The sequence below is a fragment of the Amphiprion ocellaris genome, chromosome 15, assembly GCF_022539595.1.
Source record: "Amphiprion ocellaris isolate individual 3 ecotype Okinawa chromosome 15, ASM2253959v1, whole genome shotgun sequence".
In the NCBI taxonomy this organism is placed as follows: domain Eukaryota; kingdom Metazoa; phylum Chordata; class Actinopteri; family Pomacentridae; genus Amphiprion; species Amphiprion ocellaris.
Window position 1 is genome coordinate 6,448,074 of NC_072780.1, and position 576,716 is coordinate 7,024,789.

Here is a 576,716-nt window from a genome sequence, read left to right on the forward strand (position 1 = left end):
GTGCATACAAAGAAGTGCAGTTATGCATGGATCAAGTCAGATCTCTGCATGTCAAAGGTAGGAAATAAGAGGTCGCTGAATCTGAACAGACAGAAGAAGTAAAAAAAAAAAAAAGGAAGAAGAAACATCAGGAAGGAAAGGGAGCAGAGGACTCAGGGAAACAGAAATTACAAGACAGAATGGTGAATGGGAGGCACAGGGGCAGATCATAAATTATCTAAAACATAAATACAACACCACTAAATCGTGCTACAATTAGCCACATGTCAGCTGCATTGATTTACATCATTTTAAGGCCTTTTCAGGTGAAATACCGCAAATCACAAATCAAGGTGCTCAACTGTCAGAGAATTTTATTTGAATGTTTCCCAGTTGCAAATTGCAATATAAATCAAAACTATGTGCTGAGCATGCTTATTTGGTTTTCTCATAGGATTCAGTTTATGTGATGCTCCTGCTGATTCATGATCTGTTTCTCCTACTTCTGCAGTAATGCCGTTTATGTTTTGTGAAGAGATAACAGTACATCTGATAGTCATGTGAATACCAGAAAGTAGCAAATTATAATTATTTCCCAAATTGCATTCTTGAGTCCAAAACTGCTGTATTAACTAACTGTATGTTGTGTGTGTGTGTGTGTGTGTGTGTGGATGTGTGAGTGTGATAAGTGCTTTGTTTCTTTGATTGTTCCCTCTCTTACACTGTGTTCCACGGCAATCACTTTCACAGCTCAGTTGGCATCTGATTATCTCTCTCACACACACAGAAATACAAATACAGAAATACTCACAGATACACACTGCATTATTTCCATACTGCTTCTATCTAGAAATTGTTATTTTGGCAATCAAACAGAGAGGAAACATAATTATGGAACTGGCTTCCACTTAGTGACAGCAAGGCTTTGTGAGGGTATGTTTATGTACATGTGTGTATGCGATAAATGCCATGTTTCTTTGTCAAAATTGGGTAGCATAAAATGTCAGGATGTACTACATAAACACAAGTTAAGGCTCATTTTGGAAACTTAGCTCAGTCTAAGTCTGTGTTGAGCTGCCTTACTTCTGTAAGTTGAACCAGTTTTTGAAGAAACCACATTTTTCAAAAGGAGATGAAAAAGATTTGAGGCCATGAATACTGGTTCAATATTGCAAGTAAAGTGTAACGCTGCTCTAAGTATCAGTAGCATTTTACGACAGCTTTTTGTAGTCAGTGCAGGTTTGCATAAGATACAGTTTTGGAATTTGTATAAGCAACAGGAATTAAGTTTGGATATATACAGGTTTACATATACAATTTCAGTCCATTTCTCACTGAATGTGTTGCGTACCATCTTAATAGTTTGTTGCCTTAAGTTACCGTCTTAGGCAAGTGTTGTACTTTCTCATCCACAAGTATACAAGGGTCTGTTAGTGTATAAGCAATGTAAAGTTCAGAGGGTGCGTGCAAGGTTTTGTACAGACGTCTGTGTACCCTTTAATTTGTTGCCCAGTCTGCTGGGTATTTATATTATGTGTCCTTGAGGCGAACTCTAAGTTGTCTGGAAAATTGTACAAGAAAAGCTACTCGTTTATTGTCTGCAGCTGTGCTTGTGTGCATCAGCAAGGGAATATAATTCTCACTTCCGTGCTAAGAGTGATGCTAATTTTCTACTCCAACTCTTGCAATGTCGTTGCAGCCAAGCATGATACTTCTACAATGCCAGAGTTCATGATTTCCAAGTGATCACTCGGTAACATTAGACCTGATTCATTTAGAATTTTGCGCAATGCACTACTGAGAAAAACCACGAGGTCACATATTGTTCCAACCTCAAGTCACCAGCTTCATTCTGACAAGGAAACAATTGCCCATGAGCACAAAAAAATATCTAAGGTACCAATAGGAATCGATAAGTAGTGGAATTTAGCTGATTTACTAGATTCACAACTTCCTCAATTAGTTGCCTTCATGACTGTTGAGACCGATAAGTTACGAGACCTATTGTCTCGTGTAAAAGTGTGTGCAAGCAAGCATTTACATATTGTTTAAATAATTGAAAAGCACATCTAATTGGAATTTTTGCAGCCATTGTGACTTAAATTGCAATACTTCTTATTTAATCAGTTAAACTCCAAGCATTTGTTTGTGGTCTGTACAGTTTTGAAGATATGCTTGTACTAAATATGATCACATATTTGTCTCGTATTACATAATGCTTGAAGTCTTGTCAGCTGGAAAAGTCATCCTGTAAAAAACTTGATATTTGAGTAATCCTTAGTAGGGTTTTGGCTTTTGCAGTGTAAAAACTGGTTGTACTGTTCATGTCACAATTTTGATTTTGAAGTATGTACAGTACTTAATTGTGTTCATTCATCATTCTTTTTTCTTTTCTACTGACTAAAATGAGTAATTGAGATGAGTAGTTAAATTTGTGTGCATTTTAATGGCGTCAGTTTCCTTTGTGGTAATTTCTCATGTTTCGTTCTTAAGGTAAATGTTCTCTTCACAGACACTTAAGTAGAAAGAAGAAAAGCATGAGAGGTTTTACTTGGCTGTGGATGACTATGCACACAGTGTTGTAATGTGCACACGCGCACTAGTTGAAAGGACAAAGAAACCATTCTAGGCTCTTTTGATGATGCAGCAGAAACGGTAATTGATGAACAGGTAGTGAATAATACCCTCCACACACAGCCAGGAGCTACGAGACACATTTCGTCTCTAAGTGTGTGGTGTGATTATGGCTGTGGTTATTTGCTTTCCGTGACAGTCATGATGGCCCAATTACCATCTCGTCTCCTTTTCTCACACCACCTCCCCTCTCTTCTCCTCTTGTTTCATCCCATTCTCATCTCTCCTTTCCTAACCTTTCCTGCCCTCCCTTTTCTTATTTTTGACATGGCAGCAATAACATCACTCATCTGTGCTGTTAACCGTTTTGTAAATGGCTCCGTCTTCACCCTGCCTTTCTCTCTCTTTGTCTTTATCCCATCATGTTGCCCCTTCACTCTGCATCACCATATCAGTTGTTGAATAATTCAGTATATCTATCATTCAACAGATTGGTAAATATTACACGATCGTTCTGCCATTTGCTGAATGATTCTCACAATATCCATTTGCCAATACAACCCCATAATCTCTCTTCTCCATTTCTCCCCTTTCTGTGTCTGTCCTTCTATTTCCCTCTTCAGCCCTTTGTCTGTTGCTTACCAAATGATTTCCACCACCTCTCTGGCTATTTGTTGTTGAATAATCATGTATCAAGGATGTGCGTGTACATCCATACACAATTTTCTGCAGTGGTGATGGGGAAATCTATTACACCCTTGAGAGTGTATCGGAGAGAGAGGAGATGGGACAAGCTATTTATTTTGTGAAGAACTGACTGAAAGGCAAGAAGTGATTGTGTTTGGTGGGTTGTGTTTGCGCAAATGTGTACTTTCATATGCTTGGGTGTGTGTGTGTGTATGAACACACATCTGTCAGTACTTGATCATCTGGCAAAAGTGTAAGATGAAACACAGCCATGAGTTTAGTAATATGGCTTGTTTTAAACTGCAGATTATTGAATTTGTTCTTCTAGTGGAACAAAAGCAACACTGGCCTTGTGACAGTTTACCCATGACGCCGTGGCTTTTAGTTGAATAAAAGATGTGATTCTGGTATACTAGGGGCAGTAGTTTCAAAATAGGTCATTCTCTCTGTTTTTAACAATGTTTTTGCAGGTTCAGTTCAGGGATACTGAAGAGCACTGTCTGTTAATACTGTCAACATGCTTGCGTTGTTCGTTTTGTGATTTCTTCTGGTAATGGCATTTGTCACTCAAATCATATCTTTTTGGGACAAAATCACACGTCTCCCCACAGATTTAGTTGAACTTATGTCATCACATGGTTAGTTATGCGTATTGTTACCTAGATACGAATCCTGTCAATTTCCCATTTTTCTTGCTTCCAACACATCAACTTCAAGATGTGTCTGCTCAGTTGTTGTCTAATATATTGATATATTATTCAGTTGATCTGTCAGTGGTTTAAATATTGTCGCTGATTGGTGTATGCCAATCCATAGGATCTAAAATTAGCATGATAAAATACAATACAGGGGGTCCTCGACTTACGTGGGAGTTCCGTTCCTACAACTTGACCTAAGTCGACTTTCACCGTAAGTCGGAACTCTGGTGAAAATGTAAACCAAGCCGTTACGTGCATCACAGTATTTATCAGTTTACATATTTGTAAAACTACAGCAACAAAATCCAATGTGGCGGCAAATGTGAACAAAGCTGTCTTATTGCGCAGCGATTACTGTACATACAGTATTCATCTGCTGGCCGCATGACAACATGTTCGTCTGCTCCGCTGGCCAACTAGTTCCACTGAACCAGTTCCGACGTAACGACTAAACGCCGTACATTAAACTGAGGACCGGCCCGTAATCAGTTCTGACGTAAAGGCGAAACAACGTAAGTTGAGGACGTCGTAAACCGAGGAGCTCCTGTATTATGATCAGTCAATATTTTTTTTCATTCTATCATGTTGCCTGTACTGAGTGTTAAGGCTCATGCCAGTCATGCTATATAGAATCAAGTACAGTCGTTATGATTTCACTTGTCAGCAGAGTGCAGCATGCCAGAAAAACTCAGCTGTGGTTATAAAGCAAACATTGAATAAATAATGTAAATAAACAATGTGTATTACATACATTCAAGACTACACGGCTCCATAGGATTTTTTTGCAATGTTGACTTGACATTTTTTTGGTGATGTCAAATCAAGTTCGTATTTACATTCTGAGCTGTTCCAAGGGACTGTCTTATGGCCCTGAATAATGCATATGGAACCCCTCCAATAGAAGAACATAATCATCAGTTCTATCAATATTAGATCAAAGTCTGAGGTCATCTGTTAGCTTAAAAAATGAGAATTATGCCTAAGGGATCATATCATCCCAAGACACAGTCATGTGAATTTTAGATTAGTTTGGGTCATATGAAAGAATCCGACTTCACAAGGACATGATACATGGGAAAGCGATTTAAAACACGCATATACATGTAGGCTACATCAATTTTAATAATAAATGTAGTTTATTCTGCAATATACTATGTTTTTGTTGTATATGTTTAGGTTGTAAGTAAATACTCTTCAGGATCCCATATCTTTATTTTTTTATTCTGCTGAACATAAAAAGTCCGATCAAGTCAGATCAGTTTGCTTGTTTTGTCGCACCAACAGCCCGAATCACAAACATATGCAATTGACAAACAGAAAATATTGCATTTAAGAAATTGCAACAATTAAATGGTGGGCAATTTTGCCTTATGAATTGCTTCAGTGATCTCAATTTGTTTTCAGCTTTCTGTTGAGGAACTTATCAATCATTTGAACAATCATTTTCTTTCATATATCTTTCTGTTCATTTTTGTTTTTACTGTAGCTATCAGTATGATACCTTTTAATATATATTTATGCTTAATGGCTTGTTTTACACAAATTTAGGCAATATCGCTTTGGAGTCCAAATGGAAAATTAGATTTGTACTTTTGACGTGATTCTCCTGCAGATAATATACACCATAAGCAATGCATCTGTTCAAACTGTAAATGTTATTCCTCCAGGCACTGCAGCAAGAGTAAAATATGGAAACACAAACTTGTCAATGCTGCTGTGTGTTATAAAGCATGTGCCCCCACATATGTAAAATTATGAGACTGAATATGAAGTAACCTTTACAAGTCTGTCATGTGGATTAGGCTTGTTTATTTTGCAGTCATGTTGTGCCTATACATGAATAATTTACATGGAATATGGCACCACGCTGACAAGGATGTCACATGGGACATGTCCGGGGAATCAGTCCCAATGCTCTGCTGTTATTCTCTCCTTCATTTGTGCAAATCTGTTTGTTCGTGTGTATGTGCGTGTGAAGGCCTGTGAATATATTGGTCATGTCAAGAAGCCTCAGAGGAATACCAACAAGCCAAAATTTTGGCTCATGAATCATATCAAACTGTCTGAATGTCCTGCTGAAACATATAGGGCTCGCAGCAGAAGTCTGATGTGTCTCTGCAGGTTAACACTTGCACCAGGTATTCACCATGTTGAGGGTCTCTAAACTACTGTCTCAGTGTCTCATTAAAAGCACAACTGTGAGGTATCTTGTATCATTAGGAGGATGGATGAGAATGGACTTGAATGTTGATTCACAAATGAGCTCATATTCTGTCTAGTCCCACTATGCACAGATAAAAAAGATGAGGACGGACTCATTCAGAAACGAGGAAAGATGGACTTTAAATAAGTACATGCTCATTCAAGGCATTCAGTCTTCCGTTTTTTCATTAATCTTGTGTGTTTGAAGATGTGCTGTTCTTCTCATCAAATTCTGAACTAGTATATTCTGTATTGTCAGTATTCTGAACTAGTTTGTAAAATTCCAGACCCAGAAACACACATTTTTCTTTTTTAAATGCCTACAGTGGATTGACATATTCACTGAGGTGTGTTTTTACCGACTGCCTCTGTAGATATTTTTATAATAAATAATAATAAATTTTATTTATAAAGCGCTTTTCCAAAAGCTCAAAGACGCTGAAAATTTATTTTTGTTTCAGTAAAATAGTATTTACTGCAGCAAAAACTGTTTTTTGAAGCAGATTTTTCTCATTAGTTTCTATAGTTGTTTTGGTCATTTTGTACCCGTTTGTAGCAGATAATAAAAGTTTTAAAAAGTCAACATTTGGGAATCCACTCTCTACATTTTTCACAGCTTGCTCTGTGGCTGGTGTATTTTTAAAAGTATGAGAATCCGCATTATTCAAGCCTCTTTCTCAGTACATCCAAGGGAGACGTGTGATGTTGGAGTAGCTTTCACTTTTTGCCTTTTCAAATATTCCCAAAGATATGCGGCGAAGCTGACGTCTAGTGACTGTGAGGGGAAAGTCATGCACGCCAGCACCCTTTGCTCTTCCCTGGACTTCAGATAGACATGGCACAGTGTCACTGCATGTTTAGGGCAATTGTCCTGCTGGAAAATGAATCCTTTTTCAGACAATTTCACGCCAGAAGGGATGGTATGCCACTGAAGAATGGAGTGGAACTTCTCTTTGGTCAGTGTGTAGTTCATCCCGTGCAAGTCACCAGTTCCTGAAAAAGCAAGTATCCCCAAGCCTGAATATTTCCATCACTGTATTTGACTATGGGCTTCATGCCTTGTTATATTAGCTTTTCAGGTGGTGCTAGGTTGACCTGGCCCTGCTTCAGATGAAAATGAATTCATCTGTGAAAGTGTTTTCAGCGTGGGTTGTACTACCACTGTACAACGTTTCATTTTCAGTGTGGTTTGGAGGTTAGATACAGCATGAATATGAACTGCTCTTGTGTCATTACAATTAAATGGAACATTTTTTTAAAGATTAAACTCTGCTGTGTTAAATCCTGAGCAATTACAGCAGTACAGTGTAGACAACCATATCAAATTAACACTTGAGAAAATCATACCAGATGTGATCAAGATATGCAAGTTTGACATCTGCATTTGTGAGGATTTAGATTTGTGTCGGGTTCAGATTATTTATACTCGAATAAAACTGAGTGAGCAAATCGTATTTCAGATAATGATGAAAGTAGCTATTTGTTGTTGTAGGTCTGAATTGGACACCTGTTTGCATGCAGTACGTTGTCCTTATTTATTTTTTTCTTGTTGGTACAGCAATTTCCTTTTGTGCTCAGTTAAAAAAGAAGTAATTGGTTTAATGTCCTTTGTGTTGGAAACACTCCTTACATCTGCAGCAGTCACAAAAGTGGCAGTAATGCCAAAGAAATTTCTTTTACTGTAACCAGATTTGTTGGGGTTTTTGTTTTTCACTATCAATTTTTTCCGTCTTTTTAAAAAAATTAAAATTTTGACACTTGTATCAGTTCAGCTTTAGAAGAATATTGTAGTAATTGTTTTCTCCATAGTCAATTCTCAGTTGGTTTTGGTCATTGGAAAATTTAATGTGATGCTCATAGTATTTTCATTACAGTGCCCCTGAGAAAATGATGAAATGAGCCAGGAAATGATCTGCAGTCATGAAAATATTGTTTTTTTTTTCTTCTAAGCATTGCTTTTGTATTTCACATTGATCAGAGCTCCCAGCTTCATGAATTGCTTCACAATTACGTTCCTCTATTCTATCCTATTTTGGCATCTTTATCTCATTATTCTTCTCCGTTAGTAAGTTATGTGAGTGTGCAGTACAGCCCAGTCTTCCTACCCTTTTACATCACATGCACAATAAGCAGCATTATGTGCACGTGTGTGTTTGAATGAGTTTGAAGAGGTGATTTAAACAAAGACAATGATCTGGTGAGTCTGAGCACATTCCAGGGTACAGTCTCCTAGGTTTTAATTCTAGAGCCAGGAACTAGGATCACTTGTCTTAAATCAATCCTAAGACAAGTTGTTAGCCAGTGTAGTAATGATAATAAGAGGCAGTGATCAAGTCAGTGATGTTAAATCTCTTGCATCTTAGCTAAAAGTTGTGTATGAAGTTCTGATTGTTCGAGTGGCCCTTGACAGTGTTGCTGATCTCAAAGATTCTTGGATTATAAAATGTTTGAATTCAAATGTCGACTATATAATCATGGGAATGAAATTTAAATGTTTGGCTGAAATGCTCACATCATTAAAGTATGCATGGAAAACACGAAACATAAAAGGAAACTTATTGTAAATTATTCTGCATATATGCATAGATGCATATGAAAAATGGAAATGCTGATGGGTCAATAAGTGCAAACAACAACAGGCCTTCTCTGTAAAAATGTAGTGTAATGTTCTTCATAGTACAAAGCGCGGCAGCCTCAGAAGGCCTGTTGGAAAACTAGTTCTCTACCTCCTGCAAGTTGTTTAGAGAAACCCTCAAGCCCCTAGTGAGTCTCCTGGAGAGCAGAACAAGGACCACCATAGGAAAAACATGAAATGAGCTGCGTGGTAGCTGGTTAGTAGCAACTGAGCATTCAAAATATAAAACTTCTGACACGATGACATGGTCTGTTTGATACCCCTGGAAAGCAAAGCAATTAAGATCATCCAAGATATGAAATTGTGAGAGTACCCACTGGTTCAGCACAGTGAAGGTTGTTAGTCCAGTCATACCAGCTATTTTTTGCCTAGTATACTTAAACAAAATCAAAACTACATTCAGTCCTCTCTCTTTTGCATCCTCAATAGTAAAATAAACCAATCCCTTTTGTCAGGACTGTAGAAGAGTTCTGCATCTATCTCACATAATTATGTTCTTATTCACCTCCAGTCACATACATATTGGTGTGAAAAACTACCAAACCTTCAGCTTACACACTCTCTTGTTATATATAATTTTTTGCCATAATACTACACTGACGTAGTAGTCACAGGAATATTAGAAAAGCATTAAGGTTAGGAATTTTGCGTTACCTTGTATTTGACTGCTGTAATTGAGCAATTTACTCTTAGTCTACTTTTTCATTAATTATTCACAAATCACTCTGGATTAAAGGAGTGGGACACCCCAAATGTGGAAAGGGGAAAAAAAAAACCCCATAAAACCTGGAAGCCAAACTTGTTTAAACATAACATTTGGGGACCTAAACTGAGTAGTTACCCAGGGACCTTTAAGCTCATTAGATGATACCAGGACTCCTGTCACTCTTTTGACATGGTAGCGTTGCCTCCCTTACTCATTAAAGCACATTAGCACTTGTGTCATTAGGGGACCCAAACTTGGCAAACATGTTTTTTTTTTTTTTTCTTTTTAAAATCCCAGGACACTGGCTCATTCCAACATGCTAGTTCTCCTGCCATGTGGGAGCACACAGTGAGCACATATATTCTGTCACCCTGGGACTGAGGCTCATTAAAACATATTAGCACCTCCGTCACGTGAGGATAACAGACTCCAGCCCGTTGTGGGTCTTGACCTGTAGTTTAAAAAATGAGAATCTGAGTTGCCCAAAAGTGAACAGCAACACTGTCTCATTGTGAAAATTCTTTTGGCCCTCATTGGACTATATTTTTACCATCAGTCATCCTGTTGCTAATAGCGCCGAGAGAGGGTTGGCCCAGAGGTCATTCAACCAATCAGCATCTAACACTGTAAGTGGAAAGTGGGATGATTATCTCTGTCTTTCTACTCGCCTTGCCTCATCATGATTTTATCTTTCACTCGGACTCCTGCCCTGATTATCTTTGTCTCTCTCTCTGTCTCTCCCTCATTCCCTCCTCATTCTATTCCTGTCTCACTCTCTATTTTCCCCTCTAAGTCTACGGTTAGCTCTTTATGGTGTCTACCGGCTTCCATTTCTTTCAAAGTCTCCCTCCTTCCATCTTCCATTAATCACTATGGCATTCTCTTATAGAAAATGTAGTTAACAGACAGATGACTACAATCAGCTTCAGTTCACCCATGGGTCAGTCAGCACATATAGATGTCTGAGTGTGTGTGTGACTGCTTGAATGCACGCGTGAATATAAACCTCTGAGTGTGTGAACGTGTACATGCATTCTCATGTGCAGTTGTGTACGTCTGTGGTTAGATTTACTGTACCAGTAAAGATGTGATTTGTGTGTGTGAACGTGTGATTGTGTTCATGGTGAGACAATGATGGAAGCCCAGTGCTCTTCTCTTCATGAGCAATATGTCAATTCCCAGTTCTATTAAATTCCACAGTAGATTGGATGGCATATGATCTGCGTATTGCAGCAATATTAATAAGGCTGGTGTTCTGATGCAGTCCCTTCCCTTCTATCATAATTGAAAGATTACTTGCATATATATTGAACATATAGAGGCTCTTTGATCATGCCAGAGTCTTTGCTGACTGTACAATGACAAAAATGCCATGACAAAAACCTTGAAAAATGTTTGTCACAATTTGCAGTACATGGTTGGAGATACAAATTTTCTACATATTTTAGTTAAAGACAATGTATTTCCAAAGAGATAAAAATTTTCCTGATAAGTCAAGGAATCTGTGTGTGTGCTGGTCAGTTTCTTGCTTTTCTTGGTAACTGCTCATCCGATCTAGCTGACCCTTCATTGCTTTGTTACTCTGGACTTGAGGAAGTGCAGTGTTGCATTTGTAGTTGTTTGGATGTGCAGTTCTCAAGAAACATTAAAAGATAAACAGCAGTTGGTGACTACAGTAGGGCAGGGGTTACTCTGTGACAGCGTAGTGTTCTGGAAATATCAGTTTACACCAGAACAACTGCTATATATGAGCACATGAAGCAAAGGTATCCCAGATCACTTTGCCAAGACTGAATGAACAGACTGTACTGTTTGCTGTTTGTTCCAGGCCAGGCATGAGATAAACTGTTAGGATTATCAGTACATACATACATGTTCTGTCAGTAGTAGTCACTCAAAGAGGATTTTCGAAACATTTTCTCATCTGCTCTGTATACAATCTTTTTATGCACAGCTGCTGTTAGTGTTGTTGGTTTGGTTTGGTCACATAACTGTCAGTCTGTGCATCGTCGAACATTGTTCTTCTCGTTTTGTTTTCTTTTAATATTTACTTTAATGGCTATTCATGAGTAGCAAAATGTGCTGAAACTGACAGTGCAGAATCTGAGTCTGTAGATCTGTTATATTCAGTGCTCCATACTGATTAAAAACTATATTTTCCAATGATTATCTTAGCTGCATACTACTCCAGTGATGAAATGTCTCCATACCATAATAGTTTTAAGGTTTAAGTCAAGTACTTAAGTAGAAATACCAATTCTCTATCTCGGTAAATGTGTTACTTTGAGTGTGCCCTTTAGATTTTGAGGACCAGTATTTCTCTGGTCAGACATCTGACAAATATGAGCTAATAATAACATTAACATCATACCACAGCAGTGATATTGAAATTATATGGTAATGATTTGGTGATTGCTTGAAATGTACAAATATTAATGAGACCGGTTTTTGATGTTTACTGTGGGTAAATTAATTACTAAATTATTCAAGTGATGAAAAAACAAAGCTATCTAACTATCTAACTGATAAATTAGTCATGGCTTTCATTAATAAAACAGGGTTAGGGTTAACGCTCTCTCAGTGGTGGTGGTTATACCTAATGAGGTGTCAGGAAATTAGAGTTTAAATGTTAAAGTTTTGATAAGCCTGTGCAGTCAGTGTTGAGTGTGAAGTAGTTTGGGTGAGTGTTTGCTCGATGTTATTGAAAAAGCTGCGAGCAGCAATACTGGAGGCCAAGCGATCGGCCGGTTCAGAACATGCACACTTTGAATGGGCAATTTACTAGTCGGGTAAAACAGGGAAGAGTGCATTAAAGAAAAGAGAGGAATGGAAGAAAACAAAGAGCTCACCTAAATTCAGTCTGATGAGTCATGCGCCTTAGTTTAAACTTATGCACCCACTGACCTCGAACTGATTTAAATGTTGGCGTTTTTACAGTGTGGCCTCTGTGACAGCAGCTTGAGTGTGCTGTCATGAAACACTGTAATTGGACGTACTGATGGCATTGCGGACCGATGATCACATGCACTATAGCAGCCATTTCCCTCCATGATTGGTTGGGAACTGTCTGTGATGATGACTTGAATTTGAATGTCATAGCAGATGATGAATTCATGGAAGTCTACCCAAAAGAAAGCCAGTAATGTGAATCAGAAAATTCAAAATATCACATGGTTAAGAAGCAAATAGGAGCAGCAGAGGAGGCAAATGATTCATGTGGCTAGATTTAGGCTACAGAAAATAAGAAAGGAGATTTGCAATGTTAATTGATGTGGGAACAATAGCTGTAATACCTTTAGACAGCAGCTGTGGTTGAGGGAAAAAAGAGGAGCAGCAACAGAAGGAGATATGAGAAGAGATTGTAGAAGAATAATAGAAACAAAGGAATGTGTGAACATCTCCAGACGGAAAAGATGAGAAAGTCAGGCAGGCAAGATTATAAGTGCAAAAGAACTAAAAGAAAGCAAGTGGTAAAGAAGGTATAATAGGGAAAAACGGGGCAAAAAGGGGATGGCCAGAGAGAAAAAGAGGAAAAATTCTTCTGTGATGGGAGGATGTAGCTTGAGAAATGAAGCACATGAGAAGGGAAAGGATGAGGAGAGTTGTGCAGAGGACAGAAAAGCCCGATTGAGTTAGAGGAGGAGCAGAGGAAAAGGAGTAGACAAGAGGGAGGAGGAGAACAGATGAACAGAAAAAAGGTGGAGAAATTCAGGCAAGTGGACTCCTGTTCAAGAATAGATGATGTCATTTATGCTCCAGAACAGAATCCAGGCATTTTCTGGTGACATACATTAAGGCAAAAAAGACAAACAAGCGCAAGGAAGTAATGATATGAGAATAAAGAGGACAGACAGGAATTGGTTTGTCAGAGTTGATGATGTTGTATCAGATAACAAATACATTATGTAGAAAATAATCCCATAAAAAGTGTAGCATTTATTACTTTTGTGTTTTTCTCACATGAGCTGTTGGTCATTATTCATTCTCCACTTTATTATGGCTTTAAAGAGATGGCTTTGTTATGGGACAATGCTGAAATAAATGGGAAACTGTATTAAAAAAATGCACTCTAAAGTTCAACCGAGGCTAATATGAGACTTCAGCACTCCTGGGTAGCTAAATCAAGTTGGTGTAGTTGTTGTGATGCTCACATGTATTGGTTTCATGCCTTTTTGTTCCTGTAATTCAGCTACTAGTATATGCCTCTTAGCTGTGATTCACGAGGGACTCCCTGTCTAGAAATTGTATACAAAGTAATGTAAATTTAAAAGATACCCACTTGAGCTGTCAAACTTTGTTTACTTTATCCATATCATTTTGCATAAAAATCTGACTGTCTCTCATTCCTTGTTGTGCAATTCCACAGCAAATATGGAAAAGAGAAATAACTGCTGCAACCAATAACCCTTTCAGCATACATAGGGCACGTACTTATTGCAGCTTTGCTCGGTGTTGCAGTACGTCCTCCTCAACCTCTCAACAGATTCTTCATGTTCCAATAATGCTAACATAAACCCTTCTCAGACCTGCTAACCCTGTTGTAATCCAGACTGCTGTTCACTGATTGGCAAAGCTCTAATGATTTTAAAGCTGGAGAGAGAGGATAAAGGAAGAGAGTCAGATGAGGAAAGGTGGGGGAGAGAGAGGAGAAACAATGAGGTGACTTCATAGGTTTGAAAAGGGGAAGGAGATGAATTACTGTAATGGAATAAAAACAAGGATTTTCACCACCACAGCAGATTAGACTGGGAATATGAGGAGAAAGAGAAAGGAATGAGGAGGAGGAGATACTTGATGAGTTGATTGGAGGGGAGTGGAGAAAGCATGGAAGGAGAACTGTGGAAAATGCATGAAAACATGTGATGAGAAGAGAGATGACATCACGTACATATCAGTGGTAAATGGTGTAATTGAAAGCTGCAGAGTAGAAATGGGGAAAGAAAAGGGATAAGTGAAGGGAGAGGGGATGTAAGAAAGGGAAGAGGAAGAGCTAGGAGTGACTGAGATTTCACATGTCAGAGCTTTCACATGTCATATGTCAGAGAAGCGGTTCCATGTGGCAGAGCAGTAGGAAGAAGAGGAAATGTCACGTCAAAAACAACATTGTAATTTACTGTTAATGAAGAGAACCAAGTAGCGGAAATGAGGGTGGAGTGGATTGAGGAAACAAGAGTGGCAGCAGAGGATGGGGGATATGAAGGCAAAAGATGTATTCAAGAAATAGTGTACGAGTATGGGGATAAGATAAAAAAAAAAACTGTGGAAAGAGAAGGAAAGTAGAGTATGTGGAAGCTTTGGAGGTGACAGGGTTTAGGAGTGAAGTACTGTATGCATCCACTGTTCCATAGCTGGCTGACCCTTCCCTTTAAATTACATCTATTATTCATGCTATCCCTCAAACATATTTAAAACTAGTTCTTACTGCATTTCTGTCATTTCAGTGTCTTAAAAACTTGGAAAGTCAAGAAATGGGAAAAATGAGAGGGGGAAGATGAGAAGGGAAAGGGGCATAGGAAAGCCACAGAGAGGAAAGAATGTCATTTGTCACCAGAAATGGTGTAATTATTTGCTGCAGAGTAGAATGAAGCAGCTTTACAGTGACTGTTTTCTGACGTCAGGCATTTTTTAGTGTGACAATGAATATTAATGACACTTTTAATGCTAAAGAACAGACAACCGGGACCTGTATAGATGTATAAGAAAAAAGACCAACACATAGGAGGGTAAATCATTAAACCACTGGCTGTGAGCCATACTAACAATTTAGTAGCAGGCATTTAGAAATCCTTCTGTTTAATGCAGTTGGTTGAATTCAATCATGAGAGAATGCTAACCATCAGTCTAATAAATCACACACTCAGCTCTGTGACATACGTTAAAGCCACATATGCAACAAGCAATAACCGCTTCTTTTTCAGTGAGTGACTGCTCTGCAATTCTGTCATTGAAGAGCAATCTGGCACCCTTTTTAGCTTAAGCACGCACCCTGTACGAATTCTGAAAAAAAAAATGCTTTAAGAGTGTAGATAATGCTTTTTGTTGAAGCTAAAATACTGTCTAAAGAAATGAGAAGTGTTCTAATCTGTGCTGTGCTCAGGCATAAGGATGCCTTTGTATGACTGTGCAGGCGGCTAATATTCAGACACACAATACAAACTGCCCTTGGCATACAGAAGTAAATGAATATGCGTGTCCCTGGGTGTCTCTGTCTGAATGTATTTCCTAATCTGCTTTGTGTCTGTAATCAGTACCATAAGTTCACCTGGGGGACATGCCTTTGGGGGAGAAAAGGTGATGAGAGCAGAGGAAAGGTTTCTGGAAATGGAAAGACAGATTCATAACTTCAAGGAATCCAGACTGATAAAAGGGAGCGCTAGAGCAACAGAGGAAACGTTTCAAAACATTTCATGAATTCTTACTGAAGTCGCTTTGTCTTGAATGCTTGCTGTGCTGTTCACCTTATATGAACTTTATCAAAAGTTCCCATTAAAAGTGATTTCCCTGTTATTCCAGCCTTTTGTTGTGCGTCTGGTCCTCTGTGAACAGAATGCGCTCCACTGTGTTTCTCCCGACCTTGAGTGAGCCTCTTGACCCAGTGAACGTTTTATCCTCCTCCGTCCAACATTAAATATTCAACAGCATACATTAATAAAGGTAAATGAGAGAATACATGTTCTTGCTGAACCGCTACTCTAAACTTTGAGGTTGTAACTCATGCTTGGTTGCTGCTTGGGAATAGGAAACCATTCAGGGGTTATGCCCTAGATGCTGCAATATAAACTCCCACTGGTTGGTTGTGTGCATGGCGGTAAACCACAATTAACTGAGCTACTCTGTTGCAGGCAGCAGCTTTTATCTCTAAAATTTCAAATTAAACACAATCTTTATGGTCTTTATTATAGATGAATGGAATAGATATACAGATGTTTGGAATACAGAGCAGAGTATTGTGTGCTCACAAATTGGTTACAAATAAGTGAAAATTTTGATGAACAGATTGAGATTTCATTCTAATTTGAGTTTCTGATCTGAACTTAAACTATCTGACATTTTACTAGTTCCCTCAAACCTCACAGATATGAAGTATGTCTCTGATTTCTGCTCATTATCCAACAGAGTGTCTACCAGCTTGCCCTTGTCTTCATATTTGAGATTTTAGTATGAAGCGGGTCAGTGTTTTCTAGGCCACCAAGCAGTTCAGTGTCACTAAGTGTGTGGGTCAATGTTTTGTAAGACATCAGCCATTAAGAGTATAGTAGTGTGTTAAGGCTGTGATCTTGTCAAAACAGATATACTTGTCAAAATGTCATGCAGAACTATAACAATGGCAGCAATATATTCTGAATATAAAATGGCCTCCAAGCCATCTTTTAAAACAGGCCTATTATGTAAAGTACACACTAGTCACAACACAGACTTGGCAGCAGTAATTATGGAAATAGCTATTCAGAGAGTGTTTTTCCCCATGCACATCAGTTCATTGGTGGAGTCTTAAAAAAAAAATACAATTTGTGGGAATATTCAACTGGCAGTGTAAAACACATGCAAAACACAAAGATAATTTAATTTGGTGTTTTCTGATGTTCAAAAGCATGGTCCCTGCTTATTCTGAATAGAAACAGAGGAAACACAGAGTGAATATGACAGACAAAACTAAATGATAAACTTGCTGGAGCCAGTCTTTATGGTGATTCTTTTATAGGATGAGCTTGACTAAGTCCATACCTCTAAATATTGACATCAGTCTTTTACCATTTGTTTCATTAGTCCCTGTGAGCATGCTCAGTCTCATTGGAACAAGTTGGAAAACTTTGTAAAAACTGCTCTGGATCAAATAATAAAGTCCAGACTCAATGATCAAATGATTCTTTTGTTGTAATATTTTATGGATGTTCCAGAGAAAATGACTTGACAAAACTGAAAATTACAGGAGTATTATGCTCAAACTTCATGACCAGTACTTATTGTAAAATTCAAGTAGGTTATTTTTCATTTGGGCATTCATCTTTAACATTCTGGTTCATAAAAATCCTTTCACATGGATTTGGTGCTTCTTAGTAAAATTGTGCTGAATGCAGCAGGCTCTGTAAAATAATAATTACATTTTATAACTTATTTAAAGTGAGATACTACAAAGAACCTCATATGCTCGCAACTGGAGTATTAAAGTGAGTGTGTGGTGAAGAATTATAATGAGGGAAACAGATGAGGGATCATTATGAGACCTCATTTCAATTGTGAGCATCACATCTCTTCAGAACTGTGGTTTATGTTTAAATAAGCAAATGCAGAGTATTATCTCTAGTGTAGCAAAAACATATCAAGAGTCGCTGGAAAAAAAACAAGAAGAATATATAATCAAAATGGACACGTAAAAAAAAATTTAAATGCTGGTTAAAAAGCTGATATTTCTCTTACTAAAAATTCAACTCTATTAGGAAATTCAAACTTATCTAATGTTTTCTGTTAAAATCCTGTTTTCTGTGCTGTCTTGCAAAGAACTATTTGAATATAACGACTCCTTTCTATGGAAGATTGAATGAAAAAAAGAGAAACATCCTATTGATGAAAACGATATCAGTCTCACACTTTGATTGCTCTGCTGATAGCACATCTCTCTCTCACACACACACACACACACACACACACACACACACACACACACACACACACACATACACAGAGTTCACGTGGGCAAGAAAGCAGAATGATAGCAATCATGATAACGTTCTCTTCTTCTCTGGGTCTTCATCTCTCTTTCTCCCCTTGTGTCTTTTTGCGGCATCTCATTTTCTCACAATGGAGAGAAAGTAAGATGATAACATACGATCAAAGAGCTGAACTGATCTGAGGTGTGACTGGATTTAAACAGTTTTAATGTCAGGCATTACTCTCTGTCACAAATCTTGAAGGGCGAGACAAAATAATTTTCTGCCATTTCTTCGTTTTTTGTTTTAAAACCCACATAAAGCAGCTGTTTTTAATGGATTTCTCTTTGGTGAGCCTGCTTAAAATGAAGGCCTTTCAGTAAATCCATGTGACCATTTGCTACAAGATGTGAGCAAACAGTTTGAAAATATCTAAAGCTTAAGAAAAATTGAGTTTCCCACTATGAACATGATGTAACATTTAACAACATAAAGGACTTTGTGTATTTTTATTAATGATTTTTTTATGTTGTTTGAAGATTATTTCTGAAGTACTTATGCTTTTTTCATTTTTTTTCTTTTTTAGACTTCAGAGATATGCAGTATTGTTTCTGCTATAGAGCTAATCAGATGGCTATACACAGTTGTATGCAACTGCCCTGCAAAATTTGGTCAAGTATAGGCAAATTCCACAGTTTATTGAAAATTTAAAAAGAAAAGTAAATACAATCTCTGCAGCAAATGGCAAATACTTTTTTACTTTTTTAAAGCCACATAATGGAGTTTGTGATTCTGGAGAAAGATTTATATATACCCTCAACCTCTGTTTTCCTCTGTAGTGTGCACAAGCACTGATGTACACAGGTTTGAGAAATGGTGTAATGGTGTTATGTCAATCAGTCCAACCTACACTGTTTCACATTTAAGAGGTAGGACAGGGTATAAACACCAGTTTGAACTGGACTATACGTAGTAAGTATACACCACTTATAACTCTTACAAGCATCTCAATTTCATGTGAGTCGATTAGTTTCCCAAATGATAACTATGGTTTGTTTGAAACATTTCCTCAATATAGATGATGTCACGAGGCCTATAGTTTTCAATGGAAAAATAAGACCCTCCTGTGTTCACAAATAAGCATTTTCTTTTCTTTCATACTTTGTACTTAAAACATCGCTTCTGTCTGAGAGTCCAGACTTCTTATTCTTTGAGTTATGTTTCCTCTGTCCATCTTTTGTTGTTAAACTTGTTGCCATAACAACCAAGACTAGCCGCCTTTGAAGATTCTCAGTACATTTGAGTTGATGGTTAACCTTTTAAAAGAATACACGGCATCAACTCAATTTCACCTGCGCACACACTGATCTTCTGTCCCTGAGCCAACAAAAAGAAAAAATACGATTTTTTTCCTCTTTATTGAAAGATGGACATTTTGCTCATTTTTTCATCTCTCTCTCACAGTTATCAACGAACAAACTATAGATTGAATTAAAGACATCGTTTCATGTTTAGTCACTATAGTATAGTTTTAACAAAATTAGCATATTCATGATTCTTTGTGTGAGTTTATATGAGCTAAGTCCTGTAATTGGGGCTGTACCAACACCACTTTTTGTGAAGTACGACCACATATTGTTTTTGAATGTTTCTATGTTACTTGTCTAGTAGCAAATCTCTATTTGTTGTATTTTTTTTATTACTCTGTTAACCACCTGTTGATTGTTGTGTTTTCTGTGGTACTGTTGCAGGCTGGGGGCAACAACATTTAGTTTTTTGTTTATACAGATGGACAGAAATGACAAAGAATTCTTGAATCTTGTACAGGTACTTACATTTGATTACTACATATAGACACTCTTTTTACCTAGGACTGAATACAGTTGAGTTCTTTTCTTTTTCCCCCCCCATGTCAGTGAAGCGTCTCTTGACGATTGCAGCTAAGGTTCCCATTGCTGCTTTGATGCCATGGTCCTTGTCTGTTTTTTTTGGTCAGAAGTCTCTGAAGCACGGTTACAGCAGGGATCACATCTGATGCCAAAGGATTGAAGAAGCTCACTTTTCAGGTTAACTCCTTAAAAAGAGCCAGAACAGAAAGCTTTTTTTTCCCAGAAGTGTCCACTGGTGTGTGGTGAGATTGTCGGGGGACCTAATATTTCAACTTACACTTTGCCAGAAATAGCTCCAGACCAACATTTTACAGTGATTGCACTTGTGTGCCTAACGGTACGTGTCCACTAGATCCGGCAATTTCCCACATGCCCATCATTGTCTACATGAAACGCACCGCATTGCATGCTGGTCCAGTTGCGGTGTGTTTCGAGCTGTGATCCGGTGCTTCTCTCCGGAGCAGGCCACAGCTCATTTGCATAAAGTAGACTCGACTGCTACTTTATGCAGATTTCATGCAGAGGTCTGAGGCATCATGAAACTTTCGTCAAACGTCTAAACAAACCGTCATTGAACTAAAACGAGGACAGATTCAGCTACTGCACAGGTTATTTCTCACCTCAAATGAAAGAAAGAAATACTTTTCGCTCAACTATTTTCAGAATAAAAGAGAAATTTTGCGACCGAGCCGCCATGTTGGTCCGGCTTGAAATCTAGGAGCAGACAGCTCCCAAATCGATGCGTTTGTCCAATCAGAGGCAGGCAGGATAGTTCAAGAAGAAGGTCGGCAGGAGTTGAACACTGGCTACTGACCTCAAGTACACGCCCACCGAGCAGGCGATTTTCAGATACAGCATGCTTACATGCAGGAAAAATGCATCTAGTGGACATGTAGCATACCTTTTTCATCTAGGTGCACCAGCACATAATTGACTTTCCCAAAATAGTAACTGTTGTTAAAAGTGTAACTTGTGTTCTTCAGCATTGAATTGTGACAGAGAGGATGCCGTGACACACTGTGATGTCTGACACTCAATCTCAGTTTTCTCTAACAAGAACAAGCAATAAAGAAAAACCGCCATGCAGCTGCCTGCCTCAACTCATTTCTGTCACAAAAGGGCTGTGCATGGATAATGAGTGTGAAACTAGCAGAAGGGACTAGTGGTTGGTCTATTATTGACTGGTCAACAGTGAATTCACGATTACTGGAAGCTACTGACTCACCCCTACCAAATGAAGCAGTATGCTGAGCTGACACAGCACATGCTTTTCCTCACACAAACAACAGTGTTTACAACTGGTATATCAAATTAGATGAGAATACACTGTGGAAAAAAACTGAACTGCAAGTTCACAGTCACACAGTATAATGTTGACCATCTCGTTAAAATATAATGTTCTGCTGGGAAACCTTCGGTCCTGGAATTCATTACTTTGACATGTACCGCTCACTTAAATACTGTTGCAGACCAAGCTCTGACACTCCCTAGAAACCACCCAGAAGGGGCTCAAAACACGCACCAAAGCATAGACATCCCGGTGCCCGGACACCCCAGAAGTCCCTTGGCCATGGCTCAGTCGGTCAGTTGGCTGTTTTAGTGGTTCAAGGCTGTCCTGTGTATTTGCAAATACTCAGCTTGCACACAAAAGCACCAGTCTACAATAACTCAATCTCATGTGCCAGCCACAACCTGCAGAGACACAGTAGGGCAGTTTTATGTGACAAACCAGCTAAATGTCAGTGTGACCAACAAAAATGTTTAAGAGCTTTTGCCAGATTTTTGGTTGTTTGTTGTTCATCTTTTTTAGTTTTTTTATACGATGCTTTGGCATGTCGTACTAGGGCTCCAGCAGACTTATAAGTACACGACGGCATATTTTGCGGTCTGTTTTATTTTTGTCATTGTTTATTGCTAATGTATTTCCAAAAATTTGCTGTCATTGATACTGTTCCGCCTACCTGCTCAGCTAGTGAGATGTTGATGCTGTGCTGCAGTTATGTAGTTGCATCAGAGGAGAGTTTATGGGCACATAAGCACAGCATTGGCCTGAAACCTTACCCTGTTGTGAGTTGTCGCACCCTACCTATAATAATAAATTATACACTGCCACTCCCATAGTGACTACTCAGTATGCTGACTAGTTGATCTTTGTAACATGAGAATCACAATCCGAATTGTTCTTGTCTGTTAATGTAAATGGGCCACTCACCAGCATCAAATGCAATACAAAGTATTTCAGTCTTTTTAAGCAGATTACATTATTAATAAGTATGTAAATGACCTCATTGCAGTGTTTTATGTAAGTGTTACACTTGCCAATCCTGCGTAATTAGTGTTTATATTTGCCAGCAGAGATACTCTTGTGATTAACTTCAATAATATCATAACATTAATGTGCATGTCAACACTCGCTGTGGTGCACCTGTCAGCACGTTGTCAATCCACTTTTAATCATAATATTTCATTCATTTATGACACATGCTCATTGTCTGTCTGTTGTCTGATTTGACTTCAGTGTCGCGCACTTCGTTATGTGCTCGCCTACAGCACTGGGAACTGAATAGATGTTGCAGTAATGAACAGAGCTTGAGAGAAATGACAAAGTAACGAAAATGAAAACCGCACAATTAAAAGTACAGTTATGAGCAGTGTATTGTCAAATTTCTAGCAAAATTCAGTGCATTTAAAACACAAGGTTATTTTAATGAGCTGGAAGTAACAAATAGAATAAAAGAAAATTTGTAAAAGACAATCAGAAATTTTACTGCTCTTCTCACGTATTGTGGGGATAGCAGGCTGCAGTCATGAGATATCAAACAAAGTCCTGTTTTGTTAATTAGATCAAAGCATTCTGGTTTGTTAATTAGCTCTTATCTCGTTTCAAAGCACTGCTTCAGAACAGAAATATATTAACACTGTTGTCTGGATTCTGTTTTTGTTGTTTTTGCTGTTTGGAATTCCGAATTCGAATATGCACAAGTACACAGACACCCACACATAAACGAAGTGTAAAAAGACATTAGTTTCAAACACTCACAGAAGCATACAGAACCAAGTATAAGCTTTTTACTCTGGTTTCATTACAAATGCAAAAATCTTTGTTCAGCAGAACCAATGATTTGCAGCTCATGAATATAAAACTAATTTTAATCACGGCCAGCAATAAAAAGACAGAAATGTGAGAATATGGGAGTGAGAGAGCTTCATGATATGAGAGGGCGGAAAAAGGTAAAGACTAAGAGAGAGAATTAAGTAAGTCGTCGGACTAATGCAGTAATGAGCTGCAACATTTTTTCTTAAGCATCGTCAATCCATAGAACAGGCCATGCAAGTTGTTTTTGGTCATAATTGTCATAAAATTTGTTATGCATTATAGATCCAATTATACTGTTGGAACTCTGTCAGACTGAAACTGAAAGTAAAATACACAAAAGCACCGTCCGCAAAATAACACACACAAACCCTGTTTAAAATTAAACAGCAAACAAAATGTAAACATCTAAGAGTGACCAATTCATTATCCGACCAAAAGTGAAATATGGTCACAGTCTTCACTTCAGTTCCTGACTTATGGCATTAAATAACTGCTGCAAAGTGTTTTCAAAACATTGGGATATCACATTAACCTTTGACCTTTTGTGTATAAAATTTCATGACTTCCTCACTTTGTACTATTCGACATTTGCGTGAAAAATTGTCACATTTAGCATATGAATTAATGGCCAAAAATGAATTTTGTGATCACAGTGATCTTGACCTTTGAATACCAAAATCTAATCACGTCATCCTTGAATCCAAATGAATGTTGCTCCTAAGTTTGCAGAAAACCCCTCAAAGCATTTCTGAGAAATCATGTTCACGAAAATTAAATGGCTTTACGGACAGATGAACGGCTCGGACTCAAAATGCCTCGGGCCACGGCTGTCACCAGAGTGGAGGCAACAACAATAGTAAAAGAGAAAACAGCCATTGACACTACAGGATAATTACTTGCATAGAATGTAATCAGATAATACGAGACAGCTGTGTTGACAGGTGTCCAGAGCACACGGGCTAGTTAGAGATGAGCAGCAGGTGTAGGGTACAGGAACACACAGAGGACACCTGGTGGACAGGTGAGAAACAGACAGACCTGAAAGATGTTCACACAAACAAAAAGAGAAAGAAAAGAAGCGTGGAGGGAGAGAGGCAGAAGGAGACAGAGCTGCTGTTGCTGTGACAGTGCAGTGGCAGAAACTCTCGCCACCAGGCTTACAATTGGGAAATAATTGCACAGTTCACTGGTGCTGACAATACTCGGAGCATTTTGGAACCCATTTGAATAAGCTATCGGATGCAAGCACCTGGGACAGTAAATATTATCAGCAATTTGTCAAGAAAAACTGGCACGCAAACACATCCCTCTGTTGTTTTTGTTTTTTTGTGCTTGTATGAATCATAAATCCAACACTGAGGGGAAAAGATTTCCTTACTCACAAAACCACCATTTCATTTCTCATTTATGAGTTGTTTATCCTAACCTTAACCCAACAGGTCAGCAACTTGCTGTACAAGTTTAGATGAATTTGATCTGAAGAATTTAGAATTTACTATAATACTCCAAAACACCACTTATACCAGTTAAACTTCTTCATATACTCAGTGATGTCCCAGCTCTGGAAAAAAATCCACCTTTGTATTTGGAGCAAATCTCTGCTAGTTCCAGAGTTATTGCTAAAAAATGGAAAGGCTTGATGCTGAAAATCCTTCCTTCAGACTGTCAGAAAAAAAATGTCTGAAATTCTGTGGGCTAGCATCGGTCCACCAAATTTCATGGCAATCCCTTCATAACTTTTAGAGTTGTCCAATAGAAAAACAGACAAACAGGAACATAGCCTGCTCAGTGAGAGATCTTATATATATGTGCAGTGATTGAAAGCAAGCAAAACTACCACCAAGAACTACATGTTCCGTACCGTCTCATCAAACATCTAGCCAGCAGTGAAAGAAAAAGTCTGAGTTTTTGCAAGTCTAAGCAGGAAAGTGAAAGTGCCAAAGTACTTCCTTTAGTAACTGCTGAATAATTGCATAAATTAAGAATCAAGTTGGCATGTGTGTATTGCATGTACCTGCCTGTAGGTTTTGTGTGTGTCAGATGTAGACTTGAACAGGAGCTGGTGGATTGTTTTAAGTGCTGTTGCCAGGGTTACACCAATACTGGCCCCTGGAGTTTTAAAGAAGGGCTGCGAAAAGTCACCACACAGTGCCCAGAGAAAAATAAATTGCTTTCCATCTCAGATTCTTCCCTTGTGTCGGCGTCTGAATACCTGCCAGTCTGCATGTCCATCTGTCTTCACAGTATCTCACGCATGCTTGCTGTCTGCCATTTGTGGAAATTAAAGTGGTAGCTTTTTACGTCGGACCTGGAAAATTCCAACCCTATATATCAGAGCAATTTCAAAAGCGATTCTCTAGGCTTTTTAGAAGTCAACTCATTTGCCAGATGAGTCACTAAAACCCAATTTGGATGAAGCTGAGTTGAGAGGTTCAGGTTTTATAAACCCCCTGAAATAATTAAGAATCAGAATAAAGGCTTTTTAATTGCTCTAGCATGGCTCAGTTTCGGCTGCGCTGATCGCAGCGGCAGATGCCTTGATACTGTATGTCAGCCAACGTGTGAGGGAGCATCTTTTAGGAATCAGTTTTTTTCTTGTTTTTTTCAGCAGATGTCCAATCGAAGGTTGCGGTTTTTGTTGTGTTGCTGAAATTAAATCAGGAGAAAAGCACATCAGTGGTGATTGAAGAGAGATTGAGTGAGTCTAGAAGAGATGGCCTGTGCACCCATCTGTTTGTCTGTGTTTCACTGTCTATTTGAGTGTATTTATATTTCAGTGTGCTTTTTGGATGGGTTTTGCTGTGTGTATTTGAGACATTCTCTCTGTCTTTGTGGATAAACGTGTTTTTGTTTGGTGTGCAGCCCTGTGCAACATGTATGACTATCTCAAAGGGACAGCAAGCTTTCTTTCTTTTACACTTGGTCAACAAAGCAGGACTGTGTGTTTGGGTGTGTGTACAGTTCATCCACATGTGCTTGTGGCCTGGATGTAAGACTGTACTCATCCCCAAGGTGATTTAACTGAAGGGTTTTAATGGTTACAAAAAATCATTTTTATTCATCTTGGTAGAATGTAGAGTCTGCAAGACTAAATGCCTTCATCCATGCTAATGGCTGTGAGAGGGTACACTTAGACACAGCAGTGCTTTACGCTAACATCAGAATGCTAATGTGAGCACTGTTTCAATGCTTGTAGTTGTTGTTGTTGTTGTTCAGCAGGTACAATAAGAACAGTGTCACTGAACCATGATCCTAATTTTATGTAGCATGGTAGCAGATTTTAAACACAAGTTCAGGTGAAGCTGGTAGGAAAGTCATTAGTTTTGCGGACACTCAGTATTCACCACATATTAAGCCTGATGATGGTGTATTTAAAGCTAAACACCTGGCTGGTTATTATGGTTCATTTTGGGATGGCTGTAAGACTGAATTACATCGCAACTCCCCCAGTAGTTGAGAAATTTTGCTTGAACAATGCTGTCAATGGCAGCCTCTTTATGGAGCTGGAAACATCTGGCAAAGTCCAAACTTATTAGGATTCATTCTCTGGGGATCATGACTGGCTATGTTAATTCCATAGCGATCCATTATTGGATGTATTGCCATGAAGTTGGTTGGAATGCTGTGTCACAGTTAAGACCTGTCACTGATAAAAATCTGAAAAACTACACTAAGCAGTCACACAGACTGGGTCCAAGGTGGAATAATGCAACAAACTTGATAAAGTAAAGACAGGTAAAAGTATAGTATCTTCACTAACAGTTATATCAAATTTAACTGAATTTTGGTCCTACATTGCTTGTGTACATCTTTTCCAGTCTGTCTCACCCCCTGGTTGGAGTAGGGACAGAGAGAAATGTCTGAGTTGACCTAGACAGCATCATGATGTGCTGGTAAAAATAGAAAGTTAATTCCAGAAAATGATTTACAGGAAATCTAAATTACAGAGTTTTGAGGAGAATTTAGGGGATGGGTGTGGATCCTGCTGATGCACTTTAGCCATGTCTCCCTGCACGGATTTGTAAGCGAACTTTCTACGTGAGCTAATCGTTTTCTCCTGCCTCTACCTCCTTCCCGTCTGGCGTACTGCCTTCTCCAGCTCAAAGTCTGTGCGGATTATTGCTGGATGAGCAGTCATACTATGAGAAGTCTAATCCGTCATTAAGAGACACAAGCGTTACACAGGATTTGAAAGACACAGAAAGACCTGACATGTGCCTGGACACACATATATGAAGTTCAAACGGAACCACATGCAAACTGATAGAAAACGTGAGTTCTTCTTATAGTTGCCACATTTTACTTCGTCAGAATGATGAAAGTGGGTGTAAAAGAAAAAAGCGTAAAATAATTTCAGCAATCCAGCATGTCAGGAAAATTGGGTTTCTGTTTCATACCTACATGCTCAACAAAATGTGCGAAACTAAATTTCCATGAAAAGAATTGCATCTCATTTGTGTTTTCATCTCAATCCTGTTGAATGACTGAATCATTTATTCAGTAAATGTTGCTGCTCTTAGTGGGAAAAAACCCAACAAAAATAATAGATTATTTATTTGCAGAGTGTTTGAAAATTTGCATGATGATAATTAGAACTGACTGAGTTAGATGTCAGTGACAGTGTGGAATGAAGGACAGGGGCAGCAATTTCTATCCGCAGCTCTGAAAATAGATTTGAGCAAATGCATTGTTTTGTGGCAGAAATGATTTTGTACTTGAATGCTATGTCTGCGAAATGTGAAAAATTGTTCCAAACAAAACCCACTTGTTCAGCTACACCGATGGGCTGGTCGCTCCCATTGTGACTTCAGAAACTCGGACAACTCCACTGAGTTGTCCAAGTTTCTAAAGTAATAATTACCGACTCTTGAGTATCAGATGTGAACACCTCAGCTTAATTAAGAACAGCTATGGAGTGGGTTCTTTGGCGCAGCAGCTGACAAAACTGAACACATCAACCTTCAAATCCAACCTGAGACTATGTTGCAGCTCGCCTCTTTTCTGCCTCCTCCATTTTCAAGGACGAGGTCTGACTTGTTTATCCTGCTGGGTGGCTGATTGGCCGGCAGCTGCCCTTCTTGAAGGGTGAGTAAAGTGGCAGGATGGACTGCACGACCCCGCACAGCCAGGCAAACACCTGTTCGCGAAGCTGAAGCCATCTTTAAAGTCAAAGACCACCCACCTGCCGCCCCAGCTTCCTTAATTACAGCTATTGCACATCAGTCAAATTCAGCATTTGTTGTAGGACAAATGTTTCCTTTGTTATTACAGTCTAAATGTTGTTGACACGGTCCTACACATTATATCATGCTGTATGGACGCTATTCTTTAATCTTATGAAATGTGCATTTTAAGGGTAATATTCTTGACTCCACATACATTACCCTGCCCTGTAACAAACATTCGTCTACATTAGTTTTTCTGCATTAATTATTTAATTCTGATATAGACTGACTAAACCACTCAGGGCTGTTATTGAGCTGAAAAACGCTGATTGTTAATTTGGTATACGGTGAGACACATACTGTACACACTGACCTTGAAAATCAATAATCAACTTGCTTTTCTTGCAGGCAGAACAATTTTTTTTTTGTGATGTGTGTAGGCCGCTTTGACAAGCAGGTCAATAGAGCAGAGTAATCAAAATTCATTGACACTTGTTAAATTCAAAATAAAACTAGTTTGTTTTGAGTGAGCCTAGTCAGGAAGTATCCTAGTCAGGATGTTGTAACAAGCAGGCATTGTTGTTTATGTGCAAGTTGAGAATGACAGTATTATTGTCACTGTTATGTGTTGGCTGGACAAGAGAAAGCCCACCAGTGGTGTCAACTCCCATGTAAATCTACATTTAGAAAATTCTAAATTCACACGTGAAAAGGTTAAAAGTCTTGGGGAGCAGCATGGAATTACAGTCCCAGTGTTGTGCCAACGTTTGAGCTTGCCTGTGACTCTGTGTCTCTGAGCGTTCGTGATAGTATTGTGCATGTGAGTGGTGTCACAGTCTGACCTTTAGAGAAAGGTCAGTCCATTTGGAAGAGGAATAGAAAGACCACGCACAGACACCCATGATGACTGGTGATATAGATCCACTGCAAATGACAAAACCAGAGTTTGTTGACCTTTATCTATATATATAGCTATATAAGCACGGAGTTATCTGGGAACTGATAAAATTCATATTATGTGTGCGAGTGCATCTGTGTGGAGTATTCTAACCATCCACTGATGTCATGGCAGATGCTTTGCTCATCCTTTTTCTGCCCATGTCTGACTCTGTGCTGCTGTCTGCGTCTCCTTTCTACACTTAGATGTAATTGCTGAGCTCTCACTAACCCTTCTACAGGAACAGCTTTAACACTGACGTGTCAGATGCTAATATCAGTCTCTATATGAACTCTGTTTAAGCAGACATATCAGATCAGTTACATTAATAATTCAGTGTGTGTACGTAAATGCATTTATGTGTGTTTCCAACCCACTTTCTGTGTGACAACATAGGAAAAAAAATATTAAAAAAATCTCATCTTGTTGGCGAACAGAGGCAGCTTGTTCAACATGGTAGCCTTTTGAGAACATTGCCAGGGTACTTAGACTCATAATTGTTCCACTCTGTAAGTGAAGTGCAGTCCAGCTAAATGCAGTCCTGTACTATGTACTGCGATGCCCCTTTATGAGCTGGAAGAAAGCAGCCTTGTGTGTCTCCTCAGACTTGAAGCATGGTCCACCAGTTCAGCCATGGATGACTTTAGAGGTCGACATGATGATGAGGTTTGTGATTCCGTTGCCCCAGACTGTTTATGTGACCTCTGTCTTCTCTATGGATCTGTTCTGCAGTATGAAATTCATTTATGAGTGTGCACTTACTATTGTGGGAGGAAGTCTCAAGTACTTTATCCATATGCTTAAATCCTGCATTCTTTATAACTAATTAGGGTTCAGATATCTGCAGTGATAAACACTCCTACAATCTGTTATTGCTGTGGCATTGCCCAAATCTGCCAAAGCAATAACTAATCATATTGGAAAGGCTGCTTCAACTGGTGTGAAGAGAAGGATTTGCCTTCCAGTCTGTTTTTGACTTTATCCATTAATCAACACAGTGGAGTGATGCTATTGTAAGTGACTTGGTAGGTTCAAAATGTTTGCACAGGCATACCGAGCTTCAGTTGAACAATGTTGATTTACAGCTGGATATATTTTGGGTTAACCCTACTAGCATGCAATAGCTGCTAGGTGACCAGTGGTGCACTGTTCAAATTTTCCAAGTGAGATTGCAGGAATGTGAGTACATAGGCATGAATTTAGACATGAATATTAAGACAGCAAATGTTCGGTTCAAATGACATCCCAGGCCAAGTAAGGCCAGTGTCGTCATACTTTCCACGTCTGCAAGTACACAATTGCCCACTGGGCTTTGCGTGATGTAAAATTTATCATCTCTTCAAGTACGGTAGAGTCTGCGAGGAGCCCAAAATTTGTGTTGGCGTGGCCAGTCTAGGCTTTGACTGGGCCACAAGGACAGCAGTGCACATGCTTTGTAGCACTGTGCATGTTTGGAACACACAGACACTTAACTACTGCATAGGGACGAAACTGAGTCATCCTAGCTGACTAGAAAGTAGTACATTAACTGTGTCTAGTTTCTACACTTGCCTGTGTGAGTACAATCAGGGATTAAGTCTCAAAATAAACGTATTACTGCACCCCTACTGTTTGTATAGCTCACTGTAATAAATGTGTGGAACTTTAATAGTTGATTAGATAGCCTGCTATGACTGAAGTGGCATTTGAGTGTGTTTAAAAAAAATCTTAAAAACAATAATGACAATGTTATTTTTAGTGGTGCGATGTGATAATTAATAATTAATTAGAGGCTTTGTAATTAACTAATTGCATTTTTGCCAAATAGCAAAATTTGACACAATAAGCAAAGTTTTTCAATGCAAATAAACTGACTGAATTGATGAATAGACATATACGTGAACTCAAACAACAAAAATGTTTGTTTCTTTTATATTTATCTGTGCATTTTCCATCAGTCTACTACATTCACAGATTACTGCAAATTCAGAGTGCAATTATAGCCATTATATTCAACATTTTAAGACTTTGTAAATTCAAGCACTATCAATGTCTTGAAAAGTGATCTATTATGGGATAGCTACACCGTTTGCCGATGCCAGGACTGTCGTAGCTAATGTGTCAACAGGATCTGTCAGTTTCTTGCAACCCATTCATTGCCTATTTAAAACACATCACATTGCATGCTGGTTGCATTGCAGTGTGTTTCTAGCTGCGTTTCAGTGCGTCTCCACAGAGCTCATTTGCATAAAGTAGACTTGACTTCTGCTTTATGCAAATATGGTGCGGGCAGTGGAGGTCTGATGAATCACGAAGTATTTGTTGAACGTCTAAACTAGTAGTCTTTGAACTAAAACGAGGACAAATTCAGTAACTGCAAAGCTTATTTTTTTTCCTCAGATGCTTTCAGAAATACTTTTTCTTGAAGTGTTTGTGTAATAAAAGAGAAAGTTTGCGGCCGAGCCGCCATGTTGGTCCAACGTTTCTACCGGACTGAAGCCGTAGACTGTATACTGAAGCTAAAGCGCTGTCATGTGACCAGCAATTGGCCCACTACAGTGTGTCCTGTGCATCTTCTTCACACTGGCAAACAGACTTTAGGTCCATTACCTTCACCTACTGGGCTGGAGTGTGCATCAGTGGTGCCAGTGAGCCAGAAATTAGGGAACTGAAAAAGGCGCGATGACATGCGTTATTTTTTTAATACGTTATTTTTTTCTGGAATTAATTGATTGAAATTAGTGCGTTAAAGTCCCAATCCTAGTTATTTTACATGGCATCAAAAAATATTCTGTGTTCCTAATAGGGTCGATTGTTTGCACATACAGACGCACACACAGAAACAAACAAACAAAAAAAAAATGACGGTACAAATGGTGCAGTTCTCTGTAATGGATACGTAACTGTTGCTCATTAACTGACACAGACGGAACCTTAATTACTGTTATTGTGCTTTTGAATCTCACACAATCACATGCACGCACACACAGGCAAGTCATAATGGTCCTTTATGTCATGGATATTGATGGCATGCTCATGAGTGAATGTTCCAGTAGTGTGTGGGTGTGGGTATTAGTGTTTTTAATAGGCAGGAAGATAGTAACAAAGGATTTATCGATGACATTGTGACAGTGGTTTAGGTGATGCATTGAATACTGCCCTAACAGTATGGAAATTGAATGTGTGTTACTTAACAGAGGTGTGGCTGTGTTATTTTTCCTCTTATCCAAAGATTCATTTTGAAATGGCTTTTTAATAAAGGACAAATGTCATCTGTCTTTTAAAAGATCTACATGCAGTTACCAATTTAGGATTTGCATTTGTTAAACTGATTGTGTTTGCTTTAACCCATATGGTTTTAGTCAGCCAACTGTTTCACACATGGTGACACAGAAGACAAGGAATTCTGACAGAGAACTAGAGAGTTGGCATGTTAATTAGATGACTTAACTGGCTAATTAACAAATGAAGTGCCATGATCCCTGTGGGATACACACACACACACACATACACACACACACACATACACACAAACACATCCACAGGGGAACAGCTGTTGAGATTCCCCACAGTGATTTAATGCAGCCACAGTCAGAGCAAATGCACACCCACATCCACATACATGTAGTCTTATCACTGATGCATGTTTATTTTGATTATTGGACTGATGTGTTTATGTTTTATGTGTGAGCATGTTTGACACACAAGACTTTGCCTGGTCTAATTTAGGTTCCCTATTTAACGTCACAGTAAGACTATTCCAAAGAAAAAACAGCATTTCTAATTTACTCTGTGCCTGGTTCTCTTCTGTCCCTTCCTCAACAATCAGTGCACAGCCTTACTCAATTAGTCAGACACTGAAATGGACTGAAAATGGACATAGCATAGTAGGTACATCGTAAATATTTTACAGATTCTGGCATATTATTTGTCTTCTTCATCTTGGCCATTTAAGTTTTGCTGGATTGAAGCAAACTGTTCTTATTTAAAATATCACAGTAACCTTAGAATTGGTACATTTGAAATACTTCTATTACCTTTCTGATTCATTTCTAATTGGGTTTTAACATTGCTGTTCTGAGACATTGTGTGCAGAGAGAGTTTTATAAGCCCTGGTGGGACATCAGTTGTGTAACATTGCTACTTTTGTCAACATGTTAAAGTGACACTGTTCATTATGACTGACATGTTTACACCATGCCATTGTATACATTAAATATCTGGCAGCCACCATGTGAGATAAGACATTCCAACTGGGTAAAAGATAGGACACTTATTGTCCTATAAAGCTGCCATTTTTGCAGAAATGCTTAAGCTTGTTATCCAAAAAATCTAAAACATTTTTTTTTTGTGTTAGTCAAACCCGCCACTTCTGACTGATTTCTGTCTACACTGCAGTTTAAGTGCATGTCTGTGTGACTGCATTCTTGCAGTGACCAGAAAAGCGACCAGGGTGCTTTTTCACACATGAAACTGATGTCTTAAATTGCTTCCAGATTAACACAAAGGGGCGGCATGATTGAAAGAGGCCTTGTATGATCACAACCTGCTAATAGGGTTCTGTAGGCTTTTTTATTTTTAATTTGCACACTATTTTGCATGCACATCAGGATTCCTCCATTGAACTAAATGATGGCTACCCCTGTAGAAAGTAAACAAGCTTACTTCTCATCCACAATGTACTCTGTGACTAGTGAAACAGCAGGGTGACTTGTTAGACAGCACTGCACAGAGTCTGATAGCTACACCCCCTGCCATGACACTGACTCCAACATTAAGCTCTGTAACGTGCCAGCTTGCAGAAAGCTGCCACTCTCCAGCTATTCCATCTGCAAGTCCGATGGAGCCTAATTATTAAGCTAGCTGCATTTAGTTTTTGTATTACTTCGTGACTAAAATTAAGGTTTAAATGAGATAGCTATCCCAAGAGACTAAAGCAAAGATCAAAATGTCTTTATGGATTGCTTTTCTAGTGGGAGGTGTTGGGTTTGTGATGCTTACAGTTTGTCAGTTTTATCTGACTTTTCTTCAGAGTTTTCAGCCTGATAAGCACCATTACTTTGTTGGCCGGTCATGGCAGCAGCCTCATCAGTGCAAACACCCACACACTGAAACCAGTCGGCTCCATTTAACTCTATATTCTCATCTAACAGTAGTACTTTTTCCAGTGACCCTAACTTTGAGTAATTTGCAGAGCAGTATTAAATCCATAACCTTTTTCTTAGGTACAGCCAGGCATAAATAAGCATCTTCATAACATTATCTGTGCTTTGATATGCTTCCAACTCGAATGAAAAGCTAGCACTCCACCTCTCCTTATACTTGTCAGTAAAACAGCAAACAAGAAGTGCAATTTTACTGATTGTGTCATGGAGGCAAAATTCTCCAACGGCAACTGTGGATACTTTTCATCTTTGTACCACTAATTTATTACGTTCATCTATAAACAAATCTTCCTAATTAAACATCAGAAAGATGATCAGTGATTAATTTACAGAGCTCATATTGAAACAGGCACTATGTAAATGCCACTTTCTGTGGACAAACGTGTTTGCATGGTTTTGTTGTGTTCATATCGTCTATGTATTTGGCCTCGACAATGAATGTAAGCTAGAAAATAGCTGTAGCTAAACTAATTATTTTGTCTTTTACCTTTATTTTTAGACGGTATTCATGACTCCCTCACATCGGTAAGCAAACCTATGTTACCTTGCACAATTGCAGACTTTTTCTTTCGATCACATTATAACACCACACTGCCTTTAGGGGATGGGTAGCCAGCTGTGACATCAGAAAGCTTCCTCATTTGCTTCCTCAGCGCTTGTTGCTGCCGGGAGATCAGCCCACAGGGAACCACAATGTAAAGGGCACTTCCTGCGCTGCAGCCAATGAATGCTGTTGAGATTTAAGTGAACCCGCTCCTGTTTTCTAGGGACAGTCTGCTCAAACACTTCTGCTCAGTGCATAAGAGAGCAGCCAGACTTAAAGAAAAAAAGAAGTGTCATTCGAGTGACAATCCTGTCTCAACAAGTCTGTCCTCAAACAGGTCTGCTTGCTGAGCAGCAGTGTTAGCAGGACAGTGAAATGAAGAGAGTGTTGAGCCCTGCTCCTCTCTCCAGCTAGGACCAGGGTGGATAGCGACAAAATAAGCTCTCTTGTCTTTGAGCCAGAGCAGTAGGCCTCTCTTCCCTTCAGGCAAATGTGCTCGGGACAAAATGCTGCAGTTGGCTCCAGGGATGCCATTATTTACAGGGGTCCTCAGCCCAAACACTGGTGCCCAGAGCTGGCTGAACAGAGAGCATGTTGCTTATTTTAAGCTGGGCTTGTCCCAGAATCCTGCCAATGAGGCATCAATAGAGGTGGTAAGAGGGGAACATGCATGTTGCCCCTGTGCTGCTATCGAAGGATGTATGGGCTGAGGGCAGGTTGTAGAAAGTGAAAATGTATAATCTATTTAAAACTATCAGTATTGGTAGTAATTTACAGTGTGAGGATTAGCGAGGAGGTTTGCCCTAACCACCAGTGTAGGTGTTGCAGGTTTAGACTACACAATAGTAGTACTAAATAGCCTGACCAGAAAGACGTATTGTGTTGTACTTGAGTATTGATAATTTCATCCCATGTTGTGTATATTAGCTAATGCCACATCTTGGACATCATGTGAAAAAGACTAGAATGTTTTGTTTTTTTTTTTTTTTTGACCTTCTCTTGTGTCATATGGCAGCATCTAAAAAAAGGATTAATTTCTAGTTTGTTTTGTATCATGTCAATGGTGTGATCTAATTGTGTAGTCTAAACTTGGCATTCGGGTTACCAAGCAGGGCCATCTACTTCTTTGTTTAGTGATTGAGTTTTAAATTCCTTTAAATACCCATATCACCTTCTGTTTTATGATGAGCTTTTCCCCCTTCCACTGGGGGTGAAGAACAGAAATGTAAAACATTTAATGAATGGATTAAATGTCTCGGGAGAATCAAAATAAAGCTCTTTTACACAAAATGTTGCAGATAATTTCCGTAAAGGATGCTGTTCTTTGTCTGTGGCTCAAATATGTGCTTTTAGTCAGTCACCTGGGATAAAACAGCGCAGCCAGTTGGTCGGGTGAAGTAAAAGTACTTTAACATGTGTTACTATAGCAACGCTCAGATGAGCTTGTGATTAATGAAGCTAGATATACACAAGTTGTGGGATCATAATTAGCTTGGTCCCTCAGGAGGAAGGAGGTGGCAGCTTTACACTACCTATCCGCTCTGTGATCTGCAGACAACCTTTCATTCAGTGTTGTAATATCAGGCTTCTGGTTCATGATCAAAAAGTATGGATTCATTTCAAAGCAAATACACCCAAGTGTTTCTGTGCTTAAGACTATGATACTATATTTTAAACCAGAAATCACCATTTGACTAATTATGAAACCCTTTCTTTGACTTGCCCAGTAAATCCACAATGTGTCTTTCCTTACTGTTTTGCAAGGCAGCTATTTTAAAAGACAAGGGATTGTGTTGTCATTTGGATAAATGTCAAATATTCAACACTTATGGCTATAGCGCACCTATCTATATCTCTATTTCTATCTCTCCCTCTTCATGCCGTTTTCCCTCTCATTAGCAGTCTCCTCTTTCCTTCCCCCATCATTCCATCCCTCCTCATTTCTTAGTCAGATGGGGCTTTGCAAGGCAGAAGGTCACAGAAATGTCTCTCTTACGTACACACAATCTCTCCCTCTCTCTAGGTGCCTTCCCATTTTTTTCTCACACACTTGTGCTCTTTTTGCTCTGTCTCACCTGTGAATACATACATTATTAAATGTCTCTTCCTTTTTGTCCCTCCTTTCCATCAATCCCAATAGTCTCTCTTCCGCTCTCTTGATCTCTCTTCCACTGAATACAGTACATACATTATTCCTTTTGGTCACAGTCTCTGGACTGGTGTGATATAAGATGTGACAGACTTTGGGGTTGTGACCTAAAACTGTGATGGTAGATTCAATACCCGGGGGAAAAAGGCAAGCAACCCTGTCATCTAGGTACCTTTGGGCAAGGCATATCCACTGTAATAGCAAATTGCATTAATTTGGCTTCACAATACATCCATTTATTCCAGTGTGAAATTATCTTCACTTAAATTATACTTTTTGCTCATTATTATAAATCTATGCTCTGTTTTTCGTCAGATAGCATATGATATCAGAGTTACACTGATGCTGATTGTATAGGTAATTCCTGACCATTAAGGACCATTATATAGCTGTTATTTGAATTCTCTGCATAGTCATGGGCAGCCCTTGTGTGGAATTTTGTGGGATTTCGGCCTCACCAAGAAATCAACTAACCCCACCGTTGCCCCTATTAAACTACTGGACACCTGAAATACAATATCTCATCTGATTTCCATTATTCAGCTGCTGTTCCTGATATTCTCCATCTGATCCAGTCCAGTAGCATCCCCAGTTGCCATAGCAACTTCCAGTGCCCTGGAATCACCTGAATGAGTTACTGTTGCTATGTCACACGAGGTGTATTTAGCCTACCTAAATAAACCATTATTAGGTTTGCTTCGGTACACTGGCAATGTGATAAAAATGCATTGTTTCATCATAGAAAGAAAGAGAGGCCAGAAGCTAGTGAAAATGAGGAAATGAAGGACGGTAATGAGACAGTGTTAGAACAGCGGTGGGAGACCACCTGTGACATGCTACAGTAGCTCCTCCACTGCTCTCACTGTTTCTCTCTTATTTTCCTTGTAATTTTTCCAGCTTTTAAAGCTGATTGTTGTCAGGAGACTTCCAGTTTGTATTAAGCCATGAACTCATCAACGGTATAAAGGCCCAAGCTGCTATGATATTTAGTCTAATTTGTGTAAAACTGCACCCTGGATGAGATTAATCTTTTTATAAATTGTACCTTAAACAGCCGTTTTTACCTTTAGAAACTACTTTTATATCCGGCAGCTCTTGACAGTGTATTTTCTGTTTTTGCTTGAAGTGCAGTGTAACAAGTGGAATCACACATGTCTGGCTGACAGAGTGTAAGGTAATTGTACAATGGTCCAAAAAACATTCAAAATGAGTGACAGAAAAGAGAAGGAGTGGTAGGCAGGGGTGGATAGCTGTGTTGCACCCACAAAAGACGACAAGAGAGAGGCAGAATCAATAGTCGTACTTGGTGTTTGCTCTCACTAAGACATAAACGATGTGACCCCCCCATAACCACAGAGATTAGTTGTCACACTCTTGACAAGTCTGCACTCCCTCTGTACAGTGATGACTGATTGTGAATTGGTGTGTGTTTGCATGCATGTATGTCAGTGCTCTATGTAAAATGTTTTAGTGTCTGTCGTCAACAGTGATGTTTTTCTTGCTAACTATCCTATAAAATGGAACCAGTAATACACTTTTGGATCAATCAAAAACAGGAATCACTCTTGTCGATGAGCTCGCATTTTGTGATCAAGACATGAGTGACTTGAAGAAATGCATATGCATTTTTAATTTTTAATTTTTTTTTAGATAGTACAAAAAACAGCGAGCATTCAATTTGTCTTAATGCTTTTAGTGGTAGTTCTGTCATACATGCAATACGTTAATTCCTGTGATTGTAAGCCAATGATGAGTGCAAAGCCTCGGAGAGAGTTCCCAACACACCCTTTGCAATAATGTTGTTTATTTAAGCTGCCAGTGCCCTGTTTGTTTGTTTGTTTTTTATTGCGCTGCGGCTGCACTGCTCATTAGCAGACACCGCTGGCACACTCATATAACACTTCAGCTACCACAACATCCACCTGTTGCTTCACATTCTGAGGTCCTCTGGGGCAGGTTTATTACTGTCACTCCCCAGTCTTCTTAGGGCTCAGCTTATGCTCGCAAGAATGACAGTCAGAACCAAGATGCCAGATAGCAAAATAAGTAATTCAGTTCCGCATAGGCTGGCAGGCTTTATGCATTTTAGTTGCATGAATGAAATGAGATGTGTGAAAAAAAAAAAAAAAAAAAAAAAAAAAGAAATGAGATGTGACCTTCTTATACGATTGAGCCTCTGGTATTTGATTAATGTTATGTAGACAGTCAGTTTTCCTATTGCATGTACTGATATGCACTAGAACAGAACTGACTAGGCACTGATATAGTTTTTTTTAATTGCATTTTACCCTATTTGGAACAAGAGAAAAGAAAAGAGAGGTATAGTGAGTATGTCAGTGGCTTACCATAGTTGCTTTCAACTTTTATTGATTGTGACCAATTTCTGAGGTATTTATATTTCATTGCAGCCCTTTGTTAACTCTTAAATGTTTATAAATTGAGAGCTATTCAACCCTTCCATATGTAGTTTAATTTGAAAGGTGAAACTGAAATATTTCCCCAGAAAAATAAGAGAAAGAGCAAGATTTATCTTGTGATCACTGATAGTAGTTGTGACCCTCAGGGCAGGACTCAACTAACGTTTTAATATCCCTTGTTCAAAAACAGCTGGGGATACTTGTTGCATGTTTATTTTCTCTCTCTCTTTTTTCAATAGCTGCCATCTCTATACAGTTAACTGCCCAATAAAAGTGAAAAATGGAATACAAATAAGACAGTGAGTAGTATAACATGAGCTATATGTTCAGCCAAACTCAGATGAAGGTGGTCATCGTAATGCTAATACTCTGAACCACTGTGCCACCTGTGGAAGTGTTAATTCAGACAGACCACACATTTTTTGTATTGGCTCATTTATGCTTAACTGTGACTGCCTCTTTTTAAAAAAAATCCATTTGACTGCTAGCTAACTAGTAATCCCATCATATTCATCCAGATAACACTTGTTGCTATTTGGGTAATAAAATCCGGCAAGTGTTGCTGAAAGCCTAGATGTTAATGTATGCGTTTATTAAACGGAAATTAGTTTTCACAAAATAATTGTTGCTTTTAGGTTTTGCTGCAGAGGTATCTGTGGAGCCATTTTCTGAAAATGATGCATTCCTTAATGTCTGGAGAATAAGTAGACCTGATTTCATGGGTTATGGCCATCTTTTGTATGTTATTTGATGCGTTGTCAGTTGTTTTGTTGTACAGCAATTAAACAAGGGATGGGTAGGTAGTAGATAATATCTGTAATCTTTCCTGTCATGTCCCATCACACTGTACTCCTTCTAATAAAGCTCAAGTGTCATTAAGCTAATTGTTTAAATATGGTTACCCACAAGTCCGTATCTCACCGTAACCTAGCAACTGATTGCCCGGCCATTTCTTTACCTTCTTCTCAAACTCAGTCTAAAACCTTAAATGTTGTCTCCTCACCTTAACAGCTGTGCTCTAATAAACAGATTTTTCTCTCCAAAGTGCATCTGTGAGTGTGTGTCTACTCATATCTGTGTGTGTGTGTGTGTGTGTGTGTGTGCGCGCGTGCGGGTGTGTGTCCCTGTGCAAGCTCATGCGTGTGTGTTATCACCAGCAGAGCAGTGAAGTTAATTGGCTTCAGCTGAGAGGAGAAGCAAGACAATAGCTTTAAACACACACAAACACACATACACACACTGTCAAAAAAAACCCCATAGAGACATACACCACACACTTTACTCAAAAAGGACGCACACACACACACACACACTCACTCCCGCTGCCTAGCTTGGCTGAAACTAAACACTGAAGCGTATTGTTGTCTCTTTATTCAGACATTTGGCTTACATGGGCCACGACAGTGCCTGATAACAATGTCTGCATGTTTCTCTTTGTGAGTGTATATGAGTGTTTAGGTCAATAGGGTAATATGCAGGCCATAACACAGGCTTCATGGTTAAATGGCCGTGGTGCATGGCAAAACAATTTTACCATCCAATTATACTATTACCTGTCAATCCTGCAGAAAAGCCGAAGTAGTTGCCTGCTGAAGGTGTGAGGAAAAACAGACAGAGCTAACTACAACCAGAGCACCCACGTTTTCAACATTGCATTAGTTTGTCCTTCCTCCAATGTCTCTCCCACCCTTCCTATCTTGTTTTCTGACTTTTCTTTTCTCCATCCCTGACTTTTTATTGTTTTCATCCCTTATTTTCTAAAAATTTGTGTCTGTCTTTCAGTATTATCTTCACACATGCTCAGATCTCAAGGCCTTTTTTAGACCTGGGATATAAAACATTGTTGGCTTCATCAACCCGTTAGTCACATCATTCTGTGCAAGATCAGAGAATACATCAAGTGATGTATAATGGACAATAATACAATAGTATATGGAATCTAAACTAAGACAGCAGATCAAACTAACAGCCCAGTTTTTTTCTGATTAATGGTAAAACTGAAAGCTCACTTGTCTGGACTGAAGAAAAATACACAGTGTGACTTGCTGTTAGATTCTAATCGATTCTGTCTCCATGTCTGTGATAATTTATAATTTCAACTAATTATTGAAAATACTACTTTTGCTCTGCATAAATGCATGAAACTTTCTCTCTTTGGAGGTGCTTATATTGATCCTGCTGCTGTTGGATGCTGTAGGTATTTGATAATTAAAGGAAATGGTACGAAACAGCTGGAAGCAACAAACTGAACTGTGATTCTGTGTGTGACAGCTCATCTGTCTGATGTGAAGACAAGTTTGCCTGCACAGTGTGACTTGCTGTCAGATCCTGGCCTAGACTGATCTGCTCTCTATGCTCTCTAGGGGATAATTTACAGTTCTAAGAAGTTAGTGAAGTTGTTGGTGTTGTAATTGTTCCACTCGTGCAAACTCTCTTTCTCTTTGTAGAGCTTGTGGATCCTGCAGGTATAGAAAAATGCCAGAGTAAATAGTTCTAAACAGCTGAAAGCAACAAACTTCAGCTCCTGTTAATGTCTTGTTTGGAATAAAAAGGGAAAAAAAAACAAAACTCAGATTACATTAATTATCGGTGAATACCATTAATCTTTAAGCTCTTCGTGTCTGTTTTCATCGCAGTAAAGTTTTATTATTATGGGCATTTTAATTTGTAGTTTAATGGATGCTAAAATTGTAGAGCAAAGTGAGCTAGAAAGGTGTGTTGTGATTTTGGCTCACAAACTGTGTATTAAGTGTATTATTTCTGTGATGTTTTTGACAAAACATCACAGAAAAGGACAAAAATGTGGAATAAGGCTTCCCTAAACCTCTTCAAACAACACAGAACTACTGTTCGTGTGTAATCTTGTCCCATTCTTCTTGAAGTACTGCTTTTAATTCATCTAAATTCTTTTGTTTCCGCTTTGAAACAGACCTTTTGATAATCCACCGCAGACTTTCAATGGGGCACATGTCTGGGGATTGAGCTGGCCACTCTAAGACTTGGACACTGTGGTCCTGCAGCTAAGTTCTACTGGCCCTGGATGTGTTCAAGGGGCATTATCTTGTTGAAACATCCACTTTTGACCTTGACAGAACAGTGCACTTGCAGAAGGGAGCATGTGGGTTTCAGGAATAGCACAATACTTGGCAGAGTTCACTTGTCATCACAGTGAGATGACCAGCACCAGCAGACCTCATTCATCCTTCAAACCATGACACTGCCTCCACCATGCTTGACAGTAGGTACTGTACATGCTGGAGATAATGCTTCGCCTGGCCTTCTGCATACCCTCACATTAGCAGGAGGTAGATAAAGCTGGAAACTGGACTCTGATACAAAAATGACCCAACACTCAAAATTTTTTTTTTTCAATGGAACCAATCAATTTTAAGTTTTTAATAGCTTTTTATAGGATTTCACAAATGCATGGGCTGGAACTTTTTCCACCACTGTAAGTAAATAAAGTTATAAATTGTGTCGACATTTGACGACTGTGATAGTGCATTATTACGATGTTTAAGTGAAAACAGAAGAGCTGCTCCTCAGGCTGCAGAGAGCGTCGATGCCGTACGTGATCAGTCTTTAGACGATTACTCAGTGTGATACTAAAGACGTGTTGCAGTGCGTAAAACTCCCATTACAAAAATGTGTGCACATTTGAGAGTTCAGTTGTGCAAAAAACAGAGGCATTGGCCTTCACAGAGCTGAAAAAAGTGATGTCCAGTGAGTCATCCCACCATATTCTCAACAAGTGGGTGAGTGCACGTGTCTCATGCACCAGGAGAACCTCTACAGTGAAGGGATCCGGTGGTTCTGTTATGTTGTGGGTGGCAATTTGCTGGCATGGTTTGGCTCGCTTTCATCCTATGGTGAAACATTTCTGTCCTGATGGAGGTGGTCTCTTCCAGGATGGTACTGCTTATATCCAGAGGGCACAACACTGCAGTGAATAGTTTGAGTATGAAAATGTGAATCATATCACAGTCCTCAAATTTTGGACCGATATGTTGAACAGCACCCTCCACCACAATCATCAAAACGCCAAATGATCGAATACTTGTGGAAGAATGATGTTTTGTCCCTCCAGTGAAGTTCCAGAGACTTGGAGAATCAATGCCAAGGCTTGCTGAAGCTGTTTTTGTGGCATGTGGAAGCCCAACACTTTGTCATTTTTTTTCCTTTGATTTTTCACACATCGGTGTCTCTCTATATATACATACAGAATAGCATAGAGGCAGACATGGTGTAGGGAAGGTTTCATCTCTGAGAAGCCCAGACGTGCTCAAGCACCTGCACTTCGAATCCAATTCTCCACACATACAGACACACGCGCACACACACACACACACACACACACACACACACACACACACACACACACACACACACACACACACATCCATGCTAATCCAGCACCACTGCCTCTTAGGCACTCCTTTGTGAGAAGAAGGAAAAGAATAGACAACAGAGAGGGAAGAAAGAGAGAGGGAGATGGAGTAAGACGCGAATTCAGGGTTGAAGTGTTTCGTCTGTGGGCTTCACTTTTCAGCACAAATACACACACTCACAACTTATTGTATACACACTCTGTTTTTTTCACATACACACACAAACACACACACACACAGCCAAGTCTTCGGTGGAAATGACTTTCAGATTGTTTCCTCGCAAAAACACTTTCACCGGCAGAAAAACAAACTCTGCCCTTATCAGGATATCAGATAGCCAAGGCAGAGATAGATTTCACTTACAATACCCATGTACATTTAGTACATTTTAACACTGTGTTTGCAGAAACAATACATTTTCTTTTTAGCTTGGCCTTTTTCATTACATTGGAATGCTGACACGATATACCACCTTAGATCAAGGTAAGGTACATAGGGATGATATGAACACAACAGCATTTTGTGGACTTTGTGGAGCTATCAGTTTTCCCTGGTGTTGTGAATATGGAAAGACTTTAGACATGGGGAGGCATTGTTCAGAAACTATCTCAATACATGTGTATTTTCAGACTGTTTGCAGAGAAAAACAGAAGTGAACTGAATAAAAATGTATTTAAATTTTTGTCACTTTGAAATGCAAATTTGAATCTGTGTTATCTCTCCATGAGCTCTATTCAAGTATGTGTCTGTATTTTGACAGTGGTAATTGAAGTTAATGCCATAGTCACAGTGTAAGAATATTAAAAGATTTCTTGATTGCCTTCCCTGTTACTGTTCAAGAATACTGATCCTGGTCCTGTCAGCAGTAAGAAACTGTCCATGGTACTGGCCTTAGTTGGTGCCAGCAGGCAGGACTGATGCTGGTAGGAGTTAATGGCCAGTACAAGGATTCAGTCTACTTATCATTGCATATCCCTGGTTTTCCTTGCCATATAGTGTAACAGTGTGTCTTGTAGTCACGGATTGCTCAGTGTTTGATTTGACTACACTGGAAAGCACCAGTTAAGCCAGTCTACCTAGTTTGTCTCTGCTTGGGTAGTGGGAGAAATAATGACCTTCCGTTTACTTGTTCAGCATCGTCCTCTGTTTGCTGCTTTTTCCTTGCTGCTTCTTGTCCACAGTCAGTGCTCGGTTTGCTCCTGCCGTGCTGGCAGTAGTGTTGTGTTTTTCTGTATTAGTTGTCCTGCTGACTCATATATATATATAAAGGGACTTTAACCTGTGCCAACCCTGTTTGTCATCTCTGCAATTGGGCACTACCCACACAGTGTTGCAGCGTGCTCTTTTTACCACCACTGCCCTGTTTCACATTCACACTACATTTCAAAGCAGACATTTTGTAATGCTAAGAGGCAAAGAGCCAAAGCAACGAGTGATTGAGTGAACTCCACCGGCTACCCGATACCTGCATGGAATCTATAAAGAGAAATCTTATAGTTTCATTACTGTTTTTTTCCAGTGTCTTATTACTCCTTCCAGGGGCAACCTTTTATCTTTCATTTTTTCTGCGGCATCTGACAGCTGAGGTTGTCTCCCACGTGTTTCTGAGGAGAACTAATCATATGTGAAGAGAACTGAAAAATAAATGACTCCCTCCTTTCTTTTCCTTTTTTCAGGATGGATAACAAGCCATCTTCACCACCCCACTCGCCTTACCTTTTGTTTCTTGAAGGAAGATTTTTGTACGCCTCTTTGGCTTTACACAAGAGTCAAATCACTCCTCATATACTGTAACCAACATTTATCTCCACAGAGGAGACTGACAAAAATACCTTGTGCACAGATCGAATATCCAAAATATTCTCTCATGCAAATACAGCATATTTAGTGCACATTGTCTGTGGATGAATGACCACGTACCATTACTAAGAAGCAATACTTTGTCAGGCAGTTAGGTTGATAAAATTACTTGACACGGCATTCAGTGCACATGAAGATCAACTATTTGTATCGATCAGACAAACAGCCTGAGGGTAAGGCCTCTTCTCGAACCTGGAGGTTTGACTGCTAATCCTGCAGTAGCAATCCGAGATGCAGGTTGGGAAATCACTGTTTGACCAGGATGGCCTGTGCTTTGCAGGGTAATGGAGATGAGTGCAGCCTGATCTTTGCAGAAACAGGGGTGTGATGCTCGATTGCTGGAACTTGCTGTTTACCCAGTTGTATCATGGGCCTAATTTAACAGTATCTATGGCAGGACAAGCTCTCTTCACAACCCCACTGAAATTGCTGGCCTCAAACCAGTTATGCGCGTCTGCTACACATATGCAAAGGCCAGAAATTACTGTGTAAATGTCCCTTTTATCATCCATCTGCTGCTAAACTTGTAATTAGCATCCATGCGCATGACATGTATGAATATATGTCCTGCAGTGGAGATTACCACAGCATAGATGGCAACACATTAATTACCACCCAACACCCAAACAGCCTTTCTCTCTAAATGTTCCTCTTGCAATTCTATAACTCTGAATATAGTGTTTTGGTGGATCGGCTTTATGGTAGATATAAGCCAGTATAAGGTGTATTTTCTTTAATTTATTCAAAGTTTGAGGAGTAGGTCGCAAACAGATTTGCTTTTTCCATTAGAGAATTATCATTGAAGCTGAGTAATGCTGTTCAGCGACTCGGAAAATGTATTTGAATTTCTCCTTTTCCACCCTGGCAAAGCTATAATTGATCCAAAAATTCAGCAGTATCAGCAGAAAAAAATGGAGATCTCGTCACTCTTCTGCTGGTGTCCCAACTGTGACTGTATATCACTGTGCATTGTGCATTTGCATTATTGTCTGTAGGGCCCCCAAAACACCCTTTTAGGTGTCTTGTTCTTGGTCATTTTGCAGATCGGAGGGGTGTTCTGCGAAGTGAGATTAATGAGCCAGTGAGATACCTGTAGTCTAAAGTCAAAGTTTTCAATGTCACAAAGGGTGTTGCTTGTTTTTCAACTGACTAGATTGTCCAGGTAACTTGTGATGTAAATCTTTAGAGTTTGGGATTTAAATCGGCTGTAAGAAGCGACCAGTCTCTTTGAGCGATACAAAATCCAAGCAAGGATACATTATATTTGCAAACGTGTAGCTTTGCATCAGTAATGCCACTGTATGATAGGTAGGCAGGCAGGTACTTTTTTAATCCCGAGGGAAAATCAAGAAACATGAAGCCATGCAGTTACATTAGGACATGCATGCATTGTGTTGCTTACTTGCTCTGATGATGCAGAAAATGCATATATACACAATATTGATTAAAGTATTGGGACATACCACTAAATAATTGATTTCAGGTGTTCCAAACACTTCAATGGCCACAGGTGTGTAAAATCAAGCACCTAGGCATTCAGACTGCTTCTACAAATATACATGAAAGAATATGTCGCTCTCAGGAGCTCAGGGAATGCAAGCGTGGTGCCGTTATAGGTTACCACTTGTGCAATAAGTCCATTTGTGATATTTCCTCGATACTAAATATTCCACGGTAAACTGTTCGTGGTAATATAACAAGAAGGAAGTAATTGGGAGGAACAGTAACTCAGCCACTAAGTAGTAGGCCACGTAAAATCACAGAGCCGGGTCAGCAGATGCTGAGGCAAACAGAAATTGCCAACTTTCTGTAAAGTCAATAACTGCAGACCTCCAAACTTTGTGGCTTTCAGATTAGCTCAAAAACAGTGCATAGAGAGCTTCATGAAATGGGTTTCCATGGCCGAACATCTGCATCCAAGCCTTGCGTCACCAAGTGCAATACAAAGCGTTGGATTCAGTGGTGTAAAGCACGCCGCTACTGGACTCTAGAGCAGTGGAGACAGGTTCTCTGGAGTGACGAATCCTACTTCTCTGTGTGGCAATCAAATGGACTAGTCTGAGTTTGGTTGTTGCCAGGAGAACGGTACTTGCCTGACTGCATTGTGCCAGGTTTAAAATTTGGTGGAGTGGGGGTTGTTTTTGAGGGGTTGGGCTTGGCCCCTTAGTTCCAGTGAAAGGAACTCTTACTGTCTTATGTCTTATCAAGACATTTTTGACAATTTCATGCTTCCAACTTTGTGGGAACAGTTTGGAGCTGGCCCCTTCCTGTTCCAACGTGACTGCACACCAGTGCACAAAGCAAGGTCCATAAAGACATGGATGAGCAAGTTTGGTTTGGATGAACTTTACTGACCTGCACAGAGTCCTGACCTCAACCTGATAGAACACCTTTGGGATGAATTCAAGTGGAGACTGAGAGCCAGGCCTTCTCGTCCAATGTCAGTGCCTGACCTCACAAATGTGCTTCTGGAAGAATGGTCAAAAATTTCCATAAACACACTCCTAAACCTTGTGGAAAGCCTTCCCAGAAGAGTTGAAGCTGTTATAGCTGCAAAGGATGGACCAACTTCATATTATACCCTACTGATTAATAATAGGATGTTGTTAAAGTTCATGTGCGTGTAAAGGCAGACGTCTCAATACTTTTGGCAATATTGTCTATGTTCCTATACTTGCTCCTCATTTCCTGTTGTGTTGGCATTTACAATAGAGAATATTCAGTCAGTAACTTTGATTTCACTCTGGTTTTGCCAAAAGCTAAAGTTATTTCTGCATATTCAGCATTATGGGACAGTGACAAATCTAATTGCACTTGTTGAGTATAATGTTTAAATGTCTGAAGTTTAAAGTTTAAGAGCTCTAATATGCAGTTTGTTGGGAGCAAGTGCTAAAATAGGTCTACTAAGTAGTTTTACTGGAATTTCTGTCTTAAATCATTTGAGGTAACAGCGTTCTTTACTGTAAATATCCTTTCTAGCTAACTGTTATGACAGCCTGTTCCTCCTGACTGATGTTGGCTGCATGCCACCAGTTCATTTTGTGCATAAGAAGTGTCAAATGCCTCCTTTTTGTGGGAGCATGTACTGAGCCTGATGAAGAAAGCCTGGGTTAAGAGAAAAAGAAAGTTGATGACCACATTGCGATACCAATTATCTCTGATTGGGGTTTTTGGGTTCTGTTGAGGCAGCATACACAAAGAAAGCCTGATTATGTTAAATTTGCTTCATAGTACACTGTTTTAAGGGAAGGACTGCAGCATTTATAACTCTGGGATAAATTCAATTAAACTACTTTGGTACCATTTAAATGCTGATATAAACTCTGACTCTTACTCTGTGTGACTGACCTTTTTGGAAAGTGTTTTTATATCTGTACACAATTTCCTGTGTTATTGTTTCCTTGTTTTGAAAAACTGAAGTAAGGGGTTTTAGGTTTTTAACCAACTTAATTTGTCACGTAGCAGATGCGTTTTCTGTCTCAGCCCAGAAGGACACATTTTTCTCATTGCATATTGTGGACTGAACACAGTTAAAATAAATCACTTTAGATTATGCTATGAAATCATCAGCACCACTTGTTCAACATTTGCCTAAAGAAAAATGTAGGTATTGGAGTTTGTTACCTTGTGCATGTTTGTTCTGAGAACAAACTAATAACAATTTTTCATTCCAAAACTCTCAAAGCCCACTTTTGAGCCCCATATCCACTTGTGTTATGGAAAGCTTCAGTTTGCTGCAGCATGTTTTCCTGTCTCTGGGCTGTAGACAGAAAAAGTTAAAGAGGCTCTCGTCTCACATTGCGCTCTTCCTACCGAATGATAACTACACACACACACACACACACACACACACACACACACACACACACACGCACACACGCACACCAAGAGCTGAGTTAGAACAATATACTGACTGCAAGATTGTGTCCTCTGAGTGTGTGTAACACAGCATGTGTGTGTCTGAGGTATTACTGCAGACATGCTTGGGAGGTTTTCATCTGCTGAAGTCTTTTCCCTAAATCCTGCAGAGAAAGGGGAGGCGAGAAAACAAGAAGGTGAAGCAGGGAAAGCCGACAATGGAGAAAGTGAAGAAGAGAGTGGTGGAGAGAGGTGTTTTTAGAGGAATTAGATTGTTCCTGAATGTGAGTCAGGCTCTCTGCTTCAGCCTAATGGTGATGGATGGTCCACCACTTTGAAACAATGGAACACATAAATGTACAGCACAGTGACATACACACACACACACACACACACACACACACACACACACACACACACACACACACACACACTCTTGCAATACAGTCTTTTACAAAATACAGGCTTCACCACTGGACTTTTGTTACTTGATGAGGTCTTTGGAACTGGTTAATTCTAAACACAATCCACACAAATTGGTCAAAGCTAAGAAATTTAAGACATGAAAAATCTAATTTAAGACAGAGTGTTTGTGGAGTGAAGAAATCCTAAAACGCTTAACTCCTATTACACCTCTGTGATACAGTGACCAACAACATGAACAAACATTGGCTCTGACTGGATTAGGTATAATTAGTGGAACAGATGTAAAAAGGCAGAGATTTCCAAACTGCTGCTTTGACAATGGAAGAAAAAAATATTAAAGAATGCTAAACATGGAAAAGGACAACGGACTGAAGTTGGAAGTGACACAACTCCCTAGATACATCAAAGTTAATAAAGATGAAAAGTGTTTATGCCCAATAGCCATGCACTGTATGTTGTCAAGTTGTATAATCTACTGACTTATATTTAACCACATAGCTCTAGTCTAAGAAAAATAGCCTTGTTTACAAAATCTGAGTAAAAATATTAAAAATACAGAATTTTGATGCATAAAATAACACAAATGATACATACTGGAACTCACACCTTTTTTGAATCGTCACTGAAGTTGGAAGCATATTGTAAGTCAGACATTGAAGTTGCATCACCTAAGGCTATCCTGAATGCCAATGGACTGGGAGGTTTTGTTCTAAAACATCAAACTGAGACTTAGAATTATGTTAAGTAAGACAGAAATTTCTGCACATTGTGAAGTATTTTTTCAGCTACTGGTATTGATCAGTACTGGTGGTTAAAACAGCAGAATAAGAACCTACAGAAAGTCAGTGTGCAAAGGGATAAAGAAGTTTTCCAGGCATGTTGCTGTGTGGGTGCATGACGGAGATGTGCTTTCGTTGCCAGACTAAAATGCTGCATGCACTGATCAGCTTTACGTGATAGAGTATTGATTAGTAGAAATGGTCAAAATTTTAAAATGGTGAGTCCATGATTTAAGGAAAGTAATTTTACAGTGACAAACCCTTTTTTTTTTCCAGTGATACTGACTTCATTGCATCAATCACTTTTTGCTTGGCAAGATCTGAAAGTAGTTCTCTGTCTAGTCAGTCAATAATTGCACATAATGATATACCACACTTTTATTCCAGGCAGTTTCTTTCACATAGCCAATGTTCGTAAAAAATGCACACTTCAAAAGAAAATGTAAAAAAATTGACATTTCACAGAGATATTCCTGTAAAATTAATAATCCTCCCACTCTCTGACATAAGCAGACATTTCATTAAGCATACGTAAGTGACCAGGGTCATGTCTCAGAACAGTACAGTGAAGAATCTATTAAAACTTTTGATGTAAACATCTCACAGTGAAAGCCGTGACATGTCTGGCTGCAGTGTTACATCACACCTTAGACATCGCTGACTCATTGGCAGGAACAAAAATGAACCTTGTTCCACTGTAACTCTCTGCCAAGTTGTTTCCAGCACAACCAGAATTTAGTAAAAGGTACGATACCAGTCATTCTTGTAGAATTCAAGCTGCTGGACCTTAAAACCTTTAAAGATCATGTGGTGGACGCTAAAAGGACCTTCAAAAATGAGTATGTGCCAGTCAAAGGCATATTAAAAAAAAAAAAAAAAAAAAAAAATATATATATATATATATATATATAAAAATATAAATAACGTTATTATTTTTTGCATTTGTGGCTAATATTTGAACATACGTTGAGCAGGTGTAATATGTGAAACCAGTCAAATAGTGATCCCAACTGGAAGAGTTCTATATTATTGTATAGATGTATTATTGTTACTTGGCTAAAAGAAAAATCATAGTTTTCCAATCTATAGTTCTCCAAATAATTTTATGAAAAGTGGTACCATATGCAATTGTGTATATGTCAGACATATCTCTCTATATACTTGTCTTTTTTTTTAAATTCACAACCCTGTTGAAGCAGGGCAGAGCAAATCCTTGAAAATGAGAAATTCAAATGAAACTCTTAGTTGTTACAATGGAGGGTAATATTTAGTGATACCACAGCTTGTGATTTTTTTTCAGACACTCAGTATTTTTGGAGTATTTTTGATTTCAACATTCATCCTTGTAAGTTGTCACATCATTTTCACCGTGAGCACAAAACTTCATTATATGTATGAGGTATACTGCATATTAAACATAACTGTCTCTCTTGTTTTTTCATTTATTTTTTAATTAAAATTTTTGGCAATATACGTGACATAAGTTATTACTTTGTTGTGGAGATATTGAATATCAGTATTGTATTAATTAGATATTGCTGTTTGTTGTGCTGTCACTGAGGCTAAAGCAGTTGCTACCAGATGGTCAGTACATTCCTACACACTGAAGGCTGTTGATGTTAATTATAAGATGTGATGCATTTGTGTGGAGGATTTGAAATTGTTTAAAGGCATCCAACAGACTTAAGGCATGTAACAAATGGAAAATAATGCATTGCCTTTACTTTACTGACGTGTAATTTGTAGAGTAATGAAATTACTTTCTGTCATGTGTAATGAGAAACTGACTACTGCTTTCCAGTAACCCATATGACTCTGCTTTCCCGTGCTCCCAGATGGACGGAGTTTGCAGCATCTTGCCATGGTGTGATTATGTGACATTCACAGTGCTGTCACAGTCTGTGATTGTCTCAGCTTTTTGGATCTGATAAAGCATGTTGGTTGTATTTTCACATTCTGGTGTAGTGTGACCTCTCATTTGTTCCACTTTCCAATTTAGTCAGAATCTTGGTGAACTTGACACAGAAAGTGAACTTGGCAGATGGACCAGGCCGAATGGATATTCTGTTAATTTAGTTTGCAGTTGAAATCCAGTGGTGGATATGTTTGGAATCTGATTTTGTAAACCATGTAGTGGAAGGTGTTGTATCTCAGACATCGAGGATGTGCAGATGTTGAAGAAAACGTCTGTTGACACCGACTTGTTTGCATAAAAAATATTTTATCACCAAGAAGACCAGGATCAATCAGGCACCATAAATACCCAGAAGCATTCTCTGCCGATATGAATAACTCAGCTTGAAACACAGAGATAACTCACTTATATAGGTTTGTGTATGAGAACTTAATATATGGTTTCCATCAGTATCGGGGCCCCACTGTCCAAACATAGATGCACCACCTGCATCAATTCTCAAGTGCCTCTCCTACATACACATTTCCAAAATTTACATAAATATCCCAGAACTATTGTCGAGAAAACATATATCTCATGTCAGATACTGCTAAAACAGAGAAAATATGTATCTCATGTCAAATACTACAAAGGCAAGTGTGCAGGCATCAACTGAGTTAAAAATAATCTGTTCTGAATTTGAGTATTTTGACTGATGGAAATGCTTGATTCAAGAATGAAAAAGCTGAATACGTTTTTAAAATATTTTGAGTCCGAAGTTGAAAGCAGGATTTATAAGTGCCTGTTCTCAGTCCTTCAGTTATTCAGGGCATAATGCTGCCTTGTCAAACTGAAGTAGCTCTACAGTAAATATTAAAGTAGTAGTGGAGATAATTGCAGAATTAATAGCATGAAAAAAAATATAGGGAGAAGATACAAATCTAAAATCATTTCACATGGAATAGTTTGTGTTAAATATTTTTACTACCTCAACAGAAATATGATCACTTCAGTGAAGTAGAAGGATGAAGAAACAGCGGCCATAATAAGATTCATGTTGCCACTGTGCGAGCAGGAGGAATCACAGGTTAAATTATTGGAAACAGATGGCTGGGCCACTCTGGTTCTTGAATTAATGTTAATTTATCCCCATTTGTTAATAAAGATTTTTGTAAATACAGGGGTTAAATTCTTTCAGTGCAATAATTAGTTTGCAGTTCCCTGCATAGCTGTGTAGTGTTTCAAACAGTCATTTCAGTCTTTAGAAAGTGTTCTTTATTTCTACATGTAATGAAAATATATGCACGTTGACATGGGAATGAAGTATTCTTTCCAGAGCTTCAGTAAAGGGCTGAGTCACTGCAGTCTGCATAAGAGTTAATATAAATTTGTACAGTATAGTTTACATGTAAGCACAAATGTTACACTTTTTTGTGTTTTTTCTGTATTTGACATCCAGAAGAGAGCAGAGCAACAGGATACAGCAGAAGTGCTTTGACAATATCACTCAAATGTCAAATGATTCAAAATCATATCACCATTTCTACCAAGTCAAACAGTGGGGTCTTAGATCTCATGTCAAATTAAGAAAGAGCAGTTTAGATTTACTTGGAAAAACATAGGCCACACCGTAGTACCTTAGTAACACCAGTAGAACTTTCACTACTAAGGTTTTATCTTTTCAGTAGTTGGAGTATGAAGGTGTTATGCTAAGACGTCTTTTTCCTGATGTTCTTTGCTGAGGGGGTTGTGTTGCTCTGCCTTTCTCTTTAAAATACCCCAGAGATGTTCTAATGAATCAAGTCAGGCGACATACTTGGCAAGGTTGTAGATTTCACTTTTTTCTACTTTGAAATTTTTAGAAGCGTAATTTTAACAGTGTTCTTTAAATCATTACTATGCTGGAATATTCCTCTTCTACCAAGCTTCTGTCGACAGGAAGTCATCTTGTCCGCCAGTAATTTGGTATGTCCACAGACATTCATGGTGTCATCTATCAACATCATCTATCCTACAGTTTTTGCACTCTTGCAGTCCCATATAATCACACTACTGCTTCAGTGCTTCACTGTCTAGACGATGCATTCTCTGAGGCAGTCTGGCTTGGTTTAGACCAAACATGCTGGACCCATCTGGGCCCTACAAATACATCTCGGTCCCATCTGACTGAAGAATAAGCTCTCTACATTCATCAGACTACTTTTCATGTTTGTCTGCTAAGTTTCATCATGCTTTCTTGCAACATTTTTTTTTTTTTCCTTTTTGGGTGTTGTCCCTAGAGGCTGAGTTTATGTCCTCACAGAAATTCAGATGTCCTCTGATAACCGCTGTGGAAAGTCTGAAGCACTTGTGTCTTTTGGAGCTAGATCTTGTAAGCAGCGCAGTGTGCATTAGGTGCATTAGCAGGTAAGCCACTGGGGCTCTGATTCAAAGTACTAATGCTCGTGTTTACACGGATGTTTTGTCGATCAGCGATCTTCCTGTGTCTCTCGTGTGTTCTTTTCCATCTCTACATAGTATGCTCGCAGACTGTGCAACATGTACTGTATGTGTGTGAGGGTGTGTGTCTGTTTCTCTCCTCTGTCTTGGGTAAAGCACAAAGCAGTGTTTGCACATGTCAGTGGATGCTATCAATGTCATAGCTTCCAAAGATGCTTGCGCTGGCTGACGTCCTATCTGACAGTGTTTCTACGTGGCAACAGATTCATGTGCTGTCCTGGCTTCTGTGGATGTTGGCTGAAAGTCACACTCTGGCATCATTTTTCTCCATCCGTTTCCTTATCTCACTCCTTATTGTCACTGCCTAACTTGTCTGTGACTTGTAATGCATATATTTTTATAGGGAACCTCTGCTTGTCTTCACTGAGGGTCTGAGGTACATTATGTAAGTTCTTTGACTTTATCGAGCATCACAAACCCATGTAAGCCAGCTTCCTCCGCTGTCAGTCCTGATAACATGACTTGATCTTTGTAAGTAGATGACACTATTTCACATCCACCGCTACATCTCTTAAGAAGGCTTTAATTTAAGCAGGCCTCGAGCAGCCATCCAAGATTCAGACTAGGCTATGTGGTAAAATTCTTGTCTTGATGCTGCAGCATCGAAATCAAGGTGAGGCGTTAATGCGCCCTCCAGCTAAGTGCAATCTCTTCAGGGGTTGCCATGTTTGATACATGATGATTGCTAATATTTTTGTTTCTTTCTCTCATTTGCTTTTCTTTTTTTTAACTCTCTCCATCTGATTTTCTTTATTGATCTAATCTGATTGTAGGGTAGGTTAAGATGCCACAGAATGCAACATGTCATACATGGTGCAAATAGTCGCACACACAGATAACGTTGGTCCTTCTATGACTCATTTCACCAGGAGCTGTGCAACGTGCCACCTGTGTGTGCATATATGTGTGTTTGTGCATTTCTGTGTGTGTGTGTGCCCTTTGCAAATGTATGTCTTATGATTAATTCCTGTCATTCATCCCCATATTCCCAAAACCCATTCTCTGTGCCTAACTCTTTATCTCCCTCTGTCTCTGCCCCCCCGTTTCTCTCTCTATTTCACTTTCATTTGCTCTCGTCAGTACCTCAGATTCTCGCTGACATTTTTCCCATAATCCTTCAGTACCAGGAAGTTAAGCCCTGCAGGGGCCAGACTGACATTTAGGAACTGCTCTCTAAGCAGGATAGCTGAAATGAGGGTCTTTACATAGAGAGGTACATGCACATTAATGCCTGCACACAGACACACTTGTAGATGCGTATAGAAATGTTTCGCATAATCATCCTTTAAAACCCACCCACAGCACGTATGCGCACGACAGAAGATTATAGAACTACATGACAAAGCATGTGCTTGAGGAAAAAGCCAAAGAATCGTCCAGAAATGGGAGACTGCCTTGGCCATATTTCATACTGTCCAAGTCACAACAAAGAAAAGCTTTTGGCAGTACTTAAATGCATATTGTTCATTAATGATGCACTACACAGGAAACGTTGTGTGTTGAAGTCATTGAAGATAACATGTGATAGTAAAAAAAAAAAATCATCTTAGATTTATGGCTGCCTGTATGAATATTCTATGTGCCATATCTTCGATAGCCCACAGTTCAAAGTCTTGGAGTTAAAGTTTAATATTCCAATCCACCTGCCTGCTAAACAAAAGAGCTTAAATCTGTTGGTCGTCGTAATTACACATCTGCTATTATTTTTTTAACGTCGAGTCTGACTGTGGACAACCACGGGAACCAGTGCAAACACTGTGTTTTCCATTTCATGTCTTTTACTGACCCTGATATGGCCATGCAGATAGAAACAGACCTCCTTTAGTGAGCTGCTTGTGGGTAAATCAGTTTTCTCTCAGGCTAAATGAAATTTATTGCTTCCATAGTTCAAGTTCAAATCCACAAATGACAGACCTTTCCTCACAGAAATGTATAGCATGCATGTCTCATTAAAAGAGAAGCAAACTGCCTCAAGATTATTTTCCTGTGCCTTTAAGCTGGGTTGACTGTGTTGTCATCATATAGATGCTTAAAGCTACTCTTAAGTGCTGACACAGAGAGTAAACAAACTGGGAGAAAACAGGAGAAAGGGAAGAGTGTGGTCTCTACAGAATTTAACTGCTACTATTAACTAATTAATTTGATAATGTTTTGAATTGGAAAATATTTTTTTTCTCTTTGTAACTATTTGTATAATGAGATTTGACCCCACTGTTTAATTTCTGAAGCTTTGAGTTAAGAATAAGAAAAAATCAGAAGCTTTCTGAAGAAGCATTACTGGGTCAGACTGTCTTCTGCATCTTTTCTCTATTATCTGAAACCTTTGCGATGTCTACCTCTCCCTGCCTCCCTCTTCTTCTTCTCACTCCACCCATTCAGCCATCCCTTCAAAATCCCCTCAGCTTTTTAGTTTTACCCTTAAAGCCTTATTAGAGCTCCTCCTGTGTGTGTCCACATTCAGCCGTCTGTCTCTCATGCACTCTATCCTGTCTCCTCCCTCCCCTCATCCCTCACTATCTCCCTCCTATCCCTGCACCCCCAATAACAGCCTCTGGCCATGAAAAGTTTTACAGATGTGAGCTGGCAGACCTCGTGTGGTTGGCTTTATGTGTGTGTGAGTGTGTACGTGCGCATGCATGTGAGTGTGTGTTCGTTGGCAGACCTTGAGACCTGTCAGCGTCTCACTGTGTCAAACAAGGGTGCTGGCATCCTGCCGACCCCTCATCTCTTCCCTCTCTGTCTCTAGCACTCGTTCTCTCTCACGCACACACTCACAGACACACACATGAAATCATACAAAGTTACAAACAGTCAAGAAATCCCAGTATAGTGGCCCAAGCTGGGCATAAATCTGAATATTCCAAACTAGTTGCTAACTACCCTGCAGACACTGTTTTATCAGACAGGCAGCGTTGGCCCCAACAAGCAGTTTTGCTGCCTGGCACTTGATTGGATGCACCATGCATGTCTGCCATATCTGCCTGGAAGACATGCCAGTCTACCTTCAACAAGTTAACTTGTTGCCCATGCTCTGCATTTTTGCCAGCCAATTCCAGCCAATTTAGTCTGCAGAGTAAGTTTTAGCTAGAAGCCTTCTCTTTGTGTGCAAAAATTCACTGTACAATTCACTGATTCTGAATTTTGGAACCACAAAGTAAAGGTTTCAGAATGTGTGAACTAAAGTGCCTGTTGGATAGTCAAACTGTGCCTTAAATCCCCTCCACCCACACCGGGGCGCTGCATTTGACTTACTGATCTTACTTGCATTGTAATTCATGAAGCCACTGACTCACTTCTTCACTCAGTTTGTCTATTTCTAGTGCAGTTGTTGGCATGTTAATGTGTGCAGAAAATGCGTTCCATTAACTGCTTTTTATTTCTGTCTGATCCAAATTATCTAAATTACAAAAGTTGTCAGAAGCAGATTAAACATAATAAAAATCTGTATTTCCATTTTGACCAAAAATATCTGGGCATTGTAGCTGAGCAAGAGTTACCAGTCATCGGTCTTTTTTTCTTTCCAGTGGACAAGCAAAAGGAAACTATGCTGCAAAATCTCTGTATAATTTGATCAGAATCTTTGATTGTGTTCAACATTTACCCTTACTGGCAGTTGTGAGCGGTGTCTTTCTTGCCTCATTTTTAAATTATGCTTTCTTTTTATTCTAACTTGCCTATTGTACGGAAACAAAATGATGAGACGATCTCAGGTGAAATGCTGAGAGCCGAAGCTGTCAATCACCTAAACCTGCTGCTCAGCTCCAGCAATGAGAGCTGCCTCTCACTATCTGCTGCATATGTACAGTTTTTTTCTTTTTCTTCTTTCTTTAAATCTACTTCACTAACATTCTAGAGTCAGATGATGACAGCTTCACAATAAATCTGCTGTACTCGACAAAGAATTGCCCACACTGCACGAGGAACTGAAGTTATATGAAATCAAACCAATTAAAAGGTTTCCATTGAATTTCTTTTGAAGAAATGAGAAGGATGGACCAGGTGTTTGTTCCAATCGTGCCAGGCTGTGCTCTACATGCCAAGTGAGAGCAGCGTCAGATGGTACCCAAAATGTGCTTGCGCAGCTGTTCTAGTGGAGGCTTTATTAACTTGAATAAGTGGCCCAGACCTCGCTGCCACAAAGAAGAAAAAAAGGAACTATTTCAGAATAATCTTTTATGCATGTTCTCAGCTTGTGTGTTTGCACGTGTGTGTCTTTGCACCTGCCAAGCTGGTACCCATTGTTTATTTTTACAGTGTTAATGTCAAGACTTGCCTGGTGTGTAGCAATAGTAAATGTAGAGATAAAGTCAGTTTAATCCTTATTTTGGATGGAAATGTTGAAGGTTACTGTGATTATTTGTTGTGCCTCGACACTGTATACATGTAATATATTAGGAAACCCTGGGGGCTAATTTATTGTCATCTTATGCCCTATTTGCACGGCATTAGTATTACCTGGGGATCTCTGGTAATTTGTGTGTGCCGTTTCTGTGAATGGTCCATAGGCCTGTTGTGTATCGGCCTAGTCCTGCATTTGCGCCTAAAATGCTGTCAATAATTTCCACCACAGCCTGCATAATTCAACCACGAAAGAGGAAGAAAAAGTCGTGCAATAATAAAAACACCAACTAAAATACCCCCAATCACTGATGCAGATTTGCATTGGACATCAGTTTTTGGCGAAATACGGTCGGTAATTTATGGTGGAATTTTTGCTTTACAAATTACAGACATGGCACATTCGCACAGGATTAACATCACAGACATCCTCCACAATTATTACAAATCACCACTGGTCCCGAGGTAATACTAATCCCCTACGAATAGGGCTTTACACAAAGTTTACTCAGACTTTGGTGGTGAAAGTCATCATGACCTTACAAAACACATTTGTGGCTATAGCTCCAGAATTTATGTGGTAATAATGACAAGTTAAACAAATATTTAAGATAATAAAACTATGAAGTGATAACATTTTATATGTGAAACGCCAAAGGTTAACTTCTCTGTGACATCATAGTACGGCATAACAATCTTTTCTGGCCATTATTCGGTGTCATAGCTCAGTAAGTTATGGGAAAATTGTGGTCAAATTTGACCTTTCCTTGGATACTGAGTTGTTGTCATTTATCTTGAAACATAAGTGATTGTCTAGACCTTGTGTGCTGCTGGGTTGAAAATGTTTAAGAAGCACTGATGTTTCAGAATTTTAGCTTTCTTTTGCTATTATTATTTCAAGCATTATCCACTCTCATGGTCACAACTTTGTGCTTTATCAGAATCAGCTGAAATGCCCAAGCATGTGAACAGGGATTTGACTCTCTTTTTTGCTTCTCTCAATGAACTTACACACTTATAAATCTTCACTGCAGATAGTATGTGTGTGAGAGAATTTGACAATTTTGAGGTTTAGTAGTTTCCAATTAGACAAATGTACAGTTTAAGTAAGAGTTAATTAATTATAAATGGTTCACAGACACCCCACAACATTTTTTTGTATTGTCTTTGGTGCCATTGTTATTATTGTGAATGTTAATATTGTGGTGTTGTAATTTACTGAGTGCCCCTGAACGCCTCACAGAGTTTGTAGTGGAGCTAGACCGGAGACGCAGCAGATTCTCTGCAGCGGAGGCACGGGCCAGAAGGAGAGGCTAATTTTGATCATTGTTGGCCAAATAAAGACTTTGATGCAATTCACCCCGTTTTGCTCTCTGTGCCTCGGAGCAGCTGCAACATCTTGGCGAGCCAGCCAGGAGATCGGGTAAAAAGTGACTTTTAATGAGCGAGAGAAAAAGTTTTTCAGTTAGCCTGTTAGCAACGTTAGCGGCTAACGGTAGCTCTCGCGCCGGAGGATACCCCTTCTCCTACAACAAACCTGGAACCGGACTATCAAATAAAACAACTTGTGAGTACAAAAATGGATTTGGAAGAACTGAGGGACCAAGTTACTACTGCCCTGTGCCGCCAGAACAAGGATCGGCTTGTGGAGGTCAGTTTTCTGTTGAAATGTAATACTGATGAAGAGACAGAAGAATCACTGAAGAAAGCTAACCGTCGTGAGCTAATGAAAGTGATTGAGCACAAACTGGATGAAGTGGAGGAAAGTTATAAGCCTGAAGACACTGTCCAGTATGTGAGGGATCTTTTATCAGCTTTGGGTTCAACGGTGACAGGACCAAAAGGCGATGCTAGTGAGGGGCGCGACTTTTCCCGCTCTTCAGAAAAATGTGAGGAGCTGCAGCAGGAGATCAGAGCGCTAGAGGAGAAGCTCAAAATGGCGGGCGCAGCGGTCCCGACCCAAAGCTCTCAGCTTGGGAGCGTCCCTGAAGTGAGTATTCGTAGAGAGTTTCGCATCAGTGGGCAAATAGGTGAAGGCGGGCAGCGTGATAAACTGTCTTACACTAACCTGCTCCACCAAACGGAAAGCGGACTCCGCAAAGGCCACAGTGAGTCAGAAGTGATTGAGGCAGTGATTAGAGCCATCAGTCCTGGACTCAAACTCAGAGACATGCTTGAACTAAAAACTGATTTGACTCTAACCCAGCTAAGGACAATATTGAAAGGACATTACAGAGAAGATGATACATCAGACTTGTATCAAAAGCTGATCAACATTTCTCAGGATCACAAAGAGTCCCCACAAGATTTTCTCTTCAGGGCTATTGAGCTTAAAGATAGGCTGCTGTATGCTTCAAAGGGAAAAGAAACGGAGCACTACGGAGCAGACCTGATCAAGAGGAAATTTTTGAGGTCAGTTGGTACAGGACTTTTGAATGACAACATCAAGTTTCAGCTGAAACCACTTCTCGACACACCGGATGTGACTGATGAAGCTTTAATAGAGAGACTAAATGAAGCGGCCAATCTTGAGACAGAAAGGCTGAACAAGTTAAAGCGGAACAACAATAAAACTACAAAGATAAATGAACTGCAGACACCAGATGAGCCTCGCAGCAACCCACAAACCACCACAGCTTCAGCCCCAGCCAAAGAGAACACAAAGACTGCTCGGGCTCCCCCAGAAGTACATGCCCTTGTATCAGAACTTAAAGCTGAGGTGGCCGAAGTGAAGCAGATGGTTCTCGCTTCTCTGAATGCAAGCAAGTCCCAGCCACCAAAGAAGCTTCCAGAGGACGCCCGCGCCCGGAGGAGGAGAGGCTGCAGGACCTGCCAGAACAACGGTGAGGGAGACAGCTGCACCCACTGCTTCAAGTGTGGCCAGTCGGGTCACATCTCCAGAGGATGCCGTGCTTCACGTCTGCTGCAGGGAAACGACGGAGGGCCACTGCCACGGGACCAGCAGTGACCCAACCGCCTCATCAGGAGTCCCGCCACTGCTGCAACTGTCGACAGGAGGAGCAACGCGACGCCCCGCTCTACACATGTGCAGGATGCTCATCCGCCAGCTACTGTTCCAAAACATGTCAGACACATCACTGGCAGGAACACAAACACACATGTAAAGCAGTGAGGGTGGTTGAACAATATTTGGGTGAGACAAAAGAACAAAAGTGGTCCTCACACATAGGAAATGTTGACATGATGGTAAACAAGCAAGGGAAAAAACTTATCAAACTTATTGGTAGACGCAAAATGGTTAGGTGCACTTTTGATAAAGTACCAGTTACAGCACTGTGGGATACAGGTGCACAGGCTACTGTAATAAATGACAAATGGAGAGCTGAGCACTTACCGCACACAACTCTTAGGGGTATAGAAGAACTCTTAGGACCAGAACCTTTAAATGGGTTAGCTGCCAATCACACAGAGATACCTTTTATGGGGTGGGTCCCAGTAGAGTTTAGTCTCGTAGGTGCAGATGCTTCTTTCTCCAGCCTCCCAGTGCCTGTCCTAGTCTCTAGTGACCCAAATGTGGCTCAAGACCCTATCATAGGATTTAACGTGATAGAGGAAATCCTTAATGAGCAAATGAAACAAGGGGGTACTGAAAACGGTGACTGTGCTGCTAGCATTGTGAGTAATGCTTTTGACATTGATGCTGTTTCTGCTAAGACTTTTATCCAGTTGATGCACACCAACCAAACGGTAGACCTTGAGACTCATGTTAAAACAGGACGAGGTAAAGTTGCTCTGGGTCCAGGTGAAGTTGCCACTCTTCGCTGCCGCACCCGTGTTTCTGCAGAGGAGGACACTGCAATGCTGTTTTGCCCAAGTGAAACCCAAGGGTTACCCGAAGGACTTCATATCCAAGAGGTACTGTTTAAAGCAAAAAGGGGCAACTCTACCACAGTTCCTGTGTCAGTCACAAATACCACGGGCCATAGTATCACTTTAGGTCCACGTGTTATTTTGGGACATATTGAGGGGGTTAAAGCAATATATCCAGCCGCCCTCCAACCAGTTAAAACTGAACAAACTGAGAAAGTAACAACGGATGCAGACGTTAAAGTCTCATCACCTCCAAAAAGTGACTCTAACGAGGCATGGGATCCCCCTGTTGCCTTAGATCATTTAACTAGAGAACAACAAAGAGCAGTAAGAGAAATGTTAAAGGAGGAGTGTAAAGCTTTTTCTAAAGATGATAGTGATGTAGGCTGTATTCCCTCCCTCCAAATGCACATTACTCTTCAAGACCAGACACCAGTTCAAAAGACTTACATCAGTGTACCCAAACCTTTACACCAGGAAGTCAAAGCATATTTGCAGGACTTAATCAACAGAGGGTGGGTTACAAAATCAAAATCGCCTTATTCTTCTCCTATAGTGTGTGTTAGGAAGAAGTCAGGTGAACTCAGACTTTGTGTGGACTATCGTGAACTAAACCGTAAATCTGTGCCTGATAGACATCCTATTCCTAGGATACAAGACATGCTTGATAGCCTTACTGGTAGCTCTTGGTTTACAGTACTGGACCAGGGGAAGGCTTATCATCAGGGGTTTTTAGACGAAGAAAGCCAGCCTCTCACAGCATTCATTACACCCTGGGGTTTATACCAGTGGGTCAGGATCCCATTCGGACTAAGTTCCGCCCCAGCTGAGTTTCAAAGAAGCATGGAGGAGTGTCTGTGGGGTTTACGTGATGACATTTGCTTACCTTACCTTGATGACAATTTGGTCCACAGTAAGTCATTTCAGGACCATATTGAACATGTCAGGGCCGTGTTGCAAAGGTATCAAAAACATGGTGTAAAATTGACTGCTAAAAAGTGTGAACTGTTCAAGCCTAATGTGAGATTTTTAGGCAGGATTGTATCAAAAGAGGGTCACAGTATGGATCCAGCAGAGGTCGCTCCTGTACTGGCACTGAAAGAGAAACAGCCTAGCACAGTGGGTGAAGTGAGGCAAATACTGGGCTTCCTATCATACTACAGGTCTTACATACAAGATTTTTCACGTATAGCCAAGCCCTTGTATGAACTTCTTGCTGGTCCATCTGTTCAAGACTCACAGGATGCAAAGACATTGAAAAAGACTAAAAAAGGGAAAAACAAGCAGAACCGAGGACAGCTACCCTCGTCTGCCCCTGTCAAATGGACTGAGACTCATCAACAAGTTTTGTCGTACCTGGTTGATAAACTGTCTAATCCGCCTGTCCTAGGTTATCCAGATCTGAACCAACCTTTTGTGTTACATACTGACGCTTCTCAGGCAGGATTAGGAGCTGTACTTTATCAGCGTAGCAATGGTAAGCTAAGAGTGATAGCTTATGGGTCTAGAACCTTAACACCACCTGAGAAAAACTACCATATGCATGCAGGAAAATTGGAGTTCTTAGCACTTAAGTGGTCTATTTGTGAGCGGTTCAGGGATTATTTGTTTCATGCACCATCTTTTGTGGTTTATACAGATAATAATCCACTCACTTATGTCTTAACTACTGCAAAGCTAAATGCATCAGGTCAACGTTGGGTGGCAGAGTTAGCAGATTTTAACTTTTCTATAAAGTACAGGCCAGGGAAAACAAATGCAGACGCAGATGGGTTATCCAGGATGCCCATGGACTTTGAGGACTATATGAGACACTGTACACATTCAGTCAGTCAGGATGCTGTAACAGCTACACAGCAGAGCATCCTGGTGCAGCAAACGGAGCAGACGCCAATGTTTAGTGTGGTTTCATTTGATGCTCTTCAGCAACAGGCAGGAGCAGAGAGACTTTTGGACACTATTCAGCCTTTACCCAGAGAGGAGATCTGTGCAGCTCAGCAACAAGACCCTGTAATAGGTAAAATGTACAGTTATGTGAAACAAAACAGAAAACCTGCTGCACATGAGATTCAAAACGAGAGCTCAGAGTTCAAGGCACTTGCCAGGGAGTGGAGTAAACTGTGTATCAGGGAGGATGGGACTTTGTTCAGAAAAACGCAACACAAAGAGCAACTGGTTCTTCCTGCTGTGTACCACCCCCTTGTCTTAAATGAACTACACAAGCAGATGGGTCATTTGGGCTCAGAAAGGACAATAAACTTAACTCGAGACCGTTTCTATTGGCCGAAAATGCAAAGGGACATTGAGCACTTTGTCATGAATGTTTGTGAGTGTTTGAAAAAAAGAAAACCAAACAGACAAGCACGTGCCCCCATGCAGAGCATTGAAACTACTCATCCATTTCAGATTGTGTCGATTGACTTTCTGCATCTTGAACAATGCAAAGGCGGTTGCGAGTATATTCTTGTAGTCATGGACCACTATACTCGCTTTGCTCAAGCATATGCTACAACTAACAAAGCAGCGAAGACTGTAGCAGAAAGACTGTTTAATGACTTCTGCCTTAGGTTTGGCTTCCCGGAGAAACTGCATCACGACTTGGGGAGAGAGTTTGAAAACAAACTGTTGCATCATTTGAAAGACCTGTCAGGTATTAAAGGGTCACACACAACTCCTTATCACCCGCAAGGAAACGGGCAAACAGAACGGTTTAACAGGACTCTTCTCTCTATGCTAAGGACACTAACAGAAGAACAGAAAACAGACTGGAAAAGCCACCTTCCCAAAGTCATACATGCATATAACTGTACTGTTAATGAGTCTACGGGCTACTCTCCATTCTTCTTGCTGTTTGGTAGGCTACCACGGCTTCCTGTGGATCTTCTGTTTGGTATTGAACAGCAGGACAGCCCAGGCCCTTATCAGGACTATGTTGACAAATGGAGGCAAAGGATGACAGAAGCCTACAACATCGCCACCCGAAATGCAGGCAAATCGTCACAGCGAGGTAAAACACAGTACGACAAGAAAGTGTATGGGCCACCATTGAAAATCGGCAGTCGTGTCCTGGTGAGAAATGTGACTGAGAAGGGAGGTCCTGGCAAAATCCGCTCCTACTGGGAAGACAACATTTATGTCATCAAAAACCAGAAGGGTGAGGACAGTCCCGTGTTCGAGTTGGTGCCAGAAAACGGCCAAGGCAGGACAAGAGTTATGCACAGGAACATGTTATTGCCTTGTGATTTTCTCCCAGTCTCAGCAGACACAAACAAGACTGGAGATAAAACAAAAACAAAGAAAAGACTTTTAAACAAAAATGACAAAACCCGGATGAGACAAGCGCAGCAGGTGGAAAGTGAGGAGGAGTCAGATGAAGATTTATCAGATGCTGTTTTTACATGGACTGTTCCTGAGCCTCACGAGACACCTGCACTGGACCCCACTGCGACAGAGTTCATTCCACTGCTGGACAGGGATGAGCTTCTACAAAATGAGACTTTTCAAATCGCTGATGATGATCAGGAGGACCCCATCCCAGCTCAACTGCCAGAAGAGGACGCTGAGGAGACTGAGGATGCGAGAGATGTGGACAGTGGTTCAGATTCTGAATCTTTGGAAGAAACACAGCAGATGAGTACTTATCCAAAGCGAGACAGAAAGAAACCACAAACTCTGACTTATAATACTTTGGGTCAACCAAGTTTTACTGAGCGAGCCGTTGCAACTAAAGGTTTAAGTGTTCATGGTTACTGGCGACCTTGGTAAACAAAAAGACTGTTGACATGTTAAGACTGAAGTATTCATGTTATAAGACTGTTGAAACTCTTCACACTTTATCCTCCAGGTATATGAGTTAAAAAAAAAAAAAAAAAAAAAAATGTACTCATGGATTGATGGCCGATTTATGGTTTAAGACTGTGGTACTTGGGTAATTGTTTTTCTTGGTGAATGAAATGGGAAAAAGATGCAATACCCTTATGTAAAGTAATGGTCAAATGGTTTGGTTATGTTTACACATGTATTGGACTTGTAATAACATCTGAGCAAGCGTCAGGGGGTATACACAGCTGCAGTGCACGGTAGTCTGAGTTACTCATAACGGGTAGTGACCTAAAATACTGTCCATTCCATACTATTTGGTTCATTATAATAGAAACTTGAGCAGGTACATTTAAGTGTCGGGACGACATCTCTTAAGTGGGGGAGAGTGTGAGAGAATTTGACAATTTTGAGGTTTAGTAGTTTCCAATTAGACAAATGTACAGTTTAAGTAAGAGTTAATTAATTATAAATGGTTCACAGACACCCCACAACATTTTTTTGTATTGTCTTTGGTGCCATTGTTATTATTGTGAATGTTAATATTGTGGTGTTGTAATTTACTGAGTGCCCCTGAACGCCTCACAGAGTTTGTAGTGGAGCTAGACCGGAGACGCAGCAGATTCTCTGCAGCGGAGGCACGGGCCAGAAGGAGAGGCTAATTTTGATCATTGTTGGCCAAATAAAGACTTTGATGCAATTCACCCCGTTTTGCTCTCTGTGCCTCGGAGCAGCTGCAACATGTGGAAAAAATTCATAAGATTACACCGGGCACGATAAGGGGTAGTATTCCACGTTGCGTATTACCCCGTATTGTGTTGAGAACAGACAGTATGTTCCTGGACTCCAATTTGTGCACATGCTTTATCCAGTCACTGCCACGAACTGCAAACAACACATGATAATTTGTGTGAACTGGAGGTGTCAGTAATCGCCAGACAGTTGGTGCTCATAGCCACAGCTGCTTTTAAAGTGCAAAAACACACATATTGCAGTGCGCTAATGTGGTACCCTACTTTGATGAAAACTGGTCATATATGATGGAGTGGTGAAATCTAGTGCATCTTAATTAGTGGGCTGGGACACAACCCTCTGTTCAGTTCCCCCCTCTTCTTGATTTTAGCTAATTTTAGACGCCCCTGCTTTAAATATGTTATATACTGCAAAATGTAATTTATTCTTGACAACTTGACAACTCCCACTCACACATACTTGCTTTAACGTCATGTGACATCTGGACAGTGATGTGACCTTCCAATATGAATCAGACAGTTGCCACAAGGAAAATAAATTTATAGTTATCATGCTCATTATTTTTTCTTGTTTTCATCTCTGCTGCTGTGGACCCCATTTCTTTGTTCTCTTCTTTTTCTTCTGCCGTTCTCGTCACATCTCCCTGCCTTTTCTCAACCCTGTTCTTTGCGACTATCACTTTATCTCAGCCTGTCTCTGTTTCTCCTGATCTGGCTGCAAGGAGAGCAGATGGCACTGATCCATAACTTGGTTAAGTGACTTTAATGAGGAAGGACATACACACAGAAAGAGAGAGACAGCAAGAAAGATGGATATTAAGAGAGAAAATGAGATGAAAACCGAAAGACACATGTGGAACATAGCTCAGTCAGGAAGCGCTCGAGCTGCAAGGTTTTAAAATCTTTTACGACGACAAGTGGTAATAAAAAATACCAGGCGTTCAGCACTCTGTTCTTTCGTGTAACCTACACAAACCAAAAAGCATATTGAAAACTTGTCAAGGAACTGTACTTACGTATCTTTAATGCTCAAGAACATATTCACAAGGCATAATAAGCTGATGTGGTTTCAGCGTCATTCCACCCAGGGACAGAAGAAATAAGATTCAACTTGGTTAGATGGATAATGAGGTGAAGTGTTCGGAGGTAACGATGTGCGTCACTAGGCAGTGCATATTAGACAGTGTGCAGTGTAGAGTAAATGCATTTCATCTATGCATTTTCATGTAAGCATCATATCAAGGTTGCTGTAACTTCAATGAGCCCACCGCATTATGTGGTCCTTGAATATGAAAGCTGTGCTATTAACAAAGGACCTGGGAGACTAAGGTGTTTGAACACCTAATTTCATCATCTAGTAGCTGGAAAAACACCAAGTACAAAGAAAGATAATGCAGTGAGGATCTACAAGTGAATGCGAAAGTTGGACCGTAATAGTGCAGAGGAAAAAAACTGATATTACTCATTGCTCTTGTCATCCATTTAACTGAATGATAAGGTAGACGAGCCAAAGCCATCAGACCGTGGTAAATGCAGCAGTGGCCGCAGAGCCAGAAACCAAAGTGAGTTTACTCAGTCAATGCAAAGAGGATTCTGTTGCAGTGATGTCAAATACATGCTTGACAAATGCAGCTGATCAAAAACCTGGATAATAGGGATACTGGGATATACATTACAGGACTATTCAATGTTCCATGGGGAGATAATATGCTCAATGTGATCAAAACCAATATAGTACGAATCATTACTGGAATACTAGTGTGCAGGAAAATGAACTGAGCACTCTGGCAATAATAAATCAAAATTCAGTAGTGTTAAACATCATTTAAATGTACAATGTGTTGCAGATGCAGCAGTTTCAAATGCACAGAGGAAAAAGCTGCTTGATTCACCTGAAAATGCTACACTTTCAAGTTGAATTTTAAAGGTAGTCTTGTGGGTTATATCAAAATTAAGAGGACTTAAAATTTGTTTTGATCACACCAGTTCTTCACAGTTTGCAACAGTTTAAAGAAGAAATGGACTGACCTGATTTTTTTCAGGGCTAATATCGATTATTGGTAATTGAGCTAATCCTTCATTGCTAATAGGCTGCTGCCTGTGTTGTGTTGCCCATCACGTGGTGCTGTGGGCAGGATATTTTTCAAGGTCACAGATTGGTGTCTACACAGAGAGGCAACTACGTTCAAGATAAATTTATGTAGAGGATGCTGATGTTCAGGAAAGATGCTGAATATCAGGTCTAATCCTGAGTTAAAATTCTTTGTTGTTTCAATTGTATAGCATCTCTGCAAGTCTCATATGCTGCTGTGAAGCTCTCCCAGCTCTGGATTTCCTTTTCTGTAGCAGAGATTTACAGTGCTGCCTCCCGTGGGGAACAAACGGGCCTTGGCGAAAACACTTACATTGGGGTTTCTTTGGGACAAAAGCCACGTTGTGTTGTTCTTTGGATGTGCTGTGCTAAATTTCCAATAACTGTTATGGATACAAGCTGTTTCACTGGGATTTGATCAAACTGCGGTCCCCATTATCTGATCATAGACCGGTCAATACTTTCATCAAGAGATTATATAATGATTGTGCCTCAAGGGTGCAGCCCTGCCTGCAGGGGGGCCTTCACAGTGCTTTCAAATGGACTCTAGCAAATGTTCAGATTTTTTTTTTCTTTCATTTCATGTTCATACAAGTGGCTTATTGCAGTTTCTCCTGCCATATAATAACAAAAGCACTAGCTTGCTGTAGACAAAGGTTACTTGGAGTCTTATGTGTGTCAACAGCCCTATTTTTCAGAATAGTCAGTATAAAACATGCCACGGTCATTGTCATCACTACAGAATACACAGACTGAATAATAGTGTGTTGCTGCATGCGCATCAGTTGATATGAATTTACAAGAGAACAAGCATCAGCACTCAGTAGAGCACTCTATCTGAAACAGGAATATGAGAGTTTTTAGGTCTAAAATATTCAGGTGTGAGAGTATATAGTGGAACAAAAATAGTTTTGGATCGATAAATTGAGATTAACATTGAAAAAAAGGAGTGTCAATTACTTTGACTTAGTTGAACTATGTTTGGCGTGCCAGTTGAAAAGCACAAAGGAAACTAGGGTTTAAAGAAAGAGCAGTGAATCCATGGCATCAAATAGGTCAATTGTTAAATGTTACCAATGCCAGGCCTTCTGACAGAGTTGCAATTACCCCTCTACAAACAAAGCTATATCAGGGCATTTGCAAATGATAAAAACTCAGTGTGTCCACAGTTTGGTGATTGGAGTAAATTAGTGGCATAAAACAGGACCGCATTCCTCACAAAAAGACAAGAAAATCTGACGTTACTGATAATGCAATCTTCTTATCTGTTTGCTCTGTTTTTTTCTGTCTTCAGTCTGTTTTCTCTTTCTCCGTCTCACTTCTTCACTCTCTTCTCTCTTCTTTTTCTCTTTGTCACCCATTTTCTCATCCTTTTTCTGTTTTCCTTATACTGCCTTGAGCCCCACCCACCACTTCCTGCACTGTAGCCTTTTTTCTAACCAGAAGTTGTGTATGTCTAAATATATCTGTAAATTGAGAGTCATCATTGCTAAAACCTTCTGTGCCCTATTCCTAAACACAAAATTAAATGAGGTTGTTAAAGGGTTGAAAAGCACATCTTATATTCCCTTGGCATCAACTTTCCCAAATACAGTAATAAATAGGATTGGCTGGCATTTGAAAAGGATAACTTCAAGATTGATCATAAAACAGGGATGAAGATTTAATGCTTCATTAGGTCAGGAGAAGACAGAGGACATGTCAAGCAAAGAAAAAAAGATGTTGGTCTGAAGGCTGTTTGATCAAAATTTTGAGGACTGTCGAGGTTCCTAAGAATATTCCAAGATTTACTTTAAGCAGTGCTCTTAAGTGCTTATTTTTTAGACAATTGAACATGTTGTTTTGTAAATGTTTTTCAAATCAGTTAAGACCTGTCACTTAGTATGAGTTCATCTTCCTGATCACATCATGTCAGGCTTGTTCATGCCGCAGAAAAACAATTCAAACCCAATCTCCTGAGGGATAAATTACGCTGTTATGTTCTCTTGATGTTGCTACTTTGAAATCACTCTACATTTGAGGAAATGCACGTAATATCTTAAATTAAGCATGCAGTAAGAAAATGGTAATGTTGCCAAACGCTATCACTGCTCAGCTTGTACCTGTGTCACTGGCAGCAATGCTTTGTTTACATGGCAACAACAAACAATGAAAGCATAAAGGGGAGGGTGTGAGGTAGATTATGCATACAAAATATTTCTAAACGCTCTCCCAGTTGGCAACAGCTAATGCTTCTGATGATTTTGCAGTGGGAGGGGGCATTGTAGGGTTAGCTGGCTGCTGGCAAATTCAGCGCCTGATGGGCTCTTTGGCATGGTTTTGTGAAATGACTCAATGGCCGAAGGTCCTCCGCTGGATTGACGGCACGTCATGGAGAAGGGTGGAGGTTGTTGCCCATTATAACACAGAGTTTTGCTAACATCCTTTCCTCTAACGCTGCCAGTAAGCTCTGGCTCAGTCCAATGTCAGAGCTACTGTAGCCTCACAGACTTCCATGTGTCCCCTGAGTTGATGTTGCCAGCCCTGCAGCAGACAGTAGCACAAAAAGGACACGGCTGTAGCAGTGTGATAGAAAATGCACACTGTACAAGTTGACACACAAGAGCCTCCTTAAGGAGACGATACTGTTTGCTGCTTTAATCCATGGACTTTCTAAATTCATGTTGACTCATTCCTACCTGGTTCATCCTTTACCGTTTTTTTTTTTTTTTTGTTGTTTTTTTTTTACATTTTGATGAAGTTGACAGAAAAACCTTTAAGACAAGTATACACAGTCTCCAGTGAAATTGCTCTCAGCTGGGGGAAGCTTTCAACAAGGATCCTGAAATTTAATTTTTTATAGCTAACCCTTTGTTTGAATCATAATGCTTGTGTTTCATTTCAAACCGTAATATTTGTCTTCACACCTTGTGTGTTTGACAGGGTGAGAGAAGATGAAGCAAATAAAACTTTGTGGGCGACCTTGATGTCCTTGATGACTCAAAGTGGAAGGTACAGTACAATACTTTCGTGTTTCATTTCTCTCAACACTTTCTGCTCTAGAAACTGATTTACAGGAGCATTGAATAGTCTATTTGAATAAAACAGAAATTATGTGCACATTTTAGTGTAAAAAACAGTATTACATGATGAATAGTTCTCATATCTAACAGCATTTAGCATGATCTAAATAGGAATGGTTTTCTTTTACCCACATATAAACAGTTAACAGAAAAACAATTGAATGTGGAGACCGTTTAAAATACGTTGTGTACTAATCTACAACAGTTGTTGACTAATTTAGAGATAATCTGATTTACAGAATTTAACGTACACCAATAAATAAGCATTCATGTTGTAAGAAACACAGAAAATAGCAGGAAAATTAGACACTTCTCAAATGTGTGAAAAGTATAATATGTAGAACTGAATTTGAGTTCAACTAAGAATTAATATTTGAGAATAATGATTAAACATTGTATTTTAAAACTTTATTTACCAAAACTACATTGCACATGCATAATCAAAGAAATCCATGTGAATAAGTGAATGATTCATTTAAGATGATTAATTGCCCGTGTTTGCTCCTGTTTTCAGTGTTAACAGCCTTAAAGACCTTCAAGCCCAGCATCAGTAGACAATGCACTCATTCAGATTGCCTCCTGTCAGCAAACTGCCAGACAAACAACAGGAGGTGAGAAGAGGTAAAGCATTGACAGGAGTATTGACCGTACTGAGCCAATAGCAGCAGCCATGAGTGGGCATAGCAGCATCTTTGATAAAAAAGGATTAGATTTAGAGGCTTCAGGTTGGTAATTATCAAAAGAAGAAAACAGAAAGATGCTTGTCACATTAGTAAGTAATAGATCCATGTTTTAAGAATTACCTAAACATTTCTCTTCAGTGGTTTGCTTCAGGTTATGCTAATGACACTGATGGGTTTATCAGAGAAATACTGTTAATAATATATTAGAGAGGCACTTGATTTCTTTTTTTAAGCCATGATTTCACACCATCAATCAAGGGAATGATTATAATAAGAGTAAGGTGTTATTTAGCTTAATGGCACTCTTTTCCTCTTGGCAGCACAGTAAATATCAAGAAAAACACTCCGAGAGCGCAGTGCTTCACCAAGTCTTCTCAGTCGTGTGATTTCTGATGGATGAAATCTTTAAACAATTCCTGGTCCGCAGCGATGGATTTGTAGTAGGATCGCAATCATGTGATCGTCAGCAGGCAGCTGATGTAGTGTTCACTTGTTGTCATAGTTACAGTGATGCTGTGCCGCTGTCTCAGGATGATACGAAAATCCTTAATAAATCCATGGATACCAACTTTAGACCGCATCACTGCCAAAATTTAATCACTTGTGTCATTTCTGACCTTCCCTGAAAATTTCATCCAAATCTGTCAGTCCGTTTTTGAGTAATTTTGCAAACGAACAGACTAACAGACGGACAAACCAGTGCCAATCGTCATATAACTCCACTGTGTTCCTTGGTGGAGTAAAAATCAACTCTGAAATGACTGGATGGATGACTGCATGTTCTGATGAATGTAGGACGGATGGCAGTTATACGGAAGGTAGAACAAGCAGGATGGATGGATGAATAGATATACAGATGGATGTGATGAGGCGTTGAGGATAGAGAAGGACATGCGTGAAAGAAGAGAGAGAGGGACAAAAGCACAGAGGCATGTCCGTCTTCACAATAAACGTTTGAAAGTGATATATTGTGAGTTGGAAATGACCTGGATGGAAAAAGAGAGAAACAAAGATATGACCAAAGAAAAAATGTTACAAAATATCTGATCTGTTTCTAATGAAAACAGTCTGACAACAAATTATGAGCCCACTAGTTTTCATTAAGAATTTCAAGCAGTAAAAAAAAAAAAAAGCATTTGTTCTAAGTATGTAATCAATGTGCATGGATCAGCTATCACATTAAAGTTTCTTGATGTCTGGGATGTTTCAGGATGACGGCAGCAGATCTTTAAATCAGGCTTCATCCACAGACTCTCCATCAGATCTGCGGCGTTTGGAGGCTGTGTCAACACCTTGGACACCTTGGACACTTCGCCTGCTGGTAACTTTAATGTGGCTGATTGTCTAAATCAGTGACGCAAGGTATGCAATCCTACATTTAATAGTTCAACTGTTTTGTTTTTTCAATTTATTCACTATGAGTAGTCGCTTCTAGTCTTTGTTTTTCCTCCAAGCAAATGGAAAGAAATTAATTGCTTGTTTTGTCTTTGCGTCTGCATTTATTTTGGTTTCAGATCCAAAGTACAGCATTAGTCGAAAAAACAAAAAGTGAGGCAGTGGACAGAAAGGGAGAAAAATACAGTGACTTTCTAAACTGTATGCACTGAAAGTAAAAGTTAGTGTCATGATTCACAGAATGAAAATGCAACATGTTTGATTATGCAAACCCGGAAGATCAGTCTCAAATTGTACCAATTATCTACTGAGTAAATAACCGTTTTGCATTTTTGCAGACTAGTTGTTGCATCTTTGACATGCTATTTATAGCATTGTTTTGAACAAGTGGGTGGACAACCCACAACCTTCAGGGTTTATATGAATTATTAAATGGTGGGATGAGAGAGAAAGACGGCATCCAAGATGTTACAGACTGTAGTGAGTCTGAGTTTCCAACAAACACCATTGGAAAAGATCTATTCTAGTGGAAGGCATCATCCTCTGCACTGAGCGCAGTCTGTTTGTAATCTATCCATCTTTAAGTCTGCAACCTATTTTATTGTATTCATTTATTTTTGGTCACTAACCTGTTCTCATTTAAAAATTGCGTTGGGATTTTACAAAAAAGGTAAAAATCATTTCAAATAGTGATCAGTCATCAGCAGCAGTAGGGAGAAAGAGGATAGTTGCTGCTCTGTACTCAGTAAAAAGCTGCTATATTCACTTTTTATTGTTTTGTCTGTAGTCTTTGCATACAAGTATGTCAACGCTGTTAGTGAGAATTTACATTTATTTAATGCTAATTTGCAACCACAAGTACAACACATTTTCTAGAAAAATGTAATAACACTATTGTTTTAACAACACCAAGAAGGAAAATTAAGTACCACATTTTACAAGTTGACAACATATTTGTTTTGTTACACAGTTCTCTTTTGCAAAATAGTGTCTGTTCACAGCTACTATAGCATTAATAATTTTTCTTATTTTCTTTCTTTCTCTCTCTTTTTGTAATGATTAGGTATCCATACTTATCCATAACTTGGTTAAAGACAACGAAAGACTGAATCTTAGTTAAATTTCAAAAAAATCCACCACTATCTCAAGGTGGAATCTGCATTTCTCGAGAAAGCTTGTTGATATTTAGTTAGTTGTTATACATTTAGTGTCACTCTTGGTCCCACAGCCCTGTGCACGAGTTGAACATTCATAGGCTTGAACATGCGCGAGAAATGTTGAAATGATGTTGTGTGGATCGAAGCACTCTGTCTTCACTTATGGAGGCAGGATCGTGTACGAACACCAGCACGCACACGGACCGCGAGTGAACTGTGAAGAGATGTTTACTGAATTTGACAGAACGCTAGATTAAAATTGCTGATTTAATCTTTAAAGCATGTGACAGGACAATATGTTGTTTATATGTAACCAGCAGCCTTCCCAGATTGAAAGGCTTGTTGCCCAAATGTAACTACAGGCCAGACTGAAAGAAAGCAATTGTCCTTCAAAACATAATTATCACAACAATGCTTCTCAAATGTAATTTCTGGAGACGGGGCTGGCCAGGAAGGACAGAATTTTGAGTTTGGTTTGTTTATTCTCACTACAGTATTATCATATTTTCTACCTGCTGTGATATGTTTGTTTGTTTCCTTGCCTCAGAACAAGATCAAATTTAGATAATGCTCAGGCATATTTAAGGAAGTCCAAAATTTCAGATTTTTCTTTCAAGAACTTGTTGCCTCAAGTGACTGCAGTCACTGGATTCCATTCTCTGATCCTGTCAACCAGTGCCTTAAAAAGACAAAAACAGCTAGGTGGGTATGTAAAGCAGAGCTCTTTATTTGTTTAGATGTTTGTTTTTAAGCATTATAGTGAGCCCCGATAGGTAATTTTTTTTAGGATGGCTTGACTTTGGTTATAGGTCTTTGTTGTACACAGACCTCAGGTAAGATACTTGAAGGTGCTTTGAAGTTTGGTTGCCCTGTTTGAACCTGGTTTAATATGAGTGTGTGCTACTGGTTGCTTTGCCTGTCACCTCTGTGGAATTTAGATTTCCTCTTTTTTTCCTTTCTTTTTCTCTTCTGACTGTAGATGCTTTCTGTATCTGCTTTGAAATGCTGTATGTGTATTCCTAACACTAGGTTGTATAAAGGATATAAATGATCCTACACATTCTGATTGATGAACATTTTACCTCAAACGCTCAACCTGCCCCTACTGTGTATTACATGTAGCCTATGCAGAAGTCAGCAATTTGCATCTTCTGTTTATACCATTAGTTTCACATTTTTTTTAGTTTTAAAAAAAAAAAAGAAAAATAGGTGCCATTGGGTTTCTACACCTCTTATAGCTGCTATATGTGCTCTAATACACTCTCTGCATAGTAATGCTTCAGTCTAGATTGATTCTAACCATCGGTTTGGTCTGAAATATAGCCATATATCCATAAAAATGCTGCTCCTGAGTACTAGGAAAAGAGAAAAAGTGAAACATAATTTTAAGTTGATTGGTTCAGAGATATAAAAACCTTAAAGGAAAGTTGTAGTTTTTTTTTTTTTTTTTGCAGTTACCAACATAAACTTTTGACCACTTGAAAACCAAAACTGACAGAATTGTGTCTTTAATTGTCATGAAATATGTCGGTCAATATATAGTTGCGGGACTTTGTGTAAAATAGTTGACAGGTATCATAGTTGAAATTTTTGCTGCTTTCAGGCCAAAAATCAACATGGCCGTCTATAACCAACCACCACATGGCATTTTTTACACAAAGATTCTTCTAAATATTATATATACAGTTGAGTAAAATTGAAAGTTATTTATAAAGATATTGCAGTAAACCTGTTGCAGTGTTTTTTGCAGTCACCACCACAAACCATTGACAACTTGAAAACCAAAACTGACAGAATAATGTCTTTGTCATGAAATATGTGATTTCCTAAATGTATATGATCTATACATCAGCTGGCAGAAGTAAAACTATAGTGGATTGATATGTAGTTGGATCGGTGTTGCTTTTCTTTTGACGGGTTTTAAATTTTGTTTCCCAAAATGTCGACACCATGCCACACACATAATGCTTGAACACACACAGGTCACGATCAGAAGGCGCTGCAAGTGTGTGTTTGAATGTGTGTTTGTCTGCAAGAACAAGTTGAGGACATAGAGCTCAGAGCAATGAATTCCCATAGATTGGTACCCTAAGGAAACACGCATACACACCCCTAAAAGCACACATACACATTATTCAAACCGTCACACTAACACGCAGCTTGTATACAAGCTGGGAACTAAACGATGTTTTATTCAGAACAATACAGGAGCCTAAAGAAAATGCTAATAGAGAAGTTTTGGATTTCTCACATCCTTCAAACTCAAAGATGGATTGATTTGTTATGTGAGTTTGTAAGGGAGTGTGTTTCTCACAAGAGTCCTGGCATTGCATTATTCAAAACAGAGCCACAAACACAGGTTTAAGCAGAATACTCAGTGGGACTTCAGGACAAATATGAATTTGTGACATTGCTCAGAAGGTCTTTGGCATTGTACGCTTTGTTGAAGTAGTCAGGGTTAAGTGCTTTGCACAAGTACAGTTAGATGTTGGTGAAACTACCTTATTCTCTTAACCTGTCTGACTAGGGGCAAAGATTATATTCATGCTGCTGTCATCCCTCATAAATATGGTAATAGCACAATTAATAGCAATGACTTAGTGTGAAGAGACAAATCGGAAAAACATGTAGAGAAAGACAGACTGAAAGCTTCCTATATACCTTGATTATGTCACCTGTTGTCATCTCATCACTCTTGTTTCTGTTATTTTTTTTTATTTCTATCACTTTTTTTAACATCATCTTCAAGATTTTTGTTCTTTTTCTTTCATTTCTTAGTCTACAGATCCATATAAATAGCTACAGTCAGGCCAAGTAGCTGTGCAGTCGGACAGATGTTGAAATGTTGAAACAGAAAGTCAGAGATGGCTCGATCAGCATCGTAACTGTCTGATATGCAGAACATTGATTTGCTGTGAGAGGTGAGGAGCCAGTTCAGTGGTTCATCACTCATAAAGATTGACAGTGCCTCTGTATGTTTGTTTATGTACTTCTCATTTTTGTATAATTTTTTAGTGCTTTATGCATAAGGACATTTTAAAAATTGATGGCATTTTGTGCAGTGTTAAAATCTTCATATGGCTGTTTGGCAGTTAAGACTTGGTTGCAGAGTTGAGGTCAGTATGAGGTTAAGAGTTCAGGTGAGGTCTGCAATTGTGATTTTTAAGGTCAGCGTTGCCTGGACAATGAAGAACCTCAAGCATATTTCCAGCTTCTAGAAAGGCATTTATGTGTCTCACATAGGATACGCACACAAAGACATAAAACTCTAAGCAAAATTCACATTGTTTCTCATTGTCAGGTTGTGATCTTAGTTTTTTTATTCCAATTTGCTTGGCCCACAAGTTTGCCGTTAGCGGTGCCTGCAGCTGTGTGCCTTTGATTTGAATGAGGCATGCTAATAATGCCAAGAGGCCATTTCAGGCAAAGTGAAATGTATAATACTTTGTCAGTAAATGACACAAATTCATCTAATTTTTGTAAGCATATTCTGTGTGTCCCACTACGACCTACACGGTGTGTGAGTCTTGATGTGTGTGTATGTGTGTGCACTTTTTTCCCCTGAAGCCATCGTCTAGTCTGTAAAAGCTGGAGAATAGTGACATGAATAACATTATGAGCTCTATGATCTCGGCATGCTTTCTGATGGCACATAAATACGTACATGTTGCAGTCATTAAAATGGAATTCAAATAGAATATTGAATAACTGTAGCCTGTATAGTCTTCTTGTTCACATTGTGTTACATATTTTCTTTCAGTGCCAACAGAACTGAACATAAATCTTCATTTTATGGACTACTAATATGGATTACATAATATTTTTCATTGGCTCTAGTGTTTCTGTCCACCTCTTCATATGTTCAGCAGATAGAGCTGTGTTTTAAAACACCGTCTATAGCAACAGGAAATCATTGCCAAAAATCCTCCCCTGCAGATCACTTGATCTCTTACACAAGGCTTATAAATGCTGTCTCCACCTCAGCCATGTTCTGCTCTGTGAGAAACATCTGTAACTGATCTTCATGTGCATATCCAAAAGGCTTGAGGTTTTTGGTTTTGACCACTGCGGCAGACAGTTCTTCCCTCCCGTAAGGGCTGGTCTCCCAAGGAGATTCAGGATACAGTTTTAGTCTGTCTGTCTGCACCAAAACGCTTTTATTTAACAAATGCTGCCGTCTGCACCAGCCCTATGCAGACTTGGTCTTTGGCTTCATCCTTCATGCATTAACACAACCTGAAGCGGTGTTCTATCCTTGAAATATAGTTTTCCTTTCACTTGTACTCATAAATCAAAGGCTCTGGGCTTTGTTAATGAATCTTTATTTTTGTTTCATTTTTTAAGCTGTAAAATAGAATAATTCAGTCAGCAATGCAAAGGGCAAGTGAGAGAGAGATAGAAAAAGATAAATTGGAAATATAACTATTGAATAAATATTGGGTTGCTTACATGTTGGTCTGGTTTTGTAATGCATGGTTGTTTAATTTAATTAAATTTAATTTTATTAAGCTGGTTGGTTTCCTTACATATGTGGACAGTCAGAGATTCTTTGAAGCATGACTTTGCACATTCAACAAGCAATACAAAACTGTAGAAATGCAACCTTGAGCAAAAGACAGCACAAACGGTGCAAACAAATAGTATTACCTGTCTGTAAACTCGAGGCCATAACTGATCACAGCATTCAGTGGCGAGGGGTCAAGGTCATGAATCAGAAGATAGCTGAGAAGAAAATTCGAGGAGGTAATTTACATTCAATGCCAAAAGCCAGCCTTGAACACAGATGTGGGTTATGAAAGGTAGTAAGTGAACCTTTCAGCTTAGGTTTGTCCTTAGCTTTTAGCAAAACAGCGCGAGTAACACTTGTGTTTTTATCACTTTCACCTGTATGCCTGACACCTACAAGAAGAAACGCTTTAAAGAAATCAATCTATTACCTAACCGTAATGTCTTATGTTTTCATTTCTTCTCTTTTACTCTTCCTAAATTCAGTTATTAGGGGTTATTGTATATCCTGAGTCTGTGCTTGGGTTGCACATTGCTGCTTTCTTTCGTGTGGGCTATCACACAGCAGAAGATAATTATTTCACCATTTGTAAACAAAATGCTGCTGTTCCAGGATATTTTCAGTGTTTGTGCATGTGGGAGTTTGTATATTATTTTCTGGGAGACTTCCAGGATACTTGAAGAAACATTGTTTTCTGAATACCCAAATCATGCAAATAGTTCTAAAATGCTTTTCGATTTCACACAATTCAGTAGCATGGGTGTGACCACAGCTGACGATTAGGAGATTGAATATGACACTGCTTTGACCAGAAATAGGTAGACTGTGTCCAAACATATTTCTATCCTCAGCAGTGCTCAGGAACATTCTGCCAAGTCGATGCCACAGCAGCACACCCGGCTAGAGTCACTTTCTTTGTCTCTTGTGCAACAACCCCTGCCCTCCTCCATGTACTGGCAGGTGTAAGGCTGCTTCGTTAAGTCAGTAGTGTCTATTTGAGTGGTTTTCTCTGAAGCCTTAGCAGGAGGGTGCTAGTTTAAAACAGCCAGCTGGTGCCACACTGATGCTGCTGCCAGATTATTAATAATCTTCAACCATCCCCTCTGTGACATTTTGGAAAGCAGCCATTTCTATTCAGTTTGGAATCCAATAAGTGTGAAAATCATTCTTTCAGATCCCAGCCTCTAAACACTGGTGCACCACAAGAGTTCTCTTTTTTTCAGCAGTACTCCCGCTGGTATATCTAGCACTGTTCTGTCCCAGCTTTACTGGTGTCAATACTCTAGAACTGACCTTTAAGTGGACATCCTCCCTGAGTACTGTACCCCACAGGAACTGATCTTGCGTAGCCTCCCACTTACCTTCAGTAGAGATGTGGCTTCAACATTCAACAATTATCCTGGTTACATATTTGTCTCCAAATAATCAAGATGCTGACTAGGTATTTATGGAACTTTCTGTTTTTATTCTGATCGGAAAGACCAAAAGTGCCACATTTACAAGCCAATTCTGTATTTTAAGCCAGTGCCTGTGAATATTGTTGAACTTGTTTACTACCAAGATAGCTCTATTTGCTGACATGTAGGGCACATTTAAAATCCTCACAGGCAACATGCCAGCTCTGTCCAGTGCTTCCAGAGGGCCTTTTAAAAAGTCTCCTGGTAAGTCATTGATCCCTGATATAATGCATTTTTAAATTGTGAGAGGCAATGGGAGACTCCACTGATTGTGCTCTGTGCAAGGCATTGTAAAGGAACAAATTGCATCTTTCACTTCCCTACATTTATTTGGCAATTGCTGTTCACTGTTTGATTTCACATAAGAAACATGCTTACAATCAAGTCCTGATGTATGCATTGTAACAGATTGAATTACCCACAGTAAATAGTGACAAACAATACTCTGAGCAAGATGGATGAATAATGCATGCACACAAAAACACGCATACCACTGTTTACTACATTACTCTCTAGATTTTTTTTCAAAGAACCTGAGGCAGAATTTCCACCAGATGCATACTTGTACTCCTGCAGACAAAGCTTTCAGAGTTTAAAGCAGTTGCAGCTAATATAATAGTGGACACTTTAAATAAAAGTTGAGCGATGTAATTCTGCAGTGAAATGTTTTGCTTAGGTGTTTTGAGAATTCTACTGATTGTGTCATTTTTTCAGGCTAGAAGCAATCTAAAAGTTCAATCAAATGTATGTAGATTGGCTTAATTTTAGGTTTGTAACTAATTTATAATTGTCTCCATTCTTTTTAATTTACTTTAACTTATTTCCCTTGTCAATAGTCTTTTATTTTTATCCTCAGTTGTTCTCTAGGTATTTTCATGGATGCATCAGGTATGAAAATCCTTGTGGTGTTTGTCATCATGATGCTGCAGTAGAAACATGCTCTGTCTTGTTTGTATTTCTTTAAACCAATCGTCTGTTTTGGTAGAACACTTGCATGCAGAAAGAGATGGAACACTGTGATTAAACTGGATAAACCACTGGAAAAAAAAAAGAAAAAAAACTAGCAGGGCTGCTTCACTGCACAATTGAAATCCTCTGCAAAACTTGACATTTTCAGCACATAGGTTGTTCCCTGTAGCAAAGTGGATTTTGAAAGCGTTAGCCTGCACATTGCGGTACGAGTGATGAAAGCCGGCTGAAATGAGCAACCAGTTGCAGGCTTACACCTGCAGCCTGCATCCGGTGAGTCAGACTAAACTAGAAGAGCACTGAGAGAGTGCATTCCTCCGCTAAAGCCAATGATCTGTCTTGTAGTTTTAAAGATAGTTATCCAGATCCACACTAAAGTTTGGATTGAATGGATTTTTAATGGGATTCTTCCTTTGGCTGTGTTCCATCTCCCTGTCAAGTTTCATTAAATTCAGCCTGGTAGTTTTCGTTTAATCTTACTGACATATGACATGTGGCTTGCATGTGAGGAAAAATAATGATCATTGAGGAAAAACTGCCAATGATGGTTCATAATGAGGGGTCATTAATTAGTGGCATAGGTGGTATACATACCTACAGATGTGCCTAACAATCGTGTGAAAGGGCAGCTGTGCTGGTGCCATTGGTGAACCTTGCATGTGACATAATCAGCGCGGCTGCACCTCTTCTTGCTGTTTTTCACACTGACAGTTCTAATGAGTTTTGGAGTGGGCGCAAGTATTGATATGCAAACAAGTTATTCAGGGCGCATCTATTTCTATTCCTGTCAGGGAGTGTAAATGAAGCTTGTGTATGTGTGCCAATTTTTCAGAATTATTTGATATTTATAAAACAGAACCAGGTGCACTCACCATCAGACTCCTATACATCTGGATAGATTCCATATGAGCTTTAGCACAATATTAATATGCAGCTGCCACACTTGCAGCTATCGCCATCGCCAAAAAAACTATCTTAGTTAACTGGAAAGATAAGAAAGCCCTCAACATCATCCATTGGCTGAACCTCCTCACAGAACACATTTCACTTGAGAGAATATCTGCTATCAGAAAAAACCAATTGGACTCCTTCAAAGAAAAATGGTCTCCATTTATTAAATCAATAAATATTAATCTATTGCCTCCGCTTGTATGTGGGCGTATGCCACTTCCCTCATAAAATTGTAATTATTATTCTGTCTGTGTGTATGGTCTGACTTCTGTCTGCTTTATTTCAGCTTATTAACCCTCTACCTTTTTAAGTAGGATGGCACCATGGACTTCAAGGCTGTGTGCATACACTAGTGGTGTCCTTTCCCTATTGCTCTTGGGGTTGCTCTCTGGCTCTGCGGGGCCGGCATGGCTCGGGCCCCTCTGCCTGGGGGTGGGTGTCCCCGGTGTCTCTCCCTTTGAGCCCTGGGTCTGCTGGGTCTGTGCGCTCTCCCGGGGCCTTGGGGGTGGCGGCGGCTGGTCTCTTCTGGGGCGCCCTGGCTGGCCCTGGGGTTTGGGGTGGGTCGGCCCTCCGGTCGCTCCCCTGTCCCTTCCTGCTCTGCTTCCCTCCTCCTCCCTCCTCTCCTACCCGGCCGCTCGTCCTCGTCCCTCTCCCTCCCCTGGGGGGGCTGGGGGCCCTCCGCTGCCTGGGGTCTGGCATGGGGGCCTGGTGGTCTCTCTGGGGGGGTGGCTCTGGCTCATCCGGGCACAGGCCTTGGTACTTGCCTGTGTGCCGCCACTGGAGATTAGTTTCTGCTGGCTGGGGGCTTCTGTCCGGGCCCGGTGTGGTCCTGGGGTGTAGTGGGGTGGGTGGGGTCTCGGTGGTGCTGCGGGGTGGGCGCCCTGCATCCTGGACGTGCCGGCTCCGGGGTGGGCGTGGGGGCTCGTGGCCTTCGCTCCCTGGTGGTGCGGCCTGGTCCTCCCTCCGGGGCAGGGTGCTGCATGCGGCTGGCCCGTGGTGGGGCTACGGCGTCTGCCGGGGCGCTGGTCTAGCGCTGCGACTTCTGGGGGTTTTGGTGCTGGCCGGGCCAGTCGGGTTCGGGTGGGCCCACCTCGGCCTCTTGCCTCTGGGCTCTGGGGGCCCTCTGCATCAGTACCGGTGGTCTTACTACCTGTCTCCCCCGCTGCTCTGTCCTCATGGGCCGGATCCACACCAGACTGCCTCTTACTGTGCACTTCACATACTTCACACATCACTGTATATAGTTACTCTTAGGCACATATAGGGACACAACAGTTAGGGCCCTGAGAGCAGGTGGGGGCAGGAATGATGGGCTCTGTGGTGGGGCGGATGGCAGGGCTCTACGGCCTTGTCTCTTCCCCATCACCCTCTTGCTTGCCTCCCCTAATTTCTTTTTAATGCACCACACACACTCACACCTTGGGGGTAGGTCTGGGACGGCTCGGGGAACTTGGGCCAGGGTAGGCTGCAGAGTAGCCATCCTCTGTGGTCCTCTGGCCCGCCCCCTGGACGCCTCGCCCAGCCTCCCCACTTTTAATGCACCACATGACACTCAGGGTTATCACGGTGCAGGGATAATGTCTCCAGTCTGGGATCGGGAGACATATTAATAGTGAGTAATGGGGGGGATTTCACTAATATGGCCTCGCTGGTGGGACCCGGCCCCCTTATGGCTATGGGGTGGCGGGGGTGGACCATCATCCGTGTTGCTGTGGCTGGGGGGTCCCCGGGACCTGGGGGCTGTGGTCGGGGGGGGGTTCTCCTGCGTGCCCGACGGGTCCAGGCTGGTGCGATGGCTCTTGGTGGGCTGCGGGGGCTGGATTGGCCGTCCTGGTGGGCGCTGTAGCTGTACTGCGGGCTGGTGGCATGTGGTGGCTCTGTCCTGGTGGGTTGTCAGGGCGCATTGCGGGGAGTGGGGGCCCTGGGTGTACTGCGCTCACCTGGGGCCTGGTGCGGGGGGTATGCGGGGTGCCTCCCTGTTGGCGTCGCCGGGCCCCACCACACTGTCCATTTTTACCCTCTGGACTCACATCGGGTCCCGGCTCCGATTTCCTCTGGCCGGCTCCCGGTGGTGGCCTGCTTTGTGATGGGCTGGTTGCCGCCCCTTCGGTGGGCCGCTCGGCCCCTGTGTCTGGCTTCCTGGCTGTGTGGGGCCGTTGGCCCCCTCAGGGGAGGGGGAGGGAGTGGGGGTGGGCGGGTCGGGTAGTGGGGTGGGGGGTATGGTGGGGGCTGGGTTGGGCGGGGTTAGGGTTTGGGTGGCGGGTGGGTCCTCGTGCCCCGGGCCGCCTGGGTCGGTCTTGGCGTGCTGGGGGTGTCGGTAGCTGCTCCCTCTTGTTCTCTGGGTTCGCGTCGTTCACGGTGGCCCCGGTGGCTCTCTGGGGGTGCCACCCTGTGGCTCCTACGGCCCGGGGGGAGGGGTGCCTTGTTGGCTTGGCCCTGCCTTACCGTGATTGCTGTTCTGGGCTTCCGGGTTCTTCACACTTGCATGTTTGATCAGATCTCGCCAGCTACTGCCGAGTCCCATTTCAGCGACTGATGGGACCCGCCAGAATGTGCTGAGAATCTCTCCAGAGTCTCTACCCTAAACTCATTCTCTCTTGCACTAGTATCCTCTTCTGGCCTGTTCTATTCTATTCTATACTATCGAGACATCCACAATTATGGTGCTCAGTACCGTTTGTTTAATTATTTATTTATTGTATCTCTTTTTCTTTTGTGCTGGTTTGGTTTTCTTTTCTTTTTTCAATTTTTTTTTTTTTTTATTGATGGACAGTTAGTAGTTGGGAATAACACACCACCTTACAATCTTTAATAGCAATAGCACTGCCTGTTAATTTATATCCCTGTTCGTCCTGTCCAGTCTTTGTTTCCCCCACACATCACTGAGGTGTAGCACTGCCCTCCCTGGCTCATAATAGGGAATTCTAATAAAGAAGGTCTGCTTAGCTTTCAGGGAGGGCCGGTGATGGTCACACACATGCACTAAATACTAAAATATTTGGCTGCAAGACTAAAATATGCATCGATCTCATACAATGTTGACTCCCCTTTTGTGGAGTTAAACAATGAGAACAAATGCAGACCAAAAAAAAAAAAAATATGCAGCTAATATTTAGCGACAACAGAGTTATTATTAACTTATTTTGATTCTTACAGAAGAAACGTACCTGCGGCTGAAGGTCTTGTATTTGTTGACTTCTTGGATTGCTGTAGCAGAGCTCTCTGATGTCTATCACTACAATCTGACATTATTACAAAGTGTGAACACACAGTCAACGCTAGATGTAGGACAGAGATGACCATTTTTAACAGATAATCCATTGTAGAATTGTTAGAAAAAGATGCACTGTGGAGTTTTTGACCAAAGGTGGAATTTTCCACTTCTCGACAATCCATTCTTACCCAAACATTCCTTCTGATGGCCTTCATACTCTTCTGTCTCTTCTTTAGTGATCCTTTTTCATCAGTTTTAGTTTACAGATCTGAAAGTTTCTTTTACACTTGTCAATGACTTTTTCACCAAACGACAGCAAGAATGACACGGCTTCACAAATGTGGCACCAGATATTACAGCGCTTATTTGAAGTTTAAGCTTGATAAAAGCTGTATATTTTTGCTTTTGCTCTGGGATTTCACCCCTGCGGATAGTCAAATGGAGACTGCTCTCTGGCTGGCTGACAATAACAAGAGGGCTCCCATTGCTTCAATTAACAGTTGGCACGATTCTTAATCATTGTTTAATCTGGATCAGTTAAAATTGAAACCAGCACTCCTTGAAAATATGACTTGCAGTTGCCTTGAAAATATGACTCACATCCACCTTGGTGTTTGTCAGCTGCTTTAACACCTTCTGTCTTGTATTGCCAGGTGCACAACACAGCCAGTGCGTAGCAACACATCCTCCAGTCCCACCGGCCTTCAAAAGGCAACAAAAACTCCCTCCCACCACACTCCTCATTTTATGTACATCAAATGCACCACTTAAACCAAGGTAAAGTGACATCACAACCTCCTGTGTGCAGAAAGTGGGTGTGAAACCTTTGGCGATTGTACAAGTGTAACCAGTAGACTATAGAAGATAAGGAGGAGGGAAGGAGCAGAAGTGCATTTTTGGTTTCTGAGTCATTGGGGACTAATTGACTTCATCCTGCACAGATGTCTCCCCACCTCAACACAAGCGATTTTATTGAATGATAACTGACAAAATCTGTTATCTGTCATCTGCTGTCATCTTGCTCCTGTCTGACTTTGTCCGGGATAATTAAAAAGGAAAACATTAACTGCAGCAGGAAGACCTGACCTTTCAGTAGGAGACTTCCTTTACCCATCTTTCTTTTTTCTCTTCAATCATCTTCTCCATCCTTCTTTTGTCTCTCATTCCCAAAATCTCTCTTCTATTTTCTCTCCCCGAACATATCCCACCTACATCCAAATCTGCCTGATTGCATCGTTATATTTCCTTTTGTTGAAGCTGAGAGTTTATGACAGAAATTACAGAGAAGAGTAAAGTAACTGCACTGGTTTGATTTGTGAAGATGAATTCATATTTTGAGAGTACTGAACTTTTAATTTAGAATAAAAGTGCTCCAAAGTCACAATTTAGTCTTAATTCTCCACTCAGTAGAAAATCAGCTGTTAGTTTAGTTGAACCACTGTTTCCGTTCTAGTTTTAAAATTCAAATAGAATGCGTGACTGCAGAATTTTTTTAACTTCCAGCTGACAATTATTAAATTGAATTGCACTGTAAAAAACAAAAACTGAAAAAAATGTATACATGCCAGCAAATAAATAAAAATAATGGAATACTCTAGTGTTAAAAAAATGGTTAAAAGTGAAAAAAATAGCGACTGTGTAAAATAATACATTTTTAGCTAATTGAAATACTTTCAAACAATGTAATTTTACAGGCAAGTGTTATAAAATAATAAATTTCTCTTTGTAAAAATTCCAGTTTTTCATGTAATATTTTTTATATATATATATATATATATATATATATATATATATATATATATATATATATATATATTATGATTTTACAAGATATTATCTGTAATATGCAAAATGGAAAATTTGTAAAATATTTTTCATCAAACATTTACCATTTTACCAATCCTTAATGTACATAATTTTCTTTCAAATAGGTAAATATTTGTAAAATAATGACATTATTTTCCATTTTAAAAACAGTAAGAGTAGTGTAATTTTACATTCAAATGTTCTAAAAGAAGGAGTTACCGTTTATAAAAACAACAGATTTTTTTTCATTCTTTTCTTTTATGGTTAACATGTAAATTACTTTTTTTTCCCGTGATCCTACTAGATGTGATCTGTAATCTAACAAAACAGACAAAAAAAGCAAAATATGTGAATTCTGAGAAAATGTAATTGTTCAAAAAAAAAAAAAAAAAAACTATTAGGAAAGATGAACTTTTTACAGTGCACGTTTTTGCTCCAAATTTGAGGAAAATAAAGTACAAAATGTCTTTTTTAAAATGTCCTTAGCGATATTAAACCAAGATAATTTGCTGTATATGCTACATTTTCAGACCACACGTAGTTTCTGCTTGCTACTATGACTGCTAAAATGGTAACTGCTCTGGTTCGAGTAAGTGATACTAACTGAAACTGAGGAGAGATCTTCATTTTCACAAGGCTAAAGGGGGCTTTTGATGAGTAACACATTACTGCACTCCTGACTGGTTAGCTATAGGTATGTTTAACGTTAGCAGGCCCTCTAGCTCTCTAAGTGAGACATCAAACACCTTTTCCTGCACATTTAGCCATATTTGATTACTGTTAGAGCCTGCACTCAACACAGACAGCTCTCTGAGTTGGATATGTGAACTAGCCCTAGGTTTTTAAAAAGGGTGCACAGAAACAATATGTTACATACCGACAGCCTGACACCAGAATCCCTCCCTCCCTCCCTCCTTTTTTTTTTTTTTTTTAATTACATGTTCTACTGAATTGGATTGTTGTGCAAAATCTTATTTTACAGTTTTAAAATACTGCGTTCACATTGTGGAGTTAAAGATGCAGGATTTTCCCACTTAAAAAAAAAGAACTAGACATTTTTTTAAATTTTTGAAGTTTGATTAATAGAGTATTCTGTCCTGTTTACTATTTCCGAACTTGAACTGAGTGAGCAGGACGGCGTTCAGTGTCTATCTCAAGGACCATTTCACTTGATACATGGTTGCTCATAGACATTCGGTGGCACTTTCTGTGATCAAACTCGTGACCTTTGAGGAATTGGATGGTGTCTCAAACCACTAGGTCAACTCGCTCATGTGATCATAATGCTCCCTGTCATCTCCATCTCATCCCTTGATATCTTCCTGGCACAATTCTATGAATTGAATTATAGAATAAAATATGAGCAATTCTGTGCCCCATTTCTTCTTGAAAACACTATTTGTGACACTTTCCATTTTTAAATGTTGCGTTCTTTCCAATTATTAGACCCTGAGGTGAGGATGTTTTGCAGCGTTCCGAGACGTTGAGTGGCGGCTTACATAACGGCAGGCAGAAGCTCGACTTGGAATATTTCACAAATTTGTAGCACAGTGCCTTAAGGCTGCTCAGCCTGACTCTGAGAAGTGTCCTCAGGAAAAGCAGCAAGTTGACTTTTCAAATTGATGAAATACACAAATCTAAAACATGAGCCTTGCAGGATTACACCTGCATTTTGTGCTCTCATTTTCAGTCTGCCCCTCTCATGACAGCACATGCACAGTGTACACATTAATTTACAAATGAATGGGACAGCTTAGATCAAACTTGATTATAATCGGATTTCTAAATGTGCTTCATTTTATTCAGTCTTTGTCAGAAGTGTGCTGTTGTGAGATAATTAGATCATTTATGTGCACGCTGGCATTAGCAGGTTAATGTTGCTGTCCAGCAACTGCACTGAACTCTGTGCACCTGCCTGCTGCTGTCTCTCATTGACTTCACTTGTGTTTTCCCTCGCTCTTCCTTTTCGGTCTCTTACAATATCCACCGTTCTGACACATTCTGTCTCCTTCTGAAGAAAATTCTCCTAAGTCCTTGACACAGTTATAGTCAGCCTTTGTGGAGAACATTGTACTGTTTTCTGTTGGCTCTCCAAGGATGCAAGCACATGTGAAATGTATATAATCAGGTGTAAGGGCAGTGTGCTGTAACCTTGAAATTGTCTTTTTCTGCCTTTTCCACCTCTGATGGCTAAGTGGCAGATATGGTATGTGAACAGCACACTACTACCAAATACGAAATCATTGTGGAAATGTTCGTATAACTTCAACAACTGTACACCGAGAAAGAAAATAATGAGAAAAACCTTATAAAAACATAGCTTTGTAAGAGGTTCAATGGGAGATTAATTGGATCCCTTGGGACAACTGCAGAGTGAAGATGATATTTTTGGCCTTTTGACAAACGGTCTAATGCTGACAGTCATCCTTCTTACACCATGAAGATGTTGTTCATGAGAAAGACTGCACTTGTTTGAAAAATGTAATTATTAGGTCTTTTTAAAAGCTAAAAATGCATTACCCAAGAAATGACACGTTGGACCCATCTGTTAAAGTAACTGTGACACGATCTACGCCACAAGTGTTGATAAAGTGTTTAACTGTTGCTAGGCAACTCATTTTCCTGTGCCTGTTGAGCTATCACATGCGGGTCATCTCAAGCACGTGGATGTTCTTGATGTTACGCTACATGACTGGAGGAGCATCTTCTTGGAACGGCAAGGTGGAAAGTGACATGGCTCCTAAAGCACAATGGGTCTAATTTACAGAGGTGCTCTTTATCTCAGTCCAGGACATTGAAGCAAGGAAACCTAGAGCTTATTAGCTTTCATGTTTAGGTTTGGAACTTGGGGTCAACTTGAGGCACGCTTGATTCTTCTCTTTTAGGCAATGATTGGATCATGTGTTATGATCATAAGCTGGTAATGTGCAGCTACACTTTGGCTTTTGAGACTGGTGTGAATGACTGAACAATGAGCATTAAAGGTACTATGTGTAAAAATGTAGAGCAATTAACATATTCTTTACTTTTTTTAAAAAATTCCCCGTATGAATGGATTGTAATTTGGACAAGGACTTAAGGACTTGGGGCAAATTTTCTTGCAAGTCCAAAGGATGTGATGTTTCTGCTCACTCCTCAGTGTCTTCACTCAAAGCCTCTCTCTGCTACAGCTTTGCAAAAAATATTCAGTTAGCTTAGAAATTTAACGAGCTAACATTAACCAGCAACGAGCGCAACACAAATTCCACGAGTGCAAAAAAAACTATAGCAATTTTATCTAGTGAAGTTCATCTGGCCAAACAATAATGTGACAGATGTTGGGGGGGGGAAAGCTTGGGTCAACACTGGCAATGCACTGGATTCATCGAGAAGCAAAAAAGCAAAAACGCTAACGCTTCATTAGCCAACATCCATATAGTCTGTAGTTTCCAATATAGCTTAAAATGAAACTTTAATGACAGTATAACTTTAGTGGCCTTATCAATCCACATGATGCTGATCAATCACGATCAAGCGAGCTTGCATGCGAGCCTGGATGCTGACTATGGTTCAACCACTGGTGTTATTAGAGGGATTTTCTGAATGTTGTAAAGAGAGCCTTCAACGCAGTAATTTTAAACTCTCAGAAGTATTCTTATTTTCTTTTTGTCTTGTCCACAGGGTTGCTCCCTGAGACTCCAGGAAGTCAATGCTTCAGTTCAATAAACAGCTTCCCCCCATAAAACACTTACTTTTTTGTACGTATTTAACTAAAAAAAAAACATCTAACTTGTATATTATTGAGGCATAAATATGCTGGTAGGCAGATTTTGTTACCTTTGGACACAGCCAGTTTAGGCACAGTCTCAGCAGAATCAGCACCTTTTTCAAACTCCTCCAGAAATGCTGCCCAGCAACACATCAGTATGAGTCCCAGGCTCCTCGGTCAAGGTTGACTTGCACTAAGGGCTATGAAAGGAAAGCCCCTATCTCCAGCATGGCCATCTAACTGGGACTTGTTCCTTATAACCTTGGACCCTTCCTCTGGAGTCATGAGTCCACAGCCTATCTATTCTGTTTGTGCTGTAAACACAATTTGAATAAAAATAACCTCACCTGTAGGTCATAAATTACTTAACTGGTTGGTCAAGTTTCAGGCACCAACTTTTGCATAAATAAGAGAACTGAATGTCACCCACAAACCAATATAAAAGCTATGAATGACAATGCCAAGACAACAGCGATTTGCTGCACAAGATGTTTGTGGCACTGTAAGGCCTTGACTATACTCAGTGCAGACCAACACATTGTCATCTGTTCACTCCACGGATGTATAGCTGCTGATATTATACTACCTAGTCTGCTTGAGTCCACTCGCAGGCATCCTTTCTATACATGTGCAGTAGATTGGTATCTATCAACACAATTTTCTGCAGATGTGTACGTTTGTATTCAGAAAATGTAACACTGCCTTACCACAGAGCTGAAACCTTGAACACAAACACACACAAGCAGAATACATGGAGTTGCTGCTATTCACAGTAAGACAGAGAAGAAAAAAATAAGTTAAAACTATGGAATATTCAAAGTCATTTTATTCTACTTTGTCTCAAGACATTCAATGCTGTCAATAATAATATTGCAGGTAGCACAATCACGGTGTTGATCTTCAATCTGAAAATGCTAAAATGTGATACGACATTTGAAATATTTTTTCTGTCATAATAACAGGTTCAGTTTATTAAAGTAATATCTTTCAGAAGTAGTGCTCATTTGTCTCTGGAGAGCAGTAGCAGTCCCCCCACCCCCAACCACAGCCACCACTCCTTTTTGTGACTTGCCAAAATACATCTTCTGAGCGGGCCAGAACAAAGCTCTATAAAGTTTTATACAACAATCTAAACAATGGAGGGAAAAGAAAACACAAGTCAGGAGCCAAGAAAATCCTCCATCCCAGCACCAGACTCTGGCTCATTCATTCATCACCCTCCAACTCCAACACTAGTTCATCAGCACATCATAACTTCATGAGTCCCTTTTCTCATTCGTATCCAATTTTGTAACATAAAAAGAAGACTCCCCAGGGTGCACACAAGAATTCCCACCAACGCTTGATCAACTTAAACCCAGACGCTTTCATGTGTGGCAATTTACAACTAAGCCATTGTGCTGTTGATTTGACTTGCTGCTTCTGAGGCTAACAGTCATTTCATTTGTCCAAGTCTTGCATACCATCTCCAGGGTAGATTTAAAACTCAGCTACTCATTTATCCGCTCACTCTACCTTTGTGTTTTTTCACTCCCCACATTGCCTTTGCATATTGTTGTTTTACTTGGAATTTCCAGCATTTGTTCCTCTGGTGTTAGTAATATATGCAATCATGTACGAACTTGTATGTGATTTATTTTGCTCACATCTTGATTACCTGACAGACTTCTCTGGGACGCTGACCTTTGTTGTTTGGCCAACAAGAAGACATATTCCCCTGTTTTTATACAAAGCCTAATATGAATTAATTTTCATAAATAGTCATGCCGTTAGAGCAAATTTCACCAGGTGGGATGTTTAGCTTCACATTTACTTTTCCAAAATGTTAAGCTTTTCCTTTAAGGAGTCTGCATGTGGAACAGTTTGATTTTTGTATACTTGCAGTGCAGAGGTAGTATTACATTCTCTCCATCTCATCTGTTGACCTCATTGTTCACTTCATTAAACTGAAAGGTGTAAACCCAAACCCTCTCATCCCAAACACAAAACCACACATAGTTTAAACCATCACAGGTTACAAGCCTAGCAGTCAAACTGTAAATCGGAACATCGATAGAGTCAATGAACTGAACCGTTTCCTCAATAGCTTGGACATGCGGCTTCACATTGACCACATTTATCAGCAGTCACCCAGCAGCAACATTTACAATCCGCTGACCATTTCTGCTGAACAGTTGAAGAGGGTCCTAACTCTGCTCTCCTTAGCCAACCCTATATACCTTCTCCACCATACTTACATCCACCTGAACAGGCCAGGGGGCACTGTCAGAATCATGTTCTTTGATTTCCCCAGCACCCATAATGCCATTTAGCCTGCCCTGCTGAGGAAGACGAAGATGAATGCTGTGTTGGTAGTTGCTGCTCCGGTGCCCCGAATCCAGACACAGTGATGAGCAGTACTGGAGCACCACAAGGGATTGTCCTGTCCCATTTTCTCTTTGCCCTTTACAACATGGAGCCTTGCCACCTACAAAAGTTGTCTGATTACTCTTCAGTTGTTGGAAGCGTGAGTGGGGGTTCAGAGTACTAGAAGTCTGCAGCTCTCCACAGGAAGGACCAGAGTCTGCTCTCTTCCCTACAGAGGTACACCGAAAGACTCAACAAACTTCTTCAGAAAGCCGCGAGGCCGGCTCAGTGGTGGGGGTGGATCTTGATCTACATAGAGTAGCAGTGAAGAGGATGTTGTCAAAACTCCTCTCCATCATCCAAAATTTCTCCCACTCTCTCCACAACATTATGAATAGCCAGAGGAGCATGTTTTGCCTAAGAGGCTTAAAATGACTAAATGCTCCACTGAATGTCACAGGAGGTCTTTCCTTCCTGTGACCATCCAGTTATGTAATTCCCCTTTCTGCTGAATTTTAATGTTTTAATTGTTTAAATTTATTTAATATTTTTTCCCAATTTGAGCAAAGCCATTTACCTGCAGGGATTATTAAAGTTCTTCTCATTCTGATATCTGCAGATGCACTCATGCAAATGCTTCTTATTTATCTGGTGTGGCTAGTGGCAGCTTCCTTGTTGGTGCCAGATTTACAGCCCTAAGATGCACTGCTGGTGTGTGCAAGCTTGCTAGTGTGTGTGACTGAGGATATGTTTGTGTCCTGCTTTGACAGTGCAGAGAGGAAAGAGGTAGTGGAAAAAAGGGAATGAGATGTAAATAAATAACAGTTGAGAAAATTCCCCCTTTCCTGCAGAAGATGTGGAAGACTAGAAAAAAGGTAAATCGGTGAGAGATATAAGGGCAGATAGGCAGAGATGGAAGCAGACACAGAATGAAAGAGAGAATATCAGAGCAAGCAGTACAATACTTAGATTCAGTCCATCTCACTCAAAATGGCTGCACACCACAATCTATCACTGCTTTATTAGAGATTACACACAAAACACCTATGAACACATACACCCAAGGTGCAGTGGAGTGGAGTGCCGTAGATTCCATCCAAATCACCGCCATCTGAAAGTAATAGGAAATGGTGGCTAGGGGCCATGTCTGCTTCAACCCTTAAAAAGGAGACGCCACATCAATATCGCACTTCAATGTGCAATGATACCAAGAGGATTGCTCTCAGACTTGTCTGAAGTGTTTAATACTCAAAAATGTTTTTTTTCCTGCGTCACTGGTGATAAAGAATTTCTTTATCAACGGAAACACGTAAAGATAAGTGTCATTTGCCAAAGATGTCAGTGTGAATGAACAACAGTATTTGAGCATCAAAAAGATCCTGTATATGTGAACTTTCAGGGTAAAGGAAATTATGATTTTAAAAATAAGTGCATTTTCTTAATAGTCACATAGACATTCCTACTAAATTCTAACAGCAATTGTTCATCGCCTATCAAAAGCACGTCTGTGTAAAGCATCAGACATCACTTGTACACAATGTTCACAGGTTGTTGTATCACATATGGAGGAGTTGACAACTTTTGAGGAATGAAGACAAGTGAAGATGCTTTCATGGAATGTAATGGTTAAGCTTTTTACTGTGTTGGTACAGCATTGGTGCTACATAGAGCTTTGCAGTTTATCTACTCGTTGTAGCTGTCTGCTGCCCCTTGGGGGAAGTGTCAAAAATGTAGAATCGACTAAAATGCAGGTCACTCTTGCTTGTGTTTGTGCTGTTGTTGGTCCTTTTGCTTTTGCCTCTGTTGCGGAAATGACAGAAGTGACAGTGGATTGAAAATGAGCGATAAAAACGACTGGATTGGTGTCATAGAGCATCAGTGATGGGCCTGTTGCATCAGCAGCCGCCAGTAGTGCCTATGAACACGTGTTTTACATCATCCTGAAAGGACCCTTTACCCCTCCAGCTCGAATTAGCATTTTAGCCTATCAGTTCAACCTACAGAAATCATCATTGTGCTGCTGACTCGTTGGCAGACTGCATGCAGGCCCCACAGCCTCTGCACCACTTTCAGAATTCCTATCGTCCTTCATTCTGCATATGCTGAATAACAGATTGAACACCAACAAGACACCTTAGATCCCCTCTTACACAGCACATAAGCTAGGATGGGGCCTTCAGCTGGACACAAACACAATAAACACAATGTTGTCAGGGTGTCTGTGAAGCCTCACATCACCACTGGCTTAATGTTGCACATACAGGGTTTCTGCAGGACACCGACAGTAATGCCATTCCTCCCTCTTTCTCTTTTCAATCAGATGGCATCTGTATCTGTCCTCACAATAAGCGAGGGTAACACTCCTGATGCTCTCTGCCATGTGTGAAACTAATCAGAGCCAAAACCTTGTGTGTGTGTTTGTGTGTGGGTGGGTCTGCTTGCAATAGCCACTGGCACCTTGTTGTAAAGTCAATGATGCTGCCTCTTGTTGTACATTGGCCCTTTTTGCACAGACACACACAGATACACACAGTCACATACCCGTATACAATCTGTTTCTCTCCATACACACCCCACGAGCAACATTGCTTGTACACAGGCAGCTGGTGATGAACAAATATTCTCTCTGTTGTCGAGTGTGTGGGCATAAATGCCTGTGTATTTATCTGTGTGTGTGTGTGTGTGTGTGTTTGCAAAATGGGAATCACTCGATTGTGTCGACAGCAGCCGCCTTCCCGCCCTCCAGCACTGTGGCTCCTGATTGGATATCTCGTTAGTCAATTACCTCATTAGTGGATGTCCCATCGAGGGACCATGCTCCGCTGACGAAAAATAAATAAATCCGTCCTCATGTTCTGCTTGGATGCTGTTCTTCACAAGATTTCTTACAAATGGGATTCCTATATTCCACAGTTGCAGTTAAGCCTTCTGCTCATTTACTGACATAACCGGTTCATGCCAGTCCCCGAAGGGATCGAGTCAAATAGTCAGAATACACATCTGGCAGTGTCTCGTCGGCACCCTGTCGCGAGGACGAGGCTGTCCTGCTGTTCTGGAGCCGAGCTGATACATTTGGAGTGATTCCGCTCCATTTTAAACATGCTTGAATCAAACCTGTCTCGGTGGACAGTGCCTTAGCTTTCAGCAGTACACTGTGTGAGGCAACTAGCTGCCTTGTTCCCATTGATATAACAGTTTACCTGTACGATGAGTGAATAAATAGCAAAGAAGAAGAAATCTAAGGGTAATTTTTGAGCCTGAACATTCTCTTCTACTCTTCCTCTGGCTATTATCCTGTTGCTAAAAGGACAATTATTGTTTTGGATGACAAATTATTGTGCTTCTTGTCTGGTCGAGCACCTTCAGAACCTCCCCATCTCCCACACCTTTAAGATACTTGAAGCTGTATAATTTTCTGTGTTATAATTATATACTCTCTACCTATTTGACTTTACAGTTTGAAAGAGCCATGAACACTCTTGTTACTTTCCTACAAAAAACAGCCTTTACTTGGAGTGTAACTGGTTTTACCGTACAAGATAAGGCTACACCATTTAAAATCAGCCTTAATTGTGAATTCCTAATTATTGAATCAAAGAAAAAGACACGGCACCTTGCACTAACAGTAACTCATGCTGCCAGCATCTTTGGGAGCATTTTCAAATGTTGGCATTTGAAAATAAAATAATCATTGCATGGGAACAGAAGGACAGCTGCTCTGTCTCGCAGGTTGTTAATGAATCCCTTTTTTTGCTGCTGCACTGCACACTGTTGCTTCAGGATAATTCAGTCATGACAAACACAATATAAGAATAATCTGTATAAAGGGCTGTGAAGAGATTTGGTATGTTCCATTGTGCCGTCCACAATTACCACAATAAGGATCAGAAATGGAGAAGAAATTGTGGATTGATTTAAGCCGTCGTCAGCTGTTGGCGTCAGGATCCAAATAGATTGGCGTGTCATCTCCAATCATCAGAAACAAACTGATTGCTGTGTTCACAACAGTTGCACAGTAATGGACACAAAAAAATAGGCTTCTGAAAATGTACCAAATGTATACAGTAGGCGACCTCATTTGAACCAGTAGTAGCACTGCGTGGGGAAAGCTGACGAGGATAAATGAGGACAAGTTGAGAGGTTCAGTTCTGTCAACAACGCTGCTTTGAACAAGACGTTGATGCCGCTACCTGCTGGTGGTGTATAAGCTGCTGGATAAAGCTTAATATACAGCAGAATAAGTAAAGTATATAATGTGAACCTTAGTTTCCCGGGTTTCTAGGACATCCTGGAATACATTACATCTGCCTGCTCGGTATATGTCTAGTTTTTGGGGCAACTGCAAATAACCACTGAGAAAAGTGAATTACTCACACAAGTCTCTCCATCTTTCTTCATTCTCTCTCTCTCCCCCCACTCACATACACATTTTATCTTTTTAGCTACCGACACGCCTCCCATCCCTCTCCCTTCACTTCACTCTATTCTCTAACCTGAATGTTTTGCACCTCCCATTTTTCCATGCATCCTCACTTCTGTCTGCCTTTGCCTCTCCTCTTGTTTTATCGCCTTCTTTTATCTGTTCCTCCATCTCTCTTGAGTCCCTTTCCTTCTCTTATACTCTATTCTTCCCTCCTGATTCTCTCCTCTTCACACCCCTGTATATCTCCTATCTCACGCCAGTCTCTCCATCCCCCCCCCCCCTTTTTGCTACCCACCTCTTCCTTCCACTCTCCTCACTTGTTCTTTCTCCTCCTTTCTCTCCCAGGACATGAACCTCACACATGGCTTATTGATTTGTGAAAGCAACACAGTTGTACAACTGAAGTGGGGTCCTGAAATGTGTACGCAAGAGGATTTGAGGCACACATTCGCTTGAATAGACGTATATAGACGGCACGCTCGGTATGAGTGGGCGTTCCTCCAGACAGCAGGTTGCGCGGTGAATATTTAAATGATGCTGAGATGATTAACGCTGGGTTTGTGATGGGGGGAAAAGCGAGAGAGGAGGAGGGAGAAGAGAGTGTGCCTGTAGATGGCAGAAGAGTGCTTCAAGGGAACATGCAGGAGCAGAATTCACACATACACTGAGGCACATTTGCTCACACATATTTCCATTAACCCTCACTTAGGTGCATTTACAGTACACGCCTGTGAGGATATACCTCCACCATATAGAAATTCCCTTAACTGATTTCAGAAAAACAAACATACATCACTCCCTTGACCCTTCAGCACACACACAAATGCTGCAAAATACACTGAAGCTGCCCTCGGACCGACAACAAATGATCAGGCAATCACAGGCGATGTTGGAAATTTAATATTTTATGACATGGGAGTAAAACTGACCAATAACATGAATGGCTTCCCAAATGATGTTTGCATACTTCCCTTGAGGCTGCTGTGTGATGAGACTCATTCTGAAACCTACTGACATTTCAGATTTTTATCAAAAATAACATTGAATATGGTGATTTTGTCCTTTAGGAACTTTCTAGTATTGTTTGTTGAAGAGTATGTGTTGTTGTGGTGACAGTACATAGTTGTTTTTTATATGAATTATTCATTTAGTACCTTTAGAAATGCAGTGTGCAGTTTGCTGGCTGTTAGAATTAACTAAGTTCTACTCGATCTGACGATATTTGATAGAAGATACTGTGAAAGATGAGGCATGAAAACAGAATTAAAACATTAAAGTCTCAGGTAACTATGGATTTCAAGTTGAGTTTATTGGCTTTTATTGCTTATTTCAGAAACATCTAGTGTTGTACTGCAATGTATTATTAACTTTGGTGTAAAAAGAGTAGTGTAACTACCATTTATACTTCCAGTATTAGAATTTACACTCATCAAAGTAATTACAACTCATCCCAATCTATGAACAGCTCGACTGGGTCATGGAGAAACTACACCCACCAGCTGCCAGCTCTCTCAGCTCATGGCCTCAAGATCAAGGACTCAGCATCATCTCTAGTCTGAACACGACCAAATTCATGACCTTGGAGGAAAACCACATACCATGCAGTCAAAAAACGGATGGTCGAAGGTGCGTTCTGATGTAATTGCTTCGTCTAAAGGGTAAATAAAAAATGGATACACGGGGAAAATAGCTGCCTAGAGAGCCCACGGAGTAGTTAAAACCAGCCTCCGAATACAACCTCCACTTTAGATCCCATGATTCAGTATTCCCACTTCTATCTCTACTTACAACCACTTGAAGCTGCGTTTTATTTAAACACAACTTGATTGATGTGTGGAGAAGGAAACCCACATGCATCAGACTTTACTCGCCTTAAACCATGAAATCGTCAGCTGGCTATCAGGCGGATGCAACTCTTGAGTTTGATTATGTGAATATGCATTTTGCAGGCCATTTGTGGAGATGGTGTATGGCTGCACTTCACGTTAAATGCCGCACTTTGATGGTTTGTTGTCATTTTCAATTTCTGAAGCGAAAATCTACATGCAATTTCATCTTTCGTCTCAGTGTTTTTGAAGACTGTTAGTGAATTGACTAACAAAGGAAAAGACAACATGGCAATTAGAGCCCTTTTGATTAACTGAAGTATGATATTATTTTGAGTTGTGCATGACAGAAAGCATCTCTTACTGCTGACTGTGAGCCGTGAATGAGAGTTGATAACTAAGAAGATGCGGCATTATAGAGACAATAAGCGCCGATGAGCCATTTAAACAATTGATATTTCTGTGAACGGTATAATTACTGCTGGAGATAATGGGCTTAATTCTTTGGAATGTCATGTAAATCACAATTGGGTAATTTTTCGAGTGCATTCTCACATTTTCCCTATGGAATGTATTGATGTCATTGCAAAAGTACTTGCAAATAAGCTAAATAGTGTATTATTTCTAAACATGCACAAGGGATGGGCAAACAAATCAACAAAAAATCAATTAGTTGCTTTTAAGAGCTCAACAGCTAAATTGTCCATCATTTGCCACCAAATCCCTAACTCTTCCTCTCTTGTATTGATTTCATTTCAGAAGACGAATGGAGCTCGAAGTGATGACTGGTGAGCCATTATGGTTGAAATCATTGATGATTCAGACACAGACTTCTCGGTAGATTTGGGTTGTTTCTCATCAGTTTTGATCACATTTGGATTAAAGGTTAACTTTTGGCAAGCACCTACCCCCCCACCCCCCACCCCCCCACCGCCAGTGCCAGTGGACACGCATGCACTCTGTCCTTTCTTTTTTTTTTCCTCCCCTCCACACAGCTGCAATGGCAAAGAGCACACAGAGCATCTCCTGCGCAACGTGATGTTTCAGAACACACCGTCATCCGCCCAAACAACTAGCCTAGTTTTTGAAAAGAGTCCATTTTAGACTATTATTTCCGACCAAAAGCACGTGAATACAAGCGGGGGAAGCTTGTACGAGCGGCTCTTGAAGGCAGCATCTCTTGTACCGGCAGGCAGAAGGGAGAGACGCACCGACCGCTTCAACGGGAGGAAGAAGAGACCCGAGTATTCCGTGCAGAAGAAGAGGAGACGATGCACGTCTCCCCTGGCTTCTGATTAAAAGAAAAAAGAAAAGGATTTTCACATTCTCTTTAAACCTCACTGCACTTCTAAGGACTGAAAGGACTGTCCGAACAGAGCGAGCCAGGTGTGGTTTTGGCTGGTTTGGTAAGGATATTTAAAACCAGATCATCTGCTTATTATTATTATTTTAAAATAAATTTAAGTGCATGAGAGGAATCTGTGAGAATAATCAGTCTCTCTTCTTCCAGGATGAGAGGGGTAAAGATGCGAAATTTACCTCGCAGTTGAAGAAGGAAGGTTTTGACAGACGCGCAGTGAAGAGACAGAAGGATTACCCGGACAGAAAAACCCATAACAGGTCCGTTTCTGAGAGTAAAAAAGAGAAGAGGGATTTTATTTATTTTGTTTTATTTTTTGTGTGAGAGAGACTTAACGAGGAGAGGAAGAAGAGACGCATAGGGGGAGAAAAAGCTGCACAGAGGAAAGAAGGGGGAGATATATGAGAATGAAGAGGGGACGCAGGCTGGTGGAAGTGTGGATTTGAAGCTCTCTACTTTTTTTCCCTTTTCTTTTTATTGCAATGGAACGGGACGGAAGAGAGAGACACTGACGCCAGAATAAAAGCAGCAGAGAGTGGATTTAAAGACAACCTGTGCCTCCATCCTCTCTCCCTCTGTCTTCTCTCTCCTCTCCGTGGATGTTTGACTGAATTCATTTTTCGGATATGAAGGATTTATCTAGTCTACGTTAGAAGGAGGAGGCAAATAAAGAGAAAACGTCTCCCCCCTTCTCTCTCTTTCTCACCCTCTCTCTCTCTCCCTCTCCCTCTCTCCCCCTCTCCCCCCCCCCCCCCCCCCCCCCTCTCTCTCTCTCCCTCCGTTTTCTGGATGTGAAGCAGCATGCGGCCCGGTGAGAGCTTAGAGGGCTCGCGCTCGGCTCGCGGAAGATGCGCTAATCAGAAAATCGCTAATAGTCGCGGCACGGAACGCTGTCTCGCGCACCTCTCGTCGGCAACGAGGAGGAGGAGGATGATGATGAAGAGGGCGACGGCGACGACGAAGAATGAGGAGAGGGGGACGACGAGGGGGAGGATGACGGACGGAGGGGTGACGGTGATGCGCTGTTTTCTGTGGAGTCTCATCCTGGGCTCGCTCTCCACACACGCGCAAGGTAAGGGGATGCGACACACACGCAGCGACAACCAGCTCACACGCAGTTTGGGTGTGTTTATTCTCATTATCACCATTAGTGCTGTTATTTCTTCTTCTGCTGCTTGTGCTGCAGTCACAATGAGAGTGGAAGAAGCAGGAAACATCTCCTCCGTGCGAGTGTGGTGTCTACGCGAGCGGTGTCTGGGGAGGTGTGTGCGTGCATGAGAGAGAGGAGCGTGCGCGCCTGGATGTATGTATGGTGGGGTTGCAGGGGAAAGCTGAGAAATTGGCTTACAAGGGAGGATGAGGGGAGAAGCAGAAGAAGGGGGAAGAGAGGAAAGAGGGCTAGAACCTGCAACAGCCTCTTTTCCCTCTTTCCTGGTTTTCTGCTTGCTTCAGTTTGCTCTCCTCCTCCTCCTCCTCTCACTCCATCCTTTCCTTCAATACAGCCATTGAGCTGGTAGCCAATAAATATTCTTGCGGTAGCTCTTGGGCTGTGGCAGCGAACGTGAGTTGCTTATACCAAAGTGTGTGCGGGAGTGTGTTTATCTGTGTGTGTGTGTGTGTGTGTGTGTGTGTGTGTAAACGTGAGTTGTTTGTAGTGATCAGGCCCGAGCCTTACACAGCATTTTACTCCCCCTCATAATCCCCACCACCATTTATGTGTCTTCACTGTATTTCACTCAAAAGCTGTTATATAATAGTGGTGTCTCCCCCCTTTTTCGTCACTCTACACACACATACACACACACTTTCTGTCCTTGTCCTCCCTCCTTGCCTCGCTCCCCCCCACCCTCCCTTCTTCTTGTCTTTCTTGAGTGAAATAAAATGTTAAAATATTCACAGTATAGCACAGTCGCTTTTGCTTTCTTTGTCAGTCTCCCCTCGCTTGGTTTCTGATCCTGTTCAGAAATGCTGTATGAACACACACACACACACACACACACACAGATACAAACACCCCCACCCCTCCTGTGCAAACACACCCACTGCTGCGTCAGGTGAGGCTTTTGTGGTATGGAAACTAACTTACCATTCATCATGGCACCTAGAGAGGAGAGTGGAGTTGAGGAGAGGAAGATTGACTGTAGGAGGAGATGAGGAAAGGAAGGAGAGAGCTGAGTGAGAAATGGCTGTACAAAAGCAGACGGAACAAGTTCAGAGACACAGGCAGGACGAGGTTTCTAACTAAACCCACCCCAGGGTTTGTGAGCTTCTGCTCAGAGCCAACCGGGCTGATTTTGTCGGGAAATGTGGGTTAAGATTTGGCAAGCAGTAAAGGGAGCGATTGAAAATTGCACAAGAAGGCAAAGGAAACCTCAGAAATCCAGCTACTGGGGAAGGTATTGAGAACTATTTGTCATTGTCATTGTAAAGTCTGCATGATCCTCCAGTGTAGGGAGATTGTGAGTTGGCTGAGTGAGCAGAAATACTATGGATTTCTACAGCGATTAAACAAATCGACACTGGGCACGTCTAGACGTGTGGATTTGCACCATCAGAGGCTGCAGCATTGTAGTTTCACGCTATAAAAAAATACAGGAAACACCGGCCTTGTTATATTTCAAAAGGTTTTTTTCATGGTTCACTTTGATGGACAGATGAGAGATTGTGATTTGTAGGGTGTCGACCGAACAAAAGGCAAGAAAGCAGGGTTTTCCTCAGGCACAGAAGATCTAATTTTAAACGCTTTGGGGCGCAGATCCTGGCACTGATCTACTTCTGGCTGTCTAGCCTGAGAGACCTCATAGCACCTGATATCTAACCTCTTGGCATCAGGTATTTGTGTTTCATTTAAAGCTGTCTGAAGAGCTGTTTTAGTTGAACTCAAATTCCTTTTAGATTATTAAAATATCAGAAGCTAGCCAAGCAAGAAAACAAATCAGACATTGTTTTAAAGTATGGAGGCTGAACAAAAAAGTAAAAAAACGAACAAAAAAAACAACAAATTAAATGTCCCCTTGATGTGTGCTGACATTTTGGGACAGAGGCTTTAAAAAGAGGCTGAAAAATTAAAACCAGCCACCAGCCAAGTGCTGTTACAGTTTGTCTGTGGCTGGTAAATTAGTCTACTTTACCGGCCATTGGCAGCTAACCAATCACTGTATGGACCAGCAGTTTTGTTCTAAAAAGCAATCTGGAAGGAACAGTAATGAAGAAGACGGTAATGGATTCTCACGTTGCTGTAGCTAGTGGACAAAAATGTTAATTCCTCAAATTGCTCAACACGTTTGACACAAAGATGCAGTGCCATTTCCAAAGTAGTGGCATCTTGTGTCATGATGCTAGGCTTTAATTGAGGAGTCTGTGTTCACCGGCATCTCACACTAAAATGAGGACAAGAGGTCATTCTTGGAGAAAGCTGATGAAAGGTTTCAACACTCCAGAACCCTGTTTGAGTATTTGACAGGTTATTATAAAAGTGTTGCTCTTTTGGTTTGTTTTTCAATGCCTTATGAGAATTTAATTTCAAAAGCATAATCTTGAGCTTCCTGTGAAAGAGTAGAAACTCCTCAAATGAAGTTTTTCTTTGTCATATCCTGAAAAATTGCTGTTCTTGGCTCTTCTTGCCCCTGATCCCTTCTTCTTCGTTTCATGTGTTCTCCTCCCCACTGCTCTGCTCAGCTTAACACCAACTCTCCTGCTTTCTCCTGTCCCTCTCGCCTCTATTTTCCTCTCCTCTGCTCAGCGTTTCTTCTCTACTCTCATCTCTCCTCTCGGCTCCCTCTCTTCATTTCGTCTGTCAGATTTGTCCTCTGGCTCCAGAGGCTTAATTTACTCACCAAACATACTAAATCACACGTATGCAGGCACACAAGAAAAAAAATACCCAAACCCACACACTTTTTTCACCGTCACACAGACCTAAATGTATTCTGGGCTACATTCAGCTTGTCAGAATCAAAACCAGAGCTGTGTCCAACCTCACAACCTGCACATTTGCAGCAGATTTGATTTGAGCTCTGTTTCAACAGTATCTGTAAGATATAACCTTATCACATGTATTTTCCCGAGAGTATTGATTTAATCAGCACTCAATCAATGGACCAACACTGATCAATCATCTAGCACAAATTATCAATTAGACATCCAAGTAATCTACTTCTGGTCACTGGTGGGGTGAGGAATTGCAACTGGTTCGACTAAAGGCTGGTTTCCAGCTTGTGGCCATGCAATTAACCCTGAAAGCTAAAAAAATAGCTAATTTAATTTACATTGACAAGGCATGGAAATGTAGTGCTTTCCTCTCATAGTGCTTTGTTCTTGCAACATGCTAAATTGAAATATATCAGTCATCCCTTGGTAGCATCTAGTAATTTAATGCTGGTCATCAGTGTTAAATTGCGCTGGCTGTCAGGCGCAGTGAAATGGTCGTCCAACCAGGTTTTATAACCCATCACTGGATATCAGAGATTGATTGGAGAAGTCTACAACCCTGATGCTGATTATAAGTCACTGATTGATGTTGTCCATTAATACGCCACTACTAATCATTTATCTGCATCAGTTATTGGTTGAGTATTTTGATCGTCAATCTCCGCTGTCAGTTATCAACTGACATTTTATGTGCGATTGATAACGCGGTATCGGTGAGCTCAGAGGCAGCTTTTTGTCCTTGCCTCCTTTTACACTCACATACATTTTGTCCTATTATCACACTGTGTGCACACTGAGCCAGACGAGCACTCTCAGACTGAACATTAGCGCAGCACAGACTCTCTAACACACATTTAATCCTGTGGCTTATGGCTGGTTTCTCAGGGAGGAAGATGTGTCTGTCGCAGAGTCAGCCTCTTGATCATATAAATACTTTCGACTTACAGAGAAAGAAAGGGAAAGATGAGGGTAGGCGAGACTGAGGAAGAGATGAATGGTGAGAAAGTAATATAGTAACATAGCATATGTCAGTTACCATTTGGAATTTCAACTACATTCATCTGTGGGCTTTGATATTAGCAGCCTCTCACCTCTGTCATCTCACCATTTTCTATTCTTTTATCTTGACCGCACTCTCCACTCATGTCTATGCTTTACTACTTTTAGCAGTTTTTCACTTTTGCATCCTTGACTCCAGTCTTTCCCTGTCTGTCCTCCTTGACTTCCACTCACGTAACAACCTGACAACCTCTGTACAGTCAATTAGAAATTCCGCTCTAATTTTTTCACCCCGTTATAACCTCTGCTTCCTCTTCTCCTTTGCTTCTTTGACAACATTTCACACAATGCCAGAATTAGTGTGACATTCATGCGACGTAGAGAAGCATAAAAGTGTGAATTTGGCTAGACACCAGACAGCAAGGATTATACATTGTGTCATATCTGAAGTAGGTGTTGATATTTTTCATATTTTGCCTAGAGCATCATCTTTCATTGACCTTAAAGTTCCTCTCCTGGCATTAATTAAAGCCCTAAAAACTCATCCCATTTCACCAAAATTACATATTTAGTTTTTTTTCAATGAAATTAATCCCTTCATGCCTTAAAATGACTTTGATGTAGTTCTTCACTATACATGAGTCGATGCAAATTGGTCCCCACCAGTATCTCCACCCACTCCTTCTCTACTCACTTCAGCTCAAGCAGACATCCTCACCTTTGACTCTACTCAAACACTGTCAGACTACTTTATGCTTCACAACAGCAAGTTGTAAAATTGGGGTATTTCAGAGATCCATGTTCGATATGGGATCTGTTTCTGAAAAAATATTGATATTTGAAGGCCTGTTCACCAAGTAAGCAGGATTGATTACTTGAGTTATTTATGTATAAAACCCCAGAAGCCTGAATTCATGTTTTTGAGATGGTCATTGATACACAGTAGAAGTGCTCAACCATGGTGTTGAATGCTTATTTTGCTCATGATTTGAATTCCAGCATATAAAAACCATCATGTAGACATGTTAACAAGATAAGAAACTTGACTTTTATTGGACAGGCTCTTTAAACAAGTGGTTTTAGTTCCCTAATGTAACCATCTCTCTGTGAGCAGAGATATTGTTGACATCAAAGACTGAACCAACTGAACCATTTTGCACATATATGCAAGGCAGGCCTATCCATATAACAGTTTATATAAACATACAGTAAGTGCAATATGTGTAGTGAATATTTTCATCACAATCTTGTCTGTCATCCAGGCAGCATTAGTTTCCTGTGAAAGCTCATTTTCCTACTGAGACATACTATCTTATGAATATAATTCTTAGGATAATGGTTGCCTCTAACCCTAAGAGCAGATGTGATTGTGTGTTGCTGCACATTTTTTAATGACTCTGAAGCCTTTGATATTTCCAACATGAGAGGGCATTGAACCTTCTCCTTTTACTCACCTTTTCTTGCTTTGAAACCCTTATACTTTGGTGTTTCTATGATTTGTACAGTTGTTTGAAGAGGTTTTGACACCCCTGGGCATACAACACATTTTGCTGATTTCTGATTTGAAAACAAATAAATACGACCCCTGCTGCACGCACACATTAAAATGAGCCTCTATTTAGATGGTAATACACTCTAGCTTTTCATTTCATGAACAAAAAAATAGTTAAAAGTTAAATTTAGTCAAGTTAAATTTAGGCCCCTACCCCCTATTGGCAGATGACAGCAGGAGTCTCCATACTCTTTGCATAAAACTGTATAATGGGAACTCCCCTGTTGAGTAGTGAGCAAGAAGGTGTTTTGTTGTGTATCTTTGTGGTTTTAATACTTGACTGCTCCATATTCAGTTCTTTTTTCCACATCCATTCTCCTCCTACACTAATAACCCATTCTTCTTTCTCCTGCCTCCTGCCACTGACCTCCACCCATGTTGAATTTGTTATCTCCACCTTTCTTTCATCCCACATCTGCCATTTTCCCTCTCACCTCCTTCATCTCTTCTCTCTCTGTCCTTTCTATTGTCCATTAGTCTTCCCTATCCTCCTTTCCTCTCTCTCCTCTTCCCCGAGCCCCCATCCTTGGTGAATATGTTACAAGTGTCGATTGTAATAGGTGGATACTCACACGGTACAGCTCTGTTAATCTCTCATATGTATTTTTGTCTCATAGCAGGGAACTCGTTTAATTCCTAGACACAGATTGCATCCCAAATGGTGTGTTTTAAATTGCTAGAGAGCCAAATCTACTCATGTATTTCAGATTTGTGTTCGCCTGCTATGATTTAGAAATGTCAGCTTGTACATAGTGAGCTGTCTCTGCTATCAACAGGCTTGTTAAATTGAATGAAGTGATAATTTTGCCATGCAAATTGGAATAAAGAGAGACTACACTCCAGTTAGCTGTTCCAGCTGTTCCAGGGCCCTGTGGATTTATAACAGCATTTTATATACAATTGCTCTTTTCCTGGAAGGTCTATTGCAAATGTGCATTTACAGAATGGTGTCAGGAGTGTATTAAATTCTATTATGATTCATCATAATTGAATGCAAAGATATGTTGACTTACAGTCATTAGCAAAAGAGCACCACAATGGAATAACTGTACAGAAATGATGTAGGAAGTATTATGTCTAATGATTTTCTTTACTGAAACGCCATTGTGTTTAATCTAATTCCACTAAATACAAATAAAATCGCAAACCACTTGACACATTTCAAATATGCTTCAAAAATATATAAAAGAGTTGAGATCAAAGGCCTGTGAAATGGCAAAAATCACCAGTGCTTTTAAATCAGAAGGTGACTTTTTGTAGATATGAGATTTCTGCAGAACTCTGACACTTTGCATGTCTCTCTGTCAGAAATACACACACACACACACACACACACACAAACATGCGCACACACACAATCTGTCAGTCTTCCGTAGCCTCTTCATTATTTCAAAGATGATTAGAAGTAGATATGACATGAACATGTTGAGTAGGCAAGCACTGTGACACAACCCTACTTATAAATACACAAAAATATGTTGGGCCCACAAAGTTAGCATGTGTTTCCCTGAGGGTGCGACTGCAAACACTCACAAGCACACAACACATGCACAGGGACAGGAGTCTGACACATGCACACAAAGACTCTCTCCATTGCGTTACGAGAGAGGTAGATGAGAAATTAACAAAGGCAGACAGTCTCGTATCCAGCTGGTGCTCCCTGTTGGTGTGTGTGTGTGTGTGTGTGTGTGTGTGTGTGTGTGTGTGTGTGTGTGTGTGTGTGTGTGTGTGTGTGTGTGTGTGTGTGTGTGTGTGTGTGTGTGTGTGTGTGTGTGTGTGTGTGTTTGAGGTGTTCTAATCTGTGTAAGGAAACATGCAACATTGCCAGTATAGGAGGAGGGATTTCATTAAAGATGGAAGCTTGGAGCAAAATGGGAAATAGTATATATAGGAGGAGAAGGAGGATAGATGGGTGGACACAAACAGCAGAGTCGGTCAAAGGTTCAGTCCCTGGTGACAGCCAGAGTCTGTCCCTGTCAGACTGTCCTTGAGGAAGATACTGATGCATTTAATGACTGTGTGCTGCTCCGTGGGGAAAATACATTCAATGGCTGACATGAAATTTCAACCAAACCAGCACCACAACAATGTAACACACAACTAATAGGGTTGTTCATTATCGCTGTGAAGCCAAGCCGTGCTTATCACAAAAAACTCTGCCGACCAAATCATGTTGACGTCAAGGCAACCAAAACATGAGCTTGAACTAAATAAATTTGGTTTCAGTCCCGTCACTTTGCCTTTGATTCATATCTATTTTAGTAAATTGGCTGCCAGCTTCTTCACTGCTTTTTAGGTTACTCCTGCTGCAGGTAAAGGAGGGAAAAATGGTCCATTCAAGCAAACAGCATTTTTTCTCTCTTTTGTCTGAAACACTGCTTGAAAAAACATTTGTGACACATAATTAAACATGAATACAACCTTGATTAAAAAGTTTGCAATCATTTTATGTCAAATCTACACCTTAGGTACGCTAATGATAACTGTGAGGTCTTAATGAATGGATGCATCCCATGTCTAGCCAGTGAGCACTGTAGCTAATATGTAAATCATGCACCAGCAGTGTCAATACTCATGAATATCATACAAGGCTTTGATTGATGCTGTTGCTAAATGATGGACTATTTCAATTAAAAATGGTCAGAACATGATTTGTAATTTGTGAGTGTAATTTAGATCATAATTAATTCAGCTTTTCTTTTAGATTCATCAGCACACAAAACAAGCTCTCAGTTTCTTTATCTGTTGTCATTAGACCCATTTACAGACACTAGTTTCATTATTTTATCTTTTGCTCTGCCTGTTCTATCTTATGTTATTCCGATTTTTCTCAAGCTTAGCAGTGATGCTATGTGGCTACGTGAACATTACCACATCACTTAATATTAGCTGTTGCTATACTTCATCACTTAGTAATGCTCCAAAGACATGCATACAGACATCTATTATGTTAGAAAATGCTACTTTAACAGTAGTTTACAGACTTTCGCAGTCCCTAGATACTGATATTGACGTTTAGCTGAAGAAATTCATAAAAATATGCAGTCATTCTTAACAAAACCATAAACCTAATTTGTGTTTGTGTAGGTGTGAGAAAACATCACAGTTGTTCATGCCATTGCTACACATTACCATAAAGCCTTCAGGGACTTACTGCTGAACATCTGCAGTAGTTATTTGGATCATTTTTGATATTTTCAGTAATAATTCTTATGTTTATGAAGAAAAAAATGTTTCGTCTTGGTAGAAACAGTCAGACCTGTTACTGCTCAGAAGGCAGATGAATCTTCTTTTAACCAAACTACATTCTCTGCTGTCAGCTGGAACAATCTGAATTCTTGTATTAGCATAATTTATAAATGAAAGTACATACATTTTTGTAACTATAAAAAGAACTGTAGTTTAACATTTATATTGGCATCATTTATAAATAAAGGTCGATGTATTTTTAAAACTATGAGCAGATTACATTTATCCTTTAGGAGGCATTTACAAGTCAGCAAAAATATACACGATCATTTGAAGTATGAAATATTTTACTGGGAACAACTGGGAATCAGGAAGCAGCAGTACCAGTTTTTGTGTGTGTTTAGACCAGAGAATAGTACTATGCAGCAGGAGGCAACTTCAGCGTTAACCCTGAGTTTTCAGGGTTAACTCTCAAGTTGATGCTGCACCCTCAACCTGCTTTGGAGCAGGTTATGTCAAAGATAACAGATCAACACAGATAAAAGCATCACCTATCGACCAACAGTTTCTCTTGAAAAATGACATTTACCATTCCTGGATGATCCCATGGAGTTCTGTGATTGTTAGAGACTCCCAGCAAGGAAAGGGATTTTAGCGCTTAAAGCACTTTCAAAGCCATTTCATTGTTGTGTAGACCTTTGTATTGCGATATAATCCCAAAACAGATACTGCTTAAAGCTCTGAGGCCTTGTTCTAGCTGGCCATGTAAGATTTGCAACTAAGCCTAATAATGGGTTTGAATGATGTTTTGATATTTGTTCTTTACTTGCTCCTAAGACCGTTCAACACTGCCAAGAATTGCAGCTTCAAGAAAAAGGCAAACATTAGAATACACACGTATAATTACACTCAGGTCTACTGCTGCCTCATGTCAGGCAGTGATATTGATCAACATCAATTATGGCATTCACACAGCTGCATTTTTTTTGCCGGCATTCCCTGTTGGCTGTGACTGTAGTAGTTGTCTTGCTTTTAGCCTATATTAAATTTTTACACTCCTCATATTGATTTAAGATTACAGCTTCTTCTTTTTGCAAGAAATTGAGGACTCTAGACCCGTTCATCTAACACCACCGTTTCTATGTAGATGCACTAATGGCTAAATTTGGAAAACCTGGGTTGACTTAATGATTTAATAAGCATCTAGCTGCTCTTGTTTGGTTTAGTGAAGCCAGATAACATGAGGTATCCTGGATATGTTGACTTTCAATTTTGCTCATTTGTCCTAAACACATAGATGCCATAGCATGTGTGACTTAACATATGCCTTGTTTATAAAAACATACAATTTCTCACTAGCTTTTCATAGTACCATCACATTGATCCTGCTTCCTGTTCTCAAATAATCCTACAGTTTTTTTTTTTTTTTTTGTTAACATTGCACGACGTCTCTTTACAAGCAAGAAATGTAATATTTGGATTATCATGATTCAATTGTATTTGCATGTTTAAACACCACCACCTTCTCCTGTAGTCTTATTGGCTTGGAGTCTCAGAGCTCTGCAGGTGATGCATTTCTCCCTGACTGATGATGTATTTCCTGTCTGAGTCTTGCGCCTTGGGAGCCTTTTTGTACTGTTGTTCATTCTGTCTATGTATGTGTGTGTCTCCCTGCGCACTGTACGCCTTTCCATGTGTGTGTGTGCGAATGCGTGTGTGCGCTTGTCGGATTTATTCCCAGAGAAGACTCATTTCCCCAGCAGGCCCTGTCAGCCTGTTTCTGGGCGCACTCAGTTCACAGCTGGAGGCAACTGCTGTCACCTGCTTACCTAACATCTCTCCTCGCCTCGCTTTCCTCACTTTTTCATTGCTTAGCCCCATCTCAGTCAAAACAGTGGTGAACTATAAATCCCCAAAACAACACTCTGATTCTTTTTTTCGGGCTGCCTTTCCCCCCCCCTTTTTTTTAAACAAAGCAAGTAAATTGAAGGGAAATTGGTCTTTTATAGTTGGCAATGAAATTACTCCGAAGAGACTGCGCAGCCAAACGAGTCCAAAAGTTCTATTTTTTACACCTGTATTTAGTATTCTCTAAAACTGCTGTTTTCAAAAGCTTTCATGCTTTGGCGGTCACCAACATTGTCCAGAAAGGAGGACATCTCTTCTGGCTAGACAGGAATGGTTACCAAGACAGCTACAGTTGCTGCTAATGTGTGCCTGTATTCTGTATATACACACATGCAAGAATAACTCATGAGATCCACCTTAACGTCTGCATATGGACACACAAGATGCCCAAATAGCCTTTTAATTTGAGGTTCTGATTGTAAACCAAATAAAGAGCAGAGAATGTCAATGGATGGGACATAAAAATGACTTTGTGTAATAAAAAACACACAATTTATATTAAGTACTTAAACTTGCATTTGTCTGATGAGAACATCCCAGAGGTGACGGCATGAAGGTTCAGTCCAGCTCGCAGACAAAGGCTCAGCAGGGTGTTGCAGTGGACAACAGTAAACGTTCCAATCTTTGACCCTGGCCGTCTGTTTCCCTCACACCCCGACCCTACCACGCTCTCCCTCTCTCACTGTCTCCCTACCACTCTCATTCAGGGTCACTGGGTCAGACAGAGAGCAGATGCTTAACTGCGTGACCACAACCGAACCTGACACCACAACATGCGTACTCCCATTCTGTCATCTCCCCTTGTTAAATGCATTTGTCTCCCTGAAAGATGCTTCTCGCCCATGTTATTGTCCAATTTCCGATTCCCAATGACACTGACAGAGAGGCAGTGGAGGCTAGCTAATTTTACTCAGTGCATTTGGATGCTACCTGTTGATTGATATGTAACTAATATCGCTGACGTTCATGCTGTAAATATCATAAATAATTTATTATGTGCGTGTCAGTAATATTTATTCTGGCAGCATGTGTTTGCCCCTCATAATATTCCAGTGCAGTATCTTACTTCTATTAACTACAGAGTCATTCAACTTTTATGGCTATTGTGCTTGCAGCACTTGGTAATTGTTGGGATTGTTAAGATCATGGTCTGCTTTAATACAGGAAAAGCCCTTAGTGGTCTGAGACAAAAGCCAACTAAAATCTTTTTCGAATCGTACACGAAGTGAAAGTGGATCACTGGATGGATTCAAAGCCCGGTCTTTTGTAGGAGAGTCGTGTTCTGTTTACTCTATCCTTTTAATCCCAAGCACCTTCTGCCATATAGGAGTTCATGAACATCAAGCTTTATCTATCCATTAAATTTAAAAAAAGTCCCTCCACGTATATGTATACCATAATCCTTTTGCATTTGTTGTAGATGAGGCAGGTTCATGTACCAGGCTGAAAAACTGCTATCGATAATCATTACGTTAGAAAGGTCTCTACTTTGGCAAGCTTCCTGTGATACACTTTGTTGCTGTTGTATTTGGTGCCAATGTTCTCCCAGATTTTATGTGATTTTACAGAAAATAAGGCTGTAGTTAAGTGCCTCGTTGGCTTGAAAGGCATAGTAAACAATTTAATCACAATTTTGTCGCTAATGGAAAACCATACTCATATTTTTGGTTGAGACATTGTTCCACCTAATCCAATTTTTTCAAAAAGTATTTTCAATATTACATAATGTAGTTTTGTTGGCTTTATAAGAACACAAACCAGCACAGACCTCATTGAAGAAATGTATACACAATTACAGAAGAGAATGAATCAGGAAAACTACACTTGCCACTATGTATTAGAATACCATTTCATAACATCTACTAACATATCTTTTAACATATTACAAAAAAACAAAAGTTAGATCATCATCTTAGTGCATCACGGTAAAAAAAAGAATGCAGTTAATGTTTTCTTGAAGACAGTCCAATGTTAAAATTGAATAAAATCTCTTAAGCAAATGAAGAAACCCTCAATGCCACAAGTAATACAATCTCATAGCAATTGTCATCTATATCTCGTGATGTTTTCACCTTTCTACTGCAATCTGCTGGAGGTAATTACTGTTTATCTTTCAACAAACGAAGGAAGCAAGACTACTCTAAGGACTAGTCTGTGTCCAAATGCCTGGTAGGAGTTGAGCTGAAATGAGTTTTTGAGATCAAAGGAAACAGAACGATAAAAGGAAGTGAAAGATAAAAGGAATTGAGCCACTGGGTCAGAGTTGTGCCTTCTTAGAACAGAAATCAACAGAAATGAAATCTATTCGACCACAAGGAGGACTGGACTCCACATGTCATGGAGGTCAGTGTGTTCTTAAAGGTGACAACTTCCCAACCGTGATCAACTTTTTCTTTTTCTGGCACTTTACAGAAGCCTTCAAAGCTGGAGTCCACAAAGGATCTCTACTCAGAATTCTGAGTGGAAAGTTTTGCTATGCCTCTTATTTTTTTCAATTAATCAGAGATAATGGGGTGTGGGAAGCTAATGACAAAAGGATGAAAAAACAAATTGAAAGGTTGCTGGACTTTAAGACCTATTTTAATTATCCTAGCCACTCTTTTATTATTTATAAGCCTAGATTGCACAGACTGAGCTTCGGTTTTACAGATGGAGCTTTTGAGGTCTGGTGTTTGGAGACCAGCTAAAGGTAAATTCTGACAAATGGAAAGACAAACTCAGCTGACCAATTTATTCTGATCTTTATGGAACTTCAGCTGTATATTGAATTGACTAGCAACATTTTGAAAACTACAGTGAAATAGGTAACTGCACACTGAATCAGAGCAACCATCACAATGTCTCAGAGACAAGTAAAGGGATTTCTAATTCAGTGTAAATGTACTCCTTGCGTAGCCATTTGTTTTTGTAAATATGTACACAACAGGAAGAAAAACTCAGCCATCAAAGTTTAAAAACTAATTTAATACTCTTTGCAGATTTACTTAAGAGACAGTAGACATTTAAGCACCCTTGATGACCTGGTTAACCTAGTTCTCCAGTTTATTTTCTTTCGAGTTACAGTTGAAAATACACCCCGACTGTTGTTCTACATAATGAAATCAAAGAGGATTATATGGATCACATCCATTAATTAGTTCATTTGTCCTCCAGATGTATGCAAGACATCGCTAATTGGAGTTTGATGAATATTGGGAATGTGTACGTCTCATCATTTTAGACGAGATGATCCAACGAAGGGCTGCGAGTCCAACCAATGTCACATTTGTTACTGCCTCTTCCATTTATGGAGGAGGGGAAATTTTGATTGATGATTTGTGTTAGATGCAAAAGGAAATGATCTTTATTCTTGCTGAGTACAAGAGGCCTGTTCTTCCCATAAAAAGGCTGAGCGTGTGGATTTATGTATTGGCCATGTAGTTCTTACTAATCTGTCCACTTCGGTCATGTGGAGCAATAATTCAAATTAATCACGTGTATTACCTTGAGACAGTCGTAATGGTTTGCACTGTGCAGGGCAGCTTTTACATCACATCGTATTTCAAATATATCATGCTTACATCTCGTATAATTCCTGTCTATGAAGTGTAAAGATACACTCTATAGCATATATAATTTCTGAACATGCAGTAAACAACAAGCAGAAGACAACAAAATTAAAATTAAATTCATAATGACAAACACATTTATGTTGTGTCTGCAGATAATGAAAGAAAGAAAGAATAATGTTGTCATGGGGACACAAACAGAAATAAATTGAAGAAGATAAAGGTCTATGAATAAATGCAACTTTATGTGGCAGGAAATGTGTTACAGTATAATGTCACTGACTTGCTTTTTGGCCTGTTTTATATGATTCTGTCCCATATTTGCACTGTAGCGCTTCTATTTGTTCTTTTTTTTTAACCCTTTATCCTTAGATTAGATATAAGAGACACAAAGAACTGGTATTACTGAAGTTAAGGAATGCTTCACCATATTTTATACTAACATTTTTTGGGTATTCATCAGCTGTTGGTGCTGTTCCATAGATTATACATTGAAAATGCAAGGATTGATCGAAATAGATGATACAGTCCAAATGAAGAATGAGCCTGGAATATAGTATTTATATGAAAATTGAGTGACAGCAGTGTTTATGATGGGCTAATGTGACTTAACAGGTGGTGTTTGATCAGCAGGTGAACTCAGTCTTGGGTGTTGTGAAAGGCTGTCTTATTGTCTTTCAGGCTTTGAGCAGCAGTGAGAATGAGCTGCCACGTTTGGTTTTACAGAGAAGGTGCTTTTTTCTCCCCTATTGGAAATGTTAGCTTCCTGTTGATGTGCAAGCCGCTCAACTTAATGCACCATGATGGAGTGTAAACTGAGCGGACTATTTCTGCTTGAACTGCAGACTTCTGAGAATCCGTTGCCAGACATGACATTTTCATCGTCATGCTGGGTTGTTTACGAAACACAGAGAGGTGAGGGATTTAATTTAATGCCTTATGAAACAGAACTCATTAGGTTTGTGATTGACAAACGCATTCCCAGGAGAAGAGGTGCAAGTACTTGTGTCCGTCCATCCGTCCACTTCGCCATTTGTTGCTGTGCTGCATACTGCAGCTGTCAAGTTGGATCTGCTGGCTTATTAGAAATGTTCTCTCCTGATGTACTGAGCAGGACGTAACCTATCTCACTTGCCTTCATCGTGCTTTTACATACAGAAAGTGACATTGCAGGTAGTTTTTAATGATCATCATGAACAGTCAATCATGTGCACTCACTTTTAATCCATCAGTGAGGCAGCAAGCTCATTAATAGTCACTTTAATGAATGTCAGCATCTCTGTTGGTTTGTCTCCTTCCCCATAGCTTCAGTGTACTCATGAATCTTGTCTTTTTTTTATTTTAAAAGCAAAAGGATTTGTATGAAAACCTCAAGATAACTTTCAGCAGCCCAGAAATCTCCTTAGAGATGGATCCTATATAGGAACTGAACATTGAAAAAGTCAAAATATGAACCAAGGGCTTAAACCTTGTAAGAACACATGTATAAAAATAACTTCATTAATGTCATACAATCCTAAAGTGTCCCATCGAGCAAGATGAGAAATCACAATGTGAAATGTTACTTCTAAACCAATCGAAAAGTAAGAGGCAATAGTCCTTTAAAATTGCAGATCTCATTTGGAAGTTTTAGAAAAATATTCAGTGAATAAGCTGTGCTTCGTATGAGCTCGCTGATAGCTGTATTTGTCTCCACTATAATTTAGTCTAGATTGAAGTAAATTGACCCCTGATGTTGCTGTCTGTGCCCTTGGAGGTAAGAGTTATGAATAAGAGCACCGGGGGAAAGTAGGTGTAGCACGTCCTAAGTACCGATGTAACTATGGCGGAAACAGTGGGGCGCTGAAATTATAATCACACCTCCTCTTCACAGCTCAGCAGGCTTTCAGGAACCTGCCAAGATCACGTTTAACACACACACAGAAAGACAGAGACATTCAGACACTCGTACACACGTGTAGAAAGCGGCAGACAGTCAGTCAATCTGCCTGGAACACGCAATGTGCATCCACCCACAAACACAGACACACAAACCGACACAGACCTCCCACTACAGTAATAGGGCCATTCAATTTTTGGGCATTGCAGTTATTTCTTCTGCAGTTGGATTCCAAATTGTCAGTAGGGGTCAACACTGAATATATGTTTAGAACACATTCTTTATTATCATTACAAAAGGAATTAATTTCATTGATGCAATAATACAGCTTTTGCCAATATAGCGATTATAGCAATTCTTTGATTACTTTAAGCTGATAGACGCATAAAATCCCCGTAAGAAATCAGTTTATTCTTGCTATCTATAAACCACACTGTGTAGGTGGATTTTCTTTTACCGCATCATGTTTGTCAAATTCATATGGCCTCTGTTGCAGAACAGTGCTGTCAATCACACACTACTGTCTACCTTTTAGAAAGGTGTTTGCAAGCACCGTCAGCAACTAGAAGCATTTGGTTTCAGCCACAGAGATTTAGTGGACGTTCTTGAATGAGTCAAATGAGTGTAAATGTGGACAGAGTTTCTTGGTTTAGCAGCTCATTTTGTCTGTCTTAATAATTAATTCAGAACACATCAAGCTAATGCATTAGACTAGTTGGGGAAAAAGTGATGGATGAATGGATGGATCATTTTATTTTTATATATATATACATATATATACATATATATATATATATATATATATATATATATATATATATATATATATATATATATATATATATATATATATATATATATATACGCTCATAAAGTGCTAATTGTTACTATGTCACCTCTAATATGGTGTGTGGCAAAGACACAGTTGTTTAGTATTGATTTTCTGTAAAACTTGAGTGGCTAGCTACTTATGAATGTGCACAGCGTGTGTTCAGGAGTGTGTGCATCTGTTTGTGTGTCAGTCAGGTGGTTTATCTCGGCTTTGCGAGAGAGGCAGCAAATCTCCCTGTAATTACAATCCGAACAGCCCTGACATTTTACCAAGACTCCCCCAGGTGTGTGCATGAGCATGTGTCTATGTCTGTGTGCGCACGTGTGTTGGAGTGTGTGCTGAAGGCCTTTTGTCTTGTGGGGCTGAAACAGCTGGGTGCTCCTCGTTAATTAACGAGAAACCTCATAATTACTGTTAACTGGCCTACTATAGCTGACAGAGAGGAGGAGAGAGAGAGAGGCAGGAGACGAAAGACAGAAACCGGGAGGAGGAACATTAAAATAGGCAAATATTTCTTCAGCATCAGCACACTAAGCGACCTGTCACTGCTCAGCCAGCTTGAGCAAGAGGACAGTGAAAAAATAGTAGCCGCAAAAAATACCTGCAGTGATGTACAGCATGTTAATCTGAAAACTAATGTGGTGCAAGTTATAACTAAATATTTCTTGAACTTCAGAGCCTTTGAGATGCACGGTTTTGCATCAGTTTAGCGAAAGTGTCGGTTATATCTATATCAAAGAGGTCTGGGTTATCGCTGCAGAGTCAAATGTGACCAATCTTAGGATATGCTGAAAGGAAGAATTTGGATGTTTTTGTCTTATGGAGCAACATTTTGCAGTGTTCTACCGGGAAGACTGCAGTCATCCAAGAAATTCCAGCTTTCAGTTTTTAGTAAAACAACTAATTGTATTTTTGACACTTTTTGAGACTTAGAACTAAAACTGTAGAGAGACCCAAGATATCAGTCTCCTCTTGCTTTTTTAAATTCCAGCTAACCATCTACTGGTGGTTGGATGCAGACATGAGGATGGTATCGATCCTCTCTTCTAACTTTTAACAAGAAAGCTAAAATACTTTTGTCAAGATAATAAAACTAGTCTGTGAAGATTAAATCTTTCTACTCATAGAAATGGGAAGGTGGCTGTGAGTTGTCCATTCATGCCATGGTTGTCAGTTTGATCACTGGCCACTCCTTTTTAAATGTCCTTCGCTACAAATCTATTGCAATGTGTGTACCTGGGTGGATGCGAATGAAATACTGTAAAGTGCTTTGGTTTATCTTTGAAACTGCTAAAATTGTTATGGCTCACTGCTTTTCTGCACCCAAATGCAGAACACAGAGTCGATTGCACAGGTTTCAAAGGTTTATTGTAAAGCAGTCTTTGTGATAGAAAGGGAGACCAGGGAAGGGAATTCGGAAATGAGGAGGCAGATGGATTTACATCTTGAAATGCATGTGGCCTTAAGGCCGGTGATTCTGCACCTGGCATGCCGCTTGGCGGGAGGCTAGCTGACCATTTTGGAGACGGAGGAGGTGAACGTGGCGTCTGTTACGCTGGAACTCAATGGTGGAAGTGAGCTGCCAAGGAAACGACCGGAGGAGACTGAAACCTTAAGCACAGGGAAGTTGCCGGTTAGATTAGAGCAAACACAAGGAAGCAAATGCTACAAGGAGAGTTTTGGCCAACTAAACTACCACAGGAGCAGGCAGAGCAATCTGGCAAGGAGTGGAGGGATGAGCCAGGGTTTAAGTACTGCAGCAGGCAATTAGTGGATGATTCTCAGAAGTATCAGGTTATTGCCTGTGAAGAGGAACAGGTGGCCACGCCCAGGTATCAACACAGAGAGAGGATGAGCGGGAACAAATTTAGACTAAAGGGAGAAAATGGTGAAAACGCAAGTGACAAGGAAGGAAAAAAATGGAACTGTGACAAAAATAAGATCTAGGCTGGATAAAGTTGTAAATCCCCTTTAAGTGTGTATTCTCAAAAACATTTTACTTTGTAGTTTTCCTTGAGTTTGGCTTTAATTGAGCCCTATCAGTTATGTCATAATGATGTGTTTAGATTATAGTTGATAGTTGCTAAACATGTGAAAAACTCATAATGATGGCCAAGGAGCTTTTTTTTTTTTTTTTTAACCTGAGTAAGCCATCTAGTGAAGTACAGCTGTACAAGTGTATGCTGTGTGTTTTTGTGTGCACGCTTCAAAGACAAACTGATATGAACATAAAGACTGTTGTTTCCCCATGGCCTAAATGTCACTGTTGCCACATTGTTTTCATCACTTAGAACAACATTGCTAACAGTTGTGAACATATAATGTCATATAAGTCTGTCTTGCTGCCTCTCATCGGTTGCCTCTGGAAGATTCCTAAACGCTGCTTTTAAAGGTCAAGTAGATCAGTAGAGAGATACACAAACACACAGTGGCATTACATGACATGGGAATAAAGAAATATCATATAAACTTCTTTTCATGATGAGGTTCAACCAGATTCTGATGCTTTTCAAAATAAGAGCGCTACCCTTCACATGTGCAGTTACTGTTCCAGGTTTCTCTTGGGTTTACTCTTATGGTGATGTTTCCATTAGAAGCTGTACATTTCGTAAGGCTGAGCCTTGCATACAAATGTATTTACCAGACATGCTACATGCATATTTATGGTTAATGTGAATCAAAGAGAATGCCTAATCATCAGTGACTTTATGTATGCAGACATCTCGGTCTTGTTTTTTCTTCATATGATTTGCCAGAGGTCTGAGCAGTTGGCTATTGATCTGTGTGTATGTGCGTGCGTGTGTGTGTGTGTGTGTGTGTAATGGTCATGTCACGCTATGTTGATTTTCATGTCAGACAGCAGCGTTCTCTCCTCACTCCATTACTTCCCATTCTGTCGCTGTGTGTGCACGTATGCTTGTTTGTGTCAGTCTGTCCGTGCCTGTGATTTCTCGCCCAGAACAGTTCTTGTACTATTTTTTTTCCTCCCAGGCTTACAGCTGTTTAATTGTTCCATTACCCAAGTACACACACACACACACACACACACACACACTTCCCAGAGTAACAAGGTGAAGTAAATACAACTCCAAAAATACTGCTCCACATCATTATGCAGGTGGACTGTGCACTGTCACAAGAGATGTGAAAAGTGCCGAATTAAAATGGTTCCAAACAAAAATAAACAACTGTGTATAGAAACTCACAGTCACTAATGACAGATGGAACCTGCTACGCTGCATTTAAATGTAGGAGTGTAGCCATTTCAAAAGTGCATAATGCAAACCAATATCTTCCTTTGTTCTGACTTTCACCACAAAATGCAGCATCCATTTTGATGCCAGGTTGGAGTGTGTCACTGATGTGTTTTCATGTTTGAGCTGTTAGACTTCATAGTGTGTATACTGTTTGTTACTGTTATAAAATAGTTTTGCTGTGTTTGAGCAGAGTCAAAGGTTAGCAGGCTTTCGACGAGCGTTGGAGTGGTGGATGGGGATGGAAGCTTGGAATAATTTATATATTCATAGATCTGCGCATACTAAATGAGGAAAAGGTGTATTGTTATGTCCAGGCAGTTTTAAGACAAGGAGGGATTGTTTTCAAGGAAGAAGCTTCTGAATATTGAATTTTGATGAAGAGTGATGAGTTTTTGGACATTAGTGTCAGGAGACTGATGTAAATCTCAGACAGAGATAATGGTGTGGTTGAGTACAGAAAGTGTCCACATTGACTTGAGTTGTGTTCATTTACATTTAACCAAAAGAAGTAAGCAAAAGACTTTTTGTTGCCTGTGAATAACGACACACAAACCCTTGTCTCTACTGTGGCGGTTTGTGCACCCACCATCCACCCCAGCCACCTCCTGTTGCCTCCAATGCAGTTTATAAATGTGGCGCTTCATTTGCTGAAATAGCAGATTCTGTTGCAGTTTGTCATAACAAAGAAAAAAAAAACATTTAGTTGTGTAGAGACATAATTTTTTTTTAGGCTTGGGTCCAAAACTTGTATGTATTCACCTTACAATGTGAAAGGTACAGCCAAACAATGCCTGGTAGTATAGCCTTAAAAAAAAAGAAGTTAAACTGTTAATTGATGATCAAAATAATTACTATTCTTACGAGCAACTAAATGACAAATCATATCAGCTTGATGTTAGATTAGTATTCTAAAACTGACTGGTAACGGTTTAGAGAAGATGAGACTATTCATGAAACTTGTGTATGCTCTCAATATACATGAATCTAAATCTTTTTGCCACAATTTGGACAATAAAATACATATCTTTAGCAGGAAATCAGAGGATTAACCATGCCAAACAGTATTGTCAGGGACCACACCTCTGTATCCCTACAGCAAGGTGACAAGCTAAATCACTGGTTGTAAAATTTTCAGGGGGTGAAACTCTTAGCGTCCTTTAAGACAACAAACATTCACTGCGATGTGTGTAGTATTGCAAAGCTGATGATTTGTATTTTGAAAGGGCTACCATAGATCACAAATTTGCCTTTGTGGTGACTGGCTATTGCTGATGTTATTATAGACCATTCTCTGATGCTGTTGACTTACTGTCGACAGTCTTACTATGTTGCCAAATGCAGCCAGTTGTAATGTAACACAGCCAAAAAGGTTAGCAGTAAAAGAGAGTTAATATAGCAAGTTTTACTGACATTCTAAAATTTTGTCTCTCCATTTTGACTTTTGAATTTTTTGTTCACTCTTGGTGAATAGATTTGCACACAACCATCACAACCTCCAGAGACAAATAGCTGTGTGCATTCAAAAGAGCTGCAACTACGCTCTGACTTCTTGCTCCTGCTGTCTCTTTTTAAAAAATGGAACCAAGGGAGATTATTGTAGAAACCACAGCTGACTGAAAGTAGACACAAGACCTCTGATGAAGCCATCAGGCAACAACAACTTAGTGAACTGATCCATAAGCATTAGGAACTGGCTCAGAGGGCTCATCTCATCTGAGAGGTGGCATCCAAATTCATTTTTTTTTGATCTACAGTATCACTCATGACTCAGACTTGGAAAATATCCACATATTTCAATGAAATCTCTGTGGATGCCTCAGTTGAGTCCAAGGAGTTGATCCTTTATTCACTGTCTGTGAGGGAGCTCAAGGATTTGTCTAAGGGTGACATCACCACCACCCTCTCTCTTTGTACATCCAATGCCTTTCAGGAGTTCTTTTGTGATGAAATGGACCTTCTTCCCCTTTTCCAGGCTCGTCTGCTTCTACTTCACTTAGTGATTGACTACACAGAATGCCTTTCAGCGGTCCCTAGACAATCGGACTGAACTTTTCTACTCAGCTGTGCGTTGTGCTTGTAGGTAGAGTGAGTAGTTACAATAGACTTAAAGTTTTTTTGTCTTTGGTCAAGACAAAGCAGGACTCACACATCTTAGAACTCAATATATCTCATGACTGCATGGCACTCAGATCTATGGATGCTGATGTCAGAGAAGAATTGTTTCTGTGCCTCCGTTCACGTCATTGTTGAGCGTTAATACACAATAATTAACATATTAAGAATTATGAAAGACTGAAACCTTAATCTCATCTTGAATGTCTTCAATTGCTAAAATCTTCTCAGCTTTTCATTTGTACTTCTGTAGAAAATTCTCTGTTATATATTACACTCCATATTTATTCAGATGTCAACAGATAAGAAAAAGAAAAACCTTAAACCACAAAAAACAACCTGGAAAGGCAAGCAACTTCACCTGGCGATGTTTTTCAGAGCACTGAAATGTTTCTGGGAGCATCTTCTTCTTTACTAACCTTATCTTATGGGTCTTACTCCTGTACACAGCAATTTACAAAGCCCCGTGCTGCAATTTAAAGAGCTTGAACTTCCAAACCCTTTTCAGTCACCAGCCTGCACTGAGGGAAAGTTCATTCAGCTTAGTTTGAAAATATCTAACTTGTCTGAGATGTATCATTTTGCTTGTAGTATTGACACCCTGTTAACTTGATGTGCTCCTTGACCCAAACAAAATGTGGTTGTAGTGCCAAAAACTTACATAGACAGCATTCAGATAAATATAACATGGAGGCACTGTATTCATTTTTCTTGGGTGCTGTTCATTGTTCCTTAAAATCATGTCAGAGGAAATATGAAACTGTTTCTTGAAGCTCTAAGTATTGCTGATGAGCTCTACACCTGCTTATTATCTTTGTAGAGCTGCACTTAAAATATGATCAGGCACTTAACATCTGTAGCTGTCTTTATTCACTGGCTTCCTGACAGCTGTAAGGGATCCCAAGGACCTGGCCTAGTATCTATACACAAAGCACTGCTAATATATAGTGATCCCTATGCTAAGCCTTTTATCGCGGCAATTAGTTGGATGTCTCTGAATGGCCAGAGGAGAAAAGGGCTTTAGAGGGGCCAACACAGGTGTGAGGGAGCGGCAGGAATGAAGAATGGATTTGGGAAATTATTCATTTACTGGCCGACTACAGCAGACACTGGATGAGTAAGTGAATGAGTGATAAGCAGCCTTTTTAGCTGTTGACCGACCAACTGAATATGTGACGCATACAATATTTGATCTTTAGCACGACAGTACTGTTGGCAAATCAACAAGGCCTCAGGCAATACTGGATGAATTCTACATGGTAAGATAATGCAGTCTCCTCTCCTATCTTTACCAGTTCTTAACATTTACATTTTTTGTGATTTGTGGTGAATTCTGTCTGCATTTTGGAAGTATGTTGTGTGTAGGTGTCTGACTAAGCAAGTTCTTATCTGGTATCAAATCGTGCTCAGTATCGCAGTCGAGAACGGCTGTTTCCTGAGTGAAGGGCTCCGTAACTACTTGAAAACACGCACACACAGACAGTCATTTGGTAGACTAGGGGACTGTACTTGACTAAGAGACAATGTTTTCTAAATGTGTCTAAATGTGACACCACATTGCTGTTAAAACACACCCCGTGTTTGTATGTGTCTACGTGTTCTGCGTCCAAGTGTTCATATTGTGGAAGACAACTGATGCTTAAAAAGCTCTAATGCTCCTTCCACAATCTGACAACAACATCAATGCAAATTGTCCTGGTAGACAGTTACACACACACACACACACACACACACACACACACACACACACACACACACACACACACACACACACACACACACACACACACACACAGTAAATAACGACTTGGGGATTTGAAGTGATTTGTTTTTGCTCCACTTCTAGAACGTAGACAGACACACAAACAGCCAACCTAACTAAAACAGCAACACTTTAACCGGCACACAGATGGGCACAGAGACATACAAACGGACCCACATAAAGGAAATAACTTTTACGTAAAAGAGAGACACAAACAGAGTGATACAGAAGGAGGGAGGGAGGGAGGCGAGACAGACAAAGAGGTGTGTGTGTTGTTAAACCAGCAAGACGGAGGGTTATATTGCTGTGAAGGCACTCAAGAGATACAAACACCAAACATAACAGATAAGAAAGAAGGTTGACTGGTTATCACGGTAAAAAAAAAAAAAAAAAAAAACAGACAATGAAAGAGAGTGAGAATGCTTGTGTATTCACTCTGTCAGACATCTAAGGGTGCCTTCAGGTTATATTCGGTGTCGTAAACAGATTGTCGCTTTATACCGGCTTGCCATTTCAGCACTTTCAAAGATTCGTGACACCACACCAGCAAGCTAAATCATGGTCTCATGAATAAGAATACTGCTGATAAAATTGTATGATTAAATGTGTTTTGTTTTAGAGGATGTTGCCAACAGGTGTCTCAGACTCATTGTTAATTCCCTTGACATGGTCCTGTTTGTAATGCCTCTCATCCTTGACACATTCATACTCATTTAATTTTAGGCAACAAGCATTTCTTTTCTTTATTGGTGCTAGAGAAGTTCATTTTTGTGCATTAAGGAAATTAAATAGTCTCACACCTAGAGGTATTTTAGAGTTCCACTTCACTTCTCTAAAAATAATGATGTTTTTATAGTATTGGAGAATCCAGACCAACACGGTGGTGTTTAGTCAGCCTAGTTTAATCTACGGGAGATTCTGAGGGTTCATGTTGGGTCTTTAGAACTGTTTCCTAATGTTTTTACTGCAGAAATTAATCAGGGAGAAAATCTGTAAAACAGCCCAGAACTATCGCTGTCAAAAGTGATATGATCAAAAATACTAATTTTCAGAGAAAAAAAAAATTATTCTAGTCTGACAGAAGAGTGTGTTAATATGTGAGTAATGGGAAACCTAGATGTGGGTTTTACTTATTACCAAATTTCATTTCAGTTTCACTTATACAAGAGAAAAGGCATCAGTGATGAGAACTGGCTTCTCTACGAGTTAATGGTATTTCACTTTAATTTTCTCAACAGCACTGGTGTAAAAGAGGTTCCTTTTCTCAAAAAACAGCTCTTAGAATTTTAAAACTAGGGTCCCACATTCAGACTAACACTGCTATTGGCTCAAATATGTCCTGAATTTATGGTTGGCGGTGTGATTAGCGCAGCATATGTTCATTCAATTACTGCTGTACAAACCCATGTTACCTTCTTACTGGCAAAATGCAATTGAATAGTGTACTATTTTCTTAGCCACCATGCATAATACTATTTAGTCTTTCATTCTATAATATACAGCTAAAGGAGAGAGACACTCTCAGTATTTTGAGGATAAAAAAGACTCATAGTTAAGTGCTATAAGAGAGCTCCTTTGAAAAAACTGTCACTGTCCTGCTAGCTTTGTTTACATTTTGACTGATTGGATTGCCTTTCAATCGATTGTCTCATTTGACACGAGAAACAGCAGCAAAGTCTTCTGAGAGCGCTCTGCATTGATTTTCAGGCAGCGCAACCTCTGACTTTGTCAAGTTTGTTACCTCTAGAATCAAATGGATGTCTGTTTTAAACTTTGATTCATTGTAAACGTGTTAAATGACTTTGTCAAATATTTCAAGTACGTGTATGAGTATATCTAAGATTTACACCGTATAATTCAGATTTTTTTTAATTAACCAGAGCCATAAATATACGGTTCATGTTCCTGTTTTTCTCTCTGTCCATCTGTCGACTGGACTTTCCGGGTTTAAACTTGACCAAAGTCACTTCAATAACACAAACACACACACATATACACACACAGACTCCCCAGTTACATCTTATGCCTCCTGCAGTACACTGATAAGGCCCTCTCTGTCTCTCTCTCCATGTCTCTCATTTTCTTTGTCCCTCTTGCTTTTTCTCTTCCTCTTTTCCATTTTGTTCTGTTTTTATTCCATCTAGCGCTCCATTTTCTGTCTCTCCCGATGTATCTCTATCTCTGTCTCCCCATCTTTGTTTATCTCTCTCTCCATACCATCACTCTCTCTTTCCCATACTCCCATCTTTCTCTCTGTCCATCTTCACACTCTCAAACATGCTTTGTCTCCATTACTCAATCTTTTTTATTGTGTTTTTGAAACAGTCTTGATTTATCAGTTCTACCTGTATCCCTGTTTTTTTTCATCACCAATTTTATTTGTTGTTGTTTTTTTTAATGAATTTGCTGTCTTCGGAAAGAACTTTTTGCAATACAAACATGGAAACTTTGTTTTGAAACTCATTTGGACCCAGAGCATGGCGGCTTTATGTCCCATAAAAGCACATGCTGTGAACATTATTTAAAACATTATTTTAAGAGTAGAATTGAATCTTGTTGCTTTGCCAAAATGTGCTGACCCCAACTGACTTTTATAGATTTTAATGGTTTGCTACACCACAAAGAAGAAAGTAACAGCTCAAGGTGTGATATTTATGTTTCAATATGTCCATGCAGTTTTTACAAAAGAGCTTTCAGATAAAGATGAATCCTCTAAGGATGTAAAGCCAACTCTGTTCTTCCCAGAACACAACAGAAGACACGATAAAAGCAAATTGTAATGTCAAGATCTAAACGGCATATCATAGTGGGTTATTTCAACAAATGGCATGTGTCTGTAGATTTTTGTGGTGTCGGTGATGTGAAAATTAGCCTTACAAGGAAGTATTGATCTCTCTTCAGAAGCCTAGGTCATGTAAGGTCCCTCAAAGTGCTGTATTTTTGGGTTAGGGACACATTTTAGACTCATTGGTAGCACTTACCAAGGCAGCAATAGCCACAACTTTATTCTTAGATTAAATGATTGGTATTTTTACACAGTGAACAATGCCATCCTAGGAACAATAGGTATTCAGCTTATTTTCAGATGAGCTGATCTTGAAGAACACAAGTTTTAAAATACTTTTTCTTCTTCCCCATCATTTAAATTTCATAATCTATAATTTACTAAAACTCTTCCCTCAAAAATGATTATTATGTTGTGATTTTTTTTTTCCTGTGGGGAGAAAATTGCTGAATCAAATCAAGCCTGCAGAGTGACAGCCAGCAGCTTGTACGTGTGATCGCTGCCACATTACAAATAATACAGTTTTTTCCCATCTATGTAAAGATTGCCAAGTTCATTTTGACTGTGCTCCTACTCCCAAATGTGTACATGTTGAAACTGCTGGTGTAGCATCTCAAGCAAACGTTGAATACCAGACTATTTCACCAGCGAGAGTGTGGGGCTTTAAGAGTGGCAGTACTTGTCAACCTGGTGAGTTGGTTCAAATCAGTCAAACTATGCTGGTGTACATTTAGTTGTTTTCTCTTTTTTTAACTTGACAGGAAATGTTGGAAGAGAGAGGGAAATGCATGGTTATATAGTTTATGAAAAGGAGCCAGCTTAATGTCCTGCCTTTTATTTGTGAATACAATCTAATATCATTCAAACTGAAAATTAAAGAATATCAGATTCTTTTGTTTTGTTTTTTTTGCAGTAATTTCAGAGTAATTCGCTAAGCCTTCACAAAACAAACAAATGCGATTAGTATTAATTCATGCAAAGATTACTATCAGAAACTGATATGAATCAGGAAGTGTTATCAGTTCTTACCTTGCAAACGCTAATTATATGGTCAGAATTGTGCAGCATGGCAACAGCGTGGGTGAATAGTAATGATGAACAGTCTTTGATCTTACTCTTGTTGCCCATAGCCCACATACATTCCACAGATCAATACTTTGTGGGGGCACTGTGATGCATATGTTTGTTTGTGTGCTGGTGCACCACCGTGTCTGTATGCTCACCTATCTCTGTTAATGGTCATCATTCCTGGGACCCTGTTTAAGTTTAACACAAGAAGTTCATCCAGCTGTCACATCTCATTGGCCACTTCTGCTCTTCTAAATGGTCCTGTGAGCCAGTAAAGTTTACTCAAGGTTACCATGTCACAGCAGCTGTTTCCTGAAGAGACGGAGTAAATTAAATGGGCCAGATGACTCAGCAAACGCAGCCTGACACACACCTACACACACACATGCTCATGTGTCATCGTGCCCACACAAAAGTGGCACAAATTCAAGAACAGGACTCACATCCGAACACTCATAAATATTGTTGACGTGTTGCACTACAACCTTTCAGGCGCCATCTCTGGCTTTCTCTTTCTGCCTCACACACAAACATACTCAATTACACACACTTGTCTTCAGCGGACATTGCATTGACTCAATCTAACTTTGACTGTCACTTTGACTTGCATAATCTTAACCTAACCGTACGGTCTTACTGTAACCCCAAAATGTAATTACATTATGAGGACTTCAATTTTGTCCTCATGAGAAAAACATGTCCCTGTAATGTGACAGTGTCTAAAGATTTAGGTCCCCACAACATAGCTAATACCTGGATTACACACACACACATTCGTCTCTCTTTTCCACGCTCAATATGGCTCATGGCACTGAGAACAATGGCTAGTACAATGAGTGGCATGTACAGCTTAACTTGGGCTTTGGTGTGTGTATGTGCGTGTCTCTGTGTGCAAGCGTATTTGATGTCAGCAGGGTTGATTCACACTCACTTACCCCCCGACAACTGGAATCATACCACCCGCCTCTTGACGAGCTCACATCAACACACATTCGTACACTCACACAAAGCTAATTAGGAGTCTTCATTATTGTTGGATTATGCTGTTCAGCTCCAGAGCTACAGGCTTTTCTTTATGGGTGCAAAGGAGCTAAGGACTCTTAAGTACATTTAGCAGACTGCTAGTTTGCCTTAAATAATGGATTTGTGCACAAGACTAACTAATGAAGCAGAGTAGTGTTACCCATATACAATTTTTCACCTCAGAAAATAGGTTTTGTATGATCGAGCTGCCATGCAAAGTCCTGTTAAGACCATCAGGACAAATCAGGGATCGTTGTCCTGTGAAAGTACTCTTTAACTGGGGATCAAACTGTTAACTCTATGATTGATCCACACTAGTCCCTGATGATCAAATCTCTCTTCTGACAGCCATGTCCTCCAGCTATTCAAAGGGCAATCTGAGGCATTTTCAAACCAAATGAGATACATTACACTGTATAATTCCTCCACTGTGTTTTGGGTCCACCTAAGGGATGTAACCTGGAATGATTCTATTCAGATGTCTAAACCGACACCGTTGACTTTTAATGAAGTAAAGCTAGTTTTTCTCTCAAGATCCCAGCAGATGTCCAAGTACCTAACCTTGCTCTGAAAGGTGAATAGCCTCCAGTGAAAGAAACTTGTTTTAGTCATTTTCAAATAGAGAGAATTGGATCATCTCTAGACTAACTTTTAGCATAGATTGGATTGGTGCACCACCATACACTTAAGGTGTACTGTAAAATTTTTAAAATTTCTTTTAGTGCCTAATAGTAGAAGATAAATCAGTTCTCTTACACACTGCTCATTTTAACACATTGTCTAAATTATTGTATACAGGAAACAAAGTGAAGATTGAAGAATGTTTTGTACATTCTACCTGATCCTCTTCATAAATATGATCTGGGACTTGCTTGGGAACTGCTTCAGTTTACCATCTCCTGATACTGAGATGCTGCAGGGATAGTGTTGCTCTGCCAGCCACGCACCTGTCAAGGTACAGGGTGAGATTCTTGGAGACATTTGGCTTTTTTTTTTTTTTTATTGTTTCAGTTCAAAACGTCAATGCTGTGAAAGCAAAAGCACTATTTAGAGCCAGGCTTCAGCTGCCATCTTGGCAATAGGTACAATACATAATGTTGGGCATTTTGACATCTCAGTGTTTCCCACAGGATGAGTTTAGTTGTGGTGGTGGGTGGTGCGGCGTCACCGATGTGCATGCAGAGACTCATGCAGTTTAGAGGTAACCCAGGTTGTTTTCTGACAGTACAGTATACAAATGTGCCCTATAGGCCTCAGATGCAGACTATTGGTAGACACTACAATTTATGGATGTTTCCTAAATGCCTCATATGTACTGCAGCTTGTTGATGTTCTCTTAACACCTAACAAGCATCGGTAGGAGCTACACTCAGCCTCCTACATGACTGTGCACAAAAAAGCCTTTGGTCCCCAACTCAGACAGGTGTATGGCCAAAAATTACTCTGCTAAATGTCAAGTGCACCAGTGTGACTAATAGAAATGTTTAGTTGTACTACAGAATTTTGGGTGTTTGAAAATGAGCATAGAAAGTGACCTTGTACTTGTACCAATGTGGCTCATACAATGCTGAAATGGGTGCTAGGTGTCATTGCTCAAGGGCACTTTGGTAATATTGGGAACTGAACCTGTTCATTATGCTGGTTCCTCTTCTAATCAATCTACTCCACTCAACTGCTCCTGTCATTGGCTCTCTCTTGCCTCTTAAAACCACCACACTCCCCTTCTCTTTACTACTCTAATAAAAAATCATAAAGTATTTTGCCTTTTATGATGACAGTGTGTGTCTTCCTGCCTCTTTATGTGTGTGCATGTGACAGCACCTATTAGTGCAGATGTGTTTGCCTCTGCTTGTAGCTGACTGACTGTGTATTTGCGTGGGTGTGTTTGTGTGTACTTTCTATGTGTATTTTTACGTGCAGTCACGACTCTCCCCTCTGCTGGCTTGTTGCTGCCTCCTTACATCATCAGTCCAAAAGATCTTTAAATCTCTACAGCTGCTTTTGGTTAAAAACTGCAATTACATTTAGTGTACATTTGGTTACTTCAGATCTATATTCAAGAAAGAAATTCTCTGTAGATTGTGGGTGTATTTTTCACAGGGGAAGAAGTTGATGGTGAAAAGACAGAAAGGTAGTTAGTTCAATCAGCCACTGACTGAAGGGTGTACTCCAACTGTGAACCAAAGGTTGGGTCGGATTACACCTACAATTCTTACTTTCCCTACCCAAGTGCCCTTGAGCAAGGTGGTGACACTTTCTGAAGTGGTGCAGTACTTTGGCTGACCCTGCGCTCTGAGGAAGAGACCTTTAAACTTGCCTTCTATGCAAAGCAGTGTTTTTATAGATGAGGCAGCCATAAAACCTAAGCAGCACCTGAGTGGTCCTGACTGTGTATAACTGTGTGGCTAACAATGCATGGCAAACTCCAGACAGCTATTTTAGTTTCACAATGGCTATGATAACAGTCAAGCTGTGAGAGGATGACAGCCATACTGTGCAATGTCCAGCATGACTCTCAAGATGCTAGCAAAATTAGCATTAATGGCCGTAGCAACATGTGCTTTGTTATGCTTGTGACTATAATCTTGCCAGCGTGATGCTTTATGGTGAAATTTGCATGCTGCAGTTTTTCTAGCAGTCTGCCAAAACAGTAACAGTGGAGAGCAAGGGGAACAAGCAGCTGGCTGCTGTGCCAAATTTAATTTGGAGAAGGTGTAAACTTGAACAAAGATGTCTTGATGACGCTCCAATGCGTGAACTGATTAGTAACTTCTTATGCCCATTTCTGAATTGTTTTAATGGTGTTAGTGTGGATTTAACTCCCTCTTCTGTGTTAATACCAAATGTAGGAAGTCTAGAATTGGGCTGTTTGCTTTGTTTAGAGGCAGTAGCAAACTTGAATGTGCAGTATGTGTTTCTCTAGCTTGAAAGGCTCAGAAACACTATCTGATGCTGAATTAAAAGAGTTGGCCTGTCTTTTGCATGATGTACCGACTGCTGATTCAGCCTATAAGACTTTATATGGTAGAGCATGAGGGATTGCTTTTCACTGCGGTGTGGATTAAAATTTCAAAATTTTCACATTTGCTTTAAACATGAGGGGAGAGGGAAAAAAAACGAAAAATAAACCCTCACTGTAGAAGTCATTTATAATCATATAAGATATGAAGTGCAGGGAAATATTGCATCCCAAGACAAGCTTATGTTCTACAGCTCTGACAGAGGAATGAAGCATTATCCTGCAAGTATACGTGTGTGTGAGCATATTCGAACTTGTGTGTCAGTGTGAGACCCGCAGGTATCAGCTAGCCTAGTTTAAGGTGTGATGCAAACACACACATTGAGATAGCATCATTCCTGAGGGGCAAAGTTGTGCTGACCAGATGAGCCGTTTTCCTTCATCTCGTGTATGTGCATGGCTTGGTTGTGGTTTGGAGTATGTATATATGATTTCATTTTTTTTACTGCGTGTGCATGTTTGGTTTCATTTTTTGTGGATCCTGTGTGGTCGCAACACTGACTCAGCACTTCTAACAACTTCCATACAAATTTTGTGAAAATATGAGTAAGACGGGTGCAGCCATGTTCCCTTTCTGACAGAACGAGTTTTCTTTATTTCAGAACCAGCACCTATTAAGTCAGAGTGCTCTTCTTCTGTCTCATTTCATTTGAGCTGACTCAGTTTTTCAATAAGCGCGGCTTCACATTTCTCTGTTTTAATCTATTTGAAACCGTGTTTTGATCCCATTTTTCCAGTCTTAGAGGCATGTTTGCTAATGAAATGAAACTGAATACTGCTTCACTCAATGTTCTAATTTTGTTCTAATCATATTTTTAATTTTTTTTTTTGCTAGAAAAGCAGTGATCAAATATGCTTTTATTGTTGTCTGATTTCATAGTTTTAATGCGACCCCTGTTTTCACAGGTGTTTTGCAATCTAATTTATAAAAGTCATTAAATGAGAAGAAATGTACCCTTATTGTTATTTTGTTGTTTTCAGATTTAGTTTATCTTTGTTAAATGTTTAAATCATTTGTTTGTGGTGTAGAACTGAACATAAAATTAAATTTTTGTCAGCATATTTGACATTTAGACAGTTTACTAAGAGTAGCATGCATCTTTGGATCTGTGTCTTCTGTGTGCGTGGCACTGTGTGCATAGTTTTTGTGTGTATGTCCTGCTGTTTGTGTGCATTTCCCTGTCAGGGTCTCAAAAAACTGCAGCTAAAATGAAAGTAGGAGAGAGATGGAAGAGAAATATTCATCAACTGCTGTCTCCCACAATCCCTCTGTCTGTTTCAGGCCCATTGCCACCCTCCTCACTCTTTCTCCCTGTTTTCTCAGTTTCCCCCTTTTTGTGTCTTCAAGGTAAAAAGCTGCTCCCCTCATTATTTGTGTGGCTCTGAATGTCTGTGTGTGTGGCTATGCATGTGTGGGTGTAAGCGATGGAGGGGAAGAAAGATAGTTGCTGACCTCATGCAGTTTTACATTTTTTTTGCTCAAGCATTTGCCGTGATGTACACTCAAACAGACACACATTTGCGGGTAAACTAGACAGAATATCATCAGGAAGGAATGGCTCTGCATGACGCTACACACTGGGAAGAAATCCTGACCTTCATTTGCAATAATAGAATATTTTCACTCCAGTGTGAGAGGAATGAGAGGCAAGAGGTTAATTTGATTCATATGCAGAGTATGTAACAGTGCAGAGTAAACTTTGGCGTGGCAGATACGAGGGAGGGGTAAAAGGGATTCTGATAAAATAAAAACAAAGAAAGAAGGGGATAAGGGAGCCAAGCTGGGGTGCACTGAGAAGCGGAAGACTTAGAGAAAGACTGAGCACAGTGCAGTATACTCAAGAGAGGCAGAGAAGAGGAAGAGACAGATAAGTGAGAGGGAGACTGCAGCACAGTATACTCACGAGAACAAGACAGCGAGGAAGAAAATGAGGAGGCAAGATGGAGTGCTTTGATTTACACATTTAAACATTAATAGTGATTCATCGGGGGGGGGGAATCATCAAGGTGCTGTTAACATGTTGTTTGAGAAAAGAGAAGCGCTTGCAACACGCCTGCTGCCAAAAGTCTCCAGTGGCGCTACACAGCTTCCACACAGGAAGGTCACTTAATACCTTCAGGCTAAAGTATTGATAATAACAGCTCTATCCATGGAGTCTCTGTTGAAATACAGTTGTGAAATGTTAATGCTATTCCATATCGAATATCTGAATGTATGGGAGAAGAGAAAGGAAGAGTATGTAGTACGCAAAGGGAGGGGAAAAAAAGGATTCAGGGAAAGAGGGAAAATGTGAAGGTCGGTGGGGGAGAAGTGAGAAAACATGCTTATAGTACAGGATGCTCCTGGGCTTTCACACATTCATATTTATGTCTTCATGCATATACAGACTCACACACACACACACACACAGATGTTCTTCTAAATGAATTCATTCAAGTATACAATAAATTAAAGTAGCTGGCACTGAATTGCTTGCTTCATCCGAGTATTTAAGGTTGCTTTTATCTGCATGAATTCTGTTTCTATTACAGAAAATGCAAATGCTTTATTCTGCCTTAGTATTCCTGAGCTCGCCAGCACCCCTTTCACATGGCATTTGAGGATAGACTGTTAATTTTTGACACTCCGCTCTCTTATGCCTCCGACATTCTTGCGCAAAACTTTGATCCCACTCTTGTCAGTGCAGCGGCACCCTACTTGGATATGCAAGGCTTTTGTTTTTTTCGTAAACATTTATGTGTTTTGTTTCTTTAAAAGGTCTCTGAATACTTTCCCATCATCATCACTATATTATGATCCCCATTTATTTAGCCTTGTTGGAAACATTTATTCAAAACGACTGCATGTTATTTTCCTCTTTTGCAGTTGTTTTTAGAAGCTTTTTGTTAGAAATCTGCTTTTTTTTTTACATCATGTACTGCATTTTCCTTCTCTTCCCTACCACTCCTTCTCTCACTGCAAAGTTCTGTCCTACTCAGCTCACACCAACAGGGCTTCTTAACTCGTTCTACCTCCTATTGTCATTACCTGTGTGTCTCTCTGCATGACCTCAATTCACAGGGAAGCTCACATCTATTGCCTCTCTGCGTCTCTCCCTGTCTCTTGCCAGGTGTAGCTGTGCCGAGCTTCAGGCTAATGTGTGTGGGGAGTGCAAGAAGCATGTTTGCAATATGTGTGTATGTGGGTTTGTGAGACCTTCTGTTTCTCGCTCCTCACTCTGTCCTCTTTTTCCAGGCAGCTATCAGCCCTTCGTTTCCGTTCTCTTTTTTTTCTTGCTTTTCCCCTCTCCTTTTTGTCTTTTTTTCCACCACATGTGCACGTCTCTCTCACCAGGTGTATTTTGTTTTGAGCTTGAGGCTAATGTATGTGTGCAAGAGACAGAGAGAGAGATACAAAACCTAGGGAGAAAGAGGAAGGATGCCCTAGTTCTTGCAGTAAAACTAGTGGGGGAATCAAATAAACTGCAATTAAGGCAATAACAGTAAAATCCTTATGCTGTAAGAAAATGTAAGAAACAGAAAACATCTGTGTGTGTGCTATGAGTGCCTCTTTGTCTGTGGTCGTGATCTTAATTGTGAAGGAAATGTTACACCCCTCCCTCCCAGCTGTCCTCGCTGCTCCTCCAGAATCGCTCACTGGCAACCAGCACCCCAGTGGTGCAAAAGTAATTGAACGAATTCCGATTACATTAATCGAATGATCTGCTTCCTGGTTTTATTTGGCCTAGTCTGGGAGGTTCTTGTGCTCAACTTCCCTCCATATCTTAAAAAATCCCCTCCAGCGGACACATCAAACGCGGCAAAGACTTGTGAGAAGGGAATGTAATGGAGTCTGTTGATGGAAAAGAAAATTAACGCCGAGGCTCCAAGTAAGCCTGTGCAATGCTGCGCTGATGGATGCAATCACAATTCATTTATGGAGCATGGTATATAAAAAGGGAAATTCCTCATAGGTTGCCTTCAACTCTTGGGACAAAAAAAAAAAAGCAACAAAAAAACAGCTAATCAGTGAGAATTTTAATTAAATGTATGGGTCATTCTCCAATCATCAGGGGTATCATTCGGTCTCAGTGGCGGATTATGGATCCAGTGATTGTGTTTGGCTTGTAATGTGCTTTCAGAGAGCTACTGAGCATATGGCTGATACTTGGTACGGAGAGCAGGAAAGCATTTACATAAAAAAAGCCAATAGTTATGTTAGCAAAGGAGATAAACACTTATAGAGGGAAAGGAGAGCAAAGGAGAGACGAGAGCTTGAACTACATGACTATAAGTGTTTTGATTGGGAGAAGAAGTTTTTCTCCCAAATGTGATTGCTGTTGGTAGCTGTTGGGGGCTAGTCTGATTTGCTTCCTTACCAAGTGTTACATGAGAAGATTGATGCCACTCCTGTGTGTGAATAATTTAATATAACGCTACAGAATGGCTGTGTTGAGCAAAATGATTGAAAACTGATTTAAACAGCTAGTCTGGCTTTAAAGTTACCTTAAGAGAAACTTTTTAATTAGTGAACTTTAAAAGTGCTGGCAGATGGATTTAGTCACTCTTTGATAGGGCTAAGTAGTTAGCTGTTTTACCTCGTTTCTAGTCTTTCTTCTCAAGCTAATTCTTTGTAAATATATTTCTCTGCTCCTTCAGTATTCTATCATTTCTCTTCTGAGTCACCCCCCCCCCAAACAACATTTAGAGCATGACTGCAGGGATCTTTGCCATTTCAGCAATGAGAGCATTAGTAATGTTGGACCCAGATATCTGGCAATGAGGCTCAGTTCACAGCTGTTATTTTCTATTGATCCCACTGGGTTTTCATTTGGTGCCATGCAGCGGCCAGTCAAGTTCTTCCACAGAAAACTCACTTAGTGCTGTGGCAAATTCTCAAATTGCAATGGGACAGGGTATTCCCTGAGCTGTTGCCAAAATGCTAAAAGAAGACTGTTGTCTAAAATATTGCTTTATGTGTTGGAATTAAGCATTATGTTGGAATCTGTGTACAATTAAGAATTTGTGTTAGAAAAACTAAGTGGCTTAGCCTAATCCTTGAAAAAGAGCCCCATAACAACATGTATGGTTGTGATTCAATTGATGTAGAATTTTTGTGCCAGATACCAATGTTAATGTATGAGAGTTAATAGTGGAAAATAGTGTTATTGATGAATAGCATTTTTTGTACATTATTATGACCAAATTTGCTAATAATTGCAGAGATTTTTTTTGTTATTTAAAGAATAAAAATAGAAAATGCTTGGGTAAATGACTGTGATCAGGAAACTGTTTCTCAGTGACATGAAAGATGTATTTTCTAGTGTGTATATATATATATATATATATATATATATATATATATATATATATATATATATATATATATATATATATATATATATATATATATATATAAAGGATCATATTTCTTAATCTATCACGATAAAACACTGAAACAAATATGAATGACATAAATTGATCTTCACATAGAAAAAAGTTTGCATCCAGCAAATTCTGTTCAAAGTTTGCAACAGGAAAATTATTTGGAAAAATCTTTTACTGAGATGAGAAAAAAAATTGTAAACAGTTATTTCCTGTCTGGTTGGAGCCCAGGTTCCACTGAAACTTATTGGTTTTCCCAAGGCAAGGGGCTAATGCACATTCACCAGAAGGCTGACAGGGGGGACTTGTGAATGATGTAACCCAGAGAAATATCAGCAATCTGGGAAAGCTGGTGTCTCTTCTTCCACCTCTCTCTGCTCTATCTTATCAACTTCTTGTTTCTCCAACCCCTCTGTGCCTCTCAAGGCACTCAGTCCCTTCTCTCTCCTCCCATCATCTCCCTCTTCTCTTATTCCTCATCGTATCTATTTGTCCTTAAATGCACTCTCCTCTCATTTTTAAAACTACTCTGCTCTTGCTCCTTTCTATCCTTTATTCATTCATCTTTGTTCTTCTTCTCCCTCTATTTTCTTCATAAAGCTTTACACTTTCTCTCATCCTGACTTTACTTTCTCCTCCTTTCCTTCTTCTCTTCCTTCCTCCCCCTTTCTCTCTCTTGGAATTGTGAGAGAGCGTGAGAGAGATTGAAAGGAAGATGAGATTGAAAGGAGGATGAAAGCCTGAAAAGGATGGATTGAAGGGGGAGAGGGGTATTGAAGAAGAGGGGGAGGGGAAAAGCAAGTAGACCATCAAAGAAAAGGAGTCTCCGGAGAGAGTTCCTGAATTAAATAAGAAGATTAAATCGAATTAATATTGAATTGAGAGATAGAAAGAGAGAAGGAGGGAGAGAGGAGGAGAGGCAGGTGGATTACAAAAAAACATAGTCCATGTAACAAATTTAATGTAACTGATTAATAAAATATGTTCTCATTCTAGTAATGGGGTCTGCAGTAAATTTTATTGAATGGGAAGAATAACTTACTTCTGTTAGTTTCATGCTCTAATGATTTCATTTAAGATTAAAATATGCAGCCAAATGAAATCTTTATTTACAGGAAATTATATATTAACCAAGCCAGCCTGTTTTCATCAGCTCCATATCGGTTCTTGAATGGAAAAAAATACCTAAAGTAGGCACTGGAATCTGTAAAAGGGATGTCAAGTACAGTGACTGCCAAAATCGACTGGGAATTTTCATGTATTTACCAGCCAAGTTTTCATGCTAAGGTAGCTGGCAGAGTAGACAAACTATGCCAAATTTAGTTAGACTTTAACTGGACTGTTGTGTTCAACTCCTATTTCACAGCTTTTTGATTCAACCTCAATCCAGCCATTAAACCTATGCAAAAATAGTCTATTTTTTATTTAGCAGCTTACACACAATGGATCACCACTACTACTTGAAAGTGGTTCCTTTCAGCAACTTTCTGCGTTGACCTTCTCATTGTTTGGTTTTAGAACCAACACCTTTTCTGTTTCCTTTGTCTCATAGCTTATATCAAGGCATTTTCAGCAGTAGTCCTCTGTTGTTAGCAAAAAAGCTCCACCTTGCCATCTACCAAAACAACCGATAGAACCGTAGGAGTTAGACATAATTCTTAGTAGCGGGTGAAGGCCAAAACAGAGTTAAAAGGAGAGTGAATATTGGACTTGGATTTGCCAAGCAGTTAGAAACATGGCTCCAAAGGTATCTGCAGGTTGTGCAAATAATTAAGAGATTTCTCAAGAAGTACTGTCCCTTTGTAGGTGTGGGTGTTACGTGAGCGACTACATTTGGCTGTATTTTTGTTTTTGAGCAGCTTAGCCTATAAATTGTTTGTTCAAAAGTGCTACACTCCTGTCACAGCAGCTGGCAGTAAACAAATGGAGCCATGTCTCTCCCAGAACAAACCACCACACTGGCATTAGACTAGAGGTTGGACAAAAACCCTGATAACCTGAAAGTTCACTTTTATGCCAGACCGCAGAGAACAAAGTGAAAGCTGTGTTGAAAGAACCGTCCCTAAGCTAGCTCCTAACCAGCCAACATCAGAAGACAATCTTTTGCACCCCCGTATTTCCCAGGGGTGGATGTGTAGCTCTCTGTGAAAACATTTCTGTACCTTTCAAAAGGTTCTTACGGGATGAATTCCCGCAACGTCTTAGTCGTCAATCTGAAAGCGATTTGGAATTTTTGAGTCCTTCACAATCAATCATGGAGGAAAGTCCTGATTGACAGCAGACAAACCCTTGAGATGTCGACCTGCATGGAATAATGGTCTTTCTTTAATGCTTGCCTTTACCTTTCTTCATCTTTCTCCCCCCTTTTCTCCTTGCCTCACTAGTTCCTCCTTTTCCCATCTGACCAAGGAGACATGTAACCCCTCACAGGCTGTGAAACTGGCTCCATTTTTGTCTCTTAATTTTATTCCATTTAGATCCTTCCTCAGTGTGTACATGAGCCCCTTTCTTTTATCCCGGCTGTCCTCTCTGTTCATTTGTTTCCATCTTTCTCTGCCCCAACTTTCTTGATGACTTTGGGGAGCACTGGTCGCTTTGGCCATCAGATAACAATGTCCTTGATCAATATATTCTGTCCGTGCATGAGAGCTGTGTGCAAGTCAGCCATTTGTGTGTCCATACCGATGTGTGTGCACAGCCTTTTAAGGCATATCTCTTTGGGATCAGCATGTGGCTGAGCAGTGAGCTTTTAATACCCTTGCTAAAGCTATAGGGGCCAGCATTCCTCTTCTATCGTCCTCCCACCCTACCTAATTAAGCTTTTAATACAACTTAAAAACCGTGGAAGACAACATTATTATTCATGGAAAGAAAGAGAGAAAATGGGTGAAGGAAGGATGACAGGACAGAAATAAGAAAAGCAGGATAGCAGAGAGAAACTGGGAAAAGGTGAGATACTGAAAGAGGTAATTACAGAAAGACGTGATGGAACCTATTTGAGAGACAGTTAGCAGTCATTTAAAACAAGCACAGTATTTTCCAAAAAATGCTGACAGCTTTAAAATGCTAAATTGGCTGACAAAATGTCAGAAGGTCCCCAGGGAATGTCTCAACACAGACAAGAGATGGAAGTTTTGACTATGTTTCGCTTAAGCTGAGTCACCGACTCACCGACTAGACTTGGAAATATCAGTATATCTCTTGGGATAGTTTCAAGATGGCACACGATAGAACATAAAAGGAAACTGGACAACTGAGTGGTCAGTTACAGGTATATAAAAATATGTCCTTAAGGAGCTCCATCCATCCATTTCTATGCACTGCTTAATCCTCTGTAGGGTCATGGGGGGCTGAGTCTATCTTAGCTGACTTAGGGCGAAAGCAGGGCATTGTAAGGCCACATAAAGAGACAGACAACCACAGAGGGGCACTGGACAACATACTTAAACCAGAAGCAGTGTCGCATGTTCTTCCTTTTCTTTTTGTCTTCCACCCACCTCTCATGTGTGTGTCTGTCTCCTGCAGTGGTGCAGCAGCAACAGATGAGTGTGTACAAGTGCAAGTGTGTGTGCAGTCCTATGTGCAGAGTGTTTCTTTTAGGTTATTTTTGCGTCAACAAGGTTCAACTTTCGTCACAACTCGATGCTGTTTGATCAACCTACTCACCTGTCTGTCTTTTCCTCCCTGCGCAACATCAAAGAATGTAGGTGTTCTTTCTTGTGTGTGTCTGTGTTGTTGTTTGTTGCACAGTGTTAACCAAAGTTCTGTAGACTACCCCAGCTGACGACAGCAAAAAAAAAAAAAAGAAAAAAGAAAGAAGCAAAGATGAAATATGACTTTAGTTGGAGTCTTTTCAGAGAGCTTTTGTGAGATTGAACCTCAGGGCAACAATACTAACTGAGTCACAATGAAATATGGAATGACTTCTTGACCTTGTTAGGTAATTCAGTTCCATGATATATACCAACTTCACAGTAAGCTTTAACAAAAAAGCTTCACTCATCCTGTAACTGTGGGCAAATAGGCTAAAAAAAGCCCTTTTTTCTACAAATCTTGGTAAATCTTGTGGGTAAATTGGATTTTCACCATTGCAAATAACAAAAAATGCATAAGTTAAGGGAAATAATAAAGCAGCTTACTTTATTAATAATTTTTAATTTTTTTTTTATTTTTCAAGTACAGCTGGGGATTGGGAATTAATCTAATATTTAGTTTTATTTTTTAAAAAAGATGGAAAATAAAATAATGTGTGTCTCAATGCAATATTTTTACTGCAAACGTAACAAAATAGAGAAATCGTGGAGTCAAATCTGTTAAGGAAATAGTTATTACTTTTTTTTTTTCAATTTAATACAAGGAATTACACAAAAGAGCTTGGAAAAAAACTACAAGTCTGTGAAAAAAATTAAAGACTTTCCCCTCCTCTCATAACAGGGTCACCTTGACACTATGTGCAGTGTTCACAGACATAATAGCAGCAGCAGCAGTAATCAAATCTCAACAGTACATAAGTCTGGATGACCTTTTGATTCTCTGTAGTCATTTATTGACTGTTCCTGAGTGAAATCAAACAGATTTTTATCAGCCTGCTGACTATAACTCATGCCTCTTAGCACATTTGTGTTTATTTTGAACAATGTAGAGATATACAGTAAATAGATAATAATCTATGCTTTGGTAAAATATTCTACAGATTCTCTGAGATGCTGGTTCTGCTGCTGCTTACGATAATTATGATATTGATCCATTATGTTTAAGTCAAATCCTATCAGTAGTTCTTCATGAACTGATGTTTGCTTTTAATCATGAATAAAGCCAACAGAGATTTTTAATGTTTGCTTTTATTTTGTTGTTTACTTTGGCAATTAGTCAGACTTTGTTTACAGGTTTCAGTGAAGATGTTTTCTTGGAATGATGCATTAATGTGATAAAATGTGTTATATCATAACGGTGCTCCCTCCACTGCAGCCCAAGCTGGAGTATGGATTGTACATGAGTGGCTTGATATTTGAAAATTATAAGTGCATAAGATTTCTGGTTATTTGTGCCTTTGTAGCAGATCTTTTTTTATGTAAGGAAGCCACTTACAAGTTCATAAAAAGACAAATTTCACAAGCCGACTGACAGCATTGAAACCTTTTAGTGGAAAAAAGCTGACCTTACGGTTCCACCTCACTTCAGCACCACAGTCATCATAATAGGACAGGTATTTTGAGTGCTTGTAAGATGCTTTTGCTTTAATTCATTTGGGGATACAAGCCACATCCATCACACACAAACAAAACACTAACCACTCAATTTTTCTCAAGTGAATAAATCCTGCCAGCCTGTTTTTTTTCTCACCTTAATTACTTTGCCTTTTATTCAGTAAATGGTTATAAAAAAAAAAAAATCCCACAACAGCACTACATTCAAATAAAAAGCAGTAGAAAATTTGAATGTACCTATGTGGTCACTTAATTTTAGCTGAAACTAATTAGATTCACAATTAAAACTGTAAAATTGTGAGATGCTCCATTTTTTTGCTCTTCTTGGCTTACATCCATGTCATGTGACTCCTAAGTATCAAATCGCATGACGTGGACATTTTCTTGGCTTCACAGGTGACATAAACCACAGGGCTTTCCTTCGGGAGACCAGAATGTCATTCTTTTGTGGCATATACTTTAGCTTTCTGTCGCTGGTTGAATCGCGGTCAGTAGCATTTAGTCTCTGTTTATGCTGCAAAAGTGCTTCGTTAGTTTGAGCCAAAGATGATGTTTTAGGTTAAAATATTTACTTTCAAATGCTAAACACAAAGCTCAAATATGCTGGCATGATGAGTCCTCCCTGCAGCATAGCCCCTAAAAGACCTAAGCATCTTACAAGTGTGATGACCCACAGCCATGTTTGTGAAAATAATGTTTTGTTCCAACATAGCTTTTACACTTTTTTTTTTTTTTTTTGTGTTTTTGTTTTTTTCTTTTTTGTGAGACTGGGCTGATCGTATCCTCGGATCTAAAATCATTGCTGAAAAGAGCTGCGAGCTTTGGGCAACTTAAGACATTGACTTTACACTAACCTCTGACATTTATCTGAAAGAGTGACTCACAGTAAACACACAAACATGTAGACACTTGAGGAGATGCACGCACACACACTTGGTCTTTTTAAGGCCTAATGGTCTAACACGATCTGTCAGCTCTGCTACATTGTTTTGACTTGCTAGAGATGGCGCTGGAGGGTGGAGGAATATGTTTGTGCAAATGACTGGATGTGTACATTGTTTCCTGCACGTCTCTGTGTTTGGATGGACAGTCATTGGAAATGATATATGACATAAACAGATGATGAAGATGTTGTGTGCTAAGCATAAGTGTGTATTTATATCAAACACTAAACATGCATAGCATTTTTGTATGTCTAATGCCTCTTTTCTCCTGTTCACCCTTTTCATCCCACTTTTTTGGATTTTTCTACGATAAACAGATTTGACATGGCTTCCAAACACATACACAACAATACACGATAACTGCCCATTGACAGCACATACGGCCACTCACAGACATGCCTTTAGATGTATTTCAGGCAAATTATATGGGATTGTTGGTCAGTGTTTCAAAGAAAACACAAGCCAGTCAGTCTTCACAATCTGTAAAAGAAATCACATATACATGCACACTGAAATAATCTCCTTCATCTTTCCTCGCTCTATCTCCTGCTGCCAGTAACATCTTTTACATGTGCCATGTTCATGTCAGACAGAGTGATGCACTGCCTGTGATCACTTCCTATCCATTTGGTTCCTCGTAGTAATTTTACATTCCAAGAAAGTAACGCAGAAGGGAACAACACTTTTGAAGTGACTTTGAATTAGGATCACACCGATTATCAGCCTGGCTGATTATTGTGGCCGATATTTGGCATTTTCCCTATTATCGGTAGCCTTATTTTTATTCAGCAATTATTGATGAATTTAATGCACTACTCCAGGTCTGATGCAGCCTCTTCTTTCTGTCTGTTGTCACTCTGTGGTGTCAGAAATATCTCTCACGCAGAGACTGCAAAAACTGAATAAGAAACACAAGTCGTTGCCACGAACCAATAAATTGGCTTCTCTCACAGCTATGCTAAGTTAAATGGCAGGAACAGATTAACCTGAAGCAGACTCTGTAAAACAGTAATTAATAATGCTTAAAATATGGACCTTAGTGGACAAAAAATGGTTGGAACAGTGAAAGATTAAGAAAACAGAAGAACAGTAGACCTAACTGCAAGAGACAAACTGATCAATCTTAGTCTCAGTCGATCCCACATAAGCAGAGAAGAGTGTCCTAATTTAATCACTCCTATTTCTATTTTATATATCCAATTATAATCCCCCTTATTATTGGAGGAACCTAGTTATCAATGACAAGTTCTCTATCACATGCCGATAAAACATTGCATTTAATCTATATCAGTTAAAAAATCAGTCATCGGCCTTTCTTGATTACCAATAATCAGCATCTCTATCGGCCCTGGAACCCAATATCAGTCGATCCCTACTTTAAATTTTACCATTTATGACACTTTATATTTTTAAGGAGTTTTCCGTAAATCAAATAAAATTCTAAACTAAAAGGGAAAATATCTGCTCCAAAGAAATTCCCATTGCTGCAGCATTCAGTCCTCATCATCCTGATGATTTCAATACATGTGAACCTTGCTTTGATATCAGAGGGTGTGTTTGTTGGGCTGGTGCGTGGGTGGAAAGGATAGTGAGAAAATACTTGTGATATCTCGAGAAATGTGGGAAAACCTGGACATGACTGGTGTCAGTGAAACACACTCCCCTCCCTCAAACCTTCAATATGCCCTTAAGCGCAACGCTTAACCGCCAATTGCTTCAATGAAAATTTGCAAGGTGCACCAATTACAAGTGAAGAAAACTGTGGTTGTACTGGGCAGCCTGGGGTCTGAATATGCTTAGCCATATTAAAACGAAGCAGGGATTTGCCATGTAAAGGCATGCATGTTGAGCAAAACCCTTCCCGGGATAAGTAACACTTTAAAAGAAGCTGTGAAATTGAGGTCAGAGGAAGAAAGAGATGCCTGGGTGCGAAGGAAACGTTAGCAGCTGCGATTTTGATTTTCCCCTCAGAAAAAACATACTGACTTTTTAGATACAAGTAGAAGTAGAGTCTTTATCCCTTACTGTCACTCTTTTAGTCTGTCTCTTGCTCTCTGGTACTCTCATCATAGCAGCGGCACCCTTTGCTATCTCAGTAGCTATCTGTAATGGTCACAGTGTTCAAAGCAAAGCAGTGGTGTTTGTGTCTGGGTGTTAAGTGTCCCGGCATGTCTGTCTGTGTATGTGTGTATCCATGTGAAATGTCTTTTCTGTGGACTCACATACTCTTTCTGTCTCTCTCTCTCTCTCAGTCCTCCAGAGTAGTCGAATCTTCCTTCCAGTCAGTTTTTTTCATGTCTAGCACCCTGCGCTGCTGCAGGCGATGTGCATGTGTTTCTGTGTTTGGGGCTATGAAAGAGTCTGTGCTTTTGTGTGTCGGTTCATGTGCTTGTGTGTAGCCTGGCAGTGTAGCACAGAGGGAGGGAAAGACTCTCCCACTGACTGTCTGTTGATAAATTAACACAAGTGTGTATGTGTGATTTAGGAAAAGTTGAATTATCATGTGCTGCATGTGTGTCTGCAGCAACCTTATTAAGCTCTTCATGCGAATCCTAATTTTTCACATGATAATTATGTTGGTGTGTATTTAAGTATACAACCATCAGCCCAAACTCATAATTCTGCCAAATTGTGTGTGTGTGTCTGTATGGGTGTGCAGTTTTATTTAATTCCAGTGACATTTGTAATTGCAAGAACTCAAGTGGAACAAACTCCACATATTAAACGTGTTTCAATACACTGTTAAGTTAGCCTGATGTTGCTCTGAATTATCCTAAACATTTATTTATGATGATTTAAGAGAGAGCTCCACCCTCAAGTACTCGTTTGGACTAACTGAAAATGTGCCTGCACTGAAGTGTGATCTACCTTTGATTTCTCTGCCTTTTTAAAAGCATACATGTGCATAGCAAAGGTTTCAGTCAGAGGAAGAATGAACTATGAGATAAAAGAGCAGATTATAACATAAAGAGAAGGTTGAGGGGTTTGAGAGAAATCAAATTACTGACCTGCTGCATGTACAAGCAGATTCACTTTAATCAGGTTACAACAATGCATGTAAATGCGTCTCCCCATTACCCACGCAACCTGGACATTCAGGATAACCTGATTACATAAATCTGCTATAGTTGTATTTTTACAATAACAATCAAGGGAGCCTCTTGGATGAGAGGTGAAAGCAATATAAGGGGTCCATCATTGTAAAGATGCACCTAAAGAAAACCTGCGGTCCTCTCTTAGCTTTTATGGAGCCTTACAGTGGGCTTCAGCTCATTGTTCAGCTGTCTAACTCGTGACTTAACTATTTCGGTTCACTTGCATTGTTCCTGTGTAATTTGCGACTGCTGAAAGCAGCTATTTTCAGCCCAAAAAACAGACAAAGCCCAGTGTACACTACCTAGAGCACCAAAGAGCAAACAAGCACAGCAAGTGACCAGCTGTGAACACAGTGGAGGATTTACCAGCTGAAGAGTCAGATATGTCCCTCAGGACAGACAACAATAGAGCTTAAAGACAATGACCACTGAACTTACTTGTGTAATGTGGTCAGAAACACAGCCCAACACATGATGATGTTGCTCTGTAACTGCTGAATGTGGAAATAAGCACCTGATGGCTAAATTCACCACAGTAACTCAAAAACATATCTTCTTCACAACTTGTTTCTGCTGCACTCGGGGCCAGAAATTAGTAGCTGCATGTCAGATGCATCATATCATCGAAACTTGTCAGAAACACATAATATTCAGAATTTCAGAAGTTGGATTTCTCCATATAAACACAGTTTTATAAAAGGTCATATGGTTACTTGCTGGGTGCGCCTTTAATCAGGCATTGACATGTATATGAGCTCACTGGCATGTATCTGTATGCAGTCTGTCTGAATAAAGTACCTGTGCTATAGACATCATTTGAATGAACTCAGTCATATATAACCAACTCCCATTACTCCCAGTATTGCACGCTTCTTTTGACCATCATTACACTGGCCTCAGGTCTTTTATTTCACAGTTAGTTGCACCATGCTCAGTGTCATGTTTGTAAACATCAATGCAGTGCAATATCTCATTATCTGAATGTTATTTTAGAGTTATTTAATTAATATCGGCATCAATAAAATGTTTTAGTGTTTAATGATCTCAATGTTGTTTCAGAAGATTTCATTAGCATTGCTTTTGATAGAGACGTTTAGTGATGGATACTCTAGTCTGAGTGTTATTTGAACAAATTTCATTAGGATTTGTTTTAATGGAGACTTTCAAGTGTCTAAATGCTACTTTTAATTGTCTCAGCTGTAGTGCTTTAAGAGCTGCGTTAAGGTGTCAGATAAGCAGCTGCAAATTGTCACTAGTCAAAGGCTAGTCATTTCTTTGGATATGGTTCATAAAAAATGCTTTCTAGATTTCTTTTGAAGCTCAGCTGAGCTGTATCATACAGTATGTGCTTAGATACAGATTACTTATTATTCATGTGTTATCTTCTCAGTTTACTGTGTATTGGAAGTACTTAAGTAATTGTGTTACACAAATCAACATCCTAAATGTGAAATATTGGATTTCACTCCACTAAGGTATTAGTTTAAATCCCTGAAATGCTATTTCAGCAGCTTTTTCCAGAGCAAACAGCGTCTCTGCGGCAGGATGCTGGGTGCACTCAAAGCAGGTGTTTCCACACAGGTGTGGTTTCAGACTTAATTAAGTTAATTATGTTAATTGGTTAATTAAACAATCAATTATCCCATCATCCCCTCCCGTATGCCATCGCGGTCATCGCACCACACTCGGCCTCTGTCCAAACCCTCCACTTTGCTTTAAATGATTTAAATGAGTGCATCTGTCTCCAGGATGGACGGATGGATGGAAGGATGGATTAAATAATGAAATGAAGGGGAAACTGATGAATGCGGGTGTACAGGGAGCAATGATGAATTCCTAGATGAATGAACTGATGGATGAAACACAGGGAGGGGGTTACCTTTTCATGAAAGGCAGTAATCCTGGATCCATTCACTGAACTATTCCCTGTGCTCATCAGTAAGCAGATTTACTAACCTTTACTCTCTTTTGATGTCACAGCTCACTTCCTTTGCCATTTTTAGGTTAATTAAAATGCCGCAGGCTTTGGGAGCATCAACTGTACTGATTCTGGAAGTGACACTCCCCCAACCCTGGCAGATATTGCACAAGAATAGTTCAAATACCAATTTTCTATTCTTAGTTTAGCCATCAGAAACACAAAGAGCCGAAAAGGAGAGAATATAATTGACCAAGCTCATATTTGACATGAATGATGGTAAGATTAGCAGCCTCCTACAGTCCTAGACAGTCTGACTCATAAGTCTACCTTGAATTTACCAAGTTGGTTGAATTTTGAATCCAAAATAATTAGCTGTTTTTGAACTAAGTCACCTGTGCTATTTTTAAGTAGAATTCAACGTATTTTCTTTTAAAAAATGTAATTTTTTATCCTCCTATTCTCTATTCCCCAACACACACACACACACACACACACACACTCACTCACTCACACACACATGCACGCACACATAAAACACCTCTGCTCCTCTCTCGGTATCACCTCTGTGGATATAGTAGTCATGCAGACAGCTAATGTCAAACCTCCAATTACACAGTCAGTCACTTTTTATCCTCTCCCTTTTTTCTTGTTCTCTGTCTAACACACCCTCAACCATCCACGAACACAGACACACACAGAGACACACACACAGATACACACTTGGATTCCAGTGTCAGGCTCTTTGCTTTTGCAGTCACATCAACAACAAGTGCTACAATATCGTAGTTCCAGTATGCAGACAAGCACATACAAACACATGCAGGCAGCTTCCGGGAGGATTAACCCCTCCAGAGAGGTTATTCATATGTTGAAAAAAAATGTATTTTTCTCGCTCGTGTCAATGTCTTAAAATACATTCCACGTTATACTGACACCCTCTTTCTCTCTCTCACACTATCTTTCTTTTCATCTATCTCTTCCTTGCTATCGCCTCTCTTTCTCTAATACCGTTATTGGAACCATCAGCCAGAGTGGTGGCATTTACTGGCCCTGATGCACCCAGACACACACACACACACACACACACACACACACACACACACACACACACACACACACACACACACACACACACACACATAGTGTCTATCCGGGCAGGCTGCCCACTGCATGCTAAGCTAATGAGATTGGCAAAGTGCCACATTACCAATATCAGCTGCAACCTTCCTTCCATTCTCTTTCAAATGCACACACACACACACACACATTACAAGACACACACACACACACAAGAGACTCATGCTCTGAGACACTGAATCAAACAGACGCAGAGACACCGACAGTCACGGATGATCACACAAGAAGAGAGACTCAACCACATGTACAGAGTTATGCCCGGAAAAGGCTTTTTTTTTTTTTGCGGTTAAATACAAAGCAGGTAGAGATGTGGAAGACAAAATTAGCTGGCAGAAGTTTAGAATGACAGGAAGGGATGGGTGGATGATGAAAGGATAGAAATCGAGGATGGATGTGGTGGAGATGCTGGGAGTAACTTTTGTGTATTTCATTGTCATGTTCATCAGGAATTAAACAACAGAAAAAAAACATTTAATAATCACCAAAATGTTGCTTATTATTGCTACCTGCTCACAATTTGAAACATTATATAGAAAATACATCATGTGGTGTAGTCTTAAGCTGATTGATGTGGATTGCTGTTAAAACACCTTCAAAGTGGTTATGAAAATGAAATCTAACACATGCTGTTGTGATGGAAATATAGGCCTTGTTAGACATTTCCCTTGCTTTTGACTTGAAAACGGTGGTTGGAAATGTCAGGACGCATTTGACCCAGGGTGCAACACGGGGCCATTGTTGAAACTTCCTTCCACAAACAACAAAAAAAAAAAGTGGGTAGGAATCACTTTGGATTTGCTTCATTGTGCATGAAAGCACTAACATGAAATTTTCATGACGTGGTGGCCCAAATACTATAAAATATTAATTTTAAGTGATGCACTTGTTATGGATACAAAGTGCATTCTGACGAAGAACAAGAAAACCAGCGATTTTGAGAGAAAACCCTGAAGGCTCAAATGCGTATTTGTTTGTTCTCTTGGTCCAGTTTGAGTCAAGCAGCAGGAGATACAGACTTTTTAAAGTTGTGAGAGTGTGAGACTGAACTTGGACTCCTGACAAACAAATCTACAGTGGTAGTAATAAGAGCAAAAGTAGTTATTGGTTCTCTTTATTGAATACTGTCCTCCAGTGTCTTTGAATGTCTTTGAGAAATCTACTGAGTATGCCAAATTGGTAAAGTTTAGAGGTCCTGCCTGCCAACATTTTGTCAACTTTTTTCTACGACTGAAGCTTTGCAATTCTGTTAATTGAAGTGAAAAGCAAAGTAATATAAGGCTGGATTAAAATATGTGCTAATGCAGTAAATAAAATATTCAAGTAAAGTAGAAATTTAAAAGGATTCCAGAGTAACGCAGGTCATATTCAGTTCCTGGCAAAACGGGATCATAAATGATTTGTGCATGTACAGGTCTTTTCTTTTTAGAGAGGTGCCTCTTTGTCAGACTCACTTTTAAAAAGTGTGTGTGTGTATTCTTGTGTGTATTCTTGTGTGTATTCTTGTGTGTGCCTGCGCTGTTTAACTGAGGCCTTTTGCCAGGTTCTGTGGTGTCTTTCTCCCTTTGGCCAGAATAATCATGCTTCCAGCCTGGCCATTTCTTCAAGTCATTCATCATTTACTGAATGAAATAAATGTTTTACAGAAACCCTGCAACAAACACAACAAAACAAAACCAAAAAAAAAACCAAAGGAATATTTGTTAGATCTGAGCTAAGAGCCAAGTGAAAATGTCCCAATGTTTGAAATTTGCTTAGCGTCATCTTCAGCAAAAGATGTGCATGACTTTGAATTAAATATTTACTTGCTTCTGCACATTTTATTGCATTAAAGTCGTCACGTCACATATGGATGGATATGAAAAATTATAAATCAGAATTAATTACTGCTTTTGGATTACTGTTGAATTAATTGACATTAAAACAGAGTGGACTGTGACCTTTGAAGGCATATTTTTGAATCCATGGACTGTGGTCTCATGTCAGTTTTCATCATGCTTTGGTGTTTGTTAACAAACACTCCAGCGAGACAGGCTGCATACAATCAATGTGCTACCCACATATTCTATTTTGAGGGGAAAATCCATGGAGAATTGGAGTGTTGAGAATCCAGAGAATCTGTTTTATACGTCTGTTCACCGATATAAGCTGTGATGTGACTTTTACTTTTCATCTTTCTTTCTCACCTGGTGATCTACTCTCTTTCTCCTGCTCTAAAATTAAACTGCCTCTTTCTTTGTATTCTTTCTTCCCATTATATCTTCCTTACATTCATCCTGGCTACTGCTGTATTGTATGATCGCTCTGATTTACCTTGGTATTTCTCACTTCTTTTTACTTGTCCCTCTACTGTCCTATTTCTTTTCTATACTCACCTTTTGGCATATTTTTTTTCTCACTCTGCATCTCTTAGCTTTTTTCCCCCTCCACTTTGGCAGCCCAACCCTTCTGCCTGTTGCTACGGTTACTAAACAGCGAGGGCTGTAGGAAGGAAAAATGAGCGAGGAAACTATGAAGGTGTGTGTGTGTGTGTGTGTGTGTGTGTGTGTGTGTGTGTGTGTGTGTGTGTGTGTGTGTGTGTGTGTGTGTGTGTGTGTGTGTGTGTGTGTGTGTGTGTGTGTGTGTGTGTGTGTGTGTGTGTGTGTGTGCGTGCGTGCGTGCGTGCGTGCGTGCGTGCGTGCGTGCGTGCGCGCGTGCGCGCGTGCGCGCGCGCGCGCGCGCGCGTGCGCGCGCGCACACCTCAGAGATGGGAGCTGTGGAATTGATGTCACAGCGTGGGCTCATTCTTTCTATTAAGATTAAACAATCATGACAGTTAAAGTAACAAACTTTAAAACTTTACAGTTTTTTAAAACAGACTGAGTTGTCAGCTTCACTTTCAAAAACTTCAAACCTCTGCCCTGAATACACCTTTATATCTATTCATCTGCTTACTCTGCTGGATTCCTCTTTCTTAATAAGCTAACAATGAAATAATTTCACATAATTGATAAGTGTTTCTTGTATTGCTGGGAAGTTGCCCAATCAGTAGTGGACTTTAGTGGAACTGTATATTTGCAATGCACAGTAAAAAGAACTTGAACAAAAAGATAGGAATAACACTGCACAAAAGCATTCACTTTCTCGGGTGCTGTCCAAGGTCCTGAATTGGTTCTGGTTGCATTCTTCAAAATCCATTGATTTATTCCTTGGTTAATGAAATGTCAAATAAATGGGTGAAAAGATTTCATAGTTCAATAGAGCCCAAGGTGACCACTTCACATTTCTTGTTTTGTCCAACCAAAGGTCCACAACCCAAAGAAATTCCATCTATTCTCACATATACACTACTGTTCAAAAGTTTGGGGTTACTCAGAAATGTCCTTATTTTTGAAAGAAAAGCATTTTTTTTCATTGAAGATAACAAATTAATCAGAAATACAGTCTCAACATTGTTAATGTGGTGAATAACTATTCTAACTGATTTTTAATGGAATATCTCCATAGGGGTACAGAGGAACATTTCCAGTAACCATCACTCCTTTGTTCTGATGGTACACTGTGTTAACTAATCGTGTTGAAAGGATAATTGATGATTAGAAAAGCCTTGTGCAATTATGTTAGAACATGAATAAAAGTGTCAGTTTTCATGTGCTAACTGAAATTGTCTGGATGACCCCAAACTTTTGAACAGTAGCATATGACAGAAAATGATAAAATCATGGCCAATAGCAACTAAAATAATGCTTTAAATGCTATTTAAAAAATGCCACATCCCTGGAATTTTGTTCAGAATGCAGCGCAGACATATTTGTCTTATTGTTTGTGTCATTATTCCCAATTTACATCAGTACTGTGTGCCTTGGATCAGTATCAGTAGAGTAACCTGACCACGCTGCAACTGTGAGTCCATCTGTGAGTTTGCAGGACAGACAGTCTATTCACAAAGTAGCGGATTCCTAAATGTGCTTTGTTGTGGCCATTTGAAGCTTTACAAGCCTGTAAAAGTATCTTCTTTGCCACTGGGGGATTTTTCTTTCTCCAAATGTGACTAAAAAACCTCATGATGTTATAGTGGTGTCAGGGTTATCGCAGGTTGGACTTCGAGACTGCAAATTTATACTAGAAAGTCTGTAATGGAAGGACAAGGCAGGTATCTTCTATGAAAAGACCCAGTTGAGTTGGATTATGGAAAATGTTGGTTCCATTTCTTTAGTCCTTGACCCATACTGAGACTGAACATTCAGATATCCTGCCGTCTGATGCTGCAATATGGCCTATACTTATTTAATCTCCTGTGAGTCCCCCACCTAAATGAAAGCGAGTTCTGAAATCCCTGGACTATTGCTTGAAAGCAAATATGCTGCCTCACCACTTTCTCTTGTCCTCTGTTGACTGTGTCTCCACTGACCAACTTTGAACTGGTCAATGTTCCTTTTTTTTCTGAATGCTTCTGTATTCACACTGGAGGGTCTGAGGTAAAAACATAATTTCCCTACTGAGATCAATAATGCCAAAGACTTCTCTGCGTTTGTAATGAGCTTCCTAAGGCTGAGCTTCCCGAGGTAACTAAATTTGATCCAGGCCCGCAAAGTGTTCATTTTTTGTCACCGTGCTGTACTCATTAACCATATCACTGTCATAAGTCAAGCCTGGCTGTCGACGGGGGTCATTTTTGTGAATTAATCAAGGCCTGGAAACAATCAATTCTCAGTCTAGACTGCTTGTGATCAATCACGGCCACAATGAGTTCCTTTACCCATGTATGTACACAGTAAACGATTGATGCCGATACTGTCCTAACAGCGGGCTCCCTAATTAGAACTACTTGTGCTGTCTGAAAGCAGAATTCAGTTATCATCTTGTTAGTGATTTATCGAAATGGAGGCACCAAATTTAGTGCCAGTGGTTAAAGAGAGAGTTGGGCTACTTTGAAGTGGGATTGTATGAGGTACTTAATAATAGTCAGTGTATACCTGACAGTATATCTTCTCAGTTTGGAGAAGCAGAGAGTGGTACTAAGCAATGCGCTGGTTGGACTGGGTGAGCACCAAAATGTATTCTAGCCACCTAATAAGAAAAATCTGCAATATTTAAAAGATTTCTAATGCCTTATCTTGGCACCTCTTTACTTGTCACCAAATTTCCTCAAGCATAGCATTCATGTTCTTGTCTCGGACTGTATTGTGCTGCAGATCAGCTGTACTGGTCAGAGTACCAGTGGTGTGGACTGTACTGACCGCGATCCACTGTAGGTAACACACTGACTATGGACCTTGTACAACCCTGCTTGAAAGAAGCCCAGCTATCCTTTTAAAATTACAGTCTAGATTTATATAAAAGAAGGCAGATCAGAATTCAAGATCACAGGATTTCTCCATGTTAAAGTGATGACTAAAGAGAGCAGCATTTTTTTTTTTTTTTGAATTACTTTTTAGGGATTTAGAATTTTTTATATCTTACCTACCTTATTAGTTGATAATAAATGAACACTGACAGAAAAGAAAATGTTTTTTTGGGATGCTTTTTTGTTGTTGTTCTTAAGTTAATCTAAGAAGTGCTAAAATGTCATAAATGTGTGTCTTTCCAGTGCGGCAACGCTGCCAGAGTTACTTTCACAGATTTGGAAACCTTCAGTGTTCTTTTTTAGGGCTTTCAGATCATTGCCAGGTTTGAGCAAGAGTACCAAATATAAAATCTGAGAAAAAAGAAATAGATTATGGGAAGCAGCAGTGTGGCCTAATTATGCTTTTCAGTTGCCAAGAAACATTTCTCAGAAATAGACCCAAATATAGGAAGATAATGGAAGTGTCTGCCTCAAATTGCACTGCTGAAAAGAAGGTGAGGATTACAAAAACATTTTTTTTCTGTAAATTTCTGGATGAGATAGAGAGCACTGGAGGTGAAGTAGGGTTATTTCGCTTTTCTTTTCCGAGTCTGCAGCATCGATGTTCCCTACTGAAATGTCCTTGAGAGCTACTGAATCAGTATCACAGACATACAAGCCTTAAATAACATGTTATGGTTGGAGCTATGAGTGTCTTTTTCTCCCTCCCCAATCTATCAACTCATTGCTAGATGCATTATGGCTCTCGAATGGGGAAAATGACACACTGCTTTGTCATTGCAGCAGATGTTCAGTGTTGGTTCGGCATGAAGTGTATCTCTTTAAGTGCAAAGTGCAGGAGTATCCTGTGTAACCTCACTCTATTACCAGTCCTACACTCTATATGCACTGTTTGCTATCTTAAAGTTTTTGTTGATTTCGATTATTTGATTTTTGTCCATTTTCTCATTAATGTACCCAATTTATTGTACCTTAGATGGTTTACAACATGGTCTGGTGGATTAACTTTGAGTTGTATTTTGGTGTTTTTGATCACAGCTCTGCATTTGTTTAGTACTGCCACCATGTGTGTGATGGTTTTTGTCATGCACACACAAGCATAGGAATGTTCGAGGGTTACCAGATATGTGTAAAAGAAAGTCTGTTTTTTTTCTTCTTTTTCTTAATCTCATCAGCCATGTGTACTTACTTCTCAGTTCCTCAAGATCTGTTGCAAAGCACAGATGGGCAACTTCCTTTAGTTGCTTTTAATTTTCTTTCTTTTTACAATCTTTGTCTTATTTCACCCAAATGTAATAACTATTTAAATCCTTTCAAATTTCAATCAGAGGTGTTTTTTCTCCGTCATTGTACCGTTTAAGTTTAATTCAGACAGACTACAGAGATGATGTCATGCATAGGCAAATTTTAGGGCTATTCCGTAGATAGTAAATGAGAAGGCAATTTCTCAAACGCTGTGACAGCACCAATGCTGATTTGACTGGCTTATATGGAGGGAAGCCCCAGCTGTAAGCCTTACAGGCAGGAACGGCACGGATTATTAGTCTGTATAGTCTCACAGTTGCTTTCCTTTTCAGAATTAGCATACATAAAGTATCACCGAGCTAGATTCGATAATGTCATGTCCAAAAGAATTAAGAATCATGCAAAACAAATTCAGTTTTACATTGTTTTGACCTTTTAAATGTTGGATAGCAGTAGCCTGAAGATTACCGATTTGCTGGTTGAAATTGTTGACAGTAAAATTGTTGTGCAATGGTGAGCAGTTGAAAGCGGCACATACCTTCCACCCTCCCTTAATACATGAAGGTCCCACAAGAAAGCATCTTACTGCCCCATCAGTTGTGTTTAGTGGCAGTTATGAGTCACCTGCTAGGGGATATTGTGTGGAGTCCCTTCGATGGTGTTGCTGGAAAAAGTACAAACAGTATGTGCTCAGCAAGTATAGGATGAAAGCACAGTCCTTCGGGTGCCACAGTTTTCCTCAATGACACTTTTCCATGTGTGCCTCTTGAATAACTTGCTTTAGCACTTTCACCTATGCATTAAACATTAGGTATAAGCGCTATCCCCTGTCTCATCTGACTGTTTAAATGGCACAATGCACAAGATTTATACGCTTTCTCAGGATGCATACGATTCTAAAGTACAGCCGGATCACTTTAATGCAGAGCTGAAGGATACAGTTTGCTTCTGAACAGAATCTAAAGAAGGGCAAAATGTTCCGCTTCTCATCTTTTCAACATATGACTGAAAAATTTTGAAATGGTTGAAAGCGATTGTATGCCTTGCCGTAGCTGTATTAGACTTTAATATCGTGCTAAATGATCCTGAGGTAGCACTTCATGGCAATGGGAGCACAAATATTGCTTGAGAGGATTTAATGCAGTCTAGAAAATAGCGTACCTTAGGGAACATGGTCCAATCTTCTTTGCGTGAAAGAACTTTGAGGAATGTGTTTCGGTGCTGTAAAAGTCACATTATAGGATGAATGAGAAGAAATATTAAAGTTTTTTGAGCAGGTTTTTACTATTGTGGAAAAAATGGCCTGTAATTCTAAGATTTAAAATAACCCTACAAAAATTAATGAAACGTGTCCACTTTTCCATTGGTTGGGGTTCCATCGTCTATAAATACACTAACCAAAACTCTGTGTAGAAATAGAGACACCTAGAACCTTTCCATATGGCTGACCTTTGGCGTCTGGCATTGTTCAGTACACACATTTAATGTCAATCATACTAGACGAAACTAGCTTAAATATTTATTTATAAACATTTATTTACTGAAAATGACTGTATGCATAAGCAAATGGTTCTTAAGAGGTGGTTAGCACTTGAATAACTTATCATTTGTAATCTTGCAATGGAGTTTACTTTCACAACACTTTAGATCTGTGTCACTGCCTCTCATCCAGAAATGAGAGATGTTGACATTTCGGGTTTGAACCGCTGTCAGCAATTCGCCGTGAAGCTCACAGTCATGTTGGTTAGCTGTTTCATCTGTGTCCACAGAACATCATAGCATGTATCTCCTGTGTTGTGATCTCATGAAGGAGCACTATTCAGATTAAATAAAGAAAGGAACAGCCTCTGGTTGCCTGCATATTAAATTTCTTAAATGTCTTTTCAAGGGAGCGTCTGCCAGTTACAAAGATTCATGGAATTCACACAAAAGTAGGGCAAGCATTCATACATTTTGTACTTGCTCCACCATTAATGACCATATACTGGAACACAATAAACACAAGGCTGGCTTTAGGGCACTCTCACTTGCCTTCACTTGTTAATTTTGCTCACATTTGCCCTTTACATCACTTGTCATCAGATTGCAAAGTTATGCAAAAACAGTAATATAAGCGGAATGTTATTAGATTAATTAGATTACAGTTATAACCACAATAATTGTAATGATTTGATTGCTGTGTGTGTCTAAGTCTGTGTGTCAGGACTGCCAAGTTTGCTAGTGAAGTGTTGCATTGATTCATACTGGCAGAGAGAAGAGCTGCATTGCTACTAATCTGGCAACCCTGGAAATGTCAACTGAGGACTCGCTCTCTCTTTGTGTGTGTGTGTGTGTGTGTGTGTGTGTGTGTGTGTGTGTGTGTGTGTGTGTGTGTGTGTGTGTGTGTGTGTGTGTGTGTGTGTGTGTGTGTGTGTGTGTGTGTGTGTGTGTGCGTGCGTGCGTGCGCAACGTTTAGCTGAATATACGTGACCAGTCAAGTAGAGCTTTGCTTTTGTGTTGCAGCTGATTATTTTTGATACAAGTGATTGAAAGGGCAAGGTTAGAAATTAGTTTTGCGTACTTCTGGACCTACTGTTACATCATTTTTCTGTATAGAATGGTTTAAAATGGAAATAAACTGAATATTGTAGTTCAGAGTTTTATATTCTGCTAGAAATATCTAATCCCAACTTGACTGGAGCTTTAAATCTCTATTTTTAAAACACCAAATGACAAAAACATAGCATTGCTTTTGCCAATAGAAATGATAACAAACTCCATTTAGCCTGAAACCAGTAAAAAAAATCCAATGACAATGATATCATTACATGGGGAAAAATCAGGAATCGCAGATCTGGTGTAACACGTTTGCCTCGGGCTGGCCTGGTGGGGTTAATCAGTGTGAACAGCTGATTTCCCCTGGATGAATAAAGGTTTTAACTAGAACAACAAAGCAAACAAACTAAAATAAATAAATAGATCAGTGGAGCAGATGAACTGTTGCTCAGAGCAATGCCATATCGTGGGGTGAAGCTCTGGTCCCGTGTCACTCCATTGTATTTTTTTATTCCTCGTAACGAGACTTAACTTCCTGAATCTTCAGCAGTTCATATCAAAAGTTTGTTTTCCCCCTTTTCCCCCCAAAACTCAGAGGCCCCCAGTTTGACAGGAGGTGTTCACTGAATATTCATGTGAGGAAGTCCTTGCAGTGATTTGTGATGCACTTTTGCTGTTGAGAGCTGACTGGGTGAATCCAAATGGTGCTGCCTGAATCTAATATGCAAGATGAGTTCAGGCCTTTAAGCAACCTGTATTTAGTTTTACATTACAGTACATGATCTTTTGTTCACAACTTCACATATCAATGCTGCTTTTAAAGCAATCATGCGATCCTCTTCTCTTCCTTTCTCTTCTCTCTCAGTGAATGTAACAACTGGGGCATTGGTAACTGAAACATAGAACTTCAAGTAGAAACAACTTATTTCCATTTAGAAATTATAATTTTTGTAAAAATCTGTGTTGGAAAAGTCTGACTTGATTCAGTCTTTAGAGCTGCATGATTGTTGTATGACTGATAGTTATTCCACTACTAATTGAGACTCTTTTCACTTAAGCAATGCTTTGGTCCGCAGCAGCTTAATGAGGAGAAGTATGTGTGTGTCTGTGAAAGAGAGTGTGAAGGAAACAGTGTAAGTTTAGAACAGGAATGTCATTTCCAACATTTAGCCATAGTGAGAGAACATGACAAAACAGAAGAAGACATAAAGGAGAGACTAAACTGTGTGACTCTAAGGATTTTTCTCTTTGAATGATCAAACCTGCGGGAATGTAGAACATATGTGATAGAAGTGCCGTGTTTTGTTTGCATGCTTCCATACGTGAAATGCAATTGACGCACTGTTCTTTTTTCTTTTTATGTGTTTTGTCTTGTCTTTGCTGTAGTTGTCAGAATCTTATTGCAGAGAATCCATGTGTGTTTGACACATTTGTCAAACATTTGAACTCTTGGCTTCCTGAATGTATGTTTATAACCTCTCTTAAATCAATAGACATGACTTTGACCATTTCCATTTCATAGGTCAGTGTCCGTGTCAAAGTTTCACCCACACAGAGACCAACACATTTTAAACTTCAGCCAACTTGGAAATTCCACATTACTTCCTTTGTTCAGATTTTCTAGGACACGCTTGATCTGTAAAGAGCCAAAATTACAGACTTTTATTTATTTATATTCAGAAACCCACAGTACAAAGAAAAAGAACAAGGAACACTTGGCGCTTTGGTTGCTTTATATGCAGTCCTACCATGACATGCATTTCCACAGCTGGCCCACTTTACTGTGAATTTTAAAGAGCTGCATGCAGTGTAGGAACCTCGATCATAAATTCGTAATCTGATATACCACAACTGCAGATGATATCAGATGCCAGAACCGCAACAACAGCACTCATTGTTTGTTCAAATGCATAATACAAAGTATATTAATGTTGAGCTGATGGGGGCTGAATGCCACACAGTAACAAGATGGAGGTAGCAGATGGTAGTGTCGTGTTTGTAGCGGTCATGTGAGAATTTTAAGCAATCCAATCTATCCAAAAATATGATTCACGGGTCACTTAAGAAGGCAGTTAAAAGTGAAGTTTTGTTTATCTGAACAATTGTAGCCTGTCTGTTGTTTATCAGGCTACCTCCAACTTATTTTATCAACTATCCACCTTCTAAACAAAGTATATTACCATTCACACACTGGAGGCCTACACAGGTAGATCACTTAATGGTTATAAAGCTCTTTGAGTAACATCAGCAAGCACAGCAGGGACAAACACAACAGTTTATTATTATGAAGAAACTCAGGATGAATTGTGAAGGGAAATCAATGAAATGGGAAGAAATGTTTGACCTGTTCCACCTCTCTGTGCACACAGTATCCAGAGAAAAGTAGAAATTAACTCTGAATTCTGAAAGTGAATCCTGTAATGGCCCTCTTAGTACGATCAGCTGATAGTGGCTGCATACATAATAGCATAATACAAGGTCTAGCTATGTGGAGGATGGTGGAGGGGTCGGAATAGAAGCAGAAACATTGGTTAAAAACTAAAAGGAATGTTTCTGATGTGTAATTTCTGCAAGGTCTAAACTAGAAAAGCAGAGAAAGAAGAAGCACAAAAGAGTGAGGTGGGGTGCAGCGAGGACACCAGGAAAAATCCATCAATAGTCAGAGAAAGAGCAAGTGACTGTGAAAGGAAAAGCGATGAAAGTGGGGTAAGCATGGTGAGGATTAGTGGTTCAGTACAGTACCCGAGTGGGTTTAACTCCATGTTTTTACGGGAACAGACCTACGTAAAGCAACTGTTAAGAAAGAGGTGTGGGAGGGAAGATGATGTAGTCTTAGTGTGCGTAAGACCTCATTAGTCAGATTGGAGATGATGACACTCAGCAGACACAAATCAATAGTAACCTCCTAAGACAGCAGCTGTCTCCCCATTTCACTCTGTCTCATTAGTCCTTTATGCTGTGTAGCATCTGCCAATCACTGAGGGGCTTATGTACGCACAGTATATGTTTTCTGTATGTCTGCGAATTCCTTCATGTATTAGAGGGCTCATTAAATGCATTGAAGATGATGGGCTGATTGATGTAATCGATAGTAAACACTGCAATAACACTCTCTTATTGCTGTTTTTGCTCTCACACTTTCTTCGTCGTTATGAAGCACAAAGATTAACTCCCTCAGTATGTGAATACACTAAGTTTTTACAATGGCAAAGTCAAGTAGTCACTCTCTCTCTGTCTCACTCCTTCTCAGCCTGATAATGCTCAGGAACTCACAGGCAAAATTGTATTTACCAAAAAAAAAAAAAAAAAGTCCCCTGCTTAGCATTCTTCGCCTGCACTCAGTGACCCACTTTCTTAGAAAGCAGATTTTTTTTTTTTCAAATTTATTAGTGAAAGTGAGGGCTTACTTATTCCCATGGCCTTCTGTCCTCACCGCTTGGTGCTCCTCTCCTCCTTCTGTGCACCACTGTGGTTGTGCATTGCCAGAGGTCCTCTAAGCTGCAATTTAGCAAGCCACCATTAAAGCCAGCATGCTGCAGTTAGAGACATCCCCTGCAAATAATATGACTTATTATTGTAATCCTACATAATGCCGATGTTTTAACCTTTAATTCACTGTGCACAGTGCTTGTTTCCTTTAGAGAGATAGAGGAGAGTAAAACTCAGTAGAATAGAGCTGAATAGAGATTTAACATTTTAACTGCTTTTACTCAGCCTACATAACATATTGGGAAAAGTAACTTGTAGTATGTATGTAATAGGTACATGCAGTTATTGGGACTATCTGGAAGATCTGCATCCATGGAAATCATTGTATTTAGAGATGTAATTAAGCCTTTTATTGTGAGTTGCTGAGCTAATTTAAGTGCTCTTCCTAATAGGACAAATACCATCATGATTTCCACGGTATTATACATATATGATATGCACATCTGTAATTTTAGCTAATTATCCACTTTTGTTCTGAAAGTATCTTGAACTCGCAAAACATCAAGATTTTGTGAAATCGAAGACACACAATAGAGGTAATTCAGAGAGGATCCTAATGTCACTAGACTCTGTGGAATTAAAACAAGGTCACTGATAAAACAATAGAGCAAAATATGTCTTGCAACTTGTCATTCAAAGAGGATTTTGAAAAGGAAAGAGTTCTTTATATCACCGTTAAAAAGAGAGGAATACCTTGACTGATTACGATGACATCTTAGCTGTTAAAACAGGATTTTAGTCTTAACAATAGCTTGCTAGCAGGGGAATTCTAAAAATATAACCAAAAACAGTGAAAAAACAACAACAATAGTACCAGTACCTCATATATAATACTTGTTGTTTTTGGTGCAATAAGACTAGCTAAGGAAGCAGTAGGTATAGATGTACTAATGCTAATTAAATCAGTACTGGAGTAGTACTAGCATCATATGTTTAATTAATGTTTTAGCACATGATCTTCTCCATGAGATACAATTGTTGATATTGATGGATATAAGGTGTAGTAGTCTAAACGCTCCTGGTAATACTAGTACTTAGTACACCAAAACACTAGAATGGAAAAAAAAAAACACAAGTATGACCAGTAGTGCTCCAGGAGTTTTGACCATTATTACCAGTGCATGAGAAACATGCCAGCTTTGAGGCAAATTCTTGCTTTCCGTGTGTCTGCAACAGTCTGTGTGAAATAAATCACTTCCATCTGTCCAAGACTGCGAGGGTCCATATGGACAGTTCTGTGGACATTTGTGTAGAGCCCAGAATTTGTGACTGCGTGGTTTGTCGGAACTGCAAATGTGAAAAGGTGTGCCAGGAAAACACAATAAATGCTTGTTTTGATGAGAGACAATATGAATTATCCATGCTGTTATAAAAGAGCTGTAATTGAAGTAGCTGCTGCTGGACTTTGGAGATGCTTTGACATGCTTTCCATCATTAGCATCAAAACACTGCAGGAACTTCCAAAGTCTCTAGAAACCCCATGCTATGTGCACATACTGTGTTTGGGATGGGAAGACAGCAAATTTTTGCTCCGAGTTATTCCATAACGCTCGGCAAACCCCAGGAATAATCATGGATGCGCTGCCCAGTCTGTAACGCCAATGAACTTTGCTGCTGTCTCCTGAAAAAAAAAAGAAAGATCAAAGTCATCGCCAGCCTTCCAGAAACATCCATGTTTTTTTCTTGCCAGTCAATGCAAAATATAGCAGAATGACGCATAAGTACGTGTAGTTTGAATGAAACAGTTTGCAGCAGATGCAGAAACCATGAATTTGTATTTACCCATCGGTGCTTGGAATCACTGGAAGGAAAAGTCAACTGAGGATATGCATTGTGACTTTGAAAGGCTAATCACATTTAAAATGAAAAAGCATTAAGGTGAAATAGCATTAAGATGGAAGTAACAATGAATTGAGGTGGTGGGATATTATTTATTGCACTTACATATAATGTTCTAGGAAGGCATAAAAGCCCTTCAGAATTTTAAATGGCCTCAGCAGTACATCTATGTTTCTACAAGTCACCAACAATATGGACTAATGATGGTTTCCATTTAATTTGAATGCAGCGGTGCTCTACAGAAACCTCATATGTTTAGTTTGGAGTCACATAAAGAGATTGGGTTTCTTGAGGTAAATGATGTAAAGCTGGTGATTGCTGCAGATGTCTTGATTGACTGCTCAGGCTTTTTAAAATGCCGAAAAAATATCCACTCACGTTCTGTGTTTTTCCTGTTTATTTTACAAAAAAGAATCTCATTCTGCTTTCATCTTTTGTGTGATAGCTCTTACAAAGCGCTGCCTTTACTTTATCACTACAAAGGATGTGATGTAACCATCCTTTGTGCTTTTAAACTACGATTGTGCCCACATACAGCAGCGAGCTAGTTTGAAGTTTAAGAGGAAAGAGGTAACTGGGGGTGTCTGTGCCACTGGGTTACAGAGGTCCATCACGTTTATTTTGTTGAAGAATTAAACTCACAACTCCCCTACAAGGCTCAGTGGTAAATCCTGGCATCCACATCGTCTTTCTACACTGTCTCTGCACTGATCAGTGTACGCTACGCTTTCACTGCCCTGACACTACACCAACACCTGGGCTTTCACTTAACTCGCATCTCGCCCAGTAATTCTCACTCTCAGCATAACTGTAGACAACAAAAGCGTCATGGGATGCCTGAATTCGTCAACGTGAAATGGACTAGCAAGCAATTCAGAAATAGCATTTTAGCAAATACCTAGAGACTAATGGAAGGGCTGACCCTGCTGGTCAAATCAAACCTCGATTGTATTCATTGTCCTGCTAGTATTCAGTGTGTGCTGACTAACAGCAGAGTTTTATTTTCAATATCCAAACATCTCCACCGTAGATGTGTTTTGTATGTTAAGTGCCAGTGGTTAGTCAGAGTCAATACTAAGCTGTGTAATCAAAAACAACCTTTTCAGCCACAAATTACGCCTCACACTAACTGAATTGCTTTTCATGGAAATGTAATTTCATTTTTTAGGGGAAAATATGACATTTTAGTAGACCTTTTCACGATGACAGCTAATTGTTAGAGACTTGATCACATTTGGGTGCCAATATTACTTGGATAAGTTTCAAAAAACAGCACATTTTGGGTTAAAAAGCAACCTTATCACAACATCTTTAAAGCTTTCCCTACATTTTCTGCTTTACCACTGTGACTAATCCCGCCCAATCTAGTACATGTTTGGTTTGCTGAAAAGGAACGACAGTAAAGCAACAAAATCAGTGGCAAAGATGTTAAAATGTATTTATTGTACGTCACAAACAAATAGCAGGAAATACATTTCCCTCGAAACATAACAGAGTGCAGTTTTGTTATATAAGAATGTACTTTTTGAGAAACAGAGACAAGTCCAAACAGATCTATCTTTACCTTTTGACATGATCACATCTATACAAAACAAACGTAATCTGTGTTGGCACAACATTCTCCTATGCAGAGCCCCTCTTATATTTAGCTTCAGTAGCCTCACATGTCCTTGTAAATCTTTAATGTTTACCAGCACTGGAGCCTGATGGTAATTTCTGTTTTAATGATTGTTTACCTCTGTTTTGCTTGATGTTGTTGCTCTTGTGGAGATAAACTAAAACTGTTCTTCTTTGGACACTTATTAAATTCTAATAAGTCGACTTGTGTTTGGAGACACATTGGGATAATTAAAGTGTCTCCTTTAATATTTCACATTTAAAGTCACCTAATGTTGTGTTGTATAATGAATTCAGTAATAAAACGTGGCAACAAACCTCCTTATTAGAAGGTGAGTAATAATTATAATTACACAGTATATTGTCATTCCACTGAGCAATTCCAGAACGACTGTGCAATGATGAGACATGCTGTATGAAAATTGACAACTGGCATTAATATTTAGCAGTCGTGCAGTCATGGCATTTAACATGCAACAACGCTGCATCTCAGTGTTTCTAATCATGTGTCCATTTTTTTGGAGCTGTGGTGAGTCTGGATACATTTAGCTTTTTGTGAACGTTAAATAGTGTGGGATGATTGTTTCTAAAAAGTGGTACATTATTTGAAGAGACTGCATTGGCTTTATTGAATGATTGCAGCAGAGTAGCATGCATCTATCTGCATCCTTCTCCCTGTATCTCTCTTCTGCACCCTTTCCTCTCCACACAACAACAGTCCCCTCTGTTCTCATTTTTTCACTATCAGTCCCATTTGTTTACCGTTTTCTCAAATCTTGTCTTTGTCTTTTCCTTTTATGTGTGCCCCTCTTTGTTCTCTTTTTCTCTCTCCTTATCTCTATCCCATCGTCCCCTCCTGCCTCTGACTGACAGTGTTATAAATTGATTTTCAGCCCGATGTGTTCCCTCTGTCTCTCTCTAGGCATTTCCCTTATTTAGCCTCAACCACTCCAGGGTATAGTCTAGACCGCGGGCCGACTGTCAGTCAGTGGCAGCATGGAGCAGTCTAATTCTTGGCTGACAAACATTCCTGACAGCAGGAACCAATGGGACGTTTCAAACATGCTTACTCTCTCTTGCTCTGTCTCTTCTGTGTTGCATTCTTGCCTTTGCTATCTCTCTTTCTTCCGTCACACCTCCAATGCATCTTTTCGTGTTTCTTTCATTCCCTCATGAAAACTATCTCAAGAATAAACAAACAGATGCAATCATTTTCCAGAGACATGGACAGCTCATTTAAATTAACTGACAATGGGTTTGTGCGCACACATGCGCTAATACACATACATCTCATTTTGCCTCCGGGAGCTGGAGTGCTAGTGTGATCTGAATACTGACTGGACGATTTGTCTGTCTGCAATGGGCTGATTGGTCAGTTTGATCCATTGGGATAGCCATTCTTTAATCATAAATGAGAGTCTGAGAGATTAGACGAAGTACCCCTTTAAGCGAATCTGGTATCACTGAGGTCCCGAGAGAGATGGAGAGATGGAGAGAAGAAGAAAGAGAGGGATTGAGATGAAAGAAAGACTGACAAATGGGGGGAAAAAGGGAAACATGCCGAGAGAGGCAGAGAGATGGGAAGGAATTTAAAGGGTATTTTACTCAGAGGTGGACTGGTGTAATATCACTGGACTGCTGAGGACATGAGTGATATTTTACATTACAGGAAAAGTGCACACCCACACATATATGTCTCATTTGGTGCCCCAAGTAGGAAATGGGGATGCCCAGCAACCTTGAGGGGGTACCACAGGTCCCATTCAAATGAAGAATAGGGTAATTTCACTGTTTCTTCATTTAGCAGTCAGCACCATGTGAAAATGACTATATTGATCATAGGCTTCCCTTTGCACACTGACAAGTTTAATAATTGATTTCACCCGCTTAGAGTCATGAAGCTTATATATAAAGTCAAATTATCTTACTGTTTTGTAATGGCAAATGTTTATTAATTCATATATTTATTTTGAATTATGTCGTCCTCTCTCTGTCAGCATTAGCCTCCTGGCTCAGAGCATATGAGTGTGTTGTTGTATCTTTGTGAAGGCAAAATGCAAACTGAAGGGATGTACCATAAAGCAAATTTGACAAATTTTCTTTGTGTAATATTGATAAACAAAACCTGAAACTCCAATTAGAGATAATTGGTGTCATGACAATGGTTGTCACCTTTTTTTTTTTTTTTTAAATTAACTAATCCAGGTTTTCTTCTTCTTCAACCTCAGCACACAGTCCTATAAAAATGCCATTTAATGCGTCATTTGACTCCTCATCAGCTCAAAATGGACCAATAGCATGCCACTGACTTCAAGCAAATTGTTATAATGGAGATCTATGAGGAATATAAAAGAAATCATAACAGTAAAAAACACTGTTACTGCAAATGATGCCACAGAGCGATGCTGGTAGAAAACTGGATTTTTGTTACGGCTGCACATTAGAGCTTTGAAACTTAATTCATTTGAACATGAAGTGCATTCCAGTCTGACAATGTCCCATAATCAAGAATACATGGAAATCAGTTTAGTTTTTGGCCGAATTAGAGTGAAATTAATGTTATTAATTAAATATTCTCCTAAAAATACTAATGGACTAATCGATTTCCTAATCTGTGTACTATTAGCTGCAAAACCAGCAATGTAAAACACATTTGGCAGTAAATCAGTACATATTTACTTATCCGCTGCACCACCAAATCAATGCATGTAGGTTTCCATGGCTACACAAACCATCCAGTCTATATCAAGTCACTAACCGCACAGCTTCTTTCAGTGGCTTTAGTAACGCGCAGCTCAACAGGTGTGCAGATATAATGTTTATCAGCAGCTGAGAATCTGAAATGCTCATAGCAAATGTTGTCAGGAAAATAATTGGTGAAAGGAGATGTTTCCTGCAGCCAATTTAAATCCAAATCTCTGAACAGAACCTGGTCCGGAGCAAGTGATCTAGACCAACACCTTGAAAACTAAGGATTTAGGCTCAACATACCTCGCTAACACATTAATCTCGCTTCATAGTACACCGCTCTGGAGGTCACTTTGAGGCAGCATTTTACAGTTGTTTAAAGTTTTACTGACAGTAGACATTTTCTCCTCCATCCCATTGCATTGCACTTTGCTGCATGGCACAAGTACATGTACCTACCTTCTTGTATGTGTGTTTAGCCATTGTTTTTGCCGCACTGCAGCCCTCTGCTGCACTGACATAGTAGTATCATCAAAGCTGATTTTTTTTTTTTTTTTTTTTTTTGACCAGAGAAACTGAAAAAGAGTCATTGCAGCCAAATGCAAGTTGTAAAAAATCACAGGTCCAGCACAGATAGACATTCACACCCACTGGCAATTCAGATCCTGCTGTGCATTTTGATTTTTATTTCTGGACTGATAATGGAAACCTATGCAAACTCTTTAAGTCGTGTTTTAGCAGTGGTTACAGCGAGCTCTTGATGGTGTGCTATTAAAAGTCGTAAAACTACACCAGACTACATTTTGAGAAAACTTATGCCCATAATAATTTCTACGGTAAAAACTTGACTGTCTTGAAAATGGTGTGACAAGTGCCAACGTAAGGCACTTGTTAAACTGGTGTTTTTTCTTCTGCAGTGTATTATCTAAGACATTCAAGATGAGCTATTGCTTTGAGAAAAGAGATCAAGCTTATATTGCAGACCAGGGTTCATTAAATCCACTCAATTCACGAAGCAGATTTTCTTCTTTGTCTTTAAGCTTCTTTTATCCAGGGAAGGTTTTGCTGAGCACGCATGCTCTTTTCCAGCTAAACCCCGCTCCTCATTAGCACCAGTGCATAGACTCGCACCTGGGGGCGACCCAGTCCAACCACAAATCTTTTACTGTTTGCCAATTAGCATCTGTCTTTAAGTCTTCAGGGGGGAAACGCCTTGCTTTAAATGCATTCCCACCCAAAATCTTTTTTAGATTTAATCGCACGTTTTTAGCTGTATTGTTTGTGTAAAAGAGCAGCTGTTGTCATGTTGACTTTGCAGCATTTATAAACTTCAATGGTTAAACAATTTTAAATCCGCACCACCTGATTTTCACAGTATTTCCCCATTTTTAGCAAAATTTTGCAAAATTCTGTGCCTTTCACTGCTTCTTCTCACCTTTTCTGGTAGCCTATTACTCAAACATACTATAATCTTAAAACAAAAGTGATGTATTTTAGCAGATTTCATTAAAAAAAAAAAAAAAAAGACAGGAAAAAAATTTTTTGCATTCTACTTTGGATTCTCGGTATTGACTATGTGTGTAGTTAACTAACAAGGTCAGGGCTGGAGAGGAGGCTTTATATGCATATGTGCTTGGATGTGTTTATGTATGCAAGAGAAATAGGAAGACAATCAGGGAGGTTAAGAATTCTGAACGAAGCAAATCGTAGAATGAGTGAAGGGTTTAAATGGCCAGCGTAGAGTAAACTATGTGAATACCTTGTGGATTTGTCCATATCCCTTCGAATCTGCCTGTATTTGTATGTTTGTCTTTCTGCCAGTGTGTACATGTGAATATGTCCATATATGTGTGTGTGTGTCTGTGTTCACTATGCCCGTCTCTCTGTGACCCTGTGCTTGTGTGTGTGTGTGTGTGTGTGTGTGTGTGTGTGTGTGTGTGTGTGTGTGTGTGTGTGTGTGTGTGTGTGTGTGTGTGTGTGTGTGTGTGTGTGTGTGTGTGTGTGTGTGTGTGTGTGTGTGTGTGTGTGTGTGTGTGTGTGTGTGTGTGTGTGTGTAGAGGGCCTGTCAGTTTCGGTCTGGTAGTCAGCATAATTAGAAGTCTCTCTTTTACCCCTGTCTCCTTCTCGCTTTTCTCTCTCTCTCTCTCTCCCACTCTCTCTTCCCTTTACTCTCCACTCTCGCTTGCTATAATTTCCCATCGCTCTCCCTCCTACACCCTCTCACCTCCATCCCTGTGAGTGATGAGTTTTAAATCATCCTTTCATTCTTACACAATGATGAACGAGGGGAAATCTGTCCTTTTCTCTCTGTTTATTCTGCTTTCCGTCTCTGTCCTTCTGTTCACATTTCACTCTTTATTCACTTCACCCTGCATCTGAGCTTTTCAATTAATGGAGTTACTTTATTTAGACTAAGACACCCATGAATCTGTGAATGCAGATAAAGAGGTAATGGGTTATTTACCTCTGTGGACTTCAGGTAACAAATTCTTGGGTTAATTTATCAGAAGTTTTCGAGATAAGTACTTTTTATGAATTAACTGATGATAAAAAATAATTGAACAAATATTCATTAACATTCAATTACAGTTTGTTTTGGTTGTTTGGAATACGTTGCATTCTTGTTCTACCATGTCGACAAATAAGCAGGGAGTGTGACCGGTGGCAAGCTAGTGTTGTGTGTATGTGCATATTGGTGTCTCCTCGTATGGCTTTGCTTGTCCCTCCCGGTTTTTCAACATCTCATCTCTGATTGGTTGTGAAGGGACAGAGATACCAGCCCTTAATTGCAGCTCAGACTGCCATTGGTCATTATATCCCTCAGCGTGATCTTGGAATTGTCTGGGTAAATGAGGACTGGCCAAACACACACAGGCACACACCGACACACACACACACACATATGTGAACACACAGTTTTATTTTTTGGTTCGGGTTCTGTCTTGGATAATTGGTTCGAAAAGCATCCAGCAGGATTGTCCTGCTGTCCCTGTGGCCCCGGCTGCCATAGTAAATAACGAGGCTCATAAACATGAAAGGCAGGGGGATGATCATCCTGATTTGAGCTTTGGACTCAGAGGAGATCAATTAAGCCCTGGAAGTTCAAGGACTTTAGATGTACAGTGAGAGCAACATTTCAGTTAAATGCTTTCATTTAAAGTTAAAATAATACATTAAAGGCACACCACTGCAGCATCAAGAGCTGGTAGAAAGCCTTTTTACTCTTTCTGTCTACATCCTCAGTCCTCTTATTTTCTTTAAAGTGAGACAGCTGAAATACACACCGATTATGTGATTGAAGACAGAGACGAAAGGCCACAGGTACTTTATATAGGAGAATGAAAAAAAGAACATAAATGTGTAGCAATTTGTAACATCATTCCTCCACAAGAAGACACAGGATCAGGCACTTATAATGGCAAGTTTCTTCTTTGCTGTAGTGTCCTTGAGCAGAGCAATGCTAAATCCTTACCAGCTCCAAGGGTTTCTCCCCTGTAAGTTTACTCTGCAGTCTGACTCCCCTGCGGAGTAGAAGGAGTGGAGAGTCTCCATCTGGGATCGATAGAGCATTGGGAAAAATACTCTGGACCGAGTTCACTCCTGGACACTCCAAGGTTTTCATCTAGCACCTGTGGTGTGTTTGATATAAAAGGATCATTAAGATCAAAGGGAGAAGATAATGATCCTGATGTGAACTGTAAAGTCCAAGGAGATCAATTACATTTACATTTTACAATTTAGGCATTTAGCAGATGTCCGGAGAGATTTAAGAATAAGTACAGCAGCAGAATTAGCTCAGCTTCTAATTTATCAGTACACGCATCCTCTGAAAGGAAGAATCACTCGCATCTTATCTACTTATTTACAATTCCATCCAAAATATCACCATAATATTAGAACATGGCCACAGAAACAGAATCTTTCTGATTACTTTTCTGATTGCTTCTCAACAACACTCCATCTTTTACAACTACTGAACTCACAGATTAAAACCTAACTTTGGTATGGGTTAAGACTACAAGCACACTTGAAAATGAATGATAATTTTACACCAATGTTGCAGAGTAAGCGGCCATGGTGTGAGTCTGATTCAGAACTCCTATGAATGGATATCATTCATAGCTGCTTAGATTTCCAGCGCTGTCATATTCTCCTAGAATTAGCAGCAATGGAAGTGGTGACATGCATAATTCCCGTTGCAGTTGATTTAGATGTGAGTTTTGCATCCAATGGTCTCCTCCTACCCACTTCCTCTGTCTCCTCCTCCTACCAACCTGCTACCACATCCACAGAGCTATAATAAAGAGCCTACAGTAGCTCATTAAGATCTAGTAGTATTTATCCACTCCCTCCCTAAAGAAGTCATTGACGGTCTTTGATGCTGCTTGGTGCGTACAGGACTTTGCACTCTTGTCGCTTTCTATTTGAATTGCAGCAGCGAGCGTAGATGTATATCTCCTAAACAACAACACGAAACAAGTTGTTCGGCTATGAACTCCTGAGTCATGTTCCAAGGAATTGTTAAAGCCAGCAGACATAGACCTATTGTTGTTGCCACATTTTCACGTCAGTAATTGATTAACAAAAACAAAGGAATCGCAGGCTTTTGATCTTGTCGAGGCGCACGGGGTGAATCCAGGTGAATACTCTGGTCGCTTATTGATTTCACCTTTTAAGTCAGCTGGAAGGGTAGCTGAGTGGCAGCAGAGTTTCCAGTCAGTCAGGGGACCTGGGTTCAAGCATCTCAAGCTGAATGTGAATATCAGCTCCTGGGGTGTCGCTCTGAAGCAGATCCTTGCCCTCGCCGTGAGGGAAAGCAATGAAAAGATTATGTCTCTAGCAGCACACCAAACTACAGATATGTGGAGCTACAGTAGAAGAAGTTCTGACATATACTTGTTTCAACAGTTTTGGCTGTAGCTACTGCATATATATTCCATTAATATGTAATCATATATCAGCATCAAAGACCAGGATATATCAAAACTAAGCTGACCTACTTAGTCTCGCTCATGCTGACTTGCGGCTTGTTCCTCCATTGATGTAAAGCAATATTTTTTAGATATATATTTTTTGACTTTTCAATGCTGTTTCCCTTGAAAGAAATAATGAATAGCGGACCACCGATATTGGACATGGCCAATAGGTCAACACTATTAACTCTTTCGATCGAAACAGAAAAAACAGTCGAGTGAAAATAATACTTACGGTGCCATGTAATGCTGCTGAGTGTGGAAAGAGACAGAGCAGTTAATTGGTGTATGTGCAAGTGTGTACTTTTGTTTAATTATAGTGCCTGTTTGTTTCTTATGTGGTGTGAATGTACTCGACAGTAGCTACTCACTGTCTGTCAAAACTACAACCAATTCTCCACACAACACACTGATAATCACAAACTTGCCATTACTGTCACCCACACATACACTTGCCATTAATATGCAATGACTGTATCCCTTTAGTCACACAAACACAAAAAAACATATATACAAATATGAACATGTCTTAATGCTCTATCATCATTACACTTTGAATGAAATATATCGGAAGATGACAGTATTTCTCTCTTTGAGTCTCTTGCCACAACTAGAGTTTGACGTGCATATGTTCTGCTTGTATGTAAAAGTGTGCTAAAACTAAGTACATATTGTCTCTTTTCTATCTCAGGTTTCATCTACACTTGTGGGGGTACACTAAAAGGCCGAAATGGCAGTATAGAATCGCCAGGCTTTCCGTACGGCTACCCCAACGGGGCGAACTGCACCTGGGTCATTGTTGGAGAGGAAGGAAGTAGAATCCAGCTCATCTTCTTGTCATTCGCCATAGAAGAAGAATATGACTTCCTGTCTTTGTACGACGGGCATCCACACCCTGCTAACTTCAGGACCAGGTAGGGCTGGTGATTTCCCTTTTTTTATTAAAAGTCTGTTTACACTTTGTAACCCTCTGAACCCCAAGCAGTTTCTGGAAGGTTTTTGTTCCATTTGAACTCACTGTGAACTCATTTTCACTGCAGTATAAAGTCCTGCACCTCTATGCAAACAACACAACAATGAAGTAGAGAGAACTGGTAAATATCTTATGTGCAGTATGATGAATTTACAAAGCTAAATTCACTGAATTTTTGTTACCAGACTGCTGGTTACATCTGAATCACTAATGACAAGAGAGCACAGAATTTTTTTTAGATTTTTACAGAATCGTTTTTTTTTTTTTTTTTTTTTTTAAACAAATGGTTAATTTTAGGCACATTTTCAAATCAGACATTTAGAATAAAGTCATTTTGATGAAATCTCATTCTTTTAAGCTTACATTTGGATAATTTACATGGACGAGTAGCTTGAGAACTGTCGAAAAGTTGAAAATCCAACAATTCATTCTGTTTTTATAGTTTCTGGCTGTGATAAGTGGTGTCTTTGGAACCTTTTTTTTTTTTTTTTTTAAAAGAAATTATACATTTCAAACTAATTTTTAGGTTTTGGGGTTCAGAGGATGACGCCTTGTATCATCATGGCAGCACCACAATCAATTTGAAACTCCCCTTTTTTAAAAAAGTCATTATTCACGTTGTTATGTAGTGATACTTCATTTTTATCTATTTTTATAGATATATTTTATTGACATTTTATACAAACCACCTGATGTTGAACACATTTATAGTAAATCTATTTGTATTCATCTGACAGTCTTTTTTTAAAAGGTAAGTTGGCAAAAGCACCCGTTACAGCCTATGTCTTATAGTGGATTGTTAGGTTGTAAGTCATGTCGAGCCAGTTTTTATTTCATAAAGCTGAAATTATGAGAAGAGGCTGCGCTGTTGCTAATTACTGATACTGACCTTTCATAAGCTAAATAACATGATTGAATGTTAGGAATGAATGAATTATTCAAAAGATGGCTGAAAGCAAAATCAACCAGGCTGATGTATGAGTTTCAAGCACATTAATTAATCAGACGTATTTACTGTTAAGTATCGGTGTGACTACATTTTTTGAAAAGTGCATTGTGTTTTATTAACAAAATAACTGCGTGTTTCCGTGAGCATACACAATATGATATCAGTGCTGGCTGGACTCTCTAGAGCAATGCCACTGCAGCGGAACAAATGACCTTGTATAGCAACAAGGTTCTGTCCTGCTTTAGCACAGAAATTGCCAAGGCTCAATCACTGCCACTGTGGTTTCCCTTTAGTTATTGAATTATTTTATTGAGCTCCTCTTGTAAGAAACACAATGCCCAGAAAGAAACTCATTTCAGATAAGCTATTAAAGTCTCCTTGCCTTATGATTTTATCAAGCAATCAATAGAGCCTAATAGCATCTGTCTGTGTCTCTATTCACATTCGACATGTTCTTTTTAACCCAGCAATTAAATTATTAAGTTATTCAATTAACTGTGAAATGTGAGAGACATATATCTGGAAATGTTTGATTTCCACATGCTAAACACCGAGGGAGATAAAGATGATATTCGAGTTTTGAGAGATGACGTTGTAGAAGTCCCTGTCATCTCTTGCATACTCTTGATCTAAATAGCAAATCAGTGTTATTAAAGTGCAGGAATACATTTGCTTGTTTATTTCCACTCAACTGGCCCTTGCAATTGCGCTTTTAATTTAATTTGTCACTTAAGGTATTCTGTGGCAATTAAATCTGCTACCTGAAAATAACAATTTGTGTTTTTCCTAAGTGCAAAACACCACCAGGAAAAAGCAAACATTTTAAAAACATGTCCTCGTTACAGCCAGTTTAATGTGTGCTAGCTATGGAGGCAAATGCACGGCTGTGTATGATCACAACATACCTTGACTCTCACTTAACTGTGAGAGTTTTATTTTGAAATTCTTTGGATGTGAATATTCACTTGGAACTGATTCAAGGTAAGTTTCACACCAGAGATGCTTCTTGTTGCTCTTCAAGAAAACTCAACTAGGACTTTTGCTTTAATAGCTATTTTATGTGCACTGATAGCTCAATTTCTGCCTGATGAGTATGTGATGGGATTCTGTGAGTACAAATTGTAGTTTTCAACCTTTTTGGTCATTTCATGTAAGAAATTATAATTTTTTTGTGTTTTTGTTCTTGGGCTTTCTCAGTAATTTGAATTTGACTGGCCTCAGTGTATTTAAGGTACTGTATTTTAAGCCACAGTGTCAGTGCAGTCTGATCAAATCACAACCACACAGTCATCAGTCTGTCACAGGGCTACATATACAGACAAACAATCACACTCGCATTCATACTTACATCCAATTTGAAATAATCAGTTAACCTCAGCGTGTTTTTTGGACTGTGGGAGGAAGGTGGAGTATCCGGAGAAAACCCCCGTATGCACAGGGAGAATATGCGAACTCTAATGTACTGTCTTTTTACTAAACATTCTGACCATCCTGAAATTTCTCAAGAAAAATAAGTTCAATTTTAGTAATATGCCTCAGTTGACACATGTGCATTGCAACTGACAAATCACAGTGTATCTACAAAGGCACAAAACATTTAGTCACAGGTATCTGGAATGGAACAATGTAGTATTTTACTTTGTGATCAAAGCAACTTGTCGAGGTCTAGAAATTATTTAAAATTTACAGTTTTACAAATTCCCAATATACAGTTAATGTCTTCTCTGTAATTTTTACACTTTGTAAAGTCGTCCTGCGGGTCGAAATGGACCATCTGGTGGACTGATTTTGGCCTGCAGGCCATATGTGTGACACCCTGGAAAAAATAATCGGAGTAGAAGAGCCGAGGCGGTGACATCATCAAGTATGCCGGTGTTCCAATTGCACGTTAATGATGTGTTCTCGGGAGTCCGTACTTCCGAGTTCGTACTCGGCATTGAGAAACGGCCAGTGCAGTTTGAGTATTATTGTGCGCCGCAAAAAACAGGCCGACGTTAAGACAATAGTTCAGCTAATTAGTTTTGCATAGATGGACCCTTTTCTCCCAGTTGCTGCTTCCCCCCCCGTCATGCCTGTGCGCCTCCCCAGATGGGCGCGCCCCACACTTTGAGAAATACTGCTCTAAACAAACAACAACTTGAACTTTTATTCTTAAATTGCACTTTCAAAATTGAGCAGGAGCTTCCGCTGCTGATGGGGGTCCTGGCTATGGTCAGAAAAGTCTTTCTTTAATCAAATCAGGCTTTACCACTGTTAGATCACCAGGCAGGAAGAGGTGGCCCAGTTCACTTAAGGATAAGGCGTTTGGGTGATGGAGAGATGAAATGAGTTGTCTTGATACTTGGTCAGTTGCTGAAAACAATTCTCTCGTCATGGGGAATGAACCATGTTCGCTTGGTTCAACAGGCATAATTTCTAATCAGCCAGCTGCAATAATCAACCTTTGTCGGATACTCCGGTGGCTTTTGGTGCCGAAATTGCCACACAGAGTTAATTAAACAAGGGTGCAATAGAGAAGAATGGAATAGAATGAAACAGAATAGAAAAGAGTAGAGTGAGCAGAGAGAGAGGAGAGAGAGAATAAACAGACGGAAGGAGAGGGAAAGTGAAAGATGCCCTTTGTGCTCTTATTGGTTGATTAGGATTTCCTGCTTATCTGAGATAACAGGAAATGATGTTCTGTGTAGGTGTGTGTTCACATGCACAGGTTTGTGTGAGTGCACGTCTGCGAGGAAGATTTATGGTCTGCATGGTTACAGTCGCCCCGCTGGTTAAGCCAAATTACCTCTGCTGTCTCATTCGCTCACTTTTTCTCTCTTGTTCTTTCCTTCTCACACACACACACACACACACACACACACACACACACACACACACACACACACACACACACATACATACATGCACACATATAAACACACGAGCACAGGCGCAGGGCAAAATGGTGATTAAAAGGTCAGATCCATTAACAAGAAAATGGTAATTATGGGAAGAGTGATTAACATGGATCACACATGAATGCAACACAAGATTCGTCCAATTTATCTTTCTTTTTTTCTCATGTTGTAAATGTAACTGATGAAGATGCTGGGGTTTTTTTTTTTTTTTTTTTTTTTTTTTTAAGAAATGTTCAAATTGCGTTTTTTCTCTAACACTCATCTTGATTGAACTTCCAAATCAAAGGCATGATTTTTTAAACAATGCACGACTGTTTTCCTGCAAATGCTTTTTAAAAATTCTTATCAAATCAATGTTAATGCAGCTTGTTACATCAGGATTATCCATCTGTGAGTTTCCATAAAAACCACCATAATCAAGATGTAAAAGGATTTTTCCAGTTTGTAGTTTGTTGTGCGACTAAAGGCCACCTCCCGTGATTGCTGCATGATCTAGAGTCACGAACAATCCCTCCCAGTCTCCCTCGATTATATATTGACTGTGGCTGGAAGCTGAAATTATTGACTGTGACAAACAGAGTGTTTTGAACTTAGGGTGGGTCTTGTCTCACCTGTCCACCCTTTTCATGATGTTGTTGCAACAAGCAGATATGATGAATGGAGCTGGTCTTGCTCATACTCCCTGAGCCTGTGGAGTTTTGACAGCCAATAAACAGACACACTGTGATCCCAACACATTGCTATTGACTTGGACCTTAGATTTTTGTGGTTGTTAATGAATAGGTGAACACAGGCATGTCAGTATCCCCTAAATACACAATATTTCTTAAATTCTTCATGTCATGCTGTTTTTTTTTTTTTGTTGTTGTTTGTTTGTTAATAAGTCAAAGTATCCCATGTGGTATTTCAATCACAAAGATGGGATTACCTGGAAGAAATATGAGCAAATATGTAAGTGTACTAACAATTTCCACGCAATCACTGGCAAGGAACATTTTTTAATTAACCTGTTTTTAATTATGTGGGTGAAATTATTTGATGATAATATTTAATAGACAATTAGCTGCTGGTTTGTTGTGAGTCCAGCTGTATTTAGCAATGTACCAGTTAAGTAAAAATAAATACAGGGGGTCCTTGACTTGCGTCAGAGTTCCGTTCCTACTGATCTGCATAAATCGATTTTCGTCATTAGTCAAAACTCCAACAAAAATGTAAATGAAGCTGTTACGCTCAGCATTATATTAATTAATTCTCTAAAAGTCAGGAATACCAACAACTTTCATGCATGTATGAGTCATTTTACAAGAAGATAACACAATATTGTAACGGACTGATGTTATTGTTGATGATGAGGTTTCAATGTTTATTGTTCAGTTCGAGATTTACTTAATGTCAGTGAACATGGCATGTTTAGTTAGCTCGCATCTGATTGGCTGAGAGTCAGCAGTAGTGTGTGTTTGTTAAGCGAGAGAGAGCTGGGAACAGCAGCTAATTCTGGAGCTAAATAATAGGTTATTTGTAGTTATTTTGGCGTTGGCTACGGCCCACAGTAGCCTGTGTGAAGGTTCAATAAACGACCAGAGAATGGGATAAAGTGTCACTCATTCATCACAGGGGGTCACTACAATAAGTTGACCTGTTTTTACAACTTTACCGATGTTCGTTGGTGTTTCGCCCTGTTCCGAGCATTTTATTATATCTAATTTCACTTCCATGGAGATGGCTTTCCTTTTCTTTGAAGCACTGCTATCAGAAGAGTCTGACTTACACTTGGGAGCCATAATGGGGCAAAAAGTTAGCGAACGTAGCACAATCCAAGGTGGCGTACAACCGGCAAATATAAACGAAGCCGTCTTTTAACACCGCTTGATGATGTATTCATCCGCTCCACTTGTCAACTAGTTCCACGTCACCAGTTCTGACGTAACGCCATAGGTCGATGACATCATAAACCAAGGACCCTCAGTAAATCCAAACAGAGACACTACAGACAATGTCTATATCCACATTGAAGGATTTTTTTAATGTCCATTGTCATAAAGATCTTCTCTTTTTAGCTATGCTGAATTTTTTTCCAGTACCACATTACAAAAGATGTTATCTCCTGGCCATTTAAAAATAATAATATAGAAATATATGACTAGTCACTTAAAAACAAACATTCACTTAACTATTTCCTGTAAAATATTTTAGTATTATCTGATTTTTTACTAAAACATATGTTAAGGTTTATCTAGTTCTTCTTTTACAGTTTAGTGTTTTTTTAGCATAATTCCTTTGTTCACTAGGTAATTATTTCAGTCCCATGCTACTGCGTTCAGGAAGAAAAGTGAGTTTCTTCAATTTTTTTATGATTCTTAATGGAGTACACAAACTCATAACTCAGCTATTATGGATGTCCAAGTCGCACAGAGCATAGATTAATCTGAATGTTTATAACATGTGGTTTAGCCTCTTTGGTTTTATGACTTTCTAGGGGAATGATCCTATAACTCATCCATAACTTGGATACTAGGGTTCATGTTAACATTATTGTTAACAGTGAGCACAGAGATAAAAGCGAAAACAGGAAAAAAAGGCGACAGAGAAGCAAAGATGAGGTGATTGTATGTAATCAGTTTGAATTTTATCAGAGCCACCTGAAGTGTGTGTCATTTCTCCTGAGAGATTCTTTAACAGAGATTGTGACATTTCCAAATTAAATTCTGTTTACTCTCTTTATTGGTGGTATATTTGTCAGATCATTTTGTTGGCTGTTCAGCTTGTGGTTATCAGTTGATTTGAACATTTATTACTTGGGAAGGTGTTTGCATAATACAAATACAGTTATTCTAGATTTTTTTTATTTCTGAAAATATGTGAAGCACTTAACAAACCTGCACTTTAGAATGTTAAGGTAGTATATTTCCACGACTATAATACATATGGAAAAAAACCTTAAATAAATGTAACACAGGTAAGAGGAGGTAATTTCTGTGCATTTAGATGCACTTGCCAATAAATACAGCTTCATTCTGTGAAAATAAGTAATTCAATGATGTGTATTTATCTCTTAATGTCTTGCCAAACAATCATGGTTTGACTGGGTGGTTGTAAATTTGCCCAAAGTTCAACTCTACTCATCTCTCCTTTGCTGCATCAGTTCTGTCCTGTCATAGCTGTTGCAGATGGCTTACTGTGTCACAAGCCATTTGAAATGACTGCCTTCCTGTCGGTCAACGATGTCGTGTCGTAATAAATGTGAAAGCCTGGTAAGGTAGCGGCACATAAACTGTTGGAGCCTCAGACGTGAGCGGGACAACAAGTAGACTTCAGAGAATTTACCAGCTGTCTGAAAATTAATAATGTGTGAGCGCCAAGAGAGCGTCTGAGAGTTTTTGGGCATGCATGGATAGATGGATGAAAGACAAGTACTAAACGATGAAAGACACAGACGTTCTGGATTAAAAAAAAAAAGAAATGACCAGATTGAGGACTTGACCATGATGGTGCGTACATGTTGCATGCATTCAAAGCTCAGATGCCAATTTGTCACTGCTGCCTTCAACATGCAAAACACAATCGAAAGGCAATGATTTTTTTTGCGTAATTTCAACAAAAAATGGGTCAGAAAAATCTGCAAATAAATCATAATGGGGTTTTGGCGAACGATAAATCAGTCCACAGGAAATAAGGCAGTGCCTCAGAAGGATAATTGAGAGCAATTCAAAGACTTAGAATGCACCACTTACTGAAAGACTACATTTAGACTCTTTTGTGAAAAAGCACCATCCTTCCCACCCAGACTTGAAAATCTGTTCTTATTTAAAAATGTATAACCAGCGGGACATGCTTCAATGAGAAGGTATCTGCACCAACCCACATTTCTGTTAAAAACAAAAATCAAGACAGTTTTAGGGAATAGAATCATTAACAATTAACGTTTTATTGGACAGAGATCTCAAATTTACCACACTGCACTTCACACATCCAGGCCACAGAATGGCTTGATATATGTGAGGGTTAGTAAAGTGAGAGGCTTCGGCTCCAGACTTGTTATTAAACTAATGGAGGAGCAAAAATTGTGTTATTACTCGAGTGTAGCACAAATTTATCCTGGATTACTGTTACTTTGGAGATGTGCTGGCCATAATTAATTTGTACTGTCAGTAGTATCCATAATAGCTTTTCTTCCACCTTTATATGAGCCTTTCTTATCCTCATGTATCAGTATTGTTCTGTTAATGGGACGCTGTTTTAGCAGCTTCCGAACACGACTTCATAGTTTCCATTCATTCAACTCGTGGAATTTTGTTGTGACTTTAGATTCCACAGTCACTATTGTTTACTTTCACGCTTTAGCTATATTTTCATGTTTTATTTTAGGACACCTCTCAGTCAGATTCACAAAAAAACGCCCGCTGAAGTTGTGTCAGGTCACTGTATGAATATTTGATCAGCACAATTCGTCAGTCTGTCCATTCCATCCGGTGGTTGTATTTGTTTTGTGCAAGCAAATCTGTTCCTAAACCATTTGCTAAAGCAAACTAGGTTTGTGTGGATGCATGTCAACAGTCTGACTGGGTTAGATGTGGATAATTTCATTTATCTCATCTTTAGAAATATGGTTAGGATGTCTAGCTTACAATTGTATGGCACAAAGGTAAACAAAAATAAAATGAAAGAAGGATTTGAATCAGTGTTAACTTATTTATATGTGGTATCAGAGAGAGTCAGTGGCAGACTATCAACAACATTTCGCAATAAAATTGTTAGTTTCATTTTTACACCGTGTTAACCTTGACGTTTCTCATGTGAGCTAAGCTACCATTGTTACTTTTATTTTTAACTTACTTCCAGGCATAAAGTCACTAGTGAAGATACTTCTATTTTCCATGTTTAAAATGTTACAAATCTTATCTGCTTGAGAGAAAGATCTAATCTCTGAAGAAATGCACAGACTTGACAATATTATTATATACTCACAAATGTTCTGTGCGATTGAGGCCAAATGGAGGAAAGCCTATGACAGTCAGCACTTTATGGTTTATTTGGTGTTCTTGCAAAGCTTTGAGGTGTAAGTATCCTGGTGTGGCATGATTGTTTCTTCACAAATACTGTATGTAAAGCAGACGGTGGCGCTTGTCTCTGAAGAATGGAGCCCTACTTTTTCTTGGCCAGGGTAGAGTAGATTTGGTGCAGGTGTTCAGCTCCAGAGGAGGCAAAATACCTCCAGACTTGAATATTTCCACTGCACTACCATTCTGTCTCCTGTTCATGACCTGACATACCCCCCTCTGTTACTGTCATGAAACATTACCTTTGTTTCCTAAATAAATAGGACTATTTGTCGACTCTAATCCACTGTGAAGTGCTGACATATCTTAGTTCACCCCAAGTGTTTGACCTTGTTGGCTCCCCTGATATGTGCTTTAGAGACCTCCACCAGACAGCCTTGTTTTGACAGAACTTTTGCTGTGTCTTTATTTGGCATGTATGTCTGTAATGATACATTGATCTTCTGATGGTGTGGTCACTTGTGGTCTGCCTAATTGTGGTTTGGATGCAACTAATCCAGTCTCTGTAAAGTGTTTTAGAGTGCCGTGCGCCGCCTACTTAGAAACCTTCAATCTGGTCATGATTTGACCATACTTAAAACAATGAGCAATAGCTGATTTACTTGAACCTTCCTCTGATTAGCAGATCAAATCCACCTGAGTTTCATCTGAATGCATGACTCAAGGAAATCTGACCTTTTGTAATAAGTAGTTAACATAGTCAATGACACAAATTTGCTTAAATTTGATTGTAGCCTTATAATTAATGCAAAATATTCAGTACTTCTTCACTTTTTGTCACAGCTAAGACTGAGAGACTTTCACGAAAGAACAAAACTCAATAAGGATTTTATAGTCATTGTTTAAATATTGCCAGGATTTCTAGAATTGTGATGTTCCCTGAACGTGGTGTAAATGTTGCTGCTTCAATAATTGTGGGTTTGAATGTCTGTGTCACTTGTGAGTGGGTTAAATGAAATTTCAAACTACCTTTAGTAAAAAGCTGTGCAAATTTAAAAAAAAAAAAACTAATGAAAAATTCCAGTAATTGCTTCTCTTATCAATCAACTATCAATTTCTCTTTGATACTAAACAAAGCTATCAGTGCTGGTTAGCATAGTAAGGTAGTTAACAATACCATGTTGTCAAGTTACATACGTTTCTATATTAGCTAGCCGTGTTTTATATTAGGGTAAATGTATTTAAACCTATTTAAATCTGAAATGCTAATCAGAAGTTGTAATTATAATTAATAAACTTTCCAAGAACATTTGCTGGTATAGTATAATTAGGAATTATTTTTATCTCCTTCATATCTTTCTGAATAATTGCTTTTTTGCATGTGGAATAAAATGGACTAGTATAATGTGACTTATTTGGTGAGCTATATTATGTAGTTGAGCTCAGAGAACAGCCAGTTCATTTTTCCGGTGTCACCGAAGCAGCCCTGTGATGTGAGAGAAAGCTCGGTGTCCCGGGGCCTGGTGGAGGAGCTGAAACAGAGGCGTCTGTCTTTAGGCCGGGAGTGACTGACTGAGGTTACACAGGAGGAAAGCAAGGCTGTAGGACAAGTGAGAGAGCAAAGGGACTGGTCAGGAAACTGGCAGGCAGCGAGCTCCCTGTTGTTTTCCTTTGGCTAAAGAATAGTGCAGTAAGGCTTGAGTGTAGTGCTTGTCTTAACCCACTATCAGCCTGCCAGCATTTCATGTTTTCACAGTAGTGGCGATTAGGTTGACCAGCTGGGAATCCTCTCATCTCTGGGGAGTGTTCTTGACTAGGTGTGGAATAACAGCGCTGTGGATATCTGCTCTGCAGTGGGCTGAATGATCTGTCATTGATCTGTCAGCTGCAAACACATCATAACATGGTAGCATGGTAAATCAAGCTATTAAAGAGCTTTTTAGAATGTGTCTCACAGGACTGATTCTCACACATTTGGCTTGACATGCTTTTATACTCCATGTCATGCCGTCAAGCTCCCCAAATGAATCAGGCGTTTTAATGTATATAGCTATGAAAGGGACAGTCTGATGTAGGCTGCGGGTATAAGCCCAACATTGGCCACACATTTCACAGGACTTTCTCCTTCCCTTCCGCTATCTGAATGTTGCCATTTTCAAAATCTATTTCACTACAGGAAACAGCCACATAATGTAAAGGTTGAATTTTGCCCAAAATTAGGCAGTAAGGCTGCACTGGTAGAGCCTTTTCTAGTAAAGTAATCATTTTCATCACAGTTCATATCTCCCTTATATGCAAATGTTCCACTTAAACAAGTCATCTGGCATTATTCTGAAGCAGAACCGAAGCTTTATCTCCATCACATGTGATTGTAATTGTTTTAAAGAAATACAAAGAAGCCACAGACTGGTAGTTTTATAGAATGACCAACAAAACAAAACTATTTTGACCCTGAGATTGACACTGCTAGGTAGCAGTATATTTTTCTCAACAAAATAAGAACTTACTGTCTTTTTTACGACTGAATTACAGAAAGACGGAGTGTTTGTTGTATGAAACTAAAGTACAATTTATTGCTGAATTTAGCTCTTTTCTCCTTTTATTCAGTTAACCTTCTCAGATATAAATAATCATTGAGGTCATTCCATCTCATGTCATCAGAACTTCTGCTAAACCATCTCTAAAACTTTTTTATGATAAACTTTTAATTTTTTTTTTTAAACTCCCCGCCGACCCAGTTTTGACACACTTTTTTGTACATTTAAATTTGAAGCTATTTTAGACCCTTAATATCTCAGGAACTATTAAAGATAAAAGCCTGAAATTTTTACTGTTAATTCTCATCATGCTGTCGATTACGAATGTGCAGTTATAACTCACATCACGCTAAGCTAAAGTTTGGCAAATCTCTTGATAAATATCCACAGTTTGAGACAAATTAAAGATGGTTTAGCAGAAATTGTTCTAAATATTTGATGTCTTTAAGTGGAAATGGCCGCTTAAAAGACTTTTTGGAAGTAAAACTCAGTCCATTCTCTTAATTAACCTTTTTTTTGCTGTTTGCTGAAACACAGAGAAATGACAGAGCAAAGCTGGGGAGAAACAGCACTGACAGGTAGCTGTGCTTGCATTCCATAAAGAGGACTCTCATATATAATGCGGAAAGGATGTACATATTGCACATTATTTATGGTATTGTAATGCCCAGCAGCAAAATATGGGCAAAATATTTATTTTATAGTCTCCTGAGCTATGCCACAGAAAGGGAGGGAAGGACAGGAAATATCCACACAGGTTTTAATAAGTTTGTTATTTTTAGGTGATGATGTGTATGCACAGTATTTACAGCATGTGATTTACAAATCATATGCTGATAAGAGGTTGCAACCTGAGTCACAGCTATTAAAATAGTGTTGCCTGGTGTGTTAAAACTGTTTATTGGAGTTTGCATGTAGCTCGAGTAGCACATATCTGTGCTGCCCTCTTTTAAGATGGAATGTTCCATTGCAGAGGTGCAGCAGGTGAACTAGAAGCAATTTGGTTTTTGTTGAAGTTGGATTCCGGAGCATTGGTTCCACCTGTTTCCAGTGTCGTCTGGCCATCTGAGCTCCCAAATCTCAAGTGTGTCAGATTAAATATGGCTGCACCAAGAGCCGATCTTAACATTCATACATAAATTACACGGGTGATGTGATGTGGCATAAACTAAAATGCCTGGCAGGCACATAACTCGTGCCAATAAAAAACACCCCAAACAAACCACACACGCAAGGAAATCATTTTAAGGTAGAATCTGTTGACTCTCCTCTACTTCTTTTGGGTTGCCATACACTGGCTAGTTTATTCCCAGCTCGCTGTTCCTGCCCTGACCCAGTTTGTATCTGCAATCCTCTATAGCACCAATTTTACACCTGGCTAAGTCACACCCACATCCCCCCTACACACATACATGCACAGAGACACACACTCAGCCACAAACTGAACTCACACAGGCTAAATGCACAGCGGCAACCAAAAGACATGCACCTTACTACACACGGACGTAGCAGGAAAACATGCATAAAGGACATGGGAAACAGCACTGTGGGTTTGGTGTGAAAATAAACAAATATGGTCTTTGATGTTGGGACAGTATTCCAGAGCAGAATTGAGTACACTTTATTTGGGGGGTGGGAGAAAGCAAAAGGTGCATATGTAGATGTATATGTGTGTGCTAGAGTGCATGCGTTAGCGAGCGAGTTAGTGGATTGTGTGAGTGTGAACCGAGGTGTGTTTACCCCTGAGGTAGTGGTATTTCATCTCTTCCTGCATCAGTTCTGCCCTGTAGGGGGTAAGAGGTGTGTGTGTGTGTGTGTGTGTGTGTGTGTGTGTGTGTTTATGTGCGTGTTAGAAGATCCAAATAGCTTGCTCAGGTTAAAAAGACAGGAAAGAAGAGAAAAAAAAATTCTTTTTCATAGTGTGGCTTTTTCAAGACTTTTTCTCCCTGCATGCTCCCGTGTATGAGACTCAGGTCAGTGTTGTGTTGTTGTTTTTTTCTCTTTTAAATCACAATTACTGTATTGTTTCCTGTCTGCAAAATAGTTTGACTGACCTTGGAGAAATTAAATATGAAAACCTGACTGCTTTAAGAGCACAGCATGACCTCCGGTATAGGAATAATAGAGGAGTCTGTAGTGGAAAGTATGCAAATATGTGCAGTTAACAGTTCAAATTTCTTATATATCCCCTGTTAGAGATTACTGTAAATCGTTAATAGTAATTGTGAAAATGTGCATTAAGTATCCCATAATGCAGCAGTCCCCTTGGACAAGAATTACCTTGGAAAACCCAAATAAACCCTGTCTAGAGAGCTTCCCTGTTGTAATAACTTTTATCGCAGTAAACAACATTTTGGCTCAGTGGGTGTCCATCAGTTATTCAATTTGGTGAAAATGATCTCTGCAAGAAAGCTTGAGTGAAAATGTTGTGTGGTTTTGCTTTGATTTGTGCATAATTGCTAAACCCTGCACAGTGGGCAGAAAAGCACTGTTGTGTATTTATGCTTCAGAGAGGAATTCTTTCATTGGAAGTTGCAAAGCTGGTTTCTGCCTTTGAAGAAATCAGTAACATTTCTATTTAATGTCAATGAGAAAAGAGTACATGGAAATACAATTTTTGATTCTATGGATGGTGTTAAAGCATCTAAACATTTTTTCAGTTTTTTTCACTGTAATTCTTTGCTTAAAGCAGTTTCTTTTCAAAGTTTTTTTTAAATTAATTTCTCATGTGAAAGTTTACAGCAACACAAAAGAAACACAATGGAGCGTGCCATATGTTAATTGGAATTCAATTTCCTAATGGATTCAGCTCATCCATTAATACTCTTTTTCACTCAGACTCAGTCATTTCAAAAATTTCTCATGATAATTGTTTGTGTCTCTGCACCCCTGTCTTGATATGCATTCACTGGTATCATTTCTTTCATTTGTCCCACTGTCAGTCTTTTTACTGCCTTTCACATGAATTAATGTAATTCACTTATTCATCTCTCGGTTTCTTAATGTCTGTTTCTCAACCCGTCTGTGTCTTCTTTTCTCAATATTAATTCAGCCCCCACCTCATTCGTTTCTCTCTCAATTCTTCCTGTAAATGTCATTAATTCCGTACTGATAACCAGCTCTGTTCTTTCAGCTCAGTCTGACACAGATTATAATTATAATCATTACAGTAACGTTAACAGTGCAGTACAATATTCAGGAGTCAAATCCCCTGATGATAGAGCTCTCTTGAGTCTTTGCAGCGCCTGTTCTTTGTGTCATATTGTGGCCACTGTAGTCTGTAGAGATTATTCCTCCGTGTGTTTAATACACCTGGGGCTGGTATAATTGATTTTTTTCCCGCTCCTTTTCTGAGTGGTCTGTTCAGTCTATTGATAGAAAATAGGTGCCGTTTCATCTTCATATGCAATAATCCATCCAGTAAAATTTGCATATTCAAATATCAACTACTTATTTGTGTTTCTGGAAGGCAAAGCTTCAGATCTTGTCGCATTAATGACTTTGTTCCTTCATATGTTTGTTCACATTTCATTATTTTCAGATTTAGGCCAAAGTTGCAGTCAGAACATTAAAAGCAAACAACCAGAACCATAACAACTATACATACATCTAGATCTTCCAGCAGACCAAATGATATGTTACTTACTGCATTCACCTAGAAACCTACACGTACTTCAGCTGAGTGGTTGGCATCATTTTTGTTACAGTAATGAATATTGTGCATATATTGTATGCTGAAAACCAACCTTGTTTAATATTGAAAAAACGGTTCCCAAGCCTTAAGCAATGGTTTGGTCACAGTCTCTGCTGCTGTAAATAGCTATGTGAGTAAATGTTGGCCTGATTTCCATTAGGCATAAGATTAAAGATGAAAAATTACCTGAATATTTTGAGCAAGATTACTTTTTATTTCCATCTTTAAAATAATAAAGCTAAAGAGCCCAAAGCAAGAATGTTGCATCCCATTTGGCCAATTACAATTGTTTTTGTAGCCAGTCAAAAGTCTAGCTTGTTTTAGCTGTTGTTTTGGTGACTTTTCACCAATTCATACTTGCTAAAGGCAGAGAGATTCTTTGACAGTCTTGTATTCCCCTTTGAGGTATATCAACAGATATTTGAAGAATTTAGGACAAGAGACTTTAAAAACAATGGCGTGCAACTTTTGACGTAGATGTGTTGAGGATCATGTTGCAGTAGATGGTTTTCTTGTGATGATTCTCTCATTGCTAAATTTTGTGTTGCTGCACAGTAAAACAGCGCATCTCTACTCTACTGCTAAACCATCCTGAAGGTCTTTTGCAGTCAAACAGAGGTTTTGATCTGCCTTTCTGGCATCCCACCAGCAGTTTCTCTGGAAGTTTCCTTGGTCTTCCAGAACTCAACTCAACCTCCATTGTTGCTGTTGACTACCATTTCATAATAATATTACTGACTAACAGAAACACGACTTGAAAAAGCTTTGCTGTCTTGTATGATCATCTTATAGACTTTTTCGGCTTTGTGGGCATCAATTATTTTAGCTTACAGAGTGCTAGGCAGCTGTTTAAAAGCTGTTTAGAGAAGTGTAGTCTGCTGATTATCGAGACAAGGTTTGAGGAGTTTAAAATGTGTACATGTTCTTTCCTAATAGTGGTTATGAATAAGCCATAGCCCTAACAAGCTTATTAAAGTCTGAAACCTTGGTAAAGGTTATGAAAATGCATTTTTCTTGCTGCTCCTTTACTTTTTCATTTTAAAATCGGACAAGACATAAATAATACACGTATCTTGCTTAACATTTTGAAAGAATACTTCAACTTTAACTTCATGCCTTTCGGAGCAGTTCATTTTCTACTCACTTGATTAATCCCATTAAAATAAATTTGTCCAAAATGCTGCATACCACTGAGAATAGGGTTCTTTTATACGTTTTTTTTCTCTTTTTTAAAAATACTTAACTGTAAGCTTCATATTTTCCGTAGTTTAACATCAGTTTTCTTATGTTAGTTGGCACATTTGCATGTCACGCCAAAAGTGTGACAGTAAGAAAGGCAATTATGACTGTGTGGTGTAAGAAGTATCAATATATGCCTTTGCAGCTACAGCAGCAAACCGTTTTTACTACCTCATTAGAGATTAGCAAACATTTTTGTGCAGTACATCATCATTGTATGTCAAAGTTATACAGACTGTTTGATTAAGTAATGGATTTGTTAAGATATCGCCCCGATTGTTGCCTTATGTTTGTTTTTGGGTTTTTTTGTTCTCAATTTCAAACCAGACTACTGTTTCTCCAATTAAGCAGATTTTGATTCTGTGTGCTAGACCTGTTGAGTCGTACAGGGTTCTGGTGTAACCCATTTAGCCCTGGTCATGGCTGAATCTTCTTAACCCTGTTTGTTTTGGATGGCAGGCTGATGAGAGCAAGGGCAATGTAACATGTCTGCCAATACACCTTGGATGACATGGTAATATTGACTGTCCTGTGGTTATATATGTGTGTCTATGTGTGTGTGGAGTTCCAGTAATCCCAGTAGCTAAGCTGGTAATCCCCTCAAGCTGCCCATTAGCCCCTTGACACACATATACAGACACATACACACCCAGTAGCTCCAGGGCAGTCACCCAGGTGTCAGGCAGGCTGTTCCTCAGGGAGGGATCGCTATCATCAGCCACAGAGCTGGCCCACTGCCCCTGGAGGGAGGAGTGGAAACTCTGGCTGGCAATACATACAGATTAAAGAGAGGGAGACAAAGGCAGAGGAAGAGATGAAGACAGAAACAGAAAAAAGGGATGGTGTAAGAGGGAAGCCAGATTGGACTGACTGGATAAGAGAGGCAGAATGGGAGAAAAATGGAAAGGGGTACATATAGAAGGAACAGGGAGGAGGAGACAAAGAAAAAGGATTAAAAGAAAAAGGGAAAGTTATTTTTCTGTCTCTTTGTGCTCACTGAACTGGCCTCTGCATCAGATGCCGTTATCAAGAGGTTTTGAACCTTTTGGATACTTTCCCCACCACTCTTTGGAAAAGAACACCAAATTTTCTGGTACGGCTGAATGTCTTTTTTGTCTTGTACATAACTGCTTTTTTTTTTTTTTTTTTCAATTCCTTTGTGTCCCTTGTTGTTGTTTGTGGTTGTTTCCTGTCTGAAATGGCATCAGCTGATCTTTACAGCTCTATTCCCTTTGAGTTAGTATCCTCAAACAGATGATTCCCCTGAGCCACAAATGGAGTTTTTGAAAAAAAAAAAAAAAAAAAACGCAATACCTCTGTGGATATACTGTCTTTGTTTGTAAAATCCTTCTTTTCCCACCTCAGGTTGATGTGATAATCAGTGTTCGGACTCTAGTGGCCTTTGGAATCTGTAAAAAAAACAAACAAAAAAAAACCCCTCAGCGTTTCAGATGTATGCTTGTCAGTGATAAAATAAGCATTCCTCCGTATTTCTGAAACACACACTTTTTATAGGTATGTGGCATTTGTTCAGACAATAGCGCCTCGATGGAGTGTCGTAGCCACCCACTGTCCCTCTGGAGTTTCCTAGTGAACTGTGTGGGCGAGAAGAAACATGCTGATCTCATTATATGAGGACAACCACATTGAAGGTCTACTATTGTGAGTCACTCCGTTTGAACACTGAACCCATCAGTACACCGTGTTGATGCGGGACGACAGTGAAGTTGTTCCCTTCGGTATGTCACATAACACAAACACGGTGGCACAGCAGCTGTGACTCATTCACACACCATGCCATTTCTGTTTTCCTGCACCTTTTTTCTGCTTCCACCGCCATTTCAAGACAAATGTTGGGTGGTGTTCTCACTTGGTTTAGCACTGCTTCATTTGAACTTCCTCACCCCTGAGTGTGTGTATGCTTCTGTACATGCGATATTCCCTTTCTTTCTCTTTTTCTTAAAGTGCCCCAATGAGCCAAAAGTTATTATCATCCATGTGCAACTAATTACCAAGTTCTGATCCTACATTCGTGTGTTGGTGGCTACTTTGTGTCATCATGTGCTAAATATGTCAAAATCAGCAGTTTTATTTTGTGTGCCTCTCTTTCCCCCTCCTGTAAAATTAAAAAAAAAAAAAAAAATAGATCCATATTTTTGATGAGTCGCCCTTCATTCAATGGCAGTTACATAAATATATTCATTCAGATGTGATTTTGGGTGACCAGCCAAACATATAAAACACACTTGGCTGTGAGTGGGTGGCTTGAAGAACAAAATCATAGAAGGGAGTGTGTGTTTGCATGTGCTCTGATAAAACCAAAAGCTAAAGCAGAGGTGGAAATCTGAGCTATTCAAGTGTTTTTACCCTTTTCTGGGTCTGGCCCACATTTTCACATAAAAACAAACAAAAAACCCCCATCGCATTACTGGAGATAAAACGGCTGTAACCTGTATCTCACTGTGACTTTTACTTCTCTGAGCTACCAAGTAGAGCCTCTTACTGTTCCACAATTGAATTGAGATCTGGGGAATTTGGCAACACCTTGTACTTGTTGTCATGCACCTTGACTGATTCCTGGAAAATGGATGCAGTGGCAGGGTGCATTATCCTGCTGAAAGAGGCCTGTCCAATTTGGGAATCTAATTTCCGTAATGAGTGTACCTGGTCCGCAATAATGTTTCGGCAAATGGAAAGAGTCAAAGTGATGTCAACATGAATGCCAGGACCGAAATGTTTCCAAGTAGAACAGTGCCCCGAGCATCACACTCTTGGCTTGCATTCTCCTCACAGTGCATCCTGGATAAATGGTGCACATGTACTTGGTCATTTGTGTGATGTAAGGTTCATTGGACCAGGTGACATCTGACAGGGATTAGCATGGGACTTCTCACCGTCAGCAGTCACACAGCCCCATATGTAGCAGGTGCAGTGTACCATGTGTTGTCTTACATTCCTTCTATAGCCATGATGGAAACTTTCTGTGACTTTCTGTCCCACCGCAGCCCTTCTGTCTCTTCTGTCAAGACCCAACGGGATAATCTTCACTGATAAGCCTTGTGTGCCCAACACACTGTCACTGGTTTGTCCCTACACTCTCTGTAAACCCACTAGCTTGGATTTTTTTTAGCTATTGTGAACTGGTGATTTGGCCCACTTTGACTATTAAAACTGGGATTCACCACTGTTTTGAGACAGTCAGCGTAATTCCTTTTATCTGTGAGTGGTCGTAATGTTTTGTCTCATTAGCGTACACGTCTCTATACACGTTTTCTTACAGTGCAGCAGATTTCTAAAAATCTAAGAATTCTTGAACTCACAAAATGAAGAAATAATTGCTGTTTTTTAATCCACCCAAATAATTGTTTTTTTTTTCCAGCGCTATTTAGCAACTTACTACAAAGAATTCTAGTCTAACGAAAGGAAAGTAGGCACTTTCACATTCAAACATTTGTAGAGCCAAAAATTCAAATACTAAATTATTAGGTGAAAATCCCTTTCGGGTTTCTGTGATTGAAATGAGAGACCTTCAGTATTAAAAATGAGATATGCAAAACAAAGGATTATCAAAATTCATGGCCACAATTTTGAACTTTTGATTTATGTTCATTTATTTTTTAAAAGGCGTGATAGAAGTCAAATGCTTGTTTGCTGTATTTGAAAGCAGTTACATATATCAACTGTCTGTTCCTGCTTTGTGCCACATATACTTTGACTCTTTTCTATTTTAATGCTCTTAGAAAGGTCGTTTTTTCATGTCTCTGTGTCCTTTGCCACTCTTTCCCAACACCAGTTCCTTCATCATATTTGGTAGTTACCATGAAGCATAATCAGTATATAACTAAAAATATTGAGAAAAAGACATAAAATGAAAATCACTTGTCACCTACTTTAACAGAGATATAATATGTCTTTCCAAGGGGTGTCGAGCTGTCTAGTAATTTAAGGACCAGGCATCATTTCCATGGTTCTCTGGACATGTAATGCCTGATGTCTAATTTGAAGTTGATTTAATAGTCTAGTATGAGACGCTGTGGCCCTAGGAATGCTGTTCTTTTTGATCAGTGTATCTTTTTTTGCCTTTATTATAGCTTGTATGTGCTTCTTGTCAAGCTATGACATGCTGTCAAGGTAGAATCTTCAGTTAATTTGTGCCATTCTGTCAGCATACTGTAGACTTGAACGTCTAACTTTGGAGGATCTATCAAACTACAACATGCCTAAAAGTTGGGAAACTGACAAGCTTCCTAGAACTCAGGTTTAGCTCAGATCCAGGTAATTGGCCGCTTGTAATCCTGTCTTACTGTACAATGCTGATCATTGCTTCCAATAAAAGTTTTATCCATGACAGCCTAAACTGTAGTTTGACTTAGATATGCTAAAGAAGGAAAAAAAAAAAAAGGCACAATATAGCCCCTTTCAGGCACGGACTACTTTCTGTTAATCTGATGACATCTGAACATCCATGCTTGAATGAGCACCTTGGTCACTTTTCCAAATAAGTTGAAATGGCAATCTTTCTAAGTCGGACCTAGTAATGTTGCCGTATCATTTTTACCATGCCACAAGTCTGAACTGCATGCTGATGGGCATGCACATTTTTTGGGTTTTGTGTAAAATTCTGTAAATTTTTGGCTTTTTTTCTTCTGCTTTTTTGTGCTTTTCCAATGCACATGAAGGAAATAAACACGTGTATACCAAAAACGTTTGTAATTGCAACAATTTCAGGGAGAAATGGTGTATTTTCTGGAAAAATTCCAGGGGTGCCAATATTTTTGGCCATGACTGTACCTCTTTCATTCACTTTACACGCAAATACGTTGAATCCATTTTTTAACCATTCTCCTGTGACAACCAAGCTGTGTCCCCGGTTAGTTTTTACTTGTCAGGATTTAGAATAGGATGCAAATTATTTACTAATTTACTGCAGTTTAAGTATGAAATCCTATTAAGCTTCAGCTCTCCTATGCTCACCCACTCAAAAACATTGTCCTGCTCTTTCTGAGTCTTTCTGTCATGCGCTCTGTTCCTCTAAAGAGTGCTACATATGTTCCAAATATTTCAAGATGCATGTATGTCCCAGCAGTTTTGTAGAAATTAAGAATTTGTTTAAACCCATTTTAATGAAAAAAATGTTGACATAAGAAGTCATAGGTAACTTCTCCCAAACACTTTTGACTTTATTTTGTCTGATACATACTATGTAGAGTCAAACTTAGCACTAGTCCTTCAACTGCAGCAATTCCATTTTAGTTTCACTACCCTTTAAAATGACATTTAATAAAGTCATTTGCTTAATTGCTCATGTGTGCATTCACGAACATGAAGATAGACATGTTTAAAGACTACAAGTAGTGAGAGAAAAGAGCAGACAGGCAGCTGTAAGGAGACATTAAAGGCCCAGACACAGAGAGTAAGAACAATGCTTTTCTCTCTGCTCTATTGCTCTCTCCATTATCCTTCAAGACAGAAATACAAGAATTCAATTAAAAGACCATGTAGTGACCTTAGCACACATGCACATGCGTGAGCACACACAGTGTTGATGTATCAATTAATCATCATCTGTCATTTGACCATTATAGCTTGTGTATCCTCACTGGGCCATAGAAATTATACATAGTGTGGGTGTGTACATGTGTATTTGTAAACTGTCATTGTGCTCTATAATGACCATTCTTATTACCTAACTCTTAAAATGTTGTTAACTCCAACAGACCTTCTCATGGTGCTTTTTTGTGTTGTCTGCTTTTGTGTGTCTATGTGTGTCTGACTCATTAGTATGCAGGAGTGTTCTGCACTTGCCTTGTGTTATTAAACATTAAAACTAAATGACAGAATATGGCCTGAGCCCTGGAGCTAAAACAAACACAGTAGGACACACTCAGAGACACACAGATCCACACTGGCAACCTTAAGGCACTCATTCACAATGTCCATTTCAATTTCCACTGGAAGCTAAAGCCATTTTATAGCTGATTCTTAAAACCGCTATTTTGAATATCATTTATTTTCACACAGTAGCAAATTAAAGTCGGTGACTCTGGTCAGCACATTGCTATTGATGTCATGGTCTGCACAGGAACTGAAGAAATCTGCTGGCTTTGTGCCAGATACCCGTTCCACTTACCATTTCAGGACGATAAATTTGAACACATTGTCATTTATTTAGGGTGCTGCAGTGAATGCAAATGCTTTCAATCACATTGTATGCTTAATAGATTATACTGATCTATGTGTATATGCTGTCAGTGCTTTTATTTAGCTGCTCAACAGTGGTATTTATAATTATTCAAAACTCCCCTAAAGCCAACAAAACTATGCAGTTTAGAGCACCCAAGGGTGATTTTATGGCCAGAGGATATATTATGTGATTCGCAAATATAAGTCCGACAATAGAACAAAGTACATTTAGATATTTAAACTAGCAAATACCCCATCTGTCACATGTCCATCAACTTTTTTCTCTTTGTGCATGATGTTTTAATTGCTAAAACTGATTGTTACTATAAACTATACTGTTGTAATACCTGCTAGTTTGCCAATCAATGAACTAATGCTGAGAATAATGACTACATGTTGGTAATCTTTGTATTAGGGTGTTCATGATGACCACAGTGTGTTGCCATATACAGTAGTATATAAGCTGCATCTTTCACTTGGCATGGCCTCAGAGCAAACATTGCAGTAAATATAATGTGATCTTCTTTTTTAAGTGCAAGTTGAGCAGGAAGTAGAGCCGCCGCATTGGAGTTAAAATGTTGCTGCTCCATTTCCCTCCAATATACTATTACCAACTATAGACAGACAGATCTGGTGTTATTGCACCTGTTGGATACCTAATTCATGGGGCTGCTGTTTCGTATTTTACCTTTTTTCTTCAACAAGAAAGTTAAGAAAGCATTCTGGTATTTAGTTGGTGTAGTTAAAAAGCTCTGCACAAGAAAGACAGTTGCTTACATCACTGATTATTGTTTTTATATATATATATATTTTTTTTTTATCTTGTGATATTTATTGTTGGCGGAGCAAAGCAGCAAAACTATAAGGTATTATAGATAAGCTGCAAAACACTAAAATATCAAGCACAACTATGCTTAGTAGACCTCATCATGTTGGTTGTGTTACAAATCTAATAGCATTTATAACACCAAAAACTACTGAGGTTGCATAGTAGTTGACTGTCTGCTTTCATTGTGTGAATTTACACGATTATATGCTTCATTTATTAGTTTCCCCACAAGACTAGTTAGTTTATAGTATATGTGAACTTAAAGTATTAACAAATGCACAGATTTCTTTCAGTGTTGTGGAATAAGAGAGCCAAAGGTAGTAGTTTAACTGGTTTCCAGACTGGAAGCCAGCTTTGCACTGCCCTCCCTGCGTCAAAGTTTAAAGTGGAAGATTTATTTCAGGCAGTCTTCAAACTAACCTTAAGTGAAATAACAGTTTTAGAAGGTGACATGACAAACTACAAGTAAGAAAAAGCTCAGCAGACAAAGATGAGATACAGAACCTGCAAAGAAAATAATTGCACAATTCTGCAAAAGACCTCAATTCCTTGCACATCCTGTGTATGCTGTGTATGTATTTGTTTCAGCCAACTGACAAATTCTATTTCGAAATCTTTCAGGATGCCCTTGATTCTGTATGTGTTTAAACGTCCATCAAAATGCTTAAAGTGGGTGAACTACTATAAATGAAGGAGCTTCAGTCATTGGACAGAATGACAGTTATTTTTTTAAAGGTGATTTCTAGGGACGTGTGTGTTTGTGTGTGTGTGTGTGTGTGTTTGTGTGTGTTTGTGTGTGTTTGTGTGTGTGTGTGTGTGTGTTTGTGTGTGTTTGTGTGTGTTTGTGTGTGTGTGTGTGTGTGTGTGTGTGTGTGTGTGTGTGTGTGTTTGTGTGTGTTTGTGTGTGTTTGTGTGTGTGTGTGTGTGTGTGTGTGTGTGTGTGTGTGTGTGTGTGTGTGTGTGTGTGTGTGTGTGTGTGTGTGTGTGAACTACACTGCCAGCTGCTGTTCACCCATTAACAACTTAACCAAATCATGTGTATGCATTTAGCATTCATCATGATTTTTTTCAGGTCCTGACATCAATCTCAATGCAGTTCCAAAGCTCCGGTATCTGCCTGTGAAAGCTCTAACTGCTCTTCACACTTTCATTTATCCTCAAAAGAATTCACTGACATCTCTGCTTGAAGGCAACATTTTGCTTTACTATGCAGAGTTTCGCTAGATTTTTTTTTTTTCTTAAACACTGGTTTGCTTTCTGAAAATATAGTTAATTATATTTTAGTTGAAATCTGTTGCCGCATGGTTATCACAACCTTTGTTTGGTTCATTTTGTTTTGTTCAGAAGCTTCACATAAGAAACACAAGAGTGCAGGAATTTAGTGTTATTGCCTTTGTTTCTAATTTGAATTAATCGTAAAAGTTACTTCTCATAAACAGGAGGGATGTGCCAAAAGCCTTCAGGCAACAAAACTATGTTAAACCATTCACTGATTGCATGCATGTACATCTTTGTCTTTGCCAACATTTGTCTTTAGGTTTATTAATGTGTGTGCTTTTTTTTTTTCCTGTGTGCACATGAGTCCACATTTTGGCTCTGTGACACTCTTATGTGGTCGTTTGTTGCCTCTAACAAGTCAAAGTGATAGTTATTACCGCAGGCAAGGTTACGCACCGCAGTGCAGACAGACCACACACAAAGGAATACAAGGTTGTTTATTGCAGTAAAACATGAAAAATTGATAAGATAACAAGGGGACCGCAAGCTGACCTCTACAATCCAACATTCAAAAAAAAAACGTTTTATCTCTCACTAACATGTGCCTCACATAAAAAAGAAACAATTTTAGAGGAGTTGCCATTTGTCAGGAAGCTTTAGCTCACTTTCTATTCAGCCTAGTCTGATCTAATTGTCAAATTGCCCCATTACTATATCCCAAGGTATCTTCATTGGTCTGTTGGAAATGAATAAACTGAATAAAGACAACTTCACAAATACAAGCACATAGATCTAGATAGCTTATAGTACTTAGAAGATCTCACTGAGTCAAAGTTCTATCCGTTATACAGCATGTGGTGTTACATAAACTCACTCCAGGGAATAAGTCACACAACTGAGGAACGCCAGCTCCTTTGAATAGTAATTTGGCACATACTTTGTCCACACCTTGTCCATTAGAGCATTTTACAGTCCACTTTAGTGCCGTATGTCACGGTTGGATGATTCTGACTACAACCTGGTAACAGCTAGCTGTGATGACGGACTATAAAAATAAAGTATCTTCATACTGGAGATCAAAATGTGGGTTTAATGGTAAAAATGTGATTACCACATGACTGCAGCATATTTATTTCTTTGTGAAATGTTTAGTATTTGACAGTTAATTGTTTCTACAGAATTGTGTGTATTTTGTGTTTGGGATGGTGCAATTTTAATTTGCATTATTTAATTACACATTATCATAAACATGTTGCTAAGACACATCTGTAATGTGCGATAAAATGAGCTATTAAATCATCAATTTCAAGTAACAGGCGTAAACAACTGTATTAATATCCAAAGTTGTTTAAATCAATCCAACTGGACTTTAAGAAGGTTCCTTGAAGACGTTTCACCTCTCATCCAAGAGGCTTCTTCAGTTCTGAGTTCTGAGGCTTCTCAGAACTGAAGAAGCCTCTTGGATGAGAGGTGAAACATCTTCAAGGAACCTTCTTAAAGTCCAGTTGGATTGATTTAAACAACTTTGGATAACCATGACCTGGATGAATGAGAAACTACACAGACAACTGTATTAATAGTTCTATAAAAATGACATGTTTTTGAATATAATTTCTATTTTGCTACAGAATATACCTTCTCAGAGTTAGTCTTAATTTGTGCTTGAGGTGCTTCTGAGTGTGTCTGTTTGTTTTATTCATGTTAAGGGGACATTAATCTGTTTACATGGTCACGTTGTGAGGATCGCATCCCTTTTTGGGACAACAAAAACAAGTCCCTATTATGTAAATCATTAATATTTAGTATGAACACCTGGCATTCAGTTTGGGAAAATGGTAGCTATAGTTAGAGGTTAGTACAAATTAGATTGAGTCAATGTAAAATATTTTGGAGTGATGGAAAAAGGACAGTGTATATTTATGTATGTGTATGTCTATCCGCTACCATCATAAATTTCTTTTTCTACATTCTTCCTCCATCTCTCACATTTCATCTCATCCTCTACTTCCTTCTTGTCTCCCCCCATCCATATATCTCTCTAACGACTGTCCCTTTAAGGTGCTGTCATTCCCGACACCTCCCCTTTAAATGCCAGTGGACACATGCAATCTGTCTCTACCTATCTACAAAATACAGGTGTGTGCACTCGCGAGCACACACAAGATTTTGCATACATCCGCATGAATGTGTATCCCTTCCTCTATATGCATTCACGTGTTTGTTTGTCCCCTTTTCTATGTATGCGAGTCAGGTTTAATGGTAAGTGATGGGATAGCCAGAAGCCTAAACAAGCTTTAGCTCAGGGGGGCAGCACTCACTATCTATCTGACTCCCTGGGAGAAAGAAAGGCCGAGACAGACAGAGAGAATGGGGTGGGGATGTGCAGGGGTGTACACAACATTTATCATTTAATAGTGGAAGCAACAGCTCCTTTTGCAACAATGGAGGAGTACTGTTTACTGCTATTGAAGATGAAAACCAAAATCGTTCAATGCAATCTGTTCTGCTTGAAAAATCCAACACCGACTCTAAAACAATGGTTATAAGCGGATAAATTTGGCAATATTAATAAAGGAACAGATGTCACAAAAATGACAGAATAAGTTAACAAATGCACATGAAGTACAGACCACTGTAGTCAAAAATGTATTAAATTCTGGAAAGTCAGTATGTAAAGACCTACAGGAAGCAGTATTCTGCTCCACAATTACAGACTAGGTCTTTAATGTGCATCAGTCCATGTCAGTCCGTGTCTCGGCATGTTTGTCTTGGAACCTCTGGGGCTGACAGGAAGGTTAATCCACTATTCAACCCCAGTCAGAGTGTCTGTCCTCGGGGGATGCACAGAGAGCAGCGGTGGCCCCTGTCACCCTTAAAGACCAGAACCTCCTTCGTTCTTGATGCACCACAAAAGGTCTTATCATCCCAGGACATCACAGCTATACTGAAAGGGGTTGGAAGGAATGGATGTTTGCACTGCTGGGTGCCAATAAGGGTGACAAAGAGTGACATGCACACATGTGGTGAGGCACACGCATGTGAGCAGGTAGATGCACACTGGAAGGAAGGACATGCAGGCTGATGCACATTTTTAGTATTTTGCAGCCTGCGCAGTGGTGAGGATACATGCATTTGTTCCTTGATTCTGGTAAAAAAAAATAATTTAGATGTCTGTTTGCTCAGCAGATATTGTGTGTTAAGATGTTATTAATTAGAATTGTCACAACCTCATATATAGTGAACGCATTGTCAGTTACGGACATTAATTCCCTGTCATTCTCTTTTTGGGGGATTTTCATCATTTTGTCATACATTTTGGAAACTTGAGCTCACATTTCTTTCACTCTTCCTCCCTCTCTGTCTGTGATGAATGGAGCCAGTCAAAGAGTTGGGTCTGCAGGTGACCTGGCCAGGGGCCTTTGTGTGTTTGTGTGTATCTGGTTGTCCATGTTTCTGAATTTACATGCATGTGACTAATTTAATAGATGGCATGGCACCATAGTCAAGGACTGCCCTGCAAACATACAAATACACAGGCACACTGAGATACACACAGAGTTCAGGGTGGGTAGCGAATGACTGATTTACAAGACACACCGGTCACTATTGACCACATGTACACTAACCTGAAAAATGACCGTGTGTGTGCGTGAGTGTGTGTCAGTCAGGCTAGTGTTGTTAATCAATCAGTCACTACAGACCCTGAACTTTGAACACCAGTAAAAGAAATAAATCTACTGGACATGAAGTGTAGGGGAGGGATGGAGGAGAAAAAAAGGGGGGAGAGATGGATGCTTTCAATGTCACCTTTAAATTCACAAATGCTGAGCTGCTTTTCACATATTTTTTTTTCCTCAGGTTAACCTTACTTATGGAGTAGAAAAATGTAGAGCTGGATTTAAATTACTGATGTGCATGTTCTCAGATTTTCTGAATTAAAGTTTTTTGTTTGTTTTAAATGACTCCCCTTTAAATAAGAAGGTAGAAGGTTAAATGTAGGTGGTGCAACAGGAGTTCTGCAGCTACCACACATGTGGTTCCTTCATTGTAAACTGGTGCAAGACAGGGATAATCCCAGGTTATCTTCTTAAAGTGTATCAGTAAATTGTGGTTACCATCACTCTTAGTAATTTAAATATGTTACATTTTCAACTTCTGAATCTATAATACTTCTTTAGAAAAGTGAAGGTTATAGAAAAATAATTATTTGGAGGACATATTTTCTCAACTCAGTGCGATGAAAAAAATGTTCTATTAGTACTGCTATTTGAATACCAAATGCACAGTGCTCAAACAGCATATGTAGGCAAACATAAAAACAAGCAACACAAATTTTTAGACACTATCCAGATGACCTTGCAGTGCCGCAGATGCTCAATCTTCCCTCAAGGTCTTAAGGCAGTGAAAACAAATTGGAGACACCAAGTGTGCCTGCAGTTACATTCATGTTGTCATACAACATGTTCAAAATCAGAAATTCGTCTCCAAAATGAGATATAGGGCACATACATGCATAAACAGAACTAAGAAACCTGCAATAAGGCGTGAAAAATCATGATCTAAATGAACCGAATGAACCGTATAGGGATGAGGACCTCTATGAATGTGTGTTTGCGTTGGAGAGAGAGTTTGTCTGATGATCATATGAATATTAAGTAGAAACCGCATGATGAAACAGTACTGAAATAAGAGAAACTGACGTTCAAGAAATAAAACAAATAGACCCATCAAAATATTATGTAACAATACTGGAGTGTGACTGTGAGGTTTGATTGAACACAGTCTGCATGGCTGTTAAATGGATCAAATGTGACAGGTTTAATTTTGAGATAGATTGCTTTAAAAAGAATATACTGACATGTGGAGAAAGTAATTTAAAATAAGAGCCACAGTGATGCCCTTTGATTTTTAATTTATTGTTTTTATTTTTGTATAACTGTCGCTCATAACATTAAAGTATAAAACAGTGTCATCTGTATATACATATATTCTGACGTTTCATGGGTCAAAATAAAATGGAAAAGTAGGGAAACATGCATATATCATGACACCTGCAATATTTGAAGTGGAAATTTGCTATATTATAGTTCAACCAGGAGTAAAAACATCAGTGTTTGCATTTTTCTGTATGTTGATGTACGTTGATCTTTGGAAAATCTAATCTAAACCTACAACAAACAGGAAGATAAGCTTAAATTTATATCATTTTAATATTTTCAAAATCAAGAGAGCTCAGTGCTCACTGCTCTTGAGTGGGAAGACATGCATAGAGAAGAGTATAAAGAAAGGCAGCAGGCAGAGGGGCTTTAACTATATATAATATAGAAAGCTGTCTGCCCTGTAGGAAAGAGAGTAGAGTGGATAGTCAGTGGTTAGAAAATTGACACAGTTACTGTTTTCCCGATGGAAAAAGTCAGGATACAAGGGAGGGAAGGAAAAGATAGATGGAGGAACATTGAGAGACTACTGGAAGAGCATTTTGGTTTGTCGGGTCAGGCCTTGGGTCAGTATCAACTCAATAAAATACACACAAACAAACCAAAATACACATTCCCACACTAACATACAACCACAGATGTACACACTTTCTCTCGCTCACGCACAAACACTCCCACTGGTCTCTCGGTACTGCTACTTTGGTGGTTAGGGAGTGGTAGCTACACATACTGACACTAGCTGAGGGAGAGTAAACAGCCTTTAACTCACAGATTTTACTCACTGTTTCGGTATCAGTCTCAGCTGCTTCTGGTCAGAAAAAAACATGTAAATTTGCATCTAGTTCTGTTTTCCAGTGATAAGATAGTTTGGCCTTAAGGTGGCAGACCAAAACTGAAATGAAATCATTTAACAATACACATTCAAGTATCTTTAATTCCTAAATGTGTTGTAAGGTACTTTTACAGTACTAAATTATATTACACAGCAGCCTGGACTGCCTAAGGTCTAATTTAAATGTTTAAAATCTCTCTATAGGACTTTTAAATTGATATAATCTGTACTTTTCTTTAGTCAACTTAAGCAGTATATTAGACTTAGTGTTTGCAACTGGCCTTTGACCTCATCATCCAAAACTAAGAGCAGCTGAAACTGATCCCTAACAGTGAATAGAAGGTAACTCTGCATCTATTTGTAGTTAGATGAAACACAGTGTGTAATATCTACACTAGAGGTCTCTCAATCACAGCAATAACAAAAGATGTATTTTGAAGATGTTGCTTGAGATTGTAGGAATTGTTGTCTTGATGCCACTGCTGATGACATTACTCAGGCAGAAGTGATGTTTATGGGCAAAGTAATCCTTTAAAGCTGTATCCACTGTTTAATTGAACAAATGTCTATATTTCTCTGCATTTGAACAGTGTAGCAAGCATCACGGATAGTGTAGATACTCAATAAAAAGATAGATACATAGATAGATAGATAGATACTTTATTAATCCCAAGGGAAATTCAAAATACTACAAAATATAGTATGTTTAGTCTTTTTAGACATTTTAATGCAGAAATGTTAGACATTAAAACCATAATGTGCTGGTTTATCCATGTACTTACTATTTCTGTCAAAGGAAGCCCACAGGGAATAATTGCGCTATAACTCCATCAATCTGTGTCTGTGTGTGTGTGTGTGTGCGTGCGTGTGTAGCAGTCAAAAGTTTGAACACACTCATTCAAGAAGTTTGCTTTGTTTTCATATTTTTTTTATTTTTCTGTTTTACCCACAAGCTGAGCACCTCTTGGCTGGTTTTCCTTCACTCTATGGTCCAACTCATTTAAAAACATCTCAAATGGGTTTAGGCTGGTCGCCTGTGGAGATGGGATCCTCCCATACAGCACTCTGCTTCTTGGTCAATCGCCTTACATCACCTTGAGGTGTGTTCTGGGTCATTGTCCTGTTGAAAAACAAATTATGGTCCCACTGAGAACAAATCAAACTCTTGTGGTAGCCGTGGTGATTAAGTGTGGCCTTGAATTCTTCACCAGCAAGGCCCTCACACACAATACATCTCCTTCTTTATGCTCAATGCAGATACCATCCATTCACCTTGTCTACATCTGACGAAGGGACGGAAATTGAAACTAAAGATCAGAATCTTGGCTTTGTCAAATTTCCCCTGGTTTATTGTTTGTTTCTTGTGTTTCTTGCCCCAAGCAATTCTCTTCTTCTTGTTGGTCTTCCTCATCAGCATTTTCTTGGACTGTTTTCCACCTGTGGTTGGCTGTTTGGTTTGCCAGGATTTCACTATGGGAAATGTCTTAGATCTAGGAAGTGAATGTATTGATTTGGTGGTACTCATTTAGTGTTTATGTTTAAGTTGTGAGGTATTCAGATGAGAATAAGTTGAGTCAATATTGATGTGCCATTGTGTTGAGGAAGGCCTGAGGCGCATCAAAACAGACTGTAAACATGACTAACTACTGAATGTTGGACTGAATGAATCACTCTTGTAGCGAGGTCAACAACTGATGCAATGCTATAGAACTTTTCTCCCTTTTTTCCATGATGGCACACAAATCAATATCTGTATGTCGATATGCATACAAATCCTACGTTCACTCAAAATATTGTACGTAAAAATGTTGTCCAGATAGGAACCCACAACACTTCCATGAATATTTATCCCAAACACATGTGAATGGACTTCTGGAGGTCTCTATCAGATGAGTCACTGGTGTAATTAAATGATGCTGTTCACAGATATGATTTGGTATTTGACATTATTTTTCACCAGCACACACAATCTTAACTGTCTCATTTTGTCCATCCTCCTTTCTTCTTTTTTATTGTTTTTATTTTTACAGTTTATCTCTTCAACCCTATCTTTCTTTCCTTTTTGGCAGTAATAGTAATGAAAAATCTTTTTCCCCTGTTGGCAATAACAAGACAATCAGATACAAGGGACAGAGAGAGAGAAAGAGGGAAGGAGGAACAGAGAAAGGGGGTCTGCCAATCGCATTATCCAGACTGCATGGTTGCTTTTTGGGAGAAAGTATAGAGAATAGTGTGTCTCTGTCTGTATCTGTGCATGCATTCATATGCATTGCCCCTTATGTTTTTGTATGTGCGTGCGAGAGAAAGCACTGTGACTCTGCTGATAATAGCTAGTTCTTCATATACTTGCTAATGTGATTTCACTGTATTTGCTACACGCAGATGCATGAACACACACCCGCGCACACATTCCCACAGGAGCAGACCTTAAATGCCTGACACCCTCTGTTCCATCTCCCTTTCATTTAAAATTCCGGTTTTACCTCATAAATCGAAAGAAAAATAAATCTGCAGATAAATTGTTACACAGAAAATAGAGGATATTTATGTGTGTGCACACGTGCTGCAAGGTTTTTTTTTTTTTGGCTGGAGTGTAGCATCACAAATAAGATGTTGGAGAGGAAGCAGGGAAAGGGCATGGTGTGAGGTTTATATTCATAATATGATCTCTGGACTTTTTTTTTTTTAAATCAAGAGGCTACTTACAATACAGTGAATGCAAACACTGTTTGAAAAGAATCTTTCATTTTCCCTTCAGTGAAAAATGCCCTCTGTGCCATAACACATCTGGTTGAGGTGAAACATGACTAAAACAGTGGGAAAATGCTATCAATATAATCAGAAATCTGAGTTACCATTGCAGTCGTTGAGTCAAAAACCTAAAGATGGTGAGCTTTGTATAGAAACAGACTACAAGGACATATTTATTTTTGAGAGTACTGATTCTAGCTGGATATTGATGAAAATGTTGGCATAGCTTTCATATTTGGCAGTAATTATAGCATTTATCTGCTAGTATATCCGCTGTTCTATTTATGAATCAGGGCTGCCTCTGACATGCCGCTTTTTAAATGCGTTTCCCAAGTGGAGATGGTTCTACCCTAATAATATGGGAATAACAATGCAATCTTTGTGCTTTACCTTTCCCTACTCTGTACATTTCATACTAGACTACACATGCAGACCATTGGGTTTTATTGCTATGTTATTTACAGCAGTAACTGAGAGAAGTCTGCATGTGAATGTGCAGAAATCCTTTCCTGCTGAAGTTATAGTGACACACTGTTCGTCCCACACATCATGCTTACTACATGCTGGCTGTAACATGGGAAACACTGTAAGGGCAAAAAAAAGAAAGAAAAAATACATAAGGGAAATAAGGTAATGGAGGGCAGTGGGGGAAAGAAAAAAACAGATTTAGAGTGAAAATAAGGTCAGAAAATGACCAAAAACAGGAATGCAATAGTGACAAACCAAAACAGGTAAGAAATAGATTAGAAATGGAGAGAAAGAATGAAGAGATGGTCGAGTACTTTTAAGAAAGTTGCTGGCATTTGTGCTGTGACTGATATTGGATTAGATGAAATAGAACAAAGAAATACAAAGGGAGTAAGTCGGTTGAGAAATGAGAATCAACATGCGAGGCAGGAGCAACCAAGAGACAGGGGAAATAGACAACAATGGAAAGCAAACTAACAGGAGAGAAGCTTGCAAGAAGGGGTGAAGGACAGTTTGGATGAGCAGAAAGGTGGATAGACAGAATGATGAGTGAAAAGTGCATGTACAGGAGGGGAACAAATTTGAACTAGCAACTGAGAAAATACAGGGTGGATGGATGGGGGATTGCAAATAAGAGACAAGGGATGGAGTGAAATAAAGAAAGCATAGGAGATGGCAGACAATGAATAAATATGAAAAGGAGGATGTGGGAGGGTGGAAGAAATAAACGGGAGGATGGAGAGATGAAAAGACGACAGGAGAGGTAAAAGCAGATCCAAAATTGAGGATAAGAGCAAGGTAGGAGGCAGGAAGTGAAGATGAAAGAAGGGCTGAAAGGAAGAATGCATAGAGGGCTGAGAGAGGGCAGGTTCTTAAAGAAACTGCGGCTGCTTTCGCTGATAGAAAGTTTAATAAATTAAAATGTGGAGACAGAAAGAAAAATGGAAAAGCAGATTGAAAAGAGAGATGAGTGCAAGGATGGGGCAGGAGAATACAAAATGAAAGTAAGTCACTGCATTGTGTGAATGTTTATTTGAAGAAAAAAATTAGAAGCACTTTATCAGAAGTAGGGGGGTGTATGCTATGCTAAAATTTTTCAATTCTAGATGGAGACAGATTGTGTGCGATTGTGGCAAGACAAATTATCTCTTCACATTACCATGTTAAACAGTAAGAGATTACTTTTAACACCTCACAGGTGCAAATATTCCAAGGACAACACTGAATTTACCTGGTATGTTAAGTATTTCCAGACTTCCCTTGAATGAAACATAAGACAAGAAGCCTAAAGAGGGTAGAAAGAAATAGGAAGATGCACAAAATTGATTATTAAGTAGCTGTTCAGTTCGTTTCAGATACTGAAGCATCCAGTTAGATTCACGTTCAATCAAAAATTGTGTGACATGACTGGGAAGAAAGGGAGAGAGAGAAGATAAATGTGGGAAAATGGAGAGTGGGGGAACTCAATGTATATCCAAAAAACAAATATCACAACAACAGCTTTATTAGTATAGTACCTTTCATGAACAAAACTGCAAAGTCCTGTAAAACAAAACAAATGTCAAAATATTCAAATGATAGTAAAAAAAAAACATATATGTCAGAACAAATATGTAAGATCCTAAGCATGCAACATACCAAGATAAAATAAGCAAGTCACGTCACATGTTTTTTTCTTTAGTTTTTGTAGCGCCTTTAAAACAACAGTGTTTGCATCACAGTGCCCTCCAGTAATAAGGATTACAATTTGCATTACGGAAGTATCCGAACATGAGTAAATATTGAGATCAAGACCCTATAGTGTTATTTATGGTGAGGTTTTTCATAAATAATTTACATATTAAGGAATGAAACTCCAGAAAAATTTAATGAAGTGATATTTTACCTGACTATAATACATATTAAGCCTGAGACCCTACAGTGTTATTAATTATGCAGATTAACCTGATTAATGTATTAATATACCTGAGACCCTACGGCATTATAAATTACAGAATGTATCGAATATATACAGAATATATACATATATACAATGTATAGAGAGAGAGAGGGAGGTGAAGGAAAGACTGGAATAAAATGAATATGAGAATGCCAGCGAAAGGGAACATAGTTCAGCAGCACTGAAGAGGAGAGAGAAAGAACAGAGTATTAGGTGGATAAATGCCACAGAGGGAAGTGTAGAGAGGAGCACAGATAAAAGGGGAGGAGGTCTGTAAGGGTGGTGGAAGTTAAAAGGGAAGAAAAAGAATGGAATAGGCGACTTCGTGCCAGAGGAAAGGATGGCACGAGTGGATTGAGGGGAGAGGTAAGGAAGAGGAAGGGAGGAAATAAAAGCAGGAACAGTAGCTGCAGGACAAAAAAAAAAAAAAATGTGTCGCAGTGGCAGCGAGACAGTTTGGCTCTTTTCCATACCTCAAGAAAGAGCTGGCCTTCCATTCCTCCATCACACTTCCTCCTCATTTAATTCAAGGTACCTAGCTGCCAGAGGCCCACCTGGGCCGCTGTGCGTAAGCGTATTTTTCGAGGACAAACTCAAACATGTGGAGTACACATTAAAGGCAGCCTTGCCGTCCTGCCTGACTCCTGTTGTACTGTCTACTGGTCTGTGCAGCCCAAGCCCATTTTAGTGTTATTGCTTAGCTTCCCAAGACGCTCTTTTTTGTTTGGTAGACTTTGATCGTGGTTTGATTTATTTGAAAGCCCTTATTGGGCAGTGGGTTCCAGGGCAAACCTTCTTTATATGGTGAAACGATGGAGGCTGTTTGTGTTCTGCCTCGGCGGTGGTTCTGGTACAAGCATATTATCAAATCATCAAGCTATTAATAGTAAAATAAATTACTGGAAATCAGCATGTATGACTTGTGATTAGTAGCAGCTGGAGCTTATACGTAACACTGCATGATCCTGCACAAAGAGTATGTTTTTTGTATTAAACTTAGGCAAAGCAAATAATGTATCAAAAGGTTTTTCTTATGTGAGGATTTTACTTTGAATTTCTTTGAATTCCAGCCAGAACAGCTATGAAAAGTTTTTGGAATTTTATAGAACATCCTACCCCTGGATTTCTTGATGAATAATCAGGAAAATAAATGATTACAGGACAGGCAAATCTGTTGGATAATATCATTTCCGTTCTTCTCAACACAAGATCTGTGTTATTTTTTTATCTGCTGTTGATGAATGTGTCTTCTGGTACTTTTAACACATCACAAATCTAATTTATGAGCTGCGAAAAGTTAACAAGTTTTGTGTGATCAACAGTATAAAGTGTCTAAATATCTTGTAATTTGCTGATACTGACAACACATCCTTGTTTGTGTTTGTGCAGGTTAACAGGCTTCCAGGTTCCCACCCCGGTCACCAGTATGGGACATGTCTTCTCTTTGAGGCTGACCAGTGACTTTGCCGTCTCTGCACATGGCTTCAAACTCAACTATGAAGGTCAGAAAGTGTCTGTGTGTGACAGTGTTTGTGTGTTTGGTTGGGATGTTAAGAATGTGTAGGCTGTGCCTCAATGCTGACCTCTATAGTTCAGAAAATTTAACAACCACTCCGGCCACTGAATAGAAAGTAAAATTCCCCATGGAACTATGGTCTGTGGTATGTGAAAAAGAAAGATAGACATTCGGACAATAGAAAATCAGCCTTGATAGAACCTTTGTTTATTGAATGAGATACTGTCCTGTGTGGTGTTTATCAGCAACCTGCCTGGTATTTGCTTGACACATTGTACCTGAAGAAAGTGAAATACCACACATATAGCCTTCAAACCATAAGGTTGTATGCTATTTTTTTATTTTTATTTTGGTGCTTTCATAGAGTACATGATTGCTGTTCAATCCAATTCCTTCGAAGGACCATTCAGACTCAGAAAGTTTTCAAGGAGAGCTGCCATGTCCTGAACTCAATCCACATTTTTTGACTCCTTTCCACTCAGCACAGGAAAGGACTCCCTAATGGGATGACAAGTTCATTCCTTTTCAACAAGGGAGGCTGTCAAACTTACCAAATCCAGGTAGAGAGAGGAAAGCATGGGCAGACATGAGCAAAAAAGGTGAGCACACTGAAAGCGCTATAATGTAGAGGAACAGAAACAGAGGTACTTCATGGTGGTTTCTATGACACTGAAGCCAGACGGTTTGCCACTCAAACGTGCTCCTTATAGGATCATATTATTCAACTTCAGCTAAGACAGACAAATGTTCTGTTCTTGACACCAGCGGTCTTTGTAAACACTTCAAACACAATTATTATTCAGTATGGCCTGTAATTACCCTTGTTGTATTTGCTTGTTGCAAAAACATTTTAAAAGGGAAAACATGTAGAAGCTTCTTTCATGAGCGGAGAAGGAGAACCGAGGTGGAAGTTGGACTATTGCAACAGCAGCACCTTTTGCCCTCTTCCTTTAGGGCCTGAGTATGCAGCAGCATGGTGCCATATTCACAGATGAAAGAAGAGATATGAAAAGTTGAAGTGATGAGTAAAATTAGAACTCACTATGCAACACCATATCCTGTGTGCATTAAAGATTTCAGATCAGATTTAGATTAGAAAAACTTTGATGTCCTCAACAAGGCTGTTAGTTCCGGAGCGTAAAACAAAAGAGCATAAAACTGTTCACCCAAGGCACACACATGACACCCAAACAAACAACGAAATGATTTAGCACACAATTATGTAGTTCGTATTTACTGAGCAGATTCTTGACATATAAACAGCTTACAGCATGACTTCAATGTGTTATTCACATGGTTTAATCATGTGCATGATCCCGTATGGCACTTTAAAGCCTACAGAGATTGACTAAGTAGATAATATGCATTAAATATGACGTAGACATGATTTCACACAGGTAAGATAAAAACATTAGAATCATTCAGTTGCAATGCATGAATTAAAGTTGCAGACATAAGAAGATGGTATATGAAATGCAGTCACAGTAATGCAGATTTCATTTAGCAGTAATGTGTTCTGTTGCAATTAAAAAAAATATTAAGAGGTGTAAACTGGAACATTTTTAATCAGATTTACACTTTTCTGCGTATGAGTCAGTCGGGTCATCTGGTGGCTGAGTTTTTCATACCACACTGGCAACAATGCAGAAAACAAATCAGTAATTCAAGACCTTATTTACAGATCTTATAGGGAATGTTCTCTCTGAAAAAAATGCTAGAATGAATGTAGCCTTTCATACTACAGCAGCTATTCTCATTGATAAGTCCCTTAAATGGGGAAGTTGGTGATAAATTATAGTAAAAAATAAAATTATAGCTTTAATGAAAGATGAATTCCATTTGTCTGCTACACTGTCACGGGTTTGTGGAAACCGGTAATGGTTAACGTTATTTGTAACTTACCTTTTTATGTTTTTGACTATCATATGCATGTTAGCACGTGTGACTGAGTATTTTAGATGATTGGGTTGTTGGTCTGTTTGCCTTTATGCAGAGTTTATTTATGAGTGTGTTCATATATAAATTGCAATACCGAAATTAAGATTTTTGCCATGTGTAATATTCTTATCGTATCCATACAACGACTTGGAGTATTTATGATAAAGTCTGTATAATAATTGTCCAATATTCCCAGGATTCCATGCTTGGCTAAAAGTCTTTAACACACCAACTGAGTCTCATTCCTGGGTGAGGTGGAACAGTTGTTTCTTTATTTTTTTTTTCTTTTCCTGCTGAGAAAGATCAAGTAGATTTAAATTACAGCAGTGAATTTGCTGAAAAACAGACGATAATTTCAACTCCAATTGTTGGAAAATAGGTGAAAAATGACATACATCACTGATACGTGATAAAAATCACCCAGCAGTGCAGCAGATATCAACATGAGCCCTCTTCCCCTCACCTATGCACTGTGCACCCTGGCCTTGGCACCACAATACCCAACAGAAGGTGTAAATGTCTGTTAGGAAACACCATTCCTTGCACTTGCTGTTCAAATTCACGTTCAAATTCAAAAACTGCAGGCTTCTGTGCATGTATTAACTCCTTCTCCTAAACTAAAACAGTGGTCCCAAAATGAGAGCCTCCTGAAATGTCTTCAGTTTCCAAAATATTTCCTCTATCCCAATGTCTAAAACTCAAACTGGCCCTCACTAATGTAGATTTTTAAATACAACGATCTAACATTCAGACAGTGCTAGTAACAACTGTTGGCTGTTTAAATGCTGCACTTCTTGATTGCCTGTGTGTGAGTCTTTGGGTATCCCTCTTTGGACATTTGTTCTTGTTTGTATGTAGGTTGGTTAGCTGGTGGGTGTTCATGTTGTTGATGTGTGTCTGGTGTGCTGCATAATGAAAACAATATCACTGATCGCTGAAGTGTCTGGGTTTAAGTCTTCACACATGCTGTGTCTGTGTGTGTCTGTGTGTGTCAGTGTGTGTGTGTGTCGCTGCCACTTGTATGTTGAAGCAGTTGTCCCAGATTTATTCTCTGGCAGAAATTTCTAATTGCTACTTGGCCCATGTTCATCCTGTGTGATTCTGTGTGTGTGTGTGTGTGTGTGTGTGTGTGTGTGTGTGTGTGTGTGTGTGTGTGTGTGTGTGTGTGTGTGTGTGTGTGTGTGTGTGTGTGTGTGTGTGTGTGTGTGTGTGTGTGTGTGTGTGTGACATGGAAAGAGTTTGAGAGCATCCAGGGGACTTATCTGAAGAGCGCCTGCTGCTGATACATTCAGCCGTTTGACTTAGTGTGTGTAGCAGAGGGCGGAGGCAGAAAATCAGACCACGCTTGGCATCAGCAAAAATTCAACACTATGCTGATGATTTCTCCATTTTCTGTCTGTATGCAGCTTCTCACACTGTCCATAACACATAGCTATGCACTGAATTCATGCAACAAGAAGGAGATTTTGCTCAGAAAGAATTATCCGCTTTGGTTGTGGACATTTTTGGCATTTTTGGCAGTCTATGTAGTCGTTCTGCCTGATCTCTTACTGGAGCCATTTCAGATTTGAGTTTTGGGCAGGTGTACATCAATGAATAAATAAATATATATAATATATATATATATATATATATATAATATATATATATATATATATATATATATATATATATATATATATATATATATATATATATATATATATATATACTCACCTCACCATCATTATTTGTGGAAGTGTTGATTGTTTACATTGACAGTTCCTATTTTTTAGTAAAATGCTGAAAAATTTGAACTATTTTGAATAAGAACGTTAGAAATCACAATTTCTAAACATTACCTAAACAAATCAAACTGCTGTCTTTTTACTTTGATGAACATTTTATTGTTTTGCAGAGGAGTGAATATAATTGATTTCTAATAATCTTAGGGAAGCATGTGTCATATTCACTCAGTATTGCCATCACTTTCTTGTATTCTACGAAAAGTTAGTTTATCCGTTTGCAAATCCCCTGAAAATCTTAAAGACAGGATTGAAAAAGAAGTGTTGGTAATGCAAATATGTTCTCTGGACATCTGATGAGGAAGCCTCCTGGATATCTCACTGAACAGGTATTCCAGACCTCAAACTAAGATTTCACCCTGGGGCAGCCCCAGAAGATGCCTCAGGGCTTTTTATCCCACCTGGCCTGGGAATTCCTTGGGATTCTTCCATTAGGAGCACAGGAAAAGCTGCAGGATGTAAAGGGGATAGGAGGTCTGGTTGACCTGTTGCTACTGTGCCTCGTGGAAAAATAGATGAATGTAACTGAGTGAATGGGCAGACGGATAGAGATTAACATCCTGTGACAAAAACAGTGGTGCATCCATCCATCAGCTGCACCTGCTTTATTCTGTAGAGGGTGCAGGGGACGGAAGCATATTCCAGCTGACACAGGAAGAGAGGCGGGGTTCACCCTGCACAGGTTGCCGGTCCATCACAGACCTAACGCAAAGAGACAGACAACCGTGCACGCTTACACTTACACCTTCCGCCAATTTAGAATCACCTAATGACCTAACATGCACGATTTTAATCTGTAGAAGGAAGCTGAAGCACCAGGACTAAACCCCTCCAAGCACAGAGGGACATCCAGACTCCTTATAGAAACCCCAAGCTGACCAGCAGCTACTTAAAGTATGCATGCCATCCACATTTTAATTTAGAAAGCATGTTAATTAATTGATTGCTTTATATAAAAGAATAATTCAAATGGCAGGGCCAAGGTACAATAATGCAGCTGTATGCTCTCCAGTCTGTCTGCTCAGTGGGATGCACTTTGATGTGACTGTTGGACTCCTCAAACATTTCTTTCTCTTCCTCTGAAGACTGTCAGGTCATTACTAATTCAGGCACCGGCACATACCATAGTGTGTATATGTGCATGTGTGAGAGAACACAGAGCAAAAGACAGTGATGTATTATTTAGTATGGTGTCGGAGGCAGTTTGATATTGTGCTGATGAGATGGAATCACAGATTATTACAGCACTTAGACGCACATGCGCACACACATAGACACTCATGCAGATAGCATATACTGTTCATTCTGAGAATGATCGGTGTTTAAGAATTATTGTTCCTGTTCTTACTTCTCGGTCATCTTTTCGTCTTCTGTTGATCAACTTTTTGCTTGTTCATCTCTGATCTTATTTTTTCATTTTTGTGTTTTTGTTTAGGTTTTACTGCTGTCGGCTGAGAAAGATGGTTGATATTTAGTGAGTTAGCGCATTTAGGGAGTTAACATTGTGCTAACATTATGTTAGTGTTCAATTTACCATACTTCTTGCTCCCAGTCCAAGTGTGCACAGGACTCTCAAGAGTAGTGTTGATCCCATTTGTTTAATACCCATTTGAAAGCCAGAAGCAGATTGTATATACAGTCATGGAAAAAATGATTAGACCACCCTTGTTTCCTTCAATTTCTTGTTCATTTTAATGCCTGGCACCACTAAAGTTACATTTGTTTGGACTAATATAATGATAACAACAAAAATAGCTCATGAGAGTTTAACTTAAGGGCTGATATCTAGACATTTTCCATAATTTTCTTGATAATAGCAAAAATCACTTAAGTTCTTAGGCCAATATAACTGTGGCATTGTACTGCCAAAAACAGTGCTTTTAGGCAACAGATGAGTGTGTGGTCATCTGGTGGGGTAGAAAGACGTTTCCTGCTGTGATCAGCTAGCAATTTGGTAGAACCATGTTGGGCTTGTTTTTTTCTTGAACGGCTGTCTTGGAGATCTTCAGTTTTTTCGCTACCTGCCTCTCACTCATGCCAGTTTCCAGCAGTGCCAAGATGGCTGGCTTTGCTTCTAATAATTTTTTTGTTTTTGGTATTATGTGAGAGCTGACAACTTCTAAGTTGTGCTACGGCTTGAATGTAAGCAGGAAACCACTCTAAAACTTTGCATGTGCAGTGCTGCTTATGACATGAAATGACCTCTTATATATCCTGGGAATACACTGAGGCTGAAGCATGTCAAATAGGACATAAAATATTCTGTAAGCAGCTGCATTTTTTGTCATGTTCATTGTATTCTTCAGATAATACACCTTTAATGTTACCAGGCATGAAAATGAACAAGAAATTAAAGAAAACAAGTGTGTTCTAATAATTTTTTCCATGACTACAAAATGGAGAGCTAGCAATCCATGGGGAGATATGGACTGAATTCCACTAAAAGTCTATTTAATTAGAATAACATGTACTCTACATTCATTTACCCCACATTTTAGGAAAAGCAAAGTCACTTGCAAACAAACCCAAAAAAAAAAAAACAAACAAAAAAAAGATAAGGTAAACAGAATAACAAGAATGAGGCTGAAAACACTGCATTTCAAATCTGTTCTCTTCTATTCTGTTCCAGTGTTTACAATTACTGCTGCCTTTTGGCTTTTCAGCAAAATTCAAAGTTTCAAATGAAAAATATGGCAATCTTGAGATTAGTGCAGATCTAAAGATCAAAGTTTGACCCAATTCTGAGAACTGTCACTTTTTTCATCCTGCTGGGGTTTGCCCACCTGTTTGTGCTATGATCCGCTAATTTACTCGTATGAAAGCATCTTGATTTAAAAGCACAGCTGTTGATTTCATATAGTGTAGCATTTATAGCACATTACAATTACATGTTGTTGCAAAACTGAACGGGCATGAAGGAATCAGCACTTATTTGTACTATGGAGACACATTATGCAATACAAGACTGAAATGAGTCAAATGTGAGTACGCTTTCATACAATATACATTTAGACACATCTATGTGTCCAGAGGCATGGGCATGTGCAGAGAAATATAGACACATATAGACATGGACATACGGTACACACAGAACAGGGACTGAAGAACATGTTCTCCATCGTGGAACATGCTGCCATGTGACTAACAAGTCAGCAGAGATTTCTTTCGACTCCCCTCATCCCCAACCTTTCCTCACTGCTGTTTTTCTCTCCTGCACTCACACCATCCCCCCTGCTTGTTTTTCTCCTGAGTTATAACACTAATACACTACTTTTACCTCCATTTACACTTACCAGAGAGAGTTTACATAGTGCCTCAAGAGAAGGCATAAACAAAGAGTAATAAAATATAGAGGAGGGAGATAAAAAGGAGAACACATTTCATGGAAAATGGCTAAATGTGCAAAAAGAAAATTTTGTGCTAAATAAAAACAGAACCGGTAGATTTCCACACAGTCTAACAAACACAAATTATCAAACAAGTCAGACAGTGATTTTATTTCATGGGATGACCTAAATTCCTTCAGAAAGAGATCTGGTTGCAGTTGCTTATTCTGAAGTAGTGGAAATATAAATTTCAAAGTTGCACTCATTCCAGTGAAACAAGATAAAAGGGTGGTTTTGGATGGTTGGAAAGGAGTAGTTTATTTCATACTTTTTGAATATTTTTTTTTAAAAACAAAAACACAGAAGTTGCTGGCAGCTGGTTAAACATTTTGGGAGCTCTCGCTGGCCAGATGTCAGTGTCCTCGATGGACCCGTTTCCATCTGGGCATTTATCCATCGGTTCCACATAACATCAAGCAGAGTGCTGCTCACTCACAGAGGTCGGCAGCTAATCCAGTGACCTTCTGGTTGTTTGCTCATATTCTGAACTCACTCCACTTTCATCGTGACATACGACTGATCGTTTTGAATTTCTTGGAAAGAACTGGTCAAGATACCTTTTTGAAAGACTTGTGTCTCATCATGGCATGACGGCCAAACATACAAGAGGTGTCATAGTGTACATAATGCAGTTGGAGGGTTAGGGTGTGGACATTTTCCATGTCACGTGGCACTGTCAGATTTGAGGGTGACATTAGAGACAGGACAACAAAAATGCAAAACACGAAGGTGCTGTGGTGTAAAGATTAGGTATAGAAGATGACATTTTGAACAGATTTTTGTTACAAAGTAAAAATCATTGCCGAATGTTGTCAAATTTTCTCTTCACACTCCTCTTCATTTGAAATGTTGTTAAGAGTTGCAGATGCCTAGAAAATAGGGAGAAGAAGTTAGTCACTATAACCAAGAAAGGACAAGTATTACAGAAGAGAGACTGAGAGCAGTTATCTGTGAAGTCATTGCTCCCTCTGGCTCCCTACAGCATGTAGTCAGTCACCACTCTGGTCCTCTGGTTAATGCAGATGCATCAAGGAAGTGCAAAGTTTTATTCAGAACAATGTTTGATTGCTTTTTTTAAATTAGAATTCAAAAAACGTGAATATCCTTGATTGAGATATATTTACTTTTTTTTAATCTCTTGCACCAACAGTATTTCAGTGTTGATAACAGTTTGCCAGTCATAGCAGCAAACACAAGCCAGAACCACTCAGTTCTCACTTTTGATGTGTTTGATCAGGCTCCTTGATGCTTTGCCACTGAAACTAGCTCCTCAGAGAAAATGCTTTATGAAATGTGAAATTTCAATGATTGGGCCACTGATGGGCAAAGTTCCTGTAAATAACTGAACACTGGCAAATCACAGTAAATCTCAGTCAGAGAAGCGTTTGCATTCATATTTAGAGGCAGCCATTGTTTCTGGGGCTCTTTGATCCCTTATCAGCAGTTGATTGATTGATTTTGACTCCAGTCTCTTTAACTTGAACACGATCTGAGTGCAAAAGTCAAGTTTGTGTGTGTGTCTGTGTGTGTGTGTCACTGAGGGTGCGCATCAATGGCGTATATAGCACAAGTGTGATTGGTGTTTGTGTTTTTGTGTGGTTGTGTGTCTGCGCGTGCATGCTCATGTGATCGAGGTTCTGGCGGTGGCTGCTGTGATCTTTATCAAAGAGACCTGAGGGGACTGACAATATCCACTTCTATCTATCATACCTCCATCTGCCCGTCTCCTTTCTTTCTCACTTTCCCGCATTCAGTCTTTCTCTCCTTCACTCAATTAAATTTGATTCACTGAATCCAGATCAGTTAATGGGAAGGAGAAGGTGACCCTAATGGTGGGGGTTGATTCAAGGAACTACACTTTGACAAGGTCTTGAACATGGTACTAGATATAAATATAAATATTTATGTACAGTAGTAACTCACATAATGCAAAATATTCCAAACAGTTGTTGCAGTTTATGCAAATCAGTTCTAAGAATTATCTGCTGTTAACCACCCAGCCAAACTGAGTGAAAAAAACAGCAAGCAGCTGTATAAAATGAAGTTTCAGAATTGTGAAAGTGCTGACTGACAGCTTTCTCACCAGCCCAAATTAACCTTCTTGACTATGAAAACAGATCTGAGTTTGTTTTAATTAAACTACACTATCACAAACACACACAGTAGATACTGATTATTTGTTTTCACTTAGAGGCCATGGACTGCGTTACCTACCATAATAAACTAAGCATCAAGGGCAACTTCCTGTCATTGGTGAGAATGTGCTGTCGACATTGATGCCAGATGTTGGTGGGACTGTTGGTTCAGCCCTGTCCACCAGTCAGCGGATTATCTATGAATCCACTGTTTTCTCTGATAAAATTTGTCAAATTATGTGGGAATGAAATGTGCTTCACATGCTTTTGGGAATTTTTTTCCGACATTTATATATATATATATATATATATATATATATATATATATATATATATATATATATATATATATATATATATATATATATATATATATATGAAGTTTTGAATCTGTTACAGTTGTTGAATGTATAATTCAGTTGAAAATTTTTTTGTTTGTTTATGAAGGATTTGTTGATATATTTACATGCATGAATTCACAGAATTTTATGAAAGAGAAAATATGGAAGACAACCAAAGCATGTTGAAAGTAGATGGTAATGTAGTTCTTGCATTTGTGATTCGAATCACAGGGGTTATAACTCTGAAATACAGATTCTAGTGGAAACAAAGCAACATATTCTGTACACAGTGTTTCATCTCAACTATCTGCTTTTGTTTCTCTTTCTTACTTTACATATGTATCTCTACAGGCTGTACACAGCTCAAGACGCAGATTTAGCAATCGCAATACACACAGTAGATGGCTTAACATGCGAGTGTGCCTTCACGTACGTATACACAACTGTGGCTCAGTTCATACATTTAAAATGAGAGGGGATATGTCAGTTCTGCCCCTGGAGAAAAGCGGTGTTACAATTCTATTCTGAGTTTTATATATGTGTGCGTGTGGATGCTTGTGTGTCTGGATATAATGTATATGCATGTATCTTATTCCCATGTGAATATAGCAGACAAGTGTATGGGATTTGAGAGGAGATGGAAGAGGAGCATAGAATATGTAAGGAGGAAAGAAAAACGATGAGCGGGAGAGAAGGAGAGGAAATTGAAGAAATGGAAGAAAAAGAGTGTAAAGGAAAAAAGGAGGAGAAAAAAATGAGAAAAGCAAATCTGTGCTGAGAGAGCAGAAGAGAAAGAAAGAAGGAAAGACGGAATAGGATATGATACAAGCTCCCTGTAATAATGTAATGTGCTCCATGCTTTCTAGTTGAACAGCAGAAATCAATGCTGTCTTGTAGGTAGAGGTGTGTGTGTGTGTGTGTGTTTGTACGTGTGTGTGTTCATTATGTACAGTGTGAATGCAGGTCCTCACTGTTCCAACTGCTGCAAGGTCAGCTTCAACACAGGGACATCAATCAAAACCATCACACGCATACACACTTATACACACCTACACACACACAGTGTCGCCGAAAGTAAAGAACATATTGCATGAAAGTGAATTTTGAAGGAAAATATGGGCGTTTTTAAATCCAACAGAATTCAGAGTTCAGTATGAAGTTTGGTTTTGGAGTTGTGGTTCAGTACATTTGGTGCAGAAGAGAAAACAAAACAAAGCATGGCTGTTTTTTCTATTTGTTTTCAAAAAATCTAAATCTTCAAAAGTGCCTAATTTTCTATTATTCTTACTGTTAAGACACTCAAATGCTGCATTATTGTCAATACGGAATGACTCTGAGCTGTTTACTCCATGTATAAGATAAACAAAATAATGTCCATGAAGAAAAGTGCAATAAATTTATAATCAACTTGCATTAAACCTTAAATGAAAACGTCACCGGACAAAAGCAACCCGGGGCTTGATGCGCTCATCGTCTGCTTCACATGGTGGGCAGTCGTTGACCCATACAGTAAGAGCAGAGAATTTGCAATTTCTGACCACGCAGGAAGACCAATTAAAACTCAAACCCAGCATGTAGTATGAATAGTGTAGCTGTTTGATAGAATTGGCACAGTTTCTGCCCAGCTAACGCTGGCATCATGCTACCGGAGCTGATAGGAAACAACTGGTACACTGCCAAAACATTCCAGGGCTTCCATGTATCATAACACTCCTACTGTCTACCTGTATTTAACTTCTGCTGATTGCTTACATGGACAGAAGATTGAAACACGCTGAACATTTTCAGAATTAAAAATGCCAGAAAATTCTATATTAGTGTTTCTATTTTTCTAACTATTTTCTTATCTATAAATTAACTCTCATGCAGCATTTGCAACCCGGTGGAGACTTAAATAAGTGACAAATTATCAGCGAAACCAGAAGCCCGTTGTCATCACTTGGGCATATTCATATATCTTATCAAACAAGCTGTCTCAATTTGCTCTTTTAAATATTTTATAGTATTTTACTGTCAGATGTGTTTTGCTTGCTCCCACTTTAAAGAAACTAACTTATCAATGCAAAAAACACAAAGTTTTAAGTGCAAACACATGTATTTAGCATGATCTCATAGTGAATTATTTTGTTAATGACAAACTACAACCCAGTTGGAAGTAGACCAGCTACAAAAACTGAGTGTTTTAGTATTTTCCTGAAGTGGGACTCCTCAAGGTTACCTGCCATTGTCAAAAGCAAGTGACATTAGCTTATTATCTGAATCATTGTATATAATTATATAATGGTATGGTACAAAATAGCTGCCAAAACTCCCAGTGTCAAGTCTTCAACGGCTGTCCACACAATGTATCAATTTGATGTCTGGATAATGTAATTACAGCAAATGGCTGCCAAACGCCTCAGTTTCTGGCGAGGCAGGATGCTGGTGCTTCACATCCCAAAAGTCCAGCAAATGACAAATTAATGTGATACCTGGATGGTTGTATTTATATTAATAAGCTGCCAAATGTTTTATCGGCTGAAAAAGAGGATAGGTGTCTAACCGCAGAGATTGTCCAAAAAAACAGTCATTAGTGTGCTAACTGAATAACGCAATTAAAGTCTAAAGTCTTTCAGTGCCTACATTGGCAAGATAGGAGTTTGACACTAAAAGATGCCCAGCAAATGATATATTGACCTCATATCTGAATGATATTAAACACCTTTATGATGGAATTATAGGGAATAGCTGCCAAAGCCCTCAGTGCCAGGACAGCATAGAAATTACACCAAATGATATATTGATTTGATATTCAGGTCTGTCAGACAACCACTAGCCACCTGACTAAAATATAGGCTATCCTAGTCATAGTTAATATCAGCGTGTGTGTAGATGTGGGCTTTTGTGCTGCAGAAGTGTGTATGTGTGTTTGTGTGCCTGAGAGTGTGTGTTGATAATAATATGGCCACTTGGCCGATGTCGGTCCATTATTCAGCTTTATATCAGCCAACCAATCAAACGGCCTCCTTTCAGGGTCTCCACCTCGGCCCATCCAATCAGCTCCTCCTGCCAAGCAAGAAGGAATGTCACCTGATTTGCATAACCAGAAAATGATCAGGGTCATGCTGACATAGCACTTCTTGAGTCTATGAGTAAAGCAGCACTCCGACGCAGCATTTAGACAAAACCTGTCAGCCAGTCAAATAGGTTTCTCACTAAAAATGTCAGTGTCTGATAAAATGTGATCAGGTGCATTAACAGAATGATGCCAGAATGGTCTCAAACCTCTCTGAGCTGCCTCTTATCAGTACATTTCATAGTTTAAAGGCACTCCTTGGGTTTTTTTTCCTCAATATTAAATCATCTGATTAACTGTTAATATGACTATCAGCACTGTATTCTCTGTGCTCAACTTTCTATCAGCAGATTTAGTTTTCACTGCTTTTAACATCCCAGCTGCTGTGAGGAAGGAGAACAGCAGTGTAGCTGCACACAGTACAGTCACACAACAATAGTGTTTTTGTTCGAGAATGTCTGAGTCATTGGATTCAGTTTTTCGTTCTAAAATTGTATTCACTGCTTTTAATATCTTAACTACCGTTTCTTAAGAGGTGGAACAGCAGCACAGCAGTGCAAAGGACAGTAACATTACACTACTAGTTTTATTGGAGGACATCTGAGTCATTGGATTTAGTTTTTTTTTCCATTTGAAAATTCATGACTGAACATTTGATGCATTTGTTTTATGTCGCTTTGTGAAGTCTTCACAATGAAAATGTCAGTGCAAGCAGTTATAACTGCACTACTGACCATCCTAACTAATATGGAGTTCCTCATTAGACTGTTTGGTAGTTTAGTCTGTTTTAATGAATGAGGATTCCTGCTAACAGATAATACAAAGGCTTACTGACAGTAGTCAACATCAGACAATCACTTCTTATGATGTTGCTGTTTGACTTGATGTGATTAATCTCCTGTCAATAAAATCTTTATACCTATGGGTTTTTTTTTGATAGTTGAATTGATAAAAGGTGCTACTTTGTTTAAAAGAGAACAAGCACTCTAAAACACAGACTGTATATTATCTATATACACTACCAGTAAAAAGTTTTAGAACACCCCAGTTTTTTCAGTTTTGTATTGAAATTGTGCATGTTAGTGTCTCATTGGTCTCTGAAATTAAAGCACAGAAAAAATAAGCAAAGAACAAAAATAGAAACCAAAACATATTCTAAACTTTTCACCCATCAAAGTAGCCACCTTAGCAGATACAACAGCTGAACAAACTCGTGGCATTATTTCCACTATGGAAATCAAATATTCTTCAGAAAGTTCTTCCCAGCTCTGTTGCTGAAGTTCCCATAGATGTGTGGCATTTGCAGGTTTCTTTGCTTTCACTGGTAGTGTGTATACGGTGTTTCAACATGTTTGTGTAGATTCTCAGTCATCCAGGCCATGCTAATTCTAGGAGTTTCACCAAAAAGCAACTTTACCTCTCTTTTAGGTCCGTGAAAACATTTCACCTTTAACTTAAGAAGTTTCTTCAGCTCTGCACTGGACTAAGCAACAGTTTTTCAAATGGAACCTCATGCACACAACATTGCTGTTTTTATTTTGGAGGGGAAAAGTAAAAGCATAGTATAAATCTACAACAACAGACAAGCCTATATTATTGTGCCTAGAGAATTTGATCAAATGCAGTTATCTCTGGAACGAAAGCACATAAATCTCATTAAAATAGACGTAGAGCTTTGCCTTGTGATGTCTGTCTCTGTCACAACAGATAGTTGTAATTATTGAAGTTTTGTCCAATGATGAAAAGAACTTCTTAACAAATAGATTCCCTTGTGATTGCATTTTCCCAGCTACACAATGATACATAAGCAATGCTATGCCGTCATGTGCTGTGAAGGAAATATGGAAGTCTTGTGCAGAGGGAACACTTGTTGGACTGTGGTTGATGTTAGATGAGACTGTACTAATAGTAGAAAGACTGGTGACGAAGGGGAGGACACGAATGAGAACATAGATAAAAGAAGATGAGATTAAAAGGAGCAAAACTGAAACAGGTTAGTTGCCAGATGTTTATATCTTGATTTGTACCATAGCATGAACAGCGAGACCACGTTACACATAATATTACTTCAGAAATAATAGTTTTACAAGACGATCTTATTTTAGGAAACATTGTCCATAGTACATGTTTCACAGGCGTATTTCTGTTTATTTAAATTTTGAAATTGCATTATTATCAGTTGCTGTAATAGTTGTCATGACTTCGTTTGTGTTTATAATGTTAAGATAGAATGTAATGAATTCCTGATTCAGAAAAAATAGAGATTTTTTAAAAAAAGCACATTTGCTTTTCATTTTAGTTCAGTGTTTACTGGAAATGTGATTGATACATAAGTTAGTAAGAATCTGACATTATCAGAGAATATTATTTATTTTTGTCCAAGAAATTTGCACGAGGTAGTATCACTGTAGATAAATCATTAACTAAAAAGTTCAATTTTTATTACTTTGAGTATCATAGTGACAATTACCTTGTTTTTTAAAGGTAGCTCAACCCTTAATTAACACAAAAACATTCCAGTTTTAAGTTACATGACAAGTAAAGCTAATGAGCTGCCTGCACTTATTCTGTTATTTTCTTAATCAATTAAACATTTGCAGTTGTTGTACTGAATTTTTACCATTACTTAACTATATTTTTATTATATCCTATTTTCGTTATTGATACACTATTTCATAATAGAAAGTGCCCACTTTTAGTATAGATTTACCATTACGATATAGTGCTCTTTAATTGTTGGTACAACACACTGTTAACTAACAGAAAACTTCAAATAAGTAATGTAATGAGCCTCCAGTTCATTTACCATCATTTTACAGACCAACCTATTAATTTAGGTGTCGTTTTGTGTTAAGCATTCACAAATAGAAATAATTTTAATGAGAAAGCAAACTAGCTGCGTGGTGCCAATGTATGTGGTAATAAGCTGTTCATTTAATTTCTTGCCTTTTGTTTTATACAGGCATTCTTTGTCCTTTGTTATACTGAGAAAAAAACGGAACCTCAAAACACCTCCTGAAAACCACGGGCTGCATTCTTAGCCATTATATAATCAATGCCTTAATATATAGGATCATTGCTCAACCATATCTGTGTTGGTTGGTTAGTTTCTCAGTTAAGTTGAGCTTGGTGGCTTTTAGTGTGTGTGTGTGTGTGTGTGTGTGTGTGTGTGTGTGTGTGTGTGTGTGTGTGTGTGTGTGTGTGTGTGTGTGTGTGTGTGTGTGTGTGTGTGTGTGTGTGTGTGTGTGTGTGTGTGTGTGTGTGGGTGGGTGTGGGTGTGTGTGTGTGTGTGTTTATATGTGTTCTGTCAGTCAGCTTTCCAGGGGGTCTCTTGATGCTAAATTTAATAAGTCATGCTACAGTAACCACAGCTATTAGATATCACACACATGCTGGCACACACAATGCACAAAGCTAGCTAGCTAGCTCACCTCAACTGTGCAACCAAGCAACACACACACACACACACACACACACATACACACACACACACACAGATGTTATCAGCACTGCGGTGATTCTCCTTCACACACAAAGCCAAACTTAGCCAGTGTGCTGTTGTTAAATATGCACGGTATACACCAGAGTATGGCAGAAGATGTCAGTCACTGGAGACACACACACACACACACACACTGACAATGACTGTCTCTACAGGCAATAATCTGTACATGGGTTACTGGTTAATGTTTCATACACCACTTAACATCATTAACCTTGCATAGCCCTCCATTGCTGTCTGTTCATTTAGTGTCTGTTTCAGGACAAGCAAAATGTCTGTCTGAAGGTATTAGAGATATAAAAATAACAATCCAGGGTCCTGCTAGTGACCCCAAGAGACAGCAAAGTGTACCACATCACACCAGCAGGAAGGTCATCATACACATAGTTTCTGGGGAACTTAAAATTATTTTAAAAACCCGACAACATGACCATTGGATCAATGCAACAATCAGACAAATCGGAAGAAATCAGGACTTCTGTTCTTACAGTGCTGTGTAAAATCAAGTGTGTCATTGGGGAACTAATTTAGTCTTCTGTACTAATAGACAAGCTGAGGTCAAAGTTTGTCAACCAGACTGAAGTGAGAAGAGAGAAGATATACTGAAAAGCAAAAAAAAAAAAAAAAAGAGATTTGAACAGAAAGCGTGTGCATGTGTTCGGGGGAGAAAGGTTGCTCTGGTATTGATCAGCACAAAAAGGCCTTCTGAGACGACACACTCATTTACTCTGTTCTGTTCAATGACAACTATGGCGTCTATTTCTTCTTTTTTTTCCTCCAAATCTCTCTCTCACTCTGTCTCTTGCTCTCCTTAATGGATATTGATTTCGTTTTGGGGACATACTCTAATTTTCCATCTGTTCTGCCATTTTGCTACCTTTGTCTTGCTAACCTCTTCTGCCTCCGTCTCTCTTTCGAATCTTTGAAGTGAAACTATCTCTCCGGATGACTGTAGTGTGACTATAAGTGCAGATCTGTGTGTGTTGGTGCAGGTGTGCGTTTGTGCTTGCATGTGTCACAGTGCAGTGCAGCTTTGGCAGAGTGACAGTGATGTCAGACACATAACGATTTCCTATTGGCTGTCAGCCCCTGAGGCCTAACGACCCATTATCGATCCGACCAATTAGCATTCACACCTTTAATTAATACTGAAGCCTGATGTACACACAAACACGGAAACACGCACATATACAGGAGAGTTTTAATTAATAGTAAGGAGAGGGGAGGCTGTGAGAAGAGATAAGAGAGGGAAAGACATGGATGTAAAGAAAAGGTTCATTTAAAGAAAGTCAGATCAGGAATCTGACCAAAATCAGTGCAGCCCCCCAGATGTACGACTAATGGTAAAGTCAGGCCTTAATGGTATGCTGACTTTTGATAGTAGCTTGGCCTAATGCATTGACAAATTGCTACTACACATGTGTAATACAGCAGACATGATGAAAATCAGTCTCTCTAGCATCTATTTGTTAAACTTCAATTGCAACCAGCAGCATGTTTTAGCACAAAGTGTATAAAAGACCATAAATGCCCAAACTCCCACTCAATTCCTTTAATATGAACATCATTTACATTATGTTAATTTAATAAAAAATATATAAATAAATAAAAAAAACCCTGCCTATTCTTGCAGTGCCTGTTGAACCGAACCTTTTACCATTTTGTTTGATCAAGTCTGATAGAGCTTATTTGTTCTGGTCTTCAGAAAGACTGGTTCAGGCCTTTCAGGTCAGATCAAACGATAGCAGATACTGTAGAGTAGAGCTTTAGCTCCTGAAAAAAAAAACAAAAAAAACAAAAAAGGCCTATACAAATGAACCAACCCTTCATTTTCTTCAACCCTAATGGCTACAGCCTGTAAACATGGGACAATTAGTGGGAGAAGGGTGTGTGTGTGTGTGTGTGTGTGTGTGTGTGTGTGTGTGTGTGTGTGTGTGTGTGTGTGTGTGTGTGTGTGTGTGTGTGTGTGTGTGTGTGTGTGTGTGTGTGTGTGTGTGTGTGTGTGTGTGTGTGTGTGTGTGTGTGTGTGTGTGTGTGTGTGTGTGTGTGTGGTATTTTTTTTTGTTTTTCTTTGTATGCATGTGTGTGGGTCTAATGAAGTTCTGTTGGCAGGATGTCTTTAGGGGGAAATCTAATGGTTTATTGAACCAGGCCTCAGAGAAACATTGATCACCGCATCAAGGAGTTATACCACGCGGACACACACAACACAAAACAAACACACTTATCTTTGTACATACACGTGCGGTGATGTGCACACGCAAACGCAGATACTCGAATGAGCTCACAAAAACACACACACACACACACCGGTGAAGTGGAGGTAAAGAGCTCATAATTGACATCCTCATGTTTCTTTGTGAGCAGTCAGACTGCCGTCATTATCTGCTCATTCAATTACACACGGAGAAATTGTACGGCAGGAAGGAAAAAAAAAACCTAAGTACATCTTTTCAACTAATGTTCTTAAATGAATATTCCATCCACAAAAATGAGGTAATTGTGTCGGACAGGGTTATTGTCTTCCTACAAAATGATTGACTTGTTTCACCCAACCACCTTAAATTGCATCCTCTCTTGGCTGAATTTAATTGCGTGTTTCTGTCATATGAAAATTAATCTGCACTAAATTTCAAGAGAGAACTGCACTGCTCACTTTATTGCATTAAATATGAAAATAGGTTCTTAAAAGGTCTGTTTATGAAATTATTTTTTCATGCACAGTTCTCCCTACAGTCATGTACATCAGTCATTTAGCTGACCAGTATCATAAAAAGTCAACAGAGAATACGACGGTTTGAGAAGAAATTAATATTAGCTCCATGTATTTACTTTTAAACACCAGTATTTTATGTTTTTTCAATAAGAGTTTGACAGTCAACTGGCCAAGTGATTTCACATCATCTTGTAAATAATTCATTAGTATATACGCCATATATATATATAGACAGTACAAAGTGACCAAAATGCACTGACACTAGACTCCTTGGAGCTGACTGTATTGAATGCAGATGTTAATTGTTCACAGACAACATGGAGACACCACTGAGGCAATTCTCAAGACAGCTTTTACCTTCAGGGAGAGTGGTACGCGTGTGTTTGATTGTCGGTGTTGTGGCGTGTAATAAACCCAGAGAGACATTAGTGGTCTGCTGCTCTGAGTCCATAATGTTTGATCTCCACTAGAAGCTACATTAGCAACACAGTTGTGTGTGTATTACTTGATCTTCACAGCTGTCAGATGATCTAAAGCGTTGAACAGACGTTACTCTATCTGGGAGCGCTCTGTTTTTTGGTTTTTTTTCCCCCCCTGGCTTTAATTCTCTCTCCGAATCTCCCCGTAAGTCTCTCTCTCACACACACACCTTCTGCTGCCGCTTAGTCCTTTTCCCTCCATTAATGTTTTCAAAATTAATCGTAATTGCCTATAATCGCCATCACCAACCGGCTACCAATCAAAAGTGGTTTCTTATGGGAGGTGCAAGACCAATGCATGTGTGATTTATAGGTGAAGTTCATTCCAGTCCTTGACTCTATAAAGGGCTGTAGAGGACAAAACAAAACTAACTACAGGCAATAGTGGACAATGTTTTAAACGATAATGCCAAAATTTTCCATTCAACTAGCATCCTGCTTCTTTACACAGTAAAGAAACATTCACACTGTACTTTAACATTCCATTTTTTTTACTTCTGTTTCCAATCCAGTTTGGAAAATGCAATCAGGGATCACTTTGACTTGCCAAATATGCCAGTTCTGGCTCAGAAAATTGTGTGTCAGGTATCGAATAACCTGCTCTTGTCAGCGGCATACCACAAACACAGGTCTCTGGTGTAAAGTCTAATGCACTACTCACACAGAACAATAACAAAAAAAGCCTTTCTAGGTCTTTCACAGTAGTGTTTTGGATTTTTTGCCTTTTATTGCTTTGCTACCTGTCCAAATTAAGACCAAAAATGGCTGTGGCGTAGTCCCTCAGGTGCCAATTAAGCAACCAAAGTGTTTTGGCAACATGATTAAAACAGACTAATTGTGCCAACATCATCGAGTTGTCAGCTTTACCTAATGCCGAGTTGTGGTGGAGTATTTTGGAACTTGTGGTGTTAAGTGATGGTGTAATCGCAACTCAAGTGGATGATTGGTGCAGCGATGGGATGCAGCGTCAGGACAGCTAGCTGAAATGCTTTCCCCGTTGTAATCTGTAGTGGTGGAGCATTTCCACAGATACCCCCCCGAGACATACAGTTTCAAGGTACTCAGGTCTTAACCATTTTGATCCATCTAAAGTAGAATCTTCCTATAAACTACAGTTATCTGACATATTCCCTAGACAAAAACTTTGTAATGAAAAGGAAAAGCGAAATTGATACCATCATGCATTCATAGCCAGCCATGATCTACCCAAAAGTAGGTATTGTTTTTCTCGTACCTTTCTAAGATCAAGGAGATGCCGTCTCTTACTTGAAGAAACAGGAAATATGCTTGTATCTCAAGGACTATTCTCTTTCAGCTGAATCAAACAAGCTTCAAAGTTAAGATGGTTTTAATTTTTTTTAGTGTCTGTGTAAGCAGTTCTGTAGTTTTTATTCATTTAAGGTTGCTTCTTTAAAGTGGGACATGGATGAGAAAAAACTGTGTTAAATGCTTCTTCGCCACAGGGAGTCAATTCAAGACTCGGAAGAAAAGTGTCTGGTAGAGAGGCTGTAGTCTTGAACGCTGCTGTTCCTCTTATTGGACTGCAGATGGTGATGGATGGAGGAGGAGGAGGACAGAACTGTGGGAGCCTATTGTACCACTTGCATTATTGCATATTTGGCCTTTTGCTACCTTGTGTTCCATTTAATGGCTGCGGAGAGACAGTGTGATCAACAATGAAGGGAAACTGCTTTAACTAGCCTCCTCAAGCAGCTTATGAACTTCACTTCAGTTGGGTCCGTTTTGTGTATCTCAGTTACAAAGATTTTATTTGAAAGACAGTGACACTCTCTACTGTTGATTTAAAATAGTACCTTACCTTTGTATGTGAGTTTGTGTATCATATAGCCACGCTGAGGAGAAAACTTCCTTCCTTTTATGTCTGGCATGATCCTTAATAACAGGCTTTTCAGTGGCATTTACATTTTATGCCGTTAATACATTTGTAGTGAAATGTGTCACCGTTTCCAAATGGTGGCTATCTCATCTTGGCATTAATCTTTTTATATTAAAAAGATTAATGCCAATGTAAAATAATTCCATATTATCTATCCATGATTGTTGAGCTGCCATAGTTGGAATTTGAGGAAATAGCTTGGATCCTGGTATGACAGTTGCTTGACAGCTCAGCAGCAACTCTCTAACAATGGAGGAATTGTTTGGAGAGGAAGAAAAAAAATCACTGTCAATATTATAAATACATGGGTGTGTTATGGTGGAGCAAAATAGGCACAATAATGAATTATATTTGTCAACCAAAACATTTCATTGTATCCAAAACTGCTTAGCTGAGTTTTGGGAAATAAGTTTTAGGTTCTGTCTACAATTAGGCACATGTTAATTTGTATTCTAATGGCATAAACACATTCCTGCTGCGTGGTAGATACTGTACCATAGATGCAGCTGTTTTTATCCACATTATAATGGTTTAACTAATTAAATCAGTTGCACAGAATCTCAAACTTGATGAGCTGTAACTCTAAAACCTATATCACTAAGATGCTATTATTGGTACAGAAGTCACAGAAGTGTAATAGTACTTATGATGTTATGTGACAGCTGCAGCATGATTTGTTTTTTTTTTTTTTGTCCTTTTTAACAGTCTGCCTCAATTCAGGTTGAATTGTGACAGGAACACAAAGAAAATATCTTTCCAGCAGAGTTCTATACCAGTTCACATCTAATTGTGCTTGACATTTAACTCCAGCAGCTCCAGAGGCGTCTCATTTAACCAGTATTTTTAAGCATTTTAAATAAAACTGACTTTAATACATAAAAACAAGTGTTAATGACAAAAAGGGTCATTTTTGTTGTGTAAAATGTGATTGCACTGAAAACAGGCCAATGTCATTGTGAAACAAAGCCTGTTTTTGTTTCTCGCATTGTCAGGGGGGACGCCACCTGACCACAAAAATGATGGACAGCTTCGACCATAAAATTTCATTAACTTACCAAACAAAGAAATGTTTTATGGCACGAGTCCTTCGCAAGTCTATAAACAACTTGGTCAAAGCGTTGAATGAATCAAACTGACAGGCAACTGTCTTGGAAGTTGACAGCCTGTGAAACTTTTTTATAGCTCTAAGTGCCTCAAAACACATATCTGTTTGTGACAGAACTCAGGTTGGTTCGATTAGACCCCCTATAAACTTTCCATTTTTTATGGGATATGTCTCAAAGAATTTCTAAAAATCATTTCTCATGTGTAGTCACTTGAAATCCATATAAATGATTTCTTGTAACAGATTTTGTGCTTTGTATTCAAGCGTTTCAGCATCTATTTTCTTCAAGTGTAAAACTTGGTTCATCTTTTATAAAAAGTTACTGCTGACTGAGGTATAAAGCCTCCAAACTCATTGAATCATCCCTCTCCGTCTTTGCTTCTCTTTTCTGCTTCCGTCTTCCTCTTCTGTCTTTGTCTGTCTTCTGTGTCTTTCACTCCCCCTCTCCAGTCTTCCGGTCTGCGGTGTCATCTGTCTCACTAAAAACTCCAAAAGCATGGCAGCATTCTCTCTTTTTTCTACCACTTTGATTTTTACCCACTCCTCAGTTCTTTTCCCTCTCCTGTGCTACCTGTACCTGGACTCAGCTGTAATTGCTTATCTGGGGAGAAATAAAAGCCAGGTAAATGGTTATGTGTGTGTGAGAGTGTGTGTGGTGGAAAAAGTAGCTGTATGCTAGTGTCTCCTCTGCATGCAGGCCTTTGTGTGCCCCTATATGTGTGTGTGTGTGTGTGTGTGTGTGTGTGTGTGTGTGTGTGTGTGTGTGTGTGTGTGTGTGTGTGTGCGCGTGACAAATGCAGATAGTTCTACAGATGGCCCATAAAAGCAGCAGCTTGTAATGAAGCAACTGAGACTGAAATCATGGTTATGGTAAACTGGGGAGAGGCTGAGATAGGGAAAGAGAGGCAGAGATGGATAGATAAAGAGAGAGAAATGAGAGGAGGAAGAAGTGTGGGTATGAGAGAATAAATAAGAGAGGCCAGGCAGCAATAAACTATGGAAAGGAGTGCGGTGTAGCTGCTGGCTACTGAATAAACTAGTGTAATGAAACTATGTGATGTTCACAATAAACTAGGCAGAGAAAGAAGGGCGGAATGAACGGATGAACAGAGGGGTTGATATACTGGTGTGGATGGAAAAGGAGCATGGGAGAGGAGAGGAAAAAGCTGCCATTTCATCTAAGTTTTTAGTCGAGGGGACGAGAGTGGGGGCGCTGAGGGGAGGGGATAAAAACACTGGAAATGGGAATGAAAGATACCAAAAAAGTGCAAAAAAAAAAAAGAAGTGTTAAATGAAGGAGCCAAAAGGGAAAAGCTGTATGAAGAAGATAGAGCAGCGATAGGTAAGAATAGAAAGTGACGGGTTGAAATCCAAGTGGAAGGTGTTGGTTAGTGTGTGTAGGTGATAGCACCCTGAATCACCACTGTGAATGTGTGTGTGTGTGTGTGTGTGTGTGTGTGTGTGTGTTGGTGAGAGTAAATGTGTGCCTGATAGGATACTGAACAGCAAACATCCTGACACTGAGTGGGGGCCACGCTGACTGGCAAAATCAATAGGCCAACAGGTCGCAACACTAGGCGAACCTGACATCCAATCACAATACAGCACAGGAGGGTCGCCATAGTGATGAATGACCCTGGTTATGTCTGTGTGTGTGTGTGCGTGCGTGTCTGAGTGTGTCTTGTCTGTGCAATTCTCTGTCACTGTATGTGTGGAGATAAGGAGGATGGTGGTTGGAGGGGGCGTCTATCTGGGTCTTTAGCAGCATGAATTTCCTCTTCATGTTTTTTGCTTTTCATGCTGTCTGAGCAGAGGTAAACGTACCCCCGAACAACAACCTTACAGAAAGTTTGTATTGACTAATTACAGCACATGATGGCGTGCTTGTGGTGTTTTTTTGTAATGGATATTCAATTTAGGACAAAGATATCTGCTATTAAATTATCTCTGTCATAAATATATGTATTTTTTAATGATCTGCAAGCTTTGGTCTGATGGATCTTGTCATATTTAAGAAAGATAACATTCAAAAAGTGTAATTTGAAGGAACCTGAAAGACTGTTTGTGTGTGATCACTGAAAATAGCAAACTACAAATGCCCACATAGTTCTGTGGCTGCAGTGGAGGCGTGAAAACTGGAAGAGAGACAGAGAGAGAGAGGGAATTGTAATTGAAAAGGTATGACAATAACAGTGTTTTATAAATGAATCAATCAGCCAACAATCTGAGAGTCACTCTATCAGTTCACTATGCTGAAATCAAATTTTCTCTACTCACTCCCTGCCTCGTGAATGATAATTACACATTTTGCTGTTAGTATGGAAAAAGATTATCCTGCAGCTGTACTGCAGCTTTTTTAAAAATTTTATTTGAAGATCATTGCGCATACTTCAGTGGGAATGAAGCACTGTAGGGTTTTCCAGAGTTTCTGGTGGCATTTTAAGAATAAGTGCAGCTCTGTCTCCACCTTTGAGCATAAACTGTCTCAGCACCGCTGCTGATCTCTTTAGTTCTATTCTTTTCTCTCTTACTTTACATTTCTCCCTTCTTCTTTTCCTCACTCTGTCTGTCTTCATAGTTCCATAGTTCTATCTATCATGTTGGTCATCTTCTGCGTCTCTTTACCCCACCTTTCTACCTCCCCCTTACCCCATATATCTGGTTCCCTCTGCCCCTCTCCCTATCCCACTTGCTGTCTGAATAGTTTCATAGTTGTATCAATCAAGTTCAAACAATAAGACCGGAGTTGGTCCCTGTGCTCCCATCTACTTCCTAGTTTATGGCTTGTAATACCCCTTCAGTCCCTCACTCTCTGCCTTGTTCATTCCCTGCTGTGTGTGTGCGTCTGTGTATGTTTATATGCGTACACTTGAGCATATGTTTCTGGAACAGAGCTGTAAATGCATATAGAGGGAAGAAGGGGAATAGTACTTCCCTTTCTCTGAGCTGGGTTTATCTGTTTCCACTGGGAGTGCAATCAGAATGCCTGTTTGCAGCTATCATGCTTGGCAGTATGTATTTTATAGAACTGTAGGCTTAAGATTCTGGCTATATCAGTGCTCGGGGCAAGATTCCAGGAGAGGTTGTCATAATGTGGAAACTGCATTACCTCAATGCAGTTTTTCTGCATTGAAACAGTTTGCAGTTTCAATGTAGCTTTTCTGACCATGAAACTGTTTTCGATGGCAAGTGCAGCAGGACCTGTGGGCTAGAGCTGTAAGACCGTGTCTACACAGAAGACGCAGCATGAACACAACATTAGCTGAGCAGCAGCAGCTTTGATGCTCCATCTGTGATTACACAGAAAGCATTCAGGCAAAGTATCGATCTGTTGGTCACCTGCGTTTTTGGATGTGCTCAGATCTGAACACGTGGTCAGTGTAGTTATGTGTAAAGAGTAGGAAACTAGACTAGAAGTATAAAAAATATACCTTGGGTTGTGCAAGAAAAACGTGAGTCTTTTCACAGCCTGTGCAGGCAGCTGGATTGATTGAAAAAGGATCTGTTTGGTCAGACGTGCATGAGAGGGACAAGTGAAAAATGTAGGTGAAACACTGACTGTGTAGACACAGTGTGTTTGAGAGCGGCCCCAGAAATGCATGCATCACTGAACAAGAGCTATTTGGTCAAGTAACAGCTGAGTTAAGGGAAATGCGTAGTTCAACATTTTAGTGCGATTATTCCAATAAAAATGTGAAAAACGCCTAAACCCTTGCTCTGTTTTTTTCTTTCTTTGCAGAGCTCCACAGTACATCCTGTGGAAACCCTGGAGTCCCACCCAAAGCAGTGCTCAGTGGTGGCGGGCGGTTTGCTGTCGGTGACCGTGTGCGGTACAGCTGTGTCCCTGGTTACGTCTTAGATGGCCATGCCACACTCACCTGCATCACCAATGCTGGAAACACGGCCGTCTGGGACTTTCCTGCTCCCATTTGTCGAGGTACGGACTAAACCTGTATGCGTACGTGCGTGAGCAGATATGAAGAGTTTAATTCTCAAGTGAATGTACTGTAAATTCATGATCCATTTCTCAAAATGAAAGCAAATGATGAAAAACAAACCAATGCTCAAGATGCCATACTTTGTCAAAACTGATTTTGTTCTCATTTTAGAAGAAAACTCTTCATATATCTGTGTGTATTCTATAAATGTGTCTGTGAGAGAGACAGGAAGACAGACAGACTACACGTGCATGTGTGTTTGTGTGCGTTTGTGGCAGAGAACGAGGCAGGCAATCCAAGAATTCTTGTGTGTGTGTGTGTGTGTGTGTGTGTGTGTGTGTGTGTGTGTGTGTGTGTGTGTGTGTGTGTGTGTGTGTGTGTGTGTGTGTGTGTGTGTGTGTGCTTATTGTGTGTTTTATAGTTGACTTTATAATCAAAGATGTGTGTGGGAGAGAGAGGCAAATATGCGAAGTGAACTGTGTGCTGCTTTCCATTTTTGGAATTTTGTTTATTGTCGTATTTTATGCCACACTACAGTAAAAACTCAGCACCAACAGACATCCCTCATATTGTGTAGGTGGATGCAAAGCTAGTGGCTTTAATGTGTGCATGTACAACAAAAATGTATGTTTTCACAGTTTGCGTTAAATGTAGATTTATTTAAATGTAATTGTAGATTAACGTGACAACAGCAACACACGAATAAATAATAGAAGTATATTTTCTTCATATTTGTTTCATAAAGCTTCATTCGTGAGGCTTTCAGATATAATTTTTTATGGAGAGCATTGCTACCAATGGTGCAATGAATCCTATTCAAAATAACACCCACAATCTGCAGATTTAAGTATCCCATAGCTGCTCAAAGGTCATTGTTTTACTTTGCCAGTTTATTTCATCAACGCCCTTTTATAAAACTTTATCTAGCAACCTCAGTAGAGATGTGTTTTTCTAAGTAGCTGGGGGAAAAGCAGAAACTAAGGCAGTAGCATATTGGACTTCACAGTTTGTGATTAAGATGAATCCAATGGTATACCATCTCTCTTTGGGGCTCATGATTGGATGTTGTGGGGGATAGGCTTGTCTAGTCACATGAGCCAATTGTTGCCATCAGATCCTTCACAACATAACATAAACTTTTAACCTATTTGTCTCTTTGACATATATTAGACTAGGAAACGTGCACATGTCCCTTTGACAGTATTTATTCAAGACCCCTTAAGCAAGTGCTGGACATACCATAATTCATAGCTTCCAAATCGATGGCTATGTCTCACCTTACTTTAAACATGATGTCATACATATTTCTAACAAAAACACTAACCAAGAGCCATTTTATCTCCATTATTTATTGACTATTCTCTACGATTCTTGGCTAATCTCCTTTCAGGACAAATTCAATAACTTATAATACATTTCAGTCAGGTTTTACAAGATGACAAATTATTCTTTCATGTCTTTACACTCAAGAAATCACAGTATTGTAATTCTTTCCACTGTCCTCAACATCTTTGTGAACTCCATCCTCTTGGACATTCATAAGCGTGTTGTTAGCATGCAGGGAAAGACTCTGCAAGACACATCAGCCTGTGTTTGAATTGATAATGTGTCCTTTTCACCCAGCTCCTGTATGGCGCTCCATATTAATACTCCAGATCATACCCTATATTGTGTTTCTTGTACATTTTTCCTTTGGCTTCTCTTTTTCTGAAATACAACATTTTTACCACCGTCATACAATGTTTTTTAACATCCGCTGAACCGGAATATAACTAAGGCCCTGTAGGCTACTCTACAACCACAGCTAACAATCATGAGCCTTTGTCAAATCTCAGTATTATCTTCATCTCTGGTTGAAAATTTGTTAAACACATATGCTCTGTTGTCCAAAATATGTTTGTCCATCTTAGATCACTTGCAAATTCATATCGGGCCTGTCTATTAAAGGTTTGGTGAGCATCGTTAATACTTTCTTTCCATTTTGACTATAGCAATTTTATCTATGCCATACTGGTCCTACTCAGCCTGGTATCAGAGGTTGAGTCCAGATGGTCACTCCGGTGATGCTGCATTTCTTCAGTGTTCTGATTTATAAATTATTCAATTCATTCCTGCATAGCAAGTTCTGTGTGTTAGCTAGGGTGATCAGAGGTCACCATGAAGAATGCAAATCGTCTTCTGCAGAGGTGTGGTTTTCCTTATGACCCTTATCGGATTCTGGTGGAGGTAGGAGGCATCCTGTTGTCTCCAAGAGGGTCGATAGTGGTCCTTTATTAGTAAGCATCCGATCTGCAGATTTTCCACTTAGAGGTGAGTTTTGGGTTAGTTGTCTTCTGAAATGGTGTCTTACCAAATTTACAGCTTTGAGAAAGGGTCTCTGGATTCTTTGCGTGTTGCTCTGGAATGTTCTGCCTCAGTTCGCTACAAGGGACTTTCATCAAGTTGCATTTTTGACTTTCTCATCTACAGTTCCACTTCCAGACCCCACAGATATCCTAACTAATCACTCTTTTCTATGATTAAAATCAAAAGTTAATCAGGCATCTCTCTGTTGTTGTGGGGCAGACTGCCACTTTCCTTGCCATTTAGATCTTATCTTTTTTCTTCAGGTTGTAATAGTCGTGATGAACTCATGGTTGACTTTAATCTAAGTTTTTACTTGGTCTCATTTGCATTTGATATGTTTTAATTATTTACACAGCGATTTCTTTTACTTTCAGTAATTTAGTAAGTTATTTCTCTTACTTTTATTTGTGTCATTTGATAATTTTTTTTGTCATCAATTCAATATTATGCCCTATAAATAAATGTGACTCTACTTGAGCAGATATACATACAAGGATTACAAGGCAATAATAATAATAGGCCATAATAATAAGTATCTTTTAATTTTAACACAGACAGGAAGGTGTCAAATAAAATATATCAACAAAAAAAAATAATAATAATTCACCGGACATGAGTTGATAGAAATATCTCTGTTCATCTAAGTTTTTTAATCAGTGACTCTTTACACCTTCCTCTATGTTCTCCAGTGACTCATATGACTGTCAAGTGACATCAGTGACCTGAACTTCCACAGGAAGAAACCGTGATTTAATTAGGAGACTGAACTTCGCTGCGCCACCTCAATGCATTCTGGTTGTAGATCTGATGAGCAGCACAGTCATCCAGAATAGGAACATTCCTTAACGCAGGAGAAGGCACTTGCACTTTTCATAAGGGGCCCACATCACCATCCTTCCATGAGAGAGTGGGCGGCTTTGTAGTGTTGAACTTGGAGGGCAATCAATTCATGGCATGTGCACTCCTAAGCGATTCAAGCACAGTATAAACAAGATGAGATAAACGAGGAGTATGCCAACAACCACTGCAAGGAAAGAAGGCAAATAGTTGCTGAGAGTCACTGGAAGCACAAAGTATAGATGGCATCCTTTGGGAAACTTCTATATGAGCTGTATTTAAAGTTTAAAAAGCAAACTCTGTTTCCCAAAAACTTCTTCACAACTAAACCACATTCTTATGTACATTTTGAAAGAAAACCTATAGGTAAGAGTGTGGCATACCTGGTCAGATTTCCAGTTTGAAGGAGCCACAAAGTCTGCAAGAGGGAGGAAGAAAAGTTGCATTTTAACTCATTTACTTTAGAATTTTACTTGCTGTTTAGTTACTTTTAGGTACCAAATCTATGCGGCTAGGTTTAGGAAAGTATCACAGTTTGATTGCTACTTTAACATAGATAACTACCTGTTAGAAGCTTGGTTAAGTTTAGACTCCAAAAGTACAAATAGGATTTTAAAAAAAAATTTTAAAAAAAGCACAATTTAGGTAAAAATACAAACCTTTTACAACATATTGGAAGCTTCTTCTTCATTTTCTGGGTTACTATGGTCTACCCAGCACCATCCAATACATGATTGGTTGGCTGAAAAGGAGCAAAAATGAAAGCAATAAAATTCAACAGCAAATATGTATTGATTGGAAACGTGTTTGTGATATGTCACAAACAATCCGGCAGAAAATATGGTTCCCTCACAATAAGAGAATGCAGTTTAGTTGGTTAGGAGTGTAATTTTTAGGAGATGGGGCTGCAAGGACACACATTGGAAGCATTCATGCCAATTTATGTGTAATGACAGTGGACAGAACGGTAGCATCAACAACAGGATCAAACTGATCAAGCAAACAAAGCATAATTCAAGCCAGCTACTGATAGTACCAGTACATAAATGTTTTGTATGCACAGAGCTCAGCTCTTGGCCCAGATGGAGAAAGTGATGGAGAAGACGGTGGATATCGGCTGCTGGTTTAGATACAAAACCAAGCAAAAATGTAGAAGTTGAAGCTGTCACAGGTCGACTGTGTGTATCACAAAAACAGCAAGATGTTCCTCAAACACCCCAGGTGAATAAAAAGAAGGACATTATAAATGGAACTCCTGGATCATTATGCTAACATGATCTCTGCAGCAAGTGCACTAAGCAATTTATAGGTTTGTACATTTACAAAATTAAACCATCCCTCAGGATAAAGATGACAGCATAGAGAAGCAGAGCCTTTTAGTGTTGACTTAGTGCATACACATGTACAGCAAGACACACAGCACTGAGGGTCATTATTTACATTTAAGAAAGCCATTAAAGAGGACTAATGGAGCAATTATCATCAAACAAAGCGGATGTGAAGCGCTGTTGGAACATATCGACTGCTATGAAACATGCTACCTCACTATCATGGGAAGGAGAACCGGGCTGGTGTTTAATTACCCTCATAAGGCAGCTGTAGGAATTAAAATGAGGTCATTCTCAAAAGTTGAATGCACACGCTTTCTCCATGCCGTAGAACTGATAACACAACTTTGACGATTATGTCTTCAGTCACAGATCCAGCAGATTTTTTTTTCTTGTCATTATGGGCCATTTCTAACTAAAACTGCAAGAAAAAAACCAATAATGTGCTGCAGTCTAGCTTGCAGGTGAGAGCTAACAGGTTTGTAATGGTATCACTCCTCATTTATGTCAATTTTATCGCTTATTATTGCACAGTGTGTTGGCAGCAGATACAGAAATAACAAAAGTTTGTACTTGTGACATTAGAAGAAGAAACAGAAATGAAATACAGATGTAAATTAGTTTCACAGAGCCTTTAGAAACACTTACCAAAGTGTGTAATGCTTCTTTTATCTGAATTAGCCCTGTCTTTTACACAACAAAACCCACCCAAACAATGTGCTAAATTGCTGCACAACATATCTCCCGGTGCAGTGAACTGTAATTTGGGTCTCGGAATGGGGAGGAAGAAGGGGTGGAGAGGAGGACAGCGAGAGGGGAAGCAGGGGGGGAAATGGCAACTTGTCAGTGCTGGATTAGCAATGTCTCTGTCACTCTGTCAGTGAGGCTAAGAGGAGCTCAGCTGCTAATACGTTCACACCAACTCAGAAGCACACACACAGCTATTCACACCCTTTTTCGCTTACACACTTCACGCAAAAAAACATACTCCCACACACACACACACACACCCACACACACACACAAATAATAAATAAAAAAATCACACATACACAGAATTGTATACTGTTCCCACATGTGTGTATGTGTGGTGACACCTAGAGGCATTCATACAGCCGTAATAGCTTTCTATCAATTATTCAGCCATGCAATCAAACGACTTGAAATGCAGTGCTTTTAGCAATATCACCAGAAATGTGCTCTCTCCCACCTTCTCTCTCTCTTTCTGTCTCACTTTTTCTCTCTGCGCCCGTCGTAAATCTTGTCCCTTTATTCTCACAACTACAAATCTCAACCTATTTGCAGTACACATTGTGCTTAAATTATCATGCATTAATCATGAATAGAACTGAATCCCCACTCGTTCAAAATAATAAGACACTGCCCCCTTCTCGCATTAGTCTGTCACCTTTATGACCGGAGATTGTTATAGATTAACTCAGTGGACATTCACACTAACAATATCCTGATTCAGTGCGCTGCTTCCTCTTTGTGTTGTCTGTGTTTGGGTTTATCTCCCACATATACTCAGTCCAGTGGGATTGGGGAGTTAAATTACTCTTAAGTGTATATATGGATGTTATGGTTTGGGCTACTTGCCTTTCAAATGGAGCCACTATGGCCCTGAGTGCAGGAACAGTATACCTTCAACTGTAATGCAACCTAATATGACAATAAATCTGCGCTTTTGTAGGAGTTGAAACAGCTTTGTTTAGTAACACATTACAGCGTAGATTTTGAGTGTTCACTTCATTTGTTTAGTATATTGTTAATTGTTAACCACCAAGCAATCAGTTTGCAAATTAAACATTTTCTAACAAGCTTTAAAAAAAAGAATGCATCACATAATGGCATGCAATTCCCACAGTGATAATTCAATTGATTTAGAGAGGCATGATTTTATGATGCTCTTGCTATGAAGGGAACTCGGTTAAACAGTCCCACTGCTAATATTTTGTTTGCTGGAACTCAGCTTGTCTCTTTATACAAACTATGCCTTTTTTAAAGAAAAAAATCTGTAGATAACCTTAAAATATATCAAACCAAAAACTGATTCAGTTTAGGGAACAGGTCCTCACACTTTCAAAAGTCATTGGCTGTCGTGTTTTACATAATACAAGAGGACTTGCACTGTTTTTACACTGTTCCTCAGGTGCTGTTAATCCTTTGATGCACAACATGGGTCAAAAGTGACCCATATTCAATGGAATATGGGTATCTTTCAACCCATGTTGTACCTCAAAGGGTTAAATGTATTTTGGGGTAACACAGTGAAATACAGACCACAATTTAAAGTGTAATTTCCCAGCATTTACAGTGCAATTCATTTGAAATTAGGATGTTATTGCCTCATATGAATCTGTACATGTAAAATACTTACAGTTCCTGTACAGGTATTTAAATGTGGTTACAACAGAACAAGAGAGTAGCAATGTTGGGAAATTATAATAATAATATATAATAAATTAATAATTGTACCATTAAACCAAGGGCTGCATTATGTAGCATTGCAGTATTTTAATTTAGTGCTAAAATGGCTAATGGACAGATTATGTTGTTTAATTTTAAAAGCTTAAATGAAAGTAATTGTGTGTCGGCTTCACATTAAAATAAGTGGTCAGGTGGGAAATAATGTAATTCTCTGCACACATGTACTATACATAGTATCATGTAGTTAGAGTAGGTAAAGCTTAGAAAGTTCTTTAGAAAAATTAATTTCAAATTTTGTATCAGCTATTCTCTGATATTCTAATTATCTAATTTGGCTATAAGAGAGTGTTACACAGACAGACAAATGAATACCACCTGGAAGCTTTAAGTATGCATTTTGCAGGAATTACAGTACTACATTGTGGGGCTTGTTTCTGAAGGGTTGCTGTTTCAATGCACCTTTTTTGCACCCAAGCTGTGGTATATAGTACCACTGGCAAAACATAATGGAAAGTCATACTGCCCTGTAACAGTATGCCACACTAATGCAGTAAAACATTGTAAAGTATATTTGCTATGTGCTATGATTAGCACAAGCGCTTCTGTGTATTTATGCATGAGCGTCAGTATGTGTGCTTCTGCTACGTCGATGCAGAATTATTTACAAGACAGAAATATCCTTCAGCATTCATGGCATCCACCTTCACACACACACACGTACACATGAGCATGGCTGGCCCTGAGAAAATTTCATCATGATCTCACAGATAAAGAAGATGTCTATGAATATTCATGGTTTGGGTGAGCATGTGCGTGAGTGTGGAGGGTGGAGGTGGTTTGAGTGAAAGAGAGCATCAGTCGGAATATGGTCTGCAATGGAAATGTGGAGGTTTAAGAGAAACTGTGCCTGGCTGTGCATGTTTGCCAATATATTTTGGGAATAGCTGTGAATGTACTGTAAACACACATTAATGTCGATACAAAATCTTCAATTCAAGTAAGATATGAGAGAGAGAGAGGGAGGCGGAGTTGGGCAACACAAAAAGGAACAAGTGTGGAGTTTAGAGAGATGGGGAAGAGCCAGAAGGAGAGGAAGTGGGGGGTTATTGTTGGAATTGAAAAAGTAATAATGTGCTCTGACAAAACTTGAAATTAGACTGGCTGAGAAACGGAAATGAAATGAGCGCGTGTGTGGTTATTTGTGTGTGTGTGTGTGTGTGTGTGAAGTCAGCATAACGAGATTGAGGCTGCTGCTGCTGCTTGGTGCATGTTTTTGTGTGTTCACAGGAGTGTGTGGATTGTTGGTTGAGCTCATAGTACTAATTCTGCTGCAGTCTGATCAGGCACTCTTGAGAAATAACATTGTGGGTCTCACGGTGCTCCAAACAGAAGCAGCTCTCTGGCGGAATTTAACTTAAAACTCGTGCCCTTGCTTAAGCCTTATAGTGAGTTCAGACATAATGTGAAGCTTATTGTAGAGGTGGCATGTAGGTGTACAGTACAGGTCACTTGGGAGGTAGACTAGGTTTGTTCAACATAGATTCCCTGCAGCCTTAATCCGCATGCATACCTTCCGTAGTTAGCAATCCAAGACTACAGTATATTCATTGTAATGTATTTTATTTTTGTTTTATTTTTCAGTTAAACACCCAATGCAGAAATGATAAAAATGTGATATTGAGATAAAAATTAGAGGCAGTGCAGTTTCATGATACCTAAACCCAGACATGCTGATACAGAAGTGTGTCCGTTCAGCCTGTTCTGACACAGTTGCATTGTTCGCAGTCCAAGATGACAGTATATTCATTGTGGTTTATTTTTTCGGTTAAGCACTCAACTTCAAATGGTATATTGAGATAAAAACTAGACGACATAGTAGTTTTACTTAATGGTGGCAGCGCTATCTCGCTATACAAATGTCTAAGCCCAGATATACTGATAAAGAAGTGTGTCCATTCTTACAGTCTCTTACTGGGGCTGCAAAACAAATTCAACTCTATGCTGCATTTTCTTTCAGATTGGAGGGTTTTGAAGACTAAAACTGTGCCAATGAGTCCACTGAGGATAAGGAATATGGTTTTATGCCATTTTTGAATCAAATCTTTTAAAAGCAAAGCTAGAAAATGGCAGAACGATTCAGTGCACAACTACTCTGACGCTGCTTCTTTAAATACACAAGTAGTTTTTCAGGCCAAATTTCACACTTGGGAAGCCAGGAGATCTCAGAAGCGTGCACTGTCCAGGAAAACATTGTAATTTAGTTGCATTGGCCACAGCTGGAGAAGAGGGTGGTTCTGCTGATGGATGCTCTGAATGCCTTGAGTTTGGAGTGTTGCTCTAAGCAAAAGCACGTGACTGTAATTACTGCACTGGCTAATTTATGTTTGGTATGTGTCACTCTATGAAAACTACAGCAGGCTGTGTTCAAAATCAGTCCACAGTGATAGATATTAAGAAATTAAAAGAAAGAAAAACTATGATATCCATATTTGGCTGCATGATACTACAATCTGAAAAGGTTACAAGCTTTTGATATATTGCATAATCTGCCCTACATACTTATGCAGAACCCAAGGTGTTTAACAGTTTTATGAAAAGGAGCCACGTATTTAAATGAAACAAAGATGAGTCAACTTGCTCAGGTTGAACAAGTATTTCGAAGATGTTTGGTTCAACTGTGTACTCACACTGACAGTTGTTTTAAAAAAAAAAAAAAGATGCATATGCACTTTCCATTTGCATTTTCTCAGTTTAAAGAACCAGTTCTTCATTTGGTATATAGAACTTCAGCTGTTTAAGCCATTGTGTAGCAGATTTTGTACAAAGATAACACGCTAGGTTGATCCAAGTGACTTTATTAAATTAGAATTAAGGTAAGGGACTTGAATCAATGGTAATTTACCTCAGATTTTGCACACATCTTTATTATGAGAAAAAACAACCAGGACAAAAAGAGAAATCTCTGAAGATTTCTTCTAATATGCTTGTCTTGTTCCTTTAGAAATGTTGAAATGAGATGAGTTAAGCAATACAATCATTTGAAACCAAAGAGCGTCAATTTTGAACAACTCGTGTTTTAAGTTGTATATGGTCCATAAAACATTTTAAGTTGAATTAACTTTAATATTAGCATGACTTTTAACTTCATGAGAAAAGATTAGTTGATTCAACAAAATTTCTGTAGGAATCATACAGTGTATGAACTGATGGAAACCAGTGTTAAGCAATGCAAAAAAATGTAAACTAATGTATGAATCCAATTCATAATCTAGAGAAAAAATAAGGTGAACTACTCAAATTTCAAGTAAGTTTTGTGATCAGTCCAACTCTACACTATCCCAAACACACAGACACACACAGTTGGATTCGCATTGTCAGCTACCTGCGGGCTAATGCGTGTACTTTTGTTGCGTGAGCTGTTTGTGCTGATTAAAACTGATTCTAAATCACTGCAGCAATCTCATTTGTAAGAATGAAGCGAGGGTAAAATTCACATCACATTCAGCATCAAAGCACCTTTATGTACAGCTCACTGAGTTTCTTAGTAGAGGAATGAGTCTTCACTGCTGGGGTACTTTGAAAACATGACCACACAATGCTTCAACTATCTATTCAAAAGTTACTTAGCTCTTAAGCAGCACTTTCTCAAAAGTTGCTTCCAGAGAAAAATAGACTATATTTAATTTATTATGAAATCTTGGGAGCTACAGTACCCATCGCTACAAACAGCGTCAGTCAATGTCTTGCCTGTTTGCAGCAAAGTCAGTCATTTTTCAGTTTCATTACTTTAGCCATGAAATTAAGCCATGAATAGTCCAACATACCCAGATATATTTAAAATGTAACTGGGGGGGACATCGTTTGGCAGTGAGAAAAGGAACGACAATGCAGATTTAATTGCACTCGTTCATTCTAGCGAAACAACATAAATATGGCAAAAATGAAAGAGAGAAAGGGAATCAGACGAGTAATTGGTTGAGAATCGTGTAACTGTAGTTGCACAATTCTCAATATGCTAATTAGGAAAATTAGCTAGCTTTGTACTAATGTAAACACGTCAAAACTGCAAGTCCAAGGTGTGTGTAAAGACACATTGATCTAGTAAAGAAATCTTTTGTTTCTTTCTTCCTGATTTAGCTTTTCTGAAGATACAGTGATGTCATGCAGTCATTATAAATGATAATGTCAGCTTAACATTGAGTCGAATCTCTGAAAAATGTACCTGAATTCAAAAATATCTTTCCAGAATTTGGTATGCCCCCATGTTGCACTGGAGCTGACATGGACTCCTCAAGTAAAAGCCGATATCCCATGTTGTCCCAGCATGGTTTTACAGTGTGTCATAAAGTTTTTTGGTGTGTCAGTGTTCAGCAGACATAATAAATATTCAGTGGGGTTGATTTCACATGACTTTGGAGGAAAGTCTATGACAGTCGTGACACTTCTTTGGTCTTTAAGTAGGTCGTGAGGTGTGTTTGGGCTCATTATCCTCCAGCAGAATGAATCCTTCTCCTCAGAGATGCAAACCAGAGTGCAGATCATGTCTCTGAAGATTGGATTGCTACTTCTTCCTGGTCAGTCAGTTCAGTAAAGGTGTCCAACTCCAGAGTAGCCAAAGATTTGTTTCACTGGGGGTTTGATACAATATTCTCTCCCTCCAGTTCGCCTCCCTACATTCACCCTTTGGTTGCTGTCACATGTCTCAAACTTGAATTCATCAGTAAAGAGGGCTTCTTCCCAGTCACCCACTGTGAAATGCCGGTATAGGGTTAGCTTGTTCCCCCTCCTGAGAAGTGGTTTAGAGACAGTGAAAATTGTATTTTACTGTATTCACATATTCAGGTCACAGAACCCAAATCAGAAAACAGTAAATCAGCTATAGGATAAATAAAATAATGTTCTTGCTCGTCACCTTGACCGTAATTGCTGCTTGTTCAGAAACCTAATGTGTTGGCTTTTATAACACTTTTAAACAAATGGTAACTTTTATTTCACCTCCAATAATTGCTTTTTCCAGCAGTGGGTAATTTCACTTATTTCATTATACTCCACAATTATTATATAACTGTTTACTGTAGTAGTAGAACATTATTAATGTGGTTTCAGACAATGGTGGGGTGAATCACAGGCGATTTCTGTTTAACAGCACTGAAGTATCTGGCCTCAGATTGGCCAATAGGAGCGTGGGGGGAGTTGACCTACAGAATGGTTTAAAAAAATAAAATGAAAAAGAAGCATCACACAGCAGCTACATTGCCTTAGAGTGTACACCTAGAAGATTGCACTGTTGTAAAACCTTCAGATATATTACTGCCATTGCAACAGTAAACTGAATAGGAGGCCTAAAAGAGCTTAAGGGTTTGACAAGGACATCAGGTGTAATAACACTGGTCATTATTTTATGTGTCTTAGAGGGAGAAATGAGGATTTCAAGGTTTTAAAGAAACAGAGTCGTTCTTCTTTCTGAAGTTTGAGGCGGTTTGTTTTGCACTAAGACACTAAGTTCAGAGGTACAGTGAGATCTTCTAGCTGTGAGGTGACAGTGCTAATAGAAAAGCCCTCAAGAGAATCAGATTAAGATTTTTTTGCTTAATAACAGTGTCAACGCAAAGTCAAGGATATGTTGTCAGCCAGCTCTGATGATATAAGTGTGTCTCTGACAGTGTGGCCTTGAACAACTTTGAATCAGAGTTTGCTGCAACATTTTCTTTCACAGTCGTGGAAATTCATGACATTTCTGAAAACTCCAGCAGAGGGTGGTTCTTTGTATCCAATATTGAAGTGCTGCTACAAAACGCTGCCTCACACAGCGCATACCCATTTTCGCTTAAAAACACATAAAGTCCAGGTGTTTAGCAGGTGATGGTAGATTATACCATTTACTCTGTTTTGCCAGCATAAGCTTGTTGAAGATATTTGCTCTTTATTTTTCTCTTTTTTTTTTCCAATAACATTCTGCCGGAGTCAGTACTTTAAAACGCTGCTGCTGAAGTTGGTTGTTTGACTTCCACATAAACTTTCTGCGACTTTCACATTTCACTTTAAGTCTGAGTGTGTGTGTGTGAGTGTGTGTGTGTGTGTGTGTGACAGAGTGTGAGTGACTGCTCCTGACAGTGTGCATGTCTGTCTGTGTTTGTGATATTGCGTGTAGATGCGTGTATGTTTTGCCCAAGGCTGACTAGATATTTTGTTAAGGGAGGACAACCTAGTGAGATCGTCACTGTAGTAGTGTTATTGTCATGACAGTGTTAGTTTAGTAGCATATTTTCATGCTTTCTTCAATGACCTCTTCTTCTTTCACTTCTTTTACTGTTGTTCCTGCTGTCCTCTCTTCTCATTTTGTATTTCTCTGTGTGACTCGCCAAGTAGCAATGTGATGGGTGGCTGACGTTACATTCTTTTATATTTTTTTTAACCAATGAAAAAAATTCTTGTTACCCCAAACTACAGTGGATAAAATTACTGCAGCTGAAGTCAACCATGCATGACTAAAGCTACATTCCTTTTATCTTATTCTGGGTTTTTGTTGCCAATATGATTTCACTGTAGTTAAGCGCCAACTAATGTCATCATGCTTCGTTAAAAATGTTAAAAAGGGCACAGATATTTCAGCTACTGAGCAAACCCATCCACTCAGAGGTTTTTTTTTTTGCAAGTGTTGTGGTGCTTTTTCTCAGTTTCACACTGTGTAACATTATTTCATGCATCAGATACTCGCACACAGTAGCAGAGAGGGAATGATTCCAGCTTGACATACTGTATACTTCTGTGTGTGCATGCGTGCCAAGTAGTATGAACAAGTTCAACTAAGCTTTGACAGATTATGGTGTTTATGTAGGTAGGTTCTTCTAGCCTAAGACATACAGTCACTCGGATACGCACAGACTTTCCCTTCTAGTGCAGGAGTTTCAAGCTGAGCTGTCATTGATTCAAACATGAGGCAAATACACTCTGTCATACTGCACTCTACACGCTTGTGTTAACGTATATGTGTGTGAAAATAGCTACCCATGTAACCACATCTCTCGAATGAGGATAATCAAAGCGCTCTAAGACTCAAATTAACAAATCAGCACCAGAAATATCCTCTTGCTTACAAGTTAGGGAAATTATGTAATTTTCCCCCATTAAGGTCCGTTTTCGAAACGTCAGGATAGTGACCTCATCCAATTAGTGAGAACAATCAATGGTTGCAGGTGAAGAAAGTGAGAGTCGCAGTATTGGCAAGTTTATGCTGCAGTATTAGTATTAATTCTCATACTAACAGATGTGTGAAGCAGTTCTTCTCTTTTTACTTCAAGGCACGTCTATTCATAAGCACAATGCAAACAATATATTTTGCTAATATACAAGAGAATCTCCAGTAACATCTCTAAATAACACGTTGCTTATGTGACCATAAACAAAACGTCTTTAAATTTATTCACGAAACTGAATAACAATATCATAGCAATATCAAAACACCTTGAAAAGCGCACCAGGGTGGTGTATTTTGTTGCTTATTGTACAATCTAAATCCATTAAACTGCTTTCTTTACACCCTATTTAGCCCATTTTTAGCTCAAGGGCCTTCAATATTTACCTTTTCACCAAGCTTGTTGTTGTGTGATGGATTACCAATGAAGCAGGTTTCATTTCTTTGCAAGGCAAGTTTCATAAAATATATTAAAACCTGAAAAGAATGTCTGCCTCGTTGATGGATAAAATGCATGTAAAGACAAAACAACCATCACAAACGCTGAAAGAAGTTAATCGTATTGATGGAATTTGAGTTATCAAATAAAACAATGATGAGTGTGAAGTGCAATTTTTTGCAGTTTTATGTCGTGAAATAAGTGAGGATGAGTGCTTTGATTTTTTTCATTCATCCTAACACCCAGTTTATTTTTGCTCATGAGAACAACCCTGACGACTGCTAAGTAGGAAACCACCAAGAGAAGTCTTTGCTCATGATGTTTATTTGTATGACGGAGCACATTTTCTCCCTTCTCCCTCCCTCTCCCTGTCCCTTTCATTCACACACACACACACACACACACACACACACACACACACACACACACACACACACACCTCTCCCAGCTTCTCCATGGTCTCATTATTATCTTGCTAATGGTTCCCTGTGGATGTAAAGCTCTGCTGATCCAAGCAGCTGGAGACACACACATAAAGTGCAACACACACACACACACCATACACTGTGTATACCCAGGTAGAGAGAACGGTAATCCAGGACCATATGTACCCACCAGTGCAAAAAATTTGACACACTTTATAATTTAATTTCCTGCTCTTCTGCTCACCGCACATACACACACATACAGATGTAGTCTGACTATACTCCTAATCCCTCTCTGTGGAAGTCAGTATGGGGGATTTAAATCCGTGATACGTGCTTGCGTGTTGGTATCCGAAAGCGCAATTACTGAAACAGCAAATTCATAGGCTTCTAAACTTGGTAGGCATGTTTTACACTTATTTTTTTTAAAACTAAGTGTTCCATTGCGGACTTTTATTTTGAATTAGGTTTGGCTGAGTAGCAGTATGTTTGAAGGGTACAGATTTTACACAATAGCCTCTAATTGGCTGAGATTTTATTTTTCTTTTGAAGTTATACATTTTTCAGGCTATTTAGGCGTTTATTGTTTTAGTTATCATCTTTAAATGATGACGATTCCAGATGGACTGTTTGAGAATCAATAAAGGTGACAAAAACTGACCTTTTCATGACTGTTTACAAAGGACTGAACATTCGAGCCGGTGATGTCCAAATGCAAAAATGTATGAGATGTCGAAATATAAAGCTTCCTGTCATTGTAGCAAATTATTATCATCATAGCAGGTGGTTACCTGTCTGTTTTATTTGAAACATAACTGTGGCATTTTTTTGAAATTATATTTAAAACACTGTTCACAGTAATGAAACACTTTCTCTGCACCTCTTCGTCTCTCTCCTTTGCTCTCTCTCTCTCTCAGATCAATGTACCAGTCTTGTAGTGACACTTGAAGTACTCTTATCTCTCCTCTGCAGACCTACTCAATTCTAGCTACCTCTCTCCTCCCTTCCACTTTCCACTCCCCTCTTTTCCCTTCCTATCCTCTCTTCTTCTTTTTCTTCTGCACGTACTGTCTCCTCTTCTTTTCCTCTCTTATGTATGTTTTTAATTTAACCTATGTGTTTTTTTTTTTTTTTTTACTGTAAATCGGAAAATATGAGCAATATGACCAGTGCCGGTGATGGATGCTACCCTAACTTGGATGGCTAACATTTTCATGAATAAGAGTGATGAGACTGCACTCTGCCCTCATCTTTCTTTCTCTTCTCCAAGCTCTCCTGCACACATAGCTGTGAGTTAGTTTGTGTGCCCCTGCAACCTTTAGTGTTTTTCATGTTTATGGAAATGTTTTAGTGAAACTGTACACGATCCTTTATATGCAGTGTTGCTTTTGTGACCTCAAGGCTGAGGCTGTAAAACACTTTCTAAACAGAATAGCATTGCATCACAGCTTATGGTATCGTTGCCATTTAAAGGCCAGCTTAAAGTCTGCTTATAGCCTCTTCTCCTTTGTCAAACCTCAGCCAACTGTAGCAGAATTAAAGTCTACTTTTTCAAAAATCCTGAAGAGATAGCGCAGCCACATGACATGGGGAAAATTAATTTTAATGTTGATTACAACAATTTTTTATTTGTCTGCCTTATCTGGTCATAATTTATCAAAGTATTCACCATTTGCAATTACCAAAGGACACATTTTTACACCAAGAATTTGATGAATCAACCTTATTTGTCCAATTAAAACAAAAACCAAAACTGTAATCTTCAGTGGCTTTACTATACTAACTTACCCAGACATTTAACTCACCAAGCTGACAACCACCATGAAGATCTGCAGCCTCCACACAGCCTCTGGTACCAAAAAGATCCCACTAAGACACTATAAATTTATTAATACTGCCTCTTATTTTATTAATCAAGATGCAAATTCCAGCTCATGTAAGCATCAGTGCTGCAAACTTACGCTGCATCAGCATTTGGAAGTGTGATCCGCAGATTTATGGTTATTTATGTTACCACAGATGTTGGGACAGCAGCAGCAGTCCTGTGTTTTTTTGCATACACATGAACCTGGAGGAAGCCAGTGCCGTTGTTTAATCGGTACAAAGTGGCTGATCTGTTTTGATAAATGTGAGTGAAATGATACTGCATGTATAGATTTTGTTTTGTCAATCTAGATACAGATTATCAAGCCATTTCCTACCAAAAACAGTAATTCATCTGTAGTACAAGTATTATAAGACTTTATAACATATACAGTATTATTGGTCTTACTCAAAATGGACAAAATAACAGAAAGACTAAAGCAATAAACTGAATCAAACAAACAGGAAAATCAGTACAGTGGCCACACAGATGTATGGTTCCTTTCTTTCAAACCCACTGATTCAAACCAGCGTCAGTGTGAAATTTATCAAAAGCTAATACAGCTGCCAAAACAGGATTTTGGTTAAATTCCAAGTAACCCATCTTTGTTCCTGAAATTCAGTTGTTTTTTGTGTGATTTAATATTCTTTTCTTCCACAATACCCATTTATCCACATTTCAGAATAAAATGTATCCCTTAGAAAATGAAGAAACGACGACTTAAAAGTCTTAAATACAACATTAAAATATTAAATCCTATTTTACACCATGCATTTACATTCTGTGTATGTTTAACTGTCTCAGAGGGATAACTACACATGCGAGGTTTTTACTGTGCTTTGTTGAAACACTTTTTTTCCCTCCCTCGATACAGTCTTTCAAAATGATCAAATGACAAATAAAATAGAAGCTCCATGAAGCAACAAGTTAGCCGTCAGCAGCTATCAGCAGTTCAAACACTCCTCAGCTGCTTCACCGCACCTCCAGTGCTGCTATTATTTACAACACTATTTAACTTGAAATTCCTCAGTTATTTTCTGGATTCTTGTTTGCATGCATCTCTATAGATACAGAATAGATGACAGTTTAGACATCAGTCACTCGAGCAGCGTGCAATTTTCTGATTTCTTTTCAAATTAAGGACAATTTCATTTAGTTGAGTTATCGTGGTAGCTTTATCCCCAATCCCAGACTTTTTCCACAGTTACACATATTTTTTTTTTCAGTACAGAATGAGATTTCCTTCAGCCAGCAGAAGGTTTGTGTCGGGTGTGCTTTAGTTAACTGCAATGTGGTTGACACTGCAACACACACACAACACACTGCACACCATGAGCACCAGACACTCTATGAATGCATAGAGAGCCTGGGTTTAAGACACACACAGAAAAAACTTTCTTTCACCCTCTAGCACACATAGACGCACACAGACACGCACAGCATAGTGGCAGTGCTGTAGTCAGCGGGGGCTCATTTAGCCACTAAACGATTCAGGATGTTCACATTGTCTGTGTGTGTGTGAGTGTGTGTGTGTGGCTGTAAAGGCTTGTGGCCAACAGTGTCATGGATTTTCAGGTCAGCAGGTTTCTCCTGCCCTTGTGATATCAGCTCCCTTTTCCTTAGCCTTTCTCTAGCTCGCTCTAATAACCACCCTTCATCATAATTGACTTATTATGTCTTAAACTTCGCCATCTGAGCTCAAAGGAACAAGGAGATAGTGTATACACTGAAATAAACAGTGTAGTTTTTGCATTCGAGGAGCATCACCATCATCAATTCTCCACTTACAGTACAGCTTCTCCTTTGGGAGCTTTTTTGTGAAAGAGGTATCTGATTAGACGGGATCATTAGCTGTCATCTGGGCTCCTTTGATTTTAGAAATTGCCCATTTTGAGCCTTTATTAGTCTATTATTCCAACACTTACCACACACAGATATCAGCACAGTCTGCATCGTCTAATGGAATGGTCAGTCAGCTGGCTGTCTGATGGCACCGATGTTAGTGATTTTACACAGCTATGCACAACCACAGTGTCTGCTCTCTCCAGCTGTATGCTTCACACACTGTATCTCATTGTATTCAATAAGCCACTAATGTTGCACCTGACTAAAAGAGTGCTGGTCAGATCCTTAATCTGCTCTAGTAGCTGCACTGTTGGCTATAATTTTCAAACACACATGATTCTTGTTCTTTTGAATGTTGCTCTCATGCGTAATTTGCTCTCTGCATACCTTTTTTTTCCCTTTCATGTTGTTTTCTTTCTTATTTTTTTATAAAAACCCTGCTGCGAACAAATGTAAACAGTGATGTTTTGATTTGCAGACACGTAAATGAAGAGCCTTGCTTGTGGCGTTTTTCTATTAAAGTGAATCCACACACTGCGTTCTTACAGTATGTGTCTCTAAAGTATATATGACTAAGTGCAACCTGCGTATATGTACTTGTTAGTTGAAGGGAATTAAAGATTTAAGATTAGTCATGGCTGCTTAGTCATATCGGTGAGATACGTACAGCTGCTGTGACAAGCGAGACAGTCTTTAACATGGACAATAGGACAATAATCATGGCTGCCACGATGACACAAAGAAGCTGCTGTTTATACAGACAAATTCTGTTATTACATTGTCACAGAGGGGGAGATTTGCTAAAGCCTTTCAGTTGCCTGAAGATTTAAAGATCAGTCTTTTAATGAAAAATGGCATGTTTTGGAAATATGTACTTAGCAATATTAGTAGACCATTTGTAATATCATAGTGGCCCACATAGGATGACCCTCATTACAGTACAAGTCCTCCCATCCTGCTAATAAATAGGGACGTCCTCTGAGCTCATCTTCTTTCTCTGAAATTTAGCATTACCCCAAAAAAACCCCAATAAAAGGTTTATCTCATGTAAGTAAAATATGAGGAAAAAATCAAATTAAATACATTCATTTCTGCAGTAAAGAAATTGGGAGATGCTGTGAGCTCATTCTCAGACCCTACTTTTTTTTTTCTTTACCTCAGCTGCAGCAAAATGCACCAACCAGGCCTTAGAAGCTTGTGCAAGTTAAAGTAATCTGAGACAACAAACAATGCATATTTCAACATTCCCCTTAAATGACCATGTTACAGCGATGTTTCTCTTATTAAAATAGAAAATCTTGCAAATATGTAATTGTCTAGCCCTTGAATATAATATAATCACAACTTTTCTAAACTATTTTCCTCTGAAAAATGTCTATATCCTGACCATTGCAGAACATGTAGTTGTAGTAGTCTTCTGCGTAACTTAATCACATGACTTGAAACAGTGTCGATGCTAAATATAACGTGGGTATTCAGCAATGTACAAGTTATGCAGTTGCAGTAGTTATGTGTTGGCACTGGAGTCTGTTGATTCCAATTCATTGTTTCCTTATCCTCGGTTCATTAGTGTTTCTAGATGGATGGATGGAAAGAGGCATACGATACGTTTATGCGATTTTGCTGTCAGCACTCTGTCAGACGGATGCGTGAATAAACAAACTCTCGTTCATCATCCGTGAACGATGGACATAGCTGAGGTTTTGCGTGTCTGTGTCTGTTCAAACACGACTAAATAGTCAGTAATTTGCGTGTGTAACTGGGAAACTGTATATGTGTTATAGATCCAGTGGAGAAAATGTTACCATGGGAACAGAACCACCTCCACTACCCAGCCACATGTAGAGTTCTGGATCTGCTGACCTACCTCCCTCTACCGTTTTCACTCTGTAGCCACCCCTCCCCTTCTTTCTCATCGTTTTTTTTCTTCCCCTGCTGTCTCTCGATACTTTGACAGGTTAATGCTCAGCTAGCGTGTCTGGCTTATACACACACACACAGACACACATGCGCGTCCACAGCCTGAGGTGGTGTGTAACAGGGGATTTCAGGGGGGACAGCAGGATAGACAGTTTAATCTGAGAGAGAAGGAGGGATGGTGAGAGAGCGAGAGGGAGATTGAGATACAGAGAGATAGAGTGAGCTGAAGAGAGACAAGGGGAGGGCAGGAGGGTTACGGCCAGGACATGTCTGTGAGAAACAGGGAGGAAGCGGAGAAAGGGGAAAACTTTATTACTCTTCCACTCCAGAGAGAAAGAGTGAGCGAGAGGAAGTTAGCTGTGGAGATTCAATGCACAACTTTTGCTTTTGTCGACATTTTATTCAGAGTATATCACAAATCAGCAGCACAGCAGGGCCCGGAGAAGACTAGTACCAGTTGGAAAGCCAGTATTTTCAACTTTTTTGGGGCCACAAAGTTGGATCCAGTGTGGTTACGAAATGTCACAGAATTAACAACATGGACACAAAGTACTCGGATGTAGTTTTGAGCCAAAATATGATTATAGGGAGTAATATAATGTTATGTAGCTGCTTTTTTTTTTTTTTTTGCCATACAGGAGCCCTCTGGTGGTAGCAGGCCCCTGTACACTAAGCTGCTGTATGTCAGTTTATGATGGATCTGGTCATTCACAACTTTAATGTTTGTGTGTTTGTGTGCACAAAGCTTTGTGTAGTCTCACAGCTGATCCAGTGTGATAATAAATACTCCAGATAGTTTGTGTGAGGGTGTGTGTGTGTATCCGACTGCCTTGTCATTGTGTGTGTGTGTGTGTGTGCGCGTGCATCATTTTGGGTGCGTTTGTGTATGCAGATGTGTGCGTTCACCTGTGTTTGTCTGTGCAGATGTGGGTGTACAGACTTATCCCAGGTTCCCGCGGGACGCTGCTGATTGACAGTTCTATCCCCAGTTGTCATGGTGATGATGATCGATGTGCTTTGGGTTACCACGGAGACCGCTGTTTAGGCGTTCTATCTGCATGCATAATACAGTTTTAGCATAAAAAGATTCTGCCGCCGACAGAAAGATAGAGAAAAGGAGATACGGACACGACCGGAAACAACTTTTACAGGCAGGAGTTCGCTGCATGCAGTCGCTGTTACATACATGCTCTAAATATTATGTGTTAGCGAAGATCACACAATAAATGGAAAACATAGCAGCAGTTGGCCCAGATGAAGCCGACTTGCAGATAACAGAGAGATAACAGACAGGCTGGCAGTCAGAGATCGTAGTGTTAAAAACAGAACACCTCTTCTGATGAAGATGAAAGAGCCGGTACTATGGAATTACAGAATTTCCGATATTCTCCACCTGCTGTGCTGAATTTTTAACGTTTTCATCTGCAGAAGTTCTGTGCAGAAGTTCTACTTTTACAATGAACACATAGGAAAAAGATCTGACCCCCAGTGGTTCAGAGACATGAGATGTGTTCTCCAAAAAAAGTTACAAGCTGCTCTTAGGGCTACACTTTGACTCGCTAACAAACAGAAATGCTTTTCTTTTTCCTCTTTCAAATTATTTAAAGTGGAAATAAAAGTGATTTTAGATTTTGCTCTGCAGCTTGGGTTACTGTACAGGTAATACTGCCTTGTAAGGTGTCACAGTGTGTACTAATCCTTTCAATATGTTTAATTGTGTTTGCTAAAGATGTACATTTGTTTTTCCGGCATCACATACAGATGATGTGGTTGTCATCCTGCACTGCTGAGCTGGTCCACAGTCACAGTTGTGATATGTTTTGTTGTCTTAAAGTGAAGACAGTGATCTTGCTGTGGTTACCTTCCACTGCTGAATGAAAATAGATGAAATATCATGCTACACCATACTGGCATGAAGTTAGTCATTCATGTTCATTTTCATGCACCAGCAACACATAAATATATCATAACTAATACGCACATGCATTTACTCAGACACACACAGACTCACTCCTGCAGGAGTTGCCACGACACATGCATGATTTGCTTGTTTAGTCTGGCTTCAGGAAAACTGCTTAGTTAAACTAGGCATGTCTGCAGTTGGTTGTTGGCACACACGCACACACGCACACACACACACACACACACACACACACACACACACACACACACTTATCAATGAATTTAATACAAAGTGCAATAAATTGACAAATCCTTTTACGTGTTAACTGCATTTGACTTCAAACAGCACCAATTCTCTAATGTGTACTTATGCGCTGTTTCTGCGAGGTATGTTAGTTACGTAGGTTGTTTTAAGCATCTTGATGAACTCACCACAGCTCTGGGAATTTAGTCTGCCTCAGTGACTTCATCCTCCCTAAAGTGAATCCTAGAATGTTGAGATCAGGACTCTGTTGGGGCCATACCATCTGTTGCAGGAGTCCCTGCTCTTTTTGATAATAACATTAATCTTGGAGCACTTTTCAAAAATTCAAGTTACACAGTGCTGCACAAGGCAGAAAAATGAAACAAACTATATAAACGTTACATTTAAAAACAAAGATACAAACTTTTATTTGTAAAAATTAATGCAGTGATGGAAAATGTGTCAATATCATTGCAGGGAATGAAGGACTGTCCAACAGAAATCGAAATGAATTCAGGAACACTCTCAGGTAAAAGTATGTTTTGAAAGACGTCACTGAGCCCTGGGTCCCTAACAGCAAACACTCCTTTAGTCTCCAGTAGGGTCCTTGGAACAGACAAGACCTCTGCCCAGGGATCTTGATATGTGCAGTCAAAGATATATCTAGTAAAGAAACCATGGAGGGTTTTAAAAATAATTAATAAATTCTTTAAATCACTCAAACATACTGAGAACCAGTGATGTAATCATCTTTCTTGGTTCTGCCTGGCAGCTGAGTTCTGCACAGGGTGAACTCAGTCGATAGATTTTTGGTTCAGGCAAGTAAAAAGGCTGTTACAGTAATCCAGGCGTGATGCAATAAAAGTGTGTAAAATGGTCCCTGTGCTTTTAAAAGTTAAAATACCCCATATATTTGAAATATTTCTAAGATGATAGAAATTGAACAAGCTTTGTGGTGCGCTACTCAAGACTTAGATTACTGTCAAAACAGACACCAGGACTTTTTACATCAGGCTTGACATGATCCAAAAGGGAACCACCTGATGTTCCAAAGTGTTTTGCCTTCTGCTGCAAACTAATAAGAAGAATTTCTGTTGTGTCTGAGTTCAGTTGAAGAAAAAAAAATTGACATTCAGTTTTTGAAATCACAAAGGCAGTCCATTTTCCCCGTGAAGATAGATCTTTGTATCCTTAGTTGTATGTTGGATTTCTTAATCATCCCTATATTGTGTGTATGAAATTAAACAACCAAAGTGCTTAAAACTTTTGCATTGTACTATATATAGTATTTACTGTCTTCATTAATGCTGTCGTACACCAAAACATACATGTTCACCCTCCACATGGCCGATGCTGTACGTCTCATATATGCACAAATCAACACACTGAAACACACACTGCATTGGGTGCTATTGTGTGTATCAGTAGTCCACATGCATGGCTGGCTCATTCACAATGTAGCAGGCAATCAGGCTGTTCACCTATGCATGACTCGGAGACACACTCCCTTTATCACTTACACGCTATTTTACATACAAATACAGCTGTGTGCTTCTAAAACAAAGATGCCTGCAAACCTAATCATAGTTAGATCATGGTCACACAAATGCCACTGTTTAGTGCTCTCAGGTACACACAGATACACATGATAGTCCATGTTAATGAAAAATACATTGAGTCAAATACTCGCATGCACTCAAGTGATGTGTAAATACGCACAAGCGGGCTAAATCAAACAAGGAAAAAAATGCACAAGCAGGAGTAATGGCTGAGATGTATTCTGACTTCAATGGAGCTGGCATCAAGCTTGTAGTGTCCTATGTCTGTTGTTATTCCCTCAGCATTTACTTGCAAGCATGAGAGTTTGAATGAAACATTAATTTCTTTTGTTGCAACATCTTCAAACCAGGTGACTCCAGATCTTCCAGAATTTTTTGCCTCTCAGATCTTTTGATTTCAATAATATTTCAGCCCTGCACAGATAAAATTGTCCAGTATTGCAAAAGAAAAAAAACAGTTTTCTCTTACCATCAGATAGCCCTACATTCAGTGCCAGTAATCATGTCCTGGCTTTTCAGATTTATCCAAGGTTATCAACTACCAGCTAAATAACAATAAGTCCAATACAGATGTGCATGTGAATACACACTTCTGTCAGTTCTATAAAGGGGGCACTGCAGAGGCAGGCAGACAGTGTTGTTTGCATCATGTTCCTGGTGTGCCTGGTCACTAAAAGTATAATTTGCCCTTAAATTAACAGATGTACTTTACATGCAGTGAATTGCACTTGTGCGTGCAGTGCAGTCTAAGTGCCTGAAGTGGCAATTCAAATGAATTCTGCAGCAGTACAAATGATATCGCTGCATCCATGTGTTGACACGTATCTGCAGCAGTGTGCTTCATACTGGTTGTGTCAACCACTTTTAATCCATGCAGTGTAGTGCCTTCACCGCCTGGGAACGTGTGCAAATAATACCAGAAGGCTAAACAGTGTTGCCATGGATAGAGAAGCATGTGCGAGTTCTTTCAATTGTTTGTTACACAGACAACGCTATGATGTGTGTGCCAGTGTAGTTTGTGAAGATTATGAGGTTGGATGAGTGTTGTTTGAGGATGCTGAGAGTATTAACTATAAATTATTTCGATGGGTCGCACAATGTCCAGTTTTAGGCTTTCAAATGTAAACTTCCTGAGGCGATGTCTGTTTTAAACATAGATAGACATGTTGTGAATAAGATATTAGAATCGTGTTGCATTGCATTTCTCCCAGAGGAGCACTTTAGCCTCATAAATAATTCAAACACACACTAACTCACAGACACTCACAGATGCACACTCCCCACTAACAGACATGCACGGCGTATGTGAACACACACACACTCCTCCTGCATTGATCTATCAGTATTTAAAACTGCTTGAAATGGACCTTTCCTAGAAGAGGTTGAGTAATTGGGGGAGTGGACATCTGTTGGTGGAAAAAAAAGAGAAAAAGGGAGAGGGAGTGAGCAGCAACTAGAGGTTGTAAAGAACAAAGACGAGCTGCAACATTTATGTGAGTAACTGCATAGAATTACAGCAGAATTCATGGTCAGAAACTGAGAAGTTGAGGAGTGGGCAGAAAAGCAAAACCTTGAAAAAACGATGGAGAATCCGACAAATAAGGTGCTTCAGGCAGCTGTAGAGAGAAGATTTCCATCACTTCGTTCTCACTCCTTCCATTAAACATTCAAGAGAAGCAGAATGAGACAAAACCACAAGTGAGGAGGTTTTGAAAATACTCTGATGCTGTTTGGGTATCAGTGAGATATACACCTGCATGGACACATACTGAGGCACACCTACGATTTCACACATTGTTGCTCATTCTTAAAGGTTATTATTACATTTTATAGCAAATTTTACCACTGTGTCTTTCAATTTGATGGGTTTTAACAAAAAAAAAAAAGCTATTGCTTCTTAGCAAAACAAGCACTGGCAAAAGTCCTCAGTTTGGGATTTTCTTTAAGCTCGTCTCTATCCTTGAAAGACATTTTCCTTATCTTTCAATCCTTATGGTCTCACTACCCACCTCTCACACATCATAACACTCAAATCTCTCCATTTCTCCCAGTAATATTATCTGAAATTTCTATTCTTATACATAATTTTATGTACTGATCATTGCTTTTGCTTTTCTGTCTCTGTCTAAATTACAGTTTTGTCTGTCTCTGCATCTCTACCTCTGTCTTTGGTGTTGCTCTTTATCTGCATTCATATTTCTCTATCTTGCTGCTTATCTTGCTATTGTTCTCGTTAATCCACTGAATCGTTGTCTTGATCCATCTCTATGCAATATTCATCCATCTTCCTTCTCATTCCATTCTTTCCGTCTTTTTTCTCTGTCTCTTCCATGCTTCTGTTGTGTCTTCTAATTGGTTTTCTTTCCTTCCAGCCAGCCACTTCTTCATTAAATGATCTGTCATCATCTTGGTTCAGCCTGTGATCTGTCTTTGCCTCAGCTAACATCGCTCCCTCTTTATCTGGCTCTCTCGTTCGCCATCTGTCTGTCACGCCTTTATCAGCAGTTATCACAATTTTATGACAGCTATATGATAGATACCACACCTCAAATTGTAACTTAATGTACCACTATAGATCGGGACTGTTCCCGAAAACGCTGTATAGTTTCTGATATGACAGGTGCCGACAGATGGGAACATGGCTGCGATCTAGCTTCATCTAAGTCGCCATCCATTATGATGGCATATATATATATATATATATATATATATATATATATATACACCATTTCACATGTGTTATTTTCAAGTCAGTTTAAATAAGATACATTTATCAAACATTTCAAAGTGAGGTTTGCGATACTGCATTAAAAAGAACCAAGGATAAATACAGGTAAATGCTACGTAATCACAGATATGTCATCTCTTTGTTGTGCTGTTGCTCTTATTCTGTTACTTTCCATTTCCACCAATGGGAAACTAATTGGTTGAGACTCTCAAAGTCATCATAGATGCTGCATGTTTTTCCTTCCTGTTTCTGCTACTTGTCTTTGCTGTCTATCTCAGTGTGTTTTTATCTACTCTGATCGCTTTCTGTTCCTTTCCCACTTGTTTCTCCTCTTGCTGCTCTAATTTAATGTAAAACCTAGCAATTGATCTGTCTCACATGGAAGGTTTTATTTACACAAACACATGAAGACACGATGGAAGTTTTAATATGAATATGGATTTTCTGTAAGTCAGCTCTTACCTATTTTCTCCTATTGTTGTCAGACAAATGTCTTTTCAGATGCTATAGCACATTCCTGGAGAAATAAATAAAACTGTATTAAGAAACAGCCCACAGGCTCATAAACTCGTATCATAACTTCAGAGAATGTTCCTTAAGTAGAATTCAGATACATTTCAACCTCTTGTTTTTTCTTATTAATATACCTACTATTACATCTCTAAGTGTCATGCTAACTTTACACTCTTCACCTCTTGTGTGGAGAGTCAGAGAAATGGAATCTATTTGGGAATTTATTAACATCTGCGTTACATAAATGTTTGTTTCTGGAAAGAACATTTTTCTAGCTTTTACTTACCATATGGAGAGCTGAACGTTTGTTCTGACCAGTCTTAGGTTTTTTCTTCCAGTTGATTTTAGGGAGGTGAAACACCATCTTCAGCCGCAAATGCACTAATTTTAGCTCCATTCATGGACATACAGAGCTTTTCCAAGCCTGTTATCCACAGATTGCACTCATTGCAGCGACAGTGTTCCTCCTCAGCTGGTAACCGAGCATTAAGCACAGTAATACTACCAGTTTCCCAGAGTACATTGTCTTTCAGATATGCCCTGCTGTCTTTCTACCTCTGCTCCCATCACCACAGTGAAGGTCAGCCTCACACATGCAATTAAACTGGAAATGCAGATAAATATGCTAGTGGTCAGATCAGTCAGCAAATGTCCCCTGACAGAGATCCCCAATTCAAAATGTCCATCCAAGCGGCTAGTTTGTGGCAGTCTAAAATATGATGGTTCATGTAAAAATCATCTTTCTTTTGAAAGCTGCAGGGGGCTCATGGTAATTGCTCCACTAAACAAGCAGTTCTGTGTGATTCCTCATTTCCCCAAATCTCTTCAATGGAGGTGAAAAGTGCAACGTAAGCAGAACACAATAGTGACATTAATGAGAAATACGCCAGTTCCATCCTTGGCTCCATCTAATTGTTTGGAAGTTCGATGACATTTTTTTAAACAGATCAAAGAAAGAAATGCTTAGCATGGACAGCTAAGAGTTAGTTAGATAACTCTTTTGCCAATCTTGATGACTGGTCAGAAGTAAATAGAATGAAGTTACAGTTTTCATGTGGTGAACAATTTCCCTGTTCTGCAATTCTGGATTGGTTTTCATGCAAAATCAGAAAGACTATTAAATGAGACTAAACCAGCTACAAGTCTAAAAACCCTTGATCTACTGGTCTCCTCCGTATCATGACTTGTTTGACAAAAGAAATCAACAACAGGTCATCTGTACATTTAGAGAATGAATGATGTGATTTATCCGTGGTTCATACACGTGATCAGGTTGCTGACTTTTGCTTACTACTATTGATCAGATTCCCTGTATGTCTATATTGATTATGCAGGGTTAAATGTCAACAAGATATAGCTTTGCATACTGATCTGACTTTACCGTCGTGGCAGGACATATTGCAGTTGCTTTTTCAAGTCTGTTCAGACTATAGATGGCCTGTCAGAAACTATTTTGAAGTGGCCAATTGAAGTTTTGTCTCATACGCATTTTTGAGAGACTGTCATCATTAGAGACGTGGCATTTTGCTGTCAAATTCTTTGTGACAGTACCTTATTACTGTGACTATACTTGGTGACAGTAATCTAATAATTCTTTTTTAGAAAGACACATCACTTTTCATAGTTTGTCATTTTTATTTTATTTTATCATTTTATGTCTCCCTTCGTGTACATGTCCCATCTAATACAACAATTATCTGAAATACCATTATTATGCACACACACAGTGGAAGTTAAAGGTATTCTGTAAAGTTTTCTTGGGCACTTTCATAGAAGTGTTCTGGAGAGCCTTTGAAAGTGTCCGTTCTCACTATTATTCTGATTCTGTGCCATTATATGTTCGTTTCACCAATATGTGGGTCAAGTCCTTGATGTAGCTGCCTCTCACTGAGGTACAGTACATCTGCATTATCATCCTCTGCAGTTGGCAGCAATGTGTATCGAATGAACTGCATGTTCACTCAGGTGCAGGTACGTCCTTGTGTGTGTGCTTGCACAGCACAGGAGACAAAAAAGGTGGGAAAAGATCATGAGTCTGTCACTCTCCAGCATCACTCGTGGTAAACATATTGTAGCGTACTTTCATTCATCATCTCCAGTGCATCGTCCGTACTTTTGAAACAACAGGCTTGTGATGTAAATGACAGTTGTGATGACACTGTGAGTGAATAATTTTGAGATTTTCTGCAGATGGCATGACTTCTCTGCATAAATAGTAACATTTCTGTCTTGGTGTATGTTTCCAGTAGGATTCCGAAACTGCTGGTCAGTTTCTAGATATTTGTAGATCATTTAGGCAGGAAAATGAAAGGATCTAGTTGAAGGACCGAAGAGGTGAATTGAATATGACTGTAGAAAAGACAGATGAGAGTGGAATGTGTTTCATCAGGACTGTGATGTGTTAAACTCTCAGTATGCAGCTGTTTGTTTTAGATGTCAGGGATGACATTTAACACTCACCAACACCCTGGGTCCCTTTCTCACTCTGTCTCTCCCACGCACATTCCTCAAAGCACATTCGAATAGGCAGACGCAGACATCAACCCAGGGACTAGCTCAGGTGAACACACACCCACACACACTGTCAAACATGCACATAAACAGACACAAAATCAGACACACCCACTCTCAGAGAATAAAAGAGAGTGGAGAGTGAATGAATGGGCAGTATTGCTTATACATCACAACTTTAGGAGTCTGTCATTACAATTGATCATTTAGAAACTCTGTTTACTGACCAGATGAGAAAACAGGGGATGCCAAACTCATTTATCTCCATACTGCTGTGGAGTCAGACAGCGAGAGAAACAAAGAGAGTCTTTCTCATTCTCTTTCTTTTGTGAACTCTGTACTTTGTATCTCAATTTCTTTTTGTTGCTTTTTGCTTTGATTGGTCATTTATTTAACAGCACTTAACTTTAGTGACCAGTCTCTTGCATTTTGCATTTATTCTCATTTTCTTTTGGGCAAGAGGGTCGACTCCACAGCTCCAGTATAAGGACTGTGAAGAGGTGCACTATGAAGCAAGAATAATGGGTTAGCTAGGTATGCTGAGCCTACAGCGATAGTTTTTAATGTCACAAAGTTAGATCTCTCTTACCTCTCTAGATCACCATAGTAACTGATGCTGCAGAGCAAACCTGCTGCGGAGGAGGTTATGATCAGAGTTTAGGTTGTAAATCAGCTGTAATAAACCTGCCCCTTTAACCAGTTAATTCCGTGACCAGTGTTAATGAGCGAGACACACTCTTAGTTGAGGTTATGTCTGCAAACCTGTGTAGCTGTATCAACCATTGCCACTGAACAAAGCTGTATCGCACAGTATATGCATTTTGTCTCCATGGGAACCTGCATGCATTCAGTCAATGGTGCAGAGAAGGTATAAATATGTTTATTTACTTGATCTTGATTTGTAGACCATTTTCTCCTACTGGTACTGCAGCTAATAGTGACAAGTGACATATTTTATTATGGAACAGTGTCAGACCTAAATGCCCTTTTTCAATATCATGTTTAAATGTTTAAAGTTTTATAACCTTAACCCTTGATGCACAGTGTGGGTCAGGAGATACTCATTTTCCAGTGGATTTGGGTCACTTTTGACCCATGTTGTGCATCAAAGGGCAAATGTATCGTCATCATGCTACAAATAATTAGATGCACTAAGAAGGCATCGAGTGGTTTTCAGTTTTCTACCAGCTCGCTTGCATCATTTGCTGTAACTGCAGTTTTTAGCCATAATAAAATGTTGTATTCTTTATAGCTTTCTATTATAGGACACTGTTTCTCTTGACTGAAACAGGTGGCATATGATTGGTCCATTTTGTTATGAAGAAGTGTCATATGCCCCCTTCTTCTAAAAAAAACCCTGGTTGAACAAAGAAAGCTGATAACCACCTCTGATTTTCACCATCTCCGACTGGGGTTTCAGGTTTTGTCGAGCCAGCTTACAAAGAAATCCTGGCTATGTCAAACTGGCTTCGTGGTGCTCACCTCTAAAGTGTCTCCGAGTAAAACACTGAAGCCCTGGCAGCTCCATGGACACTGTAATGTACCAAACCTGTCATCTGATGATGTCTAGCGAACATAATTTCTTCAGTAGGTTCAATATAGTATCAGAGTCTCATTTTAGCATCATTTGCATAATTCTTGCTACATTATTAAAGGAAAAATAACATACTCAGCAATATCCAAGAGGTTTTATCAGCCAGTCGCGCGCTAACACAGGCTAACTCAGGTAGTAGTGAGGGTCAAATGGCATCATGGGGAGAGAGTGATCAAGATATAATGAGAGTCTAATTTTATCTCGCCATATGTGTTACCAAGAATCGAAATATGATTTATTTAGTCAAGGTCATAAGGTTACTGTTGGAATAATAATTATGATAGCAAGCTTGCTATCAATCAGTGCCTTCTCTCTTCATGTCTCAATGTGTTGATCTACCATTAAATCACTCTTCTGCCCTAATTGGTCTAAATGTCAGGCTGTTAGTTGACTGGCAGACAGCATCTGTTCTTTGATTTGAGCACAGATGGTGGGAGGAGCTGAAGGTCAGCGTGGCTACTAGTTATGTGTGGGTGGGTGTGTGCCCTAAACGCAATGGCTGTTCATCGAAGATGTAATGCTGCCAAGAAGAGGACAGCGACCAATATGTTTCTAACAAGGTTTAAACGAGTGATAGAAAAATATGGTTGCAATATCCGAGGGAAAGGAAGAATCATGGAAGCAGCACCTCGAATGGACTGAATTTGAATAACTAAATCCCAGCTACAAAAGCAGCTACACAGATGAGTCATATAAAGTTGAATGTGGGTATTTGTCTGCTTTAAATGTGGTGTGACAGTTTTCACTTTTTGAGTTTTCAAAAGAAAAATGCGGCAGCTCGGCTCCAAAGCCACAAAACAGTTTAGACCCAAAGGGACCTCCAAGAAACAGTGGTCACAAGTTGAAGCTTGCTTTCAGAGATGTACAGAATCTACACAGAATAGATATAAATCTCACAAAAGTACACCTGTAAAAGTAGCCACAGAATTGAATCAACATCTCTGTGACCATCTCAAAAGAAATGGCATCCTGAGCAATGGCACATTCTAGGTGTGAAAACAATAAATCCTGTAAATGAGAAAAAGTAATGTCATATATCACATTTTTTTCCACGTCCAGATGGGTTTACATTTGGCCCACATGTCTGCTGCATGCCCGAATAGCAGCCAAAGAACATGAGGCCAGATGGTGTGAACACTGTTCTCTTTATGCATCATTTTCCCTGTCCACTTATAAATCAACAGAAAAATAATTTACAGAACAACTAGATGAAGCCAGACATCCTCAATGGAAGTCCTTCAGGTAGAGTTTTGTTTCTTTTGTGCTTCTCTGAGCTGTAATCTACGCTTGAATATAAGTCCACATTTATTCACATCTGTGGCAGTGACCTGTGACACATTACTCTTTGGTATGAGAAGTCATTGATTTTCTTGACTTGTGTCACTGGTGTATTTGATCTACTCATTGACATCTTGTTCGAAGCAAATCACCTTGCAGCCATTGTTTACCTGTTTTGAATATGACTGTGCCTCAAGTTTCCAGCTTGTGGTCCCATTACCTGGTGTATCCAAATTTCTGGCATTAACAAGAAACATAAAGGAGAGAGAATGTGTACTGTAGTGTATCAAACCTGACAAAGGAAAAGTATCACTTCATTCTTCAGATACATGTCCCACTCTCTGATTTGCATTTTCGTGGAGAAGGATTCATTCTGCAGCAAGAAAATGACCTCAAAAACTCCTCAAATTTTACAAGAACTACTTGAAAACTGAAGAAGACCAAGGAGTGCTGCCTGTCATAGACTTTGTGCTACACTCACCTGACTTGATTATGCCGGCACTTGAAGACCGAGAAAGCCACACATTCCTGACATTACAAGTGGGTCTTTGGAACGTTGTCAGATCATGCTGGGATAACATGAGTTATTAGGTTTTGCAGAAATTTGTGGAGCCTCTTGCAGCTCAAGTGCACACTATCATTGAAACAGAGGAATGCTTTTAGACACTAATATGCACCCACATGCACACACATAGTATATGTGACAAAGCCCTACAGGCACAGGAATTAGGATTATTACATCCATCTGCTACACGTAAGAGGAAACAGTCTCATGTTTTATAGTATTACAAAGTCTGCACAGGGATGAGGTCTGGGTGGTTATTTGGATCAACAAAGCTTTGGACCTTGGCAATAGGAGACAATTTTTGTCTTCTTTTTTTCATCAAGGCGGTTGGTTTCATTTTCGTCCACTCCAGTGTGTAGGATTTATTGGCATCTAGTGGTAGGGTTGAAGATAGCAATAAGCTGAATATCCCTTAGCTCAGTCTCTACTTCCAGACATGAAGGAGAACCTCCGGTGGTTTCTAAAAATGCAAAAGGTGAAACCAGTGTTTGGTTTGTCTACTGTAGAATCATTGCAGTGCAACATGGGTGACTCAGTGAAAGTGGAAATGCTACCTCTGAGTGATTTTCCTCTAATGAAAACATAATTATGAATATTATGTTCCATTTTTACCTCGTAGATCTCTCTCAATCCTACACACTGGACATTGAGTCATAAACTCTTCATTAGCCTCAATTAAGTATTTAATTGAAACCATAATCTCACCTAACTAGCTAAGTAGTTGCTATCGCTCTTAAACCTTACTCAAGCTTAACCAAAAGTGCCAGATTAGAAAACAGCTTTATTTTTGCAACAGTAATTTGCAAAGAATTAATCAATTACTTTGAGTAAGTGTGTTCCAAAGGGAAGCAACAAGTTTGTGTCAAGACTGTATATGATCAGTTGTACATCTAGCAATTTGGTATACATGTTCTGCATTCTCTGTTTCAAATCTGATTCAATGAGTTACAGTCACCTTTCTGTATTTTGATACCCTATTTCCTTTGCATAGCTTACATGAACATTGTTGCTGGATTGCATCCAAATGCTTAGTTGGATTCTGTTCACAATGGTGCAGATTCCATTAGTTTGGCCGATCTGATGGCATTGCCTGTAAGGTCTGATTCTTATGCATCCAGAACTGCTTAATGCGCCCTGGCATTACTGGATGCTGAAAGTGACATTGAGACCACAAGTGAAATTGCATCCTCTGTGCAGTCAGGCAGCATGGGGCACGCACGCACACACACACACACACACACACACACACACACACACACACACACACACACACACACACACACACACGGTGCAGCTGTAGATGAAGTCTGATGAATGTCAGGCAACTCCTCAGGACCACACGGTAATTTGTTACAAATAACTGTAGGGTCATATTTGGGCACATGTTTAACAGTCCACCTCTCTATCTATTTGGTCATTCATGGCAGCTAAACTGAGGTATGAAAGGAGTGATGAGGGAGAAAGAGGGGAAGCCATATATATTCAGCTTTACAGTATATGGGGGCAAGAGGTTGATGGATGGGTGGGTGGATGTAGATAAGAAGGCAGAAGGGATGGATGGATCCAGCCTCAAGACAGAAGAGAGGAGTGGATGATGTAGATGGCCCATAATCCTTAGAGGCTGACAGCACACTGGGCTTTCTGTGATTGAAGTCTGCATGTGTGTGTGTGTGTATGAATCTAATGGTGATAGTGATCTGCCTATCAAAGTGATGCAGGAAAGGGGATGGAGTTATGGGGCAGAAGGAAGGAAAGAGGGGAGAGAAACAGGGGAGTGGAAAGGGGAAAGGCAAAGGAAGAGATGAGGCCAGGAAAGCTATTAAACATAAAATCAATCAGCAGGAAGAGAGAGAGACACAGAGTGAGTGAGTAAGGGAGTGAGAGATGGAGAGTGAAATGCAGAGAGAGTAAGATCTTAAAGAAAGACACAGCGAAACAGAGAAGGATAAAGAAGGAATCCTCAGATGACTGCGATATTGATGACAGCACAGTGGGGAGGACGGGAGGAACGGATGGGAGAGAGGGAGGCAGGATAAGGAGGCTAAGAGTGAGTGATCAAAGCACCCCAGGCCATGAGAGGGAAGGAGTAGGGGGGGAGTGAGAAGGGGAGAGTTAGAAAGAGGGGGAGAAAGTGATGAGGAAGGATGGCGAGAGGCGAGGATGAATGAAGGAAGAGAGAAGGAAGTATGGCGGTTGGGAATAAAAGAGAGAAGAGGGCAGAGGAGGAGATGTGCACTTTTACTATAAAAATAATCTCAATGCAGCAAAGGGAAGAGGAGGGTTGCAGTGAGCAGAGACCAGTGGGGAAGAAAAAGGGAGGGGGTGTTACAACAACCGAAGAGAGAGAGGGCGAGGAACGGAAAGGCAAAGAAAAGGGCAACACCAGCTCACTGATGTGATAAGAAATGAAGGCAACGTGGCTAGCACTACCTCGCTCTATGCCTCTGTTCGTCACACAGCCACACGCAGAGTCGCACTCAAACTAACACATATAGCACCCTCTTCCCTCCTCCTGTGGGTCAGTGCATTGGGGCATGAGCTGGAGTTCAGGCTCCCCAGGTTGCCGTCTAAAATAAAAGCAGAGAGCAGAACACAGCGGTGCAGCCGGAGAGAACAACAGCGTCTACCTATAGATTTACTCTGGTTTGCCCTTCTTGATGAAATCAGATTAGAAATACTAATCTGAAAGAAGATCTGCTTTCCCTTTATGGTCATTTATCTGTTTTTTTTTTTTTATTTCGCACGTCAGATAAAGCTACATTTGGGGGGTTTTATGCATCTTTTAAAAGTTTTAAAAGAGTCACACCAGATTTTAATGAAATCAAGCTTCTGTTCTCCACATTTTTGCGTAGAAATTGAAACAAAGTCATATGGCTATTTGTTATGTGGCTCGTTGTTGGACCTGCAGTACTAGAAGAAGTCAGAAATCATTTAAATCAGTCGTTTCATTTTCAGGTGCAGACCACAATAAGCTCTAAACCCATCAAAATGAATGTTCATAACAGTCATCATTAGCTACATTTAAATCTGCAGTATCTTTAATCAGCAAATGTATGGCAGATATGTATAGATTGATGCAATCTTTGTACTTAGTAATTTACATAACAATGTCTTAAACGATGGACTTCGAAAAGAAACCGAAAAGTGTCAAATTATGGAAATTTTAACAGAACCATTAATCTCCTGCTATAAATGCAAGATGTGTGGATAACCGTAATCCTTCATATAATAGCTTTTATCAAACCGATGCACACAGATTTAAAGTTAAAAATTAAAGTGGTGGGTGGGTGAGGGGGGTTATTACCAAATGTCAAATCATTTTGCTATTGCTCATTTTGTAATGACTTCAATCAATCATTTTGCATGTAATTTTCAAGCAAACTTCATTGATGTGCTGGCTATAGCTGTGGTGACCTCCGTGCTCCTTAGCTGTCAGGCACACATTAAGTTTAAAGGCTTATCGGATTTAAAGAATTTTGCTAAAGGCTGATCAGACTCATAATAAAATTCCATTCTTTGTTTCAGATTGTAATGAGAAGCAGCCTACACTGTCTTTAAAATATTACAAAAAAAAACAACTAAGTATATTTAATGTGCTTGTAAGATGCAGTTCCTTTTATACTGCAGCTGAGAAGGATGGGGAGGTGACAGGACCAAGAAGCAATGTAAGGTTGGCACAGTAATATTTAACACCGTCACACAGGTGTGTCATCATGATTGATGGAGCAGGAGCGAGCAAAATTAGCAGGTGCAGCATGGACGGCCGACTAGTTTTGTGTCGGGTCTGATGCGCACACACTTAACAGAAGGCAATCAGAGCTGGCTATAGGAATCTCACCCTCTCTCAGTCAACACACAACAAATGTCTCTTTTTATTAGAGCAGCTGCTCCTGAAGCGCTCTCTGCACAGCCCTGCCATTACTCGATGACACACAACAGAATTAGTGAGGATACTAATTGCATCATGTGTCAGCTGAAATTATCACATGGAGTCATTACATGGGTTTCAGGCTTCCTTGAAGTCCTACTCAGGTCTGCAACTGCATGAACAACAAAACTGATGGATTAAAAACAACACAGTGCATGTTACCTTCTCTATCAGCACTGTGAGACCAACTACACGTAACTTCTGACACAAAATTGATTGTTAATACATGCCTAAAAGGCAAAATGCCCAAATTATGTCTTTTTATGAATAGAGTGAGTAAATATTTTTGATGCACCTTTTCAGATTGTGTGCAGTTATTTGTTGTTTGGGACACAAGACCGAGTTATATAAAATATTTTTGGCTGAATTTTGAGAATTTCATACACTACCGTTCAAAAGTTTGGGGTCACCCAGGCAATTTCATGTTTTCCATGAAAACTCACGCTTTTATTCATGTGCTAACATAATTGCACCAGGGTTTTGTAATCATCAATCAGCCTTTCAACACAATTAGCTAACACAATTCATTAGAACACAGGAGTGATGGTTGCTGGAAATGTTCCTCTGTACCCCTATGGAGATGTTCAATTAAAAATGATCAGTTTCCAGCTAAATTAGTCATTTACCACATTAACAATGTCTTCGCTGTATTTCTGATTAATTTAATAAAAAAATAATTTTTAAAAAAAGGACATTTCTAAGTGAACGCAAACTTTTGAACACTAGTGTACATGTTTGGACCTGAGAGTTTAAGTGTTTTTTCCCTTAAAAACAAAACATCTTACCTGCAAAGCCATTTAATAGTTTGATTTTTCCACAAGTAAAACTAACACAGCCATGACATTTGGTGAAGACTCAGATCAAATCATTTTCAGCTGATCCAAATATTTGAATAGTTCCAGCAAAGGTCATATTTATAATTATGTGCCCTTGAAAATAGAGAGAGAGAGAGAGAGAGAGAGAGAGAAAAATACATTTTTCAACAATGGGGGTATCAGGCAACCAAGAAGTTCCTGTAAGTCCGTGTTTTATACAAATGTGGTCTTTAATTGACATTTCACCAACTTTTATGGTGCTAACTTCAATAGAATTTGATGTGTAGTGAGCATGACAAGCCAAGATACCAGTTTTATTTGCTATTTTGGCGTGTCAAAATTGTGATGCTTTGGGCCACAAAAGCTGGTGTACAAAGCTTATGTTTTCTTACCAAATGTTCATACATTTAACTCAAAGGAACGCTGCACAGAGAAACTAATGATAATTCAACGCATAACAGTATAACTCATATTTATTGACACGCACCATAGCAAATACTATAACAACAAGACATCAGTGCTGCACTAAAAGCATCAACAGAAAACATTACAAAACAGACATCATCGTTAAATGAGTTTCCATTTCATTTATTTGCAGAAAGGAAATTCTCAAAAGCTGCTTCAATCTCTGTGTTGGTGTTCATGTCAAGTTTTTGTCTTCCCCTCCTCATAGTACTTGGGATTGGTCTGTGTGATCGAGCTTTTAGTATTGGCACCAGCAGATATCGTCAAATGGAGGCCACTTAAACAACACAAATGGACCGTATGGGGGCATAAAATGTACCCCTCACATCCTGCCCCTCTTAATTCTTCTCAGTGATGAACTCCGGCCACTACTTGTCATCATAGACACGATTGCATCATCCAAGTCTCTTTTGCATTGTTTTCTTTTGTTGGTTTTGCTCCTTCCCAAAAAAAAAAAAAAAAAAAAAAGGTCCTTGCAGGAGCCTCTTGAACATTTTGTCCCTACCAAATTTCATGAATGTTGGAGTTACATTCCTAGAATTATTGAACCCATAAAATGGCTTCCAAGGTAAGAAGTTTTTTGAGGGTAAAAAAGAGAACATTTTCCAGGTCTGAAAACATATGAAAGTCTTAAAAATCTGCCTAAATGTCTTACATAAGTCTGAAACAGTGGAGCAACACCTCAATCTGAAATTACAAGAACTGACCCAATAGTAAAGAATGTGCGCTCATGCAGACATAATTATTAAGAATATTATACTGATTTACTCACAGATTAGGCAAACAAATGATCATGTTAACTGTCAGCTTCCAGCTCTTTAAATCACAGTTTTTCATTTGTGTTGCTTTCTCACTCAGTGCCACAGACTAGGAATTGTGTACCTCGATTTGAGACTCGGTTTCATTTGTCTGAATCGTGCATTTTCAACAAGCCAGTGTGGGTGCATGTCTGTGCAGATAACACAATGTGTAGCTTCAGTGACTGCCTTTGACTGGGTAGTGCTCTAAAAGTAACTGTGACCACTAGCACTGTTCATACTTTCCTCAAACTGACTGCTCCTGCATCAGACTTCACTGTGACTGTCGAGGAGGTGGAAGGTTGGTGGTATTTGCACACCGCAGTTGTTTGTTGTCTCAAAAGTCCTTTCATTGTTTTTTGCAGCAGCTACCTACCCAGCCAACTCCTTCTATGCCTGCTTCTAGTGGACACCCTTCAGCAGGAGAGGGAGTGTGACACTTAGACACAAGTACAAGAATCGGGAGCATAAACAGAAGAAACTTACCAAGGATTGTGTTTATTTTTTTTAAAAAAAAGTTCTACTTGAATATACAGTCGTGAGGCAATGATGGCACATTTATGACTCTTTTATTGCTTTTCTAAATATGCATCAGTTCAGTTAATCTTTACACCTCAGTATTATTGTTATTATTATTTTTTGCTATAGTTCATGATAATAGAATTTGACAGCACATACGGTAATGTCTTTCTGCACACAAAATTGTTGCTCTGTTGTTTAGTAAGACTTTCTTTAATTTACTTTACAAGTTAATTTCCTCTTCTGTAACAAGACCCACACATCAGTGCACCTTGAGGCCTTTCCACCTGTCTGTCAGCTGTCACTGGCACTTCAATAAGCTGGAGGGATGGAAGAGATGTGTGTGTGTGTGTGTGTGTGTGTGTGTGTGTGTGTGTGTGTGTGTGTGTGTGTGTGTGTGTGTGTGTGTGTGTGTGTGTGTGTGTGTGTGTGTGTGTGTGTGTGTGTGTGTGTGTGTGTGTGTGTGTGTGTGTGTGTGTGTGTGTGTGTGTGTGTGTGTGTGTGTGTGTGTGTGTGTGTGTTTGTATGTGTTTGTATGTGGATGTGGGTGTGTGTTCACCAGTGCTTGCAGACGTCCTGCTGTCGTCGTGATAAACCTGTGACAGCTGTCATCCTGTAAGCAGCGCTCTCTCCCATGGTGTGGACACGAGCGCGCGCACACACACACACACACACACACAGAGGCAGATTACTGCTTCGTTGCTCCCCTGCAAATGGCATGAGGTCTCAGCAGGTCCTGGTTCGGAGAGTTGGGTCATTTACACAGATCTCCTTAACTGTCTAGCTGTGGAATGAATGTGTGTACTTGGTAACTGAACGGTCTATCAATGCCTGCCTGCCTGCCTGTCTGTCTGTTTACCTGTCTGACCGACTGATTCAGCAGCCGATATAAATCTGTTTAAATGAATGAATTGTTAATGAATTAATAATGAATTCCTGTACCTTCATTATCAGTGCATCAGCACCTGCAGTTTGGGACAATGCACAACCCACGTTTCATCTCAGCAAGTGTCAAACATCAGCTTATGTCAACGCATTTTGACACAAGCAGCATTTGTAATGAGACAGCAACAACTTGAAAATGTGTATTGTTCCCAACTTCACACTCTGATTTACTGAAAAAGGCTCAGTCTATCTTAAAATTCATTTCAGGCCACTGATTTAGTTTCATTCAGTTTCTTATCTGGTGCAGTTTTGTACCAACCTTTTGCCTATTTCGATCTGATTCTCTATTTTTTTTTGTTTCACTCTAGTTCTGTTTGTCTCTGTTTGTTCTTATCTATTTGTGTTCCCCTGTTAGTCTCTATGTATTTCCTGTCTCTGCTCAGTGTTTTTTTGTCCAATTTCTAATATATTTTTCTAATGTTTCTATTCATTTTAATTGGTTATCATCTGTTGTTAGATGTGAGTCTTGGACCACAGTTATACTCTTTACCCCTCCTGTGGGTGGAGTCTGGCTTGGTCTCTCCCTTTATCTCTGTCATCTGTACGTGCATCCGCCAAGGCAGCGTCGCCTGGATGAGCACGAAAGGATGTGCATGTACACCTGACAGAGCCTGTCTACACTCTTAGAATGATGTGTCTTTTTCAGCTTATCAGTGAGTGCAGTTTAAGGACAACACACATCTGGTGTTTCTCTGTCATCTCTAAATGCTGATGATATCAACATGGTGATGTGTTGCAGAGTAATACAAATCACGTGTCATCCCAAATTGCACTTACTGGTGTGTAGGAAAATACACGTCTGCTGTAAGAGTGTGTTACATATAGTATTGCCTCTTTTATGTATAACTATAAATTATACAGGTATAATTTATACCATGTTTACAATCGGACTTGTACGCTCTCAGAAAAAAAGGTTCAACATTGTATCTTTCATCACTGGGTCACTGGCTCGGCTCCATTTGCTTTTCATGAATACAGATGAAATTGCAAAGACAGGCCTTTTTTAAGGATGTATCTGAATAGACTGTGTATGAAAAAATAAAGTATTTTGAATAAGTGAATTGGGCAAAATTTTCTGAATAACTCACCATCGAGCCAATGTCCCAGTGACACAGCAAGGTCCAATGTAGTATGTTTTTTCTTAGTGAGTGTATATGTATAAATTATATGTGTATAATTTATGCCGTGTGCACAGCGCAATCCATGTGTCTTTATCTGTTATACAGTAATCAGTACTACTATCAATTATATAATGCAATCAATCAGATGTGATCAACAATTACAGAAAATCAGGCAAATCTATCGTCACATCTGTCCTATATGTTTTGAAACAAATTGAGGTTTAATTGATAGACTGACTCTAAAGCAGCCAATTGGGAAACAGTCAGATCTAAAGTTCCTAGGTGGTGATTGGAGGAGACGAGAGCGGAGCTCTGTGATTGGAGAAATGGAAAATTATTACTGGAGGAGAGGACAGCAGCTCTGAGTGTGACAGGAACTACAGCCTAACCCCAAAACCCAAAACCCTATTTCTAACTGGCCCAAAGAAGACAAGAGCATTCTACTAAGTGGACTGGCTTAAAATAGTCCAAATATACTCTTTACATGCTATTTTTGTACTACTTCATACCTAAAGTGTGACATGAGAGCTCCATATTTTCATAATATGGTTCGCTAATAAGCTAATATGACTTGACAATTTATGTGTCTTGAGAAAGTCATCCATTTCTAACATTCAAGCCACAAAATAACAGCCAGAGTGGAGAGCACAGAGTGTACCTATAATACTAAAATTAAGGGAACTGAGAGAAAATCACCTCCTAGAGGGAGAGAGTTGGGGAGTTGGGCTGGCTCACCTGTAATCTGCTTGAATGGTTGAAAAATAACGTTACACACATCGACAATTAGATCCTAATCACTAATTCGGTTAATCAGCTGAATCTATTATATTCATTTGCCAATTGACTCACTCAATTATACATAGGTGTGGAAATTAAAACAATCCCAAAAGCAAGAAATTCAATTTTTTAGAAGTCCGCCCCTCGGTCCCTCCTCCTCTCCCTAACCCAGGTTTTCTATTTGTCACTCTGATTTGATTGACAGCTGAGGACACATGTGGGGGCACTGTGAGGGGCGGCAGTGGGGTGGTGACCAGTCCCGGTTACCCCGGCAACTATGGTAACCAAGCCGACTGTACTTGGATCCTTTTGGCCGAACCTGGAGACACCATCTCTGTCATCTTTACAGACTTCCAGACAGAGGAAAAGTATGATTACCTGGAAGTGGAGGGCTCTGAACCACCAACCATTTGGTGAGTCACTTTATTTATTTATTTATTCATGCATACATGTGCGTGCGTTGCCGTTATTGTGTTGTTGGGAAATGTGGAACCAGTGTCAGATTCAATTTGTGGCATTATGTTGTAGAACAATTGCAGTGGAGAGGTGAGTCACAGTTCAGTGGTAAATTGCAGAAAGGTTGCAGGAGATGTTTTCATGTGTAAGAGACATACAATTAGCCGCTTGGTGAAAACATGTTTGCATGGTAAGCTCAGGGGTGGATAGGAAGGTTGAGACAGGTTGGCTGGATTATTAAAAATACCTCGTATGAAAAGCCATTATTCCGTGCCATAAATGCAAGGAGGCTAAAGTTGACATTCCAATTGAATGTGGAGCGTCGTAAAACCCAGTGTGTGCAGCGGGAAACGATGCAGTGGGCAGTATAACTGAGGTATAGGAGATAGTAGGGCTCAGCTGTGTTTGGTGAGTGGTTTTGAAATGTACGATGGTGGTACTGGTTCTGATCTATACTTTAAAAAAAAAAAGACTTGGTTGACATTTCTGACCTGACATTTCTGGCATGGTCACGTAGTCGCTGAGTTTATGGTACAATTTAACCACACTTGGAGTAGAGTCGTAAAAAGTTAGAATGGGTGATAAAAACAAGTTAGAACTCGTGTAAGAACAGGCAGTAAAAAGAAAACGTTATTACAGATATAAAGTACAGTTTCTATCTCTCGTTCTAGAACTATAGCAATTCTTTCCTGGGGGGGGGAATAAATAAACTCTCGAAGTATGATTCGTGTTGGTGCGCATTCGCTCCACAGTCTTTCTGCCCGGCTCTTGTATATCACAGAGGAATTAACTGATCTTTTAACAACCCCGCGTGTGTTTTCAAATGGTTCACTCATAACAATATTTTATTGCTTCAGCTGCTCATTGATTGTTGGCAAATGAAGGTATTGATCAACCATTGCTGTTGCTGTAACCAATTTGAATCTAATCACGGTCAGGGATGTTAGACTGTGTGCGTGTGTAATTGATTTGGAAGTAATGATGTCCAGGTAACTGGTTTTAGGAAAGTGTGGAGCATGTCTGCGCAGGTGCACATCATTCTGCTCACTCATGATTACTCGTACGTGTTTGTGTGGATTTGCAAATGTGTTCAATAAAGCAAAAGTATGCAGCAGCAGATTATTGCTTGATAGAAAAGGACAACTTTTCACTAATATATCCTGTTGGGAGCTGACCATGTCTGCTGGTCTCATTTTATAGCATTAATGCATTCTCTTAGTGGCTGTATGAGTAATATTTGAGGCAGTAAAGTAAAGGTTGCGTGCATACATATTTGATTATTATTTGACAACCAGAGAGATGCTGTTATCACTCTACACTTTACTTGCGAGCCATACATGAAACAGTATTAATAATCAGACAGAGAGACGTGAATGATAATAGTAAGATCATGACCAGATAATTGCAAATGTTATTGTAATTTTTAATGTGACTTTTAATACTTCTGTAGTTTTGGTTTGAATGTAGTTAACTTTGTGTACTTTGTTTATAGTACAAGCCAAAATACATGCAAAAAGTAAGTTATCTGGTGATGTGTTCTGCCCAAAGACAATTTATTCTCCTGTTCTGACTGCTCTGTACTGTGGAATCTGCACTGATGCCCACAGTTAGGCTATACATCATTTATGAAGGCCTCAAATCCACACTGAGAAGGAGAAGAAACTATTTTTAAACATAATTAATGAATTTGTAACAAACTTTTAGGAAGCATAAGGCCATTCAGGTAATTTATATCCAGCTTTCATTTGGAACTGGGGGCAAATACAAAACCTTACTGCTGTGAAAAATCACCTTCTTAGGAGTATTTACGATCCATATTTATTGCTCAGAGTGAGATTGTTGGCCTTTGGGGGAAAATGTGGTGGAGGCTGGTAGTGTGTGATTTAGTTTGACTGGTGTCTCCACTCATGTGATGTATTGCTGTTTAGTTATTTACTTGCTGAATTAACTGCGGAGTCCCATACAGCACACTAAGGTCACCGTGTTGATGATCTTATATCATGGCTCCTCTCCTGCAGCCAGACTGATAATATGGTCTTAATTTTGCACTGAGGAAAGTACAGACAATCAGACGAACAGCCTGGAGTGACCCTAATATAGATGGAGTCTCCTTTTAGATGTTTGTTCTATGGCAACATCAGGAGGTCAAGTGGATTGCACTATAATAAATGTACAAATGTATGAATTTGTTGGTAATGTGTGTAAATATATGCTGGAAAATCATGAAGAACTCAGTAAGAGCTCAGGGGAAGTACACTGATTCCCTGACTTCAGTCACTTGCTGCCAGCTGGGCATAAGTGGAGTCTGTTAGCATAATCTATGTTTGTCTATTTGTACAGTCGAGCAACATGACGTATGTTTAGTATAGTGCACTATGAAAACAGTCTGACATTTTGGATGTCCGTGAGTCATTTAAGACATGTTTGGAATAAAAATGCTAAATTTGTGCTTGTTAGAGTGTGAAATGTGAAGATTTGCCACTTTTCTCCATTTCTTCCCCCTTTGTTGTCAGACAAAATAGCAATTTGGTGTCACTTTGGGCAGTAACTTGTCATGAATCTACTGGGAAACAACTCAGATACTTTACTTAAGAATGCATATTAGTTGCATAAGTGCTAATACAGTAATGTAAGAATAATTCATTACAAAAAAAATATCACAAAAATTTTTAAGTAAAAAAATGTGAGCAGTAGCAATAAAATGTTTAAAAATAAAATAAAAGCACTATATTTGTCCGTTTCAGTGATATATTGTAGTATTTTGAATAACATCAATTATTATTAGCACTAAAGCATGTTATTGTTTTAGCTGCAGGTAAAGCTAATTTGAACAGATGAATAATGGAAGAAGAAAAACTGAGAAATAATTTTTAAGACACAAGCCTGTGTTCAATTTTGGAACAACATTTTCTTCTCTAGTCTTTGATTTTTGGTGAGATGCTGGGGCATTTGAACGTTCACTGAAATTAAACCATGAGGGACATTTAGGGGAAAACTCCCTCTGTTGTAAGATGTTAGAAGCCAAGAAGGTTGAAAAGTGCAGTTTTCATCTTGTCTGTTGAAGCATGATATATAATCTAACATTTTAAACCTTCATCTTAAAGCTAACAAATAACTAAAGCTGTCAAATGAATGTAGTGGAGTAGAAAATGCAATATCCCCCTCTAAAATGTAGTGAAGTGGAATTATATAGTAGCATAAAATGGAAATACTCAAGGAAATTACAAGGACCTTAAATTTCTATGTAGGTATAGTGCCTGAGTAAGTGTACTTAGTTACTTTCCACCGCTGCAATTGCCCCACCAAACAGTAGATCCTCATCCTTGAAGCACTCCACTGCCTTTGTTGAACACAACATGTTGTCCCTTTTACGGCTGCAGAAGGGGCTGAAATTGGTTGCAAATCAAACAGAATTGATTTTCTAGTTAGGTCTATTCAGAGAATGGAGACCAGTCACATCAATTCGCATGTGCCATTGTGTATTTGTCTGGTTCTGTGCTTAAGTATCCAAGCTTGTTTGCATGTGAGTACAGTCATAATTAAGTGTGCGTCGCATCGGTCTGCCATCATGTAATGAGCGGTGTGTGTGTATTCTGCTTCCACTGTCTATACAGTAGCATCAGTCCTCTTTGTCCTTATGAAAACTCCTGGAGCTTGATATTGACAAAACGCCACTCTGTAAGCAAAAGCTGTTTCATGCCCTTACTTTGTAAACAACCTTTATTTATCTTTCATATCGGAATGATGATGATTATGGAAAAAAGGAGCACAATGGAATGACATGAAAACAGTGGAGTAGGTGGATTTAGATTAGAGCTTAGCGATACATAAAAGCACTTTTAACAGTAAGATGTTTCTTTGTAAGTGGTTGAAACTGTTGTGACATTTTCTGTGCTGAATTATTTCTAAAGAAGGAAATACAGTCAGAGAGGCATGTGAACCACATGTCAGCCTTTAAAGTGACAGATATGGATCACAGAGGCATTCTTTTGAGGTGATCTTGATGACAGACTAGCACCAGCGTGCACGCCATTAGCACTGTTAACACTCAGCAGATGCGAAATAAGGTGAAAATGACAGGAATCCACTGACAGTTGTCTGTAGCTACTGTTCTAAAATATTTGCATCTTAAGTGGCTCATATCTTTATTCATTCATACCTGTATTCCTGTGTTAAAGTAGGTGCTGTTCCTTCTTTAGCTGAGCCTTTTGTCACAGCTGACTGAATGTAGGAATTTGTGTAAAATATCAATTTCTGTATCTGTTATCCTCTGTTCCCATGAGTTTAGAGGATCTGTATTATTATGACTGGTGCTTTTTACATAATTCTGATCACAGACCCACAAACAAATGGCACTGAAAACACTTCTCCATCCTGTCAAAGGAATGAAAGAAATGGACACAGATAAATATTCCAAAGCCAACTTATCAACGCATTGGAGGACGACTTGGCCCATCAAAATGTCCCTGAGAAGTCCCAAGACTCATAACATTATTTCCCAGAATTATGCTCCATGTGGAAGTGTGCAAATAAGACTTTTATTCATTGTGGGAACAGTAAACACCCAGAAAATGAGAAACAAAGAACATTTGCTATCACTAAAAGTCCAAACACCAGAATATTCTAGTATCTAAGTATCAGTTTTAGTGTTTGTGCTAAAATCAAAAGGTCTATTTCACCTGAATTCACTGCATTGGCTGCTGCAAAACTGACACTTTTGTTGGAGGGAAGTCTTTATAAAGACCAGATCATGCCGCTTCATTCCTTATAAATTACCTCACGACATCACGACACTAATATATTAACTGCGATTGGCAATTTAGGAAGGAAGCTAATAGCTAAAATGCTCATTTCCAATGGCAATTAGCAGAGAAAGGTAATAGCAGATATTGTAATATGCAAGTGTGTGGAAGACTTTGTAATGTCTGCTTTTGCAGAGGTTTCAACAGCAGCTTCACACACATTCCAACACACACAGAGACATCCATGTTCACATGCGCGTGCACACACACACTCAGGCTGGCGCACAAATAGTAACTCCTTCACAAACATGCACACTCATCGAGACTCTCCTCATACAGACACTTGTGTCTCATCAGTATGCAGAGAGGTGTGCTTGTGCCTATAAGAGAAGTATATTGCTGGGAGCTAAATGCCTGTAATCCTAGATTCACACTGCACACACTAATACGCACACACACAAACACGTTTTATATTTTGTTGTTTCAGAATCAGTTGCCCTTGAAACCAAGTAGAGCATCTTAAATAGAGTGATCTCGCTCTGTCTTACTTTCTCTGCATCTATCTATCTATCTGTCTGTCTGTCTGTCTGTCTGTCTGTCTGTCTGTCTGTCTGTCTGTCTGTCTGTCTGTCTGTCTGTCTGTCTGTCTGTCTGTCTGTCTGTCTTATCTTCTGTCTTACAAGCTTCTCTATATGACTACAGGGAACAGCACACTGTTTAATGCTCGTAGGTGCACCTACTTGACAGCCCATCACAAAATTCATGGTAATGGTGGACCAGGCTGTTCAAAGTCTGTCATTTACCAATCTCCTGCTTGTCTCGGAATTTTTTTTTAGGGCCACTAAAAATTAATTTTGTCAGGTCTGAGATGGTGTCGAAGCCTTGTCGCCAAAAGCCTCGAGTCATTTCACTGTAGGCGGGTTGGTTTAGCAGACAGTTAATTCTCCTCTGACACCACAGTATAGTCACATACACACATTGTACAATATGCACCAGATTCATGCTTGAATTTGCATACAGTATACATATGTGCATGAAATCAGCCAAAGCAACCACACGTCAGTATGTGTATATTTACTGCTCGCTGGTATGGAAGCTGGAAGTGTTCTGACTCATTTCAGTATGCTCGATGTGTCAGCGGATAACACTACGAGCCAAGGGCGCACAACCAATCTGTTCTGGCAAAAAAAAAAAAAAGCCCTCCTGCCCCACTGTAACAGTTCTGTGAGGCCTATGATGAACACTAACACATCATCATGACGTCTAGTGCATCAACACATGCAGCACAACAGCAGGGATGTAGCATTAAGTATGCTGTTCAGTAGAGTGATGTTAAATACCCGCTTGAGTGTTGGCCAAATCAGAGCCAAATTATTGATAGTGCATAATGTACTGATCCACTGGATCATATGGAGGTTAGGTGAATCCCAAACTAAATGTTGTTTACTTGATCTTGTGTCCTTAATTATTTTTTTTTTATTTAAACTGAAATGCACTTTATATTTCTTCATATCTGACCCTTATTGACATTATCAGCTTAATATAGTGCTCAAAACAAGTGTGAATCAATGCAAAGTGTCGAAGCAAACTTTTAAATAGCATCTGTAGTATAAGTAAGGTACAACATGGTATATTTGTTTATTGTTGTTTTACCTGCTTGATTTCACCAAAGCTGAAAAACACATTTCATATATCCGTGATCCACCCACAAGAACCCAGAACTGACATTTCAATCATCCTTTTAGGTTTTAGCAATTTGTTTTACACACTTACACACACATGCCTCAGAATATATGGCACAATATGTGTTTAATTCTTCTTCTTCTTCTTCTGCTTCTTCTTCTTCTTCTTCAATTATTAATTTATTGATTTATTTTTGTGGGACTTTTTTTTTAGTGATGTAACAAACTGGAATTTTGTATCACCTTAGACAGAAACTAGAACTATGTTCTTTATGAGACAGTAAACAATCAGTAATGTCCTAATTAGACACCATCAATTATGCTGTAATTAGAAACCGCATATAATGCCACATTAGATCCACAATCTACTGTTCTTAGATATTATCATATCCCATTATACTCTAATGAGAAACCAACCAGGAGATCCTAATATTCTATTAGACACCATTTTACAAGAGCATAGACTAATTATCAAAATCAAGTACAAAGCCATAAATGAATTGGATTTCCCTTTAGTTTACAGTGCAGCTCTGTTGTAAGGTGTTACAAATTACTCTGTAGGAAAGAATGGATGTGTCTAACAGTGGAAGGAACAAAGATGCAATGACCCTTCAGCTTCTCTGACCTAACAAGGTCGAATAGTGACATATGGTATATAAGAGAGTACAACATCAAAATACTATTGTAGCTCAGAAAAAAACATCTAGGCTACTAGGAACGTGTGAAGTGGTGACCAGACGTGACCCCATGTGGTGTGTCTTGAGTTTACAGTACAGTTTTCTTTTAATGAGTAGCAACTGACCGTGCAATAAAATGAATGTATGTTTAATAAAGGCCATATAAATGTGTTTTCCTCTGAGGTCTCAGTGTTCTGTCAGATTGCTGTAAAGTCTCTGCCCAATACAGCCTAATATGACATTACATTTGTCTCATTGCACCCTGTGATGTCTTAATAAGTCAGGTCCACACTGGTTGCATTGAATATGGCATGTAGTTATATCTTCATTTGGAGAATAATGCCTTACCGTAGCATGGTTTTTGATCTGGTATGACATTGTAGTTGATATTTGAATTAGACAGTAATCTTGTAAAATCATGCCCAATAGTTTACTAGTATCTGCTGTTTGTTTTTAAATTAATTTAACATAATAGTCTCTAAGAATATTATATTTTGGTTGTTATGTGCCGTGTCTAATTACAGCATAATTTAGGTGTATGGCGTCTAATTAGCATAATACCTTTACATTCACATCCTAAAAAAGGACATTTTACTTATGGTTTTTCGTCTTATTTAACACAAAGTACTGCTTATTAAATTGTGACCTTTAAAAATGACTAAAATAGCTTCTGTCGTGCCTGATTTCCATCCTTCACTGTGACAGGTGTGGCCTACCTTCTCATGTTGTTTGATGTAATGGAGAGAAACATCTGAGTAGTGTGTTATCTGAACAACTTGAGGTTAGTCCCAGAGATACAAACCTGGTTTCTTCAGCGACATCAATCAAAATTTACTCATTCTGTACCGTGCTGAAATTGGCCAGTTCTTTTGCTTGTCTCAGCTGGATATTGTTGTGTCGGTCCTTGGCCTTCACAACTATCATAACACATCACATGTTTGCATGTGAATTTTCAAGAGAGATGTGCTCTTCTCGAAGCATTAGCATTCGTTTGGGGAGATGGAAAAGGAGCTGTGTGTACAAGACAAAGGGAGTGTGTGGGTCCGGGTGTGTGTATATGTGTGTGAGTGATGTTATGCTTGCCGAGTGCTAATCAATGCTGCTGGCAGAGAGGATGCTGGGATAGCGGCACCATCCCGAATCGGAAATGGAGCGATGACCTTGAACACAAACACACACTTTTTCTGTCTCTCCCACACACACACACGCACAACAAACAAACACACATATCAGATCATCCTAAATATGTATCTAAAGATGCAGAGAAACACAAGCTTATTGATACACACAAACACAAAGACACGCCTGTCTGGTTCCAGACTTTGAAATAAAAGTCTACATGCCAACTTTGTCATAGTTTAGTGATTTAAATACATCTTGTATTGACCCTGGTTGGAGAAACAACTTTGCAGATGTAGCTTTTGTGGTACTATGCGGGATGCGTAACCATTATTAGGACCATGGAGCTAGTCTGTTTAGAATATGTTGGTTCCTGTGTTGTTCGTATCTCTGCAGACATACTGGGAATACATGCAGGGGTACAGTCAGGTGCCACAACATCATTATTGTTAAGGGTTTTTTAATATTTCACTGGTTGTGTAAATAATGCACTAAGAAAACAATCCTGTGCCAACAGGCGACAAGCTAACAAACATGGATTTAAACCATTTAGGCCTCAGGAATACATAAAGCTCTCTGGTTATGAAAACTAAATGATAGCAGTGAGCTTTGTTTTAAAAGAAATTTCACACTGTGAAACAACAACAACTTGAGTCAGTGGTGGGCAGATATCTATTGGTCATGAATATTATAACTGCATGTAACCATACACTTAATAAAAGTCATGCATACAGTGATATGAGAAAACATTAAAACCACTGTTATTGTGTAGGATGTGCAGCTGTAAAGATCTGAAAAGAGCTACATAGTTATAGCAAGACAACTGGTCTTCAAAACAATGAGAGGTGCTTCCAGTTAGCGGTGGTGAGTACCAACTAACACAGTCCCTGGAGGGACAAACCATGAACTAGCCACAAGGTGTTTTGGGATTAACTTTAACAAGTCTAATCAGTAGCAGTTTGAACTTAATAACTTACTGTACTTAAAGGATCTGCTGCTAATGTCTTGAGAGGTCTCAGATGTCTTGTAGAGCCCCTGACTTTGTGGGTCAGACCTGCTTTGATGGAACACAAAAGAACCACAGTGTACAAGGGCACTTCAAAAACTTCTCAGCCTCACCGGGAAACAAAGGGTGTAACTCCCATTTAGGGCATGACTCTCCACTATAGAGCCTTATATCACTGTCCACAAAATAAACTAAGAAAAAAGGAGAGGACAGCTTCAAGCTGGCAGCTGTTACACCCAGGACAATGTGCCCATTTTTTACAGCACAGGTTGTAGAAGCAGCCAAATGTGGCTTTGAACTATTGAACCATGCACCTTACTCACCTGACCTGCCACCGTCTGACTTCTGTTTTCCTAACTGAACTTGCATGGTTGCCATTTTCAGACTGATAATGAAGTCATGCATGCTGTTGAGCAGTATCTGCAAGCTCAAGATGTAACCCTCTTCCATGAAGGGATAGCAAAGATTGAACATCAGTGGACCAAGTGTATTGAAGTTAAAGGAGACTATGTTGAAAACTAACGCAAGAACAGTGTTTCTCCTGTGATTTTTTTCTGGTGAGAACTTTTTGAACGATCCTTGCATTAGGTTGGGTAGTTGTGGTGTTTTGGGTAATGAATGGTATCTTCATGATCACATTTTTGGTGTGTTGGCACTGTAATTGTTTCACAAACTTGACATTTCAGTTTCTAAACATCTGTTAGACTGTGCTGCAGTAATTGAGGCATGATTTCCTGAAAGACCAGCATTTACTACAAACTTAACTACTTAGATTATTGGTATTGACCTACATGACTGCTCCCTTCAAGGAGCAATAACTGCCAGAGTCATACCAGTGTGCTTTTGGTTATCAGCAATAGCATTTGTCATCAGAATGCTAGTGTCATTCTGTTGAAAAGAACAATGTTTTGCCAGTAAACCAACGGAGACAAACACCACTGCAACACTGACGTGCTGTATGTTGAAGTTGAGCCTGCACCATATTTTTGTGCGACAAAGATTTGAGCAGTAAAGCATAAGAATAACAAAAAAGCATTAAAGGTTTTTTTTCTTTGCTCATATTTTTCTAAAGTTCTTTCCTTTAGATAATGTCAAACATGGTTATAATTCCACGACACTGCTCTGGTGATGGGTAACCGGCATCGCTGCCTGCTAGCTGTCATCACCACAATAGTGCAGGATAACACTTCAAACACACAGAAAAGGAGATTGTTTTTGTTGTTTTTTCACATCCCCAAAATGAACTCCAGCAAATCACATCAACCACTTATTATTGTAGAGGAGGACTCCAGAGAATCCATTACCAGCCACATTCATAGGGCAAACGACTCTCATAGAGAGCTTGTAAACAAGTTCATGATGCAGACTATTTTCCTCTGAATCATTTTGTAACATTGTGTCTTATAGGTTATAGCCAGTGACCTTCACACTGTTTCTCTGGGGGCATCAATTTTTAAATCCAATTTCTGGTGGCCCAAAGCCTAATTTAGGTCTGCAAGACTGTTCTCCAGGCATGTCTAGGCAAATTTACCACATTATTAACCCACACCTTTGATGGGCTTTGAAACAAATTACTGAAACCTTTTGGGAAGGGGCACCTTCTTATTTGTGGGACCCAACACAGAGAGACAAAGAGGCGAAATGAGTGGACAGTGAGAGAGGTGTCATGGTGTTTTAGGAGGGGTAGTGCAGGTCACCTGGAAGAAGACAGGAGAGGCAGGAGACAAGAGAGAGGAATGGGGAGAAAAGAAGAGCCGAACAGGGCAATTGGGGTGACAAGAGGAGCCAGGAGAGAAGAAGTGGAGATGAAACATAGGAAGGTGGGGTAGGCAGGAGACAAAAGCAGAGTTGCAGAATCGGGGACAAGGGGTGGGGGAGATGCGAGTTGACAGGAGAAGAGAGGTGGAAAGAAGAATAAGAGGAATGGAGGGGTAGACACAGGAACAGAAATCCATCAGGGGAACTCATGGGGGAGGAAAGAGGTTGTAGACAGAAAGAGACAGAGACACTGAGAGGGGTTGAGGAAGGCAGAGAAGGACAGACTGAGACAGACATGTACAAATAAACTTTATCTGACAGTTGCTACCTCTTCAAAAAGCTAAATGTGATCACGAGAATACTTGAATTAAATAAAAGCCATGTTAACAACTTAATCCACTGTTTCTTTAACTTGGGTCATATTGAGAGGGTTCACTGCAGGATTAAAATGTGTGGAGAAGTTTGAAATTAGCCACATTATAGTGAGATCGTTCAGGGATGTAAACACCATACGCTGACTAAATCTGCCCATCTGAATTTATTCTGAATGTGCAGCTTGCCCAGTATATGGGAGCGTTAAATTTTAGAGCAACTGTCTTTTTCATAGCTGGCATTAATGTCTGAAATCTGAACAAACCGCATGGGTTTTGCATAGGAGCCATGGAAAAACGACATGCATTTGCATTTTATGAGGGCATTTCTGAATTTACAAGTTGGCTATAGGAGAAGAAGCACATGACAATTAATTCAGTCGACACACACTATGAAAGATTGCATTAAGATGGTTATATTAAGATAAATCTTCTTCTGCTATGCATGTAAACAGCTTAAAAAAGCTTAATCAAATTACTCTTAGAATCAAAGTGAGGTCTATAATTAGATTAGTGTATGATAATTAGATTATAGTGTTTATGCAAACAAAGTCACGTTATACACGTTGACTCAGGATAACAAACTCAAAATAGGTCATCTCCTCTCCGGGGCTTTGAGGTATCTTCAACTTTTGCACTTTATTATACTGAACACCATGACAGAGCTAAATCTTGATTATCTTATATTCATTTGATCTTTGTTTTTGTTTTTTTTAGCTGTCAACTATTGCCTGTGGCTTGCAGAAATTCAAAAATACAATTCTCTGGATAAACACGTGGCAAATAGTCCTCTTGACTGCTGTTCTCTGTGACAAAAATGTGAATAATGTCTGCCTTTTTTTTGGTTTTAGTTGACTTTTTATGCTAAAGCTCTCGGCCACAAGACATGAAATATATTTAACATGTAGAAGACCTTGTCAGACATTAATTACAGTGAGCACATGTCACCACTACAGCGAAAGACTTTTTACAGGTCGTCTTACCAAGCAGTCAAATTTGATATTTACCATTCCCACAGTAAATAACCTTTCCAGTCTTACTAAGCCAAACCCAAGGGACCAGGCCAGAAGTTGAGGACCACTGGAGCACGTTATGTAGTTGGGCCAGGCCTCAGCAAATTAATTCTAGCATCATAAATACGTTGTCATTCCCTGTACCACAGCCAGCCTGTGTATGAGCATGTATTTATGTCTTTGCTCGTTTGTGGAAAGTGAAGTGTATTGAATAGTCAGCCACTAGTGCTGAAAATATAATATAATGTAATGTAATAATAATGAAACCAGCTCCTTCTCCTTGTCTCTGTCCCCCTTCTCTCCTTATTCTCCGTCTCTGCTCTGATTACTGTGCTGTCCTGTAGGCTAACACACAAACACACACACTCACAGGGTTTGAGAAGAGGCAGGGAGCCGCCCAAAATTGCAATGGCTTCTGGGAAAAGATTGAACTGAAAGGAAAGAGTGCACAGACAAGTGACAGAGCGTAAACCCTAGAGAGATTGAGAGGAAGGAAAGAGAGGAGGGTGAGAAGAGGGAGAAGAAGGGGGAGTAATAAAGAGAGGCAATAGGTTTTAACTCAGCTAGGGGGTATTTGGAGCGTTATCACCCAATTTCTTTGTTTTTGTGAAGGATCTACTAAACAAACTGGCCACTATGAATGCAGTAACATGCTCAAGCTTAATATTTATCTCAGTTTGACACTTTGGTCAGAACCAATTTATTTTTCTCAGCTTTTATACCACTCTCAATGTTTGGCTGTGTTTTAACTGCATCTACAAACAAAAGAAGCTACCTAGATTTGCAAACTGCTTGCTCTGCCACCACGACCATAACTTACTCAGCAGATGGTATATAACATTTTACACAAGGTACAAAACAAATCTCAGCTGTTTCTGACTGTAAAACTGTATTCTTTTGATTAGAGGGTAGTTACTTTGCAAAAAAAACAAATGGCCATTAACACTTTAAAGTAGTTCTCTCACATCAAAGTCTATTGTCACAGTCAATTCTTATATTTGCTGGCTCCAGATATACTTTAAAGATACAACATAGGGCCAAAAGTATGTGGACACCTGGATATTACCCCTGTATTTCAACATTTTTCAACTCTTCTTGGACGGCTTTCCACAAGGTTTTGGAACCTGTGCTCCTAAGCAGCTACAAGTGCACTAGAGAGGTCAGACACCGATAATGGATGATGAGCTCCGACTCGTTCACCCAAAAGGTTTCATACAGGCCAGTCCAGTTCCAGCCCTGAACAAAATGCTTGCTCCAAATTTGGAGGCACAAAATGAGAGCATCATTACATCCGGTTGCATTAAAAAACATCCTTATTTGGGCTAATGGGCCAAAACCAAACTATGAAAACCCTCCTCAGAAGTGCACCTAAAAAATGATTTTGTCATTTTGTCGCAGTTTAATTTCTCCTTGCCAAATGTGTAAATTATTAACGTCGTAATGCTTATTTTTTTTCGCAATATGGTTCACAGTCACTCACTTATGTGTTATTTCAGCTCTTCGCTGTTCATTTGAACACGGCGTTTTAAAACCAAGTCGCTACTCTGTGAAGAGACCAGCAAGGAGGAGGAGAGAAATTTAGATGAGATAAAGGGAAGGGAGGGAGAGACAGAGCAGGGTCCCGTTGTGAACACTGATTACTCTCTGCCCACTTGAGATTGATGGAGAGTGACACAGCAGGCACGCTCACGCAAGCACGAACACCCACACACACACACACACACACACACACACACACACACACACACACACACACACACACACACACACACACACACGCACACACACGCACAAATACATAAATACACCATGTATAGAAACAATCTTGTGCACAAACACCAGGATGCACACACGCAGGACTTCTCTGTCTCTTTACTGATTGATGATGGCGTCACCTAGACTACATTCAGTCCAACGCTCCCGCAGTGTCTACGTCGCTGTGTGTGTGTGTGCTCATTTCTGTGAGTGCATGCATGTGAGCGAAGGTGTATTTTCATTGTAATGTTGGTGTGTGTTTGCCGGTGTGTGTATGTGCATGGCAGTTCCCACCTGCCTTAATTAGAGAAGGCTATTAAGACAGATTGCCTGATTAAGTAGCATTCCCCCTCTATCTAATGAATAGCCACACAGAGGCAGACGTGCACATGCAGTTAGTAGTGGGTTAGTGTAACTCGTAAGACCACTGATGGAAGAATATTGCATGTGTGCGGAGAGCCATCCATTAGATAGTTCATGCAGAGCCACAGCAGCCATATATCAGGTTACCAGTGTCACATGTCCATCTGTCTTTTCTGTGCAAGATGTCACTTATGAGATCAAAACCCCTTCAGCTGAACTTCTACAGTGAGCAATTTAACAGCTCTTGCGAGAACGAGGCTGCACAGAAACCTCTACAGCTGCGATTGCATTTTGCACCAGACTGTCTGAAATAAATCTCACAAAGAAAACCAGTTATATTTATGGGAAAGATATTTTTATGCAGCAGTTGGGAGTCAAAGCAACAGCACAATATTGTGAAAAATCCAAGATGTGGGGGCTCTTTTACATAACAGCAAACATCAGGAAACTCAGCTAAAGTTAAAAATTGTAAGGAGCAAATTTAAATAATTTTAAATGTGAGGGATTGTGAATTATTGGAGTTTATAACATCACATGTGCAAGGTGACTGGAGGCCGTTTGAGCTGAGTTTGAAGTTAATACTGTGTGAAAACTTGACCTTTGTGTTGCATTAATGTTTTGATATTACATTTAGGAAAAGTTTCAATGCTTATCATTTCTGTAATGATTAATGCCATGCGAACTGAAACCAATGTTTCACTGCTTGCAGCACAAACAGACAGTTTGTTTGTATTCTGTCAACATGTTCCATTACTGTAAATGAGCTTTTCATTTGATTAAAGTATAATATTTTCTGTCATGTGCTCAACATGGCAGAAAATTTCAATTTAAATGTCATGTTTTATTCATTAATGCATATATACAGTAAAATCCGCTCTCTAGCAATGCTGCTTTTTGTGTTGTGTGATTACACTCCACTTAAACACTAAGATAAATAATTAACAAGCTAACAAACAAAGCTATGTACCTCTGTCAGACTCCCTGTGTCGTCCTGCCTCCACTCCCTGCCTCCCATTGCTCTCTCTCCGTGTCTTGATGTCTTCCCTCCATCGATCTTTGCCTCTTTCCACCCCATGCTTCTTTATTTCCTCCCTCTCCCTCTCTTTCATTCCCGCACTGCTCAGTGGAATGGCTGGTTTGTGTTTCTGTGGAGGGGAGAGGATGGATGGGAGGATGGTAGACAGAGAGATGGAGAGAGGGAGAGATGCTCTTTTGGTCTAGTGTATTTAATCAATTATGTTCTCTCGCTCCCTCTGGCAACTCTCCACTTGATATTCTCTCTCCTGCAGGCATACACACACACATAAATGCTCACACAACACATACACACACTGTCTCCATCTCAGTGTTTATTCTTTCCATTTTACCTACAGTAGTCGCAGCTGAACGTGAAACACAGGAGGCTTTCATAATTTTCCAGTAAACTTCCCTGGCAAGGCTGATGACTTTCAAGCGAACAATAGTTGTTATGCAACCAAACAGCACATTTACAGGAACAGCCGTTGTTGGTGGTTGATTGCTGACAGGCTCCTATGAAGTTTCAAGCACCAATTACGAAACATTTTATCCCAAAAGATGCTACTGCATTGGGATCTAGTCACACAGAAGCGTCATACAACCAAGAAATATCACCAAAGTGAGTCATTTCTTCTGTTTACTAGTTAACTGTATTTCATCACAGACATTTGCTTTCAAAATATGATCAAGAGACCATATCACACAGTTTTTTCTTAGATTTCTTAATGCATGTTTGGAAAAATGTTGAATGAAAATCCTCCATTGCAGTCTTTTTCCCATTAGTGCACCCAGGTGACTGTTTAGTGCCCTTCTCTAAACTTCTTTAACAATTTATTGCATTTTTCCATGTCTGTTATCGCATGCAGACAAGTTGTCCTCTCACAAGCTTCACTGATAGCCTGTGTTATCTTCACAAAACTCACCGTCTGACCACATTCCCACTTTGAGAGTTTGAAGTGTTAGTAGCAAATCTGACTTCACCCAGTATGTTTTCGGCCTCCGTCATTGTCAAATCACAGAGTAGGACACCCTTTCAGACCATGTTATTTAAAAAAAATCATTGGGGCCCATCTGACAATGATCTAGAATACCTCAGGGCTGCTCTTAAGTGCTTTTATGGCAGATATCTTGGGAGAACATTTAACAGTCACAGACAGAAGCCATCAGCATAGATGAATGGCTTAATAATGCATTACAAATTGTCCACACGGGGGAAGATCAGATAGCTCCTCCGTTGATGTTTTTTTGGAAGTATTCGGGTTTCCGCTACAAGCTTCATTTTAGATTTCAATTAATCATGTCGGTAGCTGGTAGACTCACACGGTCATCTTCATCTCTCAGATACATTCATGCATGGGGCCTATGCAGTAGTACATCTTTAAATTACATGTTGAGTGCCAGCAGGAGGTGCTTCCAGCTGTTGTGGGAATACAGACTGATGACCTTTTTAGCTACTAGCTTTTTTCACTAACTTCCCATCTACTGCTGCAAGAGGGACTTTTTTAAAATTACACCTTCATCATGCAGTTTGGAGATGTTAAGTGCTTCTTGAGCATGCAGTTAAATATTTCAGTGTCACACACATGGGCTCTCTGTATAGACTTACATTTTAATTCCTGTTTTGTGAATATGCGCACACAGTGCTCTGGGTAAAGGTGTCATAACAGAAAGAGAAAGACGAGCTGTAAACATGAATGTGTATGCGAGTGAGTGAATTGAACGAAGTAAATGAAAGAGTGGGCAGGAAGGAGATAAAGAGAAGAAGATGATGAACTTTTGTTTAAAAAAAAGAAAAGAGGCTGAATTACAAACACATCTCTATCTAAACCTGGAAAACTAGCACTAAAAAATGTTCTAGCAGCATTGCTACACTTTCCACCCTCCATTACATTAAAATAGAAGACATTTGTATAGTCTTCTAAAGCAAAAAATATGACTATGTGAAGAAACAAGTGAATGTTTTCTCAGATATATGCAGAATAGGTTGATATGGGTAACCATGAATTGCAGATGCATGACATGCACCTCAACATCTCATGTGGACATGGCCACAAGTCAGACATGCAAGTTTGAAATGATGATCTAGACAAATGTAAATGGGCTACAACAAGTGTAAAAGAAATCATGACACAGACAAGTCCAAGTGATCGGCAAACATGTATGCCTAGACAAACTCTTAAGTAGTCTTATTCCTTGCTAAGATACACACAGGATAGTTGAAGTACAGAGATTGCAGAATTTATAGACCAAAGGAGCAAGATGTGTCACGGTTAACACTACTGTGTAAACACTTTAGGCACTAAAATTCAAGTGAAGATGCTTTCAAAGATATTGTCATGAGTTTTGATTTATCAGTTAGCTTTATGCAAAGGGAATTAAAACATTTTTTTTTAAAGATAACAGAATAAATACTTGTTGTGACTCGGTGCTTTTAAGTTGTTGGGAGAAGTTGTCACAGTATATCGGCAGACTTAGGCTGAAGCTACTTTGGTCTCTTTACGTAATCCTATGCTGAACCAATAGTAACACAACTTTATAATAGACTTAATGATGGAAAATAACATCTGAAGTGTTTGAAACTTGTGCTTAAAATATCATGAACATTACCTTTGCATCTGACTTGACCTGTTTCTGCTTGTCGAGGCTGAGGCTGGTGTTTACAGTTCTTTTTGCTGAAAATCTGCTTTATAAACTTGTAGGACCTTTGAAAACTGATATTTCAAAAACTGTTAAAATTATTATTCATATCTGCAGTTTTGTTCAACAGAGAAAGAGATTAGATTTATTGATTGACCTGTACAGCTCCAGTCTTTACAAAAATGCATTTGAGGATATGTGCCAGTAAAATCTCTTATATGGCATTATTGGTGAATTTTTATCCTTTGAATTCATTATATATTTTTAAAACTATATCAGTACACTTTTGCATTGTAAATGCAATATTGTACAGTCATGTTTTTCATAAGTTTGTTTTAATCTTCAGTTTTTCAGTCTTCATTTCCATTTTTCATATATTTAATATAGTCATTGCCACACAGTCTTTATTCAGAGCTATGCTCATAAATAGACAACTTCATGTACCAACTATTTGAAATTTCAAATGTCTTGCATAAATCTAGGGACTGAATTTACACTCTGATCCAGATGATAGATTAATTCAGCATTGATTAACCATATGGTAGTCAGTTTAAATACAATTTCAGTTTTCTTTCTGAATATGATGTACACGGTTGAGACTGATCTTGGAGAATGTGCTGTTCTTGACTGAATAAGACAAATAAATTAGGTAATAATTAGTGATATTGTAAATGTTCTCTCTTCCTCTCAATTTAAAGTATGTTTTATCTTTTTTTTCCAAACTAGCAAGCAAAATGAATTTATTACATAATTTTAAAGCTCCAGTTTCAACAAATTAAGCAGATATGATGCTGTTCCACTGCTACTTCACACTGGAGTGCATGAGAAAACCTAACGGTCTAGGTACATACTGAGGACATTTCCTGTATGTATGTTGGTCACCTATGTTCACAGCTGTATATTGTTGTGTTGGCATTGTTGTATGGAAATCACGTGGCTCGTGTGTGAGTGTGTGTGAGTGACTAATAGCAGCCATCAGAGAGTCCTACTGATCTGGGGCACAAGGTGACCCTCTCTCTCTCTCTCTCTCTCTCTCTCTCTCTCTCTCTCTCTCTGTCATACACGCACACACACACACACACACACACGCACACACACACACACACACACACACACACACACACACCTACCTTCTAAAACACCTGCTCAGCATTCTTGTGCTCCACTTTTTACCACTGTTATTAAAGGGTACTGCTGTTGGACAGTAGTATATACATTATAATGCCACTCTCCATGTGCATGTGTGTGTGTGTGTGTGTGTGTGTGTGTGTGTGTGTGTGTGTGTGTGTGTGTGTGTGTGTGTGTGTGTGTGTGTGCAACCATGCATTTCTGTGTCCACACTTGTGTTGATATTAATGGACTGCAGAGGTTCATAGAAGGAGACAAGCGAACATGAGAGGGCAAGTCCACTTCACTCTTAACACCATTTATGTGTGTGTGTGTGTGTGTGTGTGTGTGTGTGTGTGTGTGTGTGTGTGTGTGTGTGTGTGTGTGTGTGTGTGTGTGTGTGTGTGTGTGTGTACCGGTGTCTCAAATGCCAAGGTGATATTACTAAAAATACCTCTATGAAAATGTAATGGGAGAAAAAAACAGCACCTGTTGGTTGACACCACAAGATGAAAGCGCCATACATCAAAGAACCGATGCATAGAAGGGGGTTATTGCCGGCAGAGATTGTATTTGAGCTTCAGATATTTGAAGTTGTGCAAGAACAAGGGAGTTTTATTCTGTAAGTGTCAATGGCAAAGCAGTCACTTCCTCTTAGTGCTGCCAGCGGTGACATCACGCTCTTCACTTTGCCAACCACAAGAGCCTTGTTCATCTTCTCAGCCAATTAAAGGATCTTATCCTCAGCACTTGATGAAAGTGTTGCAAATTGGGTCCTATCTGCTGGTCTTTGCACCATCAAAGCCTCCGTACAGCTTTGTTAAATGCAAAAAAAGGCTAATATTGTATAAAGTGGTACATCGAAGTCTGACATTGGGGTAGTTGGTGTATTAGCATTTACCAGTCTATTAAACAGAATGTAGGTGAATACTGGTGGTAAAAATAGTAAATAATTAATATGGTGATGAATGATGAAATATTGGACACCAGTACAAGACCAACAGTTAGCTTCAGAAAGCACCATGAGAATTGAGTGTAAGATCAGTTGTTGAGTTAAATCCCCTAACCTTGTGAAGAAACCTCTGTTGGAGCAATGAATATGAAATACTATTCCCTACTTCATTAAGAGCAAGTGAGGCAGCCTTCAGCATGCAGAATAATTCCCAGTTTCTCCAATGGAACTGCACTAACAGACTGGTTATATTGGCCAGTGGAGTCTTGATACTGCTTATATTTCAGTCTCCACCATTAACCCATTATAGACTTCATTCTCAGTTCATTCAAGACAGCAGCTACCCACACAAATACACACACAGAGATGTTTTCTGAACACTCTCTGTCTTACACACACACGGAACTGAGGTTCATATGCAAGATGGACAAAGAAAACTAAATTTTGCTTTTAACTCTAAGATGCTGCAGTAACAGACACTGCATTTACTGCATGACTAGCTTGTTTCACAGACTTTTAGTTTGTTCTTTTACATATCAACTGCATTGTTTTTGTCTTTTTACTGCAAGACAAATATGTCTTTTTGCATGTACTCCAAAGCACATGTATCTTTAGCAGACCTGTAGAGTGAGGCAAGGCTCAGTCATTCTGCCATTTGCAAACCAGTTAGGATTAGGGGGGAAAAGGGCAAATACTAAGATTTTGTAAGTGTATGTTTATGCAAGAAAGTGTCTTTATTTGTCCTGTTTCATGAAAAAATATTCTTTCTATGTTTCTTTTAGGTTGTCAGGCAGTAATGTCCCCTCCCCTATCGTCAGCAACAAGAACTGGCTCCGGCTGCATTTTGTGACCGATGGCAACCACCGTTACCGAGGCTTCAGCGCACATTATCAAGGTAAGATGTAATTACCAGCACAGAGATGGTCATCTAAATGGACACACTTACACATGCATATAGCAGAAGACTGTGTGTTCATTTATAATAAACGTAACTTTGTGTATAGTTTACAGATATCTCTTTGTGGTTTTAAATAACAGCTCTTTTTCGAAATTTGTTTTGGCTTTTTTTATGCCTTCTTTTTAACACTTTTATTTGTCTGACAGTTTTTCTCCCTCTAAACTCCCTTTGATCACACTGGTAACTCCAGTTGTCTTGTCTCTTCTTGACCACATTTTCTTCCACTTTCTTCATATTTCTGCATTCCTGTCTCTCTTCTCTCTATCTAGCTCACTCTCTTTTTCTTTTTCTCTCGTGTAACGGCTCAGAGGCGTACAGTTAGATTTCTTTGACACAAACCCAAACTGGTGGAAAACATTTGGAAATTCATTTGGCAGCGTCCATGTCTCCCTACAGCGATAATGAGAGCAGAATGTGTGGAACAACTGCAGAGACAGGCTGGAACAGATTTATTTTTGTTTTTTACACTTTGATTGTTTTTCGTACTCTCCAGTGTTCCATTTTTGCCCCAGATTGGCTATTTTTCTTTAAAAAGAAAAAGAGACTATTCACGTTTCAAACTACTGGACCCTTTTTTGTGAATCACTCGTTTATGGTGTACAAAAATTGTTCGCCATCACAAAATACACAGGTTTCGCTATTTTGGTACAGGTGGAAACACAGTATGATTGATGGGTGTTTCAAAGCAATCATCATCTTCTCATCAGCTCCACTTTTTTCAAACAATTGGAAGCATTTTATTTGTGTTTATTTCTCTAAACTTGGACAAGAAAACAATCACAGAAACAACAAAGACTGACTTCCTCCATGCATCATTGCCCTGGTCTGAGTGGGCACGCAGCACAAGCATAAATCTTGGTCATGCTTGACACTGTAATTGCACTGTGCCACTTGATTATTACTGACATGCTCCCTGCTGTGCCTCACTTCTCACTTCAGCACATTAAAGTTTGCAGCAAGTCACCGAAACACAAAGCACACTCACGCAAAGAAAAAAAAAAAAGGTACACACCTATCTGAAATGCCAAGTCTCTGGAGCAGCTTCGGTGTGTGTGCTGTCCCCTGAAATCTGGGCCCAGTTTATGTAGTTTGTCAAAGAAAAATCATGCTGTTTATATTTTGTGTCAGGAAAGAGCACAAAAAAAGTCAGCATGTGTCTGAAATGGCACTCAGTGAAGCATTGTGAATGCATTTCTCAGAGCTAACCTCCTCCTCCACATACACAAGTGTGTATTTTTCAAACACTGATAAACTCTGGTTTTCTTTTGACAGTAATCATGGTCATTTCCTCATTTTTATAGGGCTGTTCCCAGCTTCTGAACATTTTTGAACAGATATCCATCTTTTTTCCCAGACAGACAAGTCATGTTCTCCCTGCGTAGGTTTGACATGAAAATTTAGCGCCTGAGAAACTGACTTTGAAATAGAAATGAGCAAGTGTGGAGACTGACAAGACTCAACTCACTAAAAAAGCACATAGATCCACTGTGTATGTGGATACTGAATGTATTTTACAATATTTGCTTTAGGAACTAATGACGAACTAATGAATTAATTCCTTGTAATGGCTCATTAGGATTATGAACTTTAAATTGTTAAATGTAAAAAAGATCCTCTTATGACCTCATGAATTCTTAATTGTATTGGTCAAATGTGAACTTACAGGAGTCTGGCCAATTAAGGAAATTGAAGTAACTGAAACTTCAATTAATTCAGCGGTAATCTTACATTAGATCTGCATAAATTTTCAATCTGAGGGCATGACGAGCTGATTAATGTGACCTCAAATGATACCTCAAGGCAAATGTTGCTTGTGGTGGATTTTTTAGAAATGACCATATGAGAGGACAGTGCTGTGGCTTTGTAGGAACGGTGTGACATCCTGAATTGGAAACCAGCCCAGGAACTTTACTGAATGTCTTGCATTTCTACACTGTCGACTGTCTAATAAAGGCAAACTACCAGACTCAACAAGAGGGACAATACTATCAGATTTGAATTTAGTCGAGGCCAGACATAAAAGACACTGTCTAAGTCTTATCCTTCTCTTTGAACCTTTAAATTTTCCTCCCTCTTCATTCTCTCCTCGTTGTTTCTTCCCCACTTCCCCCCACTCCCTCCTATCCACCCTCTTCCCACATCTCACCCTCAGACTTGACTGATTGACTGACAACCTGACCACTCCCCCCTGAGATTGTCTTTTAATTGGTTTAATTGATCTTAATTAGTTTAAAAGGTTAATCAACATGTTAATGAGGGATGTCAGAGTGATAAGTTAGTTGATTAATTAGCGAAGTTTTTAACAAGCCCCTGATTGATTGGCTACTTCCTGTCAGCTGTCAGTCATCTCCCTTACTTTGTTGGTACGTACATACTAGCAGTAGGGGAGGGAGGTTTGGTGACTGAAAATACTGAACCAATCCAAAATCACACATTGCTCCGAAAAATCTTAGAATGACGTCACGGGATGTCTCTTAAAATGTATCATGCATATACCAGCTATTGAGAAAATGGATGTTTATTATCCACTGTATATATTAACGTTGCTTCACTGTAAATTTGGAAATGCTTGTCAGCAGTGTCAGCTGATCAATATTCTGACTGCAACATTGCCAATGCCACTACTGACAATGCAGAAATGATTGATGATCACTTGATCTCATATCTTATGGAACCACTTGCCAAATATCCATTGACAAAGCTGGAATCATTAACCATTGAAGATTACAGTATCTTGCATTTTATTCTCTTTGTTTCCAGTGTACTTTTGTTGTTCTACTGTGTTTATTATGCTTCATCCCCTTCAGATTTACTCTTTAATTAGTATTCTTAGGGTATTCATCAACTCCATTTTATTATAAACAGTTCCGCTTAATGATATTCCACTACTTTTTAAAATGTATTTATTTGACTTTAATTCTAATCTAATTGTTCTGGTCTACTAAATTCTACTTTTCTCCAGAAGAATAAATTATAATGGCGAAACCCTTGGGCAGGGTTAGTTTAGTTTAGTGGCAAACGCTGTATGAAAACAATTCCAAATTTGTCTCTGAGAGACTAAATGAACAAATCTGCTTTGGCAGCGTTAGTTTAGTTTATAAGACGGTGCTATGAGACCTCAGAGGGACACGTTTGGCTGTAGGTGCTGCCAGCGAGCTGGACAGAATGTTTTTCTTCTGTGTGGTTGTGTGTGTGTGCATGAGGTCAGCCACTCGGCTCATGAAAACCTCCCCCTTCTGCTGCTGCCCAAATTATGACGTTCTGAATTAATAATAATCTTCTAATGATTTCTATCCAAGTTTGTAGAGAAGGGGCGGCGGGGTTAGGGAGGCAGCAAAAAAATGAAAACATTAAAAAGGAACAACAACTGAGGAAAAGAGAAAGGGGAGGTGGTGAAACAGTGAGGAGATCCAGAGAAGAGATTAAAAGAGATGGAGAGGCTGAAAAAAAATGAGATGGATGGCCAGAGAGAGATGGGGGATTTAAGGGGACAAGTCATTTGGCATTGCAGCTTGACTAAATATTTAAATATTAAATGCCCCACTGTTTTAAATGACCGCTGATTGTGTGTGTGTGTGTGTGTGTGTGTGTGTGTGTGTGTGTGTGTGTGTGTGTGTGTGTGTGTGTGTGTGTGTGTGTGTGTGTGTGTGTGTGTGTGTGTGTGTGTGTGTGTGTGTGTGTGTGTGTGTGTGTGTGTGTGTGTGTGTGTGTTTTCATGGTCCTTGGACACAGATGAAGCCTGTTCATAAATGAGTGTATTTAGTAACGCAAAGCCCGCAGCTCCTCTGCATGGCTTAACCAAACGTACCAAGTTAATTGTCCATTTGAATGCGTAATTGATGCTTCAAAATGATTCACGATGAAAATGTTTCAAACTTGCCATAGGCTTTATGTTGGTAGACCTAAATTAAAAGAGTTTAACCATTTCAATTCGAATATCTGTCCCTAGGACGCAGTGTTCCTCATGAAAGAAACAGTCACTCTTAGTTACATAATTTTATTCACAATATCTCAGGCAGTCCTTTTAATATTTACAGGAATGATAAAATATCTACAAATGTTAGCATTTGAGTATATATTTCACATAATAAACAGTGTAAAGAAAAATGTAGTCGGAGTAGGTGTCAGTGTCACATATTCTTTTTTTTCTTTGTAATTAGTGTTTTGATATTGATATTTTTCTACAATTTTGAACTGTTTTATCAATATGTCATACTTTATCTTTCAGGACCTCCTTGCCTCCTACACAGCTTAATATCAGCACAGCCATTAAGTGTCCATTAGCATGTTTAATTGAAGCTAAGTAATTATGTGGCTATATCAACATCTCTGTGCAAGAGCAAATGTTTTTTACCTCAGGACCAGAACACATTTAAATATTCAGTTTGCCCTAAAATAGAAAGACAATAAGTGATGAGTGTGTTTTCAAACATGCTATAGGATCTCTGTGTAGTGCTTTTGCAGGCTGAGATGAAATCAAAGCTGATGCTTCCCACTGTGGGAGTTCCTGTAAGTGCATTTAATCATCCTTGTACTTACAACTTCTTGTTTTGGGACTCTGCCCAAGATATGTAAGTGGTTTACCCTGAGATGGTGGCAAGCTAAAATGTTCAGCTGGGATGCTTTTTGTCTGTAGTGTGGACTGCAGAATGAAACGCCACATGGAGATTTCCAAGAAAGCAACCATGTTTTATATAACCGATCTTGATGTAGATTTAAAGGCAGCATATTGTGCCCCTTTTTGGCACATTCATTAAAAGTCACTGGTAGTCTTTCAATTTTTCAGCTCAACATACTTAGAAGATGCTTCATTTTCCCACAGTTGTATTGGGATAGTTAAACTGCTGCTGCTTCAAATGCCCCTTCAGGAAGAAGACTGTCTCTGCGTCTGTGATTGAAAGCGCTGAACAAAGCAGTTGAGCATACAGCAGCAAACATAGATTTGAATGTGGGTTTGAGACCATTTCCACGCTTCTAGCTTTCTCTCTGAGCCAACATTTCACATGGAAGCGATGCCAAATTCACAACACAGCTGTTGTTTTTAACGATTGTGTTTGACGAATTTTCCAGACAGTGTTGTGCTTTTAAAATGAGTAGTTTACTGGTGCAGAGCGGCAGCTTGGAAGCGTGTTGGTGAACTGTTAGGCAGCTTCTCCTTCTGAATGGCTCACTGTGGAAGCAGTGGGGAGTAATGGGACAGCATTTTACAAGTTTTTAGCTCAACAACTATTGGTTCTTCAGTTTCTACTTAGATACTGAATAAAATTCTGACTGGCCTGTGAAACTGGGGGGCCATCAAGCTAATATGAGGGTTAGAGGAATTGAGGATCTTCATATTTTTCCAGCTTTTTTTTTCAACTTCCAAGTTTTTAAGACATGCAAAACACAATAAAAATGGATTCATACCATTAGGGACCTTTAAAATGTCTTGTTGTAGGGCTGAAATCAATGATAATTTCATTATTCGTTACTCTGCAGGTTCTTTTTTTTCCTCCCATTGATTGTTATACGGGCTGCACAGTGGCGTAGTGGTTAGCACTTTCGCCTTGCAGCGAGAAGATCCCTGGTTCGCGTCCCGGCTTTCCCGGGATCTTTCTGCATGGAGTTTGCATGTTCTCCCTGTGCATGCGTGGGTTCTCTCCGGGTACTCCGGCTTCCTCCCACAGTCCAAAAATATGCTGAGGTTAATTGATTACTCTAAATTGCCCGTAGGTGTGAATGTGTGAGTGATTGTTTGTCTATATATGTAGCCCTGCGACAGACTGGCGACCTGTCCAGGGTGTCCCCTGCCTTCGCCCGAGTCAGCTGGGATAGGCTCCAGCACCCCCCGCGACCCTAGTGAGGAATAAGCGGTGTATAGATAATGGATGGATGGATGGATGATTGTTATACGCACATCTATAAAATTAGAGTAAATAGTGAAAAAAATAAACAAATGAAAAAAATTGTGTGTGTGTGTGTGTGTGTGTGTGTGTGTGTGTGTGTGTGTGTGTGTGTGTGTGTGTGTGTGTGTGTGTGTGTGTGTGTGTGTGTGTGTGTGTGTGTGTGTGTGTGTGTGTGTGTGTGTGGACTCTGCAATTATTGTTATTGAGTTACAACAGATTCTTTGTGAAGGCGTCCATGTTTATAGCTCGTGAGAGGTTGGGGAAGCCGAGTTGTGGTAAAAGGCTACGTGACAGTCAAAGCTCTGGACCATTTATAGCTTCTGTGGTTGAATATTCCATGTTCTGGCCAGAGTAATATGGTCTCAACCCCAACAAATACAGCCAGTCATCTTACCTGTTAAATAATATAAGAACGAGTTCATCTCTCATCAAAAAGGTCAACTTTGATCATTTTCAGGGTTATACTTTTTTCAAGAAAAACATGCTCTCTGTGCAATTATTCATAAGCAGAACCAGTGTAAAAGCCATGGACACATAGTGAGCCTGTATGTCACACATGGCTTCAGTCAGCCAGTGAGTCACATGTTCACTCAGCTATTCAGCTACAGTCATTTAACTAATGCTTCTCCAGCCAGAAATATTTGCATTGAGTGCAAAATGTGAAAAATGTTTCGAACTACAATGTCTGTATCCATCATGTGGCCTGAAAAGCATTTTTCCCATACACAATTGGTAAAAGAGCATTTATAAAAGGTCAATACATTTTTCTGAGGGTTCACAAAGCCTGCAGAATGACTCTTTTTATTGTGAGAATTACAGCCGTTTAGTGCAGTACCATTTGGAAAGTGTAGAGGAGCCACATGACTATTTTATCCCATTCATGTGTGAAGACAAAGTCAGCCAGACGATGTCTCAGATGTTCCAGATGTTCCAGAGTAGGGCCCAGAATTGTCGAAGTGAGAAGAAGTCCACTGGAACATGGCAGTTTTTTTTTCCCCCATCAGAACAAATCAGGTGCCATCTTTGAATGTGTTATCCAGTCAATGCTCCGATGTTTGAAGCAGATCCCGGCTTCTGTCGGAGTGCAGGTTCATGCTTGCAGCTCTGCCTCACCCAGGCAGTGTTTTCCAAGGTAGTGTTTGATTTGTTTGGTAAATACATAAATGTTTTCAGCTATTATACATATGTTCAACAAGCTCTGTGCTGCAAGTCAAGAACAATGCTGTCTTGTGTTTATATCATCTGGCAAAGAAGGTGATTTTTCTGTCTGGCACATGCAACATTATTCTCAGTCTCCAGGACAATAATATGCATGTAACCATCAAGTGCTTGAAATTCGTCTACAGACTCTCATTTTTAAACAAGTTAGCTGGAAACAAGTCAACTAACTCACAGTGCTAACTTTAGTTGGAATAACTAGATGCACAAAACAGATTCAATTAGTTCATGAAATGGCGTCGGGCTTTGTCCATTGTTAAATGTCAAGTAAATACTAATGGGACATTTCCTAGTATTGTACAATAACAAAGTGCTTAATAGCATGTTACAGTAATGTGGTGAATTCGACAATCAGTCAGATTAGCTGTCCAGGTTGTCAAATTTAAACGTGTGTTCTTACCTGGCCTGCTAATGTTCCTTACAGGGATATTTGGAAGGTGTTTGAACTGAGCACCCACAGTCAGTACTTTAGGGAAGCTGTGTGCACTCACTGACTGAGACTCTAAATTCTTGAAAAGTGTTGGGTTACTTGTTTGTCACACCACAGTGTCTTGTTTTCTATTTCTACTCATGTTAAATACAGAACGTGAGATGTGGGTGTGGAGGACTTGGAATCTAAATGGCAACTTTAAGTGACTGAGTTGGGATGCATAACCAAAGCAATGTTACTCTAATGTGTTCCTTTTGCTGAAATGTAATTTAAAGAAGTATAATTACTCTGGTAGTGATGCAATTTATCAAAAGAAACCAAAGCTACTGCAATATTTCAAATGAAGGCTATATTTTATATATACAGTGTTTTGACTTTGCACTTGATAAAGACACCGGGTTGTAATTATCTGAGATCATTTGAGACCCTACTTTTCAAATTATACTTTGTGCAGCTATAAAATACAACATTTTGACTTAGGAATGTAATTTGTTGTCATTTGCCATTGTTTAGTTGGTCAAATAGAAAGAGAATGTATCTGTGATTTGCAGTAAAAAAAAAAAACAATAGACTCACTGAAGGTAATACTGAAGTAACGTTTATATGAGCATGTCCTGTTTTCAGTGAATCTTATTTTCAGTTCTTTTGTCAAATCCCTTTTCATTTCACGTGTTTTTACAACTCTGTCATACAACATTTTATCTTGATCACTATATTTTTCTCAATTCCAATAACAGCCTATGAAACCTGACAACGATAATTAATCTGCAATTTTGACCATCAAACACTATAAACCAGCTAGATTTTCTGTAGTCTTAATTGTTATTCATGAAGTAATCCATATTGAGTCAATGAGATATTCACTAGAGTTGACAGCCAGTCAGCAGGTCCATCAGCAAGCCTTCTAGTCAAATAAATAGTTTCAAAGTGTTCCATTTATTGAGCACATTTTATTTTGACCACTGAGAAATATTCTCTGGCTTATATTAAATAACATTAACAACACAGAAAATGAGAGTGGAGAGATCCTGGCAATGCTGCAAAGTGAGGATGTAACAGTTTTCCTGAAAACATAGTGATTAAAAGCACAAAATGACTTTTACTTCACCAGAATCCCCATGTCTAAATCTCTTAAATAGACTTAATTTAAAAAAAAGTGTGATCAGCATTCAGAGCAAACTGGGCAGATGAAACCCCCCAAAAAGGAGGGAGAGCCTTAAAAATTCCTGAGAGGATGTGATTCAAAGATAAGGTTCTCTGAGGATCCATACAGCATCTCTCAGAGGTTAGAGGTTATGTTTGTGATATGTTATTTTAAGGATTTTTAAAGATAAGTGACAGTGATGCATGTGTAGCGCATTAGCAGAAGTTACTGAACATTATCAGGAAATATTGTTATTCAAATCCCAATAAGGTCAATTTTACAGTTAGAGGTAAACAAAGTGTTGTATGTGAATAGCATTATCATACATGTATCAGCCTTTCAGATATGAACTATATGCTAATTGTCCAACTGTAATGACATTCAGTAAATAAGAATATCTATACTGTGATTGCAAATCAAGAAAAGCTCCTTTCTTGATTTGCTAATATTTACTGCCTCAGCATGTCTGCACTTCTCCTGATTCAGAATTTGCTAAAAGCAGATGGAGATCTCTTTCAGCATTTCACACCGTTTTGTATTTTCAAACATTAAAATCAAGTGTAAGCCCAGGAGTCTCACACTGTCCTAGCTGGTGCATGTTCAAGTTTTTTGCAACAGTTGATTCCAATCAACCAAAATAAATTGGCTTCCAGCAGACTGCTAACAACAGATGATGATAACTGAGGTAAACACTGTGTTTCTATGAGCAGCTAACTGTGTTTCTGTGAGCAACCCTGATGCCTCAGGACAGCCTATAGAAGGTTCAGTTAGATTAAGATGCCCCAATCCAATATATTCCTGCTCTTGTTTCCCTTTCAATTATAGTACCAAGCCTATATCTTTATGGTAAGACTTTGTAGTCTGTGAAGAAGGTGTACGTGCAGTTTTGGAAATGGTCCACTTTGGTTTATTTAAACTATAATGCAGCTAATCAATAAAGGTGAAACAAGGCTGAACTCCCCCCAACACAGAATGGAGGGAGATGTTGCACCGACTGCTCTCTGTGACCTTCAGTAGTCATCCTGTTTGAATTCCAGGTAGCACCTCTAAATCAATAGACTGTTTCTGCATCCAAAATTTTAAATGTTTAGAAAGCATTTTTATTTCTTCCTGCATCAGCATGATGAAAATGTCACAACGCTCTTGTGATTGCTGTATTTCGTTGCGATCTTGACTCAGACCCCAACCTGTGATTGTTTTTACAACGACCCAAGCACAGAAAATGAGAGCGATGCAATGATTTACAACGAGCTCCCTCTTGAATGTGAATAGAAATGTAAGTCAATTCTATTCCAATTAGGTGTCAAGATTATCAGCAAAGCCAGCACCTACTGTAGTTATTCGTTTGGTCATTTACAGTTTGCCAGTTTGCCTCCTAGTGGGCAGCACAGGACATAGTATCAAGATTATTGAGTTCTACTGCATCATCTTGTGTGTATTGCACATTTAGAGCGTTCATTACTCAGACGCAGTGTGTGCTGCCATAATTGCTACGCACTGTGGGCAGAGACATACTTGATGGGCTGTTTGCGTACTGAAAACCTTTCATTTTATTGTTGAAGATAAGATAAAGACATTGTTTTCAATCTGGAGTACACTAGCTTCCTTCTCTGTTTATCATTGTTTACTCATTCTTTGTTTCCCCGTGTTTGGTTCATTCTCTACTAATTCTGCCCCAGTGCTTGAGAAAAAATACAATCTTATGCATAGATGCAATTTAGCAAATGCTTAAGGTAACATTGATTAGGTATTCTGTCCACACTCTTCCCTGCATGGTACTCTGCTTTAATGCCCAGCCCTACACCCCCAACACCTGGCTGTCAATATTTGTGTGTCACTGTGTGTTTCTGTGTGTGTGTGTGTCCATGCACGTGTGAGTGTGTGTTATTGTGCACATAAAGGGCTGTGTGCACCATGTATCTGTATGCAAACTCACTCTTGTCAGTGCTAATGTCCTAAGTTCTGTATACGTCTGTGCATTTGCAAGTTTGTGTTTCAGTTTGTACATGTCTCTTTTACACTGAGGAATCTGTCTGTTTGTTGATGTGTTGCGGCAGTGTGTGCAGCTGAGTTTGTCAGTGTTTTTCTGTCGTCTGTGCGTCTGTCATGTATGAACAATCTGTTTCCTTCCCCGCGGCACAACCCACCAATCACATCCCCGCATCATCTCTCTTCATTACGTATTCATGAGTTTCTGTGTCTGCAGGGCTGTGATTGGCTCCTAATGAACAACTGACGGCATTATCAGTCAGCCACTGCTATGGTAACAAAATAAGTCAGTCAGTACAACAGAAGCACCAATCAACCACTGGTACAGAGACATTATTCAACTCCAGCAGTGAGACAGTATATCCCTCAGGGAGGTTGACATATTGGATATTGTCGACTGCATGGTACCTTTGATACGACTCTCATAATGTCTCAAACCCACTCATGATCAAGTGCACACATCTTGAAATGCTAAGTGCTCCGGATAATTACAGTCAAGGGAAGGGAGCGCAGCTAGCGCATTCGGAATATACAACTTGGTTTTTGTGTAAATAAATCTCCAAGTCCTTTTCCCTGTCAGTCTTAGCTTAAGAACCATTATTCAAACTGAGTACAGAGACACTGCGGGCCTCGGGGGGTTCATATGAGCTCATAAATCTATGAACTACCCCTTTATCATCTTGTACATTATTGTGGGAGCTTGCAGTTTACTAGTGCTGGCTTTCATTATTGGTGTTCTGTGGTTGCTGTATCAAAAGGGGCTGCTAGCACTGGGATTATTACAGTTAGGGTAGCTGGGAATGTACTTGGTTGAATTAATGCAGGTTGTTTGAACAGGCACACACTGATGATGTATGATTGCTGGCATAGCTCATCAGATGTGGAGGGTGAGGACAGCACTGACAACACCATCACCTACTGATTGCACCCACTAACTGAATATATTAAAATTATGATTATCTAGTTAATACAGCTCCCTGCCACAGCATTAAAACCATCTGCTTAACATTGTGCAAGTCCCCTTTGTGCCACTGCCACCTGTTAGCGTTATGTTTATAGCACATTTCATACACGGGGACAACTCAGTGTGCTTTACATTAAACATTAAAAGCATTGGAAACATTCAGACAAGGATAAAAAAGCACAATTAAAATGATGAAAAATTTGAAATATATTAAAAAATAAAGTTACACATTTTATTTAAAACATGTTGAAATAAGCTATAATAGGAAAGCAGTGGCAAACAGAAAAGTCTTGAGCTTTGATTCAAAAGAAGTAAGAGTTGGAGCAGACCTACAGCTTTCAGGGAGTTTGTTCCAGTTATGTGGAGCATAAAGAGTAAACGCTGCTTCACCATGTTTAGTTCTAACTCTAGGGACTGAAAGCAGGCCAGGACCTGATGATCTCAGAGGTCGAGATGGTTCATAAAGTGACAGCAGATCAACTATGTATTTTGGGCCTAAACCATTCAGTGCTTTATAAACCATCAGCAGGATTTTAAAATCTATTCTATGGCAGATAGGAAGCCAGTGTAGGGAGTGATTTTGCCATGGGGGGAGTATACTTGGTCTGCTAATATGTTGGGGTGGGTTCTACATGTCAAACTAACATCCACATGAATGCCAGGACCCACGTTTTCCCACCAAAAAAAGTGCTTTTTAACAAGATGATGAATGGTATTCACTTCATCTGTCAGTGGTTTTAATGTTGTGGCTGATGTGTAACATTTGAGCCACTAATATGTATTAAACACTCAAATAACAAATAAAAAACCATGGAAAAATACTCTTTTCTCCATAAATTAAAGACTTCACCTTAATGAAAATCTACTTTTTTTACCCTTGCTAACATGTCTTTAAGTGTTTTAATGTGATAGAAAACACTTCATCTACTTCACAGTCAGTTTCAACATTTGCATGTTAAGCATACATTTAGGAAACGTTTTTCTACATATATTAAAGACCCCCCACGAATAAAAATCCAGTTTTTACCCTTGTTAACATTTCTCTAAGTGTTTCTATATGCTAGAAATCACTTCATCTACTTCTTCACAATCATGAACATGTAACTTTCAGTTGTTCCACTTTTACAACTTGCCATTGTGTATCATAGAGTAGTTTTACAGTATTTGAGCAGAGTCATTGGATAGCAGGTATGCTTGGACTGTAGGCAAATGTCAATGGAGTCGGTGAAGATAGAGACAGGAACTAATCTGCACAGATGCAAACTAGAGAAGGTGTAGAGTTATATCTAAGGCATTTTAAGGCAGCCAGTTTCAGTTTTAAAAGTTTAATCAATGCCAGGCGAAGGACGCTTGACAAATTACAAAAGGCACTATTAAATCTAACTATTGCTTAATAAATAAAATAATTATAGATTCTTGCTCCAAATAAGCATTAACTGCTAATTCGTCCTCTCTTGCAGGATTGACTGTTTCATTTATGATTCATTAGCTGCCAGCCACCTCAAGCCTTCACCATCTCTTTGACAGCAACCAGTTCCATTTAAACTGCTTCAAACCCTCCTTGAGCCCTTCCGGATGAATAGCGTTTCCTCATATCAACCTGTTAGCCGTGTGAATTTGAGTGTAAAACTAAGGCAGATACCTCTATGTTTGGAGCAGAAAATGTTTGCCTTCCCAGGTGAGTACATTTAAACACCAGCAGAAGGGCATCTAGCCCAAAAGCCGGTGAGTTCAATCAAAGTGCATGGTGCCTATCTGTTTGAATCACTTCCTTAGAGAATGTCTGACTGCTGCACACCACCAGTCTTAAGAAATGTGAAATCCAGATGGTATTATGGGTAACAAGCCAGTATGACTAAAATAAGTGAGTCATTGATCTGGATCCCGCCTCGGGTAACAAGGTAGCTGCAGCTTTTGGTATTAGTTTTTAGTGTATTTTGGAAGGAGAGAGCAGATTTTAAATTTGCATTGAAAAGCATTAATCCCACCTCAGACTTCAGGATGTGCTTTTGTTAAAAAATATGGCTCATATGTATTTTTTTTTAGCTGTTTTGCTTTTGTGACTAATTTATTACTGTTGAACTTTTGTTGGATATTCGGTTTTTCTGTGTCTAGCAAAATATAGTTTTGTTAAATATGCAATATTTTAGTTCATAAATATGGTTTACTTAAATGCATCTGCCCTTCCATCTGTTGTTTGCAGGAGAGCTGCTGCTTGTAGGCTTGAATATTAACATGGGCGTATTTAACTTTGATGCATATTCACACAGGACAGGTTTTATGATGCTTATTAACAGGGGCTTGATACAGTGAATGAATTTGCACAGGCGAAAACAAATTTGACTTTTAACTATTCTTGGCCCAGGTTTCCAGATTCGGCTGCCTGACAGGGGCGGTATCAGACATGATTGCAAGCCTTGGATCTATTTCACAGTTTCCCTGGTTATCCAATATGACAAGAATCTGTCAATTTATGCCCTCAGTTTCTGACAATTGGGACATTTTATAATACAATTGTGCAAGATACGGTTTCGCACCCCTTTCTGTCCTGTTTTGCTGCCGGCGCTATGATGATTTACGTATCTGAATGTAGACTATCCCACCTGATGTACGAAAAAGTCTTTAGGCGTCTGAAATTTCTGCTGGCATGTCAGCAATGCAATGAAATGGAAAATTTATTCACTCGACAATTTTCTTGCCAGCTATATTTTTAAATACAGCTGTTGTTTCAGAAAATTTATCATATAACCTGAGAATATTCAGATGGACAGGGGTTGTATGAATCACGTCTCTTTAATATTGTAAATGAAACAGGCTTTTTATTTTAGAGTTATAGTATCAGATATCAAGCATGGTCCCTCTTGAATAGTTATGACACTCGTGTCAGGAATAATAATCTCCATGCCTTGTGTAGGTGGATAGCTGTGAAGTAAGTGTTTTTGAGTTTTATTTATGAGTGCATGGTGCTCGCAGGCTACCATAAACAGCTGTAATACACGAGTTGCTTCAAGCAAACTCATTAACAAGAGAATTTATGGCAGATTTTCTTTTTTTTAAATCTAAAGGGCATTGGTCATTTGTTCAGTATACTGAAAATAAAAGGCTACCTTTTTCACAACTTGAAAAAATATTTTACAGCCCCCATCTCTGCTCACATAGTCGTACATTTGAACTTAAAAGATAAAGCAACAATAGAATAAATAAAGATGGAACAAACTGTACTTTTTACTTTAAGCTGTAACTTGTGTGATTAAATGTTCTTTGTCTTACAGTAGGTATTTCTGTCAAAGGAAGAAAAAATGATGAAGTCTAAGTTTGGCAAAATTAAAGATTCAAGTGTCACTTGTAGTTGTTTTGTGATTAAGGTGATTTGTTTGCAAGATTGCTGTTTATTTAACCCTCAAAAGCAGTTTCTGGGTGTCTTTTCAGCTCTTGTTATCTTTTTACTGCAATGTAAAGAGTCCTGTACCTCTATGGAAACAAGCAATAACTATGGCTTGAAGTAGAGATAATTCAGAAATGTCTTCTGTGCAGTGTAACACAATTATAGTTGAAGCTGAATTACTTAAATTACACATTTTACAAAAATTGAAACAACCAGGAATCAACATGTTACCGCATGTTTTCTAAGGGCTTACAGGTGTGACCCATTCTATTGACTGTGCACACTACAGATATTTTACTACTTACTTGACAAGTTGTTTACATACTTGTCTCTTTTCTGCTCTGTTTAGACACTGCCTGCAGTTCAGCCAAAAAAAATCACTGCATTTTTGTTACGTGACTATTGGTAACAACTGAGCCACTAATTGAAGCGGCACGATTTTAAGCTTAGATTTTATTAGGTTTCCCAGTGGAACGGCACACCACAGATGATGAGTTCAAGCACCACTGGAAAGCTGACAATCTGAAAAGTCTGTCTGTTTTTGCAGTTTCTGGCTTTGATAAATGTTGTAATTTTGGCAAATTATGAAGTCCATCTGTGAGTGTTTGGGTTCAGCGGGTTATTTACATGTTTCATACCAACTATCAGTTGGTCTGTTGGTGCTGAAATATACAGTGTTACTGTGTAAGCAACTTGTTCCTCATGAGAAGATGCAGAACTGTATGAATTTGCCCTGCTTAGAAAATCCATTAACATCTGTTTCATAATTAAGGACCCTGTATATATTTTTTTAAAGTCAAAATCACTATTATATGGTAGTGATTGATTTTTTTTTTACCCCCTTGTCTCATACAGACACAAACTGAAATAAAATTCATTTGTTATACTGTTGAGTTACAATAGTGTCCAAATAGAGCTAATGTTGAGCCACTTAACATTAGATTAATTGTAAGCACATTAATCGATTCTGTGATGTGTTAACATGGGAGAGTAGCACAAACGTGCATGCGTTCAGACACTGTGCAGCATTGGGGTAATTATTGGTATGAAATACACATGTTGTAATTCACCCACGTCAAGTAGAATACCTCTGATGTATGAGCATATATGTAGCGAGTGTGTAACATTAAGATAATTGTAGCACATTAACTCTTCAGCCATTTGTCACCATTCAATGGACTAGTCAGGTCATTATGAAAGCGATGTCTGTCAGACATTCATTAAAGTGATTTGTCACCGTATTGTGTCACTCAAGACAAGATATGTTTGTGTTTTCATTATTTATGTTGCTAATGTATTCATTTATTTTGACAAAGTAGAGCAGAAAAAAACAAATCTGGAGGGAGTGAAACTGAGATTACCCCAGGGCGTTTTGTTTTTGTTATTAGTGTACAGTTTCAAATACAGCCTTCGCCCACTCATTTTGTCTCCCACACTCTGTCTTTGTAGCCATACATGCAGCGCCATGTCAACATACAGTGTTGCCCACCTTGTAATCAAGTGATGCCACCAGTGTTAGGAAACAGTGGCCATGCTCACAGGGATCCCTCTGCCAGTTTGTCACCTCTTGTCTTTGATTTACTCTGATTAAAGGAACCATAACATACCATTATCTGAATGCTTTGATTACAGAGCTGCATCATTGTCATTTTGATTAAAGCTGCAATTTCCTTTTACCAGCTTTTGTTCACAATATGATGGGGCTTCTAGCAAAACACTCTGACAACTGATGCATGTGTCTGAGTGACAGAGAGAGAGAGAGAAAAGATTAAGCTTCTTGTAAACAAAAATCCTGAATAATACAATTGTAGAAATCATTTTTTTCCAACTTTTCTTCCCTCTTTGTGCTTCTGTCTTTCTCTTTTTGTCTCTCTATGCCCCTCTCGCTGTCTTTTTCCACCATTTTACAATTTACTTTGCCTTTGTAACTTTCTTTTCCGCTATGCTCTTCTCTCTCCCAGCATTGTGAGGGAGAAGAATCTGCCATTAAAAAAAAAAAAATTCCTTCGCTAGGTATAATTTTTTTCCACTTTATCAAATCTGTTCTCTGATTTTCCTTCTCTTTTCTGTATTCTGTTCTCCTCTGCAGTGAAGCGATCAGTAGATTTTAAATCGCGGGGCGTTAAATTATTCCCTGGCAAAGACTCCAACAACAAGTTTTCAATATGTGAGTTCACATCTTAATGTCCCTTTTGCTCATGAACCAACATGTGATGGCTTGCTTTGGCTTGGACGGACTTTGTTTTGAGGTTTGGATTTATGTTTGCTTTTATAAATTTTGCCTCTTAAAAAGGCTGTTATGGTCAATCAACACTTCTGTGTCTCTAATTACTGACAATACAAAAATATCCTGTATTATCTTTGATCCATTCAGTAGCACATGGTAATTTAAATTTACAGAAACACAGGGCTAAAATGTATGATGACAGATGAAAATGTGGCCATTTTTGACACAAAACTGTTGAAAACAGCAAAGCCTTTATAAGAGTGCCGCTTTTGCATCCTGCTTGTGTGTTTCTGTTGTTTGATGTTTTGTGTATGTATTTTGGTCATGGTGTCTTGCTCCTTCATTGCTTGCTTTGATATATTTAATCATGGCTTGTTCTGATAAGCTTAATCATGGTTTGTTTTGGCTTGCTTTAGGCTTACTCAAGGAATGTGAATCAGCTGTTGTAATATTGTTTACCGCCCACTCGTGCCTCTTCTTCTTCCTTCCTCATCTGCCTCTTCTTCTTCTTCTTCTTCTTCTTCTTCTTCTCACCCTGACAAACAGGTCATTGAAGTTATCAAAAAATTACTGACTTTATGAAATCGTTCCTCTATTATGGAGCCCAGTGGAATCTAATGTGCTTATTCACACTGGATTGGATTATGGAGATCTGTAACCCCACACAGTTAGTGGCAAATTAGAAATGCCATTATGGATCATTTTTGTCCAATCTCTGTATATTCACAGTAACAGCGGCGCACTCTTACGAAAACTTTATTTTTAATTTGCTGCTGTTCTTTTGGAACTACCCCACTTACTTCCAACTTTGTGAGCTTGTAAGAATAAGTCACTTTGGAAACTAACTCTTACATTCGGCACACTGAAGGGACAGTGTAGGGGTGCTAATGGTTCTCATGTCGTTTGATGCGCTGTATTGCAAAAATAGCCACATGAGCATAAGTCAGTTTCACTCTACCCTTTTCAACACTCTGACAATGGGAGAACATGCACAAAAAGCATGACCATTTTTTAATAGAAGAGAACTTTGTCACAGTAGTTTCAGTTATTAAAGCTGTCAGTGACCACGTTAGCCTCACATATTTTAGATTTATTTTAGATCCAATTCTCACTTTCTTTCACACTTTGTATCTTTATTACAGCTCTTCTGCTCTCTTATCTACCATCTGTTTTCACATACAAGCACAAATCCTTGCACATTATACTCACTTATTAAGGTTAGTGGCTTGTATGCTGCTTCTAATAATGAAAATTTGATGTATTTTAATTTTTTCTAGCTAGATTAATCACAAACTAAACAGCGCACACATCCATCACTCACATTTGCCCGCCCAAAGGCTTTTACTCATACATATGCACATTTTTGCACACCTACAAGGTCACATGTAAGAAACATGCACATATGCAGCTGATACAAGGGCACCACACTAATACAGTACATGTAAAAACACAAAGATGCTTGTTTTCAATTGGTCTGCATGCTTTGTAATGATGCATTTTTCAACATCTTTACTTAATTTGCTTGTTTTCCTTATTTGCTCATGTTTGTGTGATTGTACATTTATGTGTGAATCTTTTAAATACTGAGTGAGCTGAGCTGGGCACAGCACAGAAGTGTGGTGCATCGCAGATTTGTCAGGTTTCCTGACAGGATGGAGAGTCATGCTTGAGGTTTGCTTCTACAGATGTGAATTTGTGTGTTAATTAGTCTGGCTCTGATTGGTTCAGATGCTAATTTGCTCTTCTTCTGACTGGTTTAACTCTTCAGTGAAGCACAAAGCCTGTCTATGTGTCTGTCCCTGCCTGCATATGCATCTATGTTTCTTGTAGACGTCGTTTTGTGTATGTGCATGTAAGTATATGTGTGTGTGTGTGTGTGTGTGTGTAAGCGTGGGCTGACTTTGGTGGGCTTTGTTTGTTTCCGTGTGTGTGTGTGTGCACACAGCACTGATACTGTAACCAATCCCTCTGTTATAGTGTGAATAGTCCAGATGGTCAAATTAGCCGCTCCAACAAAGCAACAAACTAGCTACTCTAACAAATATGCGCACAAACACACACACACCAACCACCTGCTGGGTTTGTTGGTACGCACTAAACATGTACATGCATGTTAGCCAGATAGCCCAGACAGCCTGGGTGGGAAGGTGTTCGTGTGAAAGCAGAAATGGGCAGTATTATCACTTGGCCTGTGTTTTTCACACCTAATTGAATGTTTGTCTTGCAACTAGAGTCAGTACATCACTTTCAAAAATATATAAATACCAAAACAGCACAATTAAGGACTGTTTTGAGTTTTAAATGCAAAATAGTGAAAATCTTTTGCCATTCTATAAAGAAAACAAAAAGTACAAACTTGGATTCATCACTAAGTGTGACAATCAAGAGGCCTTCCGGAGTTAATTTAAACATTTATTATTGTGCTGACTTTGAGGGACTTCTTACAAATCCAGCTGATAATTTTATTTTCTGCTCATTTTTCTTTTTTTTCCTTTACTTTGTTCAATACAAAAATATTTAGTTTGATAAACAGAGACTTATTACAACAGCGAAGGTAACTGTCAGACACAAAAGGCAATATAAATGGGGGAAAAAAATTAAAACTGATTAAATATGTAGTTATTAGGATATTATATTTACCATCCAAATAACACAAAGAAAATGAGGTTGTTCCACATGTTGCTTAATCATACTAATGGATAAGTAATCAAAAGAACACTGCTGTGCAAGACCGAAGTACGCAATATATTCTAATTTGAATATCAGTCCGTGCATTTCGACATCAAAACACGCCATGGGGTGTTTTGTTTGCTGTATGTCTGAAATAAATAAGCACACCAGGACAGTTTCTTCCCTCTAGTTACAATCTACTGACATCAGACATTAGGAAACGATGACCAGCTGAAAATAACACTTAAAAATCTTCAGAATGGCCTAATTTACATCCATTGGTATGAAAGAAGGATGCAGGAAACTCAAGGATTATTCAAATAACTTTACCCTCACCCTGATCTCATTATGGAATACGAGAGATCCTGTCATGTGAGTGAAAATAGGTCAACAATTGAGTGCAGCTCATTAAGATATTGTATTACTACTAATACTTTTGTTGTGCCCTGACCTGCTAGAAACAGTCTTATGGCACATGATGAATCCTTAGCATTAGAAAAAGAGCTACGGAAAAAAAAAAATGCTTATGTAAATTGGAAAAGTTTTAGGCGCTTTTTAGTTGGAATGCAATTGTTTGTCTTTTAAATTCTTTCACCTGACAGCTGTGATTCTTTGGCTTTCCCTGATGCACAAACGGTGCTCGGAGTTAACCCAGCAGCTGTGTTTCTTAAAAATTCTACAACTTTTAAATGCTCTAAAGAAAGCAGAGACTCTGAAAGGTGGAGATTTACAGAAATCAAAATTACTTACTGTAGTGTCGTTTAAGGAAAGCCAAGGAAAAAGGTTGTGGGTTTAGTTACTTGGAATCGGAGGCAAGGGAGACAGAGTGACAAAAAAAGATTAAAAATGAAGCAAAATTAAAAAAAAAAAAAACAAAAAAAAAACAGTAAAACAAAGACAGGTAAAGAAAGGAAGAAATAGAAAAAAGAAATACAAGCCATATGCACATACTAAAGCACTGGTATCGTAATTAGAGACTGAGCAGAGATGCGTCCTGTCAGAAGCACATTAGTCAGGATGTCGCAGTCTGACAGTATTTGTACAGTTCTGTCCGTTGTCTCAGCTCTACCTCTGTGACGTTTGGAGTGCTACTGTCAAGATTAGCTCTTGTGTCTCTGAGAGAATTAAGATGGTGTCTGGAGTGCTGTATTGTCCCTGTCTGCCTACCTAACCGTCTAACCCGTCTGTTTGTCTATCTCCTGATCTGTCGAACCTGTTTCCTGCCACCTGCAAAGTGAATTCTGTAAGTGATGAGGCAGGCAGATTTCCAGGACCGAAAGGAACAGTGGAGCACTGTGCTGGTGGTGTGGAAGAACTGTGCTGAATGCCGTCAAGTTAATGACAGACAAATATGGTTTTAGATTAAAGCCGGCGTGCAATGAAGCAGCTCCATGGTGCCGATTTGATAGAAAATTTCTAATTAGAATGTACTTATTTATAATGACAATTGGATATTTTTGGCTTTCGTGAACATGAAAAGAAATGAGTTTTTAAATGCATAGCAGGCAGAAAATTTAACTCAGAACTAGAATCAGCAATGGGTCCACCGGCGTCGACTGCGATGGAACCAGTGGACTCAAAACTGCTTTACTGCAAGCCTTTAAGTGTAACCTATCTGTCCTGGCTCTCCACCTGTCTGTCTCTCTGTGTAGTAAATGAAGGTGGTGTGAGACAGGCGTCTAACTCCTGCCCTGATCCCGGCGAGCCAGAGAATGGAAAACGCCACGGCAATGACTTCAGGTACCATTTCAGCTTACAAACATGCACTCACAGACATGTATATAAATCTGTGTTTTCATGTATCAAGCCTTTTATTCCTGTTCTTCTATATGCCTGACTATAATTGTGTGTGTGTGTGTGTGTGTGTGTGTGTGTGTGTGTGTGTGTGTGTGTGTGTGTGTGTGTGTGTGTGTGTGTGTGTGTGTGTAGCATTGGCAGTGTGGTGCAGTTCAGCTGTGGAGAAGATTATGTGCTGCAGGGCAGTAAAACCATCAGCTGCCAGAGAGTGGCAGAAGTTTTTGCTGCCTGGAGTGACCACAGACCAGTCTGCAAAGGTAAGACATACATCTCAACATATATCCACACGTGCAGTAAATGACACCACGGTAACGAATTACAGGTAGAAAAAGAGGCCATCGTTCCAGACATGAAGGCAGGAAAACACACAAGCACCACCACCAGTGTACTTTATCCTAAAATGTTGCCAGTGGGTTGCCTTTGCCTCTTGAACAGGGCTGAGTTTATAGTGGAAAAAATCCCAATTCTGTTTCAAACCACTGGCTATAAAATTGTGAAACAAAACACTCCGTAATCCAATGTTTGCAGTTTAGCGCCTCACTAACATGCTACAGTTTTATGCTTTCATCGGGGGAGCTATGATAGCGATTGTTCAGCACCTAAAATTACGTAAACACGGTAAATAAACACTACAGTAAACAAGCACTAGGTTTGATTGTTGATTATTGCTCAATATAGCATTCAAATCGAATAACAATTTGCAATGGGTGTTGCATGATATTTAATCTATTTAAGTCTTATTTACCTGGGGACATGTGTGATAAGTTACACATCTCTGACATTTATTCTCCAGTTTTTCTTACTGGCTGTGGTTTTCACACCTGCCACTGTTGTAGTCTCAGACTTACATCATGCACACACACACACACACACATGCACACGCAGTAGCAGTGGAGACAGAGGGAGAGGGCGTCTGTCATGTTAAATGCCAAAGTCGTTTGTCATGTCTTCCTTCACTAGGCTTCAGACTGTGGCTGGAGACACATACTTTAACATAAAAACCAATAGTCGGCGGGCATGGTTCTGTGTTTGTGTGTGTGTGTGCGTGGGAGAGCTGGAAAGAATGAAAGTGGAGTTCTTTAACATCTAACTGATGATGACTGAGATGTAGAAGCAAAAATAAGAAAGAAATAAGAAAAGCGAGGGCAGAGAAAGTAGAAGAAACAGAGAAAAGAGGCAAAAAAGTGTCACTTTCTGCTTAAATTGTAGTCTCTGTGGAAGTAAAAGTTACTGAATCCATCACCAAGCGTTTGCATATGAACAGCAGCTCAACTGTGGACTGAGTGAGGGCAAGTAGCACTCGAGGGATTCACTGTCTTCCTCGTAGACACCTGAGCGGGGCAGATGCTAGCCAGCTGTGGATCCTGCTCTCTTGACCTCTGTTTAAAGGACACAGTCGAACCGCTAGCCTCCACCGCTACCCTGGGTTTCACTTATGAACCAGACACACAGGGGGACTGACCTTCAGTAAGCTTTGCGTTACCATGACAGCACAGAGCCCTGTAAGCAGGCGGGACACAGCCGAGCCAATGCAGTCAGGACATGACCGCCTCACTGGGGCTGTGGTTGGTTCCTGCCAGTCAACCGTAATATCCAACTCATTATCAGAGATATTACAGGGCTGACACCTTTTGATTGGCTCTTTTATAATTGTTAATAGCTGTTAGAGATTCATCATCACTAAATACTTCATAATGAGCAATTAAATACAGCCAGTGACATTAAGCCAATCAAGTCTTACATTTACCTGCGTGGGATGATGGGCTCAGCCTCCCCGAAGGAAGGCTGCCTATGACATTAAAAGTCACTGATGTTGTCCCCTGGAGCAGTGAGTGCTTAAGAAGAATGACCTCTATCACTGGGAAATAGAGCCATCAGTCAGCTGGGATCTTTGCAGGGAAAGTATGTGGGCAGAGTGAGACATTTTCCCAGAGCTACTGTAACTTCTCAGTAGCAGGTGTGCATTGTTAAAGCTGCGCTGAATTTAAAACACAAGTCACCCTTATTCCCAGTCTGAACAACTGTGAGCAACAACAGCCACAACAAAGCGCACCATCCTGCTTCATTGTTGTTGCTAAGTAACTAGTGATTCTGTGCTAGTTGATATAGAGGGCACTTTTAATTCAGCATGGTCCCCTAATGCAAGCTGCAATTTATGTAATTTCTGATTAAAGGCAACCATCACGGGCCCTGAATGCTGCTAAAGGATCCAGTACTGTGCTAGTTTTGGCAACTTTTCTGCCTGTACTCCTGTGTGTAATTGTTATGCAGCGTATCTCTGTCCTACTTTGGTAAAACAGAACAGCGTCCATCTCCAAAAATCCCATAAATCCCAGACTACCACACTGAGGTTGCTTGAAGGACAAGATACATGTAACACCAGAATCATATCTTTTTGACAACAATGCTGAGGCTTTCTTTGAGCTGTATGCCAAGATCACTCTACAGCGAAAACACAAAGAAAGAAAAATCACAATGCTGTGCAAGTGTAAACATTTCAGATATACATCCAAAGCCACAAAATATGGTGTTTTGGTGGCAGTGGCTTAGAAGTGAATATAGAGACTGCTCTTCTATTTTTAACCTATTCACAAAAATCTGTTTCCCCCCTAGGGACAAAAATCTAATATTGAAATTCTGGAAATAAAAATGCCTTGAAGGCAAAAGAGCAAGGTGCTTCTAAAGCTAGTAGTCTAGGAGTAGAAAAAACCTTACTGTCTAGGAGAGGTCTGTTCCTCTTATTGTTATTGAATAGGCTTGATTTTCTACCTTTGCCAGACTTGCGTTTTTTAACTGTCAGCAACCATGCAGATGGAGATACAGATTTGCAATCAAGAAATGTAGGGATTTCCTTGGTGGCTCACACATTTTAATGTATTATACTGAATGCAATTACACATGTGATCACTTTATTTTTGCAATTGTTGGGAAAAGGAGCTACGGGCTAAAGCAGTTAATATTGAGTTAATTTTCCACTGAAATTCCTGATCATTCATAATGATGCCAAAAAAAGTTTTTAGACAACAACTATAGGAACTTATAGCACCATATAATGTCGGTTATCACAGTCATACAATTGTCCTTATGTTTACTAAAGGTTATACTTTTACAAGTGTGTAAACATGAATCCTGTGTGTCCAACTACTCCAGTTAAAAATATAGATGTTTGAGTTCCTATTTTCACCAAAAAATGTGATTTATTCAGTTGCCAACAATGTTTGAAGAGGTGTCTGAGGTGCTGGAAATGCCTGTGGAATTTTATTCCAAAATGTGTAGGCCAACAAAATATTGTGCTGCATCTGCATAAACACAGCTTGATGTGCACCGCTCCATCCACCTTGGCACCAGCGTGTTCAATTATGAAACGGACGTAAGGGCAAAAATCTGCACTTGATCCCTATGAAAATGGCCTTGTGCTTGTGTTTGCACCTACGCTGATTTTGTGGATGCATGAAAACAACAAGGAGTGCAGCAGGTTCAACAAGTAAGCAAGTAAATGCACATTTGATTTTCAGTGAGAACATGTGTTCTCTGAAGCACGATGTCCTTATTTAGCCTGCTTTGTTTCATCATGTTCAACAACAATGTAATGAGTATAAGGCTGTGTCTAGCTGAACATAGCTCCAGTTTGACCTTTACATTCACCCAGCCAATAGCTAAAGTTGAAACTCATGAATAGCATTGAGAAAGAGGCAATCTGTCAGGAAGTATCAAGCCAGCTGACTTAATAAAGGGCCACTTCTGCCAAAACACTTAAATACAGCTTAATGTGCATTTTGGAACATTATGGAGAGAATAAAGTGAATATATGTTTTAGATTTCCCTTGATATTGTTAAAAAAAAAAAAAAAAACCCAGATGAACGCTACAGAGATGAGGACAGAGTGGTAATTGCTTTATTAGATACAATAGAAGAAATACAAAAACAAATAAACTACAAAAACAGCCGTCAAACTGCAATGGCTCTCTGTCTCCACTCCTATAACACTTTATGAGAGAGACAGAGAGAGAGAGAGAGAAAGAGAGAGAGAGAAAGAGAGTCCATGTGGCACCTTGATTAATGGACAGATGGCAAGGCCACTGAGCCAACTCTTTCTCTCTGTCTGTGTGTGTGTGAACTCCAGGGGAGTTCAGTTGATCTGCCTCAATATACTGACTCAACGAAGGGTGCTATATGTCAGCCGGTTACACACAAGCACCGGCACACACATGCACATATGCTGGCTTCATAGAACAGACAGAAAGAAAGAGGAGAGAGGTGTGTTGGCGCTGTTAGGACAGCCACACCGAGTGACTATCTGTGTCTGTACGTTGTGTGTGTGTGTGTGTGTGTGTGTGTGTGTGTGTGTGTGTGTGTGTGTGTGTGTGTGTGTGTGTGTGTGTGTGTGTGTGTGTGTGTGTGTGTCTGTACGTTGTGTGTGTGTGTGTGTGTGTGTGTGTGTGTGTGTGTGTGTGTGTGTGTGTGTGTGTGTAGCCATTAAAGCTCTAACCAGAACGAGGGCCATTGGAATGCTGTGTGCCAGCTTAATGATGTCATCAATCATTCTCCGTGTCCATTGGTCAATCTATCTGCTCCTGTAGGCAGCCCGGTGGAAGAATCAGTCTGACCGTCCTGCAGGATCTTCTGATCTCTAATCTGACTGTGATCTAAGTCAGTCTAAGTTTTAACTTTGTTAAAAGTTGGAAATTAACTTGTATACTGTAGGTTTTGTTAAATCAAATTTGTTTTCAACTTTGCTAGACTTGTTGCTTTCATAAAAACAAAGACTCTCCAGAGAAGGGTCATTAAGAATAACTCAGTAATCTTGCAAGTAATATATGTTTCCTTGTCATTAACAAGAATATAGAAGATATCCCTCAACTCTTTCCATCAAAATTAGGATTTGAGGATTTTTGTTTTAACATACATGTATAGCTGGTTACAGATAATCCTTGTCAATGTTAGTTTAGCAGGAAATTTCCTTTATTGAGGAGGTTCCTTCAAAAATTTACTCACTGTATTCATGAAGTTCCTTTGATGAAGAGATCATCATCTTAAGGAAGTTCACTTTTGTCATAGCTTGGTGGCATTTTCTCATAGAATGATAGATAATATGCAGTGTCACGAAGGCACACCAGTGACGGATTCCTGAGTTTTTTTAACCTCAAAAATCTGAATATCATTAGGAATAGTTTACTTGATACAGAGTGTATACCGTTTTTAAGCCAAACCAATAGTAATTTGATGGTAAATGCATAAAATAATGATTAAGCTTGGATAACTTTGCAAAGTTCAGCAGCTTACAAACCAGCACTGGGACCAAAGATGATATTTAAACCAAGTGGACTTGCTGATCAAGTATCATGCCATCCCCAAACCTGCCCATGAATTGTGTACTTTTGAAAACCCATCCGTGTGATTCGATTGTATTTTCTATCTGATTTACCTTCTCCTCCGGTCCTCTCAGTGCTGTCTGGTTGGGGATGCAAGGTCAAGCAGATAATCTGAAACTGGTAAGGGTTAAGTGTCCTTGGTATGCTTCAGCAGGTATTACCGTATGGATGATTGAAGCTGAGCCTCCACAGGGGGGACGATTCACTAAGCACAAAGGCCATCCTGCTGAGAAAGCAGCAGCAGAGTTATAGACCTTGAGTGTAAGGCGGATCAAACCGAAGGAAACACTTATGAGTCAAAATATTGTGAAGCTGAACAGTATTAAAATTCAAAAACATTCTCACAGCAGTGTTCCCAGAGCTTATGGGGCGCGTCAGTTATGCTCTGAAGCCATAAAACAAAACTTTGGAGGAATGCAAGCAAGGGCATTGGAGCCACAGTGGAGGCTTTGGCAATGTGATCCTTGCCTGAAACATCATTTAATCTTGGTCTGCATCCCAACGGTTTATGTGGATATGCGTGTTTGTGTGAGTATGACAGAGTGAGAAGGAGAGAGACAGAGAGGAGGGAGAGTCCTGGGGGAATCCATTTGATCTGAATATACAAACACAAAAGAGTATATGTTGTTGCACACACACTCACACACTCCCTGCAGTTTGTGCCCAAAGCGTTCACTTAATCTCACTCTTTATTTAAACAATATGCTTTGAGTACCAGATAGACCTCATCAAAAATTTTAATTTGATCTGAAATTCATTCCGCAGTGATAGTGTGGCCTTTTTGGCTTTAGCTCCTCTATACTGTGTGCCAGTATAAATAATGATGAGAGAGAGACCCAGGCAAAGTTACAAAGAATGACAAGCACAGAGGCAGTCAGATTTTTATGATTTTTAATATATATATATATATAGTGGAAAAACTCCATTACAAGTACAAGTGAAACCCCTACTTAAAGCTGCACACTGTGCATTTGCCATTAACAATGAGCAAAATGACTTTGCATATTGTAGAAAAGTGTCACTGTTAGTGTCAATCCCAAAGAGCAGCATGCAGATTCACACTTTGACTTTGACAGGACTTTTTATCTTCTTATACCTGATTGTTTTATGGCCAGCAAACTCAGCTCCCATCAACCCTGTTTTCCACCGTAACATGCAGATGTTTTCTGCAGGAAGGGTTTGACCGTCAAAATGTGCGTCATTTGTCCACCAATAAAAGGAAAACCCCAAGCATGTGAGGGGTTACATTTTGAATATAGAGAAGCATATAGCAGCAAAAGTGTCCAGTGTTTCTCTCGAGAGTTAGTAGAGGCTCTTCAATCAATCAAATACACAACTCCTAATGCACTGTAACAGCTTAATGTCTGTTAGATATGTAGACAAATATTTGCGGAAATGTTCAGCATAACAGCTTTTTAAAATGTTAACAACTTCATGTTGTGTGTTCAGCTTGTCCTTCTGCCACCAAGTAGAAAGTAAATGTGGAAGGAGTCTCCTGTACCAATGAACTTATAGAGGATCTTAAGGAATCTTTAGCTTTCAGGTGAATCTTCAGCTCCACTCGGTTTTATGGGGCTTCATAGCAAGTTTCATCAATGACAGAATTAGCAACAAGCTTGAGAACATGGTAAAGAATTTAGCAGCTAAAGATATTTCTGTCAGAAACAAGACAAGTAGATTCCCTCCAAATGAAAGATAATGTTGGAAGGTTGACAAGTTTGCTGTTTGCTATTCACTGTACGGAGTATGTATATGATTGGATTACTATTTCTAAAGCGTTCATATTTTTACAATTTTATTTTAGAAACTAACAGCAACACATACAACCAACTATACTGATTATATGACTATGTGATTTACTTGTACAATAATTAGCAGAAAAGCAACTTTAGCTTTAAGATAAATTTAATGAAGTGAAAAGTACAATAGCTTATTCTGAAAAAGTAGTGAAGTGGAGGCATGAAGTAGCACAAGAAGGGAATACTCTTACAGTACATCTCCTGAAAGTAAAATCCACAAAAGACACAAAAAGAGACAGGAAGAAAGATGGGGACAAAAGGCGATGAACAGACACCGAGAGCAAATGATGGAGTGTAAAGTAAATCATGAACTACAGACAATGGCTCGTAGAGGGACCACGACGCCCGAATAAAAGGTGCAGAGAGAAAGACAGAGCGAGACAGACAGATGCGGGCCCAGAGACGGATGGAGTTTAATATAAATTATGGGATGTTAGCTCCTCTGGTAATTCCGGTGATAACTCTCTCCGCACTATTGCTATAGCAACATCGTGCCCATTCCGCTGCTGGCACAGTGACGGGCCGGCCATTCGTTCAGGACACGCTGATTGAGCTGTCAATGCGTACGCACGCTTACAAAGACACACATACACTCGGAGGCATGCAGATAAATCATTTCTCACGTGCCAAATAAGCGTGCGCACACACTCTTTATCTCTACATATCTGCTGGTGTGTAAAATGCAGCGAGATGAACACAAGAGAAGGTCAACTGGAGATGTTTTAAGAGTTAGAGAATCAACTGGGTATAGTGAGGGAGGAACTCAGGCAGAGATCCAGAAGACAGAGAGACAGACAAAAGCGATATGCGGTTGTCTCGGAGGGGTCTTGTACTTGTTCTGACACTCTCTTACAGCACCTCACGGATACACTCCATTACACACACAAAGAAAGACACACAAACACAATGTGGCATGATTCTTTTATTCGTCCCTACCCTTCATTCAGACCACAGTAGCCGCTAGGAGTTTGTTTATGTGCGTGGGAGTGCTTAAAAGTATACATTTGCAATATCTGTGAGTGCTTGAAGGGCCTGTGTGACTATTAAGTTTATTATTTTGGTGCACTGGCTCCTTAACAGTGCAGGATGTACGTTTCTTACCTGTTTTTAAAACAAGACCATGTGAGCAGTCGTGCTTACGCTCTTTTTGTTTTCCGTGCGTGTTTGTGTGTGTTCGCCTGCTAACTGTACATATTCTTGCGGCCTGCCACTGAACAAACTAATTAAGGAACAAACGCTGCTTCAAACCAACCAGAAAATTACCTCCCAACTCTAACAGGACGACCCAAGGACAGACAAGCAGGTTCTCTATCACACCCAGTCACAATACAGAGCCTAATAAAGGCTTAGTTGGTTTATCGAACACATAGCATGTGTCATTTTCAACACCCCACTGAGAGTAGTTTCGACATTAGTGTTTGCAAGTTTGTATGATTTTCCAGCACAAGTGTTGATTACTGTAATAGATTTGTAGCGTTCTGCATAGAGAGCATCTACCTTAAGGGCGTAACTTTACACTTTGACAACACCTGTCAACCAAATAAAGCTTAATTTCTCTTTTACATCATTAAGTGATAGCTAATGTAGGATACGAATTGTCCAAAGTCGCACTTCTTTTAGATGGAATGTAATTATTACACCGGTAGTTGTTGGGAGTTGTTGACTTCCAATAGATGTTGGGAGTAAATTGCTGGTGAATGTCTCTATCAGTCAATACCACAACTCTAGCTAATCCTGTGGTATTTCACACCCAATAGCTTCCAATTAAGTACTGTTATCCAGGGAGATGTTGCTGACAGTATCAATAACATCTATGTGACCTTCTGTTCCTCTTTCTGTTCTTGTCTGCACTTGAATCTTCTCTTCTCTTCTCTTCTCTCCTCTCCTCTCCTCTCCTCTCCTCTCCTCTCCTCTCCTCTCCTCTCCTCTCCTCTCCTCTTCTCTCCTCTCCTCTCCTCTCCTCTCCTCTCCTCTCCTCTCCTCTCCTCTCCTCTCCTCTCCTCTCCTCTCCTCTCCTCTCCTCTCCTCTCCTCTTCTTTTGCAGCTCTGAGCAGCTATACATTAGTCTCACTTTTAATTGTTCTTGACTGAACTTCTACTGTGACCCACAAATGCTATACATTCACTGTAGGATTTATTTAGAGAATCCCCGGCTAAGCATCACCTAAATGGTTTAATTATAAAGGTAATTGTCACTCTGTTGTAGTGCGGCGACTCAACAGTGTACGATTGCCGTTGCTAATACCACCACTAATTCTACAGTTGCTTGTAATAACAATGACATTATGTTTTTTCTATTCACAGTGAAGACTTGCGGCAGTAATCTTCAGGGGCCATCAGGAACTTTTACGTCTCCTAACTTTCCAATTCAATATGAGAGCAACGCACAGTGTGTGTGGATAATTACTGCGTCAAATCCCAATAAGGTAAATCTCCTTTTCTTTGTCTCTGTCTGTCAAACAAACTTTCAAATCTCAGATAGTTGCCAGTTAACACATACAGACATCAATCATTTTGAAAGTAAGTGAACTTTTTTTTTTTTACTTGAGTTGTAAAATATTTTAAAGTAGTTCACATCATTGATAAACTCACTGGTGGAACTTCAAAACATCTGTGTTATCGCTCTTCTTTCACACTTTGCTTTAAGTTTCTACGTCTCAGAGAGTGCATGTCTGTGATTATATACTCATATTGTACATATATTGCTTATGAAGTCATACGCAAAATACTATTTAACTGAACTGTGCTATTACTTTTCAGTTAATTATATAGTTTTATGCACTTCATTATGAAGCAATTTAAGTCAGCCAACACACTTTGAATGCATTATTATTATGTGAATCTGCATTTGGAAATAGCAGTGCTTTGTATGTAGTCTGTGGTTTTATTACTTCCAGTGTACCCAAGTTAAATACAGAAAATAGTTGAGGATAAAGACAATAACTCTGAACAAAAGGGGACAAAACTTCCAGTCAACAGGTTATCGGTTGGGTGGAAGTGGGGCTCATGAAATGTTAAATAAGCAACAGCAGCACTGACAGCACAAGAACAGGGAGTGGGCATCAGCTTAAATTCTGCAGAAGGTGTGTTGGATATGCAGTATGTTGCAGTGAGTAGAGTATGCCATGTGTGAGTGTAGCAGCACTGCTCAAGTTGTCTTCCAGAAGTAGCTCGAAGGCTTTGCTTTGAATTTCATGCATTATATGTAATTTTAATTTACACACAGCGGTTTCATACATTTACAAAGTTAGTTTAGCAGAATTTTTACATAATTGAAATGGCTGGATAATAATTTATGTAGGAGATGTTGTAAATGATATGCTAGTCAAAGCATATCGGTATCTAATTCTGTGTGATTGGTTAATCCTGCAAAGGGGAAGACAATGGGTTGGAGGTTAGATGGGTATCTGCCATTGGTCGCTTTATGTCCCAGGAGAAATCTGATTGGTATTCAGAGACACAGCCTCATTCGACTCTGGGTCTCTGTGGTGACCGCTCTGTCGTCAATGGCAACACCTGCGTCAGCACCATAGGGACGCACATACATATCACATGCACGCATACACTGACACACTTTTCCATAAATGTGCGCTCAAATACACACTGTATGTTTTTTGAGACGCACTCATGTACACACTTTGTCACTTTGCTCTTGCTCAGAACCTTTGTTTCTCTCTCTCCCCTATACTGCCTCACACAATGCTCTCTGTCACTGCCCAAGGCCTCTGGTTTATGGCCTAGGGCAATACATTCTCTGTTGAAGGCTACATTGTTAATGTGACTGTTGAAGGCTATGGTACTAATGCCTTTCTGCACCGTTCAGGGTGTGTGTTTGTGTACATGCATGATATGTGTAAGAAGTCTGAAAATTAATGTGTAGGTATTATGGATGATTATGGATATTGCAAACACATTGACCTAAAATGAAGACCAGATGAGTCGATGCTACATCAAGACATTTTATCGCCCTTTATCTTTAACGGCTTTACAGACACTACCTCATCATACACTGTAATGCTCCATACTATATCTTGGACATGTCACGCACGACACTTTGTAACATATGTCTTGCACCATACCAACGCATATGTATGTTTTTTTTACCACACTGTATCATATATACAATATGTCAAGCACCATACTGAATCAGAGACACGTCATTTACTACACTGCACTACATGTTGCACATGTCTTGTATGACATATCATCAATCCAGAGGTCTTCACAGGTCTGTAGATTTGTGGAGTACCTGACATGAAGAGGATGGACATCCATGTAGAATTAATGCTCACAGGTTGTCTAAGGGTCTAAGACATGTACCACATAAACCACACCATCCCTGCCAGCTTTCTGCTCAATGAATACAAAAATTTGTTTGGATTAAAAGACAAATACTAGAAAACATCTCAAATCAGCTGTCTCTTAAAAAAATTAAAGTTAAACTGCATTCTCATTTTGAAACAGTCTCACCAAAAGGTAAGACTAACTTCCAGTTTTAAAAAGTTATACAGTCTGTATAAGAAGAAAGGAGGCACAGGTCAGGGATGAGACCTGCATCCCATTTGGGGTCGCTATTCTTCCACTTAAGTTTCGTTTTCACTCACTGTTTTTCCACGTTGGTTGATGGTTTCCCAACAAGAACTACTTATTAGAAGCTTGGTTAAGCTTAGGCACCAAAACTATGTGCTTTGGTTAAGGAAAATAGCACAGTTTAGGTTAAAACGTAACCCTTTCACAACATGTTTGCAGCTTCGCCTCCATTTTTTGGGTTACCATGGTGATGAGTCCCGCTCCCAGGCATATGGGTTCTGTAAAGTGTCTTGAGACAATCTGACTTGTAGTTGGCGCTATATAAATAAAATTGAATTGAATTGAATTGAATTGAATATATGATTAGTTTGCTGAAAAAGGAGCCACAGTAGAACCAATGAAATAATCACAAATATATGTTGATTGGAAACATGCCAGTGATGCGTCTCCAACAAACGTAATCCTGCAGAAATGAACTTGAGAATGCAGTTGAGTTGCATAGAAACATAACTTTTAGGAGACAAACAAAGCTGGACAGCTCCAAAGTGTATGCTACAGCATGGCTTCATCCTGGTAACAATGGGAACGACTGGGAAACATTTCCTTTTGTAGAAATGCAGTCCATGTATTATGCAATGTAGTGATAAACCATGTCTAATGTTGACATTAAATGAATTTTTGACACTGCAGACTGCCACTACCTATGTGATTTTGGAATTCTGGACCGTGAACCCAAGACTGCAGCCAGATTCATCACTTAGACACAGAATCTGTGCATAATAAAAGGATGGAGACTTACTAATACACTAAGCCAGATAAAGGTACAAAGCAATAGAACAGGATGGACATGACAAATCCTTGTCTGACTACAAATCAACTCCCACCTTCATTTATTTTTAATCTGTTTTGGTGAGTTGTAGCACCTGTAAAGATCCGCATTCACATTACCAATATCAAGAAGAAGCTGCATATTGCTTGTGGATTAGTATCTTTGGCACTGTCAGGCTTTTCTTACAGCCATCAGATAACTGTCATTGCTTTTTACTGTCACTACTTTCAAGTGGATTTTAGAATTTAAAGAATTCAAAGTTGGCTAATCCAGTAGCATCAATCAGTTTAAAGGCATCCGGAAATCTTTAGAAATACTACTTAGCGAGATGAATTCTGATTTAAAGGAGCAAGTATTGAGAAAGTTTTGAGTTATTCCAAGAGTATCCGTTCTCTTAGAAAAGTCAATATTATACATTTCATATTTATTTAATGAAAATAGGGTTTAAAAGATTATAGATTTCATACTATTAAAATGAATCTTATAAATTACTTTAATATTATGTAATGTATCACATTGTTGACAAACTTTGTAATGAACCATTTTAAAAGCTGAAAAAAATACTACAATTCAGTACACAGGATATTGATCTGCAATTGCTATAGTCACTCTCTCCGGTTAAGGCTGTGCTCACAGTTAGTGTTGAACACATTTCCGTGTTTCAGTGTTCATGTTGGTTTAGGAATTCACATTCCGCCATACTACAAATGTTTCGAGACAATAGGAAATTGCAGATCCACAGATGCATCTCTTGGAGTAAAAGGTAATTTACTAGTTCAAAAGCAGGCCTCTGTTGGTCAGGTGGCAGCAGCAAACACACAGTGGGGAATTGGCAGGTAAACAACAGGTAACAGGCAAAAATGCCAAGTGCAGAATGGGAGTGTTGATGTGGCGCACTGGCAGCAAAAAGCTGTTCTCAATTAGGAGGCTGATGAGGGAATGAGGGACGGCTTAGAGGACAGGGGAGTGGGCCGCTGATCTCCGCAGGAGGGAAGGCAGCAAGATAACCCTGAACTCTGGGGGGAAAAAAGAGAGAGAATCTGAGGCTGATGAGGGGAAGAGGATGAAAGCAGCCTATCACATTCAGAGTAAGGGAACAGTCCCAGCTGGTCCTAGCAGAACATCTCTTTTTTTTATTACTTGTACACATCTATCCCTTTTTCATCCTGTACTCCCTTCACTACTTCTCCCTTTCTGATCTTCCTTTTCTCTCTTTTTCACACTGCCCACCCCTCCTCCTCCTGTTTCACTCCCAGAGGCTCTGTCCTCAGAATTACCCAGATTCTTCATTAAAGAGCTCAGGCTGAAACCACCAAATTACTATGGAGAAAGAGAGAATACAGCGAGGGAGGCGGGCACTAGAGGGGGAAAATCTGTTTTTGACTGTTTAACTCATATCTCTCCCTCCATTGCACCCATTCTCACACATCTGACTGTCTCTTTTGTGTATTCTGAATGTAAAGATACAGGGTTTCAGCAACTCACCCTCTGTTCTCTTTCTGTCTTTGTATGCCCCATTCCCTCAATTCCTCCTCTGTATCCCCACCCCTCTGCTTCCTCTCTCTCTCAGGTTAAGTGTTAATGGGGTTCTATAGCTCTCTGATGTTATTGCTTCATTTAGTTTTGGCAGAATGAGCCTTTAGAGCCAATTCATTCTCTCCTGTTCTCATTTAACCTTGGGGATGTTAGGACGGGATGGCCATTACTAGACTTCTCTCTTCTCTTCTCTTCTCTTCTCTTCTCTTCTCTTCTCTTCTCTTCTCTTCTCTTCTCTTCTCTTCTCTTCTCTTCTCTTCTCTTCTCTTCTCTTCTCTTCTCTTCTCTTCTCTTCTCTTCTCTTCTTCTGCATTATTGTCTTCTCTTTATTTTCTCTATTATTTGGTTTCCTCTTTTTTTCCCTCTCTGAGTTCTCATCTTCTGTGGTATCAGCAAATCTAAACACTTATTTCCTAATGTCTTCTGTTTATGATGCCTGAGATAGGATGGAATTTGTAGTAGTCCCACATATGCACCCCAGCTATCTTTTAGTTTACAGTGACAGCCAGACACAACTAGCACATACAGATTCTAGATCATAATTTTCTTATATAAATTAAAGTGTCTATTTGCCTTCTGTTACTCGATTTACATCTGGATCCACAGTCTAATGTATAACGGATGGACACAAAAGGTTATTGCAGTGCTGCCATGTTAAAAACTTAGCTAACAGCACCATGACAATCACAAAGGAAGTGCTTGCAAGGGCATGCAGTAAGAAAAGAGTCCTATTTTGGGTAGGCTTTCCTTGTACTTCTTTGCAGGCATTGAATTCAGTAATGCCCTGTAGGCTTTAAAAAATCTGACTTGCACACTGAAGCCACGAGGCAAACAATCTCACTGCACTGGCTTCCTTTTGCTTTCTGTCATTAAAACGGTGCCTCTGCATCTTCCTGACAGGATGAACAGCATAGCACTTTTTTAGGGATCAGGTTAAAAAAATGTTTAACATTTAAAAGAGGAGCACTGTGATTCAAATACACTTTATAGTACAGTAGTTGCATAGCAACAGTAAAGGGCAGCTATAGCCTTTTCCAGTTGGTATCTGAAGAGGTGGCAGCTGGTAGATTCAGCTCAGTGAAATAAAAGTTGGGGTAAAACACTAAGTGGCAGCAGGCTTCAGCTATCAGTCTTCATCAGCTAATGTCTGACTCTCCTCACAATTTATACCATCGAGGCTGAAGCACGTTTAAGGGGAGCGGTGGCGGAGGGTTTACCGTAATGCTGTCACAGACTATCTATTATTCCCCAGCCCTGTCAGTGCCTGCTTTACATCACTGACTGTGTCGCTCACCGGGTGCTTCAGATATTCCTACAGTAACTGTGTCTTCAAGGTATCCCTAGATCTTATTATGGTATGAGCAGGGAGGAGCCTCCCTCACCTCATTGTCTCCACGACAACCAAAGGAAGTGCTTTATCAAGCAGAAATCCAATTCTGTCGCCTCATTGGCTAGAAGCCATAGATGGATGGAAAGAAGGAATGCAGCGGCCAATTAGAAAGAGAGAGACGGAGAGGATGACAGTGAGAGAGAGAAAAGGTAGAGAGAGGCAGGGGAGATAGCTGGAGACGAAGAGCGAGAGAGAGATGGATGTTTGCATGAACACCAACCAATTAGAGGAAGGGAGAAATATGTAGAGTGTTCAGTTTCATCTATCATGCACACACACTGAGTACGGTAAAAGAGAAACAGAACGCACACATAAACACAAACCCACACACTGTCAGTAATGAGGTTCCTATCGGAGTTGACTTCAGCGCAATATTCATAGATGCACACACATGGGTTCAGTGTAATGTAGTTACAGCCTAGCTGTGTTTAATGCTGTGTGAACAGTGCTGATGTGGCATTAGCGTGTTACATAAAGGGCGTATCCAAGGCGATAGACAGATCAGTTTCATCAGAATAGACAAGACCTCCTCTGTCTTTATACAAATTTAAGTGAAACAGGGCTACTCTAGGCACAGGACTAATCAAAACTTAGTGATTTCTACTAACTATAGCCAATTATCTAAGCAACTACGAGGCTGTGTTTCAAGCAGTTCACAACGGAGGCTACTCACATAATAAGTCTTCCTCTTATGATTCAGGTATTCAGCATATTTATTTGAATGTATTGAGGCCCTTGTGGTTAAGGATATACTCCCCCTAATGATGTCACAATAACACAAATTAGTCAGATGCTAACAATACAACTGAAATTCTGTCATTCTTGGTATCAAATTTCATACAAAATAATAAATCAATTACATAAATGTATTTCAGCATAAGTTCATATCTTAAAAGAAGGCTGCTGCACACACACATATCCAGCATTGTAGTTGAACAGATTAAATGGTAATATCAGTACCCTTTGAACAGCACCCAGCTCACTTTATAAAGTATGTTGTCATTTGTGGATGTTGTATAGAGCATTGCTACAACAGATGCAATAAGCATGTCTGTGTAGATTCTGAGTCATCCAGGTCATGGTAATACTAAAAAGCTTCAATAGAAGGAAGATGGACTCACCCCCAACTCAGGGCTAGTGGCCCATTAACACCCCAAGACTCACATGGACATGCCATGACATGTGAATGGTTGTGAAACTGCCAAGTCAGGGATGACTCAAGATGTTAATGGTGGTGGAATTCCCTTGGGAGAGCTCCCAAGATGGTATTATAAGCACCTGATAAGTAGTGTCATACCCCTCCTCTGTGGCTAAACCTGTGGCTATCCCAAGTCAGCCTTCATGAAGTAAAGCAAAGAGATCTAACAGTATGATAAAACGGCTGTAGATGTTAAACAGGAAAAGCCATCTCTAAAACGAGGTGCAGACCTACAACACCAATTACTAGGTTCCTATAATGCCATCTTAAGATCCCTTCATTCAAACTTTCACCATCATTAACATCTTGAATCATCTCTCACTTGGTGCTTTCACAACCATTCACACCTTGAGACATGTGAGTCAGGTTGTGAATGAGTCGTTAGCCATGTCAGTGGGGGGTGACAACATATATCTGGAAGCCCGTATCATCAGTTTGAGCTGAAGAATCTTCTTAGATGAGATTTGAAACATTTTTCAACTGAAGAAGATAAGTCCGGTTGCCTCACTTACTACTTGAGACTCCTGAGAGACACAACCAACATTTCAGGATATCCAGATGTACCGATTTGGATGTGTGTCTCTGAGGTACCCAAATGCAAATGATCTCTAGACACAACTTGTTTTATTTTTCCTCCACAAGTCTCAGTGGATGGTTGCTCCAGTATCTCTAGAAACTATCACATCTGTAGTATCTTCGGTACCATACAAAAATTAGTGCTCTCCCATTTTTAGGATCTATCTTGGTACTATAGCACTGGCTTTTATTACTTTCCTACTCCCCACTACATGTCCAAATGTGAGCCTAATGATAATTATCAGAATTTATAAGATTCAAAGACACACAGATAAATGGCTGCTGTACTAGCACAGCATCTGTTCACTGCTTTGGTTTAATATGAACCTTTATTTATTTATTTATTTATTTATTTATATATATATATATATTTTTTTTTTTTGGGGGGGGGGGGGTAGTGTAGGACTGTGTGAATTTCTTGATTAAATGCAGAGTTGCTGCTATGTTCATGGAACTATACTGGGATGAAACATGTTCTGTAGTATGCAAAGTATTTTGATTAAGCCAAAAGCATATATTCAGTGAGGACGTTTAACAAGCACAGCTTATTATGGACTGTTGTGGGAAACAGCAAAGTGTCCTGCACCATCTTGCCTGCTGATAGTTCACATGAATCAAAAGAATACTCATATTTCCACTACAAGCCAGCTCCATTACTTGAGCTTGGTGCACTGTAGCAAGTATATGCAACATAAGAAAAGGAGGCAACATGGTTTGTGCGCTATAGTAACCGTAATGATTACCCTTGTAAATGCAGGTGTTGGTCTTGCTGTTCGATAAAATATGTAAAAACAATCCTGAAATGTACTAGTGTATTATTTTCTGTCAGATTTATTGTTGTATTGAGAACCTGCTTTGAATTTACTGCAATACAATGATAAGTGTGTGTGTGAATATGGTGACTATGTAATCACAGAAATAGATACATTAATCTCCACAAAGCTGTGCCTGTCTGTGTGAATGAGTATGTTTCTGTCTGTGTGTGCTTACCAGAGAGAGTTTAGCAGGTTTGTAGGTAATGCTTTAATCCAATCTGCTCCCTTACATGCCGATAAGACTGAGTCAGCACTGTGAGTAGTGGGCAGATCACTGTTTCATCTCTGTAGCACCGCTCGTTCACTTCTTTTCCGGTCAAATCAGGTGATGCTGTTGGTAATGCTTTCCAGTTTGCTTAGTTTTACTTAGGTACAACTGCATTTCTTGTGTAGACATAGTGTCAAGCTAAAGCTAAGTCTGCCTTTGTTGTTACATGTGAATCAAAAACTGTTTGGTCTTTTATGTGTAGAGGAAAACATAATTAAGCTCAAAAACAAAAGCAAATCAGGCAACTCTTCCAACAGATATAAAGCAGCAGTTGGGTGGAAAGGCTCAGTGTGCTCAGTTTTTCATTTTCTCCCTCATATTTTTCATAGACTCAGTGTAAGTTCATATTTAAGATATGCTGTTTATTCTTCAACATGCATGGCAGTGGTATCATGTCCCTAGGTGTAGAGGTTGCAGATTGTGAAGGGGAGGAAAGAATTATATTTGTGCCATCTGACAGAAAGTTTGAATATAAAATACAAACAGGTGCTCAGAAATAGGAGAATGTTGATATGCATGTAAATATGCTCAGTGTTAACACACCAACATACAAGAGACTCAGATCTATATGATGTTTTTGGATGTTTTTGAAGTCCTCCAGAATATTGAATCTGGAAATCTAAAAATTCCTCCCAAAGAGAGAGGAAAAGGAGTAAGGAGGTAGTGTGAGGTTTCAGTCTTCCCCTGAGGGCCGAGTCAGAATTCTGGTTTGAAATATTCTTACACTATACTTTGCTAGCATCAAAGATATGCTCATTATTACCCTCCATTCCCATCTTCCTCTGTCCTCCTCTCTCTTCCGTCTGTCTCCATTTTCTTCCTTCTCTCTATCATCTCTCCCCCCATTCTCTGTTCTCCTCTGCCAAATGTGTTTCTCTTTGGTCTTAGATGAAACAGAAAGTGTTGGTTTAATAATTCCTGATCAGAGTTTTGAGCCGTGGTGCTGTTCCTCACAGCTTCGAGTGCAGAGCAGAGGTCTTCCTTATCTCTTCCTTCTTCATCTTGCATTGATGAATGAAATCAAACCACACTGTGCGATGCATCAATGAATTCTAATGACTCACCTTTGTTCAAGAATAATTCCATGAGAGAGATGACTTTGATGTGATCATAGGTGAAAGTCTAAACATGAAACTATAGATACGGAAGATGCAAGTTAAGATTGCATCAATGGAGGGCAATGCAAAATTATAGATGTGCTTTTGACATTATTCATGTCAAGTTTTTTTGGCAATGCCTGCCATTTTTCATTGGAATATGTTTGACTTATTTTCTCAATTTTGTTAAACTTCATAACTATGTCATTATTTCTTTCCTTTTTGTTTACCTATAATATATAGTATCAGTGCATTCAGCTCCAGTACCTCCAAAATAGCATCTTTTTTAATCAAGAAAATGGTAAAGCTATGGTAGCATTGACACAAAAAAACAGTCAGTTTTTGGTTTTCAAGATCTTCCTCTTCTTCCTCTTGTGGTTACTAATTTTGTAACCCTTCGTTTTGTAAACCTAAATTTGGATAACATTTTTGGACTTAACTGAGCTGACATGACTTCAAACTTGTATCTATTGTGTTTGTGTGTCAACTTTAGGTGATCCAGATCAACTTTGAAGAGTTTGACCTGGAGATAGCCTATGATACTCTCACTATAGGAGATGGAGGGGAGGTGGGAGATCCTACAACTATACTACAGGTGTAAGTATTACACTTCCCTTTTGCATATTTCCATTTATGTCCCCTGCAATTCTTCTCTCTTATCCAAAGCAGGCACATTAGGACAGAGGGCGCCCACTGAGACGGACTTTTGGTTTTGAGCTTTATAAATATCTAAACACAGCTACTGCATTATTCATGTGTGAATCAGAGGTGGGAAACCCTACACTGTATCATTTCTTAAGTAGTGCCAACAAGACCAGTGGTAGTTGTCACATCAAATAGTGTAATACTGTAGCAGCTTGTAAAGAAAAAAAAAAAAAAAAAAAAAAACAGGACACGGCTGGAACAAGTTTCCAGAGGCAAATAAGTATCACTGATACGTAGCAGACTGTGCAACACACACTGTTTCCATAATGATCAGCTGGCCTCATAACCAGCTGCCTTTCTGTCTGTTTCTCAGAACTTCCCAGCACAGCTACCGTACATGATCCACGTAGAGTCAAAATGAGTAAGAAGTACTACCATGTTTCTTCTTTCAGGCACTTTGTTCATTTTCCTTCTGGTACTTGATGGAAACCATCAACATCCAGCTTGTTTCAAATCCTCAATCTTCTTTGACAGAAGTCGGACCATAAAACAGCAGTCTGCTTTATGTGTGCTCCCCTGTAAGATGAACTGTTTTCGATTTTGGAAAATGTTCTGTAGTGCCTAAAAGTATCACAGATGCAGAGCCTTTACAAAGCAGGTGATTTTGCTTCACTTTGTAGATGGTCACTATTAGCTTTCATTTGTGAGGCATGCTGGCAGTCTGATAAAGGCCTGGATTTGCTTTCCTGAGGCAGTGTTCTGCAAAAAACCAAAGCAAAGCATTCAACTCCAGTGCAGTATGTTCCTGCAATTTGTTCACACTCAGAGCGCCACTTGGGAAGTTGATTATAGCTGTGACTGTGGTGATGAAAATTGGGCTTTTTATGGTGGTAATTATGACTACAATGATTTAATTATAATGTATTTTGTGCTTCAGCCTATCAGGTAGCTTTGTTCCTGACCTGATAGTCAGCATGACTCACCAGATGTGGCTTCACCTGCAGTCAGATGAGAGCGTTGGATCAATAGGATTTAAGATCAACTATAAAGGTAAGCAACTGGCATGTGCATGTGTTTTAGGATCAAAGAACGTGAGTAAAATATGTATGGTTTTGTTTTCAGATGATGTATTTCTTTGAGTGTGGCATCAAAAGTAGTGCTCAACATAGATAATGTCTTTTGGGTTTGGTAGACTTTTATGATTAGATTAGTTTTATAGTAACCCTGATACTTGTGACTTTCTGGTCTACACATCAGGTTAGATTTATGTAATTATGGTGGTATTTTTACAACTGTGTTGAGTGGAAATTTTTTTTGTTACATTCCCAAAAAAACATTAACCTGTCTGGTGTCTCCATGAAAGTCCTTTGAATAGAAACAATCACCTCTCTTGATCAGACCTAAAATATTTAATCTATTGCTTCATTGGTTTGTTTTAAAAATAAATGCTTGTCTAGCAGCACCTGACCTTTATCTTAATATCAGTTAAGAACAAAGTATTTTTCTGTTCCGTTAAATCAGCTCCTGCCATACTAAAAATATTAACCTTTCCAAAATTTCCCGTTTGAAAGATGTAGAGCTCATTTGATCAGAGTCCATGAAACATAGAGAGGGGAGCTTTGCTGCAGAAATGAACTTTGTGTGCCTCATTTGGGTGTCATCATCTGTGGATTTATTGTCATAATGAGGTCACAGTGCTGCGTCTGGTAATGCAGTGAATTCCAAAAAGCGATGTGACAATGACGCGTTGTTTTGATATATCTTTGCCCGTTATACTCCAGGAGTTTCTGTGTGAACTTCAAATGATTTAGCGACAACGCGGTGATTAAATGAACATAATGTCAAAATTATTAAAATAGAAAAAGTGTGAATATGCTACAGTTCTGTCGCTCTTAAATGAACTCCAAGAAGCCAGTTCTGTTCGTAGAGTTTATTTAGGCCGTATATAATATAAATCACAACTGAAAGCTGTGAGCAGAAAAAATATGCAACTTGAAATCATAAAGGACATCTGGTTAGAGGCTCCACGATAGTTGCGCATATTCTCATTAATTTCTCCTGAGTAATTTCCCCATTGAGATCAATAGAGAAAATAATGGAGAGAGCCACCATCTAAATCTGCCCATCCATGCTCCATTGTACGGTCATGATGGCCTGAGATTACTCTTTGGTCCACAGGGATTTAACTATCTGTATTTAGTGCACAACAAGTCTATTTTGTACTCATGTACTCTGCAAGAATAAAAATACCAGCAAATTGTTAGTAGGTGTTTCATCATTCTCTTATCACTCTTCTCATAAAACGTAGCGTATATATTTGTAACAAGAAAATACAGCACTGAAATGCTAAAAATACTGTATGTTTGCAGCTGTAAAATGTGCGTATATTTATATATACATACTTAGAAAGGAATTTTAGCTACTACAACTTAGAGTTTTTTTTACTGTCTGTCCTCTGTTGTCCTTCAGTAACCCAGAGCTGTAATGCATTATGCCAATGTACTTTTGACATTCTTGGATTGTCAAACCCCACAAAAAGTCCAAAACAATTACCTGGATGAATATGTCTTTAAATGTAACTTTCTCAATCAAACCCAAATACCATGAAAAGTTCTACCAATACCGAGAGCAAGATAAATGTGTTTGTCTCAGAGGGCTCGCTCCATCACCCTCAAGATTTACTCAAAAGGTGGGTGGTTGTGTGAGATGTATGTATGTGTGTGTGTTTTTGAGAAATGTGAAAATAAAAAAAGGGGGGGACAGACTTCGAGTGTGTATGTGTGTGTTTCCAAAGCCACATCCCGGAGACCTTGGCTATGAAATAGAAACATTATCAGTAGCTCTAGCCTTGCTGCAAAGCCACTGATGCACTACACAATGTACAGTTTGTGTGTGTGTGTCTCTATGAGAGTGCATGTTTGTCAGACAGGTCCTCCATCAGTGAGTCAACGAAGCTCTACCAACAAGTCACACACCTCTTTCACTCCTCACATTCTCCCTCTCCTCCCATCTCTCTGAGTCCCTCTCAGTCTCGTTTTTCCTCATTAGCCCTGTATCTATCCGCTATCCTCGTGCTCCCATCTTTCTGAAAATCACAACATTTTCTCTGTCAGTTGCTCTCTAATGCACTGCTGTTTGGTTTTCCCAGCTTCTCCCTTTTTTCTCTCACAGCCCTGTTCCTGTATCAGATGTCCCATTTCTCTTTTGCCGTCTGTCAAATGAGCAGCACTCTGTCTTTTGTCTTCTCTTTTGCACTCATCTCTGTGTTTCTGCTTTTCTCTTCCTCCTGGTCTCTGTCTGTGTCCCTCTCTGTTTCTTGTCAACATTCATCTATTATTCAAGCCAAGGTCACTGACCTGGCAACACTTTCACTCCACTCCTTATGCAAAGCATACAAATCACACACACGCACAGTTGTGTTTAGATCACTTCAGAGGACATTACATTAATTTCCTGGAGACTTTCCCTAAAACGGTGAATGCTCGTTGTCTGATTCTAATATTAAATCAAATGTTCTCTCTGAATTTCATGATTTACATTATGGAAATTTGCTTTTTGCTCTCAAAAGGAAGGCAAGTCCCCACGATGTGACTCCATGAACAGATTCAGATACATGAACATAAATAATGCAAGCACACAGAAACACAAACAGACGGTCTAGACGGCCTGTACAGCAAGCTTCCAGTCGACCATGAACCATGGCGTAGCAGCTGCAGATTTCAGGGAGCATTGCAGCATTATTCATACGGTTTACATTAAAGTATCTCTGAGTGTCAATCTAGTCTGATTGTACACAATTTTATCATCACTGCATGTCTGCACAGTCCAGAAAGAGGGATTATTGAGGTTTTAGGGCATAATTGTTGGCGTGTTTCTATTTATGTGTGTTTTTTGAGCTATTTAACACAATAACACAGTGCAAGTACAAGCACAATGCAACTACTTTAAACACTATTTTTTCCCTTAAAACAATGGTGTGGTTTGAGTTCCACAACAGCAAAATTATTGTAATTTTCTCTGAAATAAGAGGGAAAATGAGTATGTTAAAATATGAACATTCTTACTAGCTATTTGCAGACAAATTATAAATCTGCCACAATAAGTCTAAAGCAAGCCAGTTGGGTTTTTTGCGCATAGTAATTTATGGGTATTTTGTGATTGTTTTACTTACTGTAGTTTATTGTTGACCTTGTTAGAGGGGTAAGAAAAACAACATCGTATATCTCAATCTTGAATATGTAACATGACACAGTGAACACAGTGTTAAGATGACATAAATAGCATTCGACAAATCAGTAAGTGTTATTATTAACATTAAGTGGTTCTAAAACACAGAACATGCAAGCACCAAATGTTATTGTTTGTTTGATTTTTTTTTAGTTTACAGTTTCTCTTTTACAAATGTTCCTAATTTTATGAAATTACAGTTATTAAGTCGTAAAATCACAGAAATAAATGATTCATTTAAAAGCTAACCATGAAAAACAGACCAAAACTGTAAATAATGTCCACAATAAATATCTGTATTTTTATTCCTTGCTTTGTTAAATTAAAGCTTAAACTAAAACTTAGCATAGGTGCTGTTATAGTTTGCCTTTGTATTTTTTTTTCGCTATGTTTTGTTTTTACTTTTTTTTCCTGGTTCCCTTGCTGCCAGATTTTTCAGTGTGGGTGCAGAGGGGCTTGTACAGCTTTCAGAATGACCTTTCTGAATTAAATCAGAAAGGTCATGTGGTGTAACGGCAGGGATATGCAATTGTTTCAGTTCCTCTTCTTTTTTTTGTGATCAGTGATTTGGTTGCAAACCCTCTTTAAAACAGTATTCCATCATCATCACCACCTCTTCGTCGTTTTGAGGTTTTAACGGCTGCCACAGATTGGAGTTTTAGAGCACCACCAACAGCTGCCAGTTGGATTGATGCAAGAATCAACACTCCACACAGCGCAAACCTTCTGTTCCACCTTGGAGCACAAAGCCGATTCCTGCCATTTGAAACAGGCACAGGTGCTCATTTGCCCTCGCTCACCTTCTACTCACTAACCCGATGTTTTGACAGGGGAGGCAGCCATTAAAGACAGCTGTACATCAGATTGGCTGAACTGCTACATAGACTGTGGTGCGTGTTGTGTCTTTTGGGATGGCTGACATGAGGTTTGAGTAAGAAGACAATAGAGCTTACCATTCTACTATATTATACTATATACTATATTATACTATATTACTATATACTATACTACAGATAGTCTAGTATGGTGTGTACATTAATACAGAATACAAATGTGCCTGTGAGAAATCAGGCACTGTGGACAATTAAGTAAAGTGCAGATATGGGCCTCACCTCTTAGCCGTTTTAGTTCAAACACATATAAATGGTGATTTGGAGGATTTTTTAAGGATTTCCGGCGATGAGTCATTCCTCGAGCTCCAGCTTTTTTCTTTTTTTAAGTGCATCATTCTGGCATTATCCCCTCATCCTGTGTTATACAAAATAATGCTGTTCTAGGAAACTGGAAAGTGCAGCATAAATATCCAGTGGCAGTTTCACAGCCAGTTGAAAAAGAGGGCGCAACGGCACGTGTTAGCCTCTTGACAAATGTTTTTTATCTAGTTTGTTGCGCAAGCCAGATGTTCCCAGCTTTATCTCACAGAATGCTATTAGCTTACCTGCTATTACTCTGCAGGTGAGGCTCATACGTCAAACACATGGCGTCTCTTGTAGGGAGAAGGAAAAAGAAAATCTAATCATCTCTCTATAGTATAGTGTTCTGTTCTGTTCTGTTCTGTTCTGTTCTCCCATCATGGAGTCATAATAGCAGCTCTTACTTTTGCGATTTTATTTAGGATTTTCCATCTGCTTTTTATGGTTTTTAATATGTGATGTGTTTTATTGGAGGGAGAGATGTCAAGGTGGTTCTTTACAGCACAGCTGACCTCTAGTTCAATGGGTTCTTAGTGTATGTCGGCTGAGAGGAGAGACAGTAATGTATGGTTAACTGTGTTTAACCCATGCCTCCCTGTATTTGTCCAATGCTCTGCTGTTGGATGTCCTGTATTAGTCCATGCATGTGCCTTGTTTATAAGTTGACCAGTCTTGTTTGTCCAGGTTTTCTTCACTGTATTGCTTTAAATTTGTCTATTTATGTTTATTCTTGTTCTCTGTCTCCACGTTTCCTTTTTTTATATATATGAATGCATCAGGATTAATTAGCAATAAAAACTTTGTTCCAGGTCACTAACTTTTAAAGACTGTTTACTTCACAGTTTACTAAGCAGCTGATCAGCATTGACAGAGAGAAAGCAATAGAACAAGTTCAAAGCAGAACTGCTCAAGAAAGACAAACTAAAACTTATTTTGGATCTGCCAGTGTCTATTGGATCTCAATCCTGCTCCACTGCTGCTGTCCAGGTCCTAAGCATTTAGTCACTAAAAAGCATTTCATTCCCTGCAGCTGAGATACATGAAATATAAATTCATAAAATATTTATTCACAACACAACCCGAAATGTGGTTCAGTTTTACAGTCAATAACCTTAGTATTAGTGTAATGAGGCAAAGCTGGCTGTTTTATTTGTGAGCTTGTGTTCATACACGTGTGCTTCAGAGAGAACCAGTGAAGGACACTGTCAAAGCACCGTATTTCCGTTTCTAGTCATGAATTATTGACTTGTGTAATATTCAGTCCAGTCGGTCATATTGAAAAGCTATATCCGTTAAAATTCATTTTAAAAATGGAAGTCTTTCTCTCATTAGGACTTAATAATAAATTCCATACATTTCAAATTATGGATGACATTAAGTGGCTATTGCGGGCGCAGTGACTGTTTGAAGAACTGTTCTAATTCCTGTGTTGCCTGACGGTCATTTCAGATATCAATAGCAACTTCCTTTACAATAGGAGCCCCTAAGTTTGAAAATAGATTACATGGAAATTGATTGATTTAACAATGTTGTATTCACAGAACATACAGGATGTTGTTTTGGCCCTCACTGGTCATGAAGTAATTTAAAAACCTCAACGAGAAGGCGCTCCAGATGGTTTAGAGCTCATTAGGCTCTTTGTGTTTACTTTAAGTAGAAGAGAGGTGTGGAAAATGCTGCTTTAACCTTTCTTAATTATAGTCTTGGCAGGCTTTATGCTTTTTTTTTTCTCTCTTGCTTTGATGAAACACGGGATGCTTATGGCAAATATGTGTTCACATTTATTTAGCTGTTTTCATGTTTTCTGACATGCTGGGTTTAGGATGGGAAGAGGAAACAATTGTAGCATCTTATTGGAACACAAATGACAAAAATGCCTCTGAGGTTGGCTGTCCTGTTCTCTCACCTGTACTTTCTGTACGTAGATGATTGCAGGAATCTTTCTGAGGAGTTCCTGAAACTCACTGATGATGTTGGACTCACACGCTTATTACAAGGTCATGAGACAGCGTCTGAGGTCTGCAGTTGAGGAGTTTTCACAGCGGACCAGAATGATGTATTTCTGCACCATAATGTGTCCAGATCAAAGAAAACAGCTCGGTTATTATATGTTTTCTTGAAGTCCAATTTACAGAGACTTGCAGGTGTTTTGGAGTTACACAAGTGAATATAAAACATTTTGTGCAGCGAGCGCTGACAGATATTGTGTGTTTTAATGAGAGCAGGAGTTGATGTCTTTCTTACACACATCTCCCATCAAATCAATTCTCAAAAGCTCCTCGGTGGCCTGGTTTGGAACCTGAGAGAGGCAGAAAAATGTCAGTATTGTGAGTGTATTAAATGAGATCATTTTCATTCAACAGAGTCTCCTCGCTGATGTCTACAGTGTGAACAAGTCAATTTGAGCCACTCCCTTTAGGTCACAAAATCAGACAACTACAAGCTAATTACACAGGCTGAATTTCTCATTTCTTCCTCTCACTGCAAAATCGGCGTGAGAGCACAGAGAAGCTTTCCACTGATACACGAAGAGCCCTGATTTGGTCGAACAGCAGCAGCCAGAACATGCAGGGAATAGTTTATACTATATATCAAACATTAACCTATGCTTATAACTAAACATGCAGGGTTCGATCACTATTATCAACCTGGCCTTTAAATCAATTTCACAATAGTCACAAAACAGCAACAGCCAATAAGCTTTTTTTTCCTCTCCAATCTCATTATCCCTTCCAAAATCTATTACCTTACTCTCTCAGATCTTTAGTAGGTACTGCATTTACACTGCTTTGTGTGTGTGTGTGTGTGTGTGTGTGTGTGTGTGTGTGTGTGTGTGGTGTCTCTGTGTTTATGTGCCTACGTATGTATTCCCATGGACAATACGCTGTGAGCATGATGGAATAATATAGAACAGAATGGAATGGAGCTCAATGTGCACCACAATATCGAAGTTGTGCACATGTACAGACCCACACCTACACACACACACACACACACACACACACACACACACACACACACGTGTACACTTTAAGGAGCCTAATCCCCTTTGTGAATCTGTCAGCCTTGTTGTTACAAACACAATAGGATTATTTGTGTGTATATAAGTGTGTGTGAGAGAGAGAAATGTGTATGCAACACTGTGTGTGATGCAAAAGGAGACTGTGGAAGTGTGATTGGCTTTGTTTATGTGTGTGCATGTACTGTAGTGTGTGTGTGCATGTACTGTAGTGTGTGTGTGTGTGTGTGTGTGTGTGTGTGTGTGTGTGTGTGTGTGTGTGAGTCAGAGGGAGTAGTAGTACAGGAATGTTCCAACAGTATTTCTGTTTTCTCTCCAAAGCAATTTGTTCTCTATTCTTTTGCTGTGTGTCGTGTGTGTGTGTTACCCCACAAGCATGTGTGCTAGGTAGGCTGTGATTGGTTGAGTCTGTGGGTCTCATAAAGACGATGTCATGATGGAAATTAATGCAATACATCACAAGCATGCACTCAAACAAGCACACACACACACACACACACACACACCTACACACAAATGCGTACATATGCGGACGCCGAAACACACTCAGACTACACACCTTTACTTCCTGCCACGGGCCACTCCTGTAAATAATACTGAAAACAGGAGAGGAAAGCAGGGGAATGAGGGGGAGGAAGGCTGGGGAAATAGAGGGTATATTTTCAGAAATCCCATACACAACATTTTAAACAGAATTACGGTGACACAGTGACACCTTTATATGGAATCAAAGAAGGATCAGTCTAACATCATGGTCAGATTGAATGTAAAAAAACAAAAAGCAGGTGTCGTGAATTCTTGCACACTCAGGCGAAGGAAGCATTCAGAAAGAGATGGATACAAACGTGCTCTAGGCTTCCAGCATTCAAGAAATGCACCTGACTCAGCGAACCAGGAGCCAATCATCTTCATGCGGGACTCGACTCAGCTGGCAGTATATTTTCTGTGCAAAAATGGATGATGAGCCCTTGCAGCATGACACGGTGTTTCACAGCAGAGAAAGATGAGCACTGAGCATTTGGGCCTGAAACAAATATGGTTAAGGCTCCAGAAACAAACACCTGGTTTGTCAAATGCTGTTTATTAACTGATTATTTAGCGGAAAGTGGAAGTAAAATGTATGAAAGTGAGCTCCAGATTCAAATTTGGGAAAGATGTTAGTCAAAAGAACACATAAATACAACCATCTGCAAGGCTATAGATGTAATCTCCTGCTGTCTGTCCTTGAAGTCCCAAAATATCGGAAAAATACAGTTAAATTATTATTATTATGGCGCTTAGAAAGTAAGGCTTTTATAGTAATCAGTGCACACCGGTGACTCTTTTTACCCAGTTTGCAATGTGCAGTTTTGACCAATTTCACAAAGGGCAAGTCAAAGTCAGCGGAATTGCAAATATATCTGCAATTATTGTGCCTTATTTACTGTGATGTTCACCCTTGCTTTTGGTGTTTGCTGTTCTGTCTCATGTTCCTTTCCTTTGTCAAAAGATCAAGTTTCATCAGCGTATTTGTTCTTTTTTTGTTGTTGTTTGTTCCTAGCATTGTTTCTGCCATTATTCTGCCTCTTCACTTAGTAGCGTTTGTCTTTTACTGTGACTAAAACACACAGTAGATGAAACTAATAAGCTACCCCATTAGGATTTGTGTTAACATGGACTGTTTTATTCTGATCTCCACACAGATGTTAATGTCTTCTTTCAAATCTTTGTCACTGCAGAAATAGATAAAGAGAGCTGTGGCGACCCTGGAACTCCCCTCTATGGAATAAGAGAAGGTGACAGCTTTTCAAATGGAGGAATCCTGAGGTTTGAATGCCAGTTTGGCTTTGAGCTGATTGGAGAAAAGACAATCTCCTGCCAAGACAACAATCAGTGGTCGGCCAACATCCCTATATGCATATGTGAGTATTAAAATCATTCATCAGTGATTTTCATGAATATAGCTTCAGAGGATTGAACTTATTAAAAATGTGGCATGTGTGCTGCTGTGATGTTGATAACTTTCAGTCTGACCTGTCACCATGGTGACAGTACAGAGTTTATTATGGCCTGGGGCACATGATGACCGATGATGCTGTGAAGATGAATTTTTCACAGAAAGTTTCTCTCACTGTATCTCTTGCCTCCTGCTCTTCTCTAATTTTTTTGCCTGTCTCTGTTTTTGTGCTCGTCTTTCTCCCACAGTCCCTTGTATGTCCAACTTCACAGCTCCTTCAGGAACAGTCCTCTCCCCAGACTACCCAGAAGGCTATGGGAACAACATGAACTGTGTCTGGCTCATCCAATCAGATCCAGGCTCCAGAATACACTTGGCATTTAATGACTTTGACCTCGAGGCACCTTACGATTCCCTGACGGTGAAAGACGGCGAAACAAATGATGCCAACGTTATTGGAAGGTTCTCCGGAGCTGAGAGTCCTTCCCATCTGACATCTAATACCAACACACTGAGGTTGGAGTTCCAGGCTGATCACTCCATGTCGGGACGAGGATTTAATATCACTTATAGTAGTAAGTAATATAATGATAATTTTATTTAATTCAATTTTATTCACCTAGTGAGAAATTACCAACTTCTTTTACTGTGCTAGTAATAGGATTATGATAATATGCTGCATATGACCGCATATTTAAATGTTACCAAGGGTTTAAAACAGAGTTTTTCTCATAAGTCAAAGTTTGATACTTGGCTACAGCTTGAAAATCATTTCTAATCTTTTTTTTTTTCTTTTTTTTTGCACAACAAAAATCTCAGAGTGTCTGCAGCAGTCATATTTCTGTTTTGAAGCAATAAAGCAGCAGCTCTAATCTGAATTTTATGCACAACTTTCATCCAAGACCTCATTGCCTGTTTTTAATGGGAGATAGTTTCACTCCTAGACACTACATTCACCTATATTTGAGACTACTTTATGGCCCAGACTTCATTTTTCTGTCACAATCAAATCACAACTAATTATAGTGTTTCAAACAGCATCAAAGGTTTGGCTAGATGGCTTACAGGCTTTTTAATTTTCATCCCAACTATCTCTTACAAACAGCAGGCGCAGTTTCTTTCTCCTCATATATTAGGTGTTTTGATTTTAGATACAGTAGAAGCTCTTTTAATTCACTGACTCTCAGATCAGACTGAAAGCTTGAACAGTACTACGAGTTGTTCCGGAAAAGACAAAAGACAAGCTTTTTTGATTCAGTGGGGGTCATGTGGTTATTATAGCAGCTAAGAATAGAGGTGTAGGTTGCAGAACAAAAGAGGAAACTAAGGCAAGGAAAGCATTAAAGGAACAATTTTTGGGAACTTTTTCCTCTTGTTTGTTGTCATACCCAGACTTAGATGAGAAGATTGATATTGCTTTCATCCGTGTTCGTCCAGTACAGAGAGAGAGGTCCAGGATGTGTTTCGGCTTACTTAGCACAAGGACTTGAAGCAAGAGGAAGCTGTTAGCCCGATTCCGTCAAAAGTGAAACAATGCATCTTCCAAAAAACGCCCCAATTTGCCTTTTTTTAAACATCATACCTTGTGTCTTTAACCTGTGTCAAAATAGAAACCAAGACGTTAGGTTTTTAGGAGCAGTTAGCGTCTCAAAGTTTTGTCTCCATTTTAAAGTTGTCAGCTGTGCAAACTTTTGCATCTGATCAAAACCCAGGTGAGGCTTAGATGCACTAGCTCGCTCGACAACAGGATACAACAGCATGTACAGTAAACAAGAAGCTTTTGCCTCCGCTTGCAGTCTTTGAGCTAATTTAGGCTAAACACGTCTCCATACCAGAGGAGAAATGGAAATTGATATCGATCTTCCCATCTGACTGGGTTTGATGGCAAACATATTTGCCAAAGTGTTTTGTCCACAGGTTTCCTCACCCTGTAAATCTGTTTTAATCTCACACCATTTTGTGTGTGTGTCACTCTTTTTTTATTATTTGGGTCACTGCATTTGTCATTTTGAAATCTTTCTATCACTTGATTACACCAGACTAGTTTAACTGGAAAATGTGGGCATTTTCAGGTTTGACTTTACAGCCTTCTAATCTGATGAGCCAGATCACACCATGAAGCAAACTTGCTCACGCGAGTTAAACAGAAAATTTATTGCTAAGGTAGAGCCCAAGAACAGTACACGTATTCTGTGGCATGAGAAATGATCATTTGAGTGAAGATGTAGAAAGACAGGCCAGGAATATAGAACAGACAGATTATAGGAGACATTTATAGATATTTTCTTGGCAAGCAGTGAAACACTCAAAGATGTCAAGTTGCGGCAATAGGTCCATATGATTGGTTCTCAGAAATTTCATCAAAATGTAGCCTGTGAGTGCCCATAAAGTATAGGGCTCATATTCCTTAATAACATTTCTCGTGTATGTGACTGTCTCTGCATGAGCATCTCGTTTCCAATATCTTCCTCATCATATCTGTGTCTGCTTGTAACTTTTTACCACAGCGTTTGGCCATAATGAGTGCCCAGACCCTGGTATTCCCATCAACGCTCGCCGCTTTGGAGACAGCTTCCAGCTCGGCAGCTCCATCTCTGTGGTTTGTGAGGACGGTTTCATCAAAACCCAAGGAACTGAAACCATCTCCTGTCAGTTAGAGAGAGGAAAAGTCATGTGGAGTGGGCCTATCCCTAAATGCGAAGGTAAATATTGACTAGATTACTGCCTAAACTATTAACAAGGGAACAATATGTCATCCGAGATATCATCATTATTGCAGTATAAAGACCCAAGAGGTAGAAATTATCTGCTGTCAGCTCAACAGGAGGAGAAAATATGGAGGTGGCCAGTTAACCTAAACACCTGGGGAAATAACTATTAATACACTACTGCCACAGATGCAGCTACCAGATTGCAAATATGCTCTGACTGTAGAATATAAAATCTTTTCTTGTAAGCTATGTGTGAGGAGCGAGCTATGGAGATGACCTTTAACCCAGTGTGGAGCTAATGACACATACTGCATATGAATGTGTTAGATATAATTGGATACAATCCAACAGTAACAACTTTCCTTAAATGTCAAATAAAGACCCCTTATTAGTCTTTACACTATACCACTTTGACTGCAGTTATTTTATATACATAGCTGCAATATCCATTTCACACCATAACACTGTCATTTATCAATCCTATACAATCGGAGTAATTATACAAACAAGCTTATCAAACTTGCATTAACCCTGAGTTTAATCAACAGCTTTTGAAAGTACAGAAAAGTCTAGATGTGAATTTGACCTGTGAATCTGGGATGGTACAAAAAGATTAACACTCGCATGCAAGAGCTTTAGCTATTATTTCACCAGAAGATATAATTAACTCAAGATATTTCCAACACAGCTATTGTTGATAGAACTGTTAATAGCACGATGATGGGCCATGTTAATTATCTTTCAGGTCACTCAGAGTTCCCAGATCCATTGTATCTAATGTGTGTCTGTAACTACTTGGATGGAAACTCGACTTATCTGTACTCAGGAGGCACAGACCAGATCAAATTGACTTTAGACACTTAGTTAAAATTTAAACAAGATCAAATTTAAAAGAGACTCCAACTTAATGGCTCCTGACTAGTGTTATCTATACAATAACATTGATTAATTGGTCAAATTTTTGTGTTATGTGTAGTTACATTATATGAGTGTGCATAATTTATTATGCCATCCTTACACTATGGAGTGTACAATAAAATATTTCATTAGTTAGTCTGCATTTTTATTAAATATGCAACTGAACTTGTGTTCATCATTTGTAACAATTGGATGTGAAAGTTATTTTAAACATTATTTATCACAAAACTATCAATATTTTATATTAGCAATGGATCAAATGACTATTTTTAATATGGAAGATGTGACAAATCCACATACTGTATACAGATACGTACAAATTAACGGGTAAAAAGTGTTTAATAAGGTCTTAGTGCAGAATGTGACGCCAGAACGGCTTCAGTGTGTCTTCAAACTTATTTTCCACTATTCTTCCAAAAAATGTTACTTCATGTGGTGATTTGGAGACAGTGGTGGAGAACGCCATCTCCTGTTCACCTCGGTCAAACCATATGGTGACCCTTTGTGTCTTATAGATGGAGACATTGTCATCCTGGAAGAAAATGTTCCAATCAGAATAGAAATGTTTCATTGTAGGATAAAGGCGATCACAAAGAACAACTTTGTATTGATTCGCAATGACCCTTCCCTCGAAAGAGAACAAGTGGACGCAAATCATACCAGAACATTGTGCCTCACAGCATAAAAGACCCCTTCACTGTCACGGTCCAGGGTTCAGGTTTTTCCCATCTCGCCTCTATTTTTTCAGATGAAATTATTATCAGTTGTCCTACTTGTTCCAGTGAGCATTTTAGCAATTTTTTTATTTATTTATTTTTTTTTATTTTAGAGCCTGCAGCTTTACTGTTTTGGTTCACTTAGAGCTAAAAGCTGTGCTAAACCCACTATATCCCACCCGGCCAGCACCAAACAGTGGACAAAATTAGCAACCAGCTGGTGAACAGAGCAAAGCATTTTAGCAGCTAAAACGACAGATAGAGGATGGTGGCAGAGCAGATATTAATAATGGAGTTGTATCCATCAAGTAACTGGAAACAAAACTCTAAATCTAGACTCATTTTTCAAAATGTCTGCTTGATGTGAGCAACAGATGGCATTCAATGCACCTGTCAGTGTTGTGTTTACTTGTTGCCTATAAGTGGCCAAACAGTCCAAACTACCAAATTCAGTAGTTTTTAAATAAATGTATTGAATATCACTTGTAAGCAAAGTTTTCAATGGGAATATAGCCAGCTATCCGTAGTAACTATGAAACCATGTTATGCCAGTTTTTTTATTGTGAAATTAGACAAAATGCATCCAAGTTGGATACGTGAGTTGCAGGTAGAGCTGATTCAACAACCTTAGCTACATCTCGATTCTGTGAAATTTGTCTGCCAGTGCTTCTCATTCATTTCACACAATCTTGGCCTTCATTCAGACTCAGTTTAGACTTCAATGTTGTCTGTTTCTCCCCTCTTTCTTTCCCCTCACCTTCCCCAGCCCCATGTGGAGGCCATTATTCGGCTCCAAGTGGAGTGATTTTGTCTCCTGGGTGGCCTGGTTACTACAAAGATTCCCTCAGCTGCGAGTGGGTGATTGAATCAGAACCTGGACGTTCCATCAAAATCACATTTGACAGGTGGGTGGCATAATTCTCAAAAGCCCACAAGAGCTTTGAGCGGGCAGGATTGAGAAGCCTCATCAACATCGCCATCAATTACATCTGACAAGCAACGATTTACACGACTTAAAGTTTATGGGAGATTTACCAAGAATATATTAACGGTGTCTTTAATTTTATAGGCTGTAAAATTAAGACTGAGAGTTCTATATTGATCAGGAAGGCAGGTTGCATTTTTGCTGTGAACTGGCAATCAAAGCTCTCAGAACATTCTTTTTTTCTATTCTTTGGTTTAAATGTCTGTTTCGGCTTATTTCATTGTAAAATGCACAACCTGTAGATGCCTTGAAAATCATTAAAAATTAGGCTTCTTACACTTCACATGCTCCCCGTAATAATAATTATCAGCAGTGAAGTTGTGATCAAAGAAATGGTAAATTCTGGCTTTCTGTTCTCCCAGGTTCCAGACAGAGTTGGGTTATGACTTCCTGGAGATTCATGATGGACCAAACCTCCTGTCTCCTCTGGTTGGCTCCTTTAATGGTACCCAGGTGCCCCAGTTCCTGTTCAGCAGCAGCAACTTTCTATATCTGCTGTTTACCACCGATAACAGCCGGTCGAATGCTGGTTTCAAAATACTATATGAAAGTAAGTTATAAACACATGAACATACTTTCACGAATATAAAGCTGACTTAAAAATAATGCTGCCTATGTTGCTTCTACTGCCTGTCTAATGAACACACATGCACTTAATGTGTATAAAATTGATTCACTGTATGTCTCTGATCATACTACTAGGATGTGTGCACACTGTTAGCCCACCAGACACAGTTTCATAAGCTGACCCTGCATTACCTGCAGAAATACAAACAGCCGTGATTGCACAGCATGGCGCTTTATGTGCAGAGTCAAGCTGTGAGTTTTAGATAATGCCGATCAGCAAAACGTAATCTGTTTTTTTCCCATCAGGTGTTACGGTGGACAGCTACTCCTGTCTGGACCCTGGCATCCCTGTCAATGGCATCCGATATGGGCAGGATTTTTCCATCGGGTCCACAGTGTCGTTTGGTTGTGATTCTGGCTACAGACTGAGCCATGAGGAGCCACTTGTATGTGAAAAGAACCACTGGTGGAGCCACCCCTTACCGACATGTGATGGTAAATACTTCAGAGGAGCTTCTAATTTGGAACAGAAAAACCCATTTTTCACTACAGAATAAATCAGAAAAGTAGTTCATTTAAATTTGCACATCCTCATTCTCTCTCATAATCAGGTCGCAGTGCCAATAATGGACTACAGGTGCAGATATTCCTTATTCTCATCATAATAAACATGGTTTAAATTTAATAAGGGCATTTTCCACACTAACCTGACTGCCCTGTTTATCTATGAATGGAGAAACAGCCATTATATGCCTCATATATGCATAATTTTGAAATATTTGCTTTGTTTTAATGTACATCATTGTATAATCCTTATCTTTAGCATCAGTTTTGATACCAATATGGTACAATAAATGAAGTAAACATTTGTCTTTACTGATTGAGATGCTATTCACAGGAGTATAGGGCACAACATAGCACAAGGTCTGCTTGACTGCAGTCCTGCTAATGATATCCACTGATATTTTACAGTCAAATGAGCAGTTCTGAAATATCCACCCTTAAAAAATCTGTCCACACCTCCATTATTATTTCCACCCACCTGGCAAAAAAACATTATTGAGACCAAAATAGATTATCTGCCTTATCCATTGCCGTAGACGCAAAGAGAATGAGGTGTGTGGAAAAGATCAGAAGTTGAGCTGCCGTCTCTGTGCGGGGAGCTGAATCACATGTTGTTCTGCGACAAAACCACTGGTTGAATCACATAGACACACACCCGCACACAGACACAAACACACACACACACACACACACACACACACACACACACATACACACACAGACACACAGGGACAATTTGCAGTGAAGGCTGCTGTGGCTGATAGGGGATGATTTGAGGAGAAGATTAGACATCTGTGGGCAAGAACTGTGTGTGTGTGTGTGTGTGTGTGTGTGTGTGTGTGTGTGTGTGTGTGTGTTCGGTGCGCTGTATCCATACATGTGTGCTGTTGCCTGGATCTATGTGTGTGGTGCTTTTATCCATGTGCCTCCTGTCACCTCTTCTCCTGTGTGAACCGTGAACACAAGAAGGTTTCGAGCTAAGGCTGACGAGAGCCTGTGTTGGCTGTCACCTCCTCTCTCAAATCAAGGGTTGGGGGGGGGACACCAGAGCAGGAGAGGGGGGAAGGAAACATGTCTCTCTCTCCCCCACCGTCTCTAATACTCTCTCTCTCTCTTTGCAATCATGGTGGAGCAGGAGAGGAGGGAGGAAAGAAAGATGCTGCATTGCTGCATCAGTTTTGTGGTGGCTTGCTTGGTTCTGCTCGTTGGCTCATTCGCTTGCGAACCACATTTGAATTGCACAGTTCCTGGGACTGGCAGCAGTTTCCTCCGAGGAGGCAGTTTGAGCATATAAACATCAAGCACGCTGCCTGGAATTTGCAGGCAGAATGCCATTAGATGATGTTTACACAATATGCACCCATACAAATATAGGAACTATTTGCTGCTGGGGCTGGTAAGAAATGGAATACCCTGGTGATTGACAACTGGTACACAATAAATTCAAGCAAGACGTAACAAAGGCAGCAAACTCAGCCCTGACACATTTCGCAGAAAGGAATTGTTGTTCATACTTACATATTACAAGAAAATAAGCTACATTCCTACATTTGATGAAATATATAATATGGTTTGAAAGAAATAATGACACAATTATCACACCAACCAGACACAATTCTAGATTTTAAATTAAACTTATTAGTCAAATGAATCAGCATATTTTAAATACAGAAAGACAGATTGAATTGAAAGACCTGCTAGCAAATAAGTGGAGAAATTCGAAAATTAAAGGAGATCCAACAGCATAGAGTGAGATAGAAAAAGAAAGAAACTACCAGATATAGAGATGCAAAGCAGTGTTTAAAATTTCTCATACAGCTCGGCATTTGAAATAAAGAGCTCCCTGGCAAAAAAGAATTAATATTTAATATGGCTGGATATGTGTGGGCATACTTGCATCTCTGTATTTGTTTAGTATTAAAATTATTCTCCTCACTCCTCTTGTTTTGGGGGATGCTGGTGTTGTTTAAACCACAACGGTTGAAGATACTGATGCCCTGTTGTGGTTTGAGCACCATTTCTGACTCACCCGTTACAGTGGTTGTAGCAGCAGTCAGCAAAAAGAAAGAGCCTGTGCAGATTGTAATCAGGGTTGCAGATGTCAGAGTTGCTGGTTTTCTGTTCCCACATACTTTGTAAAATGTCCTGCTCAAAGAAACTACAGCAGAACTTACAGGTTTGACCTTCCCCTCCCTGCAGCTCTGCCACCGTTGCACTTCTGAGGTAATGTTATGGCATTTTATAGGTTTATTGTAAGAGAAAATGACAGGCCAGCCAGCCCACTGTAAGATGTACCAAGTGAAGCGAGCAGAAATGAAGCACCTTGCAACATATGCATGCATTAGTATGCATAGCATGAGCAAAATAGACTTTCCAAGCTCTTCCTGAGAACCAAGTCGCAGCCCAGAGCATCTCTGTGTAAGTACAGGGTCTTACTGCACAGCAATGGGTGCAGTGGAACCACATGCAGAATTTGTAGGGTCATCCTGAGGCTGTACTGTGAGGATCAAAATGTTTTAAGTAGCCTCTAAGAAGCAGTTGTCCTGCTCTACTGCTTTGAATGCAACTGGTTTGAATCCCTTGAAATCAAACTTAACAGAAAAAAAAACGATTCCTGAGACAAAAGGCATTCTACAGTTCTTGCACATAATGTGGCCATTATCCAGCATTAGTGTTGTAGAAAACCAGCTTAAATAATAGTCTGGCCTTGTTGTTTCTTAGCATTTTTTTTTTTATTTCATGTCTCAGTTCCCTGACTCAAAACTATTTGGAGCTGAGAGACTGTACATCCCAAAGCAATGCAGTTCTTGCAAATAAGGTTTTAAATTCTCTCACACTTGACAATAACAAGAAACTACTCTTATTGTCCAGATGGTCACTTGTTATATAACAAGAGACTTTTAGTTTTAGGCAGCAACTCCATTTATTCCAATAACTTCATTTCCTCACACATTCTTCATCTTGCAACATATCCACTGCATATATTAGATTTTTTTAAGGATTTTTGCTTAGGTGTTTTAGAGACTGTCATTGGTATTAAATAAGTCAATTTTTATTAAATATTTTTTTAATTCTAAATATTCGACCCATACATTATAGTATTCTGAAATAAGATTGTGGAGTTGTGATAAATCACCACAATATGGAAGATATTAAATTAGTAGTATGCATTCTGAAGCTTGAAGTTATTATGAGGCAGAAAAGCGACTTTTGTTCTGCACAACAGTGTTCTTTTAAAGATCCATAGAAAGCTCTGCTGAACACTGCTTATCCAGAGTTTGACGCTAAATATGCAAGAGGTGTTTGTGAGCATGTCACACTTTGACCATGCAGGAAATTCTGGTCACTGTCATCATAGCTGCCACATAATCCGAAGCAAATCCATCTATACGCAATTCTAGCAAAGTTAAACAACTGAAACCAAGTTTGCATAATTGACATCTTTAATTACTGCAATTAAAGTCATTTTTTTTTGTGTTTAACAGAAAGTTTTAGCTTATCTCCACATTACTATACAGCTTCAGTAAAAGACTCTTCCATGCTGTTAATCATCATCAGGTGTTAGTTATCTTCAAGGACATTAAACTATATAAACAAAAAAGTAATGCATTATTTATACCTCCAGCACAGTGTGTGCCAGCTTTTACATTATTTATGTCATTATTTTACGTCTGTGCAAGAGTGGGCGGAATAAATCAGAAAAATCTGACGTGAAGTGAAGTTGTAAGGGAATACTCAGTGAAACATTTTCCCGTTCCCCAATGCGTGAAAGGGCACACATTTTGCAGCTTGCAGTGCATTCAGAGCTTCTTACTCAGAAGTTACCCTGTCTTTTTCCCACCTTCTTCACTTTTTCTCCGTATCCATCCGTCTGCTTCTCCCTCTCTTGTGTGTGGATATGTGTATGTGCTGTAGAAGTGGTATTAAAGGTCCACAGGGAAGCATTATCTGTTTTAGCTATCAACAATCTGATGCTAACCTTCTCACTGCCTCTGTCCCCTGTCTCTGCTCATCGCTCTCCTTCTGCCTCTCTCTCTCCCACTCTGTCTCTCTCAATCTATCCAGCCCTGTGTGGCGGCGATGTTAGAGGCCCCTGGGGAACCATCCTGAGTCCAGGCTATCCAGACAGCTACCCTTCATCTCTCAACTGTACCTGGACTGTTGAAGTCAGCCACGGGAAAGGCAAGAGATACACACAGATCTGCACTTCTTGATAGAGAGAGACAGAGTGAGAGACAGTACCAAGTGATACAGCAAGTTCAGTAATTCAGTTACTGCTTTGCTATAACCACAAACTTGCATTACGTGGAATCTTTAGTGCTTTTTATAGTTTATATCCAGAGTGTATATTTCAATTGTCTGGTTACAGTCTGTACATTTATTGTCTAAAACAGATTATAATTCAAATAATGTTAAAATATTTTTAGCAATTTTAATCTCTTATCATAGCAATTTAAATGCTCACTCAGTAAAAGGATTCACACAGGTTATATTTGGAGATGCTTGAGTCGTCTAAGAATGAAACAAACTTGTAGAGATTCTCTTCCTTTCTGTTTTCAAACTTAGCTGTCTGTGTGCCTCAAACAGGAGTCCAGTTTCAGTTCAATTCTTTTCATCTGGAGGATCAACACGACTACCTCTTGGTTACTGAGAACGGGAGTTTCCTGCAACCACTGGCTCGCCTGACTGGCAACGAGTTGCCTAGCAACATCAATGCCGGTCTCTATGGCAACTTCAAAGCCCAGCTACGATTCATCTCTGACTTTTCCATTTCATATGAAGGCTTCAACATAACTTTCTCAGGTAATTCACTTGAATATAGTCATACTCACATGGCGCAAATACACTCGAACAAAGTCTCAGTTTAGTCTCTTGAAAAAGTTGATTTTCCTCTTAATTCAGACACTGAAATAAAACAAAAGCGCTGTGAGTTGTGAGAAGTTTTTATGTCAAAACCAGACTAAATTCAAAACATTGAAATTCTAACATGCAGTATGAATTTTGCATAAAAATATTAATACCGTTAAGTGCGACTTCCACCAGGAGCACCATGGAAACTCATGCAAGGAGGATCTAAGACTTCACTGTGAAATTATAGCTCTCTTTAAAGAAAAGAGAGCTGAGCAACATTTCAAACAGAGCAGACAATTACTGTCTCTTAAATCTGGTTTCTGCTCGTTTAGAAGTCACTGCTTTACTTCAAGTTGTAAAGTTACGAAAGAAATGTAATTTAGTTCATTTATGTAGAACCTCATCGCAGTCTGCTTCTCATTAATAAAAATATATGTGCAGTGTGTCCACACATCTTAAGATTTGGAAGTTCCACTAGCCCAAAAGTACAGCCTCATTTAGCTCCAAGCAAGTACAAGTCCTGTTACGAGAAACCCAGTGGTATAAGGCTGGTGATACTGACCTAAACTAGGTTCCATATATGTCGTTAGAGAGATCTTACATTGTGTAATCAAAGGTTTTATTTGTCACCCATATCTTAATTTAGGTTTTGACTATTAAATGACATTTAATTGTTAATTTTTGAAAGTGATTATGCTACAGCATCTACATTTACACTGGACCAGGTGTAATAATCGTGCTTGTATTTCCACAACCTGTGTGCTGAGCTTTGCACTGATCATACTCCAGCTGTTTGCTGTTGTCAGTGGCTCAAGACACTGAAATCTCAACCTACTGACTCTGCAGTCTAGGTATGCTGTCTCTCTATTAGACATCTTGTGTGAAGCTACTCCTTAAATCTTCAATAACCTCCACAAAATGAAGTGTATACAGTGCAAACAAAAAGGGATTCAAGACTGAGCTTTGGGGAACGCCACAAGTCAGAGTCTCAGGGGTTTCCAGGGTTGATTCACAAATAACCACCCACTTCCTTTGTAAGGCCCTCAGTCACACAGTACATTTAGTGGTGCAGCAGTGTCAAAAGTTGTTCTAATATCCAGAGCTCCTGCATCACCACTGCATTAAGACTCTGGCATGAGATGTTTCAGTGGAAAGTAACCAGTAGCAGCCATGACTGCGCTGCACATCCAGACTTCCGAGCAAACACCTTTTAAAAAGACTTTTTACTTTAAAAGCTATTTTTGAAATTGCCTGCAGTGTAGTTTTGGGGCAGAGAAGGCATTTTTTTCTTTTTAATGGGTGAACAGCTTGCTTTAAATAAGCAGATGCGCAGCCAGATTTCATGTCCCAACTTTTTATATCTTAGGATTCAGCAGTGTCTTATTCAGTTACTGTCTCCTCAAAAACGTGTCTTGTCGGGTCATATATGAAAGCAGGCCATTGCTGTGTTAAGTGAATTTTTAGCTCTCACCCTTGGCTTCGAGGACTACCTACAAGATCTTATAAATCACTAAAGAAAGAAAAAAGCTGAACAACTGAGAGAGGTTACCCAACATAAAAATGAATGCAGTCTGCCATGAAAGAAGAAGAATTAAAAAAGTAAAGCTGGAGATGGATTTCTCATAGCGCCAGTGACTATGCTCGGAGAATTTGTACAAATTACAAATGCTATAGCAATTTATGGTTGGGTTTTTTTGTGTGTGGAATTTCTCTTTGGATGTTTGAGAGTTGATTATTCTCTGAAGAATTTAAGACTCGGTGTGATGAGTCAGATCCAATTTAATATTTCATCCATGAAGAGAAGAATCCCTGTTGGGTGTTCATTCAAGGACTTACCGAGTGCTTCGCCTTATATAGTGTAAGACAAATGAACATCAGTTGCTAACCTCAGTACAAGATTGATTCAGTCATAGATCTATGTGTTTAGTCACATTTATAGCCTGTTTGAAGTACCTTAAGTCCTCCCCGACACAGAATATCAGTGTCGACTCAGCTCATTTTCATATGACTAAACATAAAATCACGAGCGTCGCTCAATCAATACATTACCTTCCTAGATCTAAGAATTAAGAGCAGAAAGTTCAAGGTTCCATCTGCCCCACCATCAATAAGATCCTAACTACCCTCTCAGTGCTCTCTTGGAAATAAGGATCGCCTGAAGCTGACTCTACTCTGAGGGACATTTTTAACCGCCTCCCACATGGCATGAGCCGATAGTCCGAATGTAACACATGGGAGGTGTCAGCAGAGATTTGAGTTGCCAACGTGGTGTATCATCCTGCAGTGCACTTTAAAACACATCACATCATCAGGTTTTGCCCACTGAAACTAAATTTCCTGTTGTGCTCTGCTAAACACTTGCTGAACAAATTCACACGCTGGTGTCTGCTCACGCTCACAGTTTGTGTAAGATGTTTGTTCACACTTGCGCATAATTTGTCTTGCAAAGATTATTTTTTAATGGACTTCATTTCCAAAAGTTTTCATCCCAGGAGTTACTGAATTATTTGAAAGGGTTTATTCACCGAGAGTGAGACGGATCACTGCCATGAAGTCCTTGCTTCTCTCAGCTAAAATTAAATGATGATGATGTTGGCCTTATTTTAGTTATTAGGGCGGATTTCAGTGATGGGTATTGATTTGCTGAATTAACACTCTTGAGAGAAGATTTTCTTTATATACCAATTGCATGATTTCACACTTTCTCTAATGGCACTTATGCCACACTTAGAAAATTTAATGAATTAAGTGCACGTATTAAGCAAATATGCACTATACTATAGTATGTACAGTTCATGGTAGATAAGCTGAACTTCTGGATCTATTTTTTGCTTAGAAGCATAGAAAAGGATAATTTCACTGCAATCAGCCATTGTGTGTTATTTTTTTTGAGCCATGTATTCGATAGGCATTTAGATTTATGTTGTTTTCTCCTGCAGAGTACACACTGGAGCCATGCGAGGACCCTGGAATGCCTCGGTTCGGCAGGAGAAACGGCTACAGTTTCGGTGTTGGAGACACTTTGTCTTTTTCCTGCAATATGGGATACAGACTAGAGGGGGCGCCAGAGCTGATCTGTCTGGGAGGCGGACGGAGAATGTGGAGCGCTCCTTTACCTAGATGTGTCGGTACGTGATAATATTACTAATGCTTTACTTGTATTAATATCATTGTCACATTTCAACATTGGTGTGGGGTAGTTGGGTTTTTTTGTTTGTAAACAATAATAGAAATAAGTAGAGGTTAGTTTTTCTTCTCTTGATATCACTACAGTAAATGAGCTGTACACTCCCTTCAAGAAATATTTCCATTTTCCAGCAATGGAAAGTAGTGTGCTTAAGTACAAATCTGAGGTACTTGTATATACTGTGCTTGAGTATTTCTGTTTTAGACTACTACTTCGTTTAGTTACTTGCTTCTTAACAGATTGCAGTTTTCCATACCCATCTTTTCCATTGAAAACCACATATGTCCAGATGGTGACTTTGTGAGTTTGTGATAAAGTAAAGGATTAAGTGTGTCTTTATGGGTTGAGAAAATTCTCCTAATTCTTAAGCTAAGCAAACTATTTAACACCCCTCTTGGATTAGCTGGAAATGTGTCATAAAGCTGAGGACAGGGATGTTAAACTGTGCTTATGTGTAGTTCTTACAGAGCAGTGATGGTACAAATACCATAATTGTAGAAAACATCTTGCAGAGCTGCAGAATAAACTACCAAACAGTATATAAAGTTGTTGAAATAAACTGAACCTTAACATCTACAGGTGTAAAATGCAATTCATGTTGCAGTTACATCAATAGAGAAGCATTTTATGTAACGTAGGCATCATTTTCTGCACTCTGTACTTTTACTGTTGATACTTTCGATACATTTTGTAACATTCTGAATTTTTTTCTTTATCACTAGTAGAGTCAATTAGATGGTACAGCATAATGATAAAGGAACAGATGGAAAGAAGAGAAAAACATTTTCGAGATATAATAGAACAACAGAAGAAGAGCATGTGTGGTCATTCATTTAATAGCTTCCAAGATTATTTTTTTTAAACTTTTCTGAATAGGACTTCCACAAAGTAAAAGCTACATGTCAATTAGTAGATGATCAATAAATGCCAATGATGCTTTTTCTTTAACGTAAGTTTCTAGCAGACAGAAACTTTTGTCCTCTTCACATTTCTGTATCACTCCTTATAATTATGAGTTTTTTCTGTAAGGATCATTATCAGAATTGTGACTCAGAATGGTTTTAAACACTGGTTCTCAGATGTTTCTCAGCGCTTGCTGAAATAACAAAATGATGAATTCAAGACAGTTCCAGACAGAACACAATATTAAAAACAAAAGAAGGTCTGGGAGGCGCACAGACTATATATATCCAGTATATGATATGAGGTATATGAAAAAGACCTTTGTCACTAAAAAATGCCAGAGCAGGGTTTAGCTGTATAATATTTTCAACATGTAGTTTCTGACTAGATGAGTTTGGACACAGTCTGGACTTTTGTAACATGCGACCAACTTTACAGTAGTTTCCTGCACAATATTGTACTCTCATCTAACATCATCTAACTGTAGCAGCGTAGCACCTGCTGTAGAGTGGAACAAGCAGCAATGCACAACGTAACATCAAATTTAATTCTAAGTGCATACAAAGCTCAGAATGCAGAGCAAACTTTTCAACCATGCGCTCAAGGCAACATGAACTGCAGTGACAGTCAGTCAATTGGAGTTATAAATGTTTCACCTTGAGTGTAAAATTTTTGTGTATCATGAATTGTACCAATTATTTGATAATTAATTCATTAACTTACAGAGGCAAGAGAAAATAAGCTCAAGGGGAAAGTGAGTGAAATGATGGGTTTCTCAGTAGGTTTTGAAAACATCTACAGTAATGAGCATAATTTGGGCTGTCACACATGCTTAATGAGTTTTCCTATTGAAAACATCTCTGAGTGTAACTTGTAGCTAACAAATGGGCACCTTGAAACTAGACTAAAACTCAAGTTTGTGCTATTAAAGCAAGAAAAAAGTTACCCTAACTAGCAAAAAAAAAGAAAGATAGACAGGATTGTGATGATATTTTCCTCGCTCACTGTTTGTGTTGGGCTCCTCCAGGTATAAAAGAAGTACTGCAGTGATTGTCCTTGACTGAGACACTTGTCTTACAATTGCTTCCTGGTCTCCAGAGAATGGCTGCCCCCTGCCCCTCAATTGATAGGAGAAGTCCAATGCAAAGCATGAGTTTATCCATGGGAATCAATATCATGTACCTGCAACCTCAGGGTCTTTGTAAGCAAGAAATGCGTAAAATGAGATTTGATTTGAGTGCAGATGTAGCATCAATAAGAGGCAATAACAAAAACACACAGCAAAGGAGCAAACAACACTATACGCTTCTGCACTTCCCTCATAAGATGAGTTGTTTTGCACATAATCAGTGTGAAAGTACTGGTGCAGGAAGCCAATTCAGACCATCCACTTCTACAAATAAAACAGTTACACTCTATCACTTTTTTTTAAATTTCAGATTACATGTGAGAGACGTTTTACACTCCAATCTTATTTTCAGCTTGGCATGATATTTGCAGTGCCAGAGCACGCCTCTTTGGTTCTTTGTCATCAACGTGACAAGACTGATAATGCAAAGAGGTGGGAGTGGTGTTGTGTGTCGGTGTTCTGTCGTGTAGTGCACTTATCTATATTTAGTTCCTGTGTATTGTGTTGCATTGCTGCACGATGTGGTGCACAAAACAGAAGAGGAGAGGAGAGGACAGATTAGGACACCTACAATATGTTGTTTTCTAATATATTAGTGATGCAAACTTCAGAGTTTTGTGGTTACACTAATAATGCAAAGGCACATTAAGCCTGAGTGTTTATTGTTATTTTAATTAAGTACTTTGCAGGCTGTAAGTACTGCTTTGGTGTGCTGTGCTGGTGGTTTTATATGCAGCTTTTTTAAATTCCTTGCGGGTCAGACGTATTGTTTTCATAAAGTACTGTCCAGAAGGGAGTTGGAGAGGCACCAAAGGAGGGTCCTTTGCTGTCTCCAAAACTCAAATGCGCCTTTGGCTTGTTTTTCTTAATCTTTTATTATTTCTGGACTTTATCTTATATTTAGCCGTTTTGCGAAGGGAAAGAAGACAGAAGTAGGAGGGGAAAGAGGAGCAGGATAAAAGGAGCAAAAAAAAGTGAAAACTCAGGAGAAGTGGAAGAGGAAGGTTGATTGAAGTAGAAGAGGGTAAAGGAGGCTCTATTCATAGAGTGGGAGAGAGAGAGAGAGCAGGAGTGAGGGAGGTAAAGAGGAAAGTGGGAGAGGGTGGAGAGGTAATTTTCTAAATGGAAACTATAGCAGGGTGATTTATTGATGATATGACAGCTGTAATATGACTATTACACCAGTACAGACACAGAGAGGGGGAGAATGGGAGAGAGAGGGAGTGAAAAAAAGAGATGATAGGGACATAGATACTGTAGATAGAGGGCACATGTGAGAAGTGCACAGAGCAGGTCTCTTTAGGTAAATTAGTTTCTGAATTTTACTAGCTGCTCATTCTCCTCCACAGACGTTGACAGCTGATGGCACAGATGTTTAAAAGGATTGTTAAATTATTCTCATGCACACAAACATGTACACACACGTAATCATTAGAAGTATTCAGCAACGTATATGATAAAAAAGGAATCATCATTTTCTGTTAGATTAAAAAAATCTTCATCGCTCTAAGGTCAGTCTGTGCTCTCTGTAATTGCTGCACCTTTGTTTTTTTAATCTTCTAACAGCTTTAAAAAGCCAGAAGAGACCTAAATAAACTAGAAAAAAATAGTGTTTTGTTGTGTTTATCAAGTAAAAGTTATAAATGTGGGTCATTTTCTGGTCTAACAAAAGCTCCTCCACCGAGTCCCAAAGCATCATTATAAAACTCTTAAGGATTAACTCATGTCTCCATAATATTGTTTGCTTTTTTAATTCCCTGCTTCTGTCTTCATCCTCAGCGGAGTGTGGTTCTTCAGTTATAAATAATGAAGGGATTCTGCTCTCTCCAAACTACCCAATGAACTACGATAACAACCACGAGTGCATCTACAGCATCCAGGTAAAAAACAACAAAAAACTTATTATCTTTGAATACTTGAACATCAAGTGTGTTTTTATTTAATTTTAAAAACAGCTCATTGTGTATTGCAGTTGTTTAAACCTCTGGGCATTTTTTGGCTCTTTTCATATTGTTACTCACTGTGGGATCATTTTTCACTGCAAAGTCCTGCAAATCTATGGAAACAGCACAACCATGGCTAGAAGAAAGAACTCAGAAATGTCGTCTTATATGCCATAAATATATATTTTTAAAAAACACAAAAGGAAAGTTGAATTGCTTTGTTTTTTCATGATACAAAAATTAGGGAAAAAAATTGAATTGGCATGTACAGCATTTTTTTCCCCACAAGTGTCAGTAAAGGTGTCAAAAATGTACCTCTATGTTTTATTTATTTATTTCCAAACATGCCTCCTATCTGTTTTGTGCAAACACAGTCTGTAGTTCAACCTATTTAAGCCTTAAAGTCCCTGATTTTTTTGTCATGTTAATGTTGTTTGCAGCTGAGTTTCTCGTGAATTTTGATGAAATATCACAATTCTAAGCTTGGATTTGGTTAGGTTTTCAATAGAATGGGCCATCAGACATGATTAGTTTAAGGACAGTTGGAAAGTTTTTACAGTTTCTGGCTCTGATCAATGATGTATTTTTGGCAATTGTGTGTAAAAGATAGTAGACCTTTTAAACCTGTCAGTGGATTTAGATTGTGAGGCTTAAGAGAGGTCAGTAATGAATCTCAAATTTTTCTGCTGGGAAAAGTGCTAAAGTCATGATGAAATTTTGTGGAACTGGTTGCCATCTTCAAACCTTTGCATGTACATGTTGTCTGCTGCGCTTGTCAGTAAAGATAAGTTGGATTTCATGTCAACTCCAGGTGCAAGCTGGGAAAGGCATCAACATCTCTGCTAGAACCTTTCATCTTGCCCAAGGCGATATACTCAAGGTAAAAACAGGCTCACACATATTTGATGATTCCTATGTCATTCTTCCTGCTTGATATCTATGTCTGACTCAGATCAGGGATGATAAAAAACATACTGTTCCTGTTCGGTCCTTATATATGTTGCATCACGAGTGCATTGTGCTGTTACTATTCCAGATTTATGATGGTAAAGACAACACGGCCCATGTTCTTGGAGCATTCACTGGATCATCCATGTTGGGCCTGACACTGATTTCCACTTCAAACCATCTCTGGCTGGAATTTTACAGTGATTCGGAAAGCACAGGAGAAGGATTCAAACTAGTCTACTCAAGTAAGTGTGTGGTTGACATGGCTAGTATAGACTTTTTATATTCACACAACCTAATCTTGTTAAATCCATAATGTAAAAAGTTCAAAAATATATGTTTATATAAAACACAGGTATTGGAATGTCAAGACATTAGCTTCAATTAACTCCAATTTAAGTATTCTTCTTGATTAGTTAGAATAGCAACATTCTTCAAGTTTATATGAAAAGTGTGAAGTGCTTATGTACAAATGGTTTGCAGGAAGAGTAAATTGGACTAAGGTGCAGTTTATACAAATTTATAAGGGCAAAAGAAGCATGCAGACATGTAGGTTTTCCTGAAAAGTATTAAAATTGTGTAATACAGAACACATGTAGTGTAAAATGTAGTAGTAACACATACTGTGACTGGGAAGGTGGGACGATCAATAACTAGCTTGTAGATCATATGTTATGTTGTACTAACAATGTCAACAGTTTTATTTATATGTGCAATTATGTCTTAGCTTACAGCACAGTTTGTTTTATTTTAAATGCCCTAAATTGTTTAAGGATGAACTATCACATCCCTAACACAGAGAAGCATCTGATGCTAGTATATATAACTATTTGCTATAAACAGGTTCACTATTATGCACGAAGACAGTGCTCAGAAGTAAAAGTTAGTCAGTATCTGAGTCACATCGGTTCAGATGTCAAATGCCACGTGGCAACGCTACTAATTCCTGACAAATGTAACATACTTACTGAATCAATTTATCTCTAAATGGTTCTCATTTGTGAAATCATCACAGAACTTATTGTAAATTCCTCCACTGAGATGATCACAAGAAACTTGTCACATTTGATTAACAGAACCTTCAGACAGCTGTGATTTCAGTGTAGGATGGAGTGTTACAGGTGTGTTCAGATGTTCACCAAGGCATGCCCACGATTTGCAGTGCCCGCCTAGATGCATAGCTGGAATTAGAAAGTCTAATTGTTTAAATGAAGTCATGCAGGATGATAGCATAGCATGATTTGCGTAGCACTTTGAAGCTGCCTTGTCTCTCAACTGTGTGTGTATAGACTGCAGCATGACTAACTTCCACCTCTGCGCCTTCCTCATCCTTTTACAGATTTAAGTTTGCCGTCTGAAACAAAAGACATTGGCTTAAAGAACTCTGCCGCAGCAGTTTGTATTTGTGATACTGTGCGTCACTATGCTGATATAAAGGCTATAATTCAGTAAAACTCTTGAGATGTGGTTCGATGAATAATGCATGGGAGTTTGTTCTCTTATACATGTCTAACAAACAGAGAACAATTTCAGATGGGCAAGCATTCACACTATATGTCAGGATGGTGACAGATGTGTTTACGCCGCTCAGTGGTAAAAGTGCAGCTTTCCAAATGGCCATTTTTAAGGATTTAGCCGTGCACCTACAGCAGTCTGCCAGGAGATAACTCAAATCCTGGCGCGCCTCGTCTTCCAGGTAATGCCGTAGATCAAATCCTGGTTATGGTCTCATAAGGATAAGCTAGTTATATACCTATTCATATCCCACGCTTCCAAATTGTGCACAAACAGAATATTCTGAATATTACCATGGAAACTGAGCTTAGACAGAGTGTGGAAAAAACAACATTAAATTGGATAAGGTATATCCATGCTCCGGGATCACTCCGAATAATGGTATGTCTCATGTATCTTTTTCAGTTTTCCTATTAAATCGGGATGAGAGCTTAACAGGATCTGTGATATCAGCAGGCTCGTAAGCAGGATACTTGAGTGTGCCAGATATGACGGAAATATTGCTGTGCATCTAAATAAAACTAATTCTCTTCTCTGTTGTGGGTCTCAGATGTCCCTCAGCGAGTACTTTGAAAAGTGCACGCTGTGAAGAGCCACTTCTCTCTTTCGCATCTCTCTAGGTTTTGAGTTGTCTCACTGCGAGGACCCAGGCGTGCCTCAGTTTGGCTTCAAGGTCAATGACCAAGGTCATTTCTCCGGGAGCAGCATCACATACAGATGTGAGCCCGGATACACTCTGCACGGGGCCTCCACCCTGAAGTGTATGACCGGTGAAAGGAGAGCCTGGGACAACCCTCTGCCTTCCTGCATAGGTACGTCCGCTGCTATGTGAAGCCATTTAGAGCCTTATTGAAAAGACACACACAGTTTTATGCAGACACACAAAGGCATGTGCACACACATTATGCTCTGAACCTTGAATAAGGCTCTTTAATAAGCTTGAGAAGGAGCAGCTAGGAGGGCTCATTGTTGCCTTGACTTTCTGTGATATTGCTGCATTTTGCGCCGTGTGGTGTCTGTTCCACACCACTTCTATCCACAGCTATTAATTCTTGTATTTACTGGAATAGCTGCACAGAGCCCAATACTTGTCAAGCATATTGCTATCGTGTTAATGCAGAAAAATATGGATGTGTCCAGGGAAGAAATATCACCATAATTAGAAGCTGCTTCTTCACTTCTAAACACTGTTCTCAAGCTGAAATGTATATTTACCCAGGACTGAGATGGTACCTTTTTTTAGCACGGAGAAGCACTACTGTACTTGGTTTTTGCTCTATAATAAAAGTACAAAGTGACTTGATGCTTTATGCAAAGTCTCTGCTTACAAGACACTCATTCAATAATCTGGAAAGAAAACAAATGGGGGCCAATTTCCTGTGGAATCGCCTTCTTGATTTCTCAGGATATCACACACTGCGGTAGTTTTAAAGTCTCAATGAAAAGCCTATTTGCTCAGGATCGGACCACCTGGACTCCCTCTGTCCAACGGATGTCTTTCCTTTGTTGCAGTGGGTGATTTCCTTTCTATTTCTGGTGACTGTCCTCATGTCCCCTCAGTCTTCTGCTACATGCTTTATATGCTCTCACATACACACAAATACACAGAAATCCAACCTCTTTCCAATGTATTTGTTTCTTTGCTAGCTTTTAACCTCTACTTTTGTCATCCTGAGTCCATGAAGGGCTACGTGACAACCCTGTTTGTAAGAATTGCTTGTTTCGATCGATTGGGTTTCGCTGCAGACTACTGCATCAAGGCATGGGCCATTTTAGGGAAACAATAAAACATACTGGGAAGCAAGTCCCCTTTGAGTATTGACATCTTTCTAAATATTCCATTATAACATTATTGCCTTTTTAATTCATTTTCCAAGGCTTCTAACTGATGGGAAATTATAACACTACAGTCCCAAATATTGATGTCAACAAGTCAATAATGGGCTGTGTGATTTCAGGCCTGCAAACACACACACGCACACACACAGACACACACATTTGCTGGTATATTAGTATGTAATACCTAAAATTATTTGATTTGTATGTTATTTTGACTTTATTTGGATACATAGTCCTTTCACATTCATTCCCATTTTGGTTGTGATTACATCCTGTAATTTCACCCAAACAATTCCTAAGTCTACACAAAGTTACAAACAAAATGGCTGTTGCTGCCATGAGCAACGTGGGAGCTTTAAGCGTTACAGCCAATCCCAACGTTTTACGGACCTTTCTTCCTTCATCCCCGCCTCTGAACTTTATGATTTTGAATTCCGCTTAATAAGTCTCTCTCCTTCTCTCTATCAATAATGAAACACTCATAAAACCACTGGCTGCATTTCTTTGACTTTATATTCTAGCAGTGACACGCCGTGACCTCAGGTAACCTCCAGTCTTAATATTATATTTCTTATTATTATCACTTGTAGTGTTTCCTTCTTTACCCCCCTTGGTTTCTCTCCTTCGCCTCTCTCTTTTTGCCTCCTCTTTCTCTGTCTTTTCACCGTCTCCCAACTCTTAATATCACTCCTATTACCCAAGATAATATATTTCAGTGATGACGGGGAGGGGACCCTGAGGGAGGAGGGACGTGGAGAGGGAGGCAAAGCAGAGAGGGAATGAAGATTGTGAAAATATATAACTGAGAGAGACAAGGAGAGAAGGGGGAATTATTTTTCTGTTATATAATGTGTAGTGACTTCTTTGGGGAGAAATGCAGGATCAGCACATTGTCTCTTCTTCTTCTTCCTCTCCTCTTTCCGGCTCATCTCTTTATCTTCTGTGCGTGAGAAAGAGTGAGGAAGACAGAGAGGCACAGAGGAGGAGAGTTAGCTTCTTTCTTAATCCATTCGTCTTCGTGGTGATCGTTTAATCACAGCGCAGTGGCCGCTGAGGTGCACCGAGTGGATCTGACTGCTTTGATAAACAATTGCCACAGATAGATGAATGGTTGACTTGTCATGCTTCACGTAGATGCGAAAATGCACACTTAAACACGCATCAATCCAACATTGTTCAGGCCTCAGTTGTAGGTTTGTGATGTTGTCACAGCTGTGCTAATCAAAGTTATAGTAAAGTGTGATAAGCAGTATCTAATGTCTCCTCCTTGTGTGTGTGATACCTACAGCGGAGTGTGGTGGTCGGTTTAAGGGCGAGTCTTCAGGCCGGATTCTCTCTCCTGGATACCCTTTTCCTTACGACAATAACCTTCGCTGCACCTGGACAATCGAGGTGGACTCAGGAAATATTGTGAGGTAAAGTGGACCCCCTGAGCAATCCCATAGTTAAAGTTAAAATGTCAGTGTCATTTGTTTTAGTGCCTAGTTTAACACTTTTGTAGAATATTCAAAGAAGTGCAGTATATTGCAAACAGGTTTTTTTTGTTATATATGGCACTACTGATTTAAATCAGAGGAGGGATCAGCAGTTGATGTAACTTTTGTTGTGAAATTTCATATGCTCCTGGAAACATTTGAACCCTCTGCTGACCCACTGGCGTGATCAAGGGACATGCTGTCTTTAGAAATGCAAAGTTACACCAGTGACCTAACATAAAGAATCATCAGATTTTCAACTTTCCAAAGGTCCTTGAAGTATTCGTCTGTGATACTCTGTGCTATTGGGAAGCATAATCAAATCTAAGCCTAAAATCATGATATTTCATAAAAATCACTTCATTCTGCATGACACAGTCGAAAAATATCCAGAAATAAACAAAAAATTATGTGCTTCTTGGCGCAACCGTGTTTCAGCTGTGAGTAACAGTCACATGACACAAATTCAAGGACTTTTCAGCTAAACTGGGATGAACTGCAGACTGTGTTTACACAGAACAAATAGGAAGCAAGTACGGAAACACTAAAGATAAAAGAAATAAAATATCTACAGTCTTTAAAGTCATTTTTTTTTTCCAGGGTCGTAACACTGGGGACTTTTTGTAAAATAAGTGATTAAAAAAAATTCAGCCTTTGATGATTTGTGGTGCTGGAACTTTGTTCTACTGCACAAAAGACATTTCAGAGTCCCATGTACTTCCAGCCATGGTTGTGCTGTTTCTATAGAGATGCAGGATAGGCAATGAGGAAAAATATGACAGGAGCAAAAGATGCCAAGAAATAACAGAGCTAAGGTTCAGAAGGTTAATTTATGCTATATACACCAGAATTTAAAAAAAAAAAAAAAAAAAGATATGGAAAAAATAAACCCTTTGTTCGCAAGATTGTGTTCTTAACTTCTGAAAAGTTGGACTTTGCTTTGTTTATGTTTTCTGATTTAATGAAGAAATAATGTTTGTACCATTGCCCTTTTTTTTTCTTTTTTTCCAATCCAGTCTCCAGTTCTTGGCCTTCGACACAGAAGCCAGCCATGACATGCTGAAAGTTTGGGATGGACCACCTGAGAATGAAATGTCATTGGCAGAGCTCAGTGGGTCTCTGCTGCCTGAGGGAATCCACTCTACTCTGAATACAGTCACTGTTCAGTTTGAGACGGACTTCTACATCAGCAAGTCAGGATTTGCTATTCAGTTCTCCAGTAAGTGATGCCTATGATTAAAAACACTGATAAAATAAGAACAGTTGTGATAGAAGGGTAGTGTTTTAGTTCACAGACATACTTTGATGTGTTTATATTCATCAACAATTAGACTCAGTGGGCCTTCAAAAAGACCACTTAAGGATATATTATACATTTCAAACAGATCTACATTTTGTTAAAAATGTCATCATTTCACATAATTGAGAGTGAATCAGAATTACCATAATTGCTCTGCTTTTAAAAACATAACTTAACCAGCCAGAAATTACCTTTGCAAATATTCAATAACGGAGTATAATAAGTTAGTTAGATTCTGTTTTTAGCAGTGAGATAAAGTATTAGCCTAATAGCAATACATATCTGCCGTGACACAGTTTTTTCTAATTGCTCTCCTTTTTCTCCTCCATTTCCCACTTTGTCCCCTTCCCCTATCTGTCCAGGCTCGGTAGCTACAGCCTGCAGGGACCCAGGTGTTCCAATGAATGGCAGTCGTAGTGGAGATGGCCGTGAGCCGGGGGATTCAGTGTCCTTTCAGTGTGACCCGGGATACGAGCTCCAGGGGGATGACAAAATAACCTGTATACAAGTGGATAATAGATACTACTGGCAGCCGAGCCCGCCTGTCTGCATAGGTGAGCAGTCCTCGCTCCATATATTCTATAGGGACCTGCAATAGATGTTGTGCGGACACAGCTGGAGGTGGTTAGGATGCAGTACCCGACTCAGGCACACATCTGTTAGTGACTTATGGAAGTGCATTTCATAAAAGATCATGTTTATTGATCCCACATATCTCGATGCTACTGCTTTTGAATGGAAAATCTTTAAACTTAAATTCCTCTAAAAATAAATGAAGACTAGTTTTTCATCTTGCATGGGTGAGCTAGAGAGAATATCTAAATTCAATGGTATTTTAAGACTTTATTAAAACATATGTATCCTTTTGGCTTGTGTTTCCATCATAGCTCCATGTGGAGGAAACCTAACCGGCTCCAGTGGCTTTATACTCTCCCCCAACTACCCACATCCCTACCCTCATTCAAAGGACTGTGATTGGCTCATTGCTGTCAACTCTGACTACGTTCTGTCGCTGGCCTTCATCAGGTAAACTGTTAGTCTGCTGTTCAGTTTACCTCAGCTGTGCTTTTCAAAAGTTTTCTGTGAAAATAATGAGCATGGCCGATGATAAAGGGCTTGTAACTGCCAGTCTAATTTGTTGTCGTCTTGTTTTTGAAAACTGTGGAATTTTCAACAAGTGGCAATTGTAAGTTCTACCTTTCAGCGCTCAAATGAAAATCTATTCAGCTCTCATCACTGTCAGAAACTCTCACCACATATTTTTTTTGTATAAATCATAAACAGAAGCAATTCTGCAAACCATCACGCTGATGCAGACCTTGAATTTCACACTCTTAATACTTATCCCCTGCCTCTGCCTTTCTTCATCCATCTGCAGTTTCAACATTGAGCCAAACTATGACTTCCTGTACATCTACGATGGTCCAGATAGCAACAGTCCTCTCATCGGAAGCTTCCAGGACAGCAAACTCCCAGAGCGGATAGAGAGCAGTTCAAATACCATGCATTTAGCATTCCGCAGTGATGGGTCTGTTTCTTACACTGGCTTTCACTTGGAATACAAAGGTAAAATATTCTGCCAATAGACCCGCCTTCCATGTTTAAAACGAACACTGATCGAATAACTTCCAAAGTACAAAACAAGTTTGCATTCTTAGGGAGGTTGAGATATGCCTACAAATATTCCAACAGTGTGATTACAATCTACAATATAATACCAGTTCAGTTTAAAAAGAGCAACGCACATTGCCATTTTTTCTTCAGTATCTAATAGTTTATATCTGGAGAAAAAGGGGCTCAGCACAGTTTTCTCTGATGAAAAGATATAAAACAGAAAGTAGGCACATGTTCCAGCTGGGAAGGTTTTTTACAGCCACTTTATAACTGTCAGTTGTTGAAAAATAATTTTAATATACTCTGCTTGAGATGATTGCACTGGGGGCTTTTTTCTGTCTGTGTTTTAGTAAACAAGGTAACATGGGAAATTACTCTTTAAGGTTTTCACAGTTAACAAAACAGATGTTTCACATGTCTTTCACGTTGACGGGAGGTCTGCAAAATGTGTTTAGAAATATTGAATTTTCATGCTGAGTTAAAACTATTGACTTCAATGCACATGTGTATGCAGCAACTTCTGCATTGATGATGGAGTGTGTGTCATGCTGATTTCAAGATGAAAAAGAAGGAATGCTCTCCACATAAAGTCCCTGCTGAATTAATGTCTGTAGAAACAGTCTGTCAGGAGGTGTGAGTTTGATTCTCTTGCAGAAAAGAATCAACACTAGCTTGATGTGGACTCAGGAATTAAGGCTTAAGTTGATGCGGGTGGCCGGTAATCTTTTGGGAGGGGGGCCAAAGCCATAATTTACAAGGTTCATGTAGCATACAAAAGCCAGGGGATGAAGTTATCATTCTTGCTCCATCTTGGCAAAAGCAGCTATGTCAAACAGACTGTTAGAAAGGCCAACGGAATGCCTGCCTCATTTGATTATTGCAAGGGACTTAGCTGTTATTAATTTGTCTTATTATTCATGTGTGCCTGTCGCTTTTTCTTTGCCTCATCCTCTGTCTAAGCCACTTGTGTTTTTTTTTTTTTTTTCTCTCTGTGCAGCCAAGTTGAGGGAATCTTGCTTCGACCCAGGAGTGGTTCTGAATGGGACCAGGCTGGGATCCGATTATAAGTTGGGCTCTACTGTCACCTTCTACTGTGAAGCAGGATACGTTTTGCAGGTACAAACAGCAGAGTGCTTGATGGTTGATTGGATGTAGTGTGGGTTAGTTGGTTAGTTGATTGGTTGGTTGGATTGCTTGATGCATTTTTAACTGATTTGTTGGTTGTGTGATTGGTAAAATAGGTAGACAGAGCTCGTTGGTTGGTTCACTGAGTGGTCGGTCGGTTGGTGGGTTGATTGATTATTTGGTTGGTTGGTTGGTTGTATAATTGATAGAATGGGTGGACAGAACTGGTTGGCTGGTTGTTTCATTGAGTGGGTGGATGGTTGTTTGGCTCATTTTGATGGGTGGTTGGTTTGGTGGATTGGGCTTCCTATAGTAAAATGTTTCTGTTTGTTTTTGTTTTTTTAATACTTTTTTCATTTTGTTTTATTTAGGGCTATTCCACACTAACCTGCAGTATGGGAGATGATGGCAGACCTGGATGGAACAGGGCATTGCCAAGTTGTCAAGGTGAAATACAAGTTAGAATAAATAATCCCTGCACACATACACACACTGGTTAAATATATTCAAGTTCAACAGTTTGTTCATTGCATATAATTCTTTGTTGCGCTGCTTTTTGTGTATCAATCTCCAGCTCCCTGTGGAAGTCGTTCTACAGGATCAGACGGGACTGTTTTGTCTCCAAACTTCCCCAGAAACTATACTTCTGGACAGACCTGTGTCTACTCCATAGCTGTACCTAGAGAGTTTGGTAAGTTCATCCATACATGAATCTTATTTCAGACACCGAAGTGCATTCAACAGTATTTTGTAGGTGAAAATAATAATTGAGCAACTTATATGTGATTCCCAAAGAAACTTCAAGTGTATAGGTGAAAAGACAGCAAGAATGAAATCTGTGATCACACTTTTAAAATGTCTTTTACTCAGTAAAACGAGGTGACATTAAAACTTGCCTGATTTTTTAAATGGGGGTCCTCCAGAACACCCTCAAGGACCCCTCTGGGGGTTTTAAAGCATGCTGAAAAGCTAGCAGAGATATTACAAGTGATGAAAAGACACTTCCCAGCCATTTATTTGATTCCGGGTCAGGGTTTCCTAATTGAAGTGACATTTAAAAATGGGTCTGTTTTTATCTTGCCACATTTGAATGGTGGTCCTTTAGCCAGACAAGCTGTAAATGACATGTTACAAAGATATGGGTCGAATTTTTGTAGGATTCTTCACATGAGGTGAGGCTTTGCTTTGAGTGTGGTTATTAGAGGAAGGGGAAAGGTAGTCAAGAAGTAATGCATAAAAAGTCGCTAATTATTACCACACATGTTACCATTATCTTCTGGACTGTTGTCAAAGTTCAGCATTATTCCTAATTAATGTGACTCAAAATCTGCAGACTACAGAGTTAAATTTTCAATTTCCTCTCGTGCAAATTAGATTTACTCTGATATCACTGCAAACAAGATCAAGGTTAAGTTGAGCATGACAGGTAATTCTTTACTTTGAAAATTATAATAATTAATAAAATAAATGATATTCATATATGAGTTTCCTTGATTTTAATGGAGAAGAATTTGCTAAAAAATGCAGCTCGTTTGATGTTATGATTTCATCGAACATCATGTCCATGTTGACAGAAATGCATTGCACTTGGAACTTGAACTTGGAAATAGTTTGGCATAGTCTTCATCAGCAGATATGGTTGAAAGTTTTGTATAAAACTATAAAGTCTACAATAAATTGGGATTTTGTTGTCAAAGTATCACATAAGGGAGTTTTTGGCAAGTGCTTGCACATGGGGGAATTGTTGTTTGTCTCATTAGTATAGTCTTGATCTTACTATGTAAAGTGCCTCAGGATGACCTATGATATTTTTTTCATTTGGTGCTATATGACTGAAATTGAATTTAATATCATTTAATTTTCAAGATTACATTTGCTTCTTCTGATATCTGGTATCACACATTTACATCAGTGGTTGACTGAATATTAGAATGACTGGCTCACTGGGTGTGAGCTGAGCTTTAACAAACAATCAGTAATTGGTAGATATGATGTCCAATTATGCCCTGTGGTGTAATGAATAAATAGTGGCTTTCCCTGAGGCTGTTGATAGTTATTGTCTCATTATATTTGCGTTGCGGCTTTTAGAGTGTCAGATCTATGCAGAAATTTTGACTGCACGAAGCTAACATTTGGTTGGCCTACATATTGTGTAAGACACAAAGACAGCCTCCCCAAAACCTCCCACACAGAGGGAAAGACAGATTGTTTTGTTAAGTTGCAGTGCTGCCCAGATTTTTTAAGCAGCTTTCCTTCTTATACAAAACAACGTGTCTATAATTTGCAATCTTGCAGCAGTTTGAAGGTTATACAGGCTCAAGGTTGCAATAACTATGCTGATAAAACTGCTTGATGATCAGTGATGTGTGAGATCGAACTGCTGGGCTCCTTCTGAAAATGGTTGATGGTGTTTTACCAATTATGTAAATAGCTGCACACTGGTTGTAGCACCAGGTGGGGGAAACCCATTGGCATGCCCCACCTTTGGAGATGCCAAACCTCCTGTTGAATGATTGAGGACACCCAGTCAGGCAGCTCATCAGGAACCACGCAGCTCCACAGGGATCGATGTCCATGTTTTCCCCATCTGCTGTCAAGAGCCCAAGAAGCCTTTCAAATGAACAGTGAAACATTTCCAATCATCTGATAGCAGCCCCATTGGATTGATTGAAACTTTGCTGGACATGTTAGGACCTAGATGACTCACCAGATCCCCTGGGTGTAAGCAACTGCACTGCAGAGGTATTTCACTACCAATTAACCATGTGGTTAACAGTGAAGGACAATACTGCTGTGATCAATTATCCCTGAGCGTGTGCATGTGGCTTTGGTTGTGTGTTGGTAAATACATACGTGGTCCTTAGTCTAAGCTTTTTTTCTGTGTGGAATAGTACTTCAATGAGCTGCTGTGTCTTTCTGCTGGAAATCTTTACGGTTTCTGTGCAGAATGTCGATACCACAGCAAGGACTGATAGAAATTAAATCTGATTTCCTATAAATCTGCATTTTTTTTTTTTAATTCCTGCAGACAGGCAGAATTGTGTCATTCTTTGTGTTCACTCAACATCTGAGGCATCATCCTTATGTCCAACCCTGAGAGGTCAAAAGATAAAACTAGAGGAAATTCAATTAATTTATGATATAGAGCTAAACTACTTCGTGATGATAGTTTTTGTAGTCAAACTCCCTTTGAGACATACAGGGTCAATTCAATGCAAAATGAAAATGCAGTTTCTTTTCTGCCATTATTTTAACGTGAAATATGGTTTTCATAAAAGTTGAGAGGTTATCTTGTGTGAATCAGAGCAATGTTTCACCAAAATGCAGCTGAAGCTCTGAGAGAAATCTTCAGAGAGAGAAGCGGCCTTGTGCAATGTGACCAGTGACCTTCTTTTAGCCGAAAATCCTTGGCAATGTTCAGATTTAATCCTTTACACCTCAGCCTTTGGGGCCAAAGATAGAGGGAGGAAGAGATGTAGAGGTGATATATGTGTGTAGTCAGAGCGAGAGAGCTTCACATAAATGTAATTTTTCCTGAAGGACACTTTTTTTTCCATGTGCTGAGCACAAACATTCATCCTTTTTTACAACTGCGCCCTCAGATTTGCATGTTAAGGCTACTAATGATTTGTTTAGCAATACGGTAATCATTCCAGAGAGAGAGAATTGTACTAGTTTGAGGAAATAAAGGGTCTCAGGCCTCTAAGGGACTGACAAGTGCTACCTGCAGCTACAGCTGTACTGTAAAATTCATGGTTTAGCAGACGAATGTATGGCGTTTCATTTCTGGCTACTGCAAGAACCTTTTCACCTTTCATCATACAGACTTGCAACTTTAGCAAGTAATTACTGGCCCACTGCTGGCATGTTTTGCTGCTAATAAACACAGGATTGATGCTTGTGGTTTTGTGGGCAGCAGTTATGACACAGGGTGTTACAGGTCACCACCTTTCTCCTGCTTGTAACACAGTAGAAAAGACAGAACAATGCCTTGCCCTGCTGGCATACGTCGCCGAATGTGAGTCAGTTTCTGCCAATATTAGCAAATTCACAGTAGCTGACAACACTGATCCCCTGTAACCAGTTGATGGGTGTGTAGCGGTGGGGTGGAGGGGGGGCATCTGGTGCATGATGATGATAGGTGATGTTTTGACTGTTAAGTGTGCTGATACATAATTTTGTGCCAATGGTCGCCTTCAAATGGAAGTTGACACTGCAGCTTAATAAAATTTAAATTAGCTATTACAGGTTAATTTTATCATTGGAAGGTCAGGCACAGACAGCAGCATGGAATAATAATTTGCCACCGTTCAATTGTGGTTAACGCATCTCCTTATCTGTGTTTTTTTTTTCTTTTTGTGCGTGTGTGTCCAGTTCTCTTCGGTCAGTTTGTGTTGTTCCAGACGTCTCTGAATGATGTGGTAGAGATCTACGATGGACCCACTCAGCAAAACACACTGCTGTCATCTCTCTCTGGGTCCCACTCTGGTAAGAACTGAGTGAACAGATGAATAGACAGACACACAACCTCAGCTCTAATCATATCTACTTGATTTTCTAATTATTTTCTCTGTTTGACTCCGTCTCTCCAGGTGAATCTCTCCCTCTGAGTTCAGGAAACCAGATTACCATAAAATTTACCACAGTTGGCCCAGACACCGCTAAGGGATTTCATTTCGTCTACCAAGGTTATTTTATAATTTTCATTGGTATTACTATTAGTAGTCTATTTTTGTACAAAAGGAGTCTAGTCAGCACCGTTAAAAACATTTTATTGGATTTTGTGGTCTTAGGATTTACAAAACTGGGTTGTATACGTCAGCAAATTTACCCACAATAGCAGTGCAGTTAGTTAAAAATCCATAACATCTGACTTTTTGTGGATATCCTTTGAATTTTTTGGAAATGTATATTTAATGTGCGATACGTTCAACCTTTGTGCTACCAAAAATGCCACACTGAGTTTAATGTGTCCTAATAAAGAGTGTCCAGGCCTTTATAGGCAGGAATGACACCATATTTGGCACTGCATGTATTCCATTTTAATGATTTTGGCAATTTCCTTTTTTCCTCAGCTGTACCTCGGACCAGCTCCACCCAGTGCAGCTCGGTCCCTGAGCCTCGCTTTGGGAAACGTCTCGGTAATGACTTTGCAGTCGGCTCCTTGGTGCAGTTCGAGTGCAACCCTGGCTACATCCTACATGGCTCCACTGCCATTCGTTGCGAGAGTGTACCGGACAACCTGGCACAGTGGAACGACACGCTGCCGACATGTGTCGGTAAATATGACTCAGGACAGAAGTTTTCCCTCTTCAGAAGGCACTATTAGCATGATTCACTGTACAGCGACTCAGAACTGGAAAGAAATGTTCCCGAAAGCAAAAAGCAGACAGCTGAAATCCAGCATGCAACCTAAACCTAACATTGTCCAAGCTGTTACTCAGGCCTTGGGCTCCTTGGGCTCTGCATTGGGGGAAGTTGGCACATCCCACCCCCTCCTGCTTTCATACAACTTGCAGACAAAGTGTTGTTTTAACCTCAGCTTTTTCTGTCCTTTCTCCTCTTTTCTGCTCTGTCTACTCGCTCCTCTCCCTCTCCCAGTTCCCTGCGGAGGTGTAATGACCTCTCGCCGTGGGACCATCCTGTCGCCCGGCTACCCAGAACCATATGACAACAACCAGAACTGCGTGTGGAAGGTCTCCGTTCCAGAAGGGGCTGGAATACAGGTAGTGGCTGTCACACGCTGCTTCCTGGCTGACCTATGTATCATTGGCTTAAAAGCTGAGCAGGCAGGATCTCAGGGAAGATAAGATATTATTAGGAGGATGAATGGATGGATAGTTTCTGAGGGAGAGGCCATCCAGAGATAACTAGATAGGATCTAATCATGAAAGATAAGGCCTGATTGTGTGTAAGCTAAACTGCTCTCACGGACAAATACAAAGGCAAAGGTGCTTCTTCCATAAAGTGAAGTCTTCTTGAATATATTTGCCACGCTCCTCATGACATTTAGTTTTTCCTCTTAATATTACACTACATCAGATGAAGTCAGCCTCTTTATTATATGTCTGTTTTACCAGTTCAGTGTCTTGGATATGATTTCTCATCAATTGCTATAACATATATTTTAATTGGTTCAATTAATTAGTATTCAGCAAGAAATTTAGTTGATATTGTACCAGATGTAATCAAAGCACAGCTTCAATGCTGTTGTTCATTTATTTTTATACAGTTTATGACTACAGGGACTGGGCACAATGTTTGACTTTTCACAAAATTTCAAAAGACACAGAAAATGCATAAAACAGGAATGGTACTGTCTACTGATACAGTACATATATCAATGCACTTCAAAAGAACACATAAGGTGCTTTGAAACAAAGACCACTATACATACAACATACAGTGAATCACGCATTGGTTATTCTTATAGAATGTGGCCACACAGTCGATTGTCTTTTAACCATGGCTTTAAATTAATGTGTCGCAATCTGATAAGTTTTTGGTGGCTTGTTCCATGTGTGAGCTGGAAATATCGTGACTGTCCAAAAGCAGTCTCCCTCCTAAGTGTTATACAATCCCTCCTCACCACAGACCTTCACAAAGAACAATAAAACAAGAACTAACAAGCATGATTTCTCTTCTTTCTCGCATCTTTCCTGTCTGTCTCTCCAGATACAAGTGGTGAGCTTTGCCACCGAACATAACTGGGACTCTCTGGATTTTTACGATGGTGCTGACAACCACGCACCAAGACTGGGCAGCTACTCTGGTAAACATGTTTTTTCGGTTTTTTTTTTTATAGTGTTTTTCAAAAGGTTACGCATATCATGGGCATTCTTGCCAGCAAACATTGTAGTTGTATAAACTGTGCACTGTTGAATTGTGTTGTGAAGTTTCTGATAGCAATACTTGGAAATTTGGTTAAATAATAGGACTGGAGACTGTGGTGGATTTGATTAGGCGTGAGTATGTCCAAAGAAATCATCTTTTTCAGACATGATCCTTTTACAAGTGTCCATCACTTGCTGATACAACAAAGAAGTATGTTGTCTTGTAAAATGATCACAGTAAATATATCTTGACAGTTACATAAACTAAGTATGCCAAACATGGCCTGTTGTCATGGTGCTATGAGGCATACAGGATGCTGGCCATGCGGCTCCCTGCTAAGAGTGCAGTTAGAGCTAAACTGGTTGCGCTCTGAGTCTTCCCAGCAGGAGCTGAGTTACACACCTGCTTGTTTATCTGTGATTCTTTTAAAAACATATGAGAAATTTCTGTTGCATAACTAATTGATCCTCTTAGAGCCTAATTCTCTACTAGGAATAGATATTTCCTGAGCAACCTATGAGATGATCTTTCAAACACATTAATTCACATTTCTAAAAGCGCCCTAAAATGTACTAAACTTAAGTTAACTCAACTTTTCCTAACCTATGGGTATTACTTTGTTTAATATTTACATCTAGATGAACAATAAAGCAGTCATATAAGAGGGATGAACCCTGCCTGCATGTCTTCTATTGATGAATCACTATAAACACACTTAATAGCATGAAAACAGATTTTACTGCTCTATTTAGTCATGCAGAACTGTTTTCCTGTTTTGCCGCCTGACCTCCATCTATAGCATACAGTGTTATGCCAGTCATAAGTCTCTTGTGGCAGGCAAAATCACTTAATCCACACACCGACTGAAGCATGCACGCTCTGTCCATTTAGTCATAATGTAATTCCTAAAACCTCACACGCAGAAAATCTAAAACCGAAATGTTATTCAGAAAAACACATTACTGATTATATAAGCTTAAATATTCCTCAGCATTTATTTATATTATACACAGAGGGGTTTTTTTGTCAGTTTTTCACTCAGACATGCAGAAGCGAAGCTGCTGCGTGACGTTTTTCCTCTTATCAGGGCTTGCGGGGAAAAAAGAGAATTTGACAGAGTACAAAAAAGAGAGTGCTGTACATTAGTGTGCCATTAGTGTAGCTGGTAGAACATCCACACTGACTACAATGGAAGTGGCTCGGCTCCAAAAAATGTGTTCAGTGAGTGAAACCTTCCTCTGGATTCACTCACTCATAGAATAATTGAAACCGCAGCCCAAAGAGGGAGTCGTCATTTTCCAGGGATTGTAATATTGCTTTTAAGGCAGCAAAGTCATCTGGGTTTCTCCTAGTGGTGCTAAATAATTGATGAGATGTCTTGACAATTTTATGCCAAACTGGATAAGAGATTACATCGTGAGCAATGAAATGACAAGACATTGATTCTATTTCCATATAAAAATACCATTAATAAATAAATTCATGCAGAATAATGATAAAACTTTTATTTTTTTATTAGGGCTAATTACAACTCTTAATTAATCCTGTCATACATCCTCCAAATAACTGTTATGGCTAAATCCATGCAGTTAATTATTCAGCATCATTCATCAATTATTATGAAGGGAAAAGAATCATTTTTTGTTTTCTGTCATGATAATGAATGAGATTTTCTCTGGAATGTGAAAGCCAGCAGCAGGAGGGCTGCAGACTATTCAAAAACCTGCTAATTAATTCCCCTCACAACAGGCAACCAATAACAGCCACTGACCTAATTAAACCTTCATTCAGAGCAATGTGTCTGCAACTTTGATAAGTTTTGCTGACACACCTGGCACTGAACACAAACATCATGTAAATATAAAAAAAAAAACTAGCTTTTTTCAACTAAGTGACATCTGGAAAATACACAAACTCCACAAGATGCTAATGTGACTGTTGCATCTCGAAGCAAGCCGAGACAATGACTCTTAAATATTCCTTTGCAATGAAGTACATCATCTAATGTGTTTTTGTGTAGGGCCCTGGCAGAATTACACCAACGCACGGTGCCAGCTTTACTTCAGTTGCGCCGTACCGTTTGTACTTTCCCTTGCCACGCTAAGTAGGTCAAGCCAACATTTGAAAAGTGGTTTCAAATAAAACACATATCTCAAATAAAAGTAATTCCCTTCTCCCTCCTTTGAGAATGCTTCGCTAACCCAAAAAAATTAAAAAAGTGAAAACGTAGATTTGGGAGGCCTTTGTTGTTTCCTTTGCTGTCAGATAACTAAGATCATTGGCTTTCAAGCCTCAGTTAAAAAATGAAAAAAAAATCTGATTGTGGTCTTCTGTTTTTCTCTCTCGCCCTTGTTTTCAGGCACCACTATTCCCCCTCTCCTGAATAGTACATCTAACAACCTCTATCTCAGCTTCAGCTCAGATATTAGTGTCTCAGCTGCTGGATTTCACCTGGAATATACAGGTATGTGTTTATCTTTTATACCGGCATGTAGCAAATGTAATAAATCCAAAAATAAAATGACTTTATAACACTGTTTATTTCCCGTTTCCTCTCAGCCATCGGTCTGGAATCATGTCCAGAACCTCAGACTCCAAACTATGGAATTAGACAAGGAGACAGATTCATGGTGGGGGATGTTGTACAGTTTTCATGTGAACAAGGATACTCTCTTCAGGTAAAAAAAAAAAAAAATCAACTTGTTTGTTCTTTGCTATCTTTCATGAGTGGAACTGGAGGACAGCCATGTCACATATAGAACACCAGATAGACAATGAGCCTGTGCCCTACATGCTGTTTAATGCAAGCCGACTGCCAGCTATGGATGTGAAATCATTAAAGTCTCCTCAGCTTCTCTGATGTGCCGCCATTCATTCTTTTTTTTTTTGTCCCTTGGCTGCACAAACCCAAAACTATTTAAACTGGATCAAAAGGAAACCCTACTCTCGGGTGGTTTTCCCAGCACATCCTAAACACACAACTCTGGTGTGGTTTGCACAACTCCTGAATAATGTATGTCTCTGGTGTGGTCTGCCCAGTTTCTGTGCAGTATACTGTAGAGCTCCCTTACTGGAAGTTTGCCTGCCTTGTGTTTAATATACAGACCCACAGTGTTAATATAGATGTCTTGTTATTGTGATACATGATTATTGTTGGGCAAATAAAGGAGCTCTTTTAAACCATATTACTTAAAGCTCATCTGTGGCGATTTCCTCACAGTTTGTGGTTGCTGTTATATTTCTAGGGCAATGCTCATATCACCTGTATGCCTGGACCTGTTAGAAGGTGGAACTACCCGGTGCCGCTGTGTCTTGGTAGGTGTTTTATTACATGCACACACACACACACACATACATGCATTTAAGCCTAGATACGCTGAAAAACATGCAAAACTCCAGGGCTGCAGGAATGATGCAAGCAGCCTCCATGGCCTCCTCTGGCTATGGAAAATAAGCTGTTTGATCAACTCACTGTTCCGTGATGAGCTGATTATTTAGTATTCTGTGCAGAATATGATTAGGCTTTTAAACTGACGCAAAGTCTAAGTCAGACTCCATCATCAACATTCAAAGTGTACCAAAGAATCAGCATGCACTGAGGCAAACTAGAGGAAACAAGCTCTGGACGCATTTCTACTCACACAATGCTAATTTATTTAAGGAGGGTATTTATTAAACTCTCAGAATATTAATCTTTTATTTAAAATGATGCAGAAAGTCAGGTTAAAGGTACTAAAATATCCTGTCAGCAGTGTCTGTATAAAGGAGATACATGCCTGCTGCGCCTTTTGATGTGCTGCTTTCAACACTAAACTACTATTTCTTTCTTTTTCTTTTTCTGTGCATGTGTGTGTGTGTGTGTGTGTGTGTGTGTTTGTGTATACAGCCCAGTGTGGTGGGTCTATGACAGATGTAAGCGGAGTGATTCTAAGTCCAGGTTTCCCCGGCAACTACCCCAGTGGATTAGACTGCACATGGACAGTCAACTTACCTGTCGGCTTCGGTAAGAAACACTGTCAACAAGAGCAAAAAACGTGGTTCTCCTTCCGGTTGCTTGTTTTCTCTCTTTCCTTTCATGTGTATGTTTTATTTATTGATCAGTTCATTCACTCGCTTAGTCAGTCAGTGTCGTTGGCTTTTATCCACCTGGTTGATGAGATCAAGCATGAACAAGTGCTTTCTACACATGATATGTCAGTCCTGAGCTATCTGTTTTGTTTTTGTTTTTTCAGGTATCCATCTCCAGTTTTTGAACTTCTCCACCGAAGCGATCCACGATTACTTAGAAATCCGTAGTGGAACGCTGGAGACGGGCTCCGTCATTGACCGATTCAGTGGTCCAGTCGTTCCCAAACCTCTGTTCAGCACCACCCACCAAACCAGCTTCTTTTTCCACAGTGACTATTCGCAAAACAAACCGGGGTTCCACATCACTTATCAAGGTAAATGTTGTTTCTACAAGTTCCCCTCCAACATATTGTTTACAGCCATCATTCGCTAAGCAAAGAAAACAAGAGCAGCCACTTGACTGTGTGCCGGTTAAACCGAAAACAGCGACTGCTGCTGATGTGGAAATAGCAGGTGACTTGGTTTCCCAGGAGCGATTAGCAACAAAATTATTAGCCGTGATAAAAATGTTTCTTGACTTTAGAAGCCACTTGCCAGAAAGATTACAAGGTGCATTCAGGTCCTCAATTTGGATTAATTTTAGTGATGAGATGAGTTTTATATTTATTCTATCTGGCACTAAAACGGTTTTCGAGCAGTCTCGTATTTATTATGACAAATTTTGTAGATAGCCTAAATTTGTAACGTCTAATTCCATTAATGTGCAAATTACAGTGGCTGATGAATAATACCTTTTATCTCTTGACAGCAGCACTGCCAAAGTGTTTTAAAACAGGAAAAATGTGAATACCGGCAGTTTCATTATTTCCACCACCATTACTGCTACTAATGTTTGTCTTTCTCACTGACATGTTTTTCTTCAGTCATGCAAACCTCTGACTTTTGTAGCTTTGGCTGAGAGAAGTTACTGTGACAATTATGTTTAAATGGCAGACTGTCAGATTTAATTAACATTAACATTTTGGCAGCATCTAAAAAACAAATGCAAGCTTTTTGGTGCATGATGCCCATTTTAAAAAAATGATGTGGATCTGACAGTTGGTAACTGTTGGTTGTTTGTCACGCCAGGTTTTTATATGCAAGTATTTTTTTTTTCTTTTTTAATTTATTTCACCTGCAAACTTACTAACCACTAAACTTACCACTTACTTACTAAATAGGAGATAGATTTTTTTCTGAATGTACTTAAAAGGCAAGTTGTAGTGAGCGTGTCATGATCTTGAGTTCATTTTGTGTCCCTGGCCAGTAAAGCTATTCTCATGTTTTCTTACCTCTGCTGTCTGGCTGATTATTGGTTATTCAGTCTTAGAATTAATGTATTTATTGTGTCTTTGTATCATTGAGTTGCAGTGCACAGTTGTAGCACAGAATCACATATCTTACTGCTGCTGCTAGTCATATTTGACAAATTGCAGCATTAAAAATTTACAAAGCAGTTCTGCATTGTGGTTTTTTTTTGATTAATTTGGGTTATTATCTCTCCAGCCTACCAACTCCAGAGTTGCCCGGACCCTCGGCCATTTCGAAATGGCATCGTAATTGGCACCGACTTCAGCGTGGGGATGACGGTGTCGTTTGAATGTCTGCCTGGATATTCTCTGATTGGAGAAGCTTCGCTCACGTGTTTACATGGAATCAGCAGGAACTGGAACCACCCACTACCACGATGTGAAGGTAAGTGATATGGTCATTACTGTACCTGTTAACTGTTTGAGTTTGAATGCGTGCCACTGTCACAGTGAGGGGAGTGAACCCGAGCAGAGAGCATACAGACGAGGGACTGAGGCAGGAACAAAGGTGGATTTTACTGTGTTAACAGAAACCAAGGGAGTGCTGAACAGGGTGGGAAAACTGGTGTCTGGAATAACTGAACTAAAGGGGAGGGTGGGGGGTGACTGTACCGGGAACCGGCGGCCCGGCTGGCATCCTCCGTGGTGGGGGTCGGTTGGTAGCAGAGAGCGGGCAGGAGGGCCTCGTTCCAGGGGGGCGACTGGCGGGGTGTGTTCCAGAGCCGGGGGGGGGGGTGCATGGCAGGCAGGGATCCTCCACGACAAGCAGGGGATCCAGGAGCAGGCAGCAGGTCCAAGGCGAGGGAGGCCTGGTCAGGGCTGGATCCGGAGTGCAGGAGATGGGGGAAACAGAGCAGGTGGAACCGGGCAACTGGGTCAGCGGTACTAGACAGAAAGAGAACAAGGTTAGACAAGGCAAGGCTTTTCAATGAGAAGTTTTAAGCAAGGTGAAGGTGAGACAACTGACTGCAAGAGCAGAGTCTATCTGGCAGGGTGTGGAGAGTGGCCGGTTTTTATGGTGGAGATGATCAGCAGGTGTGCTGCACCACAGCTGCCCGGAGTTCCGCTGATGAGTGATTGGTGATGAACCACAGCTGGCCAGGGCAGCTCTGCTGAGCTGCAGCAGGAAGGTGGAGAGAGGAATAGGAGGAAGGGAGGATGAGGGAGTTCAGGTGGGGGCTGAAGCTGGGACAGAGGAGGGAGCCCTGACAGCCACAGTGTGTTTTCTTTGATCCAAGAGGTTTCACATGCTTAGCTTGAAGTAAAATAGCCCAATGTTGTATCGCTAATGAAAGGTTTTTCCAGTAGTTGTGCGAATATTGAATATCTCACTTTCTCAGACAGAAATGTATGTTGCATATAAGAAATTCACTCACATTTAATCCAGAAGATGAGTTTTTAAGACAATATGTATTCCTCTGGCCATCCCCTTGACATATAAATACTGATACCATCATGGTGGTGAAGATTATCGTATCATTCTATTATACATTTCTTTCTAGTTAGTTTGTAACTTACTCATTGCTGTAACTACTTAAATAATTCCTTTATACCTGCCAACAGTGCTGTCTGAAAGTAAACACGATATTTTTCCTTGTTATTCCTGTTGTGGTATAACCGGATGATAATTAATTTTGCGCTAAGAGCAAAGTACAGGAAGGAAAGAACAAATAGCGCAATTACAAGAAAACGCAGCTTGGAACTCAACAGACAGTAACATCTGCTCTGGAATATATGGAATCAGCAGGAGAAAGAGATGCAATAAATCTGGAAATAATTAGAAAGGTGGCAGGCATGTTGCTCTTATAGACACCCAAATAATTATTGAGGTGGAATTATACATTAAATTGCACTAATTTTCTGTCCTGTAATTGCATATTAACCTAACTGTTATTTTTGTTTCTCTTTTAAGTCTAGACTTTAGACGCCGTTCATCCATATCATACGCTATTTTGCTAATCCTTTGCTTATTTAAGGACCTTCATTTGGAAAACTGCATTCAGTCTTAAAGCTCTCAACAGCGGTAACATTTTTACTCTGGGAACACCTGAGCTGCGGAGCTGAAATAAAACTGTAATGCCAATTTATTAAAGGTTTTTACACGTTGTGCAGTGGTCATTAGGTGACTGATAGAGATATTTCCTCCCTCAGTCATCCAGACAATTACTAAAGCTTCACAATGATAATACTAATTTGCTGGTAATTTATTAAGGCTAATTCTGTTAATATTCTATCTCACAGCTCTCTGTGGTGGTAACATCACATCATTAAATGGAACCATTTACTCTCCTGGTCACCCTGAAGAATACCCAAACTTCCAGGACTGTGTGTGGAGTGTCAGAGTTCCTCCTGGACACGGGATTTATATCAACTTTACTGTACTGAGCACTGAGCCCATATATGACTACATTACTGTCTGGTAGGTGCTATATAGTTACTCAATGAGCTCATTTATATGTATGTGTATACATATATATATATATATATATATATATATATATATATATATATATATATATATATATATATATATATATATATATATATATATATATATATATATATATATATATATATGCTTTATTCATTAACTGACATTAACTGTTCCCCCCACATTATATGCTAATTTACTCCTCTTTTCCTTTTTGTTTCTGCCTCATCAGGGTTTATTTGAAAAAAAGAAATGTTCTTTTTTTTATTTGACTGAATAGCCGTTTAATCTCACCACACATTCTGAAGCCACACACACACATACATACTTTTTCTTTCAAACAGGATGTCATGCTCTTTAACATCTTTTCAGAGCTAGCCACTAATTGGCTAAATTCCCGCAAGGGTTACTATGACTACAGACATCTCTCCTTGAATATAAAGTTAGTCTGACATAATTTCCTTCTTGTCATGGTTTACCCGTTCCTCTTTACCCATAAGTCTCCTACTCCTCACCTCTGTTCCTCATGCTGTCTCTAATACTCGCTGGGTCTTATATGTTATATACAATACATCTCTCTGCTCATACCTGCCCTGCCTTGACTTCTTTCTTCATTATTCTTCCAGAGGAGAGCAGCCATTGGCAATAGCAGACATTTTGTCAATGCAGGTGTTTAAAAAGCGCTTAGATACCACGTTACATAGTTATCTGCAGGTACAAGGTGGCAGCAGAACCATAAATAGAGCGTACAGCCTATTTCTATGGTTGTCATGTTGCTGCCCCGTCTGTATGGTCCCTTCTCTATAGCCGGTTTCCTATAAATAGACAACAGGGTGCAACGTCACCTGGCACATGGACATGCAGAGGCAGCGCTAAGCAGGGAGAGCACAACAGCAGCAGGGTAAGACATGGTTTGCTGCTTGTACATTCTCTTGCAAATCATGTATTTTTAGACCTACACAGAAGGACCAAATGCCTGGCTTGTCCTTTTGTTAGTCTGTCATGATGTAAGCACTGTCAACCCTCCAGATTTTCAGGTCCGTTTTCCAGCATCCAAAATTATTATACCTAAAAAAATAAAAAATAAATAAAAATCATGTCTATTCATAAATTTTGGCATCACAAAATACCTTTACAACATTTTCAGGCCATTTTATTTTTTTTAATTCATGTTGGTGAAGCCATTCATCAGCTAAGTACAGAAAATGTCTTCATCCAGGCCTACAAGTAATGATTTTTTAATAATTAATTACTCTTTTTTTGATGAATGGATTTCTCTGGACCGCAGCATTTTTAAAACAAGATCCAGATGACTAATTAACTGAGTTTAGGTCAAAATTGAGTAGTCAAGATCAGCCGATTCGTCAATTTGGCTATGCGGTATCAGAAAATAGTAAAAAGCAGTAATTTGTCAGAGCTCAAGATGATGTTTCCAAAAATGATGATGATGATGTTTAAAAAAAATACAAAAAATAATGATACGTGAGTTCAAAAAACAGCCAATTCTGGATTTGACAAGATAAAATCTAACATTTTTTGCACTTTTGATTTAATAAATGTTTAGAGAATTTAAATGTTCTGTTTTTCTTCCTGTTTACTAATTTATTGATTAATTGTTTTCTCATCATAAAAGCTGCTAGACAGCACACAACCGAATTATGTTCATCTGTTGTTTATTTTTGTTTGGTATTCACACAGACTTGAAATTGCAGAACTCCTTTTAGCTTTTAATCGCCACAAGTACTATCAACTGCTTGTTTTCTTCAGCAATTGCTGTGCGATTTGTTGAGTTTGCAGACGCCTGCAGTGCAGAGGTGTCGCTCCAAACTGCAATCTCCAGTCTGTCCTCCCTGCACCAAACACCACAACACTGTTGAACCATGTGCCGCCTCCCATTCTGTGAATTCCATGAATTGGTCGCACAGCGTGTTTCTGACCCTGCTGTCTGTCGAAAAAGTGGACAAACTCACACAAAGCAAAGGCAGCAGCTGTGCAAGAACACACTGAAAACTCACAATCTCAGCCATACAGTTATAATGCCGGCTCCCTGTGGAGAGCACAGTGTCAGTGGTAAAGGTGTGATTTTCACAGCGGTCTGCTCAGTCCAGAGCCAGACAACCTGACAGTCACTTAGTTTGCTAATTGGTCTCATACTGGGAAGTTTACAACAGGATTTCATCGCAAGAATTATCATATACTGTTTGTCACAGGTGTTGCCGTGCACTGTGCAACTGCATACTGCATATAAGTCGCCATAATCGACCAATAATTGTTAGTGAATGTGAGCATCAGCAGTGAAAAGCAATGAGCGAAACTCGACTCTGAACCACCCGACGTGAATCAGAGAAGGTGATGATTCCTTACATAACCTGACAGGTATAATTAGCCTCATCCAAAAACACTTAACAGCAGGAAATAATCATTTCGTTTAACTTCATGATGATACTTTTTAATCACAGATAATGAGCCTGCTATTGGTTAGTTCGTTCCAGTGTGACAGCTGGTGGTGCTGTCATTAAAGGTGAAATATGCTCACGACAATTCACCGAGTCTGACCTGCCAGTTGACGGATAACTTCCGTCTGCCTTCCGTGATAATTGTGTATCTTTTCATGAATGCCAGCCCAATATTAGTGGCAGCAGTGAAAGCCAAGTCTATACCAGGGTTCACATTTGTTACTCTTATGATCTGACAACAGTTCAATCAATATTTATGAACTTCAGCACTCCAAAGCAAGAACAAGAGAGCCAGAGATCTGAATTGCGTTGTTATCAAGGGCTGTTCTTTTGTAAGAGAACTGGTATCTAAATATGCGAGGGTTTTTTTATCGAAATGAGCTTTGTGACATTGTAGTTTAAATTGTTTTGAGAAGGAAGATGGGCTCGTATTCATGCACAATCACTTTGGGCGCCGGCACTTTGTCACATAATGTTCATCTACATTCACAGTCAATGGAGCAGCTCCAGGTTTGTCTCATAAATATCGTCAAGTCTCTTCTATCTTTGTTTCCAGCCTCGGAGAAACCATTTCCTGATCACAAATAGCCACCTAGCCATCAAAGATGTCGGCAGTAACTCATTCAAATGATGTTTTAGGTCGACTTTTTGCTCCCATTGTTCTATAAAGAAAGATCAAGTCCATCGTTTATGGGTCTTTGGTCTGTCACGTCCTCCTTTGTAACACAAGTTTTCTGTACGATTGTGTGTGTTTCTGTCTTTCCTACACCACAGGGATGGTCCAGATCAGTCATCGCCTCAGATCGGGCAGTTTAGTGGGAACACGGCTTTGGAGTCAGTCTACTCAACCTCCAACATCATCCTCATCAAATTCCACTCGGACTTCTCTGGTGCCGGTTTCTTCGTCTTGAGTTATCACGGTAAGACAGTGGCCACACTATCAACTCGATCTCAAAACTTGTGATCATATTCAAGGATTGGAATGGATATGTTTTTTTTTTTTATTGTGTTTAATTCTATATAGCTTCATTCTCATTAAGTTCTGCTCAGATCGGCTTCCTTCTGACTCATGAAAGTTGACCTCCTACCAGAACATGTTCCTCTTTGATCCAAGTTTTAGTCACACAGTAATAATTTATTAGTTACAGTGTTGCTATTGATAGTTTTAATGTTATGTATTGAGTTGGTGGTAGCAGTACTGTCAAAACATCCCCCTTTGAATTTGCTTCTCAGACTTTTTCTAACATTTCCAAGACTTTATCACTCTGATTTCATCTTTAAGTTTACTGAGGCATTTTACAATAATACTATTCCTGTTACCATGTATATCCAGTTACTTTAAATGACAGCAATAAGGCTCAAAAATGAGTTATAAAACAGGTGAAGTGTCTGATGCGTGATTCACTTATGTATCACTTATCAGTAATGAAACCTTTTTTCAGGCCTCACTTGTTTGGATTTTGTATGCATAGACCACTTTATTAACGTGTATATATATATATATATATATATATATATATATATATATATATATATATATATATATATATATATATATATATATATATATATATATATATATATATCTGGAGTTTTTATGTGTGACATTGTGAGCTGAACAAGCAGCTAGTGTTCCATATCTGAGCATTCTTGCCTTAAAACTGCCGGGTGTTTTTATGTAACAAAGCAAAGATACTAATCCTGTCAACTTGCGGGGTCGGGATTTTTGTTCCATTATTCTTCCTCAGAATTGATTTCAAGTTTGTGTGGCTGAAATACTCCAATATGACAACTAGTTTTACAGTGAAAGAGTCGTGACCTGGTGTGTATGAGCTGCAGAAAGTGGCAGAGGGGTGAGGGGTGGTTGGAGATAGAGCCGAGGACCTCGTAGATCTGCGAATTTGAAAGGAAGCAGTGGTGTAGAGTTATATCAAAACCATTTTAAGGAAGAAAGGGATTATTTTTTTCTGGATAACAATTCAAAATATGTATCTTTGATACACAGAGATGAATGTGTTGGAGTTGAATTAATTACCAGAGAGCTGTTGTAAATGTAGTGCTCCTACAAATGTAAAAATGTCACCAAGTTTCTAGTAATCAAACCTACCTATCTGATGATGCTAATGAATTATGAAGCTCATACATGTCCTCAATGATCAGTGTTTGATATGAGGTCATCTGAGTAAATTAATAATAGGATTTTGCCATTGTTCGTTCAAAGAAACAGAAGAATTGCACACAAAGGCAGTCAGACAAGCCTTGCTCATTTGCAAATGCGTACACAGACAGTTGTTGTTATTAGACCAGTGTTATACTTTCTGATGAACTTGTCATCTCACCAGGTCTGCAAGAGTCCAAGCAGATCCTTGGTTTCCCCAGCTGTCCATGTGCATGTCTACAAGTTAGCTTTACACCACTTTGTCGTCCAAAGGGTGATCTCCTTTCTGTACATGTGCAGTAGGTCAGCATCTACATATTTCATACATTCACACTATTGCTAAGCATTCACGCTACTGCCCTTGTCGCCATGTGGACACAAATTTTGAGTTGCACAGGCCTTACACAATGAGCAGCTCCATGTTTACCAGCACTTACCAAGAAAAACATACTATACTTGAGAAAATGCTTTGATCTTTATTAATTTGCTACCTCCTTAGGTCCAAGACTTGGGTCAATATATGTTATAATTTGTAACATAGTTGATAGGTATCATAGTCGACATTTTTGCTGTTTTCAGGCCTAAAATCAACATGGCTGCCTATAACCAAACACCACGACATTTTTACAGAAAAATTCTTCTCAATATTATATATACAATTGAGTAAAATTGAAATTGAAAATTGTTTATAAAGATATTGTAGTAAACCTGTTGACATGCCATAAATCCACACTTGACTCACACACTACTATATATTAAATAACTCAAAAAGAGGTGAAAGAACATGCCTATTAGTCTGGCCAGTCTTCAGGAGGAAATGACATCATGTGGAGCAAGTCATGTGATCTGGAATTAACACACTTCCTTGATAGGTGTTTATGTAATGGAGAACTTAGTTGAAAGTGATTTTTTCGACATAGATGCAATTTGTTATTTTCCATATAAATGTTGATATATTGCCAAAAAAGAAATATCTGTCACGATTATCTCAACTTAATAAAAAGAACACAATCAAAACAATTTTTGAATAATCTTATTTTATTATTGTTTAGCTAATTAGAAGGTGGTTGTTATTAAACTGGAACTTGTATTTAGTTGACATTTTAGTGATATCCAGTCATTTTTTTATTAATCAGTGATTGTTTCCATTATAAATAATTATTGAATTTGTAAAGACATGATCATAATGAACATAAAAACATTAGTTTTTCTACTTTTAACAAAAATGTATGCAAGATATATCCCCTCAGTTATATATTGACCCGCCTACTTGTCTTGTGGTTCTGCAGTAGATTTGAAAAACGTTGCTGTTGTTGGACAGAAAGTAGCATTGGAAAGCTTGGTTTGACAAGTTACCTTTGGAATGTCATAAAGTTTTTATCTTTTGTTAAAATTAGCAACTGTCTAAACAACTGACAAGTTCATTAATCTTGTCATTGTTTTTTTTTTAATCTTGAATAAAAATTTCCCTCGTTCTCAAAAACTGCTGTCAGATTAAAAAAATTGTCATCTTGTTACCACACAGGAAAAGCCACAACAAACTTTTTGATTTTGTGGTTAGTTTTAAATCATATTATTTTAATTGGTGCTGCAATCATGCCAATTATTTATCGTGTTTAAGCAAAGAGTAACCTTTCAATTTACTCATTTTAGGAAAAAAAAACAGTGTTGAACTGTCGAAAGAATCCTCTCAGTGTGTCTGCTACTGAGTGTCTTTTTGCACAATAGTGTAGAAGCGTTTTTCTATGTGTCTTATACACCCACAGTCATCTTCCCTTCACAGAGTTGTGGAGATTGTATTTTTCTTGGCCCTGAGCTGCTCTTTCTCCATGTCAAAACTGTCTATGCCATTTAGTTTTTCATTTCATTTCAATCTTTCTGCTGTGGTCCTTCAGTGCCCTTAGATTTCCCTTTTTCTTCAGCTTCTGTTTAAGGTAAAAACCACTCCACCCATCTAAAGTGCCCAAAACCTTGGTGCTGTATATAGTTTAAGCATAAATAACTTGCAAACATAATAAATCATTATAAAGTCTGGCATCAGGGTAAAGTATAACCTTTACTGTCTGTATTTTAAAAATGTTTCCTGCTTTATATTTACATGTTAGATCGCTTGATTACATTTAACGTGCTTCTTAACAGTCTTAACAGATCTTATATTGGAGTCACCAAAATTCAATAATGCTTTTACTTTCAACTGAAAAAATTACGGTTTTTTGTTCTTGACAGTCATTAGAATACATTGTCACCAAGCTGATAAGTTTGTTTTTCGAAATGAAACCATATATTTTAAGCTGAAGATGTATATTTTGGTCACCCCTTATATTCCTAATGTCAAAAATGTGTATTTTTTGAAAAAGCACATTTTTGGATGGAGTTCTAATGTGACAGAATAGCTTCTAATGAGTCTAACTTTCTTTATTCTCGTCACCCTTCACAACAGACTTTGTCATCTCTTCTCTCTCTCGTACACGCAGAAGACAGACATTAGCATTTACATGTATACTTTAGCCCTCTTCCTCATGAAGCCTACATTTGCTTCTTTTCAAAAGTTTCTCTGTTCAGTGCTCTTTAGTTAAAATATGTCAAATTGTTTTTGAGCAGGCTTCCCCTTTTCAGAGGGATGACACGTTTTTAATGAATTTTTGTTGGCAGGTTTTAACTGTCAGCTGTCACATTCTCACAAGAACTGCACCATCTGACAGATTCAAGTTTATTTTCAATTCCTGCTTTATTGGACGATCAACAGCAGAAAGTGACAGGAAAGACGGATAAAATGGGAAGAGGGTGGCATGTATGGCAGCGGGTGTTTGCATTATTTTCACTTCTGTTTTAAAAGACAATATTATAAGCGGAAAAGAAACACAGCAAGAGTGAAAGGTAGGAGTGAAGCGCATTTTTGATGATCTGTAGAAGACTTTGTTAGATTATAATTACAGGAAGAATGGGTGCCATTTTTGACTGACTACATTGAAGTTTACTTAAGCAGAAAGTTGTTAGCATAACAAATGTCGCTACGTTTCATCTTCAGTGGCCTTCAGTGACCCAGCTGAATCTCAGAATGCCACAGTCTGCGTCAAGTTTATTTGAAATGCCAAACAAACCCAAAAAGGAGCGTCAATCCAGCGTTTGCAGATATTTAATGTACGTCATTGTCTTCCTATTTATTTATCTCTGGGTCAGGATTCTGAATGGCAGCACTCTCCACATAGAAATGAGGGCCATACACCGCTGGATAATGTTGTCATGGACATGAGACTGAGAAAGATGATGTGACATGAATGTGGAAGTGGCTATAAAAATGGTCTTAGAGCTTAGTGAGATCAATGACTGCTCAGCGATCCTCTCCTCGTGCACAGAAGCGTAGACACACACAAATGTACACATGCACACAATGAGACATGAACACACACATTGGCACACTCTCACACACACACACACACACACACACACACACAGAGACCACAGGGCTTTGATATGCATGAGAGCGGCAGATACTATTGGCAGGTCTCATTTTCATAGTCAATTTCATCCTGACTTATAGCCCTCAGCCCTCTCTCCCCCTCTCTCTCCCCCCTAGTCCTCCCCTCTCTCCCTGCCTGCGACTGTCTCTCTCTCTCTCCCTCTCTCTCCCCCCTAGTCCTCCCCTCTCTCCCTGCCTGCGACTGTCTCTCTCTCTCTCCCCCCTAGTCCTCCCCTCTCTCCCTGCCTGTGACTGTCTCTCTCTCTCCCTCCCTCTCTCTCCCTCTCTCTCCCCCCTAGTCCTCCCCTCTCTCCCTGCCTGCGACTGTCTCTCTCTCTCTCCCTCTCTCTCCCTCTCTCTCCCCCTAGTCCTCCCCTCTCTCCCTGCCTGTGACTGTCTCTCTCTCCCTCCCTCTCCCTCCGTTTGTGAGTGATCTACGGTCATGCAGCAGTATTGATTACAGCCCTCAGCTCAGTTGCTGTGAAGTCGGTTCCTTTTTATGATTCAAGGCCAGTGTGCTGTGTCGGTACATCTGGTTTGTGTTTGATTCCATGCTTTGCTGACCTCTCCATCTGAACTTAAAAAGTGAAGTTAAATTGCTACAACCCAGATAAAATAATATAAACCCAAACAAGCCTGTGACACTTTTTGGTGTTTTATAGATTTAACATCGCACTTCTTTGGACAGTCGTCACAGTTCCAGTAGAGACTGGGCAACGTCTCCCCGTCTTGATCAGCTCAGGTTTATCGATCACATTCTTTCCTTACACATTTTTATATAATGTCCCTCTTTGTCCTTTCTCCTCTTCTGTTCTCCTAGCCTACCAATTAAGGGTTTGCCAGCCTCCTTCAGAGGTGCCCAATGCTGACATCCTGATGGAGGACGGTGAGCTGGAAATCGGTGAGTTGTCTGTACACCCGCAATGATTCTAGATGTGTCAATTTAGTGGAGGATGCATGTTGGAAACTTGTAACTTCCTAACCCAGTGACAAGAACCATCAGACTACAATCAAGAATCATTGGTATCTTATGCTACATGCTTGTATTTCACAATATATTTAGAAATGAAACTTCCTATGCATATGCCAATGCAAGTAATGCATTGAAAACGTGTTTCAATTAAAAGTCTATAACTATTATATTTGAAGGGTTTGGAAGCACAGTGGTCTAACCCACTTTCTTAGTTTTTTTTAAAAAATGGGTTCAAAGTTTTGTGTTTTTAAGAATGGTCTAACATCCTAAGTGCTACTGTAACGCTATATTTGGGTTGTGGGTTCGACCACTTTGCCACTAAAACCTAGACCATAAAATATTACAGAAATTATATAAAACTCTTTTTTTTTTTTCTGGCTTAGATGACTCTGCTTCTAACCCCCTCATTTAAACAAATCTGAAGTTGGTACAAAGGTGGTAGTAAAACAAAACCAATGGCCACTGGCAGTGCTGTGCAATTTTAGATTGTATTTTTAGATTATTGTTATTATTCCAGAAGAATTAATATGTAGAATTTTATTTTCGCTTTTAGTTGGTATAACGTCGAGTGCTGGTGTGTATTTTATGTATTCTGGGGTAGTTTAATTCATAACAGTGCTTCAACTTTACAAGTTGATCATGCAGACAGGTGACAAATTAAAAGACAATCCTGAATAAATGAATGGAGTGAAGAAAAACAAGCAATTAACAGCCGGTAATGCTATGTGACATGTATAACAATACCAAGCAGGTCCTGTTGATTCTGATTTTGTGTCAAGAGCGCAAGATCTAAGTGACTTTGAAAGAGGGGTCATTGTTGGGGCAGGTACGTTAGTCACAAAGACTGCTCTACCAGCTGGTGTTTAAATAGGAACAGTGACTCAAGTGACTTTTGCATTTAGATCCATGGGAAAGACTTGAGGTGGTATTCGTGCATTAGCAAGCTATTTAAAGAAGAGCAGCTCTACCTCAGGTGACTGAAAATGTCAAAGCAGGATGCGATCACACTGTCAGCAAGAAGAGTCTGTAGACAGTTAGACAGAGGGGTATTCTAGTAGGATGCAGTGCATAAAACGCTTTTTACAAAGATGAATGTACATTTGAAAATTCAATGGTGCACAAACTAGAAACACTGATCTACAGAGATGTGAAAAAAGGTGACATGGTTACATGAGTCATCCTTTGCCATATTCTTAACAAGCGGGTGAGTGCATATGAAGCATACACTAAGAGAACAGTACTAGCCTGAATGCTTTGACCTTTACAGTGATGGGATCTGGTGGCTCTGTTATGCTGTCTGGGGCATTTTGCGCCCTTAGAGAGAAGGGTCACTGCAGATCAATGGAAAGTTGTTCTGAGCGATCACCTTTAACCTGTAATGAAACGTTTCTATGCTGATGGGGGTAGTTTCTTACAGGATGACAATGCCTCCATCAGGAGGGCGTGACGGGTCACTGAGTGGTTTGATTAGTGTGAAAATTATTTGAATCATAAGCTGTGGCTTTCACAGTCATCAGATCGCAACTTACTAGAACACTTATGGGAGATTTTACAGTAAAGTGTTGGACAGCACTTCTACCACCTTCACTAAAACACTAAACAAGGGAATATCATTTACAAGAATGGTATTAAACCCCTGTGGTAGAGTTACAAAGACCTGGAGAATCAATGCCAAGGAGAGTTGTAGCTATTCTGGTAACACGTGGTTGTCCAATTGTCAAACAAATGCAGTGGGATAAAAAGGGCAATATACTACAAGTACCTCAAAATTGTATAAATTGCAGCGACATATTTAGTGACATTTCACTACAGTATGTATCCTAGAATAGAAATACACCGTGTTTTCATTTCATCCATTTGTCTTTGATTTTCTTCACACTTGTGTCATACACACTGATTTTTGTGCCTCCAGGTGACATCATCAGGTACAGATGTCATCCTGGGTTTTCATTGGTTGGCAGTGAGATTCTCACCTGTCGCTTAGGAGAAAGACTACAGATGGATGCACCGCCTCCAACATGCCAAGGTGTGTATATGTCATTACAAAAGCATTTAAAGTGGTTAAATTATTACACCCAGCACTGTATCTTGACAAAAATATTTTTCCACTTAACAATACCACTGATCTTGCTCATTCTGTCACCCTCAGTTCAATGCCCTGCACATGATGTGCGATATGACTCATCAGGCGTCATCCTGAGCCCCGGGTGGCCAGAAAGCTACCCAAACCTCCAAATGTGTTCGTGGAGCATTACAGTAGAGAAAGGATATAATGTCACCATAACCTTTGAAAGCTTCCACACTGAGAGAGAGTTTGACGTGTTGGAGATTTTTGATGGTAAACAGTCAAACACACATGTTGACACACATTATAGCTCAGCTATGAAGCACAATATCCCACATATCAACCCGCACATGACATTAAATCAAAAACCAGTATACTCTCATTCTTTCATTCATTCTCCTTCTTTGTCTTTCACTTTTTTTTGATATCTTTCAGGTCCGACAGCCAACAGTCCCACTCTGGCAACACTGAGCGGTGACCTGCCAACACCCTTCAACATCACAACCTCCGGTCACCAGTTCCTCGTCCGCTGGTCTTCAGATCACGGCACGAACAAGAAAGGCTTCAAAATTCGCTATGTTGGTGAGTACCAAAGTATGTATCCCAACTTTATTTCACTACTACTTTATAATATAATGCATGGAAATAAGGAGCGCGGTAGACAGAGGCAGACAGAAGGTGTAGAAATGCACTTGGAGGAACTTTTTCGACCTCTAAGCTGTGTCAGAGTATAAAAACATAATTTATACAAACATTTCAAGCTGTGAAAGTTGCTCAGTTTGTGAGTTTATGAAGAGAAAGTTAATTAAAATATCACTAACTCTGACTTAAACATACTTTTCTACCAAACTTCTGTCTGTCTCCTAAAGCAGTTTACTAAATTGCACTATGGGTTAGTTCTTAAGTTTTATCTGTCCAAACATAGCTTGATGAGCACGGATGCTGTTTTACAGCAAGCTCTGCATTTAGACAGTCTTGCACCTGGACCTGCTGAGTACAACTTTAAACTGTTGGGTAATGAGACTTGAGTGCTTTATTCAAGGGCATTTTTGACAGTTAAACAGGGGAGACAGATTTACCTGTTTAGTTCGCTTATTCACTCCATATCCTGTCGTCATGATGCTGCTTCTTTAACCTTTAAAACGCCGTCGCTCTGTATGATGAATTAAACGCTGAAGAATAACGGAAAAAGCCTCCCAAGATGTTCACACTCTGTAACCTTTGGTAGCTGTGATTAATGTGAGCATCTGCAAGAAATGTTAAACATATGTTGCAAGCCTACTAATAGCAGGGTTCAACTTCAAGATTGACTTTAACTTGCAAATTCAGGCCAGAGCATGACAGTGTACTTCTTCCTGCAAGGAGATATAATGTGCCGTGAGTTTAATTATAATGAGGAAATGTAACTTTTGCGTTAAAATAACATTTTCTCATTATAACTTTGTCATTATAACAAGCAAAGTTGTTTTGTTTTTCATTAAGAGAAGCTCTCGCGTGATTGAAATCAGCAGCTTAATGCCATCAATCTTAAAATTAGTGTAGAGGAAAGAACCTAGACTGCAACTGATGAGATTCTGAGATACTGGCTGCTTTGCCTATATGCCGATTAAACATTTAGTGCTTTTAAAAATAATCTGTGTCAGAGAGCTTTCATTAGAGATCACTGTACAAAACTGTACAAAACTTTGCTGGCTCTCATTCTGTATTTTCAACCCAAGACACAAAAAATACAACTAAATTCCCACTGCAACGCTTAAATGGCGCTGGATTATATCGGTTCAAAAACACACCACACAGATACTAGGCCAGGAGCGCACTAGAGAGAGAGAGACATATAAAAGTGCCTTATGACTAATAAATAAGGCCAGTTTACTGGGTTCTTGCCCAGTTTGGAGAGTTACAGACCAGGCACCTTGCCCAAGTCAGCATCTTACTGGACGTACGCCTGGCTAATCTTAATATGCAATGACTATGACTAAGGAACATAATGAACCTGCTATTGGTAACTTATTATATACTTAACAGATTGATATTACTCTGTACAGACCTTTATCTACTGCCCTAGGCACACAGACAAACAGAGACTGCAGTATACAAATTACAAATAGCAAATAAACACTGCTTAACTTGTTGCCAAGTTGTTGGAGGTTGCAAGAGGATTCCCTCCTACAAATGCCAATATTGTCTGGTGTAAAGATTAATGCTTCTTGCTGTTAGAATATTTCATAAAATTGCATGTAGTCATTGATGACTTTGTGGGCAGCAACATCTACTGTAACTCTACTCATTGATTTAAAAGCTCTGCCAGGTCAGATTTTTTTTACCTTATTTTTTGGCATTCATATATCTTCTAATTGGCTAAAAAAAACCCACGTCTATTAAGGTGTAATTGCTATAATTAATGTGGCCATTGTTATTTCTCCTCACAACGTTTTGTCCCGTTGTTTTGAGGTAAACTTGATGACACCCTGCTTCTTCTCATGCCTCAAATTGCGCAGCACATTTTGTTCAAGACAATGTTGTACAATTTAAGCCAAAATTTGTGTCAGTAAAAATGACATTTTATGCACAAACATGACACCATGCGCCATTAGTCCATTACTGCTTGGCATCCCCTTGTGTTCTAAGTAAGTAGTGACTCACACTGATAGAATTTTTTGGAAATCATTACAGTCTCAGCAATTTCTTGACACCAGAATGAAATGTCAGAGAAAAAGTTTGCTGGTAATTTGCTATAATAGTGCACATTTTCAGGCAGGCAGAGTTGGTTTTGAATCATCCAAATTTATGGTCTTCTAGATTAAGTAGAAGTAATACATGATATTTTTAATAGCAGCATAGTGCTGTAGTTCTGGCTTGGATGTTGAATAGCACAGTGCGGGGTTAAAACAGTAAATGTGCGATATTTGGTTTTAATGACTACCGGTTGTGGTGCTCACTGTCTGTTTTCTGTTTAAGTGACATAAAACCTCCAGGTGTGAAGCCATTTTTCAATCTCTGTTTTTCCAACTGTGTTTTTTTCCCCCACTGCAGCGCTGTACTGCTCGACACCAGACTCTCCCCTCCACGGCTCCATCTCCTCTCAGAGCGGCGGTCATGTCAACAGCGTGGTGCGGTGGGCTTGCGACCGTGGTTACCGTCTCATAGGCAACGCCACAGCAACCTGCCGCCGCACATCTCTCGGCTACCACACCTGGGACTCTCCAGTGCCTGCATGCCAAGGTGTGTTTGTTAGTCCATGTATGTAGTTTAAACAATAGCAATTTCTTTATATATATACACACATGTATATGTATATGTATATATACACACACACACACACACACACACACACACACACACACATATATATACATGCATGCATACATACATACATACATACATACATGGAGGGAGGGAGGGAGGAAAAAATTGCAAAAGATGGAAGTTGGTCAATATATAACTGAGGGACTTTTGAAGTCCTTGGGATATATCTTGCATACATTTTCTTTAAAAGTTAAAAAAAACTAATGTTTTTTATGTTCATTATGATCATATCTTCACAAATTCAATAATTATTTATCATGGAAACAATCACTTATTAATAAAAAATGAATGGATATCACTAAAATGTCAACTAAATAACCGTCCCAATTTATTAACAACCGCCTTCTAATTAGCTAAACAATAATAAAATGAGCTGATTCAAAAATGATTTTGATTGTGTTCTTTTTATTAAGTTGAGATAATCATGGCAGATATTTCTTTTTTGGCAATATATCAAATTTTATATGGAAAATAACTAATTGTATCTGTGTCCCAGAAATCACTTTCAACTAAGTTACCCATTACAAAAACACCTCTCAAGGAAGTGTGTTAATTCCAGATCATCATTTCCTCCTGAAGAAAAGACTGGCCAGACTCCAACTCTTTCTGAGTTATTTAATATAAAGTAGTGTGAGTCAAGTGTGGATTTATCACGTGTTTACGACAGTATCTTTATGAATAACTTTCAATTTCAATTTTGCTCAATTGTATATATAATATTTAGAAGAATCTTTCTGTAAAAATGCCATGTGGTGTTTGGTTATAGGTGGCCATCTTGATTTTAGGCCTGAAAACAGCAAAAATGTCAACTATGTTACAAAAAGTCCTGCAATTATATATTGACCCAAGTATTCATTGGAACACAGAACTAATGGTGGGTAACTTTACACTGACTTATAATTATGTTACATTAAAAGCTAGTTTTCGCACCTAAAATACTGAATTTGTCCAATTTTATAAGAACTTGAGAGATCAAATGGAGATGTGGTGCATTATTACATGCTAAAATATCACAACCTCTTCACTCTGTTATCTACAAATTGATATAAAGACCAACTTCACTTCACACTAATGGAATTTCCACAGCAGCCACAGAGTTGCCATGAATACCTCCTATCCATTTTGTAAAAAACATGTCAATGAAATTATTAAATTTGATGTAACTGTGGATGCTTTTACTCCCTCTTTCCATTTCTTTGTCAATGCATATTTTCATAGCATACGCCAACATATTGAAAACTTGATGCCAATTTTAGTTTTCTCCTATTGCTAATATTTGCTCCTGCCATATCTAATTGATATAATCACATCAAATAACCACAGGAAGGCACAGCTTCTAAGTGCTATAGATAGAAAGTGAAATGAAGGATGTATAGCAGATTGTAAAAGCTGTGCGATATCATGGTGCCACGCTTTACACACTTGTCTATTTAAAGCCACGATAGAGCAACTTTCTGCAAGTTTTGTGAGAAAAGGTTCGAACTAGATATTAAGCATCTCTTGATTGTGTATTTTTAGTCTCCAGGAAATCTGTGGGGTTGTTTACAAATACACGTTACACTCAGTGGCTTTGGATCCACAGAAACATTTCAAAGTGCGCATCAAGCCTGCAAACCTGACAGACAGAACTGTGCTTTAGAGCCGCTGCGTGTCTGTTCGCATGCTGTCTTCATAACAAATGTGTATCCGTCCTCCCCTCAGCTGTCTCATGCGGGGCACCCAAGGCTCCTATAAATGGCGGCGTTTTAACAGCTGACTACTCCGTGGGAACAAGAGTTTCCTATTTTTGTAACGATGGATACAGACTTTCCAGTAAAGAACTGACGTCAGCCATCTGTCAGCCCGATGGGACATGGAGCAACCACAATAAGATACCCCGATGTTCAGGTCAGTAACGTTGATATTAGTGCTGAGAGATCTGATAGTGTTACTTTTTTGTCTAATTCAGCTTTAAAGCTGCTAAACCACTCATATGTATAAATCTAGAAAACGTGTTGTAAAATCTTAATTACAACATTGTTCAATCAATGATGAATAACCACCTTTTACTGAGAAAAATGGCTACATTAGTTTGTATCAAGCATTTTCTGCTATCACATTGTTACTGAAATTGAACCATTATCCTGCATCTATGAGATATTAAACAGTAGCTTCCTGGCCCCATTCTCAGCAAGCAATTTACTATCTTACGTGATTGTGTACTGGCACTTTTTTAAAAACATCTTTGTAAAGCATATCTCACGAGGCTTTATGTTCTCCTCCCTATCTGTTCTCATCTAGTGGTGGTGTGTCCCAGCATCGGATCATTTTCTCTGGAGCACGGTAGATGGAGGATTGTCAACGGCTCACACTATGAATACAGAACTCGTATCGTGTTCACCTGTGATCCGGGATACTACAGATTAGGACCGGCCCATATCCAGTGCTTACCCAATGGGGTGTGGAGCTGGAGGAATGAGAGACCGCACTGCCAGGGTAAGCCACTAAAATACATCATGATATAATGACCAAGGCACCTATCTGAAATGCAACTGTTGGTTGCAGCAGGAAATGTTTTGAACAATACATGTAGACATACAAGTTTCAATGTGGTGAACTTTTTTCACAGATTGGTACATCACACATTATTAGTACATTATGGTTAGAAAATTGAAAATCTGTCAATTCTTGTTGCTTTTACAGTTTCTGCCACTAATAAATAGTGTACTTTTAGGCTTTAAAAAAATACATGGCATGCACACTTACATATTTGGTTTGTTTCCATGTTCTGCGTAAGCACTGCCTGCAGTTCAGCCAAGTCCAGTCAAAAAAACTCAATCAGGTGGAAGCAAGTTTTGAAATGAGCTTTTGTGAAATTTTGAAGCAGTATCACAAGTATAAGCTTAGATTTAGGTCATTTTCCCTCTGAATATTAAGGTCAGACATGATAAGTTCACGGACCCTTGGAAAAGTTGAAAATCCAAATATTCTTCTTGTTTTTACAGTTTCTTCCTCTGACAAACGGAGTCATTTTGATGATTCTTTAAAACAACATGCCTTTCAAACCTGCTGGCAGGTTTGCAAGTTTAGAGGATTAAGAGTACATTTAATCAAACTGTTGTGAATTACACAAGGAGTCTAACAGTTGCTACTACAAACATGTAAAACAGTGTAACATGTTGTACCCACAGGCCTAACTTTAATGTTGTGGAATAGCAGCTAGCTTCGTGACAGCTAAAGTCAGTGAGGACCAATGCACAGCATTCATGTAAACACTAGTGACAGTTGTTGGTTTGTTGTGCGTCATTCTGGCGACAGTTGTGGCCAGAGGCATCTCGGTTCTAGGTTGTATGTGTGTACGTACATCTCATTCTAGTGAATGCAATATGTCAGGAATGCCTTGAGGGAATGTCTTCAAATTTGGCACAAACGTCCACTTGACCTCAGGGATGAACTGACTGGAACTTGGTGGTCACGATCTCTTTGACCTCACAGTGCAGATTGTTGGTCACAACTAAACAACTTATGTACTTATTATAAGACGCAAATGTCTAATAGGTCAGATTCACTTTGACACAATCATATTCTACAAAAATATCTTTCTTGCAGTTATTCAACACCATTACTGAAGAACAGAAGGGGAAATTGTGAAAATATTCCACATTTGGTTAGATATTGAACTGGTGACACTACTTATGAATATCTATCTTGACACTTTGGTGATTGGATAGACCTTCTGTGCTGCCGGATTAGAGATGTGTGGGAAAAATCCACACTATAGAATGTGTAACTTCTTTTGCATCAACACTCATTTGAATCATTGTCTACTGCCATGGCTACAACTCTGTGCTCTGTCAGAATCAGCTTTGTTAGCTAAACATGTGATTACATACTAGGAATTTGACTCCATCTGTTGCATCTCTCAACTCAATTCAAAGTCTTCATGATTATATGAATCTGAACAGACATCGATGTAAACTTAAACTTGACTGATTGGGGTAGATATGTGACCATAAAACTGTAATTCTATTTTAACTTTCATCTGTTATTTTTCTTCTTCCTTGACACTTGAAGTTATGTTTCTTGACATATGTAAATGTACAAATTTCCTTCACCAGGCATTTCAGAGTACAAGAAAAACAACAGCATTGGCACCAAATTTGCCTGATAAACAGCTTTGCAGGGATTGTTAGCATTTCTCATTGAAACCAATGAGCTCTAGCAGCTACACAAATTAACTTCGTGCTAAACTGGCATGCAACTGCTTTTAAATTGCTTTTGTCTGACCGTGTGTTTCAGTTATCTCCTGCGGTGAGCTGCCATCTCCACCTAGTGGGAAGAAGATTGGTACTCAGACAACATTCGGTGCTACAGCCATCTTTACCTGCGATGCCGGCTTCATGTTGGTGGGGTCAGCTGTCAGAGAGTGCCTGTCATCTGGGCTTTGGAGTGGAACCGAAACACGATGTTTAGGTTTGTAACCACAAAAGTAGTCGTGTATTCCTTCAATGCAATGTACTGTGTATGACATTATTAGACATTAAGACGCTGTGTGTAATTTTCAGACCTAAATTTAAGGCTTAGGACACCTACAGTACACTAGCACACACACATGCATGCTTTCCATTAGAGAGCAGGGAGCTGGGAAGATGTAATTTTTCAAGTCAATCTAATGAGGACAGCTATCAAAGGTAGGTATGTGCTCTACACCTCTTGTCTGGCTGCACAGCTGCTCCCCTCTGGCCTTGTCCATCTCACGAGCACAACTACTGCGAAGCAAGCCTTTGCAGTGCCCTCAGTGATTTTTTTTAGAGTTTTCTTATTTTTTTTTATAGGCCAGAAAAAAAAAACTGCAGCTTTCTTCTTTCAGAATGCCAGCCAGAGGTAACAGATGTTATGACATGGTGCTGTCACTTTGCCGTGAAGCCTCAGTAGAAACAGCACTTTCCCAGAATACTTCACAGGCTGAGAGGGGATATGAGATGCAATTCATAAAAGAAAAGTTCAGTGAAACTTAACCTAAACTGATGAGGGGGCATGATTCTGTCAAGAAATAAATAAATTTAGTCCCCAAAAAGTGCTATAAACAGCATTTTCATTCAATAACTTTTCTTGTTATCCTTCAAAACAACACTGGCTTTACTGTGCTTGTTTTGCTTTTTTAAGATGTACGTCTTAGCTTGGTAATTAAACCTAATAAATAGAAGATTTGGGGGAATTGATTTGGTTAATCCCAAAATCCCAGCAATAGACAGCAAGCTATCTAAATTCGTTACTTTAACATTTTATTGTTGTGTTTTGTAAGTGTTGATTTTTGCTACCTGTAACTTTTCTGCCTGTAGATTGTAGACTTCAACTCACTGCAACATAGTGAAGAGAAGAAAATTTCTGATTCACTTGAGAAATATCCGTTCACCACTGTAATTAACACCTTAAATATTATGTGAAAAGTTAATATAAGACAACCTTTACTCTTATCATTCTGTTTCACTTCCCAGGCTGTCTTTGAATTGTTAGCATTTGCTGACACCGGGGGGACACATTGCAGGTTTTATCTACTGTCAAGCACAAAATCAATACTCAATCCCAAATCTCTGAGAACAAAAAAATACACATCCCCTTTTGACTTTGTGAAATGCCTCTTAAAGCACCTTGCGTTAGCTCTGTGCATCAATCAGACCTCAGTGAATGAATGTGATCAGGGAGTAAAGAGGCCCCCGAACCCTGTTTGTTAAAGTCTGCTTTTTCCGAAAGCACAAAGATGTTTTGATTTAAAGGTTGAAGGTGTTGTAAAGAAAGGTAATGCAGCTGTGTAAATGTTATAGTAGCAACTGACCATCTGAGCCTTCGACAGGATTGAGCAATGATCCAGTTTATGAGAGAAACTCTTACTTTTTGTGGCTCAGAATCGCACGTCTTCTTTACGCAATGGAACAGGTTTTTAAGTGCATCTGCCTGGTTTTACATACTTGCAGCAGATGTTTTTGACGGCACAACAACTTAAATAACCGAAAAACCCATCTACAATAAGACTAGTAGGGTGCAATAAGACTGCAAGGTAATTTTGAGGTAATTGCATGTGTGTGGTACACCTACTTTAGCACCTGGTCTCAACAAAAATGTGTAGAAAGAAGCAAATAAAAAGCAAAAAAAAAAGAATAGTTGTTGATTTACAGGTATTGAATTCTAGGACTGTAGTGTCTGTAGTCTGAGCTTCCTGTGTCTCTGTTTCAGCTGGTCACTGTGGAATCCCAGAGGGCATTGTGAACGGCCAGGTGATCGGGGAGAACTTCGGTTACCGTGATACGGTCGTGTATCAGTGTCTGCCCGGCTTCCGACTAATAGGCTCATCAGTTCGAATTTGTCTCCAAGACAACCAGTGGTCTGGACAGCTGCCCATCTGTATACGTAAGGAAAACACACAGATACCTCGCCTCAACTCAGACATGAACTGCACCCTGTATGGCATATATCAGTATCCATGACAACAATCCATATGGTCTACACTGCCATCTCGGTTCAGCTGCCTTGACTTGACGTCTCGCACATAAAAATAACTGAAAAAATACAGTAACTTATTCTGTGACAGTCATATCTCTCTCACATGTCTCTAGATGCTGGTTTGTGGTTTTCTCTTTATAGTGGACGGTTGTGTTTATCAGGAATTGCATCCTTGAAAAAGGCAGTTTTTTTTTTTTTAATAACTGTAACATGATCAAGTAGATTGTGACAAATTGTTCTGTTCACTCCTTTAGATAATAAATGGAGAAACTGAAGTCAAATTGAAGCAATTGGGAGGGAAGGTTTGATAAAGTGCTCAGCATTTCATTAGGTTTTTGGATATTTTACGTCCCCGTGGAACTGAAGAATCAGCATCATACATCTTACAAATGAAAAACACCTCATGTTTGACAAATTAGGATCTACTATGTGATACTAAATTCATCAGGTGTTACAGTAAAAATGACAAGTAAAACAGCCCAAACAGCCTTGACAACTTTGAAGTGAGTTTGTGGAGTCTTCAAGTACACCGTTGCTACTATGCTGTGTATTAAGTGGAATTTGATCAAATCCAATTATTCTTCAGCTTAACGTGGTTTCCATTGATAAGAAGGGAGGAGGGTAGCTCAAATAGAAGTTTAACTGCCTTGAAAGTGGAATAAAAACACAGTGATGTGCCTCTGACGTCCTTTAGGGGACTCAGTCGATGAGAAATAACTAAATCAGGAGTGTAGCCTTTGATATGATGTAATCTAGCACATCATTAAAAAAACACCTGCAGTCATATTTTCCTTGTGGTTCAGTGATAACGAAAAGGAATTCAGGAAAAACTGACTGCAAGCTACCCTTTAGGGGTTTGTGTGTGTGTATGCGCAGTGAAAATATCTAATTATTTTAAAAAATGTTTCCTGCCAACTGTAAATATAAGGAGGAAAAATACGGAGAAAGTAGAAGATTCACTGTGCTGGCGTTAAATTTAAATATCAAGATACATGTCAAGGCTGGGTTTTACCTTCAGCATGTGAAAGTGTTGCAGAATGTGCTTAATGCTGAAAATAACTGAGTTTTACCTATTTAGAAGGAGAAAAAATGAGCATAGCTTAACCTCGCTTATTCTCTTCAAAGGGAAGTGACATCTTTAGCTGCCTGATAAAAATTTGCACAAATTATGAAATATGAGCTGGAAGTTATTCTCACATTTTTAGGAACAGCGTGGTTTCTACCTTCCTTTCAACTTTCTGTCTAAACACAGCACCTAAGTCTGCCAAGAGAGTTTACACCTGAGTCAAGTTTCACTCAAGGATGGAAAAGTCCAAATTAAAAAATGGAAATAAGATCATTTAGGTTAAACATTTTTTAAAAGTACATTTTCTGACTGCAGCCGACGTGTGGTTTGTAATTGAGAAATATCCCCATGTGGACGCATTCACCGACAGTCCTGAGAATGTGCAGACTCACACCAGCAGTCTTATAAAAAGAACCAGAGGGTCAAATCTGCCAGTACTAGCAGTAAATAGCTGGGCTTAAGGATAAAACGGAAGGCTCTGACATGTCCAGGCTACTGTGAAAATCTTCTAAAACTGGTCACTTGCTGTGAGTGTCCTGAATGTTTTTAGGCAGCACACAGGGCACAGTTGAGGTGGTGATGATGAAGCCAATTACAGGCGCCTTTTCCCTAAAGAGGCAGAAGTAGAAGCAGCCCATTTGTTCAGTAAATAAGGACTGTGCTGAAAAGACAGAGGGGGTGTTGTAGTGTCTAGTAGAAGGGTCTTTTTGTTGTTGATTATGACCTGCAAAACTAAAAGAAATGTCCAACCTAGGGGATTGTGCTTTTGTGTATGTCTGTGTCTTTTGTTGGGCATACGTCTGTGTCTGTGTGATTAGGAAAGTGTGTGTATCAGTCTGGATTTCTGGGAGCGTTTCTATGCTATGCTGTTTTTATTGAGGTTATTCATGCAGGAGTTATTGGGGGAAATCATTTTACAGCCAAATTATACTGTAATTATGGAGATGAGAGGCTCTTGTTTAGAGACACAAACACAGAATGATGATGAGACGATGAAGTGTGTGTGTGTGTGTGTGTGTGTGTGTGTAGCTGCAGGGCTTGCTGACGGTGTCAGATAAATTTGTGTTTTAGGCATGCAAACAAACTTCTGACTCTCACTGATCAAGTTCCTTGCTCCTGTCTCCCTCTCGCCTCCTCTTGTCTTCATCATCTCTGCTCTGCTCTGCTCCCCTCAGCTCACCCTTCTTTTTCTATCTCATCTTCTCCTCCTCCAGTGAACTCTCTCCTTCCTCTTTTACTTTGCTTTCCCTGCTTCCATGATTTACTAACCAAGGGTTTCCTTTTACCTCAGCAAGACTCCTTTCCTTTCCTCTCCTCTCTTATCGTCTCTTCTCTCCTTCTCTCCTCTTCTCTTCTTCTCTTCTCCTCTCCAATAAATTTAAAGATGGACAGTCTGAGAGGCAGATGAGAGAGGGTCCAGCAGTAACTGTAAACTGCCTGTTTACACAAACATCACACAAACCTTAAGCAGCCCCATTGAAGCAACTTAACAGGATGAATAATTATGACACACAATGGCAACAGAGGAGACTCTATGCTAACACAGGAGATTCTGAGACTCAACATTTCCAAAATAATGAACCTAAATTGGGATTCCAGCTATGTCCTCTCAGTCATCTGACATCCTCATAAATATTTATGAATGACTGTAGGAAATGCATAGATATTTGACCCAAATCTGTGCTTGTTGTAATTTTCTAGTCAGAGAAATACACAACTAAAGACGCTGAAGTCTGGTTGAGATCATATTTTTGTGGCTTTTATATTAAAAACAAACTTAAATGATTGGGTTTTTGTAATTTAATGAGAAAAAGAGGCAGCGGTTTGTGAAAAAACATTTACAAAATAGAGTTGCATCTAAATTACATCAGTGGTCAGCTACAATTATGTAATGTTGGTATGTCTGGATACGACTAGAGAAACATTCACTCAGGACATAGAAACAACCAACCGCAGCCGTGCCTCAAGAAAACAGCAACATTTAAATTATATATAATATATTTTGGAGAGATGACAAAGTTATATCCATGCAGGAATTTATTGTAAACCCAGCAATGACTGTGATGAAACTGCTGCTTCATTCACCTAATTATAACAAGGTAACAGTCAACATGCAATAAATTCATTTTTAAATCTAAATCTGAAAAATAAGGTTGTAGTACTTGATATTTTCTCTCCAAACTGTTACCAAACACCTTAAAAATTTCCCCAACAAATGCACCAATTACTCCCATTTAATTTTTGTCCCTAAAATCTAACTGTTTCAAGACATTACTTATCCATTATACAAACTGTGTATTTCTGACCTGTTTTAAGGAAATTTACATCTCTGCCACAAACAGTAAAATTGAAGGTATTGCTGCTGGGATTCATTTATTTCATGAATTTAATATGTAAAAGCAATTAGAATGATGCCACTCTTAAATTCAAAGCACGCTAACTTGTTGTGTACAATTTTAAATGGATTCATAATAAACACAATAATAATGATTCTCTATGCACTTACATGTATCGATGATTCATGGTGTTTTTTCCCTTTAGCGATCAGCTGCGGCCACCCAGGAAGTCCCATATATGGTCGCACGGTGGGGAACGGCTTCAACCTCAACGACGTGGTCAGCTTTGTTTGTAACCGGGGTTATGAGATGGAGGGGCCCGCACGTGCTCAGTGCCAGGCCAACCGCCAGTGGAGCCACCCGCCCCCAACGTGTAAAGGTGGGGAGAAAAGTTAAGTGTATTCACCCCTAACCTTATTTATCCCCAACCTTTGACACCACCTCAGTGCCTATCTTTATTTGCCCTTACTGCATTCCCCTGTAGCACCCATCCCTATTTACCCCCCTGCCATTTTCATTTCACCTGAATTCTACCTCTAACTTTGTTCAATTCAAGCACCTCTGCCATTATGACTGTAAAAGTAATTTTTACCTACACAGAAAAGTTAAATTTCCTTTAAAAAGCTAATTTTTTATTCATTTAATGAAGTTTTGAGGTAGATATAATAATCCCTCCAACCTGTTCCTGGCTCCAGTCTCGAGAATGGAAACTTGTTTTCAATAAGACATAACCCCATATTGTTCAAATTACAATCAGAGCAACAAGAAAAGGCTTCAGTCACAAGGGGTATGTGCACAAGCTCCCTGCGCTCTGCCCTGGCTGCAGAATGAAATGCCAATGAACCAAGTAAAATTAGAAATGCTGCATAATGATTACAAGCCTTAACCCTTCTTGGGTGCTGGATCCAATACAGAAAAGCCTGCCTCACCCTATCATCATTTAACATCACAGTGTCCTTATTATTATGCCCTATATTACTGTGAAGAACTGCAAGTTGAAAAACACTAAAAAAAAAAAAAAAAGAAGAGGGGGAGAGAAATCACCCTCTCTGGTTCATACCAAATAACACATGCTTTTCTGTCTCTCTTTCCCTGTATTTGTGTGTGTCTGTCTCTGTGTCTCTCTGTGTATAGTGGTCAATTGCTCTGATCCAGGCATTCCAGCCAACTCTATCCGGCAGAGTAAAATAGAGCACGGCAACTTTACCTTTGGCACGGTGGTGTTTTACGACTGTAACCCCGGGTATTACCTGTTTGGATCACCTGTGCTGACCTGCCAGCCTACTGGACAGTGGGACAAACCTCTTCCTGAATGCATAGGTTGGTATCTCTCTGGCTGCTTTCCGAACTTCACAAGCTACAGACAGACAAGAGTGGAACTGGGTCTTCTTATCTTGGTTATATTAGAAATATTCTTACATTGTTTGCTTTTGTCACTTTTCCTGAGGGGTATAGTACGAAGCATGTTTGACATATCCGTGCTTTCTTTGTGTAAGTCGGCTCAACAAAAACTAAAGCCCCAGTCAGAGATAGCAGGCATCACGAAGGTTATCGACCTTCTTTGTTAACTCAGACTTTCTGCTTCAGAGTCTGTGCGTGCTCATACAAAAGGAGGTGTTTAACGCATCATGTGACTCTTGAACCGATCGTGAGCAGCTGCTACAGATTATTTTAATGGAGAACAATGAGGAACATAAAAATGTATGGCTGAAAAAATCACTGCTGCTGTTATACTGTTAGTATATTAAACTGTTAAACATGTTTAATTTATTTTACTGATCAATGCAGCCGCTTATTTCCAACTGGCAGCTGCACATTAAATCTGTTAAACTTTAAACTTCATAAATGAATGTTGCTGATTGAATGTTCTCTGTAATAAATCACAATAGAATAGTTTCTAATCTGTGCTCTATCAGCTGCAGTACAAGCAGTCTAAACAGACCTAACAGCAAATCAGGACCAAATACAAAAAATGTTTATGTGATTTCTGCATCACCTACTATGTACATGACAGGTTCCCGTGGCAACGCGTTGCATACAGCGTGTGATACTGTAACTACACGGCTTCATTCAGTTATATTAGCAACGTACAGCTCAACAGGTTTCCAGACAAAACCTGTTGTATCTTCACCTGAGAATCGTCAGGAAATGATTTGGTTAAAGGACGACGCTTCTTACAGCTAGTTTAAATCCAAAACTCTGAACACAGCCTGCTCTAGACCAACATAAGTTACCATGGTGACCTAGCACCTTTTTGACACTGAACACTCTGACTTTGTTGAGTCAAAACAAGCTTTGTTCCCAACATTTCTCTCTTTCTGGATCTCCAGTGATGGACTGTGGTCATCCCGGCTCTCCCCCTAACGGTGTGCTGAGTGGAGATAAGTTTACATTTGGTTCAACGGTTCGATACTCCTGTCTGGGCGGAAGGCAGCTGAAAGGAGAATCATCCCGGACTTGTCAGCTCAGTGGGATGTGGAGTGCCCCTATGCCCTTCTGCTCTGGTAACTAGTTTAACCTCCATTCAAAATACAGCGTTTAATGTCCACCCTATCAGAGGGAAAGATGGATAGATTGGACTTGGAGATGAAAGGGGAGACGTGTGATGCATGTAGACCCACCAGAGTGTGGAGCATTTCATGCCTTTACATCTTGCAGGCACATTTTCTTAAAGCTTTTGCACTCAGTCAGAGGGATAATGGGAAGGATGGATGAACATATAGAGGGAAGGGTTGCCGCATAGAAAAGAGAATATATCAGTACCTGTCTGTAAGAAGGGCTCTGGAGCATAACCTTGCTCTACTGTACCCTCACATTCACCTCCATCCTGGACTTAGATGCATTTCTCCTTTTGATAATCAATTTTTTATGAGCCTGCTTTAGATGCAATGACTATAGGTTCTTAAAATATACATATTCATACCCTTACATGTTTAAATTTACATTTCCAGTGCATTTTCTCTAGAATTAGCTTTTCTTTCCAAGGTGAGTGGTTTTGAGACTATATTGTATAGTGTAGATGCACTTCTGTCATTGTTCTGTAAAGTGGTTTACACAAGCCAATTTCCTCCCTGCTGGATTTCCTGTATAAGCATATTGTGCCACTTATTGAGCAAGATTGTCTCTCTGGACAGAAGGCCTCCTTACCTTTCCATCATGTATAAACAAACCGTCTAAGTTATATGGTTCTCAGTTGGCTGGGTGGGAGCATTATTATGACTCTCCAGACTGAGAGGCTCCCAGCTGCCGCTTATATAACGCACTGAGTGAAAACGCATTCCAGACAAGTTGACTAGAATACATTGTTATTTACAGCAATTGCCTGGGGGAGACACGGGGTGAGGGAGGGTGATAATTTAAGAAGAAGTGATTCATGGTTTTCACCTGGCAGGTCCGTACCAGGGCCCTGCACAGCTCAGAGTTCAGGCCATGGCAGCAGAACTGGCTCTGTGATTCAGCATCATGGTGGTTGATAAGCATTTCTGATGTAACGTTGGTTGTGGTATTTCGGAGGGCAATAGTAAGTTATGCACATATTTAACCAAGAGGGTACAGTCATTCCTGAAGCCTAAAATCTGATATTATGGGGATTTTTTTCTTTTATTCACTTTTACAGGTTTTTAAGACATGGACTCAAGTCAGATACGGCAAAAATCGGAAATTTGAATTTGACCTTGGTGTTCCAGTAGTGTAAGCCTCAAACGACTTGACACCTCACTCCCTAAAGTCTGAGATTTGCAAATCCATTCAGCTATCAGGGTTTTTTCCTGCTACAGTTAGATTTTAAAAACAAGATATTAAGCCAGTCACATCTAGGTCTTGCATAGCCACACATCTTGAATATGTATTTATTATGCTTATGAAATAACGTCCTTTAGTTTAAGCTACACATAAAACACACTTCATACACTGGTTTTCAGCAAAATGGTCAAATATTCTTTGTCATTCTAATGCAAATTATTGAGATGAGTTGCAGTTTGGGATTTGTTTATAAAGATTTAGGACTTCAACTGAATCTGAATTGTATTGAGCTCAACTTAGACTTGATGCAGCTGAATTGTACCCATCCAACATCTCTAAAACTTTAAATAAACTATTCAGTATTTCAGGATATACACTTATTTGCAGTCAGATTTGAGTCACATGAGAGGTTTTATGCCCCCGACAAGTCTGTCCATTGTCATTTCTGGTCATTGCATGTGTGTTATGAGCTTTCCAGGCAGCTAGCAAATGTGTTATTTATAGAACTTTAAAGGTACTATTCGATGGAATTCATTGCCTTTGGACAGAGCCAGGCTAGCTTTTTCTTATGCTTCTTTATGCTATGCTAAGCTAATCAACTGCTGGCTATAAATTGACCTTATGATTGTGGAAAGCAAATAAGTGCATTTCCAAAAATGTTTAACTATTCCTTGAAATCCTTTAATAGAAGAAGCATTTTCATTATTCAGGTTTAATTTGATTAGTTGTACTTTCTGCTAAAACCTTATGTGTCTGAGGATACATGATAACTTTGCAGCTGAATCTCTTTGCGTGTTTAAGTCCAGTAAAGTTGTGTAGTTGGTGGGGCAGTGTGTTTGAAGAGGTGTGTGTGTGTGTTTGTTCCCTGACTGGTGGAGGATGTTCGATCTGTTCCCAGTAATCAGAAGAAAAGTCATTAATTTTGCTACAGACCATTTCCTCATACTGTTAAAGACAAATACTGATGGCACTATGCGGTACAGCATTATTTATTTACATCTGAGAAACCAAGTCTAAATCCCGAGGCGTTGCAAAAGATGTTATGTCATTATGTGTTGTGTCAATGCTATGTGTAAGCTCAATTTAGCATCAGGCCTCCAGGTATTTGCAATATAGTACAAACGGAGTCAATGTGAAATTAGGTTATTTGTCAAAAATGTGAAGGAAAAACCCCCAAAACACATTTTAGAGCATTAACAAAAATAGGCAGCACTGATCGCCAGTGTTTGAATAGCAAGATATTAGTTCAGGCTCGGGCATTTGTGTGGCAATGTGTGGTGTTGTGTGTGAAAGCGTGTGAGTTCCCAGGAGCATGCTCTGTCTGTCAGACAGAATTTGCTGACCAGGCACCTCTGCAAGGGCAGAGCGAGGATCACACACACACACACACAATCACCAACACACGCACACACACTATCCATCGGCCAGCATGCACACACTGACACATACAATGTTAAGGCAAACATATGCCACTCATCGCCAACATATGTGTCCCATCTACTGTTATTTGTAAGCAGCCCTGTGTTATACTGGTGTTCCATTAGAACTCAGCTTTACAATGGTAGCTCAATAAGATGTCATATGAAGCTATAAATTAAAGTTACATTTTCGATATTTATTGTCTTTTTTTTAATCTCTTTATCCTATATAAATTGGACATTTTTGAAATTCACTCTTTGCAAATTATGCAGCCAAATCCTTAAGTCAGTACAAACTAGCCCATCAGTGATCTAAGTCTGTCTCCATGTTTCTCTCCCTGTAGGTGACACAGCTGGCTCTTGCGGCGATCCTGGCATCCCCTCACATGGTTCAAGGGAACAAACAGATTTTAGGATCCGTTCCAAGGTCTACTTCACCTGTTCGGAGGGCTACGATCTCATTGGTTCTTCAGAGAGGATGTGCTTCCCTAACGGGACCTGGTCTGGCACACAGCCCTTCTGTAAACGTAGGATCATACTTCATTTGATCTCAACATTTGATCTATCCTAACCCAGAACTTTGACGCTGATTCAGTTATAGAGCCACACGTCTGCTAAAATTATCAATTGTCTTTCCTGCAGCTGTCCAGTGTGGTAACCCTGGCACTCCCAGTAACGGCAGAGTGTTTCGTCTGGATGGAACGACGTTTTCCCACTCAGTGATCTACTCCTGCATGGACGGCTACCTGCTCACCGGCGCCACCACCAGGCTGTGTCAGGCCAACGGTACCTGGTCAGGAGTTCAGCCAAACTGTACCAGTAAGTTACCCGCTAACACCTTCCCAATAGCCTGATATGTCAATTTATAGATAATTTAACAATATCCCTCATTTCAAAAACCAATACAGTTCTCTCCTATATATTTTTAGTTATATCCTTATTACTTTGAAAGGGCACTCATGAGGTGACTTAGAGGCTAAAGAACAGGCTGTCAGCTATGTTTAATACTACTATATATAATGAGAGAATTAAATCCTTGATTTGCTATGACGTCTGCACTCATAAATATTACCAAATTCCTGTTGTGAGATTATAAGTTTTCCTTTCCACCCCTTTGCGACACTGTTTTATGCCCAGTTTTAAATTATTCTGCGACAGTATCGGCTCTGAGTAATGAAATGAGCCTCAAATCTGTACGCTCTGGGTACAGACTTTTATAGAGTGACATGAATAACCTTGATCGTTGTTTACTTTAGCTAATTTGCTTTTTGAACTCTGGGGGAAAATTCCCAAGAGTAAACAATCATAAAATAAAACATTCTGTTCCCATGTGAAATATGACCAAAGCCATAGTTGAACAAGTGTTAATCAGTGCTGTATGTTTACCATGCACTGCAGATTTTATTTGCTTGCATACAAGATTTCAAGACCTACTAGAGTCTTATAACACCAACAATTAACAATGCTCACAAAATGCCTTGTTAAACACATTTCACCACTGTTTCCAAAGCTGAACTTCATTTAGTATCAACACCACCTGTAGAGAACTTCAGTGTTATCTTAATGTTTTTCTCTTCCCTGACTTTCATAAACTATGCAAAGAATTACGTTTTGAACTGTCCAGCAGGATGGGACAAAGACATAAAAATGCTGAGAAACCAAAATGATAAAATATGGGTTCCTGGAAGGAAAGAGCAGTTATACCTGACTCAAAGGGATTGGCTTTTACAGTAGATTACACCACATCTATTAACAGGCATGACAGTATCTGGGGGTGGGCTTAAAAGCATTTAAACTGCCTATTAGACTATGAAGGACAGTGCCTTAAAAGTACTGTCAGGGGAATCCTAATGCCCCTTAAAAGTCCCAGGACAACTTTGGCCATTTTTAATATCACTGTTGTTTCATTCATGAGAAGTGAAGTCTGTAAAGGAATGCTACAGTAAAATCAGGGATTTACTATATTCTCTAATCTCCACAAATTCAGCCTATCACTATCAAGTTTACAAATGAGTAGATAATAACCTGCAAGTCTCTCTTGCAGTCTTGCTTTTGGATTACAACATTTTGAAGTGGTTTCTTGGTGTTCTTTCCTTCTGTCACATTTTTCCTCACTGTGGGCTCATTTTTCACTGTAATATAGTGTTGCACCTCTATGGAAAAACACAATTATGTCTCGAAGTAGAGAAAACTCAAAAATACTTTTTGCGCTCAACTGCAATGATGTTTTTGGTTTTATCACAGAATCTGTTAGATGCAAAAGGTTTTTTGGATGAATTTCTAATTGTGACATGTAGAATAAAGGGATTTTAAAGAAATATCCCAATTTTAAGAGCTTAGATTTGGTCAAGCTTCCTTTCCTTTCCAAATCTGACGTGTATTTATCAGAGGGTCCTTTCAAGGTCTAGAACATTTTGCACCAGTGGAAAAGGACTGAGAACAGAGAAAAAAGTGATAGATCTAACTATTCCTTCCCCTCCTTTGTCCCCCTACCTTCCCAATCTTCTTTCACTACCAATCTGTCTGTCATATCTTTACTTCTGTCACCTTTGCTGTCCCTCTGCCTTTCTCTTTCTCGCCCTTCTTAACATCTGAATTACTCGTATATGAAAGAACACAGATAAAGGAGTACTAAGCAATTTAAAATTCCAATTATCTTGTGCCGCAGCACGACCTTTAAAGTAATCTTCATCTTTGTCCCGTTTTGTCCACTTCAACTGCGCTTGTCCACCTTCGTAGTGATAAACTGTGGAGATCCAGGTATGCCAGCTAATGGACTTCGCTATGGAGAGGACTTCACAATCAGTCAGAACGTTTCCTTCCAGTGCCAACCCGGATACAGAATGGAGGAAGATGGATCGCCTGTGAGGATGTGCACCCAAAATGGGACATGGAATGGGAATATGCCAATATGCACAGGTAAATTATATATCAAAACCCTTCATTCTGTTTAAATAACACTTATGCTTGTATTGTAGCCATCACAGAAACATCGAGTATCTGTACATATGATGGAGAAGTGCAGTTTTATGTCACCATGTTGACAATTGCTTATTGCTGATTTAAATACAACTTGCACGTTATTCTGCAACGCATCTACATTTAACAGCAAGAAGCAGGTATAAGACCTGTGCATATACTGTTACATCTACCTGACTATTAAACAAATGTAAAAGGAATCATCATTTTTCCTTTAAATTAGATTTCTGTATGAAATGTCCATGAACGTTACTTTGTGTTACTGGTATAGAAAACTCCCCACATGTACATTTAGTCAGCACAACTTCTGTATTCAAAAGTGAGCTCTAAATACCACTTTAAATCCTTGTAACTTTATCAGCACTGACACAGCAGATTCTGCTCACTTTGCAGTCTATGCATGTGCAGGGAAAAACAAGAAATACAAATAAATCAAATAAAATCAGTCCCATGGAACATGTCACCACCGCTGCAGCTGCTAATGTGCCATAATCACGGTGAATTTAAACTGAAGTGAATTGAAACAACGACTGGATGTGATTGGAGACAAAAATATCTACTTGATATTAACTCGGGTAAATTGTGGTAAAATTATGAATTCAATCAGTGGTTGGGTTCAATTATCTAATCAAGCAGCTGGATTCTCTTCAGTGAATTTGCAGGGCAGTGTTAAGTGAGGCAGAATCACCTGGAGCGGCTCAATGCATGATACATGTTTTTTTTTTTCTTTCCTGCTTCTCCCCCAGCGGTGACCTGCTCGGCTCCCCCTGCCATCAGTAATGGGGTACTGCAGGGCAGTGACTTTGAATGGGGCAGCAGTGTGAGCTACAGCTGCTCACCTGGATATGAGCTCTCATTCCCGGCCGTCCTGACCTGCGTAGCCAATGGCACCTGGAACGGCATGCTTCCACAATGCCTGCGTAAGCAACACACACGGAGCACACACAACTTGGCACAAGAACATATATCTCAAACCACCAATCACAATTGGATGCAAAATTTGCCCTTGAGCTTCTCAAAAAAGTGAGTACTTGTCAGCATTTTTGCTAAAACGGGGCTTTTGTTCATGCGTCTCTGTGTTTCCAGCCAAGTTTTGTGGTGACCCAGGAACCCCAGTTGGTGGCTTCAGAGAGGGACGAAGTTTCATCTATCAATCAGAAGTGTCCTTCAGCTGCGCTCCACCGCTCATACTGGTTGGCACGGCGACCAGACTCTGTGAAAGTGATGGTACCTGGAGTGGACTGCAGCCACGCTGTATCGGTAAGTTTAGTCGTTTGTGTGCAACCCTAACCCAAACCAACACTTTCAGGAATTCTAAATATGATCCAAATATTTGTTTCTTTGACTTAACTGGCCACCTGGCTAATTCACTAATTCAGTTTACTTGAGTTTGTGATGAAGGTGGATCTTTAATACTATTTTAAAATGTTTTAACTTTACAAATGTTGCTAATATGTAAGCTTCATAACATGTTCCTACAATAATCTGTTTTATGTTCTTACTGACATAAATCTAACTGTAAAAGATATAAATGACTTAAAATTGTGGTAAAATTTGATATTTTTTTGATAGTGCATATACAGTGCTTGAGTTTAACTGTCCACACCAGAACCACCCTTTTTTGATACCTTACTTTGAGAAATATCAATGTGTTTTTGTCAACAACATCTTTTTTCTCTCAGTCAACAAAAATGTTGTCTAAACTCAAGCAGCCACAAAACCACTTTGGTCCAAAAAACTATAGCCTCTTTAATGTAATTTGTGAAAATAATGAGAGAAGTAGTAAACAAGATCGTAAATCTGACCAGACGTTAAAGTTGGCTTTTGTTGCTTTTCATGCTTGGATTTACAGATAAACTTTGGCCTGGATCGGAAGAAAGTCTTAAGATTCAATACTCAGCCCCACAGGTCTAAGTCATCCAACTTTAAGCAAAGTCAAAACTTTCATGCTGCATTTCTGAATAAATTCAGAACTTCAAAAGAAAGTTTCCCAGTATTATTATGTACAACTAAGTCCCAGACTTGGCAAAATACAGTACCAAGGCCTTTAACCTCCACCAAAAATTGATTTAAGATTTTACCGATTGCTTTTAAACAGTTCCTGAGTTTATCATCGATCATTTATCCCCACATGAGCTGGAACACAGCCTAGTATCCTTGGCCAGGGGTGTCTTGCCCACTTCAAAGTCCGGGTAAAAATTAAAAGGCAGTGTTGGTTGGCACACTAGAGATTCCAAACTTCTGAATGAGATTTCTCAGGAGGTCATTTTAGCGAAATAAGCTTCTTCTTTTAAATAACGCATCAAAACTTAGTACTACAGGCTTCTTTTTCATGTTGTTCCTTTGCTGTACAGGCTTCTTTTTCATGTTGTTCCTTTGCTGTACATGGGTTTTCTTTTGATTAATAGTAAGTTTGCTTGATAATATGATTTCAGCTTGTTTCTCAATGTGTTTGCCATCCTGAGTGAAGATTTGTGTGGGCATATAACCTATGAGACACATTAGATGGTTTATGCTACCCGTCATTTTGTTATCACTGTTTTGTGGCTCACTGTGTTTCTCTGACAGCCCCCCGCCTAATGACCATTGCAATTAATGACCTAATATTATGGAGTTGACAGCCACATTTCAGTGTACTCATGGGCTGGCTGTGCAGAGCAACTTCTGTTCGGTAAAAGTCAAAGTCACACAGACTTATTGGAATAATAATGAATAGTGACTGGAAACTCATCTGAGACAATGTTGTTAATGACGAGGCAGCCTTTGGACGACAAGCCTCAAAGAATGTGAGTGAAAGTACCATTTCCAGATTGACATTTCCTCATAAAACAACTGTTTTTTTTTTTAGTTAGAGAGGATCAGTATAGTAGTCGTTTTGTTGCATTTCAGATACAGTATTCTAGCTTTTGAAAACGGCTTCAATGAAGATTGCAACCTTGTGTGTCTGTAGTTTTAGCTTTAGATAATTGGCAGTGTGGTTTTCCAGTTGCAGCATGGCTCACTAAAAGCATTCCAGTGGATCATTTCACAAAGGCCATTTGCGAGCACTGCTCACATGCAGATCGCAAATTATGGTAGAGTGCCATTTCACATTGGCACTAACAAATTACAGATGCGTCTTAAGGGGTTGATGCGTGCTTTGCATGGATCGCAAGTATGGCATTTGATCTGATTAGTTCAATGTGCAGAAATGAACATGAGAGGAACTTGCAAAACTCACGTTATATATTAAATTTGGTTGAAAGTGCCTTAAAGCAGTTTGTTCTTCAGCAGTGGTGCCTTTGAGTCCATTGGCTCACCAACTACGATGACAGTTGAGTGTCACCAGCAACACAAACACAATGTCTGCAGTGGATATTGGGGTTTACCCATAATATTTTATTTTGTGATATACAGTGACTGCTGTATTGTTTGGTGAACCCTCAGAATCCCAAGCAGTTTTTTTTCCACACCGGTCTCCTCTCTGCTCCATGGAAACACAGCCTGCAGTTCATCCCCAAAGTCCCAGAATTTTTAGGACATGACTGTTGATTGCAGGTGAATCGTTATGGCTTCATGGTTGTGCCGAGCAGTGCAGAATTTTTAGATTTTTTAAAAATGTTGGTGCAAATGCTTAATTTTTGTCTAATTTTTAAAAGAGGTCCATGTAGAATAAAGTGAGTTGGATGAAATGTCATGGATCTTTTTTGATCATTTAAACATTTTAAAACTTAAACTTGATTCTGTTAAGTTTCCCGATCGATGAGTAGTTCAAGGACCTTTGGAAAGTTGAACATTTACATTTTCTTGCTCTAGTCAATTGGGTAGTTCTGGCCATTCTTTGAAACATAACATGTCTTTTGCAAAAAGACCAAAGTAAATGAAATCTACATATACAACATGCCCATATGTGCTCAAAGATGTTACTAATACTGAAACACCTCCACATACCATATATTTTTGTCTGTCTACATTTTGAAATTGTTTCCACACTTGCCTCCTCCTCTGCTCTATATAAACACTGCCTGCAGTTCATCCAAAAACAGCTGTTATGTGGCTGTTGGTTGCAGTTTAGTCTTTAATGGCTTCATGATTGCGCCAATTAGCACAATTATTTTTTGAAGAATTTGGTGAAAACTGTTTATTTTTTTCTTTTTTGCTGTTGTTTTTTTAAAGAGATGTAGAATTAAGTTAGTTGGATGAATTGTCATGCAATTTTTTTTAGCATTTAAACTTTTTAAACTGAAAGTTGATTTGACACATCACAGAGGAGTAGTTTAGAGTTTCTGGCCATTCTTTAAAGCTTAACTTGTCTTTCAAATGCACTGACAGGTCAAAAGGCTCAAATCGAGGCGGCTGAACATTCATTTCTAATACAAAGCTTCACTGTGTTGCTTGAAGTAAAATTCAAACGCTATTGTGATGCTTTCGATCTCTGAAGGTACTATTATATAATTTATGGTATTTTTAATCTGAATATATTATTATGCGAAAAATGAATTCCTTGCTTTTGAGAGCTCAGTCACCGGTGTTCTGACTTCAGTTAGCAATAGACCAGCTATGCCTAAGAATCAAGGTCTGAAAGTTGGGATCCCTTTTCAGAAATCACAGCCAAAGTGCTTGCTCATAAGTGAGACAACACTGTAACTTACAGTATTTAGTAAAAAGCTTCCAGAAGGACACATCCACATTTGGCTTCAAACAAGCTGCTGCTATCGGAAGATTAAGAAGAAAATGAGAAGGGATATTCAGCACACATTACAAATGGTCCCGCTGGGTCAATTCACCACCACATGTGATGCTTTAGAGCACCACTTCACGTGTGATTCAGAGCAGGTGCTTAAACATCGAGTATGGTGATGAATTGTAATAAATGAGAGCGTTTGTAGTGCGAACAGACACCTGACTTTGACTTCCTTACATCCGGTACTTTTACAGCCGCTATAAAGTCGAACGTTCCTTGTGAAATGGATAAACTATAAATAGAAACCTGCCTCTGAAATGTAACTTCATTGATGTAAGGAATGAAACTGTAACTGCTGAGAAAGAAGTCGTCACAGGGTAAGTGAGATGCTCGTGAAGGGGAATCTTTCTGTAATATATCATAATTGACTTTTGCAGATACGCAAGCATACACACAAACATAATTGCAGCCATGTGTTGGTGAAACAGAATGAGTTTTGAGCTAAAGCAGGCTGCTCTTTAAACAAGACGGAATGGGGAAGAGGAGGGTGGGCAGACAAAGATATAGTGACATGGAAAGATAGAAAAAGACAGGAAAAGAGGAGTTACGAAGAGAGGCAGAGAGGTAGAAGGAGACAACAGTAAGAGAAGGAGAGAGAGAGAAAGAGGGCAGATAGAGAGGTACAGAGAGAGAGAGAGAGAGGTGGAGAGTGAATCTGTCATTTCGGAAGCTGTATTGAATCGAGCTCTGCGTCAGGATGTGCTCTACATGCTGATGACCCTGCCACACACACACATTCGCTCACACACATTCGCTCAGAGCTGGCCCCACTTCGTTTTCTGATAAAGTGCTACTGCCCCCTGCTGTCCTGATGGCATATATGACCCACTGTTACCATGACAACAGAGGAAAGGAAAGGAGATTTGAGAGAGAGAGAGAGAGAGAGGGGATGTATAATGCTGCTGCTAATTTATCTTTCTCCTAGATTTTTGGGTGTAATTACTTTTACTCTTGTGCTGTTCTTTCAGAACCGACCAAAACCAGCTGTGATAACCCAGGAACGCCGCGCTATGGCTCCCTAAATCGGACCTACGGTTTCAAGGTAAAATTCTCTATTTCTACCTTCCCTACCAAGAAGTTTAGCTTAAAAGCTGAGGTATGTTTATTTCAGACATGCTATCACACAATTTATATATTAAAGCAAGGAAAAACAAAGGTGTATGGTGAAGCTTCAGCTAATAATGCATGCTTTTCTAACTATACATATTGTTTAATCTCAAAAGATAGCCTCACAAAACAAAATATAATAGATGTATGATAACTACTATAGATAAAGCAGATGTTTTGGCACATTTGATATAATCTGTCTAGGCGGACTGCAAATTATAGAAAGAGAAAGGAAGGATAGAAGGAAAAACTGGAATCCTGAGGCAAAATAAAACATTTAAACAGAAATTTTAGACATGTTCTATAGTAAGACTCTCCTCCATCCCACAATACCATAAGGGAGATGTCTTATCGGCCTCATACTCATTCTGCAGCATGACAATGACTCCAAACACACAGCCATAGTCGTGGAGAACTATATCCAGTGAGAGGAAGAACAAGGAGTCCTGTAACAGATGGTATGGCTCCCACAGAGCCCTGATCTCAAAATCAAGTCAGTCTGGGATTACATGAAGAGACAGAAGCAGCTGAAACAGCCTAAATCCACAGAACTGTGGCAACTTCCTCAAGATGCTTGGAACAATCCACCTGCCAAGTACACTGAGAAACTTTATGCAAGTGTTTCCCCAGAGGGACAGTGGTTACACAAAATATTAATGGAATTTAGTCATTTACTGTCCTTAGAAATTAAAATTCCTCAAAAATTTAATACTTTTGAAAGCATTATCATCTTATTTCAAGTGCCAAAAACACTTGTCAACTTGAGCTCTGGAAAATTTAGACTTGGACTTTAAGAGGGGTGTTATTTGACAGATTAACTGATTATGAAAGTCATTGTTAACTGTTGTTAAAGAGGCTGCTACCTATACAGGATGGAGGTGGCAGAATCTCCAACAGTTGATATTTTTGCCTTCATTTGGAAGTTGGCAGTATGGAGCAGACAGCAAAGCGGAGGAAAAGGGGTGTTGTGCCACTAAGGTCCCAAATAGTCTCAAATTGGGGAAGCTGTGAAAACAATGGAAAGTAAACCCCAAAACAATCAGAATGCCCCATGAGTTGGATTCTTTTTCCTCTTATTCTCCCTTGAAATTAAATACAATGTAATTTAGGTATGTTCCCAGTGTTCTGCACTGGCAAAAAAAAAAAAACAAAAAAACAAAACTCCAAACCTGCTACACCCAGGAAATAAAGAGGCATTTTCACTAAAACTACAGCAATATTATACTTAGCCACTTGATGTGATGAACCCACAACTGTGGATGTTTATGTATCTTTGGCTCGGTGAAGTAAGAATGTTTGAATTTAAGTTATTTTTACCGGCATTTGCAGTTGCAGTCATTACACTGCAGTTATCTGTATGTCTTTGTACCTTTATTAAGCCCACTGAGTAAGAGCTTTAAAACAATTCAAATTAAATATTTTATTGCATGTGTTCTTGTTGGCACAGCAATAACCCATCAGTTACTATTACTGTCTTCTGTGTCATCTATCGTTGCATTCCGCTACTATGAAGGTCCTCTGAAGATATTCATACTCCTCTTGCAAGCAAAACCGTCAAACTGTCTTTATCGCTGTCTGTGTGCGCTTTTGTGTCTCTCTGTGCACAGGTGGGGAGCATTGTGTCTTTTCAGTGCCAACCAGGTCATTTGATTCAGGGATCTTCATCTAGAACCTGCCAGCCTGATCTGACATGGAGTGGAACACAACCTGAGTGCATACGTAAGAAACATCTTTTTCAATTTGTTAACTGTTCACCCATCCATCCTAAGCATCCGTCAGCTCACCCAAGTGAACAACGTGCCTCTCCAACCCTGCAGCCCACGTCTGTAAGCAGCCAGAGAGCCCCCTCCATGTGGATGTGGCGGGGATGGACCTGCCCGGGTTTGGCTACACCTTAGTATACAGCTGTCAGCCCGGCTACTTCCTGGCGGGGGGTTCTGAGCACAGAGTCTGCAAGAGTGACGGCACGTGGACTGGAAAGATGCCTATATGTCGAGGTATGGGGTTCGTTTTGTGTTACATGCCTGTAGGGAGTGTTTTAGCCTTGTGAGTGTTTGAATGTGTGTTGCTCAATGACACTTCACACACTGAAACAGACGGGCCATCTGGAGTAGGGTGAGATCTCGTGGTGGGGTGGTCAGCCTGTGGACTGGTGGTGAGTCTGGCAGCTCTAATACAAAAAAGATAAAAAACGTCCCGTGGTGTTTTGTCCCTTCGCTAGATTGGCCAGCCAGGGCCTTACAGGTGAGGTCAGGAATTCATCACGCCTCATGAGTCCATTTTTCTTCTCCCAACAACTTCACTAAGAGTGAGCTTAAATGCATCCCGTTGAGCCACAGACAGCTGGTGGAAATTGTAGCTTTACAAAGTAAAAACAAAGGTATCTACAGTACAAGGGTTCAAATACGGGGCCGTTGGAGCTTCACAAGTTTTCCAGTTGTAGTTTTAAAGCGTAAATATTACAAAATTAGGTTAATCCTCTCGTAATACTTTATGCTTGTATACATATTATAATAAAGTGGATGTATTTATGCCAGTCTAGGTGGTTTCCAAGCCTTTCTTTGCTTGTTGTATTGTTTCATACCAAGCAAAACTTCAATCAGGAAATACTAAGGTGTAGATTCCCCAGATTGTACATGCAATTCTAATTTGTGTGCTGTCTTCAGCTCCAAAATGTTTGAACCTAGTGTTTATTTCTCATTCTTAATCTCCAAAAAATCTTCCTGAATCCTGATTGTGCAAACAAAAACTGCAAGCTCCAATCTTGAAATCATTCCACCAAGGCTGCCACCCTGTTGCCCTGAAGTAGTCTTCAAAACTGGAGCACTCTCTGATCCAATTTGAGATTCTAGGACAAATGCCCTCTCCCTCGCTCTTTCTTACTTGTCGGCAACAATGGCTGCATCTTGAAGCGATGATAGAGGCCGTTGTGAGCGGTCAAAGCCCAAAGTGTCGCAGGGCCACATCTAAAAGGATCTAATATGCACCACAGTTATTGGGCACGAACTCTATTAGCATTTCTCTGCCTCCAAATAACCATTACAGAGGTTTATTTTGCTTGACCCTTTTCAACACTCTTCTCACTCATTATGCACATGTGTAACTAAGAGTGGCCAACAATGCATTCTAATGCGGTTATTTGGTAGCATGAAGTGGGTTCTTCCCTGGGTAAAACTGGTTTCTGGAGATGTTTGCTAATAGAGCTATATGTTAAACAAGATGCAGAGAAAAACAATTGAACATATTTTCATCCTGTTTCCCTACAGCTCTGCTAATGAATTTTAATAACACATTGTCTTCCTCCCTCTGTTTTTCTGTCTCATATGCAGCTGGAGAGAAGAAGAAACCTGTGAAACCAGTAACAGGAACTCCGAGTCCGAAGCTAAACGGTCAGTTGTGTCTTCAGTATTCCAGACTAGTGCAAACTAGACCACTCCTTGTCCGTTCTTGACTCTTCTTATCTATTCTATTTTAGTCTGGTTTAGTCTGTGGTTCAATAAATTGCTCAGTTCTTCTCCAGAGTGATGTTCTTCTTGTGTCCTTGTCGATTTTATTGCACTTTACTGCTTTCCATCGTAGTTCTAAATAATTTATTTTTCCTCACTACACATAGAAAGGTAAATTAACCACTGTGATGTTCTGCTCTTTTCAATGCTACGGTTTTGTTCAGCTCTCTATTTTTCAGCTCGGCTCTGTTGTGAGCTGTCCTATTCTGTTGTAGTTCAAAGCCTCCTTTTACCTCTCACTGCACATGAAGTTCCAATAGCTGCGGCAAACACAAGGTCCTGTACCTATCATAGCAGGAAGCAGCCCTTAAATCTACTGAAAGATTCTGCCAAAAGCCACACAGGAAATCTTTGTTTCTCGCTACAGCACATGTTGAGATGTCAGTAAACGTAGAGGAAAAGTAAGAACTTTGTGATACCTTGAATGGAGTTTTTCAGTTTTTTACTTCGAGGGCAGTTCTTTAACCTATGTAATTCTATATAACGGATCTACAGTAGATGGAAATTTGAAACTAAACTCCATCTTAAGTTGACAAGCACATAACAAAAGCCACACAAATTAGCAGTTTCTTCTTTGTGTGTGCATACTGTATGGATATTAGTTAAAGTTTGGTACGAGACAGTAATTTGTGGCTACTGATCAATAAGCGATTTCATTCTTTTGACATTTTTGGACTGACTAATAAAAAAAGATTAAAAGACAGGAGACATCTTGATCTAAATAGGTTATCATCTCTTCTACTCTCTAGTTCCAGATGATGTCTTTGCTCCTAACTACATATGGAAAGGTTCCTATAATTACCGTGGGAGGAAGCAGCCCATGACCCTGAGCATCACCAGCTTCAACTCCACCACTGGAAGAGTCAACGTTACCCTTAGCAATGGCAATATGGAACTGCTCCTGTCAGGCATGTTGCATTATGGCTAATTATTCTGCACTCTACATAATACTGCACATAGAGGATATATGACAGGGCGTGATAAAAGAAAAGGTCATGCTAATTTTTCATGGTTATAGTACATTAATGCATGATAGTATCAAATGGTAACTAAACACCCAGACATTAAGTGTAACATGGAACACCTACGATCAGCAGTTCAAGAGAACTGAAAACACTTGATCGTTTAGTCAGCTCTGTATTAATGGACTATTAGTGTCTGAATTTCACTTCTTTCTCAGAGCCACCATGATCCTTTTTAATATTGTTACTGTATTCCCCACAAACTCCCACAAACACACACACACACACACACACACACACACTTTCACACACGTACCTCCCAGGGTCCTACAACAGCGTCAGCAGGAGGTTAAGACCCTATTAAAACACAAATCCTGTTGAAGCTAGAATTGGTTCCTGGAGTAGCAGAGAGCACAAACACCATATCACAAAACCATGCTGCTATCAGACTTTTAGCATCCCGTCCTCTGGCTTAAAGGAGCAGCTTTAGATCAATAACAGCTAAAGCTGCACTCACACAGTCGCAGAAAGGCCAGTGGCCAGTTGCATAAAACTTGCATGGTTTTTCTTCTTAAGATGTCAAGTTTTCTCTACCCGAGTACTGTTTCTAAAGGAGTAGCTCAGCATTGTGGGAAATATACATATGGTTTCTTTCTGAGAGGGAAGCCAGAAGATGATATCAGTTGTGTGTTTGGTAGGTTAGTATGACGCTGAAGTGGAAATGTGTTCAGTCTAGGTTAACTTAAAAAATTAAGTCTTAGAAAGCAGCTGTTCCTACCAACACCTCTGAAGCTGCCTTGCTGCCCAAATATACCATAATGATGATTTGTGGTATAAGAAGGGGTGACAGTCAATTCTAAAATTCTACCTCACAGTTTTACCTTTAATTTTTCTTTTAAAAAAAAATCAATTTTCATAATTTTTTTGGACAGCTGCAGTCAGGTTGCTGTTTTACTTTTATTTTTCCTTAATAAAACAACTTTCTTTGCAGTTTTCAAACTAACATGAAATGTGTAACCTGCTGATGCACCAGAAGAACAAAAAACCTATCAAAGATCTAATGATCTGTAGTAAGCAGGCCATTATATTCTTTGCTTTATTTTTACCATCGTGTTTATTCTGTCCTCTTTAGGGGTGTACAAAGCCACTGAAGCCAGGCTGTTGCTACTGATGTACCAGGTGAACTATGTGAACCAGGGAAACCAGCTGAAAGATTCAGCCATCTCTCCAGCTAAGATTATAGACGACTCCTGGACCATGGACGGATTCGTAAGTCATCTTTTTCATGAAAATATTTTACTAAAGTGCCATGATCTAAAGGAAGTGTTTTTATAGAGAATATAGGTTGAGAGAGACATATCACTGCTCCATACTTGGTTTGTTAAGCTATACAAACACTGTATTTGTCACCTTAATGAACAAAAATAAACTATCAAAACATTGTTTTGTGTAATTCTAAGTAATGCAGTGAAAGACTAAATATTTATCATCAAGTACCTGCAGATGGGTCTTAAATATCCCCTCTGGTGCAAATCAAGTTTTTTACCTTTTTAACATGTCCATATGGTGTTTTTTTTACGCTTGAAGACATTTATTGAGCAAAATAAACAGTCAGCACTATTGCTGAATATTTCCACCATGAAACTGCAGTGTGCCAATGACTATCTGAAAATCACAATTTCAGACTTTTTGGGTTTAGTAAACAACAAATCAAAGAAACAACTATGTCAGCTTCCAGGCTGGAAGTTTCTGTATCACTATTCTTCTTCAGTTTCTGGTTTAAACATGTACAGCAGAATTGCTCCAGTATTACAACTTGTCACTGTGTATCACAGAGTAGTTTTACAGAGTCACATGTGAGTTGGTGTGCTCCAACTGCAGAAGGCAGCAGAGGGGTGAGTGAAAAAAAGAGGCAGAAAATTCACAGATCTGCTTGTTATAGATGAAACAACAGCATGTCGTTATATCTAAGCCATTTTAAAGCATGAAGAAATTATTTTCAGAGACAAAAACTTCTAAATATGTAACTGATACATATTTAGGAGTTTAATCAATGATGAAACCCACAACATATTACTCGTCCGAAACTCAGCTGTCAGAAACTTCTTCAAATATTTAAACAATGCATAAAGAAAAATTACAAAATATGTCTCTGTTTTATACACTCTGCATTGTTGGCATTTGCGTCTTTGTCTCTTGCTTAACATTTCTCTCTGTGCTCTCTTCCTAAAACTTTTGCTCAGCCAGGCTTTTCTCTCCTTTGTTTCCTTCTCCAGGTATCAGCAGAGCCTGATGGTTCTAGTTACGTGTTCCAGGGTTTCATTCAGGGAAAAGACTACGGACAGTTTGGACTGCAGAGACTGGGTGAGACTCTCTTAGGTTTAGTAGCAACACCAGATAACAAGTCTCTCTTGGATGTCAGCTATGAATGACTACAAAGGATGACTGGAAAAACTGCCTGTGAGAACTAATTTAGAAAGTGAGGGGGCTTCTGGTGACTTCATAGCGCACGCTGACTCAACCTTCAGCCTCAACCATCCACCATCTCCACCTGCAAGTCCTACGTCACCTGCAAATGCTAAGCAGAAAATAATTACGATTCTCCAGCATGTCACTTGTACCCGCTCTGGGGGTACATGCCAGTCCTTTGCCAATTACCAGCATCCCCGCCACAGATATCACAGCTACAACTGCTAACAACAAAAAGTACAAGACAGCTATTACAAGACATCCGTTCTTTTAATCATGCAACAATAATTTGTTACAGTGTGTATTTCCTTGTCTGTCACAGGTCTGAATATGTCGGAGAGCAACAACTCGCCTCCCCCTCAGCTGGGTACCAACAGCAGTTCTGTGGCTATCGCTATTCTGGTGCCTTTTTTTGCTCTAATCTTCACTGGCTTTGGTTTTTATCTCTACAAACAAAGGTACGTCCTTAAAAATAAACCTGCATGTAACCACTTGCAGTGCCTCTCTGATTAATTTCAGAAACAGACAAAAAGGATACGTTCCTGTCAATTGCATCATTACCTTACTGCTGTTTTTCATTACTGTCATACAGAAATTTAAAAGGGATCGCTACCATTGTAAGAAGCTGTCTAATTCTTGAAAGCAATACCTGCCTCAGTGGTTTGGTTGTTAAGATGCTTAAGACACAGTTAGGTCACTGTCTGTTGCAAACTGTGCTGCAAAACAATCCTGTTTAGGAGGTGGTAAATTGGATTTTTCAGAGATATGGTTGAAGCACAATTCACTGGTGTTCACATTGTTAACAGATGCAAATAACTTCTGTTGTTAATATCTAAACAAAAAAAAAATCTTGCTGAAGGAATTAGTTTTGGATGGGCTGATTGGAATCTCACAAGGCTTCCTAAAAAGCACAACACTCTCTCTAATCCTTCTTAAAGCTTGCTTACCATGCCTCTACTCCCAAGACTGCACTCACTGTTGTCCCCTGGCTACTCAGTTATGTTATGTTAATATACAATTAGAACTATTTAAATGTCTGTTGGTGTCTTTATATTTACTTGTTTCTTTTCACAGAACCACACCAAAAACACAGTACACAGGCTGCTCAGTCCATGAAAACAACAACGGTCAGGCGGCCTTCGAGAACCCCATGTACAACACCAACGCCAAGGCTGTGGAGGGGAAGGCCGTTAGATTCGATCCAAACCTAAATACTGTCTGCACCATGGTCTGAGGATTGATTACTTGAACTTAATGGCTCAGATATCCAATGGGACCACAATTGGTACGAAGCTGTGGAAGGGAAAGACGTGTGCTTCGACTTCAACATCATCCGCGGCACGGTCTAGACACTGATTACAGAAGAACTTCATTCCCAGTTCAGAGACCTAATCTCCTCCAGCAGAGGAAAAGCTCGCCGTCTGAGACCAAAACCCAGCATTCGTTCCCTCAACAGACAGCATTTTGTATCCAAAAATGAAACTCAAACAAATGTATGCACAAAAGGTGTGCTGCCCTCGATAGATGCAAACAGCCAGTGGAAACGCACAGAGATGTGACAAAGCAAAGGATGCAACGCAATGGAAAAAACATACTGGCTATTATCTATCTCTGACTCCAAGACTCAGCGGGTCATGGATATTTTCTAATTTGATTCTAAACTAGACACAGCCATGATACTGTAATCTCCAATTTAACTTTGCTCACTGTCTTTAATATTAATACAAATGATTAAGCCATGACCTGCTAGTCAGACATCACGACATGTCACCGTAACCCACTCCCCAATTTTTGTATTTCTCACAAATCTGTGGAAAGAAAGACCCACGCTGAGCTCTGTGATCGTCCTCCCCTGGAGAGAGAGAGAGGATACATCATCCAGCCATGGTTATATATCACAGAGATAAACTGCACTAGAAAAACAGTTCGATGTTGCCGCATCAACTGTGTTGAACAGATACTTAACTATGAGAAAAACAGAATCACAATGGCCACAGATGGGGAGACGGACATGAAGAAGATGTCATAAAAAGACACTGTGAGGCAAAGAAAACTGTTTATCTATTTGGGTTCGACACTGACAGTAAAGAAAACACTGTCACCAGCAGACCATCAGTAAAACACAATGACTAGTTGTGAACAGGAGCCTATTTCTTAATCGACCACGGAATACAACATCCTAACAACTGGGACAAGACAACCTCCTGTCTCCATGACAACCAGAGGCCAGTATTACCAGCCTGTTGTCTTTTTCTATTGAAATGGAATTTAGGATGGCTAATGCTAGCAGACAGTAGCAAAAGTTGCTTTGAAAAGAGACTAACTCCTAAGCGAAGGATAAGGGCAGCCCTGGAGATGGAGCTATAATCCTAACTGAACTGGGATTAGAGCAAAGCAAAACTAAGAGGAGTCTAAAGGGGAGCTAGCACTAATAGAACAGATGAGAGACTGACTCATCGAATGGATAAACTGCCCTTTTCCCATCCAGTGGATAAGAGAGGAGGCTAAGGAGACGGAGACGACCCCCTAACTGAACTGGAAGTAGTGTGCGGGAATCATTAAGAGGAAAGATGAGATCCTAAAATCGTAACGCAGCCAATCAGAGCCTGTCTAACCTCAAATCATCTACTGAGAGAGGTCGGCCCTCCTCTTACATTATGAATCAGATCAGACAGAACATGGCCTTGAGGAAAGATGTTCCTGATCCTGTGAATTCAAATGGATTTTTGATCAGAAAGACGCCGGATGGATACAGAGGACTCTGATGGACTAACAAAGAAAAAGACTTTGCGAAACAGACAAAGCTCTGGCACTAAAGCACATTTTACAGGAACAACTACCTGTCTACCCACTTAGTGATGGACTAACACAGGGACAGAAAGGTTAGACACAGAACTGACAGAGGGAATGACGGACAGAGCAGATGACAGGTACACGCACTAAAAATCTGGAAAGTCAGATGGAGACATGTGGTGTTAAGACAGTCACACAATGAGACAGACAGGTTTTTAGAAGACAAGCAGGGTCTTGGACAGTTGCAGAGTCTCCACTCCACAGACGAACAGGTTTAAACACAGATTAACAGGCTTACAGACAGATGGACAAAGACAGGCTGATAGACGGGAGACACAGACAGGTAAAAGAAAGACAAACAGGGTTGTAGCCCTACGACTGTGGACGCTGTTCCACTGTAATTGTGCACTCTGAGAGTGCTTATCTTCTTTCTTTGTTATTGCTGCAGAATCTTCTGATCTGTAAATCTATTGCATATATATTCGGGAGCATTCACCACCTATATTTTTGTGCTATATATTTACCAGAGGGGAGGGGCTGAAGGGGAAAGACAGATTATAGCAGAGTTTTTAGAAAAAAAAAGAAAGAAATATCAGAATTAAAGATATTACAACTATGTGCTGTTCACACAAGTCACAAACAGTATTTTGGTTCCTTTGTAACATGAAATTGGTTTATTTTAATCTCTTGTGTAATGTGAAGTTCCTCTCACCATCACTGTCTTTCCCACTGAGGCAATCATGAGTGTCAGTGGTATTGTTGTTGTCATTATTGTTGAGATGCAAGGTTTGCCAGCAACAATCATGCTCTTCAATGTTTGCTCACACATTTATCACAGACGGCAGAATTCTAAAAACCCTTAATCGGTGGAGTTTGTGCTACGGCTGTCATTATATCAGCTCTTTCCTGGAAGCGTCAAATACATAACGGTGTCCTCCATAACTGCGACACAGACAACATAACAGAACTGTTCTCTAACTGCTACAGTATTATGAGGCCACAGAAATTTGCACATCAGAACTCTGTACTAATGCTGTTTTTTTTTTTTTTTTAATTCTACAGTTCAGAGATGTCAACGAAGCCAGTGTAGTCATGTCAACACAGAAATCCCACTTGTTCGATTATACGTGGCCAAACTGTTGAATATTCAGCATTTCCTTTGTCTCTTATTGTAAAAGAAAAACACACGGTCAGGGTTAAAGTAGCATTAATGATAATAATGATGAGAACTGCTGTTGAACTGCCCAACATGTAGTTTGTGAACGATGACTCAAGATGTACACCGACACATCAGCTCATGTTATATTTTTCTGTCTTACGCTGAGGAGTGAACACAAATTGGAGAATGATTTGAGAAGCAGTTGAACTATAACTAAAATGTTCTAATTTAGTTATAAAATGTGCAAGTTTGAACCTTGTTTCCCCATAAAATCCTTACAGACGAGTCGATTTTATAGGCGCATTATCACAAGTTCATCTCTAGGTTACCGTTGTCACAAATGATTGTTTTTCCTTAAAAGTCGAATTTGTCCTTGTACTTAAAACCACATCGATTATAAATTGGCACACGCTATTTAAGCCTTTTATTTAGGGTTTTAAAAAGTTTCTACTACCATTGGCACTTCGCAAGTATCGCACAATAGTGTGTGATGCGACTATGGATGGATTTTAATGACCTCCATATATTATTTTGTGTGTGTACATCACATTTCAAAAGCTAAGAAATAGCCCTGAATTACATTTATCCCATAAACTCCTGAGCTTTAAGAGAAGCTGACTTTTGGGAGAATGTTAAGATGACAATTGAGTAAACACAAAACTGAGGCCATTGAGATTTAATATTTCCCCTTGCTTTCGCTTTTTTATTTTACAAAAAAGTATAGCCATACAATCTTAGCTCAATGTTCCATGGCTGGTAGCTATTTTTCTGATCTAATCTGCCACCTTCTGATAAAAAACTTTTTTTTTATATAACTGGCAACCTTTACTGTACTTTACCCCTGTTAGCTGTTGTTGCACATGAAATTGGCCTTTTCTGACGGTTTCGTGTGCTGTCAGTGAACCACTGCTGAGAGATGAAAAGATATTTGTGTGAAACGATGCATAACAATCAAATAGTTAATTATTGTAAGGCTAGGGCCTGGAAATGCAGCATAAACTGCACATATATTAATTGGTCCCTATATGACAGAAATACATGCATCAGTCAGCATGAGTCACTGTTTTGCAGCTTTGGTGCCCTTTTTTTTTAGATAAAGCACTTGTTTTGTTTTGAAGAGTCTGGTTTAAAGAGTGAGAAGCTGAATTTAGCGAGTTTGGGTCCCACGCATGATGAATAGCGATACTTTTTAATGAGTCTGTGTGCCAGGGTGAGCGAAAACATCAACTTTGTTTTAAGAACCCCTGCTGCTGTGACCACAGGCACCGGCTGCAACCAGCTAACAGAAAAAACTTCTTTTAAAAGTCATTACTGATTTAAAAAGCAACGGTAGCTTCCTTGTTTATCCACGCTGTGAGTGTCCCGCACTGCATCGCTATGGTGACATTGTTTCTTATTACAGTTTTGGATTGATTGTTGCCGCTGTTGTTGTTGTTGTTGTTGCTGTTGTTGTTGTTTTTTCAGTATGAATCTGACAGTGCCTACCAAAAACTACGGGACCCTCCCTGTCATCCACACCAACACACACGACATACGCTCTGTCACACACGCACGCACATATACGAACACACATCCTGCTCCAGCGCTCCCCCCCTTCATCAGAGGTCATTTTTTTCTAAGCTTCAGTCTATTTTGCCACAAGCTTTTCCTACTGACTGACTGCAATAAGACCCCACGTGATTTGAAAGACTTAAAGCCGTTCCTGCCTGGGGACATTGGAAATATTCACCATTTGAAAAAAAAGATGAAATATAGAATAAAAAAGTGTTTTGTACAGAAATATATTTTTATGATGAAATTATTTGTAAAATGTATGAATCTATTATGTAAATTTTCAATGCAATGTAAAATTAAAAAAGGCTAATTGCTTTTGTAAAAAGCGTGTTTTCCTTTCTTGTCTTTTTTTTTTTTTTACCTTCTATAAACTGAATCATATCAGGTACACACCAGATCAGCTTTTTATTTATAAGGAATGTACACAAGAGTATAAGTTACACCTTACAAATATATAGGATTAAGTCTCAGGTTGTAGAAAAGTGTAATATGGAATTTAAGCATTGCTTTGGGTTAAAATGTGGCTGGAAAAGTAGTTTCAAAGTCAGGGAATACCTTAAAGGGGAAATACTGTAGGCAAAAAGTGCACAAATATCAGTATATTTATAAATAAATCCAGTGTTGCTATCTCACCTTGAGATGAACTCCATAAAACTTCTTCCATTCATTGTGAAAGTCCTTATCAGTGGGGATCCAGCATTATGTTTTGCTGCTGCATGTCTGACTGCTGCTGTGACTTTCTGCAACAGAAGCAGGTAATAGGAAAGCAAAATGCAGTTTTCATGTGCAACAGATACTACAGACCCTGAGATTATAAAAGAGTGATTCATATTTACCCGTATCTGCTTTGCTGTGTATTTATGGAAATCATGTCTTGGCCTGACATCGAACTGGTCATGGGAACCAGGCAGAACAGGGCGGCATTTACAGCTAGCGGCAAGCCCTGAACATTTTGTTCAACTATGCAGAGACATTAGATGGCAAAATGAGAAGGTCAAGCTCATGTCCAGAGAAAGCACCGCGAGTTTAATAGTTGTTGTCATGGGTGACCTGAAGAGGCATCAGCTGGTACCAGGAATAGTTTGCTGACCAACTAGCTATTGCAATAAAGAAGAAATATTTCTAATGCTGTCACAGGACACAGCAAATGCAAACTCTAAACATGTACATCAGAATGTGGGCCCTTTTCATCATTCATAGTACAGAGTTGCAATTTAGGTGAATGCCTGTGATTTTGTTCCGTTTTCAGCACAGAACAGCCCTCACCCACATCTAAATGTAAGCACACTCAGCACATAAGCCTGCTTTGTCCTATATTTTGGGAGATAGCAAGCCTCAGAGATTTTCAGATTTAACCATGCCATTCTAATGCAAAAAAGAGTATATTGTTTAATACACTGCAAGCGGAGGAAAGGACAGAAAGAAAAAGGCAGCTCATCCGATCAGTGATGGAAAAATAAATTCTTGTACCAAAGCCAATTACTAAATTCTGATTTGAATTGTCATTGCTCCTTCAAACGATTCTTCTTACATTTTAGCATTTGAGCTAATGACTCCATTTCTCTGCAAGGTCCATCCTCGACAGTGGAAACAATGGCCTTAATCTACATTTGCTACGTCATGAACGTTACACGTTTAGGGACCTAATTCCATGTTAACTGGGCAAAATCAATCTGCAAATGAAGATCGTGATATAATAAAGATCCGGTCCGTGTATATTTTGGCAATTGGATTTTACATTCTGAAACGGGTATTGAAAAACAAAAAACCAGTGGTTACTTGATTTTCGTTTTAAAATACAAAAATTAAAATTGATATACAAGGCGTTTTTCCTTTTCATGATCAAAAAGGGATATACAAAATTTTAAAAATGCTTTGATTTTCATTTTATATTTAGAATAACAAAAAAGTAAAATCAGTATGAGACAGAAACGGAAAAAAGGTCCGTTTTTTCATTTTCTGAGACCGGAAGTGGTCATCAGCAAGGGTGGCGTCAAACACAGTAAGGTGCATATACTGTATATATATTTTTTTTTTTTTCGTTAGTTTTCATAGTCAAAATGAGAGATCAGGTCACCGATCTTAAAATAAACCAATATTGAATTTTTTATAGAGCGTTAAAGTTTTGCGAAGCCAGGGGGCGGGGTTACTTGATTGACAGTCCGGACTGGAATGATTGAAAGGAGCAGAGACTCTGCTCTCCTCCTTTGGGTGAACTCTGATATGATCACTGTTTGTTTATTTATCGGTGGAGCAGCAGAATCATTTCCACAGACAGTTTTCCTGCCCGTTGGCTTGATTTAACCAGTTTTCTGCCTTCGGCTGATTCTACCAGCAGACACTGAAAGGACTGTTCGGTAAGTGTTGATTTTCGTATCGGTGCCGCTTTTAATGCACTTTATATGCAGCTGTAGTGTCAGATATATGTGTGCCATGCACTCCAGATGTTGGTGGAGTTTATTTCTGTGTGTGTTGACCAGAGAAGAAAGTTAGCATCCGGTAAATATTAGTTTTAATGTTAGCGATGCTAACCGAGCTAGCTGCTTCGTGGTAGCCTGATTTAAGCTAACGATGTTTGTGTTTATATGTGATGTTGTCCAGATGTGGAGAAGAGTACAACTAGTTACAAAAATGACTTACCTGCAGAGTTTATATTCACTTTTGGAGGCTAACGTTGTCAGCAGCAGCATCTATAAACAGCTGAAGTGGGCGGGACAGAGAGTCCTGGGCTCTCAGTCAGTCTGACCAATCACTGCTCTCCGGCTCTCAGTCAGTCTGACCCATACATAGATAATCATATGTCTGGTAGCTGCAGCTCCCAGTGAACAGCAGGATTTTATTAGAGGAAGTCAGACACAGTCGCACAGAGAAACATTGGACCTCACACTGAAACGGAGCTACAGCTCTGTGCCTTGTCTAAGATTTATTTTCAAAGCTACATATGTGACGGTAATAGCACTTCTTCTTCTAGGTCGGCTAACCTTTCCGGTCACTCCAGGGGGATGCTGTTGTCGGTAATGTAGCCAGAAGATGGATTAATTTTTCATTTGGACTTGACAAAGACGAGAACAAAAATATTCAGAGCAAGTGGAGCAGCTAGCTAACGCTTATTACAGTTTGATTTACATTTTCAAAATCACATTTTTGAAATCACGTAACTTTTCTGTAAAACAAATCACAACTTTTATTTTGAAAGAGATAACTGGAAACGTTGTTTATCCGTAATTCCGCTAACTTGACTGAACGTGGGCTGAAGTTCCCGTTATTTAAACATGAATATGATGTATAAATGCAGATGGACTTCATATATTTCACTATGCAGACATTTGTATTGATGTCTAGTATATTTTATAGACATAAACATATTTGATAGAAATATTAGAAATGGATATCTGTTTCCTCATAATAATTTAGTTTATGCAATTAAATGTTCATCAGTGATTCATCTTCAGTGTGAAACTTTTACTTTGCACCTCTATTTTTTAAAATTCATTGCAGTCAATTTAAGGTCATTTTAAGGTAAGACATTAAAGGATGGTTTTCTTAGGTAAATGAATTTAAGTTTTTATTGACTGAAATATTTCAGTCAATGTTTTGTTTCTTTCAATTTGAAATATCTCGATTTAATTAATACAGCTCAGTCAGTTACATGTTATACTATTAAGAATTCTTATTCAGTTTAACACTAGATGACGTATCAGTTCGAGTATTTCAGAGCCATTTCTTTCTTTTCAGTTATCTGTATTTAAAGTGATATTATTAAAATATAATTGCAATGAAACAGCAGCAACATAAGAAACGACCAAATATACAAAGGAAGTGCAGCTATTTTGATATTTTAAAAAAAAAGATCTATCAGTTAGAACATGGTGAAAGTACAGCTAAAGTTAAGTTAGCGAAACTACGGATAAGCAATGTTTTCTTTTACTTCCAGAAAAATAAAAGCCTCATATTTACTATTTATTAAAAAATCACTAAAAGCAACACTTCCACCAAGTTTGTTGGTATTTATCGGTGGAGCAGCAGCACATTTTTACTGTCACTTGCAACGGACCTTTTTTACAGTTGTACTGTCCGTTGCCTTGTTTTAATCAGTTTTCAGTTCAGTATTCAGTCCTTTGACTGATTGGACCAACAGACACTGAAGGACTCTGACAGCTGGTCGGTAATAAATGATAATTTACTGATCGGTGCCGGTTTTAATGAACTTTATGTTCAACTTCAGAGTCAGATATAATGTGAGCAGTGAACTCCAGGAGTTGGTGGAGTTTATTTGTGTGTGTTGACCAGAGAAAAGAATCAGCATCCAGTGAATATTAGCTTTAATGTGAATTAGCGATGCTAACCGAGCTAGCTGACCAGTCCTGATTAGCAGCTAATTGTAGCATGAAGCTAACGATGTTTGTGTCATTTCCTGCCAGCAGCTGAAGTGTGTTGTGTTCCTGTAATGTGGTTCATTATCTTCATAAAACTGTGGCTGGTTAACGTTAATGTAACGTTCAGGAAACTTAAATGTGATTAAAACAGTAATGTTAATGTTCTAGTTGTCAGTAATCAGCTTTAATTTGAAACTAAAACAGACTCTGATAGTTTTAAATGACATCAGTTTCATTAATTTGTTGAAGATTGTCCCATTTGTTGTTGTGATGTTGCTGCTAATTCATTAAAACCGGATGACCCGTGTTGAAGATACGTTTAGTTCTAGTATCAGAAGTACAAGAAGGAAAATGGAAGTTTAGTTCTGCTACGTCAAAGATTTCAGGAATAAAATAACTAAATGAGTCTTTATGCCTCAAACTTTATTTTACAATAATGAAATATCACAGATAATAAAAATATAAATAGCAGAGAAAACCTGAGAGAATAATGTCCTGAAAAGTCTGTGAAGGAAAAGCAACTTTTTATACTGAAAGATCAGAATCAGCTCCAACACCTGCATCTGACAGAATCAAGTCAACCAGAAAGAAAAGAAAAAAGAAAATGATTTCTTTCTGATCACATCTGTTCCACTGCTCACAGTCTGCTGCTGCTCACATTCTTCACATTTATAGTCCACTTTTAAAAGTTCAGCAGACAGGTGCTCTGCTTTGGAGTGTGACAATGTCGTTGGTGATGTGGAGAGTGAAGTTTACGTTTCACCCACAGCGTGCTTTAGGACAGCCGGGTCGGACTTGATGTTTGAAATACTGACTGACAGCTCAGATTTAACTGTCTGCAGTTCCGTTTTGATGGATGTTAAATTTTCACTCAAAGCCGCCAGGAGCTGGGTCTTTAAAATAACCGCCGTCTCGTTACAGAGTGAAAGTAGCAGTTCCTACTTAAGGTCAGAGATTGCAGCATCTGAGGGCCTCTTCAAAAGAAGACGTAGTTGATGAAGGCGTTCTGGAGCAGGACCAGAAAGACCACGACCAAGCAGCCTTGAAATCTTAGGCAGCGTCTCCCTCAGGTGGGTGTCAACGGTGTTCAAGGTCAGGTCTGTGGTAATCCTGTCAAAAAACAAAACAGAAAAAAATCTAGATTATAAATCAACATGTAACCAAAGCACTTTGTGTATAATGCCATAGATACTATGGATGTAGTTCAGAAAATGTCAAAGTATAGTATACTTTTCAAGAATAACACAGTATGGCCCGTAGTTCATAGTACAGCATGTCGGCAAAAAAAAACCCATAGATTATTATGTGGTTCAAAAAGCGCAAAATGATGGGATGTTGCCTAAAATTGTCATGTATGATATGTGGTTCAAAAAATGTCATAGTGCAGTATATTGTCAAAATAGTATGTTATTAAAGAAAACATCAAAGTATAATATGTCATCTAAAAAATGCCATAGAATAATATTTCATTGCACAAGTAAAAGTATTGTCATTTTTAAAACTGTTCAAATTCTTATATGTTGCTAAAAAAAACAACAAAACAAAACAAAACAAAAAAACGTCATAGTAATATGTCAGTTAAAAAGCCTATAGTATAGCATGTCGCTCAAAAAACGTCAGAGTATAGCCTTTAGTCCACAGCTGTCTGAAGTAGGTGAGGAGCAACACAAAAACAGTCCAAACGCTGGTTTCCAGAGGGTTAGACGATTATTTATTTGAAAGAGTAAATTTACAACAACACAACATGTGAGGGGGTTAAAAGCAAATGGGTGTTAGTAAAATAAAAATAAACAGAACTAAAAGTGAACTTCACGTTGACATTGATGGGCATTCCAACCAGGAACAAAGTAAAAGATAATAAATACGAAAAAAAAAACTCTTCCTGTTCACCTCTTAAAACCCCAAAACACACCACAGTAGCACCCTAAACTAAAACTACCAATGGGTTCCCTGTTTTCCTTTGTGAACAATTCAAAGGTCTCTCTCTATCTCCCCACACATCCACCAACCACTGGAACACATCTCCAAAGTTCTGCCGGGCCAGCTCAGCTTCCCCTCAGAAGAAGTGCTGCCACCTGCCAGATGAAGGAGCCTTTTGAGAGGCAGCTGGCATCGTGATGGGACTGTACTTTGGTCTGTTCCAATCCAGCTTCAGCTCCAGAGACGGCAGGCGGGATGAGTCAATGGAGGTGTGTTTTTGTTTTTTTTATTACAAAGCTTTTATATATATTTTGTATTTTGCACTGTATGGCCTGCACCTTACCTTTCATTGCACTTGCTGCAATGACAATAAAGTGAATCTGAATCTGAATCTGAAGGCATGCAGCTGAGTACAATCCAGAAAACAACAGAGGAGTGCAGGGCCCAGGGCCAGAACAAACAGAGTAGCACATTATGTCTCTTAGAATACATCATAGTATAGCCTTTGGTATGAAAAAACACCATCATATACATCGTATATTGTACAAATAACAAGTCAAAGGAAAGAGACATACATTGTAGAATTGTAGTAATTGTGGGCTGACTGATTTACTGTTTAACAGTATTTTATTTTTTACCGATTTACGGTAATAAATCAATTTAAAAATGGCGCTACTTTAGCTCTAAACCTTTATCTACCTGTGGTCGCTCTGTCTTCTGGAGTGATTTGATTGGTTATACGTCACAAATAAAACTCCTTTAACTTAACATCTGTAAACAAAACAAAAATGTATCAACAAAGTTTTCTGTTAGAGCTTGTGTTCTTCTAAATTTAACTCCAAGATTTGAAATACTTTCATTTACTGCAAATGAATATCTACTCCAAATGTCTCACTATTAATAATCATTATCAGCCTTACAAACCGACAAAACACCCCTCTATACTCGACGACACTTAGTACAATCCGGTTCCCCCTTCTATAAATCTGCTTGGAATCTTCCACTTCCTGTTTGTCAAAGTGGCCTTCTACCTGGACAGGTTTTGTTGGAGCTCATGCAACAAACATTTTGGGTAACTGCACTTTAATATGGATGGATGACACTGAATTAGAGTCTGTTTTAATGAGACTGAGTTAAGATGTGTAGCTCTGTCGTTAAATAGGAAATTATTTCTCAGAATTCACAGAGAAAAGTCTGAAATGTTTGCTAGGTTAACGTCCCTCATGTTCTTTGGCTCAGCTAAAGCTAACTCTCTCCAACTTCTGGATCTCTTGAGTTGCTTGTTGTTAAAATATCTTGCTATAGGTGCTGAAGCTCAGAAAGTCTGAGATGTTTGTTCAAAATAAGCTCATTCTCAAGTGTTATCTGAACTGTCCTCTTTTGTTTTAACTTTCCTTAAACTTAGGAGTTAATGACAGAGCAGCACATCCAGACTCAGTCTCATTTATGTAGAGAATAAACTTCAGTGTCATTCATTGATGTTAAAGTGCAGTTTTTCAAATGTTTGTTGCACATGCTCCAGACCAAACCAGTCCAGGTGGAAGACGATGTGAAGAGAAAGCTCCAGAGGATGAATGTCACACATTTACGTTGGAAATAAATGTCCTTTAATTAGACATTGTCATGCAAAAGTTGGATTTCCCTTTAATGATGTTCAAATCTTTGTTGAGTGTTTTGTTGATGTTTGTTTCTAAATGTTTTTTAACACTCGGCCCCAAACATTAAAACTTTCTACGGCTCACAAGCTGCAACAATTCACACATTATCAACTATCTTTAAGACTAAACTAAGATGAAAAGTGAAAAACTGCCTGATTCCTGCATCATGAATGTAAATCTTTTTGGTTTTTATGACAGTAAACTGAATATATTTGGGTTTGACATTTTATAAACCAAAACAAGAGATGAATTACTGGAGAAAACAATCAACAGATTAATGGTCAAAGAAAATGTGTTTTCCAGCATATATGGCTGAATTACTACAACATTACAAGATACATACAATTTGAATTCAATTTCATTTATATAATGCCATTTACAGGTCAAATTGTCTCGACGCTTTATTTTTATATTTTTTTGTCATATTTAAAATGGGACAAAGTAAGAAATTTAAACCTCTTGACTAATCTTTCTCCACTAAAACTAATAAACATGAGGTCAAATAGAAGGAACAGTTATAAATACTGCAATCCCATGACAACAAGAATAAAGTTTCTCAACAAAAACTAAATCTGCTGGTGGATTCCATTAAAGTCCTAATAAATGATAATAAAGTGTGATACTAAAGGTGTGTAGTGCTAAAAATGTCAAAGTAAAGATATCAAGTTGAACATGTGGATGGAGGTTGATAGAAGTTGACCTCCCTTCATTTCTCTGGAGTCAACTCCATTGATTTTATGGATGGTGGTTAAAGACCTGCTCTTCTAGTGGTCTTCCTTCTAGTCGCTGTAAAAAGTCAGTCCATCCTGGCCGACTTCAACACCTCTTCATGACAACTTGTTCTGCCTCCGACCTGGTGGAAACTCCAGAAACTCGGGAAAACCTGTCGAGACTCGAGGAACTCATCGAGACTCGAAGAACTCGTCGGGTGGGGGAAGGTGTGGTGGGCGGTGGGGGGAGGTGGGGGAGTAGAGGGGGGAGGCCGCCACCCACCTCCCCGCCTACTCTCCGCCCTGACTCCACCCAGACTCCGCCTTGGCTCCACCCATGTGGTGACTTGAGGAACTACGATGTCAAAGGGACGACGAAATCATTTCTTTTCATCTGATCTGTAGCTCAGTGAGTTAAGGATTTGCCTATGGAGCTGCAGGTCGCTGGTTCAAGACCAGACCCTTCTTAAATTTTATCAAAATCCTGACAAAGTCAAACAAAGAAAAAGGCCGGTGGTGGGTCTTGAACCTGCGACCTTCCAGTCACTAGTCCATCTTCTTATCCCCCTGAGCTATTCGCTCAGATACTAATTCTTCTTTTTTTTGCGCATTTATCATCTATTTTTTGTCGTTTTCGAGTTTTTTTTTAACTCGAGTCGCGACTCGACCGATTTTCTCAGGAGGTGGGACTTCGGCCTTTGTGCTGGAGGGTTGAACCCTCAGTTCCAAGACTTTCCACACCTCCCGAGTCCTCAGGACCTGAGCTTTCACACAGTCTGAGGGCTGAAATTTTCTAAGTCCCACAGTAGTTCTCTGTTAGATTGAACTCTCAGACAGTCTGAGGGCTGAAATTTTCTAAGTCCCACAGTAGTTCTCTGTTAGTTTGAACCTTCAGACAGTCTGAGGACTGATATCTTCTAAGTTCCTGAGTAGTTCTCTGTTAGTTTGAACCTTCAGACAGTCTGAGGACTGAAGTTTTCAAAGTTTCTCAGTACTTCTCTGTTAGTTTGAACCTTTCGACAGTCTGAGGACTGAAAACCTAAAAATTCTTGAGTAGTTCTCTGTTAGTTTGAACCTTTAGACAGTCTGATGACTGAAATTTTAAAAGTTTCTCAGTACTTCTCTGTTAGTTTGAACTTTCTAGTTAACAGAAGCCTTAAAACTTGTGACCATGAGTCTTGATTTCACATTTAGACCGTCCATCTGAGTTCGTCTCAGACCTTCACCTGTGGGTTTTTTAGAAATCCTGAACAAACTTTGATTCTCTTCACTGAACAGTAAAGTTTGTGGAGATCAGAAGGTAGCATTAGTTTGATCAATGCCTTCAACTACTAGTAGACTTTATCCGGAAAGCGGTTTTCTTAAATGAGTTCTTTGTAAATCTGTCCAGAATCAAACCAAGAACATAGAAAGAGGAAATGTTTGAAGAAACAACTTGATGTTTTCATGTCAGACTAGAAAACGCTTTAATACTTTTATCTGTTTTTCCTTTTTTGATCGTTTTATTGTCTCTTCTGTTTAAATTGATCTTCTGAAGTTTAACTGGTGTCTTTTCAAATGTTTTGTCTTTAGTTTGATTCTTCTTAAATGTTTAGTTTTGCTCTTTTCTCACCTTTTGTTCTTTTCTAATGTCTGATTTGATTTCGAAATGTTTTGTCTTTTTAATGTTTAATTGTTGTTTTTTCAAATGTTTTATCGGCTTGTTTGAAAAATTTCCTTTTCTTTCCCAATGTTTAATTTTTTCGATTAAATCTTTAAGGTTTTTTTTTTGAATGTTTTACCACCTTTTAATGTTTAATTTTCTTTTTAAATGCTTCATTGTATTTTCTGTTTAATTTCTAATAAATGTTTTGTCTTTTTAAAGTTTCAATCTAATTAAATGTTTTTTTAAATGTTTAATATTCTTGTTTAATTGTACGATTTTAACAGTTTATCTGAAATATTTCATCTTTAATGTTTAATATTTTTGTTTAAAAAATTGTTTAATTTCATAATTACATGTTTTTTTATCTTCTGTTTATCTAATTAAATATTTTGTCTGTTTAATGTAATCGTATTTAATGTTTAATTTTCTTTTTAAAAGTTTATTGTGTTAAATGCTTTTTTCCTTTGATTTAATTGCTTTTTTAATGTAGTTTATTTTTTAAATCTTTTTTTCCTGTCAAGATATGAAACAAACCCTTAAATCACAATGAAAATACATCTGTTGTCACAATCATGAGTTAGTCAATTATTCAGTTTATCAATTCAACTTTATTTGTTTAGCACCTTTCACACAGATGACAAAACTAAACAAGCAAATAGAAAAAAATGATTAAAACTCAAAAACATATTAAAAAAAAAAGATTTAACATCGTAATAAAATATGTTGTGTCCAGGGGATGGAGGGAGTTTATTAAAGTCTGCTTGGGCTTACATGGTAAATCATTTAAAATATAAACTTGATATTCAGTCTAAGGAAACTGGAAACTACAGAGCGACAGAAGAACCAACGATATCTCCTGGTTTCTCCTTTAATGAGTCGACTCTTCTTGTGCTTTCAGACCAAAGAACTACAGACTCTTCACAACCTGCTCAAACTCTTGGTACAGGACCTCACCACACGGGTCAAGAAGGTTTCCTTCTCCTCGTTTCTACTCTGAAGCTCACCTTCTCCTGCTCAAACTGCTGACAAATGTTTCTGCTGCTCTAAAGTCTGCGCTCCAGAACTTCCTAAAAACTCTCAAAGTCTCTTCTGCTGCAGGTTGCTTTGTGGAACTGTTGCAGAAAACCTCACTAAACCACATGGAGGGGCCTCAAGATAGTCGTCCAAATGAAACCATACAAAAACCAAACTAGTACAACCCAAACGCTAAAGTCTCCTGCAGCCTACCAGAGAACCTCTGAGAACAGAGAATCAGAACAGGAACTCTTACCTTCTGGACAACCAACGTTGTTTCACAAACAAGAACACAGAATGTGTCTGACCAAAGACCTCTAAAGACTGACTACAGCCAAGATAAAGACACAACTCAGCTGCACCAAATCCACTAATCACTGCACACGTTAGCACCATGTGCTAACTGTGGCTAAAGAACCACATTTACCAAGACAACTATCCAGTACAAGCGCTAAAACACACCAAGAAACACATTAAAGACGATTTTACTGCTGGAAGCTGCAAGCAAACGCCTAAAGAACAAACTGAAGCAATGGAGCCAAACCTGGTTCACTGGTGAAGAGAAGCAGAGGAAATGTTTGTCTGCAGCTAAATAAAGCAGGAAGACACTGAGCTGCTCAGGTGTTCCTGATAACATCAAGCTGCTCAGGTGTTCCTGATAACACCAAGCAGCCACCTGGACAGCCAATAGGAACACAGCTTACTGGAAGTCCAGAGGGCTGGGTTAGTGAAGTAAATTTAGTTTAAAGTTGAAGCAGAAAATGAACAAAGAAAGTTGAAAACCACCTTCTGATACCTGAAATCTCTGAGTTTTCACACAAAGAATGCCTGAACATGTCAAACTGGTTCCATAGCTCTAAAGTATCTTGTACTTGTCTTATTTGAAACAATCTAACAGCCTAAACCAGCCCTATTCATTTAGGGGCCCGCGGGCCACATGCGGCCCGAAAGCAACCCTCGAGTGGCCCTAAAGCAACTGCCAAGTGATTGGGACTTGGGTCCGAGAAAAACAGAAAAACATCTTTCAGTAACACTGACAAGTTCTTACAAAAATTCCAACTTTATTGCAAACATTGAATGCAACACTTACCGTAACCTAACAACTAACCCACAATGCATTGTGTTGAGGAGTCGCGTTTGAAAAGTTAACATTAGTAGTTCGATACAGGCGAAAATGGCAGCATGTCTTTTTCTATCCTGAAACGACAAATCGGCGAGGAAAACCGTCGGTTCAATCCTGCGTGGACTGACAAGTATGTATTTATTTACCACCAAGTCCGAACGCCAAACCAATGCGCTTACTCTGCAACGAGTGCTTTGCAGCGCTGAAAGATTATAATGTCCGAAGACACCACATTGGAAAAACATGCCGCGTTTCGGACAAACTTTCCCGAGGGATGTCATGAGAGAGGGTCTATAATTCAAAGTTTGACGGCATCTTACAACCGGAGCTGTACTACAATGAAGCGGACCTGCACAGCTCAGGAAAGGGCCACGAAAAAGAGGCCGTTCACAGACTCAGAAACTGTGAAGGACTGCATGTTGGCTGTTGTGGATGAAGTTTTAACGGACGATACAGTTAAGACGAGTGTGACATCTGCTATCAAACAGGTCTGACACGTCAAACATTCTCGCCACAGATGTCTTCGAGACATGGTAAGTGCAACAAAGCAGCGTGCTGTAGCAGACACTAAAGGTAGTTTTATGTATTTATGTGACTATTTTCTGTTCACTTATTAAAAGTTTAATATTTAAGAAAGACATTTTGTTTTGACAGTTATTTCACTTAGTTGCACTTTATTATGCACTTTGATGTCAGCTTTATTTCGTTTCAAAGGGATAGTAACTATCACTGTGCCTACTGTTTATTTTTTCGATTATATGCACTGAAGATGCGACTGTCTCAGATGAGACCAAATATGGACAGGGACAAACTCTGTTTTTTGTTATTTCAAAAGAAGAAAAATGTCTCAAGTTCTGAAAAGTTACTGTTAAGCAAGTTACTTTTTAATGCACTTTGAGATGTGACCAAAACAAAAGATGGTGTTTCTAATCGGCACTTAGTTTTTATGTTCATATGCACCTTAACCTGTGCTTATATTTACCTATCAAAATGTGTTGAAGTTGTGTGTTTGAAGTGTAAAATTTAAAGAAGCAGTATTTCAGCACAGGTTTAGTTTAACTACTGCTCTTCTATTATGTTTATGTCCTTTTGGATGTGGCAATACGTTTATAAACATCCAGTGTGTTTGTTATCGTATCTGTTTGTGTTTATTTTAAATGGTTAACTTTGCTCAGTGTCTGCTAAAAACGTCCGGCCCAGCTCATGTTCTTAGTCTGAAAATCCGGCCCGAGTCAATTTTTAATTGAATAGCCCTGGCCTAAACTGTCAACAGCGGTGTAAAGAAGCAAACACACAGACATAGATTAGGACTCAAACTAGATTCATTTTAGAAAACAAATCAGCTTAGAGGCATTTGTTCACTGCCACAACAGCATGGTAGAATTCAACTCAATTTTCAAAAGAATTCCTGAAGTTCAGTCATGGCTTTTGGTTTTTGTGCGCCACCCTGAGGTTTTTGTGGGAGAAACAGTTTTTGGTAGGACACCTGTTGGCCGCCATCATTGTTTGTCTGCAACACTTTTTTTTTTTTTTTTTTTTGTCAGTTGTTTGTCTGCAACACCTGGACTGTGATTATCTGAAGTTTGACATGTAGCTGTTCCAGCTGAAATGAGGAGTTTTCAGGTCGTCGCAAGTAAAAAGTGGACTATTGAGAGGCACGAACTGAACGATACGTTATTTTCAGTTTCCAGATTGGCGACTCCGACCGAGGCTGGTGTGGTTTCTTCTGCAAAGGCCTCCGACCTGTCGGCATCGTTAAAACAACCCCTCTGCATTTTCCTTTCCGAAGTGGGCTTATCGGGAAAATGGTGAGTCTTGTTCGACATGTTGTCTTCTGTTGCTGTTGGCTAAAGCTGTGAACATATTTTCTGTTTTTTCTGCGCCACCTGGACTGTGTTTGTAAACATGAGTGGTGCTTTGGTTGACTCTCCAAGATTTATGTAACTGTTTGTAGGCAGTGGTTTGAGGTGTTCTGCTGTTTAAAGTCATTCAGCTACTGAGTTGAATTTACTGTGGTGTAGCTAAAGGTTCAATTTTACCTCCTGTATAAAATGGCATTGTCATTAGTTGCAATATGTTTGATACTGAACTGGTCCAGTGAGGATCCTCAGAAAAACTGATTCATGTTGACATTAAAAGCTTATTTAGGTTCAAGTCTTATAGTAAAGTAATGCGTCTAATTCAAGCCTGGCTTAAACTGTTAACCTGAGTTCAAATTTGTATCGCAACCTCTACATAGACACAGTCAAATGTGATTAGATAACTACTGCATGATCAAAGTGCAGAGATTAAAGCAGAAATGCAGAAAAGGGTGAAAAGAAGAAAAAAGAAAAGGGTGAGAGGATGATAGCTTCAGAGGTGCAGAGGAAGAATGACAGCAGCCTGGCAGATGTGGATGATGGGGAGATGACATGGTATTTCACATGGAGGGAGTGTTTTATCACTTGGCATCCTTAGAGCTCAGCTAGTCTGGCAAACAAACTTCAGAAGAGAGACACGAGGAAAGAACAAAGAAGAGCCAAGTCCACTCATGGATTCAGTCCAAAGACGCCAATGGTTTACAACTGTCAAGTCCACCTCTCTTTCCCTCCAAAGGACGCGAGGACAACTCAATTTAAATTTCCAACTCAAAACTTTATTTTCCTTCTAGTTGGTTGGTCAGAGTATTTCAATAGGTTGTAAACCTTTAAAGACAGAAACAACATTCATAACATCAAACACAGAACCAAAAAAAAATTGACGTTAGTCACTTAACCATTTAAATCAACCAATCATACAGTGCAGTTAACATAAACTTGGCCATATAAAGAAACATTTCAAATCACCAAAAAAAAAAGCAAATAAACATTTCACCAACCATTGGCGTCTTTGGACTGAATCCATGAGTGGACTTGGCTCTTCTTTGTTCTTTCCTCGTGTCTCTCTTCTGAAGATTGTTTGCCAGACTGGCTGAACTTCCCCCAGTCCTTCCCAGGTGCTCTAAATCAGTGCTCACTGATCAGGTGTCAAGCACCAGGTGTCAGGTCCCTCCTTGCTGCTACCAGTGTATTCTGGGAAGTGTAGTTTTTTAGGTCCCATGTCCTGAGATTCAGCTCAACAGTGTCGTTATCTCACCTTTAGGTACAATAATCAGGTTAATTCAAGCCTGGCTCAAACTGTAAACCTGTATTCAAATTTATGTCACAACCACAATTGTCTTATGAGTTTACGTAAACTAGGCTACGAGGGTGGAATACTGGAAAAACAATGAGCAAAAATCTCACCGTGAGATGAACTCCTTAAATTTTCTTATTCATTGTGGAAGTCCTTATCACTGGAAATCCAGCGTTACATTTTGCTGCTGCAGCAGGTGAAAGGACAATGCAGTGTATTATTTAATGTGTATTATACTGCAGACGCTGAGATTTAAGTAGTTTAAAAAAGACTGCAAACTCTTTTTTTCCCCTTCTTTTTAATAGTCATGTTTACCAGATGATAGGTAATAATTAACATAAAGAGGTGATTCCAACGTAAACAGGCTAATTCAAACTGGGTTCAAACTGTAACCCTGAGTCTGAATTTATATAACAAACTCTAGAAAACAGTCAGGGAATGTGTTACAGAGGAAATACTGCAAAAACAAAGTGGAAAACAAATATATAAATACTCTGTAGCTATCTCACCCTGAGATGAACTCCTTAAACTCCCTTATGCATTGTGGAGGTCCTTATCACTGGAAATCCAGCATTGTATTTTTCTGCTGCATCTTAAGACTGCTGGTTTGACTTTTTGCAACGGAAGGGGGTAATAGGAAAGCAAAATGCAGACGGTTACGGTTTGTTTGTTTATCATATGTTGATACTAGTTGATAACTGATAACAGTGATCCAGTGAAGATGTTAAAAAAAACTGTGCTTGTGAAAAGCCTGACTTCAATTAATATGATTTCAGCTTCAGTCCTAAAGTAAACAGGCTAATTCAAACCTGGTTCAAACTGTAAACACAAGTTTAAATTTATATCACAAACTCTATATGGAGACACTTGAATGTGACTGGAAAGCTATTTTTAAAGTCAATGAATGCTTTACAGAGGAAATACTGCAGGTACAAAATGTACAAAAAAATGTGTGAATCCAGTGTAGCTATCTCACCTTGAGATGAACTACTGAAACTTCCTCATTCATTGTGTCTTATCACTCGGAATCCAGCATTATATTTTGCTGCTGCACCTCTGACTGCTGTTCTGACTTCCTGCAACAGAAGCAGGTAATAGGAAAACAAAATGCAGATTGGTGTTGTGTTTTAGATTGGCATATGTTTGCTAGTTGGTGGGTGCTGGCAATGATCCAGTGAGGATGTTAAGAAAAACAGAGCCTGTAAAAAGCCTGACTTTATTCAGAATAAGCAGCTGATTCATGCTTAAGACCTTAAGCAGAGTAAACAAGCCTGACTGAAAGTGTAAACACAAGTTAAAATTTCTACCACAACCACTACATAGAGATGGTCAAGTTGCACTCACTTTCAGCTTAGCTAAGGACAGAGAAGCCACCATATCATGATTGATAAAGTTGAGGTGTTGTGCATCAAATTAATTTTGGATGATCATTAGAAATACATAGAGACATGTACCTGAGCCAGTATAGACTTTTTTTTTTATTACTAGCAGTATTTCTAATGAATAAGCTTTTTGTACTCTTGCTTTTCAAGCACAGAAGTGGAACAAAATGAAAAATTGATGGTAGTGCATGGTCGTGAAAACAGGTCTGAATGAAAGGTGATTGCCAGACATGTGTATTTATTTTACAAATGTAATTCAGTAGCAAAAACCTTGTGTGCTTTAATGTTCATTACAGAAATGCAGGTTTACCTTATTTGGCCTTTTTAAAATGCTAAGCTTATAGTTTAAATGGCTGAGATGTGGTGTCCATGCAATGGGTGCATGTGGAGGTGAAGGAGGTTGGCTCTGTGCATCTTCTTTTGAAAACTGAAGTAACCTGCAGGAATGCTGAGACTTGGAGAGAGATTCCAGAGCTGTAGGGAGTGTGTGTCTTTCTTCTTTTTCACTGTGTCCATGGGTGTAATGGCTAGAAGATAGACGGCCATGAAAAGGTGTTTGTGTGTTTGTTTTCGACTCTCGTTTGTGTGTTTACAAGTTGTGATGCTTCTCCCTTTCAAATCTCTATTCATGTACATTGTGACAGAGATATGGACTTTTACGATCTGGATCTTTTGTTTCTTTTTCTCATTTGTCTGAGGTGTGACCTAAAGTTAGTCAGTAAGGATAATTAGGTCAGTATTAGTAGAAATACTTGGATTCAACAGTCGATATAAGGTTTTCCATTTGTTGTCACTTATTGCCTCTTCTTTTATTTGCCTTATGCTGCCACTAGATGGTGCCAGTTGAACTCTTTAACTTGTTTTTGCCAAATTCACCTTGTTTGTCACCCAGTATGCCTTACATTTGATGGAGCTGACATGACGATGCAAAATAAAGTTGAGCCATTTTACAGCAGCACATTTTTCACCTGCGGAAATGTGTCTGACAAACTAAATCACTTTTTTTTTGGAACGCATGGTCAAGATTTTCAACATCTTACAGTGTTCTTGTTTTTTTTTTCTCTTTTTTTCTTGATGATCAACTTTTCTAAAACTAATTGATGTTGTAGTTTTGCCAGGGCCTAGATGAAGATCCACACGTTTCATGTCTCTTTAATCAAACTTTATCAATCGGTCCTATTTTCTATCATCTGTGATCCAAATATGAGTAAAAATAGGTTTTTAGAATTAAGATAATTAGAAACTGCTTTGAAGAAACAAAGTGGAAAAATATGAGTCCTGGTTAAATTTGCACTGTTTGATTAGTTTAGTTGCCCTTGATTTTCCTCAGTTTTACTACACTTTGTGTGATTAGTAGATGGAGCCAGATGACCTGTGAAACATCCCCCTGCCAGGACTAGCAGACTTTACAGTGTGCTGCCAATACATGCTGTGTTTGAGTGTATATGTTTGAATATTTATAAAAGCCAGTGATAGCCAAGAATATGCTGTTGGAAAATTGAGTACTTTCATGCACTAATGAGACACATTTTAGCAATTAAGAAGTGAAAATCAGAACAGGTGGACTTTAGTTTAAGAGATAAAGTGAAAGGACAATTTTAGGAGTTGCATGCCTCTCAGACCAAAATGCATGCACCTGCCTGAGGTGCATTAGTACTGGGAATTTTAAAATCCCACCCTCTATGTTTTAAGACATATAAACTAGTGATGTGGCTCTAAGAGCTGATGCTTTGTAGTGAATCAGAAGAACCGACTCCCATCGAGTGAGAGCTGAATCCAAACGCTTACGACAGAACTTTGTTTTGATTGAAAGCATGGCAACCATGCAGCCAATCACATGAGGATATAGCATTATACCATTCAGTGATAGCAGAGATGGGGACACTCAGTCAGATATAGCGTCTTGTCTCCACTCACTCAGCAGCACATTGTCCCCCCAGCAGCCAGCCACCTCCACCATAAGAGGGCCAAGTGGAGGAGGAGTCACAGACTTCTGCTGTGTGGATGCTCTTTGATGAAAGAGCTTCAGGAAATGCTGCATCACATGAGATCTGAGATCATATCTTGAGGAGCCCCCTCATCCAATGAGCAGATGACCCACTGAGCTGGTGGCAGGCCAAGGCCTCAGTCTTCCCCACCAGGTGATGGAGGGAAGATTGTATTGTGGCATCTTCTGTTCCATCTGAGAGAATCTTCTCAAAAGCAGGACTGATACTCACTGAAAGAAGAAATTGTATCAGGTGATCCAAGCTCAGGCGTCCGATTTTTCTGAACCTGAACTGAGGACATTTGTACTGTTTGAAGACCGAGTTTGGTTCTGTTTCTGTTCAGTGGGTTTGTGTTCAGTGTTTTTTCATTTGTTTTTTTAGTACAAAAAAAAGTTTGATCAAAAATATTAAACAAACGTAAGAATGCCTGACTTTGTAACAGAACAAATGTACAAAATGAGGCAATTATGAGGCTTCTCATAAAAACACTGAATGCAACAGGGTTTATCAAGACACAAGTCATTCCCTTCACACATATTGTTCTACAGGTAAATAAAATCATCACATTAGATTTCACAAACTAATATGTCATTTTGTGGGTTTTTTCCTTGTTCTGAAAGCTCGCTCTGCTATATAGTTTCTGCCTGTTATAAGTTGGTATGGCTACTGTGAGGTTGTCGTCGTATTTAGTTGTATTAGCTGTAGGACAGCAGTAGATGGCGCCAGCTGACCTCTCCTAAACTATTCCAGTTAGCAGTTTGCTCCATGAAATGCTGGCTTGTGGTAACATCTGTGAAAAAATATTTGGTATAGTGAATTTATAAAATAAAGGAATATATATCTACATACATGTAATCAGTATGACAAAACATACTTGCAAAGAAAAAAGCAAATTATTCATGTATGAAGGATTACATGAAAAAATTACATTTACTTTGGGTTTTTATTGTTAGTAAATGGAGCTTTATGACCTGTAATACTTACAAATTCTTACACTTTAACTGTAGCGCATGTCTTTTACAATAAGTACATTCGATTTGAAGCAACATCTTGTTCATACTCAGGCCTCATCATGAGCACTGACTGCTTCTTTCTTCCAACCATCATATTTTTATTCTGCAAATGACGAATAGAATTGCCACAGAAAAGACAGACTGGATGATGAGTGTCTTTTACTAAGAATTGACTTTTTTCCTCTTTAAATTCTGCGCCACCTTCCTTTTAAACCTTTTTAATTCTGCCCTCTATGTGGGTGACGTAGAGGGACAAAGAGGAACACGAAGCCCGTTGTGAGTTGGTCAAAGTGGGACAAGCTGAGGCTGCAGGGTCCGTGGGAAAGGATAATGATGCAGCGAGGCTCCTCGAGAAGTCCTTCCGTGTATGAAGCCCCTGTGTAGCCATGCGAGTGTAGAGGAGAGCGTGTCAAGAGGGTAATTGCAGCGAAGACAAAGACAGAGACCATAATTTGTCCCCACTGCTACACTAATGGAGAGAAAAGGTCATTTGAGACCAGGTTGACGTTGCAGATTTAAGAGTGTAGTTATGTTTGGCGTGTAACTGTTGTTGTTTAGCATTTATTTGAAATTGCAATACTGCAATATGTTCTTTAATAAATCATATTTTAACAGTACATTTCTTGGACAGTTGCTCCAACTCAGTATATCTTAGAGTTCATCTCTTTAGCCCTGAAATGCAGTTTTCTTAACATCACAAGATTTACTGTATGACTGTAACATATGTTTGTCTTCTCACTGCTTTCATTGTCTGTTGTATCTGCGATCACTAAAAGAAGCCCCGTGCTTTCTTTGACTTCTGTTTTTTTTTTTTGTTTTTTTTTGTATTTTTCTGTCACTATCCTGAAATCTCAGCTTTCCTTTGGGTGCTTTGAGGCAGCTTCAGTAGTAGCAGAATAAATAACTACAGCAGAAACCCGTGCACACCGCAATCACATCAGGTTGAACTGTTGATACGTAAAAGGTCAACACAAGCAGCAAATGTTTCAAACAAACCGAGGTAATGTGTATGTTTTAGATATATTGAAAGGAATAACTGAGCAATACTTAATATTTTCATCTTTGAAACTGAAAATTTGAAGTTAAAACAATCGTCACTTTTCATTCTTTTGTAAACTAGCATTTTCTTTTTCTCTCCCAGTGCTGTTTTATTATCCTCTCATTTGAAAGCGGAGCCTCTAAACTGTTTCTTGTGATCACCCAGCTTCCCGCAGTCTTCCTCCTGTGACGGAGAGCTTTCCCAGATTTCTCCGGCTTTCTGTCTTCGGCTGCTCTCAAATCAATCTGGGATTAGGCTTGATTACACGGATACCCCTTTGGGACGTTTTATTTCAATGAATTAGTCGAGTGAATGAACAGAACTGCAACAGAACGGTATTTTGTACCAGCCATATAAATTATGCATAGTCTGTGGATATCAACTAGCCTTGATCATCTTTTTTATGGTTTGAATTCAGAGTGAGAGAAATTAATTGCCAGCCTTGTCACATATAATCTTGGCTGTGTTTGATATACAATAGGGATGCAGTCTATACGTTGGTTATTTATTCATGTAGCGATGAAACGGAGACCTAGATAAAATGTTTTTATGGTGTTTTATGTTTTACACTCTGTGGTTATTGCTTGAATCGGGGTGAACAAATAAGAAAAATAAGCGTCTGTGGAGCATATATACATATCCTTTATTTTTTGTGCATTTTATGTTTCTGCCTTCCTTCAATTTCATTCTGTGCCACATAATGTTCAGAGCAGAGCTAAAGTGATATTACAGTGGTGGAGTATTTAGGAAGAATTGTGCATTCATAGTCAGAAAAACGCACCTTTCAATCGCTGACGAAACCACAGATTCTTACATTTAGATTAATAAGCAGCCTTAATGTGTTTAACTGAAGCTGACAAACAGATAGTGAAGGTAGCTTCAAGAAACACATTTTTTTCCCACATGAAAATGATTTCACTCAATGCGTAATTAAATTTACACACATTCCCGAGTTATTGTGAAATGCATATGAATATTGAAATGTGATTGACAGTGGCTTGCATAAATCTGTGATCAGCGTGCCCAAGGAATCCGGTGAATCAGAGGGGCTGGAAATACTTAAAAATGCAAATTTCATGCAAGCCATTTGCATATAGCAGTATTTAATGTGTCCTTGCCTAAAGAGGGTTTGTCGTAGCCAAAGAAGGGGATTATGGGAAGACACCTAACCGTGTTCTGATCACACCATTGGTCAAGTCAGATCTCTGTAAACAATGAGCCAGTCAAGAGGCTTGATGGTGTATTTAGTCCAACATAGTATAGAGCCTTGATGAGCAGTGACTGAATGTAAATTATTTGGCTTAGAGGCTTCCAATTTAATCCGGATCTTCTTTGCCCTTGGGATGAGAAAAAACAAGGATACATGGGTTGTGTTAAAAATAAAAATTTGAATTGTCCATATATATATGTGATATTTACCATACGATAGATAGATAGATAGATACATAGATAGATACATAGATAGATACATAGATACATAGATAGATAGATTTTCAACATATCCTCGTTCACAGCTACTTACTTCTCATCAACAGAGGTAAAGATGTGCTCAACTTGCCCTGGTTGCGGTGACCAATTGATTAGCATGACATGCTCAGCCGTGTCCTACAGCAGGAGGCTACAATGTTAGATTAAATGCCGGCCAGATCCTCATCAGGAAAAAAATCAATGGTTGTTGTTAAGGGCGAGTTGTGTCCGAGAGGAGGGTGGGGGATGGAGGATTGTAGAGTCGCTTTACATGGTGTGTCCTGGGCTGTTTGCACTGTGGCGCCTGCGTGTATTGACCTGGATAGGAAGCCCTGGTAAGGATTAGAGGCAGAATTTGTCACCGCGGTTCCCTGGCTTTGGTTTTTTTTAATGATAGCCTTCATCTCTTAATTGAGCCACGTGTTTGCACAAATTTCAAGACTTGCTCATTTTGACTGTCAATTAAATTTTAAAATAAAAGTGTGGGAAAACAGAATACCTACATTTAAGCTATTTTTGTGTTTGTTTTTTTTTTTCTCCACATTGTTTTACCAGTATGCATGAGCTGAATTTTAAATGATGAGCGAACTAGGCCTGCTTAACTTCTTAATATACGTCACAAAGCATGACTGGATTTTGCCAGTTGAACTGTACAATGCAATGCACTATGTGGAAGCATTTGCATTTGTTTGGGCTTTTTCTTTGTTTTGTTTCTCATCAAAATGTATATGATTTGTTCACCCTTTTTATTTTTCACATATGTATTTAGTTTTTTCTGTTTTGCATAGATAAACTTACCTTCATACTCAAAGGTAACTCCAACAGCAATTACACGTGCAAACACTTTATCTTGGTGTTAGCTATTATCTAAATTTATGTACACCCTCGGGATTTTGATGTTCTGACGTGTCCTTTCTGTGTTTTGAAAAAGAATTTTAAACTTAAGTTTTGAACAAAAGAATTTGTTTCCAGGAGCGCTTTGTAAGAAATTATATTGACTAAGCATTTTGTATACATTCTTGGTAGTATCAGAAATTGTATGTCGCTGATCAAAGATATTTAGATATATACGACTACTATATATCCTCAATATAATTTGCAAGTTAAGATCTTTACTCAAGAGTCAGTTCAAACTTTTTTTTTATATTTTTATTTGATTGTGAGTACATTTGTCTTTCTCCTTTAGCAGGCTAATCTGTGCGCAAACTACTTTTTTATTTACTTTACATGCATTTATTCAGACTTTTAAATGTTTATTACAGCAGAGATTCTCAAACTTTTTAGCCCCCGACCTCCCAAAAGTGAGAGATTTGTGACCCCTGCTCTCCCAGAAGTGGTTTAAGCGTTAACACACATGCAATAACAGGCCGATTCAAACACGGACAAGAAGACGAGTCAAAAGAACATAACAATGTCACGTCCATCATATTATTTTATAGTAATTTAATACAGGCTAGAGGCAGAAAACATCAAAGTAATCTCTACTATATCACTGAGTAAACATAGAGTATGTAGGAGCTGTAGAGTCACAGGTGATGTCTTTCTTATGCATGTTAGGAATTTTTACTCGATCTATCTTGGGCTTCATTTTTGGAGGAGGCGTATTCCATGTTTGGTCTCTTTCTGTATTTCTCCTTTCTCTATTGATTTCTGGAGATCATCTTATGGCTGTTGCATTACAGAATGTCAACAGTCAGAGCTGACTGGTATAAAAACACAGGTCGTGTTGTGTATTCAGTGCCCAGCTGGACATCATACATAATGAAAACACTTATTTTAGGACAGTGCAATGAACATTTTATTATAATTCATGTATTTTGTTGCCTGTTTGTGGAAAAAAAAATGTACACAGGACCCACCAAAGCTTTAGTTGACAATTCAGGTACAAAGCTGTAATTTTATTAGAAACCCAAACACTGTGTGTGCTCTTACTGTGGTGTCAGTTTCCTTTAGTTCTTAATTTCATAATTTCATGAGGCAGGAAACATAGTTAAAACTCTTTGTGCCCAAAGAATTGTTTTATTTTATTTACTTTTTTTACTCAAAGTTTTGAGACATAAAAAGACACGAACCTCGTATATAATAACTGTCTACTGAATGACTGTATTTCTTGGAAATCAGCTCCATGCACACAGGCATGCTCCATTGTCATAGAGATGTTGAACTGCAGAAAATTACAGGGCTGCGAGCAACTTGGATGAATTACCATTTCCTCTTCTTTCTGTGGGATTGTGGGAGGCTTTTATTGGTTCTACGGCGACCACCCACAATCCTCCCCAATACAGTTTATATTAGTCTGACATGATCAATTAAGATTGACAGCAGCAGACTGAACAGTGGTCACTTTTTGGATGATTTACATGATGCCACGATTCCATCAACTCATGAAGATCTTCCCACCTAGAAAGGATTCGGAAGTGATGTTGTTGCATTGTTTTTGAGCATAAATGAATTCAGAAAAAACACCAAGTTTTCCTGCCTTGAAAACTTATAGAAAAATGAAACTATGTTCATGCTGAAGTCTCACCAGTGAAGAACACGTATTAATACATTTTAGTTTAAGCTGATCCAGCCATCTATGAAATACGTTTGGTTTGCAATCATTAACGTCCCTAATGTAAGTAAATGTCTACTGAGTCCTACCAGACCACAGTGAACAGAATGGCATTTATGGTCTGGCATGTGTGAGAATGGTCTCCCACAGCTGCAGTGTTTTGAACGCAGAAAGTCATGTGCAGTTGCTGCTCTGGTACTGCCTGTCATAATGTTGTGTCATTTCAGCAAGTAGACACAGCTAGCTGGGAGGCACTAATTAGGTAGTACTAGGAAAATAAACAAGAAAAAAAATCAATAGTGTTACTTTGTAGCTTATTGTGTATGCAAGATGGCTGCAACTGACTATTATTGGTATTATCAATTCACTGAAAGGTTTTATAAATAGTCATTTCATCTATAAATTTCACTTAACCTAAGGTGACATCCCTTTTTTTCTTTGACCAACAGCCCAAATATGTTCACTTAATAAGAAAAGCATCAAATGTTGACATTTCAGAACATAGAAATTTACCATTTTTGCATAAATAATCAAAGATTCTTGTTAATTTCACTTACTATATGCCTTCAGTAAGTCAGTCACATTCCATAGTGTCTATGTCTGCCAACAAAACAGTGGAATATAGTCTCCCTCCCACACTGTATTTTGCTCTCACTAGCTCTGCACACCTCAAACGCTCTCGACTCCATGGCTCTCAGAGTCAAGGACAAAGAGGGAATGACTTCACTGTTTTGCTGGTGTGTGTCTTGTGTTTCTGGGGCAACAAGGAGATTATTACTGCAGCGAGAGCTCTAGGTGCTGCTGGTGATGCCAGATAATTATGCACAAACAAACGAAGCTCCAGAAAAGGTGCGCTGCCAAGCCTCTCAGGCCATATCAGATAGCAGGAAAGTGAACCAATAAGAACACACACAATACAGAATTAGGGGTAAAAAATGTACAACTGAATTGTTCTGGCTCATTTCCCGTCCTTTTTTTTATTATTTAAAATCAGTTATTTGGTTGGTGGACACGATTTTTCTCTTATTGGGGCTACAGCTGCAAAGGTATTTTTAGAAGTTGACAGCAGGCAATTACCTAGTTAATTGATCTTTTTATGGTGTCTACCTTTCTGTATAAAAGCCTGATTAATTAAGATAGATAGATGGATAGATATTTTTCTGTTTAAAATAAAAATAGTGTAACTACCATCCCAACACATTTTTTTAAGTGAAGATTTTTTTTTATTATATTTGATTTTAATTTATTTTTTTCAATTTAATTAAAATTAAATACGTTTAAGTTTGTTCCATTTAGTTGATTTTTTTTATTAATTTTTTTTTTACTTTTTTTGAACCGTAAATGATGATAAGAACTCCTCAGGGTTGACATTTCTGGAAATTTTTAAATAAATAAATATAATTTAAATGAAAAAATCTTCAGCAATAAATGTGACATTTGCCTTTTTAATGTTTTTTTTTTCTTTTCTAGCAATTAAGGTTTCACAGGCTGCAAGGAGTGTTTAAACCTGAGAGTCAGCTGATGAAGCAGCTGAGCTGCTGTGAAGTGCTTGTTAACAAGTGATTTATGAGTCTGGCTTATTACTGTGAGATTTCATTGATTTGTGGAAAGTGCCCACACACCCACCCCCATGTTATTATGTGATTTTCACAGAAGAAGTCGGAAGGTTGGTCAAAACTGATTTACTTAATGTTTAATGAGTTTTGTTATAAATCTTGCAGTCACATGAGTATAGTTGGGCTTTGTGCTCTAAGTGGGAGGATGGTACAATAATGCATCTGCACAAACAGACAGTGCAGAGTTTTGAAGCACCATGAGAAAATCATCTCCCTGTTCAGGGTACCCTGCAGTTTGTACCCTCCAATTTTCCTCACCAACTTCCTGCTTTCTTTGTCCAAAAAAACTCTTCCCCTTCATCGTAGCAATCTCCAGATAAACCAAAACGAGGGGCGGAGGAGGACCTGCTGGGGTGTGGGATTGCTTGTAGAGAAGCACCCGAGCGCTCGTCTGCTGGATTTGTTTGACTCGGGTAATTGAAAGTGTTTTAAACTATTATAGCAACTGGAGGGCTTGTTTAACTGTCGAGTTGCCAGTCAAGCGGGTGGGCCAAAAGCCTGAGCCCGTCAAGGCCTGTCAGTCAATGGAAACGAGAAGTGTCGGCTTAATGGATTTCTCCACACTACTCCGTCTGCACGCCCAGCAGAGCCAGGAGAGAGGGGGAGGGAGGAAAAATAAAAATCAATGCATTGTCATGTGTGAGTGTGCGAGCCATCAAACGGCCAGGTGGATTGGAACTGTATTTGCCTTGTGTCGATGTTGAGATGCAATCCTGAGAGTGAGCGGGAGGTGTTGGTTTGAGTGTGTGTCTGTTTGGGCCTGTGCGAGTGGTGTGTCTCCTACACCGCTGTGTGTGTTTGTGTATGTGTGTGTGTTGCAGCTGCCTGAGAGGACCAGGCTTTCTGAGATAGACAGACGTTCTCGGCTTGTCTCCAGGGGCTTTTGTTGTGATTTGAGGTGTAAGAGGGGTCACATCACCCTCAAAACAAGTTTGCTTTTCATTCCGTAGTCTCTCCACAGGTGAAAAAGCTGTCTTTTGTATTTGTTGGCTGGTTTTCTAAATGTGCACTTATCACAAGAGACTTACACTGCTCACTATTACTGGCGCCGTTGTCCAAGCTGTTCATTTTAAGTAAATGTTGTACCATAAGTATATAGTATATATAATAGCTGAAAACCTTTCTAGTTTTATTATTTTTTTCATTCTGCTAGTTGTGTAATTTATCTAACTGTACAGTTTCGCCAGGATGGGTACCTTACAGTATATGCTGTAAATGTTGATTACTGGAAAGAGTAACCCTTTATAATGAGAACTCTTAAGGGCAAAAATATGACATTTGCCTCTTTCATGTGTATTTTTGTGGCAATTAAAGTCTCACAGCATATAAGGAACGTTAAACCAGCAAGTCAGCTGGTAAAACTTCTGTAAAGTGCACACATGCTCCTTCATTATAGCTGAAAAATGCAAGGAAAGAAAAATGTACTACTGAACTGACTAACATTACTTGGACATTGTCCGTTTTATGTTAATGTAATTACAAGAGCCGTCTGACTGCAAGGATTTTTGAGACGACTACAAATAATCAGGTCAGAATGTAACAATTTAATGGCCATATTTGTTTTTATTTTGAGGAATGACATTCTTCATTATTACCCTGGATCCTATGTTACACATAAGATCAAGGGTAATACCGAGTGTTTTGAATGAAGATGGCCAGACCTGTATACATGGGCAAAGGTTTAAAAATGTCATATGACAGCTTGTCCTCTCACATGTGTATGTAAATATGCATATATAAGCTGTTCTCACTGACTTCACTGTTTCTTCCACACAAATGCTGTGCTCAAGGGGTTTATTTGCTTTTACATCTTAGGAAGATAATATAATTCAATCTAATTACTCAATGACAACAATGTTAATGATGATGATAAAGTGATAGTATTGTTGATAATAATAGTGATATTATTGAAATAAGAGTAACAGCCCCCCCTCCAAGTTATTAACTTTTATTTTGTACTTTTTTCTTGAATTTTATTCCACTTTTTTTGACTTATGACCATAAAACAGGATGAATTACAGACTAAGTATACAACATAGATACAATCATGTGACCTCAGGAAGGACAATAAAAGCAGCCCGGGCTTACAAAACGTGTGTAGTGGCGACATTGGTCCACAGCACAAAACATCCTATTTTCACTAAATAGTCTACAAAACGATGCATATTCCTTTTAGTGTTTGTTTTAGGCCACAACTCATCACCCTATCAGAGCTTTGTGTTTTGTATTTGGACAGGTGCTTTGTAACTGAAACCGTCTTCCACTAAGCCCAACCAGGTGGTTGAGGTGCCTAAACATCACAAAGTATATAGTCTTCTAGTGGCGCAAAAGTCATTGAAAATGACTGAAAACAGCAGCATAACACACCCTAGTGGAAACACAACAAAACAACGGTCCCACATGGGAATAAAACCCCAGTCTCCTAGACTGAAAGTCCTTTGGTTTCAAGCTTTGTCTCCCAAAACTTGCATTCTGTTAGATATGGACTGCATTCTCACTGACATTTGGAGGGAAACCTATTTTTTGCCAAATTACATTTGTTTGTGACATATCGCAAATTTCAGGTCAACATTTCTGTGCTGTTTATTTTATAGCTCTAACGTTGCTCCTTTTCCAGCAACCAATTCTATATTAGATTCGATGGAACAAACCCCTCTGGTTCTGATCCTTCATTGAGGAGTTTCAAACATGTTGTTGAATGGTTGTGTTTTATCCAAAACTGTGTTTTTTTCCTAAAACCATGTAATTTTGTTGAGTAAACTTAACCAAGCTGCTAATAATTAGCTATCATTGTGAAAATGTCAACTAAAGTGTAATATTTTCCTGAACCTAATGTTATAGAATGGTGCCTCAGCCTCATCAAACAGTGAGTAAAAACTGAAATTTAATGAGTGAAACAGAACGTAAGAATAATGGTCCCACATGAGATGCAAACCTTGCTCCCTTGGGTGAAAGTCCTTACATCGACTTATGCATTTTTCCTCCTTAACATGGACTTTGTGGCAAACTGGAAGCCTAAAATTTCTTTACACCTGCTCCACCTTTCACATGTGTAGAATGAAAGAAAGTCTCAAGTGACATGAAAATAGTAAGTCACATGATGTAGATGTAGGCCAGTAGCAAAAAAAATTAATTAAAAGACCAATAGAACGCACAATTTTACAGCCTTTATTATGAAACTAATGTTTTTGCACCAATGTAGCCTTTGCTAGATTCCCTCCATGTTATCTTTTGGTTGATATTATCAGCCAGTATTGGGCTATCACAAATATATCTGCATTAGCATATGTTTTTTCTGATATGCATCAATATGAAAAAGTTTTTTTTGTACAGAACATAACTGAGAAGAAGATGCTTGGGGTAAGAAATGGTGACATAACATAGTTTATCCAGCAGAGAAACTACTAACAGCACAACTGTATGCAGCACATGTGGCAGAGTAGATATTGCAGCCGAGCAGATAGTGATGCAGAGTCGAGCAGTGTCTTCATAGTAAGTTGTTAACTAGTTTCTGACTAGTGTGTGTTAATAAACAATGACTCCAATGACTGGATTTTTCCTGCTAAATATTTTACTCCCTAAAAATATAGTATAAGTCGGGCTCAGTCTTTAACAAGTTTTGGTCTGACAATGCACTGAATGGCTCATTGGCAGGAACACCAGATAAAAACATCACCTTTTAGCCATTTTATATAAACATACTAACAAGTCTGATTCTCTAAACCTGCTGTCTAATCTAAACTGGTGTGTGACTGAAAGAAAGGACTTGACTAATGGACATCTTTACCCTGTTACAAGACCTGCTACAAGACACAACACTACAAAAACATTTCCGCACAGACTCTCGCACACACACACACACACACACACACACACACACACACACACACACACACACACACACACACACACACACACCATACGAAGACCTCGGAGGTATTTTCATTTTATCATTCCTCGTCTTGGTCCCAGCGAAAGCCAGCCGTGGCACGTACCTTTGCTTCATCTCAGCACCACCTTGTGTGATTTATAGCCAGCAGATCCAGCTCCGGCGTCATCATTTTAAAACGTCTTTTATCTCCACCAAATGATCATATTAACCACCGCCAAAGACTAACACAAGGCAGAGGGAGATGTCTGTGTTGAGCTAAACCAGACTACCCTCTGAAAGGCATCAAATCATTTCACTATGTTGAGAGCGAAAAGTGGTAATTACTTGTAATTGGGGCTTCAAATTTTTTTTTGCTCGCTCGTCCCTCTTTTGCTAAATTGGATGATTTCCTTTTTTTTTCTGGAGAGATGATAGATACCTCTGAACCTTTTTTAAGGGGGGATGGGGTAAAATTGAAAACAGTTTTTGTTCCCTTTGAAATGTGTTATTGTTAGTGTTCTTCTCTTTCACGTACTCTCACACATGCACTGGCTTCCTCTCAAGTCTGATGTGTTTAAAGAGAAATAGTATTAGTGTGTTGTATTTTTCAACACTTTTTGTATTTGCATGATTGTGTCTGAAAGTGGACACACATCCCATTCTGCAAAGCCAGAAAACACTACAAAGTCAGTATTTCCATGAGCATTCCCTAACAGGATGGTTATGGGCAATAACATGGCTGAATATTTGAAAACTGCAGTGTACAAAGTCGTTTGTTCCCAGTGTGAACGATTTTAATACTCATACTTAACGTAACACTCGGGAGAGCAGTTGGAAACTTGGTGTTTTGTGTTTGAATCAGTCATTTCTTTTGTTGAACTTCTCAAGGCTGCAACTTCTGATTGTTTTCTATTTTTATTTGAGTAATTTTTAAGAATAAATGTCAAAATTGTCCAATCCCACCTTCTTGAATTAGAATATTTTCTGCTTTCGTTGCTCCTCAATGACAGAAAATTTTATATTTAAGACTTCTCGGGGACATTTATCACCACTTTCTGACATTTGATAGACCGAGAAAATAATTAGCAAATTAATCAGCCAGGAAAATAATTGTTACTTGCAACCCTTGTTTTATTATTAATTGATCTTTTTCTTTTCTTTTAATTAACTGAATAGGTAATGAAAAATTTGCAATTTTACAACGTCCGAAGCAATGTTTTGAAATCCTCTGAAGCGCAAACATTTCCAGTGTACCAACCTGAAAAATTACTCAGCAGTGACTCAATTAACAAAATTACTGGAGACTAGTTTCACTGTGAGCTGATTAAACAGCTAATTGTTTCCGCTATAGGGCCACTTCTCTTCATTTTTTGAACATCCGAGCATCACACTACTGGGAAATAAATACTAAAATAAAAATAATCACTGTTTATTACAAGAATCTCTACAACTGGATGAAACAGGACTCATGTTCTATTAGCAGTAACATCTTGTACCAATATTTCCAGTTCTGTCTGAGCGATGCATAAGATGGCCAACAGAAATTTTTTAATTATAGAAAGTCAAACACCTTATAACACACACAGATGGTTTGGAATTAGCAATGCATGAAATGTACATAAACATTTGTAATTACTGCGAGCGCGTCTGTGTTTTAACACATGCATAAATAATCAAATGATTTAACAGGATTCGGAGTGGGAACTTGCTCTTTTTTAGTGAACGCACAAATAATTGGCGAGTTGCTCAGGTTCTTGTGGAAGAAAGAAAGACAAAAATGAGTAAAAGGAATGTGTGGCAAAATGAAAGCGAGGAAGGAGGAGAGATTTGACACAGTGCTGGAGGAGTATTTCCTTCTTGTCTGACTGAATCAAGTAGTGGTGTCTCAGCAATATTTAAATTTGTGCTGTAGCATGGAGTTGTTGGAGCTGTTGTTGCTACATGTGTGTCCCTCTGCTTCACACACACACGCATCCAGAAGACTCGTGAACAACTGACCTTGTGTAATGTTTTTAGATTATAAAGCTGAATGGAGGCAGGCAGACAGTGTTCTGCACTGGTGTGAGACTAATAGTAAAGAACACAGAGGTTCTGAACTGAGTAATCCAATTTGACCTTGTCTATGAATTGACGATCCAGTGAATAACATTCTTCTAAATGCGGCTCTGGCAGAACTCATGACCCACTTTTAGGGTCTCAGCTCACCAGCTGAAAAACACAGCTCAATGACATTCAGGGGGTAAAAATGACGACAAAAACTTTCTTCTGTGAGTTTAACACTAAAGCCTTTAGAATGTGTTTCTTTTATTATCTCTTCCGATGCTGTGATGATAAAAAAGTTCAAAGAAATGCTCATAATGGCTGAGAGGAAACGCTCTTTGGAGGAGATGAGGTTTGCTCTGTATATTTGATGCATCATAATCCTGTGTGGATATCATCATCTCTTACTCTCCATATGTTTTTCCTTCACACTGTATGACTGTGAAGCTCAGGGTAAAGAGAGTCCTGCCAGCAGTGGAGACATCAAAAGGGGCTATTTGGCAGAAGTTGGGGGGCCTGAGCACATAGGATTTCAGGAGGAATAACAGAGGGTGAGGTGTTATTATTACAAGGCTGATTTAGGACTATTATGGAGAAGCTCGGTGGGGGTTTTCAGTACTAAACACCCTGACGCATGCACACACATGGAACCAGCGGCATTTGCATGCAGACTTTAGCTGGTGCACATTCATAGGAACGAGTCAGAAAACACAGCAACACAGCGTATGTTGTTGGCTCAAATTCCCAATATGGAGGAAATATAGCGAAACAAACACATGAGACTTGGAGGGAGATAGATTGGAACACTGAGGAGGGAGGGGTGTGAGGTTATCTGACGGCAAGTAAATCACATGTGACAGAACCCAAACTCAGCCGAGGTGTGTCTCTTGACACAGTGTGATGGGGCACGCCCTAATGCATTACTGTCCACCAGGGCTTTGTGGACGCCCATATGTGTCTGTGTGTGCAGGCGAGCGTATGTGTGTGTGTGTGTGTGTGTGTTTGCGTATGCATCTGGGCCCTCTTTACTGCGATGTTGTGAGCAGCCAATCATTTCTTCCAGTCTAATTAGCACACATGTAAATTCAGGGTAACTGTGGAGCACATCCAGGGACGACCGACTGCAACGTGGCAACTGTTCACGATGGGGGTGGTTGTGAGTGCGTGTGTGTGTGGTTCACTGAGTTTACACACGATAATACAAGTGTAAAAGAGGTGTCCACTACTGTTGACCAATGACGGCCTGCTCTCCATGTCACTAGTGCTAGTGTTAGACCCCCTGCTACCATTTCATCGCCATCAACCCTAGCAGCCACCAAGAGTATTTCAGCCTCTTGTATGCCACTCTGATTAATATTTGTTCAATAATGTCAAAAACATGCATGAAATATTCAGAATTTTTTTTTGATTGAGAAATATTTTCAGGTTCCAATCTGGCTTCAAATTTAAAAGCTTTGTTGGATGCTTTCGTCTTTTTTTTTTTTTAATGTCTCATAATAGATTTTTTTTTCCAATAATAATTCACTTCTTCAGTATGAGAGACACACGAAGTGGGGGTACGGTGGGTACATATCACACCTGATGTAACGGGACATTGTTTGCTCGTTGGCCCTGCGGGGAGAGGGACAAGAAAAAGGATGGAGGGACGCTGGATCAGAGGGGAGAACGACAGGAAGAATAAACACATGAATAAATAACAACGAAAGGCAAACAGAGCCCAGCCATCAGTCCGATTTGGCCGAGCCTTGTCGCTCGCTTGCTCACTCACAGCTGGGAAATTCACGCTAACTTGGTTTAGTTGAGGAGAGGGAGGTAGAGGAAAAAAAAGTCTCAACATTGGGCTCACCTAGATGTCAGTAGCAGCCAAACACATGTGACAGATGTCAGATTTTTTATGTTTTTTCTTCAGTGTAGTGCTGAACTGCAACAAAGAAGGAGGTGAGGCCGTGTGTGTTTGTGTAGACGGCATCTTATGTTTATTTGTAAGTGTGTATAAATGTGTGGAGGTTAGGAGGTTACGCAAGGGCAAAATGATCATTACAACTGGAAAAATGCTGTTTTTTTTTAATTTACAAAGCGAGACTCTCTGCTCTGGGAGCTTGTGGTAGACACTTTTCAGAATTTGCTGATATGTCACAGACCCGAACGATTAATCAGTTAATCTGAAGTGAAGAGCTGTCCGAGTTTTATCTTCATCGGTTAACCTTCAAACTTTACAACTCACTGATTTACTTGGTCAGCAAAACGGTCCACGTGCAGCTGAATTCCAGAGGAGAATGAAAGGTGCTTTAGGAAGCCTGTGCAACAGTCTCCCTCTTTCAGGATTTACATTTCTTTGTCATATGGAAGAAGAGGGGGTGGTTGAGCAGATTAGTGGAGAGGAAGCAACACGGCGAAGCATCTGCCAAGATTTAACATCATATTCAAACCTGTAGACCCTGTTTTGGTATTACAGACTCTACTCTCTCTCCTTGTGTGTGTGCTCATATGCAACATTCACTCACAACTTAGCAGAAGCAAGTTGTTTTTTTTTCTTCAAGGATCTACCCGACAGTTCAGGCTCTTGTATGTAACTCCCCTGAGGAGAGTTATAGGGATCTGTTTCTGCGTTCACCAGCAGTAATAAATACACATCTTATATGTATGTGTGTACATCTGCGAGAGTGTGTGTGTGTGTGTGTGTGTGTGTGTGTGTGTGTGTGTGTGTGTGTGTGTGTGTGTGTGTGTGTGTGTGTGTGTGTGTGTGTGTGTGTGCGTGTGTGTCTCTGCATGGCTGACTCAAAACCGACCCTTTGAAGTGAAGTAACGATGAGGGGAAGTTAATTACGTCCCATTATGCAGGCTGGGCGCGACCATGCACCAGTTAAGGCCATGTTTTTCCCTTTAATTAACTAGAAAGCCAAGCGCTCGCCTGTCAGGGAGCTGCTAAAAGAGCATTTCAGAGGAAGAAACCCTTGGGGCGCTGATGAGAGGGCGCTAGGACTGGCCACATGTTAATGGCGAGGTGTTAGCGTCTTAAACCGCGTTATCACTCGCCACTCGCAGTAGTCTTGCGGAAATGTACAAAGGGAGATCTCGGGGATGGTCTCCAGGGGGAAAACTAGCAAAAGCTCCTCGACGTTGTGAGTTGACTCTCCAGCACTACAAAGTGTACAGGACCGGGGGAAGTTAAGGAACTTTTTAAACAGCTTTTTTTTAAAAAAAGAAGTGCCTGAACGGTAACTTCATAATTAGAAAGTCCCTTGGATCGCTGGTGGATATGTAGCAATTCTGGGGAACTTTGGAACCTTGATTATCATTTCCAGCCACAGATTATTTTCTAAAGTGCGGCACTCGGGTTAAAAATCACTCCATCAAAGCATGGAGGAATTTACAGATGAAGCAAGTAAATAAGTTTCAGTCACCAGTTTATTTACACGTATGAATATGCGTTAATGTGTGTGTTAATTTAAAGAAGGAAAATATTTTCAAATATTCTCCGTCCTTGTGCAAATTTTAAAAGTATATACGCAGAAATCTATCACTGACACCCGCAAAACTGCATATCACATTGAGGATGAAAACTATCTTTCATCTAAAAGTGCATTAAAATTTAAAAAAAAAAAATAGAATGGCTTTAAGGAGATGCTATACAAAGATTATCATTTTTGCTGTTTTTTTTCTTTTAACACCCTATAAAAATAACAGAATACTATGTGTGATCTATCCATAACTAACCACTGTGTCCTGTTGCAAATCTTTTTATTTTTAGCCCCTAAGCATTGTACTTGCATTCACTAACACTGATATATGTTATATACTACAGGAAGCATCAAAAATTCCTACTGCTAACATGGTTTTCCTACATTCAAACACAGAATAACGAATTAAAATTTTTATTTTTTTAAATCTCAGTTTCGTTCCAGTTTATTTGAGGTTTTTGTTTGCTGTTTATTGATTTGGTAGGAAACTTGAGCAGGCCGCTCTGATGCAGCCAACACTTGAAGCCACTTGTAAGCTTGACTGTAGATCATTTTGTTCAATAATATTGCTGAGTGACACCAGCTGTTAGTGTTTGATCCTCTCATTTGACAACCAGCCATTGTTTCAATTGCAAATCCGGCCCTCAGCTGTACACCTCACAGTTAACAGTACACTTGCCTGCAGGTGTAATTTCAAGTCTTTAGCAGACAGACATCTTGTTTGAGCACCTTGTTGAAACCTCTGCGTTCGCTTGTTAGTTTCATGGCTGTAATTGAGCATTGTTTGCCGCATACACCTCGCAATATTCACACGCTGGCCTTGTAATGTCGCTTCCTCGAGAAATGACATGATTGCAAAGAATTAACTTGTCAGATGCTCCTGGTGCAGGTAACTAAAACTAACACTGCGGGCTCTTTAATTGGTGTGTGTCTGTCTTTTTCCATGTCTGTGCCGCAGTAGAACAGCAGTTTTGCAGGAAAGCCGGTTTCTGAGGCGAGCAATTAGATAGGAAGTGACAGCACGAAATATGATGATTACTGTTACAAAATAGGCACATTTCTTGAGCTGATAACTGGGATAGCTGTTTTCTTTTTCTATCACTGCTGTTACTTTGGTCACTTCACTTTATTCATGATTTTCAGTCTTACACTGCGTCTGTTGTCTCTCACATTTTCCTGCTGCTAATATTTTGTCTGATATCCATCTATGGTTTTTGAGGGTTCATTACAAGTGTAATATGTCTTGACAATTCTCTAACTGCAGCGTGTACTTTTCTTTGCTCAGGTCTTATCTTGAGAAATGGCTCTCGACTTAATATCAATTCAATGTTTAACGCAATCAAATCACTGATGAGTATTTTCATTGCGTCTCATCAGACCATAATTATTCCTGTTTAAAATGCTTGCAGTGGAGAACAGAGAGCTGACCTACTGCCACAGATCATTATATGAACAAAGGCATATTTTCACTAACACCTGAAACCATGCTAAAAATGAATTTATAATTCATGCAGTCTTTATGCGAGAAGGTTAATTAACATGAACCACACATGCAAGTGTAAAAACAATACTGTGTGCTGCCAAAGGGTGGTGCTAACCACAAACTGAATTAGCCCTCTGTTGCATTCACATATACACACACACACACACACACACTCTAAGAACTGAAATTCCATCACTTACAGTATATGGTGGCAATAAAATAAATAATAAATGATCCCACGTTTATACACATTTACACATTCTGTACATGATTTAGCAACACAAATGTGCTCATACTTCTGCACATACACACAGGGACACACTCTTTTTCCTCACTCTTTCCACACATATTGACTGGTCTGGGGGTCAATGACTGTGCAGATGACAACTGAGTTGTTATTAATGGCCACTGCGTTCCAATATCTCCGTATCTGTGCTGGGAAAACGGTCTGCAGCCTGCCCACACTCCTTCCCCCACACCGGGCTCCAGCTGTCTGGCTCCACTGTGTAAAAAGATCCAGGCTTGTCTCTCTTCTTTATCCTCTCATAACCTCTTAAAACCAAGGAGAAGCAGAAGAAAATCGATAATAAGAGCGCTTCTGGAAGTTTCCAACTAGTTGATAAATGTTGTTTTAAGTCATTTGCAATACATTTACCAAATATTCCATAATCTTCCAGTGAGCAGACGAACGGTGGATTTTAGAGGAATTGTAAAATTAAATTACATATCCAATTATTTTTTACTCAGGAGCATAAACCTTTTCCATAGCAGACGTTTTGGCTTGTCAGAAACGCAGGTGTAATTGATAACACAGAAAACAATATCCATTTAGATTAGATTAGAACTAATTCCAGGATCCTGATTCACTTTTTTTGGACACTTGACTAAAGTATAAGTAAAAATTGTGCTTGTCCTGTTTCTGCTCTCCCATTTACTCCCAGTTCAGTAACTATCCTGCAAGCAGTAATTTGTATAAAGACAAAAAAAAACAGCAATTGAATTCAATAACAGCAAACTACAGTCGAGAAAATCAGGACAGCATGGGATTGTGTGTCCTGGATAGAACAGAAGAGTGTTGAAGTAGGAGGAGGAGGGCCTGCAGCTTCTCACACAGTCCGCTTATTGGAGAGCTGTCATCTGTGGCAAAACTCCAGCCAGCCATTTTATTCTCCCACAGTACTGCCTTCTCTTCCCTCTTCTGTCTCGCAGCAGTAACCCCCTTCATCCCATCATCTGTAACCATTATGTTGTTTTTCGCACTTCTTTATCCTGCCCTGACTTTCGGGTTGTCTGCGGCCCCGTCGCCACCCTGACTGCTGCTTTTAGAACTCATGAGGCCACGAGTACATCCTTCTTCCTATCTATTTCTGTTGCATCTTTTACTACTACTACTACTTGAATTTGACAGTTTATTTAGATTAGATTTAGAACATATATGTTCTAGTTCCAGATTCTGATAGTTTGGAATGTCTCTGTATTTGCTTTTCTTATGTTTCGTGTCATTTAAACATCATTTTATCAACTTTTGCACTGTTGGGTGAAGAGGAAAAAGATATTTTCAGATATCAGTTTGTGCTCTGAGTGTTTTTTCTCATTTGTGAGCAAATAAAAATAATTGATGCAAATGATTCCTTTTATCTGAAACGGATCATATTGATTTCAGAAAACTGAATCATGGTCGTTCTGGTGTATATTAAACAGCCTGAACACCGAACAAAATCAGTGATTCTTAATTACTCTGTATTTCTTTTTCTCTTTTACATACACACTCTCTCGTCTTTTCTCATCTGGCTAGCAGCAGATCTAGAGTCCAATCAGTTTAATGCGCCTTAGTTGGCATTCGCCTCCTCAGTTTATCCTCTACAAACGTTAGATCTCTTGTATTGTCCGTTTTCCCTCTTGTCACATCCTCTTTCTCTCCTTTACAGCCTGCTCTCATTGCTTTTTTTTGTTTTGTTTTTATCACTCCATCAGGGTTTATTCTTCCTGGCCCTTGTCCTGTTTCTATTTCCCCCCTCACTCTTTCAGTCCCTTATCCTCCGTCCTCCTCCTCCTCCTCCTCACTCTGAGTCTCTTTCACCTCCTCTATTTGTCTCTCTCTCCGGATGGGTTCCGGCTGCTGAGCTGGTGGTGCTGGTGGCCGGTTGTGACGGCTCGGCTGTCTGGTGTCGCGTGCGATCAGGGCGGACGTTGCGCAGCGAGGACGATCGGAGCTGAGTGCCTCCGCCTCACCGCGGGTCACCTTTCACGGGCAATTAGTGTCGGAGCAGAGGCGCGCTTGCCGCTTGTCGGCCCTGCTTATTGTGAAGATCAACGGCAATCAGTCTCCACACTCCACTCGGCTCCCTCTTCCTCGCTCCTTTCACATTTCTGCCTCCAACCCTCACTCTCTCTTCCCCCCTGTCTTTCTTTGTTGCCGCTCTATCTCTTTGAGGTTTCCCCTGATGTGTTTTTGCAGCTCTCCGGCTAATGGATGCTGTCTGGCAATATGTTACCCGACTGTTCAACTCTCTCTTCATTACACACTCTTTTACTTATTTGCCATTTGTGTTAAGTTTAAATCATAAAAATGCCATGAAGACACTCCACAACCCAACGCTCCTCTTCCTTCTCTCTGCACATTATTTCCTTTACCTTTTCTTCTTTAGTGCTGACTTAGCAAAATGCTTCCTCTGTTTTTCTGTCTCGATATTTCTTCTTTTTTTTCACTCGCACAACAATATCCCTGAGACAAAGGCTTCTGTTATCACCAAGGGATTCCATATGAAGACCACAAACTTCATCATCCTGATGTGGTAGTTCTGTAAACTCCAATATTTCCTCTCTTACTATGGTTTAAGATTACTGTAGGTCTGTATCAGCTATGGCTGGGTGATGTGGCAGAAATCAATATCAGAATATTTGAGCAAAACCAAGTGTCAGTGTCTCTATTTCATATTTGTTAACTGACTAAATTGTAAGATTTTGTGCATATTTTGGTTAAATTTCTTTGCAGGTTTTGAGATTTCTTCTTTCAGATTTACAGAATCTTTGAAATGTGGTATTTATTTTGTGTCAGTAAAATAAGGTTGTATTCCTATTTGAAATAGTATTTGCTGCTATATTGTGGTTTGTCAAATGTATGCAAAATCATCATCAGTGAACTGATGCTCACAGCAGTTAAGTGTGTTCCACTGTGATCCAATACAGAATAACAACAGCTCTTGTTGTGTGAGACTAAAACATGAACAACTCATTGTGTTTGTTTGTAGCCTGCTAAGGATCATTTTGTAAGAAATCTGTTGAATGATATCTCGCTATGATCATTATACAGTGCCTGCTAAAGTCAGTAAATGGTATGTTTTTTGATTAGCGCTCACCACTGGTTGCTCTATCAACACAAGCTACTTGACATCCTAGAAGCCTTTACAGAAATATTTTTTTAAAGATAAAGTGTGTCATTTTGTACTCACAGGACTGTGTTGTGTTGAGTGCATCTGTGTGCGTTCATTGCCTGCAGTTGACTTTGTGTAAGCAAACTGGAAATCTTGGATGACACTGTTTTGCTGTTTTGTCAAGGCCAGAAGAAGGTCCTGATCTGAGAATGACCTTTTCACATTCATGTAAGCATATTTATTTGAATAATGAGTTTTTCCCATATGTAAAGAGTCATATAAATCTGCTTTTAAAAGCCAACATTTTTTTTAATGTCTCTCAGAATCAGTGGACCAAATGTAGCTGCTTGCTAAAGCTTTTAGGTTTTCAAGATTTGCTTCTGGTGCTTTTATGGAACCTCAGGCTTTTTTTGTTCTTTATGTTTAGTCTGACAATACACATTTTTACCCAAGCAGCACTTGTGTGGTGGAAAAATGGGAAACAAGGAATGACTGTGCAAACCGATGCAACGAAAAATGTCTGAAATTTGGTTGTTCGGTCTTCTGTCACATGCCTATACCATATATTGTTTTGATTGTTTTTTTTTTTTTAAACCATTTTGTCACATATTTTATTGAGACACATTGATCTCTTTCATTATGTCCAATTAGAAGTTCCAAGCCCCCTTAGTTTGTTGTAAACTGCTAATAAGTGACAGAAAAGGGTCATTTCTAGTGAGGATTTTGGAAAAAGCTTGACAAAACTTTTACAAAGAAGCAGTTAGAGCTCAATACATGCTGCAAAAATGTCTTGTGTGCAGCTACATGCAGATAGAGGGGACGGTAAAAGTAAGTGTGATTCTTAATATACATTGTGTCCTGCATACATACATTATCCTGTGAATTTATAGCGCTTGTACTGTAGCATTTCTGCCATATTGAAACGCTCACTTTACCACATTCAGTTACAAACATAGACGAGGAGAAATCAAGGAAAAAGGGCAGCCTCATTTGCATACGGGGGCTTCATTAGATAAAGCTAAGAACAGCAAAGAGTGCATCTTGAGCCACAGTGATGAATAGCTGCTGCATCACAAAGTCGCCTCAAAGTAGTCTCGTCGTAACCCTTATTTGCATCAGTGCCTGTTTTTTTTTTTTATATATTTATTAAGTCACTTAATGGTGGACACTTACCGTTATGCATGTGTCCTCTTGAGGAACCTCTGTTGGTATTCTGCAATTTAAATAAGCTACTTTTGATGGTGTTAGAGAGGCTGTGAAGGAAAAAATATTGCAATGAGAGTGACAATCAGAAACTTAATTTTTCAGAATAGGTGTTAATTACATGATGTTATAATGGAGAGCCAGTGAAGCGTTAAGTGGAAGCTTGGATTCCATCATTCAAATTAAAAATGTTAACATTGTGGCATCATAGGAAAAGTAACCAAAGTTCAGTCGGATTCATTGTTTTAGCACCAATGCCTATATAAATTAACAGCAATCTGTCCAGTAGTTGGGACTAAAAAGCACGCTTTTTTGTAATATCAGAGAAAATTCAGCATCCCAGTAGAAAATATAAGAATATGACAGGTACAGATAAACAGGGCATTTTTCATGCCTTAGTCATTACAGATCTTCTGCTTAAGGTTGAGCCAAGAGTAAAACCAAATTCATAAATTGAAATTAAAAGAAAAGTACTAAAGAAAGACAAGAAACTGCAAGAACCCCAATGTTACACAATGCAGTCTGTTCCTAGATGAAAGCGGTGTTGGACAAGTCATAATATTCACTAGACAAAAGCCTGAAGTTTCTTTAATTAACATTAATACACTACAGCTGAGTAAACAGGCCGATGAAGGTTGTTTTTGTAGCTGGCCAAATGGTCACTAACTGAACCTTTCACCTCCTGCGGCTTATGAAGACAGTGTTGTGTTAGAGTTAGTTGTAAGTTACGATTATGTTCTTGGCTCTTGTGATTCAAAAATGACACTTTTTTCGTATTTTAGTGTAAAAACAACTAATCACTCGGCTAAAACTTTGAGGGTTTCAAAAGTCAGCTCCTTAGTCTCAGATGAGTTTTATTGCATGTGACTAATAAAGGTTCGATCATGTCTGTATAATTATGCTTTTGTAGTGATCTTCGGCAGCGAGGCCTAATCACATATGATTGTTAGTTATTCACTCTCTGAAGCTTCAATTATCACCATGAACCTGCAACTCTCTGACTCTTTAATGGTAAAACTATTTGCTAAATACTGAACCCCAGAAAAAAAAATTGAACTTCATCATGAAGGTGAAATATATCAAAGTCTGTCTCTTTAACAGGTGATCAGTGCTGAAGTCAACTTCCACAGGAATCTAAAGTTTATACGTTTGGGATTTCTTATCCATTTTTTGTTTAAAAAATTAATGTGCTCTCAAAAATAAACAGTAAACATACTAAATAAATCATCTTTTTCTTTTTCCATTCCTCACTGCTCTTTTTTGCCCTGTCTCTGTATTTTTTAATATATTTTTTTTAATAAATGGACCCATGGGCGGTTGCGTCTCCCAGGCCTCATGCCATGCTGTCTTTTGAACGCAAACCTGTGCGGATGGGCCTTGAACGGCTGTTTCATCTAGTCATCCAGGGCCTGACGAGATTTGACTGGTCCGGTCCCAAGTGAGTCCTGCATCTCAGCGGCTAGCCATCACCCTCCATAAACAAACCAAGCCCAAACAACGTCAGATGTTGGCTTGCATTTAAACGATCATCGCTCTGGAAGGCGGGTGGGAACAGAGGGAGGTATAAGCAAAAAAGGAAAAAAAAATATCAAGAGCTCATGAAGTGAAACTAAATCTCAAGAGGATTTGTTTTTTGCCCTTTTAAAAATAAGATTTCTGATGATGGTTTAAACTGAAATAGCAGACATGCTGATGCAGTATCACTCCACTTTTTCTGTCTTTACTGGTACTGATGGTTTAGCAGTTTTTGTCTTCCAAGATTTATTGACTCTTCACATAGAGAGTCTGTTGCCTGGAAATCTCTTCATTATTTAGCAGTAACACATACTAAAGCCTTCGATAAGAATCTGCCAAACATTTTTGTCTCTATGATAACTTAAAATTGCTTTAAACTGAGTAATTTTCTGTCCACTACTCATGGCTGAAAGCCAACACACACAGTTGACTGTATGAAACTATATGAGGGGCAGTCGATTAGATCCATCTGTTGATCGCTGCATATTGTCACTATCACACATACAAATGGGAAATATGGATAAAACTTGACATGATATATGTAATTTTATTTATTAAGCAGTAATAGCCAGATGTCTGCCTAATCCAATTAGTTACATTCCGGCAAACCTGATTTAATCGACATGAATATAAGACTGAAATTACCATAAATGTATTACCAAAAATACTCTGGTAAACTGGTAATTGATTTACATTAGTCAGTTGTCATTTCAGCATTTTCTGAATCAAAATTACCAAAAGAACATAAATGTTTAAGGAAAAGAATATTGTACATTTCAGACAGTAGGTTGGATAAGACTTCACTTTTGCTTTACATTGTCTTGTCCATTGAAATGATTTATTAATGATTAATTAAACCCCCAATTCCTAGTTTTTGCCTCAACCACATTTGTACCCACTGTGGGCTCATTTTTTCACTGTATTATAAAGTCTTGTACCCCTATGGAAACAGCGCAACCCTGGTTAAAGTAGAAAGAACTCAAAAATATTTTATGTGCAGTTTGAAACAGTTACAATGTTTTTAAATTATTAATCAAAAACGTGCAACATTTTTCCAAGTGCTCACAGGTGTTACCAATACTAAGAAAAACAATGTTGACAGTGTTGATAAACACAGCCTGCAGTTCAACCTAGTTCAGACCAGCGTCCTTTCATTTTTGCAACGTGGCTGTTGGTTGCAGCCGAGTCACTAATGGCTTCACTGTTGCACGTAGGAGCACAGAATTTTTTTTTTAAAAGAATCTGGTTCGACACAACATTGGAGGGACTAAACTGGTGTACGTTAAGTTATACGGTCACCATGTTAGCTCTGCATGCCACCAGGACCTTCTACATATTGCTAACCCTCAATTACATCCCTTTTTCATCTCATAAGTGATCCTTTGCTTGCCTGAAGCCAGTATCAGATGTACACTGAGGCACAGATTGTCTCATAACGGCACCATTTAGGTTTCACTTCAATGTACTACAAGCTAAGACTGAAGCTAAGCCAGTGTTCAGGACTGCAGTGCTCTAAATCTTAAGTACTACTCTTTATTTCTTCTTTTTTTAAAGGAGGGGTAAAAAAAAAAAAAATCCCAAGAGCTTGCAGGAAGGACTTTAATTTCTATTCCCAGGCTCTGATTTATGTGATTTTTGAGGAAGTTTTGCTAAGCGGGCTAATGAGAAGCACAGTGCTGTTGAATGATTTAGTAGGGAGATGGAGCACATACTGAGAGAAAGTCCAAAGACAAATTCTCTTTTTATTCCCTAATTGGTGAGAGGAAGAAGGAGGTAGCTGCAATAAAAAATGACAATTAAAAGTGGGTTGCTTACTCTTCTTCTGCTATATGTTTCACAATTATACATTTAAAAAAAAAACTGCAACAGGGATTTATGTGTTTATGTCATGTATTTAAAGTGGTTTAAAGGAAGCACTTTTTTTTAAAGGAACAACCATCTTTATTGTTGCACTCTGGCGAACGGTGTTTAAAATGACTTTCAGAGTTCTATATTTGGACTAAACCAACATAGATTACCAAACTGCTTTGTAGTGGATCGGTGCTTATTAGTAGATTCAGTAACAGAGCAAAGAGCACAGATCATCTACAATACTGGAGGGCTATCACACTCTGCCCAGGAGGTAAAACCTCATACTGGGTACTTGTAAATTAATATTTCAAGCCATGTTGTGAATTTTTATTCTATGTATTTTTTTATGGGTACTAACTTTGCTGAAGGTTATCAGTCTGTTTCAACTTAGAGTTTATTTTCAAGGACAGTGTGAGAGAAATACATGTTCTTTCCTGAAAAACATCACATAGATGAGACATGACTAGAAACAGATGGCTATCTGACGCTGAACCGGCTAGATGGAAAGTAAATGGATTGTGGCTGGTGGAGGATGGATGGAAACCTCTCCAGTCAATGCCAGTTAACTGGCTCCATCTCCTCCTTGGTTTTCTACTTTCTTGTTTAACTCTGGGCAAATACTTTAAGTATCCTTAACCCAATGTTAGTAACCCAATTGTTGCAAACGAAAAGTTCATCAGATTGTTCATAATTGCACACAGTAATATAAGATCCCTCTCCATTATGCAAAAAGGTATTGGTTGTGCCATACCTGGATGCTCTGTTGTAGATCCTTCTTTTTAAGAATGCTGTGTAGGTCCTGATGACTTTTGGCTGCTTTTTTCTTGTTTATTCTTATGAATGATTAGTTCTTACCTACCCAGTTGTGGTTTGTCAGTGCTAATTGGCATCCAAATGGAAAATAAATGCCTGAGTATTGGTATGTGCAGACAGAATGAACTAAAATTGTTCTTCTTGGGATTAAGTCCTTCTCCAGGTATCTATAAATCCCAAAAAAGACATCTCTGTGTATGAAATTGATATTTTTTCCATGAAATTAATCCCTTCATGCCTTAAAATTGCCGCTCTACACAGTTGTTTTCTCGACAATGTGCTGTGCTCACCTCTGTTTCACCGCGCACCACCGCTCAGGCACACCAGCTCACCTACGATTCTGCTCAAACACTGTAAGATAGTCTACACCAGCGGTCTCTAACCAAAGGCCGGTGCTGAGTCGTGGATCATTTGGTACCAGGGCACTCAGACAGAATAGAAATGCTTTCTTTTTTCTTTTATCTCTGGCAGAGTCTTTATTTTGAAAAATGACTAGATTGTCTTCCTGTCACCTCCATTTGTGCCTGTTTCCCGCACTTGACTATCAGTTTTCATGGCGGACTGTTAAAGGTAGCTGTGAATCCAAGCCCTGCCAAAACTGATTTAAAAAAATGTCATAGGAGAGCTTCTTTGAAAAGATGGAGAGACTCGATGCTGAGACAAAACAAAGCGTGAATACATACATAGCAATAAAAAGTAATTTTATTCATTTAGGGCACCTTTCAAAATAACAGAAAAACAATTATTGTTTGTTATGTGTGCGATGATCAGTTCGTAGAAAATTGTCTTGCTTGAAACCAGTCCATGGTGGAAAAAGAGTTGGAGACCGCTGGTCTACACTACGAAAAGGCAAAATGTAGTATTAAAATAATTCAGCTATGCTGTTAGATCCAGAAACCAATTCTGAAGAAGAATATTGATAGGGAAAATCCCACCTTGCACGCAGACAGAATAGGTTTCTTTGAGTTTATGTTTCAAACCCTGCATGTCTGAATCCAAAGTTTTTGAGACAGTGGTTGGTACGCTCCAGTTTCAAGATGGAAATCCTCAGCCATTGCGTTGGCTGCTTATTTTGCCCATAATTTGTCTTCTAGCTCATAAAAAACACTATATGGACACATTAACAAGGAGGGTTGGGGAGTTTCATTTAATTGTCAGCATTTTTTTCTATGTCACAAAAATAGAGCATAAATAATACACGTATCTCAATCACATCACTCTATAAACCTTTAAGATAATTGCGTTACCAGTTCTATGTTTTATCTTATTTTCCTTCTAGTGGTAGACAGGAATTTTTTATTTGCAATAAGGGCTGTTTTTGTACTCTTATTTGAACAGTGTCCTGCATGTGTTTACTCCCAACTATTGTTAGTCTTCATGCAAAGAAGATGAAATGAAGTTCTAAATATTACAAAACATTCTTATTTTTCGTTGCTGTTGTCTTATGACTAAGAATTAATTATATTTCAACATGGCCAATCAGCAAATGTTAAATTACTTAAATCTTACATCCTGAATCGCTCTTCAAAGGCATTGATGTATGAGAGGCTTTGACAATGGGGAAAAAAATAAGTTTCCAGATCTAGAATTGCTGTTAATCTTTGAGCAAACAGGTCATCAATTCTTTTAAAAGAAAGAGCTCCACCCTCGTCCAGAATTTCAAGTCACTTCATAAAGCCGTCACAATCAAGTTAGTCTGAAAATACTAAAGAGCAGAAATGGGTCTGCTACTCAGAACAGTGCTGCTCGTACATGGGAAACCTGACTAATCTCCCCGTACAAACAGTTGCCCATTTGTTTGTTTTTGTAATGAGATGGCTATTTGCATCACATACCGTTTTAACACCCCCTAGATTCTGGCCAGTTTCTTGTCAGATTATTTTTTCCCGGTTTTGTGAGTCATGCCCAGAAGATGGAACAAAAGTTAGTTTTAGAACACAGCATGGTGTAGAACCCTGAAGGAAAATAGTCACTGATCGAAAATATTTGATGTGCATTTTGATTTAAAAAAAAACAAAAAACAAAACTTAATGATGAAAGCAATAAATGGTCTAATTATTCTGCCTTACCATTTGAAGTGATAGTATGCTTCATGCAAATACGTGCCAAATACATTGTGTGTGTTGGTTGACAGCTAAAGTCTTATTCGGGACAATAGCAATTAGTGATTCAAAACTGAAAATGTAGGTGACTTGATTTTTGCAGATGTGATGTATACAGAGTAAATTAAAAATGGTGTGTTTGCTCATAGGTAGCGTGTGAAAGAAGGGCTGTTCTCCAAACAGGTTTTGATTATAAGTGGATTTGCTGTTCTTGTAAATACGAACTTTGACCCCTTACAAGTGTAGCGGAAGGAGGATTAGGCTCATGTTTATTCAGCATGTGTAACAGCCCCTGGGACAAATCACACTCAAGAGTGGCTGTCGCCCCTGGAGACTGAGAGAACCACCTAAGGGTGTGGAGCTAAATATGGAAATTGCAAGACATGCTCCAATATGCATATTCACTATTGTGCAGTTCTTCATAATAGCCAGAGCTCCTTGTTCACATTACCAACTGCTTCATCTGTGTTTTAGAAATACCACTATGTAAAAATCTATCGGAGGCATTGATATAAATAAACCCAAGTCCTGTCTTTTGCTGAATTTCATGCTTTTCTGTTTCATCTGCATGCCTGCAGAACGACTGAGAGCTGTGGCTGTGTTTTATGGCTGCCTACCACAATGCTCTAGTTGCTCAGGTCTGGTTAACTGCGGCAGAAGTTGTCACTGTTAATATGGGTTTGCGTTCAATCATCCTGTCAGCTTCTGAGAGGTGTGTGAGTGACAGATTTAAGAGGCAGCCGAACTGGGGGCTAAACTCAAGGAGAGCGATTTCTTTCCTGCAAACGTAAGATCTCAGACAGATGGGCGTTAGCTGCCAAAACTTAGACAACACCGTCTGGTCCAGTAAACGCATTGACAGTGATCAACAAAGAAGTGTTGTCTTACCTTTTTTTTTTTTTTTTTTTTTAAATTGTCTTTCTGCGGTCTCAAAGATCAACTGCTCAGTTTTCCTCTTTTTTTTTCTCCGTTCGTCAAATGTTCAGCCTTTTTTGTGAGTAAAGCTGTTGAAGTAAATGAGATTTCCCAAAGAGCTGTGTTCGCCGAGAAGCACTCAAAGTGATATTGACATGTTGTCAAGCTGGTGCCTCTCTCTGAGGACATCTCGGGTTGTTGACGGGCCTGAGCTGCGATCATGATTCCTTCCCCCTTCTGCTGTTGAGTAATTCCAGCTTGTCTCCCAGAAATGATTTGTTCCTCATATTTTTAGTCCAAACTCCAATCTTTCTCAGTCAAAAGTTGTCTAGAAACACCTGCTACGAGGTTCCTCTGAGATCACATGTCTAAAATCTGGCCAGTTGAGAGTTTCGTGATTGAGCTGGAAATGATGATCGTGACGGGGGATTAAGGTGAGGCTTGTTGTTTGGAAATTTGACTGAAAGATTTTTGAAAGATTTCTTCCTGTTCAGTGATCTTTAAATACAGTCCTTGCCTGTCTGCTGTAGGTGGATATTGAGAGTATCCTCCATGGGTTTGTCTTTAGGGAAAGCAAAGCATAGTGAATGTGTCCGACAAGACTTTGAAGCGCTGAGCTCCGAAATTAGGTTATCAGTCAAAATACAGGCAGCAGCTCCTCAAGGAAGAGATGCTCAGTCTTACAATATACCTTTGTTGTCCTGGTTGGGAGCCCACATTTAATACTACATATGTCTACTTCAAATTCTGCCCTCTTTTTCTTTTTTTTGCTGTTGTGTTACTTCTTATGTAACACACAATGACAGTCAATGTGAAAAACTCACTGTAGCACTATACAGTTGTCATCTGCTTCTGTCAATCAGTATATTGCTTGTGACATCAAGAAAGTCATCTTAGAAAGACTTTATTTCTACATTTTGTTTCAGTTTTTAAATGAATATGTAATGGAGGTGCTTCAATTAAGTTTCACTAACATTGCCGGTCTCATTTTTGACACTGTAAATGTAGGACAACACAAGTTTCTGTACTGAAAGTTAAGATTCTTAGTTTTACAAGCATCGGTCTGATAATTTAAAGTTTACACCTGCATTCATTGATTATTTTTGCCCCTCGGGGGCAGGACAATAGACTGAGCACAAGTTTTACATATTATTACTTTACAAAGTTTGCGGACCAGTATGACAAAGAAGCAACATTAGCAGTGCCACCTGAGCTGATAAATGCTCCAATCAGTTCTAGGGATGCACCGATTCACATTTTTTTACTTCAGATCCAATCCCGATACCTGAATTTGGATATCTGCCGATACCGATACTATTCCGATACCAGAGCTCCGTTTGCTTTAATTTTACTATTATCATTATTGTTGATTGCATATAATGCTGTAATAAACTCTGCTCTTGTGTGAGCCCCTGCACTTTTTTACTCAAAGCACTGCACTACAGAGGCTATGTGTGTCTGAGTCAAACCAGTGCGTAATGTGGCTTACCAGTGACATTGGGCATATGAAGTCTAAATATCTGTAGTAAAGCTCAGGGCTGGAACTCCTTTTAACTTCTCAGCTAACTTGGTTGACACTCGGTTGTATAGTTCAGGCAGCGAAGTTTCTGATAAATATCTCTTGGATGGTAAACTATATCTTGGCTGTAAGTGTTCAGTCCGGGTGCAAAATCCTTCCTATTCTACAGCTGATAATGGTTGGTCATCGAGTACGATGAAGTTGAGCAACTTCTCGGCAATCCATTTAGCTTTCAAATTGTCTAGTGGAAGTTTACCTTGGTTTTAGAATGACTCCAGAAGTAATTTTTGCTGGCTCCTTTCGTCTTTCTGCCACATGGCTAAAAAAATCCTTATGCTCTTTAATGTGGTGCTTTTTCAAATGTTTGATCAAGTTAGTTGTATTGTAGATCGCGATGGAGCTTCCGCTTCTCGGTACAACAGCTTTGCAAACATTGCATGTTGCTGTCTTGCTTTGCGGTCTTTCTAGTGTAAAATATTTCCACACAGTGGACATGTTGTGATGAAAAGTTGGTTAGCCACAGTGCTGCTCAATGCTCACCTGCTAGCTGGCTGCAAACTGTGGAATGGATATCCTGAATGGAGGCGTGTCTCATTATTTCGTGTCTCATTGAGACGCCACCATTCAAAAATCTATTCCACAGTTTAGAGCCAGCAGGCAGAGCAGCTGGCAGGGAATCACTTGAGTCATTTCAGCAGACAACATTAAAGTTGTATAATGCGTTCACTTCCGCTTTTGATGACGTATCGTGCTCAGACGATTCATCGATTCATCGTTAGTTGCAGCCCTAGTTCTGTTTAAAATACAACCTCTCACAGCATGTTTGAAGCCTCATACATTTTCTGGGTTACCGAGGTGTCTTCTTTCTCATCTAATATCTGACTGGTTAATTTGATGCATATTTGTGATATCTCACAAATAAGTGTAATTTTTAGACAGGAGGGTTTCACTCAAAAGTCCTGTCTGCTAGAAAGCTGATGACAGCAGTGAGACTGAACCAGAACCTAAAATATGAAGCAAATAAACCAAAATAGTGAGCTGAAAGATCCTAAGTCGAAAACTACAGAGTTTGATATAAATTCTCTATGGGTTCATCACTACAACAAAGCATGATTTGATCCATTGTTCATATAAAAATATTGATTTGCATAGCGTTAAGTTTGAAACGATCCACTTTATGGTGGACTTTAGCTGTATTCTTACTGTTTTCTCATGTGCAAGTGTATGTCAGAAAAATGAGCACTGCATTGATGGAAGAAGAATATGGCTTTATGGACTATTGCTGGCTGTGTCCTGGTCCTACATGTGAATCTCATGATAACAAAGCAGAAATATTTTGGAGTATGAAAAAGATATATTGCCTTCATGTTGCATCTCCCCTCAGGATGGAGATGCACAGTCAGAGCCCTGCAAGGTTGAATGGTCGAGGTCATCAGGCAGCTGTGTGACATATTGTTCGGATATTTGGCTGTTTGGGCACCTTGTGGGCCTTCACCCCCACATCTACTCATCCCCTCTTGAAACACATGAGGCCAGACAAGCTCAGATGAGGAGCTCATGGCTGTTGACCATAAAAAGAACATCAGGGCAATGAGCCCTGAAGACAAGACAAGAAGGGGAAGAGAAGATGGTTGAATGGGGGGAGTAGGCTGGTGAAGGACTAATATGAAAACATGAAAGACTGACTAGAGCAAGGAATAGAGTAACAAGAAGAAGGTAAAGAATAAGGAAAAGGGAGAGAGATTGGGCACTTGGGCAAAATAGGAGCTACACTGCTCCAGCTGTGACCATAAAACAGCAGGTGGATGCCATCATTAGGTCTGGCAGATAAAGCAGGAATCCCAGAGTCCCTGCTCTCCCGGTGCATCTCTGCTGGCGCCAGACACTCATCCACTCCAGAATCAAGCATTGATGCCATGACATAAAACATGACACTGGAAGGAAGAAAACCCCCTCAGTTCAGGAATGACTCAACTTCAATTTACTGCATTCAATGAGCCTCAGAATATTACAAGTAGAGTCTTGTATTTGTAGTTCTGGGTTTGTGCCTTTAGAGATGAAACAGCTGATACTTGTTCTATTTACTTATATGTATATATATATATATATATATATATATATATATATATATATATATATATATATATATATATATATATATATATATATATATATATATAACACTTGTTTTATACAGCTGTTCGTTGTTATACTATGTTGTTTTTGGGTTGTTTTTTTTTTTTTTTGAGAGTGCCAACAAAATTTTGTTGCAGAAATGCAATGACAATAAATATCCTTGAATCCTAGGTGGATTGACAGGAAATATATTGATTGCTATTATCAGAATTGAGTTGGTGTTAGTCAGATGTTAGTTTTGTTTTACAAGACAGTATATGGAATATTTTGCATTTTCGTTACGTGTTCTGTAAAATATGTACATACATTCACCACATTCTTTGCTTTTCACCAAATAGCATTCTGTCCTTACTTGATAACGGAAGTGATATTTCTATTTTTTCAATATAAAATACCGCTTTTGTCCACCTGATAAACATTTTTCATACCCCTCTTCAAGACCACTTATTAAGCTAATTCAGGTTCACATATGGTACAGTTCTTGTGATTTCTGTTCATATGCAAACATAATACAGCTTGTTGATTTAATAAGAACTGCTGTAATGCATAAATGTTTGCAAAGCGGTGAACCCCCACATGTTCTACTCTTGTTTTTGTTCGACGTAAGCCGCTGCAAGAGTTTGGAATTTAGCTGGGAGTGTACCTAAGAGCTGTCATCAGGGATGATAGTTTGATGGCAGATGAGAGCTGCCATTGCAGCAGCCTCTAGGTGCCCTCAGGGCTAAATGGATGGCTGCAACATGGCACATTTAGAAGGTGCTTCTTCCCTCTGATTTGTCTTCACTAGCGGTGTTTTTCCTGGCATTAGCAGACATGTCTATTTGGAATGCACCATTCTTTTCTTTTAAGTGTCCTCTGTCCCAGCGTCTCACTGACCTTTCACTGTTGAACTCTGAATACTGTATAGGAACGTGTAGGAAGTAAGTGCCTGATAGCAGATTTATGTTAATTTCTGTTTTCTAGTGTGTTACTTCATTCCATATTAGCTGTCAGAAAGAAGTTAAAGAAACCTTCTGATGAGCCTTTCGCTCTCTTCTTCCTCATTTGGAGCGATGACTGACATGCTTGAAATCACTGAACTCTTGCTCCTTAATGAGAGATAATTCCCAACTCAACTTCTTTGCTCATGTTTTTGTTTTTTTTCTTTCATGAATACAATATATTCATTCAATTAACTATTGTCGACAGCACAAACTTGTTAAATTGAAATATAGTCAATCAGTGCTAACAACCGCTCACTGAGAATCGCTGTGATGTGGATGATCTTCCTGATTCTGTTGTTTTGACTACAGCAGCTCGTGATGCATCTTTTGAGTTTTTGATTGGTCTTTCACTTGAGTTCAGTCTTTTTCCCTCTGTGGCCTCAGCAGGGAGCGAAGTGGTGTGTGGATGCATGTCATCCTCTGATTTCCTTTTAAAAAGCCGACCCTGATGCTTTTAAATGCATCATCAAGGCAATGGGCTGTCCAAGTCGGTTACAAGTTAACCAAATAAACACTGACAATGAAATTAATAATGCATATTGTTTGCGAATGCCTCAGCTGGATGATTTGACTGATGTATGCAAAGATGGTAATTTATTGAAAGTAAATTCATGTAATTGTGCAGCGGAACTTGATGAAGCAAAAGAAGGTGTCAGCACGGCTTCCATCATCATCAGAAGAAAGAAATCATTAAAGAGCAAAAACAAATCCAACTTCAAAGGACGGTGCAGAACAAACACTTATTTTATGGATGTGTTTCATTTAGACCAAAGTTCAGAACGGCTGTTATGGTAAATATGTCAGATTTGTTGTTAGTTGTTTGTGGATGTGATAGTTTTGGTTTATTTATTTTTCTCACAGTCCACAGGGATGTAAATGCTCACTCTGCACGTATCAAAGTAGTCAGTGTAAATTTGATTTGAAGATCAGGGGGAACAAGAGCTAAAATGTAGTTGTCATTGTCGAGACACATTTCCACAATGAGAAGCTCAAGTGGCAAAGCAATCACAGCGCCCAACTTGGTAAAAATAGTTTACAACTAGACTGTCTGTTTAGTAATTATCATGTCAGTAAAGTGAATCAGTGGGAAACTGATGCATTTTGCTGACTGGTTTCAAGGAGCACAAGTGGCAAACTAAATTTGCTGTTGTACCAAGCACTGCTGTTAAGTACTATCAGTCAAAAATACAGCTTTCTGCCCTGAATTGTGGGAAGATATACTGCAAGGGAAGTCATATTTATGCATGTACTGAACATTGATAGAGCTTCAGTAATGCTTGAACTACATTTGCTGACCTTGGTGGTTACTAGTTCTCAATGGACATTTATCCCATTGAGATGCCCATATCCAGCATGCAGGCATACAACTGCTGGCCCTTATTTAAGAATAACACAAAGTCTAGCATGAAATATAATTGAAATGCCTTTATTTTTGTTTTATATATGTGCAATTAAAAGAAAACTCACAAATATTATCCTTGATTGTTGCAAGGCTGTTGCTTATGATGTGTAACCAGTCAGGTAGTGCTGTGGCTGGACATTGGCCGAAAGCAGGAAATCACAATACAGGAGTTCATCGGTCTACGATGTCCTCGACTTGCATCGTTTCGCCATTACGTCAGAACTGATTCCAGGCCAGTCCTCAGTTTAGCGTATGACGTTTTGTCGTTACGTCAGAACTGGTTCAGTGGAAGTAGCGGGCGGACCGGATGAATACTGTATGTACAGTAGTCACGTGGTGCTATAAGATGGCTTTGTTTACATTTTCGCTGGTATCTTCCTACCAAGTTATGTTTCAGTTTGAGCTAATGACTGTTTGTTTATTGCAGTAGTGCTTCATTAAAGTGCTCTAGTTTTAGCTAGGTGTTAGATGTGGACTGTCTGATAAACTAGAAAAAGTGTGTGATGTGTTTTAAGGGAAGTCACAGAAAAAAAACTAACGTTGTAAAGGAAAAACAATCTAAATCTCAAATCTTTACTAAATATGTCCCAAAAGTTATATTAATATCTATTAATGTGCGGAACTGGCTAACAAATTCCAAAAGTAATTTATAGTCATTTCTTTTATTGAAACCAACTTGATTTGAATTGGTTTGCATGCATAGGCTCACATAGAGTTTGATCTCACTTGTAGTTTGTGTTCACTGGTCCAGACCAAAGCAGAAATATACATTTTAGTGCTATTTTTTTTTTATATCAACTCATAAGGTACAGGACAGACAAGATAAAGGGCGTACAGATAAGGTCACAACCCGACATGACAGCTTTTATTATATATATTTTGTAACAGAATTCTGCTGTCTGTTGGGATAAATGCACTTGTTGGATTCATATGTCTATACATTATGTTATCACCAGCTAAAGCTTGCAGAGAGCTGGACATTCATAGTGTTTAAATGAGTCTAAACAACACCAGATATTCCTCTGTCACCCCTATGAATTAAGATATACTGCAAGATATGTCCCAATACCTGTATTGAACCGTAATGGGCAACATAGCTACAGTGAAAAGAATAAACAGGTTTGCATGGGTATACATCCTGTTTCTGGTTCATTTGAAGTTTGGTGTGTGCCAAGATTCAGGTGGCATAGCAAATACTTCTTCAAAAGAGTTAAAACTAGGAAAACTAACCAGTTAGTTTTAACTGAACCAAACTTGCTAAGTACCCTGAAAGTCTATAACATACATGTAGTATTTTAAAAACCGAGCTTCAAAACATGCAAGAAAAAATCAAAAACAAGAACTATGCTGTCACTACAGCTGCTCAATTGACTAAACTGAAATTCCGTTTGCCAATAAATTAGCTGAAAGGTATAAATATTAGCCACAACTACAGATGTTTGTGAGTCTATCCAATGTCCCAAGACTGTAAGTGAAATGCAAGTTTTTATATGTGAATATAAGAAGTCATAAATGTATATTACACACCATATTTAGCACACTGTTTTTTGTCTTACTTGTCTTTGACCTTGTCTTCCAGAAAGTGCTGTATTTTCATGCTGGTGAGCTATAAATGAGTCTTTAAATATAAGACAGTGAGTGCAAACAAATCACTCTTAACTTTGCTCATATCTGTACTCACATCAAAATGGCCTATTTCTGCGAGGGTCTGTCAGACGGAATGTGACAATTGATGCTGAATATTAATAAAGTACACCATATGTTCTGGACAAATACTATCCATGCATTATTAAATGTGATTTCCTGTGTCAGCCGTTAATTAATGCTTGTTAAAACATAATAAAAGAATGAGATGTTGGACACGATTAAAGAAATTGAAGTTTGTTGTAAACACAGAAATCATATAAAGGGTAATGAGATAAGAGAGAATAAATTATTGTCAGTTAGTGTCTGTTACATTCTTTGTGGGCACTGGTAAGGGAGCTACTTCTGATTGAAGGAGTCTTTGTTGTAGCTAATTTGAATATTTGAATCGTTTGCATATTAAACATACTGGCGTTTAAAAGCTCGTGATGATGCTGTATGACTCTGTGTCTGAATTACATCAGGTTATCGAGGGCAGCTCCAGCAGACATATGCTGGGATGTTTCTTTGCTGTCCACTATCACATCATATCGACTAATTAAGGTGTCACAGATGAATGTGTAAGGGAAGGCAAATGCAGACACAGACCCAGCAGGCAGGAGTAGCAGAATTATTTCAATGAGAAGTGAGTGAGGCTTCCAGGCAGGTAGGCAGGCATCAGATGACTTGGAAAGGTAGAAAAGTCTGAGGGCATCTGGTGGGCAGAAAGGGAAAGTCTTATATGTAGAGGCCCTAAACCTTGTTACATGTGTTTACATTCAGTTTTCTATTGTGAACAAACAGTTAAACAGCATAATTAATGCTTTGCAGGAGGGAATGTCCCCAAAAAGTTTATGTACTTAACAGTGCTCATACTAATCGCCTAACACTGGAACCTGGGTCTAAATGTTGTTATTGTTATTATGTAATATTAATAATATTCTTTATAAAATTGCAGTTAATTGGTTACAAATGGCAAAGATCTTTCAACAGTAGGGTCCCAGCTGTACCAGTACCAGCTGCTCAGTACTGCTGTCATATGGGAATAGTTTCTGCTATGTGTATCTATAGATTTTCTTTTGTAAACACTGACATATTTTGATTTGCAGCTCAGTGTAGCACACCTGCAGAGGAGCCCAGACACTTGATCACCTCCTGAACCTATCAACATACCAAATTTCATGTTTTGCCTCTAAATCTTGTCTCTTAAAACCCTCAACTCGTCAATAAAATACACAAAACAAAATTAAAAGTGGCTTAGTTCAGTCATACTTAGTCGAAGAGTCACATTGGACAGCAGTACAGTCGGTTCTATCAGTGTGTTGTAAAAATTTTGGTTTTTTGACTTTGCTAACAATCAGCCTGAGGATAATCATCTGGATGACTATCAGGCTAATATTTTGTGTTTTTCTAATTATCACTATCACTGTTTTGTTAAGCAATTATCAATAGGATCGATTAAATGTGCTACTTTGACTCTGATGCTGTTGATTGTCTCTCTGCACTCTGTTACATGTCACAGGTAACAGCCAATTAACACTGTAAGTTAGTGTGTGCATACAGGTACAAACAAGTGTATTTGTAGAGCAGATCAGCTCAGGTGAATTAGTGGAGTTGTGTTTCAGAGGTGAGGTAGCAGATACTGGTGAAGATGAGAAACACCGCAATTTTCCACAAACTTATCAAATTTCCTGTTACACCGAAAATTCCAGATAAATGAACTTGTTGGTATCAGTGCAGCTTGAACATATTTCAGAACTTATAAAGTAAGAGAAGTTTCTCTAGCAGAGACAGAAGGTGCAAAAATTTAACAAGGTCTGGAAAACAATGCGAAATGCTTTAAATGCCTTAGAGTATGAGCTTTAGTGGACAATAAAAGTGATATAACAATAAAAGATTAACAAAAACTGATTTAGCTGATTTTATAGTAAATGGAGGAGAATGTCATAACACCACGAGATGCTCTGACACCTTCATTCTTATTGTTTATTATATATAATCAGTTTTAGTCAACATTATTGACTATACATGGCTGACATGGTCCCTGCTACCACACGCTGTTAATATATAATGTTTAATGTGTATCCGTTGCAAATATTGGTTATCGCTCTTCCTTGATTACCAATAAACGGTATCAGTAACAGATCCCTAATCACACCAGCGCCGACTGTTGCAAGTACCGTTTTCTATTTCTTGCCGAGTCTTTTTGAGACCAGACTCAGTTTACAATACAGCCCGCCATGCTGTTGAGCTGCATTTTTGCACAATTATGCAGCAAAAATGTGAATTGAGAAGGACAAGATTCTGATCAGATTTAATTCATTTGTGTTGCACAACGACTACACTACAAGGGCAGTGGTGTGCATGCTCTGCATTATTATGTAATTTGTAGATGTAGACACACTGCACATGTATGGAATGATGTCCTCACAGCAAACTAGAAAGTACAAGAACAGCTATGCATTCATGGTTTCTGCAGATATCCATGTACGTGTCCACATGGGAGTATGATCAAGGCTTTAGGAGGCAACTGTATAGTGATAATGTGTTTATATGAGTATGTGAATGATCTTGTCCATTTTTAGTCCTAAAGTTTTGTACCACTCCACTTTTCACTCTTATAAACTTCAGCCGACATATTTTTGATGATTAGCTTATTTGAATATAGGGTAAAAAAAAGTATAGTTAATAAATTAAATCTGTACACATGATACATAATAGTATTGACAATACAAGCAAGTTACAACCGAATAGATTGGTCTCAAAATCCAAATCCAGATTTAGCATGTTCCTCTGTCAGATGAAGAATTGGAAGCGGGGGGAACAAAATCACCCATCAGTTTTCCTTGTCCGTCTTTTGGCGTATTAATTTGATTTCAAACCGCCAAACATGGTGTCATGGTTTTCTGACAGGGCCTTGGGAGAGAGTTTATCTCATCATTAATTAAGTATCATATTTCCCTACATGCTGCCTGTGCTTAATTAGGAAGAGGGGGTCATTTGGGAGGGCTTATTAACTGGAACAAATTTGTTAAAGGAAGGAGACCGAGACAGATAAAAGAGAGAGAGGGAGTGAGGGGAGAGGGGCGCCTCTGGGTTCAGTCGTCCCTGACAAGGCTTGGCTTTCGTGATTGATAACTGCACCAGTCACGGCTCCAGTCAAACTGGGAGAGATGAAGGAATAACTGGGGAAGGAACAGAGGGGAAGAGAGGAAATCTAGGAGGAAGGAGAAGGCGAGAGGGGTGGGGGCTGGTAGGAAATGATTGGAGACATATGCTAGCTCTCAAGCAAGATAGAGTTAGACAGAGAGGAGGGAGATGTAGGACGAAGAGGGAGGGACAGTGAGATATGAAAACAGAGAGAAACGGAGAGAAGGGGATGCAGGGAGATGAGATTGATTGCAGCACTGGGCCACGTCACAGAGGCTTTATTTATCGTATCCCAACCTCCCCGCTCTTCACCTGGTATTTTTAGAATGCAAGATGTGATAGAAATTGAACAAAAATATGTTGGTATACCATCCGCACACAATTTGAGTGTTTCATTGTCTCAACTTTCATCCAAGCGCTGTGATTGCATGCAGCACGGTAAAAGCCAATAAGGAAATGGTATACTGTTGGTGGGTGACACTGTTTCCCATTTCCCTAATTCGCTGCGACAGAATGGGTTTGGCCAGGCCGGTAAAACAACAGATGTTTTGCTCAAATGTGACAACGGGGTTGCCAAAAATTCCCAGTGGCAGTGCATGTGTTTGGAGCTGACCTAGCACAAGTTATAGCAAACTGGGAACAGCAGGAGACGGTATGACTTATGGGCACAACAGGAGTGACAGGACATCCAAAATTTAAATCTTGTAAGGCTACAGTCCAACAATAGATGAAGCTTTATTTTCCCTTACTATGGTACCTTAATGCTGAGGTACCAGCTGATCATTTCTGTTTTAGACTGTGCTTTTGAGGTCATCTTCCATAACGGTATTCATCACTGTAATTTCATATTTGCAAGGTTTTTGGAGAACCATCTCAGGACAGTCCATTCAGCATTGTTGTGGCCCAGTTGTAAACTGTGAGCCAGTCTGTTTTTCTTGAATTATCCCTGATATCAAAGGAGAACTGCAGTTCTGAGGGACTTTTGAAGGTGTTTACCACCTAAAACACACAGTTTTACATCCTCCCCATGCAGAATTTCTTAAACATGACCAGATATATTACATAATGACTACATAAGATCAAAAAATTGTCACACATCTGTCGTACAAAAATGTCCCTTATGCAGAAAGCATAGGAGAAGATCTCTATAGACTTCTACTTCTGCAGATGTACGATCCCACCTCTGAGTGATGATTGAGCCAATGTATGCAGGGATCCCACCTTTTTGCATGTCTACATATGGGTCAATATGTAATTGTGGGACTTTTTGTATCATAGTTGACATTTTTGCTGTTTTCAGGCCTAAAATCAACATGGCCGCCTAGAACCAAACACCACATGGCATTTTTAGACAAAGATTCTTCTAAAATATCATATATACAATAGAATGGAATTGAAATTGAAAGTTATTTATAAAGATATTGTTGTAAAACTGTTGACATGAATCCACACTTGACTCACACACTACTTTATATTAAATAACTCAGAAAGCCTTGGAGTCTGGCCAGTCTTTTCTTCAGGAGGAAATGACATCATGTGGAGCAGGTCATGTGATCTGGAAACACACTTCCTTGAGAGGTGTTTTTGTAACGGGGAACTTAGTTGAAAGAGATTTCTCGGACACAAATACAATTTGTTATTTTCCATATAAAATTTGATATATTGCCAAAAAAGAAATATCTGTCAGGATTATCTCAACTTTATAAAAAATAACACGATCAAAACAAGTTTTGAATAAGCTAATTTTATTATTGTTTGGCTAATTAGAAGGTGGTTATTAAATTGGGACAGTTATTTAGTTGACATTTTAGTGATGTCCAGTCATTTTTTTATAGATAAGTGATTGTTTCTATAGTAAAGAATTATGGAATTTGCAAAGACATGATCATAATGAACACAAAAAACATTATTTTATTTGCTTTTAATGAAAATGTATGCAAGATATAGCCCATGGACTTCAAAAGTCCCTCAGTTATATATTGACCCATATGCTGCTACTGCTGGTTTACACTATTTTGTACTAAATGCAGCGGTGGACAATCTCAAACGCATAAACATGCAGAAATTGTTTGATGCTCAAATCATGACTGAACAGTTCAAATATATTTCATTATTAGGAGGAAGCAAACATAATTTTCCTCTTGATTGTCTTAGTTTCATACAGGCTCAAAGCTCTTCTAATTCACTTACAGTCAATATGAGGTTCTGTGAGTTCAACAGTTTTCTTGTTTAAGACAAAAATCTTTACATTTTGTATACTCTTCTTCTGTTATCCAGTTCCTGAAATAAAATGCAGTTTGTATTCCTACTGCATGACGAATTCTGTGTTCCACAAAAGCAAGCAAAACCTTTTTTTTTTTTTTTTTTAAGTTTCCATTTTCGTCCAGACACATCTTTTGAGTAGTAGCTTGTCACTGAACCAGATTTTCCTGGCACCTTCGTCCCTTTTCAAAAACACAACAAAGCCAAAAAAACTATAACTAGCGAAGATATTTTTGACTCTAGAGAAAAGCAAACTTTATTAGTCTGAGCAACATTATCTCTTTGCTGCACTGCAAACTTCTGAGAGCCATTAAATGTTGAGTGGACTGTCTTTGAAGGTGGGGGCAAACGCTGCTTCATTGATTGACAGGGTTGGCCTTGCCTTAATAGAACATAATTGGGCAATTTTGAAGGGTCTCTGAGAAATGACCAAATAATAACACATGACTTGTCTTGAGACTTGTTTTCTCAGATAATTGTGCAAAAAGCATCTGGCACACCATTAGTTCCATTTTCACATTAGAATAATAATCCTTTTGAACTAATAAACTCGCTCAAACGTCTGTGCTTGGGTGGTGGGGACTGTGAAGGGGGTAAATACTGTATGTTCCACTGAGAAAGTGGGGAGAAAAGGTAATTTGGGAGGAGAGGGAACAATAACAAGATGTAGACTTTACTGAAATTCATCATGGCACATGAATTAAAAGCACCGTTTATATTTCAAAGTCATATATTAGCTACTCTGGCTGTGATGTTTTCAGTTACTAAATGCTAAATTCATTCAGTCATTACCTTTTATCAATTCAAACCCCCTTTTTTCCCCAATGATAGAATATGCACGAGGGTAACACTACAGTGATCTATGTTTCATGTATTGAACAATAAAATGACTTGTCACTGGGACTCCCTTCCTATAGTGGCTCTAAATGTCACAGCATTATGAAAATCAACACTAAGAAATTACACTAAATTAAAATATGGTGTGAGACCTAAAACAATCCATCAGCATGATGAATCAATCTTTTTCCCTTTTTTTTTTTCAATTAGCATTGTTAATTGCACTGCAGACGCATTTTTCTGCAAGTGCCAAAGTATGTCTGTAGTAAAAAAATAAATAAATAAACAGGTCTTGTGCTTTGCCCTGTTTTCTTACCTTTAATGTGTAAAACAATAACGGGCCCCCTCAAGGATCGTTATTGTTTTGATCTTTCTACCAATGAGAGATTGCACCAATATCATGTCTCAAATTAAAGGATAATTAAAAAATGTTATTTCAAAGTTATTGCCGTCCATAAAACTTTGATTAGGCAAACATTAGCCACATTAGGGCTTAATGGCCATTGCCCCTGTGATTACCGTCAACAATTTTATGTACTGCACAAAGCATATGAACAAATGAATAATTAAGAATGCAGAAAATAGGGGGTTTGAAACAATAACATGGAGCAATAACATAGATAATGTTGGGCTGTTTTTAAGAACAGCTTGTGGTAGGTAAAGTGAGTCTGTGTTTCTAAAGGTCTTATTCTAAGAACCCGCACTATACTATGGTGCAAAAATGTTTAAGAAAAGACAATGTATTCACCTGTTATAGGGCACAACCTGCAATCTGATCAGTAAACTGCTGTTTAAATGGCGAATCTGTCTAAGGAATCCCCCCAAAAAACAAAGGTTTGTTGCCAGAAGAGGACATAATAAGATATCTTGTTTTGTTCAACGAGTAGTCCAGAACCCTAAAAAAAATCAATTTATAGTGTTATAAAAAAAGACAAAAGCAACAGATATTCACACTGAAGAGGCATTTTGTATTCAAACAGTATTCAAGTGCAAATGTGAACATTGCAGCAGATTTTGCTTGTTGTAAGTGCTCATCCTGTGCATACATACTGGCAGTTTAAAGATCCACTACCAAATCAGTTTCAGTGCAAGTGATGAGGTACAAAATCAACAGTCCTCTTTCCCACTTAACACAAACATTACAAAGTTTAGCTGAAGCTAGAGGGGAATATTTAACTAAAGGGTCGCTCCTGGAAATTGTGTTTTTACACAACTCATTTATTTTCCTGAATACATTTAGGTGAGAGATAGTAAATTACTATATTATTTTCAACTTTTTTTTCCTTCTTTTTTTTTTTAAATAATGAAGTGAAATGGTGTGTGTCTGAAATTGCAGGATGTGGTTGGCGGGTGTACAAAGCCTTTGCTTAACACCAGAAAATGTGTTTAGCATCCAGATACTGTCTGTGATTAGCTTTAGATGCTTAGGTTTAGGTCCTGTAGTGCTTTGGTCAGGGTTGGTTTAGGTAAAATTTATATAAAATGTTGTATATTAAGTCATTGTTGACTTTTTCTGTCTTTAAACAGACAACAGTTTTGTCTCTTAACCAAACACTATGGGAGTCCCCAAACTTCTTGTAAAAGTTGAGTCAGGCTTTGGGCAGAAACTCAGATTTTGCTACTGCATATAATTGAAATGCTCAGTAGTAATGTTTTTAAAAGACATTAATTAACAAAATTTAAAAGAATATTATTATATCAATCATTTTATTTTATTAGTTTCCTTCAAAAATTTCTATGTAAATGTAGTTGAAACATACGGACGATTGCTGGACCTTATTCCTGCACAAGAGGAATGATTACAGCAAGTCAAACTGTTACAATGTAAATATGGGCATCTTGCTGTCGTTCTAAGACAGACTGCAATATTTTGAAACCTTTCTTTCAAGTAATTTTAACATTTTTATGTGATTAATGTCCTGCAGATCATTTGATGCCATAAGAACACCTGATGTATGCTGAGAGGAGTGAAAACGTATTTCATGCGGTAAAACAAATGTTATTGTAGCAGCTGAAACTCAACTTATGTAGATAGTAGCAATAATCACGCCGTGTTTGCCATTTTGTTCAGAGAGATTTACAAGTGAGCTTTGGTAAAATGAGATGAGTCGTTAGCGCCTTAGGTACTGTTAAATTCAATAAACATTCCAGACATTTTCATAAAACCAGTTTATGGCAGTCTTTCACCATATGCTTCCTTGAACTCTGGCAAAGGTTCCGCATGCAAACGAGCTTCAGTCATCTTGTGTGCTACTGTTTATGTTTCTGATGGTGTTTATGAGCTGTGTCAGAGCAACGTGTGCACAGTTGTGGATTAACTGCAACGATATTTCCAAGATGAGCATGTAGAATTATTATTTTTTTAGATAAGCAAGGAATAGCTGTTTAACAGGCAGAGGGAAATTATAGCAGATTAGCTCGAGTTGCTCTTTATGGCTAAGGAAGACCTTTCATGTGGCAATAGATTTAGACGTGATTTAACTTTTTATTAATATGTGGATTTTGATGGGATTGAGTGTTATCAACTAAAATCAACATCACTATTAATGTCCCATTTACCTCAGTAACCATCTGAAATTAACTTTTGCACAATTCTGTCTACAAAATAGACGCTTTCAAATCATTTGCTTTGCACAGTAAACAGAGAATCATGAATTTGGACCCTGAGTAGCCCCTTTTTAACATTCAACAGTAAGAACATCTTGAATAATATAAAATATGTACCTTACTTCACATCTCTTGTGATTCAGGAGTAAAAAACATATTTTTTTAGCGTTTGCAGTAGCATCAGCACCTCTGTAAAGAAAGAAGTCCTCAAGTTATATATGGTATGTGAATTTTAGCCTATTACTCGTTTCTTAGGCATGGTTTCAGCAAATTCTTTCACATAGTTGTGTTTAAGATGTTAAAACAAATCAGTTGTTTCCCTTCAGAGCAGCAGCTTTCTTCCCACAGTGCTGAAACCAAACTCTGCCCAGATGACTGAAACGTCTATTTTTCTCTGTAGCAATTTTTCTTCATCTCCACCCAAAACTGCTTCTGCTTTTCCACTATCAGGCTGGTTTTCACTGTCTTTGTCCCTCATAGTTGGTCAAAAGTGACAGATGAAAACTGATAGAAAAACTCAAATAGTTTGTGAAAGGTTTCCTTAGTTGAAGTACATCTTTAGGGACTACTTTAGATTTTCCACACAGCTTTCTGCAATGGAGAGAAATAATAATTTTCTCTGTGCCCATCTTGGAATGCATAAATAATTGCACTTTCATGTTTCTTCATGATGCTAATAAAGCAACAATGGTCTTCCAAATCACCTGAAAAATGAGTCCAAGGACAACGGGCATTACATAGGAAAGGCGTGGCTGTCCATTTTGAGAAACGATGGGACTCAACAACCAAGATTAATGGAACTCAGATGGCTTTTAATTAGAGCAGCTGTGGTCATTAATTATCTGCCCACAACACAAATATTTTTATATTTGGGCAAAGTGTTGATTTATTTGATTTTGTTTGCCAGTGGATCTAGATGAATGACTCTTCATTTTGAATTTTGCCAGCACTAAAAGAAAAGGAGAGGAGAGGAATTCTTCCCCAGTTTGCCAATCTGTTACAGACGTAATGTTAATGATGGTGCTGTGTAGTATGACAGCAATAATCTGAAATACAGTGAATGAATTGTAGGCCTGCTCATGTAGTTTTATGTTTCACGAAAGCACTGTGTGGTCAAACTCGCTGTGTCTTGTGTGTGTCACAGCTGCTCTAATTTGTAGCAGCACTAGTTTGCTGTTTGTTGTAGCAGCAGTACATAGCCGGCGTTTATACAAATAGCTGATATTTAGTACATTGTACTCTTTGCAGTAGTAGTATTTAGTAAAGGAAAAGGCAGTTTACATATCTTCAAAATGTAGTTTCATTTTCCTTAATTCTCGTGTGTGAAGTTAGTTTTGTAGTTCAGTATTTACCACCCCAGGCACACAGCATGTCCAGTGGCACAGTTATATTCTTTCTTCTACTGTGGACATACTGTGGATTAAAACACTATTTAAATAGTAACTTGTGAACCAGAAGGGAAATGTCTAGACACAAAGTTGTCAGTGACAGAGACACAGTAAAATGAAACTTCCATCACATGATTGAGGTATGCAAGGCACTTTTCACATGGCATTTGGAGAACCCAATTGGTGACTTTATTTACTTAATGTGAGTGTGAATTGTTTATTTTGGAAAGATGAACATTTTGCTTCGCTGACAACATGTTACCCTTGACTATCTTGCTATAATGTGTATTTGATAATGACTATGCACCGATCAACTTCTTCTCTTCTTCTTTTTCTTAGGTGTCTTGCATAATCGTGTTGGCGACTATGCCTGTCCACTTTTCTCTGTCATACACTGCATGTGGTACAGTGTTGGCATTCGATGTATTTGTCCAATCTTTGATATTGTCAATATATATCATTCTCTGGCATCCTATTGCTTTCTTTCCTTTTATTTTGGCTGTAATCGCAAGATTCTCTATACTATTCCTCCTCATCACATGTCCTAGGAATTAAATTTTTCTAGATTTGATGATTGCCAGCATTGTTGTTTTCGCATTTGCTCTCGTAAGCAACTCTTCATTGATCAACCCCAGCAGTAAAATGTCTAATGTTGTGCAGGTTCCTCCTGTGCCACCAAAACAGCTCCAACCTGTTGAAACATGAACGTGGGATATCTAGTGGTATCCTGTAATGTTTAGAGGCAGCGGCTCTTTTGGGTCCTTTGCGTGGCAGAATAGGTCCTCTGGCGATGGGGCTTGTTCAGTTGCATCTTATGCATCGAATTGGGCAAATTTGGAGGACAACTGAATATGATGATGGGCGTAGCCATTGTGACGCCTATTGGTTTATGATCTAACATTTTGAAGTCTCAAGTTTGCATTTGACTCTCACCATATTGGTTTTTGACACTAAACACGACAGTCAAGGGGTAAATCTGACTGAGAGCCCGGGGACACTATGTACTTCCATATGGTAGTGGCTTGTCATTTACAAGATACTCTCTCATTGCTTTACAGATCCACTTTAGTTTCGCTATGTACTTCCATATGGTAGTGGCTTGTCATTTACAAGATACTCTCTCATTGTTTTACAGATCCACTTTAGTTTCGCTGCTCTAGTTGTGCTATTGTGGCTACAGTGGGCATTTGTTTTCACTGGAGAACCTCTGATCACTGAAATTAAATTTAGTACACCTTGGATTTCCAATTAGCCTACATGCATGAACATGGTTACAAATGAACTGTAACCACCACAACTTTCTACTTTTGAACCTATGGACTATGTCTATCTGCATGCATCACAGGGCTCCACAAGGAAAAGTTGCAGCAGTAATTAAGGAGGTATAAATGAGCCTTAATACTACTTATCAGAGCCACAGTGATCATCCAAGTGAACTGACGATAGGAACAATGAGCTGCTATCACAATCTATCTCCGACCAAGAAGAACATTAAACTAAAACAGCTTCTGTGGACAGAATCCAACAAACAAAAGTTCCTTGTTTGCTTTTCGGTACAAAGCCGAAAGTTGAAATTTACCAACAGGCATTGAAAAAGCCTGATGAATACTGAGAACATTCTTTGGTCAGATGGGACCAAGATAAATTCGTTCGGCTAAGATAGGGTACAGAAAGCTTGGCTTGAATGTGGTCAGGACTACCACATTGAATGCATAGTCCTGGCAGTGAAGCACAGAGCTGGGAGCATTATGATAACGATCAAAGCAGAATGCCGAAATCAAGAAGAGTCACTATAGAACAAAAACTAAAGACCGTGACTTCAATCCAGTAGAACATCTTTTGGGAATTTTCAAGACAAAGACAGAGCAATACAACCCCTCCAGCAAAGAACTGCTTAAAAATTAAAACTATTTCTGTGCAGAATGTCAGGCTACACTGGTATCCTCCATGCTAAGCAGAAATAAGTTTGTCATTAAAAACAGAAGTGAATATACTCAGTTTTGAAAGAAATATATAAAGAATTTAAATCTCAGTAATGTATTTGTTGTGTTGAGTTCCTACTGTGGAGCCTGTGTTTTTATTTTATTAACTTTGAACTGTTAGGTTTCTTTATTTAACATAACAGCAAATACTCTACTCCTTAATTTAGAAGTATAGCTATAAGATGGCACAGGTTTGATATATTAGACATTTAAGTGACTGCTGTGAAATGGCAAACATAGTGGAGCGTTTAACAGCTAACAGAGACATATTTTCCTTTGAAATCCGTTGAGATATAAAACAGCGCTAAAAGATACTCAATATTGGCTTTAAAGTTGCCAGGTTTTTAGAAAACACATCTAAACGAATGATAGTGTTACCTGATTACTGCTGAATGTTTTGCTTCTAGCTAACAAATGTACCACATAAAAACTTGTTTCTGTAGCTTTCAAGTGGCAAAGAATTAAAAATACAATAAAACAGTTATTGCAAGTTTAAATGTCTAGTACTCTACATGACAAATGAATTGAAGTGAGACTTAATTAACAGCAAATCAAATTGTGGCAACAAAACTTAACGTTTGTTAAATGAGTTCATTTTTGTCTCGACCTCAGAGACAACAGCTGTCAAAACAAGCCAATCTTTAGGTCCATCGAGTAGCTTTTGTGACTCTTCCAGTCGTATCGTGTGAGTCTTGATCAGCAGACAGTTTTCCCTGTCGTCATGGAAATTATAAATGTTTGCATATCCATTTGTTTTGAAGTAGCTCCAGAAAAGCCAGTAAACTTTGAGATGCGATTGTTTTGTCAGCTAATATAGAATCATCAGTCTAAAATAGACTGGAATGAGAGTAGGTGAGGCAACAAGCTGTGTTCTTGTTGTAAAAAATCTTTTTATCGCCTCTGCAGCTCAATCAGAACATGATTGCTTCATGGTCATAGTTGAGAGAAGCACTGACATAAATAGATGTTCATGTTATGTGTTAATTAAAGGGCTCGTAAGACGTCTTAGTTTTGTCTGATCCGATGATCCTCCGCAGTAAAACTTTATAATTTATAGATGTGTTCAAAAATACCTTCCAATTGTTCGTTACATATTTATGTTTTTTTTGTTGTTACATGCTTTTGAAGTATTTGTAGAGATTGTGGATTTCCTTTTTAACCAAACTTAAATCTTCTGTTCTCTCCTCACACTGCACTTTCCATTTGCCTTTTTCTCATGGCTACAGTAAACTTCTTTGAAACATTCATCTGAACATCAATGAGGAAACCGCAATGGCGAGAGCAGAAATTAAAATTTCATTATTTACTGCACTCGAGTTTGGGAACGCAATTAGTATCTGCACTGTGTGGCCCAGGGATATTTACTGCTTCGGCCTCTCCTCTCTTTATTGTGGTGTTTCTTTCATCCCGTCTAGCAGACGGTGATGCTATCACTTGCTCATTACCTCTAGCAGTCTGAGACACAGCGGACAATTACGCCATTTCTGAAGGTCCAGCGTGTGAACTTGAGGATGGACACAGAAATGATCCATCACGCAATGACTGCATTTCAAGACAGTGGCAGGAAAAATACTATCATTTTCATTCCAAGATAGTCATTTATGAAATAACTATGGAGTTTAAGTCGGCCTTTTTAGATAATGGCATGACTTTCTTGGAGCATTTGTTTGTTTCATAATCAATAGGTGAATCTATTGCGTAAGTGTTGGCAAAATATAAGTGGATATTTTATAAAAGAGACAAGGAAGACTTCTAATTGTGACTTCAGTGTGTTTTGTAATGGTGGTTTAGCTCTTTGAGTCTGTAGAAGGTATTAAAAAAAAACATTCTCATTCATCACAGTGAGTAAAATCTGGTCCATGTGCTTGGTAGAGTGTTCCTGTGCAGAAAAAGCAACAGAGGATCGAAGCCACATGGTTCTGTTTGTCTTTTTTAAAGAGCTGGAGCCAAATAAGTGAGTTTATTTTTGCCCCCACTTGCTGTGCCAAATCAAGTTTTTGACTGGTATTAACTAATAAATGTCTAAAATATTAAAGATTAGAGCAGATTTCTCTATTAAAGTGCACAAATTTTGACTTCAGATGCACATCGATGACTTGAATCAGCAGTTCTGTGTAATTCTGAATGTTTGTAAACCACAAGAATAGATCAATAAAAAGAATATAAATGTGTAGGTTGGTATTAGGATATATAACAATAGATCGTGTTGAGAATCTTCAATTTAGAGACATCTCTTGTGCCCAGCGTTTGAATGTTTCGTCTGCAACGTGCAAAAAATGAACACTGCTGTTTGTCAAGTCAGCACATGTAATTAAATTATGCTTAGTCACTGATCTTTTCTTCATAAAGTTTCCGTGTGAAGTATGGGTGCTTGTGGTGAGGCTTTAATGTGCTATTACAGACTGAATGGCCGAGATTATTCAATAAGGCGGACTACCTGTTTTTATGATAAAACGCCAGCAGCAAACAAAACAAAATGAAACCCTATTTACATACAACATTCCCTAAGCCACTGCTTTTCTCATATGTGCAATTAGGGACAAAGCTGCAAGTGTTAATTTGCTTGATGTGCACTTCTCACAAGCAGCAATGCCAGCTACAGCACAACACCAACAACAACAACAACAGCAACACCTGGAGGTTTTTATATTAACTCTAGTTAACAAACACTTCCTTTTTAAGAGGGACAGTGTTGTTTTTTTTTGTTTCCTCTCACATATTTCTTCTCCATTCTCCGTGTTCCCAGATGTAATATGCATATGAACACTGGAGCCTGTCGGATATAGGAGATCAGACGAATCACGGCAGGGGATCAAAGGGAGCTATCTGATCTCATAAAATCATATTAAAACCCGTTGCCTCATTCCAAGACGCCACATATTGATCACAGAAGGAGACAAGTAGGAATTTTTTTTTTTTTTGGGTACTAAATAAAAACCGGGAGCTGACGAGAATTGAATCAGGAAATCTACGCTTGTTGGGGGGTCATTAAAATTGCATGGCACTCTATGTATTCGGCAAACAATTGAATGGTTAACTCGAGGGCAGAGAAGGCAAAACAAGAAGTGGAGAATGTTCATAATAGCTTTTCACAGCCCCTCCCATCACCCTAAAATCCCCCCACCCATCACAGGCTCATTCACCCTTCATTGTATTTGTTTCCTTTTGTTGATGGCGCCGTTTTCAATGAGTGTGTAAGACAATAGGCAGGCGAGGTATCAGTAAAAATAACCCTCCTGTCAAGGTGGCAGAGCTGGTTGCTTCTCAGATGCTGTATTGCAACTAGGTATATGGACTGATTTGATTATACTGTGCAGGCGGCGCCGTTGTTACCCAGTTTGACTAATAAGTACTTTTCAAACCTGCCCCTCTCCTTCCCATTCAGCAGGAGTGCTTCAGTTTCTCTCGGAGTTAACCTTCACACACTATCATTACTGTCACTCTCTGCTGAAACTTCACAGAGCAGCTGACTTTCTGTGGAGTGTGTGTGTGTGTGTGAGTGTGTGTGTGTGCCAGCATGAGAGTTTAAACTCGCTGTTTGTCTTTAATTCCTCTCAATTACAGGTTCCACTGATGCTGAAGCTGCCTGTTTCTGTGAACCGTTTCCAACATTTGTGCTATGAAAGTGAAAGCAGCCTTTTTAAATATTGTTTCAATATTTTAGTTTTCATTTTAGCTCTGAAACTATGCTGATGAGTCAGTTTACAAAAGCTCAATGTGTGCATGGTGTGCTTTGTTCAAAGCTGAAGAGATTCATTTCAATTCTAGTGGAGATTTCAAATATGTGAAATACTGTAGATCAGGGCTTAAGTTTGGAAAAGTGTATAATATGATGCACCATATTTCCATTATATAAAACCATAACAGTCATCTATCCATTTTCAGTACACACTGTTATTACGTGGTGGGTTGTGGGAGATTCAAACTTTGAGGTTAATGTGCTACACCACCATACTGTCCTGTAACACTCAAAAAACCTATTTTTTTTTTTGTTTTAAAACAGTTGTCAATACCATCCTGCTTTGTTTTGTACATTAGCCATAGAATATGTATATTTGACTGTCATTTTCAAAACAATATTGAGGAAACTTTGCTAAATTTGAAGTTATGTAGCCCTTAATCGGACAAGTAATCATATTTGGTAACTTTTGCGCACACAAAATATGGCGTTTCTCCTGCCTCTCAGTGAGGTCAAGAAGCTTGTGGTTTTCATCCAGCCAATCATCAAAGATTAGTCTACATGACAGCACACTACATTGGGGCATTTGACCAATCAGCAGAGGCCTGGAACGTATCAAACTTTCTCTTTTCTCCGAAGTTGGAAAAAGACGGACTTACGGCTCAGTCCTCTTCCAGATTTATGGTCAAAAAGTCAAAACTAACCATGGTTAGTTGATGTTTTACAGTTGAGTTTTTGTGCCAAGTGATGATGTACACATTTCTGGGAATGTTTTTTTTTTTAAACAGGCAAGGAACCATATTTGGTAACTTCACTGACCTTGAATTTCAACATGAAAATTAAAAACTTTGAAAAATTTCACAAAAGTAAAAAAGTTTTATGTCCTCCAATAACACTCTAGGGTTGAAATTTTGAATTTCAAAGTATTTCAATGAGTGTCCTTTAAAGAGTTAACTTGAAATTTGAGAGTTTGATCATAAGAACCCAAGTATTTTTGCTCCTCTCACATTTTTACTCACTGTGGGTTAATTTTTCACTGCAATATAAAGTTCTGCTTATCTAGTAAAACAACATAACCATGGTTAGAAGTAAAGAGAACTCAAAATGTCTTATGTGCAGAATCACAGTTGTGATGCCATCATGAAAAAGTTCAAAAAAAGGTTCATTTCTTTGCTTTTTTAAATTTTAAAGTGCTTGAAAAAGCCTGGAATCAATATGTACATCTTTTTTCCAAATGTTCACCAGTGTTATCGATGCTAGAAAAAAGGTGGCTCTGCAAACATAGATATTGGACTTGTTACATTTTTCCCATTACTTGTTTCCTATCTGCTCTGTGTAAACACAGCCTGCAGTTCATCCCAGTTCAACCAAAAAGTCACTAAAATGTTCCTATCTGTCTGTGTCTCAAATGGCTTAGTGTCTGCATTGATGAGCACAGAATCCCTTGTTTTGTACAGAATCTGGTAACACTAAGTGGTGTAGTCTTTTTAAGTGAGACTTTTTTTTTAAGTGATTTAGATGAAATCACGATTTTAAGCTTAGAGTTGGTTAGATTTCCTGATGAAATGCCACAGATGAGTAGTTCAAGGATGTTTGGAGAGCTACAAATCAGAGATTTTTTTCTATCTTCAGTGTTTTTGGCTCTGATAAATCTCAAGGCAATTTTTTATAAGATCACATCCTTTTTTTTTTTTAAACCTGCCTGCAGGTTTTCCTGACAGTGGAGTTCAGCATTTAGTTTCCTTTTTGATTTTAAAACATGTCAACTTACATTGTTTCTCCTACTTGAGTTAACCTCAATGCTGGTGCAGCACCAGTGCAGCACAGAGACATTACTGTATACAGTGCTGTCCAACATCAAAACAAGTTAATCAATCGGACAACGGTGAAAGGAGAGAGTTACAACAAAATCAATTCACTCATGTCAATAGTACTTTATCAAGCTTAAATCCTAAATGAAAATTTACTGCATTGCAACCTTGCTAATATGAGTCAAAGGCCATGAGAATTGGCATAACATATGACAGATGCGCTCTCAGACAAGTGTACAGTATAATCCAGAGCTGGAGCAAAACCAAAATAATCAACAATGCACAACCTGCACGTATTATTACACCTCACTGTTACCACTTTAAGAGACAGTCTTACATATTCAACTGAAGAAAAAAAAATACTTGAAGTTGATTTTCAGCTGTATTTGTGGTGGTCATCACTCATTTTTTTTTGATAAATCTGTGTTTTGTTTTGCTATACTTAACATCTGCAGTTCCAGATAGAGTGATTTACTTTTCTAAATTTGGAGCCCTCAGTTTTATGACTCTTGCTTGACTTCTTTAGAACTGCCAGGTGTACATAAATACTTTTTATTTCTCTTATGTAGGTCTCTTAGAGTTCTGCACTACCTGAAAAGTTTGTACCGTAATTCCCCAAAGCACTGTATGTTGCAAAAATCAGAGCGCATAAAATAAATGCAGGTGTCCCAGCTCCTATAAGTTCGACTCTCTGAGCATCTGGTAAATCAGAATGTGCATGTGTAAACTGAAATTCATCTCTTAGTTCAGCAGGGTTTTAGTGAAGGTAGAGGCCTGGGTTATGATGCTTTGGTATTAATCAGTTTTTGAAATACGCTGTCAGTGGATGAAATGACTCTACTCCCTCTCTATGTAGGGATTTGCCAAAATGAATCTGATTGAGCAACACAATTTCAAATGGGCCATTGAATAAACTGTTGCAAATACAGTTCTCTAAAGTAGATGAATTGGGATGGTTATTTAGTTGACATTTTAGTGATTTCCAGTAATTTTTTATTAATAAGTGATTGTTTCCATCATAAATAATTGTGGAAATTGTAAAGACATGATCATAATGAACATAAAAAGACATTAGTTCTTTTTACCTTTAGTAAAAATGTATGTAAGATATATCCCATGGACTTCAAAAATCCCTCAATTATATATTGACCGTAATATTACTAACCAAGAATCAACACTGAAGGGGCTGTTTAAAAGCATGAATCAGTCTTACAAACCGTTGTTGGGAAATTTGTAGCATGAGTTGTTTTCACAAAGCAGGAATTTCATCCAAACTGTGCACTTTTCAGACGTTTGGCTTATTTGAAACCAGACTTGACATGACATCCTAAGAAGATACCCACGCTGAGGTAAACAGTTAAAAATGCAACACCTGGAAGCCAAGCCAAGTCTGACAAGTATTCATCTTTCCTCTTGTGTGATGCAATTCACTTTTGCCCAATTTTTATTTTTTTTTTGCCAAAAGGTGCACACAGTGCCACACACATGTAAGTAAGCTGAGTTTAAGGCCCCACACTGGACATGTTTAACTCAATGGCTTTAATGGTGTCATATCAAGATTTTTTGTGTGTGTTTGGCTAAAACTGATGCAAAAGTAAAAGATGTCAATTTAATGAATCAGCTGTGAATCATCGTTTAACTGGGAGCTGACTAATATATGATTAGTTTTGTACTGAAGAGGTGAGTCTTAGTGCAGGAAAGGACAAACCCAATTACATCTAGGTATTGTCTTTCCATACCATAAAAAGATTATTTCAGTCTGTGGTACTTGAATAAAATGTCTCCTGTTCATGTCCTATCATTGTAAGGTTAAAGGAATTATTTCTATTCGCTGCTTCACTTTGTGTTAAGATTAAGACAAATTTGAGTGACCTGAAGTTCTCAAATGTGCCATTCAGGGAAAAGCTGATGCCACGTTAGTTTCACTCCTGACACTGATGGTTGGAGCATTTATTATAGTTTGTAAAGTCAAAGTTGCAGGTGACTGTTCGAACAAAAAACCCACCATCAAGTTTGAAAGACCTGTTGTCTTTCAAAAATCACTAAAATGACACTATTAGAGCCAGAAACTGTTAAAAAGGAAGAATTTTTGTAATTTTGAACTTTCCAATGATCCTGCTCCTCTATGTCACACCGTTCATCTGTAAACTTGATCAAATCTAACCTTAAAATCTTTACATTTTATCCAAATCATTTTATTCTACATATTTTATGTAAAAATACAACAACTATAAACCATTTGAACTAAATACATTATGTAAGAAACAAACAAAGAATAAACAGGTACAACCAGGAAGCCACATCGTTGGGTTTAGCTTAGTTGCAGGCTTTGTTTACATGGAGCAGATTGGAAAATGTAGAAGTTGTGAAATGTAAATAGTATGTAGAGTCACTATCTGTCCCTGTAGTGGTGGGAAACTTAGTAAAATTTGTACGTTGATTCCATTTTTTTCAAGTTTGTGAAAGTTAAAAAAAATCAAAAAATTCCAACTTTATTTATTTTTTTTTCCATTTTTTAAAGATACTGCGCTAAAACATTTTGGAGTTGTGTGTACCTCTAGCGATGGTCATGCTGTTTCCATAAATGTGCAGAAGTTTTGTATTGCAGTGAAAATGAGCCCGCAGTGAGTAAAAGGAGTAAAAAACATCCAGAAACTCTTTGGGGTTCTGAGGCTTAATGTAACATACTTACTGTTTCTTCACTGAAGTATTACCAAGAAATGGACACAGTAGGATGGTCATTGCTTTAGTTTATCATGTTTCACTATAAAACTGGTTGTAAAATCATGTCAGTATTTCAGAAAATCTGGAATGTTTCCTCACCTCTGTATCTTTTTCTTGATATTTAATGCTTTAAACACCCCCTTTTCCTCTTTGTGTTGCAGTATCAATCATTTCTTGCTTTTTTTAACTTATTTTTCCTTTCTCTGTCTTTCAGTCTCCCCATTTTTCCACAACATGTGTCATTATCCATCCACTGTGACTTCAGCCATCCTGCCCTCCGGTGACACAGCCTGCCCTTGTTAAGTGGCTCCAGTCCCTCTCCTCGTTTACAGGTGAAATCTATTCTCACACACAGGCCTCAAGGGCCCAACTGGACTGTAACAGAATTTCTCCAGCCCCGCTGGGCCCCAGCCACAAAGCTGAGAATAAATGGCTGAGGTGCCAGGGCTGGACAGAAAAATCAATGCCTGTTTATACAGACATGACAGTCCCGGCGCCCAAGCAATTCTCCTGCTTGCTCCTCTAGACGCTGTGTTATACTGTTTTGTTTTTTTTTTCTCCCCTCCTCCTCCTCTCTCTCGTGTGTCGTGCTCTTTCCTCTGCTGAGGATAAAATGTGTGCCCTCTTAAGAGGATGGAACAGTAGGTGATGCTGCTGTGGCTATTTTGTCCTCAATTTGTTCTCCCCACGTCTTGACGTATTGCACGGGGTCAGCTGAATGTTTTTGATAGACTGACTGTCACGCAGACGGTTTGTTCTATGCTTAGCAGATGAAATGCAGAAAGCCGGGGTCACGTGTTGCACTAGGATCCTGTTGGGTCACAACCTAGAAGTGTTTAGCAGACGTGTGCTGACAGGGTCACACAGCAGCGTACATGTACCCGTTGAAACAGTTCAGCTATGCTTTTATTTTCTGCAGAAGAATCAATAAACTGAACTCATTCAGCTGCAGTTCTTTGGACCCTAATGACGCCTGGACTTCATGACCTTCACCTCACATAGTAGTGGCAGTCTGACTCACCAGATGTAGACTCCAGGTAGAAGCCTGCAATTTCCACCAAGCTTTTTACACAGCGTTATCCTCTCCCTTCCCTTCCTGTGTGTTACTATTTTCAAAATCCCTTTCGCTACGGGAAACAACAACATCAACCCCCTAGCTAGTGATGTATTGTCTAAGATAGAGGTATTCAACTAAAATTCAAAGAGGTCCAGTCACAGAAAATGTATTAAAGCAAAAGTCCGGAACATCAGAATGTCTAACTTGAATCAGTGTGTAAATACTGTACTATTTCATTCTCATTTATCATCCATGTACATATTGTAAATATTATTCCTACTATTTATTGTTATTTTATTGCTAATACTATATTTATTGCTACATAAGCTGCTGTAACAATGTGAATTTCCCCTGGCATGGGGAGAAATAAGGGACTATCGTATCTTATGTTGGTGTAACCTCATAGTTTTAATAGCATCTGCATGTAATCAATAACTGACCGTCAAATCAAATAAATTCAGTACAGTTCAAAAACATTTTTGGCATTTATTAATAAATAACTTTTGATATAACTGTACATCTTAAAATAAAGTGCAAAATTTGAAAAAATGATGACTGAACAACCTGAACCAACTTATATACATCTTTAAAAATACCTAAATCTTCGTTTAGCCCTGCCTAAGATGATTGATTCGTTTAAAGAAATACAAACATGGCAGAATGATAATGAGTTTCAGTCAGACCATGCAGGACAGACACAGCTCTGTGAACTTTCCTAATACATTTTCTTATCTTACAGGATGTATTTATTTTTACTGTTACAGAATTAGGGATAGAGCTATAACCTTAAAGAATTATTTAATTCCCTTTATGGAGATGATGACAATTTAGACAGAACTATTTCTTTACACTTCTAAGTAGAAATGTATTCTTCACAAATATACATGAATACCTGAAACAATTACACGATTAGTCATTTTTTCATGCAAAAATGCCAAACAAATAAACTGGACCTATTTTTTTGTGACTGAACTGTTGGTTGAAGATTATCTGTTGCACTACTTGGATATTGTCAAGGGCATTCCCACACTTTATGGTGACATTTTATAATAAATAATTAAAATAATCATGAAATGCAGTCCAAGTCCAATGCCAATAATGCAGCTGTTTTCTAAGAGGAATAGTAGCAGCTATTTTTTCTTGTTCTTTCTACACAGTCCTTAATACACATCTTTCATTCTTCACTAGTGCTTGTTTTTGCCTCACTTGATCTCTTCAGTATTCTTTGCCTTATTCTTTTCCTATTGATTTTTTTGTGGATGTCTGCGATTATATCTTTGTTCATTCTTTTGTGCGTGTCTGTGTTTGAACTTTGTGTGTGTTGCATGTGCTTTGTGCAGGGGATTGTGTGACTCTCAGGGGGAGGCAGCACCGTACTTGTAACTCATTCTGATTTATGCCCCCTGTCTAAATAAAAACATAAATCACAGCACCTACCACAGAAGTCACTCTCACAGTGGTCTAGCTCGTCCGACTCTGCTCTGGGTTGCGCTGTTGCACCCCGATGACAGAAACACAATTGATTCCCTCATTGCATCAATTTGTCGCCTAATCTGGTGATATGTTGATAAATTTTACTGCTTTGTCAATTAATTTTCCTGAAAAATGGGCCCGGCCGTGGTGGACACATCAGTACCGAGGCAGTGGAAATATCGGTGACAAAATTAAGTGATAAAATTAATTGCCCCCTATCCCGTCTTGTGAAAACATAACTAATGAGGGAGGCAATTATAGTTGCATGTGGTCTCCTTCGGGAAAGATGGAGGGGGTGTTTGAAAAAAATACTTCTATGGTAATTAGACAAGTGGGAGAAGAAGGATCTGGGGAAATGGTCATCTAAAATACAGGGTGACTACAGGAACAGAGCACAGTGGATGGATGTTTGTTTCAGCTTTCTGCCACTGATGTAAAGGACAAGCAAGTGGAAGAACCCGTTCAAATAAGAATATTAGTCAAACTGAATGATAGCAAATCCTCCTGTGAAGACATGTTGGCTTTAGAGCTGAAACGATTCCTCGAGTTATTCAAGTAATTCGAGTAATTCGCTTCCTCGAGGCAAAATTCTCTGAATCAAGGCTTTGTTTAATCCACTATATATTAAACCACAGATCACTAACTAGTCCCAGACTTCATCTTGTATGGACTTGTACCTATAATCAATAAATTAGAAGGGGATTTTAAATTTGACGGGACACTTCTATTTTGACCGGCGCAACTTTTCTCGTGTTTACGGCATTTAGCAGATTAGAGGACTGAGGTACGAAAGCAGTTTGACATAGTTCAACTTTGTGTGAGTCGGCTCGACAAAAATGAAAACCTCAATCAGAGTTAGCATCTTTTCTCTGTTAACTCAGACTTTCTGCTTCAAACTCATCACTCAAACAGGAGCATTTAACCCTTTAAACATTCATATGATGATTTGAGTCATTTTCCGCACAAAATCAACCAGTCGCAAACAGTTGTTTTAATGGAGAACAATGAGGAATATAAAAATTTATGACAGTATAAAGCCCTGCGATTGGATATAATGTAAGACAGGAATGCTGCTAGAAAACTGTCAAACATGCATAATTTATGTTACCGACTGATTATTTCTAGCAGACAGATGTACAATGAAACTATCAAACTTCATATATTCAGCCATGATATTGTATTGAAGTACATGTGGATCTGACACTGTCTCATAATGAAGGAAATCACTTTAAAATGTGGCCAAATCAAAGTGAAAGTAAAGTTACTTATTGAATATTCTCTGTAATAAATACTAATAAATTAATCAGTTTTCTTGTTTGTGTTCTATCAACTGCAGTACCAGCAGTTAAAACGTACTAAACATAAAAACATATTTATGATTTCTGCATCACCAACTACATACATGTAGGTTCCCATGGCTTTAGTTTCAGTTGTATACCCCTGTTCTATACTGTATATGTACAATACACTGCAGATGTCTGCATATGTCCTGCCAGGACGATTATTTCTGTTGCACAGCGCGCTCACTTCTGCCTTTGATGTTGTACCGTGCATGTTAAGCGCGGAATCCGATTACTCGATTAATCATCAGAATAATCGATAGACTACTTTATTACTAAATTAATCGATAGCTGCAGCCCTAGTTACCTTACTGTTAAGAAAGAGACAAAAATGATCTGCAGTGCTTCATCTAATGATTTCTGTGATGACTTTGACGCATATAGTTTCTGGTCATTGAGAATTTTGCATACATTAGGGATAGATGCTGTTGTTATTGTCATCTAGAGGAGAGACGATGGTTTATTAGCAGCTTCCTTAAGCAACGCTATTCCCAGAAGCCTCCAGATGCTCCAGCGTTCACATCAAACCCTGTTATTGTAGCATCAGCAGTGCGACTGCTATTAGCAACAAACATTGTATGCTGCATATCCCTGAACCAGACCACTTCTTTGGCTCACTTTTTTGTTTTAGTCTAGATTTAATATAGATTGTTGTCCCAATGGGGATGCAAATCATAGTCTCACGGGTTCCTCAGCCATCATGCTCCTGCGATCATCGTAAGCCGAAGAATCGTGTACTCTGATAGTTTCCACATGTGACATCCTTTTCATAGGCTTCATGTAAAGCAAGCAGGATGAACAGCACATATAAAACACTGCTTCATAAAGCATCTTTGTTCATTTTGAAGTGAGTTTTACATCTCATTTTGGATTCTTGTTTCTTCTTGGTCTCTTTGATGTGATCTGATCATCAATATAGAAAATCCACCTTCTCATGATGTGTATTTTAGATGTTTAACAGAAAATATAAGTGTAGGCAACATATAAAACTCCACTGATCCTTTAACTTGAAACCTGACCCTAAAATGTCAAGCTTTGTGTGGAAGTTCTGGTACATTACTTGTAGCAATTTGAGAGGTTTTACAGAAGGTATCACAGTACACTGGGGAGACATTAAAAAAACACAAGTATATTAGCAAGGAGAGTTCATTTTAAAAGACTCCTGCACCCACAAACAACTTGGAAAGTCACTCCCAGTAGCAGACACGCTATTAATACATTCATTAGGAGGCGGTTAAGCTATTGAAGAGCTTTTTGAATGCCCAGTATAGGCAACCTGGGAGGCACATTAACGTTTTATAATCACTATTTCTGCGTTACTGTTGTTTGTATCTTTTGTCCAAGATAATGAGATCGCTCCATCAAATAAATTCTCTGTGCAAAGGCGCCATTTCTCAAAGTGGCTCTTCATAAAGGTGTTCACCACCTAAACGTTTGCTCTGGAACTTGCCTCCACCAGCATCTCAGTATGTTAGTCTTGAATATTCTAGTTTTATCAGCAAAACATAGAAAAGAAAGATGAGTGTCGTCTTTTCGGGGAATTTGCAAGTGTATTAATGCTTCAGAGGAGATTAAGCAAAATGACTCCCATGATCAATTAGGAACCTTTAATTCCAGCATTTATTCAGCCTCCATGTAGGAAGTGTGTGGTCGCTCCACATTTTGGATTATGGTGCAGTTTAACATGCTTTAACACTGCTGTACTGTAGACTGGAAGACCAAGGGCCCATAGAGAACAGATCCTTTTAGGTCAAGCACATGGCAAATCTCTTTTGGACCGTAACAGATGAAAATATTTGTCCAAATTGTCTTTGTTTTTGCTAAGATGTACTCAAGTTTATTATTCTCATGCATGGACATGTGCTTGCAAACCCAGACTTCATCTCATTAGCTCAATTACTAGTAGGAGATTCAAATTTGTTTAAAATTTCCTCCAATAATCAGATCAAACTGCAAACAATGGGAAATGTGTAGATGAAATGTGACTTGGAATTCTTAAAATTTGTGATTTTTTTATTTCTTTTTGTAAACTGAATCACTCATAAAGCACAATGGAAGACATCCATCTGTACGACTGAGGAGAAACTCCAAAAAGCCTAATGAATTGTTAAAGTTTGAAGACCATTTACAGACCAGTAAATGTTGCTATGTTCTTTTGAGATTAAACTCCATTGAGATATAAAGAACAGGGTGGAGGAAAACATTGTCAGTCATCATTTGTGAAGTCATCTCAGCCCAAAGCCCAACTCTTGGCTTGACCACCATGTATTTTTTAAGATCTTCCAACTAATTTTGAGAACCTCCCATAGATTTAGTCTTTTCAGAGGAGCGTATAATTAAGTGAAAACATTAGACCTAATTAAACATACAGGAGATTTACTGCCAGTGCTGACATGTACATTCATTTTTCAGGATTGTTAGTTAAAAAAAATAAAAAATCCACCTTTTAATAAGGATAAACCTACAGGATGCACACTACAGACTGCCTTTATTTCCATTGGTTTCCCCATAACTTTTAAATATTGCAGAGAAAATGAAATAAAAGTGGTATATGCTATCTGACTCATGGGTGGAGGGTTTCTCTTGAAAGGACAGAGAAATGTTCATGTCAGGAGAGAGACAAAGTCACAGCAAGTCAACTCCACTAAAGGATTAAACAGAAGCTGCCATTAAGAATAGGTGTCTGTTTTAAATATGAATCACCCCACTTCTAGTTCAAGTTGTTCACTAAATAATTCAGCAACCGAGATGCATTATCAACTTGATGTAAATGTGATATGAGTGGAAATCAGGATGTGTGACTGAGATGATAATTGATATGATAATGGGGTCGGAAAAAAAGGTGGAACAATAGCAACAAATAATGAAGAGCTAAATAAAAGATAGGGGTAAAACTGTTAGTGGAGCCAAGTGACACGCTAGAGAAGCTTCACCGAGGGGTGGGGGTAGAAGAGAAAGCAGAAGACACTCTGAGTTCTTCACAAATTACACAATGGTGAGCAAATGAGAGAACATGTTGAAATCTCCTCCCTTGTTGGAGACCGTCAACTCTAAAACGGAGTTAAATAGCTGTCCTCTTACCCTCAGCATCTCTAACATCTCCCATTTTTTGATTTGCGTACGATTAGGTTCATAATGGAGGCCAGTATCATTAATGAGATCAAAAACTTCTTGGATCAAACATAGCTGATGTGGCCCTCAACTCTTCCTCAGACATCAGTTCCTCTTTGACTTCTTTTCCATCTACTCAGCAGGCGGATAAAGGGATGAAAAAGACGATTGTGTGTGTGTGTGTGTGTGTGTGTGTGTGTGTGTGTGTGTGTGTGTGTGTGTGTGTGTGTGTGTGTGTGTGTGTGTGTGTGTGTGTGTGTGTGTGTGTGTGAGTGTGTGTGTGTGCAAGAGAGAGGAGGGGGCTGCATAAAAACTGCTCAAGTGCAGAGAGCAGCCCCATCTGGAAGATATCGGACCTAAATGAAGTTGTACAAAACCATTCCATTGATAATAAAGCTAATTTTTATGGCTCTGACAAGTATGTAATTATGTGCAGTGGTGCTTTTCAGATTTTATCACAGTCAATAAACTACCGCGCTAATTTCATTCCTGTTTTGACATATTTACATGGAAATATTCGATTTGGGGGGAATTAGAGGCCTTGAAAGCCGCTGATAGATGGCTTTTAATGATCTGTGACCCTCGGCCTGTGGGCTCATCTGTTTGTCGGCCCGTCGATCTCGCGGGAGATGTGCTTGGTGTTCTGATCTCTTTAGACGGAGTGCCATCCAGACAGTGCCGGCCAATAAGCCCCGAACACTGGCCTCCTTTTCTTGTTGGCTGATTTGACAAGCCTGCTGATCTGGAAAGATTAAGAGGAAATACTTGTTTAAGTGCTTGTTTTTAGCTGTTATTTATACATCATAGATATCATCAATAGACATTTTTACTGGCCGGCCTGACAGTTGAGGACATTTAAATATTTAGTTAGTGTAAAACAGATCTGTATGTTCCCAAACTTGCCCCAAACAGACACACACAAAGAGGTCAACCCAGTCGTCCAATCTGCAGCCTACTGGTGCAGATAGAGTACAGCTGGCTTGACTGGCCAGACTCATTTTGTTGAGAGAACGCCACAGGGGTCACCGGCGATGACAAGGTCCACTTATGGGAGGTGGGAATTGGTGCCAAAAGTGGGAACTGCTCCCCCTCTTTTCCTCTTGTAGCGAAGCACGTACAGCGTCTCGCAGGAGGGGAGCCGGTGTCATAAAAAGTCCATCAAAAGCACCAGTAATTACCCAGGAAATTGACAGTGAAATTGAAAAAGTTTGTGGCCACTAAGACAGCCCATCCCCCTACCTCCTCCACCCCGAGATTCCTGCAGTGTGACAGCAGCACTTCAGCGGCGGTGATGCAAGCGCCGTCCCAACTCTGGCACTGTTTGCTGCGATAACTTTCATTATCGCACTTTGTTTTCTTGTTCATCAGTCACTCCATGCAAATTGATGTCCTGCTGCAAATCCAGCTGTTTCTTAGAGTCAAGCTGTGAGCAGCTATAACATGGTGATCGTTTAAGAGTTCAAATTACATTTATTTGCTGGTGTTTTTTTTGGGGGGGGGGTGGATCTGCTGGATCTGTAAGCACTCTGAATTCCTTTTCATTTCTGTATTTTTTGAGACATCCTCCTTGTGGGTGTCACCATTGTCCACTGTCTCCTCACAGCAACAGCTCTGGGTCCGAACCAGGTTGGTTGGTTTGGGCCTTATTGTAGTTTGCACATTCTTCCTGTGCCTGAGTGGGTTTTCCTCAGTTCACATGCCAGAGACGTGCATGGTAGGTTAACTGGTGACTCTAAATTGGCTGTAGGTGTGATTGTGGCCGTGGTTTTCGTTGATGCTGTGGTGGATTGGCAACCTGTCTTCTTGCTCAGCCCAGCCCCTCATGGCCCTCCTCAGAACAAAGCAGGTATAGCTCCCTCATGAGTGAATGGGGTCCTCAAAACAATAGAAACACTCAAGGCTCCTAGACGGTGTACCAAGGTTTGTGCCATTTCAAGTCATGAATAAGCTTTTCATCCAACTTATTTCAGCAAAATGATGGGCTTTCCATCAGTTTGTCATGGCATTTGGCTCTAAATCTTTTGTAGTCTAGTGTATGTCCAAGTAGGTTTTCATTCTGTGTGTACATATATTTAAAATATATGCTGAAATATACAGTCATAGAAACTTCAGTGTAATGATGGTAAATATTTAGGAGAGTGAAAGCCAAGCAAATAGACTGTACTGATGATGAGCGCAAATGTGAGTCATGAAATAGATGTTCAATATGTGATGTCTGAAAAGAAGCTTTGATAAGGATGTTCTGTGAGCCCTTTGTGCGTCATCGTGCTTTGTAGGAGCTATTCTGCCGGCCTCAGTGTTCAAATCACAAGATGTGCTGAAAACAAAGATTGGACAGAGTTTGAGTGTCAACAAAAGCCTGCAAGGATGATCACCCAGCTCATGACAGGAGGAGAAAAATCAGGAGATAATCATACTTTGGGAAGAACTATGAGGCACGCTGGGCACAGTAAAGAATCTTGTTTAAGTTAATGCTTTCGGTGACATCTTTAGTTCATCTGGTGACCAGCTTTGTTTGTTGTGGGCTACTTTGTGTGGTGTATAATAAATCTACAAGTGAACCGAAGAACAAGGACTCTGCTCTATTTTACCTTTTTCACATGTGGTATTTGGGGTTAGAGTAATTCAGTGAGCAGGATGGTCAGATTCACCACAGTGGTGATGACGTAGTTGATGGATTCATTTAAAAGATCCAGAATCAGAAAAAAAACACTTAAATCTCTGTTGATTTCTAGCTTATGAATGTTCCTTGGTATTTGCAGTTAACTCTTCACCTTATGTTTTTTATTTATATGACTATCTAAACTTTGGAAATGCTCTATGAGACACCTAATGTCTCAGGAGAAAATGACTGGGACACTATTTCCCTGCAACACCTTGTGGTGTCTGTAGTCTGTGAGGCCTACAGCTCAATTTCTTACAATATTCAGCAAACCAAGCAACTCATGGTTCATCTTCTTCACAGAACATGAAAGCAGCTGACCAACTCAGACCCAGAAAAAGTACCACATTCATACAAAATCTTTGTCTTAGCTATAAATGTGCTGTGGAAGTCTGCAGTTGTGTCACTTTTCGTCTGACCTTTAGATAGCAGGATCATCTACAATTTTTTTTTAAATATGGATTCCATCTTAAAGCCCTAATTTCCCTTATAAAATTGAAACTATTCAGTTATATAAATTAATATATGAATAAACGTGTGAGCGTATTGTCCAGCTTTGTCTGTTGCACCAATGTTATCATTTTAATTCGCTGGATGCTGAAGAATACAGCGAAATCTTAATAAGGTGACATTCAGGAGGGCTCACAATGCCTCAAGCATTTGACTCAAACCCGATAAAGACGAGGAAGACACATAAGTACATTATAATGCAGCTTGTCAATAGTAATGAAATTGTGACATGTTCAAGAACGGCCATGCGCGAGGAGGCTGCATTGTTCCTCTGATTTTAATGCCAATCTCCATAATCAAGATGAAACCAGACACTGCCAAAACTGGCATAATGCTGGCGCTCGCCGATGAGTGATTGATTGAATATGAAATAATGAGGGTTTTCTGGTACTCTGCTGGTCATCTAAAATTCTGAATACAAATCAAATGGAAATTTTATGCAATGAGATGTATTAATGGGATTCTGGAAGTGTTTTAAGGTCTTAATGTACAGCAATACGCTACATAGGTTGTCTCGGGGAGATGAACAGTTGTTGCTGTTGATAGGCCATTTTAGTGCATTACTGTCAAAATAATGCATGTCTGTCTGCATATATTCCAAGCCTCTATTAAGCTTAACTTTGGACAATTACAAGACGGACAATTTTTCTGAGCCTGGATTTCCCTTTTAAGCTAATAAATAATGGTCATAGAGTGCCATTAATGTCACTAAAGTGACTGTGAAAAGTTGTGCCTTTTTCTAACGTTGATTTGATTTGATTGGGATTTTCTTTAGTTTTCTTCACAACAATAATAAAACTGCTCTTCTGTCTTTTAGATTTTTCCTTCTTCTTGATGAAAAACAACAAACGCAATCCCTGCAATACATTACTGGCAATGGTGGCATTGACATTGACAAAGTGAATATATTTTTATTCATTTGTCTTGCAGAGTAAATAGCCACAAAGAGCAACCAGTTACATATGTATTAAGGGCAACTGAGGGACAGAGAGGTTGTGGATGTCACTCTGCTTGGTTTATTCCAATGATCTTAAGTGATATTTACAGATTGTGGCCAGCAAAATTGCACATTAGAAGCCCACTTAACATTTTTGTTGCCCAGGGCATTGTGGGGTGGATCGCAGCTGGTACCAGAGGGCACTGTCAGCTTCCCATGTTGTAGTTGTGTACTGAGGTTCCCATACAAGAGGAATTTTAACATGGATGGAAAAGACAAAACTCCTCATCATGTGATTAGTGTCCTCGTTAATCTGTCTGCATTCATTTAAATCTTATTTAAATGGCCATCCAAGCAATTAAATCGAGTTAAATGGAATAATGTTGTTGTGATTCCAAAATGGAGTGCTATCAGTTACTGTTAGCCGGCTCATGTCTTTTTAGAGGCGTGGCCACTGCACAGTATATAGGATGGACATCTAACCTTTGTAGATACAAAGGAGAGGAAATATATCATGTAGATAGAAATACACATCATTAACTGCCAGCACAGTTACAAAAAATGTGTTAAAAATTCAATATAAAAGAAATTCAAGTACAAGTTGTTAAACAGCAGCACAACATTCTCCATGTGTCGTGTGTAGTTTAGAAATCGAATGAAAGACGTGTAATTCTTTCCATGCAGCGCTCCCCAATGCAGTGTTGTTTTGTTTTTTTGAAAAATCATTTGTTGAGCTGTTGAATTTTTAACGTAAATACATAAATATGAATTATTCATTAAAATGACTGAATGCTGCTCCTGCAACGTACAGATTGTGTACACTGCAAACACAGACCAAATAAACACACAGGTAGTGTGTCTGTGGGTTCTTTAGTAGGCGCAGACTCTCTATATAGTTGGTTTTTTGCATCTGTTATTGTGTGTTGTTAAAGAAACATCCCATGCAGTTCAACCTGAATTATGTCCAGAGAATCAATTGCATAATGTGTGCTGCTTTGTTTTTTACCCTTCTACTGTCACAGAAGCACATTATTTTTGCAGTTGGTAAAGCTGGTTAGGATTTGTAGATCTAGTCTTTCCCATTTTCCCAAAACGTGTCACTAGAAATCACCTGTGATGCTGTTCTTCACTTGTACACAGATTGTTGTGTAGACTGGAACAGATGACAACACGGGTTTGGAGGAAGGACAGTCTCCTCTTGTTTGTTCCTGTGACAGACGTTAGTGAATATTCACCGACACAGACTGAACAATCTTAAGGGCACAGGAATAATTCATTTGCAAAAGACTCATAAAGTACATGTGAGCAGACTGCCGTGTGAGTTAGTTGAAATGAGATCTCTAACTGCGCTTCATGTTCGCTGTAGTTTGTTCATCCTTCTTTCTGTTTCACCTGTAAAGAAGTGCATTGTGTTCTTATGTTGTGTTTGTTCTCACTTTAAAAATGTATATTTTTTGGTTCTGTGGTCTTTTTTTTTACCTTTTTTTTTCAAAATGATCTCTCATCCTCCTCCCAGTTATAGATGTACTGCACTTACTTGACCTAAGTAGTATTTCAAAGCGCATTCGCACTTTATGATACTGACGTAGGCTGACTCTTAAATACTCTTTTATGCATGTTTTATGTGTATGACGATTACAGCAATTCCAGTTCTGTATCAGTTGTGTGCTAGTGATCTCAAAGGATGTGTTCCCTTCTCAGACTTTACCTCAACATGACACTGAGGCACTGTTAAAGATTTAAAATATTTGACTAATCCTTTATATTTTTCCCTTAGACTCAGAGCACACAATGTTTGTTTTGCTGTATTTCCTCAAATAAAAACCAGATGCCAATTAAAAGGAGGGTTTCAGTGGACATAAAGAAGGGGTGAATAAACTTTCAGTGCCTGCCATATACTGTACATGCCAGTTGAGCATAATGTACATTTCACAATACAAGCCCCATTAAGAACTGAAGGGTTTCTGTCCACTCAAATGCCTGTGGACTTATCATTTAAAATAGTATAAGTGTCTTTTTATTACAAGCATAATGCAGTAACAGATCAAAATGAGAACTCTAACTAAAATATACTTACCCAACAGAATACAGGGGGGTCCATATATAGTTACGGAACTTTTTGTAACATAGTTGACAGGTATCATAGTTGACGTTTTTGCTGTTTTCGGCCCTAAAATCAACATGGCCGCCTATAACCAAACACTACATGGCATTTTAACAAAAAGATTCTTTGAAAATATTATATATACAATTGAATAAAATTGAAATGGAAAGTTATTTATAAAGATATTATAGTAAACCTGTTGACATGCCATAAATCCACACTTGACTCACACACTACTTTATATGAAATAAGTCAGAAAGCCTTGGAGTCTGGCCAGTCTTTTCTTCAGGAGGAAATGACATCATGTGGAGCAGGTCATGTGATCTGGAATTAACACACTTCTTTGAGAGGTGTTTTTGTAATGGGGAACTGAGTTGAAAGTGATTTCTTGGACACAGATACAGTTTGTTATTTTCCATATAAAATTTGCTATATTGCCAAGAAAGAAACATCTGTCATGATTATCTCAACTTCATAAAATGAACACAATCAAAACTATTTTTGAATAAAGTCATTTTATTATTGTTTAGCTAATTACAAGGTGGTTTATATTAAATTGAGACGGTTATTTAGTTGACATTTTAGTGATATCCAATCATTTTTTATTAATAAGCAATTGTTTCCATAATAAGTAATTATGGAATTTGTAAAGACATGATTATAATGAGCATAAAAGACTTTTTTTTTTACTTTTAATAAAAATATATGCAAGATATTTCCCATGGACTTCAAAAAGGCCTCAATTGTATATTGACCCAGGGAATCAGAAGTGGGTCCTGCCTGTAAATGCAACCCTCAAAATAAAAACCTGATGTGTTCTGTTATGAAGGCCCAATTACTGTCAGGATATCAGTATGGACATCTAGAAGTTACTTATTTTATTTTCTATACCTCACAATGATAAATCTTATGTTGTAAAAATATGACATTTAAATATTAAGTATAAAGATCAGGTGACGTAAGAGTCCGTGTTTTCGATCGCAAGCATCTGATTTGATGCACATATCAGTTTAATGTAACTCCAAGTACAGTGTAATACGGCATAGCAACCCTCCCTACTAATTCCACTTTAATGGAACCGGCTTAGTGTAATGTCTGGTGAATTTGGGTCAACATCTAAACATGATGCAGTTTCATTACTCATATTTTAGATTCACATTTTAACTGTGATGCCACTACACTGAAAAAATACACATTTTCTTGCAACGCATTGCAATAGAAGAAGACTTTGCTACTGTAGAAATCTGTGCTAGAAAATTACTAATGACCTGTACAGCATCCTCATTACAATACGTTCTGGAATAACTAAATGACTGTAAAACTGGATCTAACTCCCACTGTGTGACATACCTACAGCTGAAGAATCAAACTTCCCTTATTTAAGTGAAAACTTGACTCTTTAACAAGCCTTGATTGGATAAAAGAATGAAATATGAAATCAGAATGAGTTGTAATAGCAAAAAGATTAACAAGATAGATACTGCATTAGCTCGTGTGTGATTGTGTATCGTTACGATAGCACTCGAATGTCCTGGTGAGAGACGCAAATGATTTCTGATGGCCATCCCGACTTTTTTCCACTTTGAAAAGCCCAGATCAAATAGGCTCACTCCTGTCAGCGCCTAGTGGAAGAGCTTCCCATATGAACAAACGATTGATTGACAGGTAGACATAGGCTGGCTTTTTAATTTCCATGGCTCACTTCGAATTAAACCTCCACCTGGGATAAAAGCATAGGCTATCCTGCATCGAGAACTCCCAAATGATAGGAAATGGAAATTTTGATGAGCAAAAGACGAGGGATTTTTCACTCTGCTTGGTCTCCCAATAGTGCTGATGGCTGACTTTTTTTTTTTCTTTTTTTTTTTGCCAGGTAGATAAAATAGTGATGACAATTGTCTTTTTAGGGATTTTGTCAGCATTAGTTGAACTGATAAAACACATGGATTTAAGTGAAGTATGCTATTTTGCAGGGCTGCAATCTTAAAAATATGTCAAAGTGTTCATACCAAAGCAAAGATAAAAGAAAGTGAGTGTATACATTTGTCAATAAAAGCTTTTTTTTTTTTTGTTCAGTCAATTGTCGGCACCACCGCTCTATTCTAAAACTTGCACTGCTTTTCAACAGCTTTTTGTTGTGTGGGGGTTCTCCGCCTGTGACAAGACTGAATAGCCACCAAGGAGTAATAGTAAATGTGCTGCTGCTTTTATTGTGTGTTTTTTATGAGACAACATGCATTAAACCCGCTGTAGCTGCAGTAAATAAAGTGTGTTGTAAAGCTGCGTACGTGAAAAAGCTTGTAAACATAAACAGCCGCAATGAGGTCAACATCAAAGTAATTGTAATGCTGTATGAGCAATGAAATACAACTTAATGCTTCGGGACAAAATGGCTTCGCCGCGTACCTGAAAAGGCTGCAACTGTTGTTACCAGTGAAACGATGTGTGGTGGCGGTAAAGCAGAGGGACTGTATTCAAAACAAACAAATTAACTGGTCTTTGTCATTCTACTCATAGCTTAAAGCTCAGTCCAGATTTGTATTTTCTTAATATTTATGTGACTAGTGACAGTTAAAAGCAGTACAGAAGTTGTTGTTTTGAGCTGTGTGAAGAGAACCAGTCGCAAAATAGTCCAGAATCGTGGCTGGGCAGTGAGTCATTGGCCACAGAAAAATAAAAAAATCAAACGTGGTTCTTTGTATGTAGCTGTTCAGCCCAGTATCCTCAGAATTAACGCCATATTGGACAATTCCCCCACACAGTTTATTCCCACTGCCAGTATCCAGTACCAGTGTAGGAAGTAGTGTGCCTTTTATTTTGAAAGGCAGAAATGTAACAGTGAAGAGGAGTGGTGGACGACCATGTAGCACATCTGACTTTGAAGCTTCTCCATCTCATCACACACCTGCACTTAGTGTTTGTGTTTTAATGTTTACATAACTTACTGATACTGTAGTTGCCCTGTGAGAATATGTAGAAAGATGGAATTTAGAAATGCTGGCATTAGATCTGGAATTAAAAAAAGATTTACCTCCTGAATCCTAAAACGCACCAGTGGGTTTGAAAGACAATTTGCCTTTATCACAGCCAGAAATAATCTTCAACTCTTAAACAATCCATTAACTAATAATGTAAGACTTACCATTCCTCTGGGACAGTTAACCAAATCTACAAGTAAAATTATGATATTTTATCAAAATCACTTTATTCTACATGTCCACATTTATAAATTCACTGTACATAAACCTCTCATACAAACTAGATTAAGTTAAAAAAATGAAAGAATTCTGCACTTATTGTTGTAACTGTCAAGTTATTCATGTCTCCGCTGTGACCAACAGTGAAATGTCAACAATTGAGCAACTGCTTACAGATAAAACAAGACAAGCATGGAAACTAATTTTAAAAAGTAGTAAAGTGTCTATAGTACACAAAGTCACCTCTTTCTCCAGTGTTGGTAACACCTATGGACACTTGGAAAAATGTTAATTTCGGATATTTCCAATTTTTGGAAAACAAAACAAAGAGAAATCCATGTTATTTCTCCTTTTTATGATTTATGGTAGAATAAGTTTGTTATGAGATATTTTGGAGTCCTCTCTACTTCCATCCATGGCTGTGCTGTTTTTGTAGAGGTTCAAAATGAGCTCACAGTGAGCAAAAATGGGGGAAGAGCAAAAAACACCCACAAACTCCTTGAGGCCCAGAGGGTTATAAACAAAACACTGTCATGGAATATATTCAGTAATGTTCAGATAAGATAAACTTTAATGATCCCTCACTGAGAAACTTTACAAGTTACAGCAGCTGGATACAGATAAGGCATGGAAGAAACAAGACAATGATTACACAGAGTATAATAAGGCTAAAAAATAAAGACATTAAAAAGGTCTCATAAAGACAATGTACAAGGAATGATGACTTATATATAGATATGTACATGTAGGACATGGTGAGTTTACACGAATTTGACTTTTTATATTATAGAAATTCCTCATATAAATGGCTATGAAATGGAAAGGTTCAGATATCGAATTTTTCCAACTTTTTTAAGATTTGTAAACACCATCATAAAGAGCAAAACTTTTCTGCAGACTTACCCGTTTATCAAGATGTTACCCAAAAGCCATCCCTCTGCAACATAATGCATAATGTAATGTGCTGCTGACGCTAATTGATGTTTATCGATTAAAGTTTTAAAGCCGGAACCCACTTAGCTGTTTGAAATCAGCCTCAGAAAAAGTTACATGTTTGCAGCGAGATCAAGGAATTTCAACATTTGATTTGCTGCAACTTACTTAAATGTATTTACTGAGACAGAAATGACAGCCAACTTTGAGATTCCTTTTACTGATCACATTTCATTATGTTTGGCAAAAAGGCCTGCACCATTACCATGAGTAATATCATAAGTTATGAATGAGGCAAACGGCAAATGGCATAACGCATCAACACTCAGGGCATCAGTGCTCATTTAAAGCGGTTTGAGTGTCACTGCACACTACACAGGCCTAGACGGCATTAGACAGAGAGCAAAATGAGCTTGACGTACACTTCTCTTCCTTCAGCATGACTTCATTTTACGCTGTGACGCCGGCCTCGCTGCAACCCAACTCATGTCAAGCCATTGCGGACCATCCGACTTCACCCCCCTTCACACACACAAACACACACACACACACACACACACACACACACACACACACACACACACACACTCGCTCGGATAATCAGTGGAAAAGTTGACTCGGCCCCATCATCATCAGATGTTTTGTTTCTTTCAAGCATGTTTTAAGGATTAACACATAAAAGCGAGTGAAGGCCGCGGTCTGTCACGATCACTGTAGGCGGATTTGTGGATCATTATATGAGCTGCTTGCTAACACGAGGCTTCGGGGAGAAAGCCGGGGCCCCCCTGCCAGGGAAATTCATCAGGGGGGCTCAAAAAAGTTTTGTCATTTGATGTTTTACATTTTGTCATTAGCAGCCGTCTTTTATGATTAACAGTGCGGCCCTTCGGTTCACCCCATTTTGCTTGCTTCATTTAACTCTTCAGCCTCCTTATATCGGGGCATATCACTTAAGAGTTCCTCCGGCCTGAGACAGCTGAGTCTAGTTTCACGCAAGTATGAAACTCTTTCCCTCAAAGTGACAGAATATATTGAACAGTTTTTAAGTGACTTAAACAGAAAATGTAGCAGAATAGGACAGAACAGGAGAAAGATTACATGTAGCCTGTTGCTGTAACAAACAACAAGAGATGTTTGGGAGATACACAGCTGCCATTCATCAGAATCTAATCTGAACATGCACATTTATTTATCTGTAGACTGCATTGTATCGACAGATGAGTTCTAATATTTGGGTACAGTTCAACTTCATTGCCCACAGTGCCTCAAAAACCTTGCATGGCAGGGAAAGTTTCAGATTCTTTCAAATTGAAATGTAAGTCAAGTTTGGCCAAAGCTAGCCTTCCAGATAACTTATCTTTACAGCAGCAATTGACGTTCTTTCTGCAATGAAGGTTAAATTTATTCACTCTGTATAACATGTCTACAGGAGCTTAATTTTTGATATCTGTACCAGTGTTGAAATGGACTGAGTATGATGCTTAGACTGAATTAATTCTGACTCGCTAACAAGAAAATTCTAATAATATGCAAATAAGCAAACTGAAGCACACATCTGTAATTTATTTTAAATGTTTTGATAGATGTGGTGCATGTGTATATTACATCTTACCCCACAACAGATTTTATCTTTTAATACCTAAAGCAGCTAACATGAGTTACTGATTTCAAGGCCCATGAACAGTGGTCTGTAAAGATCACTGTCCCAGTAGGAAATTTAGGTGACTTTCTTTTCAATCAAGTAAATGTTAAAGCAGTAATATATTACATTAAAGCTGCACAGTGGCTTGGTGGTTAGCACTTTCGCCTTGCAGCAAGAAGATCCCCGGTTCGCATCCCATCCCTTTCTGCATGGAGTTAGCATGTTCTCCCTGTGCATGTGTGGGTTTTCTCCTGGTACTTTCTCCGACAGTCCAAAAACATACTCGGGTTCATTGGTAAATCTAAATTGTCCATAGGTGTTAAAGCGAGTGTGATGGCTTGTCTCTATATGTAGCCCTGCGACAGACTGGTGACCTGTCCAGGTGTCTCCTGCTTTCACCCCAAGTCAGCTGGGATAGACTCCAGCCAGCCACGACCCTACTGAGGATTAAGCGGTGTATAGATAATGGATGGATGGATATTACCTTCAGACATGGGGCTGATTTGTATTTGCTTTAACACAAAATCAGATTGAAATGACTCAATCCAAAATTCACATCTGGTTACAGACAAGATGCACTTGCACACAAAGCACATTCTAAAATATTCTATTCTGGCTCAGATCATGGGAAAGAACAGGACAGTAAAAGCTGCAAGTACAGGAAGGTAGAAAAGAGTGTGGGTATTGGCATCGTCAAAGGAAATATGTATAAGTAAGATATGAAAGGGGATCTACATTTAACTGCGCATGACCTAATTAAAACACCAAGTGAGCCACTCAAATGAACTGACAGTGAGAGGAAGCTGTGCAAAGGCCACAGCTCGTTCACACTTCTGTAAGGTGTATGAAATGAACTTCAGGTGAGGAGATTAAAGTTTGGTCTTAGCTTTTATTTTAGAAAAATGTTATTTCTTTCACCATCAGTTCAACATTTTTACATTGACTACAGGTGATTGTGGTGACCTACTGCACCGTAAAATACTTTAATTTGCATACTTTTTTGCAGGAGAAGACACTTTAGCTGCATTGATAAAGGTGGATATAAACGGTAATTTTGGAGTCACCACAGGGTGAAATATGGCTGCAGCATGTCCACCGTTATGTCTTAAACATTAGCAGTAGATGAGTTATTTAAAATCAAAAGAGAAAACTAATTGCATTTTTCTTTCTCAGGAATTATGATCTAAAGCAGACATTCCTTCTGTTGCTTGGCAAGGAGTCACCTGCAAAGCTTGCCAATCAATGTGACTGGCAGTTCTCAAGTTGGAGAGTCTAATTTCTGTCTGGTTTTGATTGGTTTGTCAGCTTTTATCTGGGGACCCTATTTGGTACATTTTCTTACCCTGAAAGGACATGTCTGTCAAGATGACTGACAGGCCTCAGGCCCGGTGTGGAAAAGCGACGATTCCCAGCAGCTCACTCTGCAACTTTCCACTGGAAGAGAGTGAAATTCAAACCTAGTTATCTGCAAAATGATTCACAGTTGATTGTCAAAAGGCTGTAGGTGGATTCAGGAAAGGTTTTACATCAAGTTTGTGCTTTCAGTTACTCAGTTTGTTAAGTAAACAACTGCATTTCAACCGTCTTGTGTGGCCATAAAAACACCAACATCTCGCCGATTTTATAGTTTCTTGAAGCCAAATCTTTATTCAATGTTTCTTTTAGCTGACAGAGAAGAACGAATCACTCATATATATAGGAAGCTTTAGAGAGAGGTCAAAATCTCAACTTTCCAAATGCCTCTCAAGGGACCTATGTGACTACTTGGAAAGAGGTAAAGGTGTTTTAAAAGGTAAAAAATATAGCACATGTAATAATTTATGTAACACAACACTGCTTTATAAAAAGCTGGATTTTTTTTGAACACAACAAACCAAAGCAGTACTTTTCTGTAACCAGTAAGAAAGGACTATTAAGGAAAAAAATGATAAATGGCTTATATTCATGTCCAGTATGCACAGTTACACTCTTACTTGTGTTTGTGTCTTTCCCAAAGAAAGTGTCCTCAGTTTTAAAAGGTGTACATTATCAAAGTTACAATTCTTAACATCCTATTTATTGTGTTTTTAAGTAGTTTTAATTAACCCTTTGAACTCAAATATTTATGAAATGACGACAAAATATAATAACGAACTTTAAACTAAATCTCAAAATTTCTGTCTTCTGATTACAATCACTAGGTAATCAACACAGTTACAACATTAATACACTTATGTACTGTAGAGTGTTTCAGAAAGTGTCTGACGTATTAAAAAGTCACATCTCCGTACACGTATCGGAGTGATTTACATTATAGTAGTAAGTGTTGATTTGTGTCCATTGTGTTGAGAAAAGTATCATTATCATACAATCAAAAATGATCAGATGTTTGCCGTTGTCTGTGGTTTGATATATTATAGTTAAAGTCACGACACTTAGTTTTTTAAGCAAATATTTATTATCCTCCTCCGACTACTAACGTGGATCCACTGCCCTTCGTTGTTTTGCCCGTCGTGCCTGTTCCCCGTTGTACTGCGCTCAGCAAAGCTGTTCATTAGTGATCTAGTAGGATCATTAACATAGTGACACTATTGGACCTTGCTGTTAACATAAAGCGTCCAAGGTGAACTGGTACACAGCGTTCGATTTCAATTAATATGTTGCTCAACTTGGATTTAGGAATGGAATTGGAGCGTGCATTAGTGAATGAATTTACTTGGATACCTTGAGACAGATGAGGCTGTCAATGCATTGAATTCCATTGTGTTCTTGGCAAACGTGGCTCTCAGAGCACAGCTTGCCATTATTTGTGCAAGTTTTGGATGAAGCCAACATTCTTACACACATTGCATCTAAGTAGTTGATGCAGGTTCAGATTTTTACTTGATGCTATTTATAGGACAGTGCAGATGCGATTAATTATCAAGGACTATGACCATGATAGTAAATCAGTTCAACTTTATTGGAGATTGAAGCCAGACTTTGTCATGTACAACAGATGTTCAGGCTTTTTTTTTGTAGAAACAGCCTGAATTACATGCTGTACACATGGCATGAGGATAGTTAAACTACTCCTGACAGTGTAAATGTCACACTGAAATGTACTTTCAGATTTTGATCGATCCAAGTCTGTTGTGAGCAAATTAACAAGGCAGTTTATTGAATACATATTTAAACAAAATTATTGAGTGAGGTTTCAACACTTGACTGCTGCAGTTTAGTCACCAATACTAATCCCAAGAGTAGAAATGTCATCATGTTTTCTAAGTTTAGTTACTGCAGCTTTAGGATGAAACAACTATTCTGTGCAAACTATAAATGTGCCCTTCTAACTTTGATAAACCATTTATAGGAGAAAGACAACAGGAAGCGCGACGCATAAACTACAGGAGAGTGTTAGTGTCATGGATTCATGGCATATTAGTGCATGGAGAGGGAAAGAGAGGAGAGCAGAGGTGAGGTGCTCAGTGCATCCTGATAGTCCTATAGCAGCACAACTAACGGATGAGTCGGGGTCACCTGAGCCAACCTGAGCTATAAGCTTTATCAAAAGTTTTAGGTCTAATCTTAAAAGTAAGGAGGATGTCTTTCTCTCAGACAAAAAGCGGGAGCTGGTTCCATGGGATACGAGTCTAATAGCTAAAATCTCTTCCTCATCATTTATACTTCTGGAAACTCTAGAAGCCACATTTAGGCCTGCAGTCTGAGAGCAAAGTGCTCTATTGGGATAATACGGTGCTATGAAGTCTTTACCTTACAAGGCAGCTTGGTCATTAAAGATGCAAGGAGACATGTAAGGAGAGCGTTTTGAATTCTAGTCTTTTACAAGCAGCCAGTGCAGAGAAGTTGATGTCATTTATGACCCAAAAAGTGCAAAACTGCCAGTCAAATGCCTTTAACCTGACATTCAAACTAGGGATTGACCAATATTTTTGGTAATCAAGTACGGCAAATAACTAATAATTGGAACCAAAATACATCAGATGTAATGTCTTAACAGAGTGTGATAGCAGAGAACCTGTCACTCATAACTAGGTCTCATCATTAATAAGGGTGACTGAAAATTATATGTAAAATAGGAATAGGAGGGATTAAAGTAGGATGTTTGATTTGTTGATGTGGGATCAACTAAGATTGATCAGTTTATCTCCTGCAGTTCCATCTACTGTTTTCTTATTATGTCACTGATCCCTTTTTACCATCCACCAAGGTACATATCTTAATGGATTATTAATTATTGTTGTCCAGGCTGCCTTCTAACTTGGTTGCTAGCAGTTAGCGTAGCCTTAGACACTATGAGAGAAGCTAATTTTCTTGTTCAGTTTTTGCGGTCGCTGCTTAAGAGACATTTCTGAGACCACAAAGTAACAACAAACAGAGAGAGGCAGCTTCATTAGACCTGAAACAGTGCATGAAATGTATCCATAATCAGCCAAAAAAAACAAAAAAATACAATACTGATAATCGGAGATAAGGGCCAAATATCGATCACGATAATTGGTCTATCCCTAATTTCAACTAATAAGCAATACCACATGTCTGCCTGTCTATCAGAAGTGCACTTAAACCATGGCAGATTATTGCAACTAAAATAGAACCTGCTTTCCTGTTCAAGCATCATTACAGTCATGATCTCTATGTTACAGTGAATACAAAACAAATGTGTATCTGCACACTTCAGACAACTCTGCCAATAATCTCCTTTCAGAAAGTTGCACATCTTTGCATGTCATTGTCTGAATATGCGGTCTCGTGTGTGTGCATGTGTGTGTTCCTTAAGCAGCAGGAGAGGACGTTCTTCCATGTGACCCACAGCTCCACAGGGCTTTATCTCTGCCGGTGTTCCACATTATTGATAGCTGCAGTGATATTGACAGGCGTTGTGCTGGTAGGAAAGGGAAAATAGGAGTTTGATATGACATATTGTGCTTCTCAGCAGGTCCCATAAATAACTTTGACACATTTTTGTATGCATGGGAAGGCCTCTGATTCAGCCTCCCATAAAAAATAAACTTCTATTATGGAATGTATTTGTCAAGTGGTGCGGTGATGGATGGACTAGTGTTTAGCCCTTGGCAGGTGGATGGGACCGCCACAGCAAGCGGCAGCAAAGGCTTGTGGGGAGGATTTGCTAAGCAACCGAGGGGTGGTAGGTGGAGGGGTGTCGACGCAATTATTCAGCATGAAAGGGGATCATTTCAGCACCTGCTTTCGCTTTCCCATCATGCATTATTGCGACAGGATCTTGTCCTCTTGTACAGTGAGAGTCGAGCAGATGAGGAAGAGGACAAAGGAGACGTGAGAGAGATCGTCGTGTCCAAATGAGACAGGCATATGGGCAGAACTCCGACTGTAAATTAAACGTGGGAATCCCCTAAAAGTTTCATAAGAGTCAAAATCAAAAACATTTTCTACATGTTTGTCTGTTAGGAATTTTGTGTGATCATTTATATTCCTTTGATATATCATTTTTTGTGTGCTTTAAACATTTCAGGCATCTGTCACTTATTAAAATTAACCATATTGTAAATATTAAAATTACTGGGCAACTCCTCACGTACATTCTTGTTTAAGTGCCCATTATTCATAGAGATCATATTTATTTGCTTTTGTCCAGAATTCTGACAATGTCTAACGATGTGCTCGTAGTATTTTAAACAATTAAATTGCTTCCCACATTCTGCTCATTCAAACTACACTATTGATCTAATACTTGCTGCAGAGACGCAGTACGTGCATGTGCAGCATGTGCCTGCGTTTTTTTCTTGCACATTGGAGCGATGTGCTTTTGTTGTCTTCAACAAGACAGTGAAAGGAGAACAACATCCCACATGCCCCCTTAAGCGTTCTTGCTTAGCGTCATTGATTCATTTTTCTGCCTCAGGGCCCCACTGGGCATGTTGGATTTCATTTCATGACTTCATCTTCCTTGGTCGTAAAGACGTCTTGACACACATGGAAAACATACACGGAGGCGCACGCACACAAAAAAACGGAGGAGAATCTAATGCAACCAAGTGAGAGTTGCTTCAAATGCTCCCTTAATTAAACAGTGTGTGTCGGGCAGGTCTGGATTTCAGGTCAATAGTCTCTTTGTGATCAGACGTGGTGCAATAACATCAGGAGCATATTGATTATAGAGCCAATTGCTTTTTTGTCTGTTCTTACCAGATGCAATAAAATAAATAAAATTAGCAATTTGCATAATTTTAATGGGGTTTCATTGTTTCTATATTCAATGATGCACAGAGTCAGTAATACTTAATGAGGACAGGGGATGTTGGAGAGCACCTTACAACAACCTTGTGTAAATGAGTGCAAAGGCTTAGTGTCGAGTCTGGTCTTGCAGTAATAGACTGTTTTATTGTCTCCATATTGTTGACATTTGACACTAGGGCCTACAGCATTACCTGTGTATATCAGGGCAAACTGTCCTTTGAATGCCTTTATCATATAAAGGGCCCACTACTATTACCTCCACTTACATGCCTAGCAATCAGATGATATAAAAATCAGCTAAATCTGTGCAGTGGGACTTCTTTTTGAGCAGTCGCCCGTGAACTTGCTGAACCAGAAAGCGTGTGATGGAGAACACTTAGACCCTCTCATCCATTTCACATTTGTTCCAATCAATTATTGAAGTAGACAGCCAATTACAAATGAGAGGATTTGAGTGCCCGGCTTTCGTTTCTCCAAAGGCTTGCATTAAATGTCTCTTGGTGGTGAATAATTGGTGCGATTAATTTACTGTTGGACGCAAGAGGTGTTTTCATCTGTCCGTCGGCAAACGACCCTCCCTTATATGATTTAAAGTATTAAGATCAGGGAGGGGGGTTGGGCTCGTCAGCAAGCTATAACAGGTTGAGATGAAGTTTTAATTGTGTTTTGATCCATGCGATTACATATAGCATTCTAGTTTTTAATCTGCAATTACTCCCTTCTTTGTCCCTCTAATTGGGATGGTTGAGTAGCATTGCATGCAAATGAGGATAGTTGCAAAAGAGTTGAGTGTGAGAGAGGAAAAAAAAGCATCTACCTTTTGATGTTTTCACACCATAGTGATGGAATAAGGCCTCATTCTTCCATCTTTGTTTGCGATTGATTACTCGTACAATTTGTCACTCATTTGATGGTCGGATTGACAGCAAAGTAATTTATCTGTCTGCACTGAGTGACAGGCTATAACGGACTGACATGCCACGGTGACGCTCCAACTCTGGATAATTTCCAGTTCGCAACTCATCAAGAACACCCACACCATAATGAAAGCTTGAAAAGGGGACGTGATGAAACGCTAGATTTATCCTCAGTCACAATGAAGCTTTAAGAGATGCAGTAGCGTTTTAATGTGCACGGATTTGCATACTCTTGAAAGCCTCGCCTCTCCGTCTCTAAATGTGGAGCGAGTTCTCTATAAAAATGTTTTGTCCTTGCTCTCAATTATAATCTGAATTAAAAAGACCAAACAGGTAGAGGACAGAGACGGTGAACTCGTGGGTTGGTGAGCCTCCCTGAACGTCGGGGGAAGCACAGGTGCACAAGGTCAGCACCCGTTTCCTCTGGAGACCCCCTTAAGGGCAAATGTGCCTATGATGGAATAGAGTGGCAACAGAGCAGACGGGACGACTGCTGTAGGCCCGCGGCACTCAATCACTCTCCCTGTCCCACAATAGAGCTCCGTATCGCCAGCTCCCAACAGACTGCCAGAAACCACACTTCCACCTGGTAACGTCAGGTTTTAGACACACGTACTGCTGTTGTGTGTCTCCAGAGAGAGGATTTATATCACCATTCAATACATGCAATGTCTGATATTTTAAAAGATTAGCAATTGTAATGTTATCCTATGCAACACGAGCAAACTGAAAGTAACCAGTTTAAGCTCCATAAAGTCAGTGAAGCTGAAACATGATGCCATTTGCTTATGTTTGCCCCTGAAAAATAATCACAGCAGTGATTCAGTGTAAAGTTCCCTCAACGTGCACTTTACTGTAATGCAATTATACAAATTCAAACATTCTTACAGACAGATTCTCAATACTTACATTTTACATTTACACCATAAAACTATTTAAACTCCAGCAACATAAAAACAACTATACTAAAATATCATTAACAAATGTACACATGTACGTTCAGCAGACACAAAAACACACGTGGCGACTTTGTGCTGCACTTGCTAGCTGTTCACACACATACTCAATTTCACTCGACAAAACTAGCTTTTAGTTTGTTCTGAATACAATAGAAACACATTCCTGATACCCTAAACATACACTGTCTGGCCACTGGAAAAGTCACCACCTGGATTTAATTAAGCAAATAAGTAAGAGCCTTACATTTGATAATTACTGCAGTGATGAATACGTTTCAGCTGAAGACAACTTATTTAACCACAGCTGATGCAGTGAGGAGCTTCTTATTTCTTAAATAACCATGTTGGAAGACATATACTGTGGTCATGGAAAGGATGTTAATCTGTCTCAGAAGAATCAAATTATTGTCCTGCATCAAGCAAACTGTCACTGAAATATAACATGTAGGATATATAATTTCCAAATATCAGTCATCAGTCTTTCTTTATTACCAATAATACTTGGTATCATATCCACAAAGACAAAAACAAACAACATATTGGTTGATATTCATTAAAATACTTAGAATTTCATTGACCATGTGCTTAATAACAATGCTGTGTTTACTTATTTTAAAGTATTTAATGTAAGCTGAGGCATCGGGTGGCCAAAGATGGTCAGGATAATATGTCTGAAAGTGAAAAAAGCAGTAATTTCATTTGTTTGTTGTTCTTTTTTTTTTTTAGGGTACGGTGTTAATAATCACATTTAGTTAAACAAAAGGCAGGGAGTCATGACTGCACTAGTTGTCCGACAGTTGGAGATTGGAGGAGGTGAAGTTCCGTCTGTTAGTTCAACTTCCCAAAGCTTTAATCTGTTTCAACTCAAACAGCTTCACCTGGGCCTTAAAAATGATTAATGGAATATTATCAGATTTGTTTTATGACTATTGGGTTGCATCTGAATTCATGACAAAACTTTCTTCGTTCGTCACCTAATTAGAAGCCAGGACACAGAGCTGAGAATTAATAGGACTTTCTGCTCAGGATTAATTAGATAAACACCTTTTAAACCCTCATTTTTCATTTTAATCCTCTACCACTAGAATAATGAACTGGATAATAGAAATTTAAAGCTCTGGAGGTGTTTACGAACCATTAAAGCAAGAGAAAATGGCCAACCCCAACCTGTATTTTTGCATGTGAACACTGTGACTGCAAAGACACAAGAAGTGTGCCATTAAGCCACCCTCGTGTCATTCAGGCTCATGGGCTGTAAGAACGTGATGTGTCGAGCATATGCAAGGCTTTGCATGCAGATGTGACACCATATGTCTTCGTTTGACGGAGGGTTGACTTTCTGTCAGAATCATATCATGTTAATTTGAAAATCAGGTCCCTGCATGTGCACATAACCCACCAGCAAAATGCGACATCTTTACATTGCACATGTGTAGTAAGATCTATGGCCTGACGTCCTCCCTGCCTCCACCCTCGTCAAGCCTTGACTACTTGTTTTATTCCCATCCCTGAATCCAACTCGCTAGTATTCTATCATTTTGATTAAAAGAGTGATTTTTGTCCCGAAACTGTGCAGGAGTTGAGAGCTCCAGCAGCCAATGACATTTGAGGATTCATATATTTTCATAAACTTTTAACAATGTCAATGGGACATGTCTTCAATCTTAGCCTCACAATGGCAAAGGCACTCAATCTTTCTTTAGCTCTCGACAGAACATTTGAATATGAGCACAGGATTATTAATGTGACAGTTCATAGGGAAGGCGTCATGGTGAGATTCAGAAGTGTTTTTCACAGGTAGTTTTTACAAGGCAAGTGCATAATGTTTGCTTCGTGTTAGTAAATCAGAAGTGTTTTGGACACGTTCTTCTTGAATTCGCATAATGACAGCCTGATCAGCAGTACGAGCCATGCATAGTTATGTTTATTTTCACCTTTACTCGTTACAAACTGCAGTTTTTATGGGTGCCACGGCTCAACAGATTAAGCAGCTTCAGCAGAAAATCAGGAGAACAAGTATGCTCTCAAGCAAGCGAGTCCCATGTTTGCTGAATGTTGTCATGCAGCTGATAATCCTTTTGTCAAATGTTGATTACGTGACTTAAAGCCACTGTGGATACAACAGTGTATGATAGCTTTAAAGAATATTGAAAAAATTGAGCTAAAAAATTAAATCCACTTCTGTTTTTTAGTGGCTTTCGATGGCTGATGCCATGATAACTGCTGAGCAAGACCATGATGCTGTTGATTTGATGATTTGTTAAACTTTCAGCAACACATTTCTTAACTCAGACCTCAGCAATGATTTAATGACTGTAGCAGTTTTTTTTAACTATTCAGTTCACAAGTTTTTTAAAATAAATATTCATACCAAAATATTGTAATTTAAATGTCTGTTCTGTTCCTCAAATTCCTTCTTGTTTAAAACCAAGTTGTTGTTGTTTTTTCTTTACCTTGTTCACATGTCCATGTTGTGTTTTTTTTTTCATTTATTTTTTATTGGGTTTATTTTTGGGAACAGAAACATATTGGGACAACAACAATAGCACTCAGCAAAGGGAGGATCTATCTTATGACAAAGCTGCACACATATGTATAAGTTCACCTGTATATATATATATTTATATATATATATATATATATATATATATATATATATATATATATATATATATATATATATATATATATATATATTTTTTTTTTTAATATATATATATATATATATATATATATATATATATATATATATAATCTCAAAAGTAAATGTCAGTTCAAATTTAAATGATTTTAAAATGGGCTAATAGCTTTATTGCTCTTACACACCCATTCTTGATCGGATCTTAAAATGTGCTTTTAAATATTACTAATGTTATATGAAGTGTGGCCTAAAAGTTGGCACAAGGGCAAAGCCAGCTTGACCAATTTTCTTCAAATTGATTTCTTAATTTAAATGTTATTCTTTCCGTTGTGTATATATTGTAAACCAGATCAGTGCCCCTATTTATCGTTGGTGTATCTTTCTTAAACCATTTTCTAGTCAAGGGCTTCTTACATGCCACTAACAGCACCCTTAACGGATATTTATTACTCTTGGCATAATTAATATGTCCTAAATCGCATAGGTACATCATTTTATAATAAAAAAGAAAGTTCCTCTTAAAAACTGCCTCCAGGCCATCTTGTGTTTTTATGTACAAGAGGACATAATACAACTAAAATAAGCAGTCGTGGTTGAGCCTTTCCACTTTGAAATTGTAGCATATTGATCACAGTCTCAAAAACACAGATTCCGACTTCTAGGGTTTCATACATAACAAACCTAAGGAATCAATTCTTGCTGGTGGGACTTTCTGTATCCTTATTCTTCTTCAGAGCCGGTTTCTGTTTCAAAAATTAATTACTAGATTACTCCACTATTACAAGTTGTCATTGTGTAGCAAAGGTAAGCTGGTGTGCTCGAGCTGCAGCGAGTAATAGAAAAGTAGGTGAAGACAGAGGTTAGGACTTTATAGATCTTTCTGGAGAGATCTTTCAGTTGTAATCATTTCACTGCTTCCCAGTTGATCAGCGATTGTGCATTTACCTCCAGGCATAAATACGTGTGCAAAATGTGTTTCATAATTCATTGTTTTTTCTGCCGTTGATCTATCAGGAAACGGTGAACTTTCACATTCTCTTGCAACCAATACAACATTGTTCTTTTGATTTCCTACCCTGAGCGTGGCACCAGAGGAACATGTCCACCGTGAGAATAAGACTTCACTGACATGGTGATCATGGTTGACACTAAAGCTGCATCACAATGGTGGCAGTGATTGTTGCACTTTAAATGAGCGCAGAAATTCCATTCTGTAAGAAAAACAGATGCACTTTCTGTACAGCTGCAGGCCTCAAATCCCACAAGTACAGCCGCTCATCCATTGTGCTCTACTTTGTCTTGTACTTCTGCTTTCTCGAAGTTTTTGTGTCCTTCCTCATTTGTTTGCTTCCTCCTGGACAGTCACATCTTCCTACCTTTGCACCTCCAATCTCCTATCTCCTTTTTACCTCCTTTCCTCTCTTTATTCTTGTGTATCACAGCATTCTTGTCATAAGAATGAATTGAATTTGTCCCCTTCAGTGCAAACAACAATAGACAGAGTAGGGACCTTCAGGAAAACAAATCACCACCTCCTGTCCCTGTTGGGGATTGAATGTTTGTGTGTCTATGCACGTGTGCACATGTATTGCTGATGAGGCTGAGGGGGCAGGTGAGGAACAGGCCTATGCCAAAGAGGCACCCAGGGTCATTTATTAACATGTCATCCTCACAGTGTCTGTTGAACCAGCAAGAGATCCAGACAAATGATGTTAATAATAATAAGTAGCCCTGCAGTGAGACTAGGAGGTCTGCGCTGCTGTCCATGCTGGGCACCTGATGCTTATTATTAAAATAAAAAAGGTGATAAGTTAATGTCTGCAGTGCTGTACGTAGCAATGCAAAGGACATTAAAGGCTATATGAGACTCATGCTCATGCACATTTTATGCATATTTTCCAACTGTGTCTTAAGATATTACACTATAACCCTCTGTATGTGAACTACCAGTAATTTTAGTCCAAAAATACTCCATTTAGCCTACATTAGTTGTGTCAGACAATGAAATCAAATGTACATACGACTTCAAAGGATAGACTTGGTGACTAAAATGTCAATGATCCATGACCAGACTCTCCATCACCTTGGGCGGGATGACTAACCCAGCACTCAGTGTGACGTATCCACATTCAAGGACACTCCTTATATCATCAACGTACATGATGAAATATGCATCGCTCAGGTATCCTGAAATCTCATGAGCTGCTGAACACATGTTATAGATCCAAACAAAAACCACCCACAACTCCACCTGAAAACCAAGGAAATGCTGGGTATACTATCGGTAAATGTGTAACTTTATGTTTGGGTTTTGCTGTACTTTTTAGGATCCATCACATACTACAGGTGTTTTGTGCATTATCAGGATTCTCTGATAGAATCATAACTTTCAAACTAGTCTAAACCGAGTATATTCTGTTATGCAAAAGAAAATGTTGCAGTACTGCATTATTATATTGCAGTACAATTACTATGCTATTCCTTTTAAACTGCATTAATTTCTAATAGAGCCTAGTTGATAAATACTGACATGACTGATGTTATGAACTTATTTAATTTATCACAAATATGTCATATTGGCCAGTAAGTAAAAAGAAATTGCAGCACAAAAGTACTCGGACTGTCTTTAAGGTGATCTTGAATTGGTGTTGCCATGACATGCTGTCATTTTAACTACAAAAATATCCTGTTTGGTGATGCTGGTTACAAATATGTGATAAACATGTATTAGGATTTTTTTAAAATGTTTGTTTAGGGTATTTTTGTTGAAAAAAAATAATGTCACAGATTGTAACTCAGTACCAACAGCTTTCAGAAGCAAGACAACTCCACAAGGGAAGCAGTTTTATTGTATTTTTCTATATTTTCACATCTAATACCGTTTCTCACTGTAATTCAGCAGGATAATAATTTAAAAAGTCTAAGTAGCATTTCATATTGTCTTGCATACACTCCAGTCGCAGCTTTAATGTCTGTAGAAGTCAGAACAGATTTTAATTTTCAATCATAGTTGTCCACCAAAAGCAAAAAGAGAAACAAAAGATGAACAGAAAAATGTGATTAATGAAAGTAAGAGACAGAAGAATTTTGATTGGATGAATAAAAAATGGTGAAACATGTGACTGGTTTCAACAGTAGTCACATCCACAACTTGTAACATTCACTGGAGTCAGTCTTTTTCATGCAACATTCATAATTCTACGGTACAATAGCATTTTGTAAAGGGGGACAAGCTCAGACCTAATTCTCACATAATAGCCCCATTGACAACATAGTAATTCAACCTTAGTACATGAGCACTGGAGGTCTGTTGCAGCTATTCATACCACGAGAATATTCCTTTTATGACCACGTTTAATTAATTGCAGAGGAAGGGAAGACACAAAGACAAAATGGCTCGGTTTTAATTGGCTTGACCGAACATTTTCATTACAGAGGGGGTATATCTATCTCCGACAGTTTCAAAGACAAAACTTGGGCTTTTCAGGAATTACTGTGCTTTATGCGAGTGTGGCTGATTTGTAGCCGTTTTCTGCAGTGAAAAAGGAGGAAAAGATATGAGTGGAGAAATACAATATCATTCACCGCAAAGGTTTGCAGTAATATAAGGGATCTCAAGTCTATCCATTTTGCTTTTTTAAGCTCCATAGTTAAGAGTTAGAATTTTCAGAAAATTAAATTTGTGCACAAATAAGAATCAGTCGCACTTATAACATGCAATTATGTCATTTCTATTTCGGTTTGTTTTTGTGCATTAGAGCACAGCAGAAACCATTAAATTAAAATCTGCTAGATCTAATTTGAACGCCCTGAAACAGAGCTGATGTAAGTGAAATGCTGTTTTATTTGTGTATATTAACATAATTCACCTGTGTCAATTGCCATCTCTTTGTCACATTATGGGCAGGCTGAAGGTAGGTGCCTTAATGTGGCGTTTTGTCTTTGTGCATATGCTCTGAGCTTTATCAGATATCCGTTTAATTTATTAGGTAGAGGAGCTTGGCGAATCTGCATTTCCTGAGGCATCGTGGGTGAATTTAGCATTCCATTAGCTGCTACATTTTACAGCTGTCATTCAGATTTACCTGTGGTTATGAGCAAATATGCTGCTGCTATTGTAAGCCTTATCCCAGAGCAATAAACTGTATGTTCATGCAAATTCTGAGCCGTTCAATGGTGATTATGATAAGTGCGGTAATCTCCTTATCTCATCACAGTCTCTTTGGTTACTGAAATGTGCTATGAAATGCATCAATACACACAGAAATTGAGCAAAACTGCAACTAATGCCACAGTCTTTCTCCCTTATGTTCCCCCCCTCTTTTACAACATTATGCTGATGGTGTGGAACTACACCAACTACATCAATCACAAAGTTGGAATCTGCTAAAAGTGCAGTTACCAGTGCGGTTACTTTATCGCAGATGCAGACGAAATGTGTAAGCCTTGTTTCACACTTGTTTCACCAGCTGGCTCGCCTCATATTTCCGCATAGCATCAGCGATGACACATATTTGCACGGTCCACGGCCGCTTTTCACCGGTCACAGGAAGCCTTATTGTCAAGAGTGGGTCAGACTTGGTATCCCGCGATGCAGACAATGAAGCAAATCTGCCCGGCAACAAACACACAATGATCAACATCAATATTTTATCGCATTTTCAGTCACAAACTTCATATTTAATAGCCTGTCAGTCAATGGTAATTTCACGGTGAAGTAACTCGGGCCTGTTGTTGCAACAAAAGCCGGTGATACATTCTGCCATTTGCTAGTAAGGCACATCAGTAACCCCGGTGACCTTGCAATAAATCACACCTTTTCTTCAATATGACCAGATATCTGTTATATCATCTGTGCAAGGACATTGGCTACAATAGCAGCAGAGTGGCAGACACAATAAATAATATTTAAGGACTCAACATGTCACCTGTAAATACCCATAAATGCCATTACCTCACTTCATAGCATGTGGCCATAAACAAGTGATGAATAGAGTCTTCCAGTGCATCAGTACAACAGGTTTCTAAGAGCCCATTGATTTTGGATTTGAAAGTGTGTGTTAACGCTGAGCACTTACAGCAACTTGCTGACAGTACAGCAAACACTCCCGCAAAAGCTATTAGCGCCTTGTTAATGCTTTCAGTGCCTCTTCACATACGCCAAGGTCACATATTCTTCTCAGTTCTGTCACGTGTCACAAACAGTCAAATTGTATAAATGAAAACACACCGAGATGGAGGAAGAGGGGGGAGAAGAAATGAAAGTTTTGTTGTTAATTATGCCACATTATTCAATTTTGATTAATAATTAATGTCTCCTTTCCTAACTAAATATCTATAATTAATCAACAAGTCATAGCGAGAGAGTAGGCTAATTGGTTTGAAAACACAAACCTGAATACTTAATTCATACAGGAGGCTGACATCGCTAATTGCGAGAGTAATCAAAGCTCCACCCTTTGGGATTTGACGAAGAGATTGGTAAATGGGGGTTAGCGTGATCCTTCATAGCATTATCATGACAGCTCCATTTATAACTAGATGAATATCACCAATGACAAATACAGTAAATGGCAAAAGCCTTGCTGCATTAGGCTGTCTGAATGATAAACTCCACTGATAGAATTGTTCGAGGGGTTTCACTTAAGTCTAACTTGTAGCTGTTTTACTCAAGTCTCTGCAGCAGCGTGCTATCAGTGTAATGTCTCCATCGACATGTGAACACCGGCGTGTCTTTCTGCCACCGAATGAGCAACAAAAAAAAAAAAAAAAAAACATCAAGGTGAGAGTAGTAGTTTGTTGGAGAAACCCCTGTTGTAAAAGGGAAAAAATGTAAAGGATATGGCTGGGGATGTAGATGAAAAGGCAGTGATTTTATCCCTGAATAACAAAACACAACAAACACCGTCAACACTCAGATTCTTCCCTGAAAGGAATACGAAACAATAACACCCCCCAAAAAAAGACAAATTAAAAGAATACATAAGTCTAAAATAGTAGATTGGCACATAGAGAGTATAACCCCTTAAAAGGAGAAAAACATAAATCAGCGTACCCTTGAACAAGTTCAGCATTCTGTCTATATTTGCATAAATACGAGTCCTCATGAATGATATTTCAAACATGAAAGGAAAGGGGCTCAAAAGCTCTCAAAATTTAACCGACGGTTTTGTTCCTCTACTGTTAAAAAAAAGTGATAATTATCTCAAATGAAAAAGGAGTGCATTTTTTCCAGGATAATAGATTCAGTTCCCTTGCAAAGTGAGAAAATTTGTTATATTTATAACCATTTTTAGAGATTTACATCTTTAATATAAATGAATAGGCCACAGTGCCCCAGGCAGGGTTGAGAAATGGAAAACATAAAGAGATGGAATTAGTTTTGATATTTTTATTCATGGATTTATTGACAGATACAGAATAATACCACACTTGTCTGTCAAGTTAAGTGGAATAAAAGTGAGAGCAAAAATCAACAAGAGTTCTTTGACAATGAAAGTTTTTTTTTGTCACCTTTACACACACAAACAGACACAAGAAACACGTGTAGTAAAATGCAGTGCAGAGCAACACTAAGATTGCTTTTGAAATGTAAAGTGAAGTTGAACCACACCTCTCTGACAAATACTCTTTTGTTTTTTATCACACCAGCATCCAGACTGGGCCCAACTTTGTGTTCAGACAAGATTAGTTTTCAGTAAGCATCTGTGGAAAGTAACTGTTAACACATGACTTCTGTTAATGGCTAATTTGCATGAGATAAGTGTCTCCCAAATTTTGAAGAAGGGGAATGTCATACTCCATTTGTGTATTGTCATCTCACTAAAAGGCTCCCATCCATTGCACATAACTTTCCAAGAAGGATACGCTTGAATTGTAACGCGGCTACTAACAGAAACATTCACAGCTCCGGAGGCCGGAGAGCTGAGATCTCAGGTGTGATCTCAGTTTGAGGTGAAAGCTGCTTTTCAAGTGACTTGACGCATCACAGGTCGCAGGTCAGGAAGGTAGCGTGTCGAACGTTGCCAACAATCGTAGGAATGTTAATTTGGATGAGGCTGCTTGTGCCTCGGTTTATTTTTATTGGACCTGAATTTGTAATGACATCGGTGCACATGCTTTCTGAAATTTACGGCCACCTCTCGCACTGTTAAAATCACCCAACCTGCATAGCTGTCTTGTCTCTTTAACTACCTGTGCCACATGTTACCCCACACCTTTTCATATGTTTCTTTCAGGAAATAGCTTGTTTCATTAGCCTGGATTATAATGGCTCACTCTTATTTAACCTTGAAATGGCACTCTTTCTTCATCCACAAACGTCGGTGTCAATTTCTGCCTTTAACGAGCATCTATTTTTGTCACCAAACAAGATTTATTACCAGTGTAGTGAACTTGGCTGAAATTAGAATACTTTTTGTCCATGACATGGGCACATCCATGGAGGGGCTGCAACCTTGTAGGCTGTTCTCTGCTCAAGGGGAAGGTGTGTGTGCATGAGTGTGTGTCTCTGTACTGTAGAGATACGTACAGTATATAGAAGGAGCAAAAATCATACGTGAGCAAAGGGAATTAGGGATATTCTTGGGCAGAGTTTAAGGGACACTTCGCTGGTATCTCGCTACTGGCCTGAATTCACAGTTGGGGGCTTTTATCTGCTTAACAGTGTCACCTTCACTACCCGGCCAGTTGAATGGGCACTTCCAGTTTGAAATGTCATTCAGTGTTGAAGCAAGGAAGCAGTAACATAATGTTGTTGGTGAGCAGTTTGCTTGTTTAATTAAAGTTACAGATCAACTAGTCTTACAAGAAATGTTCCAACATCTCAACTGTGACTATTGCCACTACTATGCTTACTTTCTGTCCCAATAATACATTTGTCTTTATTAGTAAATTCTTTAAATGCTCATATGTGAGCTTACTAGAGCTAAATTTACTTCTCTGTTTGAACAATCTAGATCTACCATACTTGTTTCCCACTGGACTAAAGTTGCTCAAGAGTCTGTGATACCTTTAGCATGCCATGCAGACAAACACACACTGTAAAAAATCTATGGTTGTAACAGTGTAAAACTTTTTTGGAACATTTTACTGTTATATTACATAATTTACCTGTTTTGTTCAGTACAGTTAATAAATAGTAAAATTTCAAAACAAACATTAATTTACATGTGAACTTTGGAAAAATCCAGGCCAAAATTGTAAATAATTTCCATGTCAAAAATCATATTTTTTAAAAATAAATTATCATTTGTCTTTTTACAGTGTTTGAACATGAAATGACGCTTTTTTTTATGTATTTAAATTAGCTAAACTAATTTTTATATATATATATATATATATATATATATATATATATATATATATATATATATATCCCCCTTTATGTAAAATCTAAATGTATGTTAAATATTGAAAAATGTTAAAAAAATTTACAATAATAATAATGTAACTATTATTTTACAGATTTTTCTTGTTTTGTTAAATGATGTCCACATCAAACATCTGTGTTTTTGTAAATGTTTTTTTTCTTTTATAACATTTTGAACATTAAATTACACCATTCTTTGCTGATTTAAATCTGCAAAAAAATTATTTTACAGATATTGGTGACTATTTGTAAAACAAATTAATGATTCAAAAATGGCAAATAATTTTACAAACTGTTATTTTACAGATTATCCTTGTTAAGCAATGCCCACATCAAAATTCTGTAGTCATAAAAATGGACATTTTGTTTACTACATTTGACTGTGAAATAATTTTTACTGTATATAAATCAGAAAAAATAAGTTATTTTACAGACATATACCATCATTTGAAAGAAAAAAGTACATATATTAACCCTTTGGTGCACAACATGGGTCAAGAGATCCATTTTCCATTGAATATGGGTCACTTCTGACCCATTTTGTGCATCAAAGGGTTGAGGGTAATGGGAAATTATTTTTAAAACTGTTATTTTATGGATATTCCTAGTTTAAAATAATTGCAGTAATACCTGTATAATTACAGGAAAAAGGTATTAATTTACATATTAAGTGTTAAACAAAAAAGCAATAAAATCCTACCATCAAAACTGTACATAACTCCCACATCAAAAATCTAAATTTTTACAATAAATAATTAGTTGTTTTACAGTGTGTGATTGTAAAATAAGTTAAATAAACTAGAACTATAATTATTGCAACTTTTACAATAGTATTAGGACATTACAGTATTCCAACGTTTTTTAATGTGTTTTTCTGGCATCCTTGCTGTCAGATTTTCACATTTTTTTTCCATGGATTCTTTGTTTACAGTGTAGTCATAGTGTAGTAGGGGTATTTGCCAATCTCCAAAGTGAAAGTAGTAATACTGCATCTTTCCTGGAGAAGTGATTCGTGCCAGCACTGGAAAACATGATAATGATACATTTTGAAGAAGTGATGTCAACACACTGGTGCTGTGTGAGTTTACATAACAACTGGGTGCAGGTGTTTTGACACATGTCTGTGCGGCTCATGTGTTGCATTTAACAGGCCCTTAACCAGGTATTGCATGTAATCACAACATCTCCTCTTTGAATTGAGCCACATCATGTCAGTCCCTCTCTATATTACTGCAAATTTCCTGTCTTTACGAAATAACAGCAAGAGCTAAAACACAATCCTGACACGGTTTCTGTCTCTAATCAACTCAATAGGAGACACACTGCTTCCCTTCATGCTGTCCGTCATCTCTGGGTTTGACTACTTGTGGAGCACCACATGGGGGTTAAAGGGCTAATTTTGGTAATTGATTCTAAGTGTTGTATGACAGCTCCCCTGATGCTGGTGAGCAAGTGTAACATTGGTACTGAAAGGCCTGGTCACCAGCAGTCAGTGATTGATCCGTCTGATCGATAGTCTGCCTGCTGCACATACAGTATGTCTGAGAAAAAGGCTTCATTGCTAATAATGAGCACTGTGTGTGCGAGTTTCCCTCATAGTGTAATTATTTCCTACAGCACCTCGTGGGTCAATATATAATTGTGGAACTTTTTGTAACATAGTTTGTTGTTGTGGCAATATTAAAGTCCTTTAGGACACATTTCAAGTGCTGTTGGACATGTTTGTGATTCGAGACACACTGAGTAGTTCTGAACAGTTTTGAGTCATTTTATTTATTTATTCTTTGCATTTTATTTTAAGTTTATATTTGAATATTTTCAGACATCTTAATTTTTTTTTGTAAATTTTTTAATTGAAAATTTTTTAGAATTTTTTGAAGAAAATGTCACAATAATTACAAAATATTCTTAAACTCTAACCCCTAACTCTTAAACTATTATCATTTTAAAGCTTGAGTGTCAAGAGGGTTGACAGAAAGTCAGAAAGATGGAAGTGAAGGTGGGGCAGAGATAGAGGTGGATGTGGAGGAAATGGATTCAATGGGGTAAAAAAGGGAGGTTTCAAGATGAGAATGGAGGTAAAAGGGTGAGGAGAAGGGGGAGAAAGGAGGCAGCTACCAGCTGCAGACAACATTCTCCTCGGTCTCCTCTTTTTGACGCTTTTTCTTTTCTTCTTTTTCTCTCTTTTTATTCTTGTTGTCTTTTTTCCACTTTTTCATCTCGATCTTCTCTGTTTTTTCCCACCTTTTCTGCTCTTCCTTCTGTTCTTTCTCCCTCCTTTTCTGCTCTTCCTTCTGTTCTTTTCCCTCCTTTTCTGCTCTTCCTTCTGTTCTTTTTCCCTCCTTTTCCGCTCTTTCTTCTCTTCTTTTTCCATCTGTTCTCTCTCTTGCCTTTCTGCTGTTTCTCTGCTTTGCTCTCCAAACATCCACGTCAGAAACTTGCCGCGTTTCTTCTCCTGCGGCTTCTTAGGTTGACCCCCCAGTTTGGCCGTTTCCTGCTGCAGTTCTGTTGTTCTTTCCTCCACCCCCTTCAACAGTTCATCCTCCTGTTCTTTGTCCTCTTTTATTGGCTGGACTTCAATGTCTTGCCCTCTCTGGAGTTTGAGGAGGTCCTTGGTCTCCTGCTGCTGCAGATCCTCCATCACCCTCTGGAGTTTTGTGTTTCTGTTCTGCAGAGAGACCCTCGGTCAGACTAACGAGTCTGAGGATTTCTTCGTCGTTCTCATGGTTGGACTGGTCGTTGTTGAGTCTCTCCTTCTTTATGGCTTCTTCCAGTCTTATTGTTTACACACCCGCCATTTTGAATATTTAATTCTAACTCACAAACAACAGAAAAATTCATCCAGTATATTCCAAAAATGAATTCTGCATACCCATATCCTTCAGGAACAGTCATTGGAACATTGCTGAAGAGAAATACCTCACACCTTTAAAGTAAGCCCTTTTCTGGGAAATGGAACCAGTCTAATCACTGCCAACTTCAAGAGCATCAATTTGCAAACCAGAAAAAAAAACATCCTACGTCACAGCTGAGGCTCATGCTCGCTAAGTTGGCAGGCTTTTTGCGGCTTCCATCGTTCGAATCTGTCCGCTCTGATATTTCCCTTTTATCTCCCATGACCTGATAATGTGAACCCTCTAATGAAGCTATTGTGTGCCTGTCCAAAGCCATTGTCTTCCAGCGGGAACTTTCTTTTCTCTTTTCGACACGTGCTCCCCTCGGTGATGAGCGCACCTGTAATGGCCACATCTCTGTCTTCTGACTCTGTGCGCCTTATCATTGTTCTCAGTTTTTGGTCAGTTTTTCACTATCTACACAGGCAATTTGTTCGTCTCTCTCTCAGTTATCTTTGCAATTATTGCGAGCATTGCAAGTGTTGTCAAAACCCGGTCTGACAAAAAAGGTTACAGACATTGATTCAGGTGTTAGTACCAAATATTTACCCACTTTACAGGGAATTATTAGCTGTTTTGAGACCTGTAATTAGAAATGACAAAATACTTTTGCTGTGTGAATTTGCTCTTATGGCCATATAGTGATCAAACAGCCTCACATCGGAGATACAGAGCAGTGATATATATTTGCAGATAGATGAACTGTAGATAACTATCAGAAAACTTCAAAATAGGTGTGGGTGGATTGCTATTTGGATATAGTCATTGTAAGGGTGATTGTACAAGATTAAGAGAAATCACTCATTGGTTTGCCCAATTTTAAAGACTATCTAATTAGCAACCACTACTGCCTTGCCAAAATGTTCCAGATGGAACTTGCACACCAGAATTTCCATTTCAGGAGTGTAAGTTTGAAAACACAGAATATTCTGACTGTAGTTGTTTGGGCATCTTGTTCTCCAGCAAGATGCTGGATTTCTGTTGTCCTGCTAAGACGATACAGCATATCAGGTTTACTCTTCAATGTGCTGCAAAAGTATAATTTTTACATATAAAATAAAACAGCGTTTAAATCTAAAAATCTAGTTTATCTGAATTTAAGTTTCACTTAGCCTGACACCACATCCATGTTAGCTGATTTCTTGTTGGGAAGGGAGGTAACCAATTAGCATTAAGTGATATATCTGTTCCAGTTTATGAAAATGTAATAGAGCAGTAAAATTATAGTTTTGTTGTTGGTCAACGTCCTATGCCAAGTTAACAGTGGTTATTTCAGTATGTCGACTTTTCATACATGTGGGTAGCTGTCTATAAAAAAAGTGTATCCATTGTCATTGGGTTTCTGTTGTGCTGTAGCCTCTGAAATGGTGTAGTGACAATGACATTTGTTCTTTAAATTAAATTTAATCAGTCTTTTGTGCATTTTGATGATACCAACTTCTTGTTTTTTTGTCACAAAAGTAAAAAAATAGCAGATAAAATGTGGATTTCTTACTGAGTAAACACCAATTCTGAGTTTGTGTTTGTGATGCTGCATTGTATATATACAGTGGGGGACAAATTAAAGGAAAAACCAACATAAAATGTCTTACTAAGTTGTTGGGCTGCCACTGGCATCGATTCTCTGTACTCTACTGGAGGATTGGACATCATTTTTTGAAAAGATATTATCACATTTGTCTAAAATCTCCCGTAAGTGTTCATCTTTGTTGCGATCTGGTGACTGCACAGGCCACAGCATGGCATTGACGTTGACCCCTTATGCACTATGGATGGAGGTATCATCAGCCTTTTTTTTAGTTAGTGTTGTTTTCAGTGTGGCCTGTTTTACTCTGAACCCAGTGCAGGAAGAAAACATTTGTGAAACTGATTTACATTCATGTCTAACACACCTGTCAGAGACTGAACTAACTGCTCACACTGGTGTTTAAATGTCATATTCCACTACACTCCCCCAGACGAAGCCACAGATATTTTTCTTTACCTATAAAAGAAAAAGACGCAGCAGCATGGATGAGTATGTGACTGCCTTCTTTCATTTTTCATTTCCTTATGTAAACAATGTTGTGTTAGCGGAATATCACTTTTCTTGGATGCGAGAGTAAATTTTTCTTTCATGCCAAGATTTCCTGAAACTCATACCAAGAGTGACACACTCACAGTGTGCTCGCAGACAGTGAGAGCCAACCGACGAAGACACCTTTGATGAAACAAGCTAAAAAGCCTTTGATGTTGCGCGAGTTTATGAGGCTGATTCCGGCTGCTTTGTGCTCTTCAAGGCCGTCCTCCTACGACTTCTCCCACCAAATTAGAAATGGCACCTGTACACCTCCCTTATTCTTAAACAATCAGCACTTGCTGTTTTCCTCTTGTTTGTCTACCACATAACATATTTGTTCCATTATGTACAGCCCACGGTGGGGGTTGTACTCAAGTGAGCTGTGGCTAAAAGAGAAGCACATTAAAGCAATGCAAAGTCCTGGACAGACAATTTGTTGAATTGTTTAATTATCATCTAATTTACCATTGAAATGGAAACAATAGTAGAAAAACCTGACGATTTTGCACAGTGTTATAAAGCAAACACTTATATTGTTGGGTATTTCAACTCTCTTAATTGCAGAGGTGAAATAGGCATTCAGATCTATTAATTAACTAGGAGTAATCATACTATAATGTGAAATTGCTCTGTTACAAAGAAATACCTCACATTTTACTCATTTGCATTACCTAGTAGATGATGCACTGGTTCAAGAGGGATCATCGCAGATATACTGGAGTACATTTTGGGTGATGAATAGCAAGTAGCCACAAATGAGAAATGTCAAAAATATGTTTCAGAATTAGAAAAACTTGATTGATTCATGCAGGGAAATTCCTATGTTCAATTAGGAAAAGAGAGACTAAATAAGTAAATGCAAGAACCGAGTCTGAAATGTAATAACAGTAGTATGACTGCACAGTAAAGTGCCAACTTGCAGACTAATGTATGAGAGTCTTGTCCGTGTGATTGAACTCCCCAGAGATCATCAAGAAAGCGCTGGAGTGCAGAGGTTAGAGTCTCGGGTGGATGATGTTGCATGTGGTTGTCGGGTTAGCAGATGACGAGGATGTAAACAGCAACCAAGATGTTCAAACTCCCTGAGCATATACTGTAGTATAGATGTAACCCCACAGCTAATAGTTGGTTGTCAGAGATGCAGAAATGTTCATTTATGATAACATAGCAAGCCTGTTTTCAAGTAACATCAGGTGATTTAGAAATGTTACATAGTTTGTAACTTATATTTCAGCTATAACACTCAGATCATATATTTTTCACAGTTCTTTATTGCCAAATTTAAAGAGGCCTCATCAAAAATGATTGTTTGTATATTTATGTCTGTTTTTTTTAAGAAAACGCCAAATCAAGCAACACATGATTTTTTTTTTTTTTTTTTAATATTAGTTTTGCCCTCAAAAGTTATGTCAGGTTGATTTAAATGTTATATTCTGGTATGTTGTTGGGTGTTTTAATCCTAGCAAAATTCATAGACAAGTCATTTTTTTTCCTATTTTCTATCTCATTCTATAATAATTCTGTTATAAATGTAACGGTGTAAATAGTTCTAAATTTTCCCCTGAATTCTAGTGGAGTGAAGCATCATTTAAATGCATAAAAATTGTATTTGCACATTACAGTACTTGAGTAGTCCTAATTGACAAGACTGGCTGTCTCCTTAGTCATTGTATTTAATGATTTATTTGTCAAGTGTGACGTTCTTGAATATTCATTCATCTTGAGTGCTGTTATGTATTTATGAAGGTGTAAGCACCAATTTAAAGTGTTCAGTTTTACTTTGTCGTTACTGTTGTTTACTGCCATAGAAGTACACAGTAGCAGTACAACACAGTGCACACAAGTGTTGGAGCATTTTATATTTTTCAGGTGTGCCTGCTTATGATGAAGCCACTACAGAAGCCTCATACTATCAGGAAACAGCTGTCCAGCTCTAATCTTTTTATGAGCGATATGCTGTTTTTAATGAAAGCCCTCGCAGCTCTCCACAATCAGCTGGCCATATCAGAGCTTATATTTCATCCTGCTATTGTGATGTCATCACCAGGCGCAGGCATAATACATAATTCCCTGTGTTATGACAAACTGCGGCCTCAGGCCAGAGAGGTATATGAACGCTTTTGGGCCCATGTCAAGTCCATGCCATTTGTGCTGGAATAATCGCTCTCGGCTTGTTGGTGGATCATATGAAATAAGGGCTGGCATCAAACAACAAATAGGTCAGGGCTATTTGAATAAAAAAGTGAGGAAGTCAAATGAATGGCTTTACAGCTTCAGATGCCTGTTTTCTCTCTGACCTCCTCTCTTTGTCTCCCTCCTTTCCTCTCTCGTACTCATATACTCCAGCATCCACACAGTCCACTTCTAATAGTAAACACTATAGGAATGATAATCAGAGCAGCGGTATATCTTGTTTTAAGGTCAAAAAGGCAAAAAGCGCTGCATTTTTAGAGGCTTATGCAATTGTTTTCTGTTTTTTTTCTACAGAAACACAGAAACCTTTGCATGAACATCATTTAACTGCGACCATTAAAGAATTAAGATAAAGATATGAAATGTCACCTCTGACAATTGAAAGGAGATCATTTGCTAAGTACCTCAAGTATCTTTAGTATTTCTGTAGTGCAATTTCTAATTAATTTATTTTATATTTTTTATTATGCAACATTTACACCAAAACCAATATATTTATGTATTTATGGAGTAATATAGACTGACATAATCTTCAGAAACAATGCATTCCTCCAGCTGTGCTTTTGTGTGGAGTCTTGAATTCAGGAATCTATCAACTTGGCCGACCTCTGTCTTTTGTTGTGTGCTTAATAAAAGCACACAACTCTCTACTAACATGTTATCTTAGCTAGCAATTTGATATTTAGCAGGAATAATGTTCATTGTCTTGACTGAAGTTGTTTAGCACTAAACATAAGGTACAGCAGAAGCTGGTGGAAACATCATGAGTTCAAACACAAAGACACTGGTCAAAGGGAAACCTCATGATGATGTTTGTGGCCAGATGACAAGATTAGATTTACTAAAGTTATTATCAACATATTGCTTCAGGGATCAAGAATACACTACAATTTAAAGCAGTTCATCCAACAAAAGACAGACGGAGAGTCAGGGGCTCACAGTCATCACTGGGATTCATACAATGAGTGTCTATTATGAATTTCATGGAAATCCATCCAATGGTTGAGATTTTTCAGTCAGAGTCAAGGGGGTGAGAAACCAACATTGTCATCAGTACAGATGTGATGCAGTCAAATACCATGCCAGTGACTGATTAGCAAAAAATAGATTAGGTCAAACTTCGACATGCAATGTTTTTTACTATTTAGAATCAGAATCAGAAAAGGCTTTAATGGCCAAGTACGTACACAACATACAAAGAATTTGGTTTCGGCTGTTGGTGTCACTTTAGGAATATGGAAGAGAATAATAAAAAATAAAGAAACTATAGAAAGAGGAACAGGGAGGGAAAAAAATAGTAATAAAATTAAATATAACACAATATATACAGAAATTTACAGCTAGAAAGGAATATATAAACACAGTAATACTATGTAGTAGTTATGCTGGAACCACGGCTTAACCTAGCCATATTAACGAAAGCTCATGTCGCAAGTTATCAAACTGATACTGGATTTAAAATCTTAATGTCGCTTGTTTAATTATATAAAATAGCAAGAAGTCCTTTTTGCGGATCCTCCACCCTCTGAATTCTGTTAAAAAACCCGAGGATAAACAGAGGCAGATGGTGGCTCTAGTGATGCACGTTCCTTGTTGCTTTTTGCAGTGAACCGGCCCCACCCTCCACTCCTTCTCTCCCTCTGTCTTCTCAGCCCCAAAAATCTTTATCTGCTACATGATGCATGAAAGCACACTGTCTTCTCATACAACTTTACATGACCCCTGACCCCATCTGCACAGATGCAATATGACCTAGCTGCCACCATCCATTTTGGCCTGTGGAGTAGATTCAATGAATTTTTATTATGCTGCGTGTGTGTGTCACTCGGTTTGGTGCTTTCTTTTTGATCCTCATCGCCACCAATGTGTCTTGGAAATGCATCACTTGAAGATGTGGTGCCATTGCAAAAAAAAAAGAAAGAAAAAAGAGAGATCTCTAGTCTTATGTTCCATCCTTGGATTTAGTTTTCTGCAATCGGAAGTAAAAATCTGCACAGTTAGTTAGTACATATTGGTTTTGTTGTTTATTTGTTTTCTTACTTTAGTCGACAATTCCAACAGGCACATTTCCAGCCAGGCTTCTTGGCAAACCCAAGACTGTAGATAGACTTGAATTCCTGTTTTTTAAAATTTTTGGCCATCTCAGTTGGAAATCTGGCATTGTCATTTATTAAAAGCTCGCATGTGTTCAAATTAGTTCCGTCCAACAATTTTTGCCTGTTCTGCTTTTGGACACTTGCTTGGGTTGTTGAGTCAGACTAATAACTCTCTATGTTGAGAAACTTTTTATTTCATGATGAATATTTAGGGCTTGAAGACATCTCAGGTTTGCAACAATTTGCTCCCTGCATCAGCATGCAGCCAGCTCACTGCAAATGCTGGTTTTATGGGGTTGTGCTGCAGGGGATGGTTTCTAGG

At 39.1% G+C, this 576,716-nt stretch overlaps 1 protein-coding gene across 2 annotated transcripts; it reads left to right on the forward strand.

The window, feature by feature from the left end:
* The first annotated feature begins 102,550 nt into the window (after window positions 1-102,550).
* On the forward strand, window positions 102,551-452,036 carry csmd3b (CUB and Sushi multiple domains 3b). Of its 2 annotated transcripts, none has more exons than XM_055017938.1 (74): window positions 102,551-102,957; window positions 103,062-103,171; window positions 103,712-103,983; window positions 177,843-178,065; window positions 214,984-215,096; window positions 241,188-241,385; window positions 284,482-284,689; window positions 305,714-305,826; window positions 322,994-323,071; window positions 327,454-327,541; window positions 327,731-327,855; window positions 337,074-337,195; window positions 347,502-347,605; window positions 348,591-348,703; window positions 357,811-357,993; window positions 358,277-358,603; window positions 360,536-360,730; window positions 363,140-363,278; window positions 363,721-363,908; window positions 364,232-364,420; window positions 368,555-368,671; window positions 369,077-369,292; window positions 372,280-372,468; window positions 376,339-376,439; window positions 377,314-377,382; window positions 377,539-377,695; window positions 379,586-379,777; window positions 382,093-382,219; window positions 383,296-383,498; window positions 383,942-384,133; window positions 384,467-384,605; window positions 384,958-385,145; window positions 386,191-386,309; window positions 386,690-386,765; window positions 386,893-387,009; window positions 390,693-390,806; window positions 390,911-391,006; window positions 391,394-391,597; window positions 391,920-392,044; window positions 392,994-393,090; window positions 395,512-395,616; window positions 395,712-395,830; window positions 396,398-396,467; window positions 397,039-397,155; window positions 397,385-397,594; window positions 398,766-398,954; window positions 400,811-400,988; window positions 404,231-404,376; window positions 409,895-409,975; window positions 411,960-412,073; window positions 412,197-412,385; window positions 412,548-412,706; window positions 415,146-415,334; window positions 417,120-417,305; window positions 417,699-417,893; window positions 419,697-419,870; window positions 421,632-421,805; window positions 425,506-425,679; window positions 426,435-426,620; window positions 427,631-427,804; window positions 430,804-430,986; window positions 431,102-431,278; window positions 433,199-433,378; window positions 434,185-434,358; window positions 434,525-434,698; window positions 439,130-439,203; window positions 440,876-440,987; window positions 441,086-441,265; window positions 442,598-442,657; window positions 443,524-443,682; window positions 444,869-445,005; window positions 446,013-446,100; window positions 446,528-446,663; window positions 447,280-452,036. In XM_055017938.1, the coding sequence occupies exons 3-74, from the start codon at window positions 103,713-103,715 to the stop codon at window positions 447,437-447,439; spliced, it is 10,938 nt and encodes a 3,645-aa protein (XP_054873913.1). In that variant the 5' UTR covers window positions 102,551-102,957; window positions 103,062-103,171; window position 103,712; the 3' UTR covers window positions 447,440-452,036. The 2 variants fall into 2 exon arrangements, with proteins under 2 accessions (XP_054873913.1, XP_054873914.1); XM_055017939.1 differs by having other exon boundaries at window positions 412,548-412,694.
* Window positions 452,037-576,716: the final 124,680 nt, after the last annotated feature.

Bases quoted from the DNA above. Each gene is read 5' to 3' on its own strand.
- csmd3b (XM_055017938.1), top strand. From the start codon at position 103,713: ATGCGGCCCGGTGAGAGCTTAGAGGGCTCGCGCTCGGCTCGCGGAAGA. The intron at 337,196-347,501 runs GTAAATCTCCTT...TGTCAACTTTAG, and splicing joins CTGCGTCAAATCCCAATAAG to GTGATCCAGATCAACTTTGA. The intron at 363,909-364,231 runs GTAAGTTATAAA...TTTTCCCATCAG, and splicing joins TTTCAAAATACTATATGAAA to GTGTTACGGTGGACAGCTAC.